This window comes from Acomys russatus, chromosome X (genome assembly GCF_903995435.1).
Source record: "Acomys russatus chromosome X, mAcoRus1.1, whole genome shotgun sequence".
In the NCBI taxonomy this organism is placed as follows: domain Eukaryota; kingdom Metazoa; phylum Chordata; class Mammalia; order Rodentia; family Muridae; genus Acomys; species Acomys russatus.
Genome location: NC_067169.1, coordinates 13,515,265 through 14,091,980, shown reverse-complemented (window position 1 = coordinate 14,091,980; position 576,716 = coordinate 13,515,265). Strand labels below are relative to the sequence as shown.

Below are 576,716 nucleotides of genomic sequence, written 5' to 3'. Positions count from 1 at the left end.
GGTAATCTCAGTACTCAGGGAGGCAAAGGCTAGCCTGGTCTACAAAGTGAGTCCAGGACAGCCAAGGCTACAAAGAGAAACCCTGTCTCGAAAAACCAAACCAACCAATCATTTTGATGGGAATTGCATTGAATCTGTAGATTGTTAAAATGGCCATTTTTTACTATGTTAAACTTAGTGGTCCATGAGCATGGGAGATCTTTCCATCTTCTGATATCTTCTTCACTTTCTTTCTTCAGCTACTTGACGATCTTGCCATACAGGTCTTGATTTGCTTGGTTAGAGTTACACCAAGATACTTAATATTATATGTGGCTATTTTGAAGGGTGTTGTTTCCCTAATTTCTCAGCCTGTTGTTACTTGTACAGATGAGGGCTACTGATATTTTTGAGTTAATTTTGTGTCCAGCCACTTTGCTGAAGGTGTTTATCTGCTGTAGGAGTTGCTTAGTAGAATTTTTGGGATAACTTATGTACACTATCATATCATCTGAGAATAGTGATACTTTGACTTCTTCCTTTCCAATTTGTATCCTCTTGATCTCCTGTAGTTGTCTTATTGATCTAGGTAGGACTTGAAGTGCTATATTGAAGAGATATGGAGAGAGTGGGAAGTTTTTTTCTTGTCCCTGATTTCAGTGGAATTGCTTTACATTTCTCTCCACTTAATTTGATGTTAGCTTGCTGTATATTGCCTTTATTGTGTTTAGGTATGCACCTTTTATCTTTGATGTTTCCAAGACTTTTAACATGAAGGGGTGTTGAATTTTGTCAAGGGCTTTTTCAGCATCTAACTTGAGATAAACACTTTTTTTTTTCTTTCAGTTTGTTTATATGGTGGATGACATTGATAGATTTTCATATGTTGAACCATACCTGGATCCCTGGGATGAAGCTTACTTGATCATGGTGGATGATGTTTTTGATGTGTTCTTGGATTCAGTTTTCATGTATTTTATTGAGTATTTTTACATCAATGTTCATAAGGGAGATTGGTCTCAAATTCTCTTTTTTTGTTGAGTATTTGAATGGTTTAGGTATCAGGGTGACTTTAGCCTCATAGAATGAGTTTGGCAATGTTTCTTCTGTTTCTATTTTGTGTAATAATTTGAAGAGTATTGGTATTAGCTCTTTTTTGAAGGTCTGGTAGAATTCTGCACTGAGCCAGGTGATGGTGGCGCATTCCTTTAATCCTGGTACTTGGGAGGCAGAGGCAGGAGGATCTCTGTGAGTTCAAGGCCAGCTTGGTCTGCATAGTGAGTTCTAGGACAGCCAAGGCTACATAGAGAAACCTTGTCTCAAAAGAAAAACCAAGCAGAACAGAGCAAAACAACAACAAAATGAATTCTGCGATGAAACCATATGGCCCTGGGCTTTGTTTGGTTGGGAGATTTTAATGATTGCTTCTATTTCCTTAGGTGTTATATGACTATTTAAATTATTTACCTGATCTTGATTTAACTTTGGTAAGTGGAATATATCAAGAAAATCATCCATTTCATTTAGATTTTCCAATTTGTGGAGTACAGGCTTTTGAAGTAAGACCTAATGATTTGTTTGGATTTCCTCATTGTCTGTTGCTATATTTTCATTTTCTGATTTTTTTAATTTGGATGCTCTCTCTCTGCCTTTTAGTTAGTTTGGCTAATGGTTTGTTTATCCCAAAGAACCAGCTCTTAGTTTTGTTGATTCTTTGTATTGTTCTCTTTGTTTCTAATTTTTTAATTTCATCTCTGACTTTGATTATTTCTTGTCATCTACTCCTTTTGGATGTGTTTAGTTCTTTTTATTCTAGAGTGTTCAGGTGTGCTGCTAAGCTGTTAGTATGAGACCTCTCAAATTTCTTTATGAAGCCACTTAATGCTATGAACTTTGCCTTGGCATTGCTTTTATTGTGGCCTGTAAGTTTGGGTATGCTGTGCCTTCATTTTCATTGAATTCTAGAAAGTCTTTAATCTTTCTTTCTTTCTTTCTCTCTCTCTTTCTTTCTTTATTCCCTGACCTGAGATAATGCTTATCTTTGTTACTGAGGTGCATTTCTTGTATGCAGCAGAATAATGGATCCTGTTTATGCATCCATTCTATTAGTCTGTGTCTTTTTATTGGGAATTAAGTCCATTAATGTTGAGAGACATTAAAGACCAATGATTGCTAGTTCCTGTTATTTTTATGTTGTTGTTGGTACTCTGTGGGGTGTGTGTATGTGTGTGTATGTGTCCATGCATGTGAGCACTTGTACTCTTTCTTCTTTTGGTTTTGCTGCAGTGAAGTTAATTTATTCTCTGTGTTTCCTTGGGTATAGGTAACTTCCTTTAGAGTTTTCATTCTAGTATCTTCTGTAGGGCTGAATTTGTGCATAGATATTGTATAAATTTGGTTTTGTTATGGAATATCTTGTTTTCTGCATCTATGATGATTGAAAGTTTTACTCGGTACAGTAGTCTGGGCTGATATTTGCGGTCTTTTAGGATTTGCATGACATTTGTCCAGTCCCTTCTGACTTTTAGTCTCTGGTGAGAAGTCAGGTGTAATTCTGATAAGTTTGCCTTTATATATTCCTTGGCCTTTTTTTTACCCTGCAGCTTTTAATATTCTTTCTTTGTTCTGTACATTTAGTGTTTTGATTATTATGTGGCAGGAGGATTTTCTATTCTGGTCCAATCTATTTGATGTTCTGTAAGCTTCTTATATGTTTGTAGGCATTTCTTTCTTTAGGTTGGGTAAATTTTCTTCTATGATTTCAATTATTTTCTGGTCCTTGGAGCTGAGAATGTTCTCTTTCTCCTATTCCTATTATTCTTAGGTTTCATTTTTCATAGTGTCCCTGGTATCTTGGATGTTTTGTGTCAGAAACTTTTCAAATTTAACATTTTTTTTACTGATACATCATTTTTTTCAATTATATATTCTATGCCTGAGATATTTTCCTCCATCTCTTGTATTCTGTTGGATGATGCTTCTGTCTGTAGTTCCTGTTCTCCAGATTTTTTATCTCCAGGATTCCCTCAGTTTGTATTTTCTTTATTGTTTCTATTTCAGTTTCAGGCCTTGAACTGTTGTATTAATTTACTTCACCCATTTGATTGTATTTTCCTGTATTTCTTTAAGAGATTTATTAGTTTCCTCTTTAAAGGCCTCTATCATCTTTCTAAGAATATATGTAAGGTCATTTTCTTGGGTTTCAGTTGTGTTAGGAGATCCAGGGCTTGTTGTAGTAGAATAACTGGCTTCTGGTGGTTCTATATTGTGCTGGCTCTTGTTGATTGTGTTCTTTTGCTGCCCTTTACCCATCTGGTTGTCCCTGATGTTGGCTGAATATTTCTGGTACTTGTTGGACTCCTCAGGAAGGCTACTTGAGCTAGATGAGTCTGAGGTCTGGTAGGTTTCCTCAGGAGGCGGGTAAAGCCACAGGCCGGAGGCTAGAATTGTATGTTCCTGGGATCCAGTAGGCCTCATGGAGAAAGTTAGTAGAGCCATGGACCAGAGGCTAGACGCTCCTGAGGCATGGGTGACCATGCCAACTCTTATAAAGGAAAACATTTAGTTGGGGCTGGCTTCAGTTTCAGTGGTTTAAATTGGCAGGATGCATGGTGACATGCAGGCCGGTGTTGTCTCGAAAGGAGGGGAGAGTTCTATCTGCAGGGAGAAGGAAAAAGAACTGCCCCACTGGGCATGGGTTGAACATCTGAGATCCGCAACAAAGCCACACCTATTCCAACAAGGCCATACCTCCTAAAATGCCATTTCATATGGGCCTCTGGGGGTCATTTTTATTCAAACCAGCACACCCTTATAGCTGAGAATGCCTTGAATTTCTGATCTGCCTGCTTCTATCTCTTGGGTGCTAGAATTAAAGACATGTGCACCCACACCTGCCTTATGCCATGTTGGCATTTGAATGCAAGGCTTTGTGCATGCTAGGGAAACAAGAACTCTACCAAGTGAATATATCCCCAGCCCCATAATTCTTCTTAAAAGCCTTTGCAAAATATCTTTGTAGGGTCTGGGTTAGAGGAGGAGAGAATATATATGGATGCCACTTCAAAACAGAACTCTCTTCCACCCATAATCCACCCCCAAAGGAGTTTTACTATGACATAGAAGACCCCCATAGCTTTACTTGAGAGCTACTTATCTGGGCTTCCCATATGGGAAGACTCCCATGCTTCCCTGAGATCCAACCCTACATAGATTCAGAATCATTTGAAAATTTGATCACAAAATATTATAAACATTTTTGATGTGATTTGTGGTTTTAGTGAGTTGGCTGGTGTCACAGGGTAGAGACCCAAAGGCCACTCACATTGACCAAAGTCCAACTAAGAGTCTGCATTAAGCTGGCCAGCAGTGGCCCAGAGAGAGACACTTCTCAGAGCAGCCTCAAATGCACTTTATTGTGATCTCTCTCTCTTTCTCTCTCTCTTCTTCTTTCTTTCTTTGCTTTTTTTTTTTTTTTTTTTTTGAGACAGAGTCTCTCTGTGTAGCCTTGGCTGTCCTGGACTCACTTTGTAGACCAGGCTGGCCTTGAAACTCACATCGACCCACCTGCCTCTACCTCCTGAGTGCTGGGATTAAAGGTGTGTCTATTTGTAAAATCCATCAGGAACTGGTTGGAAGCCTATAATCCCCACCCTTGAGAGGTGGAAGAAGGAAGATCAAGTGTTCAAGGTCATCTTTGGCTACAAAGTCAGTTCAAGGCAAGTCTGGGTTACCTGAGACACTGTCTTACAAATAAAAAGAAGGCTGGGCAGTGGTGGCACATGCCTTTAATCCCAGCACTCGGGAGGCAGAAGCAAGTGGATTGTTCGAGGCCAGCCTGGTCTACAAAAGCAAGTCCGGGACAGCCAAGGTTGCACAGAGAGACCGTGTCTAAAAAACAAAACAAAACAAAACAAAACAACAAAAAAAAAAAACCAGAAAAAAAGAAAAGAAATGAAACTTTGCTTTTTGCCTCATCTACTGTGAGAATGAGGACCATTCTCAGCAATCAGAGTGTTGACATCCTAGAAAATGTCGACATCACTATGAAGGGCACACAGTCATTGTGAAAGGCCCCAGGGGAACTCTGCAGAGGGACTTCAATCACATCAATATAGAGCTGAGTCTTCATGGAGAGAAAAAGAAGAAACTCCGTGCTGACAGATGGTGGGGTAATAGAAAGTGACTGGCCACTGTCAGAAACCCCGGCAGTCACCTTCAGAATTCGATCAAGGGTGTCACACTGGGCTTCTGTTACAAGATGAGATCTGTTATGCTCACTTCCCTACCAATGTCGTTACTCAGGAGAATGGGTCTTTGGTTGAAATCTGAAATTTCTTGAGTGAAAACTACATCCTCAGGGTTTGGATGAAGCCAGGTGTTGATTGTTCTGTCTCTCAAGCTCAGAAGGATGAACTAACCCTGGAAGGAAATGATATTGAACTTGTTTCAAGTTCAGCAATTCTGATTTAGCAAGGCACAACAGTTAACAACAAGGCTACCAGAAAGTGTTTGGAGAATGTCCTGTCCTTTGGCTAGATTTGGGTAGGGGTTCAAAGTTTACTGCACATATTGTCCTTGGCTGGTGCCATAGTTTGAGCAGGACCCCTGGGCCCAGATCCGCCCATCATAATGTTCTTGTAGGTTTCTAGGACCCTCTGTATCCTTCTATTTCCCCATTCTCCCATGCTTCTCTCACCTAGAGTCCCAATAGGATGTCTTCTCCTCTGTCCCACTTTTCTGGTAAGTGAAGACTTTCATGAGACAAGCCCCTTGGGCTAGTGTGCAGATATAAGTGAGTATATACCATTTAACTCTTTCTGCTTCTGGGTTAACTTACTCATTATGATCATTTCTAGTTCAATCCATTTGCCCACAAATTTCAGGAATTTTTTGTTTTTAATAGCTGAGTAGTATTCCATAGTATAAATGTACCACAGTTTCTTTATCCATTCTTCTACTGAGGGACACTTAGGCTGTTTCCATGTTCTGGCTATTATGAATAAGGCTGCTATGAACATGGTTGAGCAAATGTTCTTGTTGTGTCATAGGGGAGGGGAGTAAGGGAAAAATGGGAGGGAGGGAGGAATGGGAGGATACAAGGGATGGGATAACAATTGAGATGTAATATAAATAAATTAATAAAAAATATTTTTTAAAAAAGAAAGTGTTTAGACCGTGTCTACATGTCTCTGAAAAGGGAACAGTGTAGCAGGCTGATGAGTGAGACCTAGGCCACTCAGCTCCAGAAACCAGATCCTGAGTTATAAGTACTATTTGGGTGTCTTTGTGAACAATAAAAGACTTATAGTGAAAAAAAAAAAAAAGAAAAGAAATGAAACTTCTGGGTGTGGCAACGCACACTTTTAATTCCAGCACTCTTGAGGCAGAGACAGACTATCCTGTTCTACATAGCTCCAGGAGTTCCAGGACTACACAGAAAGACCTTGTCTCAAAAAATAAAACAGCAGGCTGGGGGTGGGGGTGGCGCACACCTGTAATCCCAGCACTCGGGAGGCAGAGTCAGGTTGATCTCTGTGAGTTCAAGGCCAGCCTGCTCTACAGAGTGAGTCCAGGACAGTCAGGGCTACACAGAGAAACCCTGTCTTGGAAAACCAACCCCCAAAACACAACACAAAACAACAAAACAGTAAGTTAAATGAGATGATTATAAGCATGTGCTTATAATCCCAGCCCTTGGGAGACTGAGGCTGGAGGATCTCAAAGTCAGCTGGGCCATATGTGACCCTGTTTCAAAAGCAACAACAACAACAACAACAACAAATCCTAAATCAGAAACCAGCCAAGCAACCAAAAGCAGCAAGAAAATCAGTCAGGATGTGCATGCCTGCTTTCTGTGGCTGTCAGGGTGGAAGGAAAGGAAGGGCTTCTTTCATTATGGCAGTCACTGTGTGCTGCTCTATGTTAATAAGAAATGCCCTAAGCATTAAAGGAAGCCACACTGAGTTGTGCATTTATTGTACCACCTGCAGTGAAATGAAAATTACTCATTGACATGCACATTAACATCCAGCTGCAAAAATGATGGCCAATAGGACATGAATCACATAACATCAGTAGCGGAAAGGACAGTATTTGCATCGTCATCTCCCTTTCTGGCCCTATGGGATGAAGGGGGAAAAAAAATCACACATGCAGGCTGGCAGGACGCAGCCTGTTCAACAATTATTTCTCTGTACAATGTCAAGCTTTCTGGACTGTCTCTAAAGAATAAATTTGAATTAAAAGCAGAACAAAAACAAAATAATGCTTTCCTTTTTGTTCTGTTATGGGAGGATGAGAAAGGTCTTGTGTAACCCAGGCTGGCCCCAAACTTGCTATATAGGCAAGGCTAGCCTTGAACTCCTGACCTTCCTGTCTCCATCTTTCAAGTGCTGGGATTAGAGGCTTATGCTATTATGTCCAACTGAACCTTCTCATTTTAACCAAATAATTTCATACAGTTTTTCTCCATGAACACAATAGAGGCTGGTAAGACAACTCAGCAGGCAAAGGCACTTGCTTCAAAGACTGACAAGAACCAGCTCCCGCAATTTGTCTTCTGATCTCCACAGGATACACAATAATCAAATAATTTAAAAATCATGAACAGAACCTGGAGAGATGGCTCAGAGGTTGAGAGCACTGACTGCTCTTCCAGAGGTCCTGAGTTCAATTCCCAACAACCACATGGTGGCTCACAACCATCTATAATGTGATCTGATGCATACTGTATACATAATAAAGAAATCTTTAAAAAATAAAGAAAGAATAAAAATCGGGGGCTGGAGAGATAGCTCAGTGGTTAAGAGCACTGCCTGCTCTTCCAAAGGACCCGGGTTTAATTCCCAGCACCCACATGGCAGCTCACAACTGTCTGTAATGCCAAGATCTGACATCCTCACACCAATGTACATGAGTTAAAATTTAAAAAAAAGAATAAAAATCAAGAACACACACACACACACACACACACACACACACACACACACTTCAGCAGGACTGGTAGGAACTAATGGGTCTTTGATGATGTTCATGAAATCTGGTTCCCCAGTGGGGGAAAAATGTTTATCTCATTCTTCCCTGAGTACAAAATGTTGTAAAGTCCACTGGTAAGTCCCCATGTCTTTGTTCTTTTGACACTAAAATTAAAATCACACTTACATGTTTTTGTAGGGCTCTAGCAGGCTTGGGATGGCAAGCACGGCTCTGGCAGGCCTTGCCCTTCCATTACTCCATCTGCCTTGCTGCACAGTTAGCTTTTGTTCCTAGAGCTAGCCACCAAAGCCTAGTCTTTTATTTGGCCACTTCCTCCTCCTGAAGCTGAGTACCAAGGTCAGGCTATCAAAGCATTAAAATTCAGCAATTAAAAGTCCCACTTTGATTACCTTAATTAAATACCAATCAAAACCAAACACTTCATCCTAACACTGGGTTGCCCCTTTTCCCTTTATAAACTGCCGTTTGTCTATAGGCCACCTCTGTCTCCTCTATGCAGAGGCAGTCCTCTGTCCCTCCAGGGCCAATAACCCTTCCCTACTCTCTCTTCTTTGTTCTCTTCCCCTTCTCCCTCGTCCTCTGTCTCCTGTCTTTGTCTCTTACTCCCTGTCCTTTGTCCCTCTAGGGCAAAGTAATTTCCTTTGTGCTAAGAACTTGGTCTTGGGGTGTCTAATGCCAACTTCAGGGCCCTTTCAGTTTTCCCAAACTCTTCAAACAGCCCAAATGACTCACGCACACCTCAACATGGATAAGCCACCGGAAGTCCTCATGGACAGATAGCCAATCTAGGGTGGAGGGAGCTGCTCATACCTCCTTCCTAGCTCTTGTGGGACCTGCTCTTGCACTTTGCCCCTGGTTCAGTGTGGGTTTGTGTCAGTGTTCTTGTTTGGGTTGGTTTTTTTTTTTTTTTGGTTCTGTTGACAAACCCGGAGTCTCTCATGTGCTAAGCCAGCACTCTTCTACTGAGCTTTTCTTCTCTCTTCAACTCTCTCAAAGCCCAGCCCTGCTGCACCCTTTGGTCTCCTTAAATGGCCCCTTGGTCCTGCTTCCTCCTGCTCCAGCTGTGCACCAGGGCTGCTCTGTTCTGGCCTGCTCCTAGAATGAAAGTGGACTGCTTGGCTTCTGTAATCAGAGCAAGGTTCAGGGGCCTTCTCTGTGTTACAGAAACAGGGGTGCGGTGGCTTCTATCCAAGGCTTCTCCTAGCTGTGGCTTAGCATCCTCATCCTCATCTCAGCCCCGACCCCACTCCCATTCGCATGTCCTCTAGCTGAGCGTAGGCGCAGGCATGTCTGAGAGCGTGGCCATCGCTGCCTGATCCCAGAGCCAGGAGCCATCGGCTGGCTTTTCTGAGAGACCTGTCCACTCACCACCTCAGTGCCAAATGGCACGCATCACTTTGGTATGTGCATCCAACAGACCTCCACCCAACCTGTTTACAAAGAGCCTCTCCGCCTTCCCAGGCCGCTCTGCCAGATCTGCAGCCCAGCTGCACTTTTCTGTAATTATAGCCTTCACCTACATTTCGTGTGCTAGGCACTGCACTAAGCATTTTGTTTGGGTTATCTCCTGTGGCTTAATTATAGCCCTGAGAGGGAGGCATTGGCTTAGCCCACTTCACAGATGAAGGGACGGAAGTGTCCAGAGTTTCTATCACTAGGCAGCTGCCACCACAGTTTTGCAACTCATGCCTCATAGCCAGACTGAGTGATTCATTTGGCCCCACGCTAACTCATCATACAGGTAATAAGTTGCCTGAAAATTTGCCTCCCTCTATCCAGAACATTCTATTCTTTGGTGACCTGGGTGTCCATTCTTACAGGCACAGAGCTTTGTCATGGTGTCCACTGTCTGTTCATATTTAGCAAGGTTTCTCCTGCCCAAGTTGGGCATGACCCTCATTGTTTATCTACTGTTTTGTTTGCTTATTTGTTTTTGAGACAGTCTCACTATGCAGCCCTGGTTGGCTTAGAACTCTCTATGTAGACCAGGCTGGCCTTGAACTCACAGAAATCTGCCTGCTTCTGCCTCCCCAGTGCTAGGATAAGAGGTGTGCACCACATGCCTGGCCTTACGTATTTATTTATGTCTTTATGGTCTTATTTGTTACAGGAGTAGGGGTGTGTGAACATGAAGGACAGAGGACACACTTGCAAGAATTGGTTCTTTCCTTTCACCCCTTGGTCCTCAGGATTAAGCTCAAATCAAGCTTGTGAGGCAATTTCTTTTAGCGACTGATCTCAACAATTTCCATGTCAGATTTAAAGTAGGCTGTGGGCGTCTCCTACAACATGGGCCAAGAGAGTCTGGGCTCCAAGAGAGATAACCAGAGAAAGAGTCTAAACCAACAATGTGCTTTCCTTGGTGAAAACAACAACAACGATGACAAAACAAAGTCCAATTTTGAGGACCTTGCCAGGTCCCAGGCTCAGTCAGCTTCATGGTTAGTTGACCATATCCAGAATCTGACCCAATAACATCTGCTATCTCTTTCTCAATGTCCCGTGTCCTCTTAGCCAAGTTTCCTGTTGCTGCTGTAACATGTGACCACAAGCAAGCAACTGAGAACAACACTTCCGCTGCCTCTCAGTTTGGTTGCTTAGAAATTCTAACAGTGATGGGCTGGCCACAGCCCTCCTGCAGGCTCTGCGCAACATTCATTTTTGTGTGAGAGGTGCGGGCATCCTTTGGTTCCTGTCTCTCTCTTCTTCTTCAAAGCCAGAAGCATAACGCCTTCACAATTCTTTCTAGCTCTCTCTCCCTTGCTTCTTTCTCCATGGTCCATCACCTTCTTTGACTGTGACCATAGTCCACAATGAGTTCTCCTTCGTAAGATCCTCAACTTGATCATCTTCCAACTCCTTTTGTCTTATAGTTAATAACTGATGTACTCCCAGGCTTCAGGATCACACACCTCCTGTGATGGCATTTTTTTAAGATTTATTTTTATTTTATGTCTATTAATGTTTTGACTGCATATATGCACTATGTGTATACCTTGTGCCTACAGAAGTTCACAAAAGGGCACTGGATCCCTTAGATGTGGAGTTATGATGGTTGTGAGCTACCCTGTAGATGTTGGGAACCAAACCCAGATTCTCTATTAGAGCAACAATTGCTCTTAACTGCTGAGCCACCTCTCTAGCCCCAATAGTCAGCTGCGGATGTGGAATCAACAGGAAAGAGAGTCTCCATGGAGTAATTGTCTTTGCCAGGTTGGCCTGTGAACATGTCTGTGGAGGACTGTCTTTATTGTTAATTGATGTAAGATGGCCAGCCCACTGTGGGCAGCACCATTTCCTGGACAGGTGCTTCTGGGCTATATAAGAAAGCTAATTAAGCATGAGTCTGCACTCCAGCAAGCAGCCTTCCTCCATAATTCTTGCCGTACTTTCTTGACTGCCAGTGAGTTCCTTGGTCATCAATAGTGTTGTATGGAAAAGTAAACCGACCTGGTTCTGACTTCTTTCACATTGAACTGTAATTTGTTGTTGTTGTTGTTGTTGTTGTTAATGTTGATGATTTTGCTTTTTCAAGACCAGGTTTCACTCTGTAGCCCTGGCTATTCTAGAATTTGATCTGTAGAGCAGACTAGCCTTGAACTCACGAAGATCCGCCTACCTCTGCCTCCCAGGTGATGGCATTAAAGGTATGCACCACCACTGCCTGGCTTTTGAACTGTAACTTGTAAACTGAAATACATCCCATCCCCAATGCTGCTTTTTTTGGTCAGAGTGTTTGTCACAGGAACAGAACAGAACCAGAGCAGCTTCCTACCACTGTTGTCCGACGTCTGGAGACAGAAAGTAGGACATGGGAGAACAGGTGCCTGGTTGTGGCAGAGACCCTAGCCAGCTCTAGATGCTGGTGACCCATACTGTGGGACAGTGAAATGGACCAAGAAGAGCCTTGAGGAAATGGGCCTTCTCAGGAAAAGACGACGGTAGAGCAGCCTTGATTCTACCTATAGTAATAGGGGTGATACAACCTTATATTAGCTCACCAAATCCCCTTCATAAGATGGTGACCAACAAGGAATGCCACTGCTTCCATGCCTCTCTTGCTTTATTTAGCTCCTGACTGTTGGCCTTGTCCCAGTTTCTAGCTCTGCTTCTAACCTGGAGACGTGCCTGCTGACTTGTTTCTCATTCTTGACCTTAGTGGTCATTGCCTTGGGTCCATCCTTTCTAGCTCCTTCTATATCAATAGAAATCTGCCTACTCGGCCTCCTGCAGGTCAACCACTAAACCTCAAAAAGGTGACAATGCTCTGAGCAAAAGATCTAAAAATATTCACCACTATTCTTGCCTTGTTCTCCCTGGCTTCTTGCCCATAGGCACTCTGACTTTAATGTGCTGTGTGCACAATTTATTTTCCTGCAGAATAGAAGCTTAGCTTCATCAATAATTGAGTCCCCCCCCCCTCCAGACACACAATCTCAAAAGTACTTAATGGTTTGCTTCATTCAAATGTAGTTCATCAGCCAGGCACAGTGTTGAGGTTTGTAATCACAGTATCCAGGAGGCAGGAGGCAGGAGGATTGCTGAGTGTTCAAGGCTAGCCTACTCTATATAGAGAGTCCAGGCTGGCCAGAGATACACAGGGAGACCCTGTATCAGAACTCCAAACAAGAGCTGGAGAGATGGCTCAGCCATTTAAGAGCCCAGAGGGGTTGGGATTCAATTTCCAGCACTCACATGGCAGATCACAGCCATGTGAGGCTCCAGTTCCTGGGGAATCTAACATCCTCTTCTGGCCTTCTCCAGCACCAGGCAGGCATATGGCACACAGACCAACATACAGGTATACACATAAAATTAAATGAATAAAAATAAATAAGACTTTAAAAAAACCAAGCCACACAAAATCAAAGCAAATATCGTTCCCCAAGCTTCTGTACAACCAAGGAAACAGTCAATAGAGTGAAGAAGAAGCCCACAGAAGGGAAGAGAATCTTTGCCACATATACATTAATAGGCAGAGGATTAATAGGCAGAATATACAAAGAATTCAAAAAGCTAACAAACAGAACAAACAAACAAACCTAAAGAGTCAATGAAACAAATGACCCAGTTAAGAAAAAATGGGCAAGGATCTAAACAAAGAGAAAAAATGAAAGTGGCTAAGAAATCTCTCAAAAAATGCTCATCATCCCTAGCAGTCAGGAAATTTAAATCAAAGCAACCTTAAGATTTCATCTTACCCCAGTCAGAATGGCAAAGATCAACAAAACAACCTACAACAAATGCTGGAGAGGATGTGGGGAAATGAGAGGCCCATTCTCTCTTGGTTGGAGTGCAAATTGGTGCAGGCACTTTGGAATTCAGTGTGGAGAATGCGCAAAAACAAAACAAAACAAAACAAACTGAAAATAAGTTTACTCTATAACCTAGCTATGCTGGGCAGTGGTGGCACATACCTTTAACTCTAGCACTGCAGAGGCAGAGGCAGAGGCAGAGGCAGAGGCAGAGGCAGAGGCAGAGGCAGAGGGATCTCTAAGTTCAGGGCCAGCCTGCTCTATTGAGTGAGTTCTAGGATAGCCAAGGCTACACAGAGAAACCTTGTCCCAGGGGAGAAATATGGCCTAACTATTTCATTACTTGCCATATGCCTAACAGACCCAATATCCTACTCCACAGATACTTGCTCATGTTCATGTCTGCTCTAGTCACAATAACTGTAAAATGGAAACAACCAAAATGTTCTTCAATTGACAAATGGATAATGAAAACATGGTACGTATACACGATGGGATAATATTCAGCTATAGTGAAAAATGAAATCATGACATTTGCTGGTAAATAGAAGAGATTTGAAAAGATTGTATCCAGCAAAGTAACCCAGAGCCAGGAAGACAAATGCTGCTTGTGTGCTCTTTCTCATCTGTGGCTCATAGCTCCACAATTTTAGATATGAACATATAGTCCGAGTAAGCACAGGATCCAGGGAAGACTAAAGGGACTACGGAGGAAGGGAGCGCGAGAGGAGAATAGCGGGGCCAGATGATATAAAGTGGGAAATGGGAAAACGGGAGGGAGTTTCAACCTGGGGAACAGGGAGGAAGGTCAATACAGGAGAAAGAGAGATGGAGAAAATGACACCAAATCTGCTTCATAGGCCTCAAGAAATCTTACTTCATATTTCCCTAAAATGATATACAATACATGTAAGTGGATGAATATATATCTTTTTTTAATCCTTTTATTTTATTACACATGTATAAAACAAACTACATACAGTAAGGTGACCCATGTGACAATCATGAGAATACTGAGTTCTATACATGTTACATTCATAGTGACTTGGCCATCTGCATTCGTCCTGTTTGAAGTAAGTGTCTTTCCTGTCCTGTTGGGTCTAAATTTCTGAATGAGATTCAATATCTATCTTATCTCAACTCTAATAGCTTAACTTCTTTATCTTGATCTAAAACGATCTTGTCCCCTAACCAGCTAAACTTGGTTATAGAACTGTATTATCTTGTCTTCAATGCCCCTCAGAGACTTGAGAAGGAATAAAACTTAAATTCCTGAGTGAATCAGCAGTGTGGATTAGCAGTTTCCAAAATGTACAAATTGACTTAAGACAGTTTACCTCCTGACCAGTGCCCCAATACACTGTTTAACGTTGGAGCCTCATCTTCAGCTTTCTGGCCTAATATTTCTGCCAGACTTGTTCGCAGGGCAGCAACTATTGAGGACTCGCTTATATATCTTAAAGGAAGTGATGCCACTGGGGCTAACAATCCTCCCTACGTGAACCATAGACATACAAAACCACCAGGTGTGAGCAATCTGTAGATTAGGCCATGGTAGCCTAAGTGACTCCCCAAACAATACAAACTGTTGTGCTTGGTTGCCTCTCAAGACTTTGCTGTTAAGCCCACCCCCCTTCCTGTGGTGTATAGCTTGCCTAGTACAAGAAAATACTGTGCAAGTTGCCCAGGGATGGAAGCAATTAACAGTCCTACCTAGAAGTGACACCTAGGAACTACAATTACCAGCAGGGCAGGATATCTGTAAAGGTGCACTAAGTGACACTCGCATGTTAGGGGTAACTTAGAGCTATCTAATTGGGGCTAGGGATGTTATGAATTTTCTTTTTCTGTTTCAGTTTTTCGAGACAGGGTTTCTCTGTGTAATAGCCCTGCCAGTCCTGGAACTTGCTCTGTAGACCAGACTGGCCTCGAACTCAGAGATCCACCTGCCTCTGAGGGAGAGGGGCGAAACAGGAAGGGACAGTGGGATTGGGGGGAGGAGAGAAGGCAGAAAGCTATGACCAACATGTAAAGTGAATAATTAATTTAAAAAATTAAGAAAAATATCTTTCTTTCTTTCTATCTATCTATCTATCTATCTATCTATCTATCTATCTATCTATGAATGACATGGTCTCATGTATCCCAGGCTAGCCTCTACCTCCCAACTGCTGAGATTAGACCGCTAGACAGCCAGCCCAAGATCTTGGATTTTAGCTGGACACAGTGGTGAGCGCACCTACAATCTCAGTACGTGGGAGGTTGAAAAGGAAGAATGCCAAAAGTTTGAGACTAGCTTGGGCTGCGTAGTGAGTTCCAGGTGAGCCACAGTCTCAATATTCCTTACGTCCAAAAGCATTCAAACCACCCCTGTCAACACACCCCAACAGATCTTGGCGTCTATGGGAAAAGAATGATTTGCTGTGAGCAAGCCAGCCTATGCAATCAGAACTGCCCCAGAAGAGTCAGAATGTACAGACATCTGGACATCTGGAAAGCATATGCATGAACCATGTAGCTGCAACAGAAGCACGATAGCTGGACATTTAAAGAACCCTATCTGGAGCAGACATAAAACGGTGAGTGAATTGGTATCATTTTTAAGAGCAAAAATACTGTGAAAAATTAAACTGACTAGATGTGAATAATGAAAGGTATAGCCATTCCAAAAAATTAGTATCAAGAAACAAGTCTCTGAAGGATAGCAGGCTACTAAGAAGAGACTTGATACCCTATGAGCATATAAGGGGGGAGGAGGTCCCCCTCAGTCACAGTCATAGGGGAGGGGAGTAAGGGGAAAATGGGAGGGGGAATGGGAGGATACAAGGGATGGGATAACCATTGAGATGTAATATGAATAAATTAATAAAAAAAAAAAAAAAAAAAAGAACCCTATCTGCCAGGTGGTGGTGGCACAGGCCTTTAATCCCAGCCCTCGGGAGGCAGAGGCAGGCGGATCTATGTGAGTTCGAGGCCAGCCTGGTCTACAGAGTGAGTTCTAGGACAGCCGGGGCTGTTACACGAAGAAACCCTGTCTCCAAAAACCAAACAAACAGAAACCCAAACAGAACTATACCAAGACTTTTCTGAGTGCTAAGAACATCAAAACAAAGTCCTTGTGGGTTGTACGGAAAACTGATGCTTGAGGGAAATTGGATGAAACTGAAAGCCAAAACTCAAATCAAACAGTCACAGCAAAATGAATGCACGACCAAATAAGTGATTATAAGCTGAATGTCTTCATAGCCACCGTGAAGATCAACATGAGTCTCAGGCCAGCGAGATGACTCAGTGGGGAAAGGCCTTTGCCACCAAGCCCAGCCTGGGCTCACTCTGCAGCCCACGTGTTGAAGGGAAAGAGCTGATGGTTTCCCTCTGGATTCTGCATGGCTGCTATGGTGTGCATCCGTGCCCACAGAAGGGAGAAAATGCAACACTTTTTCAAAGATAATAGCCTCATGGCTACCCAGGCACTCAGGAAGCAGAGGCAGGCAGATCTGTGAGTTCGATCCCAGACTGGTCTACAAAGTGAGTCCAGGGCAGCCAGAGCAGTTACACAGAGAAACCCCTGTCTGAAAAAAACAAGAAAGAAAGAAGGAAAGAAAGAAAGAAAGAAAGAAAAACAAAGAAACAAAGAAAAGAAAGGCAGGCTTCTGTCTCCATCTTCCCTGACTGTGTTCTTTTTTTTTTTTTTCTGACTGTATTCTTAATCAGAGTCACTCATGGAACTAGTAAGGAAACAGTCTCCTCTTTGTCCTGTCCGTGTGAATAAATCTCCCGTCATTCACCTTCTCCATGTCATCGCATACAATTCTTCTTTGTGGATGCTACAGTTTGGTTAAGAACTAACATTAAGCTTGTCTCTCTCCTGCTCTCAGGCCTAGATCAGATCACTGAGGTAGATCCGGACACCAAGGAAATGCCGAAGCTTCCAGACTCTGGCAGTCTCTCCAATCTGCAGGTCACTCAGCTATAGTTGGGATAAATTTCCAAACACCACGTGGAACTGTTTGAATCTGTTCTGTCATATTTTCAATAAACCTGAAAACAAACAAACAAACAATTATCGTTATAGCCAGTAGAGAGATGGTTCAGCACTTGTCTTACGGTTCTATTGCTACGAAGAGACACCATGCCCACAGCGACTCTTATGAAGGAAAGCACTTAATTGGGGCTGGCTTACAGTTCAGAGGTTTAATCCATTATCATGACAGGAAGCATGTTGGTATGCAGGCAGACATGGTACAGGAAAAGTGGCTGAAAGCTCTATCTATATCTGGATCAACAGGCAATAAGAAGAGAGAGTTACACTGCACTTGGCTTGAGCTCCTGAAACCTTAAAACCCACCCCTGGTGACACACTTCCTCCAACAAGGCCAATAATGCTACTCTTATTTGCCTATGGGAGCCATTTTCACTCAAACCACCACCGAAGCTAAGAGCCCTTGCTTCTCTTCCAGAGGACCCAATCCAATGCTCAGAAACAACATGGTGGTTTCCCAATGTCTATAACTCTAGACCCAGGGGATTACAAAAAAACATCGGAGGGGACAGGGACATGGTGAAGGGGAGAGGGGGCATGTTGGAGTTTCCTTGGAGGAGTGGGAAGAGGGAGTTGGGGTGGGTATGATCAATATACATTGTTTGCATGTATAGAATAGTCAGGAAGGAAGGAAGGAAGGAAGGAAGGAAGGAACTCCCAAAGTAGGAGCTCCAAGAAAGGATACTATTCAAGCAGCAGGGATTGCCTGCTTTTAAAATGGTTATAGAACAAAGAGGTAAGGGATAAAGAGAGTGGCCTTGTCTCTTCCCCCCATGACAAGCTGATTTCTTTCCAGTGCCAAAGCTCCTACCATAAATGAATCGAGTTACCTAAAAGCTACTAAGCAGATGGACTTGACCGATGGAACCTCTGCAACTAACATCATGAGTGTTTGGCCAGGCACCTAGGGTCTTGCTAGGCAAGTTCCTAACTGCCAAAGTTCCCTTTGTGTTCTGCCTCACGATCACATTGAGTCCCAAGCCAGCCTGAGCTACAGTGGGAGAGCCTGTCTCAAATAAACAACAACAACAAAGTATAATCAATACATCAACTACAAAAAGAATTTTTTAAAAGATTTATTTATTATGTATACAGTGTGCATCAGATCACATTACATATGGGTGTCAGCCACCATGTGGTTGCTGGGAATTGAACTCAGGACCTCTGGAAGAGCAACCAGTGCTCTTAACTACTGAGCTATCTCTCCAGCTCCTACAAAAAGAATTTTTAAGCCATGAATTTGCTTATGAAAACATTCATCTCAGTAGACTTTAAAGATTACTAGAGCATTTGACTGAAAAGTACTAACTATTGGGAGAATTCCCACATTTATCTTTCTCCTGTATTTGGGGGTAACCAAATATAGTGGGTGACAAAAGAAATGTTTCCTTTATTTAAAAAAGTTACAGTGGACTTGGAGAGCCCTTGCCCAGCCTGTGTGAGCCTGTGCATTGGATCTCCACCACTTAAAAAAAAAATCACAGCTAAAAAAAGACAGAAACAATGGAATTTTGAAAAAATGCATAATATTGCAATAATATCAGGATCAGAATAGTCAACACCTCCTCCTATGTGATTCAATATAATATAATAGAAAGCACAGATCCAGGACCTGGTAGCACAGTATCCTAGCTACTCAGGGGGCTGAGGCAGGAAGATTACAGAATCAAAGCATCCTGGGCTACTAAGTGAGTGAGTTTAAAGTCAGCCTGATCCACTTAACCAAGACCTTCTCAAAGCTCTCAAAATCAAAAGTACAAATGACAGCTAGAATTAAAATCTAGCATGTGCAAGGCCCCACCCAGGTTTAGTCCCCAACACCAAAAAACAAAAACAAAACAAAACAAAACAAAAACAACAACAACAACAACAACAACAACAAAAACAAAACAAAAAAAAAAAAAAACAAAAAAAAAAACCAAACCAAAAAAAAAAAACAAAACAAAAAGATCTCAAAGCCAACCCAACCTCCAGATCTAATCACCATTTAAAGTAATGTGATAGATGAAGAGACACATTGAAAGACAGGGGGCTGGAGAGATGACTCAGCAGTTAAGGGCACTGAGGTTCAAATATCAGCACTCAAATGGTGGCTCAAAACTGTCTCCAAGTCCAAGATTTGACACTCTCAAGCAGACATACATGCAGGCAAAACATCAATGCACATAAAGTAAAAGTAAATAATTTTTTAAAAGACACCAGACAAATGTACCATCAGCTAAAGATAGACTGGAAAGTTCTATGTGACATGTAATCCATTTTCTCCCACCAAATTAATACAATGGGAGGAGAGTGAAAGAAAAAAAAAGAGGCTTCTAAACAAAGTTTGTAATAAGTATAAGTGTAAGTAGTAAGTGTTGTAGTAAATATAAACAGCTATGATGTTTATTAGTAATATTAATGTGGTATTATCTAACCCGCTATCATAAAAGCACAGACACCTGAATGATTTTTTAATAAGCCTTATTTCATCTGGGGCAGGGCAGATACTAACTTCCTAACCTACCCTTTATGTCCCAGTCCCACATCCTGTGCCATTTGCTCTCATCATTCCTATCTGGGCTGCTTCCCGTCCATACTCCATAAATACTTGCACATGTTTTCCAGCTGGCCTGCTTTCTTCCCTGCACGCAGATCCGGCCATGAGCTTCTCTCCAGGCTAACCCATGGTGGCTCTGGCTTCCTCCCCCTCTTCCAGTCTCTCTCTGTCTCCTGTGATCCCTCTGTTCTCAAAGCCCAGGAACCTTAGCTCTGTCTCTCATTTCTACCCCACACAGGTATGTAGGCCTTTTATTTAACCAATCAGAGATACTCGGGGAACCATCCTTATGTCATGTGGGTACAGGAGATGGTTCAACATTTATAACAATGTCTGCAGCAAGATGATAACCAGATCTCAGGGCATTGAAAACACAATGCACAAGACCATCCTCCAACACATAAGAAACATCAAGTAATGCAATTTGGGGACAATCTTTGCCTGAAACAAAATAGCCTAGGGTGCTTATAAGACTGCATTTTGGATTTGACTTTAGTCAACTAAACAAGTGGTGGGGGAGACAAGGAGAAATAAAGGGCTAACAAAAAGCCAGTGGCTGTGGGAGCTGGTTTATGAGTGCCTGAGTTCCCGCTACCTTCACGCACTGCTAATTTTTCCCAACTGCTTCTAAAGTACGTGGCCCTCACCCAGACCTTTTCAGATATAGCTAGTGCAAAAACTATTTCCTGTTTTTTTCTCTGCATTTTCCTCCAGGCATCTTTCCCAGCTTCCTTCATCTGAAAATGGAAACGGTCTATAAACGGGAGGAAAGGAAGCAGTCAGATCTTCCACTGTGAGCTACACCAGTGCCATACATAACCCACAACTGAAATCTGTGAAGGAGGAAAATGAAGTTCAGAACGGCTGTGTTTTATGGCCCATTTGACTCCTTGGCTTTCCTTTCCTGACTGTGGGTTTTTTTTTTTCCCCTCATTCATTTGTTTTGATCCTTGTAGAGTTACTTAAAATAAGCTTTATTTTTCTTTGACATGCTCTGGATGGAAAGCCAGGGCCTACTGCATGCTAGGCAAGTACTCTGCCACTGAGTCACACCCCTAGGCTAGATTTTAACCGATTGTCTCATCTGCATCCCCAAATGTTTGGCTTTGTCTTGGATGCCTCAAGTGTCAAGGTATGAGCCAATTTGTATTCTTCATGTAAAGCCTATGAATATCAATTCTTGGTGTAAGGGGAAGAGAAAAGTTTCAGGCCATTGCTGCTGGGTGGTGAGGACGCCAAATTCCACTCCCCTTGGAGATCCTGCAAGCTTCTCTTGGAATTTCATTTTGTAAAATGGGCTGGGTTTGCTTCTTCCTAATTAAAGCCTGTGGAAGCACTTTTAACGAAGAGCCTAAGATGTATGGTTCTAGAGAAGTGAAAATTATCATAGAATATATTTTAATCATCATGTTAAATACCCATATAGACACACCCACCTCTTCTCCATTCAGGCAGGTTTGCACTAAGGGGTAATTAACAGTGGTGGTGTCATAATCACAGGTTGCTACTTTCATCATGAGAGCTGCAAAGTTTCAAACCACTAACCCCAGATTGGACTCTGAAAGCATTATTTTATTTATGAATTCTCCATATCTGAGTTAAAAGGTATGCCAGAGAAGAGAAGCCCCTTGTGTTAGATCACAAGCTGATGTGCTGGCCTGCTAGCCAATCTGATCTGCCTCTAGGTTGCTTAGCAACCTCTGACATCATCATCTGCAGTACCCCATGAGGTGTATGCCAGACTAGATATAAGGACCAGCCAGCCACCTCTCCTCTCCTCTCCTCTCCTCTCCTCTTCTCTCTCTCTCTCTCTCTCTCTCTCTCTCTCTCTCTCTCTCTCTCTCTCTCTCATCTCTCTTACACTCTCTCTAAGGGGATGGTGTCCCCTTTCCCTTTCTCTCTCTCCCACTGTCTCTCTGTCTCTCTCTACCCTCATGGTCCACTCAGGCCCTAACTCCTCTCCCCTTCCCTACCCTCAAATAAATCTCTCCATAACATAGTTGTTGCATGGCATCTCATTCTTAATGACAACACCCTGGTTCTTTATCCACACTGTACATGAACATCATGTTCACCCTACATTGGTAAAGCTTGATAAAAGTCCAAAACCATAGCAAGACTGAGATAAAAGGCCAAGAGTGAAAGCATGGGAAGTCAGAGGGACCACCTCTGTAATGACCTGTCTTTTATATCTTCACCAGGAAGTGAAGTGCTACAAGCTTCCTGTCTCCTCTCACTGGACAGGGGTGAAAACATGTCCCCAGCCATTAAATGAAAACCCGCATCTTAGGTCCAGCCACACAGCGCTTTGAAAATCCATGCACTGGATTCAAATGCCCTATGGTGGGAAAGACAAGGTCCTTTTCCAGAATCAACAGGGATTTGCCTGCAGTGGGGAGGCCGTGAGAATTAGCATGCCTCAGGTCCCACTGGCATTCCAAAACCGCTGCCATCTGGGACGGCCTCTTCTCCCAGGACAAAGGCTTAGCTCACAATTTGGGTAGCTGAAGCCGCAGCTTAATCTCCCTATGCAATCTTCTCCTGTCTTTTTTTGTTTCTATAAACAGTAACTCTGCAGTAGGTAAGACAGAGACTCTAAGAATTTTTCTCTCCCAAGATCTGGCCAACACTGTAATAAATAAATTCCTCCGTTTACATATGCTTTGTTTTGTTTTTGTTTTATTGCAATTTATTCAGATTACATCCTGATTGTTATCCCCTCACTTGCATCTTCCCGTTCCCACCCTCCCTCCCTCTTCCACCCTATTCCTCTCCCCTAGACCTCTGACAGAAGGGGACCTCTTCCTCACCATATGAACACAGCCTCTCAGGTCTCATCCGAATAGCCTGCTTCCCCTTCCTCTGTGTGCCTGCTGGGCCTCCCCCACCAAGAGGAACTGATCAAATTGGGGAATTGGGGGCAACAGAGTTCTCCCCACAACCACGGAGAATGAGCTGTCCACAGTACAGGAGACAACTTCCTGAACATATGTTTTTGTTTTGTTTTAGCGTTTGAAACAGAATCTCACTGTGTAGCCCTGACTGGTCTGGAGCTCGGTGTGCGGACGAGGTTGGTCTAAGACTCACACTCACCTTCTTCTGCCTCCCAAGTGCTAGGACTAAAGGACTGTGCCACTACCATGTCCAGCTTGCCTTACTGGCGGGGAGGGGTTATGTCTCACTTTCTCTGTAGACCAGAACTGCACTACAACGCACAAAACTACACTGGTCCCTGTCTCCGCGGTGCTGGGATTAAAAGTACAAACCACCTTAGATGCTTATCTATTATGCGTTTTTTTTTCTTTTAATGTAGGAAACAATTCTTACTTACATCCAACCTTTATGGTTTGGAGTTCCAGAAACAGGATGGAGGAGAGCCTTCTGTTTACCCATTGACTTCCTGTTCTGATTTCCGGCTTGCTCAGAAATCGGCCTCCTTCATTTTACATCTTATTTTCTCTCCATCACAGTTATCAACCTTAACATGGAACAAAGCTCTTCTTCCTCAGTTTCCCTAAACATCACTTACCAAGGGTGCTGAGAATTAGAGTGACAGATTCCCTATGGATTTGGGGCAGCTATAGGGCACCACCCCTACAATGGGGTCTTAAGAAATTAGGATCCTTACAGGAACACTATACCAGGAATAAAAACAGTCTACACAAGAGCCTTGCACACTCCCATGGGAGAAAGGCTTTGGCCAAATCTGTAAATGAATTCATTTTTCCGTTTTTATTTCAGTGTTGGTGGTGTGGTACACTTGTGTGTGTGTATGTTCATGTATGTGTGTACGGGGGCGGGGTGCATACTACCGTACATTTGTGTCTGAAGCCAGAGGTCAACATCAGCTTTCTGAATTGCTCTCCACTATTTGGTGAGATGAGGTCTCCCGCTGAAACCGGAGTTGATGGATTCGGTTACACGGACTTTTGGGAGCGCTCCAGAGGCCTGCCTACCTCTGTTCCCATCTCGGGACTGGAGATACAAACACAAGCTGTGCCTTGTGTAGCTTTTACACTGGACCTGGGGATCCAAAGGAGGAGTCTTCATGCTAAGCCATCTCTCCAGCCATTCATATATAGAATGCAGTTTTTTTCTTAATGCAGGTCTCCCAGAGATCCTTGAAGATGATTTGATAAAATAGCAGGCAGCCCCAGCGTCCTCCCTCCCCCCACCCCCCGCCCTACTCCTCCACTCTGAACCAGGAAGCTTCCTTCCTCTCAGCTCCGCCCCCCCCCCCCAGTTACAACGGAAGCCACCTTCCTCTCCTTCATCTCCCCAGATCCTCATCCAAATACTTCAATTTTTCACTCTTTTCTCATGCTGAACAGTCGTAGCTCTCCCCTTGTCGCAGCACCAGCCATCACTTCTATCATTAAGAGTAAGATGCAGCTCAGTCTCTTGGAAGCGGCAACCGGAAGGAAGATGGTTTACATCTCGAACGGATCAATGTTGGATAGCTGGAATCAGTCCCCATGGAGATTGTCTTTTATAACAGATTTCTTCTGGGGGACTAGCAGAATTTGTGTTTGTGTTTTGTTTTTTCAAAGCTCTGCTTCATCAAGACGTGAAAAAAAAAAAAAAAAAAAAAAGAAGCAGTTATGGGAGCTCCTCTGATTCCGGATATGACGATGGAAGAGGGTCACCAGGAAACCCCCCAGGAAAAATGGGTGGAATCAGTCATCTTCATGGTCCCAGCCCTCCTCCAATGGCTGGTGGATGAGGAAGGTTACATGTCTGCTCTAAGAAGCAGACAACTAGACATGCACATGTGTAGAAGGAAGCCATCAAGGATCTCTGTGAGTTCGAGGCCAGCCTGGTCTACAAAGTGAGTCCAGGACAGCCAAGACTACACAGAGAAACAAACAAACAAAAAGTGAAGAGCAGCTTGTGCAGGATAAGATGGTGTATGTCTAAACAAGGATTGCTCTTTGTCCTCACAGAGCTGGAAATTCCTACTCTAGGTGCTGGCCTGACTGACATGCAGTTCTAAAAATGTACATGTTTGACTCCTTATCTCTTTTGTGTAGTTTACTAAAGTATTGATATAGGTTTTTTTTTTGTTTTTGTTTTTGTTTTTTTGTTTTTGAGACAGGGTTTCTCTGTGTAGCCCTGGCTGTCCTGGACTTGCTTTGTAGATCAGGCTGGCCTCGAACTCACAGAGATCCGCCTGCCTCTGCCTCCACAAGTGCTGGGATTAAAGGCATGAGCCACCACACCTAGCTAATATAGTTTTAATAAGTAAATATTTTTAGGTGGCAAAACTTGATTCTTCATCTTTACATGATTAAACCCAAAATCTTTGATCTGGAAGAAATAAAGGCCATGTGTTAAAAAAAAAATGAGATGCAACATTGAGCATGGTGGCATAGGCCTTTAACCCCAGCACTCAGGAGGCAGAGGCAGGCAGATTTCTGTGAGTTCGAGGCCAGAATAGTGTACACAGAAAGTTCCAGGACAGCTAGGGCTATTACACAGAGAAACCTTGTCTCTGAAAAAAAAAAAAAAAAAAGAAAAAGAAAAAACAAAAAAAGAAGGAAAGAAAAAAAGAATGAGATGCAACGCAACCAATATGATACATAAAGATTTATTTGGGGAAGTGAAAGGGGAGATGAGTTAGGGCTGAGTAGACCATCATTAGGAGAGAGAGAGAGAGAGAGAGAGAGAGAGAGAGAGAGAGAGAGAGAGAGAGAGAGAGGAGACAGAGAGGGAGGGGGAAGGGTGCGCCTTAGAGAGAGTGCAAGAGAGAGACAAGGTGGCAGATTTGTCCTTTTTATCCTGGGCCCCTGGTGACAGGTGATGATCTCAGAGGCAGGCTAGTGGACTTACCTATATGCTAACAGTCATGGCTGATTGCTTTTCCAATAAAGATGATTTCTCCCCCAAGAATTCTGCTCAGCTGTTCAGAAGTGCTTTGAGCAGCAATGAATAAAACAACCTAACTACTAGAAAAAATATCTAATGATGCCTTAAATCAGTAGCTCTCAAATTGTTTTTGAATCAAGACTATTAAAGCCCCTTTCTTTTGAGATAGCGTTTCACTCTATAGTGAGACTGGCCTTGAACTTTTATTCTTTTTTAATTTGCTTTAATGTATGGGTATTTTGTATGTGTGCCTGGTGACAGTGGAGGCTAGAGAGGACATTGAATTTCCTGGAACTGGAGTTACAATCGTGAGCTACCATGTGTACCATGGGGATTGAACCCAGGTCCTCTGGAAGAGTAGCCAGTGCTCTTAACCCCTGAGCCATCTTTCTAGCCCCTGACCTTGAATCTCTTGCTTTTCCTCACTCAGCCTCTCCAGTTCTGGCCTTAATGACATGATTATTTTTTGAGACAGGGTTTCTCTGTGTAATGGCTCTGGCTGTCTTGGAACTCACATTGTAGACCAGCCTGGCTTTGAACTCATAGAGATCTCCCTGCCTCTGCCCCTGTCCCTACCACTATGCCTGACTTGACCTATATTCTTAAGCAATTTTGAGGACCCCCAGAGAGCTTTTGTTTCGAGTCTAAATTTATCAATATTTACTGTATACAAAATTTAAACTGTGCCCTGGCCTGCGGGGTTCGACTGAAACTTGTGAGGAAGTTCCCCTGTTGAAAATGCAAGACACAAAGAAGGAGAACAAATCTGATTGATCAAACTCTCAAACTTTATTAGTCAGGCAGCAGTTTTTATAAGTCAGAAGGCAGGGAAGCATATTGCTATAGCAACCCAGCTGCAGGCTTTTCTCAAAACATAGGGAATTCCAGGCAGGGTCATAATGTCCTGCCACACAGGGTATCTGGCTCCATCTTTGTCTAGTCCAACTGCTAAACCATAACAAGGTTGCTCCATCTCTATCTGTCTTTAGTCTAACTGCTGACCCACAACAGGGTCAGCTAGTTTCTGGTGAAAGGCAAGCTCTGGGAAAGACAGAGACTTAAAGGTGCAGGCTCTGACAAGATGGCTGAACATTGGCCATATGGCCTATTGTCCTCAACAAAACTGAAACCTCTTTTGTTGCTGTTGTTTTTGTTTTTCAAAACAGGGTCTCTCTGTGTAGTCTTGACTATTCTGGACTCGCTCTGTAGACCAGGCTGATCTTGAGCTAAGAGATCCTCTTGCTTCTACCTCCTCGAGTGCTGGGATTAAAGGTGTGCACCGCCTTCACCTGGCTGAGACTTTAAAAAGAATGTGTCTCCGTCACCACAGTACTGGGAGGCAGAAGCAGGCAGATCTCTGTGAGTTTGTGGTCAGCCTGGTCTACAGAGTGAGTTCAGGGCTACACAGAGAAACTCTGTCTCGAAATGACAAAGAATAAAATATGTCTCTATCAACCTTAAAATACCATTCAGGGCTGAGGGGTATAACTTTTAGTGGTAATATGCTTGCCTAACATGCCTAAGGTTCCATCCTGCAGCCAGGAAACACAACTCTCACCTAAAAGAAATAAGAAAGAGTTTGTTCTGGAATAAAATACGAGGGACCATGGCCTAGGAACACAGATTCAATTTGCCTCAAATACCGTGTTCCAAAATGGTAACAGCTCTGTGAAGTTTTTACAGCTACAGAACAAAATAAAGTCTCAAAACCAAGGTAGTTTTCAAATACACTGGTCGGAATATAAGCTAGGCAGATTACAGCAAAGTGGGCCAGTCTCTGTTTACTTTTCAGATGCTATGTGATGCCATTCTTAGCTTTTGGGTTGGTAGAAGCTAGTGGTCTGTTAACATAGCCCAGAAGGTTTCACATGAAGTCATAAATATGTTACATGAGGCACAGAGGTGAGCGAGAAATGGCTACCAAGAAGCTAAAGATAGCCCAAGATAATTTGGCTCCAGACATATAACATTCCAAATCTCTATAAACACCGAATTATAAGTCCTAATCAGACCTGTAGAATCATTAACATAGGTGTGGCTATTTTCTGGAAACTTCAGTTCATATTCCTGAGCACTGCAAGAAAGAGAGAGACAGAGAGAAAGAGAGAGAGAGAGAGAGAAGAAGAAGAAGGAGGAGGAAGAAGAAGAGAAAAAGAAAGTATTCATATGTGTACTACATGCTAATATATATGACATATTTCATGAGAAATTTTGTCAGAGTCAGAAGAAAGACATTGTTTTACATTTTGAAAATCTCCTTCTTGTCTGACCAGAAGACAGCCAGATCCTGTATGTAGTCTAGAAAACTCTGCCTCTAGGGTTGAAGAGGCAAAGATCATGATGTTAATATGAATCACGCTTAACCATGTCCACCCTGATGTGGCAGAGGCACAGGGCTCTTCCCAGAACAGGCTATAATCCCAAAGCAAGTCTAGAAAACATAGGAGGTCTGTCCCTAGCAAGATGCACACGAGAAATCAGCACATTACATTGTAACATTAACAGCGAACAAGTTCGACAAGAAAAAGGAACCCAGCAACCAACAACTTGAAAGAAGGGACAGAGAACAAAGAACCAAGTTTTTAAAGCTGCACATTAGGCCATGTGATGACTCTTCTTTCTTGTTAACTTGACAACATCTAGAATTAACTAAAAAATAAGCAGCTGGATCCACCTGTGAGAATTTTTTTTTTTAATTAAATCATTTGACATGATCTTTTGAAGTGGGAAGATCCACCTTTTAATCTGGGCCACACCTACTGGCAGCCTGTACAAAAGACAAGAAGAAGGAAGCCTGCTTTCTTGGCCTGATTGCCCTCCCTCTCACTGGCAAGTCTATTCTTTTTTGTTTGTTTGTTTTGTTTTGTTTTCGAGATAGGGGTCTCTATCTAGCCCTGGCTGTCCTGGAACTCACTCTGTAGACCAGGCTGGCCTCTAACTCAGAGACCTGATTGCCTCTGTTTCCCAAGTTGCTGGGATCAAAGGCATGGGCTATCACTGTCCAACAACAAGTCCATTCTTTTTAAAATACATATCTATATATTTTATTAATTTATTCATATTATATCTCAATTGTTATCCCATCCCTTGTATCCTCCCATTCCTCCCTCTCTCCCACTTTCCCCTTACTACTCTCCCCTATGTCTGTGACTGAGGGGGACCACTTCCTCCTGTATATGCTCATAGGGTATCAAGTCTCTTCTTGGTAGCCTGCTATCCTTCCTCTGAGTGCCACCAGGCCTCCCCATCCAGGGGTCTTTCACTAACATTAAAACCTACTTCTTCAGAATTTTGGCACATACTAAAAAACCATCTCTGAGACATCCAGCCTCAAACACTGAACACCTACTTGATTCTTGGACCTTCTGTTGGTAGACAGCCATTGTTGGATTAGCTGGACCAGAGCCTGCAAGTCGTTCTAATAAATCCCCTTTCCAGATAGATAGATAGATAGATAGAAAGATAGACAGATAGATAGAAAGATTCATTTTTTCTGTAAGTTCCGTTCTTCTAGAGAACCCTGACTAATACAGGCCAGGTGTTGTGGCACAGGCCTTTAATCCCAGCACTCAGGAGGCTGAGACAGATGGATCCCTGTGACAAGCAGATCTCTGTGAGTTCAAGGCCAGTCTGGTCTATATAGCAAGTTGCAGGATAGGCAGTGCTATACAGACAGACCCTGTCTTTTAAAAATAAAAATAAACAAACAAATAAATAAATAAACAAAATAACTTGGCTTTATTTTTTTTTTATCATCGTTGAAGATAAAACCTAGGGTCTTATATGCTTATATGACTGAGCCACAGTCCTAGCCACTAAAAGGTAGATTTGTAGTGTTCTCCACTTGAAGGCTGGGACTGTAGCTGTTTGTAGAGTGCTTAACTAGGCTCCATGAGCCTAGAGTCCCCGGAGTACAAAGAGGAGAGAGAGAGAGAGAGAGAGAGGGAGAGAGCCGAGGAGTGGGCGGAGGGGAGAGGGAGAGGAGCGGGGAGAGGGAGGAGAGTGGAGAGAGAGAGAGAGAGAGAGAGAGAGAGAGAGAGAGAGAGAGAGAGAGGGCGCGAGAGAGAGCCCAAAGTATTCTGGTTAAGAATAAAAGTAAATATAAGTGCTAACAATTTTATAAAAGCATATCAAATTGTAAATCTTAGGAAGAAAGATTTATTCAGATTATTTGCGGATATGATTTTGTAAAAAGTTTAAAGTACCTTGCATAAGCACCACAAACTGGAAATGAGGTAATACATAAAAATTAAAAAGAAGCAGGGCATGGTAAAAATGGTAAAAATTCAGGCATTACCGTGACAACAAGCTGAATTCTTCTATCAAAAGAAGACTTCCTGGCTATGAAAAGAATCTAAAAAATATTTACTTATAAGAAACACAAGTGCCTTTAATCCCAGAACTTGGACGGCAGAGACAGGTGGGTCTCTGAGTTCGAGGCCAGCCTGGTCTACAAAGATAGTTCAGGACAGCTAGAGCTACATAGAGAAACCCTGTCTTGCGGGGGGGGAAAGGAACACAAGCCAAGAACATTATTCACAGAGCAGCCATGTAAGAGGATATTCCTACAGGAACAGAGGGCAATCTGGGATTACTATTCTGGCAGCAGATGAGGCAGATGTCATAGCAAAAAGCAGCACAATAAATAAATAAAGTCATTACATAATGGCAAATACATGCAAATTATGAAAATGACAAGAACGTGGATGGATGCATTATCCAGGCATAGTGGTGCACGCCCGTTATCTCAGCACTCAAGAGTCTGAGGCAGGAGGGTAGTCATGAAGTCAAGATCAGCCTGGCCTACATAGTAAGACCCTATCTAAAAACAAAATTGCAATAAAACCCACAAAAGAAAAAAAGACACAAAAATAAGAAGCCACCTTGGAGTCTGCCCTGCCTTCCTCCCGGATTGAGACAGGGTCTCTTATTCATTGCCGACTGGCCCCTGAGGTTCTGGTCTTTCTCCTATGTCCACCCCCCATCTTGCCATAGCAGCATGCTTCCTGCTTAGTGGGGGAGAGGGCTCTTACTCTTTACCACAAGTGCTTTCCACTGAGCTATTTCCCAGACCCAGAAATGCACCGTGTGTGTGTGTGTGTGTGTGTGTGTGTGTGTGTGTGCGCGCGCGCACGCGCGCGCACACACATCCTGGGGAGCCAGCAGCCCTGTGATGAGGCCACAGCTGTGGAGGCACAACAATATGAAATTGGGGGTTGGAAAGATGCTACGATGGGTAAAAGTGCTTCCCTCAACAGCCTGAGGATCTGAGTTCAATCCCTGGCACCCACATAAAAAGGCAGATGATGAGAGGCAGAGACAGAATCAGCCAGACACTTGCGGGCAAGCCAGCCTAAAGTATAGAGCAAAATGACAGAAATGAGACCTTGCCTCAAAAATACAGTTAAATGTCCAGAGTCTCACAGCCTCCTGTAACTTGAGCTCCAGAGGATCTGATGCCCCCTTTTAGCCTCTGCTGGCACCTGCACATGTGGCATATACACACACACACTTAAAAAAAAAAAATCTAAAAAAACAAAAAAAACAAAAAAACAGAAAAGAGAACAGACTCCTGTAAAATTATCCTCTACTCTTTTACATGTATGCCATAATATGTATATGTATGCACCCCCCCCATACTTCTCCCCCAAACCTGTCTCTCTGTCTGTCTGTCTGTCTGTCTGTCTCTCTCTCTCACACACACAAACGCAAAATAAGTGAATTTTTAAGAGAAAGAGTAGGAAGTTGGTCAAGAAGCTGGCCAGGAGGTAAGAGGGTTTTGTGACCTCTGATCACACAGTTCTCAGGAGCCCTAGAGCCAGGCTTAAGTCCCCCTTTCCCTGATGTCGGACGATGAAAACACAGTGGCCAAAGTCCATGAATTAAAATCCATTTTACCTTTCTTTCACCTAAGCTCTCATTTTCCCAGCACTTCAAAGTGCCCATTACCTCCAGGGTATGCAGAGGCGGGGCAACCAAACCCCATAGTACCAATAAAGAGCCGTCTTTTACTCTGAAAGTATTAGACAGGGCAGGTGGCGCATGCCTTTAATCCCAGCCCTCGGGACTCAGAGGCTGGTCGGTCGCTGTGAGTTCGAGGCCAGCCTGGTCTACATAAGCGAGTCCAGGACAGCCAAGGCTACACAGAAATAAGCCTGTCTTGAAAAACCTTCTGGTCAATCAACCATTGGGTTTTTTGCTTTGTTTTATTGTTTTTATTTTTATTTTTTGAGACAGGTCCTTTCCGTGTCTCCCAGACTAGACGAGCCATTGACTGGCTTTGGGCTCCTGGGCATAAGTGATCATCCTGCCTTTAGCCTCCTTACTAGTTGGGACTGTACTCCACCATGCTAACGGAGGCCCTTTCAGGCGAACGTCCCAGCAGCGGCAGCAGTGCAAGCAGAAACAGGTCTATTGTAGAAAGACAAGTCCAGTCTGAGGCAGGCTGGATGCTCTTTGATGAGGGAGGGCTTGGCTTTTCCCCTAACCTCCGGAAAGCCTGCCAGAACTAAGAATGAAGCCAGCAGAGGGTGACTGTGTTGGATGTTCCCCGCCGTGCCTGGTATAGGACAGGGGCACCCGGAAGAAATTTGAGGAAGGACACTGGCCACGATGGGAACCCAGTGACCAGGATAAAGAGGCAAGTGCCACCACAAGGATTGACAACTGAATATGTACCTGCCCTATCTAAAAGCTCTGAGTGAGTTGGGGAAGGAAGCAACTTTGTCATCCTTCATTTTTGTAGGCAAAATCACCTGATAAAAGACAGAAGAGCAGGAGGAAACCACAACAAACCGATCACCAGCAGCTGATAATCCCAGCATTTAGGAGGCTGAGGCAGGAGGATTACCATGATTTTGGTCTACACAATAAGCATCTGATAATCCCAGCACTTAGGAGGCTGAGGCAGGAGGATTACCATGATTTTGGTCTACACAATAAGCTCCAGGCCAAACTAGGTAAGCAAGCACTTGGGGGTGGGGTGGAGGATGGTTCCCTTATGAAACAAGCTCTCACTATAAATACCCAACTGGCCTGAAATTCATTATATAGTCCAGGCTCTCAAATTCAGTGATCCAACAGCCTGTGCCTCTGCAGTGCTGAGATTAGATGTGTATGCTACCATATCTGACCAAAAAAATATTTTTTATATATTTATCTAGATCTTCTTTTATTTCATTTACCATAATTTTGGATATGATCCTATGTATGTGTTGTCAGGTTTATATATATTTCACTATTTATGCTAATATGAATGGCATCATAGTTTTAACTTTCACTTGCTTTGGGCTGATGTATTAGAAAGCAACTGACTTTTACAAATAATATTTTCATGTAGTCCTTGAAAATTTCAAATATGTATACAATGTATTTTGATCTTATTCACCCCAACTACCTCCTTCCAACTTCACCCAGGACCTACCAACCCATCTCCCTCCCAACTTCAACTTCATGTCAGTATCATCATCATCATCACCACCACCACCATCATCACCACCACCACCATCATCATCATCATTTCCTTGAGTTTAATTAGGTATAACCATGTATGAATGGGTATAGAATCATCACTGGGGCATGGACAACTTACTAACAGTCACATGGCCAAAGAAAAGTGATTCTTTTTCCCTTAGCAGCCATCGACTGCTCAAAGCTCCTCAACTAGGGCTGTGGGCCTCAGGAGCCCATCCCCTGACCATGCAGGAATTTTAACTGGAGACAGGGTTTCCCTGTGTAGCCTTGGCTGTCCTGGACTACTAACAAACTACAACCAACACCCCCCCCCAAACAAATAACAACTTATATACCCTCTGAAAACTTCCCAGAATTCCAAATGTCACACAATCATAGAAACTATCTGCAGCTGGCAAAACCACACCTCTGCTAGAGCACGAGGCAAATCCTAGTCAGCTGCTGAGGACAGTCCAAAGCAGGCCCATATCCCACACCTGGGATTAAAAGGAAAACACATTCTTATATTGCTTCTATGCTTCTAAAGAAACCAAAAATTCCAAAATTGTCACTACACACCCTGAGTGATACACTTTCTCCAACAAGGCCACACCTACTCTAACATGGCCACACCTCCTAACCCTTCTCAAGTAGTGCCACTTCCTGATGACTAAGCATTCAAATATGTAAACCTATGGGGGACGCTTTAGTCAAAGTTCTGTTGTTGTGATGAGACACCATAAGCTAGAACTCTTATAAAAGAAAACATTTAATTGGGGCTGGCTTACAGTTCAGAGGTTTAGTCCACTGTCATCATGGCGGGAGCATGGCAGCACGCAGGCAGACATGGTGCTAGAGAAGGAGCTGAGAGTTCTACATCTAGATCTACAGGCGGCTGGGAGAGAAAATGACACTGGGCCTGGCTTGAGTATTGAAAACCTCAAAGCTCATCCTCAGTGACACAGTTCCTCCATCAAGGCCACACCTCCTAAGAGTGGCACTCCCTAGTGACCAAGCATTCAAATCTATGCACCTGTGGGTGCCATGCCTAGTCAAACCACTGCAGTAGCTTTTATAAGATTAGGATTTTATGGTTTTTATCCCTGTGAAGTTTGAGCCTCAAAATTTTGAATTTCAGATATAATTGAAGATTTTTAGCACCCAAACAAACCTTTAAACTATAAATGTCACCAGGACATTGGGAACCTTATTTTTCTGATCCTATCATAGTTTTTTCTGATCCTATCATAGTTTTCTGATCCTACCATAGATTTTTGTATGACTCGGTTTATCTCAGATAGCTAAAGCTTAACACAGTGAGCAAAGACAAAGAGGCTAGACAATACGTCTTCAAGTCAGTTTCTGCTAGCCTGAATTGCCCTTAGGAATTTATAAACCTTATTTATCAAATATAGCTTGCTTGTCAAACATATGTTGTTGCTTATCTAAAATATTCTAGAAGCCTGGTATTGAATACAGTTAGCAAAGACCTAAGTTGTTAGCACACATCTCCAAATCAGTTTTTTTTTTAGTTTAATTTATTCAGATTACATCTCAATTGTTATCCCCTCACTTGTGTCCTCCTGTTCCTCCCTCCTTCCTCTTTCACCCTATTCCCCTCCCCTATGTCTGTGACAGAAGGGGACCTCATCCCCCACCATATGATCACAGCCTATCAGGTCTCATCCTGGTAACCTGCTTACCCTTCCAGAGTGCCACCAGGCCTCCCACCAAGAGGAAGTGGTCAAATATGGGGCATCAGAGTTCAGTCAGAGTCAGTCCCTGCTCTCCACACAGATGTGGAGAATGTACTATCCATTGGCTAGTCTAAATCAGTTTTTATTAGCCCGAATAGACCTTTACACCCTTAGGAATTTATAAACCTTAAATTGTTAGAAAGTTCTATTTTCCATAAACAAGAATTGAATCCAAATTACATATACAATATGTTGTAACAGGTCTATTTCTTTTTAATGAGAGTTGAATCCAAGCCACATACTGTAGCAAATTAGATTTACATATAAAAATACTTTTTTAAACTATCAACTTTTAACTGGGCATGGTGGCACACACCTTTAATCCCAGCACTCGAGAACCAGAGGCAAGCAGATCACTGTGAATTTGAGGCTGGCCTGGTCTACAAAGCAAGTCCAGGACAGCCAGGGATACACAGAGAAACCCTGTCTCAAAAAAACAAAAACAAAAACAAAAACAAAAACAAAAACCCTGAAAATAAAATAAACTATCAACTCTTTTTTTGTTACACATTTTAAGCTAACATTTTGCTACAATTTTACAGGGTTTTTTGTTTTGTTTTTGTTTTGGGGAGAGTTTGTTTGTTTGTTTTTGGCTTTTTGAGACAGGGTTTCTCTGTGTAGCCTTGGCTGTCCTGAACTCACTTTGTAGACCAGGCTGACCTCGAACTCACTCTTCCTGCCTCTTAAAAACCCTACACAATGAACTTACAAATCCTGAGATACAGGATGTTTAACCAGAGGGGGGGGGGAGAAAAAGAAAAAGAAAAAAAGAAAGTTCATACTTTTGCAAAAGTTTTAGAGCTGTAAGAGAAGGAGGTATTTAGAGAGTTGGTTGGTTGGTTAGCTTTTGGGTTTTTGTTGTTTTAAGCATTAAAGCATTTTTTAAAAATATGTTCACTTTACATCCCAACTATAGTCCCTTCCCTCGTTGTTGTTGTTGTTTTTCAAGACATGGTTCCTCTGTAGCCCAGGCTGGCCTTGAACTCAGAGATCCACCTGCCTCTGCCTCCCAAGTGCTGGGATTAGAGGTGTGCACCACCACCCAACCTGAAGCATTTCTTATTGTGTAACTTAGAAGACTTGAAAAGAATCTGCACTAAACTCTAGAATGAATGAATGAATGAATGAATCCAAACTTTTTCAGGTAACTCAGGGAGCAGAGGAAATGGTCCAGTCAGTGAAGGGCGTCTGATCTTGAGAGACCACTTATTTGTCTCTATGTGCAATTGTGAATATAACTCAGTCTTCTCTGGCCCTGGGCACGAAGCAGAAATTCTAAAAGGTTCCCCTGGGGTCTGACAATTTACTCAAGAAAGCCACCAAGGTGTTCTATGGTCTAGACCAGGAGGGAAGTAGGGAAAGAGAGTGACAAGACAGAAGAAAGTCCATCTTGTTAGTGGCCACTCTCCAATACCAAGGAGCTGCTGCTACTCAGTGTCTCTTACTACATGGTGGTGTGAGTGTGGATGGATGGCATTTCAAGAGGGAGTACCCAAACATAAGCAAAAGTCACCACCTAAGCCATGTCCCAATTGTCAATAAAACCACTGGCGAGTAGATGAACCATCTTCCCAGTGGCAAGGGCTCAGATGGACAGAAAGTAACCCGATCTTAGTCCAACAAGAGCTGTGGTTGTCCAGTACCTCTACCCCACACCCCATAGCACCATGTGAATCCTGGGTAGCCCTGATACTAAGTGGACAAGATCGCTTCCTATTAGAGTCAGATGTTTCTTTGTCAGCCCTTCAGTCTAATCCAGGTTCTCCTTCTCCTGATAGCACCACCATGATAGAATTCTCTAGAAAGCCCATGACCTGCTGTTTTGCCCACCCTACTGCCCCAGTTGAAACTGAGAAGATCTCATCTTTTTCCCCACATGCCCCTGGTAGTGCCAGAGAAACCAATTCTTCTTCTGGGATGAGACCCCATGTCCGGATTGGGAACTACCATATTTTCGGTCCTAAACAGAACCTCATTCTCCCTTTAATGGAGACTGAAGTCCATCCAAGAGCAGTTGCATCCTCCTTATTAAAATCTGTCTCAAAGACATCTCTTTATTTCCCCATCACCAACAGTAACCTTTAAAACTTGAGGCATGACAAAACTTACAAAACATCATAGCTAGCCTGAAACAGTAGGGCTAAGTGATTCCCTGTAATACCTCTATGCTGGGTTTTCAAAAACCTAGTAGAGAGAGGAGACTATTATACTCGATCCCAGAGGACTCCAAATGGTTTACTGACCTAGACTTAAATGAAGCCCTTTTTTTTGGGGGGGGGGGATATATCTTTACATCATGTGCTGGCTAGTTTTATAGCAACTTGATACACGTTGGAGTCATCTGAGAGAAGAAAAAGTCAATCAAGAAAATGCATCCATAAGATGAGGTTGTAGGCAAATTTGTAGGACATTTTCTTAATTAGTGATTGATGTGGGAGGGGCCCAGTCCATTGTGGGTGATGCCACCTCTGGGGTGGTGGTCCTGACCTTTATAAAAAAGCAGACTGAGCTCCAAGCCGGTATGCAGCGTCTCCTCCAAGGCCTCTGCATCAGCTCCTGCCTCCAGGATCCTGCCCTGTCTGAGTTCCTGTCTTGACCCCCTCCAAGATGAACAGTAATATGGAAGTAAAAGCCAAGTAAACCCTTTCCTCCTCAACTTGCTCTTTGGTCATGGTGTTTCACACAGCAATAGATATCCCAACTAAAACACACTGAATCTCATCACCCTTTTTTTTTTTTTAAAGATTTTATTTATTATTAATACAGCGCTCTGCTGCATGTACACCTGCAGGCCAGAAGAGGGCATCAGATCACATTATAGATGGTTACAAGCCACCATGTGGTTGCTGGGAATTGAACTCAAGATCTCTGGAAGAGCAGTTAGTGCTCTTAACCTCTGAGCCATCTCTCCAGCCCCCTCTCATCACCTTTTTGCTTTTAAAGGCCCAGGTTAGCCAATTCACCTGGATGGTCCTGCCTCAGGAATGCAGTGGCAAATTCCACTCTTTGTCTAGGGACTTGCTTGACTTCTTGAGCTCTCAAGCCAAGATGTGTGTGACTTCCTTCTTGTGTTCCCACAGATAGAAAATCCCCCGAGAAGGAACCAAGACATTCCGGATTTCTTAGCTGAAAGGGGCTAGAAGGTTGCCAATTGTCTGTTGGATACTTAGGATGGGGCATGCCTAAAGGAGAAAGAGACCTGAGGACCAGGTGCAACCTACCTCTTCCTTTCTTCTACCAAGGACACTTAAACCACTCTAGGAGTTTTAAGACATAAGAGATTCTACAGGCTCTGAATTGACCCCATGGAAGAACTTGCCTGGCCTCTGTAGCAGCTAATGAAAGAGACCCAGGCAGAATGAAGACGCAAACCCTGACCTGGGGGCCAAGGAACTAAAACCCTAAGCAGGCATCCCTTAGGACCCCGGGTTTAAGCCCTTTCATTAGTAAAGACTTCAATCTCTATGTAACTGAAAGAGAAAGAATGGCTTTAGGGGTGCCTACTCAGGCAGGGCCCATTCAATAATCAATAGGCTACCTTGGCTTAGAACTGGACCTCATGGCCAACAGCTGACTTGCATGCCTCAGACCTCATAAGGCAGTCACTGCATTTGTTCCAGAGGCCTCTGCATCAACCATGGGACATGCTTTGACTGTATAGCTCCAATAACATGACAGGGCAGTTGGAATCAAAAGGGAGTCTGATTAATTGGATACAGACTCTTAAAAGAGCCGGCTTTGCAGGCGTGGCGGCTGTAATCCCAGCACTCAGGAGGCAGAGGCAGGCAGATGGCTGTGAGTTCAAGGCCAGCCTGGTCAACAAAGTGAGTCCAGGACAGCCAAGGCTAATATAGAGAGACCCTGTCTCCCCCCCCCCAAAAAAAACCCAAAACAAAAACAAACAAACAAACAAACAAACAAACCAACCAACAAAAGATCTGGCTTTGTTCTTGGAGGGCCCAGTTGTTCAAACAAAAACTAGCTACACCTTCAATCCTATCACCTCCCCTCCTCAAGGAAGACAAACGTGAAGGCAGTCCGAAACACGACTGAACAAATAATTCTACAAAATTCTGTTGTTAGGGAAGACTTGCCCAGTCCCTTGCAAACTCTGGTTGGGTCTTCTTTGTGCATGGTAGTGCTTTCATTGAGCATGGGGTCCACGGAATCAGGTATGATATAGTAACCCTTTGTGACACCCTAAAAAGTAAATCCCCCTCTCCCAGGGGCCAGCACTCAGGTAGCGGACCTTATAGCCCCAACCAGAGTCCAAGAGTTATGTCAAAACAAGAGGGTCCCCCTCTATACTGATGCTAAATATACTATTTTAGTCCTCCATGCCCACACCACTGATTTGGAAGCAGAGAAACGCTTTTACAGCTGTGCTATCTCCTATTGACTGTCATCAAGAAGCAGACAGACTATGCTTTCTGTCGTATTTCAACCCAAACAAGTGACAATCACTCATTGTAGAGGGTATCAAAAGAGAACAAATGAGGTGCAATACTTGCTCAAGCTAGGTTACACCAGAGGTTTACTTTGTCTGGCCTCTTTAATCTGTGGCATTCATTCATTCATTCATTCATTCATTCATTCATTCATTCATTCATCCTTGTCCTCCTCCTCCTTCTTCTCTTTTGTTTTTTGAGTCAGGGTTTCTCTGTGTAGCCCTGTCTGTCCTGGATTCACTTTGTAGACCACGTTGGCTTCGAACTCACAGCCATCTGCCTGCCTCTGCCTCCCTGAGTGCTAGAATTACAGGGGTGTGCCACTGCACCCAGCTAATCTGTGGCTTTCTTTTCTTACCCTTTGGCTCCTCTAACCATGAGAGGAACAGGAGTTCTCTTTTCCCTTTTTCCTGGTTACTGGCTCTTGGTCAGCATGAGTGACACCCTCTTACCCTGGTTGTTAGACAACTCACTAATCTTTCTGATTGCTAGATCTTTCCATGTCAGCACCCATCCAACCCCAAGAGATATCTCTGTGAACCTAGCCCTTGAACTATTCTAGCATGGGTTAATCTTGCCAGCCAATAATCTGGCTTCTCATACACCCTGCTATAATTCTGAAATTGCCAATAGCAGAGTGAGAAGAGGACCCAGACTGTCAGCTAACAGAACCCTCTGAACCAGGAGGGGACAAGCCACTCTTTATTCTTTACCTCACTAATGTTTGTTTTGTAGCTATTTAAAAGCATCTTTCAGCTAGGCATGGCAGCGCACACCTTTAATTTCAGCATTCAGGGAGACAGAGAGGCGGGTGGATCTCTGTGAGTTCGAGGCCAGCCTGGTCTACAAAGTGAGTCCAGGACAACCAAGGCTACACAGAGAAACCCTGTCTCGAAAAACAAAAATAACAACAACCACAATGATAGCACCTGCCTTGCTGCTCAGATATTATCTGCTTTGGGAATCCCACCGCTTCAGGAGTTTCCCTTTGGCTTTCTTTCTAATCTATGTGTAGATTGAGTTTCTCTCTCTCTCTCTCTCTCTCTCTCTGGAGTACTGGAAACTTCATTTCTTGCTGTCTCCAGGACAACCATCCTGGGATCCCAGATCACAACTCTTATAATCCTCTGGCCTCTACCTCTGGAGTTCTGGGATTACTTGTGGGAGCCACTACACACCTAGTGCAGCCACTCTTGACCACACTCCTGTTAGCAGACACATCTATGAACCTGATGCCTTTGTTTCTCTGTATTTCCTTAAAAAAAATTTTTTTTTATTTGATTATTTATGGGCGTGTGTGTACTGTGGAGACAAAAGAACAACTGCAAGAGTTAATTATCTTCTTCCATCACGTAGATCCAGGGGACAGAACTCATATTTACAGCCATTGGTAAAGGAAAGCTGATTTATTTACAACTTGGCAAAATGTAAGTGAGGCATGCTATTGCTTCTTTCTTAAGAAAAGGGGACCTGGGTCCAGGTTGACTATGTTCCCTCTAATAAGGTTTCTGTCTGTCTCTGTTTCCCCCTCTTTGTCTCTGTCTCTCTGTCTCCTCTCCCCCCCCCGCCCCTGTGTCTAAATGGTATATATGTGTGTAGTGCATGCTTGGTTCACACAAGCAGAGGTCAGAGCAGGACATCTGATGTTTTTCTGTATTGCTCTCAGCCTTGCTGCCCTGCTCAGTAAAGATCTCTTACCGAATAGAATAGGAAACTTTCAGGTTCAGCTAAGGTGCCTGGACAAGCAGCTCCCAGGATCCACTCGTGTCCCAATGCTGTGGTTACAGGCATGTGTAGTTGTTTCTGGTTTATGTGGGTGCTGTGACTTTGATCTCAGGTACTCGTTCTTGCTTACCTAACCACCCCCCAGGCCATCTTCTTTGCCCCAATAATATATATTTGCTGTTCATTTCACATTTTAGAAACATAAAATCATTCATATATAAGTTGTATATAACAATGTGTGCACATGCGTGCATGTGTGAGAGAAAGACAGACAGACAGAGAGAGAGAGAGAGAGAGAGAGAGAGAGAGAGAGAGAGAGAGAGAGAGAGCGCCAGAGCCAAAGAGAGAGAGAACACAGTCCATGGTGCCTTCAAATGCAGTCTTCCTGCCTCAGCAGCTTGAGTGCAGTGTTTTAGGTGTGCATACTTTTATCTTATTTTAAAATGTTTATAATTGAAATAAAATTACAACACTTTCCCCCTCTTTCCTCCCTCTAGCTATCCTCTTCCCAGTTACTCTCCCTTGAACTCCTCCCATGTCCTCTTGTACTCGCAAGTAGATAGTCTCTTTTTCTTTATTGTTATGTGTGTGTATTTGAACATTCACACACACACACACACACACACACACACACACACACACACACACACACACACCCCTTGCTGAATCTGTTGGTGATGTGTATTTATTGGTGGTTTTCAAGGCGGCCCACTCTGCATTAGGCATCCAATAAGGGTGCTCACCCCTGGGAGATGCTAATTCTTTCAGCAAGCAGTCAGTTGCCTATAGCTCTTTGTTTAGGGGTGGGTGTTAGCATACTGCCCCTAGTCTGCCTAGCAACCTGTGCCATTCTTACCTGCCTGCCACTAGGCGTGCCCCTGCCCAGGATTATAAAAAGGACAAACCCATCTCGTCTCTCTCCGTCTCTGTCTCTGTCTCTCTCCCCTCTCTTACCTCTTTCTACCTCTCGTGCTCCTCTTTAACTCTCTTTTCTGTCTCTCTTGCATTCCTCTCCCTCTCCCTTGCTGTCTCTGTCTCTTTCCCTCTGGGATGCCCCTCCCACGTCCACGTTTTCCCATGCTCGGATAGTAAACTTCTCCATATCATATCTGTTGTGTGGCTCTTATCTCATATTTCAAAGCGGGGGCCCCCTTCCCTGTGAACGTGTCCATGATATTGCCCTTGTTCTGGTTTGTTTATGCAGCCATTTCTAGGAATGGCCGTTTCACAGCTGACTGACTCCCTGGTCCTCTGGCTCTCACAATCATTCTGCCCCTCCTGTTCGTTGATGGTCCCCAAGTGAGCCATAGATGCAGGAGTTGTGATGTAGGGGTGTCCACTGGGGCTGGGCTCCCCATGATCTGTTGGTCTCTCCATTATGCTCAGCGTTGGTTTTCTGTGGTAATCTCTATTTGCTGTAGAGAGAGGCTTCTTTGTTGAGGGCTGGGAGCCACACATATCCAGGAACCTACCTAACAAAGTTTGTAATTCATGTCCAGGGTGAGGAAAAGAAAGTTTTAAAGCTCTCCCACTTTTGAAATAGAAAAGTGTCTCAGCGCTTTTTTTTTTTTTTTTTTCTTTTTCTTTTTTGTGAGGTGGAAGATCTCATCCCATGCCAGGCCTGGCAGACGTCTCTGTTCCTAGATGCATTTCTTTGACAGGTGGGAGTGGAAGCCTTTGGAGGTCAACTTCAAGCTCTAGGCTCCTGTTTGCCGGTCAAACAGTAATTTTCTAAGTGGTAAAAGGTAACAGTTTGAGAGCAGCAGGGAGGGCTGCCAGCCTCTCCCAGTATTTGTTCTTCTGACAGGGGATCAAGCAATTCCGTGGTGGCTCAACATTCCACAGACCTAAGTATCTTTGACGGCTTGTCTTCTGAAATCAGATGTTCCATAATCTTTTGACTGGCCCGCATACCTGTGATAAGAGAACTCTGAAATGCTCTAAATTAAGTTACAGGTCTGAGAATGTAGGCAGAGATTAGATAAGATTATCTTAACTGACAGCTCCCACCTAAATCAACAAAGAAAAAGACAAAACTGCTGCTTTGTGCTATTTTCCCGTTTGCCGAAGATTGGCCGTCAAAGTCACCCCACTTTCAGCTTTCAGAACAGACTAACCAAAAATCAGCGACTTTGCTTATGGACTAACCCATCCATCTGGGGGAATCTGCCCCATTCGCCTTGCCCTGGCCCTTCTGATCATGGATGTAAACAATTTGTTTCTTTTCCCCAACATTTCATTCTAAAGCCTCCTGGCTCCTTAGGGCCATAACTACTGATTTCAACTGCAGTCGGGCGGTGCTGCTGGTGGTTTAGGAAGCCTGTTCCGGGACCAGTTTTCACCTCTTAACATGTGTCGGCTCCATCAATCATTGTTTCAGAAACCTCTTTTGAGTTTGTAACATTGATTTGATACCTGGCAGCAGCCTTACTGCAACGGAGTTTGGGGGGGGGGGGTCTTTAACCTGGGCAAGGCGGATGGATCTAAGCCTCTGTTTTGGAGACCACACTGAGTGGCCATTTCAGAAGCAGCTCCAGAAAGGGCATTTTGGAGTAGTGGGGCAGCGAGTTTGTTGAGTAGGATGACAGAAGGAACCTTGGGATAACCCTTCACTTGCTGTGTCAAATTGGCTTATTATCCACCCTCCAGGCTCCAGGGTCAGGTCAGGTGAGTAGGACATTGAGAGACCCTCCCGTTAGGGACCTTGGGCAGGTTGGGCTTCGCCCAGGGCAGCCAGCACTTCAATGGCTTCAGGTGTGTGACTAAGGTTTCCGGCTTAGACCCGCCCCAGGGCCTTTCCCTGCCACCCCCGCGCCGCCAAGCTGGAGCCTGCCTCGCGGCTGGGGAGATAACGCAGACCGCTGTGGCCCTGGTCCTGGTCCAACGGAGCCTCAGCGCCCTCTGATGGGCGCGCCTGGAAGGGAGGGGCCTTTGCTCAGATGTCCCGCCCCTTCAGACCTTGGGAGTGGGCGGGGCTGTAGCTGCGGTTACTGGCAGTGGCTGCCCAGGTTTCGCAAGGACGTGACCTTGAGGGGAAAATTCCCCTAGTGTGTCACGCGTGGTTGTTAACCCGGGCTAGCGAGTTGAACTAGTTTTCGAAGTTCAGAGAGGGAGGGAGGGAGGGACGAGGACCTAAACGTTCATCCTGGGGACTGGCGGCCAACTGTCCCTCTATAACCGCCCTGGCGCGCTTGGCGCCCGCGGCCCGGAAGCAGGTAGGAGCCTGCATCCCGACTTTGTCTCGGCTTGCCCTTGAGGTGACGTCATTCCACTGAGAGTCAGCAGATTGAGTCGCCTCCCCTCCTTCACCCTAGAGCTAAGGCTGTTGGTTCTGGTCGATTCGTCCAGCCCCTTAAAGGAGCTAAGATTTCCATCTGAAGGATGGTTTCAGCTGAGGCTGTTTAGTGGTGCCATACAAAAACTAGAATAGATGGCCAGTGTTAGCATTTCTGCTTCATGCCTCATCCTGATCTCATGTAGGCGGGGGTGGGGATGGGGTGGGGTGGGGGGTGGCTTTTTGTCTTCTTACTGGAGTCTCAAGAGGAAAAACAAAAAAACAAACAGAACAGAGGAGACCAAGTACTTGCTTCACCTTCTTCAGCATTGTGAACTGAAGTTTTCTAAAGAAGCTGTGTCTGATTAGAAGAATTTGGTGGTGGGATTATGTGAAGCGTCAAAATTGTCTTATTTTAGAACTAGCCTTTTACCTTAACTTTTATATCTGACCTAAGGCACACACGCATGTACGTGTGTGTGTCCACCCTTATGCATGTGGGTGCATGTGAAATCCAGAAGACATCCTTGGGTGCCCTTCCTCAGAAGACATCCACTTTTGAGATAGTGTCTGAAGCTTGCTAAAGTAGGCTGGACTGGCTGGCTAGTGAGCTCCATGTTTCTGCCACCATGCTTGGCTTCCCCCCCCCATCCCTGACCTAAATTCTTTACAAATTAAAAAACAAATGTGTGTGTCTGTGTGTGTGTGTGTGTGTGTGTGTGTGTGTGTGTGTGTGTGTGTCAGTGTGCATGCCAGGGCTCATGAGTGGAAATCAAAGGCCAGCTTACTGGAGTCCGTTCTCTACCCCATCGGCCTGGGGGAATCCAACTCCGGTTATCGCGCTTGGCCGCAGGCGCGCCCTTAATGGCAGAACCACTTTGCAGACCCTTGGCCTAACATTCTTGTAATGATTAGAGAAGTGCTCTCACAGTATATCACAGACGTTAGCAGACCTTTGGTGTCCACCTACTCTAAAACAAAGACTGCTGGGAGATAATAACTAATAGCTATGGAGCAGCTTCCTGGCTTTGTCGTAGCCAGTCTACAGGACTCGCCTACCAATGTAAATGGAAAGTTACCGATTTTATAACTTTGCTTTGTTCTGTGACTATATAGTTCATGTTGTCTCTTCCACTGTGGAACATGGCATTTAAGGTGCCCAGGCCATGGCTACTCATATATGACTCAGAATAAACACATTTCTAACTTCCTTTAAGGCAGAGTCACTTTATGTCCACATTTGCCACCTCGGGCAGGCAGACAACAGGTCCCTTGCCCTTTCTGGGCCTTACATGAGGAATCTAGGGTCTGGGTTAGACTACGAGACACAGAAACTCAGGGTGTCTATCTGAGACCAGAAAGTGAGAGAAAAAGGCTGCTCATGTGCCTATGTGTGACCCCAGTTCTTCTATTCTAGATCTTTCGCAAATTCTCACACAGGCTTCAGTTCTTTTTGGTCAAAAGTTGGACACCTCCACCTATATGACAAACAAAGGCTCACCTCTAATATTTGTGGGATCTGGGTGTTAGAGTACACAGGGAGGGTCATAAACCATGTGTCTAAATATTTGAAAGATATAAGTCAAACTAACAAGCCATTGAATAAAGTAAGTCCTATCCTCCACGTGTATCTGTGTGTGTGCGCGGGCATGTGGGAGCCAGAGGCCAACATCAAGTGTTGAGGGACTAGTCGTTAGATGCATTCCCAGTAGGGAGACAGATAGGGAGAAGAGCCATGACTAGAAAACGAAGAGGGCAAACTTCCAAGATGACCAGCATCCTCCTCACACTCCCGAGCTGAGACAAAAGGCTGACGATTTAAAAACAAAGGCCTGGTGGTCTTTTTCCCCCTCCCACCAGTAGGACCGGATGAGTTTCAGGTCAGATCAAACACATGCTTACAGCTTCCTGAGTGCATGCCCAACATCAGCTGCTTTTAGGATGGAGAGAGAGTGTGTGTACATCATGGGCACACAGCTCAAGAAGGCTAGCGAATCCATATAGTCCTTCATCTCCCCTGGGGGCAGGCATCCATGAAGGAGTTGCTAGCTGAATGCCCAAGCTCCCAGCCCTGCAGCTCAGCGAACTCAGCTGGGTGCTGGGCAGGCTAAGCCGGCAGCACTCTTGGTGCCTGACAGCAGTGCTTTATTGCCATGCTCCCTGTGCCCCCAGCGGAGCTTCTGTCAGTCCTCTCCTAAACAAAGTAATTCCATCTGTGTCCTTGTCTCAGGATCTTCTTCTGATGGAAGGAGAGACAGAGAGAACAGTTCGGGCATCCATAAACAATGGCGTGGACCATGGCTGAGACTTCTTTCCCTTTCAGGTCGCTGCCTCTCAACCTATGGGACTGGACACTTTGGTTTCGTTTGGTGGTGTCAGGCTAAACATGCCAGGCACACCTGTTATTAGCCCTTCATAATGGTCTAGTTTCTATGGGATGTGTGTATGCATGGGAAGTGGAGGTTTGAGGTAGAGATAGAGGCTGTGCGCTCCCAAAGAGCCTCCCTGGACATCTGAAGCCTAAGATAGGAAATAACTTTCTTTCTGTAGGTAGTGAGAGAAAAGGAGCCATGGTGAGCGCTGTAACTTGCTCTTACATGTTACACTGAGAACAGAGGCTGGGATTAAAAGGAAGGTTAAGGGTTAAAATGTCAGAGTCTGGGATACTGAGGAAGATGAATAAGACAGCTGATAGCTAGATATGAGATAAGCAAGCTAGACCAATAAGAGGAAGGACAGGACTCTGATCTAATGACCTCAGGCGGCTCCGCCTCTTCCAAAACCCTCTAGTAATAAGAAGGGCACTTTGTCTTTTCACATATTCTTGCTTCTAGTGAGCATGCTCAATTGTTTCTAAAGATGGCTCCTAATAAGAAGCTTCTATCCAGGTGGTGGTGGTGCACGCCTGTGATCCCAGCACTTGGGAGGCAGAGGCAGGTGGGTCTCTGTGAGTTCGAGGCCAGCCCGGTCTACAAAGCAAGTCCAGGACAGCCAAAGCTGCACAGAGAAACCCTGTCTTGAAAAACCAAAGAAGAGGAGGAGGAGGAGGAGGAGGAAGCGAAGGCTTCTAGCTGCATCTATATCTTGGTAACTGATAGAGTTAATGCTCTACCATGGTAAAGCTACAAGTTGATCATGCTTACAGGCTCAAGTCTAGCTAACTTTCTTATACAGCCCAGGACCACTTGTCCAGGGAATGGTGTTGCCCACGATGGGCTGGGCCCTTCCATATCAGCACCACTCTTTGGGCAAGAGGTCCTGGGCTGTATAAGAAAGTTAGCTAGACATGAACCTGTGAGCAAGCCAGAAAGCCGCATTCTTCCATGGTTTCTGCTTCAAACTTCTGCTTGAGTTCCTGCCCCGCCCTCTCTCAAGGATGAACAGTGAGCTTTACTTGAAGTGTAAGCCAAGTAAATCCTTTCCTCCCGTAGGTGACTTTTGGTCATGTTATTTGTCACAGAAACAGAAGGAAACTAGAATACTTACCAAGTGACCAACAGCTAGTAGACAGTCAAGGTCAAAGCTGGGGTCAGAGATTGATAGCGAGGGGCTTCAACTACCCCTAACGTGGTAGACAGTGCACAAATGGCATATGATCCAGTCCCTGGTCAGGCCAGGGCAGCAGGCATAGAGCATGTGTGTCCTTTATAGGCTCAGCTCATGATAGCTCCGAGAATTAATCCATCGCAGGGGAGACTTCCTTAGCCTTTGTCCAGTTTCTACCTTTGCCCTATCGAAACTCAAGAAAGGGGGAATTCAACAAATTTCCTGAACTCTTGTAAGCCTCTCCCAGTTCTCAGGCGTCTCTCAACTGGCATTTTGTGCAGCCCAGACCCATCTGCCCACGAGTGGCATTGCCCACACTGGGCTGAACCTTGCTACAGTAATCATTAATCAAGAAAATGCCCCACAGATTTGGCCCTAGGTGTTTTCTCAATTGACTCCAGCTTGTACCAGCTGTCTTGGAACTCAGTAGACCAGGCTGGCCTCGAACTCACAGAGATCTCCCTGCCTCTGCCTTCCAAGTGCTGGAATTAAAGGCGTGTGCCACCACACCTGGCCTCTGCTTAGAGATCCTCACAAGTGTCTATATCATTAATATTCTTTAGCATAATGACAATGAACTTCAAGCTACTGTCCCAGGCCAATCTCTGAAAGCTACACGTGGTTGGCATCATAGGTCCATGAGGCATGCCTAACTGCAGTGAAAGGTCCCATTTCACTAAAAATCCCAGCAAAGGAGGAGCTTTATATTTTCCTTCAATTGTGCTCACTTCTACACCAATGGGCAGAAATAACAGAGACACTAGCCTGTCTCCTCTGATAAAGATGGTTCGTTTAGAAGACTGGCAAAGGTAAAATGGGTCTGAACCACCTGCTTTTCACACTCTTTCTCCCTCCTGCTGCCAAATGAATTATGACCTAAAGCCAGAAAGGAACACAAAGAAGGGCCCTTCTACATTAAAAAAAGAATTGAGATGAAATGTTCTGTGATGTGTGTGTGTGTGTGTGTGTGTGTATACACCTATGTCTATTTACCACAGACATTAATCCTGTTGAATGAGAATAAAGACCACCAACACAAATTATTTTGGTTGAATTAAGTAAACTTTATTTTCTGTCAGACAGGGTTGTCTCCCTAAAGCAGGGTTTGAGACAGCAGCCATGACACTGGGATTTATATAGCTTAAAGAGTGCAAGAGTAGGAGGTTTCCAAGGGTTGGGGGCTTTTTTTTTTTTTTTTTTTTTTTTTTTTTTTTTTTTTGGTGGACTTTGGCTGAACATTTCAAAATTATTTGGCAGAACATCTTATCATGGTGGAGGTCAGGGTGTAGGGAGTGGAACATATCAAATTCCAGAAAATGGGTCAAGACCTGGTAAAATTTAATTTTTACAGAAAACAGGAATGAGCTTATCTTGACCTTGTAAGAGGGCATCTACTTTTATTTATTTATTTATTTATTTATTTATTTTTAGTTTTAGTTTTTGAGACAGGGTTTCTCTGTGTAGCCCTGGCTGTCCTGAACTCACTGTGTAGACCAGGCTGGCCTCGAACTCACAGAGATCCCCCTGCCTCTGCCTCCCCAAGTGCTGGGATCACAGGCGTGCGCCGCTGCCACCTGGCCTTATAGCCATATTTTAACTTCTGATTTGCTGAATCTGAATCAGGGAGGGAAAGGGCATAGCCACTTCATTGGGATGTCTGGAGTGAAGGTACCAGTGATACCAGTGGGGGTCAGGGTTTGGGGCCTTCCTTTGAAGGGTGAAGGGTCTGTGTCGCAAAACATGAAAGAGAACAGACACACGGATAGAAACAGAAGCAGGGATGGTTTATTAGACTCAGGAGTTAAGTAAGATTAGGAGCACTTGCTGCTTTTCCAGAGGACTGGAGTTGGGTTCTGGGCACCCATGCCAGATGTCTCCCCCACTATCTGCGAGCCCAGCTCCAGGGGATCAGAAGCCTCTGGTCTCCTCAGGCAGCTCCACTCACACGCACATGTCCATATACAGACACATAACTAAAAAAACGAGGGCAAAGGTTTGTTTGTTTTTAAGAGAAAGACACTTTCAAGGGAGGAAGCTAGGGCAGGAGAAAGTTTAGCTTTTATGTTCCGTCGTGGGAGTTTTGGAGCGTCTTTGCACAGCTCCGGTTTTCTTGCCAGTGCTGTTAACAAGTGGTTCCGCACACAAGGTAACGAATGGATCACCTGTGTCTCATTATCATCTTCAGACACTCTGCGACCTCATGCTCCAAGCAGTTGTGGCAAGCCTCTTGGCTATATTTGTCACGGGGTATGTGTGTTGGAGGGAGCTGGGGGTGCAGGAGGGGGGGGGGGGGGGGCGGGGAGGGCTCCAGGGTTGGAGACTGTTTCCCAGCAGGTTTTTCTTCTAATGCTAATCTTTCATCACCTGTGTTAGGCCTTCAGCCCTCACTGCCAGCTCTACCTTCTGCTCCACAGGCCACCTTTGTAACACTGGGGTTTACAAAGAGGGTCTCCCACTCCCACTTGACCTAGGGATAAGGATAAGGAAGCGGGGATGGCTTCCTTCACCGACCTTACTTCCACCTATCCCATCCTCCGTGTGGTGGTTTGAGTAGGTATGGGTTACACAGACTCAGTGGGTTTGAATGCTTGGCCCATAGGGAGTGGCACTATTAGGCCCCTCCAGCACCATGTCTGCCTGCAGACTTCCATGTTTCCCTGCCATGATGAGAACGGACTAAACCTCTGAAACTGGAAGCCAGCCCCAAGTGAAATGTTGTCCTTTAGTTTTGGTTGGGAGCCTCGCCTTTAATGGTGGAGCCATCTCTTTGGCCCAAATGTTTGCCTTGATAAGAGTTGCTGTGGTCATGGTGTCTCTCCACAGCAATAGAACGCTGACTGTTAGCATGCTGCCCCCAGTCTGCCTAGCGACCTATGACGTTATTACCTGCCTGCCAACTAGGTGTTCCAGCTGCCCATATAAAAGGGGCAAATCTGTCTTGTCTCCCTCTCTTGCTCCTCTCTTGCCTCTCTTCCTCTTCCTCTCTCTTGCTGTCTCTCTGTCTCTCCCTGGTGCCCCTCCCCCTTCCCTGCTCTCCCATGCTTCTACAAATAAACGTCTCCGTATCTTATCTGGTGCCTGGCATCTCATTTTTACTCATTACACTGACGAAGACACTTTATCTCAGAGGTTAGACCTGTACAGTCATATTTTGGCTTTCAAGGTCCAAATGTGTGGAAAACAATAATTCCCCGGGGCACAGTGGCCTGGATGGCTGAATTCACACCCAGAGTCCTTATTACGGGAAGGGACTGTCAAGCTTCCTCTTGGCAGAGACAGACTTTAGCATGCTTCCATGGATACCTGGGACTGATGGATGCCTCACAAGGGAGCAGCGGCCACCCTCCACCCCAACTCAGGCCTGGAGGAGCGACCAGGAGCATGTAGGACAGCTGCACTATGGCTGAGGGGCCAGAGAACCCGGTGCCTTCTGCTTCCACAGGAGGCACAGGTGCCTTCTGCAAACCTCACAGGCAGAGGACTCTCTCCCATACTTATTTGTTAAAATGCAAGGAGGCCCGAGTGGGGGGCGGGGTGCAGTTCTTGCATCTGCTGCAGGCCACAAACCAAATCGAGCAGCAAGAGTTTACACCCAGGCCTGGTGAGATTGTAAAACCTCAGCTGGATTCTGAATACGACGCCCGCCGGACTTAATGGCCTTAGGTCAAACCCGGCTGCATGCCCCAACCCCGAAGCCCCTTGCCTGCGCGGAAGGGCCTCTGCCACTTTCTGTCTGGGGATCATCTACTTCTCCAAACAGATGCAATCAGTCTGCAATTCGGGCAAAACATGGCCCTGTTACACTGTCCGCTCCCTTCTCTGGCCCTCCAAGTTACGTAACACGCCCTTTTTGAAAAGACCCGTAATACCATTTGGTAGCAGGAAGCCGATTTTCTGACTGCTTATTCCTGGTGGGTGGGGCTAGGGCTGGGGTCAGGGAACTCAGCAGAATGTGGGAAGGGTTTAAAGAAAGGAAGGGGCCCGGCAGATGGAGAGGGCAGGAAGGCTCCGGTGGCCAAGGTTTGGGAATAAAACGGATTGGTGTGTCAGCAAAATGTGTCATTGGCTTTGGCGATTCAAAAGGCAGACACGTTCTCTCATCTCTGCTAATCCTCATCTGATACAGAGGATTTTCCAGCCACTATATCTCAAGCAAGAAACATAAGCGGTCAAACCTGCACGCACAGCCTTTGCTCTTCGCCCCCTGTGTGTCCCCTGCTCCAGCCTTTATTTCTCATTGCACCATTTTGGAGATGGAGGGGCTGGGGGTGCTATGGGCAGACCCCCCAGGATGGTAAGAGGCATTTGGGGGATGGGCCGTTAATGGTTCTCTGCGGAGGCTTTCCACCATCTTTTTTTTTTTTTTTTTTTTTTTTTGCTGGTTCCTGAGAGCTACCTGACTTGCTGTCGGCCCTTAGCCTGATGAAGAGTTTCCAAATGGATGGGACGTAGTGAAATTGGGGCGAGCACAACACTAGGAGCCTTGCGGGAGAAATAAATGTGAGGAAGGGGGAGGGGAAATGGCCGGGCAGAGAGCTAAGGAAGCGTGAAAGTGCAGACAGGGTTCCCAAGGGACCCCCACTTGGGTATCCTATGACATGGTGACCTGCCCTTTCTCTACTCAGGTAGGGATCCTACAGCTGAGTGGCTCTAAGCCACCAGGTGCAAGGAAGGCCAAGGGATGCTGACCCTACTTCTGTATGGTGAGTCCTGATGCCAGTGGCGCTGGGAGGGCAGGGGTGGCGGAAATCACAGGGCTCCAAGTGGCTTTAAGTCACCGCTGTGTCTGGATATGCTTTCAGATCAGATGTTCCTGCTGTGTGAGTGTGGGGAAGAGCTAGAAAATGAGAAAGCAGTAGGTGGGTAGGGTTTCCCCCCTCTCTTAATTTGTTTATAACGAAAAACTCCTGAGTCAAATATAAAACAAGGTTCTTTTTAAAAAATATTCATATACTTGTATGTTTTGGTTGTGAATTTATTAGTGTTTCTAACCCAGAACCAGTGATTTTCTAGACCCACTATTTTTTAAAAAAAGATTTATTTATTTATTTTATGTATGTGTGGGCTCTGTTTTCATGCACACCCAGAAGAAGGAATCAGATTCCATTACACATGAGCCACCATGTGGTTGCTGGGAATTGAACTCAGGACCTCGGGAAGAACAGCCAGTGATCTTAATCGCTGAGCCATCTCTCCAGCCCTAGATACACTATTTTAAAGTCAAGGTGGGCATGTGGCTCAAGCCTTTAGTCTTAGGAGGCAGAGGCAGGTGGATCTCTCTGAGTTTGAGGCCAGTCTGGTCTACATATCACCTTCCAGGGCTACATAGTTTCATACGTTAAGCCCATTTAGTGAAAAACAAAAATCCGTTGGGGGAAAAAATATTTTCCTAAAGGGAGAAAGGAGACAATGGAACTCTGGCATTATACATGTTTAAATAATTTTACTTTTAAAAACTTTGTGTGGATGTGTGTTGAACCAGGGTCTCATATAGTGTAGGCTAGCCTCGAACTTGCTACATGGCCAAGGCTTGCCTTGAATTTGTGGCGCTCTTCTTGCCTCAGCCTCCAAGCTGGGATTACAAGGGTGTGCCACCCCCATTCCCCCCACTCCCTACCCCATCAGTATACCAAAGAAGGAGCTGTGCCTGTGGCTCAAAGGTACAATGAGTGCTTAGCGTGAATAGGGTCCCGGGAAGCATCCCCAGCACGGCAGAAAACAAGCTCATCTGTCCCCAAGGCCCAGAAACAGTTGGCACAAAATGCTTTCTTCAGTGGCTCAAATCTCAGCTAGCCCAAGTGGGAAAGGGGGGTGGGGTGGGAATCTCCTTGTCAGCTCTTCAGTACATGATTCTACACAAAGAATCTGTTTGTCTGTCCTGTGTGAGAGAATTAATCGCCTGATGTTATGGTGATCTATGCAATGATCTGTATATATGGTACATGTTACAGGATATTTTTCCAGGTGATTCTAAAATACTAGTGACAGTGTTTTGTGTTCTAGTTTTCTTTATGCCACTGTTTGGCCAAAAGCAACTGAGGGGAAGAAAGGATTTCTTTAGTTCGCAGTTCTAGGCCATGGTAGACATTGAGAAAGGTCAAGGCAGGAACCTGAAGAAAGGCTGCTCGCTGTTCTGTACAGCGTTACTTTTCACCTGGGAATTCAGTTCATAGCCAGAGAAGTGCAGCTTGCTGGTTTGCCCACTGGCTTATGCTTAGCTAGACTTCTTATACAGCCCAGGACCACCTGCCTAAGGATGATGTTGCCTATAGTCGGCTGTGCCATCCTACAATCAACTAACAATCAAGACAGACCTCACAGATATGCCCACGGGCTAATCTGATGTAGGAATTTCATCAATTGAGGCTCCCTTCTAAGGTGACTCTAGGTTGTGTCAAGTTGGCAGTGAAAGCTAACCAGAACACTCTATATACTGTCTATTTTTTTTAAAGAGTGGGAGATAATCTGTTCCATCAAGCAATAGATACCGCACCTTCAGTGTGTACAAGGGATGCTATAAGGGGGTATATCTTTGTCTTTGAGAAACCTGCATTCCTTAGCAGAGAGTCAATCAATAAATAAGAAACCAAACCCAAAACTCATCAATGGGGCATAGGGCACATCATGATAAACAGCATATGACTTCTTACTCGAGGAGCCTCCAGAGGACAAGAGGTTGACATTTATATAATCACGGACAGCCAGCACCTTGCCATTTCCCCTCCTTAGAAAGGAGACGATTGATTGAGTCATGAGGACAGAATGTTTGCTTCCAAGAGCCAGTATTATTTTCAATACCTACCCAAAACTCTGCTGCCACTCACAGAGTTCAGACCGTATTCAGACCCTGCGTGCTGCAGAATGGAGCTGTCTCCGCTACAGAACCCTGAGCGACATCCAGACTGCTTGTGACAGCTTGGCAAGCTCAGCGGTGACATCATTTACTAACAATGGACACACTCAGAATTAATGAGCAGCGCCACATCCCCTAGTGCTTTCATTTAAAACACACTCCAGCAGCAGGGAGACTATTTCTCTGATGACGAGTCACAAGCAACGGGAACAACATGTTCCCAAGAAGCAGGCGGGGAGAGGGATCTGTCTCCTTGGCTGGGGGGGGGGGGAGACTGAGGAAATCAGAAGTGGCTCAGAGCCCGGGAAATGGGATGTAAGACTGAATGGAGCAGAAACAGTTTTCCCGGGGACATGCTGGGAGTGCTTCCGACAGATGGACATGTACAGACACACCAACATCCCTCTTCAGTGTTAGCAGTCTTCTAGCTCCCTGTTGTTCACAGCATCATAGTTGAATTCCAGAACCTGATTTCAGGAATCCTCCATACACTGCTTCTCTATCCTGAGTCTTTAGAGTGATCAGGGTTTGTGTTTCTCTGTCTTAGAGTCTAAGAGGTGGTAGGTACCAAATTATGGTTTGTTGACTTCATGCATGCCCTCACTCATACTAGTTTTTTAGGTCTCCATCTAGAAGGGTAAGGATTGCATTTTAAAAGAAATCGATAGGAAAGTAAAAATCACAAGATGCCAACAATAGGCAAAATGTGAAGGCTGACAAGCAAGCCTTGGTGAGAGAGTGAGGCGACTGGAATGCTCATGTTTCTTTGGCGGGAATATCAAATAGAGCAGCCATTTTGTAGAGCAGCTTTGTGGAAAGGTCAACATATTTCTATGGCTCAAGCAATTCTACTCCTAGATAAGTGAGAAATGAAAATACATGTCCATAAACACACACACACACACACACACACACACACACACATACACACACACACACACACACACACACACACACACACACACACACACACACACTTTCCATTGTCCATCATGGCCAAGAGGGAATGGTGGAAGGGATCAGGAAGCAGGAAAAAGGGACTACAGGAATGGTGGGGCATGATACATTCCCAAGGACTTGTTCCCTAGGCCTAGATTCTCTAGCTGGGAACCACTTCCTTAACTTACATTCAAAATAACTCCAGAAGCTTGAACCAAGCATCAGTACCTGCATCTACCAGAGGCCACCTCATCTTTAGACAATAGCACAGATCAACAGGTAAGGAAATAACTTACGCAAGGCACCTCTGCTGTTTATCACAGGCTAGTCAACTCAGAGTTAAAAAAAAAAAAAAAAAAAAGGAATGGTCAGTGGAAGAACCCCATAAGCATACTGTTGAGTGAAAGAACCATTTGCAGGGCTGGGGAGATGGCTCAGTGCTCTTCCAGAGGACCTGGGTTCAGTTCCCAGCACCCACATGGCAGCTCTCAACTGTCTGTAACTCGAGTTCCAGGGAACCTGACTCCATCACACAGGCACAATGCTGGCAAAGCATCACTGCACACAAATTAAAAGTAAATACTTTTTAAAAAGAAAGAACCATTTGCTACCGTTTCTTTTTTTCTTTTCTTTTTCTTTTTGGTTTTTTTGAGACAGGGTCTCTCTGTGTGGCCTTGGCTGTCCTGGACTCACTTTGTAGACCAGGCTGGCCTCGAACTCACAGCGATCTGCCTGCCTCTGCCTCCCAAGTGCTGGGATTAAAGGCGTGCGCCACCACGCCCGGCCTTGCTATCATTTCTATGAAATCCTACAAAGGCAAAAAGCAGCTTTGTTGTCTGCAGGGACTAGAAGAAGTTTTCTGGAAATTTGATTAGAGATGCTGTCAGTTGACCTGGTGGGTGTATACATTTGCTACGCCTACTGAACTGCACTTTAAAACAGGTATGTTTTTGTATGCCACCGCGCCTGCTTTTACATGGTGTTGAAGCCAGCACTTCATGCTTGCTAGATAGGCACTCTACCAACTGAGTCATAGTCAGTAACCAAAATGAGTACGTTTTACTGCAGGCAATCTTAACTGTACCTCAAGCGACTGGACTTAGAAGAAGAAAGCAGGAGTGTAGGAAGAGAAGAGCTGTACTCCAAGGGAAATTCTCTCATTGTAGAGTCAGATACTGTGGCATGTTGAGCAACGCATGTAGGGGATCCACTGATGCTATCATATGGACCAGGGATTCTTGATTTTGAGTGGCAAGAAATATGTCATTCATATGGATATATTGTTTGTTTATGTATTCCCTTATTGTTAGGAATTTCCTGTTTGGGGCATGTTTTTGGTTACTATACCAAAATACCCAAGGCTAGGTACTTTATAAAGAAAAGAGGTGAATTCAGGTTATGGCTTTGGAGGTTAAAGAATATGGCACCAGTATGTACTGAGCTTTGGTGAGGGTCTCGTACTAGATTAATATGCAATAGGAAGGAAGTATATCATGAGACAGGAAGCAAGAAAGATTCTGGGGGAGGTGCCAGGCACATGCCTATAAGCCCAGCACTCAGGAGGCAGAGGCTGGGGCATCAGGATCAGGAGTTTAAGGCCATCCTTGGCTACAATAGAGAAGTCAAAGTCAGCCTGGGCTCCACGAGACTTTGTCTCAAAAATAACCAAAAAGGAGAAAAAGGATGTGGGGTGGGAAGGGACTAGTGAGATGGCTCAGTGGCTAAGAGCACTGGCTACTCTCGCAGAGAACAGGGTTTGATTCCCTGTGCTGGCTTACAACTGTCGGCCGCTCTAGTCCCAGGAGATCTGACACCCTATTCTGGCCTATATAGGCACCACATAAAAACAGTGCACAGACATAATGTAGGCAAAGCACCAATAGACATAAAATAAAAATAATGAAAGAGAAAGAAAAGGCCCAGCACCCATCATCACAGTGTTGACTTTTTTTTTTCTTTCCTATTTCTTTTCTTACAAGTCTTTTGGTTCCTAGTCAGTTTCATATATTATTGAGTGGATTTGCTGGATTATAAAGGTTCTCCAGCTTTTTTTTTTTTTTTAATAAAAGGGTCATGTGGCTGGGCAGTGGTGGCGCACGCCTGTTACCCCAGCACTTGGGGAGGCAGAAGCAGGCTGATCTCTGTGAGTTTGAGGCCAGCCTGGTCTACAAAGTGAGTCCAGGGCAACCAAGACTACACAGAGAAATCCTGTCCTGAAAGGAAAAAAACAAACAAACAAAAGAGTTTTTAAAATATGTATTTATTTATTTCAACTGCTGAGCCATCTCTTTAGTTCCCTCTTTTTCTTCTTGTCACAAAAGGTTCCTGCATGGTGCAAGCAGCATGTTCTGGGGTCACCTGAGGCCAGAGGCCATGGCATGGTGCCCCCCCTGGTGCCGTTCTGCTTCCCCCAGTTAGCTCTGTTTTGAAAACCCAACACTGGGGGAGCATTTGCCAGGAGTGGGAAGAAAGTGATTTCTAGAGCCAAAGTGGCTAAACAGATTCTGCGGAAGCCAGAAACCAGACCACATTTTCCCATACTATTTTAGTTTTGTGAGGTGCAAGTCTTTTTCAAACAATGAGAATTAAAAAAAAAAATATTCCAAGCTCAGCCTGTGGTTGGAAACTCCGTGAGTAACCGTTCCCTTGCAAACCTCAGGGGGGAAACACATTTTTGCAGAGCCTACTGCCTCCAGAGAGAAACTCCCCAGCTGCTCCATCCATATTAAGACGCCATTCTGTGGGGCGCCTGGGCCTGGCCAGCAATGCCTCCCTGTACCTTGGAGCTGGTCCATCCATCTCACCAGGTCATAAACTGACAGTTCTTTTCTGGTGTTTGTCCAGATTTAGGGACACCTTGTAACTTAAAAAAAAATAAACTGATGTAAAATTCACATAAAATGTACTATCTCTTCCAAGTGTGGCATTTAGCACAATTACAATGTTGTGCAAGCGTCACTTTCATCTAGTCTCCAAGCTTTGCTCTGTCCCAGAAGTTTGAAAATGTTGTGCTTTTATCATGCAGTTACTCACAGTTTGCCTCTCTTTTCAGCTCTTGGCAACCTGTAATCTGTTGTCATTATGGATTTGCCTGTTGCAGACATTTCCTGTAAATGGAAGTAATATGATATGTGGCCTTGTGACTAGCTCATTTCCCTGAGCATAATTTGTTTTGCAGTTTTGGGGGTTGAACCTAGGGCCACTCACATGCTATGTAAATCATGTCACTGAGCTATATCCCAGACCTCTTTTTACTTTTTTCTTTCTTTCTTTTTTTTTTTTTTTTTTTGAGACAAGGTTTTTCTACAGATTCCTGGTTGTCCTGGACCTTCCTATGTAGACCAGCAGGCTGGCCTTGAACTCACAGAGATCTGCCTGTCTCTGCCTCCCAAGTACTGGGATTAAAGGTGTGTGCCACTGTGCCAGGCACTTTTTTTGGGGGGGGGGAAGGCTCCCTATCTTGTCCAGACTGGCTTTGAATTTGTGATCACTCTTCCTGAGTACCTGGGATTACTGAACTGTGTGTTTTACCTGTTTTTGAAATTCCCCCTTCATCTGTATTTTGTCCTGTGCACATGACTTTTCTTTGTGAGGCGGGCTATTCCAGTGTATGGTAGGTCACACTTGCGTATCCATTCGCTAGTTCATGGCCATTAGTTGTTCCTACTTTTTGGCTATAGGTTATAGCGCTGCCATGATGTTTGTGCATATCTGACTGCTTTTCTTTTTTGTTTTTTCTCCCTTTCTTTTTTTTTGGTTTCCCGAGACAGAGTTTCTCTGTGTAGCCTTGGCTGTCCCGGACTCACTTTGTAAGCCAGGCTGGCCTTGAATTCATAGTGATCCACCTGCCTCTGCCTCCCGAGTGCTGGGATTAAAGGCGTGCGCCACATTCCTTTGGTTATATGCCTATGAGAGACATTGCTAGCCCACTCAGTTATTCCATGTTACACCTTACCACTTTCTCTCTCTTTACAGATATGGACGTCAGGCTGGCCTTGAAACCATGATCCTTTTGCTTAGCCTCCTGAGTGAGGATTACAGGCGTGTGCCCCAAGTCCTAGTTTACTACACTTGGCACAACACAGACAGATCCCATTTTTACAAAGTTGGTTCAGAAACACTCTTGTTTTAGCTTCACGTTGGAATCACCTGTGGAGCTGTATTTATTTGGTCTCTTTCTGTCTCTCTCTGTCTCTGTCTTTCTGTCTCTCTGTCTCTGTCTTTCTGTCTCTCTGTCTCTCTGTCTCTCTGTCTCTACACACACACACACACACACACACACACACACACACACACGGTCTCTCACCTGCTGGGAACTTGTGAAGTAAGCTAATCTGGGTGTCTCATGAGCCCTAGGGATTGGCCTTCCCAGCTCTTCTCTTATATGGATTCTAGGGGTAAAACTCAGGTCCTTTCCAGCACTTTGTAGACTGAACTATCACCCCAGCCCCACTTGTGGAACCTGCTACCACATAGGGGTTTTTATACAAGAAAAATAAAGCAAGCTGGGTGTGGTGGCGCACGCCTTTAATCCCAGCCCTTGGGAAGCAGAGGCAGGTGGATCACTGTGAGTTCAAGGCCAGCCCGGTCTGCAAAGTGAGTCCAGGACAGCCAAGGCTATACAGAGAAATCCCGTCTCGAAAACAAAAAACAAACAAACAAACAAAGAACCCCAAAAACAAAACAAAAACAAAAAGAAAGAAAGAAAGAAAAAGAAAACGAATTAAGTCTGTTAAAAAAATACTAAGGTTCTGGCCCAGCACTTGGCTGGTGGAGACCAGAGGGTTACAAATTCAAGGCTAGCCTGGGCTACACTGTGAGTTCCAGGTCAATCTGAAGTATATAATAAGACTTTGTCTCAAAAAAGAAAATGAAACAAAACACAAACCCCCACATATACACAAAAAAGCAAGCAAACAACAACAAAGCCAGGGCTGTGGACGTAGCATCTGAGAGGCAGAGTGCTTTCCTAGTATGCACAAGGCCTTGGCTTCTGTGCCCAGAACTGACAATTAAACAGATAGACAAAACAACAGAGAAGCACGCCAATGCTGGAGCCCGTCCTTGTTATAATTGGCTTGGGCACTGTGAGTTTAAGAAACTCCCCATGGGATTCTAATGTATAGCCGTGGCTGGACTATCCTGGGTCCTTTGCAGTCTTTCCATAGTAATAGCTTCAATGTTCTGATACCCGATGACATGTCGGTTAGCTGCGACAGAAATACCTGAGCTAAATAACTGCCAAGGAGGAGGTACTATTTGCCTCATGCCTTCAGGTTTCAGCCTGTAATGAGCTGGCTGTATTGTATTGTGTTGTGTTGTGTTGTATTGTACTGTATTATATTCCGGTGAGGCAGAATATCGTGGCGGCGAACACACAGCTAGGAAGGTGCACATGTGTGCTGAAGACCTAGTATCCCTTCACAATGGCACATCCCCAGGCCTTTCCATGTCCCAAAGGTTCCATTACTTTCCAATAGTGCCATAGGCTGGGGACCGAGCCTCCAGCACATGAACTTTTATGGGATATCTAATGTAAACAGAACACTTGGTGTTTTGCTTCCTACTCTGGGACATATTTCCACTTGGTTTTGGGGGGATTTGTCCCTTGATGAGCTTTAATCCTGTGACAAGTGGCTCGTGGAGTCAGTCCACTTCTGGCTTCGCCCAGTGCTTTCACAGCTGTCCCAAGCAGTACAGTGCACCTGCTCCTCATAGCTGTCCGCACAATACAGATAGGAGAACTGAGTGAAGTGGATATTTTGTCTGAGGCTTAAAAAGAGGAGAGCAGCTTGGGGGCTCCAAGAGACTGAAGTGGTAATCAGGGAGCCTGCATGGGTGTGCTCTGGGCCCTCTGCATACATGCTGCCCTTGTTTAGCTGGGGATTTTTGTGGGATTCTTTAACAGTGGGTGTAGGGGTGTCTCTGACTCTTTTGCCTGCGCTTGGGACCCTTTTCCTCCTACTTGGTTGCCTCGCCCAGCCTTGATATGAGAGTTCGCGCCTAGTCTTATTGCATCTTGTTATGCTGTGTTCAGTCTATGTCTCTGGGAGGGCTGCTCAGAAGAAAACTGGGTGGAGAGGGGGGAGGGGAAGAGGTGCTTGGGATGTATTAAATGAAAGAAGAATAAATAAAAATGTAAAAAAAAAAAAAGAATAAGACAGAAGAGAGCAGAATGAGAAAGCAGGTATGACAGCACCCTCGGTGTCTGAGAGAAGTACGGCATGTCCTCAGGGGAAGGATTTGAAGATGGAATGTTCTGGAAAGGCTCACCTCTGAGTATGCCAGGCTGGTCTTGAGCATTTCTTGTCATCTCCTCCCTATTCTTTAGACTGAAGAGGAAAGCACTGAAACCTTTCCTGATTTCCAGATGGATCCATCCCCAAAATACTGCTGTGAGAGGAGGCATTGCTAAGCAACTGACACATGAATTGACTTTCTGTTCTCACAAACTGTAATGTTTATTTTAATTGGGCAAATGGGCTCTTCTGGCCAAGGTTTTCCCCTGGAACTCCACTCAGGACAGCCAAGGAGATTTGTTTTTGAAATCATCACTGCTGATTCTGAGAGAGGCAATGCCTTTCATTGGGCAATGACAAAGTCAGGACTGTCCTGACCCTTCTTAATTCACTGTTACACATTTTCTGTCAAGCAAGCATTCCTTTTCGTTCTGAATTCAGGTCATTTTCTTGGGCAAGAGGTAGTGCTTATGGTTCCTTAGGGGCAAAGAGGGGGGGCCACAAGGAGGGAGGCCCGTACTATAAAAACGAAGGGGGCTGGTTGTGTTAGCTTTCCATTTCTGGAATAAATACTCAAGGCAGACAGCTTAGAAGGAGGAAAGGTCTATTTAGACTCATAATTTCAGAGGTTTCCCTCCATGCTCACTTGGCCCTGTTGTTTTAGGCTCTAGATGGCAGTAATATCATGGTGGGTGGTGGGTGATGGGTGGCAGAAGACTGCTCAGCTTCTTGACATTTGGTAATCAAAGGGAGAGGAAGGCAGGGGCTGGGATGCCAATAGTCCCTTCAAGGATACCCCTCCCTCCAAAGAGCTTCTTCAGTAAGCTCTATTTCTTTTGTTTTTCAAGACAGGGATTCTCTGTGTAGCCTGGACTCACTTTGTAGACCAGTTGGCTTCGAATTCACAGAGATCTGCCTGCCTCTGCCTCCCCGAGTGCTGGGATTACAGATGAGTAAACTCTATAGCTTAAAGGTTTCTCCTCCTAGTAGTTCAAGAGGTTTTGGACCAAACTTTCACACAGGGGCCTTTGGAAAGACATTTCAAAGGCCAACTATCACACCTGTGTTAAGCTGTCACTTCAAACTCTCACCAGGGGTGGCAAGATGGTTCAGTGGGTAAAGGTGTTTGCCTCCAAGCCTGATGATGTGATCAATCCTTAGAATCCACATAGTACAAGGAAAGAACTGACTCCTACAAGTTGTCCTTTGACCTTTATATGTATGCTGTGGCACACACACACACACACACACAATTGGCTGCAAACTATAGGACCTACTCTAGGCTGTAGAGGAGCTTATTTGGTGACACTGGGTATTCGTAGCATTCTTGATCGGAAGCTTCCCTGACAGGAGACATATTAGGAAGTGTGAGGAAGTAGGCACCTCTAGCACAGACCCACACCACTGCCAGTTAGTGGGCACACCTGCACACAGGAGACATGTTAGGTGCTGGGTATCCATGATTCCACCTGCAGATGATTTTTTTTTCTCACTACTGTGTAAATCTGAAAGTTAGGCATCTCTCCTGCCATTCTGTCCAGAAAATGGTTTACTGCCTGAAGCTGCCTTCTGTTTCCAAGTCATGCTGGCTATCTTTACGACAAATCTAGGTCAGTTACTTTGGGCCCGAATTGCTAGAGAAAGTTAGGAAGGAGAGTTCTGGCTTCTAGGTAAATGTAGAACAAGTACTTAAAAGGCATCTTCTTCTCTGCTGTCAAATGTCTACTATACTCAGTGACCAGTTAGTTGTAAGGAACACAAATCCAATTATCCATGCAGATGGTCTGATTGGATTTCTGAAATGGGAACAGGGAAGTAACCAGAAAGTTCTAGCAGGGTCTGTGGGAACTCAGATCTATTGCTCTCTCTGTACACGAATGAACCGAATGTCTTGGGTGCATTCCTAAATCATAACTGAAACCAGATTCCCAGTGGGCTAGAATGAGAAGGGAGGCTGGGCTTTTGGGGAGCTGATAGGTTATGAAAGAGGAACTCTCAAGACTAGGATTGTTTTTTGCTGACCAGGTCTCAGCATGTATCCCTGTCTAGTCTGGAACTCATTGGTCTGCTGTCAAGAAGGAGGGGCACTTAAGACTGAGATGCTTTCCACTTTTTTCTTTCCTTCCTTTTTTTCTTTTCTTTTCTTTCTTTTTTTCTTTCTTTCTTTCTTTTTGAGAAAGAGTCTCACTCCATATCCCTGGCTGGCCTGACACTGTCCTGATTCTGCCTCTTTAGTGCTGGGATTAAAGGTGTGTGTCACCATGTCTGGCCAAGGACCGGTAGGCCAGAGTACTCTTCAACCTCTTTTGTCATGAAGACAAAGCATGAAAATGGCTGTCTATGCTACAGGAAGCCAGCCCCCACCAGCCACTGGATCTGCTTTGATCTGAACTTTCTCAGCCTGCAGAACCATGAGAAATGTTTGTTTACAAGCAATTGAGCCCAGTTTGTTATGACACTGGCAGTAGAGGGACAGTACTCTGGCTTCCTTAAAGTGCCCTTGGCTTTTGTTTCTCCATAGCTTTGAGTTACACACTGGTTTTTTGCTAGTTCTTGTTTTTGTTTATTAATACAAGATATGATATTAGCAGCTCAAGCTGACCTCCAAGTTCTTATGTAGCCAGTGATGGTCTTGAACTCCTAAATCCTCCTACTTTCACCCACCAAATGCTGAGATTACAGGTTTGCAATCACCACACCCAGATCACATGTGGCTTTGATACAAGCCCTAGCCCCAGTGCTCAGGCAGGCCTGCACTCACAAGGGCTTGCTGGTCAGGGACTTAGTGCTTCTTTCGTTTTCATGGACAAGGGATGAATCCAATTAGATATGCTTACATCAAAGTGTCCACCCATGGTGCAAACAGCTGTGCCTGGGAGGAGGCAGCAGAGACCCATGGGACTCTGAGTGGGGCATGTTTTCTTAGAAACAGTGATTGGCAGCAGCTGCTATAGAACCATGGCCAATGAGTGCCAGAAGGGCCCTTAAAGGTCAGAAAGTGAAGTTCTTTCATATCATAGTTAGACACAAGAGTTCAGATTAGGTGTGTGGCTAGGAGACAGTAAAGCTTAGTGGAAAGATAAACAGAAATTAGTGCCACTTAGCACCCGCCCCCAATTTCACTTTCTTTTTTTGAGACAGGAGAATAATGCTTAGGTGAAAGGCTGTCAGAATTAATGGAATCATATTATGAATGTATAAATAAACACTTATTAAACTTGATTATTACAGCTAGGCATGATGGCATACACTTGTAATTTTAGTACTTGGGAGGCTGAAGCAAGGGGATTATGAGTTAAAGACCTACCTGGACTACAAGTGAAACACTGGTTCAATTTTTTTTTTTTTAAAGTTGGTTCTTATGAGAGTCATAGAAACCAATAAAAGTTGAGTGGCATTATACATGTTCTAAACTATTTCCTGTATTCACTGTTCATGAGATGTTATTCATTGTATATGGTGTGAGGTAGGGATTGAGACTCTTTTTACTTTCTGAGGATTGCAATGTCTCAAAAAAAAATTGAGAACAGACTCTGAAGAAATCTTGAGAACAATTTTATTAGATTTTGAAAGAAAAAAAAAAAAACAACAAAACCCAAGTCAGGCAAGCTGCAAATGAGCCTAAAATATTTTTTTAATGTATGCTTTTCTTTACACTTTTCTTTTCTTTCTTTCTTTCTTTCTTTTTTTTTTTTTTTTTTTTTTTTTTTGGTTTTTCAAGACAGAGTCTCTCTGTGTAGGCTTGGCTGTCCTGGACTCACTTTGTAGACCAGGCTGGCCTCGAACTCACAGGGATCCACCTGCCTCTGCCTCCCGAGTGCTGGGATTAAAGGTGTGCGCCACCATGCCGGCTAGTTACACTTTTCTAAGTAATTGAGAAAGGGCAAATAGACTGAGGAGACTGCATGGCTTTGGCCAGCACTGGTAAGCTACTGGCCTTCCAGGGTGAGAATTCTGGCAAGGAAAAGCAGATTATATCATTAAAGGGATAATAATTCCTCCTATCCTTTTAGTGTGCTTTAAGGTGAATCCATCTTCTTGAGAGGTAGTCCCTTGGCCAGGTGACTGACCAGCTCCATTGGATTAACCTTTTGAAGTTTTAGTAGCTCAGAATGTTACATTTCTATCCAGGTCAGAGAAATCGTCCTCTCAGCCTCTCCACAGATCCAGGCTATTTTAACAGCCTTGCATTGACTCTTGGGGAGTGGAAGGTCTTTATAAAAGTCAACTCATGTTTCTTTTCATCCTTTACGTTACTTTGTCATATTTTCACTTGTGTATGTTATAAACTCCATAATACGTTGCTATTTTTGTTTTAAATAGTCACTTGTCTGTTAGGCAATTAAGGTGAGAAAAAGAAGGTTTTGTATATTGAGAGACTCAGCTACCATTTCCACTGTTCTTCCTTATTTTCCTATAGCTTTTTGTCTGGCTTCATCTACCTACAGAGCAGGTGCATAGGCGTCTTAGATATGAGGATTACTAAGGAAAGGTTTATTATAAACATGATAAAATAATTTCCAGGGAAAGATGGCTATGATGAGTGAAAACATGGGGACCATGACATTCGAAAGAAATAGAGGAACTCACCAACCAAGGGCCATGTATGGTGAGGACCTAGACCCTCTGCTTAGATGTAGTGGATAGGCAGCACAGTCTCCTTGTGGGTCCCACCATATGGGGAGTAGGGACTACTTCTGACATGGACTCTGGCCCCCACACATTGATCACTTCTCCCTGGCATTGGTCCTTGCCAGGCGGCAGAGGAGGAGGACCTAGGCAGTCCAGATGAGACTTGATAGGCTGAGGTCAGATGTTAGGGGAGGAGGGCTCCCCTTTCTGAGGACTAGGGGAGGGAGGGAGAGGGGATGAAGGAGGGGAGGGCGGGATCAGGAGGCAATGAGGGAGGGGGCTACAATCTGGATGTAAAGTGAACAAATTGAAAATAAAAAAGAGATACAGGAACTCTAAATAAAGCCAACTCTAAAAGAGCTGGCTCAGTCAGTAAGCTGTTCCATACACAAGTATGAGGAACTGCTTTCAATTCCTAGCACCCACATAAAAAGCAGGAGCTTCGAGATTACAGCCTGTAATCCAGTGCTGAGGACCCAGAAACAGGAGGCTCTGGGGTTTGCTGATGACCCAGTCTAGCCAAATAGGAGAGCTCCAGATTGAGCAAAAAACTGTCTCAATCCAGTGGCGACTGAGGAAGACACTTCCTGTTGATCTGTCACACACACACACACACATACACACACACACACACACACACACACGTATGTTTGTATGGATGTACCACATTTGTTCATCCGTTGATGGGTATTTGTTATTCCTATCTTTTGGATGGTATTAATAGTGTTACTATGAACACTCCTGTTTGAGTGTTTGTTACACCTGTTTATAACTCCTTTGATTATATACTTAGGCTTGAACTGCTAGCCACCCAGCGGTTACTGTTATATCTTATAACATTGTTCCACCCCCACAGATGAAATCCCATTTTTATAAAGTTGGTCGGCTTGGGTCCTTGGTTTCTTGCTTTGGATGCACATTGGAATTAGCTCCTTGGACTTTTACAAATGCCAATGCTTGGTCCCATCCCTCAAGATCTTGATGCAATTAGCTTGGGTTTGTGAGTATTAAAAGCTCTCATGTAATTCCAATGTGAAGTCCTGGTTAGCACACATGCACAGACCTTTCTTTGCAGTCTCCTGTAGCAATAACTATGGGCATACTGTAGCGATCAGCAGAAATATTCATCTGGTAGAAGATACTCTGCTATGCTTGCAAGCAGAACCCACCATAATATGTTGTTGTTGTTATTATTATTATTATATTTTAAATATTTTTCTTAGTACTATGCTTTTTTGGCTTACTAATCACTGACCTAGTCTTCATACCTGGTAAGATAATACCAGGGTTTTGTTGTTTGTTTTGAGAATTGACTTGATTTAAGTTTTGCTTACTAATCCAGTAAATTTCTGTTCCTCATGATTATTAAAGTTTCAGAGACCAAAAATAGGTCTGTAATGGTGATATATTGAATGTTTTGTAGAAATGTAAAATAAACTACAATCTACTTTTTGAAACAGGGTATACACCCACATGGTAAGTGTCCTTTTTTTCATCATGGTAAAAAAAAAAAAAAAAAAAAAAGCCTGACTCAGTGGTAAAAGCAAGTATTCCTCTTCCAGAGCACCCAGGTTTGGCTCCCAGAACCTGGCATCGGGTGCCTTACAACTGCTTACAACTCTAGCTGTGGAGGATCAGATGTACTCTTCTGCCCTCTTTGGGCACCACACTCACATGCACAGTGTGGCTCATGGCTTCAGAGGTTTCAGTTCACACCCCTTCTGTTTCGGGGCCTGTGGTGAAACAGAACAGCATGTTGAACGGGTTTGGCAGAGCGGAGCTGCTTGCCTCATGGCCATCAAGAAACAGAAGGAAGAGTCCTGTTGGAACAAGATATACCCTTCAAAGACTATTAGTGCTCTGCCCCCTCCCACTTGTTCTTCTTCCTTTTCCTCCTCCTCCTCCTTGTTCTCATTTACCTTGTAGATCAGGCTGGCTTCGAACTCACAAAGATCTGCTTGCCTCTACCTGCCAAGTGCTGGGATCAAAGGCGTGCACCACTGTGCCCAGTTCCCCCCACCCCTTAACAGTTCACTCAACTATGAAGCATCTTTCAAGATCCAATCACCTATCAAAAGCCATTGAGACTATTCGATTGGGGCTTTGAGATATATTTTTAGATTCAAAGCACATGGTTCAACAATTTAATTGTAAAAAGGAATATACAGCTGCTAGGCATGGTGGCACATGCTTTTAATCCCATCACTGAGAAGGCAGATGCAGGCAGATTTCTGAGTTCGAGGCCAGCCTGGTCTACAAGGCAAGTTCCAGGACAGCCAGAGTTAAACAGAGAGCACTGTCTGGGGGGTGGAGGGAGAAACAATATACAATGGAAAGCTTCATTCTACATGTCTTGATAACATTTTAAATACATTAAGAACCACTTTTTGCTTGTTTGGGTTTTTTTTTTTCCCCTCTGGGTAGCCTTGGCTGTCCTGGACTCGCTTCGAACTCCCAGCGATCCACCTGCCTCTGCCTCCATAGTGCTGGGATTAAAGGCGTGCGCCACCATGCCCGGCCCGAGAAACGCCTTTTTGACCTGTTGCATTATACATAGTTGCGATAATCTATAGTATAGACAATAATACAATAACATAATATAATCCTCTCGAACTGGAGTTACGGGCAGTTGTGAGCCACCTCATAATCCTGAGTTGTCTAAGAAGAGAGCAGAATGAAGGGCTGCTGGTAAGGAAATGTGATACTTCAGCTTGACCTAGTTGGAAGGGTTGACAAGAGCAGGTTACGGCTCTCTTCGACAGAGGACTGGAGTTAAGGTATTTTGGGCCCTGCTTCCTTAGCAGGGTATATCCCAACCATGAGAGAGAGAGAGAGAGAGAGAGAGAGAGAGAGAGAGAGAGAGAGAGAGAGAGAGAGAGAGAGATCTTATTCACAGCCAATCTGACGGGACAGGTTCCAAGAATCTTGCTGGTAGCTTGGTGTCTATCTCACAGTTGTTAGGGAGAAGGAAAAGCTATATCAAACTTCCTCAACAGCAGAATATTGAAGTAGCTCGTTTTCAGTTGAGCATTCAAAGGACAAGTCTGAAAGTGCCAAACTCCCTTAGGAGCAGCTGAGAAACCATGGAGTGTTCCCAACAGCGGAAGTGCTGAAAGCTGAGCAAGCTTAGAGACAGCAGCAAGCATCCTGAGTGTTGTCTATGCCTTCAGTTCGCACAGGGACTGGAGAGGCGAGGTACTGTGTACGTAATAGGACGGACCAAATTACAGGCGGGGAGTGGGGTGGGTGGGGATTCGCTAGAAACTGGGCAGTTTACACCTGGGCACCCCCTTTCCTTATACAAACGGTGAAATTGGACACTGCCTGAAATTACTTGGTTGGAAACTGAAAATGGTCCATTCGTCATCACTGCCTTCCCCCTCCCCCCTCTTTTCTTATGTATCATTGGCTGGTCCTGAACTCACTATGTAGCTGACGATGACCTAGAACTTCAGCTCCTCCTGCCTGTACTTCCTGAGTGCTGGGCTTACAGGCATATGTACCAGACACCTGGTTTATGCAAGGCTACAGGTGGACCCCCAGAGCTTTGTGTGTGCTAGCCAAGCAGTCTACCAACCCAGCTATGCGCCCAGCCTCAATACTGCTTTTTCTATTGGTCCTCAGACTAGGCTCCGTACCATGCTATCCTGTCGGCTGCCAGTGGCAACCACACTGGGAGAGGGCAGGTTTTGCTGACTCTATTTGATCATTCACTGGAATTCTCAGAAGGAAATGTATAAGCAGTTCTCTCTCCCAGTGTGATGCAAAACAGTTTTCTAGAGAGTGCGGGCTGGTGAAGGAGACCGAACTGCATAATGTCCGTGATCATTTCTTTCAAGGTGTAGGAGGTCACTGATATTATATTTAATATGCTGACCTTGAAACAAAGAGAGGCCACCCTAGGGCTGGTGAGATGGCTCAGCTGGTAAGCACACCTGCCACCAAGCTGACCTGAGTTTGATCCCTGGGACCCACGTGATAGAAAAAGGGAACAACTGATTCCTGCAAGTTGTCATCTGACATGTACACACAAGACACAGGGACAAACTAAAATAAGATGAGGGAAAAAAAGGAAACAGGGATCCTCATGGGGACAAGAAAAACAAAACAACCAAAAAAGATTGTCATGCCCTTAACTTGTAACCTGATAACCAGCCAGGAGTACCTTTTCTTTATAGACAATGTGCGGCACGTACTTGTCCCTTGTCGTTAGGAGTACCTTTTCTTTATAGACAATGTGCGGCACGTACTTGTCCCTTGTCGTAAGATAACAAAAAACCCCCACAGGGCGACTCACCAGCCAGTGATCTTGGTGAAAGGGGCCAATGTAACTCAAGCCTCAAATGTAAGTACCTTTCCGAAGAAGCCACATTAAAAAGGTAGGGCCATTTGACATTAATATTCAACCCAATGTATCATCTAAAAACCCCATTTAAACATGTAACCCATACAAAATTGTTGATATAAGATTTTACTTTTTGGCATCCTCTGTGTACTTGGAGTAATCAATTTCAAATGGTCAGGGGCCCATGTGGCTACTGCACTGGGCAGCACAGGCCTTAATGTCAGAATAGAGTGACACCTTCAGAGATTCCCCTACCCGCTCAGCCAACAAACCTTCTAAGTCATATCCTAAAGGCATACAGTGATCTGTATCATAAGGAAGCCTAGAGAAAAATTGGCTGGAGAGACTATAGCACAGCTTTGGCTGATAAAGGTAATTGGAAAGCAAAGGGAGGGCACTCCAAGTGGGGGAAGTATGTGCTGGTAAGCAGACGATGGAAAGAAGCCATTTGATGGATGCAGGGCTCAGCGGAGGGTCTGCAATCTGTTGCTGGGATGACCTTTTTTTAAAAAAAAATTATTTTATTAATTTATTCTTGTTACATCTCAATGTTTATCCCTTCCCTTGTATCCTCCCATTCTTCCCTCCCTCCCATTTCCCCCTTATTCCCCTCCCCTATGACTGTTCCTGAGGGGGATTACCTCCCCCTGTATATGCTCATAGGGTATCAAGTCTCTTCTTGGTAACCTGCTATCTTTCCTCTGAGTGCCACCGGCTCTCCTCCTCCAGGGGACATGGTCAAATGTGAGGCACCAGAGTACTGAGAAAGTCATACCCCACTCTCCACTCAACTGTGGAGAATGTTCTGACCATTGGCTAGATCTGGGTAGGGGTTTAAGTTTACCGCCTGTATTGTCCTTTGACTAGTGTTCTTTGTCTTCTTCTTCTGATCCCTCTTTTCTCCAGCGGTGGTCTTCGGCCTGCCCTGCACCTGGGCCACCGACGCCTGCCTGCGAGCCTGCCCTGCCGCCTGCACCTGCAGCAGCGTGGAGCGTGGCTGCTCAGTGCGCTGCGACCGTGCAGGCCTCTTGAGAGTGCCCACTGAGTTTCCGTGTGAGTCGGCCTCCATCGACCTGGACCGGAATGGCCTGCGCATCCTTGGCGAGCGGGCCTTTGGCACGCTGCCTTCGTTGCGCCGCCTGTCGCTGCGTCACAACAACCTGTCCTTCATCACACCCGGCGCCTTCAAGGGCCTGCCGCGCTTGGCCGAGCTGCGCCTGGCGCACAATGGCGAGCTGCGTTACCTGCACGCGCGAACCTTCGCGGCGCTTGGTCGCCTGCGCCGTCTGGACCTGGCGGCCTGCCGCCTGTTCAGCGTGCCCGAGCGGCTCCTGGCCGAGCTGCCCGCCCTGCGCGAGCTCACGGCCTTCGACAACCTCTTCCGCCGCGTGCCCAGCGCCCTACAGGGTCTGGCTAACTTGACGCACGTGCATTTCGAGCGCAGCCGCATCGAGGCTGTGGCCTCCAGCTCGTTGCGGGGGCTCCGGCGGCTGCGCTCGCTCAGCCTGCAGGCCAACCGCGTGCGGGCTGTGCATGCCGGGGCCTTCGGCGACTGCGGCGCCCTAGAGCATCTCCTGCTCAACGACAACCTGCTGGCCTCGCTGCCGGCCGCTGCCTTCCGTGGCCTGCGCCGTCTGCGCACTCTCAATCTGGGTGGCAATGCGCTGGGCAGCGTGGCGCGTGCCTGGTTTTCTGACCTGGCAGAGCTCGAGTTGCTTTACCTGGACCGCAACAGCATCACCTTTGTAGAGGAAGGCGCCTTCCAGAACCTCTCAAGCCTCCTGGCCCTGCATCTCAATGGCAACCGCCTCACCGTGCTCTCCTGGGCTGCTTTCCAGCCCGGCTTCTTCCTAGGCCGCCTTTTTCTCTTCCGCAACCCTTGGCGTTGTGACTGCCACCTGGAGTGGCTGCGCGATTGGATAAAGGGCTCTGGGCGACTGGTCGATGTGGCATGCGCCTCCCCGGGTTCGGTGGCTGGCCAGGACCTCAGCCAGGTGGTCTTTGAGCGCTCCTCTGATGGCCTGTGTGTGGACCCTTATGAGCTGAACTTCACCACGTCCAGTCCGGGCCCTAGTCCAGAGCCAGCGGCCACCACCGTAAGCAGGTTCAGCAGCCTCCTTTCCAAGCTGCTGGCCCCAAGGGCCCCTGTGGAGGAGGTAGCCAACACCACCTGGGAGCTGCTCAACAGTTCCCTGTATGACAGCCTCCCCTCCCATGGCATGGTGGTCTTGAGCTGCAAGGCCACGTTTCTCTTCACCTCTTGCCTCTTGCTCAGCCTGGTCCAGTACGTGCTATTGGGCCTGCCGAGGGACTGACTGCCACACCGAAGCCACCCAAAACCTTTTGACCAAAACGGGGAAGGTTTGTTTGTTTGGCTGCGATTAGGAGTGTGTGTAGTGAGACGAGAGGGAACAGGATTGGGGTTGATGATAAAACAGTTCTTGCTGAGGATGGAAGAAACACTTTGTCTCCAAAGATATTAACCCTAGGCAGAGGAGAACTCTGGGCAATGCTCCTGGTGTGGGTATACATTTCTGCTCTTCTCACACGGGCATCCGTTGATGGGTAGGTGAGAAACGGAAGTTCCCGGGACTCCCATCTGCCCAGCTCCAGGCAACAGGGGCCACATGGCCTAAATGAAAGCTGGACTCAATTGGCTAAATACTATAGAACTATGTCAGCTCTCCTGCCTCAGTAGCTCATTAATCCAACCCCTGTCTTTTGTCTCTCTACCACCAGGGGCTTGGGGACAACAAGGTATAGGAAGGTGGACAGGACATTAGAGAACGGGTGTGGGAAAGACTTAGATCCAAGGCAGGTTGTGGTTGCTGATGTCTGAGGTGTGTGTCAAGGGGCGTTTAAAGCAAAGAGTCATCTCTTTTACGCCACAATTGATCCCTTTAGTATAGACACTGTCAAACACACTGTCAGGTGTGTTTGTGGGCCACATTTATAAAATGCTAAAATTAAAGTTAAACCAGTTCTTTTTTTTTTTTTTAATGTAAGACTTTTTTTTTTTCAAAATCTTTTGAACAGTATTGTGAACTTCCAATGTGTTGTGAACGTCTAAGGAGGCACTGAATCCTTTTTTCTTAGCGTTTCTTTTTGTGGGAAGAGTGTCCCTTCCCGCAAATGCTTTGTTAGCAGGGCAGAGCATCTCCAGCTGGGATGATTCCATTAGGCATGGAAATTATTATGAGTTACTCGCGTAGAGACTGATGAATGGCCAAGAGGGAACAAAGCAGCAAGGCCCCGGGAAGGGGGACTCAGATTTCTCAGGGTAGGAGTTAGCCAACTACTAGCACCTACAGTGGATGGTCAGTTGCTCTGAGCGTGGAGTGTATGAGGGTACAGATGCCAAGGCCCACCCAGGGCCCCTGACATACCAGCTTTTCTCAGGGTGATGTGGAAAAGAGTAGAGGTTGACTGTCTTGCCAGCTTCAGAAGCAGCAGCTCTTTGGGCCCTGGCCAGGAGGGTAAACTTTGTAGGTTGCCTTCTAGAGGTTTGCCCATGGGCTGGGGGTTGTGTGTTAGTGGTAGAATGCTTGTCTAATAGGCCCTGGCTTCTATGCTCATCACCGAAGATAACCAAAACCTGATCAGTCACCCGCCCATCTATAGTTGGCAGTACAAGCAGCCTGGGATGATGACAAGAGGTGTAGGTTCCTAACAGGCCATCAGGCGATCAGGTCAATAAATGTGCCATGTGTCTGCTAAATGGATGCTCCAGTTCGTCTCCACACTGTGAGCAGTGACAGCTGTATTTGTCAAAGTCCTGGAAATGTGGGTCTTCAAGTGCTGACTTCCTTTCTTTGTATCTAGAGAGGTGAGTTTCCAAAAGCCACATGGATCTGGGTATGGCAAGCTGTCAGTGGCAACAATGCTTTTTCTTTTTTGAAAAAAATGATATTTTATTCTTTGATAATTTCATATGTGCTTTGTGTGTGTTTGTGTGAGGCGTTGTCTCACTGTATAGCTGGCCTTGAACTCATGACCCTATTCACTCAGCCCCCCACCCCCACCCCAGAGTTATAAATAAGAGAAATCTTTAAAAGCAAACACAAAACATGAGGAGTTTGGGCATGTAGCTCAATGAGAGTGTGTAGCATGTGTCCCTGTGTTCCCGCGTCCCATCCCAGCACAGCATCACACACACAAAAAAACCCCAAATCCAACATTAACAAAAGCATGATAGATTAGGAAAGTCACAAGCTGTCTTATGTGAAGTAACACTAAGCATTGTGTTGTGAAACCTGTAATTTGCATGTGTTTGTTTAGATTGTGTGTATTTGTGTGTACTACATTGCTATAATTTATACTTTATGGTAGGGTTATAGTTTAAAAATGTGAAAGCTCCTGGTCTGGAGCATGCATTTTTTTTAACTTTCAAAATTACATATTGGGGAGGCACTCTCATGCTATGCCATGGGTGAAGGTTGGAAGACAGCTATGGAAGTCTGTTCTTTCTCATCCACGTGCGTCCTGGGAATTCAATGTACATGGTCAGGCTTGGTGGCAAGCATCTTTACCTGATGAGCTAGCTCACTGGTTCTTGAGCATGTATGCTTCTAAACAGACAGTTTACTTTTGGGGATGGAGAGATGGCAGAGTGACTAAGAGCACTTGCTATGCAAGCACAAGGACCTAAGTTCAAATCCTCAGAATCCGCCATCCCCAACATGCAAGTAAAATTTTTAAAAATTTGCTTGGGCTTTCTGTTTTGTTTTTCGAGACAGGGTCTCTCTGTGTAGCCTTGGCTGTCCTGGACTTGCTTTGTAGAGGCTGGCCTCAAACTCACAGCGATCCACCTGCGCTGCCTCCCTGAGTGCTGGGACTATAGGTGTGTGCCATATTTTGACATTTTTCATACCTAGATAAAAGTTGCAAGAATAGTAAAATGAATATTTTGGCTATTCACATAAGTTTTCCATTTGTTAAGCTGTTGGTCATATTTTCTTTGTCTCTCTCTCTCCCCCATTGTATTATTTCTTACTAATAGTTTGAATTGTAAATATCATGACCGTCCCTTTAAGTACCTTAGTGTATATTTCCTAAGAATGAAGCTATCCTTTCAGTATCATTATCAACCCCCCCCAGGATATCTATAAGTGATAAAATACTATTATTTAAAATTTACTCTTTGGGGGGCTGGAGCTAGAGTGTATGCCTAACATGCACAAAGCCTTGGGTTTGCTTTGATCCCCAGCACTGCATAAACCAGGCATGGTAGCATATGGCTGTGAGTGCTCCCAGCCCTGGGGAGGTGGAAGCAGGAAGATCAGATGTTCAGTGTAATTGTTATCTGCATAGCCAGTTCTTGGCCAGCCTGGGATACATGAGACCTTGTCAAAAAAATACAAACAAAACCACTGTGGTCTTGAGGTGTGGCCTAGTGGCAGAACAATTGCCTAGCATATATAAGACCCTGGGTTTCATTTCTAGAACCAGACACAACATTAAAAAAAAAATACTCCGTGTTGAAATGTCAGCAACTGTGAAATGACTTTTTTTTTTTTTAAGTAGGCATTTTCTCAGTGGTAGAAAATGAGATTCCTAAATCTTGACCTGTCTTCATTTGGCCAGCGTGCTCACCACTCTAAACCTATTCATTGACTGTAATGTTTCAGAACGAACTGGCTCTTTGACCATCTTACTTTCCAAATGTGAGAATCTGATGAGGTCAGCAATGTTATTTGCTCAAGTGTGCGCTGTGGCCATGGAGACTGAAGGAAGAGCACTGGAGTCCAGTGCCTCTGTGTTTGGGTAACCATGGAAGTCCACAGTGGACACACAGTCTGGGTTACTGAGGAACAAGGTGTCGCCTTGAGAGTAACATCCTTCTTTCATTTGGAATGGTTCAGGAATCAGCCTCAGAGCTTTGCTCTAGTTCTGCCTAGGCTGGGTGGCCAGCTTGTAAATGAACATTTGCTTGGATGAATTTTTGAACAAATAGCAACACTAAAATAACCTCCTGAGAGACGGAGTTTTGCAGACATACCTACTCCAGTAGAACTCTGGAAATGTGAGAGCTACTAATTGCCAGATAGATCCAGAGATGCCTAAAGAGTAGCCCTTCTAAACTCTCAAGAGATCAGGAGGTGACCCTTTCCCATTATGAACTCATTAAAGTCTCTCCTGTGGGGAGCAGAGGAAACCCTGAGTGAATGAAGTCTAGTGTATGACATATACACAGACATGTCAGGATACCAACGCCTCAGCCCCACAAGAGTGGCAAAGCCTTCCCCGAGTGAGGCCCAGAGGGATGGCAACGCCTTCTTGGAGGGTTAAGTGTGAATGTTGGTAGCGTGTGCAGAAAATGCCCACTGTAGCTTCTTCCTCTACCTGAAGACTGCTCCCCCACAGAGACTGCCCTTACTGAGATTAGCTAAACCTGCCCTCTTGATCCATCTGTATACTGTAAATCCTACGTCTTCAGTTGTATCCAATTACTGCCTCTCTGTTCAACTTTATCTACCAAACATGCTGAGCTTTGGGGTGCTGAGGCTTCTCCATCAGAGCTCAGTTTACCTGGTCGCCAAATTTCTGTCTATGTGTGTTCATGTGTTTGCCATTCATTCCCTCACCACCCTAGTCAGGTTAATCCATGGAACCATGTAAGGGTGCAGCACTCTCTCCAGTCATTGGCTTGTTATCACTTGAGGAAATGTTAGGTACTATGGATTCTGTTAAGCAAAACTATGTAGCAGTCAGGATGGGGCACATTCTGCTGCAGTGACAAATGGCCCCCAAACACCACTGTCTTGCTGGAGTTTATTTCATGCATATGGTATATAGTCAACGAAGGCTTATTCGGGGAGTCAGTGTGGGGCTTTCTCCTTGTAGCTGCTCAGACTCAGGCTGATGAGAGATCCACTACCTCAGGCATTGTTACCAAAACGCAAAGCTTCAGCATTCTCAGTTACAGGAAGAGGAGATTGGGAGAATCAAGCATTCTTTTGTGAATATCTCCACCCAGTTGGCACATGTTGATGTTGTGTGACATACTTTTCCTGGGAAGATGCAACACACACACACACACACACACACACACACACACACACACACATACACACCATGTACATCTACTCAGCATGGATGGGGAGCCCACATCAGACAAAAGAGCAGAGCTTGGGTGACAGCACACGAAAGTTGGAAACCTGGAGCACACTGCACAGCCTGCAAGCAGCTCAACAGGTTGGAGGGTGTCCTTTCCAAGTAACTCAGTTGGTCTGAGCCTCTTCCAGGAGTTAGGCTGCTCTCTCTTCCTTCTAGCCAGTTGAGCTGGTCTCAGTCTTCTTGGTAGTTTGATTCCTCTGAGAGCTACTCTCAGCAGCTATTGACTGTTTACTCTTGAAGGGGAGGGTCCTAGTGAATATGGTCAGTTTCAGGGACTTCCTAAAGCTATTTTGGGGGTGTTTGTTTCCTTTTTTGAGGAAAATGCTACACAACAGTGGATGCTCATAGAAAAGAAACTACACTTACTAAGACAGGAAAGTGGGGTCCCCCGTGAGCCCAGGAGAGGAGAAATGGGACTGTATGTGAACACACCAAAGCACAGTGCTAGTGGCTCTAATTTGGTGGCTCGTTCAGTAGAGCACTCCTATAGGAAAAAAGTTTTCAGGAAGGCTTCTGAACACAGTGTTTGCTCTAGCCAACAGTGATGCCATGGTCTCTTTCTATTTGTTCTTCCAAGAAAGGGTGAGATGCCTGGCATGGTGGCACCTGCCTGTTGAAGAGACATGCACACAGCAGGGGGCTCCCTCTGAGACCCTGGATTAGGAGCAAGCCACATCCAAAAACTTATTTTCACTGAGAGGTCCTTTGCTCAGCAGGGAGGAAATGTAAAATGGCTGCTTTCTGACTCAGGCAGAAACACAGCAGCAAATGACCTTGCAGGTGTCATTTTTAAGAGGGGAAAACAGGAGGTCTGTACTAGAACGGGCTAGGATGCAGTGGTATATTTTGGTCAGCATGTTAATTATGTGAGTCAAGGGGAGGCTTTTAATTGTTGGACTTTGGTAGCCAGTCTCAGGAATGAGTCTGGCATAAGTAAGTGTCCACATAGGGGAATAGACTGTAGTGGCTAACTCTAGGCTTGGAATCTATAGTTTAAAAGAGGGAGGGAAGGGGGCGGGGCTAGACCTGCCAGTGCCATGTTAGCCAAGCCTGGGCTTGGTAGAGCCCTTCACGGTTATCCCAGCACTTGAAAGGCTGTGGCAGTGAGGCTACATAGTGAGCTTGTCTCACAAAACATAAAAGGAGGTGGGGTGGATCTTGGAGGAGTTAGGGAGAGGAGTGGGGAGGAGATATGATCAAAATACATTTTATACATGTATAGGATTCTTAAAGAATACAAATATATTTACATTAAAAAAAGGGTAGACAAAGTTCATATTTTCCCTTTAGAAAATGTTCTCTCTCTCTCTCTCTCTCTCTCTCTCTCTCTCTCTCTCTCTCACTCACACACACACACACGCACACACAGACACACACACATGCACACACAGACACACACACACCTACCTACTTTTAATCCTTGTGTTTGGGAAACAGAAGCAGGAAGATCTCTGTGAGTTCCAGGCCAGCCTGGTCTATATAGCAAACTCCAGGTCAGCCAGAGCTACAGGTGCTGTCTTAAAAAAAAAAAAAAAAAAAGTTAGCACTTATCTAACAGGCACGAGACCTTCAGTTCTTAAAAATGTTTCCCATACACTCACTCACTTTGTAATACTTTGTAAAGTTTGATCTTTGGAAAAAGTTCCCAGAGGGAAGATCCAAAGGCAGTTTGAGAAATAGTCCCTTGTGGACTGGAGAGATGACTCAGAGGTTAAGAGCACTGCTGGCTCCTCCAGAGGTCCTGTGTTCAATTCCCAGCAACCACATGGTAGCTCACAATCATCTGTAATGTGATCTGACGCCCTCTTCTGGCCCACAGGTGTACGTGCAGGCAGAACACTGTATATATAACAATAAATTACAAAACGAAGCAAAAAATAGTCCCTTGTGCTGGCTACACAAGGATGAGCAACATCTCTCATGCTCACCCTCCTCTTTGTTAGGTCAGCACTATATTCCCTTGGTCCCTACTGCCACCTTTTCTTCAAGAGAGAAGACCCTATTCCCTTTTGTTCTTAGTCAAAATTGTCCCTGACATCTGAATCCTGCCCAGTCAGGAAGAGAGGCAAATGACACTTTTCCAAAGGGGTGGTTAGAGTGGGAGAGAAGAAAGTAGGCCAGCCAGCTGTTGGTAGGAGGGGCTCTTGGCAGCATTCAAGGTCCTAGCCTCCTTATAGGCCTCACCCACTTGCCCAGAAGTGCCAAGGTGTCTCTCTGTCTTTCCCAAACCAAACTCACAGCAAAGAGCTTTATTTTCTTTTTAGAAGCCTGCTTCGGAAACTCTACCTAGGAAATTTCAGTGTCTGGAAAGTTGCTGCCCTTGTCCTCTGCAGCACATCCCAGAACATCACTTAGTTCTGCTGTGTGGCCACCAGAGCAAGAGATGATAGAGACGTTCAGGCTGCCTACCTGTTGACCAGCTAGTCTTTTTTCCATCCCAGTTATACACTGCTTTAAAATTTCTGCTCAGAGCCACAAGGAGCAAACATGGATCATGGTGACATCAGTTAGCCTAAAGTTACACAGACTGACACATTTCTCTATAAGTAGTCCCAACCTCTGAGGAGTGGGGAGGAATTCCCACTCTGTAAAGTGTTCTACATGCAATCAATGTTTTCTTCCTGTCCCTGGTCCCACAGCACTCTTGCAGGCCCTCTCTGAGACTGTCTGCTGGTTCTCCTTAAAGAGGCCCTAGGAGGCTCTGTCTTCCTCTTCACACAAGGCCCAGTGGCTTCACAGCACAAAAGATGTCTTTGGGATGCCAGCTCTTGGTTCTGTCTGAGGAGGCAGGGACTGCTGAACTCTGTCACCGTCTGTCTGTCCCTGCATCTTTTGGTCTAGTGGGTACTGGGCCTGGCACAGCATCATATTCAGCTTTCAGGGAATGTGGGGGCGGGGCAGGGGTCTGTGGGTCATATGGGGATGATTTTTCTTTTTCAATTCTGGCGATGGAGCTCAGGGCCTCACACATATTAGACAAGCTTTCTGCCACTGAACCACACCCACAGCCATGCTTTTGTGTCATAAGCAACAGTAACCGCTGGGTCACTGCCCCTTGAGATGGGTTCCCCCCGCCTCTTTTTCTCCCTGGCTGGGCTGATTTAAGCAGCTTTCATCTAATTCTCTTCTCCCTAATGCACCACATACAGTTTGGTGTCTGCATCCCTGTGGCCTGGGGTACAGGCTGGCATGAGACCTGGCCTCCACCCCTCCCCCCGAAGCCAACTTCAGTTCCTAAATGAATGCTACCTCTATCCCTTCTATTTGTGCTTCAGGCAGACAAAATTGAAAGGCACTCATGTAAACATACAATTTGGAAGGGCGTTCCCTTGAAATTTTGCTGACTTTTAGAGCTGTGACCCAAAGAGGAGAAAAAAGAGGTTTTGTTTATAGCCAGACTGAGTCCCACCAAGATCAACCCCCAGGGAGGCCCATGGAGACTTTTTCTCCACCGTTGCCACTGATGGACTTCCGATTGGCCTGCAAATAGGTCCTCATACCTGAGGACTATTTATATCTCACTCTTTTGTAGTGGTTTTTTAGAGAATCTTACTTTGTAGCTCAGGCTTGCTTCGAATGAATGGTAACCGCCCCCCTCTGCCCCCAGTCCCCTGAATGTTGAGATGACAGGCATGAGTTACTGTACCTGGTTCTTGTCATGGAACTGGTAGATGTTACCAGGCTTAAACAAACAAACAAACAACTCCAAAGAGACAGAAACAAAACCCAGAATTGCACAGTGTAGCCCAGTGGTAGAGTGTGCTTCCCACGTGGGAGGTCGTGGGCTCAGTCCGCAGCAACCAAGGCCCAGTTCTTGGTTCCTTTTCCTGTTGCTGTGATAAAGCACTCTGATAAAAGCAACTTAAGACACAAATGCTGTTGCTCAGTTCAGGATTCTAAGCAGGGAATGGTGCTGCCCATAGTGGACAGGTCTTTCTTACCTCAATGCAGTCAAGATAATATTCCACAGGCATGCTCAGAGGCCCAAGCCCCAAGTGATTCCAGATTTTGTTGACAATTAACACTACTCGTCACTCCCACCTTGAAAAATTAACCATGTAAACAGAAATTGTAGCATGTGTCAGAAGTATTTCATTACATGTTTGATTCATTTAAATGTTCATATACCGCACATGTGTGTGTATGTGTGTACAGGATTCCAATACAGAAATCTATTTGTCCTTGCGTACTATAATTTTTTTCAAGACAGGGTAGTACTATGCAACCCTGGCTGTCCTAGAACTCACTCTGTGGCTTTGAACTCACAGAGATCTTCCCGCTTCTGCCTCCTGAGTGCTAGGCATGTGCCACTATACCTGGTTAATTTTAAATATTAAACCACGCTCACAGATCTCTCTGATTCCTTCTTTGTTTTCAAAGAGTGTATCACTGAAAGGAGATGTGGTACTCCAGGCCATCCTTTCCTTCTTATCAGTCAATCTTTTTTTTTTTTTCTCATGCCACTGGTACACGTACCTTCCTTGTGCTGTATTGAACATAGCTCAAAAAAAAAAAAAAAAAAAAAAAAAAAAGTGAGACCAGCAGTCTGGAAGATTACCCGGGCAATTAAAAGGATGTGCATCCGAGATGCTAATGAGTTTTGGGCTCCCACAGTGAGCCTCTGCTTCATTTAATAAGTTAATACCTATTAATGAGAACATCCTTGAGTGACCTTCCTGGTGTCCTGCAGTGAGACCTATTATTAATTCACTTAATAACATGAAAAAAAAAAACCCCAATTATCCAAGGAGAAAGAACTGCAGGGATTGTCATCATTAGGAGGAGCCTCATTATGTCACTTCTGTACCCTATCCCTAATTTTATATATATCTGCATTTTCCAGAATTTGTCTCCCTTTATTTCAAAATGTGTGATCCTCTGGAAATGAGATAGTTGCCTCATCTATGGTCTATTGTGTGCCAAGTCCCTAGGGAGTCAAAACAGAATTTTTCAATTCTCTCATCTAGTCTTATAACAATTCCGCAGGATAGGCAGTTATACTCATGATTTTTACAGACGTGGAAACTGAGGTTTAGAAGCTCAAGGAACTTGCCAAAGGTCCGTATCTAGTATATGGCAAAAGTGGTATTTAAATATATGTCTCTTGGCTCCAGACTCTGAGTCAGTGTCCCTGGTCTGGAGCTTATAATTGAAGGTCAGAAGAAATGATCAAAATGATTCCCAAAGAATTAGCCTCTGGGTTAGCCATTGTTCTCATCACCACGAAAAAATACCTGAGCCGGGCAGCGGTGGCGCACACCTTTGATCCCAGTACTTGGGAGGCAGAGGCAGGCTGAACACTGTGAGTTCAAGGCCAGTCTGGTCTACAAAGTGAGTCCAGGACAGCCAGGGCTACACAGAGAAACCCAAGCTGTCAGGAGCCACTTAAGGGAGACAAGGTTAATTTTGACTCTCAGTTGCAGAGAGCTTCAGTCCATAATACTGGCAAAGGCATAGTTGAGCGCCTCAGACCCGGGAGATGGGAGTGTGCATCTGGGGTTTCTCACATGATTATGGTATACAGGAAGCAAAGAGCTGTACCAGCCCGGAACCAGAACTGCGGTTGGGCTGTAATTGCAGACCTGGCCTTAGTGACCTACTTCCTTCATCCAGGCCCCACCTCCTAAGCAGTCAGTCCCAGCCTATGGGTTGTGACCCCTTTGGGGTCATATATCAGATTTATTTACATCACTATTCCCAATACTAACAAAAGTATAGTTATGAGGTAGCAACAAAAATAATTTTATGGCTGGAGGTCACCACAACCTGAGGAACTATATTAAAGGGTCGAGGCATTAGGAAGGTTGAGAACTCCTGTAAGATTTCATAGCCTTCAAAATACCTCCAGCAGCTGGGGGTACATCACTTGAATCCCTCACCATGGTCAGGAAGGGTAGCATGTTAACAGATGGAATTGGGGCACATGGCTAGTTGTAGACAAAAAAAAAAAAAAAAAAAGCAAAAAGGAACCCCAACCTAAACCTCACAGTATGTACAAAAATACAACTCAAAATAAATCATTAAATTAAATGTAAATGTAAGCCATTTCGGAAAACAGTAGGATGGGGGGAGGGGGAGGGCTTTGGAGCTAGGAACAATTCTTAGACCTGACATCAAAAGGGGCAACTCATTAAAGGAAAAACTGATAGGTTCACATCAAAATTAAAGTGTTATTCTGCCACAGACCATGTGTATAAGATGGAAAGGTAAGTGTCCAGGGCCAGTGAGGAGGCTCAGCACGTAAAACCACTTCCTTCCAAGCCTCATGGCCTGAGTTCAGTGCCAGTGACTTACGTGCTGGAAGGAGAAAAGCAGCTCCCGGAAGCTGCTCTCTGATCTCCACATGCATGGTATGGCATGCATGCATGGGTCAACTCATACACAAATACATCCGTACATCCATAGATTACATTCAAAAAATAAGTTACAGACTGAGGAAAAAGCCTTTGCAAACCACATAGCTCTCACAAAAGATTCTCCAACTCAACAGTGAGAAGCCCAATGGTGCAGTTAGGGAATGAGCAGAAGCCATAGAAAGACCCATGCCTGCAGAGGGGGTAGAGATGGAGGATAAACACAGGAAAAGACGCTCTGCAGAGAAGGACGCAGCTGAACTGCACTGGGGGTAACTCAACATGCCTATCAGAATGGCCGAAATCAAACCCTATGATGACAGCCAGTGCCGGTGGCTCATGTGAAAGTGGAGCCAGCCACTCTGGAAGAAAACTGGCAGTTTCTTACAACGAAACACACAACTACCATGTGGTATAGCATTTGCGCTCCTGCCCCTTAATCCTGCTGAAATGAAAACTTATATTCACATACAGACCTACATATAAATGGTGTAGCCACTCAACTCACAATAGCCAAAAAAAGGAAGCCCAGCTGGATGTCCTTCCAACTGGTTACAGAAATTCAGGCACCAACTTTGGTTTTCCCCAGTAAAGTTTAATTGCTGAAACTTTTTTGTTCTATTTAAAAAGAAAAAAAAGACTTACAATTTAATTTGTTTAAAAATATGTTTTTACTTATTCTCTGAGAAGTTTACACATGTATACAATGTATTTTAATCATATTCTCCCCCACTTCCCTCTCTTCAAAGTCTTCCCAGATTGCCCTCACTGTGTCCTGTCCTGGTTTGGTTTCTGTTGCTGTTTGACTTGGGGAGGAAAGGGTTTATTTCAGCTTATAGGTTAAGTCCATCATATAAAGAAGTCAGGCCAGGAACTCAGGGCAGGAACTGAAGAGGCCATGGAGGAATGGCACTTACTGGTTTGTCCCTCACAGTTCTCTCCGCTTGCATTTTGTGCAGCCCACGCCCATCTGCCCAGGGGTGGCATTGCCCACAGTGGGCTGAACCTTGCCACCTTAACCATTAATCAAGAAAATGCCACACGGATTTGCCCCCAGGCCAATCTGATGGAGGCATTTTTGTAATTGAGGGCCCCTCTTCCCAGATGACTAGTTTATGCAAGCTGACAAAAAGCTAGCCAGCACACAGTCCCCTCCCAACTTCATGACCTTAAGAAAAGCCCATGAGTACAATTAGTGCTGCCGATGGATAGGATTATCCACTGGAGCGGAGGCGATCAAGCAGGGCCACTTATCTGCAGGAGACTGACTAGCTCCCTTCATTAGACGATAATGGCCAATTACTCCCCTGTACTGGTGGGGCTTTGTGGGCTCTTCTCCCATCTATCCTCCCTCTCTCCCTCTCTCCCTCCCCCCTCTCTCTGTGTGTGTGTGTATACATGCACAGGTGCACGCATTCCTGGGGACGGAACTCAGGACTTTGTACATGCTAAGCACACATGCGTTGAGCTGTGTCTCCAGTTTTAGTATTTTTTTTCCTTCCTTCTTTTCTTTCTTTCTTTCTTTCTTTTTTTAAAACAAGCCTAATCTCACAGTTCTGACTGGGCAGGAACTCACTATGTCATAGAGCAGTCTGGTCTTAAACTCACAGAGAGATTCATCTGCCTCTGCCTCCCTAGTGCTGATATTAAGCAGCTTTATCCTTTTAAAAAAGAATTATTGAGGCTAGAGAGATGGCTCAGAGGTTAAGAACACATGTGGCTTTTGAAGGTTCGTTCAACAGCACCCAGGTGGCACCACACAACTGTCTGTAACTCCAGTTTCAGGGGATCTGACTCCTTCTTGTGGACTCGATGGGCACTGTACATAAGTCGTGCGCTTATTACACATGAGCAAAACACACGTACACACAAGAGCCTCTAAAAATGAATTCTTATGAACTTTTAAAGTCAACATACAAAGTGATGAGCCTCATGACACATTTTCCTACATGTATGTCATTAGACTTTGTTCCCCTGTCCTCCTCTATCCCCTACTTCCTCTTCCTGGTTTCTGTCCCTCTTTCAGCTTTCATGTCCTCTGAATGCCGTCACACTCTCTCTTCAATCTTCCTCATTCTAAGTTAGCTTACCTCACTTGATGTGGTGACTCCAGGTCTGTCTATTTTGCTGCGATGACATGACTTGACTTCTCTGTATTTGCACAGAATCCCACTGTACGTCTGTAGCATCCTTTCTTCCCTGACCCATCTGTCGTGTGTAGCAGTGTTGTGCATGACTGTCCTCGGAGCCAAGTTGCCACAGACATGAGGATAAGTTGTGGAGGCTTTGCTTGACACAGTTCCAGAGACTTATGACTGTCCAGCATGATCATTAGACATCCAGAACAGCTGTTGAGGCTTTGTTTGACAAAGTTCCAAAGATCTCCAGCTGATCACCACTGCCCCTAAATAGTATGTATGGTCCAGGTATAATGTCTAAAATCTGACCTTGTCTCCTAAAACTGTCTTTTTATCTTTATTTCTCAGCCCTAAGGAAATTCATACAGGGAAAATTTTTTCCCACAGAGAATGTTGAAAGAAGGCATCCGGCCAAAGGCTTGAGACAATGATAGAGTTTTTTTGCTCTGACTGTGAGCCCCCAAGCAGAAACTGCATGAAAGACCTTAAGACCTTGACATAACAGTACCTGGCTAGATACTGTTACCTGTAGAAATGTTTCTTTAGAATCTGCTTTGAGAGCAATAGAAGGTGGGCTTGGAATATCATGCTTTACAGATATTTTACAATAAAGGACCTCTTGGCCGTTAGCCTAGGCTTGGATAGCACACCTGTTGGTTTGGGACTGGGAGTAAGTCAAGTTTTTCCTTTCTTAGAGAACATTTAGCTCCAGCTATGTTGCTATGACAGTCTTGTAAACACAATGGCTTTGGCTCAGGGACATTTATATTAAACTTTCCTGAGTATTTTTTAAGAAATGATAATCAGGTTATGCAGACCATTGGTTGGAATTGGATTGATTTTTGCTAAATGCTTTATTGTACATTATACAGAATCTTTTGTATTTCCTTGTTAGACTGTTCTCTTACTCTGTTGATTTTTAACTGCTCTATTGATTGTAAAAGATGCGAAAAATATTGATGTAATCTGTAATAAAAATACTGAACTTCATCTTAATAAAATACTGGAGTTGGCCCAGAGAGAATGGCAAAGCAAGTAACAGACATGAGAGAGTAAGCTAGAGTGAGATAGGGAAGAGCAAGAGAGAGAGATGGGGAGCAGCAAGGAGGAAGAGAGATAGAAAGATGGGTGACAACGAGAAAGGAGTCAGATGGCAGGCAGGACAGAGACAGACAGAGACAGAGACAGAGATGGAGACAGAGACAGAGACAGAGACAGAGACAGAGACAGAGACGGAGACAGAGACAGATAGAGAGCCAGAAAATAAAGTTCTCCTGGGCTTTAAGACCTTCAGTTTGTACCACATATGCCTGAGTCTCCAAGTATTGCTTTTTCCTCCGTTCCTCAACCTCTCTTCAACAACTGGTTCCTCTAGCTAGTTGTTCAACCAACGGTTGATTTCCCTTAACCAGCTGTTCACCGCCCACTATGTCTCCCTACCACGGGTCCCCTTCTCTTCTCTCCTCTTCACTGTTCCCAGAGCTGGTCTGTACGAGCAGCAGCAAGCAGTCAATATCTTGGGGACTTCAGCTCAGTCCCTTTGCAAAATGATCAATCCCAGTTGGGTTTACAGATGGCTTGTTCTCACCCCTTCATGTAGGTCACAAGACCCTCACCTAAGTACCCAGCAGCTTCCCACCACTTGGTGTATACAACCCTCCCCTAATTGCAGGTGACCTCAGGGAGGCACTAGAGTATATAAGGATGTGGTGGGAGGACAAGAGAAGGAGCACTCTCCATCTATGTGGCTATAGAGAAGCCTTTATCCTTGTTGGGTAAAGGCCAGTGTGGCTGGGTGTGGGGGAGGAAGACCCACAGCCCTGTAAATAACTCTTCACCTGTGTTCTGCAATGAAGCCCAAGGAACTCACTGGTTGTCACGCACTGGAGTGAACTTTGGGGGCATTGTGTCTCTGTTTGTCATTGGGACCCTGGGAGGAGGGTAGATGTTGCCTCAGTCTCCCCAATGGAAGGAACTCTAGCTACAAGTAATCGTGTGGATGAGCAAGTATCTCCAGGGGCTGAATATAGCACTCCAGGTATACATATAATGGATCATATGGTTAGTTCCATTTTTAGATTATCTGAAGAACCTTCGTACAGATTTCCTAATGGCTACACCAGTTTATACTTCCACCAACAGGTTCTCTTCATCAGCATTTATTGTCATTTTGCTTCTTGGTGGCAGCCATTCTGACTGAGGTGAGATGGAACTTCAAAGCACTTGCAATCGGCGTTCTAAGGATGTTGAATATTTTTCCAAATATTTATTGGCCATTTGTATTTCTTCTTTTATAAGACTTAGTTTTGAGACAGAGGCTCACTCTGCAGACCAGGCTGTGATTGCCCTACCCTCTAACACCTTTTAAAATTCTGTCTCTCTGTCTCTGTCCGTCTGTCTCCCTCTCCGTCTCTGTCTGTCTGTCTGTCTCCCTCTCTGTCTCTCTGTCTGTCTGTTTCTCTTTCTGTCTCTGTCTCTCTGTCTGTCTCTGTCTCTCTCTCTCTGTGTGTGTGTGTGTGTGTGTGTGTGTGTGTCTGTCTGTCTCTCTCTCTCTGTATGGCTCTGTCTCTCTATGTCTCTATATTTCTGTCTGTCTCTACCTGTCTGTCTGTATCTATCTTTCTGTGTGTGTATGTTTCTTTCTTTTTCTACATTTCCCTTCCAAACTGATAGATGCATGGTTAGGGGCCTTGTAAAAGCACCCGTTCGTTGGGAGCCGTTTTCCTGATGTCCCAATCCACCAGTACATCACTGGAACTTTGATTGTGACTGCAGAGGCATGTCTTGTGTGTTCTGGCTCCCCTGGCACTTAGCTGACTAAGACAGCAGCTGCAGGCACATGCAGCCTTCTGGAAAGACAAAGCCAGCATCATTTGTCTCTCCTCCACCACCTGCAGTGCTGCAGCTCCCATTTTCCTCATTAGGAAAATTCCTTTCACCTTAAGGAGCTGATGTGAAGAGTGGAGGGGAGAAATAGCCATGGAGCCCTTGTTCGGAGCCAAGGAAAAGTGAGTCACTGCTGGAGACTGGATGGCGCTCAGCGGAGGGTCACATAAACTCCAGTGTTGAGCTGAGCTAGAAATTCATTTTCTTCTTCACAGCATGGGAGAACCTGAAGGATAGAAAAGCCAGACACAGGAAGCCAGATATCACATGATCTCATCCCTACAGGGAAGCTGAAACCATAGAGGCAGAGAGCAGAAGGGAGGCTGCCTGCAGTTGGGGCATGGGGACATGTTAGTACAAAGCTCCAGTTACACAGGATGCATAGACTTCCGGGACAGCATGAGGACTCTAATTAGCAATACTATTTACTTGAAATTCACTGAGAGGTTTTTCAATGTTCTCACTACAGAAGTACTACGTGTGGAGGCTGGAGAGATAGATGGCTTAGTAGTTAAGAGCACTGGCTGCTCTTGCACAGGGCCTGGGTTCAGTTCCCAGCACCCACATGACTGTTCATAACCATCCATAACTCAACTCCTGGCCTCCTATGGACAGCAGGCATGCATGTGGTACACAGACATGCATGCAGGCAAACCCACCTCTACACATGCACACCAGTAGATCTATTTTTTAATGTCCTAAATCTGTGAAGCAATGGAGAAGTAGCATGACTTAGCCACTTTACTAATGCATACATAGGTCAAAGCATCATGACGCCCACCATAACTCTAAACAGTTTTTATCCAGCAATTAGTGAATAACCAAGGGCAGAGAGTATAGGTCCGTAGTATTCACAAAGTCCTGGATTCCATCCATACCACCCCATGTCAAACCAAGATAAAGCAAGTACATAACGTTTGGTGGGAAGGAAGTCTGTAGCCTAGATGGCAGCTCCACCACAATGCTCAAAAAGACCCACATTTCTCCCTCTTGCTGCTCCTGGTTGCTACTGCTGCAGTATGACAAGAAGAAGTTGGAGATGTCCTGAAACCAAGATTGGACTTGCCCCAAGGAACAACGACCCTAAACAGCAGGAAGTAAAGAAGGAGAACTGTGTCCTTCCTTCCTCCTACCTGGTGTTGGTGTGTTGGAAGAGACTGGGGTGGAGAAGGGAGGCAGAGGCATAAGAAATCTAAAATAAAATAGATTAAAAAAAAATATGTGCCTAAAAAAATAAAGTGCCTGGGGCGGGAGAGATGGCTCAGTGATTAAGAGCACCTCCTGTTCTTCCAAAAGTCCTGAGTTCAATTCCCAGCAACCACATGGTGGCTCACAACCTTCTATAATGTGATCTGGTGCCCTCTTCTGGCCTGCAGGTGTATTTGCAGGCAGAGCACTGTGTACATAATAGTAAATAAATACATCTTTTAAAAAAATGCATGCCTAAACAGGATTTTGTCATTGCTCTAAGGTGCCTGCTAGAACTAGATAAAATGCCATATGCTTGGGTTGATGGGTGTGGAGAAATCAAGCTGGAACTGTGCTGGCAGCTTTTATTTTTTTAATAAAAAAAATTGAAAGCTTTTCTTAGTGCTAGTTAGCTTTCATGGTACAGGAAGGTGCTGTGCAGGCTGCTGAGGGGGAAAAGTCATAAACAGTCTCACTCAGCTATGAACTCTGTGAATTACAATACCCATTTGACAGACAAGATGTACCCAGGAGTGCAATAGTGGCACAACTGCTAGGGGCTAACCACCAGCCTTCTGACCGGGTTTTAGAGGCCTCTTCTACAGGAAGAATTTATGCCTGGTACTGTAAACCTAGTCAAAAGCTCATGACTAGAGAGGCCATAAGCCCTAATAGGGGGCAAGGCAGGGACCTATTACTGTTTTGGACATAATGCCAAACTACCTTCCAAATATGTTTACACCCATAGCTTAGTGATGCTCTCAGCCTTGGTCGGAGAAGCCTCTGTTTGCTGTAGGCCACAGTTAATGCAGAGATGCATTACTGGTCAAAGTGCTGGTGAGTAACTCAGCTCAGCTATGAATGGAACATCTCTATCATGCCCCACCCCCAGGGCCTCAGAGAACATGGCAGAAGTAGAGACAGAAAGAATGGAAGAGCTGGGGCTGGAGAGATGGCTCAGTGGTTAAGAGCACTGATTGCTCTTCCAGAGGTCCTGAGTTCAATTCCCAGCAACCACATGGTGGCTCAGAACCATCTATAATGAGATCTGGTGCCCTCTTCTGGCAGAACACTGTATACATAATAATAAATAAATATTTACAAAAATAAGTAAATAAATACCTTAAAAAAAAAAAAAAAAAAGAATGGAAGAGCTGGAATGGAAGGGCTGCTGTGACGTGCTGCCCGCTGGACATGATGTGGCACTTGCACCTCTGAACTCATAGCAGCAGTTGTTCCCGGAACAATAATGAGGATTTCATAAGAATTCCATCATGGATTTAAGAGGGGCTTATAAGACTCTACCCCCTCCCTGAGTTTGTAAGTAATGAGGGGTCATATTCCCTCAGTGGTGAGTTGCCCTTGTGCATGTAAGTAACCCCCGATCCATGCCCATGTAAGCATAGCTAATTAAATGCATGGAACACACAGAGAGACATGACAGAAGGAGGGAGACTTGAAAAGAAGATTGGCTTCATGGGAAGGGAAAGGGATGAGAGAAGGTAATGGGCTGGGTGGTGGTGGCGCACGCCTTTAATCCCAGCACTCAGGAAGCAGAGGCAGGCGGATCGCTGTGAGTTCAAGGCCTGCCTGGTCTACAGAGTGAGTCCAGGACAGCCAGGGCTAACACAGAGAGATTCTGTCTCGAAAACAAAAAAAAAAAACCCAAAACAAAAATATGAACAGGTAAGAACTGGCAAGATGGCTCAGCTAGTAAAAGCACTTGCCATGCAAGCATCAGGACCCATGTTTGATCGCAGTACCTGTGTAAAAGCTGGGCACAACAGCATGTATCTTTAATCCCAGCACTGGAAAGGCAGAGATAGCATGATGTTGCCTGTCTAAAAAAAAAAAAAAAAAAAAAAAAAAAAAAGAAAGAAAAAAGAAAAGAAAGAAGACCTTTGGCCTTCATATGCATGTATAGATGCAAACACACATGAGCACACACATGCGTGCCCTTTCTCAGGAGCCATCTACTTTTGCTTTGTTTAGAAAGGGTCTCCCTGCTGGAACTCCCCAGATAGGCTAGGCTGGCTGGTCAAAGAGTCTGCATGTGGCTTACTGACTGGGACCTTCTTTGAAAACTATCTGTATCAAGTCAAAGATCTCAGTTTCTGTGGCTTACCAAGTGGACAGGGTGATACCTACCCTCCAGGACTGTTTGGAGGACTAAATGACATGGCTGTACCTGGTATGAAGTGCTTTTCTTCCTGTAATTAATAGGTCCCTTAGTAGAAATGTGCTGGTGTTATATATTACTATCCCTAGGGAGATATGAGCAAATATCTCCTCACTCCAGATAGGGAACCAGCAATAGACCTAAGGACAGACATCACCAAATTCCAACTTGGTGAACCACTTGGTGAACCAAGTAGTTAAACAGCTGCATCATTAAAGCCCTCCCCAGCACTGGTGACAGCTCACAAAAGCTCACAAACCTGGACCATAACACACAGCCTACAGAAAGCTCAACAGGTCAGAGACAGTCTCTTTCAGGCAGCTAAGATGGTCTGAGCCTCACACAGGCTGCTCTGCTGATGTTTTCTTATTTTGGGGAGAGGGTGGGTCAGCTGGTCTCTGCCTCTTCTAGACTGCTTGACTGGTCTGAGGCTCTTCTAGGTGTCTCTGAGCAGTTATTACTGCTTATACATGCATAGGGAGGGAGGAGCCTACTGAATCTGGTTAGTTTCAGGGACTTTCTAAAGCCTTTGTGTAAAAGTAACTTTGATTTGCCAGATGCACCTGTTGTCTCAGGGGCTTTATTGCCTCCTTCTGGTAACCTAGGTCCTAGCTGCCATACAATCTAATCCAAGTCTAGAATGTTTTCAGCCTTTGAGACTTACTGCTGAATAAGCTTGCCCTTACTTGTTCTTACTGAATTCTATCTGGCTGGTTCAATTCAGCTGTTCTTGCTCAAACTCCTTTCCTAGCTGACTGATTCAATATGGCTTTTCTCTCTGAATTGCGCCGCTTGGCCCCAAACTAACTCCAGTAATCTGTTTTTATCTTCTGGATTCTTCTCATTCTCTGTGCTTAGCTTGTTTTCTCTTCAACCCGTCTCTCTAAAACTCTCCCAGTAAGCTGGGTGTGGTGGCACATGCCTTTAATCCCAACACCCTGGAGGTGGAGGCAGGTGGATCGCTGTGAGTTTGAGGACAGCCTGGTCTGCAGAGTGAATCCAGGACAGCCAAGGCTACACAGAGAAACCCTGTCTCAAAAAACCAGCCCCCCAAACAGAAAAAAACAACAAAACAACAACAAAAACCAAAGCAAAGCAAAACAAAACAAAACCTCTCCCAGTAAAACTGCTTCCCTTCTCTCTCATTGCATTGCCTCTTAGGTAGCTTCCCTTTCCTCTCTCTTCTTGTGAGAGTTGGGCATATCCTATTCTGTCAAATCTTCTCTGGTCCGTCACTTTGTCTGCCACTCAATTAGACATTACTTTCAAACATGGGTGCTTCCTTCCTCAAACTAATTTTATCTTCATTATTTGGGATTAAAGATGTGCACTACCATGCCTGGACCTAAGCTTTTCTTTGCAAGAAACTTACTCTATACTAGGCTGGTTGCTTGCTGCTGTCTCCTGGGTTTAAAGGTGTGTCTGTATTCCAGTCAGAGGGATTAAAGTTGTGAGCTAATGGCTGAGCCACACCACAACTAGAAACAGGCTTTTTTTCCCCCAGTAAACAACACAATTTTGGTGTTCATGGTGTGATCAAATATCCTGCAACACGTTTGAACTTAATGAGCATCCCTGAAGGATGGAATGCTTCACCTCCCCTTAGACAGATGGTTTTGAAGGACATGGCTGAAAATACAAGTGACTAAACTTTTTGTTTTCTCTCGTTGTCTTTCTTGGGACAGGGTGTCATGTAACCCAAGCTGGCCTCAAATTCACTTAAGTAGCTGAAACTTGTCTTGAATTTCTCATCCTCTTGATTCTACCTTTGGAGTGCTGAGATTAAAGGCCACCACACCCAGTGCAGAGGTTAGTCTTGTCTACTATATGGGATTTGGAACTAGTATAGGAGACAAACTTCTGAATAAACATATTTAGGAAAGTGTTTCCATAGAGGTTTAACCGAGGAGGAATGATCCACCATGAATATGGATGACACCATCCTATGGGCCAGGGTCCTGGACTGAATACAATGGAAAAAGCAAGTGGAACATTGACATTCATCTCTCTTTGCTTCCTGACTGTAGGTGCCGTGTGACTAGCTGCTTCACACTCTGCTATCATATCTTCCTCAGCATGATGGACTGTATCCCTTTGAACTGTGAGCCACAACGAGCCTTCTTTTCTTAAGTTGCTTTTTGTCAGTTTTTTTTCTCCAACAGCCACACATATAACAAGGAGTGCAATAGAGCATGCAGTCTTTTCCTCTTTCCATTCCTTTCTTTCTCTCTTTATTTTTAAGACAGGAGTTCACTCTAGGTACTCCAGGCTGCCTTGCACTTGTCATCCTCCTGCCTTAGTTTCCTGAATGCTAGGATTAAATATACGTGCTACTGCATTTGCTTTGCTTTTTTGTTTTCTCATTTACATTTTTATTATATTCATTCATTTATTTGTGTGTATGTGTGGGTGTGAACATGGCATGGTACAATGTGGAGATCAGAGGACAACTTTTGGGAATAGGTTCTCTCCTTTCACCATGTAGGTCCTGGCTATCCAACTCAGGTCATCGGGTTTGGTGGCAGGTGTGTTTACGTACTGTCAACTCTGTTTTGCTTAAAAAAAAAAAAGAATAGTTGTATATATTTGTGGACCACAGTATGGGATTTCGGTACATCTATACAGTGTGTAAAGATCAGATCAACCTAACTGGTGGATCTATAACCTAGTAGATTTCCTTGTTGTTGTTCAGGGAACACTCAAAATAGTCTCTATTAATTGATTGTCCTGAGCCATACTTAGTGTATCACAGAATAGTAGGTGCTATTCTTTGTCTCCAGCAGTACCCCTGGATCTAGTAGTTTCCATATACTTTCTATACTTAAACTAGCTTGATTTTTTTTTCTCTAAAACACTAAATTGCTAAGAATGTTTGTCAGGAATGGGGTTTAAACATAACCAAATAATGTTATTGGCTTTTTACTGATATGGATTTTCTATTAAGGTAGTATATTCAAGGAACCCCTAATTGTCCTGGAAGTGCCTCATAATCTCTATAACCAGGCCCAGAAACAGTTACAAGTTATTCTCCTTAAAATGGGGAGCAAGACCATGGTAAACAATAATGACAGAGATCTGAATTATATTGCCTTTGGATGAAAACTTCCATATTAGGAAAATGAGTATGCTTGGATCAATACCTATCAAAACCATGACACAGGCCAGGAGTGTGGCACATGCCTGTAAGCCCAGCATTGGAGAGGCAAAGGGGAGAGGAGGCCAGCATGGGCTGCGGACTGAGTTCCAAGGCAGTCCGAACTATACAGTGAAAGCCTTTCTCAGAAAGAGAAAGAACAAGGTACTGGAGAGATGGTTCATTGGTTAAGAACAGTTGCTGTTCTTCCAAAGGCCTGAGTTTGTTTCCTAGTACCCATTTTGGATAGCTTACAACAGTCTGTAATTTCAGTTCCAGAGGATTTAACATCCTTTTCTGGCCTATATAGGCACCTGCACCCATGTGGGCACATACACTTACACACACACACACACACACACACACACACACACATAATTTAAAAAGAAATCTTTTGGTTTTTTTTCCAAGACAGGGTTTCTCTGTGTAGCTCTGGGTGTCCTGGAACTCACTCTGTAGACAAGGCTGGCCTTGAACTCAGAGATCTGCCTCAAAGGCATGTGTCACCACTGCCAGGCAAAAAAGAAAACCCTTTTTCTTTTTAAATAAAGTAACAGAAAGTTTCTTTGGTGAGGGTAAGAGCTACACTCCTTTGTGGGTATAAGTGTTTAGCATGCAGTTGGGATTACACTGTTTTGGAAAGTGGCATTAATATGTTCTCTAGGGTCCATGACGTCATCAATCACAGGTCAGGTTTCCAGTACCAGGCGTCAATTTCCTCCTTCTAAATGGTCTTCACGTCCAATTAAATGGTTGTTGGCTACCCTCAAGGTGTAAGTGCCCCTATGCACTCTACAGGATATTTTGCTGTGCTGGTTATGGCTGTGGTTCATAGGCTTTACAGATGGGTAGGACTTTTAATTGCTTTTCTCCCTTGGTACCTTATACAGCACTTTCCAAGCCCGTGAGAGCTAGCCCTTAGGGAGGAGGCTTCTAGGTTACTTCTAGTTCAATTCATCCAAGCCCTGTGTCCAAAGCCTAGTGTCTTGAGCAATAGGGTCTTGCTTTCAAGAAACTCCTTTTTGTAGCAGATAGGGACCATCACTGAAATCTGTAACTGGTCAAAATGCAGAGAATAAGTGACCGTGGGATATCTATCCTTAGTTTGTACGTGTACAACATAACCTCTACATTTATGGTTCAGCAAACATTACCAAAGAGGGGGTGGAAAAAACTGTTAGAGGGATGGTTAAATAGGGATCAATTTTAAAAATTACAAGCTTATTAATAAATATTTATATGTTATGATTTTTTTCTCCAAAACCACAACTCATGACAGAGAAACCCTGTCTTGAAATACAAACAAAATATAATATTAAGATTCGTGTATGTATGTATGTTTTCTTGGTTAAACTGGAATCCAGCAAGCCCCATTGATCCACCTGTTCTGGTCCCAGTGGAGCTGGGGGCGCAAGTGTATGCAGGTTGCCTGGTTTGTTCCATAGGTGCTGTGTGGTCTGAAGTCTGGTCCCCAAGTGCATAAGTGCTCTTAACTACTGCACCATCTCTTCAGTGCCCCCAACTTTTGTTTTCCTCTGTGTATGGGTGTGTGTGTGTAAGTGTATGTACCCACATGGGTGCAGGTGCCTATAGAGGCCAGAAGAGGGGACACACACACACACAAACACACACACACACACACACACACAGAGAGAGAGAGAGAGAGAGAGAGAGAGAGAGAGAGAGAGAGAGAGAGAGAGAGAGAGACAGACAGACAGACAGACAGACAGACAGACAGACAGACAGAAAGGTGAGGGGATGAGCAATGTGCAAGAATCAGTTTTCTCTTTCCACTGTGTTGTTTTGGAGGCTAGAACTCAGGTTGGCAGTCTTGGGGTGAGCAGCTTTGCTTGCTGAGCCGTCACCCCCATCCTCACTTTTGTTTAACTGTATCCCAGAACATTTCTTGGGAGATTATTTGCATCTCTGCTTTGAAAGATAGCTGTCTTATCTTTTTTCCTCTCTCTGAAGACTCAAAGATTCCACTGGGTGTGGCCAGTGCGCGGAGCCTTGCTCACACACGCCACCTGTCAGAGAGGAATGAACATTCTCATCCTTTGGTATTTAAGGTGGGGAATAGAGCTCCATCTTTCCTTCCTTGAGTAGGAAGGAAACGTGTGTGTTTGCCCCCCAAAGCTCACTGAGCTGGGGAAATAGCATCATTCTTGCTAAGGGTGTGAAATGTACCTCCAGGCTCACATGGTACTTTTGGGGGGGAGCTTATGGAATTTCTAGGAGTTGGGACCTAGCCAGAGGAAGCAGGCTGCTCTGGGGGTGAAGCTTGGGGATTCTATCCCCCCATCTCTGATTTCTGACTGCCAAAGCTGTATGGCCAGCTGTCTCATATACCTGCTGTGCCAGCAAGCCATTCCTGCTGCCGTCCCTTCCCCACCATGATGGACCAGCTCTCGCCTTAAACTGTAAGCCGAAAGAAACCTCCCTTCCATTCCATTGCCTCTTGCCAAATGTTTGATCAGAGCAATGAGAAAAATAACTAACACCGTATTAAGCAGTTCAAAAACACACATTGTCTCTCTGGCTTCCACGCCGAGCCTGTTTCTTCCATCTTCTCCTTTACAACAAATGCCCACCCTCCCTGCAGCCCACCCTCTCGGCAATGAAGACAAGAAACAGACGATCTGGATTAAGAAGTGCAATCAGAGGGGACTAAGCTCTGCTGTTGGTGCAAGAAGCTACAACCTATATTCAAAATGGATGCCTGGCAACATAGGCCTAGGAAACTTTGCTATAAAAGCGCAGGCAACTTTTTGCTTTATTAATATTCATTTACCTATCTTCTTTTGTGTATACCTGAGGATATGTGTGTACATATTCACATGTATACACACATGTGTCACTGCATGTGCTTGTATATAGAGGCCAGAGATTTACTTACTTTATTTATTTATTTATTTATTTATTTGAGACAAAGTCTCTCACTAAACCTGGAGCTTGCCAGTTAGCCTGCTGGTCAACGAGCGAGTGTCCATCCCCAGGTTTTCTCTGTTTCTGCATCCTCCTGATGCAGGCTTTCAGTAGCATGCCACCATGCCTGGCTTCATATTTGAGCGGCTGTGGCTCTGAATTTAGGCGATCATGCCCTTGTGGAAGTGCTTTACCCACTCAGCGGTTTCCTAGGGCATCTTGCAACTTTTGGGGTAAGTTTTAAAGTATTTTAAGTGTCTTTATTTTTCTCTTATTTTTGACATTGTAGTACAATTACATCCTTTCTCCCTTCCCTTTCTTCCTCCCAAACCCTCCCATATTTCCCTTCTTCCTGTCTTTAAACTCCATGGCCTCTTTCTTTAGTTAGTTGTTTTACACACACACACACACACACACACCTATACCTATATTCTTATATATAACCTGCTCAGTCTGTGTAATGTCACCTGTGTATGTGCTTTCAGCACTGACTATTTGGTATTAGATATCAATTGGGATACCATTCCCTGGAGGACACGGTGTCTTTCACTCTGGGCATTTCTCAGTTGCTCATCGTTCTTTGTGTGCGGTTGAGTCTTCATGGGCTTTTCTCTGTCCAGTTTGGCATGTCTATTGGTGCCATCCTTGTTCAGCCCATAATTGGGCAGTCTTGTTGGTGAGACCTTATGTGTGCAGCTTCTGACATTCCTAGAAGACGCTCTCACCAGCCAACTTCCTGATCCCTGGGCTCTTACAGTCTTTCTGCCCCCTCTTCCACAATGTTCCCTGAGCATTAGGTGCAGGAGTTGTTCTGAGGATGTATCAGTTGGGACTGGGCTTCATAACTCTTCATTTTGATGAGTTGTGGTTTTATGTTTCTGTCTTTTGCAAAGAGAAGTTTCAAATGTATTAGGTGCCTTGTATGCATAAAGCCCTGGGTTCTATCCCCAGCATTTGGGGGTGGGGGTGGTGCGAGTATTAGGGGAGCTCAAGGTAAATCAAATGTTCCCTAGTGAAGAAAAAGAAAGCCCCATTCTGCCAGGTGAAGTCAGAACCTAAGTCACCTCTGCCTGACAGCTACATGCCTCTACTGCCACCTTGAGCTCAAAGCTCCCTGGCTTCATTCTTCTGAGGTCAGGTGCCACAGGGACAGAAGCTGTGGACCACAGGTCCAGTCTGTTCTTTACTGCCAGAGAAGCCGAGAGCAGATCTCATGATGTCAGCACTGGGAAGATTTACTTACAGTGTTGAAAAGTGTTAAAAGATTCCAGGTCCGGTCCAGGGCTTGTCTTTTCAGCGGGGGTCCCCACCCCCAGCCCCTGCAGCTGAAGATTGAAACAGGGGCCCCGAGCATTAACTACAGCTTTTGTTTTTGACAAATCCATTTGAATTCTCTTTTAACTTTTGGCACAGGATCTCATGCAGCCCAAGGCTAGCCTTGAGTTCTCTATGCCTTGAACTCTTTTGATTCTCCTGCCTCAGCCTTGAGTGCTAAGATTACAGGCCGTATCCCACCATGCCTGGCTTCTATTTTAGTTCTTAAGATCCTAAATTTGATAGTTGAGTTTATTGACCCTTTCCTCTATGGTCCGTGCTTTTGTATTTGTTTGACTTCAGCTTAGAAATTATGCCCTCATAATTTCCTTTTTGTGATTATGTAATGGGGCTCTAGAAATTAGTCTGTTTTCAAAAAATGTCTCCCCCACCCCCCAGCTCCATCTCTCTACAGGAAATGCCATACTGGGAGTGAAAATAGCCCATCCTAAGATCTGTGGTGCCAGGAAAAAGATTATTTCCCTGCCTGGGAACCTGAACCCACAGCTAAATCTAAATATGCATATTTTCTATTTTTTTGCTTCATCTTTTCTATAAATTTTAACACTGCTATGTGGGCAAAGCAGAGGCAGATGGAGAAATTCTGTCTCCCCAGTTTTGGTTAAATGAATTTTATATACACCCTCCCCCAACACACACACACACTCTGTTAAAGCAGGCTAGTGTTGGAATTCTTAGCCAGGCATTATGTCTGGGATTCTGGGAAGTAGTTGCTCTAGACTAGCATCTTTGACTTACAAAAATTCTGTTAATCCCTAACCCTTGACAATATAAGGCTTAAGACAGGTTAATACTATCTCCTTCCCAGCTTTTGTGTCAGAGTCTTAAGGTATTTTAATTATATGTATAGTTAAAAGTCAAGCAAGATATCATTGGTATTTGTATCTATAGATGTATTCATCTACTTTCCTATTTTCTCTTGACAGTTCTAGTTAGCTTTAATTTTTTTCCCCCAAGACAGGTTTCTCTGTGTAGCCTTGGCTGTCCTGGACTCACTTTGTAGACCAGGCTGGCCTTGAATTCACAGAGATCTGCCTGCCTCTGCCTTCCAGAGTGCTGGGATTATAGGCGTGTGCCATGGTACCCGGCTAGCTTTAAAATATTTATTTTGTGTGTGTGTGTATGTATGTATGTATGTGTGTGTGTGTGTGTGTGTGTGTGTGTGTGTGTGTGTATGTATGTATGTGTGTGTTTGGGCATGTGAATGCCCTAGTACACGTCAGGGGACAACTTTTAGGAGTCAGTTCTTTCCTTTCACCGTGTGACTTCCATGTATTGAATTTACATCACCAGCTTTGAGAGCAAGCCCCTTTACCTGCTGAGCCATCTTGCTTGCCCCTAGCCTAGCTAGTTTAGTTCTGGTTGTGTGTCATATGTTGTACCAACAAAATTACTTGAAGAATCTATTTGAAGCCTAGGGTGATGTGACTTTCCTTCCTGGAGGAATGAATTTTTCTGTGAGGCTCCTTATGCATAGGCAATCTGGGCTCATGGGAACCAAATGCCAGGGCTGGAGCAGATGTGGAGAGCACTGGTCTACTTGGGTTTCATCCACTGGCAGGCAACCTTTTGTGGAAGTGGCAAGTGCCCCTGGAGGAGAAGTCTAGGTTTCCTTCCTGCTTTGTCCCAGGTCCTAGCCCCTTTTCAATCAATTCCTCACTAGAGCTACACTGTTCATTCCTTTTTGTGCATGTATGTATGTATGTATGTATGTATTCCCATATTATGTGCACTTGCATTTGTGAGTTTGTGTGCAGGTGTGTGTGTGTATGTGTGTGTGTGTTCTCAAGCATATGGAGGAAAGAGCTTGATTGACATCAGCTGTCTTCCCCCATTGAGTTTTTCTTTTTTTCAAGACAGGGTCTCTCAGTGAATCTGGAGCTCAGCAATTATGCTAGACTGGCCGGCTAGTGTGCTTGCGGGCTCCTCCCCCTTTCCAGTTCTGGGGTTACAGGCCTGTGTGTTGTGGTGGTGTGTCTGGTCAGGGACTTGGATTGAAGTTCTCATGTTTGTGTGGGAGCTGCTAAGGATATTTGCATTATGCTTTGACTAGATCCTTTTCAAATTAGGACTCAGTGTTAGAGTTTGTCAAATGGTTATTGTGGGCAGCTGCAAGTATGATCGTAGTTGGTGAGTTTGAATTTTTTTTTTTTTTTTTTGTAACTAAGATATATGTTATATAAAAGAAAGCCTCCAGCCCCCAGGTTTTGGGTTTGATCACATATATCTTTTTTCCCCTTTTTAAAAAAAAAAAACAGGGTTTCTCTGTGTAGTCTTGGCTGTCCTGGACTTGCTTTGTAGACCAGGCTGGCCTTGAACTCACAGCGATCCACCTGTCTGCCTCCTGAGTGCCAGGATTAAAGGTGTGCACCACCACTGCCTGGCCCATCACATAAGTCTTTGTAAGCACCACCCTACAAGAGAAAATGGACACTCCTAGCACTCAAGAATGTTCTATGGGAAATTCTGTGAAAATTGTTAATTTGTAGTGAGCCTGCCTTGTGCAGTCTCTGCTTCCTCACCTCCCGCCTCAGTTTACTCCTTCACAGTCAGAAGCCACTTTCCCTCCAGTAGCTCATCAGAATTGAACCAGTTCCTCTGGCAGTGATGACTGTGAGGAGGGGCCACAGCATCATTGATGGAGCCTCCTTCACTAGTCTTCCTCGCCTATAGAGTCAGTCTAGCCCCTCCCTGCGGCCATATGCAATTAAGGCAGCGTTGCATACAATAGTTGGTAGAGTGGCTGATATTCAGGAGAGGTCTTGAGGCCTTCCCCACTTCTTCATGAGTGGGTGTAAATAGTCAACAAGGCCAGCTAATGTGATTCTTTTGCAAGAAGGAAAAGCCGAACGTTTCCCCCCCCACCCCGCCAAGATGGTGCTTGCTTGGCTTGGAATAGCTTACAACTGTGTGTGTGTGTGTGTGTGTGTGTGTGTGTGTGTGTGTGTGTGCGTGCATACATGTGGTGGTCAAAGGTCAACCTCATGTTCCTCAGTAGCTGTTTGCTTTGTCTTTTGAGACAAGGTCTCTCACTGGGGTCTGAGGTGCTCCAGTTCAGCTAGGTTGGGAGGCCAGCTGAGGCCCAGGATTCATGTCTCTGCCTGTCCAACACTGGGATTACACGGCTATGTTATGATGCCTGGTTTTTTTATATGGCTGCTGGGCATCAAACCCGGGTTCTCATGCTTGCTGGCTGGCACTTTCCGGGCCAGCTGTTGCCCCACTCCCATCATGTCTAGACTCTTCCTACAGTGAGAAGTTTGAGTAAAGCCTTGAAATCACTTGTATTCATTTCCTTATTGCGAATCTTAAGCGAGCATGTAAAACACACTGGGGCTTGGCTCCTTTCTGGCACGTGTGGGTCTCTGCAGTTACATTCTTTTTTTTTTTTTTTTTTAGATTTATTTATTATATATACAGTGTTCTGCCTGTGTGTACACCTGCAGGCCAGAAGAGGGCACCAGAGCCACCGTGTGGTTGCTGGGAATTGAACTCAGGACCTTTGGAAGAGCAGGCAGCGCTCTTAACCACTGAGCCATCTCTCCAGCCCCCGCAGTTACATTCTTGAGCAAAGCAAAAGGCTCCTGGAGCAGGGAATGTGTCGACTACGTGAGCAGGGCACCCCAGAAGCCATGTCCCATACTCTAGCTAGACACCAAACCAAATCAAACCGAACCGAACCAAACCAAACCACAAAACAGCACCGCTATCAAGGCGAGTGATAAGGCTGGAGCGCGCCCTCCTACAGTTTTCAGTGCAAATGTCAGACAACCACATGTGCTGAACTGCAGCGCCTACACATTAACATCAATTTCGACTTCTCTTTCCAGCAGATGTCACAACTTTTTTTTTTTTTTTAAAATAAAGATCAGAAGCTACTTGAAATGTGCATCCAAATGCAAATTGAAATCTGTCATAGCCATGGCTGGAGGAGAAGGGTTCCTGGCTGGCCATCGGGAGCCTGGGGCATGCTCTACCCAGAGAGGGAGGAAGCCATCCCTCTGGTACAGACCTTTGCACGGGAGTGGTGGTGGTGGGGTGGTGGTCTGTAAGGCCTAGCCATGCAGAGGGTGTAAAATCTGGCTATTCCTCTTCTACCATTCATGGTGTTTGTTCCCAGGCTGTTTGGCCTGCAATCCGAGGAGACAACTGCCTTGTCGTGTTTTATACATTTTATTCATACATTTCTCCAACTTTGAAATGACAAAAGCCCAAGTCTATGGTTTCCCATTACACAGCATCCTACAGGTATGTATAGTCTACAAAGAACACTATGCAGTTTCTCTTCTTCCCCTGTCACACGAGATAACTGATTAGGGTGTCAACTGGTATTGTGCTGGCAGTGCTACCAGCATTGCGGTTGTTCAGGTGACAGGGCAAAGGGATTGGGATGGGAGGGCGTGTGCTAAGGCATGTAAATAGATACACACAGAGAGAAAGAAAAGCAGGACGTTTACAAAGAATCCGAACCTTTCCAACCCCTTCAGCTCCTCTTGCAAGCTAAGGCTTTGCTGTACCCTGCGAATACTTACAATCGGATACGGTGAAATATACAACAACCATTAACATCTCTCTCTTTTTTTATCACTGAGACAATACTTCAAAACCTTTTATAAAAAGGCAATAATACATACAGAAAGAAAGAACACGTTGGCAAAGCTTTATGCAAAGCCACCCCAGAACTGATCTGAACGGCCATGCACCTACACTGCACTGGAACAGGATGCTGTGGTCTCAGCACCACCTGCCTGCAGAGGACATCCCAGGCGACATCAAAGACTGGAAATCAATCCCTACCCCCCCAATTCTTGGTCTCTGCCAAATGAAAAATAAAGGCAAGGCCACTCTCTGTGGAGGAATGCCTATTTCTACTCCCAAGCACATGTCCCTCTGCTGGGATTCTCTCCTGGGTCCAGAAAGACTCATCCCTGGGCCTTACTCACATCTCATGCTACAGAGAATGGATTGAACTCTAACTAGTAGCAAATGTGAGTTTTTGCCCACACACAGAGCTGGAGTTGTGCTTGGGGCCAGAAATGAGGTCTCTTGCGTGGCTGCAAACATCTCCTTCCATTTTCTTTTGCTTGGTCCATTTGCACAGGTTCATTCAAGCGAGTTAATGGAGGGTCAGATGACAGTGGGAAGTCAGGATGTTCTCTCCCATCCCTCTAACAGCTAAGACTTGGGGATGCCTGCCCCAGAGTTGGTGCTGTTCTTTCCCTATAGCTGCTGCTGCTGCTGCGGGCTGCGGGCACCAACAAGAAATGCAGATGGGAAGGCTGGGGTACTCTTCCTCTTCCCCCCCTACTTCTGGATAGATGTGATGGCTGAACTTCACTCTGTAAGCTGAGCAATCTGAGACTTCAAACAAGTTTAAGGCAAATGGACGTGCGCAGTGCCCAGGCACAGGCAATCAGGCCTCTGAAGGATGGTCGTGTAGCCAGTGGTACCACACAGAGAGGAAGACCCTATTTCGAAACGGGCCAGAAAAGGGCCATTACCCCCCCAAACAAAAGCTCTGATGAGAAAAGCATGCAGCCCTTCTGAAAGCCATAGTAAGAAGCAAGGCATCTTTCTAAAAGAATTCAGCGGAGGCGCAGAACAAGAAAGATGCTGCCGGGGCTTCAGTGTGCCTCGGCTTAGACAGCCCTTGTGAAGAGAACAGACCAAGCAGGTCTGACAAACTCAACTCTGACAAAGAGCCACTCACTGCTAGCTGCCCACCGGGTTGCTGACCTGAAACAAGGAGGGATGCGGGCTGCTAGGGACTTGATTTTGGAATGCTTATCAGTGCGCCCTCTAGTCTTCTGAAGGAGACATTTGTATTAAGAATTCAAGCTGGTTTCTCGATAATGTTAGTGGCAAGCTAAGTTTAATCTGCTCTGTGTGGGAAACTGACCTGAGATGCTAAAGGAACATCCCATCAGTTGGAGACAAGAGAATGCTTTGGGCTGCCTCATCCTTTAAGGGGCAGCTTCCATTCTGGGTAGCAGCTCATTTCCTGGAGGGTCGCTCAATAGACTCAACTTTTGCAAAGAATAGACTGGCAACCTTAATGAAGAGATAGATCCCTGATTGGAAAACAGAACTCTGAGATGAAAAGCTTGAAAAGATAACAGTCATCTCAAAGAAAGGTGTGGCCTGCCTGCCTGCTCCTGGGGCTGCTTCCTGCCTCTCGCTCTGCTCTTCACATGCTAGAGAATTCTGCAGCTTTACCTATTCTGGCACCAATATGCTGAGACTTTGCCTTATGAATGCAAATGGCAAGAACCATAGCCTCTCTGAACAGATATTTTAAGCCATTTCACCTGACTGACAGGGTGCATCTAAAAAAGTTACAATGTTATCTCTACACTGGGAAACTTCCAGATGAATTAAACCGACACTTTCCTTTTTCAGTGTTCGGATAGGAATATGCTGCAGGTGAGAAGTAATTACTGCGTTATGATTAGAAAATAAGGTCACTCCATGTTTTTAACAAAGAACTTATGAGATCCAAACACTCCCTCTCCTGTTGTGGGGAGTGGGGCTGGGGTGGCAGAGACAACCCACAATCTGGCTTTCCGACTCTTGAACTGACTATTGATGTAGAACTTTCTGATCATTTGCGCTAAATCTTTAAAAATGTGTGTGTGTGTGTGTGTGTGTGTGTGTGTGTGTTTATGCTGATGAAATGGAGGCAGTCAAGAAGCTGCTAGCAATTTCTTCTGATTGCTCGGGGGTGCGATTGTACTAATAATGCTCTAAATTCAAAAGTGTTTTCTCCTCAGGGTTATGAACGCCCGCTTCTGAACTGTGAATTAGTGGAAAAGAAGAGATTAGCTGTTGGGGAGGTTGCTGTGTTCTAGGTGCAGGGTTCCCACCACCTGCATAAGGGCAGGAAGGATGCCTGCCTGTGCTCTTCTCTGAATGCCCAGAAGACCAGTGAGGAGAGAAGTGCCCCCCCCACCCCCCCACCCCCCCGGCTCCCAAGTACTAGAATACTTCTCTCAGTCTGGGCTCACAGGCATTTAAGCTGGCTTCACTTTCCTATGTTCATTTCTACCCGTAGGAAAGTGGTAGATGGCTACAGCCAGGCCTTGCCAGCATCTCTGGAGAGCTGCTCTCAAGAGCGAGCAGGGGCATGAGGGAGTCTACCAGAGGGAGGGATGGTTCTGTTTCCCACATGTTGGTTGTAGTCTTCTTTGTGCTTTACTGGAAGAGGTAGAGCAAGTACTGGGCCACTAAAAAGAGTGGCTTATGGTCCGTACAACTGCAGTAATGGTGGCTGGCCAGGGCATCGGATCAAGGTCAGCACTATTCAGCCCCAAGCAACTCCTGGAGTTTCCTCTCTACCTAGCAAGACCCCATGGTTGAGCCTGTCTCTGGTGTGCTGTTTGGTCACCCCATTGTGGGACCGAACACAAGTTATTCCCACAATATCTTGGTAAGTTGTGACCCATCTGGGCACTGACAAAGAATGGTATACAAACAGAAACCAAATGGTATAGTGTAATAATAGCTGGGGAGGGTGGGATGCTGAGGACAGGAGAGGACTATGAACGCAAAAATGCCTTTCTCTGCTCAGTGCCTAAGAGGAGCTGTTCAGCCCGGAACTCATTTTGCACATTCTGCCAAGGCACAAAGTGATGGAGGCCACCTAACCCGCAAGAAATGAAAGTGATGATGCGTCTCCAAGGACCAGAGTCATGCCATGTCCTCTTACACATGAAGGGGAAATACTCTAGTGACCTCTGGCAAAGAGTCTGAGAACTCCAGCCTGAAGCTCCTCTAGTGAATCTGACAGCATGGCAGGGGATGAGATGGTGAATGTTTCTAAAGTGACAAGGACAGGTGACTCCCCTGTGCCAAGGGATAGAGCAAGAGGAAGGAGAGACCACAGGTGGCCCTTCGAGTCAGATGTGGTCCAAGCTGTGCCCTGGCAGGCGGGCTGCTTTGTTGCCCTGCCAACTGATACTCATTTCTGGGCCTTTGATGGGTCAGTGAGCATCTAACAAATTTTAAAACTGAAAAGATTACCAGCTTGGAGATCTGAACAAATCTATAATGAAATGAAGGACCCAAAGGCATTTAATTATTGAACACATACAATGAAGTATATTTAAAAAAAAATGGTCAGACTGTCCTGTTAGTTATCATTTTAAAGGAATTTACAGGGCTGTTCTAGATTATTCTTTTGGAGTAATTCAGTTTGTAGCAAATGCCTAAACTGGTTTCTTCATTGCACAGTATATTCTCTTTAAATGGGTGCTTAAAACAATTACATACAGATTAAAAATCCGCATTTCTTTGCTTAATTAAAACGTTAATACTCTTAGACAACACAGATCTGAAATGGCGAAACCAGCAATACCCCCTCCCACCTTACAACAAATTAAATTGAGACAAAATTACAAACACATTTCACTACATGATTATTATTAATAAAAATCAGTTTCCTTTTTTTTTCTGTTTTATAAAGTTGCCCGAAATGCAAGGGATGTGCATAGGTTTACAACTTAGTCATAATAGCAATTTATTCTTATTCCCCTGGGTGTGCCCCGTGAACGGAATGTACTTTGCTGTAATTACAGATTGTTTTGTCCAACACAGACACACCGACAGCATAAACGCTCGCGACTGTCCACATGCATTAAGAGTCAAGACCCAACTTCAAATCTCTAAAAGGTTTACAGGGTGCTTCAAAGAGACAGTATCACAGTATCTGGATGTTACATAAAGGACTTAAAAAAAAGAGAGAGAAAAAAGGCCTTTAAAATTTTATGACTGTTTTGTAATCACTAGACTAATTATTTCAAATAAATAAAGGAAAGAAAGATACTCCAATCCATAAAATCAGACTCTAAAGAGAATGTAGTGTTCCACCCCCAGTCAAGGTAACAGAATCATTGTTTATTATTATTAAAATAGATTATAGAAAGCAGCATCTATTTTGTGCAGTTTTTAGGGGCCTTGGAAATAAAAAGCTATGATTTCCAAAAATATAACATTCCAAAGGATTGAATAATACATACATTTAAAGATACATTTTATTAAAGTTTAGGAGAACTGATTAAAAAAGATACTGTCTCTTTAAATTAGTGTGTAATTGATTTTCTCCTCTTATCTATTCGGACATGACAATAATTATAAATGTAGGTCACACTACAACTAGGTAGTCTCTAGGGACCACGACCTGCTGACACAAGGCCGATAACAAAGAGGCTTTTCCACGTAGGAGGTGGCTCCCAGTTTTATACTCAGATAGCCACGGAAAAGCCTAATAGACCCAGGAGACTGGGACCCACTGTGGGGCTGTGCACACGAGCTCGACAGCTTCCTCCAGATGTCTGATTGTCTCATCAATTTCATTGTTGATAATTGTGAGATCGAAGTAGTGTGCATATGTTCTCTGCAAGACGTCGGACTCCTTCTGCAGGCGCTGAAGAGATTCATCCTGCATAGGGTGGCATGGTGGAGAGGCAGGTATGGGAGAAGGGAAAAGCAAACACAAGAGAGGAGTCAGTTGAAGTCTTTCTACATTTCAGCCCATTTCAGTGTTAGAACAGGTCAAAACTAAACAATGGTGGGGTACAAGGCCAAGATGACTGTGTGACAGAAGAGATGATGGTCCCTGTCCTGTGATGACAGGGTTGCAGAACTCCCACTGGCAACTGTGACTGGCTGATATGCCACAGGGGTCTCTGTAGAAAGTAGACAAAGCCAACACTCCAGCAAACACATGCCTTCCACTGGGGGATAGCTGGAGCTATCCCCAGGGCCACCTCAGGGGAGACCAGGTAAGGCATGGATTTCTAGTGGCTGTTTTATCATTCCTCTAAGCTGGGGCAGACCAAAGTTACTTCCTAATTGGTGGGCGTGCTAGTGAGGCTGGGTTGACCTCATCTTGGTCTACTTCTCCTGTACTCTAAAGCTCATTTGAGTCTCATGTATTTGTGCTAATAAGCCTTGTCTTTGGATGACAAATTAGGTTGTATTTAGCCCTCATCTACTTAAAAGGTTTAGTGTGTTCCAGAAATACAATGGCACATAAGAGCCCTCGTTTGATAGCAGTCCGTGCCAGAGGCAAAGCTTTCTGGATGCTACAAGCGATGGCTGGAATAAGGCCATTTCCTAAATACAATAGTAACTGGTATCTGAAGAATGCCCCTCCTAAGTTGGTTTGCACTGGAAATGGTCAGGGAAATGCCATTGTGCACATATTCATGTCTCTTAACAAAACAACTTCAAAGCCTTGAACTCTAAGTAGGCTCACTGCAGGATGACACGCCCCCCCCCCCCCACCCCCCCCCCCCCCCCCCCCCCCCCCCCCCCCCCCCCCCCCCCCCCCCCCCCCCCCCCCCCCCCCCCCCCCCCCCCCCCCCCCCCCCCCGTACACAGCTGGCCTTAGACCAGGCCAGCCAACAACAAAAGGGAATCTGGGGTCCTCACCTTGCCCCATGAATATTGCTTTGAGCCAGACTCTCTCTCACTATGTAGCCCAGGCTGGCCTGGAACTTGGGATCCTCCTGGCTTAGCTTCCTACGTGTTAGGATTATAGGCATGTGCCATCACACCTTGAATACTCTAAAGGGTCACCAGAAAGAAGACCTGTTTCTCTGTTTTCAGGAGGTCAAATTTTTTATGCTGAATTCACAAAGGTCAAATTCAAGTTTGAAGTTTGTGAGTAAAATGAACTACAAGCTTTCTGTCCTAATTGCCAAACACTAGGTAGTTGTAAACTATTGGTTGGAGACTTATACACACAGACAGACAGACAGACAGACAGACAGACAGACAGACACACATACACACACACACACGCGCGCACGCACACACTTACACTTCCCCTGCCCTTGGGATGAGACAGGGCCTCTGTGCAGCCTAGGGCTAGCCTTAGTCCATATTCATATGTGTACATACCTATAACTTTGTTTATTTGGTTACTACCCCCTCCTCAATCAGCACATATAACTTGTGTTGTGTGTTCTGCTGTTGCTGTGTCCCAGAGCTAAGCAGAGTGGTATGCACACAGTACGCACCTAATAAATGCTAGTGAAAGAGCAAGTGTTTGAATGATACTGCTCCCTTTAGGATTTTTGTAAGTATTAAGTCTACTGTCAGAGACTGGGTGACTGTACTAGCAAACAGGGCTCAGGGTAATAGAGTCTGATCTCTGGAGAATGTCATAACTGCGATATTCAGGGACCAAGGAGTGCTGGGTGCCCAGTCCTTGCTAAGGACCCCCTTCCTCCTCTCTGAGGGTATAGCTCTCTGGCAAGGGCATGAGCAGGTAGGACATTCTATTCTAGCCCTGTGCAGTGACAGACAGAGCCCAGGGCAGCCAGAAACTCAATGTTCTTTATCGGGGTACTCTGGCCAATCAAAGTCAACTGGTTTCATCACCCTCTACAGGAAGTTCAAAGCAGGACACAGCATGCTTTGAATAGCAGTGTTACCTATCCCAGTGGCTCCAAGATCTCAGTCACTAGTCACCTTCTGAGGGTCTAAATACACACATTATGCTTGTACCTGAAAAGCATATTATTTTCACTGTGGCTCAGTGTTACGAGAAACAGCCCCAACTTTCAGCAAACATGTGGTCCCCCCTCAGAGCCAGGAGCGCTTCCTATCAGTGCCTGGAGGCACAGTTCTGAGAAGTCAGTCTGTGTGCCAGGGATGTGGGTGGGAGGGTAGGGGGTGGGGGTGGGGTGGGGGTGGGGGTGGGGCTGTCTGAGCTCTGCAGTCCTGGGCCTGGGACACTGCTGGCAAGGTCTGGTTTGTTCAGAAGACTGGGCTGGTGCAAAAGCCCAAGGGAATTCAGAGCTAGACAGAGTTCTCATTCCAGAAGAACAAAGCTCCTGTGGCCCCATCCTCTAAGGTGAGGCGGCTCTGCCAGCTTCTTTTGCAGCAGCTCGTCCCCTCACATGGGAGCAGGCTTAGCTCAGCGAAAACAAAAGGCCTTTATTCCAGCAGCAAAAGCAAGGGTTTATGGGAACAAAACATTTACATTCTATACCTATCAAAGGACGCGGGCCGTATTTCATCAGCTCCTAGCTGGTACTTACAGGCAATTTTCTGCACCACTTTGGCAGCTATGGAAAATTAGTAAAAGGGTAGGACAACAGGCAAAACAAAAACAAAAACAAAGCAAAGATGATAATTCAAGAAAAATACATAGTAACCAAGGAAAAATGTCAACCACAACGAGGAGTTTCAAACACACATGGGAAAGTAGAATTTTACAAAAATATGTCTTTTGCCAATGAAATGACAAAGAACAGAGCCCCAAAATATGAGCAATAAAGGTCAACCTAAATATTAAAAGCACACACAACTTCCAAGTCTCGATCTAACTGTACTGTAAGAATGGATCACAGGGCACAGTCGAGAGTCTGTTGATGGGTTCTAGAACTGGCAAAAATCATGTTCTTCACGCTAAGTTCGCACAGGAGTGTCTTCCTAGCTCAGGGCCACAGGAAGCAGATGTGATTATACCACTGTCAGTACATGCTGCCACGCCTACCTTCCCAGGAAGAGAGCCTCTGTAGCTTGCTGAGACCTGGGGCCAGCTCTGGAAACTGCTACTGTGAGTTGGCTTGCAAACACCCAGACTCTATTCCTTTTGTGGTGCTGGGGATGGCACCTAGGGCCATGTTCACACTACGCAAGTGAGAAATGAGGCTGCCTGGCCCGGGCAGCTCACTTCTAGCTTTGCTAATCTCCAGGGGTTCTCATGAGCAGAGGGAACTTGACAGCTCCATCAATGTCACAGATTCCTTACGGTCCCTCTTGGCTCCAGGAGCTGTCACTGCCTTAACACAATCCTACCACGGAGGCAGTAGACTAGCAGCCCAGGAGGGCAGACTCTGCTTAGAACACCTCAGTCTTTGGGAATTGAGGGGGCCTCCCCTCGTACTTTAGAAATAGATGCATTGAGTATGGCTGCGAGCTGTCCCACTGACTGCTCTAGTCTACGTTGCATCTCCTGGAGCAGGCTTCCTGCTGTGCTAGGGATGAGGAGGCTATACTTCATCTAATGTTTTGATCTTGAACAAACACCCTGCCCGTGCAGTCTAATTCCCAATGCTGAACAAGACCCTTGTCCTCTGGGAATCAGAGTGCTCAGCAAAAGGACAAAGCTGAGTTTTGCTCGGGCGTCTTCAGTGCAAAGCATACACACTGCTTACCCCAGAGTGGGCCGAGCCGGAGAAGGGCGAGTTCACTCTTACCTCATTTAAACCTGGAGTGATAGTTGGCGCCGCAATGAAGACAACAAACGGAGCAAACTCAGCAGTTCTCAGGACCTTCAGTGCCTGTGGGAAAGGAAGAGGCTTAGAAGCAGAAATAACAGAGATGACATGCGTGTGATACAGCTGAAAAAGTCAAGGCCTTGGCTTCAGTGTTTGGCAAGGTATCATCAAATGTACCAACTTTATAAGTAATGTATACTGTTTCCCTCCTAAAGGGTGGACAACAGCTCGGAAAAGAAGAGATGACAATTGGACCTGGTTGTTATGAATCTCACAACTTATTTGTTGGTTAATGTTCATTTAAACGTGGTGATTTGATGGAGCCTGAATTTTAGTTGCTGGAAGGAAAGGTATTCTGGGGGAGAGACTTGGATCTGCAGGCTGCTTTGTCTCAAAGCAAACTGCAGATTGCTAACCAAAGAGAACAAGCGCTGGCCACCGTCATTGGGTGGGTTGTGTTCACATTTACACAGGCCTTCTGACAATAGGCCCCCTGGGGGACTCATGGGGGGGGAAAAAGGGAGACCCTTGCCCAGGGCTGCAATCATCAAGTCCTGCCACTAAAGACATTGTGTGGCTGTCATTAATGCCTTGATGCATGCGGGGACATGGCATTCAAGTGGAAGGTCCTCTGAGGCATCTTCTAGTACATTTCCAAAACGTGGTCAATCTGTGCAAATGACTAGTTTGCTTAAGCATGAGGCTAGGCTGTGATAAGATGCCGTAGGAACCAACTCTGTGAAGGCTCACTGTTTCTGTTCCTCCCCGGGGAAGCCATGATATTCTCAGAGGCCATAAATAACCATCCCAGGGCAAAGCTGATCACATCCAGGTACGTAACCCACACGTGACTGACGTGAGAGTAATTCGTAGGCATCAGGAGGTAAATACCTTGCTATTATCTTCTTAATTTTAGTTTTCTTTCCCTGAGACAGGTATATATGAGCTGGCCTCAAACTGGCAACCCTTCTGTATCGCTGTTACAGCTGTGCATCCTATGTGAGGCTGCTTGCTGCTTTTTATACAAGAACCAGACATGCCTATTTTGTTAACTATACGTTTTATTTTGTAAATGATCTTTGATTTTGTTTTCTTTCCCCTGTCTCTTGCACTCCAACCTTAGCCTGGTTTATAGTGTTAGCCCTTAGACTGATTGCCTGCCTCTAGTTTTGGGACTTTTAAATCCATATCTCAACCCATTGCTAGCTGATCTTTTTGAAATGCAAGTTCCACCTTCCTCTCTTAACCTGTCAACAGCCCCACTTCTGCATTGCAGGGAAAGCACGTGCTCCTGAGCATAAAGGCCGGGTCCCATGCTTAACTTCTACCTAGCTCTGTTTCATCTCCTGGGTAGATTGGCCTTACTGAACAACCTTTAGTCCTGGAAAAAAGCCAAACTCTTTCCAGCTTCTTGGTCTTTTTGCTTGGTGCGTCCTCTCCCTGGAGTTCCTCTCCTCCCTTCTTTCCCATTGTCCTTTCTGTTTTTCAGAATCTAGTTTCTAGAAAGTTCTTTTCTTGAACATGATCTTATATAGACAAGAATGGCTTCATACTTCTGATCCTCCTGCCTCCATGTCCTGAGCGTTGGGATTACAGACATGCCCAGTTTATGCAGTGGTAGGGGGTTAAATCTGGGGCTTCATGCACGCTAGGCATGCATTCTATCGATGGCATTGGCCCTTGAGCTCCTGATCCTCTTGGGCTGCTGATAGCACACCTGGCAGTCTCCCTGGAAAGTTAACCATTGGACTCGGAGGCCCTGCTGTGTGCTCCTGAAGTACCCATCAAACAAACTGGAAACACAGTCACTGGGGGCAGTTTGAGGGCAAAGGCTGTGTCTTGTTCAGTTGTTTCTCTTATACTCGATATGGTGCACCATAACTGCCTTTATGAGTCATTAAAAATGTAAAAACAGCAAATCTAATATGTACAACACTTATCCTGGCCTTTGAAGCTGGTCTCACGAGAGAGCTGCTGCTCTCTTGGCATGTCTAAGCACACAGATTTCTAAGATCCAATCTAACATTAAAGGTTCTTGTTTATGAGTATAAGCCTGGCCTGCACTAGGATTTTAGTTCTAGACTTTGGTCACATGCCTTTGGGTGGATGAGGGGAACCTGGTTCACTGTCTTATCTGCCCAAAGCTCTTTATTGGTCAAGCCACAGGCTCAGAGTCTCCTACTAAGAATGCTTTCTAAGCTTGCCCACATTCACTTTTGATGGAGGCAGCTGCCCACTTCTTTGTTCATCTGTTGTGACTGAACACATGACTCATGTAAGCTTAGAAATGTCCACTTTGTCACTATTATCTTGAGTAGTTGTTTTTCTCCTTCCCATGCCCTGGCAGCAAAAAGAATACAACATCAGGCAGGATATAAGGCTTCCTCATAATTTCCTTTGGATTTCCGCCCCCCACGTCCCTCCCTTCCCTTTCAACTAAGATATGGAAACATCCTACTTGCTTTTCTCCCTGAGGTACCTCTGAGTGCCAGCTGGAATGGCCCATAGCCTGCACCCTGAATAGATCTTAGAGGACAATGATGATGATAATCAGGTAGAAGATGGTTTGCTTCTTAGTCACCCACCCTGCTGCTCACCCAATCCTGTGAGTGCTGTCAATTTCTAGCCTGCCATCATGCTATTGCACAAACCCGTTCCTTGGAAAGCAGCAGTTTAGCTCCCAGTGCATTAGTCATACATACATTGTCTGCTTCTCTGAGTCTACAGCCCATAAGGAAGGCCACCCAACTCCTAACTCCACGAAAGCCCCAAGGGAGGTCATGTCCATCACATTGCCTAAAACTTACCTCTAGGCCCCTACCCCCATGACAGAAAGTTTAGGACCAAATGTAATGCTTATCACAATAAGTGCGGTAGTTCTCGTGTTAGCATATTTGCTTCTCTGTCTTTTTCATGCCTTTCTATCTTATATTATTGCATCTTCCAAAATTCCAATGTGCCTCAAATCCCAATTGCGATTTTCTTGTCTAGTTAGGCCTTGGTTTCAGCATTAGCGCACATCTCTTCATTTCCAACCATCCCTATCCTCGTATCCTACTCTAGTTCTGGTTTTCAAGCAGCTGCCATTTTAGATCCAGGCTCCGCTTGGGTAAGGTTCCAAGTTGCTTCAGGGACAGGAAATGGAAGTGCTCATAAGGATGCCCCCTCCTGTAGGTGGTTAACATGGGAGTTAAAGATGAACTCTAAACCTCTCATTTAAGGTGACATACAAATTTGTTAATATTCACAGGTAAATCTCTCTGTATGTGAGGAGAGGAAGAAAGGAAAGGGAAAAGGAAAGAGCAGGAGGGAGTTGTGGAAGGGAGGGAAAGAAGTAAGGAGGGGAGGTGGAGGGAGGGAGGGAGGGAGGGAGAGACAGACAGACAGAGAGAAAACATACTGTAGAAAAACCACTGGAAACATACTGGATTCAAATAATCACTAGATTCACACTAGATTTAAAAGGCATCACTCATTTGTGAAAGAAGCATTTATGGAGATAATTCATTTTGCAGCTCATCTACGTATGGCTAAGAATTAATCTCAGGTTTTCATTGCCAAGGAACAAGAGCTCATTTGACTCATTAGGCTACCGTAGTTTGCGAAGTTACAAAATATACAGAAATGCAGGGGCTTCGGGAAGAGCACAGTTACCTCACTGTGCTAACCAGAGAACAGAGTGGCCCTGGCTCCTGTCTGTGGTTTGGTCCTGAGGATGGAACCTAGGGTCCTCCTGCATGCTAAGCACTGCCCCAACCACTGAGCTAGGCCCTCAGCCCCTGACTCTGGTTTTAAGTTTAGCTTCCTCCTAAGTTTGGGATTCATCTCTGGATGACAGGTTTTCTCCCTTTGGGCAAAGGCAAAGCTATAAATAATCTGCTATTTACTGGGTTTGACCTCGAATCTGGCCTTGAATTTATCATCCTTCTGCCTCAGCCTCATCTTCCTGAGCGTTGGGATTAACAGGCATGCACAGCCATGGCCAGCAGCTAGTATTAACTTTGTAATGCTTCTGATTGGTAAATCAGAAGACAGTTCACGTGAAAAACCATGATATTCAGCCCCCATGACCTACTACAGTTATTATCCTACAGTTTCTGCTTTATTGATATAGATTAGTTTCTTGAGTTATAGTTTGATTTCCATGAGAAATGAGCTTTATAGTATTGTTTCAGGTTTCATTAACTTACAGGCTTTCCTACATGCTGAAAGAAAAAAAAAAAAAACCCAAGGTTTAAACTTTAGTATTATGCACAAGGTAGGAGACCTAGAGGGTGCCCTAGGTTACCTCACCAATGATGGCACAAAAGGTTGGGATTTATCATAAAAAAGTAAAAAGCCCAACACAGTTCAAACCTCACTTTCTACGGGCTGGAAAACATTACATGAAGCCTGTTTTTTTTTTTTTTTTCCCCAACTATGGCAGAAGATAGTGATAAGAGTTCCTTAAGGTTACCAGGACTGGCAGTATAGGAATCCAGTCTCTTGCTAGTTTGAAAGCAGCCAGGTTACTAGTTTTTTTTTTTTTTTCCTAGCTTAGTATCGCTGCCATGGTCCTCTAGGTTTGAAGGTGGCTCAGCGCACCTTATCATTTAGTACTGGTACTTAAATTTAGCCTCAATTGTCTGAAATAAATTAAGTTGGCAGAAAGCATTAGACATGGCCCAAGTGAGCTGAGCACCAGGCTTAGGTGGTTATACAATGGGCCACCTATAGGAGACGTGGCTCTAGCTGTAGTAGACGTTGAGCAGATTAAAACAAGAAAAGCCACAAGGCACTTTTCCTCCTTTGGAAAGCTTCTGAGGCAAATGCAGGAAGGAATTTCATCCTCACCAGCTTGTCTTCTTAATTGCATTTTTAGCTTTTGGCACATAGCCTGGCATGTTAATGCTAATGCTCAACAAGGGCGTTGAATCAGACTGAAATACAGTAGAGGCCTCAATCTAAGCAGCTAGGGTTGGGAAAGGGGCATGAAGGAACATGTTCTAAGGACAAGGGCCTGCCTGAAATAAGTCACTCATGGCCACAGACACCCTGAAAGCAGGGTGAAGGTGCTCCCCGGCCCTGGAGAGAGTGGGCTGAAGGCAGGGAGGCCCAGGGGTACCCTGTTAGTATGGACTCCATAGGTATCCCAGGTTGTAATGCCATACATAGCATCCAGCTAGGAGTCAATACTGGGTAGGAGAGCCTGGGACCAGAGTGGTCAACCAGTCCATACAGGGGCCATATGGCTAGGGTAGAGGCCAGGGTGCCTAGGGCCCACCCACAGGGGCCAGTGGAATTGAGAGATCACAGTTGTGAGAGGAGGGGAAACAGGAAGCAGGAGAGGAGTACAGGTGAGCTCATCCAGCAGTCAGGGCAGCAGGGGCCAGTGTGGCCGGCAGGAGGAGTTGCCGGGCCAAGTGCAATGGAGAAAGGATCTGCTGTGGACGTCCTGATGAGGCTGAGAGATGGGTCTCCCGCTCAGCAGTGCAGAGCAGTGCATGGCTGTGCAAGGGCAAGGGGACAGGGAGAGCTGGGTGCTATGAGTGGAGCAGCAGCGGCAGCAGCGGTGGTGGTGGTGGTGGTGGTGGTGGTGGCGGCGGCGGTGGCAGTGGCAGCGGCAGCAGCAGCAGGGAAGGCAGAAAGCCCTTGGAAGTGGCCTGAGGTAATGCAGAGGGATCTGAGGAGCCCTGCAGCCAGCATACTGCTAGAGACATTACTACCAGCAGAAAACGACGTTCAGGTGAAGACCAGTGTGGAACCCAAGGAGAGGATGTCGAAGACCAGGACCAGGATTGAGACTTTGCCTCTAGCCACCCCTGGCCAGAAGATTTTTCCAATCCCTAGTAAGGAGGGATTAGTAGTTAAACAAAGATCAATCTGTGTTACACATCATCATATTTCGTTCTATATAGGTCCAAGTTAACCATTAAGTAAACTACAGTGCTTACTTTACTGTTGTAGTCCTCCCTAGCCCCTAACCAGATCCTATTGTGGTTCCCACAGCTTGGAAGTACAAGATGAACCTGTTGGCCATGGATCCCAGAAATTGAGACATCAGGGCCCAGATCATACAGACTGTTCAAGCAATTAGGGATGGCTATGAGACCAAGTCTCATGCAATGGCCTCTCAACAGGGACTTTCCCTGCCTGGGACAGGTACAGCCTCCTCCTGCTGAAAACAGAGCCTCCTCAACCAGGGGCAATTCTCCACATCTCAGCAGGTGGTACACTCATTCTAATCCAAGTGATAAAAGGTGTGGGGTATAGATCCATCTTAGAAATGGCAGGTATGAGTCACTAAGAGTCCCCATCAGCCTGTCCTGTAAGCTCTGATGCCTGTCACTCCCAAGTCCTCTTCCTTGTGCTTTAAGCCTCACTTCTACTTGGCTTATGCTCAGGCATGAAAAATTAGCCTGTCAGCATTTCTGTTTTGCTTGTTCATGCTAAGCATTTGCCCCGCCCCCCACCACTGAGCCATGATGATGTCATCCCTATGTGACGTCTCCAGATTTCTCTTTCTCAAGTTCCATCATTGCTATTGCTTCCTATATAAGACTTGGTTACAACTGATTAAATCAACCGTCTTTCTATCTAGTTCCTTTTTGAGTCCTCTCCAAGTTTTTCATTTCTCTCTTTAGGAAAGGAAATTGCAGAGACTGAGAGCCACATGGGCTCTTAATCCCTGCTCCAGCTAACTCTGGGCTCATCACACTTGCTTTCATTAAACTCTGGCTATTTCACATCCACACCTCAGGATCAGTTTCTCAAGTGATCAATGTGAGATATTGGCAGGCGCTCTATTGGCCCAGTGTGGGCTGTGCCGGGAGGATAGAGGTGGGCCGCTGTGATAACAACTGCAAGAGTGTCCCATCCTGAGGTCAGGTAGGATTCCTGGCAGGCACAGGCCCAGAGCTTCTGAGTAGAAGCCACGGAAGAGAACACTTTGCTTCTTAAATGCGTGCTGTGTATGCTGAGTTCAGTGGCAAGTCAGTTTGCACCCTAGACTGTTGACCCAGGCAGTCCTGAGTACTGAAACTTTTCTGTGGCTTAGAGAATTCTTTCTGTGACCCAAAACTTTCTGATGGAATTTTGGATTTCAGAATCTGAGCTTAACAGCATGCAGGCAAGATGAGAGTGGGTTCAGGGCGGCTTGGACATTACCTGAGGCTCCACGTCCAATATTGCAATCAGCCCCTGCTCGTGGATTTTCCGAATGGTCTCCAGTTTTGTTCCATACATTGCATCCTCATGGCTGCCGTACTCCAAGTATTCATTATTTGAGATGTCTTGCATCATTTGGTCATGAGATACAAAGTAATAATTCTTGCCATTTTCTTCATCTTTCTTTGGAGGTCTGGTTGTATCTGCAAAGTTCCATTCATGAAAAGTTTAGATGGCTGGATTGATGAGTTATACTACCAATGGACCTACTCAACTCAGTCATTCTCTGTGTGTGTGTGTCTATGTGCGTGTTCTGGGATCTAGGTCTTTGTGTATGCTAGGCAAGCACTCTACCACTGAGATCTGTAAACTGAGCTCCTCAGTTGTTTCTTAAAAGTGGAATAAGCCACAGCTTAATGTCAGCCCACAGCTATAATGCCATCACTTGGGGTGTGGCAACAGAAGATTACAAATATAAGGCTAGCCTGGGATATAAGAGATCTTGTCTCAAAAAAAAAAAAAAAAAAGAAAAAGCTGGTGTTTCTTTAAGAGTGTCTCATATTCTCCATGCCCATCTCCAGTAATGTTGCAGAAGCAATTTAAGAACCACATTCATCTGTATACAGCAGCATATCAGTTATTTTTTTCTTGTGGTTGTTTGGTGAATATTTCAGTGTTGTGAGATATGTTTTATGCCACCTCAGAAGGAAAGACATGAAGTTACTGTGGTGGTTTGAATAAAAAGGGCCCCAATATGAGTCAGGTGTTTAGTACTTGGTCCTCTGTTGATGGAACTGTCTGGAGAGGTTGAACCTGGCTAGAGAAAGTCCTGCACTTAGGACAGGTTTGGAAAGTTTGTAACCCCACTTCCAGCTTGCTCTCTCTTGCTTTGTGTTTGAGGCTAGAAATGTGAGCTCCCAACTTCTTGCTCCTATCCCTCTGGAACTGTAAGCCAAAACAAACTCCCTTTTTCTGTAAGTTACCATGGTCATAGTATTCAGTTTCTTAAGTCTCAATAGCCACATTTGGATGGCTGAGGAGCCAAAAAGGATTCTTCTACTGGACAGTTCAGATACTGAAATAGTGTTATTCTATACAATTTCACAAATGAGAATGTTAGACTAGAGCACAAGGCCCACCATATTGAAAACACAACAGGCTTGAAGAGGTGTGGCTATGATTATCATAGAAAAACTAAAACAAAAGGTGAGGCAAGGAAGCTGTGAACTGGTTTATAAACCAAATAGTCTTTTGTTTTTGTTTTTCATTTTTTGAGAAAAGGTTTGACTTTGTAACCCTGGCTAGCCTGGTACTTGGTATGTTGCTCTGGCTGGACTCGGGAATCTGTAGCAGTCCCAGCCCAAGTGCCGGGTTACAGGTGTGCACCATTGTGGCTGCTCTGCCTTCAAGTTTTGTTTTTAAGATTTATTTTTATGTGTAGGAATCTTTTGCCTACGTGAACACCTGTGTCCACGTGTGTGCCTAGTGTCTGCAGAGGCAAGATGAGGGCATTAGATCTCCTGGTACTGGAGTTATAGACTACTGTGAGCTGATATGTGGGTGCTGGGAACCAAACCTGGGTCCTCCACTAGAGCAGCAGGCACTCTTAATTGCTAAGCCAGCTTTCAAGTCCCTTCCTTAAAGTTGTATTGAAACATAGTCATGTACAGTTGTTGATAGTTTGTCTAGGGCTATTTTCACTCTAGAGTGGCAGAGATGAATAGTTGTGGCAGGAGTTATGTGGCATTCAAACACTCAAAAAAAAAAAAAAAAAAAAAAAAAGGATTTGTCACCTCCCAAGTTAGTGTATACTAAAGTATAGACCAATACGTAGAACATACCGTAGCAAGTATTTTGCTAGACTAACTCGGGAAATTAGTACAATGGTTTAGAAACAAAATGTCCTCCCTAAAGGCTCATGTGTTCGACGATTTGGTTCCTAGTTGGTGGATCCAATCACTGAACCGTAACTGGATCAAGAGGGCTTTGACCTACCCGATGGATTAATCTATTCATGGGTTCATAATTGGGTGGCATTACTGGGAGGATGGCATTATTTGGAGGTAGGATTTAGTTGAAAGAAGTAGTTCATCACGAGGGAACGCCTTTGGGCACTATATCCTATCCTGGCTTCTCTGTCGTGGCTGCCATGAGGTAAGCATCTTTGTTCTGCGATAAGCTCTTGCCATTACGGTATTTTGTGTGCCCACAGGCTCACAGCAAATGGCGCAAACAAGTCACACATGGACTGACATCTCTGAACTGTGAACCAAAATCACATTGTTCCTTTTAAATTGTTCTTTCAGGTATTTGTCATATCAGCAAAAGTCTAATATAGCTGGGACACACACACACACACACACACACACACACACACACACACACACACACTCACTCCCTCTGTCTTTCCTCTCTGCTTTTGTTCTCTCATCTTTTAACTACCTCTCTTCAATATTGCTTTTGCCCTTCCTTGAATAAAGATAAATTTATGCTACTCTTTGCTGAATCCATGGTACAAAGCTAACTTAAAAAGGATGCTTTCTTCAGCTACATCAAAAGCTGAAGCTGGCATACCTAATTTTCAGTTATCTCAGGTACTGTACAGGACATATACATGTGGGGGTCAAATGTTTAAGATCAGACATGGTTGCTGCCATCAAAACTAAGCTTTAAACCTAAGCTAGTTGAGTAGACATTTAGTAACCAGGAAGTTCAACTGCTATGTGATTAGGATGAAATGAAACATTACCCAAACCCACTGTATTCATACAGACATGAGAACTGAAAGAACATTTCAAAATGTTAAGAGCAGAAAACTGCAGCAAGGCCAACTGCAATACTTGTAAACTTTTCTTCTGCTAATCTGTGGCCTTCTGAAGGCCCTTGGCTCTCTGGGTGCACACTGATCTTGTTCCTGAGCACCTAGCAGAAAGAAACCCCAGTTTTGACATTTTCTTCTGTTGCTCTTTTTGTTTTGTTTGCTTGTTTGTTTTTGGAGGCATGGTCTTGAAATGGCTGGCCTCAAACTTGCAGGGGTTCTGTTGTCTCTGCCTCTTGAGTGCTAGATTATAAGTGTGTGCTACCTTCCCTGGTTATTTCTGTAGCTCTCGAGTCATACTTCATACGCTCTGCCTACCCCAAACAAAGACCTAACTTCTGGATAGTTTTTGGAATTGAAATGTTAACCTTTAGAATAACGATGTGAGCATTATTATACTATTTGGTAGGTCAGAGAGCTATGACATAGCCACCATCTGCTTCATACACTTCATGCTATCTTGCACTCGCTTTGTAGACCAGGCTGGCCTTGAACTCACAGAGATCTACCTGCCTCTGCTTCCTGAGTGCTGGGATTATAGGTGTGCGCCATTGCACCTGGCTCATACACATACTCTTGAACCCTTTTTACAACTATGGAATTATTTCATTTCCCAGCTGAGTAAATAAAAGAGGGCAAGAGGTTGACAATATGAAATAGATAAGCAGGGATGAAAAACATTACAGATTTGGATTTCTTATACTAAGCAACAGATAGTACATGGACTGGATTTTAAAAGTGATAAGAAGTCAATAATGTAAATAATGATTGGAGGAAACATGCTTGTATCAGAGAAAATTATAAAACTAAGGCTTTTTAAAAAAAGAACATTTGTCCAGATAATGTTTATGATATACTGTTGGAAAAATTAGGCTATGAACAAAATGAATAAGGCTAATGCTGCAACTCCCCACAGTGTATATGTTTATATTAAGAGAAGCCTAGAAGGGGATTATAATGAATATTTATGGTACTTATTCTTGGAAAATTAGTCTAGAATTACCCTATTTTCTTCATTGCTTTTGTTTTAGATTTTTCAAATTTCCTATAGTAAACAGTTATTATTTATACAATTCGAATATACACATTACAATGATCAGAATGTGAGAGGAGAAAAAGCAATCAAAGAGAGTGATCGTTGCTTACGTGGAATGGGGTATGCAAACCGGTCCGGGTGCTTTGTGATGAGGGTGTTTTTTATGTGTCTTCTTCCAACACCATGTGCACCTATGTGATTTTTGAAAAGGATGGAAAATTAACAACTAGTAATGACATTTGTCAGTGGTTTGGAGGTGAGAATAAGCATACAGCTAAACTTACCTAATAAGACTAATGTTTTCCTTTTGAATGCTGGCAGTTTGACTACTTCTTCATAAGTGACGAGATCTAATTGATCAAACACTAAAATGCAAAGATGTAGAAGAAAGGTAAGTTTATGGAATGGATATCTCATCGAGGTGAGTTATTTTATTGGAAAAACTAAGTTACAGTAACACTACAAATCCCGCCTTTGATATGCAGCTTATATAATTTATAGTGACATCATGGGAGAAAGTCTCATTTTTAAGCCAATGAAAATGCACTGGAGAGCCAGGAACAACCAAAGAGATGATGGGTACATGCATGAAAGTCCAATTCTAGAGGATGCCGCATTATTTTTTTCATGCAGTATTCTAATAAATCATTTGAATTTACTCAGAACCACATGCTGTTCATATTTTCACAGTTCTACAAAATCAGCAATGCTAAAAAGAAAACGTCTATGGGCAGCAACCAACACACGTAGAGAACTAGTGCAGCTGAAGTCAAGCGAGTGAGGGCCATCTGCAGGACTTCCAGCGATGGGTGAGAAATGCATGGTCACTCAGTTTTTAGTTACTGTCACTGCTCTTTTATTACTTAGGAATTGACGAAGGTGGCATGTGAGAATCGGTCAAAGCCAAGTTCTCTAAGGATTTTTTACCAGGCTTTTAATTGAACATTTCATGAACTTTATTGTAACTCAGGTCTTGGGATTTTAAGCAGGGAAACATGCATTCCTGGCCCAGAAACCATGTCAGCCGTCAATTATGTAGGAAGCTATGTGATAAATCAGGATGAATAGGATGGAAATAATCATGGACAGTCTGAGCTTGGAGAAGGGCAGTATATTATAGACAGAGAAATACTTGAAAAATATGTTTCTGAAGCCCGCCTCTCAACAACACTATGATGAGAACAATTTCAAGCGATATGGGGAAGTTATACTGAATGGTCATTGCTATTGAATTTCTACAGGGTCTGATTCTCACACTCATCTGAAAATTCCCCTGAGAAGACTGAAATTGTACATCTGTGTTTCCTGCAATCCCTCGCTCCCACCCTAGTACACAGCGAAATTTCTTCTTAAAATATTGAGTTGTCCCAGGAATTTTTTTGGGGGGGATAATTCAGTGAAATGGATTCCATGGTTGAATCATGCAGAGAGCTTCTGCTCCCTGAAATAATATGGCTGAATGATCTTGAGAATCAGCTCAGTTCTTAACACTTGTGATCTTCATAGTAGAAAAAAAAACCAAAAAAACAAAAAAACCCAGAACAAAACAAAAAAATCAAACCAAATCAAACAAAAAAACCCAAACCCTTATGATGCAAAATAAGCTACCATGGAATGCAATAGATCACAAACATATAAATGAACAAAAAGTGTCATTCTCAAAATATATAGAGAATGGAATATATTAAAATAAGGGTCAGTGCATATTAATGGGTCTTTGTGCATTTCTTTTCTTTTGACAAATTGACTCTTTAAAAGTTGAGTAAAAAAAAAGTTAGACAATCTTCTCTAGCAATAGCTTATATTAGAGGAATATTTGCAGAATGGCATGACCACAAAATTAGAATGAACATGTGGTAGCGCTCGCTCGCTGTGCTGCAGTGGTAATGGAATGATGAGAAGTGTAGAAATAAAAGCAGGCGTGCTTATGGCATTGCTTTCTGTACCTCCTGCCTTGAATAATATGCCCATCAAGGAAAAGTGTGCTTATGGGAAGAATGCATTAGCAAACTGATGTGTTTTAAGCTATTAAAACCATCAAGTGTTTTATGAAAGAGCAAGATGATGATGACACAAAGTTTCTGAAAGGGAGACATAGCCCTCTCCCTCCACAGAGCCCTAGCTTGAGTCTTGCTTATTTATGTCTCTGTCATTTTCTAAAAGTACACGAGGTCGGGATTAACAATCAACACACCACAAATGAACAGATAGGTTAAACATTAGAAGCTGAACCATGAATGAGTAGCACGAAAAGGTTAAATAAAATTGCCACATAGTCATAGGGTTGCAAAACAAGACTAAACAAAACAAAACAGGATATTTCAAAACAAGAGATACAAGGAATATTAGAGGAACACGTAAAGACTGAACTTAAATTGCTTGGTGATTAAAGAAAAAGGATTTAATAAAATGAAATTATCAGAAACACAGAGGCATAGTCATTCAACAGGTTACTTACATGCACAGAGGCCATTGGGAGTGAGACAGCATGAAAAATGTACAGGGGTCATTGAAATATGACTTTTTATATATTAGTAAAATAAAAGTGTAATAGGTACAAAATAAACTTTATCATGCAATATTTTAAACACAAGGTAAATAAAACACATTAAGGAAAAACTCATTTTTAATACAAATTCAATCATACCCTTAGATAAAAGCCGGTGGATTTTATATGCTAGCATGTGTAGAGATGTTTTATGTGGTAATCATAAGGAACCCTCTTTAGAGAGAGTAAGTGTAGGAACTTTTCACTTTTCACTTTGTGCATTCCTGTACTGTCTGCAATTTCTAACTATGTGTTCCTATTAGCTTCTTATTATATTTTAGGTGCATACAACCAACCCAGAGCCTTGCACATGCTAATAAAGTACCCCACCACCAGGCTACACCTCCAGCCCTACTTTTATTATTAAAAAAAAAAAAAAAAACCCAATGTCAGTGAGGTTCTAGGCCACTTTTCTTCAGGACAGTTTGTACCATCAAGCATAATTTAAACCTAAGTATATTATTGTAGACATACTCTAAGTTTGTATGTACCCACATAAGCAGTATATCCAGGACACTAAATTCAACTGTTCTGATGTCTTACATAAAAAAGAAAAATGAATACAAAGTTTGTAATTTGTTAAAAAGTTTAAGTCAGTAAATTTCAACCAGAAGTGGCTTCTTGAAGTCTTGGGCTTAGGAAGCTCCGTGCTTCTAGAGCACAGGTCTAGAAGCTGACAGTGCTGTTTGCATCGGCTGCATGTGGCTAAAGGTCTCACGAGTTTGTAGAAACCATATTTCATGTAAATACTACATATACCACAATTCAATTTATTCCCAAGAATTCAGAAATACTGCCTGGCATACTTCGTTTGTATGTCTCTGATTTCCTGGTAAGCCACTTAATAACACTTAAGTATTTGAGCAAGTATATTAGAAAAAAAAGGCAAGCTGCTAACATTGAATCCTTCCTCCATTAGAAGGGCTGTAAGTACACACACACAGACACACAGACACACATACCCTAAAAGACAAGACAAAACATCCCCCAAACCCAACCAACCAACCAACCAACCATCAAACAAAAACTCCAGTTGAGAATGAATTTCTGCTAGTGGCACTGGCTCAGAGTGGATACTGCATGTCTGTAGTGGCAAGACAGCTAATATTGTTGAGTGAAAGGAGCTAGGCAAAAAGCAGGAGTATACAGGTATGTCGGGGTACTAGGGAATAAAATGCCCATCCAAAAGGGACACTAGCAATCCACTGTCCCTAAGGAAGGAAATAGCTTAATGGTGTTGCATTCACAATTTTGCCAAGGAATGTTGAAAAATCAAAGGATTATGTTACATAACCTGATTTTCAAATATCATAAAATTACTTAAATGCTGTGTATGAATGAAATTTATTTACGCCACTGTATTCTGCAGGTTGCATAGTTTGAGCAGAATTCTGTTTTAACTAGATGTGGGGATTTTCTTGGTGACAGAAACAATAGGTTTGGATGTTATGATTTCTAGTCTTGGTGTTGTTGATTTAAGTCTCAACCCTTTATTTTACTTGAAGATACAAGTAACTTTCAACTTTGATGATAAGATTTAGAACTGTCATCAACGTATGATGAACTGCAAAGGCTTGGAACAGGTAGCAAAACCCATGACCTTATTTTGACTTACTGCACACCATAGAAAGGACAAAGTTGCTGTATTTTATAGTCAGTTTCTGAAAGAAATCCTTGAGAAATACAGTTTGATCTGTGAACATCTGGCTAGTTGTTGTTATGAAATAATATACTATTTTCAAGTTGTCACAGTACCTGCCTTATCTAGATGGGGGCTAAGAGTATTTTACGGCAACTCTTTATATGGGCAATATGATAATTCATGAGGGAATCTCATTCTAGCCAAAACAGACATCTGTCTGCTGACACCCTGGTCTCTTGTAAAGCAATGATAAGCAATGGGTTTTTCTGGACTTTAGGATAAACAGTGTGGAGACGTTCATCGATAGAGTAGAGGAATGCTGAAGAGATCTTGACAGAAAGGGATGCTAGGCTTAGTTATGAAAGTATATTGCAGACAGGCCAGGATAGAAGCTGGTCACCCTCTCCTGAGAGAGAAATTAAGGGGAGCTCATGACTCGGCAGGGGAAGGAACTCCAGCAGCAATATTCTGACTAGAGACTCGCACACAAGCAGAACCATAAAGGCTTAGAAAGAACAGTAGACAGCTATGCAAAGACCTTCTTGCCAAGGTGCTCAGACTCCTTCGCAGACAGCCAGATAAACATGGACAGGCAGGACAACTCCTCAAGCATGACAAGGACTGCTTGGATGTCTAGAAGAGGTCAACGATTAGGAAAACACTAAGGGCGACAAAGAGTGGTGTCCCTCTGTCCCCTGTGCAACTAAGTTTACATCTCCTCACTTTGAATATATGAGGACTTAGGCACATGGTCTGGAATAGTGGACTTCATTCAGGCCAAAGGATGGAGAAGAAAACAACTATATCCCATGGTCTAAATCAAGGATACATACTTTTCAACCTGGACAGGCAGTGTTTCTTAGAGAACTACAGCTTGAGACAGAGGGCATGGCAAGATTACTCAGATCTACCACAAGGGTGCCTGATTGCCAGACTGAGTGATGAAAGAACCTTAGACCCACTGAGGTTTAGTATTAGAAAGGACCGTCTTGATTGGCTAGTCTGATTGCTTGGTTTGAAGGCCTCAGCAAGCTAAGTGACCAAGTCCTACACTTCCTTTGGTGGACGAATGATCCTATCTCAGGCTGCCTACTAGGCTGATAGTCACGTTTGTAGGAATAGTGGACACTGCCCCCTGGGTATGATGGAAGAAGCACAGTGATGCCCCAGTGCTCCAAGAACAGAAAATGTGAGCCACAGGAAAAGAGAACAACTAGGTGTTAGATTGGATACTGACTCCTGGCAAAATTCTCCAACAAATGATTAGACTAAGTCTTTGTCAACAATTGGAGAGGTGAAGTTTTCTGACCAGTTTGCTTAGTTACCCTCAGAGCTGAGATTTGAGTACTGATGTCTACATGCCGTCCAATTAGTAGAGTATAAAACTAATGGTACATTAGCAACTTTATCCAGTTATTTCTTTGCTTCTCCAGCTTTAATTAAATTGAGTGTCACCAGTATTTATATATCATTTAACACTGTACAAATGACAAGTTGAGCTAGATAATTTTCTCCTTCATTTTGATGCTAGGGATGGAACCCAGGGTCTTGCACATGCTAGGCAAGCACTTTGCTACTAAGATATATCCCCACTGATTGTTGCTGTTTTTTTTTTTTTTGTATTTAACTAATCTGATTTAGATTTAAGTAATCTCCCTGTGAGCTGGATCCCTTGTGCTAGACTGGTGAAAGCAGGCAGGAGAGCAGACCTGGCAATAAGTGCTGATGTCTCAGGATTAAGCTGCCTTCTGCTGCTGATGCGCCATGTTTCCAACAGCAGCACTTGAACACAGTGGTTTCTAGAGCCTGCTTAGATACTTGGCTTTCAATATTTCTTTCCCTTGTGAAACTAACACAAAAGCCATTGTGAGGCTAGCGCACTGTGGGAGTACATAAGAAACAAACTATGTTTTTAATTGGGAATAAGAGTGTGTACAATGGAACTGGTGGGAAGGGAATTATGCTCATTTAATTGAGCCATTTCAACTTAATCCATGTAGACATTCACACTCACTCTGGATTATATAGCATTTCATAAATGATAATTCAGAAGTTCTAAATAACTTTTCCCAGTAAATGCTGAGGCATGCTAGAACACTGTGGAGAGAAAGCTGCATTCCAGATTTCTCAGAAACACACTGAATTGTGTATGAATGTCTGGAGACACTTGATTTTGGGGGACCACATGTTTGATATTTTGGAGCTATTTCTGAAACCTTACGAATTAATATAATGCCAACTTTCTATTTCTCAGGAAAAGTCCCTTATCGAAGGAGTCACATGGAAAAGTCATTGAAATGAAGTACACTACCACATAGCTTCTTTCAGCTTAAATGACATCCCGTGAGTCTTCTGGGAATTCAGGTGCAATAACACACCATGCTTTCTTGGTATGCATTTCAGTTTTTCAACACAACAGTGAACCCCGTGATTCAGTTAAACACCAGCTTCCAAACAAAGGGAAGGGAGGGCCTACGTAATGAGGACCTAGACAATGTTCTTGTGTTTTTAAGAACTTGAAAGTACAATGGGGAAAGGTGAGCAGTCACAGACACTGACTAACGTAAGTTAGTATCATCCATGTCACCTGTGCCCTTTCAAATCCGTTACAGAACCCTCTGTAGCATAGCCCTTCTGTGTACCTTTGTCCTTAATATATTGGTCATGGGTCCATAGCCAAGGACCGAGTGGAACTAGGATGGAGGGTCATCCTCTCAAGGACAATCTCAGCCAGAGAGGAGAGAACCCCAGGGACTCAGCACATTGCCAAGCACTTGTTTCTCAAGGTAGGACTTAGCATGTGGAGTTCCTTTCATCACAGAGGAATCCTCCCTCCAAACAGCACCTTTATCCTATAAAGTAGAGCTCTGCAAAATAACTGGTAGGAAGCAAAGGTTCATAACGCATCTGCAAGTGGGTCAAGGTCTCATAGGATATCATGGTCTGGCAAGCGAACTCTGAAGAGCCAGTGTAAATGCCGTGTCTGCTTAGGTCTTGGAGATGTGTAACCCGGCCTCAGAAACAGCCAGGCTTTTCCTACCTGCATTGTGTTTCGCCAAATATTTATCTTTGTACTGCTTCTTCTTCTTGCCAAACCAAGTACAGCTGGCCTGCTGCTCTTGTTTGGTCTTCTCCATGGCAATGCAAGCCACTCGCCTAGTACACAAAGAGAGGACGAGAGAGAGAGAGAGAGAGAGAGAGAGAGAGAGAGAGAGAGAGAGAGAGAGAGAGAGAGAGAGAGAGAGAGAGAGAGAGAGAGAGAGAGAGAGAGAGAGAGAGAGAGAGAGAGAGAGAGAGCAAGACAGCAAGAAAGAAAAGAAAACGCAGGAGGAAAGGAAGGAAGGAAGGAAGGAAGGAAGAAGGGAGAGAAAAAAAAAAGAATCCAATAAAGTTAATGCATAGTTTTATGCTGAGAAAAGAGAAAAAAGTTATTTGGTGACTACACAAAATAGCATGAATATTTCTCCTCAGGCCTTGAAATCACTGACATAAAGGGAGTTCTTTGACTTTGATGACAACTTCCTAGAAATGCTTTAGACCTACAGGCTTATGTTAAAATTGCTTGGTGTTCCTTAAGCCCACATTAGCTGATAATAAGGGTCAGAAGCCTCAACACGTGACTGAGATTCACGCTGATGATCAAGGGATTATGAGTCAAGGAAGGTCTGTTTCCGCATCCTGGATTTGTTACTTATTAGCTTGTTATTTTAAGTGCTTAGTGTTAGGCATGTTTCTAGGAATTTTCCATCTATCAACCCAAGCAATCTTTCTGACAAACTCAATTACATCACAAATTGCACAAAAATTCTTAAAGTCTATAGTTTTGTCTTTCATATTTTATTGTATGAGAAATGATTTTTTTACTTATCATATGAAGTAGGAATCCAATCTCTTTTGTCTCCCTTATGGATACCCAGTTGTCCTAGCATGATTTACTGCAAAGTAAGAACATTCCTCACTGCCGTGCAATGCAATTTGTTACATAAAAAGTAGCTGGTTAGTATGAGAGTGCTTTAGGATTCTGTCTCTATAGGTAGTCTATCTGAGCATCTCTGAACTACTATACCTTAGTGGGCTTTGGTATTTGGTTAAGACCTTGTTCCTTGTTCAAGAACATCTTGCTTATCCCTGAACTTGTGCTTTTCCAGGCAAACTAGAAAGATAATTTATGTATGAATGCATGTATGAATGTAGGTATGTACTCATGTATGTGAGTCTGTCTGTCTGTCTGTCTGTCTGTCTGTCTGTATAAGTTGAGTGTTAGGTATCCTCCTTATCCCTTTCCACCTATTCCTTTGAGGCAGGGTAGATAATTTATGTATGAATGCATGTATGCATGTAGGTATGTACTCATGTATGTGAGTATGTCTGTCTGTCTGTCTGTCTGTCTGTATGTATAAGTTGAGTGTTAGGTATCCTCCTTATCCCTTTCCACCTATTCCTTTGAGGCAGGGTCTTTTTCTGACCCTGGTGCTCATGTTTTCTTGGCTAAGCTGGAAATCAGCAGGCCTTAATGATGCTTCTGTCTTCACTTTCCTAGAAGCTAGGGTTATAGGGATACACCTGGCTTTTTATGTAGGTGCTGATATAAACTCTGGGATGCATGACTGCATAGCAAGCCCTCTTAGTTACTCAATGCATCATTTCTCAACGCAAACTTTAAAGTTATTTTTACTTTTTTTTTACATTTTAATTTGTTATAAAGTTAGTTTGTCAATTTAAAAACTTGAAAATTTGGGTGATATTTCATTGGTAATAGGAGGGATAGACATCTTTACAATATTGAGTCTTATTGTCCATAAATTTTGTTTTGGTTTGTTTGAGACAGGTTCTCATGTATCTCAGGGTGGCCTCAGAGTCTCTATGTAGCCAAGGATGATTCTGAACTCCTGGTGTTCTTGCCTGCACCTCCAAGTGCTGGGATTGCAAATGTATACCACCATGCCTCACATTTTGTTGTTGTTGTTGTTGTTGTTGTTTTTCCGAAACAGGGTCTCTCTGTGTAGTCCTGGCTGTCCTGAACTTGCTTTGTAGACCAGGCTGGCCTTGAACTCACAGAGATCTGCCTGACTCTGCATCCCGAGTGCTGGGATTAAAGGCGTGTGCCACCACGCCCAGCTCTGACTTTTTAAAATAAAGACTTATTTATTTAATTTATGTATATGAGTACACTGTCTTCATGCACACCAGAAGAGGGCATATTAGATCCTATTATAGACGGTTGTGAGCCACCTTGTGGTTGCTGGGAATTGAACTCAGGACCTCTGGAAGAGCAGTCAGTGCTCTTAACCGCTGAGCCATCTCTCCAGCCCAACATTTAAAACAAAAAAACAAAAAACAAAAAAAAAAACAAAACAAAATAAAGTTTCATGCAGCAAACGCTAGCCTCAAGTTCACTATGAAAATGAGGCTGGCTTTGAATTGATCCTCCTGCCTCCCCCTACCCAAATTCTGGGATTTACAGTTGTGAGATACCACTCCCAGTTCAAAACTCCCCCGAAGGCCTTGCACATGCTAGGGAAGGATTCTTCCACCGAGCTCGATCCCTAGCCTGGTCTCTGTAAATTAGAAACCAGTTGTTTTTCCTGTAGTTTCAGAAGAGTCTATTTGTTTTTCATTTTGTGAGAGGGTCTCCGTAGCTCAGGCTGGCCTGGATTTCACTATGTAGACTAGGTTATCCTTGAACTCCTGGAAATTTTCTGGCTTTAGTATGAGGATTCAGATGGGTACTACAACACCTGGATGGCTGAGTGGCTTTAAAAATCATGCTTCTATGTCTTTAGTATGCCCTATTTCCCTGTTTACAGGGAAATTAGAGTCCTAATCTGTTGCTGTTTCTTCTTCCACCTCCTTTTTTCCCCTTTCTTTTCCTTCCTTCCTTCCTTCCTTTCTTTTTTTTTTTTTTTTTGAGACCATGTCTCCTGCAGTTCAGGGTAGCCTTGAATTCACTATGTAGGCCAGACTGGCTTCAAACTCACAATCCTCCTGTCTCAATTTCCCGAGTGCTGGGATTACAGGTATATGCTACCATGGCCCAGCCTCTGTTTTTCTTATCTCGAGGGTACCAAGGTTTGTAGTCCTAACAATGTAGGGAAAGGTTTCTGACAGGTAAGCCTTGGGTCTTCCTCTTGGTCCTCTGGCATAACAGCAAATGTCTTCTTGGTACTCTAAGGTTTTACTTAATGACTCAGATGAAAGGGTCTCATAGAAGACCTGGCTGCTGAGCTTGCCAGTACCCTTTGAGCTATTCAGTGCTTTTAAGCTCATCAAAAAACAAAAACAAAAAACAAAACAAACAAACAAACAAACAAAAAACCCAAAGGGGGGTAAAAGGCCTTTTTCTGCAGCATTTTCTTTGTAGCAGGAGGATTGATCTGCATAGCCTAGAACTCAGCAAAGACAAGGAGCGAATCGCTTCCACTGAAGCTTCTCCAGATTCCTGCAGAGGACTAAGAGCTCATGATTTATATAGCTGCTCTAACTAGGAAGAAACTGGGAATCTCTATAGTTATTGTTTTTGTTACCTTAAATGTTTTTCTCCAACACAGTCTCCTGTACCCCAGGCTGGCCTCAAACTCTACGTAACCAAAGATGATCCTGAGCTTCTGATCAGCCTGTGTAAGCCTCCCAGGTGCTGGACTGCAGGCCTGTACCGCCACACTTGCTTTATTCGGTGCTGAGAATCAAACCCAGGACTTCCCCATCTGATCTACTACATCCCTGGTCCACACATGATTACTCTGAATGCTTCTAACATATGACTGCTCTCTAGAAAACATTTTATGAACTGTGTCATGCACAGCAGCAGCATCGAAAAGACTTAGAAATTGCTTTCCTCCTGCTTATGCGAAACTGTCTGCACAAGAGCAGACTGAAAGACAGTACCAGATGGCAGGCTGTAACTTCTCTGTTTGGGCCCACGTTCCCCTATGTGTAGCATGACGGCATCCGAAGCCCTCATCCACTTTAAGACTCTAAATTTAGGACATTTTTGGGAAACATGAGATAGTTCAAAGAGGCAATCAAGCCACAGAGATCAACCAAGAAAACTTTTAAAATAGTGAGAAGGACTGGTGAAAAAATGGAAATATTTATGGATCCACTACTTTTGGCTACTTTTAACTAAGTTCAAATGTTTTTGAGGGGTAAAAAGGGTGGAAGAATTCCAATTTTTGGCAGGTTAACCTCAGGCATTAAATTATCTTTTTTGATAGCAGACTTCTGGTCGATATTGAGCAAATATTAAGAGGGTGGATTATGGACATTTAATAGGTGATACATATCCTCTCTTCTCTCAGTTAAAAATGGGGTCTGAAATGCTTGTCTCACCTCATCCTGTTTCATAGCTTAAGCCTTTTAGCAGAATGGGTCATCTTTCCCCTCTCTGTCTCTTGTTCTGTAGTTGAGGCCCTGGGCAACCGCCTCCTTATGAGCCCGCCCCCCCCACCCAGAAATACCATTCTTAAAGAATGATAAGGCCAAGAAAAAGCTCCTGATTGTCTTTTCTTCCAACAGTGGAACAGGCTGCATCTTTAAATACCCTATCTGACACTGATTCATGGCACTTAAAGGTTTTTTCCCCCCTGGTATTGAGGTAGGATGGCCATGAAAACATACAAGGGAGGTACATCCTGAAGAAAATGCCACTCCAAAAAGATGAGAACGGTTTGTAGGAGTTGAAGGCTCTGCCCAAATGATCTGAAGCTAGCTACTCAGTTTGTCTCCTCCCTCCTTTCCTTATACAGAAAGTGCCCATCTAACTGGAACCGATATCTGAGTGTAAGCTGAAGATGGAGAGTTCTTGGACAACTGATTTTTGGATTTGATCTTAGAGAACTCGGTTTTGTATAGTTAGCAAAGCAAAGGATTTATCAAGCAGCTTTTATAATATGAAGTTGAAAATTGGAAGGGACCACTCTGTTTCAACATAAAACAACAAAAACCATACCATTCCTGAAGTTCAGGAGAAGGAATAAGACCTGCAGTTCCATTTTTGGAGTTTTCCAGTTTACCCTGCCACCAGTTGTGGTCATCCTTACTAATAATCTGGATGATGTCACCAACTCGGAATCGGATGCCAGCTTCTTTGCAGGGGATGAGGTCATCCTTGGCTGGATCATATTCAAATTGTGCTCTTACATAGATCTATAAAACAGGAGTTTGTAAGAAAGGAGGCCACAGGGACGTGAAGAAGAACAGCGAGCACTACTCTAATAACCACACAGCAACATCTACAACACAAACAGGACATCAGATGATGAAAGCTGAAACGATGTATGGAGATAAGACATAAGGGACATCGACCGCTACAAACAGGGTGCCGCATCTGATGACTAGAGACTCATGTTTTGCTATTTATATTCGGAAGGACCACCTCAAATATTTATTGAATAAATTCTGCTTTTAGTAATAGGATAGGTATATAATTATAGAGTAGTTAAGTTCATCGATTTAAAAACTTGCTATGGCTGTGCTGATGGTTTGGCTATGTTGTCATGACCATGAGGCAACCTTTAAGGCACGGAGACTAGTACTCAGGGGAGGATTTCATCTTAAAGTAGCAAGAACTCTGGGTTGGTATCTTGCTTTCATGACATTCAATGTCATGCTTTCATGACAACTGGCAGTGTGTCTATACACTGCAGACAAAGCTATATGGAACTCAAACAATATTAAAAAGTTCAAAATCCAGCTTTATTTCTTTAGAGGGATTTGGGGTTTGTATCTGTGCTTAACTCTTCTGAGAAAATAAAAGGTGAATCTAAACCCTTGTTTTGCCAATGTAACACTTGAAATCAGTACAGAGCATCAAAGCATGCATGGTTCAAAGCCTCGAGCTTTATGGTGTATCAATTTAGGAGACATATTAGCAGACAGAGCTTATAACACAGCAGCATCATATGAATGACTGGAATTCTAAATGCTCTAAAATATATCCAAGGTTGCCTCAGTGATGAAGTACTGAGACGAATCTATGGGCATAGTCTACCAATTGCTAATTTATACCGTTCTTAACTTAAATCAGAGTTATTATTTTTTTAGCATTACATCTCAAGAAAAAAGTCCCATGATTCTACATCTTGATATTAAGTTTGAATATTCATATTTAAGTCACTGTAAAACCAACCTGTAGGCTTTGGAACTATTGTGTGCTACTCTTATTTTAGCAATACAGCCCTTAAAATGAACAAATCTCTGCATTTGTACCTACAAACCCAAGCTTTAAAAGTGCTGGCTGTTTGTATTTCTAAACTAGCACAGGCATATCGAGATGAAGGCCAAGTACAGATGCTATTTCACTGTATGTAGCTTTTAGAGACATACAGGCAAACACAAATTTAATTTTAACTCAGCTTTCAATGTCAGAAAAGTGCCTTAAAATGTTCATTAGGGCATGACTTTGAGTTATATTTAGAATTCTATGAATTCTATATGCACCAGAGGCAGGTAAGATTCCCTAAGACCAAACTCTTTACTGCCAGCAAAATATGATCAGGTTGAAATTACAATAACCATCACAGCTACAGAGATGTGAGGAAAAAATCTTTATAGAGAATTAGTCATGTATAATGTGTTAAAATGAAATGGTACAAGCTTTCAATGCTCAAATGTTATGGTCCAAAATGCAGACATTATGGAATGGAAAGGGTTAATAAAGGATCGGCTATTAGCTCAGTTTAGAGAAGTTTCTATAGAGGGTATCTATTCACCTGTCGTCCTTTTGGTTGGGTGGTTGATGGCAAGTCCTGTAGAATAAAGCCAACCCAGGAGAAAAATTTTCATTTACTTGTCAAGAGTACAAAGTAATTTGTGTGTTTCTGTTACAATATGGTTAAAAAATGAACTAGATTTAAGTTGTAAAGAGATCATATACATTATTACATTTCTTAGAAATGTTGAGTTATTAAAAAAAAAATCAAACCCAGGCCATTTAGCAGCAAGCTGAAGAAAGCAGGTAAGTTGAAGCAGAGAGAAAATGTGTTCTTAAGAAACAACTCAGCATCTTCAACACAAAAGCCACTGCGGTTCAAAGAGCCCATTACAACCCCCCTGAGCACAAAAGAATGGTTGTCCTTTGCAACCTCATCACTGCAACCATTTCAACTTTTGAAAGTTTGAATGGCTCTATGGATTTTTACATGTTGATGGTAAAAAGGAATTCTTTGAGAACCTAGGCTCACATTGGAAATACAGTTATGAACAATTTTTCTCGCACAATTTCTCTTACTTAGATATTTGGGATATCATTCCATTTGAGATGATTGTTGAATGATTTATGATTTTATTTCATAAGAAAGTTGATATGTTCTTAAAGGGCAAATTAAAAGTCAGAACAAAATGCAACTCTGCTGCGTTCTTAGAGGTCTCATAGTTGCAGCTGGGTGACAGGCAGCAGTGGCAGCAGCAGCAGCAGCAACTAGAGGAGATATTTGGCTATCCCGAAAACCTGTAAACTGGTGCACTGAAATGCTTTTGTTTGTTGAAACAATCCTTTCTATAATCCAAAATGGAGAGTTCTGAAAAAATGCCAACTTTCCAAGTTCAAGTTCAATATGTACTTTGTGTTAAAGATGTGATACCAGCGTGGCTTAAGTGCAGTTTGAAGCCAGTTCCTTTTGCTTTTCATATCCAGGCAAGGCTTAGAATTCACAAAAATATGTGCACGTACCACAATAACAAGAGGGCACACCAATTCGTAAACTTAGATAGCGGAAACTAAAATATGTTGCTGATATTCCTCGGAATGGAAAATATAAAGCCCAAGAACACCCAAATACTTACTCTGCTCAATCCCTTACCGTTGTTTTTTAAATTAAAAAATTCTTGAAGAAATTTAAGCACATTTCTATTTGAGCAGTCATACATATTAGTGGGGTGGCAGAGGTATTTTTAGAACAACTATAGAAGTCTTGAACTATGTTTCTTCAAATGTGACTGATTTTTTTTTTTTTTTTTAAGGAGAAGGAAATGTTGAGGAAAGTTTTCCAGGAGTAAACTGCATGGCTGCTGCAGTAGCCTTGTACATCTGCAGAAGACAATCTTTCCACTGAACACATGTAACTAAACACTCATGGCAGGTGAGCACCAACAAAATCGTCACACTTGGCTGTGTGGAGCTAGAGTTCTTACCGAAACAGAATTGTTAGTGCTGCTATGACCATTAGCAGGGGACTGTCTGGAAGTGGAGGGGGAATCTCTCTGAAATAAGACACAAGGTTCATTAACACAGAGCACCAGCACAGAAACAGATATTCACATCAACAGTCACAACCACAGTCTCACGACCATTTCCTTTGAGGTTAATCTATAAAAGGTGTCATTCTGACTTAATTTGCATGACTTCACAGAAGTATGAAAAGTTTTTTTTCAGTTTAAAGATTCCCATATAATAACTGAGGGCTGTATTGTCATTCATTAATGATTATCTTTCTCCTGTATCCCAAATTCTACAGTCTTTGCTTTTTTTTTTTTTTAATTGGGACCCCAGGAGAATGCTATTAAAACCCTATCAAATATCTCACGATGATACAAATTATAATACTATTATCTCGACTGCTTAGTTTTGTATTGAAGAATTGGTTAGAGAATGGGGTTGAGAAGTAGTTAATGGTTTTTAGGTTCCACACTGTCAAGAATTACTAAATAACACCACTGAAAGTAAATGAACCTAAGAGAAAGACTACACATGTTATAATTACCTTGGACCTTTCTAGAAAAAAATATTACTAATCAGGTGAAAAGACAAAGCTGTACCAGAGAGCAACTTTGATTCTAGCAGACTGAGTAAGATAGTAACTCCAAGCAACAATGCTCTATTTCTGGCCAAACACCCCAGAGCCACAGCACTCTCCCAGGAGCCACATTCCTGCACTCTCTGCTGTTCAACCCGCTCCGAATCCTTTCCAGGGTTCCACTCCTTCATGTCCAAGTCAACTTTAATGAAAACAGCTATCAGAAGAAGAAAGGAAGTACTTTCAAACATTTCATTTTTAGAGTTCTTCATGAACTTTTGCTCAAGTGATATATTTCTTTCTAGAATACTGAAAGAAAACTTCTGGAATGTGTTAGGCTGAAATAGAATGCAATCCTTTAGAGGCACATTCTCAAACATTACCGAGTGGATAGAACTCTATTTGTTCCCCTCAGGGCCTCAAATCAGAAGGGCTAGGGTCTGGGGGAAGCAGATGAGAAGCCTTGCCCTAGCTAGGGAGAGACCAAGCTCAGATGTGTACAAAAAAGTATGTTTATATGTTGGAGGTGAACAGAACAAGAGGAGGGAATCATTATTTTTTTCTAATATTCAAAGATATAGAATTTAGATGTATTATAATGGTGTCTCCTTCAAACTAGTTCAGCTACTTGAAAAAAAGAATCTTGGATTAATAACTAACAACATCTTCTGGTGAGCACCCCCTCCCCAAATCCAGTCTAATTGTTCAGTTTCTTCAACACATGAGAAATAGTGTGAGGAACACCTATGGTTTAGGAATATTTAAATTATTTATAGAAAAATGTATGCATGCCGTTCTCTAAGAAACAAAATTTAATACTCTAAATCTTGAAGCTGGAGAAGTGCTGCATATTTTTTGAAATGTATTATTAATTGACATTCCATAGGAAGCCACCAAGAGGAGCCCAAGACCCAACAACATTGACACTTTACTTGATAATGGCCCACTAACCATCTACTTGAACCCTCTACTTGTTTTCCTGTGAAATTCAGAGTGCCACCATATACTTGAAAAGTATCATTTCTCTTTCAAATTCTCGTAAGCACAAATCCAGGAGGTTAGCTACCAGCCCTTAAAAATCAGCTTTTGAAAATATACACTTCACACCTATTTCTTTGCAGTGGTAGGAACTGAACCCAGGGCCTTACACAGCTAGACAAGCATCCTACCACTCAGCTACATCCCAAGCTCTTGTATTTCACTTTAACATACTTTGGAAGACCCACAGGAAAAATTCTAAAAGAAGCTTCAATAAGTTAACACTTGAACTGAATGTGCTACAGCCAAAGAATGACACTCTTATGATAATTTATGTCCCCCAATACAGAAAGAAGAGTTTTTGACTATAATGAACAACATAAAACTGAAAAAAAAAAGTGAGTTGAAAGAGTTCTAATTGCTGGAGGATAAATTCTGTTTTAAGAAACTTGGGGGTTGTTATTCTACAAAAGGTTACTTGTTTAGGAGTCATTTAACATTTCAAATATGCAGATTTTTTTACAAAGGTTGTAAAAGCCTATGTCCCTGCAGTGAAGTCAGTTACCAATTCTTCAAGGTCTTAATCCTCATCTTGAGACCTGTCACGCATTCAAACACCAATATCTCAACAGAAGTTGATCACTTCTCAGATTCTTGGGAAGAAGGACTACTTGTGGGATTTCTTAACAAGGGAAGTGAATGGACTTCCTGGAAATGCTGCTGCATTTTTTGGCCTCAGGGATTTCATTTTTTTCCCTTATCAAGAGCTATGTTATTGTAGCGTTTCTATATTTGGCTTAGATTTGGCTCCAGAAAGGCTGAAGATATTTGCATGGAAGTGGGGCTGAGGAGGTGGGTAGGGCCTCCTCTGTTCCGTTATCTTCGTTGTAAAATTGGTGTGCAGTGATCTAACAGCACAGGCAGAAACAATTTCCCAGAAAGCAAAAACATTCAGCCATCAGCAGACAGTTAGTTCAGAACTCAGGAGATGGGGAGGCCTGTTAGAATTATTACCTCACACGACGAAGACTGAGTGCGGTAGCTTGGCACAATCTTGAAGGTGATACTCCCCCGCATTTCCCTCTGGGGGGAAGAAAAGAGGAGAGTTCTCATGCAAACACATGTTGCACACAAAAAACACAGAAGAAGCCATGCAAAACACATAGGTGGGATCAGTACACATGAATACAAAAGGAGTCAAAATGACATATCTTACAAACATGACTATACACTGAACTGAACAAGAGCCTAAGGAATCACATACAAATCTTATTTAATATTCTCCTCTCTGATGCTATCTCCATAAAACTGCTTTTATATTTTTATTATCTCTGGCATTCTTTTCTATTACAGCAAGCCTGGGATGCTTACTTCCTGTCTAATGGGTATTCATCACACGGGAGGCTGTACTGTAATAAGAAGAAGGACCCAAGGCATAAAAGAAACGTTTCCCTCTGTTTGCTTCAACAAAAGACATAGAAGGGGTCTGTCAACGGATGTCAGTGCTGTTTATTGAAGGCCTAATTTCAGTATAGTTTTTTTAAAAGTATAATCAATAACGGCCTGTCCCACAGTGATTTCCTTCCCTTGGTGCTGTAGAAAGACACACTACAGCTGGCCATGACTCAGCTAAACAGGAAAGAGGTTTCTGATATTGCTTATGTCTGGAGCCTTTTGAGGTCAGTGAGAAACTAGTTCACACGAGCACATACCAGAAAGGTTTTTCTGTAAATATCTTGTTGGTAAGAAACGGAGGAAGGATAAAAGTGTGAAAGCCCACACTGTTAAAGGCAGGTAAAATGGTTCCAAATACCACTGCAGTTAAAACATTTTCCTAATTGTCAGTTTTGTTTTTGTTTTTTGTTTTGTTGTTGTTGTTGGTTTCCGAGACAGGGTTTCTCTGTGTAGCCTTGGCTGTCCTGGACTCACTTTGTAGACCAGGCTGGCCTCGAACTCTCGATGATCTGCCTGCCTCTGCCTTCTGAGTGCTGGGATTAAAAGGTGTGCACCACCATGCCTGGCCTCTAACTGTATTTAATGAACATTGCACAAGTTCAACTTCACATAAACGGTAGCATGATACATATTTTGATTATGATTGAAGATCCATTAGGTCTATTTTCTTTATATTTATTTAGCTGTGTGTTAGGTGTATGTGTGTTGCTGTATGTATGTTCGGTGTATGTGTATGTGTGTATACAGGTGCCAGCACCTGTGTATACGTGCTTTTGGATGCCAGGAGGGCATGTTGGGTATTTTGCTCTATTACTCTCCAGCTTATTTCTTTAATACAGGATCGCCCATTGAACCTTAAGCCAGGCTAGTGGTTAGCAAGGCCCAGCTATCCTCATGTCTCTACCAAACACAATGCTGGGGTTACAGGCGAATGAAACCATGACCTGTTTTTAATGAATGAACGAATGAGTGAATTAAATCACTTTACAGCTTGATCCCAGCCCCCTCCCTCCTCTCCTTCCAGTCTCATTGCCCCTCCCCTTCTCAGAGAAGGGAAGGCCCCCATGGGTACTAACCCAGCCTGGTACATCAGATCTCAGGCAGGACTAGGCACATCCTCTCCCACTGAGGCCAGACAGGGTAGCTCATCTAGGGGAAAGGGATCCAAAGCATGCCTTTCTTTTTACATGGGTGTGGCATCCAAACTCAGGCATTCCCACAAGTGCTTTTATCCACTGAGCCATCTTTTTATCCTCTGTGTCTTGTATGTTTTTTACAAAATAAGTTAATGGAGCTTTCAAAGTGGCTCAGCCACAGGACCTACACAATAAGAGCACCAATAGACGTGCTATCATGGGAGAAGGAAATCTCATGGGGCCCTACCCCTAGACACAGAACTACAGGCAACTACAGAATGTTGAAGAGGAGAATCAGTTCTTCCCAGGGATGAGCCTCCCACTTGGGCATTCAATTCTAAGTGGTTAGCTCTGAAAGCATATACATACAAGCAACACTTAATGGACCCAGCCGGTTGTATTTATACGTGTAAACATTTATACATGTATGTAACAGTAACAAAGAGAAAAAGTCCATGAAAGAGAGTGATTAAGGGAGTGGTATATAGAAGGGGTTAGAGGGAGGAAAGGGAATGAGGCAAATGCTGTAATTATATTTTATTTATTGTATATTGTACTTAAAATATAATAGTAAAGAAAAAAGATGGCTCGGCATGCAAAGGCATTTGTCACCAAGTTTGATGACCTGAGTTTAGTCCCTGGGGCCCACACGGAGGAAGCACAAAACCAATTTCTTCAAATTGTCCCCTGAAACCCCCACTTATGTAGAGGCATGTGTGTGTCCACGTCCACACCCAAACACATAATAAATCAAAATCTAAGCCAATGAACTAAAAATTGATCTTAGAAAATGGAAAACTTTCATTCACTTACAAGCATTTTTTGTAGCTGTTCCACTGTTTGGTTAGCGACACTGATGCCATTGATTTCTCGAATTTCATCACCAACATGAAGTGTACCTAAGAAAAGCATACACAATTATAAACATGAAATGAGTAAATGTTTTTGTAATAGTGAAAAGTCAAAAGGTATCAATGTAATAAAAATAAGTTACAGATCTAAAAGTCAATGTTTCAAAGACAGGGCCACGTTTAGCTGCAGGATTACTTAACTTTTATGTAGTAAAACTATAAAACAGATGCATCTACTTGCAGAAAGCACAATTTTGATGGATGGCTATGGAAATTTGTTGACTACCCAGTAAGAGACGACCAGGTATGAGCAGACAGAACTGAAAATAAAACAAATGAGAAGTACTTCTAAAAGAAAAACATAAATGATGACATAAGCTAATCAATGTGTAAGCTGAGTAAAAACCAGACATGGCTGAGGAGTTTCAATGAACTTGAAGATATAACAGAAGATTGCCTATAATCTAGGTCATAGAAATAAAGACAAAGAAAAAAGGAAACAAGAAAAGAGAACACACACACATATGCTATGGAATATAGGAGTGTTTAATGTACATTGAACTGAATTTCAGAAAGAAGAAAGAGAATAAAGAAGCAGCAATGTTGGAGCAGTTGAATATTTTCTTGAAGAATAAGATAAGAAATCTAGGCCAGCAGTAAATGGCTCTTGCCACCAAGCCTGACAATCTAAGTTCAGTTCCTGGAACCCACGTGGTGGAAGGAGAACTGACTCCTGCAAGTTGTCCTCTGACTTCTACATGCACTGTGGTGTGTGTGTGTGTGTGTGTGTGTGTGTGTGTGTGTGTGTGTGTGTGTGTGTGTGTGTGCACGTGCGTGCACATGTGCACAGAGAAATAAAAAAATTAAAGATATTGTTTAACTTTAATATATGGAAACTTTAAAATTTCAAGGTAGCCACTAATATCACAGAAATAGGGTACTGAAATTAAAAGCTAGTAATTAGGGGATAATGAAACAACAACAACAACACTCTAAAAAATGAACAAGGAAAGCAAAACATAGAACCATCACAACAAATATTAATGAACTATTCTATCAAAGAGCAGTGATCAAAACTGATCCCAATAGTATATGACCCTTAATCTCAGCACTCAGGTGTTAGAGGCAGGAGGATTACAAGTTTAAGGTAACCCTTGGCTACATAGTGAGCTTGAGGCCCATGTACCTCATTCATATAGTCAAATATTTAAGACCAAAGAGAGATTTATAAATTGGCATTGAAAAAAAAAACAAATTGACATTGAAATACTCTACTATGACAGATATTTTAAGATGTAATGGTAGGTCAAACATACAAAAAAATTATCAGCACATAGGAGAGTTAAACAAAAACACTAACACCACCAAGGCAATCAATATATAGGGAACTCTGTATGCAGCAATTAAAAAAATAAAGGTTCTTCCTAAATTTACATTTACAAAAAAATATTAAAGTGCTATGCCATGAGGGAAGTCTTAACAAACCCCTGAGAAATGGTGTACAGTGCTTAGAGGTTTTCTTTTATTTCATTTCTGGCGGTGGGGATGGAATTAGGAACAGGGTCTACAATAACTAAAACTCAAAAACAAGCAGCTTTTACATGAATCATAAAAAAACAAAACAAACAAAAACTCCCCACCCCACTTCCATCAATAGGTATAGGAAGAATTAAGGAAGGTAAAGATAGAATTACAGATAGAACTCACCTTGCCTGTGAATCATACCCCCGTGCATGATTCTTGCAACAATACAATGATTTAGCTCATTCATTTTCAAAGTGATTCCCTGTTAAAAAGAAAACAAAACACCAAAGTTGATAAGGGTATAATCAATGAAAACACTATTTTATATTTGTGATTTTACTGTAGGCAATTTCAATTAGAAGAGTTATAAAATCATTAGAAAATATATAGAAAACAAAGACCCTCTATTACTTCACACACAAATTGTCCTCCGACAGAAATGGTATTTGTTGGTGTTTTGATTGCTATAATAGTTTGAACACATTTTATGTTGTACGTTTAATCTTTTAATTATGATTATTTTACATATCACTTTGTTTTTTATGTTGCCAGTTATTTTTCAAAGGTTTTTACTCCCACTAAGGGTATATACTTTATAGTCATGTATCCCTTATATTTATTTCACAAAACAACAGTTTTGGTTTATAAGTTTAACATATGCATGCGTACATATGTGAATCTGTCACCACTGTATCTCCTACCCCCAAGTTTCTTCTTGTTTGTTGGTAATCTACTCCCATCACTATGCTCTCTAGTCATGCCCAAAGAGTCACTTTTCTGACTATAAATAAGTTGGTATTATCTTCTAAATGGAGTGACATTCATTTGGGTTGTTTTCTTTCATTTATCATAATTGTTTTGAGATTTTTACCATGTTGTTACATTATTAGTAGCTTCTTCTTTGTCTTTGCTGTATAGCATTGCGTTGTTTAGACACACCAACTTGCTCATGCAGCCTCCCACTGCGCTCCTTACAGTTTTGGCAGCTATAAATAAAGCAACATTCCTGGATTAATCTGCACTTACCCAACATTTTTTTTTTAAAGATCTGGAACATTTCATGTATTTGTGTACCATCTTTCTATTGACACCAGGATATTTTATTTCTGTGTTAACATTTTAGTCTTTACACTGTTGAAATGAGCATATATTAGTGTATTCATATTTTGTTAATTGGCTTGGCTAAAATTATGTTTAGAAGTTTTGCATCTATATTCATGAGGGATTCTAATTTGCATTTTCTTGTAATATTATCGCTTGGTGTTTATAGGGCAGCACTGGCTTTATAGAATGAGTTGGGGAAAGCTCTTTTCTTTTCATTGTTTTGAGAAAAGTCTACGTAGAATCATCTGTAGGCTGCGTAGGCCGCTTGTTCACACGGCTTCAGGAAATGTGAATGCGATAGTCATTCTTCACAATCAGTCTGATCTTCTGTTTGATGCTGTTGAGTTTCTGTCTTCTATCCCACTGGTTTTTACTTGTTTGTTTTTTCATGACCCAGAACTGAATTCGGGGCCTCACAGATGCTAAGCAAACACTTTACCACTGAGATATATCACTATTCTCATTTATTTCTATTGATTCTTATTATGTCTTCTACTTATTTGGCTTTAATTTGTTCTCTTTTTGTCTTGATTTTTTTAAGGCTACTACTACAACTACTACTATTACTACTACTATTTTTTTTTTTTTGAGACAAGGTTTCTCTGTAGCCTTAGTTGGCCTGGACTTCCCTTGTATACCAGGCTGGCTTTGAACTCACAGTGCCTCTGCCTCCCAAATGCTAGGATTACAGGCATGTGCCACCACGCCCAGCTCAGGCCACTGAATTTAGACCATTTTGTTTTATTAATATATACTTAAACATTAAAAATATATTTAGTGTTACATCTTTCTCCTTATTAAGTACTATTCCAGTGGCATCATATAAAATTTGATATAGTGTTGTTAATTTTCATGAATTGCCAAATGCTATTTACCTTCTAATTTCTTATTTTATCTATGGGTTACTTCAAATTGTATTACTTAGTTTTCAAATATTTGAGATATTTTCTTTCTTTTAAATTTTTTTCTTTAACTTTTTATTTATTTTTGAGACAGTCTTGGCTGTGTAGCCCAGCTAGCCTCAAATTCACAACTCTCCTGGCTCTGCCGCTTGAGGCTGGGGTCACAGGTGTGCAACACTATGCCTGGCTTCTGTCTATTATTAAGTCAAATCAGCCTCATCTGAATAATGTTATAGTGGTACAGCTTTTCTTTTTTTTTTTTATTTATTTTTATTTCACGTGCATTGTTATTTTGCCTGTCTGTATGTCTGTGTGAGGGTTTTGGATCTTCTTGAACTGGAGTTACAGACAGTTGTGAGCTGCCATGTGGGTGCTGGGAATTGAACCTAGGTCCTCTAGAAGAGCAGCTAGTGCTCTTAACCACTGACCTGTCTCTCCAACCTTAGTGGTATAGCTTTTCTACCCTTATTTTGAAACTAATTTTTTAATATAAAGTGCCTTTCTTTCAGGTAACATGCAATTGAATACTTAACAATCAGACAACCTCTGCTTTGTGTGTGTGTGTGTGTGTGTGTTTCCAGACAGGGCTTCTCTGTGTAGCCCTGGCTGTCTTGGAACTTGCTTTGTAGACCAGGTTAGCCTTGAACTCAGAGATCCACCTGGCTCTGCCCCCTGAGTGCTGGAATTAAAGGCGTGCCAACCTCTGCCTTTAAATAGGAGAATTTAAACTGTTAAGATTTACTATGAGCCAGGCATGTGGCACAGGCCTGTAATCCCAGCACTCGGGGAGGCAGAGGCAGAAAAATCTCTGTGTTTGAGGCCAGCCTGGTCTACAGAGTCCAGGACAGCCAAGGCTACACAGAGAAACCCTGTCTTAAAAAACAAAACAAAATAAAAAAAGATTTAGTCTGATGTTAACATAGTTTGGTATAAATACAGCTTCCTCTTGTGTTCCACTTAGTCTGTGCTCCTTTTAACCTCCTTTTCTGTGCTCCCGTGGATTTATTCTCATTCTGTTGTATTTCTTGTGTTGTCTCATTAGCCACAACCTTTTTTTGGTATGTGTGTGCATGTGTCTGTGTGATATGTGTGTAGTGTATGTATGTATGTGCACATACGTGTGAGTATGTTTGTCCGTGTGTGTGTGTGTGTGTGTGTGTGTGTGTGTGTGTGTGTGTGTGTGTGTGTGTGTGTTTAGGCCAGAGGATGTCACTGGTGCCCTCTTCTATTCTTTTCTACTTTACTACCCTGCAGCAGGGTCTTTCACTGACCTTACAGCCTGTGACAGTTTTGGCTCTGCTGGCAGACAACAGGCCCTAGTGATGCTCCTCTGTCTTTCATCTCCAGTGCTGCAATTACAAGCACATCTGACTTTCTACATGGCTGCACTGGATCCCAACTCAGCAAGCTCTCTTACTCATGAAGCCATATATTCAATCTCCCCCAACTGCAATAAGCTACAACCACTCATACTGCTGCATTAGAGGTTGTATTTGGCTTTATTATAGCTCACATATCAATTTGCCTTTGAGTGCTATTATACTATTTTATTTAGAGAACTTTCTAATAGAACACAACCATTTATTTCTACTTGATTTTTATGTTACCCATGTAATCCATTTTACATATGCTATGCATCCCAATACAAAGTAGAGATAATGAAAAAAAGTTATAGTCTTTTTTTATTTTTATTTTTTTTAGCTTTGGGGTATCTACAGATGTTTTTATTTGGCCTTTTTTTGTTTTTTGTTTTGTTTTGTTTTGTTTTGTTTTTCGAGACAGGGTTTCTCTGTGTAGTCTTCTTGGCTATCCTGGACTCGCTTTGTAGATTAGGCTGGCCTCAAACTCACAAAGATCTGTATTTGCCCTATTTTTGAAAGATACTTTTGTTATCTCCCCAGATTATTAGCTCTGTTCCCTCAATCCCTCAGCCAGCTTTGCTTCAGAACTCCCTCCCATGCACTGCTTTGGGAACTCTCTGAAAGCAGTAAGGTGGGACAATTATACGCATGACTGTCTTTGCCTATTCTCTCTCTCTCTCTCTCTCTCTCTCCTCTCTCCTCTCCTCTCCTCTCTCTCACTCTCCTCTCCCTCCTCTCTTCTCTCCTCTCTCTCTCCCCTCTCTCTCGCCTCTCTCTCTCTCTCTCTCTCTCTCTCTCTCTCTCTCTCTCTCTCTCTCTCTCTCTCTCTCTCTCAAAGATCTCTGTCCTTTATTGCTTGATGTCCAACCATTCTCCTATAGAGCCCAAGTTTCATAGTTATATTTAAAGCCATTTTCTTTTTGTTTTGAAAAAATGATTATAATGCATTTATTACACAGTGTATTTTTACTTGTTACAAAATAGAAATACTCATGTGTCAAGCTTCTTTATGTATCTACTGACTGGTGTTTGATTAATACCAAAATTAATACTAAAACATTTAAGTAGTTTTTAATTAAAAATATTTAAACTAATATATATGCATATTATATATATCATACATATTAATGAAGACCACATGGGGTTGATGCATGTATACATTGTATAACATTTAAATTAGGTTAAATACTTCATCTCTTCAAACACTTCATATTTTAATATGGTTTTTTAAAATTTAATCACTTGACATCCTGATAACAGCCCCTTTCCCTCCCTCCCACAGTCCTGCCCTCATGTCTCTTCCCTCCATTTCCCCCTCTACTTCTTTTCAGAGAGGAGGGGCCCTAAGGGGTAGGAACCCACCCTGGCACCTCAAGTCACAGCAGGGCTAAGTGCGTCCTCTCCCACTGAGGCCAGACAAGGCATCCAAAGGCAGGCAGTAGAGCCAGAGACAGCGCCTACTCCTACTATCAGGGGACCCACATGATGACCATGCTGCACATCTGTTACAAACGTGTAGGAGGCCTAGGGCCAGCCCACGCATGCTCATACTCTTTGGTTGGCGGTTCAGCGTCTGTGAGCCCCCACGGGCCCAGGTTAGTTCAATTATTCGCTATTAAACGACAACCTTCCATAAACGTATTTTTGCAGTAGATCTGGTTGATTCTAAGAGTCACACTCTTTAGATTTATAGTCATGGGAACAGGAATGGAGCCCAGATTCATGCATCTTTAACAAGGTCCCTTTATAGGAAAGTGGCGTTGGGTTTGAAGAGGTTAGTAGTAGGCATTCAATTTTGCCTCTTTGGAGAATAACATTCTGTCAGCAAGCTTCATGGAGTTATTTGGGAATTTATGATCTAGCTTAATTAGAACCATGCAAAAATATATTTTGTGGCATGGCTCTAATTTTGAAGCTGTCAGAAGGAGTTAGGCAAGCATTGTGAAAAGTATGATTCACCAGAATGATTTTGGTCCTAACACTCAATTGTAATGTTCAAGTTTCATTTTCATTTTGTACAGTCAATCAGCATATATGGCTGCTTAGAGAAGTACTCTGGGAAAATGCCATAGATGAATGCGTATGTCAAACTGAGTTTCGTAAGGGAAATAACGACAAAACAGAGATTCCACGCTTAAAGCAAATAGGTTTCTATAGTAACTCAACTAACGCGAATGGGACCCTACTATGTGGCAGACACCCTTTTAGGCCTAGCAGGGAAGGAGCCAGACAGCATCTTCATTTGTAGGGAAATTGACTTCAAACCAATTGTAGTCAACATTTTTCATTTTGTTTTCCCCAAAATTTCTCTGCAGAGAAGTGATTCATGTTCTTTCTCCAGGGAATGTTCCGGCTCAGCTTGGGATGGGTATCTACTCCTAAACCTATCAATGCTTGAGAAATTGAGGGATGGCATATATTCCTGGTCTTTCATTGTTTACACAAGTGTCTTTGTCATTTCTAACTAACAGAGTTGCAGTTAATAGTGAAATAATTCTGAGTACAGTGTTACAAACTAGGAAAACACAGGGTATAAAGGAAGTGTATCACCCTTGGGGCATGTTTGTATTATAGAGTCCCCAGCAGAAAAGGTCATGTAGATATAATCTACACAGTAATACAGAGCTATGAAAAAGATAAGTGAACAGGCAAATAGCCATAGTAATTGTCATACAGTTATATTCTATGATTGTTAATATATATTTTACATGAAATAATTCCTATTTTCATGGCAGCCAGCGAAAATATATGCCACCATCAAAATCACATGAGTGAGAACAGCCTTTAAAAGGAGACTTTAAGGAGTGATTCAGGGTCATTTTATGCTTTCTGAAAAAACTAACTCAGAGACAGATGTGTGTACTTTTTCTCAATCTATGTAGTCAGCCCTAATCCAAAGGACAATCAATTTCCATTAGCTTGCTTCAGATTATATAATCACAAAATAGTTTGGGACTTCCCTGTGGCCCCTTACACCTTTCTGTCTGCTCTGCTTGATTGAACATTACCGGTTCCCGCCTTTCCGCAACAGCTTTCTAGCTTTGTTGTAAGTGGGCTTGTCAAATTGTGCTAAGCTCCAAATTTACCTGTTTTAAATGTGGACCACACTGTGCAAAGTGAGCTCCAGGAACGGACCACGTCTTATGTTACGTCACAGGTATCGAATGCAGTGATGTAGCACATGGACTTTCAATGTTTCCTCACCGGGTGAATCAAAGTATAAAATGAAAGGATGAAATTTTGGACTTTCGCAATTGGGAGGCACCTCAGGGTCATTTAGTTAGTGTGCTTCTAGAAGTGAATAACGTGATGTCCATGGATACAAAATGATGTGCACAAAGCCTCAAAAGGTGCTTCCACCTAGGCCCTTAAAATCAAGGGGTGCTAAGCCTAGAGAGCACCAAAGTGGGTACCTGATTTGCATGTCCCCTGTGTGCTGCCAGATAACGCTAAGGCAACCGACAAAGCACAATGAACAAGAATACACACAGCAGTGTCTAGAACTGAGGGCTCTCTGGAAATGCGGTCACAGACCTGCTCTTCTGTATTTCTTCCCTATCTGGAAGGCAATTGGTCAACTTCCTTTTTTTTGGGGGGGGGGGTTTCGAGACAGGGTCTCTCTGTGTTAGCTATGGTTGTCCTGGACTCGCTTTGTAGACCAGGCTGGCCTCGAACTCACAGTGATCCACCTGCCTCTGCCTCCCGAGTGCTGGGATTAAAAGGCGTGCGCTACCACGCCCGGCCTGGTCAACTTTCTTAAATCGGTATTTTGGTTTTGTTTTTTTTCAAGCTCTGAAGAAGAGATATAAAGACATATATTTGTATGTTCCCCATAGAAATGTGCTCCCATCTCTAATCTTGAAAATTGCCCAATATGCTGCCTCAATGTCACTATCTCTGTGCATTCAGTTGTATAAGCCTGAAGCTTAAAGGTTCATCCTTGATTCTTTTGTTTGTTTGTTTGTTTGTTTTTGAGACAGGGTTTCTCTGTGTAGCCCTGGCTGTCCTGGACTTGCTCTGTAGACCAGGCTGGCCTTGAACTCACAGTGATCCACCTGCCTCTGCCTCCCAAGTGCTGGGATTAAAGGCGTGCACCAGCACGCCCAGCGCTGATTCTTGCTTCTCATTGCAATCTACTGTTTGCCTACTGACTTACCTTTATTCATCCATTTCTTTTCTGAGCCAGCATCTCAATTAGCCCAGGCTGGCCTTGAACTAGTTGATTCTCTTACCTCCCCAGTGCTGGGGTTCCAGGCATGGGTTACCATGCCTAGCTCTTTCATTCTTTCTATCTTGATGTACATTCTGTTGGTTCTGAGTACCAGTTTCTCTTCCCTGTACCATAGCAGTGCCTGTTTTGTTATCTAGTCTCCCTAGACTATAATATAGTTTCCAGAGTGCCAGTTTTAACATGAAAACATGATCCAGCTCCATGTTTAAAACCAATCAACATGTTTCCACTGTTTTTAGGCTAAAAAACAGACACTAGGCTATACTGTTCTGTTCTTGTACGGTCCTAGCATCAGCACTTGCCATGCTCTCTGTCGGCCAGCCACACTGCTTTATTTACTACCAGGTTTCTGCATAGTTTCTTTTGTTTGCCTGAACCGTGGTGCCTTAGTTTCCCATCCTTTTTATCTGCTCAGTGACTACCCCAGAGCCCTTCCCTGATCACCTCAGTCTCTGATGCTCCCTAACTGTATGCCTCAGCATGGGAAAATGGATAAACAGGGTGGCGTAAAGGGAAGGAATTTTGTTTTAGTAACATTATTCAGGTCTCTGAATGTATCCTGAATGATTTTTCTTTGAATTTTGGTGAAAGCAAAAGATATGCAAAGTACTAAATTTTTTTTTTTTACTTATTTTTTACAATGTTAATACTTCAAATTCCCTCTTTCTTTGCTATACGAGATTTTTTTTTTTTTTTTTTTTTTTTTTTTTTTACATTCTTGGAAACTTGAAAAGTAATTGTTACAGTAGAGGTGTGATGGCCAGCATGTCTAAGACATGGTATTGGGCAGAATAATTCTTGGAGAAAAGCATAGGAGAACTGAAGATCTAGAAAATGATTTCTTTAGGACCATCCATGACCCATCTCCATCCTCCCTCCCTCCCTCCCTCCCTCTTTGAGTAGCAGTCTGTACAGAGTGAAGTCAGTTGATGGTAACTCAAGCTTTTCCTACTTACCATTGGTTCATCTGTGTTCTTTTGGAACTGAACCAGGCGGACTCTGGTCACATTCTCCATGTCCATGTCTCCGTTTGCACTTTCTGGAGAATCGCCGTTTAAATAGGGAGAGGTTGGGGGAGGTGTGACCCTTAATGCCTCATCACTGTAAACTTCATGTGCCACTACGTCATGAGTCTGAAGTAAGGCCTAGGATTTTTATGAGAATGGGAAAATATTATGGTACCATTCCAGCAGAAATCTGTTACATAAACACATGTAAAATCGCTTCTCAAAGGTATTTTTTCATCTAAAGAGACTGCAAATGAACTACACCTCTAAACTATGAAACCTCAATTTCTGTGTGACAAATTATCATGGTAGATGGATTTCCTTTTTAAAATGGAATGAGAAAGTGAGGGAGCAAATCAATGAATGGAGAGGCCCGTCAATTACCAGAGTTAGCAGTGTCATCTGATGTTAGGCTACAAAACAGTGTCTAACTCACATGTTCAACTCAGAGCTGATATGCTGCGATTTTAAATACTTCAGCAGAAAGAATTACTTATTTCAAAAAAACTAGCAAATTTGCACTGGAGCTTTAAATTGATATAAAATTTAAAAGACATTATGTAATAATTACTGTACTGAATAAATCTTTTCTGTGATATGAATGAAAGGATGAAATTAATATCGCCTACTAGTAGGTTCGGTAATGAATATGAGGGGGAAGCAGGGATCAAGGAGAAAAGATAACCTTTAGGTTCATATGACTGACTGGAAAATTACATAGTGACATCAATGGTGTCTACCATAATATTTTTATATAGCCTAATGGATGGAGATAATGTATAACATGATTTAAAGAAATAAGGTGAAAAGTGCACAGATATAGTTAAGACACAAATTTTCTAAAATATCACTGACATTATAGAATTCAAAATTAGAAAATTAAAAATTTTTTACACATTTTAATTTACTGTTTGTATATTTATGTCACACATGCATATGGACATCACAGGGGTGACCTGTAGGAGTAATTCTCTGCTTCTATCATGTGAGTCCTGGCAATTGAACTCAAGTTGTTAGATTTGGTGAAAAGTACCTTTACCCAATGAGCAATCTCACATCAAAATGGAAACCTTTGAAATGTTTTGTTCACTTTTTTAAAACTCTTGGATAAATCTTGACAATTATTATCATTGTTTGGAGATATCATTATCTCATATCTTCCAGGTTGGCCTTGAATTCACTATGGAGGAGGAAAGGATGACCTTGACCTCTGGTATACAGAGGACAACAAAGATTAAATGAGATCACAAACTCAGGAAGCTAAGCCAAGATTCGGGCAGACACAGGAGACCTGCGCAGGCCCAGTCTCCAGGGAAAGGACCTGTTTCATCAGGCCAGTGTGTATTAGGATACCACACACAGGAATAGAAAGTGGAAAATAGAGAAGGTCAACATGGATTTAAAGTAACTCAGGATGACTTTAACAGCAAAGGTGGGATTGGGATTCGAACTGAGCTCTGCATTGACACACCTCATCTGTAGAAGTGCGCTAATAAGACACAGAACTATATTTCTAAGTCATTACCATAAAATAGAATGGAATTAAGCCAGGCATGGTGGCACACACCTGTAATCCCAGCACTCAGGGAGGCAGAGGCAGGCGGATCTCTGTGAGTTTGAGGCCAGCCTGGTCTACAGAGTGAGTCCAGGACAGCCAGGGCTACACAGAGAAACCCTGTCTTGAAAAAAAAGAAAGGGTGGAATTAAACACTCTCAGAGATTTGCTTGAGTTTAGCCACTAAAACTTAGGAAAATTAGGGAGGAGAAATAGAAAATTGCTTCTTTTAAGATGATTACTTAAAAGGACAATGTTAAAGTTTGAGAAAAATGACATGTACAATGAAATAGCATGTACTTAAAAACTCACAGGTATCCATATGATACATATATTTCATTGTAACTATTATTTTAAATTAGCATCTAAAACAAATAGTTGTAATCTGAACAATAGTCACATTTTTCTTCCAGAGGAAAGTTAGTGGATTTTCACCTCTTTGCACATATTCCATATCTACAGCTCTGACTATTTTAAATGTGTTATATTCAGCATGGATTTCCATCTGTAATTATGCTTTTTTTCCTTCAGAAAAAAAAAATCTGTCTTATTTTTATTTATGTATCTGTGTCTATACACCTGTGTGTACATGACCTCGGAGGCTAGAAGATGTTGGGTCCCCTGGAGCTGGAGTTACAGCAGTTCTGAGCCACCTGACATGGGTGTTGATAACTGGCCTTTGGCCCTTTGGCAGAACAGCAGATATCCTCAGCCACAGAGCCATCTTGTCCACCCCTGAAGTTCCACTTTTCAATTGCAGATAAGTAGACAGCTGTGAACTTTTTTTCTACAAAAAAGTTTCTTAGCTATTTCAAGTTTCTAATAACTGGCTAAATGCAAGCACTATTCCCATTTTTCATAGAAACCAATGAAAAGAGTGCAGGAGTTCTACACGGTCTAAAACACAACCCCCTTGAGTCTAATCTCTGAAAGCACACAGTGAAAAGAAGACTCTTTCAACTTGTTCTCTGACCATGCATGCATTGTGGCACATGTGCCCCACTAAATAAATATAATGCAAAAACCGAAGCCAATTTTTTTTTTTTATTAAAAAGAATTGTCCTCAATTTTAGCTTTTTGTGGCTTAGGTAGCATAGAGTCCCAGTGAGTGATGCAAGAACTATAAGGAAGCAGATCCTTGTTTTAGGTCTACACAGCCCTCAAAGAGACACTTTACAAGCGGCACTTTTAGAACTGTGATACAGGGTCAACAACAATACCAAAAAAATATTTGCTATTGCTTGGGATTATAATCTTAGTCTGGTGCTAGAGTCATGAGCCATGATGACATTTCAGTCAATGATACACTACATAAACAACTTTATATTGAAGCTGAAAACTTCCTAGGGCCTACTGGCTTCATGGTACAATGCCTATCACATGGCTGTGGTGGTGTTGCTAATGCAAACCTACCGCACAGTTAGTCAGATGAAAGCATAATACATCCTGTTATCTATGAAACATTAGCCCTGAGAGCTATGATGTTATTGGCTTAGGTATACTTCTTATCATTATTTTATAGTGTGTTCCTTCTACTTAGGAAATGTTTATCATGGTAGCACATGTTTATTATCTTAATACTTGGGAGGCCAAGGCAGGGGGATCCTGAATTCAAGGTTAGTCTGGGCTACCTGGTGAGAGCCTACATCAAAAATAAACCATACCCAAGCTAAAAACAAAATTAAAACAAAGAACATATTTCCTGCAAAAATATATGTTGTATGATCCTGGTACATGCTGGTGTTTATGGTGGCTTCCGGTTTCATCATTTCTCTAGTGCTTGTTAAATTTTATGTGGTTTTGCTCATCATGAATCTAAGTGCCTCCCAGGACTATGCCATATTCATGCCTATACACTGTGCGCCCTGGTGTACACTAGTAGTCTATATCACCTAGGCTCTTGTAAGGACACAATGTGCGTACAATGACAAACTGCCTAGTGACATATTCTTCAAAATGCATCCCAGCAGTATCTGACTGTACAAGGATAAAAATACATTTGATGACACTAGCAATATTTTATGAAGGTTATTAAAAACTTATTGTGAAACTATAATTTACGTTTAGTGATGCATTACTTACCATGAAATGAGGCTGTGTTAAAATACGCTTTAGTTCCTTTGCATCGTTATTCTCAGGGTAACATGAAATTTCTTCCAATACCTAGAAAACAAATAAGATACATACTAGTACAAAATGATATGAGCTTTACAAAGCACGGAACTCCTTTAAATGAAAAATCATGAGTGTGGCTTTGTAGCATGAAAGGCAATTACTTTCAAAACATTTATTGAGTTCAAAGGTTATTAAAATATGAGAATAATATTGATAGTAATAAAAAGAAACAAATGCAATAATAGTTTATTTTCATGACCTCAAAACAAAGGTAACAAAAAACTAAAAAATGAAATGAGAAGTTTGTAACATATTTATTACAGGCTTAAATTACTTAAATAGTTTAATGAAAAAATGTCTTACAAATTCATCCCCCAAATCAATTTGTACTAAAAGTTAATTCTTGCCCTTTAACAGCAATTTTAACTTGCAATTTAACAGCCCTGCTAGTTCCTTAAAAAGATGACATAGGTTTAATGAAAACAATATACAAAAGTATGCTACTTAACTAGCATAATTAATTAAGAAAGACAAATAATTTTCCTTGCTGGCTGGTGGGAGTAATGCTGTTTCCACTCTTATCTTCCAACATAGAGAAGACCATGCTTATACCAAAGGCTCCTTTGATGAAATTCCAGTGAACCCAAGACCAATTCAAAAAGTTTAAACACCGTCATCAGCTTTTCTTCTGCACTCAAATTTTCCTCACCAATTAGGTATTAACATTTCCTCTGCATTGGTGAAAATGCTGCTTGCAAGTAAACTATTCTTAAAAACTTCTCCCTTTCACTCAGCAATGGATCTTAAGCATAATCCGGGGCTACCAGCCCACAGCAGGGCCTCTGTTTTTCTGAACAGGCACCTGTTAGTATTCTAACTGGAGATGGCTGGCTTTACAGAGACCTGTATCCTGCACTCAACTGAATTCTAACCATCTAGGATTGCCTTAGCCCCTCAACCAGAACTTCTGAAAGGGGTTCACTCTGTTACTAACCACAGGGAACAAACAAAACACACACACACACACACACACACACACACACACACACACACACACACCTCTCTCTCTCTCTCTCTCTCTCTCTCTCTCTCACACACACACACACACACACACACACACACACACACACACACACACGTACGGGTGTTTCCTATTCAACTGCCCTGTTAATGACTGGGGTTATGCAGCTGTTTCATATTGCTTAACGATATTAAAGTAGCTCTCTTTGGTGTAGTTTCAACTTCTCTTCTAGGAAACAAGGGGAAAGCATAAACTCTCTCTTTCCCTTTCTGCTTTCACGGCCTATGATCTTAAGTACAGAGTTGTTATTTCTTAAGCTAGGGGAAATTCTTCAACTATATAGTTAGGACAAAGGATTGTCCCCAGAGTGCTTCTGCTTCTGTCTATTTGGGTTTTGTCAAGATTGGGCAGTGACTCATGATTCCTGTCTGATAGTGTAATTCTTTCAAAGAATACTTGACAGGCAAACCAAGACAGATTTCCCTTACTCTAGCCTCATCAAGAGGGTAAGCCTGGCAGCCACCATGGTCCAACTTCTCAGGGAGTATATAAACATATACTATATATTTCAGCAACAGTCATGTTTAACATCTGCTGGGAAGCTGGATGGGGTGGTCCAAACTGCCATCCCAACACTGGGCTATATGTTGAGATCTTGTCTTAACAAAACAAATCCCAAAACAAAATCTGCTAGGAAAGGCATTATATCTTCCATTGTCTTTCATTTAGTAATCACATCCTATAAGAAATATTTTGAAAAGGAAATATTTGTACAAAACTTTTTAAAAAATCCAACAGTGAAAAAAAAAAACAAACCCAAGGTATTTACTAATGAGGTAGTTTCTAAACCATTCTAATAATAGGAAAAAATTACACAGTCATTGGGCTATATTTATAAAGACCAAATAGAGGCATAAAATGCTAATTACACAATACTATGCACAAAACATATTTTGATTGGCAATACATCAAATTCTATATGCAAATGAACAATGAAAAAGATACAAAAATGGAAACTATCGTAGGGTGATTGGATTCTGGGTGAATTTTGTTTTCCAAGCTCTCTGCAATGCCATGCTTCTATAATAAGCAAGTATGAAAAGGCTTATGGCAAACACTTTTATACAATGATTGTGTATAAAAATGACTTCTTTGAACTCAGTATATATAATTGTTATAGAAAGTCAATTAACTTCCACATAGTACCACATTAGAAAAGCAACTCAGATTTTTAATGCATGTCTATTTCTACCAAGTGCGGTAAAATAGCATTTAAAAAAGATAAAGACTATATTAATATGTTCATTCACACAGCAGAACCAGAAGGAGAAATCTGAGAACTGCTGTTGCTGAGACTCCCCTTCGCCCCGCATGGATGTTCAATGATAAACTTAGCAATTGGAATGTGAGTACGAGTCAAACTGTGATCCTAAAGAATGTGCCTCTTAACACGTACAAATGTCTTTAGTAAACAAAGGTAGTAGATGTGACGATGCTAAGTACTTTGAGAAAAATATGTCACTTACCTCTTTGGCTCTCTGTACAGCATCGCTTGGAGGATTCCTGATTTGCGGTGAAGACTTTGTGTTAATTTTGTCATATAGCTAAGAGGCAAAGGAGACAATCCAATCAATACTTATCATGTCTTACTACAGTTTATGGCTTTCTGTTTATTATTTCAACAGTCTCTTTCCTCATAAAAAGTCAGGGAGATGATGTCAGCAGGTCTTCTCTGTGATTGTTCATCATTCAAACAACTTATCAGAATGAGTTTCATGCATATCTTTTACAGTAAATGCTTTTAAAGACAGGAACCAAAATTCTACCCTTAGACATTAACATTTGTCAATACAGCAGCCATCCCAGTGCTTTCCTCCAGACAGAAGCAACATTCACTAATACGAATGTGATGTAAAATGAAAGAACAAATTCTGGCCAAGAGTCTGAAAGAATTTTTCACAGAAACCTAGATCTTGGGAAAGGGCAAGGCCAACTATTTCTAGGGAGGAATGTTCTCACAGAGGTTTCTGCTTGTCTTACTAGGACTATTCATTAACAGAATCAGTGCTGGAGCCTTCAGCAGGGTGCCAAGGACGGAAACTTGGTCTCTTTTGACTTTGTGAATTCAAGGAGTGTGAGAAGACTGAAAAAAGATCTAAATATATTTGCAATCCCTCTGCACAAACCTCAAAGATTCAAACGTTAACTTGCTAAAGGACATTTATTTAATTTGTCAGAGTAAATATACTGCAGTTTAGAAGTGCAACAAAAATGGTAGTTCTACATGAAATGGAATGGCCAGCTTTGCAAGATGCAAAGTTGAACGTCCAACCAATGCCTGGCCCAACTTGAGACTCGCCCCCGCCCCCACATGGGAGAGAGCTAATCCCTGACACTATTAATGATACTCTGTGATGCTTGCAGACAGGAACCTGGCATAACTGTCCTCTGAGAGGCTCCATTCAGCGACTGATGGAAACAGATGCAGAGACTCACAGCCAAACATTAGGTGGAGCTTAGAGAGTCTTGTGGAAGTGTCGGGGTCAGGACAGAAGGGCCCAAAGGGGACAAGAACTCTATAAGAAGACCAACAGAGTCAACTAACCTAGGCCCGAGGGGGGGGGGCGGCTGTGAAGACTGAAGACCAAATAGCATGCATGGTCTACACCTAGGCTTCCTACATATATTTAACTGATGGGCAGCTTGCTCTTCATGGGGTCACCTAGCAAGTAGAGTGGGGGCTGTTTCTGACATGGACTCTGTTGCCTGCCATTGGATCACATCCCTCTAGCAGAGCTGCCTTTCCAGGCCAGAGGAGAAGAGGCCGCACTCAGTTCTGATGAGACTTGATATGGGGGCTAGGGGCTCCCCTTTTCTGAGAAGGAGAGGGGGAAAGGGGGAAGAGGGTAGGAGGGTGAGACCAGGAGAAAAAGAAGGAGGGGGCTACAGTCCAAATGTAAACTTAATAAAAAAATAAACTTAATGTAAAAAAGAAAAGTACAAAGTTAAAAATGACCTCAGTTAGTCCGATGGCTTCTATTTCCTAACTTCTCTAAAACATCCTGAGATTTGGGGGGTGGTTTTGTCCCCCTTTTTTCTCTGCACACCAATGCTAGTCTAGAGGTGAAGTATCGACTGTAAATATTCATCCAATTATAGCTAGATGCAAGATGATTTGTAAATATCTATATCATACCATACATAAAAATCCCTAGGAAAGCATTAACAACTGACTAAGAAAAAGTGAAACTAAAGGAGGGGCCATTTTTTACATAATGCCACTGATTAAGAAAGTGCTACTAAATTGAAGACTGAATAAATAGTTAAAGCAGAACAGTAAAATGCTATTCAAAACATTTTATTAACATTTTACTATAGAACTGGTGATATGCTGTTTGACCAAATCCTTGGGGAACATATGTGGATGGTCTCTGTCTTTTTAAGGTTTCTATCTGTAGAGATTGCTCACTAAAATTTGGAATGAAAAAATGCACTTTTTAAGAGAAATTTATCTAAGTAAGGTCTCACTGGCTGGCCTGCAACTTGCCGTGTAGACCAGGCTGGCCTCTAACTTGTAGATATCCACTTGTCTTTGAACTCAGAGAGTTCTGTCTGCACTGCCTCCCAAGTATTAGGATCAAAGGTGTGTACCAAAATGCCCAGTTTACAGAAATAATGTAGTGATTAGCTCTTCAGACTAACCTATGAAAAGAAAGGGAATACTGAATATATAAAATATTAAAACAAAAACCTCAAAGTGAATGTCATCTGTTACAAAAAACAAAACAAAAAGACACTATCAGTGAATGAATGGATGAATAAATCCTGTAACATTATGCCTGTGGATAACAAGCTTTTTGTTGATAGTAAATACCATGTTGTGTTCTTAACATAATAAACAGTATGTACAGACAGTGGGCCTGGGAGATGGCTCAGTATATAAAGACACCTTCAGCCAAGCCTGTCAATATGAACTCGATTCTCAGGACTTACATGGTAGAAGAAGAGAACCAACTCTCCAAGGTTGTCCTCCAAAATCCACATGTGTGCACTCCCATTACCCCTCAACAAAACATGATTTAAAGAAATTAAAAAAAAAAACATTTAGTGGTGCTGGGTGTGTTGGCCATACACCTTTAATCCCAGCACTTTGGAAGCAGAGGCAGGTGGATCTCTGTGAGTTTGAGACCAGCCTGGTCTATATAGTGAGTTCCAGGATATAACAGAGATACTCTTGTCTCAAAAACCAAAATAACAACCACCACCACCAACAGCAACCATTTAGTGGGCTAGCAATGTGGCTTAGTGGGCAAAGATGCTTACCATCAAGCCTGAGGACTTGAGTTTAATCCCTAGAACCCACAATGGTAGGAGAGAACAGACTCCCATAAGTTGTTCTCTGACCTTCACACATGTACTGTGGCACACACACACACACACATGCACCCCAAAACCCACACCCACCCACCCACACATAATTTAAAAGACACTTAGTTAACCCTGATGTCAAAGTATTAATAACCAAAATTTAAAGAACTTAGATGAAGCTGGTCATGGTGGCCTTTAATTCCAGCACTCAGGGAGGTAGGCAGGTAGATCTCTGTGAGTTCAAGGCCAGCCTTGTCTACAAATTGAGACCAGGACAACTGCTGTTACACAGAGAAACCCTGTCTCAACACACACACACACACACACACACACACACACACACACACACACACTCTTAGATGAATAATAACAGTACGAAAGATCTCAAGGCCATTTAAAAGAATAGCAAACCTGGGAGGCAGAGGCAGGTGGATCACTGTGAGTTGAAGGCTAGCCTGGTCTACAAAGTCCAGTACAGCCAGGGCTGTTACACAAAGAAACCCTGCCTCAAAAAACAAAACAAACAACCCCCCCAATAATAGCAAACCTATTTCACTGCTTTCTAGATTTACTGCACTGTCACTTTACACTGTCTATACTGCAAATTCTTTACCTAAAAAAAAACCTTTGCCTTTTTTCTAACTAAAGCCTATTGCTGACACTACCTCCAACCCTTTCAAATATGAATAGTATTGCTATTTACATAACCAATAAATGCACACCAACTTTTACTTAGAGCAACAACCCCACCTCCCCAACTCCTGAACCTGGAGACTTGAGTTTTATTAACCTGCTCTTACTATGCCAAGTACAGTCCTCTAGCTCTTCTGTAAGTATAATTTCTTTTAGAAAAAATTTTTTTCTTGGTGTTAGGCACAACACTCAAGGCGTTGACTCTGCTAACATCTAAGAACTGTATGTCAGAATACAGTCTTGGAGTCTTTTAGCTGGTGCCTAGGAGATATTCTTGGGCCAAACTCTAGACCTAATAAAAGTATTCTTGTATGCTCTGTGGGCTTTTAAGAAGAAATATTCTATTCAGTACTACATTTTTTCGCAACAATAGTCATTCTAGTTGCCCACTTCATGAGATAGAACTCATATCTGACATTGCTTCGGTGACGTAAGAACCTGAGACTACACAGCCCAGGAGCTCAGGGACCCAGGGTAAACCAACTACTACAGTTCTCAAAAAGAAAAGTAGCAATGAAACGACTCCTATTGATATTCTTCTATATAGTGCCTTGTTCAGGCATCATCAGAGAGGGAACATCTGGCAGCAGATGGGAACACATACAGAAACCCACAGCCAGACATTACATAGAGAGACCTTGAAGCACACGGTTCTAAATGGGATGTCTCCATCAAATCTCTGCCCTCAGGGATCAGGGGGCTCATGGAAAAGGGGGCTGAAAGAGTTAAGAGCCAGAGGGTAATGGGGAACACCAAAACACAAGGCCATCTATCTACATCAACAGGATCAACATGCATGTGAACTCAGAGACTGAGGCAGCATGCACAGGGAGAAGTGGACACATGCTCCAATCTCTAACCCAGAAGCTACCTCCAATTGATAACCACTTGCAAAGGAAAATTTAGTGCGTTGTGCGTCTTGGTTTCTTTCTCTTTTTCAATTAATTAATTAATTAATTTGTTCGTTCACGTTACATCCCAATAGTAGCCCCTCCCTCTTTTCCTCCGAGTCCCACTCTCCCTCCCTCTTCCCCTGCATCCTGCCTCCCCTACCCCTCAGAAAAGGGGAGGCCCTTCCCCTACCTGCCCAACCCAGCACATCAAGTTGCATCAGGACTGAGTGCTTCCTTTACCACGGTGGCCTAGCTAGGCAGCCCCAACAGGGGGCAGTGATTGAAAAGCATGCAAGAAAGTCCTTGTCAGAAACAGCCCTTGTTCCCCTTACGAGGGGGCCCACATGAAGACCAAGCTGCCCATTCGGTACATATGTGTAGGGGGCCTAGGTCCACTCCATACATGGTCCTTGGTTGGTGTTTCAGTCTCTGTAAGCCCACCTGGGCCCGGATTAGTTTACTATGTAGGTTTTCTTGTGGAGCTCCTGTCCCCTCTGGGTCCTTCTATCCTTTCTTCCAGTCTTCCACAAGGCTCTGTGTTGGCTTCTTTAAAAACCTAGTTATGTTATGTGAATTTGTTTTTGTTTTAATCCCAGGTGTGGGACAGGAGGCTGCTTCACAGCAGGTGACTATGATTTGCCTCATGTACTAGCAGGGGACTCTGGAGAGGGCCTGTGGTGGCTGCTCCTCTCCCTGCTGCTTGCTGCTGGTTCACCCTGCTGCTGTGTTTGCTATTGCTGGTTTGCTGGATATTCTGACAATGACTACTGGACTTGCCTCAAGGAACTCTTACGTCCCTAATCAGCAGGTAGTAGCCTTTAGAAGTCTATGTCCCCTTGCTTCTAACCTTCTTTCTCTAGTGTTGGGGGTTTGGAAGGGATTAGGGTGGAATAAGGGGGTGGAAGTGAGGTAGAGGTATAAGAATCCAATAAAATAGATTTAAAAAAATATGCCAACAATTTAGTTTCCTCTAAGGGAGTCTCACTGGGTAAACAAACAACTCTCGAGTGTTAGCTGCATGCTCAGTAGTACATGGCCAACAGAAAACAAACTCAATGTCATCTTTGGAGGTTCCTTGTCTTACAATGTTGTATCAGGGCTTTTCCTTTTTCCCCCTTTTAAATTTTTTCTTATTATTTTTGAAGTATATATACTCTTCTTCTTCCTCCTCTTCCTCTTTTCTTCTTATTTCTTTTCTCTTTTTATCGTACAGGTCCTTTGTGTATACATTATGTCCCAGTTTAGTGTTTTTATGGGATTCCTGAGTGTGCAAATGAATGGGTCTGTTTCTTGTGCCTTCTCTTGGGCTCTTTTCCCTCTATGTGTTTGTTTTGTCCCATTTTGATGTGTTAGTTTTGGTTTTATTTGGTTATATATATTTATTATTATCCCATAGGAATCTGTTTCTAAAGAGAAACAGAAAGGGGTGCATCTGGATGGGAGAGGCAGTGGGGAGAAACTGGATGGAGTAAAGGGAGGAGAAACTTTATGGATATATTATGCAAGGGAAAATCTATTTTTAATAAAAAGAAAAAAATCACAACTTTGGAATGCTTCAAATTCAGAAATGCTCCAACATCTGAAATGCCCTGAAGTCTGAAACCTTTATAATGCCAAACTGAGTGGAAAATTCCACATCTGACCCCACATGAGGGGTTGTAGACAAATTCCAGGCACACTAAAAATGTTGCATAAAGTTATCTTCAGGTTGTGTGTACTGTACATGCTATATGGAACATATCTGGATTTTATGTTTAGACTTTGGTCCTAACCCCAAATTATCATTGTGTACTCAAATATTTAAAATTGGAGAAAAAAATCCTCAAATATAAAAAAACACTTCAGCTCTCAAGCATTTCAGATAAGAGGAACTCACCTTACATTATTAGGATTAATGATGACCACTTCTTTTATTGAGCAGTTACTAGATGCTAATTTCTAGTCAAAGACTTTAGTATGAATGTACCCACTTAACCTCAGCTAATCTTCCAACATCGGTGCCTCTATTATGCCCATTTTACAGATGAGAAAAACAGACCAACAGTGAAGAACCACAGTTCTAGCTGTGGGATGACTTCATGAGTGGTATGCACGTGCCTAGAGTCTCAACACTTTCTTGGCCATATTGTAAGGAAGGTGCTCAGATAAACTCCTCTGTGCCTTTGGTATGGTCTCTCTCTCTCTCTCTCTCTCTCTCTCTCTCTCTCTCTCTCTCTCTCTCTCTCTCACACACACACACACACACACACACACACAGAGACTGCACAGCAGTCAGTGTTCTTTCCACACTGGCTTAGGCCTTATTCTGCCTACAGAGGCAGAAGCCTGGCATGTATAGGAGTCACAAAATTGAGGAGAGCACACATTTGCTTTTCCCTTCCCCTTCTTCTTGAGAAGGGAAGAAAAGGGAACTGTTCCCCCCCCCCCCAATGCAAAGTGAAGGGTAGAGGACGTTCTAGAAAAGCTTGCATGGGAACTGGAAGTACCAGACAGGAGAGCCTTGGTCTCTGGCCAGGGCTTGCCGAGTTGTACCAACTTACAGGCCCACACTAGAATCCTTGGGGAGGCCCAACAAGTGATATTTTCGGTCTTAAGTGAAAAGTGACTAGTGTCTGTTTCTTTTATGCCTCACCTGGGATAGCCCACACTTGCAATACATATTAAGGAAAGAATGTATGCTTCTTGTAAGTCAAAGAAATATCTGTGACAAGTCAAAGAAATGTCTGTGAGGGTAACCTGCCCAAGGCTACTCTGATGGAGTCCTGCCCAAGAGGACTGCCTGCACAGAGCAAGAAAACCCAGAAATAGGGGCTATGGTAACACCATAGAGAGGAGACACGGATGTGCTGCTGAGGCTAGCTGTAGCCTGTGCCAACAATGCTAAAGCTGTGCTTTTGCAACTCAGGGATGCCTGCCACACCAAGGGCATCAACAACGAAAAAGGAAGTGGCTGTCTAATGTTCATGATTATAGAACACGCTGTGTAAGGGCTTATTTTTCTTCTCCATGACCTTTGAACTCTCCCATATAAGGTAGCAGGCCACAGTATGTGTGTGATAATTGTTTCCTCAAAAAAAATAAAAAGTTGAACTTGCATGTAGAAATTATAAATACATATTTGTAAAAAAATGTAGAGTACGACAAAAATAAACACAGTGGGAATACTTATTTTAGCTTGTTTCTTTAGGAACCAGATACAATTTCTATTTGATCCTTATAGGACACTAAAAATTTCCCCCCTGAAATTAAACACATTTTGATCATATTGAATTCTTCTGGGTATCTTTCAAGTCTTACTTACTAAATAAGGTTTCCTTAAGGTAGAGAAGACCTTAGATAGTAATACAACTCTATTCTTTCATTTTGAAGACAATGTTATAGTTTGGATAAATGTCCGCCTAGGTATTAAAAGGCTTGTTTGCCTTTTGGCACTGGTGTGAGGTGGTGGAACCTTTAAGAAGTGGGGCCTAGTAGGAGGAAGTTAGCTCACTGGGACTATGCTCTTGACGTGGATAATAGTATTCCATTCCCTTCTTCTCTTTGCTTCTTGCATGTCATGAGGTGGGCATCCTCTTCTGCTGAGATTTTTGCCTTCCCGTGGCCCAAAGCAATAGGGAAAACTGACTGAAATCTCTAAGATTGTGAGCCAAAATAAATCTTTCTTCCTTTTAAGGTGATAATTTCAGGTGTTTTTGTCATAGCAACTGAAAGCTGATCAACACAGAGGAGAAAACGAAGGTCTAGTCAGGTGAAATGCTATACTTAGGGTTATACAGGCAGCATAGCAGCTAATGGCAACTTGGCCTTCTGTCTCACAGCAGATGTCTTCAGACTATATTAGAACTTAGTAATACATAACAACTTGTGCCAGTGGGATGCCTTTAGTAAAATTTAGGGGAGAAACTGCAGAAAATGCTATTCATAGACCATGGAAAAATAAACTAAATATGATTTGGAAATTATTAGTCAATCACATGCTGGTTTTATTATTTATTAATATTAAGATCTTAATCTTATCTTGGCTAAATAGGAATGTTTTAGGTTTTTGGGGGGCTATTTGGTTTCTGTTACTACTATTAAAACCTGTTGTGTTCTGTAAAAGCAGCTATTAATGAATAGACATGACGGTCTTTTCTTTCTTCTTTTCTTTTCTTTTCAAGACAGGGTTTCTCTGTGTAGCCCTGGCTGTCCTGGACTCACTCTGTAGACCAGGCTGGCCTCGAACTCACAGAGATCTGCCTGCCTCTGCCTCCTCAGTGCTGGGATTACAGGCGTGCACCACCACACCCAGTGACATGGCTGTGTTTCAATAAAATGTTAATCAAACAGTGGCCAGCTGGATTTCGCTTTAGGGTGATAACTTGCAGCTTCTGCTCTAGAAAGCTAAATTCAGAGTCGTCTGGTAACACTAAAATATCTTTTGTTTTGTCATTTGCATTCCTTAAACCTGAAGATAATGAAACATATTTATAAGGTTGACATGCTGAAGGAGTTGGCGAAGGTGATAGAGGAAGATTTTCATGTTAATTTCCTAGAGGGAAAACAAGGATGTAGAACTCAATGACCATTTGCATTCTTTTTCTAAAGAAATTAGTTATCCAAGTTCAGCACTCTCTTTCTCTCTCTCTCTCTATATATATATCACCAAACCACATACATAGAATCAAGACAAAAACAAGGAAATGTGAACAGCTGCAAGGGAAGCAGGATGTCTCACACTGTGTCACTCCCAGACAGGCCTGCTCTCTGCCAGTGTTTGGCACTGGGTCAGATACGACCACACCCAGCTGCCCGGACACGCTTCACCTCTGTCTCAAGGAGAGAGTCAGTGCAGTTCCACTGGGAAGTTGCATTCTACACTGCAGATGGTTCAAACGAAGCAGAGAAAACGTGGTGGGAATATTCAATTCCTAGCTCCTGAGCATGTACTTTTCAACAGAAAGATGAAATCAATCATTACATCATTTTAAATTTACGTGTAAAGCATTAAATGAAGCTTCTTTTTTTTTACACCATTACATTTCACCTCTTAATGTCTTAGTCCTCAAATATAAGTGATTGCTCATTGTTTTATTTATCACAGATTCCTTATTTAGATATTTATTCTGTATCTATTTTAACTATTCTGTAATGAAAATTAGTGGCAAGACACGATTCCTTGATTGTGTAACCCATTATCTTCTTTTTTCTTCCACAGAGAAAACTGTATCAAAAGACAAGAATTATACCACTTGGGACAAGATTATAACTTTTAGAACAAGACTCTAAGCATGGATCAAATAATGAAGGGGCTTCTAGAGCCTCAGAGACCAGTGAAATTCATTAGCAACCACTTACTTTAAAGACACGGAAGCAACTTCCTGCTGGAAAAACACTCCAGTTCATATTTAGCTGCAAATTAATGAAATGTGCCTACAGGCCCAGTAAGACAGACAATAAGAGTGTGAGCAGGAGTGCATGAAATGGCAGTGATGAGATGAGATGAGAGACAGGCTATCTTACTAGAAACTTCCTTCAGAGTTTGGGTGAACTATCTATGAAGAAGCTAGGTGCACAGGAAGCAAGTTCCAATGTCACACCTTAGTGAACTGAGAACTGAGAGGCAAAAGAACTTCCCCTCCACATATAATACATTTGAAATCCAGCAAAATGTTAGGGAAAGGGAGATGATAAAATATAGGGAACTGACAAGCAGCTATCACTATGAAGATGCTTTTTGGAACTTGTAAGTTGGAGAAAAATTTGAGATCTAAACTCTGTATTCCTGCCCAAATTAACATACCAACTTGAGATCTTCAGCTTAAACCACGTAACCAGGAGGCTTGAACAGAAGAGTTCCCGGACAGCCTGGGGAAACGCAACTCTTAAATATATGCAGAACCAAAAACGAAAGGCCCTTTCAAACATTAAACATGAGATAGAGCAAAGACAGTTAGTTCATACAGGTCCAAAAGACATATTGTGAAAACTAAAATGGCATTTAAAAAAAAAAAATCTAAGGAACTGTAAATGTATGAACTGTAAGAAAAATGTCTTACACATCTAAGAATGAGTATGCATTATTTTGATTCCATGATTTAAAAAAATGATTTATAAAGCCCACAGGGGTGGTTTTTTTTTCTTAAGAGTAAATATTTGCCTATCTTATCAGCATCTTTTGTTTCCCCTAAAAACTTAAATGCTACAGAATTTTCCAATCTGTTTAATTAAAAAAAATACTCTGCCCTCTGTGTGTGTGTCTGAGTATATTCCACATATGTTCAGGTGCTCATAGAGTCCAGAAGAGGGCGTGAATCCCCTGGAGCTGTTGTTACAGACGGTTGTGAGTTGTTTGACATTGGTTCTGGGAACTGAACTCCGGTCCTCTGGAAGAAGAGCATGTATTCTTAACCACTGTGCCATCTCTCTAGCCCCCAGTTTATTTTGAATAGTTTAAAAGAAAACATTCAAATATTAGTCATACTGAATATCCTCCATTGCTTGCATTAGAAAGGCATACTTCCCTTTCTGTGAATAGCATCATTACAATTTATGCTTTAACTTTCCCTCCAAATATTCAGACATTAGCCTCAGGTGACCTGACTAGACTGGGTCTCAGGAACAGACCTCATGTTGTTAGACTTGGTGGCAAGCACCCTTATTTGTTGAGCCATCTCACGGTGGAGGCCCTCTTCGTTCTTCCCTAGTTCTTTCATTTCTCTTTTCTTTCCTCTTCAGGTTGGGGTGGGGATGGAGGCGAGGGGACTCCTTGGGTATCCTAGGCTGGCCTCAATCTGGATGTCCTTGAGTCTTCTGCCTCAGTCTCTTAAATGCTGGCATTACAAGTGTGTACCACCATACCTCATTGATGTGGTGCTGGCGATGGAACCCGGTGCTTCAAGCATGCCAGGCAAGCACTCTAGCAACTGAATTTATCCCTAGTTGCTGTGTTAATAAAAACTCCTGGAAGAAGGCACTTTTTGATATTAAATATAAGACTTTGCCCAACTGTGAGATATTTATACTCTGTTATGAATATCCTTTCTACTTTTTAAAGTGTTAACCTCATTTTCTAGCTTTACTGTTCTTATATATCTGTGGCTATAGGTAAAAATATTTGCACAAAAGAAATTTTTACTATCTTCCTGCTGCTTAAAAAACATTATGACGGGCAGATCTGGGCCCAGGAGTCCTGCTCAAACTATGGCACCAGCCAAGGACAATACATGCAGTAAACTTCGAAACCCTACCCAGATCTAGCCAATGGACAGGACGTTCTCCACAGTTGAGAGGCGCGTGGGGACTGACTTTCACATGAACTCTGGTGCCCCATATTTGACCACGTCCTCTGGATGGGGAGGCCTAGTGGCACTCAGAGGAAGGATAGCAGGCTACCAAGAAGAGACTTGATACCCTATGAGCATATACAGAGGGAGGTAATCCCCCTCAGGAACAGTCATAGGGGAGGGGAAGAATGGGAAAATGGGGGGGGGGAGGGAAGAATGGGAGGATACAAGGGATAGGATAACAATTGAGATGTAATATGAATAAATTAATAAAATATATTAGAAAAACATTAATGTTATATTAGGGTTACTCTTGGAAGCCAGAGTAAGTAGCAAAAATGAGTTTAAAAAGAGACCAACACAAAGTCTGGCAGAAGTGGTTTTATGAGAAGAAAGCAGCACGTTGCTAATGTTGCAAAGCACCTCTCAGTCTTTAATGGAGCATAGCACATTCCTTTCTGGAGCGAGACCCCTCTTTTCCTTGAGACTAGCATAAAGAACCAGTGCTTATTGCACTTCAAGGCTATTAGAAGACTCCTTTGCCTTCTGATAAAGTAAAATATAAACAGAGAATGTCACTGAGAGTGGGTGACACTGACACTGGGGCAAGTTGATTTAGTACTGTAGCATCTAATTTATTATTATAAAGTCAATTTCAAACCCTGATTTATGTAACCCACCTAAACCAATAGGAACTATATAAACCCCTGTAATCCATAGCACACTCAGAAAAGATGGCGCATTCCTTTAACAATGATAGAGAATATAGGAACCAACTTGGGATCTAGAAAGAGCAATATATGAAGAAAGAACCAAGGTAGGAATCTGTGTGATTAGCATTTTGAGAAGCTATTTTTCCTACTATATATTTACCATACAACATTGGTAGTGGATGGTGTGAGAGGACAATTTAACATTTTTGTTTCCAGCCGTCATGCTTTGAGTTTTTTTTAACCTTATTGAATTGCTTAGACCCTCCAGTATAAAGTTGAATAGGAGTGGTTAAAAGTAGATGATCCCTTGAATGGATAAATAAAATGTAGTATATAAATATTCTCTAAAACTCTGCTGCAAGGCTTTAAAATCATGTCATTCACAGGAAAATGGAATAAACTGGAGAGTGCCAAGGTAAGTGAAATAAGTTCAGAAAGAAAAACATGGAGAATCTAGATTGAAAAAAAAAAAGGAATGGGAACAATAAAAAAAGATTGAGGGACAATAGAGGGTGGCAGGGAATTAAACATAATCAATGCATAAAAATGTTAGAATGAAACTAATTGTTTTGTATAATTAATATATGGTAACTTTTAAAAAGTAAGGAAAAAGGAGTGGACAACCCTTGCTTTATTCCTAATTGTATCTGTTTTTTTTTGTTGCTTCTTAAAACCTGAGCATATTGGTCCTCCAATGTTACAGAGAGAGAATGGGTGACTGACCAGTCAGTAAACTGTTTTTGTCATTTCTTAGTTTTGGAAGCTGCTTGCCTGCACTCCTAGTTAAGTAATAATTTTATTCCTTCTCAAGTTTCTGATGGGGTTGAAGACCAGATAGTTACAGTTTCACAGTTAGGTTTAAGTTGTTTAAGATTTAAGAAAATGTTTTAAGGTCTAGAAAGATGTTTTTTAAGTTGATAAATACAAGATATGATGGAGAATGGTTTAGGTACAAAAGTTTAGACTCACCTAGATAGGATACATTGGATTTTCTTCACGTTGCCAAATAGAAATGAGATAAACATTTTGAATGTAACTTTTACATAGGGCTTTCCTGATTGTTTCATACCTGTTCTTTCTGTAAGGGGTTTATTATAAATAAATAAGGTCCATATGTATTTGGAAGTAAAAAGAAAATGCATTGATAAGATCAGAAAAAAGTGACCATATCAAGCTTAAATATCTACATTAAAAAGCACCAGCTAATCCAGCTCTCAGGGATCTTGTTTCTTGTAGTACTTTCCCACTACAGAGATGGAAACACAAGGAAGCTTTGTGTAGCCACTTAGAAATGGTAGAATAGGTGACTCCCAAAGCAAAAAGCACTTTGATCTTCAGCCCTAGGAAGTGCACAACAGCACCAAGAGCACTGCCACTGGGCTGGGCCCAGCACCCAGCTGACTTGCACCTGCCAGAGCTGCTGACTGTTTAAGGCTGCATTGGGGGTGGGACGGTAACTCTGCCTCCAAAGGTCCTCAGGGCTTCTCATTCCAGACATTTAAATCCAGAATTCATGAGAATCCCAGCTTGGCATTTCCTGATTGGTAATGTCTTTACACATTCAAACTGTTGTAACTCATTTCTCAGACCCCAAGTTGCAAAAACAAAAACAAAACCCCCCAAAAAACAAAAAACAAAACAAAACAAAAACCAAAAAACAAAAAACCAAAAAAAACAAACAAACAAAACAAAACTAAAAACTAAAAACAAACCAACCCACCCATCATCAGCAGGTTACTGTAAAACTTCTACTTCTTTTTCCTTTAGGAAACTTCTGAGTTCAAAAAATATTCTATTCCAAACATGTCTACTAAATTAATATAATCTCAAAACCACAAAACAGTAAATCTAGAGTTGTAGTTTTGCAGGCTAGATGGAAAAAAATTCTCTCCCTAAGCAGTAAAGCATTACAATAAAGATGTCAGCCACATGAAATACGACAGATTCCAAGCACTTGCTTATTTCTAATGCAATATTTTAAAAATATTACTTAAAAACAGCACACTACTTCATCTATGAGATCGTCCATTTTATAAATCGACATCTAAAGTAAGCTACTCCTAGAGTTAGCTTTGTGGGTTTAGTAATTCATTTACTGGTTACTGGGGGCATCATATCTACTACTAAAATGGCAGTACATGCTAGCAGTCAGAGGTATGGCAGCCAGTGAATGAAGTATTGAAACTTAGTTGTCAAAGTTTGGCAGAGAGAGAGAGAGAGAGAGAGACGATTCCCCACTTTTGTAAATTCACACACAACAACTGGACATTATTTGCAGAGAATGGTGTGATATGTTAATATGCAGATTTTGGGTAGCAATCAAATCAAGGTAGTTAGTGTATCTGCCGCCTCATACCTCTATCATTTCTTTGTGGTAAGAATACTTAAAGTCCTCTCTTTTGGCTATTTGGAACCATTCAATATGAGATTGTTAAGCAAAGCCACCCTACTGTGCAGAAGACGATGAGATCACATTCTCCCCAGCACCTGTGGACCACTGCTCAACCTCTCCTCACTTTCACCACTAGCTTCTTCTGCTGCTCATAATGATTATTCTTTCTACCTAGTTTCTGGGAGACTAGTGCTAGGGCCCACACATAAGAGACATCACGCTGCAGCTGTCTTTCTGTGTTTGGCTTATTAACAGTCATCGTAATGCTCTCCAGGTTCTCTGATGTCACTGCAAATGACAGGTAATTTTCCTTTCTTCAAATTCTAATGATGTCCTTTTGGATGCCAAACTTGCTTAAATTTATAACCATGACCAGGACCAACAAAGCCCTCAGCTGGTCTTCAGTCAGCCTTAGGAACTCACTCCTGTTTGTTTTGTCAGCTTAAAACTGCTGGTCTCGAACTTTACATATTTAGAGTGTTACTGAATTAATAAGAATAACATAAAATGGTTCCCTGGGGGCTCAGCAACCTGAATTAATTCATGTCACTGTTTGTCACTCCTAAGGACCCTGCAAAACATAACAATCCACACCACCCATGGGGTGTGGAGTAGTGGAAGATGGAGAGATGGCAATGTGCTCAAAGGCTCTCACCCTACTTTGTGGAGTCAGTTTACTATGTGGGCTTTGGACATCAGGCTTGGCAGCAAGTGTGTTTACCCTCTGAGTCGCCTCATTGGCCTTTTTCTTTTGGAGACAGTCTCACTATTTACACAAGGCTGGCTTCTAACTTGTGATCCTCCTGCCTTAGTCTCCTAAGTGCTGAGGATCAAATCAAGGATACTGTACATGCTGAGCAAGTGTTCTACCACCGAGTTCCATGCCCAGTCTGTGCCTGGGTCTAAACTGTATTTTCTAGGCCACGGGCATTGTAAAGTTAAGAGGTCGAAAATGATTTAGAAGAGCTGATTATCTCTTTCCACCATGTAGGGTCCCGTGGTAGAACTCAGGTCATCAACTTTGGCAACAAGCACCATTACCTGCTGAGCCATCTTCCCAGCTCCACATTCATTGTAAAGAGTTTATTTTTAATTATGTGTAAATGCATGTCTATGTGTGAGTATGTGCCTGTAATGCAGTTGCCTATAAAAGCAAAAAGAGGGTGTTGGATCTCCAAGAGCTAGAGTTACAGGCAGTTGTGAGCTGTTTCATGTGGGTGGTGGGAATTGAACTTGGGTTCTCTGGAAGAACAGCAAGTGTTCTCTCTCCAACCCCTAGACCCATACTTTAGAATTGTTTGTTATAGCAGTTAGTGGGCTGATTCATATATGTACTATATAAAAGGCCAAGCCAGGGGAAGGGTAGATGGTCAGTGACTAAAGTATGTATTGTGTGAGTACTGGGACTTGAGTTTGGATTTCCAGAATGCACATAAGAAGCTAGGCTCAGCACTCTATTTGTAATCTCAATGCTGGAGGGTCTCTGGAGCTCATTGGCCAGTCAGCCTAGTCAAAAAAAAAAAAAAAAAAAAAAAAAAAAGCTGCAGAGTTAATAAGAGACCCTGTCCTAAATAATAAGGTAGATCGAGCAAAGAAGTCACTCTTTGGCCTTTACATGCATGTGTATAGATGTGTGTACATGCACATGTACCCACACAGTCTCAAAAGCCAAACTAACTAAGGAAATATAATTAATTTTAGTTGACCAAATTTATGAAGAGAAGCCACTGTTCAATAACTACAATTATACAGTGTGAAGTTGAATCATCATGTAATATTTCTGGCTCAGCTTTCCCTATAGTGTTCCTCATCAAAATAGGGCTCTACAGGATTTCAAAGTAAAGCATTTGCACCTGAGAAATGCTATGAACTAAATCTCAAAAGGTTTCTTTCCTTCAAGACATTTTAGCACTTTTGGTATAATAATAATAATGCACACCCGAATCCCACACTTAGTTTAGAAGTCAACTAGCCAATCAGTTAAAGATCTTTTTTCCTTTCCTGCCATAGTGTTACTGCAGAAGAATATTCTATGGAATATCCTATAAATGTTATTTTGCTTTATTATAATCTGCATCTTACAGTGGGTGAGTCAAGTAGTACAGGACAGTTCTAGGTCTCTCAAAGCAAGCTTTGCTCTTTCATTAAGGGAAAGAGCTTCCTATAAAACAACTGAAATATACTATTACCATCAGAACCATCCAAGAAAATGTTCACTGTAGAAATCAACCAAGCTTTCTGTGACTACATTGAAGGCAGGCATGAATGGTCAGTTTCTGTTTCTATTCTTTTATTTTTTGCAACAGGGTCTCACTATATAGTCTTGGCTGTCCTGGAACTCTCTATGTAGACAAGGATGGCCACAAACTCATAGAGATCTGCCTACCTCTACTTCCCAATGAGACAGCTGATACCACATCTGGCTTAGCCAAATTGAATAACTGGAACATCCTCTTATGTTTGAAGAAGACACCAAATTTACAAATATCAGTGTCCCATGATGTTAAATATGTATGTGTGTGAATCTATTCCACTGCACTGTATCTCATTAATTTTGAACACTTCTGTATACATACTTGAGAAATAATATGTTAAGGCAATAGAAAGAAATCATTGTTAAGATTGAGAATTTGGCCGGGCACGGTGGCGCATGCCTGTAATCTCAACACTCTGGGAGGCAGAGGCAGGTTGATCTCTGTGAGTTCAAGGCCAGTCTGGTCTCCAAAGCGAGTTCAGGACAACCAGGGCTATACAGAGAAACCCTGTCTTGAAACAAAACAAAACAAAACAAAACAAAACAAAACACTGTTAATTTATTATAACAGAAAAAATACTTTGGTAAATTAGAGTTGTGCTACACTCTCTAAAAACAACTTGCTTATCAATTGCATGCACAAATTATTTATAAATATAAGTACATACAATTTCCCCATTGTAGCTGGCTAAGCTATACTGCATTTGCACTTCATATATGTTTTATTTAGTTTGGAATCTGTACTAGATAGTTTCTCCCATTTTTCATAGATCCAAAGAAATTGAAAAAGGAGTGCTATGATGGAGATCTGGAGATCCCTATAAAGTAAAAGGGTCTGCTAAACACTAAATGCTCCCCAAAGAAGGAAAATACAAAAAGATAAGACTTACATCTAGCAGTGTGTGAAGATGCTGATCCTGGAAAACACTGTGTAGAAAATCTAGGTCCTTCTCACTGCAGTCTGTAAGTGCGTGAATCTCTTCCAGGCTGTCCAGCACCTGAGAGACGGCTCCTGGAGGGACAAATGGAAAGGTAACTGCTGGTACATAGTCAATGCCACACTATCTTTTGCAATCTTAGGCTTGCATTTCATAACAATGAGTATTGGAACTCAGAAGGCATGTGCTTTTATGAAGGAGAGGTTAAAATGTACCTTAGATAATTTAAGGGCGGAATATTTTATGTTTTTGTTCTCAACAAAGGATTTCTGCCTTTTGTTTTTAAAAATGAGCTTGAGCTTGTATATTTAAATTTAAGTACTCTGTCAGCATAACTGGACTACTATGACGGAAGATCTGGGTGCAGCAAGTTATACATCAGCTAGACAGCAAAGGTACCAGGACCCCGAGGCATTTTGCAATATTTTAGAAATAAAACACAGGTGGGCCTTTCATACAAGGGCATTCTATCAAGAACCGACAGTACAGAAAACTACAGATAAGAGGCACAGACTGTCAATTGAGAGTTCTTGCTGCTTAAAGTAAGCCTGGAAAAACTGTTTTTAAAAAATAGTTTTAGTTAGCAAAGATCTCAGTATATTTATTCCTTCTTAAAATTTTACATACAATGTCAAAAGAGCCAAAGTCGTTCTTATTGACTCAGGAATTTATATAGAACCAAAGACAAAGGGTTGGTAAACTAACAGACATAGGCATAATGGACTCATCCAAATACCACATGAAATTTTAAGGAAAGTCATTTTGTAGGGCAAAGAGAATGGAAGTGTAATCAGTTTCCCTATATTTCCTCATGCTCAGCACCTGAGGCTGGTTATCAATGAAAGAGACATGTGAGCATTATCAAAGTCATTTACACAGCCTTAAAGAACCAATCGATCTATTTGACTCTACAGACAATATGCAAATATATGCCCCCATAAAACTCCCCAAGAGCCTTCAGAACGTGTGTGTATAGACGAAGAAAGTCTGAGAATAAGTGCTTCAGTTGTAGTTAAGTCTTCAGATCAGTGTCCTGGGCTGGGTGAGGGGTTTGGATTTTGTTCTCCAAGGAGACATTTTTTGGGGCTGGGGATATTTTGGGTTGTCACAGCATCAGGAGGGAGGGTGGCTATTGGTAGAGGCTAGGGATGACTGTGAATATTCTCTGATGTCTAGGATAGCACCCCACCATAAAGAGTTATCTGACAGTCAGTGCTGAGTTTGAAAAAAAATCCTAGTTCAGACAAAACCAAGATATTCCTTGGGAGCCATTTCAAGATCTTCTTGTCTCTGATCCCATCCATTACAATGCACTTATTGGTGAGAATGGAAGTCAGGGTTATCTCCTCAGAAGGTAATCTGACAACATATATAAAAGAGCCTTAAATGCGTATGTGTTTCAATTTGCTAATTTCATTTCCCAAATCTACCCTAAAGAGAATACTAGAAGGATTCGGTATGAGGATATTTATCACATAAATGGAAGATAAATCTAATAGACATAGACAAAACCCTGTAAAGCAGCACATAGCCAACTTAGTTCTCTTATTAAAAATACGTAAATTATAGGATGTTCACATAATGCTGAATAAAGACTGTTTTTTGAAACGTGTAAACATACAGGAAAATTCTCATGATATAAAAAATTTAAAAGTAGACATAAAACTATGGAACTTATATTTTCCTAAATAAGATTAAAAACCAGACAGAACAACACACACACACACACACACACACACACACACACACACACACACACACACGAAAATAGAACTAAATACACTAGAAGTGTAACAGTAGCTATAATTTTCCTACTTAATTCACCCTGTTCTTGTCCATATGTTCCAAGGTTTCTACAACAGTAAAAACCAAGTTGCTACATAAGTTACTTATTTTTGTAGTACCATTTAGTAACATTAAGGTTTTAGTATTTACGTCACAAATCATATGTCTATCCACATGGCTATTAAAGAATTTGTCTTTATTTTGGGACAGTTATAGGTACAGTAAAAAGAAAAAGACACAAAGATCCAAGTTTATCCAGTTTCTCCAATACTACCATATGAAAAAACCTTAGTACATATCACAGTCAGGATGGTGACATAGGTACAATATGCTACAAAGCATCCATCCCCACAAGGCACCCCCATGATGCCTTACAGCCACTTATTTGCCTCCCATTCTGCTCCTTTTAATCCCTGACAACTACCAATCTCTTCTCTGCTTTTACAATTTTGTCATTGTAGGGAGGCTATATGAATGAAATCACATAGCATATACTCTTTGGGGATTGGCTTTCTTTTTTTCTTTTCTTTTTTTTTAAACCTAACATAGTTCTCTAAAGTTATCCAGTTTGTTCTTTACTGCTGAGGTGTATAATCCATGGCACGAACACACCAGTTTAAACATTTACTAATAGAGAAGTAACTATTGGTACTTCCTGAAGATGCATGGACACAATCTATTGCTTTTCATCTACTCTTAGGACTTTTATTTTGCTCACTGTAGCAACAAACAAATAGACAAATAAACCAAAACAAACAAACAAACAAACAAAAACCCCAAAGAATAAGAAAAACAAAACCCTGTAAAGTAGCACATAGCCAACTTAGTTCTCTTATTAAAAATTTGGAAAGAGAACATATAGAAAAAATTAGGCTCCACTGAATCTCTGATTTCCCAAAACACATCAGAACACTAGCAGAATTAAATGATACTGGGGTTATCAAATTGTTAAATCAGTCCTAAAGTCCTGAACTGATGAAACTAATATAATAAAAATATCAAGGAAATAGGGATTTTATATAAAGTCAGCAGATAACATAAAACCTAATTATCTCCATTCAGTCATTTTAGTAATTATTGTGCATATATATGCTATATAGTAGCTTACTAACAAGAGTAAAACAAAAAAACCATATTAAGTGATTAGTAAGATGGCCAGGCTGGTGACTGGGAAACACTTGCACCTGTACTTGACCAGGGACATATTACTGATTGATCTGCGAACTCCCTAAGTACTTGTGTCATTTTTGTTTTGTCAGCACAGTCTACGAGTTACTTACTTCATCTGGGTATCTGTTTATTTTATATAAGATCCCCAAGACAGATCTGTATACTATATATTTTATAATGTCTACAAGCCTTGCACCGAATTAAGCCCTTTAGAATGAGTAATAAGAGCTAGAGAGATGGCTTTGGTGGTTATGCTCACCTGCTGCTCTTATAGAGGACCCAACTGCAACCCCAGCTCTAGAGAAATTTGATGCTTCTGGCCTCTGTGGGTACATGTACTCACAGCATATATGCCTCCCCTACACATAGATAATTAAAATAATAAAAATAAATTAAAAAGAGAATTCATAATAACAACACTAGAAACAACCGTTTCTATTATTGGCCATCACAGAAAGGCAGACATCATCCCATCTTTCTAGATTGGAGATCTACTTTCCGGCAGGGGGTGGGGGGGGGGTCCAAGAAAGTTCCAGCTAGGAAATGGTAGAACTAGTGCTCAGCTCTGGGCTTGTCTAGTTTCAAAGTCTGTGCTTTGTCTGACTTCCTACACTAACTGGCTGTGCTAGGAAGCCTAGAGGAAACGTTAACAGTTATGGTTCATGCACAGATAAGTAGGTGGGAAAAGAACTTTTCCTTATTGGGTCAAATCATAACCAAGTTCCTTTGTGCCAGCTGCTAGGTAGGGGCTTCAAGGAAAATAGAAAAATACTCTTAGGCCTCAAGGGGCTCTCAGGTTGGTGTATGCAGGAGGCAAATTACACCTTGGGATAGGGTTGGAGAGATGAATCTGCTGATGGGGCCACTGGATGGATGGATGTCTTTCTAAAACCTCGAAGATATCTGTTAGCCTGCATTCTCACGGTCTCCAAAGGTCTACTAAGCCTTCTCATCTGTCACTTCTGGAGTGGTTTATCGTCATAGCTCGTACACACAGGCCTTATTTAATAGACTTTGCCTCATGAAAGGCAGCATTTCTTCAGTTGCACACAAGTCTTCTGTTTCCAGCTCCAAAAAAGGTCCCTCATTTGACCTTTCTACAATTGTGTAGGAAGATTATTGTTTCATTTTATTCCTCTTTCTTCCTTCAAGTTGAATAAATGTTTTTGTCCAATGTTAAAATCTTTCTTCGCCTTTGGCCACTGTTGCTGTTGTTATTATTATTATTTGCAGAGCTGAGGATTGAGCCCAGGGCCCCATTCATGGCCGGCAAATATTCTTCTACTGAGCTACACTCCAGCCCAAACCATGGCCATTTCAATAGCTTCTTTTTAAAGAACCTGTTCTAGTCTTTTCTTTCTTTCTTCTTTACTCCCTTTCTGTTTTGTTTTGTTTTGTTGGAGACAGGGTCTCACTATGTAGCCCTGGCTGGCCTGGAACTTATAATAAGAGATCTTCTAGCCTCTGCTTGTACCATCATGGCCTGCAGTCTTATTACTTCTTCCTTTGGGTTTGACCAGCAGAACCACAAAACACATTTTAGGCCTGACAGGCGTGTACAACTGGTCTCTCTAATCACGTCCCAAGGCCTTCTAAAATATCTATATTTTTTCAACAACAGCAACAAAAGAGGTAACAAAACCAAATGGACACAAAGACTTTGGTAGGACTTCCCCATTGCTATTCCTTCAGCTGTTAAATACAGGCAGTAGTGGTAACTGCACACTCCCATGATTAAGCTATTATTAGTATTCATTTTGTAGATCAATATTGTCATATAAGAACTAGTCTTTCTTTTTAAAGGTTGAAACTTTTGCTTTTCCTATAAAATTCATAGAGTAAGTTTCTAACTACCTTAAAAAAAAAATCAATCAACCAATAAGTAGTCCCTAAGTTCTCTCTAGGTGAGAGCTAGCTAATGGCATAACAGCAGGCGTCATGCTTGCTTTTGTATTTTGGGCTGTACTTTGTAGAATGTGGGTCAAAAGAATGCTTTATCAAAGGACCCTTGATTAAAAGATTTTTTGTAAACAAATTTGGAAGAATTTAGAGTTAAGTACTGGAATGGGTGAGTTACCCATAGGAAATATTTTTCCTTTTTGGAAAGGAAAAGCGTCTCACTATGTAGCTCAGGCTGGCCTCTCATTCCTGATCTGATTGTCTCACTCTCCAAAGAGATAGAATTACAGGTGTGAGCTGCCATGCCCAGATACAATTCATAATGGGAATGATCTTCATATTAACACATGTATGGTAATTTGTGTTTGGACTCTTGTTATCTTATGTGATTTTTCCAATCACCTGTTATGCAGGCAAGAGCTTTTATATTTATTCAATGACCTACTAGCCAAGGTCCACAGAGAGAAAGGGAGCAGAGGAGTGAATCCCAGCACCGGACTGTGGCTTCTGTTACAACGTTCTTCTCTCCAACCTAGAACCACCTGATTCTCAGCAATGCTCCCACCTGAACCATGTGTTCAGTAACGCTGTGCTTTGTAATTTCTCTTCTCTTCTTAACCCCACTTGCATTTGCTACAAGAGGTTCTTTTCTACTATTTGACCCAAACTTTTACGGTGATAAATTTATTAAAGCAATTGTACCTCACTTAAGATAACATCTTATGCAGTTTATTCAGTAATCAAGCATGCGTCCAAAAATTCAGGTTGCAAATCATACAATTGGATTTTAAACATTTCTGCTTTTCCACTTCTCACTTCTAGGCAAGCTTTTCTGAAAAGTCTTCTGATACTATTATGAAACAGTAGTCAAATTAGCATAAATATGTCAACTATTTTAAAATGTTTTCTAGGCCTATGTATTTAAAGAGGAATATGCTTTTAAAGTCAATAAAAGCCTTTGGATATAGAACAGTTTCATGACAAGAGTGGAAAAGTCTCTCTCTCTCTCTCTCTCTCTCTCTCTCTCTCTCTCTCTCTCTCACACACACACACACACATACATTTACCAAGTAAAAATAAACTCAAAAGGACGATAGAAAAATAAACAAAATGTTTAATCTAAGAGGTTCTCAGCATTCCTCTCACAACTCTCCCCCCACATAGGAAACTGTAAACAATTCCAAACAGGCAAAAGTCTGACACCCCCCCTCCCTGCCACAGGCGTTAGCAGCTTGCTCTAGTGCTCTAACACATGTATAGCCCCTGACTTTGAGGAGAACGAGGAATGCAGAGTGGCTAACACCAGTAACGTCGCTCTCAAACAGTTCAGCAAAGAATTCAATTCGTCTCTCAGATAAAAGTTAAACACAGCAAAGTACACAAATCTCAAGTTTGCCATTCAGTGGGCTTTGGTGCTCCCATGTTTACCTGGCAGGTATTTCAAGAAAGATCTGTGTGCATTTCTTGTATACACGAAGAGCTATGCAACTAGGTAATAGTAGTAAATGCAGCACGTGAATGCAATCTCGAATCTTCTGAAGGGTGGCAATGCCCTCTATTGCTTACTTCATGAGTGGCTCAGTAACACAGCACCGAACCACTACACATACACTGTAACCACCCAACCAAAGCCTCTCCATTGCAACCATGATACCTTTTTTGAGATGGGGTTTCATTATGTAGCTTAGGCTAGCTTCAAAGTTATGATTATCCTGTTCAGCCTCCTTGGGTGATGGGATTACAGGTATGAACCCTATCCCTAGCTAAAAAATACAATGTTTAAAAATTTAGTTTTGCCAGGTGTGGTGGCACATGCCTTTAATGCCAGTACTCAGGAGACAGGAAGGCAGACCTCTGTGAGTTCAAGGCCTGCCTGGTGTACACAGTAAATCCAAGGCCACCCAGGGCTACATAGTGAGATTTTTTTCCTTACTCAAGTGTACTTTATTAAGTTAAACTCACCAATTTAAGTATACACTGTCATCACTCAAAAAGTATTCCCCGTTGTCTAACTGCAGCCTGACTCTCCTCACCACCATTCGCCTAGACAACAGCTTTTATTTTCAATGCACCAAGCAAATTCAGTCTTTTAATCATGTGATAAGCAACAGCGCACTCCACAATGGAAACATATTTTGAACTCTGGCGGATGTACTATATCCAATTCCAGGTGCGAAAACTTGTCTATAATGATAAATGTCTCAGATTCTTTATGTGTACATTATGGTATAGGTACCTAAAAAAATGTATTAGCTTAAGTTTCTTAAAGAACTTTACATATACATTTCATCAGCATACAGAGGCTACAATTCTAGTGACATTATGTTTATTAAAATAGTCTGTTTCCAAGTAGTAACATTCCTAATTTTCTTTTAATGAGACAGGATCTCTAGATGCTCACTCTGTAGAGCAGGCTCGCCTCGAACTCAGAGATCCATCTGCTTCTGCCTCCTTAGTTCTGGGACTAAGGGTGTGTGCTACTCCGCACAAGTAGTATCATTTTTGAGCACCGTACTTTTTAAAGTACTTTAACAATATCCCGCTAGCCTTAAATGCTCATTAGTGTAAAGTTCTATACAGATTGGTAAGTATGACTGATAGGATGCTCATGCTCAAGATGATAGGTGTGGCTGACTAAAAAGGTTAGAAGAGAGAGGAAAAAGAGAAGAGGGGAGAAGGAAGGTGGCAAGGAGGGAGGGATAGATTGCTTGCTTGACTGAATTCCATTTTTATAACCACCAGCATGGATATGTAGCCTCTGGACCCCTAAGATCTCGTCTCCTGATATCCCTACCATTTGTGATCCACTACTTTTCCTGGCATGGAGCCTGAGCATATGGAATGTTATTTCTGAGGTGAGGGTAAAAATTGTTTGCTGTCTTGGGAACAACTCGTGCCTTCCCTTTAAGTCATTTCTGTTGAGGCAGCAATCTGCCAGGCTGTGAACAGCCTTGGTAGACAAGCCCACAGCCAGTGAAGAACAGAAATTTCCTATTAATCACTGGGTGAGTGTCAAAGATTTCTCCCATAATCATGCCTTCACGCTCTGGAGTGCCATCACAAGAGATCTTGAGGCTAGGCACTTAGCAAAGCTATGCTCCTACCTCTGACCCACACGTGCTTACAGTTGTCAGCCACAAACCACTAGTATATGGTGAGATTTTTGTATCAGCTGTACATTTGGCTATAAATAGCAAATGCAACAAAAGTGACAACAAATTTATTTGTTAGCATCCAGATTTTCTGATGTACATTTACTTTCCTTTAGTAAATATTACTTTGAGATAAAGTTTGATTTTGCATGTTGAATGCTGACATTGCTGTAATCTACGCACATTATCTGGACTGTTTCAGTTCTTTCTCTCTTCTTCGCTCTCTGTATTTTGAGACAGGGTTTCTCTGTGTAACAGGCCTGGCTGTCCTGAACTTGCTCTGTAGAGGAGGCTGGCCTTGAACTCACAGAGATCTACTTGCCTCTGCCTCCCGAGTGCTGGGATTAAAGGCGTGTGCCACAACACCTGGCTCAGTGTGTACATTTCTTACAGTGTAATTTTTTCACATACTCAAATTACATCTCTTTGTAGTTAAAGAATATCTGTCATTAGTCCAATGTTTGTTTGTTTGTGTTTTCTTTTTTCAGACAGGCTCTCACTACATAGCCCAGACTGGTTTCTACCTTGTTACCTTTCTGCCTCAGCCTCTTGAGTGCTGGGACTGTACCAGTGCATCTCTATGCCTTCCAGCCACTGTATCTGATGGTGGGAATTCAGAGTTTACATCACAGTCCATCAGTGGGAAACTGAGAACGGACTCTGTATCAGTAATAAAAACCACTCATGGGTAACAAAATTGTCAAGTGAAAATTCACACTTACCCTAAAAGTTTTCTTAAAAGCCAACTTCAAAATAAATTGTTACCTTTTCCCCAGAATTGTGTTTGAATTTCAGATGTGATATACTATGAGGCGTGGCTGAAATTTTAACACTGCCTTCTCCTCCCCACCCTTGGAAGAAGTAAGAAATGAAGTTACAAAACAATGCCTCAGGAAATCAGAATGTACAAGTTCTCATTTTATGGTCAGGCAGTGTTAAAATTCACATTTAAACATCAAAACACAAACAGCCATGGAAAAAGTCAAGCCGATTATGAACCATGCAAAGCCAAACACTTTTGCATAAAGATAAACCTTAGAGGAAAACAAAGGGATACCTACTTTCTGCTGCTAGAAGTCCTAGGAGGAAGGCAGCATATGGACAAAGGACAAACATGATTTTAGAGCAAGCAGGTCATCAAGCCATAGTCAGGCCCACTACATAAGGAACAAGCATAGCCCCCTAGCTAACACCCTCCCCCACACCCAAATTTCAGACATCAATTTTTTGGGATCTCATTTTAAATTCTTTGCTTTGAAATATGAATTAAGTAGCAAAGCAACATGACACTGTTTATTATAACAGTAACCTTAGTGAATCTAAAAGCATAATGAATGAGTTTCAATAATCTAAATGGAAAAGTATTTTCCAGAAAAAAAAATCTTCTACATTACAATGACACACCTAAACATGTTCAGTTCTTCTTTGCACGACAGGCTGGGGAGCTGGTTAAGTTTTAAACTGTAATTTTAAATACTCACACTTTCTCAAATGCATACTCATTACAATAATACATTTAAATTTACGGAAATAACATGCTGTATTTTGTGGGCAAGCAGCTTTAGTCACTGTCCTCAAACATAAGAATGCTGTAGAAACAATTTTAAGAAACTTTGGCAGACAAAATTGAGATTGCCAATTATTACTTTTGTTAGGCCCATTTTCAAAAAAAAAAAGGCCTACCTATCATTTCATAAGAATAGAAGACGTATTATGTAAGGTAGAACACAAAGACAGACACTATAAAGAAGGGGCAGCTGGTGAGATGCACTGTTCTGTCCTCCCAGCCCTTCCTGCCTATCTCCAGCACCACCCTATAAGCGCAGGCGCTGCAGTCAGCTCCCTGGCTCTTGTTGGGCTTGGATGCACTTGCAGGTAACCGCAGAAAGTGCTTCTGGTTTTGTAGTGTAAAACAAACCCATACAAATTCTAACAGAAAGACAGTGGAAAGGGTAACTTTGGGAGTTTATCATAAACAAGCGTAAGGATAAAAGAAAGATTTTAGGTTTGGAAAGTAATGAAAATACCAAAAATGAGATGGAGATAATGAAAAACAAATGTAGATATTTTCATTTACAAAAGTGCAAAGCTTTATCTGAGCCAGATAAAATAAATAAATGGCTTCTGCAGCTGATGTACTCCTGTTGGCTGCAAAGAGGCTGTGGGTTGGCAGATGGCTATAGGTCAGTAATGTTGATTAGGACAGAATGCCTTCCTCAAAATGGCTTAGTATTAAAAATTAATTTTAGAAATGTATGAATAATTTCTGATAGTTATATGAAATGCTTGGGAAAATGTTACTTTTTTTCTTTAAAAATCTCCTTTGCTTTTGACCTCTGACTACATAAAAATTTTCTCTTCATTTAGGGTAGTGATTTGCATTTAGATTTTAATTCTTCTATGTTTTGTTTGTAGTACCCTAATAGTATCAGTGAAAAAGGCCTTTAGAGATATTTCCCATGGCCACTTAAAATATACACACTAAGGTAGAGTTTTTCATGTTTTATTTGTATTTGTAAAAAAAGAAAAAAAAAGAGAAAGAAAAAGAAAAAAGGACAAAAAATCCCCACAAGAAAACAACCCCCCAAATCTGATAACAAAACCAAGCAAAACTATGCCTTTTATTTATCTGTGATTCCAGTCCTGGCGATTGTTTAAAGAAAGTAATAAAGATTCTAGATTTGTTTTCAGAAAAAAAATCATAAAGTTCCAGAATTAAAGAAAAGAAACAGAATCTAACAAGGTGAGACTGCAGGAGAGGGAAGCCAACTGTGAAGGATTAATGTGAAACCTTACGGGTAGTCTACAAGATGATGGAAGAAGGTTTTTGTTTGTTTGTTTGTCTGCTAAGAAACACGGTACAACACTAAAAAACTGTTTCAACCAGATCATTTAAAAATTGTACTGAAGAAGGGAAAAAGCAGGCTATAAAATATATTTAATATAAATAGACATGTCCATGAATATAGATAATTTTTTGTACAGAGAAATTTCATTTTTTTCAGGAAAAGAACACTTAAGGCCTTATTAAGTTCTCAGCTGGAAGAGGAAAATATTAATTAAAGGCAAATTCTGAAGACTATGGACCATACTGTTTTCTAGGCCCATTTCAAAAGATGAAAGTATAGTATAGACATTGACCATAAATCCACAAAAGACATTTTATTCTAAATATAATACAAGTTGTAACTCTATCATGTCATCACAAATATGAACTAAAAACCATGCCTGGATCCACTCTCCCTAAATAGTGTCAACTGTAATCTATGCTGAAAGCCAGAAGACAGATGCTTAAGCTCTAAAAATGGTCCAGGGATGGGAACAAAATTTAGTAGGAAGAAAAAAAAAAGGGCAGAGATGAAATGACCCAGAGCACATGTACTATCACATCTGTGCCCCAGCCCAGTGCACCATAAGGGCTCAGGCAGCTCTAAGGAAGCACAAGAGGAAGCCTCTGGGCTTTTTCCCCCAATCACTTCTCTAAGATTCTGAATGTGTCTGGAAATCACCTTCACTCAAAAGAGGAAGATTCATATCCTGATCGGTAAAAGTCAAAAGGAGGAAGTACACACATGCTGGACTAGGAAACTCACTTCTGTCATTTTGCATATGGTGTAGACACATCCTGATTGGTAAGAGATTTTGAGTCTGTATGTTGCATGCATCCGTGAGGAGAGGGCAGACGCAGAAGCATTTCCAGACCCTTCGGGGGGGGGGGGGGTGGGGGGTGAAGCACTTTTTATATTGCTGATTGTGGGACACACTACTGACTCATGCTGTAGGAAGGGTCCTGAGTCAGGATGTTAATGCTTGTACACAAAAATTAAAGAAGCCAGCTTAAGACTAGAAAAATATCAAATCAGAGGGACAAATTCCACCACATAGAATGTTTGTCTCTAACAGAAGTAAAGCTGAGGCCAGATGATATATGACTCAGGAGTTAAGTAACTAAACAAGAGGGAGCCCATGCTTGACACCGCCTAGATGGCCAGGATCAGGAAGCTGGATAGCCCAGAGACCTAGGGTAGAACCAACGACGACTGACCAAGGAAAAAAAAAAAAGGCCAACGAAATGATTCCTAACAATATTCATAGACTGGTGCCTAGCCTAGTCCTCATCAGAGAGTTTCCTCCAGCAGTTGTTGGAAACAGATATAGAGACCCTCAGCCAAGCATCAGGGGAGACCCACCAAAGAGAGGGAAGAAAAATTGTATGAGTCAGAAGAATCCGGCCCACAGAATCAATTAGTCCCAGCTTGTAGGGGCTCACGGAGACCGAAGTGGCAGTCATGGAGCCTGCATGTGTCTGCGCCAGGTCCTCTGCATATATCTTGTGGCTGTTTAGCTTGGAGCATTTGTGAGACTCCTAATAGTGGGAGTGGAGAGTGTTTCTGACTCTTTTACCACCTCTTGGGACCTTTTTCTTCCTACTGGGTTGCCTTGCCCAGTTTTAATATGAGGGTTTTTGTGCCTAGTCTTATTGTAACTTGTTCTGCCATGTTTGGTTGCTATCCCTGGGAGGCCTGTTCTTTCCTGAAAGGAAATGGAGGAGCAGTGGATTTGGGGTGCGGGGGGAGGAAGTGGGAAGGGACTGGAAGGAGAGGAAGGAGGGGAAGCTGTGGTTGGGATGTATTGAATGAGAGAAAAATAAAAAAGAAAGAAAGGAAGAAAGAAAGAAAGAAAGAAAAACCCTCTAATCATTCTGCATCTAAATTGATCATTTGGATTTTTAGTCAATGGTCCTTGAGAACTCTTCATGGGTCAGATGTAAATGTGGGCATTTTATAGAATGAACACTAGCAGGTTCTTTTTAAAGGAGTACTTGCACATCATTCATTACAACAGGGAACTCTTCTAAAGCTTCTTCCTTGAATACTTGCATTCATGAGTTAAAGACTTTACAGAGAAAGAAACTTGGTGACTCTAAGACAGCTTTTACACGGAAAGACTTCATTTCAAGCAGTGCTGTCTCAGAATCTGATCCCACGTGGTTGACATGGGGGAAAATCTAATGCTAGACGGTTTTCCAGTGGGAGAAGACGATCATCAATATCCAGCGAGTCTAACTCCGACATTGGCATGGATGAAATGGAATACAGAGTTTGGAGTGTGCAAAGGGGAAGATGTGGTGAGATAAAAAGAAACTGGCTTAGTGTTGGTTTGGGAGCATTCAGAGAGGACTGTTTTGGTATTCAAATAAAGAGGAACCACACACGTGTAGTTAGGACTTGGTGGGTGACAAACTTCCTTAGAATTTCTTGGGAGGACTTGACTAAATTCCCACAAAGATTATTTAGCATGGATGAGAAAAGATAGATGCTAAGTGACTCACACAGGTTAATGAGGAAATTATTCAATTACCTGAGGAGGTAGGGTCTTCAGAGAAATCTGGCAACTCTTCAGGAGGGTCTCCGTAGAAGGAGTTGAATTTGTGACTTGACACAGCGGCTAGTACTGCCCCCTAACACAAAAAAAGATGAAAAAGTATACAATTAAAACAAACACACAAACATAAAGCATCACCTCAATGGTTAATCAGCTTAAGGATCATTCAGAATGTAAAATTTGTAAGAGATGTTGGCTAGAAGAGAGGGGGCTCTCAAAACAGTTTTTAGAATACTTTACATTAATTACATATACAGAATGAAGTGCATGAACTGATTATATCTTGGACTTGTACGTCTACCACATGGTACAAGACATTGTCATCATAAAATGATGCCATGGAAAGGTTATTTAATAAAATAGAAAGATGTTTGAAAGAGATTATATTTTTAAAAGTTTTCAAAATAGTATACAGTCTGCTTGCTTCTTTGGAAAAATAGTTAATAATTATAAAACAGAAAGCACATATCAGAATGCTAACAGTATTACACTGAGTAGTAGGAGTGTGAGTTTTTCATTTTTCAGTCTTTTTCCTCTTTTTGTAAAAATGACTATATCACTCTTACACATTAATTTTCAATAAGGCTACACATCAGAATCAACTACATGTAAATTTTTTTTGGAGTCTGGGTATCATGTAGCACAGGCTGGCCTTGAACTTGCTATATAATTGGGGCGGCCCCGAACTCTTGATCCTACTGTCATTATAGCCTCCCAAGTGCTGCCATCATAGGCATGGAACACTACCCTTGATTACATGTGGATCCTGGGAGCCCCAGAGAGGACCCAGTGAACCATAATAGAGAAGCCCTGGCATACGGGGCACCTGGCATCCTTTAGGACTACTGTGTGGGAAAGCACTGTGAGCTACTGTTTTAGCAATAGGAAAAAATGCTATGCTTGTTCTCTAGCTCCACGACACTGCCTGAACAGATCATTAAAGCTCTCTAGGTTTTCTCATTCTTGCATGTGTATTTGCTCATGTTGATGTGAATGTACATGCACATGTGTGCATGTGAAGGCCAGAGGTCAACCCTGGGTGTCACTCCTCAGGAGCCGGCCACTTGGTCTCACTGCTGATGTGATTATCCTCTTATCACTGCCTCAGCGCGGGGACTATGTGTTCTTCTGCGGGTGCTATAGGGATGGCACTTAGTTCTCATGCTTGTGTGGGAAGCACTCTTCTGACAGAGCTATCTCTAACCCTCTCTAGGTCTTCTTATAGGTAAACTGAGAACATGAAAACGAATGTAGCTTGCTTTACTATATAAAATGGCCCAAAGTCTTCATGGACACAAAAGTGCTTTGAAAACTGTTGCACATTCTGGAAGTATAAATCATTACTAAGTCTACTAAAATAGAGGTAGAACATGAGTGCAAACCTTCATTGCTCTACACAGAATTGTTCACTTAGTTAGTTTAAGTATGAAATCACTGAAGTGGTCTAAGTCTATCAGTTCCTATGTAAATTTTAAATGTTGAACTCCTGAGCTTTTCTAGAAGAAAAGATAAATCTGCCATGCATGTAGGCACTTGTTGTCAAACATTTGAAAATGTTAGTGGCAATGCATTTCCATAAGGTCCACTTTTTTTTTTGATGGCACTAAGTTTCTTGGTGGTTTTTTAAAAAAGATTTATTTATTTATTAAGTATACAGTGCTCTGCCTGCATGTACACCTGCATACCAGAAGAGGGCACCAGATCTCATTATAGATGGTTGTAAGCCACTACCATGTGGCTGCTGGGAATTGAACTCAGGACCTCTGGAAGAACAGGCAGTGTTCTTAACCCCTGAGCCATCTCTCCAGCCCTGGCACTAAGTTTCTTTCTCTACATTCCAATTAAAAAATGGAAAGTGAAGGAAGTGAAGAACAGCTGTATGGCTGAGGTTGAGGCAGGAAGCTTGGGAGTTTAGGTTAGCCTGGGCTACATAGCAAGATCATGTGTCAAAATAGCAGCAGCAGCAGCAACAACAATGACTATCACCACCATCACCATAAAAAAGACCAAAAAAAAAAGTGAACACAAAATAAAACACAAGTGGTTTTGACATTGCCATTTGAGGCAAATGCCTAGATTTCCCATAAAGTAAGGTTAAACCAAGGATGTTTTAAATGTTGAATTATAACAACCATGTAGGAAAAATAGTGATTGTTGAGTCTTCTTTCTACAGAAGAATCTTATTTCACTTTGCATATTGTACATGCTCCCTCAACGCTGGGTGGAATGTATCAAATCAATTTCCCACATGCCCCAAACAGAAGTTTAGAGATGTTTTTGTTTTATTTCCAAGGGAAGTTCAACCGAGTTTCTTGATATGCTAGTACTGGGTTTTAAGGCTTTCCCCCAGCTACTTCTGTAGTTGACGATCTATAAACAAGTACTTAAACTGGTACTTAAAAGAGCTTGCAAGAGGAATTGCTGTGAAATAGTCTAGCAGTTTGGCTTCTTCAGTTTCTCAGTTCAGTGACCATATATGGTTCCACTACCCAATGCAAGGAAATGATGTGAAACAGGAGAACAGTTTCAAAATAGCTCACAGAGCCACAGAACTTTATTATAGGTGGAGAGTCAATCTCAGTGATGGGCCATCTAAAAGATTCATCTCATAAGTGGGAGAACTTTCAGTGTTTTATACATTTTTTAAAAGTTCCTAAGGGCTGGCAAGATTGCTCAGTGGGTAAAGGTGCTTGCCTCCAAGCCTGACTATTTGAGTTCAATTCCTAGGACCCATACGGTGGAAGGAGAAAAGTGATTCTTCCAAGTTGTCTTCCAACCTCAACATGCCTGGCATGGCATGTGTGCTTCCTGATCTTTGGGCACAAAAAATAAATAAGTAAGTAATAAAAGGTTAAAAGTTCCTAAAAGCTTTAAAATATTAAAGTGAATGACTAGCATGAGTCAAAAAATGGTATAAAATGCTTATTAAAAATTTGCAGTCCTTTATAGATTACTAAATCAAAGGTACCACTAAAATCATAATAAACAAAAATTACAAGTTAATAGTTAAAAAGATGTTTGGAGCATTGGCTCTTCTAACTGCTATAACAGTAACTCACTGAATCTTGCTACTCCTAGGAATTAGCGGCTACCACTATGCATCCTTTACAGATAAAGATGATTGAGGCATACTTTAGGTCATTTGCTCAAGGCTTCCAGTGAAGAAGGGTTAGAACCAAGATTTAAGCGCCCACCATAGCTCGGGGGGCTCTTTCCTGCATTGCTGTGCACCTCTTATTTCTTCTATTACCCATAACCAAAATTCAATAATTGGCTTAGAGTGAATTTTCTTTTTCAGTCCCTTCTAAGGAAGTCTTAAAAATTAGGTTGCTGGACCAATTTGAGGAACTTCAAGTCACTGTCTGGAGTAAAGAGGAGTGGGCACCTAAACTGTTCACTGGTGGAAATAAGCTGTGTGGTGCTGGCTGTTGGAAACCAGGAAGTTACCACCTTTGTTTCCTGAAAGAAAGGATGAGAACAAGCCCACAATGATTACGCTGATGTTTCTAATTCTATGTTGCTTGGCGGGTCTTGAGACTTTAAATAGCCCTGCAAAGGGATGTGGTAAATCCACATGACTCCTGTTTGTTGTGATAGTTTGGCCCTGTCCAAATGAATCCTAGTCACCAGTTTGTCTATTTTTGTTCCAAGTCTGCTTCTGTGGCACCAGGGGAGGTACATGTCTCCTGTGAATGGAGAACTCAAGCCTGAGTGGAACGGCTCTATCTGGACCATGGAAGGTTCAACCTCGCACAGTGTAATGCTATGTGAAGCCAAAGCAGGGTGAAGAATGAAAAAGATTGAGAGAAGAGTTAAGAAAGAAGCATAGACAGTCTCTTTGGACAGGAAACTAACTGCAAGAGAGCTGACCATGTCTTACTGTGAATGACTAGATTTTCTTTTTCATTTGAAGCCAGTTTAGGTGAATGTCAAGCCAAAGCTGTCAAGCCTTAATAAACGTCTCTGGGCACTATCTAAGGATTTTATAAGGCAGATGAAGAAGAGTCTGTTTGAACTCCTGACAACAAAAGAATTGGGAGAAAAGCTTAAATAAGAATGTTCATCATTAACAACGCTATGTGAAAAGTTCTCTTGCTGTACAGCAACATTCAATGTCCAATAGAATCTTCTACAAGGGTGGGAATGTGCTGTATCTGTGCTGTTCAACATGGCAGCCACTAGCCTGCTGAGCACTTGAAAGATGATGGTATGAAGGGGGAACTGGCATCTGGACTTTTACATTCTAAGTAACTTAAATTTGCACGGCTACATGTGGCTAGTGGATACCATTTTGGGCATTTTGGCCTTCCTGAGAACCTGAGAGGTTCCCAAACATGTACATAAAATCTACAGCTGTATACAAACATTCATAACCTTCAAGTAATGAAGAGTAACAAGTGAATAGTACGCTAATTTAGGACATCTGAAAATACTCAAGACCCTTTGTAGTTGGTAGGAGTCATGTCATTAGAGACTATTATCCTGTCAGCTACTTACTGAGCAGACTGAACACATACAGCACCCCAGATTGAACAAGCATCAATCATTTCTTCTCAATCTTTATGCCCAGGCTTTCCTTCCAGAGCTGGAGAACTACACCACTGAATGCTGGGTATTTTTCAGAAAGTTCTCAACTACAATGGCTCCCCATGGAGGGTCATTGTCATTGTGCTTTTTCCAAAGAACTGAGGTCACATTTCAACATTTCAAAAATGCAAAGTCTTATTATCTTTGTTATTTTAACATTTTGAAGCACTGTTTCATTATGTAGCCCAGGCTGGCCCAAAACTCATGGGCCTCCAGCTCCAGCTTTCTCAACAGTAGGATTATGACATGTGTCATGCTATAATTTATGTCAAAATATTTATGTTTGAGAAAATACAACTTAGATTCAAAATGTAACCATTATCTCTGCTATGAATTTTAAAGACAAAAGAAATCTAAAATATAATATTGCTTCTAGTTGTTAAATTTTGTTTTGATTCATACTGAAATAGTAACTTAAATGATTTAAAAAATCCAAAGGTTTACTGAAATGGCAATAATTTTTAGAAATAATTTAGCTATAGCAAAAATGATGGCCAATACAGGGAAATGTTTATGGGAATCAAAACAGAATAAAAACATCTACTGAGCTTTTGGGTGGTTTTAAAAATTTACCTTTAGTTTTCTCCTTGCGTTGAATTTCCTCAGCTGTTCTACTGTTTCTGGAAGATGAATTTTGTAGGCATAACGATCCCGTTCCTATAAAAGAAGATTCTGATCATACACAACAACTGAAAAATTGCATAGCTTAACCTAAATTATGAAGGTCAGTAAAAAAATTATGAAGGTCAGATTTCTTTATTTTTTTTTTATTTTTGTTTTTTTGAGACAGGGTTTCTCTGTGTAGCCTTGGCTGCCCTGGACTCACTTTGTAGACCAGGCTGGCCTCGAACTCACAGTGACCCACCTGCCTCTGCCTCCCAAGTGCTGGGATACAGGTGTGCACATGTCTGGCTGGAGGTCAGATTCTTAAATGTGAAGTTTAGACTTAATTTCAGAAATTGGTTGTTTTACTCCATATACTGATACAAGTTTTGAAAGAGGATTTATGACCATTACAATTAATGGCTAAATAATATTTTAGCAAGAATAAAGGACTAAAAGATTGTCTAATTTTTAGACATGTAGTTGGGTAGCTTAAGCTATCATAATGATTGTGAAAGTATGAAGTTATTTTCTATTTAATTATTTTAGTTAGCATGCAAAGTAATAGCTTTCATTATGACATTTTCACACGCACATCATTGCCGTGAAGTTATCTTCGTCAGTGACTGTCAGGTAAAAATGAGTTCTTAAAAATTAAGTCTATACTTGTTCAGCATTCTGTACTGTCAGCAAGAACCGGACAACAAAAATGATAAGGCCTTCCAACTAGGACTCTTTTTAAGAGGCATCTAATTAAGCTACTTCTCCCATGCAGGGTCTGCTTCAGTCCTTGCTCAGGAAGAAGCCATTTCCTTGGTAGTAGCTCTTTAGAATTCGACGAGAGTAATTTTGAACTTTATTTTAGAAGAATAAAACTAGATCCCTATCTTTTACCCTGCATAAAAGTCAACTCCAAATGGATCAAAGACTTCAATGGAAGACCTGCGAGAGGAAAAAGCAGGAAAACACTTGAAGATACAGGCGCAGGGAAGGTCTTTCTCAATAAGGCTCTGATCACTTAAGAAATGGGGTCAACAATCAACAAGTGGGACCCGTGTAGTATTAAATGGCTTCTGGGCAACAAAGGAAACTGTCAATTGACTGAAAAGGCAGCCTATAGAGGAAAATCTTTGCTAGTCAGCCAGACATCTGACAGAGAAGTAATATCTATAACGTACAAAGGATTAACAGGAACTAAAAAAAAAAAAAAAAAACAATGAACAGACATATTGCCAAAGATGAAGTAAATATGGCCAATAAACATTACGGAAAAATGCTCAATCTCACTATCCATTTGAGAAAAACAAGTCGGAACTGGTTAACGAACAACAAGGACCCACCACAAAGGTCCACGAGTGGGAATGTGTGGAAATTCTGATAAAGAGCAAGCAGATTGATCCATGTAGAGAGAAGGCAGTGCTAGGAGAGTTGAGACCCAGATTAGATGGAAGAGATGATGAGGATGGGGCAGGTCGGGCTTATTTTACTGTGAGAGGATAAGGATATGGTAGAGGTGCTTGCTGCCAAGCCTCATGACTTGAGTTTGATCCTCAGAATCCACATGAAAGAAAGAGAGAACCAACTCCCCCTCTGCACAACATGTGCCATAACAAATCGATAAATACCACCAAATAAATAAATGTTAAAAAAAACCTGCTATAAACATTCACATACAAGTCAATCTTTGTATGACTATACATTTAATTTCTCTAAGGGACAAACAGGATGGCTGGGCCATGTGAATGAGCTATATCTAACTTTTTAAGAGGTGGTCAAACTGTTTTACACATTGGATGTATATTTCTCCATTCACAATAACAGCACGATTTACAGATGTCCTATATCTTTGTTAACACTAGGTGTGGTTAGTCATTTATTATTTTTTTAAGATTTATTTAAAGTGTATCAGTGTTTTGCCTGAATGTATGTATATATGTGCACCATGTGTGTACAGTGCCTGTGCAGTCCAGAAGATGGCATGAGGTTCTCTGGAACTGGAGTTACAGTTGTGAGTCACCATGTGGGTGCTGGGAATAGAACTTGAGCCCTTTGGAAGAGCAGCCAGTGCTCTCAGTGCTAAGCCATCTGTCCCCCCAGTAATGTTGATTTTAGCCATTCTAACAGAAGTGTAGAGGTTGTATCACTGTGCATTATTTGGATTTCTCTAAAGATAACTATTGCTGAGCAGCTTTGCCTGTGCTTATCACCATCTGTAAAAATGTCTGCTCAAGTATTTTCACATTTTAGATTAATTTTATGTTTTCTTATGGAGTTTTGAGAATTCTTTACTTTCTTTGCAGGTATAACATGATGTTCTGGCAGACTGAAAAAGGACAGTAAGAGGAAGAAGACACCATGATACACCATAACTTTGGGTATGAGTAAATACAAGCCTGATTCCAACTGAACTGGGAAGACTAGGGCAAGCAGCTGGAAAGATGCATGTCTTGTTTAGATACATGGCAACAAAAGAGGTTTACGGTTGATTGTGAAAACACTTCCTACCTAATAGCATAAACACTTTCCCCAAAGTGTTAGGTATTGACAGTAAGGAAAGCAGTTCAGAATCAAAGCACCGAAAGGACTGTCTAGTGGCAAGTGATGACACAGAGCAAGTATATTTTGTCACATATTCAGATGATGAAAGACCCTGGATAGGTTCCTTGATGCTATGACTGGAAGACTGAGAGCTGAAGGAAGGAAGGTAGACATTGTAGGGATCCCAGGGTTGGAAGAGAAACCTAGGCCGGCACTGCTGCTATTTAATTTATTTTATTTTACTCTATTTTATTTTTGATTCCTAACACACCCTAGCCTAGGTGTGAGGCTGCAGCCTGCAAAGTTGAAGGACCCGAAAAAAAAAAAAAACAAAAAAAACCAAAAAACTACTGAAAAATGAGCCCCAAGAAAAGCCCATGGAGAAGAGGCAATCTGTGCAGGGCAGAACCTTGTGTCCTTACTGTCTTAGTACCATCTGGAAAGCTATTTACAGTACGATTCTGTTTTCCTTTCAGACTAGAAAGTTTACTACACTGTGACTCTGAACTCTGCGTGTGTTTAATCCTACTTTTGTTAGAATGAATATTCATAGCAAGTTGTCAGTAATTCAGATAGATGAAGATGTGAAACAGGTCCAAGTCAACAACTATAAGGCATTCACATATTACTTGGTTTCATACTCAGATTCCTTTTCAACATGGAATACACAAACAAGACCTATTTTTTAACCAAAGAAATAATTCTTTTTGCTATTATTTTTGACTCAAAACAATGATATTTTTGACTTTGGACACTCTTTATTGTAAGAATTTCCATCAGTCTGTTTCTTTACTTTGTAGTTATTGAGGGCATTGTCATTAAACCATGGCTTACATAACTGCCATCTACTGAAATGAGACATATAGGAACAAGGGCTAAATGTAACCTAAAGCTGCTCTCTTGAGGTAGATAAGGTCCTCACTGACTTCTTCATCATCTCCAGATGACACATAAGCAATGCAATAAACAGTAGTTCACACACAGCAAGTGACTCTGAGTTCAGCTTTCCAGACTTTTCCTTTTATGTTAGTGACATTTGAGAACATTTTGGTGACAGAAATCTATTCTGTATGAAGTTGAGACTTAGGTTGAGAACTATAATCATTGGTAGAGACAAGAATTTCTAGAACAAAATAAGCTATTCTGAAAGCCACTACAACTGTATACAGCTAAGACTTTTTATAAAGGATCTTAAAAATGACTTAAACAGTTGCTATTGTCCTTATCTGGCATTTAAAGTAATTTCTTTCTTTCTTTCTTTTTTTTTTTTTTTTTTTTTTTTTTGGTTTTTCAAGACAGAGCTTCTCTGCATAGCCTTGGCTGTCCTGGACTAGCTTTGTAGACCAGGCTGGCCTCAAACTCACTGCGATCCGCCTGCCTCTGCCTCCCGAGTGCTGGGATTAAAGGCATGCGCCACCACCGCCTGGCTTAAAGTAACTTCTAAATGACAAAAGATCCTTATTAGATGAAACTGAGGGAAGAAAAGAAGGAATAGGAATCTTCCAAGATGTTTATTTCATATTAGGGAGAAAGCATACTAATACTAAAGTAAGAAAGTACTGAAGAATGTATTCTTTCCTGGGAAAATCAGACAGATTAGTTTTAAAATATCAAAAGGGTGAATGTGTATTTTAAAAGCAGCATTCTCTTTAATGTTACTGGGGACCATACTTGGAGGTTTATGCATGTTAGGAAAGTGCTGATCATTGAACAATACCCCCTCAGCCCTAGAAGTAGTATTTCCAAGGAGAATCAAGATTCACTGACATGTCAAAATTGCTCCACAATATCATCAGATACATTATTAATCAATATTTTTACATATCTTAGTATCTTGCATAGCCTCTGAGGAAGCATCATCAAGTATCTAAATAAGGATCAGAAGATGGCAAGGGAACAAACCATAGACTGACCCAGAAGAAGAATATTCTAGGGAAACAGTATGATTAATACAGGATGGTTGAGGCAATGATGTGCCTATGGTCTGAGGATCGGCAAGGAGGCCAGAATGAAGGAATTGAGGCACAGGAGACTAGGAAAGGGCAAACTCAGCAAGGATTCAGAAACAGTTCCACAGCAAGTTAAGGAAGAATATTTCAGGAGAGGGACATGGATCCAGGACTCATCATGTACAGACACTTAAAGTGAGGCCTCCTAGGGACAGAGATGGAGAAGGAAATGTGGAGCAAGGATGAAGGCCAGTCAGTGGCATATCCCTGTGATGTGGTGAGTAAGGAAATGGGGCGGAAATCAGCAAGATTTGAGGAAAAGCAGCCAGACTAGCAGAAGGGAAACAGGCCAGGTAGCCTGGGAGCCAAGGGAAGAACATTTCAGGAGATGGCTGTCAAATGTTGTCAACAGACCAAGAAGTCTGGGATTTGACCACTAGACTTAGCAATGTGAAGGTCAGCGGTGACAAGTAGTTTTCTTTTGAGGTTTTGAGATTCTGGGGTTGAAACTCAGAGCCTTATACATGTTAGGCAAGTACTCCACTGAGGCATACTCATAGCCAATAAGAACTGTTTTAGTGGAGTTGGTAGGATTGAGATCCTGACTACTATGAGTTCAAGAGAAAGGGATGGAAGAATTTACAGAAATGAGACAGATGATTCTTTCTAGTTTTGCAGTTGAGGGAACCAAGGAATGGAGGCAGAAGCTGGAGAAATTTGTAGGATCAAAAGAAAGCAGATGGCTAGGTAGTGGTGGGGCACACCTTTAATCCCAGCACTTGGGAGGCAGAGGCGGATGTATCGCTGTGAGTTCTAGGCCAGCCTGGTCTATAAAGTGAGTGCAGGACAGCCAGGGCTACACAGACAAACTTTGTCTCGAAACACAAACAGAGGGGGGGGGGGGAGAGACACACGGAGAGGGAGAGAGGGAGGGAGGGAGAGGGAGAGAGGGAGGGATAAGGCAGATGTTCATGCATGCACATGAATGTAAGCAAAAAAAGCAAACCACAACATGTTAGACCCAAAAGATCCAGAAAAATGATCATGTAGGAAAGACAGAAGTGGCTGGAGCAATGTCATCTAATTAGTGAAAGGGACATGATATATAGCATAAACAACGGGTCATGGGAGGCTGAACTGAAATCCTGGCAACAATTTTTGTGACTTATGGCAAAATTCTGAATCTCTCTGAGATATATTCTTCCTTAAAAAAGCAAGAATTTCACTGGAATTATGGTACAATGCTTTAATGAGACAATACTATTTCCTGATGTTTCAAGATATGATTTTCCTTAATCTAGAAAACTAGGATACAAAAACATGTGACTTAAAATGTGTCTTTCCCCTAAAGCAGTAAATATACACTTAGTGCCTACTGAAAACCAGTGTAATGCTACATATACAGTCACATCCAATATTAGGTCAATGTAAGACAGAAGGATTACTTCAGCTGTTTCTTTTCCTCTTTGGAGCACGTGTTGCCGGACAATAGCCTGTCTTAATTACTTTTGTACCCAGTCCAACAGCTGAGTATCATAGGTGCCTCAGAGAAGGTGCAAAACAGCAAACACGGTGGACAAAACTGATAGAAAGGCCGAGAAACAAGCAAAGAGTGAAAAGGTGCTCGGCTGCTGCTAGAAGCCTTTAAGAACAGTGTGGATGGTGACCTGTGAGTGCAAGTACCTTAAGCCATGGGTGATTCAGCGCTTCATAAACAGTGATCCTTTCCGCGGGATCCAGCATCAGCATGCGGCGTACTAGGTCTTTGGCACTTTCAGAGATATGGCTCCACTGCCTTGGATTCATCTGAGGCGGAAACAAGGAAAGCTACAAAGTTATCTTCAAGAAGCCAACACTTACTATAATTTAACATTTTATGATCTATACTACTTCGGCGTAACATTCTCAGAGCAAATAACAGAGTAAAGACCTGAGGGAGGAGGACACAAGCAATGCTTTGTGCCTTCATTCCTCATTATATGAGTATTTATAGCAGCAATTACTCTACTGGTATTGCTGTATTATAATATTTTCAATATTTGAAAGGCTGGATGCCCATGATTCTGGCTCCTAGCTTTTGATTCTCATTTAAAAAGGCTAGAATATACTGATCCACGAAGTACTAAAATAAATTTGGAATGAAAAAAATTAAGAAAGATTCCTTTTTGGAGACAGGTTTCCTTAATCCCAAGATGGACTAGAACTCACTGTGTAGCCCAGGTTGACCTGGACCCTCCAGTTGCTTCTGCCCTAGCCTCTTGAGTGCTGGCATGAGAGGTCCGCACCATCACACCCAGCTAAAGAAAGATTTATAAACCAACATCTTCAATGTCAGGATCTGGTGCTGAGCGTGTGCACATCACCACAATCTCAGCAACCAAGAGACTACGGCAAGGGGATTGTGGGTTTGAGGTCAGCCTAGGCTGGATACAAATTCCTAAAGAAAGAAAGAAACATGCACACAAACCCTAAAACAGTGATTGTGAAGTGACAAAGAATTGGATAATCTGAGCAGAGTATTTAATAGCTAAGAAAAAATACTACCCTCCTATCTCTGTAAAATAGCCAATTCCACTAGTACACTGTACTCAGTGAAGTCACTTCTTTCTTTTAGATACGAGACAACTAATTCATGTGGTCAAATTGAGTAAAAGCAAACATAAAGAATGAATTATTCAAGTCTTCTGATACTGGCTATAGATCTTTGTGGAAAAAACTGGAAGGCTCATGGGACAGAGCTTATGTATAAGGCCAGAAATGAGAAAAACATTCAAGGAAAGTGCTCAGAGCTTGGAGCTGGGAAGGGAAGTGGGAACTGGAGGTGGTGACAAAGGTGGAAGCTGCCTGATTGAATGACCATATGGGAGCTGCCTGGTGCCAGGAGCTTCATACACTATGGCAGCTTTCGTAATTGTTGCTGTTGTTTTTCAGGGTTGGAAACAGAACCCTGGCTCTCACACATGCAAGGCCAAGTGCTCCGTTAAGGAGCTATATTTCTGGCTCAGTGTGCTGGCCTTAACCAGTAAGCGATCTATATCACCTCTTGAGAGAAAATGATGGAGAATTAATAAAAACAACTTAAAGGCAAAGGAAATCACAGTACTTGTACCACAGCATAGAGGAACCATTGCAGTTTTGCCAAGGGCTAGCAATAGGCACTGATCGGGCTTTGGCTCAGGTGAGGCTTTGAACTTCCAAATGGGGAGGGCAAAGCATCTCCATGCTAGGGAGAATGCTTACATTTGTATGGTGTTCTATTTTCCTTTTCTTAGAGGCAAAATTACAAAAGCAACCACTTTTGTTTGTTAAATCTCATGAGGTAACTGGCGGAGACTGCTTAAATATTGTCATTCTTTTAGAATTCTCTGAAATACATGGTGGTGGTAACTAAGTGGGCAGGGCCTATATAGTTCTGCTCCTTTGTCTTGTTTTTTTTTTTCCCTCCTCAATCTTAACACAAGCTAGAGTTATCTGAGAAGGGGAATCTCAACTGAGAAAATGCCTTGATAAGATGGGCCTGTAGAATTTTCTTAATTAATGACTGATGTGGAAGGGAAGGACCACATCTGCTGGTCCTGAGTTGTATAAAAACAAAACAAAACAGATTGAGCAAGCCATGGGGCACACACCGGTAACCAACATTCCTTCATGGCCTCTGCTTCACTCCCTGTCTCCAAGTGCCTGTCTTGGATTCCCGCAATTATGAACTGTAACTTGTAATCCAAACCAACCCTTTCCCCCACAACTTGCTGTTGGTCATGGCGCTTCATCACAGCGGTAGGAACCTAACTAAGGCACCCTTCTCTATCCTGGGGCTATGTGATCTTCAAAATCGCATTGATCTTTTTTTTTTTTCTTTCTTTCTTGGCAAATGAAAAGATCTGAAAGTGGTGGTTAAACATTTTGAAGGAAAGGTCCAGGATGATAATTCTCTGCTCTTTTTATGAGGCACTCCAATACTGGAAATGCAGTCCTTCAGCTGGCAAAAATAGATAAAATTGAGTTATCAGGGACACACCAAAAAATGGGTTTAAAACAGTCATATTTATTTGAAATGCTAGCATGTATTTCAGTCAAACAGTATTCTCTGAAATCTAAAAAGGGCAAGTAGAGGGAGGGGAGTGGTATGTAGGGAGGACAGATATTGCGTGTCTTCTCTCATATGCAGAATCTGGAGTTAAAACATACATTGCCATGAGAGCAGAAGGGGGGTTGTTTGGAGGAAGGAAGGACAAGGGTGGGTAACAAGGAGCAAAGATGAGCAAAGTGCAACGGCACAGATCTAAATGTCACAGGGAAACCCACTGTTTTGTATATTAGGAAAAATCTGATGAGAAAATGGGGAAAAGTCAGCAAATGAGAATCAGGTCTAAGTGTAATCACTTGAGAGCAGGAACAGCTTCTGGCTGAGCTGCGCTACACTTAGAAGGCGACACTGAGCTTTTCTTAGAGATGCCCAAGATCAAGATTTTACTGCTTTCTTTGGTAAGTACCATCAGGGTGTTGAAATAATTTTTGAGATGTGTTTGAATAACTTAAAAGTGTGAGCTATAGAACAAGATTGGTAACATGTTCACTATTGAAGCTGAGGATTCTCCATTATCCTGGTATATGTGACGAGTTCCATTATAATGAAGCAGCAACGCATATGTATGTAAAAAAAAAAAAAAGACAAGGCCCATGAAGTTTACAGCGGTGGGAGAAATGGATTTATATTTTAAACTGCTGCTGAAGACCTGAGCCTTTTGTAAAAGAAACTGTTAAGACAAGCAAGAAGAGAGATTAGACTAATAAAACGGGAAATAAGTTCTAAGATGCAAGGCTTCAAACTCTTGGTACAGAAATGATGCTGTGCCTGTTACCTTATCGCTTCCTATAATATTGCCATTATTCACTAGGAATAGGACATTTTAAAATAACTTAATTTTTAGTCATCGCAAGCAGTCCAAATTTCTTACCAAGGCATAAAAATAAGTATTCAATGCTTTAAAAATAGACAAAATCAAATACCAGACGCTCTTGGAATGAAGTACATTGCCTTGGAAACCAGGAAGTTAGCAACTGAACAAACACAAAGGAAGAATTCTATTATTAGAAAACACTTAAAACTCAAAAAGGCAGGTGGGAGATGTTATTATATGCTAACTACGCCGTCAGCTGCTGAGAAGGCTGAGTGAAGTGCTCAGTGCAGTTCCGGGTGCACATGAAGTGCTGTCATGTCTCAGCTGCTATCACTGCTGTTAACCTTATTAACCTGATGCCTGCCTTTCTTTTTGGTATTTTTTGAGACAGAGCCTTACTATATCGCTTTGGTTGGTCTGGAGCTTGCTGTGTAGACCAGGTTAGCCTCAACCTCATAAAGATCCTGCTTCAGCCTCCATAGGGTTAAAGGCATGCACAGCATGCCTGGCCCTTGGTGTACTTTCAACTGAGTTTCTTCCAGTACACTATTATTATCATCTGTACTTTCATTTGATTTGGTAACATTCAACCAGAAAGCTCAGTCTCTGTATTCCTGGTAACACTCACAGTCTCCCAGGATAAAGGGGCGGGGGGAAGAGGAGCACTGCTTAATAAGCAATCTCTCAGAGTATTTAGTTACTTTGAAAGTGGTATTTACTAGTGGTAAACTGACCCTAGGAGAAGCAGGCAAACCTATACTTACAACTTCTTCCTGTTTCAGAAGGGCACTGTTTGGGCTAAGGCAAACAAAATAAAGCATTTGCCATTTTCACCTCCTTGTGCTATAGTTATAGTTTAAAAGGATAAGGCTGCAACTCTGAAACTACCTTTTAACATTATGGCCTGGCAAGAGGATATTGCTATTGCAGAAAACCTGCATTCGATTCCCAGCTTCCACATGAGGTGTCTAATGACCACCTGTAACTTCTGTGCCAGGGAGATCTGATGTCTCTGGTCTCCACTGACATCTGCTCTCTGGTGCACATACCCACATACAAACACACATATACACATAATTAAAATAATATCAATCTTAAAAATTATAACATTACTGACAAATTGAAAAGAAAAGGTTAGGCCTCACAGTTTGGGAGTCTAGTGTTATATAAACATGTATTAAATGAAGCAATGATTCAGTTGAATAGAAAGTATGAGCTTCGGTAATAATAGAGGAAAAATTTCCCCAACATTAAGTACCCTGACCAGATACATAGATACACATTCTCACAGTTCTGGACTCTACCAGATGCATGTGTTCGTGCATGGCTAAAAGGGTAAGAAGATTTGGGATTGTGAATGGACCTTCAGCTTACTTATTTCTGAGACTCCTTAGGTCTTTTTTGATATAGCCCTCTACAATGTCAGTAATAGCATTAATTTTTTTTTAAAATAACAAAAGCAGTAATACGGTACTTACAAGACTGATAATATTTGAGGCTTTTAATGCATAGTAGGTACAGAATATGAATGTTTAAGTCATGTCAAAATGCCTCTAAATTGGGGCTTGAGACATAGCTTAGCTCTTTTGGAGGCCCCGAGTTTGGCGCTTAGCATCCACACTGGGTGGCTCACTATTGCCTGTACTCTGGCTCTAGGGTATCCAACATGCATTTACCTACATGAGACACATACATAAAAGTAGTAAAAGTAAATTCTTTAGAGAAAATACCTGTGAATTGTTATTATGAAACATGGTTATAATGCTCACATGTCAGTTTCCTCTGCAATATAATGACTTTTTTTTTTTTTGGCTAGGTTGATGGAAATGTAAAATTAAGATAAGAAATGACTGAAAGAACCTGAGTGAAATTTCCATTTGAATGTTATGAATTTGAAAAAAAAACCTTTAAAGATAAAGGCCTTTTCTTAAGTATACACAAGAAAAAAAAAAAAAAAGACCACAGAAGTCTGCTGCTCAGTGAATTGAGTTCATGGTGACTCAAACTTACCCAGACCCGACTGTGCTTCACAAGACTACTGGGTCTTGATGTGAACACAGACCTTTTTGCTCTGGTGGAGCGGGTACCTAGGTGGCAGTCAGTTAGTAAGCAAAGACAGTAAGTTCAAAACTTCAGGGTCGTTTCATCGAAATGGAAAATAAAAAGATCACAATCCATTACCTTATATTTTCCTTTAATAATGCCTTCAAACAATCTTTCCTTGGTTCCATAGAAAGGTAAACAACCGCTGAGCAAGATGAAAAGGATCACACCGCAGCCCCAGACATCGACAGGCTTTCCGTAAGGCTCTCTCTTGACCACTTCTGGGGCCATAAAGTGTGGTGTTCCAACGCGTCCTATATTTAAAACAACAACATTATGGTTTTGTGAAATGAGTTTTTTTCCCCCTAATTGAAATCTGAAAATGGAAAAGCAGTATCTGTCGGAATGAGAAAATTTACCAATATCAATGTTCTTCTATCACTTCTTTTCCCCTTATAAAAGGAATTCATTGAAGGAAAAAAAAAATAGTTTATCTGACTACTGGGTCCAAAAACACTGTGTCTAGTACAGGACCCTGGGGCTCTGAATTCTGCATGTTATATAATAGGTCTGTTATTTCTTGCTTCTTGAGGAAGTTTAAATGTTTCAGATTAGAGCAGGGGTAGGAGAAGAGTGAGTTGGCCAACCTGTACCTCCTGGGAAGAGGTGAAAGGCCTAGAGAGGCAGGGGCAGGGAGAGGGCTCAGTGAGCAAAAGTTTGATACAAAAAGATTACTTTTAATTGCCAAGTTCCTATAGGGTCAGTCATAGCAATTCTCACCGGCTACTGGAGTGGGAACTCTTAGCTTACTCCTAATGTTAACATTTAAAGAGAACGGGAGCAAACCGATGGCGTACACTAAAGCAGAATCAGGATTGCCTCCTGGGCAATCCTCTGTGACTCACCTTCTTTCAAGAGTTTTCTCTTTTCCTCGCTTTCATAAAAAACCAGTTTTCTAGAGGGAATCGGGTACTAGCTGCTTGTGCATTATAACTATCTTGAATTGAGTACTCTCAAGGTAGTCTTTTCCTCTCTGGAGGAACAGAAGTCCTAAACTCTGTAAGGAAAGGACTTCAGGGCCTGCCACTGCCAGACAGACTTGGCAGCTTTTCTACATGTTGCACGCCCAGCCTTGCCCTTCCTTCCTCCGTCTGTTTTTTGTCTGCCCGCCTGTCTCTACTTAGGCTGAATCCAAGGTCCTTTTTTACTTTGGAGAAGTATTTACTTTGTAAAATACTTTATCTCACTGTGGTCCAGAGTTTAAAAAGAACCTAAGAGACCATCTACAGAGAATTTGAGGCCAAGGCTTGTTGGTGGTTATCACACTCAGCTCGGATGGAGGGAGCTAAGGAGCGCTTCAAGTTGGATTACAGATGCGTCCCTGGCTGCAGCTCATTCTGCCTTCCCCTCCCATTTCTCATACAGAAAGAGATCCATCTCAGGTTTCCAGCAGGGAAAATACCTTCACTTAAAATGTATCACAAAAAAAAAAAAAAAAAAAAAAAAAAAAAAAAAAAAAAGGAGCTGACAAGAGAACATTTTTTATTTATGGATTGTCTGGTTTTGCTTCTTCAATCAACATAAAGGAGCTGCAGTGATGGGAGCTGAACTTCCCTTCATGGCAGCCTCCATGAGGCAGGGTTCCAGGAAAATAAACACTGTTATGATGGACAGGGCAGGAGCTTTCAGGAGTATGGCCACAAGCTCAAGGTACCATTTGCAGTACTGCTCCCATGACCTGTCGGGTCCCTGCTGACAAGTTCAGATGGTACTTTGACACTCATCTCCTATGACTTCCTACTCAGGTAGAGTGACTCATGCCGGGGGGGGGGGGGCGGTGGCTCCTTGTGGGGAATAATCGAAACCACCAGAGTCAGGCCCAACCACCCTAAAGAGGCTCTCTTCATCTACATGGACTGAAGTCTGCCCCACAATGGAAGCATTTCATAAATTTGCTCAGAGATGACAGAGATACAGTGGTGGCTTTTTAAATTACAAGTACATCAGTGGAATGTGAAAACTTCATCAAACTCCTTGTGTTTGATATTAATTCTCTCTCTCTCTCTCTCTCTCTCTCTCTCTCGTGACCACTTGACTTTTATGACTTTGATCATAGAATTCTAAGAACAGGAAACCAATTACTAAACCAGACATGCAACTATTTATGAACTACCTCAAATATGTAATAAATATTTAGATGCTAATTTCAATGTAATAATAAAACCTTCCCTCAAAAACAAAACAAAACAAAACAAAAAAACCTTCCCTCAAACTTCAGGCAGGAGTGGCTAGCTTTTAATACTTAGGATTTGAATCTTTATACATACAACAGCTTTCACCTTACTCATTTTCTAGGCTTTGTATAGTTTCCTGACGATTTTTACGTACGATGTCACACATCATTCAGTCTTTTCGTGGTGAGTTAGAGTTGACTACAGAACAGATCATAACTCTCAGGAGCCTCACTGGTATGTACTGATGGATCTCTGTAGAATCCGATGGCTGCTGTGCATTCTGTCACCAGGTTTTCATTTTTTTCCCCCTCTCACCATGCTTTCTCTGGTCCTGGCACCTCGTAATTTGTTGCTTATAACTAGAAAATGACTAGTCACCAGAGTCTTTTGTTTAAACATTTCCAGAGTGCTTTCCAGGCCCTAGCCACTGTGATAGGTGTGGGGGTTATGTACAGGGATGAGCCATGGCTCCTATACCTCTAACAAAGCTCTTGTCTTTGCTATTATTACACTTCCTTGATAAAATCTGTAAGGAAGTGGGCAACCCAGATAATTCTGGTTAGACGGAAGAGAAGGGATAGGTCACAGAACTAGGACAGTTCTAATATGCTTGCTTTTACAAGACAATAATTATTAGCTTAGTCTTCAAGCAAACAGCTAAATGTGACAGATAAAATGACAAAAGGCATTCTAAACAGATGGAATAGCAGGTGCAAATTATGAGGAGACACAAATCTACACCATTTTATGAAAACCAGGAGGAAGGCAGCCTCCTGTGTATGTATTTAGTTCTCAACAGAGAGGACTGAGAATGGGTTTTAAGGGTAAATGGTTTTACTACATTGTGATTCTTTTCTAGGTTGTATTCAGGGCAAGTGGATTCTCTGAACAGTTGAAGTGTAATGGAGTTAAGTGGTTTTACTCTGTAGAGCATGTGAAGGAGATAATCATTTCTGGTGGGAAGCCCAGGTAGTCAAAGATTGTAATCTACAAGGAAACAAAGCTTGTACTTGCTAGTCAGGCACTCCACCGAGCTCTTCAATAAATTATCGAGTTGGAGGCCAACCTGGGCCACATGAAATCCTGTCTCAATGTTTTTTTTTTAAAGGATTTTAATTCTAGAGCATAGAGAATAGTAATTTTGGAAGAAAGGGGCATGCTGTGGGTTCAAAATGGTTGAAAAAATTAGGGGAAGGGTTCATGGACTTTACAAAAACAGGTGAACATGGATGCAAACTTCCTAAATCTCCTTTTCTCATTATTCAAGGTTTGTGAAATAAAACAGTCTTTGCCACAATGAATATGAACAGATGCAGATCCAGAGTAACAGACACAAAGTCATTTCAGTACGTAACATATAAAAGGAATTTGTCTCATTTTCTCTCATTCTCATGTCATTGGAAATCTTCAGCTGGAAAAGTATGTAAGACTAGAAGAACTTAATACAATTTAATTCCAGAGAGCAGTGTGGCAGAGAGTAGTTTTAAAATACAACTATAACTCACACACATTTTCCAGAAGACGGCTCATGTTATTACTGCTCTAGCCACAATCAAATTGAATAAAATGTCTTATGGAACAGACAGCTATGTTGATGGTTAGGGTTTGGAAAGCATTTGAATTTAACATGAACATTTGTTGGTTTTCTTGTATGTTTAGGCTGGTCTCAGACTCAAAGCAATCTTCTTGCCTCCGCTTCCCAAGTGCTGGGATGCTGTGTGTACATCACCACACCTCATTGCATAAGTATTCTGAAGGGTGGCAAGTTGACTTGAAGACTCCATGTTAAAGGACTCTCAGGTTTTTATTCTCTGTGAAGCTGTTAGTACTTGGAGGTGGAAAAGAGAAAGCACTGATACACCAGCAGTACAGAATGCAGAAGTAGGCAATTTGCAAAACTAAGAAATAGACGTAAACTCCAGGCAGTATTGTGGTCTGGATTCTGTTGAAAAGAATAAATAAAAACCCCACAATACTGGAATCTGAATTGGCATCCACTTCTATATATCAGTGTACAAAGTTCCTACTTTTCCTTTTTCATTTTCTATTATGGCATAGGAATTTAAAAATCATGTCTTGTTTTGCTTAAATCAGCCTGTATTCTTTTCTATTTGCCCTTCACAAATACACAGGCTGACGACTTCAGCAGGATTCTTTGATATACAGAAAAAGGAAAATGGTAGGAAATTTAAACTTAGACATGTGTGACCCTAAAAGGTAAATCTGTATATACTAGAAGTGACTTTATTTGTGCAGTTCAACTTCCGAACTAACTTCTTTGTGCATTGCTCTTATACTGTGCTTTTGTGGGGCTTCTTCTCTGTGAAGCGCTAGGAATATGATGGTGAAATCAACACAGCACTTTCTGCAGTGCAGGAGATGGTACCCAGTGTCTCATGCATGCTAGGCAGGTGCTTTGCCACCAAACTACTCCTGCAAGCCCAGTTTCTATTGAGGGACTAAAATTCTAGTTATGACTACAGAGTCACTAAACTGAAAACTATCTGATGGCTCTGGGTAGAATGGGATGTGAAACACTCAGGCTAGATTAGTATTGAGTTTGAAATTTTACACCAACTTAAAAGAAAGCAGGTTTTAAAGGCAGGAAACATCTTCAAGTGTCTTACCTCCAGCGACTAGTCCAGATTCTCCTAACTGAATAGCTACTCCAAAGCCCCCAAGCTTGACAGGGGCTGAGTTTTCTTTTGAGGCGAGGAGAACACAGTGGGGCTGAAAAGAAAAACCAATGATTAAACTAAAGATAATGAAAAAGAATTCAATTAACATTACATTAAATAAAATACCATAGTAGTACTTTAAAAAGAACCATCGGAATTGGGTTGGCCACATGGTTCAGAAGGTAAAAGTACTTGCCACCAAGTCTGACACCTTGGGACTCACAAGGTAGAGACTCCTACAAATTGTCTTCTGACACCTCCAGCCTCCCCCAAATAAAAACCATGTGTATTTAAAACATTAAAAACCTATTATAACAGCAGTTTTCAGTAAAAAAAAAAAAAAAAAAAAAAAAGCATCTGGAGCTGGGTGGTAGCAGCATGCATACCTTTAATCCCAGCACTTGGGAGGCAGAGGCAGGCAGATCTTTGAGTTCCAGGACAGCCAGGACTACACAGAAAAAACCCATCTCAAATAATAACACATATTTTCTTGCATATAAGATGACCCCCAACTTTAACTTTTCCAGTTAAAATATAGAGTTTGCAGCCCTAGTCCGCTGCACAGGGTGTACTTTGGAAGAGGGGTAGTCCTACATGGTGAGTATATTCTAAACTATATTTTAACTGGAAAGGTTAAAGTTAAAGTTGGGGGTCATCTTATGTGAGAAAATACGGTAATTTTTAATAAAAAGGCTTTTGAATTACTTTATATGCTTGAATTCTTTGTCCTCGTCTCACTTCTGAATGCTTTCTCTAAAGACTTAGAAATTATTTGTTTCCAAGATTAAACTATCACCTACAAAGCAGGGATGTTCAGGAAATGCAGATATATTTTCCTTTTTTGGCGCAATAGTCTCTTCATTTGACTGACAGTTTTTATTTGTTTCAGCAAAAATACATGGTATACTTTTTCCTGCTACAATGTGATTTTACTTACAGTCACTATACTTGGACCTTATGGGATGCCAATGACTTTTTCTTTGTTCAGTCTCACCATTCTCTTTCTTTTATTTTTTTCTATCCCTGAGTAAGAGGAGAATCAAATGGCTATTTTGTTGTTGCTGTTTGAGACAGGGTCTTACTATGTAACTCTGGCTGTCTTGGAACTTACAGTGCAGACCAGGTTGGCCTTAAACTCCACAGAACTGCCTGCCTTTGCTTCCTAAGTGCTGGGAATAAAGGCATGGATGTTGGGTTTTAATAACTTGAATTAAGCTGTGTCCCAGGGATTTCTTGCCTGTGGACCTGCTTTCCTTCCTACATTGTGGTAACAATGGTGGTTTCTTTAGAGGACCTCATCTTTTTTCTTTCTTTCTTTCTTTTTTTTTTTAAATGTGTGAAACACATTCTTTATTAACCTGAATAAGAGAAGTATATCTAACAAATGATGAAACATTGGTGGTCAAGTCACCTTACAACTGTTGTAAACACTCTCATTCGCCCTCCTACATAATCTGTAGTAAATGACTAAGTTTTGTGTCCATATTTTAAAGGGTCTTTTAAATTTCTGGAAAAAATACTTTCAAGATTTCATGAGAGGTGGGCACTTAGATAACTAAGTTGTGGATTACAGGGCTTAGGACTGTTTCAATGTGGCTTCTGCAGTGTACTGAGCTCACTAGCTTATCTCTACACCAGGCAATGAACACTGAAACAATCTTAGAATAATAGTTTACTTGTTGGTGGTTTTTAATTGTTTTTCCCCATAATTCACCAACACTGCTCTACTCTACAAGATTGCCATCTCTCATCCTATCTTGCTGAGATAACGCGTTTTCTCATGACATGAATGAAAACAAGGAAAATTGTAATATTGCACCTGTTTTTTTAAAAGTGTTATTATCTCTAGAGTCAATAGTGGAAAGGTGATAGGACCTCATCTTTATCTGTTTCTTCTTGGAAGTTTGTTGGAGGTGGTGTCAGAAAAGAGCTTAATTGTAGTGACCTTTGTCGCTGCTCAAATACTATATTCTCTGATACGCCTAGCAGTACATTTGAATGATTCTCAAAACATGGTGTGTGTGTGTGTGTGTGTGTGTGTGTGTGTGTGTGTGTGTGTGTGTGTGTGTGTGTACATAAAAGTGCAGTGCCTGCAGAGGCTGAAGAGGGTATCTGATTCCTTGGAGCTTGAGTTACAGGAGGATGTGAGTCATCTGATCTGGGTGTTGGGAAGTGAACCCCAGTCCTCTGGAAGAGCAGGACGTTCTCTTATTTGCTGAGCTATTTCTCTAGCCCCTCTAATTACCTACTATTCACACCACATTAAAATTTTCTTGACTATCATAACAATACTTTTTAGTTGTGGTTTAGGTTAAAATAAGAGCCAAACTGTAGTACTTGGAAGGTGAAGACAGGAGGATCAGGAGTTCAAAGTCAACCCCAATTGCCTATTAACAGTAAGTCTGAGGCCATCCTGGACTCCAAAAGATCCTATCTAAAAATTAAGTAGCATCCTTGGCCCATATATTGCTGTACTGCAGAACAGATTTCCCCTTCTACTATATTCTCTTTTCCTTTCCAATTTTCATGGTATTGATTTAAAGATAATCAGTAACTTCCCCCATAAAGTCCCCTACAGTCTAGGTTTGGCTAGTGTTACCCACAGAGCTTATCACTTATTATGTTTTACAGTTTGCTGCATTTCATGGAGACTCATAGTTACACCTAGAATCTTGACCAGAATCAGCAAACTTCATCTGCTTTAATGGTTAGAGCTCATCAGTAAGAATATGCCTGGTTGCCAAGCTCTAGTGACAGGACTCAGCTGTAAGTTCGGGTGTTATGTGCCTGACCTATCATGAGATTCTCTATCAACTGTTCACTTAATGATAGGAGCAGCGTCATTTCATAGCTCCACACTTTGAGGTCCCAAAACCTTAGTGTCTGTAAGAATATTGAAGTAAAATTTACAGAGCATGAAATGTACCCATCACAATATACTACTAGAGAGTTTGGACGAAGTGCATCTGTGCAACCCAGAGCCTTTTCAGGACAGTACCACCACGCCAGAAACCCTCTTACCCACTTCCCATCCAGTCTCTGCTGCTATCCCACACTGTTCTGGGAGTTTTAGAGTAAAGGTTTTGTTTTTGTTTTTGTTTTTGGTTTTTTTTTTTTTTTTTTTTTTTTTTTTTTTTGCCAGTGTTAGGACTTTGTATACATCAAAGCAAATAAAAATGCACTGTTTCATACAAGTTTTCTTTCAATGTTTCCAAGATCCAGCCATTTTCCTGTCATCAGGAAGTTATGTTTTTATTACTGCATTTCACTCTACATGGAGAGGGACATTTTTGAGCTGTTTCCTGTTTTGTTTTTGTTTTTGTTTTCCCAAGACAGGGTTTCCCTGTGTAGCCTTGACTCTTTTAGACTCACTCTGTAGATCAGGCTGGTTTTGAACTCCCCGAGATGCACCTTCCTCTGCCACCCAAGTGCTGAGATTACAGGTGTGCACCAGTGTGCTGGGCTTTCTGTTTTTTTTTAAAAGTGTGTGTGTGTGTGTGTGTGCGCGCGCACATGCGTGGCACTCATTTGTGAGGTATATGCACATGCACGCACATGGAGGCCAGACAAAGTATCAGGTGTTATGCTCTATCACCTTATTTCTTTGAGACAAAGTTACTCACTGAACCTGGAGCTAAACTGTTTCCACTCCATTCCCTACCAGTGGGCATGGCCGGCGTTTATGAGCACTGGCATCTGAACTTGGATCAACACGCCTGCAGAACAAATACTCTTAGTCACTGAGCCATCTCTCTGCCTTTCATGTTTTCTTAATGTTTATTATGAATAAAGATGCTATGAACCGAAGTTGATATCAAACCAGAGTGGTTCGATATTTAGGCAACTTCCAAAGGTGACTCAAAAGCATTTTATATTATGAATTTATAGACTTTATTACATTTGCTATGTTTCAATCAGTTGCTGCCTTTATTTTTTTTTTTATTATTTACTTGCCCCACTTTTGGCTAATGGGAACTCCTTTAAGTCAGGTCCTCTACCCTTCCCTAGGATTACAGGAGTCTGTTAACTTCATTGCTTTCAGGCGCAAGAGGCTATCCTAAGCTTGTGTTACTCTTAGCCCAGATCTGCAACCAGTCATTTGTCTAAGCAGCCCATTTTCCTTTTAGTGGGAAAAGGTACTTAAATCTACAAGAGGCTCCCGAGCATACAGTTACTTAGTTACTATTGCTTCACTTTTCCAGTACACAGAGTTTAAAATGTGTACTTTATAGAAGGGGAAAATTTAAAACTCTTATTTAACTATAAGGTTTTGACTTCTTTGATTTAACAAGTAATTTTGGTGTCTAATAACAGTGACCTAATTATTCATTTGCTTTGTCTATACCAGTTCTCAACTTGTAGGCTACGGCTCTTTTTTTTGCGGGGGGCGGTCACAAATCAGATATTTTGCTATATCAGTATTTATATTATAAATCATAACAGTAGAAAACCTGCAATTATGAAGTAGCAATGAAATAATCTTATGATGAAGAACTGTATTGTAACATTAAGAAATACATATAGGTTTTAAAATAATAATACGTACAGCAGCAGTAGCAAGGTTATTAGCTGTACAATTTCTTCTTATATTATTTTATTCTTTTTATATTATTATTATTATTAGTTCAGTCACAGTATTATTTTACTATCAAGCAAGTAAGCTGTAAGTCCATATTGATATAAATTAATCAGGAAACAAACAGACAGGGAGAAGAGGAAATGGCTTTCTCCCCCCCCCCCCCCCGAGACAGGGTTTCTCTGTGTAGCCCTGGCTGTCTTGGGAATCACTATGTAGAACAGATTGACCTCAAATTCAGAGAGCTGCTGGCTTCTGCCTCCCAAGTAGGTGTGTGCCAACCATGCCTGGCAGAAATGCCTTTCTTCAAGTAAAATAATAAATAAATAAAATACGGTAAGAAATGTTGGAATCTGAAAAATCACCATTCAGCAGTTTTTCATTAACATACTTGATCTAGGTAGGTGTTATCAAGAATGCTAATTATCTGGGCAAAGTTTAAACAGTGACAGGAGATACCTCCCTATAGGCACCTCCTTATAGGTACTTCCCTACAGGATACTTAGTAATTACAAAAGGGAACAGTAGTATTTCAAGGGAGAATGGGACTGGGTAATAATGCATCATCTCTGATATGATGCATTGAGAAACCAGTAACACTGTCATGGTATCCATGGCAAAGAGTGCAATCAGATCTAATTCTGGAGAAAAGCTCAAGAGACATTTTAGAAAGTAGCAGGCTTATGCTCTTCAAAAATAGCTCTGGATTCAAGGGTTTTAGTGAAACTAAAGAAGCATCACAGCTAAATGTGTTCTTGTATTTTTGCTGTAAAGGATATTTTTAGGGCAAGTGATAAAAATCTGTAACAAGGGTTGTCCAATACACAATGTTATTTTTTCCATGGAAATTTCCTAATTTTGATTACTGTATTGCACAGTGTAGCTTTTTTCTAAGTCTAAAATTATGACCTCAATCCCCTCATCCTATTTTACAGGCATCTAAAATAACTTCTCCATGTGGTTTTGCTTTCACTTTGTTATATAATGAGGCTCATTTAGTTTAATTAGATTTGTATAGTTTGGTGTTTTAATTACACAAAACATGCCTGTACTCCAAACTCAAAACTGTGAAGACATCCTCCTTTCCCATTTGGATACCCTTGATCTCCTTTTGGTGTCTTATTACTCTGGTGCCCCATATTTGACCATGTCCCCTGGATGGGGAGACCTGGTGGCACTCAGAGGAAGGATAGCAGGTTACCAAGAAGAGACTTGATACCCTATGAGCATATAGAGGGGGAGGTAGTCCCCCTCAGGAACAGTCATAGGGGAGGGGAGTAAGGGGAAAATGGGAGGGAGGGAAGAATGGGAGGATACAAGGGATGGCATAACCATTGAGATGTAAATTAATAAATTAAGAATAAATTAATAAATTAAGAATAAATTAATAAAAAATTAAAAAAAACTGTGAAGACAAATAATATTCAGAGAGGTCTAGTTTTTTTTTGTCTTCTTTTTATTATCCCTCAGTATCTCCCTCCTTATTGGTAGGATATTAAAAATAAATAAAATGCACACATTTCCTGTAGTGTGTCTTGTAGAGGAGATTACTTTCTAACTGCTTGTATTTTCTTAGGAAACGAAAAGCAACTACTAAGTGAGAGAGAGGAAGGAAATGAGGTTGCTGGCAGTTTGCGAAGGTTGAAGGTGTGAACCACTATTTTTGAAGGAGTATAAACTAGGGCAGTTCCAGATTTTTTGGCTCTTGGGTCTAGATGAGTTTAGAGTGTAGACTGGTTGCAAGCTTCTGAATGCTATGGATGCTACTGGTCTGGAAGTCTCATCCCTCGAGAATAACTGGACTAAGGGCATTAGGGTTCGTATTAAGGACTGCTGGCAGTCGGGGTGGGCTTTAAGGTTTCTGCCTGCCTGTCTGAAGACAGGCCACTGTGTAGGACTGTATACTTGTACCCAGCAGTCCTCATTGCCACTGGGAAAGATCAGGCTTGGAGGAGGTGGTGAGCTGAACTTCACTAGGGTTGAGTTTCACATGAAGAGGGGATGGTGACAAACAGAAGGTTCAGATTGAACAGGACCTGGCACATATGAAGAATGAGAAGATAATACTCAAACCTGATGGTAGCCTTGCTGACTTACATCAAGGAGAAAATGTGGCTATAAAATGAGAACACTAAAGGCTAAAAACACGATTTTGAAATGGGATGGCTTAAGTGTGCTACAAAAGTACAATACTGAAATAGTATTTATATTATATTTCAGGAGAGAAAAAGAATTTTATGACTCATTTGGTCATGAAAAATCCTCCCAGAATTCTGAACGGTATCTGAATATATTTGTTTGTTGCAACAGTATTCAGAATTGCCCATAAGTGGAGATAACCTACATGCCCATTGAAAGATAATAATGAAAAGGAAATATAGCAAAATAATAGAAATAAGCAGCCTTAAAAATGAAGGAAATTATGGTACATGCTACAGCACGGATGACCCTCAAGGAGAGTAGGCTAAGTAAAACAAACCAGTCACAAAGAGTTTGTGTATCATTCTACTCAATGTCACAGAGTCATGGTTGCTAATGTTGGGACTAGGGGGAGAGAAAATTTAGTGTATAGTGGGCTATAGTTTTAATTTTGCAACATGAAAATGTTATGGTGTTCTGCTGCACGATGATATAAGTACACTTAGCACCTCTGAATGATACACTCAAAACTGGCTATGTGGTAAATTTAGTGGTATGTGTCGCTTACCACAGTAAGAAAAAAAAAATATTGCCAGACAAGTATAGTAAGCATCTTCCTTCTCAGAGGTTCTCAGGGGGAAGTAAGCGTTATAAAATATTTTGATTCTAGCCATATAAAATTATCGTCTCATGTGTTTTACTAAAGTAAAAGCTCTGGAGAATATAATGTTCAGAAGAATATTCCCAGAAATCCTTACACTGTTAGATGAAGCCCAGTGACTTAAACACTAAACAAAGTTGCAGAATGACAATTATGCTCTAAACAATAACCAAAAGAGGAAATGATGCTCAGTACAGGCCCAGCAGTCACACAGACGAATTGATGGCACTTAAATAGCGGACTAGGACCAGCATGGAAGCTGCAGAGACTCGTCATAGTTTCCTTGAAATAGGACAAAGCGTTCCAGTTTACTGGGGTGAGTTTGTTGTTATGCTGAGAACAGCACTACAAATTCTACCTAATCCCTAAATTGTTAAAGTGTTTCAGGAAATAAATCCAGGGTCTTTAAAGAAGGCATAGAATGATACTAAAATAATGTAGAGACCAAATAAACCCTCAGCAAAATGAAGAGTAAAAAAGCTATCAGCAATGTTAGTATCATTCAGGGCGGAAAGACTATTTCATGATAGTAGCAACTTCTAAAATGAACCCAGAAGGAAGCAGCAATTCAGGGGTTATACTCTAAAATCCATAAGGCATATCACTCATCATTTCTGAGGAAAGGCGAAATCTACTCATTTCTGCTTGTATTTTGTAGTTTGTTGGCATTTTAGATGACTGAAGCACTCCTTAGGTTAAGCTAGAAGGGACTCATATAGAAAATACGATTTCCTCAAGTTCGTTTTTGAAGCTAAGAGTGGGGTCTTTTCTTAGCTTCAAAAGGAGTCCAAAGGCTGTCACACTGAAAAAGAAAGAAAAGGGGAAAAACAACTGTACCACATGTGAATATAAAAAAGAAGAGAACGCTAGCCAATTGCACCACCACCGGATGGAAGAGCCCAGATGACACAACCTGGACTAGGGAGTTTGAGTTTACTCCTTTTACTTCAGGAAAGCCTCAACTGTAAGTATTCTCTGATTTTTTAAAAAGCCACATGCACGAGCCTTTGTTTTAGTTAAAACTTGATTAACTGAATGTTCAAAGTGACGCTCGATATATACTGGCAATGCTATTGTGCTATCAGCAAATCTTTGCTTTTTAGAGCCACTGGGTAAACTGCTTTTCAAACAAGGCTCTGGTTTTTTGGATAGAATATGTAATAACAACAATCACACTGTTTATATAACATTGTGTATACTGTCTTAATGATTTTTGGCTGCACTTGAATTGATTTTAAGTTATTTTCATTGTAAATTTAACGGTAACATACTACAAACTATCTGTGATCTCTTGACCACTAAGCCATATTGTCTCTTCATCTTAAATATTGTTTATTATATTATTACTATCTCACAGCATAGAGCAATTAAAATTTAAGTTTTGTATTTTGGAACTAAATAAAGGGAATATTGAAGAAAAAGAAACCACAATGTACTTTTAAAAAATTAATTCAGACAACTAAAATTAAAAGTAGACAGCTAAGTTTATGACAAAAATATACTATTAACGTCGTTATTTCCAAAGTAACATGCTTTCAATTGTTCTGTATGCAGCGGTTACTGTGACTTCAGAAGTATGGCCTGAATAGATTCAGTCATTGTTATCAGTCCATTATCAAATAGATATGTATTTCAACATGTGATACTGATAGAATTGACAAACAAATTGCATTTTAAAAGCTATCTTCTTGGCTGAAGCCACTGAAGAAAAACTGGGAGAGGTAGGATGGTGGCACTGGGGGGTACGAGTGCTCCCACAGGGTTGCAAACATAGGATTAGAATTTGCCGAGTAACAAAAACACTATCTGCTATTAGAAAATAAATGTGACTACTGTATTACTTATTTCTCATCTTCACTGGTAAATTCTTTTTTTGTTTGTTTGTTTTTTTTTTTTTCAAGACAGGGTTTCTCTGTGTACCCTTGGCTGTCCTGGACGTGCTTTGTAGACCAGGCTGGCCTCGAACTCAGAGAGATCCGCCTGCCTCTGCCTCCAGAGTGCTGGGATTAAAGGTGTGTGCCATTGCGCCCAGCTCACTGGCAAATTCTTAACACATAAAACAAGTGGCTTTTGAAACATGAATAAGTAGCCTTAAGAATAACTAGTAAAAGCTGGGCATGGTGGCGCACACCTTTAATCCCAGCACTCAGGTGGCAGAGGAAGGTGGATTTATGAGTTCGAAGCTAGCCAGGTCTACAGAGTTAGTTCCAGGACAGGCAGGGCTACACAGAGAAACTCTTTGTCTTGAACCCAACCCCCTCCCAAATTAATAATGATGATGATAAGTGAATGATACCAAACACACCAGCTGACTTTTTTACTTTCTTGCTTTTGCAGCATTGGAGATTGAACTCCAAGGGCTTTGTGTGCACTTGCTCGACAACTGCTCTACCATTCAGATATGCTCCTGGCCCTTTTTAAACTTGTGCCTTTGAGGCAGGACCTCACTAAGTTAGACAGCGTCACTGTGAACTTGTGATTTTCCTGCCCTAGACTCCCAAGATCAAAAGACTGATTCGTGTTTTTTTCCCAACTACTGCTGACTGCTTAACTTTACTTGTACATTCCTTGTCCATTTACTTGTACTGAGTTAATGGTCTCAGGATACGTTCTCCATGCTGATATATTCCTAGAAACATCCTGATTATTGCTCTTTGGCCTAGAAATAAGTCCAGAAATTCTGATCAGTGACTTGATTCTGTGAAGTCGATTTATTTGCATACTCTTACAGACCTAGAAGATGGAAAGATCAATAACTCTTCCAAAGGAACAAAGCTAGATGGTAAATCTCTTCCTAAAACAACTAAGGTAGACAGTGGTGAAGGAATCATATTAAATTAGCATTGGCTGACAGAATTCAACATTAATAAGGAAACGGTGATCAGTTACGATAGGAGTGAAGTTTACTGAGGAGGTTCAGGGGCTTTCCAGAGTCAGAGCTCAGTCCTAACTTGGGCACTGGCACTTAAGAGCTTTGAGGCCACGGGTAAAGACCCTACCTATGGTTCTTTCCTTACCTCACATGCTATCATAAAGACTATATAAAAGCAATTAAATCATGTGTTCAAACAGCATCTGGATCACGGCAAGTACAAAATAATGATTAGTTAATTGTTGGGCCATTTAGCGCAAGTGCTCTATCTTGACTCCACGTTGGATACTTCCCAGGAACTTTTAAAAGAAACCAGTGTACCAAGTCCATTCCAAAACAACTGTATCAGGATATCTGGGAAGAAGCCAGACACTGGTATCTGTAAGCCTTAAAGGGGATGCTCATCCATAGACTTAAGTGCCCCTGACAGTCCCTCCTATAGAGTGCTGTAACTATGAATCTCTGGTGCGAAGTCTCTTAGTGTCTTCTGAGCTAGACGGCTTGCTTCTGCAAAAGCATTTCCTCACAAGCGTTAATACCTGTCTCTGCCCTTTCCAGCACTGGTCCTTGCTTTGCCCCCTGTACACGTGAATAAGAATTTTCATTCAAGACACTACAGATTTATGAATTAAACCAAGGATGGGGTTAGTTTTGCTGTGGCTGTATTACAGTGCTGAGACAGCGCAGGGACTGTGTTTCTGTGAATGCAGACAAAACTTCCAGTACTTGTACTTTTAATTCTTTACATCTCTTTCTCCCAAACTCCCGCTTTTGTTCGGTAGTATTTATTGACTTAAGCACCTGGCAACAAAATAGACTTGGTTCTTAATCCTATGGGGGTTTAAAGTACACTTACAGATGCCTATTCCAAGTCATGTAAGGTTCCTGAGCTGTCAGTCATATCCCTTGAGGTTCACCTATGGCTAGGATGTTTCCATCTGAGCCTCCGCGGGGCTTCCTGTGTAACCACACAGTACAGCTTTCTCTCCCTCTTACCGGCAAGGAAGGCACTGCATTATCAGCAGCCTGCTAGCCTTCCTAAATAGTCTCTTCCTTTTAAGATGGTAGATCACAAGAAACATGCCTGGATGTTCCTACAAATATTGTGAAATCCGTCTTCCTGTGTCAGAGACCCAGGACAGTCAAGCCTCAGCTCTTCCTTCATTCCTTCCTCCCTTCCTCCCAGTCCCCTTCTCTTTTTCTCCTTCCATGGTCCTAAATTGTGGAGACAGTTCTCAAGATGGCTTTACAGAACTTCCTCCTCACCAGCCACTTCCTCTTCTTTGAAACCAACTCCTCCACTCTGTCAAAATTTAAAGCTGAATGCTACTTTCTATTAAAAGCCAGTATGTGACCAAAATACATGAATTGAGAAGATGTATGTATGTATGCTTTCTGAGACAGCGTCTCTCTGTGTAGCCCTGGCTGTCCTGGACTTGCTTTGTAGACTAGGCTGGCCTCGAACTCACAGAGATCTGCCTGCCTCTGCCTCCCAAGCGCTGGGATTAAAGGCATGTGCCACCACGCCCAACTGCAAAATATAGTTTTAAAAGAGGCTATATTCATCCAAATATTTCTCTCTTTATAACACTGAATCAAGAAACTACTTATGCAAAGACAAATGTTATGTTTATTCTCGTATACAGAGTCTAGATAAAAAAAAATAGTATGTAGAACACATAAAAGCAAAAGGAGACGGCTAATGTGGGAGAGGATGGATCTAAAGGAGAGGGAACTAGGGGGAATAATGAGGGTGGAAAAAAAACGACTGCATGTTTTCTTCCATGTAGATTACAGAGTTAAATATCTGTTTGTCTATATACCCATCCATCCATATGACACTAAAGCAGAGAAGTACTATTTGGGGGAGGGAAGCAGATAGATGGGCAGGGAAGAGTGGTGGGGGTGAATATGAGCAAAATGTAATGACACACATATATAAATTGTCGTATTTAGTTGAATTCATGTTGTATACTAACTAAAACTGATTAATTTAAAAAGTAAGCAAAATTGCCAAATTAATTATTATGGTGAAATATGACTCAGGGTTAGAATATTGGCCTAGTATGAGTAAGGCTCTGGGTTCAATCCTCAGTACCATAAAATAGTGACAACTAGAAAAAAATAATTATCATAATTAAGATCTTCTCTTTATAGCTGCGTGGTGATGACACATACCTTTAATCCCAGCACCCAGGAGGCAGAGGCAGAGGTACGTGGATCTCTGTGAGTTCGAGGACAACCTGGTCTAGGATGAGTTCCAACATAGCCAGAGCTACACAGAAAAAACCCTGTCTTAAAAAAAAAGAAAGTAAAAAAGAAAAATCTTTGTTTTTCATTACCGCATTTAGGGTTTGAACGCACACTCCCATAAAAATGCTTTCTGAAAGCAGGGTCTCTCTCTTAGTATCGTTAATATTGTTCCCAATAGCCAATCAGTACTTATGTGAATTGTAATGTTTAAGATTGATCGTTAGGTACCTAGTTTTTCAAAGCTAGTTTTTTTTTTTTTTTTTTTTTTTTTTTTTTTAAGTGCTGGGAACCGAACCAGGACTGCACACATTCTAGACAAGTGTTTATCACTGAACCTCAAGACCCAGGCCAAAAGCAAACTATTTTGAACACTTACGTATCAGGGTTAATTAAGTGTTTCACATAAAAGCCTTGCAGTTTTACAAATGAGAAATGAGGCTTAGAAAAGATCATTTGTCCTTGATTACGAAGTTAGGCATAATTTTGAAAGTTCTGCTTTGAACAAAGTATTTAATTTTCATTACACTTGTTTGTTTGTGACAAGCAAGTGCCACCACATACACCTGGAACTCAGAGAACAACTTGTGGACTCAGTTCCCTCCTTCTATCACGTAGATGCTGGGGGATCAGTTGCAGGTACTTCAACTTGATAGAACACACCTTTACCCCACTGAGCCATCTCATCTGCCCTCTGCTATAAACTTTTTTTCATAAAGGTCATACAGAGAAACAGGACAGTTACTGTAAGAAAGGAATGTGAGGATGTCTGATTGAATAGGTCCCAACAATCAAATGCCTGCGAATTGTTCAATCAAATGCCTGCGAATTGTTCAATCAAATGCCTGCGAATTGTTCAATCAAATGCCTGCGAATTGTTCAATAGCAAGTAGGACTGGGAACAAGGAGAACTGACATACTTAGAAGGTTCTGGTGACAAATCTCAAATGATATAACCTCTCATAATCTTAGATTCCAAGTGTCATTTCCCATCTATAATGTCACTCTATGCATCTAGGCTGGGAGTGGTTTATTGGATGCTATCTGATCTGGTTTTATTTGACCACTATGTTCTCCTGTGAAGTGCTACATGAGTCTCTGAAAAGAGGCAGGTGCCAGCCTTGGTCTGTTTTGGAACTGCATATTCCTATAGATAAGTGATTTTAATACTCCTATCTTGGTCTTAGGTGAAGGAAGAACTTTAGGATCCTCTTTTCTCTTCTCACTGTGGAAGGAGAAATCACTACAGCTTATCCAATATACACAATGTGGCAACATATATCAAAATGAATGAATGCCAGCTATGAAGGGGAAGGGCGGAGCAGGAAGCATTCCGGAAACAGGGCAGGATCAGCAGGAGACCCAGCTCACTGAGGGTGATAAGCACCTTTAGGGGAAAATGATATTCATCCTTGAAAAATACGAGCTTTTGTTTTACTATCTCTATTCCCATAATGACATCTCTAAGCAAAGATACTCTCACATGGTTCAATTATTTAATATAATATATGAGATGAACTCTGTACCACAGCAACAGAAAAGGTTGGAGAGATCCTACTGTATTTACTGCTGTTTTGTGATACAATAATGCTACTACATACATTGTGTAGAATAGCCAAATGGTTCCAAATAGGATAAGGTCTGAAATAAAAGCCTTACTTATGCTTTGTGTCAAAGTAGTTATTATCACAGCAACTGACTCAATGTTTGGCATTCTATTGTAGGACAATCTGAAGACATAAAGAAATACACACAAAAAAGCATGCCATTTAGCACTCTGTCCTGATAGCTACAGAAGACACCGAGAAGCCGCACTGTAACAATGACGACTACTTCAGGTGACAGCTGGCCTTGCTCCTCCAATGGAATGCACTTTAAAAGTAATTACAGTGACCAAGCTTCACAAAATTTTTCAGGAGTGCTGAATGTCACTAGCTGTCCAATGGATGAAAAATTACTGTCTACTGTGTTAACAACCTTCTACTCTGTTATATTCATCGTGGGACTAGTTGGAAACATCATCGCCCTCTACGTATTTCTGGGCATCCACCGCAAAAGAAATTCCATTCAAATTTATCTACTTAATGTGGCCATTGCAGACCTTCTACTCATCTTCTGCCTCCCTTTCCGCATAATGTATCACATCAACCAAAATACGTGGACACTAGGTGTGATTCTTTGCAAGGTTGTGGGGACACTATTTTACATGAACATGTACATTAGCATTATTTTGCTTGGGTTTATCAGTTTGGATCGCTATGTAAAAATTAATCGGTCTATACACCAAAGAAGAGCAATAACTACCAGGCAAAGTATTTATGTTTGCTGTATAGTATGGGCCATTGCTCTTGCTGGATTTTTAACTATGATCATTTTGACGCTGAAGAAGGGAGGGCACAATTCCACAATGTGTTTCCATTACAGAGATAGGCATAATGCAAAGGGAGAAGCAATTTTTAACTTTGTTCTCGTGGTAATGTTCTGGCTAATTTTCCTACTGATAATCCTCTCATATATTAAGATTGGCAAAAATCTACTGAGAATTTCTAAAAGGAGGTCAAAATTTCCTAATTCTGGCAAATACGCTACAACCGCCCGGAACTCCTTTATTGTACTGATCATTTTTACTATATGTTTTGTGCCTTATCATGCCTTTCGATTCATCTACATTTCTTCACAGCTAAATGTGTCTTCTTGCCACTGGAAGGAAATCATTCACAAAACCAATGAGATCATGCTGGTTCTCTCTTCTTTCAACAGCTGCTTAGATCCAGTCATGTATTTCCTGATGTCCAGTAATATTCGCAAAATCATGTGTCAACTTCTTTTTAGAAGATTTCAAAGTGAAACAAGCAGAAGTGAAAGCACTTCAGAATTTAAGCCAGGATATTCCCTGCATGATCTATCTGTGACAGCCAAAATACAGTACAGTCCTCAGGGTAATTGAGGCAAATGTGCTGAAATGAATGACATAAGCCAGCCTCTTCATTCTTTGAGATTGGTAAAATTATGGGACAAAGCCCTAGCATGTCACAAACACATGTTTTTTTTTTTTGTGAGACAGGGTTTTTCTGTGTTAGCCCTGGCTGTCCTGGATTTGCATTGTAGACCAAGCTGGTCTCGAACTCACATCGATGCGCCTGCCTCTGCCTCCCAAGGGCTGGGATTAAAGGTGTGTGCCACCACGCCCAGCTGTCCAGACCCAGATCTTTAGCAGTCATCTTTCACTTGTTATTGTAAAATACTTCAAGGCAAAGAAAAGCTTGCAGCAATCTCTAGATTTTAGAATGATACATAGAATCTTCTCAGAATACATTTTTCAAAAATACACGGTTAGGTTAACACTTTTAACAATGGTCATAAAGTTAAGTGACATCCATGGATTTAAGAACAAAATGAAGTGTCATTGTTTTTCAAGTCACTAAAGAGTTACTGAAGTTGGGCACTTGATACTAATTTTAAATATGTTTAAAACTAAATCAATTTGGGAACTGAGCTGAAACGTCAAAAACATGTGTGTTATGTTAAGAGTTTATATCACTTGCTGCTGTATTCGTTTATGCCTACATTTCTGCTAACAGATGAAATAATCAAATTCTAATAAAAGTGAGATTACCGACTATCATTGCTTAGATTAAAAATGGGAAGAATTTAAATACTAAATAATCGGCTGTAAAAAAAAAAAAAGGAAAGAAAAAAAAATAGTAATAGTCAAACTAAGAATATGATAGCCTGGCTCAGGGACTGACTTAGGGCAGATACATAAATGATTCATTCACCTCCCATTCTGACAGAGTGAGGCACAGGATGTACATGTGATGAATATGACCCAGCAGGTCCACTGCTTACAGTCATTCTTAAAATGCCAGTTAGGCCACTGGCTGGGAAGTCAATGTCAGAAAGCATTAGCTATTTCGAATGCAGTTAGGAATTATACTGGTTTAAGTCAAGTGGCAGTAGCAGGTTCTCCTCTAAAACCCATGCTCTCCCTAGTACTGACGAACTGGCTAGGCTTACAGTACAAGGCATGATTCCACTCTCCACCCCCCTCCCCACGCTTTAAGGACAATTTGAAAGCTGTTGCTTACTACCCAAATATAAGTGTCACTATTGAACGTTTAGAGATACCTTGCCATGCTGGTCATTATTGTGGCTAATAGGTGCCATAGCTAGGTAGGATTATTGGTTGCATCTCTCTCATGGCAGCTTGTAAAGTACTTTCCAGAACTATGAAAGCTAGTCTTCAAGGAGAAAGCTTTCAAGTCAATCCAGTGGCATCCTAAATACTCCTTATATTTACAGATAAGTGGTTCCTGCCCCTCAAAGAAGCTTCTTTTGCAGTAGACAGTGACCATCACCAAAAGCATCATCTTGTCAAAATGGGAACAACATTGATCATGGGCTGCCCAGTCCAAACTGATACGTCCACAACACAAGCCATATACCTAAGGCTCAGGGAACACTGTGGAAGAGGAAAGGAAAAATATTTTAAGAACGAAAAGATCAGGATATCTGGGGCATGATAGTGTCTTCTGGATAGGACACAGAAGCTATACCTAAGAAATCTCAACAATATGGCTGCTTACGCAAGACTCGAACGATGACACCACCAGTTGACTTGCCAATGTGGATGACGGAAACGTCATAGGCCAAACCCCCAGATGAAGAAGTACAGACAACCAATGATTGCCAAGAGAGGGTACACCCTTGGGCACGTAGTTCTGGGCTCTATAAGAAAATGAGCTGAGCAAACCAGTAAGCAGTGCCCCTCCATGACCTCTGCTTTCGCTCCTGTCTCCAGGTTCCTGCCCCTGACTTCCTCCAGTGATGAACAGTGAGTGATGTGGCAGATCAGAAGCCAAATAAAACCGCTCCTCCCCTAGTTGCTTTTGGTCATAGTGTTTCATCACAATAATGATGACTGTAACTAAGACAGAGGGTAAGAGCTGTAACCTAAGCACCTGGCGGAGGAGGTGCAGAGCCAGGCTGATCCTGAGAGCTTGGTGGCCTGGCAGATAGAGAAAGTAGGGCACCTGATGTCCTCCTGTGGCCTCTACATAGGAGTGCCCATGCCAGAACACATGTACATGCACAACCATACACAACACACAGAGACACACACAGACATGCATGCATGCATGCCAACATACAAACTACACCATCATCAGTTACTACAATTTTAAGAATTAATAAAATAAAATGCCTATAGTTCTACAAACGATCTCATTATTTATATTAAATGAGCATGATCTCTTCAAAACATTTTTACGTTTTCCGAATTAACTTATGCTATTTGCAATGAAGTAAAATTTGATTATAGTGTATCCATCTGTAATATAATGACTTTTTACTGATAAAAATTTCATTTATAAGCATTTCTTAAATTAAAATGAATCTTGAGAATAGTTCTAGAGTTTTAAAACTATGCTATTGACTCACTAAATGTAGGGATATTTATTACTATAATCTCTTACTGAGTACATGCATGCTCATAGGAAAGACTGCCCTCCATCTGCCAACACAAGGCTTAGTTCTAGACACATACAGAAAAAGGAAGCCCGGAAGTATATGTATATCTTCACCTTGCAAAAGATCTGCAGACAGAACAAGCGCCTAAAGACTATCTCCCATGTACGATGCCATAAAAGGACAACATGAATTGCCTGGCTCCCTGAGGGACACCTCAGTGCTAAGCACTGCTGCTGGTTTTGGGAAGGTATTCTGCACAGAGCCAGGTTAGATGGTGTCTGTTTCTTCCGTCTTAGAAAAAGACAGTTTTACATAAGCCTTGGTTTTTAATTAAAAATGGATTAAGCCTGCTTATACAAAAATAGAATTAATAAGATCACAGCAATTTCCACCAAAGGCTACTGAAAGTTACCCATAAAACACAATGAAGAAAAATTTCAAGAGACAATATGAATGCTACAGAATTTTTTCAGGGATCTAAAGTACATATTGAGCAAAGATAAATTTAAAATCTGAAAGTTAAAATCCCCAAAATTGGACATGTTTGAGATGCTTAGATAGTGGAATTTTAGGGTAGGAATGTTCATTCCGTAAACTCTGTGCAGATATTCCAGATCTGAAACCCCTATGGCCTACACATCTCAGATAAGGGCTACTTAATCTGATTATGGGACCTTACTGCACTGCCATTAAATGTGTTCTTGTCCTTCAATAAGAAAAAAACGAGGGAGGAGAAGCAGAGAGATACACATCCAAAACACCCCTTGATGACATGAGGGAAGTGGATGGCATGTGGATGGCTCTCAGAAGAGGCAGGGTCGAATCGGAGGGAGACCTACAGGGCTGTTAGTGATACTATGCATGTTTTTGAAGAGCTTCCAAGGTGACTCTCGCACATCCCGCTCTGAGAGAGATAAACACCATAAACACCGTAAATAGAGAAACCATCACAAAAAGCTTCAAGAAGGAAGACATGGCTTAATAAATAGTCCTGTGCGAATTTAAAATAAAAAGGCAATTTACAGCCTCACTTTGTATCACACTTAAAGCAATTATAAATGGAATTAAAAGTTAGTTGCAAATAAAGAGGCAATAAACATTAAAAAACAGATGACGGAATCATCTGTGGATGGGAAATGCCTTTCCATTTATGCGACAATAGCAATCCCTACAGATAAATGTCCATGTCATGCTTAGTTGAGTGGCTGATGCAGTGCCTTAGCTCAGTCTGCGTTTGCACATGAAGACTTGGTGAGCAGGTTGGGTGGTAGGAACAACAGTTACAGATCTGGAAAGGAGGTAGGAGGTTTGTCCTAAATATCACTTTGTCTCTTATTTTCTTCACCTTTACAAGCAACAGAATGGGAGCCAAAGTAAAAATGTGTTTATATGCTTTTCATTCATTATATGCTTTGCAGGCACCACGTCACTCTATTGTGCGTAAGCAGCAGCTGTATTTACCTGAGGGAATGCAAACTGATAAGCTCCCAGTCCACAGACTCTGTCTCTGCTAAGACAATGGTTTTCTTCTCTTTTCAGTCTACCTGAGCACAAAGGCAATTGCCAAGATGTCTTTTGCGTGTGCACACATGCACATGCATGCATGTGTGCAGGTGCACACTGGAAGCCAGAGGTCAGCATGAGATGTTGTCCTCAATCACTTTCCGCCTTATTTTTGAGACAAGGTCACTCACTGAACCTGGAGCTCTGGTCAGGCTAAACTGGCTGGTCAACAAGCCCTAGAGAGTCTCTTGTCCCTGCCTCCCTAGCTCTGGAACAGTAAGTGTGTACTTCCATGCCTAATGTTTTTATGTGGGTGCTGGGGATTGAACTTGGGTCTCAATATTTACGTGGCAAGATTCCAAGATAATATTTACTAAAAACAAACAAACAAACAACCCCAAAACTTTAAAGTACTATTAACATGAATTTAGGGCAAAAAACTTTTGCTTATCATTTATCAAAATTGTATGATGCCAGAACCCCCAAACTGTCAAGACTGGCTTTCCGGCTGTCACACATTTATATATCTTGCAAGCTCTACCTGAATCTTGAAAGCTAATTCAGAGCAAACCTACACAGGTGAAACAGATTTTAATTTTAATTACTATATTTTACCTAAATTAATTTTGTTTCAAGTCCATAAAAACACATAAATAACCAATATAAGATGAGTTCTGGCAAAGTTCTTCAGTTACAGTTCAGATACTTATGTCTCTTTTAGCTTTAGTCACCCAGGAAAATCACTTCAGGAGCAACAGTTAGCCATTAGTTACCTTATTTGGCAATTTCACATATATGTTTACATGTATATATGTGTTTATTTATTTTTAACTATTTTTGTTTTCTTGAAACAGGACAGTGCTATGTAGTAGAGGCTGGCCTTGAACTTGTGATTTTACTGTTTAGGCATTCTGGGATTTTACAGATGTGCATTATTATACTTGGCTAAGGTTTTTTTTTTTTTTTATTAAGAAAAACTCAAAAACGTATTTTTAAAGGGGAGTGGAAAACAATCCACACTACAATAGACAGTTAGGTACCCATGACTCAAATTAAACAGATGTTAATTTTTTGGTCTTAAAGGTTGTCTCACTGGGCATGGTGGTGTATGCCTGTACTTCCAGCTCTTCAGGTGATTGAGGCAAGAGAATTGCAAATTCAAGGCCACCTTGGGCTACACAATGAGTTCAGGGCCAACTGGGGCAACACGGTGATACCTCGTCTAAATGTTGAAAGTGGCAATAATACATTAATAATTCTCTAATACTCATCCACACACACGAGTCAAAGTTTGCTATACTAACGCTTACCTTGCAGCATTCTCCAAAGCCTATTTTCTGGAGTTAATATGCATCTTTTCAACGCATATGTTTGTACTTGGGTTTTTTTCCCCTTTTGGTTTTTCGAGACAGGGTTTCTCTGTGTTAGCCTTGGCTGTCCTGGACTCGCTTTGTAGACCAGGCTGGCCTCGAACTCACAGCGATCCGCCTGCCTCTGCCTCCTGTGTGCTGGGATTAAAGGCGTGCGCCACCACACCCAGCATATTTGTGCTTTTAAAACACATATGTGTGTAACAAGATACACTTTTAAAAACTTCACATGTGGTGTAACTACTATTTTATCATTTTATAGCTTTCCCCCACTAAGGTTATGCTTATCTTTACTTCTTTTCATAGATGAAGTGTTACAGTATACAACTCAATACCAGTTCATTTCTCCATTTCCCCTATCAACAAGCACTTAGGTAGTCTCCAGGTTTGTTAGCAGGAGCCATGGTGAGCAGCAGTCTTCTGCTCACCCAGGGTCCTTACATGGAAGTTCCTTAGAGTTGACACCTACCTACAAGCAACAAATACCTAGCTGTAAGACTATGCAGGTCTTCAACATGTCCTGGTTCTGATAATTTATTTTCCAAAGCAATTTTCCTATTTCTAGACCCAACCTCACAATTAGGCAGAAATAACCTCCTAGCTGTACACATCCTTGCTAACACTTGGTTTCATTGTCAATCAGATAGGTATAAGATGATATCTCCTTGTGGCTTCAGTGTGCACTTTCTTGATCACTAGGGCAATGGAGCATCACCTCCTATAATGGTTCCTGCATGTAGATTTTTCTTCTTGGGCGAATGGTCTGTTCATAGCTGGACCTCCCCCTCCTTCTTCAGTTGCTTAACTTTTTTTTGTTGAAAATTGTTGTATATATTCTGGACCTTAATCCTTTCTTGTTTAAATGGGTCACAAATTACTTCCACTTGTATGTGCTTATATTTAGTCCAATGGCTTCTTCTGCCGGTCAACAGTAGCAAGGAAAAAAACCTTATTAATAAATCTGGGTAATAAGACTCCTATTAATTGGAGATATGGAGCCTGAACTCGCCATCTCCTGTAACCAGGCAACGCACTTCCAGTGGAGGGACTGGGACACCAACCCAGCCACAAAACCTTCGACCTACAATTTGTCTTGCCTACAAGATGTGCTGGGGGTAAAGGTAACACAGAATTATGGGAGTGGGCAATTAATGACTGGTTGGTTCAGCTTGAGACCCATGCCATGAGAGGGAGCCCATACTGCTTAGCAGCCAGAACCCAGAGACCGGATACCCCAGAGACCTAGGATAGAACCAAACATGACTGGAAAAGAAGTCAATGAAATGATTTCTAATGATATTCTGTTATACTCAGAGACTGGTACCTAGCACAGTTGTCATCAGGGAAGCTTCACCTAGCAACTGATGGAAACAGATGCACAGACCCACAGCCAAACTGTGGTAGAACTTGGAGAATCTTGCAGAAGATGGGATGGATGGATTGTAGGAGCCAGAGGAGTCAAGGACATCACAAAAACACCCACAAAATCAACTAACCTGGGCTCATAGACGCTAGTAGAGACTGAACTGCAAACCAGGGAGCCTGCATGGGACTGACCTAGGCCTTCTGCATAAATGTTACAGTTGTGTAGCTTGGTCTTCTTTAGGACTGCTAACAGTGGGAACAGAAGCTGTCTTTGCCTCTTTTGTCTGCCCTTTGGGATGCTTTCCTTCTACTGGGTTGTCTTGTCTAGCCTTAACAGGAGACGAAGTACCTAGTTTTATTGCAACTTGATATGCCATGGCTGGTTGATTTCCATGGTGGGCCTGCCCTTTTCTGAGGAGAAACGGAGGAGTGGATAGGGGTGGTGGTGGTGGTGGAACTGGGAGGAGAAGAAGGGGGCAGAAACCACAGTCAGGATATAAATAAGTAAATAATAAAATAAATCTAGCTAGTCACTAGTCTTTTACTATACATTCCTCAAGTACTCCAAAATTCATAGACGAGACCATATTTTGATAGCTTAGTATTTCACTTATAAATAGTACAGATGTCAAATGAGGGAATCTCTGAGAACATAAAAAATAGAAATGTTTTCTGAGTGTTAAACTACAAAACCCAAACACTTAATGTATAAATATGTAAAGATACTTTTAAGAGGCACAATGTCTCCGATCAGATGTTCTGATGAAATATATTAACATGCCACAGGAAAGAATTGGTGGCTCACTAGAAAATGAAAGAAAATTAACTGGAGGATGTGCTGGGGAAATGTCAGTACTGACTATATTCAAAGGGCCCAGGGGATTGGTGTTGGCCAATGGATATGGAGTACAATCTGTGACTTCATTGATATGACCATGGGAAGAAGTTTGGTGAGACCAGATCCAACCTCGAGCTTAATAACATTTCAGTAAATAATTAGCAGAGAAGTAGCATGGTAGACAGGCTCAAAGAATGCCTGGGCTCAATGTTTGTTCCATCATTCATGAGTTGCCTGGACAAGCTCTTTCTCCTCCAGAGAAAAGCAAAAGTCAAGGCTGGACTTCACTCAGAGAGTTGTTAAGAGGGCTGAATGAGTTAATAAAAGTACCCAGCTAGCAGACAAGAGTTGGTATGTTATCCAAATAACTGAATACCATGGGCAACGCAGAAGTAAACAAAATGCAATGGCCAGAAGCTAAAGATAAACACGAGATCTGTGGAAGGTATACAATGAAAGTGCATCTGGGCCACCTCTGGGTGAAACTCACAAGGGTAACTGAATTCTAGCTTGCTTTCCTAACAGCAGTGTCTGGGACAGGAGAGGTAACAGATTCATTCCATTTTGTGTTAACTAGACCACACTCTGAAACTCAGCAAGCAGACAAAGAATGTAAGGGCATCTGGAAAGATGCCAGAAGATACATTAGTATATATCTGATCCTTGGCTTTTCGGTATAACCTTGGTGGCTGAACTGTCCACTACACTGCAATGGAAAATTGGCAACAAGGGACCTTCCCTAGAGATTTGCCTCAGTCGTAGAAACTCAAGTGATGGTGGTTACCATAATCCCTCAGTTGTGTTATTTTTTTGTTGCTGTTGTTCTTTATGGAGGCAAGAACTCTCCATGTAGCCCAGGCTGGCCTCCAACACACTATTCTACTGATGGAGTCTTTCAAGTTCAGGGATTATAAGTGTATACCACCATGGCCAGTCTGTACCCTATTTTCAAATATTGGCCAATAGCAAATTTCTAGATCCAAAGTTCTTTATGCCTTCTACTAGTCCTGCTGGCTTAGATGTTTCAGGCATTTCCTTTATTTCCTTCCTGCCCTTTTCTGGTGTCCCACGAATGAGAGTTTCTCAGCACCTTGACGCCCTTCTGCTGTTCTCCTTTCCTGTACTCAGCGGCACCTCTTTCTCTTCCTCAGTTCAGTTTTGTCTCTCTGCCCCTACTTTCTCCTTTAAGATGCTTTTCTCATAACTGCATGCCCTCTTCTTTTCTGCACCCCCTCTCCATCTGTCAGAAGCAGACACGCTCATCTATATGGGGAAATTTAGTCTGCACTCAGAAGAAAAAACACCGTTTCCTCTATATTTTTTAAACAAACACATTCAGCTGGCTATAAAGGGAACTGACAGGTTTGCATGCATGCTCACATTCAGTTCCCCTTTGTGGCCAGCAAGGCTTGAAAAACACGGGACACATGGGGTCAGCTCTTATGGGTAAAGATTATAAGGCTCCAAGTATGTGTAGCAATTAGGAAGAGAAGAAAGCTAAGTAACATAAGTGGCCCTCCTGGTCCAGTGATTTGATAGTTATGATCCTCACAGTAGTGAAATCTCGAGTGATGAGTACAACCTAGAAGGGCGGATGAAGCACACCTCTGCCCTTCTGGAATGGTCATCTTTCCCCATCCTTTCAAGCTATAGTACTGTAGATGTCAATGAATTTATCCAGCTCTTAGGATCTAACAAACTTCTACAAATAGCAGGGATAGGCTTTCCTTCTAGTTTTACTGCAAAGCTAGATTAAAGTTTTGGAAGCAAAAGAAAAGAAAAGGCTACTCACAGTGGATAAAATATACAAAGGAAATGGCCCAGATTTGTGGTACATTTAATGTAGCTTTTCTTTTCCTTCTGGGACAGGGTTTCTCTGTGCAACAGCCTTGGCTGTCCTGGACTTCCTTTGTAGACCAGGCTGGCCCCGAACTCATGGAGATCCGCCTGCCTCTGTCTCCCTGAGTGCTGAGATTAAAGGTCTGCACCACCATGACTTGATCAATACAGCTTTTAATATGAGGAAAAACCAAAGCAGTTTGATAGTTTCAAGACCAGCCTGGGACATGTGAGGTCCTTTGCAAAGCACAATTTTCTTTTCCTTTGAGGAATGGTGCTGAGGAAACAGTGGAGCCTGAGCTATACATACTTTATTAATCTCTGAAGACAGAGCCAGCTTACTGTACTTGGAGGGAAAAAATATAAAAGCCTAATCAGAACATCAAAACCAAAAGCATACGAAAAGAAATGTGGTAGATTAAAATGAAATGAATGTATTAAAACCAATTATAGCTATGAGACATTTCGTTAACAAAAAGTGAGTTCTTTGAGTGATCTTCCTTGCCAGCTCTTTTGTTTATGAGGCGGAGGAGGGGCTGGTGTATTCACGTGAGAGAGCCATGCAGGATGGGAAATCATAGAACGACTGAAGATTTAGTGACAAAGCACATGTTCTCAGGGACCCGATAATGCATGCGCTCCTGATGCAGACAGTTGAGCTGTGAGGCATCTTAAAGAGGAAGGGTTGGCATAGTTGACTGGCTATAAGTGAAAGTGAGGACAGTGGAGGATAAAGGGTATTGCTTCTAATACTTTCTTCAGAAGGTGAAATATACTTTAAAGTATACTTATTATTTGGCTCTGGCTGTCCTGGAAGACAATCTGGCCTCACAGAGATCCACTTGCCTCTGCCTCCTGAATGCAGGGATTAAAGGAGTGTGCCACCAAACTCAGCTTGTCAGACATTCTTTTAAACTCCAGGATAATTATAGTTATGAATAGTTCACAAAGGCAACTCTTATGATAATCACTAGAACAACCCCCCCCCCCCCAAAAAAACAAGACAAGACAAAACTAAACCAAAGAATTCTTAAAGGGCAGGCTGATGAGAGGCATTGGGCTTTCAGCTTAAGGACAGAAATTAGTGTTTTAAAATTATTTTTATTTTATCACATTTAAAGTGGTTTTCATCCACTAGAATAAGGACATTTATAGATTTATTAGAGCATAAAAGGACAAGCCCCAAGTGTTTCTATTTGCTTAGTTTCCAGCTGGAAATGACTGCAGTGCAGGTGGTTTCAGCTTGCTCTAGCAAAGGGTATGATGCGGTGATACACTGCCCTCTGCTGGCCAAAGCTCTAAAGAAGCGAGAAACTTAAGAGCACTGCGCTGTTAAAAAAAAAAAAACAAAAAAAACAAAAAAAAACTCAAGGCTGGTTTTCTTGCCAATTGTTTTCTACTAGGTATTTCTGGAGATGTGGAATTTATTACTTCCAACCATCAATACTTAAGTTTTATTAAAGCAACACATTTAAGGCTGTTTTTTCCAGAAAAGAAAGGCGACAATATGAGAAAGAGTGCCATGTATGTATACTTGTTTGGAATCATGCTTTTCAATGACTGTTTCAATTTATTTTTATTTTTTCATTTTATTTTATTTTTTTATTAATTTATTCTTGTTACATCTCAATGTTTATCCCATCCCTTGTATCCTCCCATTCCTCCCCCCCCCATTTTCCCATTATTCCCCTCCCCTATGACTGTTCCTGAGGGGGATTACCTCCCCCTGTATATTCTCATAGGGTATCAAGTCTCTTCTTGGCTACCTGCTGTCCTTCCTCTGAGTGCCACCAGGTCTCCCCCTCCAGGGGACATGGTCAAATGTGAGGCACCAGAGTACGTGAGAAAGTCATATCACACTCTCCACTCAACTGTGGAGAATATTCTGACCATTGGCTAGATCTGGGAAGGGGTTTAAAGTTTACCTCCTGTATTGTCCTTGGCTGGTGCCTTAGTTTGAGCGGGACCCCTGGGCCCAAATCTGCCTATCATATTGTTCTACTTGTAGATTTCTAGGACCCTCTGTATCCTTTTATTTTGCTATTCTCCCATGCGTCTCTCATTTAGAGTCCCAATAGGATGCCCTCCCCTCTGTCCCAGTTTCCTGGTAAGTGAAGGCTTTCATGGGACATGCCCCTTGGGCTAGTATGCAGATATAAGTGAGTATATACCATTTGATTCTTTCTGCTTCTGGGTTAACTCACGCATTATGATCATTTCTAGTTCAATCCATTTGTCCACAAATTTCGGGAATTCCTTGTTTTTAATAGCTGAGTAGTATTCCATAGTGTATATGTACCACAGTTTCTTTATCCATTCTTCTACTGAGGGACACTTAGGCTGTTTCCATGTTCTGGCTATTATGAATAAGGCTGCTATGAACATGGTTGAGCAAATTTTCTTGTTGTGTGCTGGAGCATCTTCTGGGTATATTCCAAGGAGTGGAATAGCTGGGTCTTGAGGAAGCCCTATTCCCATTTTTCTGAGATAGCACCAGATAGATTTCCAAAGTGGCTGTACTAGTTTGCATTCCCACCAGCAATGAAGGAGTGTTCCTCTCTCCCCACATCCTCGCCAGCATGTGGTGTCGCTTGAGTTTTTGATCTTAGCCATTCTGATGGGTGTAAGATGGAATCTCAGAGTTGTTTTGATTTGCATTTCCCTGATGACTAAGGAGGTTGAGCATTTCTTTAAGTGTTTCTCAGCCATTTGATACTCCTCTGTTGAGAATTTTTATTATTTTTTTATCTTATTTTTTTATTAATTTATTCTTGTTACATCTCAATGTTTATCCCATCCCTTGTATCCTCCCATTCTTCCCTCCCTCCCATTTTCCCATTATTCCCCTCCCCTGTGACTGTTCCTGAGGGGGATTACCTCCCCCTGTATATGCTCATAGGGTATCAAGTCTCTTCTTGGCAACCTGCTGTCCTTCCTCTGAGTGCCACCAGGTCTCCTCCTCCAGGGGACGTGGTCAAATATGGGGCACCAGCACGCCTTTAATCCCAGCACTCGGGAGGCAGAGGCAGGTGGATCGCTGTGAGTTTGAGGCCAGCCTGGTCTACAAAGTGAGTCTAGGACAGCCAAAGCTATCACAGAGAAACCTTGTCTCGAAAAACCAAAAAAAAAAAAAAAAAAAAAAAAAGTCGTGCACCATGACTGTTTCAATTTAAACTGATTACCAAGATGCAAATGCCAATGGATGAGACCCCTAGTTTAGTAGGAATTACCAATGATTGCTAAAAATCGATTGGGTAAAAGGATAAGATTGAACTCAGGCTCTCAAAGCATGACCTTCAGATTACATGTGAAGTTGGCAACAAGTCCATAAGTAAGAACTGGTTTTAGTCAGAGATACCAGACACTTGGTCACGTTACCAAAAGCAATAGCTCCCAAACAGACTCCATGCCTTGTGTGTGTGTGCGCCTTTTGTTTTGTTATTTATCTTATTTATTTTTAGTTTGTTTTTGTTTTCTTTCTTTCTTTTTGAGAGAGGGGGGGGGGAGAATGAGAATGGAAGAAGAAAGGGAGGGGGGAGAAGGGAAGGAGAGAGAGAAAACATCAAGTTGGGTGGGTAGGGAGGAATTGGGAAAGGAGAAATATGATGAAATATATCATATGAAATGTCTTCTTGGGGGTTGGAGAGATGGCTCAGCGGTTAAGGGCACTGGCTGCTCTTCCAGAGGACCCAGGTTCAATTCCCAGCAACCACATGGCAGCTCACAACTGTCTGTAACTCCAAGATCTGACATCCTCACACAGATACATGCAGGCAAAGCATCAATGCACATTAAAAAATAAATTTAAAAAAAAGAAATGTCTTCTTAAATAAAATGAAAAAATTAACCCAGAGTCGGTGAGTGCTATCCTATTTAGTGTGAGGCTGGATAAAGTAGCATTTAATACTTGGGGTCATATCAAGGCCTGGTTGTGTTACCATCAATACTAATGTGTTTATCCTCTATGGACCGGTATCTACCACCTAGAAAGTAGAAGAAATAATAGCACTTATCTCAGAGATAGCCTAAAAATTCTGTGTCTGTACATCACTCTGTGGTGACTGCTAAGGAGGTTACTGGAATGTCTGTGCTATGCATTCCTGAAAGGCAATGTCTAGCTGGGACACTCAGGCCTCCAAGGAAAGACAAAGTTGAAGGAGAGTGAAAGCTGGATCACCAGATCCATTGTGTTTTGTCATTAGTCCCTTTATGAGCTTGAGAACTTTTTTGTTCTTTTTGGTGCTGGGATTGAAACTAAGGGCACCCGTACTATTTATAAACGCCAAATCTTAGATAGGATTCTGTACTCCTTTGCAGTAACTATGGAGACAAATACTCATGCTGCTTGGTGAAAAATCAGCTCCTAAAAGCAAGAAGAGCCCCCTTCTGACACCAATAAACAATGCTTAACAGCCACATCGAAACTGTTTTTGCTAGAAGGCTGGAGAGAAAGCTCAGATAGTTAAGTGCTTGATGCAGACATGAGGACAAAGTTTGATTCCGAGAACCCACTTAAAAAAACCTGGCTATGGGGGAGTGCTTATAATCCCAATGCTGGGAAGGCAAAACCAGGTGGATCCTTGTGGCTTGGCTGGCCAGCCAGACTCGCCTCACTGGTGAGCTCCAGGCCAACAAGAGATCCTGTCCTCAATGGAGGTGAATAGTGTTTCCAAACATAGACTCTGAGTTTGTCCTCTAGCCTTCACACACACACACACACACACACACACACACACACACACACACACACACACACACACACACCTGCATATACACATGAACACATATACACAGCCATAAAAGGGGGAAAACCCCTCCAATCTTCCAAAAAAGCACTGACTTGTCATTTAAGCCCCCAGGGAGCTAAAAGCACAATGTAAGCCTGGCATCCCTGCCTTCATTTTACATCTATCCCTTTGACTTTGGCTCATTTGCTATATCTGCATATGTCAATATTAATCACTCAAGGAAAGTCTATCAAATAATAAAGAATGAACTTATTCCACTTCTCATTAAGGCCAACGACACAAAGACAAGACCAAAGGGGGCATCTTAGATCCACCTTTTTACTATGTCCTGCTCCAGTTGCCTAAAAGGTGCCTAAACGTGTCCAGCTATTATCCTAAACCAGCACTCCTTTGGATTCTATCCCCTAGATGAGGACAGTTATCCACAGCATGAACAGTCATCTCCTGACAACTACCCTGTCCCCTCAAACAGTAAAAACTTCTACAGACCGCCTTGCTGAGCCAGAACTGAGACAATGATCTGTTGATCCCAAGATTTCCAGGAAGCATCGCTACACCTTGACCAAGGCTGTTCAACTATGAACAGCTCCTGCTTTCTAGCCTCAGTTTGTCCTCTATTTAAAACCTAAAGCTGATGTCAGGACGCTGCAGAGGGACTTGAGTCACTAGACACTTTTATCCTCCGTTCCTCTCTTTGATGTGCATGTGATTGCCTCTCCTTTCTCTGCTTTTCACAGTTTCTCATCTGCTCCTTGTATTGGCATATTAGGATGGGTGGCCAAGCCCAGTCTTGTTAGGGCTGCTGGAGAAGGGGTTTTCATCCGAAAACTCGAGTTACAAGATGGGTCTCCTATGGCTACAGCTTTCTGTAGAAGTATGTGAGGGCCCAAGAGCAGTAGCACTGGAAACGGGACTGTGGCCAGACACCACATCCTGAGAACAGGGGGTTCAGTGAGCTTGAACAAACCACAGCTTTGAGTAATAGGACTGCCTTCACTTCTAAAGCACTGGTAAGCACTGAACTGAACAAAGCTTACCATAGCCCCCTTCAAGGGAAATCATCATCTTTAGAACACGATGCTCTAATGTGCACACAATTACACATGTATTTTTGTCTTGCATACCAGCTTCGCATTTGATGTCCTGAGCTTCTGATTGGTGAGATGGACAATTTAAAAGGCCAGTTGGAGCCAGCTTAGATACTAACTCGGAGAGCCAAAAATAACTTTCCATTTGAAGTGCATAGTTCAGGTATGACTAAGGTATCTCATGTTCTCTTGCTTTTGGTTTTGCGGGAAACTGGTACGTGACCTTAAGACCTATCCCCCAAAGTTCACAGAGTCAGTAAAAACAGCTCGCCACTGGCTGCAAAACTGAATGAGCACATGTCTGCCTTTTGGACCACTCTTACTGAAGTATGCCAAAGGAATTCCAGGGCCAAATGTAAAAAGTTCACCTGAGACAGATCATAAGGATCAGAGCAGAAAACCTAGGGGTGGAGGGATTGGGCAGAGGATATAAGACATAATCAGATAAAAACATTTACATGTGGACAAAGTAAGCAGAACTTTAAAGAGGAGAAGGATGGGGAAAACAAAGAGCCAAAGAAAACTCTTTGTAACATGGAAGTCCAAAGGGGCACTTTTTATTTCCTAGAGAACTTGCAACTTGATTTAATACTCTTGAAACATCTCCCTGAAAAGTAATACTTTTTTTGTTAGTGTAGGATAGCCTGACATTAATGTTTTTCCACTATTGGGAAATCTTTTCTACTGTCTTAGAAGAGCATTTATTTTACTAGCAGTCTCACTTCAGGTTCGCCTGGTACTTCTTTGTGTCTCGTTCCCACTACCATTCATCACACATTCTCATAAAGGCTTTATGGGAACCATTTTGATGTACTGTTTCTTCCATTTTCTTTCTCTTTTTTTTTTGTTGGTTTTTCGAGACAGGCTTCCTCTGTGTAGCCTTGGCCATCCTGGACTGGCTTTGTAGACCAGGCTGGCCTCGAACTCACAGCGATCCACCTGCCTCTGCCTCCTGAGTGCTGGGATTAAAGGCGTGCGCCACCACCTCCCGGCTTTTCTTCCATTTTCTATTTCACAGAACATCTGAAGTCTGTATATAACGTATCACATCTTCCTTGAATTTTAAGAAACTCTTAAATGCTGTGGTTAGCATTCTATTTCTGTGACCTCCATGTACTGCTGGAAACATGGTCGAAACTCCAATAAATATCTGAGTGAACTACACTGTTGAAGGAAAATGTAGAACACTAAAATCCAAAACAGTTTAAGAATGTAACAATGGCCACTTCTTTTTAGGAGTTGTCCATCTTAGGGGAACTCAGGTATAGGAAAAGGCTTGCTGGGTATGCAAAAGTCCCCGAGTGATAGTCCCAGTACTGCAAAAGAGAAAGGGCTTTTTCTAAAGGCAGGGCGAGGCTGGGAGACAGTGGGGAGAAACTATGTGCCCATCCCCCCCTTCCCTTTCTAGCAGAGTGACCTTTGCCTCTTCAGCCTTCTGTTACTCTAAATGTTAAAGAAAAGCACATCTAAATGACAAAAATGTTAACTGCCCAACAATTATTAGATGTATCAAACTCCCAACTTTCTGGTGATTTTCTGATAACGTTATCTTTTAATTCCCTGCAGCAACTAACACAAAGCACACAAATCCCTGTGAATGTTAACTCGCAGAAAACTCGTGTGTTTGTAACTACCCTCAGGAGGGCAAAGCTAATTACAAAGTTCTGGCCAGAGGTGGTGGGGAGGGGGATGGGCACAGGGCTTCCTGCTCATTGTCCCACTGCATAAACCAGGCTTTCCCATTCTAGAAAAGCCCTTTCTTTGTAACCCAGTTCCCCCAGATAGCCCTTTGTCCATGATAGCTCGCTCCAGCAGTTCAGGATTAATCTTTGAGTAAACCCAGTTTCTAGTCTTCTACTGGATGAGTGGTAAGCTGATAGGCTAGACTTGGGTTTGGAAACAAGAATTGGTTGAACTGGGCTGGGAATGTAGATAGCTCAGTGGTATTGTGCTAAATGTACATTTAGCCTTCACTTAGGGGTTAATTCACAGACTACATGTTAGAACTATTTACTTGTTCTGAAACATATTTGCAACTAACAAAATCCATCATAAAATGTTCTAACTGATGCACTCACTACTTCAACTCCAGAGGTAGCACATGCCAAGGAGAAGCAGGTTGGGGTGGTGGGGGGGGGAGGGGAGAGGGGAGGAGGGAAGGACAGGAGACATAGACAGAGAGACAGAGAGAGGGGGGAGTGTTATTAGTAACTAAACTGTGTTCCAGTCCCTGGGTACAGTCTGAACATGCAGTGAGCATCTCTGGGCATCAGTGTTTTCAACCTCAAAACAGTCTTTTAAAACAGAGGTTTTAATCTAGCTTAGTGCTGTTTGATTTGAGCAAACCGGTATAAATAAGAAAACTTGAAGTTCTGTTTCCCTCTACTCTTGGAAAAGATGGATTACAAAGAAGCTGTCCACAAATGATCTTGTAGTTAAGTTTAGAGACAAATTTAGACTAGTATTTTACTGAGTTACTGGAAAGTAGTTCCTTTTATCATGCTCATAGAAAAATAATTAGCTATGGGGGGATTAAAGCTTTGAATGTACCTTCAGCCAATCATAATAAAGAAGCTAACTACTTCAGGAAATAATCATAAGGAAGTATACTAAATACATATATAGGTAGATTGACCACTAACTTCCTCCCACTAAAGAAATAGAGAAATGAGGGTTGTTCTTTTTTTTTTCTTTGAGAGGTAGTTGCTGTATTTACCGTAACCATTGAATTTCTTCAATACTCTAATTTCCTTTTTCTCCCCATTGCACTTGGTGTCATGCAAGAATCTACTCTTACTGATTAAAGATACTGGAAGAGTGCCGATCAGAGAATTGGGAGTGTGAAATTTGCATCACTACCCTGAACAGTATAACCTTAGCATAAGCTACTCATACAGGTAAGGGTGATTCTTTGTTCATTTTTAGCTTAAAGGTTAACGTTATAAATGTCTAAACTGTTTGGGTTGTGAAATCTGATCACTAAATAAGGTAGTCAACATAATAAGTGTTTAAATAGTCACGAGTAACTGCTAGAGTTATAGACGTTTTTCTCATTTGTCAAATTAGCAGAGACACGGTGCTTACACAGACATTCTGCTGAGGGGAATACATACTTGGAAACATTTTTCTTGAAAGTAATTCTGTAAGAGCTCACTTTTATTTGACTTCTCAAGTTTAATTGGATTTTTACAAATTTTAGGAATGATTTTCCAACTAGCTTTAGAGTCAAAGCCTCTTACTGAAAGGGGCATGATTTTGAGAAGCTGAAAAGGGGGAGCCAGTTGTCATTTGTTTCTGTAGAGCCTCCACATGATCTGCCTTCTCAATAATCCCTTGCCCTCCTTCATCAGGGAATGTATGCTACCAATACTCATAGGGTACCACACCTCTGCTGCTTTTAGCATGTAATGCATTATCTCTACAAGGCACAGGCTACTGCTTTTTATAAAAAAGGCTTCGTCCCTTAAGAGAAGCTTTGGCCCTTCTGTAAAACCAACATCTCATTTGAACAGAAGGATTTTTCTTAATAAATGAACTGGTTCACTTCAATCTCTATTTGCCTGATTTTGAAATCAGCAAGGTTATAGACTAGGGTTGCATATTTAAGACTATCTACAACTATAATCCATTGTAGCTCACCAGCTATAAAGGCAGTCTGAAGCATATGACGCAATTTCTAAATAAAGAGTGTAAAGAAACAAAATGGTGAAGACAGTGGTAGACCTTAATTAAGGGTCTCAGCATTTGAATGCAGACAAAGTGCACAGTCTTAAAGTGTCGAGCTATGAGACTGGATTAAAAGTTGTTTCAAAATGACAGTGTAATAGAAAATGATCCTCATTTTTATAAAATCTGACATGCAATTTTAAAGCAATCCAAGATACAGAAAATATCCTGAGACACAGAGAGCAGAAGATGCTACATGGGAAAACCTTTTTATGTTTATTATCAAAAGAGAGAAGGTGATTAACAAAAGATTCAGAAACTCTGCTATAGCTCTTGAAAGAGTACATGATAGTAATATTTATAAAAAAAGTTAAAGGTGACTAAAACAGAGATGGTGCATTTTAAAGAGAAATCATATTCTTTGACAAAAACGATAAATATAATTTATTAGGTTACCATGATAATTGTAAGCTTGAAAGATAGAAATCATGACTGTTATTTGACCAGAACCAAGTAGCTTTTCTATGCTAGTCTCACCTGAAAGAAATGAATAAGGAAAGAAAAAAAAGTTTATATGCCATTTCTCTCTTCTTTACATATACCTCTGCAGCAAGAAAGATTTAAAAATAAGAGATATAAAAAAGTAAAAACCAGAGCTGGAGAGGTGCCTCAGTGGTTAAGAGCACTGGCTGCTCTTGCTGAGGACCCAAGTCTGAGTGAGTCTCAGCAGCCACACAGTGCCTCACAATCATCTATAACTCCAGCCCCACAGGAGTGCACGTATAATAACAATACATTTTTTAAAAAGTAAAAACCACACCTACATTTACCCTGGGTTTAAAACATTTTATTCTCTAAATAAACAGAATTCCTGAAAAACTACAGATATTAGATACAGAGGAGGACACATTAGGGTACTCTAGCCATCAAACATACCAAGTATAATTTTGACACATAATTTAATTTGTTGAAGTGTGAGAGTTTAGCACTAGTTGGAATCAGAGATTACTGATGAGCTCATAATGACCATACATTCCAGAGTTTATCCTTATTCAGGACCTTGTCTGAGTTTTTGTTGTTGTTCATTTAGAATTGGGTTTACTTCTGGATTATGAAAAAAGACCCTTCTAATTAAGCACTCCAGCAAAGTGTTTTAATCTAGCCATAAATATACTCGGAAACCATATGCAATCAATGTTGTATTTAAAAACTTGTTTTTATGCTGGGCAGTGGTGGCACACACTTTTAATCCCAGCACTTGGGAGGCAGAGGCAGGCAGAAGATCGCTGTGAGTTCAAGGCCAGCTTGGTCTACAGAGTGAGTCCAGGACAGGCACGGCTACACAGAGAAACTCTCTCTCGAAAAACCAAAAGAAAAACCAAACCAAACCAAACCAAACCCAAACAAAAACCAAACTCATTTTTATTTATTCGTTTTAAAAATAAAAGCTTTAATATAAAAACTTGCAGATACAAACTGTTTATTAATATTTAAGTTAACATATACAGTGAGGGGTCTCACCTCCCTGTCAATGTGGACACACTTGTAGCACTGCCCTCTTATAGTTTGTATGTGCTTTTAGATTTCTAGGCAAAACCTATTATTTACACATTGCTTTATAATCTACGACGTGTAAATTTCTCTAACCTACAAATGATAAATCCTAGGCAATTAATTAACTATTTGTACCAAATTCTGTTTTGTAGACGAAGTCATTACCCATCACTTTAAGTAGTTGCTTTTACTTCAACTAGACCATTGTGGACAACTAGAAAAGGTAAGAGCCATCTGGATTTTCTTGCTCCATCCAGTGCTTTTTGTTGCTTTATCCAAAAGCTTTAAAAAATAGTTAAATACCACATATAGTTTTAACATTAAGTATATGTAATTCCATTCTAGCTCCTGTGACAAAATTCAAGATTTCTGACATAAATGAGTAACAACTCGACATGCATTCGACCATCTATGATTTCTACCACAGTTTTGCCAATAACTTACATTTTTCTGTGTATTATTGGTCTCTTTGGAAACTCACTTGCTCAGTGGGTATTTTTAACAAAAATAGGTAAGAAAACATCAACACATATCTACTTGGCAAATCTTGTGACGGCAAACTTACTTGTGTGCACTGCCATGCCTTTCATGGGTACATATTTCTTGAAGGGTTTCTATTGGAAATATGAATCTGTCCAATGCAGACTGGTCAATTTTTTGGGAACTCTATCCATGCATGTAAGTATGTTTGTCAGCCTCTTAATTTTAAGCTGGATTGCCATAAGCCGTTATGCTACCTTAATGAAAAAGGAATCCCTGCAAGACACCACCTCATGCTATGAGAGAATGGTTTATGGTCACTTGTTAAAAAGATTTCGCCAGCCCAACTTTGCCAGAAAAATGTGTATTTACATATGGGGAGTTGTGCTGGTTGTAATTATTCCACTTGTCCTATACTACTCAGTGGTAGAGGCTACAGAAGAAGGAGAGAGCCAGTGCTACAATCGGCAGATGGAAATGGGAGCCAGCACCTCTCAGATTGCGGGCCTTATTGGAACCACATTTATTGGACTCTCGTTTTTAGTAGTAGTAACGTCATACTATTCTTTCGTCAGCCATCTGAGACGAATAAGAACTTCCATTTTGGAGAAAGATCTGACTTACAGATCTGTGAAAAGGCACCTTTGGATCATCCAACTGCTCTTGGTAGTTTGCTTTCTTCCATACAGTATTTTTAAACCCATTTTCTATGTTCTGTACCAGAGAGGAGGAGACTGTGAGCAGCTAAATTATTTAATAGAAGCAAAAAATGTCCTCACTTGTCTTGCATCAGCCAGAAGTAGTACAGACCCCATTATATTTCTTTTATTAGATAAAACATTCAAGAAGACACTATATGATCTCTTTACAAAATCTTAATTCACTGCATATACTACCATTTGGTTGACTTTTGGATGGAAAACATTCATGTGACTCTTTAGTGACATTAAATGGTGGACATGTCACAGCTTGGTTAACAACAGGCATCAAGAAAACCTCTTTGGTTTTAAAAACAAATATATGCATAAAATTGGACATATAGTTCTACTTATACTGAAAGTCAAGATGGCAGAGACTCTCAGAAACACGTCAAGCATATGAGAAGGATTCCACTGGGTATGAAATCAAACATTGCTCTGTTTTCAATCAGTTGTGGATCTTCTTGTTCAAGGCACAATATTTTATGACTGTAGGATGAAGAAGCAAAAGGCTTATGGGTTTGCCCATATTCTAACCTAACACAAGTACCCATCTATGGTCAGATTTGATTTTGTTGGTAACTTAAAAAATATCAGCTGGGCATAGTGGCACACACCTTTAATTCCAGTACTCGGGAGGCAGAGGCAGGCGGATCTCTGTGAGTTCGAGGCCAGCCTGGTCTACAGAGTGAGTCCAGGACAGCCAAGGCTACACAGAGAGACCCTGTCTCGAAAAGCAAAAATTTTAGAAAAATGTAAGTAATGGAAGAGTCAACCAACAAGAAATGTTTTCATTTAAATCTAATCTAACTGCATGCATAATACAATGTAAAGGAAATTTGGTATTATCTGCCTCATTTTCCTGGGAAAGGCAATATTCAATGATTCTAATATTTAATAAATAAACAGATTTTTACTTGCAAATATTCAGATATGGCTTTGTTAAAATAGAAAAGCAATATATATAATTTTATGCCCATCTTTATGCTATTTTCATATATTTCCAATATAAATAGTGATGTTATTATTAATGACAGTACCTTCCCTGTAGTTATGTTCAATTAATTTTATAGACTAAACAAATGAAGTATAAAGAAGTATAATTGTGTTAAATAAATGCCTGGCCTCTGGATTCAATCTTTCTGGACTCAATACTGGCTCCATCTCTTATTTAGCTGTAGAATCTTGGGTAAATTATTTACCCTCTTTATATAATAATTTCTTTAATTGTGGAACAGAAAATGACCTGATTCGTATCATCATTATTAAATCAGATACTGTTACTTTTGTGAGCTATCAGCTAGTGAGCCCTTGCTGTGCGCTAGGTCTTCTGTGTATATGGTTCACGATTATAATTTGAATCATCATAACCACAAAGCACGTTAATGTACTTCCTGATGAAAAGCCCAGATACATAGTTAAGTTGTCATCACAATTCCTTCAGTATATATTTAAGAAGTAATCATTTCTTAGTGATAATTTGTTTCACGTAATCTTGCCAGTAAAAAAAAAAAAAAGTGATTATTTCTGTATTCTATACATTATGATTAAAAAATTTAAAAAATGTGTTGTCAAAGTTATAAGCTACATTGGAGCTATAGTTTATATTCTTTCTCTACTTCCATGGTGTTTGCATTCTCTTCCTACGTAGAAACAAATGAGAACAGTTGAGGAAAAATCAACCATTACACATAACTCGCCACTTTGGTAGGAACTGCTTTCCTCTCTTCTGCCTGGTAATCACTGTGGTGTTCACAAAGAACTTTACATTAAGTTCATGTGAGTCGATAAATCTTTAATTTCATAGCAGGCGTTGTTCCTGAATTAGAAGTAGCAAAGCAATTCATTAAGCTGATTCTTTAAGAATCATACGCTCAAAATTAGTAGAGTTTTTGTGTAGTTTTCATCAAAATCCAATACAGAAACATACCCAGTAAATCCTTGTTTTTATTTCATTCCTTACCTGAGAGACAAAAATATCTCAAGTTGGAACACATTCTGGCTTCAGATATTTATAGTGTATACCTATTCTTCTGTGTATGTGCTTACATGTGTGCATGTGTGTTGGAACATGTGCTTGGGTAAAGCATCTAGACGTTAACTCGTGGTCTTAGTCTTTAGAAGCCATCCATGTCAATGTTTTGGGAGAAGGTCTCTCACTGTGACCTGGGGTTTGCAAGACCGGGGATGGACCTGTCTCCTCAGCCTTTGTACTTGGTTGCTTGGGACTGAACTCCACTCCTTGTGCTTGTGTGTCAAGTGTTTCTCCCCAGTTTGTACTTATCTCCCCAGACTGAATACCTATTCTTTCATAGTACTGATTGAATTTTTGGTTCATTAGCAGGCAGAGACAAAGGAAATTCCTGGTAACCTCTGCAGGCTGAAAACTCAAGTGTCTAATGCAATGACTTTGTAAACCTGTAAATCACAGAGTAACTAACTCGTAGTCCGTTAGGAGACTGCTGGAAATGCCCAGATTTCTCCAAGGTTACAACACATTATCCTTACATGAGTTTTATACTCCAAGCTCATTAGACCCGAAATGATCATAATTTTTATGGAAACGATACCATATTAACTCACTGCACTGAATTTAAAACAATATAAAACTTAAAAAAAATCATTATTTAAAAATGACTTTACAGGACTGGAGAAATGGCTTATCTGTTAAGAGTTGTGGCTGCTCTTCCAGAAGACCTGGGTTTGATCCCAGCACTCATACTGTGGCTTACAACTCTCTGTAACTTTAGTTCCAGAGAATATAATGCTCTCTAAGGATACCACATGTACAGGATACATAGATATACATTCAAGCAAAACATCCATACATGTAAAATAAATAAAAAAAATCACTTTACAGGCCAGGTGTGGTGATGCACACCTTTAATCCCAGCACTTGGGAGGCAGAGGCAGGTAGTGAGTTTCAGGTCAGCTAACAGTGAGACCTTGTTTTATTTTTTTTATTATTTAATTGCTTTACAGTTTTATTTACTATGCTAAAGATAAATGACCAAACTAGATAAAATACCAAACTAGAATTACTTATACTTAAAAAAATGATACATTAAGAGGTATGCAGTTTTTCCTCAAATTGCTTATTCTGATAGAAAACAGAAGCTGTATTAAATTACATGTTGAGTTTATTTTCAACATACTTGTTTTTACATGATTTCCTAAAGACATGACTATAAATTGTGTTGAAATTTTCTTAGTAATTGAAGAGTTGGTTATTCAATATTACAAAAAAATATATATAAAGTATCACTTTCTAAATCTACCCTAATTTTAAAGTTTATATTTTAGAAATCTCAAATAGTATTTTAACTATAGAAAGCAGGCATGATTTCCCATTTTTCCTTTCCTCACACACACTTCCCTTATAACTGTGGAATTATAAGCCAGGAATTCCAACTATTTTGGTTTTTCAAGACAGAGTTTCTCTGTGTAGCCCTGTCTGTCCGGGAACTCACTCTGTAGACCAGGCTAGCCTCACAAAGATCCACTAGCCTCTGCCTCCCGAGTGCTGGGATTAAAAGTGTGTGCCGCCACCACCTGGGAATTCAAACAATTTAGACCGGACAAACAAAATTTAGGGTGCACTATTTAATCCGAAGCAAGTCTGCCCTCCCTGGGTAGGAGAGGAAGATGGCCCATGGTTCTGATTTGTTGAGGACTTCCTGGTCTTGCAGCCTGTTAGGATGGGAGCTCTGATGAATACGTGGGCAAAAGGAAAGCCTGCAGGCAACCTGCAGGGGACACTGGTAATTTCTGAGCATTTTCGTTGCGTAGCCTAAAGCTGGGCGTTTCCATCTCATGCCCGTTGCCCAACTGATATCATTTTGAAAAGTTACAACTGACAGAAAAGTTTGACAACTGGTGCTTCCCTGGGCTCTAATAAGCAAAAGAAATACTCATCTTCTAAAAATTTGTAAGATTTTTTTTCAAAGTCCAATGGTTGGGAGCCTATACTCAACGAAATGTGTACAAGAGACAGGGCTTCTCTGTGTAGCCTTGGCTGTCCTGGACTCTCTGTAGAGGTGTACACCACCGCACTGGCTGCTCAGGGCCCTTTTAAGAATAATGTCCAAGTACTAATTATCAGTGTACTGTTTATAATAAAAACAGAAAGGGAGTGGATCTGGATGGGAGGGGAGGGGAGAGAACTGGGAGGAACAGGGGAAGAGAAAACCATAATCAGAATATATTGTATGAAAAAAACTATTTTCATATAAAAAATTAAAAAGTGAGTTCATTTTAACACCAGGCTGGCCTCGAACTCACAGACACCTGACCTGCCTCTGCCTCCCTGAGTGCTGGATCACAGGCATGCGCTACCACACCTGGCAGAACACAGGCACTTTTAGAGTTGTGGTAGCTGGTGTAAAAGAAATGTCAGGGAATGCGCACAAGAGGAAGGACTATTTTAAGAAATCCACACTGCTGCCTGCAGCCACTGTTTATTGTAACTGTGGAGAACGCACATTTATAATAATGCCAGGCACTTAGCATATAAAAAGAGAACTGAGACCAGAAGGGGACCAAAGAGCAGTCAGGTGTGCTGACGCAGGCTGCAAAGGAAACCATTGAGGAAGCACACCCCAAAACCCTGAGGCAGGAGGCCTTAGGCTGAGTGTATGTGCAACTGAAGCTAGCAGTTTTGAGAACTGAAAACTGAGTTCCCAAAGTTCCTGGGCCAGGCCCCACTCAGAATGGAGACTAATTGTGCTCGGCAAGCACTTTGTATGCTTGACAGCTGCTTTACTTTGAGTTGAGTTACTAAAGTTGCACCAGAGTGAGACAGACGCAGGGCTGAAGAATGCCGCACACCCAGGCGACGCTTTGGGATTCAGGGACCATCAGGCCAAGAGTAGGCAAGGAGCCAGGAGCTAGACGGTTTCATTTCCCTCCAAAGTACTTTGAATTTAGGGGTGAGAGGACAAAAGTGGGTGGGGGAAGTCACTGAATCATATCAAGTTTTCCCAACATTTCACAAGATAAAGAATTAAAGGGAAGAGGATGGCAAAACCAAACCAACCAACCAACTAACCAACCAACCAAAACACACACACACACACACACACACACACACACACAAACCAGAGTTTGCATGCCTGAATTAATGCCTAAAAGGAGGTAAAACATACTATAACATTATAACAATGTGGCTTAACTGGGGGAAATGTTATGTATGCCTCAGAGGACATTTAAGGCTGATTTTGGTTTCATTTTGGAGATGTTGATTTGGTTCATTTGAGAAATTATAAAATTATAAAATGTAAGACGCTTGTTTGCCCTGCCTACCCAGAGGCTTCTTCCAGTTCTCGTTACTGCTAGCCTCAGGAGTTACACCCTAGTTCCCAGAATAGCTATATGCGAGCTCCCAAATATCAGAGGTCCCATACGGTTTCCAGTAGCCACCCTAGGGACCCACACCCAAGTCCCCACAAGAGGTCTCCCAACGCCAGATGTCCTAATGTCTATATGCTCTAACTTGATAAGCAACCCCACCTGCTTTGTGATTTTAGCCTTTAAAACTAGCCTGTAACAGTCACTGGGGGTCCTTAGCCTCTCGAGTGCTGTAGGACCCTGGCGTGTCAGCAATAAACCTTTGCTTTTGCATCAGTGTGTTGTGCCTCGTGTGGTCTCTTATGGCGACCCTCTTCCCAAGTTGGGTGTGAGTGTCCAACACATTTTGGAGACGTTTCTGGAAGTTAATGGGCAAAGGTCAGGGTACTGCTTACACATTAAAATATCCTAGACAGCGTCCCACAACCAAGTGTCAACCCCAATCTCACTAGTATGGCTGCCAGGAGATCTTCATCATAATGATATGACTTCCTAAATTTCAAAGAAATAACATTTTAAAAAGTAAAATTTCTTGAGAAACTGCTTCTACAAAGCCAGCAGCTTCTGCTATGGCTATGTGGTACTATATGCTCACATCTAACCAAAACACCTTTTAACCTTGTTATTATGATTTCAAAAGCAAACAGCTACCAAGCAGAGGAAAAAGTACAAATACTCAATATAAAATCTGCTTTTACATCATCTGGTAAGGCAAGGGGGGAGAAGGAGAGAAGGAAGAGTGAGGGGAGGGAAAGAGAGAGGATGGGGGAGAAAGGGAGAGTGAGAATATACAATTGATTGTTAGCTTAGATGAGACAAATTATATTGAAATTTCCCTCATGGAAGTGTTGTTGTAGCCTTATATTTTTTTAACTAACTATAAAGGAAGTAAACAAACAAAACCCTTTGATTGTAGAAGTGAAAATGTACATATATGAACTAACTACATAAATAAATAACTAAATATATGAATAAATAAAGAATCTGGGTAGCCCTGGCTATCCTGGAACTTACTCTGTAGATGAGGCTGGCCTTGAACTCAGTATCTTTTTGATGAATATTTTAAGGAAATATACATAATTCAACAATGACAATTAAGTAAATGGAATATTCCATTCATTCATGCAAAATGCCCATATTTCAGGTACCATCAACATAATGGTGCCTGAGTATAAGGGCCATCACCATTAACACAAGCCCTCTGTACACACGCTCTCTGTTGAGTCTCGCTGACAACTGAAATATGGTGCTTTTGCCTGGCGATTTCTTAATTTGCAGTTTGAGAATTACTTCTCTATTTCCTTCTTCAGCAGGTCTCTAAGTGCTTCATAAAAATTACATGGCATGTCCTTCAGAAAAAGATGAATTTAATACAACCTAAAATAAAACTACTTTCCGGCCACTGCACACACTGTTCCTTCTCTATGAAATGCCCCTTTGTCCTAATGTAACTACATCATCATTCAAGATTTCCTTCCGGAAACCCTCGGATGCTGCCTTTTAAGGGTACTTACCACCCTCTGCAACAATTTGTTTGCCTGTCTATAAAGATCACACCCAACAACTTATTTTACCCTGTATACTTGTAGCACTTCAAAAACAAACAAACAAACAAACAAACGAAAAACAAAGATCAAAAAACAAAAACCAAAACAAAAACCAAAAACAAAACAAACCCCTCCCCCAGAAAAACCCCCCAAAGCTGTAGCTAACCAGACATGGTGGGCAAGGGATTACATTTCTGTAATATCAGCACTTGGGGTGATGGAGTCAGGAGGTCAACTTCGGCTATATAGCTAGTTCAAGACCAGCTAGGGCCAACATTACACCCTGTCTCAGAAAACAAAATCAAACAAACAAACAAACAAATACATAGATCAAAAAAAAAAAAAAAAAAAAAAAACCAACAAAAACTACGACAAACAAAAAAGACTCCACAAAAGACAGTTATATTTCTTTTGCTGGAACTCAGACTCATTCAATGAGCTTTTTATAAGTAATATGACCGATCAAATGCAAAAGGTCTGACATGGAGCCAGAACTGAGACCTAGGCATCTACTGCCTGCTAACTTCCATTTCTTTGAAAACCTGAGCCACTGTCCTTCTGAAGATGGGGCCACAGGAAAAGTGGGGGGAAGTGTTGGTTATGAGAGAGAGAAGAGGAGAAGAAGGTAGAGCAACTCTCTAGCTTCTGTGACCTGAGTCGTTATGCAGCTGGCCCACGGCCTTGACCAACAGTCTGGATAACAGAGGAGAGCATTTCCTATCTAGCTCTAACCAAACTGCACAACAGGAAGCAAATGATGTCAGCTGTTGTTTAAAGTCACTTAGTGTTGACACATGGTCAGACTTCTGGCAGTATGTAATAAGATTTGTCGCTTAATCTCTCTCCTGATGCCATCACACTTTTAGAGCTTACACTCTGTCAAGTAGGCAATCAAATATTTATGGCCTATGTATGCTAAACTAGAAGATGAAGCCAAACATAACTACTTTGGTGTTTGGTTTGGTTGGGCTTACCATTATATCAAACACTATGGCCAATCAAAATCCGACTATATTACTAGAAGTAGTACACATAATCACAATTTGTTCTATAATGTTGACAAAATTTCTGTCAAGAACAGAATTCATGCAAAATAAAATTGTTGAGCAAACAGTTTTACACACATTCTATTACATAAACTAGCAATCTGTTTTTACAAATTTTAAGATTTCAGATTATCATTTTTCTTGTATGTATTTTATAGGGTAAAATGCTTGTTTTATATGTATATATGGAGAAAAACTTTACTCTCTATATAGTCACTCTCTTATATTTATTACATACAAAAGAACTACACACTGTAATAGTGTATTGACACTTTTTCCTGTTTCCTCTTGTGATTGTTTGAATGAGATTCCCCCCAACCCTGCCACATAGGTTCACATGTTTGAATGCTTGGTCCCCAGCTGGTGAACTGTTTGGGAAGGGTTAGGTAGTGTGGCCTTGTTGGAAGAAGTGTATTGCTGGGGTCAGGCTTTGAGGTTTCAAAAGACCATGCTAGGCCCAGTTTCTTTCTCTCTGCTTGCTGGCTACAAGTCAGGGTGTAACGCTCTCAGCTACTGCTCCAGCACCATGCCTGCCTGCTTCCCACCATGGTGATCACAGACTAACTCTCTGGCACTGTAAGCAAGCCCCCACTGTAAGTGCTTTCTCTTACAAGAGTTGCCTTGGTCATAGTGTTTCATCACAGCAATAGAATACTAAGACAGCTTTCTACAATTCTTATTCTCTTTACATAACTGAAGATTAAAAAAAAAGTATTGGGTTATTTAGTATCAAGTTTTCATGATAGTGCCAATGTCAGATCTCCACACGTGAAAAGAATGAACAATAAGATATTGTACAACTAATTTCCACTAATGGATATTTTTGTAGATTTTATAGTGATTTTCATTTGCTATTACTACATTTAATGAGATAGTTCTGGAACTGCTCATGAGGGTCTTCAGCTTTTAGCTACAAGAATTTCCACTACTAACCTCTACCTAATTTCCGTACCTATTTAAAATACACAAAAGAGTAGGGCTTTTAAAATATACCTTGAAGAAACACTGCCTCATTTGCCTTGAAGAAACATCGCCTCTGTGCATGCTGAAGGTTAGATAGGCTAGGGGCAACACAGCTAAGCATAAAAGCATAGCTCAAGGCTAGAGAGACTTCAGAGACTCTCTGGTAGTTAAAGGCCTTGGAAGGTGCTACTGATGAGTGGGAAACCCCACTGGGCTCCTTTATGGCCTGCCTGTTTTTTTTTTTTTTTTTTGACACAAATGAACAGGGACTGAGATTTCTCATCAACTCAATACAAGGATTGAACAGGAAGAAAGTGCATTATATCTAGAATATTGAGTTCCTGCTATGTTTAAAAAACTAGCTGCATAATAGCACCAAGGAGAAGGGAGAGGGGTGAGCTTGGGCAGCAGCAGGAGGTGGAGAGGGAAAAGCAGTAGGATGTACTAATGTTCAGCACTTCTCTGAGCACTCACTTGCTCCCTGGGAAAAGTCCCTAATGCCACAGCTCCAGAGTTCTCCTCAGTCCTGCCTCAGACTATCTTTGGCTGTGGTACTCCAAGGATAGCAGCCTTATGTTTTACTGCTGGTACTAGAAGACTCTTTAGGGTAAAAGAGTATGATCTAACCTTCCCCAAATAGGACATGATGAGCTTTCCCAAGGGACCTGCAATTGGAAGAAAATCTTGCTCCTGAGGTACCATGTGCCTATTGAGCAGACTCCATGAAGCCATCATCAGAAATACCACAAGTCGGGAATGACATCAAAAGATATACTGTGATTTTAATATTACACTAAATGAGAACTCTTACCATTGCCAATTTCTTCCACAATTAGATGAATGGAGAAAAGAAGATACTTGTGACGCCAGCATTATGATTAATGGGAAAATCTTCGAGGCTCACAGGGACATTCTGGCTACAGGCACCCCTTTACTTAAGACTTTACAATGCAGCTGGGCGTGGTGGCGCACACTTGTAATCCGAGCACTCAGGAGGCAGAGGCAGGTGGATCACTGTGAGTTTGAGGCCAGCCTGGTCTACAAAGTAAGTCTAGGATAGCCAAGGCTACATAGAGAAACCTTGTCTCGAAAAACATAAACAAAAAGAAAAACAAAAACAAAAGAGAGAGAGAGAGAGAGAGAGAGAGAGAGAGAGAGAGAGAGAGAGAGAGAGAGAGTGGAGGGAGAGGAGGGAGGGGAGAGAGGAGGAGGAGAGGAGAGAGAGAGAGAGAAAATAAAAAGAAAATGCTTTTTCCGTGATTCTGGGGGCTCTCATTTTGAGTATGCATGTAACTTAGAAATTGAGGAATATCTTAAAATACTAGTGCTTTCTTGACCTATCCAGACCCAACCAGAACAATTGTACCTATTTGGATGTCACTGTAGTTCAAGGGTAGTTTAGTTATCTTGGACTCCTTGGACTAGTAACTTAGTGCTTGTAGAATAAGGTACACACTGGTTAGCAGTTAGAGTGCTACAAATACTGTAGGGTCTAAGTTTTACAGCAAAACATTTGAAAAAAAAATTGTTAAGGACTGTACAGCAAACCACCACAGGGTTGGATTACAGAGCCCCCACATATGCTGACAGTTACTAAAGTAAACTATGTTTTTTTTCTAGTATATAAGGTACCTACTTGAGTCCTATCAAAATATAGTACTTGTCCTTTATACAGTTTACATCCATAGCCACTTTAACATGAAATGTTAAAATGGCATCCACTTGAGAAAGTACAGTGACAGTTAACTGAGTCCCTCTGCTGATCAAACTTCTCAGGCTACTTTGTACTACTAGAGTTTTGAATCTATTTTCATTTAAAATTTATTATTGTCATTATTACTTTAAATTAATTTTTATTTTATATTCAATGGTGTTTTGCCTGCACGTATGTTTGTGTGAGGGTGTCAGATCTTGAAGTTACAGACAGTTGTGAGCTGACATGTGATTGCTAGCAACTGAACCCGGGTCCTTGGGCTCTTAACTGCTGAGCCATCTCTCCAGCCCCATTTTAAAAAATTATTTTAACATGACTTTAAATGAGAGGACTTTTCAACCTCACTGGTTCTATTTAATTTGATTTATAACCTACACTAAGTCTCTTTGAGTCTTCAGGCATTATTTTTAATTATTTTGTGCTAATAGGCTGTTCTTGTAAGAAGTCAGGAGGTCACTTGCTGGGATGAATTTCATCATCCCTTTCTTTTTTGACACTGAGTTTTTACTCCTTCACAAATAGCAATGATGCTGCAAAGTAGGGGTGGTGAAGTTGGCAAAGACCACGAACATGATTCTAGTTCCAAGGCAGTGTTCTCACTTGGCCCTAACCTGATAAGTGCTTTTTGGTTTGGGGTATCTGTTACGTTGGCACTGTTCTTGCCTCCTATTAATTTTTTCAGTTTACAATACTTCAGCTTTACTTGAAAGAAAGGAATATGGTTGAAGAGAATTCATAGGAAAACAAATGATAAATTTAAGCATATGATTAAATTTTTATAATAGTTTCGCTTTCCTTTTATTGGTGTTGTGTTTCTTTTTCTCTCATGGCAAAGGCGGAAAAGTGTTAGATTGCATATATCCTTAAAAAAAATAAGGAAACTAAAGTTACAGCCTTCCTCTTAAGAATTAGTACAATGACTCTGAAGATAAAGCAGTTAAATTAATTCTTATTTGCATATAATAAAAATGCTCTCTATGTTAATGAAAAATTCCTGGGTATTATTATTATCATCTACTTTCTCTTCAGAAACATTATATGTTAGTGATAAGAAACACTTACCTTCACATCCCTGTGAATTATGTTATTATCATGACAGTAGCGCAGAGCTTCCAGTATCTGTCTCATGTAGTGGCTGTAAAATACAAGAGAAATCTAAAACTGTAAAAAACTTCCACTGTTAAAAATTAATACGCGATGTCCTTACTTTCAAACTCCCACCTTTATATTAGCTAGCCACAGACATCTTTCATTTGAGCAAAGACAGTGAGACTTAAAGAAAATGTCAAGAAACATGTGCTTCTTCAAGAAACAGAATGCTCTTCTGGGCTAAGTCAAAAGAATTCCACATAATTAACAAACAGTATTGCTATACACACGAAAGAGGCAAGCCTAATATATATATATATTATACATCCATCCATCCATCCATCCATCTATCTATCTATCTATCTATCCATCCATCCATCCATCCATCCATCCATCCATCTATCTATCTATCTATCTATCTATCTATCTATCTATCTATCTATACACACACACACACACACCCTTCTAATATCTTGGTTAATTCTATGTAGTTAAACTCAACTGCTATGAAAGAAACTGCTTGAAGCTATTGGAATGATTCTGCCATTCAAACCAGCTCTCTGTCTGGGTTCTTTTTAGCCATGAGGAAAATCTACAGAACCCCTACAAATGTGATTTCTCTTTACCACTTAATCAGGCTTTAGTTGAGGGTACTCCTGAGCAAAGCAAGGCTGTTGCTGGACAGCTGGGATCTGCAGAGGCTTCTACTGGGCACAGGCAAAGAACCAAGAAGGAATTAATGTTTCTTAAAAAGTTATAACAGGTTCAGCCAGCAACAGATCATGACAAGAGTATAAATGCTCCTTCAGTTATTATGGGTTTATATGTGGATGAACAAAGCTGAAGCTGAAAGTGGATTAAACAAACCCCTAACCTATTACTGAACAGTAGAGTCTAAGCTTAGTCTGCTTTAAGTATTCTCAAAATACTACCATTACCCACATTACACTGCATACCATGAGCCCAGGAAAACTTGAACTGTAGTTTCTACTGACTGCACATTCTTTTTGTTGTTGTTGTTATTATTATTATTATTATTTCTTTTTGAGACAAGTTTTCTCTGTGTAGCCTTGGCTGTCCTGGACTTTCTTTGTAGACCAGGCTGGCCTCAAACTCACAGCGATCCACCTGCCTCTGCCTCCTGAGTGCTGGGATTACGCATATCATAAATTACAAAATTGGCAAGTTGAACTAAAGCAAGACAGGGATGCCCTCTCTTTTCATCTCAAGCAGCCACAGTAGAGAAATGCTCTATTTCAATATTTTTTTAAATGATTTTAATTTTATGTGCATTGGTGTTTTGCCTGCATGCATGTCTGTGTGAGGACATCATATCCTGGAATTACAGACAACTGTGAGCTGCCATGTGGGTGTCAGGAATTGAACCCGGGTCCTCTGGAAGAGCAGCCAGTGCTCTTAACCACTGAGCCATCTCTCCAGCCCCTATTTTAAAATTTATTATATAGTGTTTATTAAACTTGGCTGTGCTTTCAGACAGTATATTTCTCATACTAAAATAAAACAGTTTAAATTAGAGCACTCATAAAAGACCTTACAGGTAGTTTATGCCTTTAGACAAAATAACTGAAAGATTTCTATCAAGTTTCCTCTTTGGCACACTACTGTCTAACATGTTCATACAAATATCCCTGTAGCCAACATATGGTTTATTTTATGTATTATAACAGATTACAAGTTTCCCTTTAAAAAATAAGAGGCAGAGGAGAAAGAAAACCCAAACTTAAAGCAAACTAGCCCCTTTTCCTGTGGATCATCTCCTCATACTTGGCCCCTAAACAGTTCTTCATGTGATGCACTGCTGAGAATGGACATGTAAGGGCTTTGTATGGACCAGTGCAGCCTACAATTAAGTCTTGTTTAAATCAGGGGGGCTTAACAGCATTGGAAACTATCAGTCATTCAAAGTAGACCTTGGAAGGACCTTGAAGACCTGAAATGGCTAATAATAAATGTGATTTGAAACCTGTAGTAAAGTCATTATTATTATTATAAAGTTATTATTAAGCTTAGTCAAAGTCTTAAATGTCAATCCAGATATCAAAATGGAGGGTTTAAATTAGGCAAAATGGACATGCACAAGAGCAGACTATTTTGGATACATAGTACAGAAATAGTTGCTTAAAATATCTTCAGCTTAAGGAAAATTCCTATCTTCTAGCCTTAAAAACCCAAAAGAAAACTCAGGGGACAAGCATTTTAAAGTGTGAATATCACTGTACTTCAGTGACAGAGGGTTTGCGTAATACGCACAAAGCTCTGGATTTAATCCAGCAACTAGAAAATATGGTACTTTATTAGTTGATTCAAATATGCAAACATAGCAGAAAGTTAACTCACATAAATCATTTCATGAATTATCACAGTTTATATTTTGAGAAAACCTCAAACCTCTGATTCTTTTCCTAAAGAATCAGAAAAAAATGGTAATTCTATTTTTACAATAAAAGAACCTTCTATACAGAAAAGGAACTTTGCAACAGCCCATTTACTTTCTCTAGAAGAAGGTGGTTTTGAGGGTAAAGAGAAATGACTTAGCTTCCTCCTGTGGTCAACAATGGGTTAAAAAGTCTAAATATTTGCTGGGCAGAAGAAGATACTATCTCTGAAACGTTCCTAGCTAAAGATTATCTATGAACCAGAGATAGAACCAGAGAGCTTTGTAGAGAAGGTAATGCAAGCCAACCAACATTCTCAGGTATAAAACAAAGATGTTTCATAATTGAAATGCTTTCTGAACCGTGGGAATCCCACTAACTTGCTACTAGGGAAGAGAGTGCTCTGATTGACCTTAAGTTAACCTATCCCCCAACTCACTAACACTGAAGGAACAGAGGCTGTCACTAACCTAGTTGTGTTACACTACTAAAGAAGCACTATACAGATCTGTGCTTTGCGACATGCTTTGCAACTCTTCTTGAAACAAAACCAGCTTTAGTTATTTAACTAGTTGAGTCTTCGAGGCTTGCAGCTGCATTCACTAGCATACCCTAACAGTAAATGTGGAACCAGAGAGGAGAAAGCAAAGCTGAAAGTTACCTGGCAAAACACTCCACACCATGAGAAGACTCTCCATTCCCTGTTATTCATCTGGTGTAAGGAGGAACACAGCTAATAACAATGCCACCTGCGTCGCCCTGCTTCCATTTTTATTGTTAGGAAGAAGAGACTTTAATAAGGTTTGTGCAAACGGCTTTCTGGATGATGTCACTTACTGGTGCCACTGCTGTTCTTTTTCTATTCCATTCTGAAGAGCTCCTTTCATAAAACCACCATTTTAACACAAATATAAGTGGGTTAAAAATCAATAAGCTTTCATCCTGATATATACACAAACACCTACCTTTTCTGTAAGGTCTCAGGATTGAGAGAGCCCAGAAAGCATGTCACTGCATGACATCACCTGTACATGTCTATGCTGAGACTCAAAGCAACTGTAGAGCCAGGACAGAAGTGAAAGGGAAACTAAGAAACGTTACCAAAAACTGGAGATGAGAGGAAAAGCAGTGGAACAACATGTATGCCAGCTGTTCTGGTGTTACTGTGCTTCAAAAAGGAAAAAACAAAACAAAACAAAACAACAACAACAACAAAACAAATTACCTCCCTTCACTGAGGAAAAGTGCAAAGAATGAAAGTTATGAAATTTAGATTTTTCTCACTTTGTGTTGTTTTTTAATAACTGTACAAATATCAGCTAGAGGGTATAGGGTAGAGCACTTGGCCAGCATGCAAGAGGTCTTAGGTCCAGGTCAATGCTTGGTGATAAGAAAATATGCAAGTTTCCTTGAATTCTTTAAGAAATGTGTGTGTGTGTGTGTGTGTGTGTGTAAAAGTCTGAAAATTCCATTTATTTTGATAAGGTGTTTCACAACGATGCTACAAGAAAAATCATGGTATTAATAAAATATATTAAAAAAATAGAATTCCCCAAAGAATATGTAAAATAAAATGTGACCCAAAAAAAAAAAAGAAAAAAAAAAAAAAAAAAAAAAAAAAAAAAAAAAAAAAAAAAAAAAAAAAGAAAGAAAAATCACGGTAACATTGACTGGAGCATTAAAGCATGCTTTTTACTTCAGAAGCACAATAAAGAATGGCAAGTTAAAAATTGTGGTATAAGCTCAAAAATAGAGAAGTGGGACTTAAAAATGTGCTTTAGAGAGCAGAATACACAAGACTAGAGGCTACTTAGCTTTCATTCTACCATGTGTCAGTGAATACAAGTAAATAATCGAGCTAACATAGTAAGCTTTCGTTTCCTTCTTTTCCCCCAGCTCCAAGAGGATAAAAAAAGCAACTATCCCATGCTCAGCATATTCTGGTTCTGTGCTATAGTCACGTCCACTTCATTCTAGACACTGGGGCCCATGCTCCTCAGCCAATGCATATGGAGCTCCAAGTTGTATTAAAGATACTTAGTTGTTTCCAGCTCTGTCCTCGTTATAAAAGGAACGATAGGAAAGTTGCAATCACTTGACATAACTGCTTTTCAAATGACAAAGCATTTGAATAAAACCTTGAGGGTTTGTGAGTCTGAGCCCTTCACCATGGTGTGGCCAGTGACTGAGGAGGGAGGGTTGCCGTATCAAATCAGTAACCTGCCAGTGCGTACTTATGCTGTGACTGAAGACAGCCAAAGCAGAAAGCTATATTGCTTTAATTCCATAAGCCAGTGGTATAGTGCATGCATAGTTACTATAGTTTTTTATATTTTCTTCTCTTTTGTGTCGTTAGGTTTTTATGACTACTGCTCCACTTAGTGTAACAGTCATCACTCGGTTGAGAGACCACATACTGGCCTGAAGCAACACATTTAGCAGAAAAAGAATGGTGCTTTTAGTTTTGTTCCTCTTACTCTTTTGTATTTTTCTTAGATTAACTGGTCACATAATCATTTGATATCACTAAAAAGCAAAAGGAAGAACTAATGAGGTACAATCTGCCAAAGCTAAGCAAAAATAAAACCCTCAAGCTTACTTCTACATGGTCCCTGGGCTACCAAACCCCTTTTTGTATAAAGGCATCAGGAATCAGTATAATAGGAGCATTTGTGTGCAAAAACAGAGTCGTGTTAACAGATCCAGTGTTTGCCATTCCTTGCACATTTCATGTGCTATCAACCTGTAGCGCACATATTGAAGTGGCTATGTTATCTGCAGAGACAGACACTAGTAGTGTGCCTGCAGGCAGAAGAGCCGGTTACTTCCTATGATTTCCTGGTCATTTCCTTCTACTTTACTTCTGGGGAGTAGATGTAGTTACATACCTGGCTACAGCTTCACTGTATACAAAACCAGCATCTGCTCGCTTTACGATTTCAAAACACAGATCTGCTCCATCCATACTGCAGAGAAATGTGAAAAAAGCATATTAGAAAAGAGAAACTTCCAAGATAACATTCAAAGTGAACATATCATGACTGACTACTGATGATTGTACGTTATTTAAATCTCCCTTCTTTAAACGAAAAGCACACAAATTGTAGAGGGCATTATAACCACCTATTGAAAATGTATAGAAAAATACTTTTAAAGAGATTAAACCAACAGAGGTATCAAATAACACAGTCTCAGAAGTGATGAGTGTAAATTTTGAATTAAATTTCTGATTTATCTATATTAGATAACAGAGTATTTTAAGAATATGAACTCTTTTTTTTTTTACATTTTGCTATAGTTATCACCAATAAATAGGAAATGTAAGCCACATGCTATGAAAGGAAAAATAATAAGTCAAAACAGAATTTATTTATTTTATCCTCCATTATCCAAATCAATTACTACAGACATATTCGAACACACTCATGTGTTAGTAATAGCCTGTTACTACCTTGCCCTAAAATTTAAAATAGTTCTCAATTTCTCACGCGGTAGGTGAGTAGATGAGTCAATCTAATCTGTCCAATGATACTGAAAAAACCGCTGTACATAGACTGATCTTACTATTGCTTTCATTAAATTTTTAAAAATTGAAAATAGATTCTTCTCTCAAACAATATATTCCAACAACAGTTTCCTCTCCTTCCTTCCACTCCCTCTAGCTGGCCACCCATTCCCAGATCCACTCCCTCTAGCTGCCCCTCATCCCCAGGTCCACTCCCCCTAGCTGCCCCCATCCCCAGGTCCACTCCCCCTAGCTGCCCCCCATCTCCAGGTCTATTCCCCCTAGCTGCCCCCCATCCCCAGGTCCACTCCTCCTAGCTGCCCCCCACCCCCAGGTCCACTCCCCCTAGCTGGTCCCAATCACCAGGTCCATTCTCCCTAGCTGAACCCCCCCATCCCCAGGTCTACTCCCCCTAGCTGTCCCCCATCTCTAGGTCTACTCCCCCTAGCTGCCCCTCATCCCCAGGTCCACTCCCCCTAGTTGCCCCCCACCTATCCCCACATCCACTCCCCATAGCTGCCCCCATGCCTAGGTCCACTCCCCTTGGCTGTCTCCCTAATCCCCAAGTCCACTCCCCCTAGCTGTCCCCCACCTATTCCCATATCCACTCCCCCTAGTTGCCTCCACCATCCCCAGGTCCACTCTCCCTAGCTGCACCCCCCCACCTATTCCCAGGTCCACTCCCCCTAGCTGCCCCCCCCGCCCATCCCCAGGTCCACTCCCCTAGCTGCCCCCCTGCCCATCCCCAGGTCAACTCCCCCTAGCTGCCCCCGACCTATCCCCAGGTCCACTCCCCGTAGTTGCCCAGGTCCACTCCCTCTGGCTGCCCCCCCCGCCCATCCCCAGGTCCACTCCCCCTAGCTGTCCCCCCCCACCTATCCCCAGGTCCACTCCCCCTAGTTGCCCCAGGTCCACTTCCTCTAGCTGCCCCCCCCCCACGCCCATCCCCAGGTCCACTCCCTCTCTGTTTCCTTTTTAAGAAAAAGCAGGACTCTTTTATTATTACTTTCTTAATATGTAACTTTGTCTTTTTCCTGGCATATGCTTTTTTATATACTGCTTTCCATATTTAAAAACTACCTTAATCAAATTTCCATTTCATTTCCATCTATAAAGAAAACTCCCTCAGTCATTATGAGCTTTTTAACTGCTAACAAACTACAGTCTGCGTTGTAACATTTATGCAAGCTAAGCACACACAAACATACAGATACATAAATGAAACTCATGTAAGATTACTTATATTAAAATTATTCAAATATTAACAGCTAATATTTTCACAATGCTTTAAGGCTTACAAAGTATTCTGAAGTTCACTAGGTCAGTTTTCAAATAGTTACTGCAGGTAAAATACTGAGAAACAGAATTGGAGTGGAGCATGAAGGCACTTACACAGTAGTATTATGACATTTCATAGGAAGCAGTCTGTCAGATCTCTTTTTATACTTACAGCTAAGTTACCCATGAAGTTATTTTGATTTTCAAGTAAATCTAGTTATTGGATAAGGTGACAGAGACAGGACTCGAATCTTTCTGGCTGTGTCCATTGCTTTAAACCTGTTTGGTAGTGTTCATTGCTTTTCCCAATGACTATAGCTGTACCTATTGGGTACGCAAAGAACACACTATACCAGACCAAGGGCATAAAGCCCTAAAAAACAGTTTTTACTTTCAACACACTCCAATTCAATACTTCACAGAAGACCGGCACACAGAACTTTAATGAACAGTTGATTACATTATTTGGATCTCAGTGTGACTTTATGCAAGTAAAACATTCCCATATTTATATAAGGCTTTTTACATGTCATACTTCTTGGGCACTTTTCAATATAAAGTCAGATTCTTCAAAATGTTTATTGTGAAAATGCTGTTGTTTATTTTTAATCCCCCATGTATTCAAGGCTCACATGAATTTGGTCGTGCATCTTCCTGAACAACTGTGATCATGTGCTAGAAGAGATTTCTGGGGTGGAAGTTGCTTGGTCAAGGTATTTCCAATACTGCTTTCGCTAGCCATATTGCCGTCAATACTGTTATTGCTGAGTGTAAACGTGCCCTTTCCTCTACCATGCCCTCATCACAATGACTACTCTTTTTCATGTTTGCCAGAAAGATGAAAACAGTCATTTGTGCTTGCTTGAATTTGTACTTCCTTGATTACTAGAAAAGCTGAGTATTTTCTTTATTTCTTTTTACTGTGGAGTGGAAAATGCTACTTTTAAAACTGGCTACAGTTTTAAGGTGATTAGTTGATTTATGAGGACTAAAAAAAAAAAAAACAAAACAAACAAACAAAAAAACAAAACAAAAAACAAAAACAAAAACAAAACCTGAAATCTCATAGTGAAGGGTTTCTTCTATTTAGGCATTTTCCCTTTTCACTGAAATTTAAGGATAAGCACCATCCAAAAAGTTAAGTAAAGAAGAACACTGCATAACACAGCAATAACAATTTGAATCTGTCCCGAGAGCTAAAGGAAGACTTTACAGATGGATCTAGGGGAGGAGAGGGGCAAGGGACATGGTGGTATGGAGGTGGCAAAGTAATGAGAGGTCGAAGTCTAAGTAGAGGACCATTCTGAGAAATAACTAGGAATTATTTACTGACCAGTGCTGTGGTTATCAGAACTAGTTACTCTGTTTCTTTCAGATTATATCTGAAATCCTAGTACCTCCAATGACTATCTCTACACATGCTCATACAGCACATAGGCTTTTTTGTTTGTTTGTTTCTGTTCCCTTCCACTGGTCTATTCTTGTATCTAGTATTATACAATTTAAAATACTGTAATAGCATATCATAATACTTGGCAAAATTAAGGTTCATGCTATCTTTATGAACTTTTTCTTCCAGTTGAACAATACAATAATTTTGTAAAACTGTAAAACATCTATTTTAGTTCAGATGGAATTATTCATATATTAATTTCCAGAATTTACTATTTTCATCTCTGAATGATGTATCTATTTTTCTTTTCATATCATACAGGTTTAAAGATTTTTTCCATATTGACTCCAAATAAGGATTGTCGGTTTTATCCATAGGTATTATACTTATTAGATAGTTCTCTCCTTTTTTTCTTTCTTTTTTCCTTATTTCCTTTCTTTTTTTACTGTAGTGCTGAGGATAGACCTCCAGGCCTTACACATGTTAGACAAGCACTCTACTAGTGAGCTACCCACCAGCTCTTGTGTTTTAATTATTACTACATGAGTTCTTTTGAACATTATGACTTTTTTAATCCAGGGATTTATAACCAGAAGCACTGAACAAAATCACAGGTGTAACTTCTAAATATACAACTATGTTTTAGGAAGGATTACTCTGAAAAAAATGATGACCATGAAAATACCTTTTTATTATTAAAGCCGTCTGATTATATCATTAATTGATATTAACTAAAAGCAATGCACTAATTTTAAATTTCATTAGATACAGAAATAAAAACTAAAATACTGTTATTTATGCAAATTTCATTCATCATAAATTTAATCTATACATATTCATAATATACACAATCCTGATATAATAACTAATATTTTAGACAACACTGATGATTTTTTGTTTTTTGATAAATTATTTGAAAATATGATCCTTGTAAAAACAGCAAGAAGGCTTCTTTTACTGCTCTTCTATTTGGTTTCCCATCTTGGGATGTTTATTCAGTTGTCAGGAATCTTCAAAAAGCATGTCTTGTATTTTCCTAGTGGTCTCCACTCAGAGAGTGAAGTGAGAGAGAGAGAGAGAGAGAGAGAAGAAATCCTCTATGGAAAAGGATGGGGACGGCTTCTGTACTGCATGTGGAGAGAAACCAGGGGAGGTTAACTATAAATCACAGGAAGTGGTGGAAATAGGAATAACTTTTAACTGCTTCCTTCTGTCTATATGAATCAAGAATTAAGAAAATGATCAAAAGGCACATGAAACAAACAAAATAGGTGATAGGTATGAAATTACAAGGTATGACTGTGTATATTGAAAGGGACGAGAATATGCCAGGCCACTCTGGCCTATGGATGATTTTAAGATGAAAGCATACATCATACATTATGATTTCGCAGCCATGTCAAATTGCAACAGCAATTTCTACATGCTTACACTCAGTTTCTGTACCTATCTCAGAGCAGACCAAATTGTAAGAGATGGCAGATGGGCATTTGTATGAAAATGTTATAAAGAACAGACAAATTTCTCTGACCAGCATTTTCTTTTTCTTTTTCTTTTTTTCTTTCTGGCCAGCCTTTTCTATGAAGATGACAAACATAACTATAAAACCTAGATGGAATTAGAAAACTATTTTACATCTTTAAGGAACAAACAGCACACCGCCTGAAAAACTACTGAGAACAGAGCTCAGACACAAGCAATTCCTGCCCAAGTTGAAAAGGGACATGAAGAAAATGAGCTATATAAAGGAGGCAGGCAGCTGTGGGAAGACACATTTGGGGACCTTTGCAGTGACAGGGCCCTGATGCTTCTGCACCTAGCTGATCTAAGCGCAGAGACTCAACTCATGTTTGGTATATGTCTGAAGAGTCTGCCAAAGGCTAAGGTCCTGAAGAAATGCCCCTTGTTGGGGCTAAACAGCTGTGTTTTGAAAATTTGAATATAAGGTATGCTCTGATGTGACATACAGGCAGCACAGAACCCCACCCAAATGCTTATTATTAATGATTATATTTCATATTAATCGTTAAATAGTTATTAAATTATTTATTTAATACTAAAAGATGAACCTAGAAATTTCAGCAAAAGCAAGCATTCAGGGTATGTTTCCTGATCACAGTGCAGGTTGTGTTAGACATAAATTTATAAAATACTAACAAAATCCTCCTAAAACTTGTCACTCGAGGAAAGTATACATATCAACTAGGAAAAAAGTAATACTGATAATCACAAAAATATTCCTAACATTGATAATGAAGAATATTTGCCAAACCTTGTGTAAGATTGAGCTAGCAGCCTGGCTATGACGCTGTACACCTTTAATAGCAATAGTCAAAAAGCACGTGCAGATGGATTGCTGTGAGTCGTAGGCCAACCTGGCATATATAGTGAGTTCCAGAACTACAGTTTAATAAGTTGGGGCACAGTTTTAATCTTCTGGGGTAAGAAGATGGCAACCCATGTAACACACACATGCACAAGCGCATATGCACACACACACAAATATAAGTCGGCCTTGGAGAAACTTTTCTTTAATCAGCAAATTCATTGTTCATGGGAAAAATACATCAATAATCAATATAACCTTTCTAAAGGACAACTTTATAGTGCTTGTCAAATGCTTTAAAATATGCATATGTTCCTTGACTTATTTAATTTTATTTCTAAAGGAAAGAATTAGGAATACTCTCAGTTTTAATGAGAAGGGTTTATCATAGTTATTTATAATAAAAAGTTGGAAGCAATTTAAATTCCAGTAATAGAAGAACGCCTATATAAACTGTGGCAAACTCACAGTGGGGAATAGTAAATGATACTATATATTTATCGACATCAAAAAATGTTCATAATATAGGAAGACACAGAAACAGATATCTATCTGTGTATATATGTAGAGATGCAGGAGTTACTCAATAGTAAGGGTCTTAAAGAGTGGCTAGGATGATGCCTGAAACACTGTGCTTCTTTTTACTTCTTCATAAACAAACAAAAACCTGATTTGTCACATGACATCAGTTCTAATCATTTAAAGTTGTGAAAAGATTCCTTCAGAAGAATGCTAAAATAGCTCTTACAATTAGAATTCATCAGCGTGTGACAAGGATCTTACTTTTCTGTAATAAAATAATTAAAGCTAGTATTTAGTGCATAGCTATGTGATGGGCATTTTCTAGGTGTTTTAACATGCAGTGATTTATTCAGTGGCCACAGGAAGTCTATTAGGTAAGGTACTGTAAGCATCCCTATTTTTCTTAGGAGAAAACTGAGAAGCAGCACAGAGTAGGTAAAAGATCATATGGTGGCCTTTCTCTTTCAAGGCACCATTTCACTACATAGCTCTGGCTGGCTTTGACCTCTGGTAAGGTCAGGGTTCAAACTCAGGCTTTCTGACTTTGATGTCCATGCACTACCCCACAAACTGGTCAGGTCTTCATCCATTTTCATGCTAACTATGGAGGTGCCATGGTCTAGAACAATGTGCTCACTACTGTGTGCCCATTGAGTGTGTGTGTGTGTGTGTGCGCGCGCGCGCGTGCATGCATGCGTGTGCTCTCAGAATACAGAGCTCCCCATACTGACCTCCTAAATGACTTATGTAGATACTATTATTGTTGATATAGTTTAAATGAGTCCTCTACAGTTCTATATTTATAAGCCTCTGTGTATGTATTGACCTTTTAAAAATTTCATCTATTTATTTTGGGTTTTTGAGACAGGGTTTCTCTGTGTATCCTTGGCTGGCCTGGACTCACATTGTAGTCCAGGCTGGCCTCAAACTCAGAGACCCACCTGCCTCTACCTCCTGAGTGCTGGGATTAAAGGTGTGCAGCACCACGCCCAGTTTGTGTATTGGTTTTTTAAGGCCAAGGTCTTTGTAGCTCAGGTTGGCTTGGACCTTATAGGGCTCCCTCTGACTCAATGTTTTAAGTGCTAGGTATATCCCATTATGCCTGTCTAGGAAGCTTGATGGTAAGTTCTGCACTGCTTGCATATACAAATTAATAATTTTGTTGTATTTCCCCCAAATGTACAGCTTTGCTTGTGGTACTGATCTGATATGTTCTCAAATGCTACATAACCAGTGTCTCTTCCCTATTCTTTGGTCCTCTTTATGCCTCTGTCTGGGATATCCTCTGGCTAATTTTATACATGTCTAACTCCTACACTGGCACTGATGCCCTTCATCAACTTCTCTGAATCTTCCTGTCTATCATAGCTCCCCACTCTTCTCTCTAATGAACACGTGGGCTTTAAGAATCTAGGCCTATGACCACTGAGACCCATATTACCAGTTATTGTTTATTTTACAGACAAGCACCTGTCTGGTCTATACGACTGGACTGTAGATAACTTTGAGGGCAAAGTTATAAAACCACACGTATTGGTGATTACTTATAAACATTTATGGTGAATGAGTTCATCTCTAAAAGAGAGAAATCACACACAAAAGCCTTTCTTATTCTTCCTGCATTTATACAGTTTCATAACCGGGAGGGTACAGTTATTGAGCATTTACTATAGGTAAATGACAGGAAGACCAGTTTCATGAATATCCTATCTTTAATCACCTACATCACAGAAGAGGAGATAAAGAAAAAGATGAAAGCAAAAGAAAGCCAAGGATGACTGCATCTTAGAGTGGAACTGTTCTATCTTTGTGAAGGATTCTGAAAGTCTCCACAATCTCTGAGACGGGTTTTGAAGAAAAGAGGTAGGAAGAAGATGAAAAAAGAACAAGAGGGATTAAAAAAAAAAAAAAAAGAGTTAAGAGGGGTAGTTTAGAGGAAGGTAGTGTCTCAAGACATTTCTTCTGTTAAATAGGCACAGTATAGCTGGATGGAGTCCCAGTAAGTCAGTCAGTATGTGAGGTGGGTTTGTGGTGGATAAGAAAATGTGTGAAACTATATATAATCTGAGCTAAGTTCTCTCTTCCAATGAATACTGTAAATAGGCCACACTCATATACTTTCAGTGTGAACCGAGGCAGGGACAGAGAAGTACTTAGGACTGTTAGTGAGAAAACACCATATTGTCAATGGAGAAAGATATCACTCAATAGAATGAGGATTTGATGGCTTAATAAAGCAATTGTGATCTGTTCCCTTCCCCCCTCCATCTTCTCTGTATAGTCCTGGCTGTCCTGGATTTGCTTTGTAGACTAGGCTGGCCTCAAACTCACAGAGATCTGTCTGACCCTGCCTCCCAAGTGCTAGGTTTGAAGGTGTGTGCCATTGTGCCCAGCTACCAGTTGTATTTCTTTTGCTGAGAATCATTTATTTTTGTCCTCATCTATTTGTGTATGAAGCTTAACATTTTTTCTTTAAATTTTTTTCAGTTTTTTTTATTAGAATGCAGTCTTTGTTCAATGGATTGTAACTCTTTTATATTAATATTGAATCAAATTAATTTTTAAATTAAAAATTCTATTGATTTTTCTTTGTGGATCTTAGTCCTTTGAAGTTTTAAAAGCTAACCAAAGATTTGTCAAACAATATTCTATTTCTTGTTGGCTTTTCATGATTAGCTTACACAAATTCAGTTATGTTTGAGTGTTAAGGTGTGGGGTGGGATTTCTGAAATGCTAGTTTTCTCTACACTATTAAATATCCTCTTTGCTCTAATTTTCTGAACTTTACCACATGTACTCTTCAAGAGGTTCCTATAGAAAGGAAATGCTAGTACTGCCTAGCTGGGAGCTCTGGCACACCAGATGCCCAGTATGGCCTTTCATAGCTTTAAGGCTCTGAATAATGTTTGGTAGACCCTAAAAAGAAGGAAAAAAGTGGGTGCTGAAAATCAGAAGTGTGTGAATGAGCTTCTTCTCATAGATCATAGAAAGGATGAATATACCAAAGAGGGTTTCAAGTGAGGGTAAGTGGACACAAGCTGGCAGAAGACCAAAGGAAGGGAAAGGCCATGCAGAGAAGGCTGAACAAATCCAACATTCTCCTCCTTTGCACTTTGTTAGTCCATCAGGGTACAGATCCATATTTTTTAAACATGTCATAGGCAGCCTTCTTTAGCTTAGGCCATCCCTAGTATGTTAAGGGCATGGGAGTATACAAAGGGAGTCTATGAATAGAACAACAGCAGCTCAGACTCTAAGATAGAAAATAAGTGATACCTCACGAAACTGAAAAGCTTCTGTAAAGCAAAGGACACTGTCAACAGAACAAAAAGACAGCCCACAGATTAGGAAAGGATCTTCACCAACCCTATATCTGACAGAGGGCTAATATCCAAAATGTATAAAGAACTCAAGAGACTAAACATCAACAAACCAAATAACCCAATTAAAAAATGGTGTACAGAGCTAAACATGGAATTCTTAACAGAGGAATCTCTACTGGCCAAAAAAGCACTTAAAGAAATGTTCAATGTCCTTAGTCATCAGGGAAATGCAAATCAAAATGACTCTGAGATTCCATCTTACTCCCATCAGAATGGCTAGGATGTGGAGAAAGGGGAACACTCCACCATTGCTGGTGGGAGTGCAAACTTGTACAACCACTTTGGAAATCAATCTGGTACTTTTTCAGAAAATTGGGAATTGGTCTACCTCAAGACCCAGCTATACCACTCCTGGGCATATACCCAAAAGACGCTCCACCACAGAACAAGGACACTTGCTCAACTATGTTCATAGCAGCTTTATCCATAATGGCCAGAAGCTGGAAACAACCCTGATGTCCCTCAACTGAAGAATGGCTAAAGAAAATGTAGTACACTTACATAATGGAGTATTACTCAGCTGTTAAAAAAAATAACATCATAAAATTTGCAGGCAAATGGATGGAACTAGAAAAGATCATGCTGAGTGAGGTAACCCAGAACTGGAAAGACACACATGGTACATATTCAGTTATAAGTGGATATTAACTGTTAAGGAAAGGATAATCATGCTACAATCCATAGACCCAGAGAGGTTAGGTAACAAGAAAGGCTTAAGGGGGGGACACATGAATCTTCCTGGGAAGGGGAAACAGAATAGATTTTGAAGGTGGACTGGGGGTGGGGTGGGAATGGGAACAGAAGGAGTGGAGGGAGAGAGACGACAGAAATTAGGGAGGGCACTTTGGGGGGAATATAGAAAGCTAATGCAATGGAAACTCCCTGGAATATAAGAGGGTGACCTTAGCGAAGACCCGTAGGAATGGGGGATAATGGAGCATGAACCAGACATCTGTAACTCAGCCATGAAACCTTCAACTTACAATGTGTCCTGCCTGCAAGATGTGCTGGGGTAAAGGTGGCCCAGAATTTGTGGGAGTGGCCAACTAATAATTTGTCCAACTTAAGACCCATGCCACAAGAGGGAGCCCACACTTGACACTGCCTGGAGGGCCAGGAACCAGAGGCTAGATAGCCCAGAGACATAGGACTGCAATGAAAAGTCAGTAAAATTATTCCTAACGATATTCTGTTAGAGTTGTAGACAGGAGCCTAGCATAATCGACATCAGAGAGGCTTCATTCAGCAACTGATGGGAGCAGCTTCAGAGACCCACAGCTAAGTATTAGGAAGGGCTTGGGTTTTCCCGCAGAAGAGGGGGGAAGAAGGATTGTAGGATTGAAGGATTGTAGCAGTCAAGGACATCATAAGAACATGGCCCAAACAATCAGCTAACTAGAAGTTATAGGGGCTCACAGAGACTGAAGTGGTTATCATGGGCCTGTATGGGTTTGACCTAGGTCCTGTGAATACATGTTAGGTTGTATAGCTTGGTGTTCTTAGGGGATTCTTAACAGTGGGGCCAGGGGCCGTCTCCTACTATTTCCTGCTTTGGGGACCCTTTTCTTCCTACTGGGTTGCCTTGTCTAGGCTTAATATGAGGGTTTGTGCCTAGTGTTATTGTAACTTGTTATGATATGTTTGACTGATGTCCCCGGGAGGACTGCACTTTTCTGAAGGGAAATGGAGGTGCAGTGGATCTAGGGGAGAGGGGAGGTGGAGGAGAAGGGCTGGATGAAGAGGAGGGTGAGAAAACTGTGTTTGGGATATGATACATGACAGAAGAGTAAGTTAAAAAACAAACAAACAAAGGAAGTCTATGTTATCCTATGCCTGAAAATTTAAAAGCTGTAGAGGCAACGTCTTGCTTATTCAAACTACTAGAGACCAGAAGTGTTTTGTATTTCAAAAGCTTTTGGAATTTTAAATAGCAAGGGAACATGCACACACACACATACACATGCACACAATATCTTGTGGATGGGACTCAAGTTTAAACACAAAATTCATTTATATGTTATATATAAAAGCTATAAATATCCTGAAGGCAATTTTATCAATATTTTCATGTGCCTGTATTTTTACTGACATCACATGGGGTAAGGTGTAGAATTTTCCACTTGTACCTTTATTTTGCCACTTAAAATTTTTAGGATTTTGGAGGTATTTTGGGTTTTTGAATCAAGGACATTGAACTTATAAATTGCTAAACATGTTCTACAAGGCTGAGTGTGATGGCACACAACTCTAATCCCGAAACTCAGGAGATAAGTGTGTCTCTGAGTTCAAGATTAGCCTGGCCAGGGCATGTAGTGTGACACTTTATTAAAGAGATTAAAAAAAAAAAAAGAGTGCCACTAAATGTGTTCTAGATGCCTTGACAAATTGCAAAAGATTTTCAAAACGACTTGGAATTCTTGTGTTCCTCATAATTCCTCACTAGAACTCTGCTTGATAAGGGTGCCTCCTAGTGGATAAAAAACAAAAAGCAAGCCAAACCCCAAATTCTGCTTCAAGGGACTGCAGAACAACTTAAAATAGGAAAGTAGGAGCAGCAGACCTCTGGAGTATCAGCTGTTCACATTCCCACACCTATCTAAAGTTTTGTGAATGTCCAATCAAAAAGGAAGGCCCACAGGAACTACAGTCCCTGTTCTATCATATAGCAATTGTGTGCTCAGTGATCTCACCAATCCCACAGCTGAATGCCCATCTCCCCAAAATAGTTGAGTCACAGAAGGTATTTATTTATTTATTTATTTATTTATTTATTTATTTATTTTGAGACAACGTTATACTCTGAAGCCCAAGCTGGCCTGGGACTCACTAGGTAACTCAAGTTTCCAAACTACCATTATTTCCAAGCTATTTTTAGATTTCAACAACGACACTATGTGGCTTGAGTTAGACTTAAACTTGATAGTGTCTAAAGTCCAAGGTCCTCAAGTCTCTTTTTCTACTGAGCCCTCTCCCCTTAATTTTTTTAAGCCATCATTAGCTCTAAAATATAATTGTAAAAATACCTTAACATGCAATTTTTCATCTACTGTGTATAAATATTAGCTTATCTGGCTTAAACAGATTTTCTTTCAAGTGTTTTAGAGGTCTGGTCTTGTCCTGTACACCCTTGTAGGTGAGAGCTGGGACAGAACCGCTGCCATCCCAGACCAATCACAATCAATGCACCAGATTGTTTCCAGTTTCATCTAAATTCTGTGGTCCTGTGGATGTGAGCACGTGTGGAAGCCAGAGATAAATGTTCAATGTCTTTCCTGATATCTTTCTACTTTGGTTTTTTTTTTTTTTTTTTTTTTTTGAGTCTGGGTCTGCCATTCAATCTGGAACTCAGAGGTTCTACTATACAAGCTGGCTATTAAGTTCAAAAGACTCACTTGTCCTGCCTCTCTGGCACTGTGCTTACAGACTTATGCAACCACATTGGCTTTTTTACATGGGTCCTAAGGCAGGTACTATCTCACCAGGCCCCCGAATTCTTATATCTGATGTGGTCGAGTATGTGTGGGTAAACTTAAATATCTATAGATCCTCTTGCCATTTTTATCCATAGAAATAGATTTTCCCTCTTGCTTCAGGGTCCTGACACCACTAAAGATAAAGCTCCTGGATGGAAATACAAATGAAAACCACACAGATTCCTTGTGGAATCAAGTACTTGAGGAATCAAGGATTTGGCACGTTTCTCTGCAGTTCTACTTCTGGAATGTCTTTTGGTCAATCTGCTTTATAAACATTTAAAAAACTGTAAATCATCATGCCAGCCTTGACTTCATGCCTGCACAGATGAGGAGGAGGTCTAATTTGGAAAATGATTTCACTGTAAACAAACATAACAGAGATTACAAAATAATCATGCAGTTAATTGTTGGTTTTCTGTTTTTGTTTGACTGTCACTTGTGTACCGAAATCAAACTAGCTGGTTCAATTTTTTTTTTTTTTTTTTTACCTCTAGGCATCTCCTAGCTAGAATGAAATGTTAATGCTGGTGCTTATAAACCTATAGGTGTGCAAATATAAACAAAAATGTGTGCAAGACTTGGCATCTGCTTAAGACTTAACTGTTCTAACGTAGCAAGAACAAAATAGAACCACCTCTATGTCCTGAGAAGGACATCTTATATGCTTGTAAATTATTTCTAAGTTTCAGGCATTATGAAGAAAAAATAATACGAGCCCTTGAATGTTCAAATAACATCATGACCAATTTGCAAACAGCAACAAAACTGTTTACATGGATAAAAGCCAGCAGTTACTAAACTGATCCTTTGAGTATTACAAGAACAGGCAGAAACTTTAGTTTATTATCTTTATATACTATGATTTTTTATATTAGTTAGTCATTCCTCTGAGATTAAAATATTGCATGTTCCTTTTAAGAACAGGTATGTTAATAGCTACTACCAAAGATTTACTGAGCATTTAATGATATGGCAAGCACCAATTTAAGTGGCTTGTAAGTATTAATTTAATCCCTATAGCAATACTAGGGGACAAATACTGTTTTACAGGTGGAGAAATTGAAGCTTAATACAAATGTTATGTAACTTGTCTAAGGTCACATAGTTACAAAGTAGTACAGCAAGTATTTGAATGTAAGCAACAGGCTCTGGGGTTCTGAGATCTTAACTTCTAATCCTGTCATTCTGCTAAATAGCATTCATGACTATTACAACGAAGATAATAATTATCACAGCAATTGGGCTGCTCTTCCATTTCATGTCATTCTCACAAATGGGCAAAGTAGAAACTGAGGTGGCAAGATATACAGTGGACGCTGTGCCAATGGTAGCAAGTCCTACATTCTACCTCTGATGGGGCCAGACTCGGGACCACAATAGGTGTGCATTCCATAATCAGCACAAATGCAAACAACCTGTGTCAATAAGCAATATCTATCTTTTCCCAAAGCTTATTTTTGAAAAGCGTGTGTTTCTTCAACTTGGGACCATTTTTGGCTATTACTTCTTTAATAAGGCCTTTCTTTAAGGCCTTAAGGTATATTGGGTAATCTCCATTTTGTTAGCATATAAGTAGCTTCACAAACCTGCCACTAGGTTACTTAGAAACCTGTGATGTCATCACCTGTTGCAGCCCCTGCCAGGGGACCAAGATAAAAGGACAAACATTCCACCTCGTCAGTCTGTCTGTCTGTCTGTCTCTTCCTCCCTCCCCGCCCCACACTGTCTCTCTACCCTCATGGCCCACTCAGGCCCTAACTCCTCTTTCCCACACTTCTTTAATAAATCTCTCCATATCATATCCTAGGCCCCTGGTACAACTAGTGGTGGGCAGATGATGATGTCAGAGGTTGCTAAGCAACCTAGGGGCATTTGGCCTTCATGGTTCTCAGTTTCTCTTTTATACTTAAGATCTCTTGCTAATTGTTCTTTGTTCTCCAGCGGTTCTTCAATACTACTTTCCAACTGGCCCATATCAGCTCCAAAGACAAAGACTGACAGATAGATGCATACATGTGTGCACATATACCACACACACTCCTAAGGTATTGTCAACATTTACCAAATAGAACAGCCTCTTGTTCTGTGGTTATTATCCCTTCAAAGTCCCCTTTTATACTATCTATATTTTCTGAGCTCACATTTTTGGAGACTTCAAAACTCCTTTTTCTATAATCTACATTTTCTTGAGTTCAAAATTTCCAGCTGGGAGTTTTACAATGTTAGCCTTTCCTTGTATCTTTCAATGTTTTAATTTGAACACTAAGCAGAAATTTTGTTTTTTTCTTCTGACCCCTTGAACTGCTTCTTTGTATTTGATGGCCAGGGTCTTTCTCAGCCATTATAGCAGGCTCAGGATCTACATCCATCTCTTGACTTCACTCATGGGCCTGACTCTGGTTTTCCTCTTCCCTGGAGGAACTTTTGGTCCCTCTTACTATGAAAAAGTTGAACTCCAAACTGTATTTTCTGTGGAACTCTTAACTGACTTGTTTTAACTGTCTCCCACTGTTTCTCACACTGAGTTTAGAAGTCTCTCTGTCATGTACAAATCTGATTATATTATTACTTTGGTAAAATTATTTTAATGTGCTCTCTCACCTACATAGTCAAGCTTTACATCCAATTAAAGGCCACTCCCTGAAACAGGGCTTCCATGAATATCCTAACTGAAGCAGTACTCGTTAACCCTCAGCATTCTCTGCCTCTCACTTGGCTCCACTCCTAATGGCACATTCAGTACTTATTCTTAGTACTATAAACTCATTAGTCTCTTCCACTAGAACATAAAGCCAATGTATATAGGGATTTAGAGCTGCTCATTTCGAAATCTGTAGCACTTAGAACAGCACTGGCACACTTGCAGGCATTCTCTAAGTACTTGTTGAATATATGGATTAAAGCTCTTGGAAGCATAAAATCAAAACGCGTACACATAGGAGAATGACTATGACTGAGGCCCTAGAATCAAACTGCCTAAGTTAGAATCCTGGCTGCGGCCCATAATGTTGTAAACTTCATGCTTCAGTTTTTTTTTAATCAGCAAAAGGGACACTGCAATTAAAGTCAGTCAGTTATTAAGACTTAAAAGACAATAAAAAAATAAAGGGCAGTATGAAGTAATGTTCACATTACTGATGGTTTTATTATTACATGCCCAAACTTAACACCAGTCACGTTCTTGTCTTATACTTTTACTTCCAAGTAAGACCTACCATTATTAGAAATGCCCCAGGGGCACACCCTGACTCACATTTCTGGCCATTGTATATGCTTGCTCTCCTGGCTGTCATGTGTATCTCTTTTCCCATGAAAGCAGTCAATCTACCACTCACTGTCTATTAAATGTATCCATCCTGCCGTGGAAACAACAGTGGGCTTTGATTTGCTCCGGATTAACAAAGAACATATTTTGGATTCAAAAGAAGTTTACCATAGTGGGCCAGGTATATAACTCAGAAAAGAGTCAGAAAAGAAGGTGCTAGTGAGACAATCAAATAAAGCTGTTGCTATTTTTTCCTCTGTATTTGCAAAGTGAAGTAAGAGATGCTTAAAGATACCTATTCTTCAAGGTCATGCAGATCCAAAAACTAGGGGACCTGCTTGAGGGCCAAGTACAAGCCCTTTTATATAAACAGGCAAAGCCAGTCTTTCTAGAGCAAAGTTAATGTAAAACTGTCCCTCTCCACCCCCTTGAAGGAAGTAGTAGCTGTGGGTTCTGTGATCTTCCAGGCCCCCAATTTACATCCGATCTAGCTTTATTCTGCGCGTTGTCTCTAAATTTCATGAGGCTTCCATGTTTTTAGACTTTTGCTCAGTTTGTCTAGGTCAGCCCTATTGTTACCACCTGGCAAACTCTTGGTTATCCATCCTTCCAAGTCTCAGGATTACTTCTTCTATAATGGCCACTTGTATGTCTCCGTATCTATCTAAGACCTCTATTTTCCTAATCAATTTCCTATTTAACAACGCCATTTGGATATGCAACACAGATTTCAAGTTCAACATATTCAAACTGTACTTCATCACCTACTTCCGGAACTGCCCAAGTTAGTCAAAGGCGCTATCACATACCAAGTGCTCAAGTCAGGAATGCAGAGTCCTAACTGCCTCTAGCTAATCATCAAGACCTGCTCCTTCCAATCTCTAAGTATTTGCAGACTGTGTTCACGTCCTTTGCTGTCTATTGATCTTCATCTACCTTGGTCATCAACCTAATGCCCATACTTAACTACTTCTATTATGTGTAACTCTCCTTATATCCAAATGTGTTCTTCTTAATCTCATAACACACTATTTCTAAAAAGTCCCTTTAAAATGGCAATCAGGACGGGAGCCTACCATAGGCATCCTCTGAAAGACCCTAGCCAGCAGGAGATCAAAGCAGATGCTAAGACTCACAGCCAAACTTTGGGCAGAGCACTGGGAGCTGTATGGAAGAGTTGGGGGGAATAGAAGGACCCGGAAAGGACAGGAGCTCCACAAGGAGAACATCAAAGCCAACAAATTTGGACCCAGATGGCCTGTGGAGACTGATGGACCAACCAAGAAAAATGCATGCAGAGAACCTAGAATCCCTGTTCAGCTGTAGCTGTTAGGCAGCTCAGTCTCCATGTGGGTCCCCTAGTAAGGGAAGCAGGTGTTATCTCTAATATGGACTCTGGAGCCAGCTATTTGCTCATTTCCCCTTGACAAGGTGACCTTGCCAGGCCACAGAAGAAGAGGATGTAGGTAGTCCTAATGAGGGGTCAGATGGTAGGGGAGGAGGGCTCCTCCTTTCAGAGGACTGGTGGAAGGGGACAGGAGGAGAAAGGGAGGGAGGGTGGAGAGAGGAGGAGATGATGGAGGGGGTTACAATTAGGATGTAATGTGAATAAATTTTATATATATATATATATATATATATATATATATATATATATATGATCAAAGCCTAAAAAATGGCAATCTGAGAATATATATCTTGTGATAGAATCACATCTTCAGGGTAAAATGCTGAATCCTTGCCATATTTTTTGTGGGTGGGGGGATTAGAGACAGGCTTTCTCTGTATATCCCTGGCTGTCCTGGACACACTCTGTAGACCAGGCTGGCCTAGAACTCACAGAGAGCCACCTGCCTTTGCATCTCAAGTGCTGTGATTACAGGCGTGTGCTACTGTATCGGGCTTCGTCTTTGCTATACCTTAAAAGATCCATCAAAATCTTGTGATTCCCTTGATCCCTGAATTGTATGCTTGAGAAATATAAAGAATATATTAAGGACAAGCAATACTTTTATGGCAAAAAAAGAAGAGGAGTGTATATATTTTTTTACAACTCTTACTAAGATTTAATGATACTGTAAACATTTAAAGTTACCCAATAGCTACCCAATAGCAAAACACCACCACCACCACACGAAACCAACTAAATAAAAAAGCAACCAATGGCAAATATTACATTTTTCTCAGATTAAGTAATCATATGGGATAAGAAACCCACTATAATTAACAACATGTTGACCAAGTCCATAGATATGGATGAGGTGCATAAAATGCATAATAATTTATCTATAACCATCCTTGTCCAGATATATACGCATAAGTACAACAGTTTTATGAGGTAAATATGTACTAGCTAATAAGACTAAGATTTAGTTCATGTCTTTAATCACAATGTAAAACAAAAGCTTACATTTTTGTACAATGCTAGTGTTGTAATATTTATGGAAGGAATTTGACAGTAGCAACATTATGAAATGATGCCTACATAATGCCATTTATGTAACAGAATAAAATTGGAAATTATCCAAATATCTACCAGAGGAAAGCTTTAATGACTATTCTGTATCATAAAGAGGCTACAATAGGAATAAAAATGCTACCTCCTACTTCAGTGTTTTCTATACTCTTAAAATACAAAGTCAAGGTTTAAATAGAAGAAAGTACATGAGAATGTGTAGGGGTGGACTAGAATATAGTCATTTTCACACACACACATCAAGCATAAAAGAAAAACAAAATAAATTTAAAAAGTTTCTATTAGGGCAAGGAAACAAGTGGGTTGAAGGGATGAAACATAGATATTTTTGAATGATCTCTATTTATGTTTGACTTTGTAGCCATGGAAATGTTTTCATAATCCACAAACAAAATTTTAGTCAGAAGAAAAAAAGATAATCCCTTCAATTATAAACAAATGGATACAGACATCTAAATAAGACTGCTAGATTGTAACAATGTTAGTAGTCTTGCTGTGACATTATATTACTTTTGCAAGATGCTAAGTTTTGGAGAGCTTAGGCAAATCTACAATGATCTGTCTTATTTCCTACAGCTACATGTAAATCTACAATTATCTCAATAAAATTTTTAACCAAACAACTGGCTGGACTTGGGGGCATGGGGCCTAAACCTCAGCACTTAGGAGGCAGAAGCAGAGGCAGGTAGACCTCTGTGAATTTGAGGCCAGTGTAGTCTATATACAGAGTTCCAGGACAACAAGAGCTACATAGTGAGACCTTGTCTCAAAAAACAATACCCACTCAACAAACAAAAACACAAATAAACCTAATTGGGCCCACATTACATCTAGGGCATAACCAGAAAGAGGAGATATTTCAAATTACTTTAGAATGTGGCATTTTGACTTTGTACCTGCGTAAGGCTATAACCAAAGGAGAAAATAAATACAATGAAATACCAACTTCTTTTAGTAGTCATAATTATACTACATATTTAAACTAGTGGGATGAAGCAAAAATGTGTGTTAATGCGATAAGGAATCAAAGATTCTTTAGAGATATACAATTTTAAAACTTAAAACAGTTACTGGGTGGTGGTGGCTCACACATTTAACCCCAGCACTTGGGACGCAGAGGCAGGCAGATCTCTGTTGAATTCAAGGCCCGTCTAGTCTACAAAGCTAGTCCAGAACAGCTGGGGCTACATAGAGAAACCCTGTCTCAAAAACCCAACAAACCAACAAACCAACCAACAGTTAAAACAGCCTGTAATTTCTTCTACTAAAAAATGTAATTACATGGAGCTGGAGCAATGGCTCAGTGGTTAAGAGGACTGGCTGGCCTCCCAGAGGACCAGTGTTCAATCCTAGGCACGCACAGGGCAGCTCACAAACTGTTAACTCCAGTTCCAGTGGATATGGTGCCATCTTCTGGTCTCCAAGAGCACTGCATACACAAGGATCAGGCAGAAACACCCATACACACAAAATAAAGTAATAAAAAAAATTAGAGAAACTTTCAAATATTAAAAATATGAACTCTTCTGTAAAACTGTAACATACTAGCTAATTTTGTATTACCTATAACTCTGTGATGAGGCCCTACCTTCAGCTCCGTTCCCATAGGTCTTGAAGGAGGGCCCAGTCACTGGCCTAGCTATTTTCCCCACTTCATAACTCTCTTGAGGCTTTTTTCCTTACTGTTACCTAGGATTCCAGGAATCAGAGTTATTATTGATAAAACCCCTAAAACTTAAGGTTAGGGGTTTCTATAGTGGGAGTAGCTAAGCAACTGGTACTTCTTGGTACCAGCATTTTTACATACTGACTTGGAGGGGCCAAGGTAATAATCAGACCATACCAAACCAAGGCTGCTATTTGGTTGATTTTGAGACAAATGTCAGATGTAAGAAATGTGTAATGCATAAACATTTCAGTACTTGTCTCCAGACCGAAAGGACTCTTTTTATGAAATAATTACATCACCAAAATTACATATTAGAACTAATAACACTGCCTAATAAGAATCTTATTATATACTAACTGTATTATCTATTAATAAAAGTCATATTTGCTAATTTAATCTGGATATAATAGTGTAAACTTATGGCTTATTTTTACTTGTTTAGTTTTGAATAAAGACAACTTAAAAAAATTATGGTACCAAGTGCTGTGCACTCAGTGCTAGGGGTGCATAGAAATTAAGTGACTGTCTTCCTTTGAGGAGCACGATGAAAACTAACTTTTTATTTTATATTTATATGTAAGTTGCAAATAAAGGGAAATTGTGCACACCTCTCAGCAATTTCCCTCAGGGTTAGCATTTTATGTTACAGTTCCTTAGTTTTTCCCTTGTTTTCACTGATCTAGATAATTAAAAAAAAAAACTGGTCAAGGACTTTATAATGCCCCTCCACTGAGTGAGTATTGTCTGATCATTTCTTCTTCCTAGATCAGGACTATGGTTTTCTTTTTGTTTGTCTGTTTGAGGGGTGGAGAGGAGTATCAGGTGAAATGCCTTTCTTATCACATATTAGAGGGCACTCAAGGGAAGAGGAGAAATGTCTCCACAGAGTGCCCGGCATTCCTGAGAGCTCTGCTTCTCCTTCCCCCTTTACTGTCTGTCTACTTCTTTGTAAGATGTATGCACTCCCATGTTCCGGCACATGTTATAATCCAATACTACTTTAGTTTGCTGCTCTAATTGCTCTAGGTTTGGCCACCCGAGATGCTTTCAGATTGGTTTCTGTGTGTTTTTGACGTGCATGGATCTTTTGACCACTTCATTACTTTCAGGGACTCTAAGATGCTTCAGGCTTATCTTGCATTTTCTCTGTCTCAGTCCTAGAACGAATAAACCTTTTTTCCCCCCAAGAAGCCCTAGCTCCTTCTATTACAGAAGAAAGGAAGGCCTGTGTGACTTCAGTTGCCAGGATGGGTTGGTACCCTTTGGGGGCCTCCCCTTTTCTGAGAAGGAGAGAGGGGGATAGGGAGGGGGTGTGAGGGTGAGAACGGGAGAAGAGGAGGGAGGGGCTGGGATCAGGCTTTAAAGAGATTAAATTAATAAATAAACCGTAGTGGGGAAAGAAAGGAAGGCCTGGGAGGGCGTGTACATATAATAAATGATTTGAAGTTGCTTTCAACCTCTAATATAGTAATATAGGGTCCATCCTATCCCGTCCTCTTGCTTATTTGTAACTTCTTTCTTGATTGAATTTCAGCATTCTGACTTATTTTTGTAGTTAACAAGCAAAAACACAAACACTATAAACAAAGTTAAGCAAGTAAATTTTTTGAGAAACATTAGCAAACACATGAAAAGAGCAAAGATGCTTAGAAAATAAAGATTTCTTTAGGCTTGGAAAGATGGCTCAGTTGTTAAAAGCATCTGTTGCTCTTGCAGAGGACCCAGGTTCAATTCCCAGTGTCCACATATTGTCTTACAACCACAAGTAACTTCAGTTTTATGGGATCCAATGCCTTCTCTGATCTCAAAAAGCATCAATCATGCATGGGCCAACATATACATATGAAGAAAAAACATTTACATATAAAGTAAAATGAGTAAATCTAATAAAAAATTTAAAAACAAAAAAATAAAGTTCTTTAAAATGGCAAAAAACTAAAGAAAGTGAATGGAAGAGAAACTGGTAAATATGTTTTAAAACATTTTATAGCACTAATGACAAAATAAATGTCTTCACCCAAAACATCATTTGACCTATCAAAATGTAAGCACGGGGGCTGAGATGGCTCTGTTCTCAAAGTACTTGCTGCATCAGCATTAAGACTTGAGTTTGTATTTCCAGCATCTACTTAAAACCCAGTGGTGTGTGCCAGTAATACTAGCACTGTCAGGAGAGAGACAGGCAAATCCCTAGCCAGTCTAGCCAATCAGCAGGCTCCATGTACAATAAAAGTCCTTGTCTAAAAAAAATAAGGTAGAGAGCAACTAAGAAAGACATTGGACATCAACCTCTGGCCTCCATATTCACTAACACACACACACACACACACACACACACACACACACACACACAAAGTAAACATGGATCTGCTCATCTCCCATTGGTGGGGTTACACATGTATTTATGAAAGCAATGTGAAACTACATAGAGATCTAGCTGTGTGTTGTAAGTAACTAGTCCATCCATAGATTTGAACCCCGACCTTATATCTAGGTATACCCAAAAATCTAAGTCTTGAACTTTCAAGCCACTAGAGCCTAAAGGTATCTAGCAGGGGTGTGGGGAACAATCCTCTCTTGAGGAAGAAAAGCTTCATTCTTAGGCGAATGAGCTTCAACATAGTTTTCAGCAGCAAGTCAAAATGAACTGGACACTTGACAGGATTGGAGAGCTTGAGAAAGAGCCAGAAAAGAGAACAGAAAAAACAAAACCATGTGGAGTCCTCAGATGTAAAATTATTAAGGAACAAAGATTACTTATTATGTTTCCAGAACACAAAAGCCCATTTTTAATTTTTACAAAAGTTAAAATGACAAAAATGATAATAGATACTTACAAAGAAATAGAAACTATAAAACTAAAAATTAAAAGGTATAATTAAACACCCAGAAGGCTGATTGAGAGCAATTTAGCAGGTCTGAAGAGAAAGAGAGACCTGGGAGAGAAGACAGAAGATGCAAGAGATAAGGAAAATGCAAACTATAAGAAAGAATTTTATATATATAATATATATATATATATATATATTTACCCTTTAAATATATTTAATTGAATCATAAAATGGCCAGTGAAAGGAACAGAGGCAGTATTTGAAGAGATAATGGCAAAAAAGTTTCCATAAATACAGATAATATCAACACACTGCTTTATGACACTTACAGAACTCAAAGCAAGGCTAAAACACACTGACACAATTCTTAGGATATATCACAGAGAAAACTTCAGAAAGTAAAAGATGAGGGAAGTATTTAATAGCCTGAGAAACAACACTCCCACTTTTATATAAACGTCAGATTGCTATCTGAAATCTCAACACCAATGGAAGCTGGAAAAGAGTGGATGATGACAGGCAGAGAGTGTTAATATAGAATTCTCTACACACTGAACAGCCTCAAGACTAAAGGGAATGCAAAAAAAATTCGGAAACTAATAAAAACAGAAGTTTGTACTTAGAGACTGACACAAGGGAAACAAACCCAGATAAAACTATAGCTATGCTCAAAGAATAAAGAACAAAAACAGGTAAGTGTGGGCATAAATATAAATTACTAAAATAAATAAAAGCAGCTGGGAATGATGTGAATATAAGTAACTCATATTTTATTGATAAAAATAGTTAAATGAAACATGAGACATAAGTCAAGGAAGACAGGCAATGACATTAATGTATTCTACAGAATTTATACTTTTCAGGACTATAATTGCTTATAAATATTTGAATGTAGTGGGTTAGAGAGTATATTGTAATTTCTGGGCTACACAAGGTAACAGAAGAGTGTTTAAACTCCCTAATAAAAGGAAACTATAATGATGAAAGATACTAAGCTGATCTACATATAATAAAGGGAAAAACATGACAACAGGTGGTCCAAGTGGAGTAGAATGCAATTATAACCTCAAAAGATAATAAAAATAAATGTATTAAAACAAAACAAAATAAACAACAACAACAATAGAAAGCACACAAGCGGGCCACTTATGTAAATCAAGAGTTATAAAATAGGAAGGCAAGATGGCTAAAGTACTTGCTGCCAATCTTGATGACCTGAGTTCAACCCCCAGGAGCCATATGGTAAAAGAATTAAGTCCTCTAAGTTGTCTTCTGACCCCCACAAATGTGCTTATGCGCACACACACACACACACACACACACACACACACACACACACACACTCCTAAATAAAAAGGTCACAGAGTCCAAAAAACATCTTTAAGCCAAACTGTCTTGAATTCACATACAATTGACTATTTTGTAGCAAAATGAAATTGCTACACATGTCATACTAATTACCAGAACTTCTGAATGTCCCTGCAACTATTTAAAGAACTGAACTTGAACCAGAAACCCTCCTTACAGGAAACTCTTGTTCAGATGAGTTTTATGAACCATATAGAGAAGGAAAAGAAAAGCCAGATAAAGAGAGCAGATTCAACAACTTCATAAGGCTGCTGTAATCTAGATATAAAAACCTGCTATGGGATAGTACAGGACATTTATAACAATTGTCCCATAAACACAAATGTAGAAAGCTTAAACAAAATCCGGCAACATATAAAAAGGATTACAAAGATTATTTATACACAACAATGAAGTTGGGTTAACCCAAGAAACAATGCAATTCAGTGCATTAACAGATTAAAGGCTGATAGTATCTGACGATTTCAAAACATGCAGAAAAAGTATTTGATGAAATTCATTTCCATTCATATTTATTATATCCAACATTTTTCTGGATGCTTTATCACAATAACAGCAAGAAAATGGGAAAGAAATGCAAAAGAATTATGGGCCAGCAAGATGGCTCGTAAATAAAGGCACCTAGCAAGAAGCCCGAGTTTCATCCCTCAAGCCCATAGAGTGAGGAGAACCAACTGTCATAAGTTCATCACTGACTTCCATGTGTGGCCATATCCTATGTGCCTTCAACAAACAAACAAACAAACAAACAAAGTTACAAAAAAATAAAAAAAAGAATCAGGATGGAATAAATAAAATCATCATATGCAAATCATGTGATCATGTATTCAGAAAATCCAAATGATTCTATTAATAATTACTGGAATCAAAGCCTGATGAGTGGAAATGGATACAGTCAGTACAAGGAACGAGGAAAAGAGAAGATAATGAGACTCACCCCCCCCCAAAAGCAAACACCTAAGAACAAATCGAACAAAACATACTTAATTAAAATATTGTCATTATCTAACATGTATTAGATCAAAATTCTATCTACTATATATGCATCCAGTCTTCTTAGAAGCATAAAAATTCATTGAAAGAAGTCAAAGAGATAAATTGAAAGTTACATATGACATTAATGAATTTGGAAGATTCAATATTAATATTGTAAGCAGGTTAATTATTCTTAAATTGTTATAAAATTGAATATAAACATTAATGTCAAAATTCCCAATAGTTTTTCTCCCAGTGGAAACTGACAGCCACATTCTAAAATGCTTTTGGAAAATGCAGAGACAAACATTTTAGCTTTATTAAGTATGCCCTTTAAACATTCCTGAAGAGGAAAACAGCTAGAAGGACTTGCTCTACAAGTTTCCTGACCCTTAGCACAATGCCAGACAAGCAAGCCAATGGGCCCCAACTGAGCCTGAAAAAATTTCCTCATATATGGATGCTCGATTTATAGTAAAGGCAATACCACAGGGAAGGCTCTTTAATAACTGTGCTGGGACAACTGAATCTCCATATGAAAGTATATGGAGTATACATACACACATACAGTATATATAGTATATACATACACACATACAGTATATACAGTGTGTGTATATATAGTATATTCATATACATATATAGTATATCCATATACACATAGTATATACATATATCGTATATAGTACATACATATACATATATAGTATATACATATATAGTATATACATATATAGTATATCCATATACATATAGCATATACATATATAGTATATACATATATAGTATATCCATATACATATAGCATATACATATACAGTATATACATATATAGTATATCCACATACATATAGCATATACATATACAGTATATACATATATAGTATATCCATATACATATAGCATATACATATACAGTATATACATATATAGTATATCCACATACATATAGCATATACATATACAGTATATACATATATAGTATATCCACATACATATAGCATATACATATACAGTATATACATATATAGTATATCCATATACATATAGCATATACATATACAGTATATACATATATAGTATATCCACATACATATAGCATATACATATACAGTATATACATATATAGTATATCCATATACATATAGCATATACATATACAGTATATACACATATAGTATATCCATATACATATAGCATATACATATACAGTATATACATACATATACATATACAGTATATCTCAAAACAATTCCAGATGAGTGATAAAATATAGGAGAAAATATTTATTTATTTTCTCAGGGTTGGTAAATGGTTCTTGGGATACAAAAATGTTAACAAAAAGCAAAACTGATATATTCCATTAGATTAAAACTATCATTTTTTTCATTGAAAAACTACATTAAAAGAATAAAGAGAGAGGACTCCAAGTGGCAATTAGGAAGGGCAATGAGAAAAAACTACATACCAATTGGAAAAAAAATTCTGGCAACACTAAGTATCAGGGATGCTATGCAGTGCAGGACTACATAGTCATGAGTGTAAGGAGGAGTGCCATTAGTGAGAACCAACAACAGGCTGAAGTGAAGGCAGTTCCGGGAAAGCTAGGGCTTTCTCTAATATCCATCAACTTTAGGATGAATCCATAGTGAAGGTTTGTTTATTGTAATGTTATATAGTGACAAAAAGGAACAGATGTACAACATAACTTGCTTGGGTCTTATAGATCTAACTATATACTGTATGACTTCATATAAAAACAATTGACAACATAGATGTTCTCTGAGAGACTCCACCCAGTGGGGGATTGAGACAGATGCTGGGACTAGCAGCAGGACTCAGGGTGGAGCACTGAGAGTTATAATGAAAGAGTGTGTGTGTGTGGGGGGGAGCAGAAAGACTCCACCCAGCAGGGGATCCAAGCAGATGCTAAGGCAAGCAGCCAAATGTCAGGGTGGAGTGCAGGAAGTCTTATGGAAGAGTTGGGGGATAGAGGGACCTGGAGGGGTCAGGAACTCTACAAGGAGACCAACGGAGCCAACAAATCCAGGCAGAGGAGGAGGTGCTGCAGAGACTGATGCACCAACCAAGGACTGTGCATGGTGAGGACCTAGACTCTCTGCTCAGATACAGCAGACAGGCAGCACAGTCTCCTTGTGGGTCCCATAATATGGGGAGTAGGGACTACTTCTCACATGGACTCTGGCCCCATGGGACAGCCTTGCCAGGCCACAGGGGACGAGGATACAGGTAGTCCTGATGAGACTTGATAGGATGAGGCCAGATGTTAGGGGAGGAGGGCTCCCTTTTCTGAGGAGTAGGGGAAGAAGGGGTGGGATATGAGGGAGAGAGAGTGGGAGCAAGAGGCAACGAGAGAGGGGACTACCGTTGGGATATAAAGTGAACAAATTAAAAAAAGGTGTGTGGGGGGAGGGTAGAAGGACCCAGAGGGTTTAGGAGCCCCACAAGGAGAACATCAAAGCTGGCGATGTGGATCCAGAGGGGCCTGCACAAACATCAGTATCAACTAAGGACAATACATGCAGTAAAACTAAATTAGCAATGGACAGCTCACTCTCCGTGCTTATGAGGAGAGCAGGGACTGCCTCTGACATGAACTCTGGTGCCACCGATTTAATCACTTCCCCTTGATGGGGAGACCATGTGGGCACACAGAGGAAGGGGAAGCAGGCTATCCTGATAGGCTGTGGTCAGACAGTGGGGGAGGTGTCCCCCCCCTCTCTGAGGTCTAGGAGAGGGGAACGGGGTGGAAGAGGGAGGGAAGGAGGGTGGGACTTGGAAGATACAAGTGAGGGGATAACAATTGGGATGTAATGTGAATAAATTATAATAAATGAAAAACAACTGACACTGAATTATGTTACTCAAGGATGCTTATTTGGATGAGATAGCTAGAGAAGCATAAAAATGACATACATATTAAAGTTCTGTTTTACAAAGAAAAGGATTATGATCACAAAAGGTTAGAATTAGGGTTATGGAAGTGTTGGCAATTATTTTTATTTCTTGACCTGGGTTGTAGCTATGTGGACGTTCTTTTACAGTAGTTCTGTAGGCTTGTGTACTTATGTGCATGCACATGCTGCTCTTCTATAGGACTGGGTTTGAGTCCCAGCACTGACACAGCAGCTCACAACTGTTAACTCCAGTTCCAGGGGATCTGATGGCCTTCGTAGGCACCATACGTGTACATGGTGCACAGACATCCACTCAGGCCAAACACTCGTACATATACAACAATAAAATAAAATAGTATATTAAAAATATTAAATATGGCATAATTTCTAATAGTGAAATTATCAAATTAAATATGGCACATGCACACATTTAGGTACCCTGCTGTAGTCATAAAATACTATTCGCAAAAAAATTCAATGTCACAAAAAATGCTTAAGACCATTAATCAGAAAAATACTCAGGAAATACAATATAAAATCCAAAATTTCTGCTGGTTAAGTTTTGTGAATGCCATTATCTGTGCCACTGTAATTTTCAATCATTTGTCAATTGTACAAAGTAGGTATATTATAAAGACTCTAAATACTTAAATTATTTATAATTTTAAAATTAATTGTACCTTTAAGTTGCAGAAAAGTCAACTGAATTTATCCTATGGTGTAGGTATATAGTTGATTAAAAATATTTTAGTGGATTGAAGATCAGATTTAATATGCTGTACAAAAATTACTGGAGTGGCAACTTCAAATGCATTTCTCTAATAATAGTATCAGAATACAGTTTATTTTCAAATGCAACTTCAAAGCTTAAAATCCATGCTACGCCATAAAATCTCAATCAACAATTTACTTCAGAGATCTGGCCACCTAAAATGTTTTCTACTACATATTAAAATGATACCATAATTATACTTAAAAGGTAAAAACAGTCTCAAATCCAAAGCTTATAATTATCTTCATAAGCAATTACATTTGGTTTGTGGAGTGGGCTAATCAACTCAAAAATCCACCTTCCTCTCTCCTTCTCTCTATTTTAGTTTATGTAGGATTAGCATAGCAGATCTTGTGAAATGTCTGACATGCCCACTTCCAATGCTGGCCCTGATGGGCAGGCATCTGAGGACTTGAACCTCAGGAAGTTCTTATCTGAAGTTTTTATCTTAAGTGAAAAGAGTGGCTCCCTGCACCTGAACTGTGCAAATAGCAGCTTAGGCTGAAAATCTTGTTTGGCCTTGAGAATGTGGAAGCTACTAGGTGCCAGGCATAGGGTGACTACACAAACAGCCTCCAGTCAAGACTGGTTGTCTGGTTGGCAGCAACTCACAATTGATTGCTGGGAAAGACTATTGGAAGCTTGTCCCTAGGATCTTATGCACCACTTCCTTCTACTGTAATAAACCGTAGCTGTGGATATGGTAGCACACTGTATCCTTTGAGTCTTTTAAGTGAGTCATCAACCTGAGATAATATTTAGAAGTAAAATCAACTGAATATTTTGATATAGTGAGTTAGGAAAAATGTTAGTGTGCTGTATGAATATTAATTTGTATCATCAGACATAAGAAAAAATAATAAATAGAGTAGAGAAGGCTATTTGAAATATGTATAGATCTTCAAATAAATCAAGACACTACAGTCCATATTTTTGTCATGTGATAGGAGACAGAGACATTTTTGCTTAAGTGGCAACTTTGCTCGTAAGTAATTAGTTCCACTTAGTTTAATGAATGTCACACACACTCCCTTCACTGTGTATTCATATCAGACAAAAATTAAAGTAAAAAAAAAAAAGCAGTTCCAGTCTATTATCTCCTTTGTAAGCTTCAAAAATACAAACTGAGAATGTTATTTTAAAAGATAAAAAACTATTGTTTTCATGTCAGATGTGTTTTAAATCCATATTTAATTACTGTAAAATTCTCCCTGTGGTATATGTAATCATACGATAATAAGGTAATTAAAATTCCTTAGCCAGCCAATTTAGGATTTACAGCTTAACTCAAGTACCAGACACTACTAAAAACAAGCCCGAATGTGCTACTGAGAAACAAATATTTAAAAATTTTTTTGGAGTGGGAACACAACTCAGCCCTCTCATCAAAGCTGAGTATATATTTTAAAATACGTTTGGCTAATCACTACAGGCAGGTACAAATTACAAATAATCCCAAAGCAATAGCTATAGTACCAGCACATCCTCTGTCTGTCTTCCTGTGGGTGGTGGGGCGATGACAATATATTCAGCAAGCATTAGCACTGCTTTAAAGGTCACTCCTCTCACCTGGTCCCAGGAAGACCTACATTTGTTCCAATTGAACTCAGGGATGGGACCTGGGTATGTGCTTACCTAGACACTACGCACAGGATTTCTCTTCTGTCTGTCTGTCTCTGTCTCCTCCTCTCCCTCCCTTTCTTTCTTACTGAGATAACTTTTCTCTGAGTAGCTCTGGCTGTTCTGGAACTTATTCTGGCCACCAACTCAGAGAGAGATTGCCTGACTCTGCTTCCCAAACTGCTGGGATTAAAGGTGGGTGCCACCACAACCGGCTTGCTTAGGCTTTTCTAAGTTTTAAAATCGATGGCTCTAAATCTTTTCCAGTTCTACAATTCTGGTTCTGTAAGTCTGTATTTAAGTTTGCTTTACATTTATAAACTATTTCTAATTATGTGGATCCCAACTGTTTCCGAAGTTTTTCTAATACGCAAACAACATAATTATGCCATATAATTTCATAAGTGCAATTTGGAAGGAGTATTGCTTACATATAGACTGAGTAAAAGACAGATATAGATACCAAATTTTAAAACGTGCTGGTAATGCAAATATGTTGTTCAGTCTAGCCTTCCCCCATAAGAGATTCCAAGAAGCCATGAAACAACACATTTAATTGGCCTCATTTCATTTGTTTCCCCTTTCCCTGTCAACTCCATACTGATATAACATTATAAAGCTGTGAAAAGGATCCAGATCCCTCATAACTTGAGCAATGAGCCCTTGAATACCAGGGGAATGTACATCTTTCCGCCAGGAATATGGAATGAATCCACAGTGCAGCTGTAGCTGCATTCTCACTTTTTGCCAGTAGGTGGAGGCACACACAAGGAAATGTACTGGCATTGCTCTTTGAGCCATAGGATGCCAATCTTAGAGTAACCTGTTTCTGGTTTGTTGGTTTGAATTCAAGGAATCAAGAAGCAGAAAAACTGGGCAACGACATCTGTGGAGACACGTCTATAAAATAATGATAGAGAAGAGCAGTTTTATATTTCTATTTTGGTTCTGGCCTTTTAAAGAAATCACTGTTATTTTAGCTGTGAATTTATAATCTACTTTCAGATTCCTAAAGCTCATAAAAAGTTCTAAATTTAGATAGCTGTCATTTAAGATTCATGTTCAATTAGGAAAAACTGAATGTCAAGTGAATATATGATATGATATTAAGGAATTATTGGTGATTTTGTTGGGCATGATAATAATGTTATCATTCAAAACAGGAGTGTTTCTAGGTGAAATGACACCGTTTTGGCAATCTCCAGGGGATAATGACAACAGGAAAGGACAGTTTGAACAGGGAATAGCAAATGTTTTGATAACTGTTGAAGTTCAGTGCTGGCTTTCGTTATATTAGTCTCCATTTTCATTTGGAATTTTCCAAAATAAAAGGTGGGCGGGGGGGGGGGGAGAAAACAGCCCTGTTTTATTGATTTAGGCTAACATTAGGCTTGGGCCACTGGTAAATGTTTATGTTTAACGAGATGTCACCTTTAGTCAGAGCCATTGGGTTAATGCATCACAACAGTATCATAAAACCAGTCACAAAAATCTCACAAGGACAGCCTCAACACTAAGAAGCCCAAATCCCAGATTTTATGACAACAAAGAGCATCTTCCCTCTACTACGCTGTTATTTTGGGACACCTTGATACAAGCAGCATGAGGGTCAACACGTAGGTCATTTTTTAACATATTGCTTTCTGTGCTTGTAACTTTACAGCATAGGATTAAATTTACTTTTAGTTCTCTCAGAATAAAAATATGGACAGAAACAAGAGTTCTCTAGGCAAGGATAAAATTAAACCAAAAAAGTGATTTTATTTTTTTTTTTTTTTTCCTTTTTTTTTTTTATTAATTTATTCTTGTTACATCTCAATGTTTATCCCATCCCTTGTATCCTCCCATTCCTCCCCCCCCCCCATTTTCCCATTATTCCCCTCCCCTATGACTGTTCCTGAGGGGGATTACGTCCCCCTATATATTCTCATAGGGTATCAAGTCTCTTCTTGGCTACTTGCTGTCCTTCCTCTGAGTGCCACCAGGTCTCCCCCTCCAGGGGACATGGTCAAATGTGAGGCACCAGAGTATGTGAGAAAGTCGTATCACACTCTCCACTCAACTGTGGAGAATATTCTGACCATTGGCTAGATCTGGGAAGGGGTTTAAAGTTTACCTCCTGTATTGTCCTTGGCTGGTGCCTTAGTTTGAGCGGGACCCCTGGGCCCAAATCTGCCTATCATATTGTTCTACTTGTAGATTTCTAGGACCCTAACTAAGCTTGTATAAAAAAAGTGATTTTAAAAGAATGCTAATCTTAAAATTGAGTCAGGAGTCCCTCTCTAGTCTCAAAGTAAAACCCTACGTCGGCCCATTTGGATGGACAGAGTTCTTCCTGAGTGTGAGGAAGTGTGTGTGCTTCTTTCCTGGACTAAATCTTACCATTAGGGATCCTTCCTTACTTAAAGGTGAAATTTGCCACTTGTTTATTTTAGTGGTGGCCTCTAGTGCCACAGGGAACAAGCACATATTTTTTATAGATCAGTTTTTCAGATAACTGAAGATACTATGTTCTCCCTATATTGGATTCTTTTTTTTTGGCTTTTTCGAGACAGGGTCTCTCTGTGTTAGCCTTGGCTGTCCTGGACTCACTTTGTAGACCAGGCTGGGCTCGAACTCACAGCGATCCGCCTGCCTCTGCCTCCTGAGTGCTGGGATTAAAGGTGTGCGCCACCATGCCTGGCTCCCCTATATTGGATTCTTAGAATAAGAAAATCACTGCATCCCTGTGTAGCCACGACTCCAATGTCTCTAAGAGCTCTTCCACGCCAGGGCACTTCAATTGGGATTCAAGTGAAGTCTAGAAATGCTAAAAACCTTTTCAAGAGACACGCGAACTAGAATGTTCTCTTTTACAGGTGACCTATTGTTGTTTGTGAGCACCACAACGCGCACGTGGAGGTCAGAGGACAACTTTCAAGAGTCAGTTCTTAGCTGCCTCTTTGTGGAGGGAGTCAGGGTGTCCCTTGTTTCTGCTGCGCTGTGTACTCTAGGCTAGCTTGCCTGGGAGCTGCCAGGCTATTCTGTTCTGGGGATTTAACTCAGCTCCTCCGGACCACAGAGAACACTAAGAGCTTTTGCCCACTGAAGCCATCTTGCTGGGCTCCAGAACTAGGATGCTTGAAAGCAATCAATTTCCATTTCCTCATTTACCATAACCTAGTCTGCCTGAAGACAAATCCTATGATCTGTTACTTTTCCTTTCCTAGCTCTGGATCTACAATCAGCCATCTCAAAAGACCAACTGGTCCCCTTCCCCAAAAGGCCTGTTGACATTCAAAGACAGTTGGGGGAGTGCAAAGCTCCTGAAGAGGAAAAGAGCCTCGAAACAAAGCCGAGACCTAAGGAAGGAAAGGAGGTATCCCCTTATATTTAGACAATGTGTTCACAATAGAACTTGATCTATTGCAGATTTTGAAATCAACAGTCAGATGAATGTCATCAGGATGTCTATTAACACTGCAGTTTTATCTAAAAACAAAGAAGTTAGACTTTTTTCTTTGATAGAAAGCAAGTCTGACTGGGCTCTGCGATTTGACAGAAAGGATTTACTTTGCCATGTAGGTCACATAGTAGACATGTCCTTGAGCGTAGCTATACCGCTGTGAAGGAAATCTATTTAAAAGAACATTCAGGGTGCTGAAGGTGATATTCTCACAAGAAAAGATTTTAAAAATTCAAAATTTTATTTTATATGTATGGGTGGTTTGCGTGCATGTATGTATGTCTGTGTGCCACATACATGTCTAGTGCCTGCAGAGGCCAGAAGAAGGCAATTGGTCTCCTGCAATTGGAGTTCTAGATGGCTATGAATGGGCATGTGGGTGCTGGGGATCTAACCGAGGTCCTCTCCAAGAGCACCCAGTGCTCTTAACCTCTAAGCCATCTCTCCAGCTCTGTAGTAGAAGTTTTGTATATATCAGCTTACAGCAGACCCATCTCGAATTGATATCATGTTTGCCGGCCCATGTTGTCAAGGCTGTGACTCTACAATGAAGTTGCCAGGCTTCTGCTGGTTACTCTCTTCTACAAACTGTGGTGTCCTGCTTGCTATGGACACTTCTGGGTGAAAGGGCGGAGTGGAAGGAAGAGTCAGAGTGTGGCTTTGTTTTGGATTCTATATACTTTCTAATTAATGTGCCCTGAGATCCTATTTAGGATTTCCAAGCTATTGCAAACAACTAATCAAAAACATGGACATCTTTTTCAAGTAAACAGGCACAATTAAATTCACACTGATCTTGCACTTATGTGGCTGAACTTGTCTTCAATTTTAGTTTCTTTGTCTCAGTTCTTTAGATTCAAATTTCTATATAAATGAGTAATGCATCAGTTAGTCTTCTGTAGGGAGCAACTTGTAAAATGCCTCCCAGAGACTCCCGTTTCTTGCTATGTAGGTGCTGGTTTGTGAGCTTTAGCTAATGATTCATTTCTAGTTAATAAAAAAATGGCAGAAGAGATGATATGCAACTTTGGGAATTAGGTTGCAAGACTGCTCTCTACCTTTGTTGCTTGCTCTGCCTAAGCTAGTAGCCATGCTATTCTACAAAGAGGTCCATGTGACAAAGGACCAAGGGATTCCTCAAGCTAATAGCTCTTAGGAACTGAGGTCCTCAGTACATGACTGCTAGCAGCCATGTGAATGACTTCGGAAGCAGATCCACCATCGGTAGAGCCATAAGACGGCTCGGGGCCTCTCTAATACCCTGGTTACCATCTTGTATGAGATGTAGAGCCTGAGGATTTGGCTAAGTTGAATCACTCCTGATGCACAGAGAGTGACGTAATACATGGATATTGCTTAAAAGCCATTACATTTTGAAGTAATGTGTTATGGAGCACTTTGGTATCTTTAATATTGAAGCTGGTATAGTCTCCTTTTTCTATTCTCCTAATCAAAGTCATGGGTTAATTTTGAATAGAATAGGAACAAAGACAAAATATTGTATAATGTAAGCCCATAGAGCTTTGGACATTTATCTAGGATCTACAGATTTTCTAGTTGTATTTGGCTCACACTTCTCCATCTTAAACAAAATTATGCGAGGACCAAGTGAAGTAGTGTATTGAAGTCAAGATGCTGTTAGTTGTGAAGTTTCCTTTTATGGCAATATGATTACATCAAAAGAGAAAGTCAAGTGTGCTATTACACATTTTGAGCTGCCACAGAGACTTCCTACATGGTGTCCTCCACTCTCATTTCCCTCTTCTTCACTAAGATGCAACCTATATATTTTGGGATGTCTTAGCCCTTTAAACTCTAGTTCATTTTGGAGTCTCTACCCTGAAGGGTGCTGAAAATGTAAGGGTACTTGATATACCCAGCTTTTGGTTCCTTTGCCACTTGTAACGTGAGGAAATATTTTTTTTTTTTTAAACCCACGGCTTCAGATCCCTTGAAACAGATGAGTCCACAACCGTTGCTAAACTTGAAGAAAAAGGTGTTAAGATTTCTGCAACCAATATCACTTAAAACTTTACTCAAGAAATAAAATGTACACTCACAATTCAAAAACCATGTAAAGCATTCCATCTGAGCTATATGTCTCCAATAACTCTACAATGTGTGGATGTTTCAGCATATGACAGATACTGGCTTCCCGCTTTAGATCTGCAAAACAAACATACAACATACTTCATTAAGGTAGGAACAAAAGACAATTAGAGTGAAGGATGAATGAATGGATGGATGTGAACTATGGGAACATGAAGGCTTCTCTGTCTAAAGAGATGAAATCCCCCATTTTCAACTGGCTTATCTTCTTATCCTTTCAAGCCTGTGGCAACACAACTTTTCATACTTCGGCCAGCTTCCATCCAGATATGGGAGGAAGCTCTTACGAGCAAACATTTTCATTTCTTTGTGCACAGAAATACCTTGCCCCAAAGTCAAATAAATACATGTATATTGCCACAGACTCTAACAGTCACACTTCAGCATCTGAATTGATAACCGTTTCCTTGCTCTGCTGATAAGTAACTCAATTTACTATCTTAAATTTTACCTTTGTCTCAGCTTTCCTTAAGTCAGATAAGAATTTATAGACATTTCACGGAAGCTATGTGAAATATGAAAAGAAATAATTTGGTTTACACAGAAAAAGCACTATTCCCAGAGCCTAAGTTAGAATGACTTAATTAATTAGTTCTTGCAGTAATGGGCTAGAAGTCAGAGCCTTGTATATTTCAAGTAGGTGCTCTGCTGCTGAATTCCAGCCCTGGCTTGGGAATTTTCTAATATCACCTATAAAACACGTTGAATAAGTCAGGATATTTTAAGTACTTTGCAATATCTTTCTAAAGAACAAACAGATAATGCAGGTACGACTGCCACGGATAAGATGATAGTACTGTTCGCAGCTGGGCATGGTGGCTCACGCCTGTAATCCTAGCACTTGGGAGGTGGAGGCAGGAGGATCAGGAGTTCAAAGCTATCTACAACTAGATGGTGAGTCTGAGGCCAACCTGGGCTATAGCAACAATAGCAGCAGCAGCAGCAGCAGCAGCAGCAGCAGCAACAACAACAACAACAACAAAGTCCTATTTAGAAAACAAAATTAATATCAACATCCTCCCAACATAGATGTCCTCTGACAGACTCCACCCAGCAGGGGATCAGGACAGATATGGGGACTCACAGCCAGACTCTGGGCTAAGAGTTGTATTGGAAGAGTTGGAGGATGGAAGGACTTGTGGGGGTGGATGGGTTTGCAGTTGTCAGGAGTTCCAGAAGGAGACTATCAAGGCTGGCAGATCTGGACCGAGATAGGCCTGCACAAACTGATGCACCAACCAAGGACATTGCAAGCAGAGAACCTAGAGCCCTTTCAGATGTAGCTGATGGACAGCTCATTCTCTTCATGGAGAGGTGGGGGCAGAGGACTGCCTCTGACAGGAACTCTGGTACCTGTGATTTTATCACTGCCCTGGGTGGAGCGGCACTGTGGGGACACAGAGGAAAGGGATTCAGGCTATCCTGATGAGACCTAACAGGTTGTGGTCAGATGATGGGGAAGAGGACCCCACTGGTCAGAGGTCTAGGGGAGTAAAATAGGGCGGAACAGGGAGAGAGGGTGGGAGCAGGAAGTTAAGAGCGAGGGGATTACAATCGGGATGTAATGTGAATAAATTATAATTAAAAAATCAACATCATCACACTAAGTTTGGTCAGGGGCATTGTTATGTGTTTGCAGAATAATATAATTAAAGTCTTTCACTGTGACTAGTGCTATACCTGTTTGCTGATGCATAAAATACAATGTTTTTATATTTGAAAGTAGAAGGGCGACAAGAAAGGAAGAACCAAGCACAGACTGTATAATGCAATAGGTAACACGATCTCTTTTCTGGTTTATTAATTCAACGTAGTCCTGTCAACAAGAGCAATGGTTGCCAAGTAGAACCTTACAAGACCTACTCACATACAAGCAAAATAAAGAAAAGAGGGCTGTATAGAACAGACACCATTAGAAAAGGAAGGATCAATAATAAGATGCTAAGAAAGTCAGGGATATAGAAAAAATAAAGGTACACATAGGTGGAGTTGTTGGAATCTGAGAAAAGGACATGAACATTCTGAGCTGGTGAAATTCCAAGGAGAGGTCAGTCAGTGTCAGGAACTAGTGAAGTCTTGAGGCTGCAGTATTCCCAGAACCCCCAAGCTCAGCATGATTATTATATACAGCTAAATCAAAGAGGCAGGGATTATGGTATACAGCTCAATCAAGGAGTCATGTTTGGCAAATTATAGCAGGAACTGTCTCTGAGTGGGAGCAGTCCTTAGGCTGTTAACATGGAAGGGAAGGGAGTGAACGCTACTGTGGACATTTTCTGCATACACTTTCACACTCACACTTAGATGTTATTTCTTCATTCCTTCATCATCCCTAGGCAAGGTCTCTGGACCCAAGCAATGGAAGAATATGGCAGGTCAGGGCTGAACTTGGTACACAAGAGATGGTTGGGATATGACTTTCTCACGTACTCTGGTGCCTCACATTTGACCATGTCCCCTGGAGGGGGAGACCTGGTGGCACTCAGAGGAAGGACAGCAGGTTACCGAGAAGAGACTTGGTACCCTATGAGCATATACAGGGGGAGGTAATCCCCCTCAGGAACAGTCATAGGGGAGGGGAATAAGGGGAAAAGGGGAGGGAGGAAAGAATGGGAGGACACAAGGGATGGGATAACCATTTAGATGTAACAAGAATACATTAATAATAAAAAATTAAAAAAAACATGTATCATTTCTCTCACTGAGCTGAACACTCCAACCATTCTGTGAGGTAGGTACATTACTGATGAGGAAATGCACTCAAGCTTGAAAACATGTTCAAGATCACACAGCTATACAGCTATCCAAGAGGTGAGCATTGAATCTTGACTCCAAAGTCAGCAATCTTTTCCTTAAGCTGTGTTATGGGTGTTGAGTGTGGTCACAATGGAAGAATCTGGCAGAAAAGTAGAAGAAATGCCAGGGCCAAAGCATTTAGATTTATTTATTTATTTATTATGTATACAGTGGTCTGGCTGCATGTACACCTGCACGCCAGAAGAGGGTACCAGATCTCATTATAGATGGTTGTTTGCTCATTGCGGTTGTGTAGAAAACACTGTGTGTATGGCTGCTAGTGGCACTGCACTGATAAAAAGCCCACAGAATTTGGAGTCAGAAACTAGTTGTGAATCTTGCCTTTTTTCCCCCTGCCACCTGTACACCAAGTACCAACTTCTACAAATGGCTTGCTTTTAGTCACCAAAATGGGAATGGTGAGAGGTGATGTGGTACATTCAGGCTACTAATTGGCTTCAAAGGGAAGTGATAAGATTGTAACAAGAAGCCATGTGGGAGAGGACCATGTAGGGTACAGTGTGTGGGGATAGGGGCCAAAGAAACATGTGTGTGTGTGTGTGTGTGTGTGTGTGTGTGTGTGTGTGTGTGTCTCAGTGTTTACCTAAAAAGAAAAGACTGGAGTCCCAGGAAAAATGCCTCTATAGTCAAAAGCAGTTGGCAAGGCCCTGCAGGAGGAGTGAATGAAGCAGCGTCAGGGTATGGGTGTGTACAGGGAGATGCTAACCATGAGGAAAGTCTTTAACAAGTGTGTTGGAGGGCCAAACTGAGCCAAACAACATCAATCAGATGCCTGCAGGGCTCTCTCCTCTCAAGAATGTTCTGCCTTCCAACTGTAGGGAGAGCTTGAGAGTTTTACTACATCTTTTTTTGTTCTCTCTAATTTCTCATTTTATCAGAGGTCACCTTTTCAATATACCCCTGTCTTTCATATTAGTGACTCCGTCACATTCGTTTCCGTTCTGATGAAAGGCAATTTTAACTCTGCGCTCTGACACTGGAGTCATGAAGTAAACGCATTCAGTGTTGCCACAGTACAGACTGGTCTCTTTCCTGTTCTTCAGCTTCTTTTCCATTTTGCCCCTTTCATGTAACTACAGCATGCTTCAATTCCCACTCACTGTTTGCTACATGACACCTTTGTTGCACTGAAAGCTTTTTAGTAGGAATAGATCTGCCAAAGACCCCCTGCTCTTGACATAGTAAACAGCTGAACAAGCTCTTGGTCTAGTCTTAATACCTAGCACTCTCCAAATAAAGGCAGAATTTCTGGGGCTCCTGCTTTCCAATAACAGAGTGACATAAATGTCACTGGATCTGACATTTAGGAAACAAGATGCTGATAGGGATAGGATAGCACAAAACTGACAATATGAAAATAAATTTGAGATGATAGGAACAGCAATGCAAAAGCTATATAGCTGAACTGGGTGTGGTGGTGCATGCCTTTAACCCACAGTGCTCAGGCAGGCAAATCTCTGTGAGTTCGAGGCCAGCCTGGTCTACAAAGTGAGTCTAGGACAGCCAAGGCTACACAGAGAAACCCTGTCTTGAAAAACAAAAACAAAAAGATGCATAATTGTTTTCCATAATTAAAACATCAAGTAAATATTGCAAATAGAAAAGCACACTTTAAAAAGCAAATATCAAAATAAAAATAAGTTTAAAAACTCAAAAAGCACAAATACATTGTATGTGCATTTTAATCGTAGATTCCCAAAGTACAAAACTCAAAATGTTAAATTTAAAATGTGAATATGACCTAAGGCAATATGCACCTGGGGAATGTTGTTACATCAATGATGACATCATGGGTTAAAACTACTGTTTGACATTATGAAGCAGGGATGGTTGAACTGGAAAGTAGTACTTTGTCATGACTGTCTGACTGTTTATAGATGCTACCTGAAAAACAGATATGAGCTTCGTTCACTGACTAGTAATTGGCAATTTTCTCCTTCCTTCCTTCCCATTTCTCTCTTCCCATTTTCTTACGAAATTTTTGAAAGAGACTTTCAATCTTCTATTTCTATATTTAGTGCCCTCACATTTAACTATGTAACTATAATTAATCGACTCATTTCCTTTTAAAAAGAAGCACTAATGATATTTAATCTTATAGCTCAGGCTGGAGAGATGGCTCAGAGGTTAAGGGCACTAACTGCTCCTCCAGAGGTCCTGAGTTCAATTCCCAGCAACCACATGGTGGCTCACAACCATCTATAATGAGTTCTGGCGCCTTCTTCTGGCGTGCAAGTGTACATGCAGCCAGAGCACTGTATACATAATAAATAAATAAATAAATCTTTAAAAAGTCTTATAGCTCAAACCAGTAGCATATTTAAATTAAAACAACATGCTATACAATCTTAAAAGTACTACTAATTTCCTAAGAAGTTTGGGCTGTCCAACCGCAATAAAGTATGCACTAGGACTGACTTATCAGTCTCTTAAATAATGAATAGCTAGGGAAGCTGTTCCCTGAAAATTTTTTTTATTAATTTTATAACCACTTAGTAGAATTATTTCATAAAAATTGGGTACCACCGCTTAGTGCTGAAATTCTGCAGCAAGCTTATTTGACAATGGGTAAGAACTAGGTTTGGTATTTATAAATGTAATTAAAGAAAGGAACAGTTTCAATAATGTTTAGCTTTGGAATAGCAATCTCAGTTTCAGTGTCTGACCTTAAAAAGCCTATACTTGAGAGTTAGGTTACCCAGGAACACTCAATAAGGATTAGATCAGCTATTTTAATAATATCATATCCAACCTAATATTTGAAAGGTATTATTTCAACACATACTTGAAATTAATAAAATGTTATTTTGTGCTCTTTGGGATCCAGTATGTGTCTTGTACTTACAGTCTATATAAAATTAGTCTAGTCACGACTTAAATGCTTAATAGCAGCAACGTGTGAGTAGCAGCTCTTGATAACTGATTCGCTTCTTTATTACCTTCACTTATTTATCTGTGCGTTCATGTGCACATGTGTGACAAAGTCACATGTGGCCATCAGAGGACAATTTGTGGAAATCAGTTCTCATTCTACCATGTGTTCGAAGAACACTCTCAGGGCGTCAGGCTTGATGGCAAGTGACTTGATCTGCTGAGCCATTGCAGCAGCCCCTTTAATTCTCCTCCTTTTCTACGATCCTTCCACCATCAAGGTCATTGCTGCGCACTGCCAGGTAAGCGGTCTACCCATAAACGGCATACCTTAAGTTCTCTTTTGCAAGTCCTGGGCAGACATTTGTGGTCAAAAGTCAAAAAAAAAGAAAAGAAAAGAAAAGAAAAGATCTAGGGCTGGAGAGATGGCTCAGAGGTTAAAGAGCACTGGCTGCTCTTCTGTAGGTCCTGAGTTTAATTTCTGGTAACCACATGGTGGCTCACAACCATCTATAATGTGATCTGGTGCCATCTCCTGGCATGCAAGTGTACATACAGGAGAGCATTGTATACATAATAAAAATAAATAAATCTTTTTTAAAATCTAAATTCAATTGTGTAACTCAAGAATATGTCTATAAAAGGAAACTCAATGACCACGATTTATCAATTAATAACTATATCTGATGTTTCTTAGTATTGTTAATCTAAATCATTTATTTGTTCTATTGTTTAAAATTATTTTTATTTTGCTTAATTTACCAAAGAAGAATGGCTATCATCACTGTATTTAGTTGTATGCTTCAAAATTAATGGAATGAATTACTTCAGAGATTCTAACACTAGAGTGTGCAATAAAATATTTAAGTATCATGTGTGATTTTTCAAGCACTCCCTTTTCAAGTACTTTCTGAATAATTGTGATCACGTGTGTGTGTATGTGTGTGTGTGTATGTGTGTGTGTGTCCTCATTTTCTAGAGGAATAAACTGAGGTCTTGTGTTCAATAATGTAAGTTGCTGAAAAATCACATAACTTCTAAGTAGAGGACAAGATTAATGGTAAAAGCCCAGTGCTCTTGACATTACACCACAATGGCACCTGGTACTGTGTCCCAAGATCCAACTGGGAAATAATGCTAACATGATAATGAGGCTTGACTGGGCAGCTAGCAAGACTGTTATGCACTCAGCTTCTTCCTGCTACACAGTCACCATTGATGGCTTCCTGACAAAGCACAGAAATATTCTCATCCACTTCCAAATAATGTCTAAGTTGTATCATAAACTCAACTGTTAAAATTCACTAAGAGCTGACTCAAGTTCCAAACTCAAACAGAATATCCTAATACTGTCCTAGAAATAATTAGGGGCAGTAGTAATGTGCTTATTTGAACAAATGTTAATAACAAAGTAATAAATAAAAATCAGTATTGACAGCATTTTTCCTTGCTCTCGAAATTAATGACCATATGATATTTTAAGAAAGGAATCTTTTTTTAAACCTTGATCTGTCCTGTAGCTGGAGAGCCTCCCTCCAGGATCCTGATGCTCATATTAGAGACTTCTGTTAGAGACTGGACCTGACCTTCAGTTAAGATACGTTATGCAGGTGAGCAGTCTTGGGGAGATAGCTTAGTGTAATGCCCCCAAATTAACCTGTAAGTCCCACCTTCCCAGGAACCAGGTAACTTCCTGGAATGCTGGGCATTGTAGTTCTGGGGAAATAACAAAGCCTCATGGTAAAGTATGGTGGCCTACACGTTTGTCTTTATAAGCCCTTGCAACACATGGTTTGAGGTCATTCTAGCTGGAAAATTCCAGGGAAATGGTCCTGACCAAAGTTCATCTCTTCATCAATATTTATTATTTAATAAATGCTTGGTTTATATTTCCCCCACCTCCAATAAAAAGAAAAGAAAAATAAGCAGAAACTTGGAGAAATTACAGTAGTAACATAATTTTATGCTGCTGAGTTCCACCTCTACTTAATAACTGACACAAAGGCTAAAGTATAGGCCAGGTTTGCTTTAATAAGGCTATTTTTCTACAAACCAGGGAAGACCTTCTCTACCAGTGATGACCAGAGGCACAGACAGATCCACAGAAGCACTTTGGTTAACTGCAAACTCATTACTTCTTTGATATTTTATACACTTTACTACTATCTCTACAAATTTTATTACTGCTTTTCACACACTTGTAGAGTTCCATGCATCTTCTAATTTCTTTGTGTTCTTGCCCACCTTTTATTCCTATAAAGTAAAATCGCATTTGTTCTTTGAATGAAGAAAGAGAATTGAGAATGTTTAACTAACAAAAGGCTTTTTGTTGTTGCTGTTGCTGTTGTTGTTTCTCAACTAGACAAATGTGCATTAACTCTAGTTAATCTTAAGGGCACCAAGAATTTCAAAATTAATGAGCTTTTGGGAATATATGTCTCAGAGTTTTGGGTTCTGTTAAGTGTAACAAACACATTAGTGTATACTGCCCTGTTTAATATTAAATTTAAACTAAAGCCAATACTATATTTACAAATACCAACCAGCTATAAAATAAAGCCAATTATTGTGACAACTACTTGTCTTTTTCATTAGAACGAGTTGGTAAATAACTGCCTAAAATGTCACGTATTTACTGCAGATTTAAGTTATAAAAATGTCAGATCATTCCTAGTTCATATTTAAGTACTAAAAATCATTGATCTTAATAGTTAGATATTACTAAATGTTCCAGGTAACAAATTCAATGCTGTTTATCAATATTTATCTTCTGAGATATTAAAGTATTTTAAAAGAAAAGCATTTGTTTAGGAGCAATTTGTGGGTAAGAGCAAATTATTTGTATGAGAAAATATAACTCTCAGTATTCTGTGCAAGGAGCTATTCAACCATGAATATGGTGGAAGTCTGGGCATACACCTGATAAAACATGTTAATCAGACAGCTAAAAAGAAGACAGAGCTAACAGAAATCCAAGCCAAAGCAAGTTTCAGTGCTTCATTTTCTCAAATATATGAATGGCTATTGAGATTATATTTTATGCATGATAATAACTAATAGGTACAGTTCTTTGCTTGCTTTTCATTTCGAAAGGTGTAAACCAAAGAGGGAAAGATTGGGTATTTTACAGTGATAAAAACCAGACACCTATTTCAACATTGTGCTCTTCATGTTATAAAAGGAAATTGGAGAAGCCTTAGTTTATGCTTCAATTACTTCTCAATATTAAAGTCTTAAAAAGCATCATACGTATTGGGAGATGAGGATGTTTTGTAAGATGATAAAATACATCCATTTGTTAAAGTTCACTGAGCTACAGACTTCGGTGGGTGTGTTTTATTATACATAAATTATTCAATCAAGTTTAAACAGCAAAAAGACATTATTACAATAAAACAAGAGTTCAACTAATTTGTCAAAGTGACAAACATTATGCACATACCTAGTGCATAATATTTTCTGATTGCATTATCTAGATTTACTTCCTATTTTTATTTCTTTATTGATAGCTGGGGTTCTCCCAAAAGAACCCGGATAGACTGTCTTACTACTTACTTTTCTCTACCAAGCCTTTCTCCATTATGACACCATTGAAAAAAAAAATACTGCCAGTAAGGCCAACAATTTCCTCAGAAAACAACTTATGATCTATTTTACTATATAGATAAGCAAATAATGAAGACTAAGAATCTCTGTGGTACAGTGAAATTATTATCAAGGTTTTTAGTTATATAGGTTTCTCTGTCTAGTCATAAAATTCTTTTGTCAACAGAACATAGAATATTACAAAACTCATGAATAGCAGTTTGTATCTGGAATCCCAGCAATTATGAGTCCAAGGCAGGACTGCAAGGCATGGGCAACAGAGAAAAACTGTCTCAAAAAGAAATAGGAAGCAAATTTATTATCAAAGAGTTCAATGTTTGACATTTATTGTAGAAAACAGCAATGGAAAGAATGAGGTAGTTGTTTTAATGCTGTAAAATCAGGGCTAGAGATAATACTTGAAGATTTATACACACAACCACCAAATTATTTGTATGTTTTGTTAGCCTACTGACAAAACTCAAAAGTGAATTAGCAGCTTGCTGACAGGTGTGTGTAGGTAAATAGCCATTTAGTCTTAATTGTTTAAACCAGTCACAAAATCTTTGAAAAATCTGAAGTAGAATCATCCAACAGTTGCAGGAAAGAGGCAAAAAGATGTTTTATACGCAGTGAAACTGTGACCTATGAGAAGAGCATTCTGAAAGGGCTCTATTTCCCAGTGTCTTAATAAATTTTTTGGTACATTATACTGTCTTGTCTTCGTAACAAACCTTTCATTTCATCTTTCCTAAAAATAAGGAAGTATCTTATTTAGTACTAAAAATGTAGCAGCTATCTAGATATGTAATTTACAACTGATTTGGAGTCAGAACTCATTTCAGAAAGTCTGTTTAAAGTCATAGGTGCTCTGCCACAAAAGAGTTTGCAGTGACATTTAAGGGAAGCACAAAAGCCACAATGAGTACGGTCAGGATTGGGACAGGTAAACAGCTAGTGCACCTCCTGGCAGTTAGGAGAGCAGTGTATGATACTGGGAACGTGTGCTCCGCCATGCACTCCAGCAATGAGCAGCTTTGAGAATAATTGTTTAGGTTTCAAAAAGTACAACTCTCATATCACTTCAGCTGTTTGCTACCAAAGCCAGCACTGCGCTATGTGAGATGTATAAAACTACCACTAACTGTGTTTCTCTGTTCTTTGAAAAATTAGAAGAGGGTCCCTTGAGGACATTCTATGCAGTCCAATTTGCTACTTCCCATCTTGATATCAAAATAATATAAATTATGTCCTAATTAGTGTATAAATGTTTACAAAATGAAATAAATATATTTTTAGAGTGTCTGCCAAATAATGACACTAAGGCTCTTCTCTATTTTTGTAGGCAGAATGCCAGAATGTGCATTTTCTTACCCTGTAAAGAATGTACATTTATAATCAATCTTCTTTCTTCATTTTTTTCTCTGAATAGCTCTTTTGCCAGTTTACCAAACTGGGAACAAATCAAACAGAAGTTCCTCAACAATTGAGTTTGAGAGGCAGAGGCTTCTCACATCGGATCACACATAGCTGAGTGGAACACAGCAAGGCAAGATCCTCTGAGCTAGTGAAAACAGGCAGATGCAAGGCAGACAGGCGGACCTCAACTCCTCTTCATCTTAAGAACCAGTGGTCACTTACTTGTAACTCATGCCTTTTTTGGCTACAGCACTGAAGGTCCTGTGTCTTGGGAAGTTACCCTTGGGAAGTCACAGCAAACCAGGATGTTCACCCTGTTCCACAGCTCTGGCACGTACCTCCCCAAGCCCTAACCCTCTGCAGGAAGGTACTTAGGCTGTTTGTATAACAGACTGGTAGGTAAAAGGTTCATTTTAAAATCATGCCTCGGACAACTGGTAGCTGGGTCACCCTTAGGGCCTCACTTTCCTTGTCTGTAAATGGGAAGAATAAGGCAAGAACATCTACTCAGGATCATGGAGAGGCCTAGAGAGTTCACAAAGCACGCGGAAGCACTTTTCACACTGCATAATATGGAGCATGGTTCTTTTGTCTTTGACCATTTTTTTTTTGTTTTTTGTTTTTGTTTTGTTTTGTTTTTCGTGAAAAATCATTCCTTCCTATCTTTACCAAAATCACTTGAACCAAGTCTGAAGACAAAAAGACGGCAATGTGAACACCCATTATTAAGCCCCACTGTTATAAAGTTTGATGCCCACTTTAACACTGTATTTTTTATTCTCTAGCTTTTTGGGAAATTATTAATCTAGGCACTTCTTGGAGTCATCCTTCTACAAACCATTGCTTCTCCTCCACTTTGTAGTCACAGCTGCCAAAACCCGTCCATTTAATTTCTGCATCACCTGTCAAAACTCTTTTTCTCTTACTGCTATTAGCCCAGTTTCAGTCTTCACCAACCCTTGTCTGGATCACAGCATAGATCATTTAATAGGCTTCTCTGCCTTCAGTTTCAGTCTACTCATTAAACTGTTATCATAGTTTAAAACGATATTATATTACTCCAAACCCCTTCAATGTGCTCTGTTCCATGAATTAAAATGTTATAATCCTTCAGGATGGCTTTGATTTTTACCTTCAACCACTTAACTAGAGTCCATAGACCTATTTAGCAACATAATTGAAATCTAATGGCTTTTTTCTTTCCCCTAGAAATTTTCTATATACCTACATTCTATTTCAGCTGTTTTCCCTTCAGCTTCTCTGACCCATGCTTATGTGCTTTAAAATGCACCTTTAAAAAAATTTAGAACTTCCAAACTGATTCTCACAGAAAGGGAAGGGGACTAGTGGGAAAGATCAGTGGAGAAACTGGAAAGTTGAGGTGGCTGAATATGGTCAAAGTACATGATGTACTTGAGTAAAAATATATTTTTAAGTTTTTTTCTTTTTTTTACATATACATTTATATTATTACACATATATACAATAAACTATGTACAGAAAGAAGAACCATGAAACAATCAGGAATTATATAAATATTACATTCATAGTGTTTTGGCTATTTGTATTTGGCAGCCTTGATGAGAACATCTTTCCTATCTTGGTGCATCTAAAAGAGTAAAAATATCTTGATTGAATGCATCACAATAAATGCTCCTTTCCACTTAATCCTTCATATGTTTCTTTTACCCTGATGAAAGTTACTCATTCACAAAGCCCTATTTACACTTTACCTCACAGTTGTTCTTAACAGTCTTCAGCAGAGGTACACATGCACTGCTGTGATGACAGCGCCCCTGCATCCCCACCCCCTGCACTCCCATGCCTCAAGATATCAGCATTTACCAACTTTGCCGGCTGACTGCTGGTGATTCTGCCAATCTTGCTGTGAGGCAGCACCAAGTGCACAAAACCCATTCAACCTATGTCTATCATAACATAGAAGTATAGAGAATGCTAAAAATGAACATAACTGTAAGCCATCATAATAGCATCCCCTTTTTCATGTTCACATTTTACTCAGAAAGAAAATAAGGCCCTGGTAGGCACATGGCATGCTCAAATTCACATAGCTAATTTATAACCCAAAGTGAAAGACAGGTTCTCTGATTCCCGATTCAGCATTCAGTTATCCCATACTTTCTATGGGAGATGATGCTAAACTACTCAAACTTTGAGGCTATCTCTTCTCAGGGGCATATTTACATTGATTATATTTTTCAGAGAATGGTCAGGACATACAATCTAATGCAGCAAAAGGATGTGAATATTACCCTCGACATTTTCTTGCCATGACTGAAAATGAAAAACTTCAAGGTACTACCATGACAGAATGCACCAACTTTAGGCAAAGTAATATATACCTAGCATTTCTATGCCATTGTGTAGTTCATACACTACATTATTTAATATTATCATGTGGCTCTAAAGTTTTTTTTTAAAAACCACTTAAGATCAAAGGTTCAATGAGAAATGAATAATTAAGGATATGTGTGTGTGTGTGTGTGTGTGTGTGTGTGTGTGTGTGTGTGTGTGTGTCTGTGTTCACTACTGGTTAACACTTTAGAAACAATTAGATTAAATAATCACAATTCTTAAAGAAATGAATTTTTATAAAGAGCACACCTGATGTTCCTCCACTAGAGGGAACTAAACATCAAGATCTATGTATACTGAGAGTATTACTGAGGTGGCTAATGGAGCCTCTCTTGTTGCCAACTGGGTTCTTGTCTTGCCCTTTCCAAGAATAAGGTAGGCAGACAGCAAAGAGTGTACAAAGGAGAGGCACTTTATTATCATGGGATTAACAGCTTTAAATGAGATTAAACAATTTTCAACTGGAAAAACAGGTCGTCTTGGGATTGATAAGAATGACTTGAGCTCTTAGTAGCTTTGGGATACTAGCCAGGAGTGTTTCAGCTAGGAAAAGACTGTAGGTCTTTGGAACAGCAGGTCTCGAAGTCTGGAGCCAAAGGTCTCTGAAACAAGTGGTTCTTGGAAGCTAGAAGCAGCCACATAAATGAAGTCCCCTTAGTTGCAAAGCCTGGAGTCTTGCAGACTAAGACATGAATGAATCCCCCTGTAGCTGTGGATTCATCCCTTGAGGTTGCCTCACCAAGTTCTGTCTGTTCCCAGCCTGTCTCTGACGGGCCTTGAAGGCACTCTTCCTTTTCTTTTTCCTCAGAAGAAGAGCACTCCAACAAGACTGTTTCTCTAATGCTCACCCACTCACTTACACTTAGCCACCTGGGGCCCTGATTGGCTGAATGTGTGTGCACAATAATTAAATGAAAAAAAAAAACAAACAAACAAACAAAAAAAACGGGACCAATCAGAGAACAGCTGTCCAGCCTGGAGCGGGAAGGGACAAACACTGATCCCACCAAAAGTCACCAACTTTGCTTCCCACCCTACAGTGGTAGGTACACTTAGCTGTCAAAAGGAGTTGTAGAAGTTTCAGTTGCTGTGGTGCCATGGATCACCCTTGCATCTGGGGCTACTGCCATGATCTCTTCCAGGTGCCATCCCATTGCTGTAGTCTGGAGGTCATTGCTAGGGGCAAAAGTCTGAGTGCTGGAGGCTGCAGCCCATTCCTCCTCACTGCCATCTACTTAAAGGCACTTCCTGTCATCCTTCCCTCAGTCAAGGTTCAGTGCTTTGTTCCCTGCTCCTGCTTCACTGACAATTTGGATGGTGACAACAGGGGGCTCTTAATTGGCAGTCTACTGCCAGCACTTCATTGTCCTTAGGGTTTTGAGCATGGGGGGGATGGGGGCCCCCTATTATTCCTATCATTATTGGTCTTCATAATATAATTCACAGATGAGATGATGAATTTCCTTTAACTTGTCTACAGCAACAATAAATAACAGCTAATATATAAAAAAAAGTCAGGCTCTTTTTTATATTAGCTGACCCACTTAATCCTCACAACTTGAAGAGGCAGACAATACTTATATAAGACAAAGGCAGAGAACATTCCAGGAAACCACTCACAGAATAAGCTGCAGAACAAAGAATTTGAATCCAGGGAACAAATGAATGAATCTCCCTCTCCCTTGTGTGTCTATGTGTGTCTGTTCCATGCACATGTATGTGCACATGCACCACTGATGTAGGGACACTTGGAGTTCAGAAGATAACATTGGGAAATCTTTCTCGATTGCTTTTCCTTCTTAGTTTTTGTGAGGGGCTCGCTCAATGAACCTAGAGCTCACTGTTTTCACTAGACTGGCTAGCCAGGGAGACCCTGGGCTCTGCCTCTTCCCTGTAATGCAGTGGTTACTGCGTGTACCATATATCTGACTTTTATGTGAGTTCTGGGGATACAAATCAAGTCCTCATGTTAACACAGCAAGCCATCTCCCCACTCCTGAATCTATGTTCTTAATTCTCTGACATAATGCTTTTTAAGTCTGGAACTGATCAACTCGGAAAAGGAAACTTAGACTTAAATTATTTCTATTATTAAAAAAAAATCCAAACCCCGACACTTTACTAAATCCAAGATTAATAAGATCAAAGTTTAGTAATTAAATCCCAATATGCTTTGAAAACACTGTGTTTTCTCAAGTCAAGTCACCTGATTATAATTTTGAACATTACTTTTTATTAAGATGCAGAATCATTAAAGCAGTGACTAGGTGGGATTCTGAGGATAGCCGTCCAAGGAGCTCGGGGAAAACTTGTCTCCTGGAGAGACATACAAAATTCTCCCACGGCATCTGAAGAAGATGGCTTCCAGAACCCCACCCCAATACCAAAATCTGTGACTGTTCAAGTGCCTTATATAAAACTGTATAGTATTTTCATGCAACTTATGCTTTAAGTCCTCTCTAGATTACTTATAATCCCAATGCCATGTAAATGTTGTGTGAATAGTTGTTAAACTGTATTTAGGGAATAATGTCAAGGAATAAAAGTCCATACTTGCTCAGTACACACATTAATTCTGCCCAAATAGTTTTAGGCCACGGTTTGGTGAGTCTCTGGATGCAGACCCTGCAGGTACAGAGATCTTACTGTATTTTTTTTTTTTTCTGGTTAGAACCGACAAATACAATCACATAAAGTCTCTGGAGGCAGATCAAAAGGCTTACAACAAACTGAGAAGCATTTATTCAACACAATCTATAGAACCTGGATAAGAACAATGAGAAGCCTCAACAACAAAGAAAGAATGGACAGGGAGGGTACTCACTTCCCCTCAGTGTGTCCTGCGAAAGGAACTGTTTAGGGGGGCTAACAGCTGGATTTCAGATCAGTTGCTAAAGGTAAAAGTGCTATTCAGAGTGTACCAGCAGTTAGACTGAGAAAGGTCTATAGTGAACAGGTGAAAAACACCAAGGGAACAGCCAGTGCTCCACTTTCACTTCCAGTGAAACTCAGGATTTAGGAGAAGCTGACAGGGCATAGCCACTCCTTTCCAAACAGCTCTGAGTTCTGAGAGAGCTGCAGAAATGATTTGGTAGCTGATTGATAACGCCCATCTTCTGCAGCTTCCCAGGGTAAAGGTCCATTCCAAGTCCATTCAACATCTGGTGACTACTGGTAGATGTCATGCTCTATGGATGTGGGGTAGCGATACCAGGATGGCATCGAGTCATGCTACACTCTCCCCTACAACACAAAGGCCCTTCTTCTATTGGTAAGGAGAATCTGCATGGAATGGCCAATGAGGTATGAGTTCCCCATTTCTTGCTGTTATTCATACTAAGGTTAGTCACCACCAGGTCTCACAGTGTGCCCACATAAGATGGTTTTCTAGGAGGAGGTGACCAGAGGACCATATAAGAAAATAGAATGTATATGGTTCAATAAATCATATTTGAACTTCAAGAACTTGTGAACCTGTGAACTTGTGTTTCCATTTAAACAATGATTTAAACATGTATTTCTCTACTTCTTTCTAAAAATTCCTCATGGGTTTGCTTTACTGTATGAGAATTTTAGACATGCATATAAGATGATTTGATCAAACTCATCCCCGAGTTTTCCCCAATCTCTATTATCCCTTGAAAGCTAGCTAATACTTTAATAAATGAATTAAAAGTAAATTGCTGAAAAGGACAAGTTAGGAGGCAGAAGTATACTAGATAAGTAAAAACAAATTTCAGATGGGATAAAGTAAATGGTCGATGGATGAAAGGAAGTTGAGCTCCAATTGTGGCACCGTTATGATGTGCCCCTCAACCTATGAGGGTAGGGAGTGTGAAGGACTGACAATATAAGTATAAAGGACTGACAATATAGTTATAGAACAAGGAATGTATTATATGCTACTTCCTCTCAATGGAAGCAGTCTGTCCTGGAAAGGAGAGAGGCTCATACAAGACTAAGAAGTAAAGGATATTCTCCACAGTTGAGTGGAGAGTGTGATAGGACTTTCTCACATACTATGGTGCCTCACATTTGACCATGTCCCCTGGAGGGGGAGACCTGGTGGCACTCAGAGGAAGGACGGCAGGTTACCAAGAAGAGACTTGATACCCTATGAGCATATACAGGGGGAGGTAATCCCCCTCAGGAACAGTCATAGGGGAGGGGAATAAGGGGAAAATGGGGCGGGGGAGGAATGGGAGGATACAAGGGATGGGATAACCATTGAGATGTAACAAGAATAAATTAATAATAAAAAAAAAGAAGTAAAGGAAACATATCAGATGTTTCTGAAAGTCCTAAGATTTACAAGCTCCTTTGCAAGGTTATCTAAGCGATACCAACATCTGGGGAGAGGGTGACCTTTGATCGGCCCCACTGACTGTAGAAAGCCCCAGAGACACAGCTTCCATTAGTCTCTACCTATGCTGGGATTGGCTTTTAAGTGATACCTTTAAGATACTCATGCCCCTCTAAGTAGCACTTCATCCACTCTCCTATAAACTCATTGCTTCCAGAAGCTAGACTTGAGGGGGATACATGTTTTTTTTTTAATCTGTTGTTAGTGCCCTAGATAGGGTGACTAGTGGTTTGTTCACGTTTCCCTGGTAAAAGTCATGCAACTGATCCGTCATTGCATTCTCACTAAGACTATACTTAGTAAAGCTAGATCCAAGTGCACTGGAGCGCTCCAAGCACCCTTGAAACAATCTAGGAAGTTTCCATTCTGTTCTTCTTTTATTTCTTCTTTTTAATCTTCCAAATGATTCAAACATATATAACCTGTAAGGGCTTTTTCAGCCCTTATAGTTTCTCTTGGTTCCACTCATTGGTCACTCACTTCCCAATGTCTTATGCATCTAATCCTTTTCCGGTAACTACTTCTTTGTAGAACCTGATCTAATACATAGAGGTTGTAACAAGGGAAGCCGGTGGGGGAAAAGGCTGCTTATGTTTATCACACTACAGAAGGAAGTTCAGGAATAGGAAGCACTAGGCATTCTCAGGGTAGCAGTGCTGGTAGGGCAGAAGACAAGAGTACCAGATGAACTTGTATAGGAAAATTCTGTGGCCAAGTCAGTTATTTCTCCCTTACTGTCTCATCCTCCCAGCAGATATACCTCTAACCCAAGAGAGACACTTAAAAGACTTATCTACCAAACTGACCAGATTAAGACAAAACAAAAGAAAAAAAAATCCTACAGATTTTAGACAACTATGGCATTGTTAAAAATGGTTCAGTTCTTTTTTGATCATTTCTAGTTAAGTTACTTCTATATCCACAGTTTCTAGGTAATTGTTTAATGCTGCCCTTTTAAAGACAGACAGACAGAAAGAAACGAAGGATGAATGGAAGGAAGAAAGGCTAAGGGTCATCAGATATGGGAGGAAGCAGAGGATATGGAGCCTGACGTCACTACCTTCTGTAGTCAGGGGTAGAGGGACTCCCAGTGGAGGGAGGGGGACAGCAACCCACCATAAAAACCTTCCACTCAAAATTTGTCCTGTTTACAAGAAGTGCAGGGGTTAAAGAAGGAGCAGGGATTGAGGGAATGGTTAATCAATAACTGGGCCAAGTTGAGACCTACTCCCTGGGAGAGAGCCAACCCCTGACACTATTAACGATACTCTGCTCTGCTAGCATAGCTGTCTTCTGAGAGGCGTCTTGCAGCAGCTGATGGAAACAGATGCAGTGACCCACAGTCAAACAATAGGCCCACCTGGGGAGTTTTGTGGAAGAGTTGGGGGAAGGATTGAGAGATCCAGAGGGTCAAGGACACCACAAGAAGACCTACAGAGTAAAATAACGTGGGCCCATGGAGGACACACAATAACTGAACCACCAACTAAAGAACACGCATGAACTGGGCCTAGGCCCCCTACACATGTGTAGCAGATGTGCAGTTTGGTCTTTATGTGGGACCCCTAACAATGGGAGTAGGGGCTGTCTTGGACTCTTGTTGACAGCCTCGGGATTCCTTCCCCCTAGCTGGGATGCCTTGTCTGGCTTCAGTGGGAGAAGATGTGCTTAGTCTTGCTGCAACTTCATGTGCCAGAGCTGGTTGGTACTCATTGGGGGGCCTCCCTTCTCTGAGAAGGGAGTAAAGAGGGGAAGGAAGCATAAGGGTGGTACTGGAAGGAGAGGAGGGAGGGGACTGTGATCAGGCTGTAAAGTGATTAAATAAATAAAAATAAATAAATGGGAACACACACACACACACACACACACACACACACACACACACGGAAAACCTCTAAAAGGAAAAAGCCTGCAAGAAACAAAAAAATCTTTCTGAGGAGGCCACTTTTACAAAAGTCAAGCAAAAGGAATGCCAAATATAACATGTAATGGTCAATCTTGATTAACTTGATTGGACTGAGAAGCATAGAAGATTAATAAAACACACTTCTAGGTGTGTCTATGAATGTGTGTGTGTGTGTGTGTGTGTGTGTGTGTGTGTGTGTGTGTATTTCCAAACAGGGCTATTACAAGAGGGAGGCTCTTTTGAACATCACCAGCACAATCCTATAGGTTGGGGACCTAGATGGAGTTAAAATGAAAAACAAGGTGGCCAAAGATCATACACATTGTTTCCTGACCACCATAATACTAACTGTTCTGTGCCATATTCTCCTCACCATGATGGATGAAACCTTTGAAACTCAAAGGCGAAGTCAATCTTTCTTTCCTTATGTTGTTTTGCTAAGACATTTTGTTACAGCCATTGAATAAGTATTTAACGCAGTTAACTGGTACCAGAGAAGGTGTTAGTCCCTATATGACAACGTGGTTGAAAAGCCTTTGGAACTGATTCATGGAAGGAATTTGGAAGAGTCTGGATGTATAGGCTCTAGAAACTCTAGAATTGCTATAAACAGAAGTTAATGATTCTAGTGGGAGCTGAGATGAAATTGTTGTTGGGCGTATGGAGAGTAAAGACGGCTGACAATGTTTTACATGAAATGAAGACTCTGTAGAAAACTGGACTAGAGGACATGGACATTATATTCTGACAATAAATCGGACTCAACATTTGGTGTGAAGCTGACTATAATAAAGGCGGTAGACTGATGTGGTGGAGGATGTCTCAGGGCAGCCCACCATTCAGGCTGAAGAATGGATACTGCTGACCGCTTTTAGCCAAGTACATAATAAAATAGTGGACAAAAAGAGGAACAGAAATGTTTGAAACATTTTGCAGATTGCTCGAAAAAGAAATGTGTGAAGTTAGCGCTAAGGACAATGTGACTGCTGAAGAGATCAGGGTCATTAAGAATAACCCTAATACTCTGCTGTGGGACAATAGGAAAGATGCCTTTGAGAAAATCTCAAGAATCGGTACACCATTGGAGCCTCAAGAGTGGACAGTTTCATTTATCTTTTTTTAAAAAAATAACAAGTAATTTTAAAGAGACCAGACCTCTCTGCCTACACAAAGCTGACAGAAAATGCATTTCCCTTTAATCAGTAATTTAGGCACTCAGAAGCCACTGCAGCCATGGTCCAAAGCTTCCCAACTCCTCTTAGAACTGTGGGATGCTGTTTCTGCAGGCACGCAGAATACAAGAGCTGTGGGTTCTTGGAGGCATCTGAACAAGGTTTCAAAAGTCAAGCAACGTGTGACAAAGTCAGGTCCCTGTAGCCAGCTCCTGAGAAGGAAATGGGAGAAGCTGAAGAGTAAAACCAAAGGAGACTCTAGAAAGTTAGACACTGGAAACAGAATACTTGTTGAGGAAAGCTACAGGCAATGAACAAAGCCAGGCCATGACAGTGGACAAGTGGGCTGCAACTGCTAAGATTACTGGGACAGGGCTGCCCAAGTATCCTGGAACTCAAATGACACCACCATTTATTCTGGAGGCTGTGTATGGACTTACAAGATTTAATGCTTTCCCTGGTGTTTTGGTCTCTTTTTTTTTTTTCAATTCTGTTTGACTTTTGTAGTAAAATATTTACTCAGTACTGTTGTAGCTTGGAAATATCTAAAGTCTTCTTGGTTTTAAAGAAGCTCACAGCTAAGAGTTTGCATTGAGCTTCAGATTTTGAAATCGGACTTCTAAACAATTTTTGTCTGTTAAGACTAAGAGAATTCTTGGAGATAGAACGGATGTATTTTTGAATATGAGCTAGATATGAGGTTTTCGGGGAGAGGAGGTTTAAGGAGACATGCTTGGGTGTCAGGTTGGCAAGAGTAGACTTGTGATTGTTAGCTTGGCTGGTCTGAGAAGCATTTAGATTAGTAAAGCACATTCCCAGAAATTAACTATGGAGAGAGGATCTTCCTCCTATAGCTTAGACCCTTAGATAGAGCAAAGGGGGAAGGCGGAAAGCCCTCTAGTATAAGCATTCAGTTGTGCCTGCTACCTGGCAACCCTGATGTACGTTACTTAGGCCCTCCCTGCCATGATGAGCTAAAACCTCCAGCACTGAGTGACAAAATAAAATCTTCTTGCTTTCAAGGTTGCTTTGCTCAGATAGTTTGTTAGATCACTGAAAAAAAAAACCTAACACAGTAGGTAAAAATCATATGAAACTGCACAATACTGACAATACTTACAAACAAAACAGTCAGAGAATAACACCTTTAAAAATGATAAATTAGAGGAAAGATGGGAGATCCAAATAGAAGGGCTAGAAGGTCAAGTTGAACAACTAAAGCTAGGACAAAGGAACAAGAGATAGGAAAGGGGGAAAAGGTTAGTGATGGTGGCTAATTATACATGCCATGTTATTTAAATAAAAACAACCAGAAAGAAAGAACAGAAACTAGAGGGATGGAGTCATCGAAGAATTTTTTTCCCTCTGAACCAAAGAACAATGAATTTCTAGATATAAAAGATTTCAAAGCATAATGATTTTTTTATATGAGCCCATAGTAAAGCATATCATTGAGAAATTTCAGGGGTTACTGAAGCAGAAAGAATATCAGGATATCACTAAAACTTTCAAAAGAGAGAAATGGGACCAGGTGTATTGCTCTAAGTGCAATAAACCCTCTCAGCAATTTTACAGACTGGTAAGATGGTATACCTGATGTTTAGATGAAACAGGCATAGATGTTATAACACATGTTACAAACTGATAGATTTGATGTGAACAAGCTAATGGCACTGCACAAACTTTTCTATATCTCCTGTACTTTTTCAAAACCCCAAAGCTATATCTGACCAAGGATTCTTCACCTAGCTAAAGTACTGATGAAAGTATAGTATTGAATAAACACATTTTCACCTATCTAAAAACCAAAAACGTATCTTTTCTCAGGAAGTTAATAAAGAGTATATTCTACTAAATGAAAAGCAAAAATAAGAAATATAGGAAACCTAGAGAACAGGGATACCAGCACAGAAGTAGAGGAGAATCCTTTTCATGACAATCAAGTAAGCCAAGATGTAGCAACCAGGGATACCTCCGTTATCAAGAAGAACAATGAATGTACTGAGAGAAGTCACACAGTTCAGGGGACACAGCTTCTGGATAAATAAGCAGTAAGACACAATCATTTCAATAAGAACTAAGCAAAGCATTTATTCCAGCAGCAATAATTAATTCTATACAAATCACATTATAGCAATAACTCAAGTATGACTAATTAGCAATGGAGAATGGAGGCGAGTGGGGACATGAGAAGGAGGAAATCAGGTCGGGGGAGATGGAATCAGGTTGGGGGCGATGGAATGAAAATGATCAAAATATAAATTAAAAAAAGAGAAAGAACTGAACAAAGGAAGTAAGGAGACGCAGGAAGGAAGACAGAGGCAACTTACAGAAAAGCTATATTGTTTGAAGCAGTAAGGTGATAAGGTGATAACTGACATTTGAAATTTGAAAGTCAAGAAATAGTATACGTTGTTAGGTACAGAAGGAACAGGGATAAATGCTTAAAGAGGCTGTCTTGGATAATGGACTGGTGAGGTGGAATGAACTACGGCAGAAATTACGTTTGTGTTGTTGCTGAAGTAGTATGAGATGATAGGAAAATCTATGTTCTTTTCTCAGAAAGAAATCCTTTCTTCCCCAACTTGCTTTTGGTCAGAGTATTTTGTTAAAACAACAGAAAAGTAAACCAGAGCAGGCATAAAGGGTAGAATAGAACTATGAATGAACCTACTTAAGAAGTCTTTTCCTCACTAAATTTAGGAATGTAATATCAGGAATCTTGGACAAAATTGGCTCTTTTGGGGGGGGTATTATTTCACATGTTACAAATTACAAAGATTTGTTTTCAAGGGTAGCAAAATTGATATACTATAAAGGGGCTAAAAAGTATACCAACAAAAAGGATTTTAGGTCTTTTATTTATTGTATAAGCTGTATTGGAAAATTTGCCTATTTTTCTCCTGTATAACATTTATTGAAGACCTCGTCATAACCAAAAATGATAATAATGCTCACTATGTCTAATATACTCTGAAATAAATCCACACCTCTGTACTGAGTATGGATGGCTTTCCCATTTAAACATAAGTACTCATTTTATATTGTCCCAATTCACACAGAGTTTGATCCACTCTTAATGGGGTGCTAAAAACCACAATTAAAAAGGTCCTTTTTCTCATTTCATTTCTTGGTTAATTACAATGTTCAGACAGACCACTGGAAATAATTTCCTTTTAAAATGATCAGTTTTGTCTGTTTTATTCTCTTCCTCTCTTTTTAATATGGCATGGGTCTCATTAATGTCATTAGTTGCAGTGCCTGCTGAGAGAAAATGCTGTCTTCATGCACATGGAATCAATTTCTTGAATTAAAAAAAAAAAGAGCTTTGTGAATCTGCTTCTTGTATAGTATTTATTTTCTTAGAAGCTTTCACTGTAGGAAATGCTTTGAGTAGTGTGATAGGTGCTGGATTGCCAAATCTCATTTTTTCAATGAACATAGTCTTGAACTGTCTGTGTTCCTTTTTTTTTTTTTTTTTTTTCCAGCTGCAAGTTACGATGTATGAAGCACTAATGCACAGACCTTATTAAATACCTGTCCCTAGGAAGATGGGACACCTTATATTTGGTATTTTGTGGCCAAGGTTACTCTTGAGTGAAAAGAGAGCAGGAAATCAAGAGGGCATGTGAAGAAACGGAAAGGCAGAAGGGAAAAGAGGGAATCCTATGCACAACTCAAGAGTGAACAGCATAGCGGGTACTGGACAGGAGAGCCAGGAGTAAGCAAACAATACCATAGACAGGCTTTACAGCCAAGTCTGGAGAGAAAAAAAAGGGAAACCAGGGAGTGAGCAAGATAAAGGAGAGGCAACGTGCTTAAAAATGAAAAATCAGAGTTAGGGTCCTGAAGTAGTGGGAAGAGATCGTCCTTAGACTTAACAGTCAGTAGCCAAAGCACAAATAGCTATTTTAAGTAAATTTTATATCTAAAACCCTTTTTTACTTTGATATATTTTTCAGACTTATAAAATTACTGGATGCTTTGTATATTTCCAGCAGTATGCTCTGCTTCCATGCTACTTCGTCATTACTAAAGAATTGTCTTAACACAGTTACAATAAAAATGACAGCCAATGATAAGGTCTCCAACTAGGTCTGCTTAGGTTTCCAATCACACAGAGATAAAAAGAAAGATGCCATCAGAATCTTCGTGTAAGTTGTGCTTAAAAGATGGCTGACTTGATCATTTAAAGTAGAAAAAACACTGAAAAGGTGACTGAAGAAAGACTGCTGTATAAAACCTGGAAATGTTGCCCAACTACACCCAAGTGGTAGGTTTCAGACTTCAAGTTCTGAAATCCTTAGCTGTCAGAGCTGCCTGTCCACCTAAAGGCGGTATAGCGTGGTGATGATGAACGAGACCTTGGAGACTGACAATGCTGACCTGGACTCTGACAACACTGAGTTACAATCTAGGACACTCACTTGATTGTTTTCTGAATCTGATCAAGCCACTTAACCTCTGTCAAGCTTCAGTTCCTCCCCCTGCAAAACTGCCATAATGTGGAAACTATGTAATAGAATTGTAATGAGAAGAATGAGGCACCTTTTAGCAAGGCATTTTACACAACTAAAATGCTAAGTAAATGTTATATGTTGCTGGCATAGTTTTGATTATTAATTCTCATCACTGTAACATCCTATTCATCCTATTTTACTCTAAAAAATTTCTATTTTTAACCACAGTGGAAGTATAGTGGTAGTTTCCCAACAACAGCATCAATGGAAATAAGATAAGCTTGCTTATATTTGACAGAATTTGATAACAGTATCTCTCTTTCTGAAAATCATTAAAATTAAGATTCTTTGAGATCACCTTAAAAGCCATGATGAAGAGTTTCCTGAAGCATGGAAGTTTAATTACTGAAGAACAAAACTAAACCCAATGTATGAAACAAATATTTTTCAGATACTGAACTAATTCTTTTTGGAAGCAATGCCTAATTCAAACATAGGGAGAAGAGTCAAAGCAGAACATCATGGTGTCTCTGAGTTGACAAAGGCAGATTACTGTTTGAAGAGAACGAGGGCGAGGAAATATTCTGGGCACAGTACTAGAAGAAAGAGAACAAGACACAAAAACACTTCAAAAATCTATACAAAGAACACCGCGGCTCCTCACAGTATGAATAGCTTGAAACTCCCTGAAGCTGAGTGACGAGAACAGGGAGACATTGGAGCTATGTCAAAATACTGTAGAGAAAAGTCATTTAATGCTAAAGACATTTCACATGTTAAATGTGGGGACTAAAACAGGCGCTGGAAGAAAAGCTACTTTAGATCTAGACTAATAAAAATACTATAGAAGCACTTTTTAAAAGTTAAAACCATCCCTCAAGGAAAATTCTAGACACACATAACATCATTGATTAATTCTATTAGACATATAATAAAGAATTTCAATTTTATACACACCTTCATCCTCAAAATAAAAGAAACGCATCTTAATTATATAAGATTAGCATAATTTGTTATCAAAACCAGCTAGTAACATTTACAAGAAAACTATAGATCTATCTGACTTTTTCAGAAGTTGTTTATCACTACAGAAATCAATATAGTTGACTGTTAATAAACCTAAAAGTAAAATACATAATAAGTTTAATAAACTCAGAAATAGCAATTGACAAAATACAACATCCATTCCTTAACAAAAAACCTGAGCAAATTATGACTAGAAAAGAAAGTTCCTTGTTCTGAAAAACAGGTCATTTATACACAAAAAATTTGCAGCTGACATCATACATAATGGTAAAAGACCAAATGCTTTCTAAGATGAGGTTGAGACATTTGTTCTCAAGACTTGTCACATTTTTGATTTGCATTTCTCTGATGACTAAAGACATTGAGCATTTCTTTAAGTGTTTCTCAGCCATTCGATATTCCTCTGTTGAGAATTCTCTGTTTAGTTCTGAATCCCATTTCTCAATTGGGTTATTTGGTTTGGTGGTGTTTAATTTCTTGAGTTCTTTATATATTTTGGGTATTAGACCTTTGTCAGATGAAGGGTTGGTGAAGATCTTTTCCCAGTCTGTAGGCTGTCGCTTTGTTCTGTTGACAGTGTCCCCTGCCTTATAGAACCTTGTCAGCCTCATCAGGTCCCATTTATTAGTTGTTGACCTTAAGGCCTGGGCTGTTGGTGTTCTGTTCAGGAAGCTGCCTCCTATGCCAATGTGTTCCAGGCTCTTCCCCACTTTTTCTTCTAACCGATTTAGTGTTTCTGGTTTTCCATCTTACACCCATCAGAATGGCTAAGATCAAAAATTCAAGCGACACCACATGCTGGCGAGGATGTGGAGAAAGAGGAACACTCCTTCATTGCTGGTGGGAATGCAAATTTGTAAAATCACTTTGGAAATCTATCTGGTGTTGCCTCATCCAGCCTATGAGGGTATGTGTCTAGTCATATTATAACTTGTTAAGCCACGTTTGGTTGGTGTCACTGGGAGGCCTGCTCATTTCTGAAAAGAAACAAAGAAGCAGTGGATCTGGGGAAAGGAGAGGTGAGGGGGACTGTGAGGTTGTAGAAGCAGTGGAGACTGCAGTCAGGATACAATGTACGAGAGAAGAAGAAAAAAAGTAGCAAGATACAAAGGTCAGCAGCTTCTCTCTACAACAATAAAAACCGCTGTCCTGAAAAACAACCCAGGGAAACATTACAATAGCTTAAAAATGTCTATTCATAATTTTAACCGAAGATATTAAAAACTGCAATAAAAACTCCAAAACACAGAAGGAACTGAAGAGAACACATGTTTATGGATTGGATTAACACTGCCAAGAGTCAATTCAGTCCTCATAAAACATCTATAGAGAATTTAGAAAACACAATCTTGAACTCCACATGGACGCCAGGTGTGGTGCTGCTCTCAGAAGGCAGATGCAGGAGGATCTCTATGACTTTGAGGCTAGCCTGGTCTACACATGGAGTATCAGGACAGCCAGGGCAATACAGAGAAAACTTGTCTCAAAAATACGCCTGGAAACATAAGAACCCTAAATAACCAAAGCAATCCTGAGCAAAAAAAGGAAATGCTAGAGGCATTATAGTATCTTAAACTACACTACATAGAAAAAAAAGAAAAAAAGATGGAAAGATATAGAGAGACTAAAACTCTCTCTCTCCCTCCCCCTCCCTCCTCCTCCCTCTCCCCCTTCTCTCTCTCTCTCTCTCTCTCTCTCTCTCTCTCTCTCTCTCTCTCTCTCTCTCTCTCTCACACACACACACACACACACTAGAAGATCCAGAAACAAATCCATATAGTTACAGCTCTGATTTTTGGCAAAGGTAACAAAACCATATTCTGGAGAAAAAGATAGCCTCTTTAACAAATGGTGCTGGGAAAGCAGTACGCTCAGAGTAGAAAACTGAATCTAAAACCTGCTCTCTCCCACTATATAAAATCCATTCAAAATGGATCAAAGATCTTAATGTAAGGGGATACATGGCGGCATAGAACCTGTCTCAAAAAAAAAAAAAAAAAGAATGAAATAAACAAAGATTTTACTCTAAGAGTCTACATTTTAAACTATTTGTGCAAAACACACTTTAAGATCTAGTCAAATTATGAACCACAACAAGGACCAGCATGGCACAATAGCCCCAAAGGTTCAGTAGTGGTACATACACATACCTTGGCAGCAGCCAATAGCTTTCTGAACTTAAGACCACTCGGCAAGAGGAAATGAGATGTGGAATGGAAACCTAGCCAACTAGCCAGTGAAATCAAAGGTCTTGAAGAAGAACCTACAACTACCACTTCACTAACCCAGCCTAATCCTTAACTATATTCAAAATATTTGCCCTTATACCCATAGATAAGTACAGTCCTTATCCCTCACCCAGGAGACTTCTCTTTGCAACAGACAGAGACCACTATAGAAAACCACAGCCAGTTAAAATGTAGAAGTAATGGATACATCTACAAGATGCTCCTGCACCTAAGGCTTAGGGAACATTGCATAAGAGAGACAGGAAGATTCTAAGAAGCAGAGGATCAGGATGTTTGTTGTGAGATTGTGTCTTCTAGTCATGTCAGAAGCTACACCCATAAAATATTACCAACTCACTGCCTAAACATTAGCTGAACAAGGACAGCACCAACAGACATGCCAAAGTGGATGGGGGGACGACCACAAGGCCTCAACCTTCTATATAGAGAACTAGAGGCAACTAAGAAATGCTGAAATTGGGAGAAGTAGTCTTCACTAGGGAGGAGCACACCAATTGGTTGTCCGATACCTAATAATCAGCCCTGAAGACATACATACAAACAATATGATACATACCAAGCAGGTTATATTTAGAAATACACACATATATACATACATGCACATAACACCAATTAATCAAAAATGTGTATTAATTGGAAAGAGAGCAAAGATATGTATATGGAAGAATCTGCAGGAGAAAAGAGAAATGATGTAATTCTATTACAATCTCAAAAAATAAAACAAATAATTTTAATGTACCCTATCTACTTAATTATGAAGTAATAAATTTTCCTTAAAACATTACATAGAAACAAAAACAAAAAGCTAGAACTCTAACTAAGAAGAGAATTATTAACACTTTGAGATAAAAAGATCCATGCATAGGCAATGACTTTCTCAATAGAACTCTGATAGTTCATCAAATAATAGCAAGAACTGACAAATGGGATCGCATGAAATTAAACAAAGGAGTGAAAAGACAGCATACAGAATGACAGTAAGTCACTGCCAGCTGTTTATGTAACAAGGAATTAGTTTCTAGAATATATATGAACTCAAAAAATTAAACTTCAAAATAACAAATAATTGCATTGATAAATGAACAGAAAAAAAAAGTTTCCAAAGGAAGAAACACAAATAGCCAATAAATACATGAAAACTATTTCAACATTTTTAGTAATCAGGAAAATGTAAAATCCACATTGAGATTACTTTCCACTCTACTCAGAATGGCTATCATTAAGGAAACAACAACAACAACAACAACAAACCAACAAGTGTTGGCAAGATAAGGGGAGAAATGAAATGCAAGAAAACTTTCTTTAGAAAGACAAAAATGCACGTATTGTCCTTGGCTGGTGCCATAGTTTGAGCAAGACCCCTGGGCCCAGATCTGCCCGTCATAATGTTCTTGTAGTAGGTTTCTAGGACCCTCTGGATCCTTCTATTTAACTTCGAACCCCTACCTAGATCTACCCAATGGACAGGACATTCTCCACAGCTGGGTGGAGAGTGGGGACTGACTTTCACACGAACTCTGGTGTCCCATATTTGACCACGCCTCCTGGATGGGGAGGCCTGGTGGGACTCAGAGGAAGGATAGCAGGCTACCAAGAAGAGACTTGATACCTTATGATCATATAGAGGGGGAGGAGGTCCCCCTCAGTCACAGTCATAGGGGAAGGGAGTAAGGGGAAAATGAGAGGGAGCAAGGAATGGGAGTATACAAGGGATGGAATAACTATTGAGATATAATATGAATAAGTTAATAAATATATTAAAAATATTAAAAAGGAAAGACAAAAATGTGTTTAAACTGGAGAAATGACACAAAGTCCCCAAAATAAATTCAACTACTTATGCACATGCTTTCTACTCTTCAGAATACAAATATTTACTCACACAAAGCTGACCTACATAAATAGAGAAATGTTCATGTATTGAAGGACTTACCATAGTTAAGATGTTTCATTCTCCCCAAATTTATATGTAGTTTAAAATAAAGCCTAATAAAAACCTCATGCTCTTTTTTTTAAGAAAAGAAATTATCTCTAAAAGTTTTTATAAAAATGTAAAGAACATAGAATAGACCAAGCATTTTTAGAAGCAATGACAGATTTACATTAGCGTAACTTAAGAGTTAATTATAGAGTAACCCAGACTGTATGGATCTGGTATTAGGATAGGCTAGAATAGAACACATAGAAACAGAACTATGTATCATTTTTGATAAAGGTGCCAAAATGCTCTCATAGACAAAGGTAACCTTTCAAATAAATAACACCAGATCAAGTATCTATTCATGAATTACAACTTTAATCTCACATGGGGGAAAAACCCTTCTATCAAAGGGGTTCATACACCTAGAGTAATGGCTAAAGATAGAATTACAGTAGAAAATACAATAAAATGGTTTTCATAAACCAGATTCTGACAAAGTTTTCCTAAGGTATAAAAGCCATACAAGAAAAAAAAAATCAAATTAAATGTTCCCAAAATTAGAAACATTTAGTCTTTTAAAGATTCCATTAAAAAAATATATATATATATAAAGGATAAGTATCCTGGACATCAGTCACTGTAACTTAATACAATACAATGACGATATACAGATATACCTCTCATCGACGACGACGACAATGACGACGACAACTACTACTATTACAACTATGACATAACAACGGCACACAGTGATCCTTAAGCAGAAACATACAGAGTCATCAGGTAAATACAAAACAAAAGCTACATGAACTACCATGACACAGCACTAGAATGGCTAAAATTGAAAGGGATGCCAATACCAAGCACTGATGTAGAGTAACTATAACTCTCACATGTCGTTGGTATTATCATGGGTAGCAAAGTAAAATAGTACAACCACTGTGGGAAATAATCTGGCAGTTTCTTAATGACCAAGAGACAAGAAGTTTGTAGTAGCTATCCCCTTGAGGAGGCCTAGCAAGCTCTCCTCTTACCTCCATTCCATTTTCCTAAGGTAATATCATGGTCCTTCCTATCTCTACTACTGTGCTTCCCATTTTACCAACAACATCACTCTGGCTCCTCCTCCTCCTGCCTCCAGCTTCTGATGCAGTTTCTTTTCTGCTACTGTGATAAACATCATGACCAATAGCAGCTTAGGGGAGGAAAGGGTTTAGTTTAGTCCATCATTGATAGACGTGAGAGGAGGAGCTCAAGCAAGAACTCAAAATGGTAATCATGGAGAAAGCTGCCCGCTGGCTTGTTCGGGTGCATGCTTAGCCTTGGTCACGGATAGGTGGGCCCTTTTACATTAACTAGCAATCAAGTCAATACCCCACAGGCAGGCTGACAGGACACTCTGATAAGGCAATCTCTCAACTGAAATGCCCTTCTCGGGTTACTTTAGGCCAGTGCAACCTGTGGGTCTTGACTTCTTTGAGCACAGGGGTCTCATATCAGATATCCTGCATATCAGATAGTTACACTACAATTCTTAACAGTAGCAAAATTCTAGTTGTGAAGTAGCAATAAAAATAAAATTTATGGTTGGGGGGGGGTCACCGAAACATGAGGAACTGTATGAAAGGGTCATGGCATTAGGAAGATTGAGAACCACTGTGCTAGGCTATGTCAAACTAACAGTTTAAGCTAACAAGAACAGCTTCTTGTTTATGTCAGGGGACACCCCGCTCCAGCTGTTTGCTATCAAAAACCACTCCCAGCAGTGTATGCTTTCTTTCTCTTTCCTACTAGCTTCTATCTCCAAGGAATACGGATGATGAGCATCCCCCCCACCTGCTTTAATCCCCACCTGTCCCATATACTTCCTCTTTTTAGAGCAGGGCTTCTAAATCTTTTCTACTTGCCCAAGAAATTTGTATCCACCTTTGGGTATATAGGTATATAAAATCAAACACTCACTGATAACAAATCATAAAGAAGCTTTAAAGCAATTCTCTGGCACTCATATAATTTTACTATTGATTAAAAATGAAAGCAAATTTGCATACTAATAAGATGGATGTGCTTGTTTATTTGCAAAGAATTAAATTTTGGCTGGAAAGCTGACACTCCAGGACAGAGCATCTTTGTTTTTCAGAATTGATCAATATTTTGATTTTATAATTGTCAATGTTGACAATGCCTCATACATAGATATGTAGTACAAAATGGTAGAAATGATAGAAATATACTTAAGACTATTTCAGAAATTGCTGGAAATTCTATTCTTATTGAAAGCCAAATTCATTTCATGATTTCTACAAAGTGAAACCAAAGCCCACAACTCAAACAGTAATAAAAAATCAAACATTTAAACACAATTCAATGATATACTTAATTGATATTTACATGTTAAGGAATGATGGTAGGACAATATTGCCTTTTTTTCTGTAATTAAACCATTATTATATTTCTATAAAAGCCTAAAACTTTTTATGTACAAAACCCCACTAAGTTGTAACATACAATAGCCTCGCATCTGAGCTGAGGTGTTTCTGGCAGTGTTTGTTAGTGTTATATCATGAGACAGAATGTGAGGAGCAAAGTGTGGGCACTTTGTGTTCAGAAGCAAGGCTGCAGTGAAGGCATATGATAAAACATGGGTGAGCGCAGCTAGAAATATTTCAAATTCAGCATGCACTTGCTCTTGAATCGAGTTTTGTTTGCTGCATCTTCAGAAACTGTTTCTTGTTGCCAAATGTTCACAGCCCCATAGTCTGTTATGTGATGTCATATGGGGTTGCTGCCCACAGCTTAAGCCAGGATCTAGTGGAACAACCCTGTTACACATGTCTCTTCTCGTCCCACTCTAGAAAATCTCTGGGATAGTTCCAGAACAATGTTTCCTCTCCAAGTATCCTGTATTTATTTCCTTTCTGCTTACTCCTTCCTCAGCCGAATGCAATCTGGCTTCTGGCTCCACAACAGGGCTGAAAATGCTCTGGCCAAGGTTCCCACTGATTTCCATGCTGACAAATTCCACTGACATCACAGTTATTCTATCAATTTGTCTCTAAACCATTTCTGACACCAGTGAAATTACCTTTTCCTCTCAGATTTGATAATAGCATTTTCAGAGGATAATTCTCCAAGTCTCTTTTGGTAACTGGATCTGCCCATCCCTTTCATAAATGGAAGTGTTCCTCAAGACCCTGGTAAGCCACCTACTCTTGTTTCTTTCTTTCATCTTTTGCCCAGACCTTTGTCCTAACTTTTAGATGAAAATAAAATAAAATAAATTTATATTTTAGAAGTTCAGCAGGAACAAAATGTTCAAAACTCACTAATTTTTTCTTGTTCATCCTCTGCGCATGTGTACTGAAAAACATACTATCACTCACTAGCCAACTAACCATATGAGCCAAACATATGGGCATTTCTCAGAATTTTCTCTTTAAAAGTACCAGGTCTCACCAGTTGAAACTTCCTGCGAAACCCCCTTTCCTTCATCCAGGGCTACTGCCAAAGCTTTTATTTAGTCACCTATTTCTTATGTGTCTAATTATCCTTAGATATATACCCAATTGTGGGACTCCCCTGCTTGAAATCTACCGATGTTTCTCCAGTGCCTGAAAACCAAAGTTCAAACTTCTTAGCATCACACACAGGGCACTCATAACCTAGCTGTTGCCTCTCATTCTTCCCAAGCCTTCACCTCAAACAGCACCGAACCACTTGCACAAGAGGTCTACTAATTCACCACTCTGCACCTCTACCCCTACACCCTTTCCCCCACCTTTCGTTTCCTACTGGCAAGAAGTTCACTTACTCATTCACTGACAGTCTTAGAAGAAGTTGCCACTTCTCCTTCTGAGCTAGTTGAGCAAGTGCTTATTAAACAGTTTTGCTTTGGCAGTAAGTCACTTCAAACTCTATTCCTCAAACACACACACACACACACACACACACACACACACACACACACACACACACACGCCATAATCTTTTTATAGTTTTAGAGGCAGGCCTCTAAAATGAATCCTAGTAAGCTAAAATCAAGGAGGTTCTAAGGAAGAGAGAATTTTTTTTTCTTGTCTCTTTAAATTTGTACAGGCTGCATCATCCTGATCTTTAATCAGTCACACTGTCTTCCCCTGTAAGTTAAATCTCACCCAGCCCGTCTTTTTACCAAATGGCTGTCATTAGTTGAGCCCACATAGATAATCCAGGATAATCTCCCATCTTTAACCACATGAACAATTTCATTTTGCCATATAAGGTAACATAATCTTGAATTGTGGGATTTTGGATATCAACAACTTTTAGAGGTTAGTACCTATCACTCAGCTTCTACACACTGTAACAATAATCATCTAAAACTGAGATTCTAAACGAGCCTTCCTTTGTTGCTTTGTGACTTCCTGTAGGGAAGGCTGAATTTTGCTTCTTAGTATCTGACATAGGAAGAAGATAGTAAGGATCTAGTAAATCAGCCTAACCAAATATCCCTGTGGGGAAGTGACATAAAACATGAATGTCCTGGAAATGCAAATATCAGATAATTTAATGTCAGTGCTTCAATTCACTCTTAAAGCATTGGAGCTATAGAGAAAACTACTATTAACAAAATGTTCTGAAGATTGGAGAAAATGAGGAACGTAGTAATTAAGAAAATAACTGTAGATAATTGGCAGAACAAATTCGAGGTGGGCTGAGACTGGAGAATAAATAGCCTATAGAAGAGTTTTGCAATGGTCCAGCAATGAGTACAATTGACCCCCAACTTGGGTGTTGGTAAGTGGTAATGGAGAAGGGTAGCAAAAGGATACAACTCCTGTTATTACAATGATAAAATAAATTGGCCTCCAGGAGAGCATTATTAGTGTTACCACTCCCCAATGTGTTGGTTGGTACTTTTATGACACATTATTGAAGGAAACCATTTAATCACACCTAATTCTTCATACTCTTCTTTAAAAGTCCTTTGATTTTCAGAGAGAAATTCTGGCTTTTACTTTACTATACAGGCCAACAGCATTTTAGCCAAAACTCATTTGGTCATTCATATTATTCTAATATTATTCCACACAAACTCTCTAGGTAATATTTGTGAAGTCATACTATACCAAGCTTAAATATACTGTATGGACTAACACAATATTCTGATTCAAATCATGGGTTTATTTTTTTTATGTACATGATGTTTTAGGTAAAATTTGATTTAAAACTGCCTATCATATTGTTCTACTTGTAGATTTCTAGGGCCCAGGGGTCCCGCTCAAACTAAGGCACCAGCCAAGGACAATTCAGGAGGTAAACTTTAAACCCCTTCCCAGATCTAGCCAATGGTCAGAATATTCTCCACAGTTGAGTGGAGAGTGTGATACGACTTTCTCACGTACTCTGGTGCCTCACATTTGACCATGTCCCCTGGAGGGGGAGACCTGGTGGCACTCAGAGGAAGGACAGCAAGTAGCCAAGAAGAGACTTGATACCCTATGAGAATATACAGGGGGAGGTAATCCCCCTCAGGAACAGTCATAGGGGAGGGGAATAATGGGAAAATGGGGGGGGGGGAGGAATGGGAGGATACAAGGGATGGGATAAACATTGAGATGTAACAAGAATAAATTAATAAAAAAAATTTGATTAAAAAAAACTGAATTTTCTCAAATTGATTAACAATCAATACTAACAATTCTACTGTGGATATACTATGATATTTAGTCATTAATCATTTAGGGGAAATAAGGAAAAGAAAGCAAAATAAAATTAAAACACTGCCAAGTATTACAGATGGGGTAGCTAGATACAATATGGTATCAAGCTATCCCATCTGTGTGGGTGCAGGTCATGAAACTAAAAATGGTACTCTCACAGGGGAAAAATATTTAAGGGGAAGGTAAAAACAGAAAAAGGAAGGTTATGATGATACAGTGATCGGACAATGTTGTGCTGCAGCCTTTGGAGACTTGGGATAGTTTTGGCTGTTCATCGCTCCACTTTGAGATGCTCCTAAAGAGAACCACTCGAGGGAAGGCTTCAGGGCTCCGGGCTAAGGTTGAGGTTCCAGGTTCTGGTTGCTCCAGGTTCCAGCAGAAGAAATCCTGCTGATTACGCCAGGAGAATCATTCCTCAGAACTGATATCCTTACGGTTTTGTTATTGTATTCTTTAATCTCCTTTTCCTATTGTTTAGGTTAGTTGGGTTATAAGTGAGGTACTCTCAGTTAATAAGTTTGTAATAAAATATAATTGTTGAGAAGATTGAGCCTACAAATGTAATGGCACAAAATTGACACAAAAGAAGAAAAGAGGTCTATTGGGACTATCAAGAGGGAGGCAAGGGGACAGGGAAGGGCAGCAAGGATGAGAATGAATAACTAAGTATAGAAGAAAATACCATAATGAAACCCAGTCATTTGTATGCTAACTTAAAAAATAATAAAAAAATATTATATTCAGCTAAGCATAGTGGCATATGCCTGTAACCCCATAACTCTGGAGCACAAGGCGGAAGTGAGTTTAAGGTCAGCCTGAGCTGCAGAATGAAATTCTGTCTCAAAAAACATGATACAACAAACCTCCACTGCATCCTTTGCCATACAGAGTAGCTTCGTGTCCCCATACTACTAATGAATTCACAGTCTACACTTCCACCCTTCATTCACTGCTTTCCACTACTGAAGCTGGACTCCACGTTTTTCCAGCTGGCACATTAAAGTTTGCCATCAGAGGGCACTGGAGGGACACTAGAGAAGCATTCTGCTTTCTGGTTCCAGTGTTTTTCTATTAACGCTCCTGAAGTGTGTGCAGTTTATTTTAAGTGCTCAGCATGTGGCACCTTTCCATGAGCAGCTTCTCTCAGAACCTGCTTGAGGTGGCTTGGCAGCAGAGTGCTGCCGGTGAGAATAGTCTGTGACCAGCCTTCCTCAGGCACATCTTTAGTCAGTTTTCTGCACATTCAGAGGTGAAGACCATCCCTAAAGATGGCTTCCCTTACACCCTAGGGGGCAGATTTCCATTGTTTCCTGCCAGCATATCTCAGCAAACCTGTGGTCCAGTTAGCTCCCATGTGCTCTCTCAACAAAGCTTGAATCTCAGTGCTACTGGGAGAGTGGCCAAACCCCTGCCTGAGTGTTCCCCTTCAGTCAGCCCTTGGAGTGGTGGCTATTCCTTATGCCTGCTCACCTTAATTGATTTCTCAGAGTTCTAGAATTCTTACTAGGCCATACCACAAGAAGCAATAATTCAGTATACTAAACACTGCCTGTTCCAATACTTGCTGTTTAGCCTCTACTATGGAAAGGACTATAAATGTACACCTTAGGTCCAACCATTTAAAATGATAAAAAAAAATCTTTAGCAAATCCTTTGCATTCCTGAGACCATAGAAATTAAATTGGTTATAAACAGAATTTTTCCTTATTTCAGGGTCAAATATTTAAAAATACATTTTAAAAGCAACAACAAATACATTTTCTTCCATGATTTATTTTTCAGTTAAACCATCTACATCTGTCTATTGTAATTACACCAAACTAGCTTTGTGCTCAAACCTAGCCTGTTTCTTACTTAAAAAAATGTCATGTTGTCTTCCACACAATTCTGCCACTGATGTGTTCTTACAGGTTTTCTGTTTTGTTTTTTTGGTGGACCTTAGCCAAAATTGAGAAGTGTTTTACGGTTCAAAAGGCAATCATCATCTGTTTCCTTATAATATTCTTTATATATATATGTATATACATATATACACACACACACAATACTCATGAATCATGCTAAAAAGCATCTAAAAACAATCTGCCTAAAATAATTTTCTTATTATAAGACTATTAAAAAATTCAGTTTCAATGAACAGTGCTAGACTGGATTTTAGGGTCTAATCGCAGAACACAAATATTTCCTTATTTTAGTATCTCATTCAGAGACAAATTATTCACTGTTGTCTTATTACTTTCTTCAATTGAGGACATCTGTGTAGTACGAAGACCAACTACATCCTCACTCAAGAATTTAGGTAACAGTCTAAGTTTAAAACACTCTGTATTTGGTTGGTAGTGGGGAGATGGCTCAGTGGTTACAAGCACAGGCTGCTCTTCCAGAGGACCTGGTCCAATTCCCAGCAACCACATGGCGGCTCAGTTCCAGGGGATCAGATACTCTTACACAGACACAGATGCAGGCAAAATACTAATGCACATAAAATATTTTAAAAATTTAAAATATATTTGGTATGGTAAAGTAAAGACAGCCACAGATTTCTAACTTTTGCAGAGACGGAATCTATAGCCTATCTCCTTCAAAGCTAAAAAATTGTGACTTTTCAGACCAATGAAGAAGAGTAGAAAAGAAACTGCATGTGGGTCAGTTTCCTTATTATCTAGGTAACCCTGTTACCACACCACTTGGATTTTTGGTTGAGATTAGTTTCAAAACGTCACATTTTTATATATGGGTGGTGCAATAATTGCCAAATTTCACTCAAAATGTCTTAGCTAGAAATGATCATAATGAGTGAGTTAACCCAGAAGCAGAAAGAGTCAAATGGTATATACTCACTTATATCTGCATACTAGCCCAAGGGGCATGTCCCACGAAAGCCTTCACTTACCAGGAAACTGGGACAGAGGGGAGGACATCCTATTGGGACTCTAGATGAGAGAAGCATGGGAGAATGGCAAAGTGGAAGGATCCAGAGGGTCCTAGAAACCTACAAGTAGAACATTATGATAGGCAGATTCGGGCCCAGCGGTCCCGCTCAAACTAAGGCACCAGCCAAGGACAATACAGGCGGTAAACTTTAAACCCCTTCCCAAATCTAGCCAATGGTCAGAACAGTCTCCACACTTGAGTGGAGAGTGGGATATGACTTTCTCGTGTACTCTGGTGCCTCACATTTGACCATGTCCCTTGGAGGGGGAGACCTGGTGGCACTCGGAGGAAGGACAGCAGGTTACCGAGAAGAGACTTGATACCCTATGAGCATATACAGGGGGAGATAATCCCCCTCAGGAACAGTCATAGGGGAGGGGAATAAGGGGAAAATAGGAGGGAGGGAAGAATGGGAGGATACAAGGGATGGGATAACCATTGAGATGTAACAAGAATAAATTAATAAAAAAATTTTTAAAAATCCATTACTATAATTTTTCTAAATAATAGTGTTATTATTACTAAATAATAGTAATTATTATTATTATTATTTAATCATCATGCTTGGAGGTAAGTGCCTTTACCTGCTGAGTTATTTCACTGGCCCCACGTCAGAAGTATTTTAATATAAGTTCATTGTCCTTTCATTTAGTAGAAATAATTTACTCTTCTCATGCTCACAAATATTAATTTTACTTCTTATTAATGGAAGGTCACTATATGATTCAATAAATTTTAAATTCATATTGCCTTACTGAAGATTTCATATTATAATTATTTGAATTTTTTCTTTTATTTTTGCCATCAATATACTAATTTTATATTTTATAGCATACTGATTTAAGACTAGAGATTTTTAGAGTGACATCTACATTAAACTGCATTCCAATTCTGGCCTTATATGCCAGCTAGGTAAGTTATTTCCATTTAAAAGCTCTACTTTCCTCTCTGTCAACTGGACACAACAAGCTGGGTTGCTAGGAGAACTAAGGCGATAATGATAAAGCAATCTCTTAGCAAAGTGCTTGGTACTTAGTGTGCAGTGTGTCTTCTTATGAATCTCATTACCTTATATAGTTATATGTGACACCTTAGTTATTGCACACAGCCACATTCTTATATCATTTTCATTCGGCAAGTGAAGAAACTGAGTTTGGAGCCTCCTTAAAAAGGATACTAATTCTATTCCTGGGGGCTTTGTCTCTGTGGTTTAGTCACCTCCAGGGATTAGAATTCAACTATGCATTTGGGAAGAGACACAAGGATTCAGATGGCCATAGCCTCAAGACCCCTCTCCCAAGTCAGCTGTCTTTAATATGTCAGACTTGTAAAATAGAAATTAATTTTAGCCAGTTTGCTGATAAAGTGGGCCTTTTTTTGTTTGTTTTGTTGGGGTTTTTTGTTTGTTTTTTTGAGACAGGGTTTCTCTATGTAGCATTGGCTGTCCTGGACTCCCCATGTAGACCAGGCTGGCCTTGAACTCATAAAGATCCGCTTGCCTCTGCCTCCCAAGTGCTGGGATTAAAAGCATGTGCCACCATACTCGGCTTGATAGAGTGTTTGAAAAAAAAAAAAACAGTAATACCCATGAGCATGTTGGATTTTTTATTTAAGATATTTTTGGACATTTTGCTAACATCACTAGAACAATTTTTGTCTTTTCATTGTTTAGAAAAACTACCCCCTGGTAGTTTTATTTGGGAAGAAATAAAATAGTAATTAAAATAGGCAAACAAATTTTAGAGATGAGATTGATGTTGCTAAGATTAAGGTAACTCCAGAATTAATTGAAGATACATTGTCAAAACACAGGACAGGGAATTTACACATTACCTATACTATGATATGCACTACGTTGAAGAACGTCAAACATACTTATTCTTGATCTTAGTGCCATCTCTGTGAGGACAGTATAATTTTCCTCATGAAAGCTGAGGTCATGAGGTACAGACAAATTTGGAATGTCTGGCATGTCTGACTTCAGCTCTTCCCAGGTTTTTCCTGTTTTGATGGATCTGAAGAAAAACTAAAGCCTTTAAGCTATAATCCACTTAGAATTTAACAACCTTAAACTTTCCTTGGATTTAATAAGAACTCAACAGGATAAAGATGTCATTTACTTAATCTTCATGAGTAAGAGAAGCATTTTCAAATATCAGGGGACAAGATAGTCATATTAAAACAAAATAAACTCAGCAATCTCTCTCTCTCTCTCTCTCTCTCTCTCTCTCTCTCTCTCTCTCTCTCTCTCTCTCACACACACACACACACACACACACCAAACATTTTAAGATCTATAGAAACAATAAAAAGTTAGTTTCTAAAGCTTCCTGAAACAACAGAACTGAGTAAGCAGACACTTAGGGATTCGCAGATACTTAGTAACACTCTCATTTACCAATTGAAAGTGCTAAAAATATGTACACATTATAGAAACAGACTGGCAGAGCATCTCAGAAAGCCAGCACTGCTTACTAACTTTACACTCAATAATGAGTAATTTGGCAATCATTCCTCAAATAGGAATGTTAAATCTGCTGGCAGTTATTTCTGAAGTATAAACACAGAATAGATACAATTCATCACACTGATGGGGGAAATTTAGGCAAGCCAAGATAAAGGCTAATAGCACAGAAAAATAAAAGGTCTGTTCAAACAGATGAGGAAAATTATTTTCTAATTATTTCAGAAATGGTATAGTGTCATAATTTTAGGTAGATTTTAAAAATAATTTTGAACCAAATGACTTGTTATTATTTTCTAAGTATCCAATGAGGATAAACAAATCAGATTTACTAGTGTCCTGAGTCATTTTTCCTTAATATTCACTACTGCAATGGCTATGTTCTGTCTGGAGTACTACATTTACAGTTATCTATGCTATATAGCTATTTGTACTCAGCCAATCATCATTAGTATTTTTCAGAATGGTTACCTAATAAGGGTTCTCCTAGCACAAAACTGAAAGAAAGCTTTTAAGAATAAAACACCTCTTCTTGGTAGACTTGATACCCTATGAGCATATACAGGGGGAGGAGGTCCCCCTCAGTCACAGTCACAGGGGAGGGGAGTAGGGGGAAAATGGGAGGGAGGGAGGAATGGGAGGATACAAGGGAGGGATGGGATAACAACTGAGATGTAATATGAATAAATTAATAATTAAAAAGAATAAAACACCTTTACTTATAAACATTTAAATAGTTCATCTTTACCATATGAATGGACAAAATAACATATTAAAACTGGTCCATCCTCTTTCCCTTGGAACAATGCATACCTATCCATTGTATATAACTTAGAAGACTGGCTTGCTGATGGATTGTTCAGTGAACTCTCTAATAAGAAGGAAGGGTACAACCAGCATCTTAGTAGTCCTACTGTCCGCCACCTGTCATGGCATGTATGGGAAAGCTGAAAGAGAACACTCTGGAGCTGGTTCTTGCCTTCCATCTTGTTGATGCAGGGTCCCTCTTGTTTCTACTACTGGGCTATATACTTCAGGCCAGCTGGCACCTGAACTTCCAGGTAAGTACCCGGCCTCAGTCTCCCCCATCTGACATACAATAGGATTATTGGGATTACAGAAGGGTGACATGTCTGCTTTTTAAAATATGGCTTCAGGTGACTGAATTCTGCTCATCAGGTTTGTGCAGCTGGCACGTCTATCTGCTGAGCCATCTCCCCAGCCCAGAGTGAGCAGTCTTTTATGTTTGGCTTCTTTTATGTATTACACTTGTGAGAGCCATCTGTATTTTGTGTGTAACAAAGATTCATCCATTCTCTTTTTACTGTTTCACTATATGAAACTGTGTTACTCTTTTTGGAACATGGGATGTTTCTAATTTAGACAATCACAAAGAATTCCACTAAAACCACACTTGCACATTTTTATTTTTTGGAGGGTATACATGTTAAAGAACTTCTATTGGGTGTATATCTAAGGAATGAAAATGCTAATCACAAGGATAGCAGATATGTATGTTAACTTTCATAGATGCTCCCAGTTTACAAATTTATGTTTGTGCTAGAAGAGCTCTTGGTGGCTTTACATTTTCACTGATACTTAGAATTGTCATTTTCAGTGTTAGCCATCATTCACTTAATAATGCAGTGCTATCAATTTGTGGTTTACTCTGGATTTCCCTGACGATTAAGTTGTGTACCATTTACTGGCCATGTAAGTAAATTTCTTTTTCAATCCTGAAATATTTTTCAAGTCCTTGACCATTCCTATCAGCCTCCGGGATCTTTGCAAAGTTTACTTTGAGGGTACCTAGACTTGACTTCTTACAGTATGAGAAGAGCCATCAACTAACTACTACCATAACTGATGAATGACCTCATTGTAGACAAGTACAGAACAAGCCTGCACAGCAGAGTAGTCTAGATAAACTAGAGAGGTGGTCAGGTTAAGGGAGATAAACAGTATTAGAATCATGGGATTTTTATAGTTCAACTTTGGAGTACTGACCACAAAATGTAACAAACCATTTAAACTCTTACAGGTGCAACAACCTTCACCAACAAGTAGAAATCTTCATGCACTCTCAATACCACGTCATTGCTTTACTGCAGGATACCTAGAAAGCTCAATACATTAGGAAAATGTATAATATTCCTTTATTTACTGACTAAATTTCACCAAATGTCTGTTTGCACTAGGCTATATTCTAGATGGTAAAAGTAAATTAAGCTGAAATACTTGTGGGAAAAAAATCCCTACCTTTATTTCATGTATATACATTTCTGTTTTGAGGTGTGGGGTATGTGAAGCCAATAGTATTTGAACATTGTGACATAAACTGGGGGAGGGCAGTCTGAAATGTGGATAAAAGATGGGCTTGAGGTAAAAAATACAGATCATCTTAGATTTACCTAGCTCTATCACTTCCCATGAATCAATTGAAAAGTTCTTAAACTTCTTTAATCCTCAACTGCAAAACGGATTTTTCAGGGTTTCTCAGAAGGTAAAATGGGACAACATATACAAGAAGAACCTACCTATATGCCTGGAGTTTCAAATAGCAAATGGCCAGTATATGATGGCTCTTAAGAAGTAGAATGTGTTTATTCATTTGGGTATGGATACAATCTGTACTACAACAGAAGCACAAGCTGCTTCCTTTTATAAAACACTGCTATTTTTGATACTTCATTAAAATGTTTTAGTTATATACTCAGATTTTCATATTACTAGAGCTAAACTTGTGTAAAATTGTCAACATAAAAGCACTGCCTTTTTTTTCGAGACAGGGTTTCTCTGTGTAGCCTTGGCTGTCCTGGACTCACTTTGTAGACCTGGCTGGCCTCGAACTCACAGTGATCTGCCTGCCTCTGTCTCCCGAGTGCTGAGATTTAAAGTGTGTGCCACCATGCCTGGCTTAAAACACTGTCTTAAGCCACCTCCAGGCTTAACAGCTTCCTACACAATAAAGCTTAAGAACTCTAGATGTGATGTCATAAATTGGCCACAAGGGAACTGGGCAATAGGGAACCAAGACAGGTGTTAAAATCCTGATACAATGAACAAAGTGAGGAATCTACTTTAGGAAAATTGTAAATGTTCCTTTAAATTGGGCATACATCTTTTAGAGGCCCTTGAAAGCTACACATATTGAAGTTTAGAAAAGATAATGACTCTTATATACTATGGGTGTCTAAGGCAGGGCAATTCCCATCCCTGCCCAACATTTCCTCATGCCTGGTAGAATATGACAATGTTCAACTCAAATTTGAACCCTATTGTTCTCTTTATATGTATAAAGACTGAGAAAACTTGTTCACAAAGACGAGATGCTATCTTATAGTCTAGCAATGCTACCCTTTTCTTTCTATTTTGGATGTACTGGGAATGCAACCTAGAGCCTCACAGATGCTAGGCAAAACTTCTACAATGGAGCTACATCCTTATACTGCCATGCTACTCTTAAACATACTCCTAAGAAAACTGGAACATCTGTATCTATGAAGGATCATATACAACTGATTTTTCATTATTCATAGTACTTATGTTTTCTAAGTAAGCCCATACATGGAATAAATACTGAGCTATTGCTCTTCAGAAGAAATAGAAGGTTAGATTTCTATAAATTTCTGGTCACATTTTTGATCAACTGATCAGTGCATATGCTCTATGTGTTTGTGTAAAACATTTTTCATATATATTAATTTGTTAACTGAACTCATGGTGAAGAGCTCTATAACTTATATCTACATTATGCACGTCCTTTGTAAGGCACATAATAGCATTCTTACATTTAAGGAATGCTGGGCAGCACTTTGGCACTACAGTTGGCCGCCACTTTTAAGCAGCTAAATCAACAGCAAAAAACACAAAAATTTGAAGTGTGGAACTAAATAGAGCTTTAAAAGGACACTCATTTACAGAGTAAGAGCCAAAACAAGAAGAAAAAAGCTGCATTGTTTAACCTCAACTAGGAACCCAAAGTGTTAAGCAATTCAAATTTTCACTGCTTTGCAGGTCTGCGGGTGACCACAGAAGTGCCACAAGTATTAGTTGGAGAGTCACAAAGACATCTTGCTGAATAGATGACTGCATAAAGTACAAAAACCATGAATGAAGACTGATAGTATATTAATATTAAGAGCAGCATTACACACGACAGCTAATAAAGTGGTCCTGTATCAACCATCAATTAAAAAATATAGTATATGCATACAATGGCCAAAAAAGCAACTGGAATACTGATTCAATCTACAATGTGTAGATGTATTTTTGAAACATGTTAAGTGAAAGAAAGCAGCCATCATGGTCTCCTACTGTATGACTTCATTAAATGTCCAAAATGTGTAAATCCATAGAGACAAAGTAGATTCAAGGTTTCCAGGCTGGTTACAAGGGGGTAGGTAGGTCATAGGTCTGCAAAAGGCAAAAAGTTTCTTTGGGGGTTCATGAAAATGTTCTAGAAATAAGAGTTGTAGCAGTGAAAACCACTGTTTAAAGGTGTGAATTTTATGGTGTGTAAATTACATCTGAATAAGAAAGTTTTAATATTTTATTTTTGGTTAACATGTATTAAGTTCATACTAATGAGGCTAAGTGTGGTATTTCAACATATGCAAATATCACATGCTAATCAAGTCAAACCCAGCCTCCTTTCATCTCCCTGCTTCTATGACAAACTTGTAGTTCATGCTTCTTTACCTCAGGTAATACTATTCTGTTTTCAGTTAAAATTTTTGTTCTTAAAAGAAAGGACATAGAGTATCTGTCTTTCTCTAGTTGACTTATTTCACTAAACAAAATGTCCTCTGATTCCAACCAGTCTGCTACAAGTGACAGGACCAGATTCTTCTTTATAATTGAACAATATGCTGTGCATACATAATGTATTTTCCTTATCCATTCACCTGTCAGTGGGCACTTAGGCTGGTTCTTTCAGCCACTGTAGATAGTACTAACATGAACATGGACATATCGGCATCTCTGCATACTTGCTTCATTTCTTTTGGATATATACTAAGAAGTAGGAAAATTAGATTACATCATAGATCTACTTTTTGAGGACTCTCCATACCGATCTGTAGCTATAATAGTTGTAGCTATGTATGAGAGCTCTTTTTCTATATATATCCTTGAGAGTTTTTTAAATAGCCATTTCCACTGGAACGAGATGAGAATTTACTGTAATTCTTTTTTTAAAGTTATTTTTATTTTATGTGCATTAGTGTTCTCCCTGCATGTATGCCCATGTGTGGGTGTCAGATCTTGAAGTTACGGTTGTGAGCTACCATGTGGGTGCTCAGATTTGAACTTGGGTCTCCGGAAGAGCAGTCAGTCCTTTGAACCAATGTCATCTCTCTAGCCTCTAACTGTAATTCTTAATCTCATTTCCTGTATGACTATAGAAATTGAACAATTTCCAAGTATTTGTTGGTTATTTTGTTTCATCGTTCAATAAGAATCTATTCACACCTATTGCTTATCTTTTTTTAAAGGAAAATATTTTTATTATTTACTTATTGGTCCAGAAAAAAATTTCACCAAAAGTAGAATAAGAAGATAGAACACAGAGGTTTTCTACATGTTATTTCTTTTTTTTTTCCATTTTATTATTTTATTCATATTACATCTCGATTGTTAGCCCTTCCCCTGTTTCCTCCCATTCTTCCCTCCCTCCCACTTCCCCCCTTCTCCCCTCCCCTATGTCTGTGATTGAAGGAGACCTCCTCCCCGTATATATGCTCTTAGAATATCAAGTCTCTTCTTGGTAACTAGCTATCCTTCCTCTGAGTGCCACCAGGTCTCCCCATCCAGGGGACGTGGTCAGAAAAGGGGCACCAGAGTTCGTGTGAGAGTCAGATCTCACTCTCCACTCAACGGTGGAGAATATCATGTTTGTCAGCTAGGTCCTGGTAGGGGTTCGAAGTTTAATGCCTATATTCTCCTTGGCTGGTGCCTTAGTTTGAGGAGGACCCCAGGACCCAGATCTGCCTGTCATAAAGTTCTTCTTGTAGGTTTCCAGGACCCTGTGGGTCCTACTATTTCCTTATTCTTCCATGTTACTCTCGCCTAAAGTCTCAATAGGATGTCCTCTCCTCTGACCCACTTTCTTGGTAAGTAAAGTTTTTCATGGTACGTATCCCTTGGACTAGTGTTTTGATATAAGTGAGTATATACCATTTGTCTCTTTTTGCTTCTGGGTGAACTCATTCATTATAATAATTTCTAGCTCAATCCATTTGTCCACAAATTTCGGGAATTCCTTGTTTTTAATAGCTGAGTAGTATTCCATCGTGTAAATATACCACAGTTTCTTAGTCCATTCTTCTACTGAGGGACACTTAGGCTGTGCGACAGCCTACAGACTGGGAAAAGATTTTCACCAACCCTTCATCTGACAAAGGTTTAATATCCAAAATATATAAAGAACTCAAGAAATTAAACACCACAAAACCAAACAACCCAATTGCGAAATGGGGCTTGGAACTTAACAGAGAATTCTCAGCAGAGGAATATCAAATGGCCGAGAAACACTTAAAGAAATGCTAATCCTCGTAAGTCATCAGAGAAATGCAAATCAAAACAACTCTGAGATTCCATCTTACACCTATCAGAATGGCTAAGATCAAAAACTCAAATGACACCACATGTTGGCGAGGATGTGGGGAGAGAGGAACACTCCTTCATTGCTGGTGGGAATGCAAACTAGTACAGCCACTTTGGAAATCTATCTGGTGCTATCTCAGAAAACTGGGAACAGGGCTTCCTCAAGACCCAGCTATCCCACTCCTTGGAATATACCCAGAAAATTTGCCCTATCACACAACAGGGACATATGCTCAACTATGTTCATAGTTGCTTATCTTTTATTTCCCCTGAACTCACTACATAGCTCAGGTTGATTTGGATGCTGCAATCCTCTTGCCTCAGGCTCCTCAGCCCTGGGATTAAAGGTACACACCATTATGCCAAGATGATATAGTTTGTTCTTCCCTGTGGTGCTATGAATAAGACCCCACCCAGACCTTGTTCATGATAGACAAGTACTCTACCACTAACCACCTATGGCCCCAGCTCTTCATTTGCCTATTTAAAAAAAAACAGTACTTTTTTTTTCACTTTGTGTGTGTACATACAGATATGCCTGCACATGACTGTACATAAGTGTGTGAGTATGCATGTGCCACAGTGCACACGTGGAGTTCATTCTCCTCCTCTTTTACCTAGTCTCTTCTTTCTACCATGTGTGTTCATAATATTCAACTCAGGTCATCAGGCAAGAACCTTTATCTGATGAACCATCTATCTAGCCTTTTGCCCACTTTTAAAATTTATATTTATTTATGAGATGTGTTTTACACTATATATGTAGCTGGCTACTAATCCTATGTCAGATATACGGTCAGCACATAGTTCTCCTATTATATATGTTGTTTCTTCTCTATTGAGTCAACCCTATTATTGTTCTTTAAATAAGTAGATAGAAATGGCTGGTACTTCATAAGAGCAATCTCTTTTTGATTTATATTCCATGAATTCCATAATGATTTTTATAAATAATCAGTTCTGCTGATTTATCAGCTAGCAAGTTGATTGTGGTCCATGAATTTTACTGAAACAGAGATTCAATCTAATTCCCTTTTTCAATCCCAATGACAAATCTTTAACATGTCCCTTTATTTGGTATTCTGGAGGCTTTTATAGATATTGTAACACTACCGTATGTTAGATGGGAGAGAAGAACAATCATTGTAAGACAACAAAATATTATGAAAGAGTATATGAGAGAAAAAGTATATATCTTTCATGAGCATTTTCCTGAGCATATCAACTTTAGAAATAATAAAAAGATGAATTCAGAAATTGGTTTCTTTGGAAATATCTGTCTGATGCTGTGTGGGAAGTCTTTGTGAACATTTAAGAACACTTGTACCCCCATATGAAGAATGCCTGTTACAGAGTCAAAACTCAAGTATCAGTTCTCAAAATTCTTTTTTAACCATTAAATTGCATTTTTTATTTATTGACACATAATACATATTACCACTTATAATGTGCAACTCCCCAGCCAGGTGTGGTGGCACACGCCTTTAATCCTAGCACTCAGGGAATCAGAAGCACACAGATAGCTATGAGTTTGAGGCTAGCCTGGTCTACAATGTGAGTCCAGGACAGTCAAGGCTACATAGAGAAACTCTGTCTTTAAAAACAAAAATAAAAATAAGAGCAACTCCCACACTATCCCCCAAATGTTTCGAATTTCAAAGAAACAGACTGGTTATGTTTCTTTGTATACCCTTCAGATATTACTGAGAGTGGGACCATGTTAAAGGGTATTCAGTATTTAAATCATCTCCAGGATACTTTCACATCCCAAGTAGTTATTTAACTATACTGCTTAGGAATTCACGATAAGATTAAAGTCTGTATTTGTTTGGTACTGGTAATTTATTTCAAAATATTTCCAATCTGTGTTTGGATGAACTTACTGATCTAGAGCTCATGAATAATGAGGTTGAACTGTATACATAAAAAATTGCTGACAATAAAGTCTAGTCTTGCCAAAGAAAACCAGGATTAATAGTACACTCTTATAAAACTTAGGAATATAAAAGTGATACAGTGAATATTAATAACCTTTCAAAGTCTTTACAGTTGAATACCTGTTAAATTTTATTTAAACACCCTGATCCTGGAAAAATAGCAAATGTTAATAAATTTCAACTTTTATAGTTCAGAAAGCAGTTTACAACAACAAAACCCTTCTTTTTCTGACTCACATAAGATTCATGGTGCTCCCTCCTTTATTTATCTATGAGAAGGCCAAACACAGACGTTTTCAGTTATCATTCTTTGCCTTATAATTGATGAGCTCGACTGCTTAATCAATAAGAGCAATATACCTGCTTTTTTTTTAAATGCTGGTTAACCCCTTTTCTTTCCTCCAAGGTCTTTCTACCCTTCTTTATTCCTCCGATATAAGAAAAAAATCTGTTCTGTCTGATCTTTGAGAAGTATACAGATCTTCCACGAACAGAAACTTCTCTGCTAATACAGACTCTCCTCTCTTTATGTTTGACATCCTGAAGATTTCTGTACATATTTCAGTGGACCATGCTGGGTTGGACTAAGAGAAACTCTCCTTCATAATATATTGCAATAGCCAATTTCTCTTTTTGTGCAACAACCTTTTGGGTAGATGCTCTCTTTTCTAAGTTAGAATTTGTTTTTTTAAATATACAATGCATTACATAACACAGACTGCTGAAAAATAACAACCTTAATACAGAAGATGATTTCTTAGGTTACTTCAAATGCCTGTTCATTTAGCCATAACAACAGCAACCCAAACATTTAAGAATTACCTCTCAGCTGCTTTAGACCTAAATATTATAATCACCAACTACATGCAAAATTCTTATACTTATTTTATTGAATTTTTCCTATCTCTATGTAGCAAGGTTTATATATGCATCAACCTACCAAAATATCTACCATTGTCTATCTTTATGGCTTCCAAAGGAATTCTCTAAGTCATATAATGTAAAAAATAATGAAATAAAGATTTGAAAGAATAGGTAGCTACTTGTATAAAAAAAGAAAATGGGGAAAATTAAAAAAAAATCCACATATGGTAGAAGTGAGACAACCTTAAAATACTATTTTATTTCAGAATAAATATTGAGCAGAGACTCTCATTCTACAGTTTTTCATACTGTTATATTTCCTGAATGTGATATTAAGATGATATTAAGGTGAAATTGAATATATAAACCAAAGGGCTTTGAGAACACTAATATATAAACATGACAGCCTTTTTATCAACACATCTAGTGTATGCGATGGAAAATCTAGATTAAGAGACATTTATAATAATGACATAAGGAATTATAGTCAACATACTAAGTGTTCACATCTATAATTATTACCTAGTGAGTCTGAGTCATCTTAGTTAATAAAAAGCCATATACTTATGGGAACAAGTAATCTGGAGTAAGCCATCTTTCATATTCTTAAAGGGCAAACAAAACAAAAGTATGAAAGAAATCAGTTTTCTTTTTCCACATGGCCGATCTCAAGAACAGTCACTATAAATTGCCCCACTTCAGAGACACATTAGCAAGTTCTGATCAAACTAGTTGCTGGATATTACTAGCAAGACAGTCAGAAACTTCATATTTGGAAAATATGCATCTTATTTTAAATTTAGTTAGCCAGAAATAATTACCACAGAACCACCAGTAATCATTTAAAAGGTACACATATGTTTCAAAGTTGACTTTTTAGGCTCAACATAGTTCAATATAGACAGACAGACAGGCAGGCAGGCAGGCAGGCAGACAGACAGACAGACAAAAAGACCAGGGCCCCCTTTCTTTCTCAAGGAAAATAGCCAAAATTATACTATTTGCTATATAATTTGCTAAGAGGCATTAATTCCACTAAGATGCATAAAATAAAAAAATAAATGAATTCCTTTTTTCTTTTAATATATATTTCAACAGTATGGGAAAAATAATTAGAAAATCCTCTTTTAGAGCATACTAGCTAATGACCCATGCAGTAATTAAATGGGAGCTATGATCAAAAATGGTGAAAATAGACATTCTGTGAAAAATTATACAGCTAGCTGAAAGCTGGTCTCCAACCAGTTTTGCTCAAATATTTAATTTAATACAAAGTCCTTTGTTCTCTCCATGGAACTACTATAAAAATAGGGTGACTAAGATATTAGTCGCATTTAATTATTTCATGATTCTTAGGAATCCATGTTTAATAATACTAATGAAAAAAATGATTATGTGATAATTCCACAATAAGCTGAATTTATGTTTCACCTGTATGGGATGAAGCACAGACAGGATAATCCAATAACATTGGAAAGAATGAGTGTTTTCATTACAAATGTTGAATTGACAAATTACAATTTGATTCATTAAATCTGTGACCACTTCAAAATACATGATGAAACTGATCAGAAACTACACTCTTTAGTATTTTGCATGACAAAACTAAAGTATAAGCTTTTTTCTATTTTTATTAAATATTTAAAATTTTTTTACATATACATTTATATTATTACACATTTATACAATAAACTACCTACAGCAAGAAGAACAATGAAACAATCAGGAATTATATAAATGTTACATTCTTAGTGTTTTGGCTATTTGTATTTGGCAGCCTTGAAGAAAACATCTTTCCTATCTTGGTGCATCTAAAATTATGAATGTAAATCAATATCTATTATATCTCATCATTATCAACTTAAAACATCTATCTAGACCTAAAAACATCTTAACCCCTAAACAACTAAGCTAAACTATCTGGTCTTCAGCCCCATCAGAGACTTGAGAAGGAATACAAATTAATTACCCAAGAAAACAGGAAGTGCAGGTTAGCTGCTTCTAAAATTTAAAAAAAAAAAAAAAAAATGACAGAGACAGTTTGCTGCCTGAACAGTCACCCAACACTCCCTATAACTTTTTTTCTGTTTAAAAAATTTTTATTAATTTATTCATATTACATCTCAATGGTTATCCCTTCCCTTGTATCCTCCCATTCCTCCCTCCCTCCCATTTTCCCCTTATCCCCTCCCCTATGACTGTGACTGAGGGGGACTTCCTCCCCCTGTATATGCTCATAGGGTATCAAAAATTAAACTTATTTTGCATCTATATTCAAAATTCTAACGTCTTGAACATCAGTTATTTCTATATATGCCATAGCAGAAAAAAGTATAACACTAAGGAAATATCACAACAAATAAAAGGTTTTCACATGCCTTTTGCATGCAGAAGGAGAGAATATGGATTAATTAGCCAGACCAGTAATTATCCTACAAAATGAATGTAAATTCATTATGTAAATTAGAACTGTTAAATATTCATGCTTCCTAGGGAGAGTGAGTAACTGTTTGATGATGCTCTCAGTTACATCAATCATGATTTGCCTGTACATACCAATTTGAGCTATTAGAAACCAAAACCTTCACTTAAAACGTGTTTTCCCATATTCTTGAATATATGGAGGATAATAATTATTCTTGTAGAAGACTATACAAACCACAAAGCACCTTTTAAAGAGCATTCTTTATTCTAGAATAATTATTAACAGAAATGAGCAAAAGTAATACAAACTGGCTTTGTATATAATTAACCTAGCTCTTCCTTCTTTTGGTAACATCTTATACAACCACAGCACAGTATCAAATTCGGGAAGTTGACACTGGTACTAACATTTTGGTTTCACGGGTTTCCATGCACTAATGCATTATAAGTAGAATTACCCATTTTTTTACCATTATGTGCAAATTCTTTTTTTCTTTTTAATGTGCAAATTCTTTTTTTCTTTTTAATGTGCAAATTCTTGTCACCAATAACATGGAAAGCAGATGTGTTCCACAAAGAAGGTACTCTACAAGGAGCCCAATGCTATTTCTTTAAAAATCACATTGATTTCATGATTTTTACATTGCAGTGTCCCATACAAAACAAACACTAATCTGTCAGGCAGTTCTAAACGTTTATCATTTTTGAAACGTACATAAAGAAGTATGAATAGAATTATAATGAAACCTGATTATTATCTTTCTGTAAACATAAATTTTCATTTTTCTGGGAATGTATCTTTTCTTTGTATTCAAAAGCTAGGTTGTATAGATAGTGCTTGCTTAGAATTTTTAACTTTATTACTTTCCAGAGTTATATCAGCACCTTATAGTGCAAGTAACAATGTAATAAAGAGCTGTTTTCTCTGCATCCTTGTCAGAAAAAGGTACCATTATTTTTAATTGTACGTTTCTGGTAAGTATGTAGTAATATATCATTTTGGCTTTTCTCTATATGTTAGGACCTGTTTTTTATTAACTTGTAATTGATTTTCACATGTGCATATGTGCATATAATAAATATAAAAATTAAAATAGCTCTATTTGTTCTGTGTCTACTTCTGTAAAATCTAATCTGTTCTAGTAATCTCTGTGTCTAATGCTGCACCATTAATGCACTGTTTATCAACAATGGGAATAGATTGATTCTTCCTACCGTATTATGTTTGTTTTTTTAAAAGCAATTGTCTTTGCTATTTTTGTTCTTTTTCCTCTCCATAAATATTTTAGGAAAACGGTTTTTTATACACACAAAAGTTCTTGCTGAGAATTAAATTGAAATTGTGTTAAATTGTGACATAGGGAGAATAGATGCATTGCTATGTTGAGCAGTCAATCCATGAACAAGGTACATGTCTCCATTTATTTATTTTATTTTATGTTATGCTATGTGATCTCTTTTTATGTCAAGGATAGGCAAAACTGATCCACAGGCACAAAAATTAGCGCAATACTGTGTATAACAGACACAACTCTAGTAGACATAGCTACAGTACACTTCTTGAGAAACAAAAATACTTTCTATAATTTCAAATATATTTTATTAGTATAGAATTACACCACTTCCTGCAACTGAAACTTAATTTCTTCTTTTCCTATCTATATGTGCATAATAGCTTTTCCTAACTTGCATGATTGGGTCCAGCAGTATGTTAAACAGGAATGGTGAGTATAGACAACTTGCCTTATTCCCATTCTCAGGAGAAAAGCACTAGCAGTAAACTGTTCTGAAAGATATAAGATCTCCCAAGATGAGACTTGATAGATAGCCTATGACCATATAGTGGGGGAGGAGGTCCTCCTCGGTCATAGACCTAGGGGAGGGGAATAGAGTGAAAGCAGGAGGGAGGGAGGAATGAGTGGATACAAGTGAGGGGAAAACAATTGAGATGTAATCTGAATAAATAAATTAAATAATAATAATAAGATCTCTGCCTAGGGTCATTGCTCTTCATGAGGATGGGCCACTTGTTTCTGCTCTACCTGCTGAAAAGATTGTCTTCCTCCCACTAGACTGCCTTCTTAATGTTGTCAAAATCAATAGGCTATATTTGTATGGCTCTATTTCTGAGCTTTAGTCCACCTCATTAGTCTTTCACTGATATCCACAGTCATGATGACAGTAGCTCTTTTCAAAAAAATATATTTTATTAATTTATTCATATTACATCTCAATGGTTATCACATCCCTTGTATTCTCCTATTCCTCCCTCCCTCCCATTTTCCCCTTATTCCCCTCCCCTATGACTGTGACTGAGGGGGACCGCCTCCCCCTGTATATGCTCATAGGGTATCAAGTCTCTTCTTGGTAACTTGCTATCCTTCCTCTGAGTGCCCTCAGGCCTCCCCATCCAGGGGACATGGTCAAATATGGGGCACCAGAGGTCGTGTGAAAGGATGACAGTAGCTCTTAAGTAAGCACTGGAGTTGAGCATTAGTCTTGCAACTTTGTTTTTCTGGAATAATATGGTAGCTATTCTGGATATTTTGCCTTTTTATATAACTTTGGAATAACTTTGTCAATATCCAAAAAGCAGTGGCTAGAATCACAATTGGAATGCAATGAATCTATATATTAGCTTGAGAAGGACCAACCTTTAACAGTAATGTCTTTACATCCATGAATATGAGAAAGGCTCCCCATTTGTTTCAATGTTAAAAATATCTGACATAAGTTTCAAGTTTTCACCAGGCAGAGGTGATTCATGCCTTTAATCCCAGTACTTGAGAGGCAGAGGCAGGAGTATCTCTGTGAGTTGGAGGCCAGCCTGGTCTACAAAGTGAGTCTAGGATAGCCAGCACTGTTACATAGAGAAATCCTGCCTCGAAAAGCAAAAGCTAAAACAAAACAACACCCCCCAAAAAACAAACAAAAACCCCAACACCCCCAAACAAACAAAAAAAGATATTTCAAGTTTTCTTTATGTAACTCTTACTATACATAAGCATTTCAATGTATGCTAATGTAATGTTTTTCTATTTTAAATTTCAAATTCTGATAAATTCTAATAGCTTATTGCTAGTATATAACAAACAATAGACTTCTGTAACTCTAACCTTGCTATAATTTCTCCTCCCCATCCTCTCTCTAATCTCTTTTTCTCTCTTTCTCCTCTCTTTCTCCCCCTCCCACTCTCCCTCCCTCTCTCCTCTCTCGCTGTCTGCCTGCCTGTCTCTTCTCCTTTCTCCACGCGTATGTGAGTCAAGTAGATGTCAAAAATCAACCTTGAGTGTTGCTTCTCAGGCATTATTGACCTTGGTTTTTTGAGACAAGGTCTGACACCTGCCTGAAGCTCACCAGCTAGACTGGCTGGTCAGAGCACCCTGAGATCTGTTTCTGTTACATCTGTGCCCAGTACAGAAATCACCAGCAGAAGCCATCACACTTACATTTTAACATGGGTTCTGAGTCCACCGACAGAGCTATCTCCTCAGCCCTGAAATGAAGTATCACTCAAATACAAATTTGTTTTATGTGGAGGTATTTTAGATTTTGTTTGGTTGCAGTTTGAAAGATAAATCTGTTCCTACCACTTTAACTTAAATGCCTTTGGCATCTAAAATGTGACTTAGACCAGAACAATGGTTCAACAGGTGCTTGCCACCAAGCATGATGACCTGAATTGGATCACTGGGCCCCACATGATGGATGGAAAGAACCAACTCCTGTAAGTTGTTCTCTGATTACCAAAAATATGTTGTGGAGTATGTACATGCACATGTATGCACACACACACACACATATAGAACAAACCTAATAAATAAAAATTAAAAATGAAATAAAATGTGCTTCTTGTAGATAATATATAATAGGGCATGTTTTTTATTCATTGTGCCAATCTCTGCCTTGCAATTAGTTTTAATTCATTTATAGTTAATTTTATTATCAACAGGGTAGGAGTTATATTAGAAACTTTGCTATGTCTATTTTGTTTCTGTAGTCCTGTACCAATTACTTCTTTGGTGCTATATAGATATTATCTACTATACTATTTAAATTATTTTGTCTTATCATTTACAATAGCTATTGAATACTTTTATTGGTTAATTTTGGGGTGACACTATTATATAATGGTCTCATAATTTTATACTGCTACTTTATTCAGTTATCTTTTAAGTCATTTAGAAAAATTTATGTACAATAAAAATGTATTTATAGCCAGGGGTGGTAGCACATGCCTTTAATCTTCCTTGGGAGGCAGAGACAGGCAGATCTCTGTGAATTCAAGACTAGTTTGGTCTACATAATGAGTTTCAGATCAGCCAATGCTACATTTTGAGACCATGTTGCAAAACAAATGTGTCTATGCTGTCTTTTATATTTATATGTGTTTTTCTTTTTAGGAGTCACTTTTATTTCTATATGGCTTTAAGGTATTACCAAATACTTTCTGTTGAGAGTATAGAACCTACCTTGAGAATTTCAAACTAATATCGTCATGCTTGCAGGCAAGTGCTTTTACCTGCTGAGCTATCTCACTGGCCCCATGTCAGAAGTATTTTAATATGGATTCACTTAGCTTTTATTTAGTAGAAACTTTTAACTCATCTCATGCTCATAAATGATTTTACTTCTTTATACATATGAAGGAAGAAATTCTAAACCATTTAGGAGTGATGTGTCTGTTTCAGAATCTTCTAAAAAACTTAAAGATAAATGAACACATATGTAAAATGTGTTTATTTTCAAGAGACTATAGGATTTTGTGCAACCTGAACAATCCTATTGAACAAAAATTAGAATATTGATGGCAAAAAATAAAGAATAAACATTCAAATTATAATATAGAAACTTCAGTAGGGCTATATGAATTTAAAATTTGTTGACTCATTAGTGATCTTCAGTTAATTAACATTTCAAAATTAAATTTGTATTTTTATAAATTGGTATAAAATATATATAGAATTCATTACATATTTATCTAATAAAAGAATAAACAATGATTTATCCAAATAAATAGTTATGGCAGACTCCCAGGTGATCCTCATTAGACATATACACTCATATCTGTTATTATTTTTTTCTTGAGATGGGGTTTCATGTAGCACAGACTGGCCTCAAACTCACTATGTAGCCAATGATTACCTTCAACTTCTGATCTTCCAGCCTCCATATAATCTTTGGATTTGAATCCTGTTCAAGCACATTTAGCTTATAAAAAATTTGAAAACAGATAACCATATCTAGCTCATAATATATTTTGAAACATATATGATAACACGAAAAACTGTGCAATGACAACGGTCAAATAAACTACAAGCCAAGGGGAGAAAATATATGAATAAGGAAAGAATATAGGATAAGATGGATTTTTAAATGATTCGTTGCTTAATAAACTGTCTTAAATAGCTAGAAATCTAGATATTTCTAGGTAGTCTTACTTAAACTTATGGATTTCTTTACTAAAGTTTACTTCAAAAATTTTTTTCTTTCTTTTCCTTTTCTTTTCTTTTTTTTCTTTCTTTCTTTCTTTCTTTCTTTTTTTTTTTTTTTTTTGAGACATGGTTTCTTTGTGTAGCCCTGTCTGTCCTGGACTCGCTTGGTAGACTAGGCTGGCCTCGAACTCACAGCGATCCACCTGCCTCTGCCTCCTGAGTGCTGGAAATAAGGGCTTGCACTACCTCCATCTGGCTAGTTTCTTCTTAATACAATATGTCTTGTATGCTTTGCCATGAAAGCGGTTATTTTTGAACCCTAATTTATTATTTTTGCATGTAGTTACCAGAAAGTGGGTGAAAAGTTAGGCAGAAAGGACATGAAGAGGCCCATAGTCAAAAAGATTTTATATAATAATTTACAACTTATTATATGTGACAAAGTCAAAATTAAGTAAGTTAGTGTGAATAAGATCAACAAAGGGTGTGGGAATTCTAATGCAAAAAGTGTGAGGGTACTACATGTGAAATTTGTTGTGCTGAAAAAAAAAACAGGAAAAACAAAAAGGTAGTACCATGAATATCCCAATAGCATAGTTTTATTAGAATACCACTGAATTGTGACTGAAACCAAATAGAGTCATGAATAGTACAAAGAACTCAGATGGGTATCATTTAAAATTTGTAGGTGGATAACACTGATATAAAAATAATACAAGATTCCAACTTGTTCAAAGAAACAGGGTATAAAGAATCAATTAAATTGTTTGGTCTTATTTTCACAACAGAACTTGAAGACATGTTTGATCATCAAAGCAATGAAGGTGTGAGCTGTAACTTCACTGATAAGTTACACTGATAAGTTCATATATGTCATATTAAGTAGAAACAGGACCTAAAAGTAGGGCTATAAATTATATGTAATATTGGCCTTCCTTTTTTTTTTTAAAGTTTGGTGTTTAAGACTTTAAGTGGGTTTTGGTGTTCTGTTTGTTTCCTTGCTTTTTTAGACAGGATCTCAGCATATAATCTTGGCTGGCCTTGAGCTCTTTATGTAGATCAGGATGGCTTTGAACTTAGAGAGATCCACCTGTCTCTGCCCCTGCCTCCTAAATTCTGGGATTAAAGGTCCCATGCTCTGCTCTAGCTAAGTAGTAACAGAGATTCACTCTCATATTCTGGGTCTATAGTTCCAGAGATCTGACTAAAGAAATCTGTCAATAATCTATTATAGACAAATGAGAAAGTAGTTGTCTCCTTTAAAATGTCTTAAGCCTGAAAAGACACAGTATTAGGTATAATGATAAGACAAAATCTTTTATATTAATAACTTGGGGCTAAGAAATAAGCTTTGAATATTTATTTTAATTATTTTTAATATTATGTAAGAGGATTTCATTTCCGTTATTCTAATTTAATATAGGTAATGGAATAATTGATATAACATTTGTAAATTTAGATTAGAACCTTGTAAGTTTATATGCATTATCAGAACTGTTTTTCAAAGTTTAACAAAACATTTAATTGTTTAATAATCAGGTTTGTTCCAAATTATCTAAGTGCAGTCTCCCTTATAGATTACTGAGGCATAGAGAACTTTAAACCCAAAAGTAATTAAAAGTTAAGAGAAATAGTACTTTCCTAGCTTGCTGGAGGCCCTGGGTTTGATCCCCAGCACTACAAAGCATACAACACAACCAAACATAAAATAGCTCAAGACAAAAAACTGTAAAGTTCATTAAAAGGCAAAATTTGCATTTTGCTAAGCATATAAAATAATCTATATTTTAAAAAAATTAAAAAAATAAAAGCAACAAATGGCCAATTCTGACAATGAAACTGTGAACTATGAAATATCGAAATTTTACTATAAAATATTTCTCCCAATAGAGTGGTCATGTTTATATAATTTAAATGTATGTATACCCTTTGACCCAGAAGTTCCCTTGCAGGCATCCAATAAATATTAAAACACTAAAAAGAAATCAGTAAGGGATTCTATCCTGGTAGTAACTTAAAAAAAAAAACAGTTTATTAAAAGATCAATTTATTTTCATTGAGGGTTTGCCTTTATGCATGTCTGTGTACTAAGTGCATGGATGGTAGTGATGGAGGCCAGAAAAGGGCATGGGATCCCCTGGGACTAAAGCTACAGATGGTTTGTGAGCCCTTATGCACGTGGTGGGAATCAAACCCAAACTCCCTGGAGGAGCAGCTACTGCTCTTAGTCATTGAGCCATTTCTCTACCTTCTAAGCTATCATTTTTAAGCCAAGGAGAACCGAAGGGAAGATGCATGAATCGCACTTAGAAGAAGAAATAAAACAGATGTCTGAAGTAGATAGAGGGAGGCAACTGGGTGGCAAAGTGGGTGGGGAGGGTAATAGAGGTGGGAATCAGGTATGGGGAGAGCAGGAGGTTGGGGAGAGATGGGGAGGAGACAAAGGAAATAGGTAAAGGGACAGCTCTGGGACAGGGGAGATTCCTGGGAATCTATGTGGGTAGCTTTAGCTGATAGCAGCCTCATAGCAGCAGGGGATATGGAGCCTGAGATCACCAACTGTAGCCAGATGGGAATTCCAGTGGAGGGAGGGAGCCACCAATCCACCCATAAAGCCTTCAACCCAAAATCTGTCTTGCCTATAAGAAGTGTAGAGATAAAGATGGAGCAGAGATTGAGGGACCGGCAAATCAATGACTGGCCCAAATTGAGACCAACCCCATGTGAGATAGCCAACTCCTGACACTATTAATGATACTCTGCTATCCTTGTTGACAGGAGCCTAGCATAGCTGTCCTCTGAGAGGCTTCACCTACCAGCTGATGGAAACCCACAGCCAAACAACTGGCCAAGCTTGGGGAGTGCTGTGGAAGAGTGGGAGGAAGGATAGAGGGAGCTGGAGGGGTCAAGGACACCACAAGAAGACCTACAGAGTAAACTACCTGGGCCTATGGGGGCACACAGAGATTGAACAGCAACCAAAGAGTATGCACAGGCTGGATCTAGACCCCATACGCATATGTAGCAGATGTGCAGTTTAGTCAACATGTGGGTCCCCTAGCAATAGGAGTAGGGGCTGTCTCTAACTCTGTGGCCTGCCTGTGGGTCTCTTTCTCCTAGGTGGGCTGCTTTGTCTGGCCTAGGTGGGAGAGTTTATGCTTATTCCTGCTGTGACTTGAGATGCTAGGGTAGGTTGGTACCCTGTAGGGGCCTCTCCTTCTCTAAGAAGAAGGATAAGGGGGAGTAGGGTGAGAGGATGTGAGTGTGGGACTGAGAGGAGAGGATGGAGGGGGCTGGGATCAGGCTGTAAAATGATTAAACAAATAAATAAATGAAAAAAAAGAAAGTCTTGTTCTGCACTGAAAAAAAACCTTCTAAAACATTATATTGATAATAATAAAGAGTCACAAAGTATTCAGAAGCAATCATCCTAAATAAAAATCTATATAGGAATAGATTAAGTTGGAGCTCACAGTGCATGAAATTTTACTTTCCAAACCGGGATAAAACAGCAATAGGATACTTCACTTAATCTAAGCTCTATAATTGTACTGCTTTTAAGATTAAAAAGCAAGACTACAAGATACATCTTTTACTAGGCCGTGAAAAAGAATAAGCTAGTAGATAGGCTAATTAGAAAAGTCAATACAATAATCAGTTTTGTTATCTTTAATGTAAATCATGGCATATATTAAAAATAAGTAACTTAAATGCACATATTCATAAGAATACCTTAAAACAAAATTTTCACAAATATACTAAGTGATAAAGCCAAATGTGAATCAAAATATCAGTCTTCTAGTTATACTAGATAGTAATCATCCCAAAAGCAGTAAATTATACTTAGAAGGACCCTGGCTGTTTCTCAATCTTCAATTATCCTTGCAATTATTTTCATTCCTTCCCATCCTACACCTAACACAACAGAAATCAAATTACACCCTAAAAAGTATCTGTCCCCATTTTACTCTCTTTCTAGTTAAAAAGCAAACAAACCATAAATTCATAAAGATCCTAGATGACTACAATGCTTCCAGATTTCAAATGCTTTCTTCTAGATTTTGAGCAACTGTTTCAACTGGAGTTCAGGCTGTCTCCACCCACTTCCCTTCTATACCACACCCTCTGCTCTCCCCCCCCCACCCCCAGATGAGGTTAGGTTGATAAATGGATTTTGGAGATGGAATAAAGCCAGACATCAAATAACTTACTTGAAATCCATCTCTTACCTTCTGTACTTAACCCTGGACTTGATGTGAACTTGGCTACATCAACAATTTTTACAGCAAATTGTTGCCCAGTTTCTCTGTTGATACATCGCCGTACAACACTGAAGGGACCCCTAAAAAACAAACAAAAAAAGTCAATTTTAATCCAATGATTTACATTTCTTCTTTTTGATCAACATCTTACATGTTTCCTTATTTATCACAGGCAAACAGTATGACCAGTGACATACATCTTATCTAACCCAACTATAATAAATAATTTTAAGATATGGAAGGCAAATTAGGTTTTCAATCCGAGATAATTTAAAAAATCTAAATAGTATCCTTATATTCAGGACAAACAATAACCATAATAATTCCATATAATTATCAACATTTGACACATAGGGAAGTTTGTAGAAGTGGAAGTATTCAGAGACATACTCTTTTTTATTTAATTTGGGGTTGCATTTTAATTATACATCCCTCTTCCTTTTCCTCCTTCCAAACCCTTCCATGTAGCACTTCCCATTTTTCTTAAAGCCTATGGCCTCTTTTTTCATCAGTTGTTATTGCATGTGTATATGGCATACTCTTCTTGAAGTAGAAAGTTAAATCATTAACACCTCTCTCTTAGCTTGCCCACAAACCTTACCAATATTACCATATCCTTCTGAGTTTCTCTCCATCACTTTTTGCCATGTCCTAAACATTTTCTGCTGTGACTACTGAAAATGTTTCTCATTAACTATTGTAGTGTTTTTAAAAGAAAAAAAAAAATAAAAGAAAATTTGATGTTATGCTCTCACTTATAATCCCAGAGAAAAAGTCTCTCTTTCTCTCTCTCTCTCTCTCTCTCTCTCTCTCACACACACACACACACACTCTCTCTCTCTCTCTTACACACATACACACACACACACCTACTTAATCAAGAGCATATAAGCAATTATATAATCAAAACATATAAGCAATTACTACATAAAATAAGAAAAAATACTCAAGAAAATCTGGAAAACAGTCTTGAGCAGGGAGTTCACAAGGAATAATCCCTATATGATTTGGTTTCTAGCAACCTGTCTAGGCTGACTCAAAATCACAGAAATCCCCCAACATTCAAAAACTACAAATCAGAACTCTTTTAAAGTTTAAGAAGCCAGGCATGGTGGCACACACATTTAATTCCAGCACTCGGGAGGTAGAGACAGGGGGATCATTGTGAGTTTGAGGCCAGCCTGGTCTACAAAGTAAGTCCTGGACAGCCAAGGCTACACAGAGTCTTGAAAAAAGATAAACTGTCATAAGAAATGAACTACCTTATCAGTAAAAGTCATTGTACTGGCTTAGTGATTTGCTTACCTACTGTTCCCTGCTCAATACTTGCATACAGTTGGTTATGCAGAGAAAAATAAAATGTCAATCCAATCCTTGGGTCCAGAAAACACAGACAGACCGGTATGCACACACGCAAGCATGCATGTACGAACGCACACACACGCAATCTCTCTCTCTCTCTCTCTCTCTCTCTCTCTCTCTCTCTCTCTCTCTCTCTCTCTCTTTCTCTCTCTCTCTTTTCTTTGAGATGAACAGTTATCAAATAAATATCAGAATCCAAGATACTCCAAAGGCAGATTTGTTGTGTGAAACTGGCACTTCAACTATGACTTAACCATTCAACACAGGAACATATGTGCATATATACAGTTTTTCACTTCCTACTGGTAGAAGAATAAAGAAAAGAACTCTTTCACTGGCTTTTATAGGACACTTGTATGTGTGCTTATAGTGCATACAGGAAGAAAAATATTTATATAGTGCTACTTTGACTTGTAATACTGTTTCTCTTTTTTTGCAATTAAAGAACAAGCAAATAAATTTAATATAACCTATACATAAATATTTGAAATCATATGTATGCTATCATCATGACTATTAATTACACCCAGCTTCAATTCTTTCCACAAACATCAAAGTTAACATGGAAGAGAAAGAAGGGTTAATAATGCTAACTTTCAGATCAAAAGTCTACAAAAGAAAACCTTTTTCTTCATGTGGGTCTCCTAGTAAGAGGAGCAGTGGCTGTCTCAGACATGAAATCCATTGCCTGCTTTTTTATTTCTTCCCCTACAAGGGAAGAGGATGCATTCAGTCCTGATGTGACTTTATGTGCTGGGGTGGGTTGGTGGGGGTGGGGCTCCCTTTTTCTGAGGAATAGGGGAGGGGGAAGGGAAAGAGGAAGGGAGGGTGGGACCAAGAGGAGAGGAAGGAAGGGTCTACAACTGGGAGGTGATGAGAATGAATGAATGAATGGATGAATGAATGAATGAATAAATAAATATTTTTTTAAAAAAGAAAACCTTTTCCACAATCACTGAAAATCATTCGAAGATCTTCCTCTGTGACAACACTACAAAGTGAGGTAAGACTCCCGCAAATGCCTCCATTTTTAACCTGGATGTCTTGTGATTATTTGGTCTGACAATAGGATGCAATTTCAGGAAATATTTAACACAATCAGGTTTTTGTCCACAGAAAACCCTTAAGGTTTCTATTTATATATACATTTTGTGTAGTGTGATTCAACTCACTGCACCATTTTGGAAATTTTCTGAGTTCTGTCTGTGGGATTGTTTCAGATCAATGAAGTCAATTTAAAAACCCTGCTCCTACTTGAATAAAGGTGAGGAAGAATGCATAAGCTTCTCCTGCTATCCTTTTATAAGAATAAAAGCAGGAGAAAGGAGAGAAAAAGTAATGAGACAACAAACCACCCTTTAAAAAAAGGAAGATACACATACACATAAAACAACAGCAACAATTAAAAAAAGAGGCCATACATTTACAAGAGAGCAGGGCAGTACATGTGAGGACTTGGAGGAAAGAAGGGGAAAGCAGAAATAATATAATTATAATGTCAAAGATATTTTTAAGAAATCTGAATAGAAATCAAATTAAATCCACTAATTTATTAAGCTTATTTAATAAGATTAAAAAGAAGTGTGTTTACGAATTCTTCAAGACCTGAGCACAAGCCATAAGTAAAGCATATTAAAGGCTTTTCCTTAATGACATGCAGGAAACTAACAAAGGTGAGCTGAGCCAAATTTAATAATATTAAAAGACATCGAAGCATACTTTGAGGTTCCTTGTGATTTCATTTACAACTTAAAATTCAGCAGATGCTAATAAAAGATATAATTTCGGTCAGTCTTTTATGGAAATAGAAAGGGTAATTAACAGTGTTAATACATAACCGTATTATATTTAAAATACATTTGGTTAACAGTTAGGGAACAATAAAAATTTAGAAAGAACAGATTTCAGTTTGGCTTGTACCCTTTCTTCACACTCGAAATTTCACTTTAATTTTTAAAAGAAATTAAAATAATTTAATTTAGTACAGCCAATTCCTGAGTATTGATGTGAAAGAAAATAAGTCATTATCTTTATTAGGGTATTGACCAAAATAGGATAACTGATGGTATTTCAAATTAGATTAAATATTGCTGGAGGAAAGAGAATCTATTGACTGATTAATTGATGACTGATTGATTGACTGATTGATTGAAGATGTGGACACTGGTAGGTTCTCTATACTCCAGTGATGGTCTCATACCCATGCACTTATGGGTAGCACTAACTGGATTTAATGAGTCATTAAATTAAAAAGTCATGAAGTTGAGAGGCGGGAGGTTGGGGGACTACTGAGGGGACTAGAGGGGGAAGTTAGGGGTAAATATAAGCATATTTCATTATATACAATATGAGATTCTTAAAGGTAAAGAAACACATAAAGACAAAACAAGTATCTAAAGACACACACACATTTTATTCATCTCCTTACAAATACTAAATATTGACTGGAATTATAACACAAAGTTCCTATTGAGGTAGGTGGCTACTTAATTCTACATAATTCTGTGGGTTTTTAAATGTTTTCCATTTCTTGTTTGACAATTTGATGCAAATACATAATGCATACTAACTACTCTCCATCTCAACCCTCTTCCATTTCACTACTGCTTCTATACACACACACCCTCTTTCCTACAATTCTTTCTCACATTTGTGTCTATTTGTTTTTCTTTGTAATCCATGGAGTTTAACCAGGGCTGTAAAGTGACTTTTGGTTTAAAACTATCTCTTGGAACCTGGTGGGCTTAGCAGTGGACATATAACTAGAGAAAAGCATTCCCCTGTTCCCAGAAACTGTCAATAGCCAATAATACAGGAGTAAAGTGTATGAGTCCCTCCCCAATGCAGCCTGTCTTGTGTGTGGACTAGTGAGAGTAACTGTAGTTGTTGAGTTCATGATAATGACAGTTAATATTGAGTTCGGAAGATGGCATTTCACAGGCTTTCGCCTTTTCCTCTGGCTTTTGCATACTTCCTATACACGTCTCTGACAGTGTTCTTTGAACCTTAGAGGGAGGAATGTAAAAGTCTGTTTAGGATTGAACCTTCAATGTCACACATTCTCAGAATCTTGGGGATCTATGAGTCTAGTCTATGCATTTACTGTTGATTATTATGAAGAGAGGCTGCTCTCATTATGTTTGAGAGTAACATTTGTCAATGGGTATAAACATATATATCTAGAAGGCAGTTTGATAATGCATCAATTTAGTTACCCTAGGTGGGAGTACAACCGCCCTAGGCATAGGTTGTTAAGTGAGCTTATTGTAGCAGTTATGAGTTCCCCTCTTGGGAACAGGCCTCAAATCTTATCACATGGCAACTGGTTATCCCCATAACAACTGCGCCACTATTGCCAGGTAGGTACATCTTGCCATGCAGGGTTTTTTTTCCTGTTTTGTACAGTATACAGATGGGTAAGACCAATGATAACTTTTCTCTCCTGTCACTGTGTAGAGTACCACATTCTGGAACAATGAGAGTAGGCAACACGAAGGAAGTTTCAGCTCAATTTCAGCTTGTTTTCTATCTTGTAACTAGGTATGCAGTATCTTTAGCAAAAAGGTCATATTCTCTAATGGTGAATAAATAAAAGTACTGACAATATGTTTTGCTTGGGGGATGTCTGGGGCTTCCTTGATCAACTCCTGGGGAGATATCCTATACCTGATACTGGAAATTTTGCTTAGTAACCCACTGTTTCTAGGAGTATTCTTATCTGCTCACACAGATTCATTTCCATTTGAAAGTTCTTTTTTTTCTTTTTTTTTATTAATTTATTCTTGTTACATCTCAATGTTTATCCCATCCCTTGTATCCTCCCATTCCTCCCCCCCCCATTTTCCCATTATTCCCCTCCCCTATGACTGTTCCTGAGGGGGATTACCTCCCCCTATATATTCTCATAGGGTATCAAGTCTCTTCTTGGCTACCTGCTGTCCTTCCTCTGAGTGCCATCAGGTCTCCCACTCCAGGGGACATGGTCAAATGTGAGGCACCATAGTACGTGAGAAAGTCATATCACACTCTCCACTCAACTGTGGAGAATATTCTGACCATTGGATAGATCTGGGAAGGGGTTTAAAGTTTACCTCCTGTATTGTCCTTGGCTGGTGCCTTAGTTTGAGCGGGACCCCTGGGCCCAAATCTGCCTATCATATTGTTCTACTTGTAGATTTCTAGGACCCTCTGTATCCTTTTATTTTGCTATTCTCCCATGCGTCTCTCATTTAGAGTCCCAATAGGATGCCTTCCCCTCTGTCCCAGTTTCCTGGTAAGTGAAGGCTTTCGTGGGACATGCCCCTTGGGCTAGTATGCAGATATAAGTGAGTATATACCAGTTGATTCTTTCTGCTTCTGGGTTAACTCACTCATTATGATCATTTCTAGCTCAATCCATTTATCCACAAATTTCGGGAATTCCTTGTTTTTAATAGCTGAGTAGTATTCCATAGTGTATATGTACCACAGTTTCTTTATCCACTCTTCTACTGAGGGACACTTAGGCTGTTTCCATGTTCTGGCTATTATGAATAAGGCTGCTATGAACATGGTTGAGCAAATTTTCTTGTTGTGTGCAGTGGAATCGAATCGAAGACCCAGATATGAATCCACACACATATGGTCACTTGATTTTTGACAAAGAAGCCAAATCCATTCAATGGAAAAAGGATAGCATCTTCAACAAATGGTGCTGGTCTAACTGGAGGTCTATGTGTAAAAAAATGAAACTGGACCCATGTTTGTCACCTTGCACAAAACTCAAATCCAAGTGGATTAAAGACCTCAACATAAAACCAGAGACACTAAGCCACTTAGAGAAAAAAGTGGGAAAGAGCCTGGAACATATTGGCACAGGAGACAACTTCCTGAACAGAACACCAACGGCCCAGGCCTTAATGTCAACCATTAATAAATGGGACCTCATGAGGCTGAGAAGCTTCTGTAAGGCAGGAGACACTGTCAAGAGATCAAAGCGACAGCCTACAGACTGGGAAAAAATCTTCACCAACCCTACATCTGACAAAGGTCTAATGTCCAAAATATATAAAGAACTCAAGAAATTAAACACCACCAAACCGAATAACCCAATTGAGAAATGGGGCTTGGAACTAAACAGAGAATTCTCAACAGAGGAGTATCAAATGGCTGAGAAACACTTAAAGAAATGCTCAACCTCCTTAGTCATCAGGGAAATGCAAATCAAAACAACTCTGAGCTTCCATCTTACACCCATCAGAATGGCTAAGATCAAAAACTCAAGCGACACCACATGCTGGCGAGGATGTGGGGAGAGAGGAACACTCCTTCATTGCTGGTGGGAATGCAAACTAGTACAGCCACTTTGGAAATCTATCTGGTGCTATCTCAGAGAAATGGGAATAGGGCTTCCTCAAGACCCAGCTATTCCACTCCTTGGAATATACCCAGAAGATGCTCCAGCACACAACAAGAAAATTTGCTCAACCATGTTCATAGCAGCCTTATTCATAATAGCCAGAACATGAAAGTTCTTAAAGAAATAACTGAATGATGTACCAAGAGTCTTTTAAAAGCTAGAACAAACCAAACCAAAAAACACTAGACAGGGAAAAATAAAGTCAGGGATGTGCACAGAGGCACATCCCTATAAACACAGCACAAAGGAAGGCAGATTTCTATGAGTTTGAGGACAGCCTGCTCTACATAGAACACTCTAGGCCAGCCAAGTTTATACAGTGAGACCTTGTCTCAAAAAATTAAGATCAGAGCATACATTAATAAGCTAGGAACAAATATAATACAAAGAATCAACAAAATAGTTGTTTCTCTGATAAGATAAGCAAGACTGGCAAACCCTTTGCCAATTTAACCAAAAGAAAAGCCAGAGAGGACCCAAAATCAATAAAATTAGATATGAAAAGTGAGATGTTACAAAAGATACCAATGAAATCCATATTTCAATAATGTGGAAAATCAAAAAGAAATGGATGAATTGTCAGATGCATATGACCTACCAAAATTAAACCAAGATGAAATAAAAACTTAAACATCTGGAGATACAGTAATAAAAGTCTCTCAACTAAAAACTTTTCCAGAAGCAGATGGATTCACTGCAGAATTCTATTAGATCTTCAAAGAAGAACTAACACTTGATACTACAAAGATTATTTCACCAAATAGAAACAAAAGGAATGGTACCAAATTCTTTTATGAAGGCAGAATTACCCCAATATCAAAGCCGAATAAAGAAATAACAACAACAAAAACAAAAAAAAATCTGTGCTGTAATAACATCTGCTAGAGTTCTGGAAAGACTTAATTAACTGCTCTATGCAGACACAGAATAATCTTCACTTTTCATTTGTAAGAAAAGTCAAATGTAGGCAACAGATAATTCAGATATAAAAGCTAAATATATTTTTTAAAGAGACTAGAATTACATGAAACTATGCTACAAACTATGATTGGTTTCCAGAATACCAAGATCAATTGAGCACAGAACATCTAACTTATTCCCAAAATCTACTAAAAGGAGTTTAAAGAAATGAATGGGAGAATAAGAGAGGTGAAACAGTAATTTTCAAATCTGAGGGATAAGAGTGTATGTAGAAACAACAATGTTAATTGATCCAGCAAACTTGGGAGAGCTGATTTAGAGAAAACAAGGAAGGTTATTTGAAGCCAAACCCATTTATATTACAGAATAATCAAGAATATCATGAATCTGGGACCAGAGAACATTTGTTAAAAAGCAGTTAGATCTCTGCTCTACCTTATACAATGATGAATTGCTCCTTTCTCATCCTAACAGGATTCATGCTTTAGAGACAGCAATACATTCTCAGGACCAGAGAGAAGGCCATTGAGAAAGGGATATAACATAGAAATCAAGGGAGTATGTGGATATATATATGGTATATGACAGTCTCAGTTCTTTTTCCTAACAAAGGGAATGGTGAAAGTCAGATCTTTAACCTGAAGCAAGAGATAAAAATATTTTCCTATTAAATATCAGACCAGCCCGGTGGAAAAGATGAAAAAATAAGATGAGGTTCCTCACATCCATGCTTAAACTATATCCCAGGTTCTTACAGTATTGGATGTGACCCTATGGAACCACAAATATGAATGTGTCACAGACACATGCACAAAAATTATGGTGAAAGGTTTCTCATGCCGATAACCAAAAAATAATATACAAATCAAATGTGTAATGAATCTGAGGTGTCTCTGGCAGCACTGACTGGTACTGTTCTGTAGACCAGGCTGGCCTTGAACTCAGAGTTCCCTGCCTCCCGAGCACTGGGATTAAAGGCATGTGCCATGACAATCCTACTCACTGGTATTGTATCACAGTTTTGGCTTCGAACATGCAGCAGTATGCCCATTTTGCACTACACATGCCGCCATGTCATTCAACACCAATGACGATGTCCTAAAACACCTAGCTCAGATTTTAGACTGACATGTTTTGAACTACAGTGGGTTTAATACACATAGAATGCTTTCTGCTCTTATAGAAACAATGTTTTGATCATGAAAAACAGACTTTTAATATTTGCCTACTATGATTCCTAAGCATGTAGTAAATTACTTTACCTTCAGATTAAATTGGGTTAGAATGATTGACTTTTTAAATCACCGTTTGAGTTTCTGACTTGAGTTTCATTGAGGAAAAAAACATTAAATGCATTTTGACTTGGTATCAGGACAGAATTTCTAACAATTTCTAAAATTGTCCTAAATACATTTCTATCATTTTCTGTTGTGTATTTATGCAAAACAATGTTCTCAGCATTGGCAATTGCAAAATTGGTATCAATTTACTCTCAAAAATATTTAATAAATTCTTTGGTATAAAACATTCAGCCAAGATTGAATTCATGTAAAAATAAGCAACCCATTTAATTATTGTGCAAAATTGTTTTTATCTGTAACAAACGGTAAAACAAAGGAATTGTTTAAAAATAAATTTCTTTATCACTTAAGAAGTAAATGTTTGATTTGTATGCATATTTTACCTGCAGTTGCATAAAAAAAAATTCTCAGGTGAAAAGGGGTCATGATTAGAAAAAAGTTTAAGATGCCCTGAACTAATTAAATCATCTTTCAGAGAGACTCATGGTCGTTCAGTCAGCTTTTAGTCCTTCTGCTGTGGGGCTTCCCAAGTGAGCACTATTATCTTTTTGAGCTGAATTTTTTTTTTTGTATAGGAATATAATATGCATTGTACCCACTAAAGACTAGTAGTAACCCCCAGGCTTTGATAATCGAAAATGTCTCCAAATGCTGCCAAACGTTCCCAGGGTGGGGGGCAATACTGCCTGCAACTGAGAACAATGCTTGACTTCTCATCATGGCCAGATAGCTATGGCCCCCTAAGACTTCTGGAAAAGAGTGTAACAGAAAGCATAACTCAGAGCAGACAGACCAAACAAAAGAGGCACTGAAAATCCTCAATATGGCTTAATAACTATGGAACAAAACCAGAAATTTTAGAAAACAAAAAAGGGCTTTTAAAAATGTAACATCTATATAATTCCTGATTGTTTCGTGGTTCTTCTTGCTGTAGGTAGTTTATTGTATATATGTGTAATAATACAAGTGTATATGTACAAATAATAATAATAATAATAATAATAATAATAATAATAATAATAATAATAATAATAATGAGTAGAAAAATTAACACATAAAGAAACCTAAAACTCAACATAAATGTTGGTAGGGAGTACTGAGGAAATCAAAGCACAAATAATAAAGAAAATAGAAACAACTCCCATTTTAAAGGTTTTACCAAAGAGTCAGCAAAATAGCACAAGTCTATATACACACTACTGTGAAACAAAAATTCACATTTCCAGATATGGAGGTAAGACAACACAAAAAGCAAAATTGACTACACCTGAATGGTCTCGGATCACTCAGTGGCAACACTAGACCAAGAACACAGTCGAGGAATACCTTCATAATGAAGGAAAATTACCTCCAACCTTTTAATTCTGTATGCAGCCAGAACATAAAAAACGATTATCAAGATATTCTCCAATACTAGAAAGCCAACAAGTACTTATCATGCATACATTATGGAAACCTTATTATAGAGTGTATTTGTACATAGGAGTGTACCAGTTAAACTGATTTCAAACAGGAGTTGCACTACAAAATACAGATGGAGAAAATTCCTAGCAATATAAAGAAGGGAAATTTCAGGCACCAAATATAGAGGGGAACCAGTGCGGGCTGTATGACAGCGGGTTCCCACACTGACTACCTTTTTAACCTGGAACCAGATTCCCCTGTTTGATATTTTCTGGCTATGAACTGATGAGACACCTGTTCTTTTCTGCTGTATGGATCAACTGAGGACGTTCATTTTGCTCTACTGCATGCAGCATTTTGCTTTCACGTATTCCTGAGTGCTAGAGGCAAGTGTCAATGGACCCAAGAGCAGGATATAAGGTATGACCTATGCCCTGGATCACATTCCTGTTGAACCTAGCCTACTTTCACTATCGCTCTAGTCTCCTTCCTTCCTGGCAAAACCCCCAAATTCTAGGATTTACTAGCGACTTTTCCAACTGGCTTCTAGAATGGAATTCTAAATAGTCTTGGGGCATCCAAAGTCACACTATAAGAATCTGTTTTACCATTCAACTTCTGAAAGCATTCACAGGATGGTGGTAATATTGTCCTTTCCTTACATAGCTACATTTGTGTATGAAACACAAAAAACTCTTAAGGGAAACACACATTTCATGTAAAACTACAAAAAAAAAAAAAAAAAAAAAAAAAAAAAGGAATAATTGCTATAAAGGCCAAGATAGTGGTTTAAACAGGGAGGGAGACTGTATGAAAAGTACAGAAGAGATTTTTGTAAGCAATAGTAATATTCTGTTTCCTAATTTGACATTAGATTTGTCACTTTTATGTTATTATTGCTCTTTATACACATACATTATAAACTCCTTCATATATGGCTTCCTTTATTATTTCCTAGATTTAAAATGTTTAATGGTTGAGTGGGTTAGTTCCTAAGATTTTGCTAATCAAGAGGTCTCTTTAATTTTTATCTATCTGTATAATACAAATAATTCCAAATGACTTGATAGACATTAATAAAGAAAAATGGTAATGCAAACACAATAAAGTCATAGACTGTTAATTATAATTTTATGTCTAAGTCAAATAAATTTAGAGTAATATTTTAAGTTTCAATATGCAAACTTTTGTGTTACATCTGTCATATAAATTTTTTTACCCTACAAAAAGAAAGGTTTACAAGTAAAACAAATGTACCATAGGAAGCTTAAATAGGGTAAACTTGTTCATATTGTAGGCCTGGAAGCTTTGTTATATTCATAATGAATGATACAATATAATACAGGATGTGTGGGAAATTATAAATAATAATTTTAAAAAGGAAAAAACACTAACGATATTAAAGACCAACAATAATGCTTTAAATAGAGTTTATATATTATTGATCTCAAGTAGTCAGAGATTCCATATCTGTTAATTTTCCTATTTGCTTAAATTTACTTGTAACCTTAAAATCAATACTTGAAGTACCTTCAGTTTATGGTTATGCACAAAGTGGCAAAATTTTGAGTCAGCTGATGAAGTTGTTGCCAGCAGAAGTAAAATGAGGTAATACCCCCTCTTCTTGCTCCTGCTGTCACACTATAAATAAATTACTTTGTTAAGTCTATTTGGTCCCTATGTTTTCTATTGTGTGCTTTTTGTTAACTTTACTACTTAAGATAGTCCCCAAGCATAATGATAAAGTGCTGTCTAATGATGCTAAGCACAAAAGGCTGTAATGTGCTTTATATGGAAATATGTTAGATGAGATTCATCAAGGCATGAGTTTTAGAACTGTTGACTATGGGTTCAATGTTAATGATAATAAACAATCTATGATGTATAGTATTTTTTATTGTTACTTTACATAAATCTTTTTTTCTTTTTTTAATTAATTTATTCATATTACATCTCAATGGCTAGCCCTTCCCTTTTATCCTCCCATTCCTCCCTCCCTCCCGCTTCCCCCCTTCTCCCCTCCCCTATGTCTGTGATTGAGGGAGACCTCCTCCCCCTATATATGCACTTAGAGTATCGAGTCTCTTCTTGGTAACTTGCTATCCTTCCTCTGAGTGCCGCCAGGCCTCCCCATCCAGGGGACGTGGTCAGAAAAGGGGCACCAGAGTTCGTGTAAGAGTCAGATCTCACTCTCCACTCAACGGTGGAGAATATCCTGTTCGTCGGCTAGGTCGATATATAGTCGATATATAAAAATATATAGTATTTTTAAACACTGCCCCCCTACAAGGTTATATATTGACTGGCTAATGAAAATATTCTAAAAAGAGGCTCAAAGGAATCTAATCCTCTATTTCCCCCCAAAGAATATTTAAATTACCACAAGTGGCAAGAATTAACTGTGCATGAGTGTATGACACACACACACACACACACACACACACACACACACACACACAGAGCGAGAGATCCATATTATATGATATACACATTTCTTGGTGTCTAAAGAGGATTGATTGTAGAATCGCACATGGGTACCAAATTTCACTGACATTTAAGTCCCCCATATAAAACGGTAACTATCAGAGTATAATCTACACATACATTTCTGTATACTTAAAATGATCTCTAGATTACTTATGAAACCTGTTGCATTTAGATATGTGGACTTCATGTGAAATAGCCACAGAGCTCAGAAACTTACTAAGGGGTCATGAGAAAGGAGCTTTTGAGGGAAAGAAGATAGAATTTACTGTTATGAGATGTTAAAGGGGATGGATGTATTGTAAGGAAGGGATGAACTGGGTTTGGGCAGGGAAACACAGGGTAGAAGACGGAAACTGCAAGGGATAAATCACACTGAAGAGTTTTCAAAAGAAAGTCATGTGGAAACCTACTGTACAAGGTTCCTAACTCATATTTATAAGCATACATGAAGGAGTTAAGATGGAGTTCTCTTATCATGAAGCAACAATGCTCCTAATAGACACCAGAGGACGAAAAATGAAAGGCAGAGTCCCAGGAGTGGGTTACTTCTTGCTGGCTGGTGAGGTTCCAAAGATCCCCAAACATTACAAGTCATTTGCTAAGCTCTTGGCAACTTCCAGAACTTAACAGTAAAATATTATTGCTGAAGATGCCATACACTTGAGTCACAGAACACGGAGAAATCAAGCTGGTACTGAACTAAAAGCTTTATCCCTACTGGCTAGCTTTTGTGGTGCTACAAGGTGCATGCACACTACCAGAGAAGAAAAGTAATCATCAGTCTTACCCAGCTGTTAACAACCTCGTGAGCTACAATAACGAAGGGCTGGACCAAAAAACCTGCTCACTGGTACAATAATGTGGAAATAACCAACCACTTCCTAATTAGATTTAAGGATTGCTCCACAAGATGAACCTCATCTCTGGCACCGTTATCAGACCAAAATAGACCCTAGGAGTGAATCTACTACTATATTCTGCTAAATGGACGCAGCATTAAATAAACTACATGACTTATTGTTATGCCCACATATTAAGGCCCCTATCGGTCCTCATCAGAGAACCTGCTGACCACTGTAAATGATCAACACAGCAAACCACAACTAGCTAAGAAACAGAAAATAAGAGAATGCAGAGCATTCATCCCTAAATAGAACATAAACACTACACTCTAAAGGCTCAGGGATCATTGCAGAAGAGGGGGTGGGCAGAGTATAAGAGCCACAGGTGGTAACGTCTACAAGGAAGCAGTGTCTTCTGGACACAGCAGGGAAGTTGCACATATGAACTCACAGCAGGTGTCACAGCATGTACAAGATCTGTGCAAGCCCAATACAGGCCAAATCCCATGATGAAGATGAAAGGGAGATAAACACAAAGTTCCACCCCTAGCAAGGAGCTACTGGAAACTGTTAGCTGCTGAGAGAGGAAGTCTCAGGCACTTGCTACCTAAATGTTAACAACTGAAGATTGGTGAATTACACTGAAAACAGAAAATAAAAGCTTTCTTTGAGAAGTTGGCAATAGAGCTCCAGTAACCTAACAAAACAAATCACGTTCACTTGTGTCTCCAGGGAGTTAAAACTTAAGATTACTAACTCAGTACTTAAACTGACACAATCAGTACCTATGTCAAGCCTTAATAGTTCAATGAAAAGTTTAGTAGGACTTGCTTTAGTTTTCATGTACTATGCTATCATTTGGTTTAGCACTATACATTCACCTTTTATTTGATGAGGACTATAGAACAAACAGCAAACTCTGCTCAAAGCAAGTGATCTAGAATATTTGTTAGTGGCAGTGGTAAGTATGTTTGAAGGGTTGAACTGGGTTATAACTAATGTGAAGGACTTTGTCATTTCATACACAATGAAGCATATAGTTCAAGGAAAATTGCTGAAAGAGGAGAAAAATATTCTTTGTAAAGGTAAAACATAGAGTATACCTAGACAAAATAAATAAGCAAGAAAACGAAAGAACTCTAAGGGAAACAGTACAAAAAACTTTGACTTTATTATACATGTACAGATCCTCTTAGCTTAATACATAAAGAAGTCAGATATAGACATTAAAGAACTGACATTTTAAGAATTAAGTTGACATTTCATTTTATTCACATTATTGTCTACAATGAAAAAACACAAAAACCAAAAGAACACGCAAAAATAATACATAATAAAAAGGTTTAGTAAAGGAATTCCTGTTTCTAAGGAACTCCCACTAGATGACACTACTACTGGTATACATAAACAATGTTAGTATAATTCTATAGGACTAAGTACTGGAATTACACAATGCTACAAGTTTATTATCTATGTTTAGGAAAGGTGGTCAGAGAAGTCCTCTTATTAGATAGGGAAATTTGGGATGGCAAAAAATGGTCAGCAGATTTCTAAGGCAAGAGGCGATGAGAAAAATTCAAAAGGTGGGCAAACGTGGGCAAAAATGAGTGCAATGGCCAGAGCGGCAAATATTCAATGTTTGTTGGGTACTCCAGGATGATTAGTATTACTGGCATGAAAAACTGGAGGATATGAAGTGGCTGGAAAGAATGGGGTATGTGTGGGGCAAGGACAGAAGTTACTGCATTAGCCTAACAAACAAGTAACCTGAACTGATTCAGTAGGAACAAACGAGAGATAGTTTAGAACATAAATTGACAACCTTGAAGGACAGTGAGGGTGAACTGACAGAATACTGATAGATTTCTGGCAATAATTATTGGGTAGATAGTGGTATTGCTAAATGAGAGAGGAGCCACAGGAAAAAGAACTGCAATACTACTGAGAAAGAAAGGGAAATATGGAAGGATTTTTGTTTTTGGTTTTGTTTTTGGTTTTTTTGAGACAGGGTTTCTCTGTGTAGCCTTGGCTGTCCTGGACTCACTTTGTAGACCAGGCTGGCCTTGAACTTACAGAGATCTGCCTGCCTCTGCCTCTGCCTCCTGAGTGCTGGGATTAAAGGCGTGCGCCACCAACGCCCAGCTGGAAATTTGTTTAGTAAATGTTATTTCTATAGGACAGACACACAACACAGGTACACACTTAGAAAGAACAGAAAGGTAAAAGTTAAAAATTTTAAGGAATAAAGAGGTTGAGGAGATAGGTCAATTAGTAAAATGCATGCTGTACAAGTATGTGGTCCTGAATTTGAATAGCTTGTGCCCATATAAAGACCCAGACACAGTGGTATACATTTATAATCTCATTGCCAGGAAGACAAAGACAGGAGGATTGCTGGAGCTTGCTGGACAGCCAGTCTAGCCAAATCTGTGAGCTCCATGTTCAGTGAGAAATCCTACCTCAAAAAATAAGTTGGACATCAACTGAGAAAAATATGACATAGATTGCTGGCCTCCACACAGTTATGTGAATACACACATATACACCTATCCCACATGAACTCATGCACATACAGAAAGGAGGAGTAAGGGTCTGCATGGATATGAAGATTAAGACATTGGCAACTACAATTTTTAACACATCCCCGTGCCAAGCTGCTAGGACTTTTCAAAGATTCTTTCATTATTTGTCATCACCCCCTAATAAATACTTTCTCCCATTTTATAGAGTAGAAAACTCAAACCAAGACGGGTAGAGGACTGGAGCTTAGACTTAAGGAACTCTAAATTCTAAATTTATATTTTCTGTACTCTTAAGAAATTATGAGTAAACAGGAAGTAACTGAAGCCATTGTTATAAATAAGAACCCTTAAGAGAACAGATGAAGCCCCAGCTTATCCTCTAGAGACTTCTAGAAACACCGGTATTGTAAGACTACAAGAAAACATCATACTGTGACTATAGGTAAGATAAATATAGGAGATGGGGAAATAGAAGGACCCAGAGGGTCCTAGAAACCTACAAGAAGAACACCGTGATGGGTGGATCAGGGCCCAGGGGGGTCTGCTCAAACTATTGCACTAACCAAGGACAATACAAATAGTAAACATGTAGAGAGCAGGGACTGACTTTGACATGAACTCTGGTGCCCCATATTTGACCACCTCCCCTTGGTGGGGAAGCCTGACGGTACTCAAAGAAAGAATAAGCAGGCTACCAAGATGAGACTTGATAGCCTATGACCATATAGTGGGGGAGGAGGTCCCCCTCGGTCACAGACCTAGGGGCGGGGGAATAGGGTGAAAGCAGGAGGGAGGGAGGAATGGGAGGATACAAGTGATGGGATAACAATTGAGTTGTAATCTGAATAAATTAATTAAATAAAAAGTCAAAAAAAAAGAATAAGGAATAAAAGTTAACAAATGTTAAAGACCATTTGAAAAACCATATGGAAACTTATTACTGTAGAAGTCTAAAGTATATACAAATATTAAAGTAATCTAAATAATAGGGGAGACAATGCCCCAAGTGCCACCAAGTGAAACTACCAGTATGAGGAAAGGGTTATATCTTATTGAGCTGTTGACCAAAGGCATCCCATGAAACCACCACCACCCTCCCCGCAAACATCATAGGCTATTGCTAAGGCTATTGGTTGTTCTCCAGAACCTAATGCTAAGTCCCTACTGCAGAAAACAACACTTATGTATGTCATCAAATACAGAGAAGCTGCGTTGGAACCTTACTAGAGGCGTCACCTCTAATGACTAGCTTTCATGGTTATGGAGTACTCAGCACACTACTGGAAGACAAAGGCAATCATTAATAGCACCCAACTCAAAAAAAAAACTCAAAAAAAAAAAAAAAACCCAAAAACCAAAACAAAAAACAAAAAACAAAACAGCATCCAACTCTAAACCCTGTGACCTACAACAGTGACAGGCTTGCAATATATACTAGTGCAATAGTGGTGCAAATGTTATGGGTGTGAGTAGCCAACTACTTTTTGGTTGGGTTTAAAGCTCCCTCTATGAGATGGAAGAGTCTTAGCTCTTATGCTAGAACCTAAGACTAGATAGGCTATGAGCCTAGGTAAAAGCCTAATACTAATATTCTGCTAAAGGAACATAGCAATAAAATGACTCCTAATGACATACTGCTATAGCCATAGGCCAGTGCAGCATTCAATCACATTCACAGAAGCCTCTACCTACAGTAGATGGGAATTAACAGAGACTCACAACTAGACAATATACAGAAAGTAAGAGACTTTGGAGCACTCGGTCCTAAATGGAATATCTTCATCAGAGCTCTCCCATCGAAGCTCGAGGATCTATGTGGAATAGGAGGCAGAAAGAATGTAAGAGCCAGAGATGATGGATGACTCCAAGGAAACAGTGTCTTCTAGACAAAACAGGACCGATAAACACATGAACTCATAGGGTCTCAGCACTGTTTGCAACTGATACCCTCTGTTAAAGAGAAAATCAGCTTTCTGCAATGGAGTGTCATTTGGTACACCAACCAAATTGCAAGGCAGGTCTCACACCAATGAGTGGTTTGTGAACACAAGAAATCCCACACTTTCCATAATTGTGTGTGTGTGTGTGTGTGTGTGTGTGCGCGCGCGTGTGTGGCATTCCTTATCTTGTTGCTTTTTTGTGGGTTTTATTTGGTTTTTGTTTTCTAAGACAGAGAGAGCATAAAGTTAAGGATGTGGGGGGACCTGGGAAGAGTTGGGAATAGAGAAGGAACATGATCAACATATGTAATTTTTTGAGACAGGGTCTCTTTACATAGCCCTGGTTGTCCTGGAACTCACTATATGTAGAGCAAGCTAACCACGAATTCACAGAGACCTCTGAATTCTGGGTTAAAGGTAAGTGCCACCACACCTAAGGACAAGCTCTTAGACCTCAGTATTTGGCAGAAATACACCACCAAAGCTAAATGTCTAACAAAGTCTGCTCTGCATAGGAACAAGGATTCCACATCAGAAACTGACAATATTTTTTGAAACCAAGTCTTCATTCCCCCCCCCGTTTTTAAAACTAATTTTCTACTTAGTGTTCATGAACAAAATTACTTATAATTAGTGCTAGCATTATCACAATTGTGAAATGTTCTGTGTATAATCCAATCCTTATAAACTGAAACTAATAATTATTTAAGTCTGAGAGTGTGAAATTACATTGTAAATCACGTCCTCAAAGTAACGTGTTTTGTTGCAATTCACTAAGTGATAGTTTTGAAGATGGCGCATTAGCATATAATAGTATTGTTGGAAGCTATTATGACAACTGTACCTAAGGGGGAGTGGGATTAATACCTAGGCTCAAAAGCTATCTTTAACAGTCTACTTTTCAGGGATACCTCTGTGGAATGTTATTAATCTCTTCCTGTTCAGAACCATGTTTTGAAGATCCCTAGTTAAACCTAATAATAAATTACATAAATTAATGTCTCTAATTTAATGAAGTTAGTAAAAGAAATCTTCAGGCCAGCATACTCCCTTCTTCCCCCAGTACTCATTTTAGCTGCTGAAGGCTACACAATATTGATATTAAAACAAAAGAAACAAAACATAATTAGCTAACACGTTAAATTGAGGTTTTCTGAATTGGTGTCACGTGGAGCTCTTTAAAGAACGAAATCTTCTAAGTCAAATCAGGTTGTGAGATATTACCTTATGTCCTCCTCATATTCTGTGACATGTTAGCGATCCAGTATTGTGGGTGAGAATAAGCATCATTTCCTTGCTGTGCTCTATCTACCCCTACCAACCAGGTAGAAACTACTAATCATTGGTGTTCTCTGGAAAAAAAAACTGATACTATAGTGACATAAATCTTTCTTTTAAGGATTAAATGTCTTCGACACCACATATAATCTGAATATTAATATTTAGAGTAACAACATGCATTATTATGTTGTAATGTTTTTAGGGCCATTCAAATATTTTTTTTTTTGGTTACAAATACCCAAGTATGGCTTATAAGCTGTTGATTAAATAACTTGAGGGGTGTTAATCCAATTGTTTGCTTAATAAAGGATGGAAAAGATTTAGCTATGTAATTTAAATGTCTATTCATTAATACTCCCCAAAGTAATTTACTTTCTTTTACAATTGTTAATATAAGCATATTCAGCAGGCAACCTCTGGTCTTTTAACCAAAAAACACTTAACACAATGGCAAAGCATGCAAAAGAAATAACCATTTACACTCAATTACCCAGCTCGGTTCAGGGCAGCAGAAAATAGGTTTTGAATTATAATTGTAGTAATCAGTTTCTAGGTCTAAAGAAGTAAAGTACATGAGCTGGAAAATAATTGATTTGGGTAAAGAAATCTGAAAATAAGAGTACAGTGGATGTAACTGTTTAAGGAAGATAGTAAAATATCAAAACATTTAGGGAAAAAATTAAGTTAGGTAAGAAAATGTAACAATAATGTAGACTGGTCAGTAATGATCACTTGGCACCCAGTACAAAGAACAGAACAACTTCTCCACACTTACATGACTTCCTATGAACAAACAAGGTACAAAATAGAGCATGGGGAACAAGAAAAGAACAGCCAACCATATTCCTGGAAACACGTGAAAGTGAACTCCTCAGTGTTCTCTTTTCCCTTTTGCAGTTGAAGGTAACTCCTAATAGCTTAGCCAAACATTATGGTGCCATTCTTTCCCATTTTCTTCCACATTCTAATTTTAATTAATTAGGTAATGCTCTGACTGTACTTTCTAAATCTTTTCACTCAGCTGATTGTTGGAGCAACTGTAGGACAACTGAATAAAACTCTTCTTCATCAATTCATTCCAATATCTGCTTCATCTCTGCCTTGGAGTAGCTTGAAGGCCTATTCTCGTTTAAATTGTTTTACCTGGTATTTGTCCCAAAAGTATCTGGTATAGTGTGCATATTATCCAGGAACTGGGGATTATAAGAACTTTTATTTTAGCAGGCATCCACTCTGTTTACTAGACTACTTTTGTAGGCTTTACTTCCAGGAGAAGTGTAAATTTCTCAACATTCACAAGGCTATTCTGGCTTATTTTGGAGTTCTGTGATGGCTAGTATTCATTGTCAACATGACAAAATTTAGAATCACCTGGAAGATGGGACTCTGGGCATGTTTGAAAACTGTCTTGATTGAATTAACTCAGGTTGGAAGACCCACCTTCTGTGAATGGTACATTCCCTGGCTCAGATCCTGTATTACATAGGTGGAGAGAGGGAGCTGAGCAGCAACAAGCATTCGGCATTCTCATTCTTGACTGGAATCTTGTGCCACCTCGACTTCCTTATCATGATACTCTTTTTTTTCCCCCAAGGAATATACACATTTTATTTTAAAATGTTTACAGTTTTCATTATACACAACTATTAAGAGGTTATAGTCAGAGGAGGCCTTTGTTCAGGTGACAGACACGCCACTAGATCATCACAATGCAAGGGAGGTGGAAGGGAGGAAGGCGAAGTGGTGAAAAGCTTAGATTTCAGTTAAGGGCTGGTAAGTCCCTTTTATTTCAAGTATCACACAATGTGTACCAAATACAATCAGTAATTAAAGGCCATTTTTCCCACGCTCACAGCCAAGTAATTGCCAAACCAAGAGCCCTGGCTACTCCTCGGTGAGGGGAAAGCTGCACACCCATGGCCCCAAAGGGCATCCACTCCATCTAATCCCTAAAGAGCTGGCCAAGGTATTCAGTGGCCAGAGAAAGATGAACATGGACTCACAAGCCCAAAGAAATGTAGTTCTTTGGACCCAACTAAAAATGAGTGGGTTTCACTCAGCAAGGCAATGACACAGCAGAGGTTGAGAAAACAAAGTAAACTGCTAACTTTTGTAAATGGCTTCACTTCTCTGAGTCACTAAAACATAGAAGGGCCATGTGCCATTTAAAATCCAACACCAGCACTCAGGAACCTGACCCAGAGAGACCAGAAACTGGCAGAGGATCTGTCATGATTCCCAACCACCACAAATGGTGGCCTAGAAGATGCAATTATCAGGTCAAGGCCAACTAGAACTTCAGGGAGCCCTTTCCAGGGTACAATTCCTCTGAGAAGGGTTACCCCTCAGGAGTCTAGATGAGCCAGTTGGCAATTAGAACAGCATTTGAAATTGACAAAACCCACTAGTGTTGGAGAGATGTGGCATCTTCTGATAACTCTCCCACTAACAGGAAATGCTGGTTGAAGCTGCTCAGTATTACTGAAGAGGGCAGTGACAGCTGACAAAGTGTCAAATGCCAGGGTCTAGGTTGGCAAGCACAGAACACAGGCCACCGGAGGGTACAGGAACATGGCAGGTTTGGGCTGCCAGGCCACAGCCACTTTGCTTGTTGGTGTTTGGCAAGAACTCAAGTCATCAACAGGGGCAAAGAATGACTTCCGCTGGGAAAGCACAAGGTAGAACCTCAAAAAATGGTCCAAATGAAGGGCAGGACAAGGGCCAGCAGCAGCTCTGGTTTACTGCTACCCCTCCAAAAGGGGCTGGTGCTGAAACAGTGCTGCTGCACATCTTATCTATCTACCATGGGGACCCAGAGTCCTCATTCACAGCCAGGCTCTTTCTGGTCCTTTACAACTAGGGGTATGGTCATCTAGTCCTATCTCACCAAGGAGTGGGGAAGGGCCAGAAAGCGTGCACACTTTCTAGCAGAGCATCAAGACCCAGAGAGCTGTACCATGCACAGAACCAGAACGGGTGCCAGGAAGTCCAGGGTAGACTGACTGGGGGGTGGGGTGGGACAGTCATGGGAACTGCCTGTTCTTCAAAACCCAGACACCTTCACCACAGACTGCCCTGTAGCCTCAAGCCGTAGGCTCCAGACTGGCATGTCTTCATTGTCAGCTGTGTGCTGATGTTTCTCTGCATGGGAGGGAGTGATGTGTCTTCATTGGAGCAAAGTGGAGTCTAGTGAGCGGCAGAGCTGTAACTGTTCACACCCATGCCCCAAACTTGGCTCTGGCACATTTTGTTGGGTTTGTTTTGTATGTTTTCCAACAAGATCAAAAGCAATTACCTGGGCTTTTTTATTGGGGGATAATTAGAATACCATTTTTATACAGCATTGAGAAATACATTTTTTAATTGTTTAAACTCACAATCATCACCCAGTAGTTCAAGCTTGCCCTATGTAGCACCCACAGTGAAGGCTATAGCATGAGCAAATGGCTAGTCTGCAGGAGAGCAAGCTGGAAGTGCCAGGTAAGCAAAGTTACATGGGACCCAGCTAAAGCCACCTTCCAGCAAGCCAGGGTGCCAGAGGACAGTACAGCACACTAATTACAGACCCACAGTTCTGCATTTTCCTCGAAGAAAAGCTTTTCCTTAATGCCTGTAATTAACATAAAATAAGTAAGTTATTTGTCTTTTTTATTTAGGAAAATAATCATGCTAAAAGTTGTACTTTATATAGATTTTCAAAGGAAAGACTGATTGTGCTTTTTTAATTAAAAAAAATATAGGTGTCTTCCAACCTCATTGATGTAAACCTTGTGGAATATAGTACTTCTAAACTAAAAAGTTAGTTCAGCAGGACATTCAAACGTCTTTAGAAGGTCTTAGGACTGGCTACTTCTACTGTAAAAACATGGTTATGGAACACTTCAAGAGTTTATGTATCATCCTTGCACAGGGGCCATGCTAAGTTTCTCTGTATCATTCCAATTTTAGTGTATGTGCTGCTGAAGCGAGCACCCATGATACTCTTAAACTATAGGCCAGAATAAATCCTTCCTCCCTTAAGTTATTTGTGTCAGCATATTTTGTGAAAGCAACAGGAAAAGAAACTAAGATAGGTTTCAATTCAACACCTACTGATATATCCCCTATAGGGACAAAAGGTATTTCCAAGGGCCATGTGATATTTATCACTTGGCAGTTCTGAGGGAGAGAGCTCAGAAGCTATTGGGGCTTGGGCTCCTTAAGACATGGGGTGAAGGGAAGAGGAACACATGACTGCAATCTATATCACATCCCTTGTTGGTGGCAGTAAGGAGTAGAGATAGGTATAACCTATGTTTTGCTGCTGTCCTTTCAGACCACAGGTATGGATTGAAATGTTAAATCAGAACATGGCTGCTCTGGCAAGAGGTCACATCCTTCTAGGTCTGTGTGATCCAGCTGGAATACAAACATGCCTTTAATCCAGGAGACAGAGGTAAACACGTCTGAGTTCAAGGCCAGCCTCGTATAGAGCAAATATCAGGCAAAGAAAAGTGGTGATACATGTCTTTAATCCCAAATGAAGGTAAACTTAGTTAGAAGGAAGCACCCATGTTTGAAAATGGTGTCTAATTGCGTGGCAGAAAAGCTGACAAATCGGAGGAGATTTGACAGAATAGGGTATGTCCAATTCTCATGACAAAAGAGAAGAAAGGGAAACTACTTAAAGGGCAATGTGGAGAGGAGAGGAGGCAGTTTTACCTGGACAGTAATAGAGAGATGGGTTGCAGAGAGAGAGAGAACTCAGGTGAAGACCGAACAAGCAAGAGAATAAGAAGGAGCCAGGAGATTAGAGCAGGTGACGAATCAGAAATCTAACAGAATAGGATATGGCTAACTCTCATAAGAGGAGAGAGGAAAGAGAAGCTACTTAAGAGGTAGTTTACTGAAAGAAAGGAGGCAGTGTTTTACCATTACAATAATAGAGAGATGGGTTGCAGAGAGAACAGGCCAGAAAATTAGAGCAGATTGCTGAGTTAGTTTGAGGCCAAGCAGAGCAATTTTTGGCCGAGAGAGAATCCAGATTGAATAAGTCAGCTGGGAGAAGAGTTTGAGCCAGAACAGCTGAGTTGAACCAGTCAACCCAGAGCTCAGAAAGAACAAGAAAGGGTGAGCTTATTCAGCAGTAAGTCTCAGAGGCTGAAGACATTCTAGGCTTACGGAGGCTAGCCATTTCCAGGAGTAGACCTAGGTTAGCAGAAGGAGGCAGTAAGCCTCTCAGAAAACAGGGACCAGAGGAAGAAATAACCAGGTACTGTAGTTGCTGTCAGGTCCAGTGTGGGAGAGCAGAGATGAGTAAGTCTGACTAGGTCTCTTCTGGCTTTCTATTTCCTGCTCTTTTTATCAGAGACAGTGAGCATTGGGGGATTTTTGTTTTGTATGTCCTTTGATAACATGTTTCATAGGCCTCTCTGGTACTCAGTCTAGGAGCAAATGCAAGGTAAAGACAAATCTAGTGAGCTAATTAATGCTTGTTATTTTCATTTAAATTCTAAGGTTCCTAACTGCTCTCTCTATTTTTTTCTTAATTGTAAAATTCAGGAAGCTTTTACTGTTTTTGCATGCCTCCATTTCCAGAACAGTTAGTTGTAATTATAAGGAAGAGATGCTGTGGCTTAGATCTGAAATGGTCCCCATTGGTTCATGTTTTGAGCAGTTGTTCCTCAACTGCTAGTGATACTTTGGGAAGTTGTGGAAACTTTGTAAAGAGGAGGAACGTCATTTGAGGAAAGTCACCAGGACAGTTTGTGCTTAAATACTTCATTATTCTATGACTGAAAATAGGCCTTTTAAACTTGAGATGTTTTCCAAAATAGTACTTTGTAGCTCTTTTAAAGATCAGAAAATTCCCATCTTTAAGTTTTTCCTTCCTTCCATTTTTGGTTTTTTGAGACATAGTTTCTCTGTGCAGCCCTGGCCGTCCTGGACTTGCTCTGTAGACCAGGCTGGTCTTGAACTCACAGAGATCCACCTGCCTCTGGCTCCTGAGTGCTGGGATTAAAGATGTGAGCCACCACACCTGGCTCCATCTTAAAGTTTTATAAAATGTTATGACAGTAATTCATTACGTCTCAATAGTTCACTAAAAATTCAGTTTATATGATTAAATATGAGCCTTGGCTATTCTTATAATTTATCAAGAGAAGATATTCTAAGTGGAAAGTAACTAATTATCCATATAATCACTTTTTTACAGGCAGACAAAGACTTTTAAGAAAGGTCATGGTTCCAAATTAATGCTGAGCATAAGTTTAAATTGGTAGATAGCCATGGGACATGCAAAACAATCCAGAAACAGTTTAGCCAATAATCATTCATCAGTTCATTTAAAATTAACACATATGCAATTATCATGTCTTACCCTTGAGCCAACACCTTTATTTTACATCAGCTAGTAGGAAAAATATAGAATAATGCATGAAAGGTATCTAGTATAGACACAAAGTAAATCAAGTGATCATTAAAAAGAGAATCTTTTACATGTGAAGCTTCTTTTTTGGGATGTGATATATACATACATATACACATATATGTGTGTGTGAGGCTTCTTTTTGAGGGTGTGATATATACATACATATATATGTGTGTGTGTACATACGTGGGTGTGTATATACGTGTGTGTGTGTGTGTGTGTGTGTGTGTGTGTGATGTGTATACATGTAGAAGCTAGGGGAGGATGTTAGGTCTCTGACTCTATCATGCTGTATCTTATCTATTGGAGGCAGGATCTCTCACTGAACTTAGAGCTCACTATTTTGACTAGACTGGCAGCCAGCAAATCCCAACTATCCTTCTGTCTCCACTCCCACTAGGCACGCTAGGCTTCCTATGTTGGTACTGGGGATTTGAACTCAGATATTCAGGCTCACATAACAAGCACTCTTTTTGTTTTTATTTAATTAATTTATTCAGACTACATCTCAATTGTTTTCCCATTCCCTTTATCCTCCTGTTCCTCCCTCCCTCCCGCTTTCACCCTACTCCCCTCCCCTATGACTGTTCCTGAGGGAGATTACCTCCCCCTGTATATGCTCATAGGGTATCAAGTCTCTTCTTGGTAGCCTGCTATCCTTCCTCAGAGTGCCAAATAACAAGCACTGTTATCCACTGAGCCATCTCCCTAACCTCAACATGTGATGGTTCTTAGGCACCTTCACTGACTGACTGGCCACCGAACTGAAAATCCAATTCATTATACTAGCCAAGAATCCTTGCACATGACCATTTTCCAATGAAGTACAAGCACTCCAGTTCAAAACATCTTTTAATTAGTTCTTTAAAGAAGCAATTCTTGATACACTTCAACTTTCTCTTCTTTGAATCAAGTCTAGTGTAGAGTAAGTAGATGAGAGTTCAGAAGAGCAGAGCAGGAGTTGAATCCTGGGTATCATTATTAATTATGATGATATAAGTCAGCTATTTAATATCTTAGAGACTACTATGAAACAGAGATGGAAGATACTTCAGAAGGTTTGTTCCCTAGCAACATATAAAATTAGCCATGGTGGCACATTCCTATAATCCCAGCACTAGGGGGGGCGAAGGTAGGAGAATTAGAAGTATAAGATCATTCTTGGCTCTGTAGCAAGTGCAAGGACAACCACAGATATACAAGACCCTGTCTCAAAAAATCTAGACAGAAATGAGAACAAGTAGTGTTAATTTCAGCCACACAGAGCTACTTTTGCTTAGTGGACAATTTTCTACCCTTTGGAAGCAGCCATTTTATTGGACTCATTAGAATGAAGGGATGAGTAAAGAGAAGACATAAAATTAACATGGGAAGATGATAATACTCTTTCCAATTTCTCCTGAAAGGTCATCTCCAGATTGGAGGTAAATCAAAAGTAAATATGGTCTTGCATGGATTTGGTTACAGCCTCTCACCTGGTGGTCCATGGGATTTCAAGGAAATTAGATTTGGGCAGTCCTAACTGCAAACAATTCAATGAAATGAATCTCATGAAAATAAATATTGTTACTTAGAATGAGCATGAATTAGAATAAAACATAAAGGCAAAGGCATGAGATACTGAAATAGAGTATTTTGGCATGCAAAGCCAAAATGTAAACATTATTCAATAGATTTTAGTGCAACTGAGAGCTGAAGAAAGAACGATGAAGAACAATCCACGCCAGAAGAAATGATCCAGAATATGGAAAATCATGAGGATGGGTTTCTATCATAGGTGAAAGAAAAAGACTTGAGTGAAATAAATTTGAAAATATGTTGATTGTGATCTCATCAGAAGAGGAGGGAGAGAATGAGTTAGGACAATTTTTAAGGGACTGTTTAGAATTTTTTATAGAATGTTTTCAGAAAATTTTTGTCAAACAAGTTTGAAATATTCAGTGAATTATAGGACTGTTAAAAATAAATTTGCACCTAGACACAGTATAAAAAAAATAAAGACAAAGAGAAAAATATTATTAACATGAGGTTAAAAAGAGACCCATATTTTAAAGACAACATGAGGTTAAAAAGAGACCCATATTTTAAAGACAACATGACAGCTGATGATAAAAAATAGGAAGACAATTACATAATGATGTATTTTGGGTACTGAGATAAAATGCCATTTAACCATTTCTGTATCAAGGGAAACTGCTTCATATTGGAAGCAAACTAAAAATAAACACACACTGATAGTTTATCACAGAAGACCCAAAACCAACAAATTTCTAAAAGATACACTTCAAACAGTGCTGTAGCAAAGAATGAAAAGAATGGAAGGTATATACATGTGGGTAAACTTCAACAAAAATCTGTAAAAACAACACATTCTTGTGGTGCTTTTCAAATATAGAAAAGATTAAAATATAAGATATGCTAGGGAGTATATACCATGTGAGTCTTTCTGCTTCTGAGTTAACTCACTCATTGTGATCATTTCTAGTCCCATCCATTTGTCCACAAATTTCGGGAATTTCTTGTTTTTAATAGCTGAGTAGTATTCCATAGTGTATATGTACCACAGTTTCTTTATCCACTCTTCTACTGAGGGACACTTAGGCTGTTTCCATGTTCTGGCTATTATGAATAAGGCTGCTATGAACATGGTTGAGCATATGTCCTTGTGTGCTGGAGCATCTTCTGGGTATATTCCAAGGAGTGGAATAGCTGGGTCTTGAGGAAGCCCTATTCCCAGTTTTCTGAGAAAGCGCCAGATAGATTTCCAAAGTGGTTTTACAAGTTTGCATTCCCACCAGCAATGAAGGAGTGTTCTTCTTTCTCCACATCCTCGCCAGCATGTGGTGTCACTTATAATTGGGCAATAGCCCAAAAGGTACGTCCCATGAAAGTCTTCACTCACCAGGAGATTGGGATATATGTGAGGACATCCTACTGAGACTCTAGGTAAGAGAAATATAGGAGAATGGGGAAATAGAAGGAACCAGAGGGTCCTAGAAACCTACAAGAAGAACATCGTGATGGGTGGATCAGGGCCCAGGGGGGGTCTGCTCAAACTGTTGCACTAACCAAGGACAATACAATAGTAAACATCAAACCCCTACTCTCATCTACCCAGTGGACAGGACATTCTCCACAGTTATGTGGAGAGTGGGGACTGACTTTGACATGAACTCTGGTGCCCCATATTTGATGGGACTTGATAGCCTATGACCATATAGTGGGGGAGGAGTTTCCCCTCGGTCTTAGACCTAGAGGAGGGGAATAGGGTGAAAGCGGGAGGGAAGGAGGAATGGGAGAATACAAGTGATGGGATAACAATTGAGTTGTAATCTGAATAAATTAATAAAAAATTTAAAAATTAAAAAAATATATAACAAAAAAGATAACCTAGGGAGGACTGAAGTTAAATGTCTTAATATCCTTGCATTGTCTGAGATTTAAAAAATGAGATTAACTAGTCTTACTGTGACTACAGTATGCTACATGTTATATTTACACTAATTACTAAAAAGGATAGAAGAGGTGTCTACCTTTCAAACTAGGGAGGGGAGGAAATTTTTAAAATGGTAGTAGATAGGGGAGTGATTTAATAAAAATCACATAAAATAAGATGAAAATGGAATGAAACAGGATATGCAGAGACTTAAATGTATAACTGCCAATGTGCTTGGAACAGAAAGAAATATACAAATAATAAAATTATAAAGTACAGTAATGGGAATGAATCTACAGAGGAAAAATCAGAATATTGCAAGGGGGTTGAAGTATTAAGTAGGGCTGGGATAGATTTTAGTAGTTCAAAGGGCAGCCAGGGCAAGTCTCCTGAAGAAAGTGGTCTAGGCCAGCTGTGGTGGCACATGCCTTTAATCCCAGAACTCAAGTGGCAGGTAGATGTCTGTGACCAGTAGTTTCAATATATTTTATCCTTCCCACGTTTCTGAGTCCCTCCATTTCATAGATACTCCTGAGTTTAATAAATATCTTGGACATATTCAAAGGATGACAATAGTACTGTTGCTTCCATTTTGGGTACTCGCTGACTGCCAGGTACTCGCAAAATGTCTCATGCAGTGTTCTCAAACCTACAGAAGAGCCGGGCGTGGTGGCGCACGCCTTTAATCCCAGCACTCAGGAGGCAGAGGCAGGCGGATCGGTGTGAATTCGAGGCCAGCCTGGTCTACAAAGTGAGTCCAGGATGGCCAAGGCTACACAGAGAAACCCTGTCTTGAAAAACAAAACAAAACAAACAAACAAACAAACAAACAAAAACGTACAGAAGATAAAAACACCAACACTTAAAATGCCACACAATGCTCTACACTGTAGAACTACAATTTTAACATAAGCTCTATGCAGCTGTAAGGTCTATGAGGTTTCCACTATCCATGCTACATCTGGCCCCAACCACTATGACCAAGAAAAAGGAAAAGTAAATTTAGAAGGATAGAGATTCTCCCTGTCCCCTCCTCACCAAAAAAGATTAGTAGATGGTCTTGGGCCTATTGTTTAAGTAATTTATTCAGATTACATGTCAATTGTTACATCTCAATTGTTATCCCCTCATTTGTATCCTCCTGTTCCTCCCTCCTTCCCACTTTCACCCTATTCCTCTCCCCTAGGTCTAAGACCGAGGGGGACCTCCTCCCCCACTATATGGTCATAGGCTATGAAGTCTCATCTTGGTAGCCTGCTATCCTTCCTCTGAGTGTCACCAGGCCTCCCCACCAAGGGGAAGTGGTCAAATAGGGAGCAACAAAGTTCATGTCAAAGTCAGTCCCTGCTCTCCACACAAATGTGGAAAATGTGCTATCCATTGGCTAGATCTGATTAGGGGTTCAATCATTGCATGCATTGTCCTTGGTTGGTACAGTAGTTTGAGCAGACTCCCCAGGGTCCAGATCCACCAGCCTTGATGGTCTTCTTATAGGGTTCTAGAACCCTCTGGATCCTTCTATTTCCCCATTCTCCCACACCGCTCTCACCTGGGGACCCAATAGGAAGTCCCAGCATCCATTCCAAGCTCCTGTAATGATACTCATCAAGCAATTAGCTGGCTGAGAGGTTCAAAGAAGAGAACTGTGTATAAAGAATGCACACAGAATTGAGTTTCCAGACTGGTGTGGCAAGCCACTGCTGAGCCATTTTCAATAGCTCCACGCCATACCTCATTGCTAGACATCTTTCTTTGCTTTAGTTTCTAATGTTTCTTTTATTTTATAATCTTAATGTTCATAAAATCTTTTTTTGTTGTTGTTGTTCATAAAATCTTAACTGCTCTTAAGCTCTGGGGAATACTTCATTTTCCTGTCTTATTACCTTTCTCTTGTCTGAAATGTTTATGATTTTACTTCTTAAACCACATGCTGGGTGATTTCTCCCAAATAAAAAAAATCCAATAAATAGGAAAGATAAAGTAATTTTTTCCAGCTGTCTTTTAAATATTTATTTATTGTGGATACAGTGTTCTACCTGCATGTACAGCCGCAGGCCAGAAGAGGGCACCATATCCCATTATAGATGGTTTTGTGTCACCATGTAGTTGCTAGGAATTGAACTCAAGACCTTTAGGGAGAGCAGACAGTGCTCTTAACTGTTGAGCCAGCTCTCCAGCCCCTTTTCCAGCTGTTCTAAAGTAACTCATATACAATGTTTTATTCTGTGAAGATGGTCACACTACATTCAGAAGTACCACCAAAACCTATTAATGGGACAAGTACTGAATAGGACTACTTTTCCTAAAACTCTTCAGTCTGTTTTTTTTGGGGGGGGGCTGGTGGCACTGGGGAGAAAGGCATGGTCTCTAATAGTATATGAAGCATTAAAAATGGAACTGTCCTGGCATGAGTGAAGATACTCTAAAGCAACAGTTCTCAACCTGCGGGTTGTGATCCCTTTGGGGTTGGAAAGATCCTTTCACAGGGTTGATGTCACCTAAAACCATTGGAAAACACAGATATTTACATTATGGTTCTTGATAGTAACAAAATTACAGTTAAGAAGTAGAAACGAAAATAATTTTATGACTGGAGGCCACCACAACTTGAGGAGTTGTATTAAAGGGTTTCAGGATTAGGGAGCTTGAGATCCACTGCCCTAATGGGTAACACTCTTCCTCTTTGACTACCAGACTGTTGAGACAATGGACTTCAAGGAATTAGAATTTCCCCAGTAGTTTCATGTTGCAGAAGGGAAACACTGGGGTCTGGATTTCAGCTGGAGAGGGGATCATGCTCCCAAAAAGAGATTTTATAGAATACTGACAACTTGCAGGACAGATAGGATCCAGAAGCCTAGACAATGTTATGTACGTCAGTGATGGGTCACTCAGTTATGTAGACCTCTTTACTTAAATCTAATCTTCATGTCAGGATGCTAAAGATGGACTTGGGAAGGGGAGGTACTTGGCCTCTCTATTTATCCCTCCCACCCCCAACCCTCCCCACAGTGTGCCCAAATTATTCCTTTTTCGTTTTGCTATTACCCATCTTTTAAACTGGCTTATAATAGGTCTCAGCCTAGATTGTTAGGGCATTTGGGGTCAGGGCCCAGGCTTTGACCCTAACAGTTCTAGAAACAAGAATGATGCTGTGATGGTTACTGCTGTCAATTTGACAGGCTCTGGGATTATCCAGGAATCAAGCCTCCAGGCACACCTAGGAGTTTGAGGCAGCTGATCAGTCTTATCCAGAGGCAAAAAGCTCTTCTTTTAGGGTGGGGGTTTTCCACCTCAATTAAGCTAATCAAGATAATCCCTCACAGGTAATGCAAATGATTTTTATGTACAAATAAACCGTGTACATTCATCTCTCCATTGTTGCCATTTCTATGTTCCTTGCCAATAGAGGCCAAGCAGTATTATTTTATCTTGTTCTAACTGCACTCTTTTACGAATTCTTAAAGGAGTTAAAATGTTACCTAATGAAGCTGGACAGTATGATCTCTTAGCTCAGGGGCCAGCACACTACAAGATACACATAAAACCCAGACTCACCTGTTTCAATAAATATGATTAAAAATAAATACATTCATTTGTTTATGTACTGTCTGTGCTTTTTTGATTCAATAGCAGGTGAATGGTTGTTAATGAAAAACTATGGACTTCAAAGACTAAAATATTTACTATCAGTTACTTTACTAAAAATAGGTTGCCTACGCCTTAGATATTACCAACTAGTGTTGATTTCAATTATATAATACATTTGGGGTAAAGTTTCAGACTGTATGATATGATTCTCTTCCCCATTTCTTCAGCTCTGCTGTATGTGAATTCAGATTGTTAGTTTTATATAAAATAAGGAATCATGCTTGAATTGTGCTTGATATTGCATTGCTAGGATTACTGAAGAGTAGATCTCAAGGCACATCCAATCATATAGCATCTCTTAAATTTGTTTTGTTTTTCAAGACAGGGCTTCTCTGTGTAGCCTTGGCTGTCCTGGAACTCACTCTGTAGACCAGGCTGGCCTCGAACTCACAGAGGCAGAGCCAGCCTCTGCCTCCTGAGTGCTGGGATTAAAGACATGCGCCATTACACTTGGCTCCATCTCTTAATTTTTTTTCAAATACTCTTAGATTTTCTGGGGGAGAAAGCCATACATAAAACAATACAGTTTCCATATATAGCATGTACCTAGTTCCCGGACATATCTGTTACCAAAAAAAAAAAAAAAAAAAGAACCTAAATGATAGATAGGTATTAACATCTCTTCTTTATTTGGAGTTCCTTAAGTTTTACTTAAACATAATTTTTTTTTTCTATTCCAGTATCTCTTCTATAACAAGGTATACCACATTATCATATCTCCTTAGGCTTTACTTGGCTGTGGATATTTTTCACCTCCCTTGCTTTTGACAGTTCAAATCACCTTAGGAACTAATCTATAATTACTCCTGTATAAGATGTTTCATGATTTAAATTCCTACTCCTTAGAGGTCCATGTGTTGGCAAGACTGGTTCCCAGAATAGCATTTCTGGAGTGGTGGTGGAATCTTTTGAGGTGAGGCCTAGGGGGAAATCTTTAGGTCACTATAGACCCCTAAAGGGATTAGCATCTTCCTAGCTCTCTTTTGCCTTGTTTCCTGCCGCTACTAGTCAGTATGCTCACCAGAGACTGAAAGCAACAGGTCTGTCTTATCATGGACTGGGACTGAACCAAATGAAACTACTCCCTTTAGAAGTTAATGAGCTCATATATTTTGACATGAATGACAGAAAGCTTTCAGAAGATCTCTAATACATCAACTGAGGCTATGCACTTGGCTCCTTATTTCTTTCAGTGTCCACATTATGAACACCTAACTTCATGGTTAAAAATTAAAGTGAATGAAAAGCTTACCGAGAAGTGTTTTTTCAGCACTACAACTACCAGGAAGACAGAAAAGATCACTTGACTACTACCTGAAAGACATTCACACAAAGGCTTTTCATCCAAAATATTTAATTGTATTGTTACAATCACATTTCAGCCAAAAAGAAAAAGAAATGAGTACTTTGGACTTTGACCTAACCAAGCTACGTTCCCTTCAAAGAACACCCTGAGAAGGAGATGCAAAGTCAATGCTGACCTTGCCTTTTTTCCTTTCAGGGGAGGGTATTATAAAATTCCAATTATGTCTTCTAGAAAGACACACTTACACCACTTAACATTAAGTGCTCCAAATAAAAGGCTAATACTGAAGTAAAAGGTGAAAAACACATGCCAAGCACCAAAACTTTAAAACTGCATCTGTTATGCAATTCACTGCAGATGTAGACGATTAGGGTTTCCTCAAACCTCTTTTACAGATGCAGCTATAACAGAAGAAATGAGTTCTACTGAACAGACTTATTTTGGTTGTAGTATTATTAGTAAAAAGTACTAGAAGCACTGAATGACAAAGAATTTATCAATTGGCCAAATTATGACTCAGAATTCTTTCCAGAGAATACATCAACAAAGCCATTACCATTTCACTTATAAAAATTTGTGTACTTCCACAGTGTACAAATTTAGAATTACTATCGTTAATGAGATTGTAGTTTGTAACTTCCATATAACAGACTGCATTTTTAAAAGCTTGTTTTATGCCTCTGGTTTCCCACAAACACTTATGTGATCTGTAATACAAATAAGCCACAGTACCATACATCTGCTGCTTCCATTTATTATACAGATAAAATGGATCTCAATTCTAGGTAAGTAAATGAAATTGTAGTAAAAATCTCATACACAGGTAACATAGTATTGATAAAAATTAGTCATTTTAAAGAGATCATTGAGCTTAAGCCTTAAACGCCATAATTAAATGTTTCATGATAATCAGAAAATATGATTCGGATCAGTGTATTAGCAAAGGCTATTTCAATCACAGCTCCTTACTCCTTAGCCTTGCCAGAACACTGTTTTCCACAGAACAGAGACAGGCACGAATAGTAACAGATGCTTGCTAATTTAGATTAGTACTTGATTTGAATGTCCAATGCTTTAAAAATCAAATCAACTATCAACCACAACACATGATGCTAAAGCCAGTAGAGCACATCTGTCTTTATTGCTTTATCTAAAATCTCGGGAGAGAGGTCTACCCTGAACCAAAAAGTCATTACTTTGCAAAACAATAGTCTCAATAACGTCTTCTTTAAAGAATGAAATTCTGTGTTTGCATATTTGATTGGAGTCAAACTGATTTGAGACAACGAGTATTTGAAAAGTACCATACTAATACTTCTTGGATTTTTCCGTTTCTGTGAGTCTTCTTTACCACCAAACTAAACACTGTGGCCTTCTTTCTCAGCTGAAGGTTCTGCACCTTAGTTCCTTTATTGTCCTTGTAAAGCTTTTTGGCGTTTTCCCACCTCTGAATCTTAATACAGGCTAATAATCAAAAACATTGCTAGTGGGACAGCTGACCCTCATTCTCTGTGCCAGCATCTGCACCTGCTTAAGGTCTCTGACTCTAAAGTTAACAAGATGTTAGAAGACAGTGTATGTGCCCGGGATTTGATCACTTCCCCTTGGCGGGGAGGCTCTGCTGACACGCAAAGGAAGGGGGATGCAGGCTATCCAGATAAGACGTGATAGGCTGAACAATTGGGATGTAATCTGAATAAATTACAATAAATTTTAAAATGGGAAAAAAAGAAGATAGTGTACTAACAGTATCACAGTGGAAGGAGGTCGGTAGATATGACTGCAAGTGAAACAAGAATTTATTTTAAATGAAGATGACAATCATGAAGGTTATATCACTTTCTGATGTGCACCTGCTGTTTACTGTCGAACACTGATGATGGTACCTCAGACCATTGCTAGAGATATTCTCTTTAGATGGAATTCTCTGATATGTGTAACAGACATGTTTTTTTTACTTCTAATAAAAGGCATAGAGTTTGTGAAATTTCAGTATGAAGCAGGAATTTAGCATAGTGATTAAGAAAGTTGATGGCAGTACAGTTAGAATTTTAAAATTTGAAATCTGAATAAACTAGCTAAAATTTGGGTGGCTGTTGCCTAGTTATTTAACTTCTCTGTACCTCAGTTTGCTCATCTGTAAAATAAGGCTAAAAAATACTACTATCTATAAGTGATTCAGAATTATTCTGAGAATTAAATGAATGACTGGCATGTAGTGAGTATTTAGCATCTAATTAATTACAATGTCTTATTCCATTTTGTGCTAGTATAAATTATTACAGATTGGGTAATTTATAACAAACAGATTCATCTAGTCTTGGTTCTGAGGATTGAGATATCCAAGATCAAGAGCTGCATCTTGCAACAATGTTTTGTTAGAGATACATCTAGAATAAAATAAAGTCAGGTGTAGAGATGATTCCAAGGCATTACTTGACCCTGCCCCCTTGTTTTATTGAGGACTCTATGCCTTCAAAATGCAAGAGCTGATCACTAGCTCCCACACATCTTAAATGAACCTATGTATGGATACAGAAGGCCCTAGGGACAGAGATGGAGCTCAACATATTAACAGTTTTCATTCACATCACAACCGCTCTCTATTTCTTTTCCTTCTAGATGTTCACACTGACTCAAGAGTGAAAGAATCATGTGACACATCAGGGCTTTAGGAAAAGCATGAAAACCTAGTACTCATGGTCTGTATAAATGTGTCATAGTTCTATGATCATATACAAGGGGAGGAGGTCCCCCTCAGTCACAGTCATAGGGGAGGGGAATAGGGTGAAAGCAGGAGGGAGGGAGGAATGGGAGGATAGAAGGGATGGGATGACAATTGAGATGTAATATGAATGAATAAATAAATAAATTTAAAAAACAAAAAATGTGTCATAGTCACACCTGCTAAGTATTATTTTAGGATCATTTCCAGAAATTACAATTATTTTATTCAGTTAAAGTAGAAATAACTTCCATCTCTATTTGGATTCTTACTTAACCTGCAAATGTTACGTCTTTTTTTCATGTTTTTAAAAAATATGTAGTGTCTGGTATGTTTTGAGTGTATGTATGCATGTTTGTGCATGTGGGTACACATCTATATGCACATGTATGAGCAAGTGTGTACCTGTGGAGGTCTCAGGCTGCTCTCAGGAATCTTTCTCAACTGTTTCTTCCACCTTGTTCACTGAGGCAGGATCTCTCAATGAACTTAGAACTCACCAGGATTGCCAGTTAGCTGACAAACACTAGCCAAAGATCAGCTTCGACTACAAACTGCTCAGGACCTTCAAAATGCTGAGTTCACAGGCGACTGACATGCACATTTTACAGAACCTTGAACTCAAAAAGACTTAACCCTAAGACTGCCAAATACAACCAAGCTGGAGAAATCTTTCTGTTGAAGTGATTACAAAGATTTTGTAGCAACCTGAAGAGACTATGTAAGTTTCCTGCTCATCTGAAGGCAGCAGGGATGGCTGGGTATGCTAAACAGTCAGAACAGCATTTAGTTAACTTCTATAAGCACCAAAATTTGGAATTTTGATATGAAATGCAATTACATATACCTCATGTTCCCTCTAGTTGTATGAGCAAAAATAGCAAACTAATGGATGCAAGTTATAAATTATAAACGTTTCTAAACTTTTATCAGTTGTGTACTAGATTGCAGGAACAAGCCCCTTCCATTTTTTTTTAACTGAATAGAAGATTTAATTTCACTAATAAGCTTTCGTTGCCCGAGAAACACTCCAATGTAGTATGAGAACGTACTTTTTCCAGTAAGGAGAGGCACCTTTATGCACAGGTGAATGGTGAATGGGGTAACCATTCCCTTCTGCTTGAACAGCTGTAAGAAATTCAGATGCATGTGGCAATTACAATAGTGCCTTCGTAATTAGCCTTGAATTTAAATTCCCTTATGTTGCGTTCATATTTAATACACACTCTCTAACCATTAACCTGCATTCTGTTTTCTAACTAGTGACTAAGTTTTTCTGTAATGATGCAACATCAAATTTAGGTTGGTAGTTCCCCAAGTTATTTCCCCAGGTTTATCAGTAACACTGCAAATATGCTCTTCTTGGGAAACTGACCCATGTCTTTATGATGTTAGGGGGGCTGTTTTCATTTTTTCTGCTTTGTTTGTGTTGCTTCTTGGTACTCCTAGAAAGTGACAAAGATTATTTCTCCCCTTTACAGATAGAACGATGGAACCAAAAGTAATATAAAACAGGGCTTTTGGTAATGTTCTAATTTCTTTACTTGGGTGCTAGTTTATAAAAGCTTATTAAGCAGCATATGGTTTTGATTTTCTGCTGTATTATATGTCATGGAACTCTCTAAGAAGAAGCTTTGTAAAACACTGATTGACATTCCAGAATGCCTGGTAGTCAGTGCCAAAGATTAGTAGCATTGAGCTCCAGTGCAGAGCATGGAGTAGTTCTCAATAGCCTATATCAAACTCCCTGTGCTGCTTCACTGTTCATTTCCTCTTACTTAAGTTCTTATTTCCCTCTATGATCATTAATAAAGTACTCTGCCTCATCAACAGAAAATATCTCAAACATCAAGGTTAAACGTTTTCTCTGTTGGGGTTACAGAAATAGCCCAGTGGTTAAAAGCACTTGCTGCTTTGAAGAGGGCCCAGGTTCGGTTCCCAGCACCCACCTCACAACCACCTGCAAAGCTCCAGTTTCAGGGATCTGACACTCTCTTTGGGCCTCCATGGTGCTTGCATGTCTGTGGTAAACACATTTACTCAAGCACACAAATATAGATAACATGGAATATGTAATTCCAACTTTCTCTTCAGTGGCTATGAATGAAAGCCAGTGGTAGGGCACTTGGCCTAGCATTCCTAAGGCCTTGAGTTCAATCTCCAGCACTGGAAAAATAGAACAATGTTGATTCTTTGGAGCTGGGATTGTAGCTTGAGTGCTTGCTTAACATGGACAAGTGAGTGACTGGGTCCCATCCCCAGCATATCTCTCTCTCTCTCTCTCTCTCTCTCTCTCTCTCTCTCTCTCTCTCTCTCTCTCTCTCTCTCTCTCTCTCACACACACACACACACACACACACACACACACACACACACACACACAAAGAGACGAGAAAGGGAGAGATAAATGGGGGAGACAGCAACCTTTCTTTTCAGGGTGACTTGACCTTATACAAATGATAATAATATAGTCCTCTCTCTTACCTGTGGGTAATTGTTCCTAATCTAGCTCCCTATATTAAATGAAATAATTTTTACACAGAACTAAGGCATATCCACTGACCTTAAATTCTTATTACTCAAAATACCAAATATAATGCAAGTGCCATAAGTAGGTTTCATACTAGATTATATATATAGAAAAAACATGCACCGTGTTAGTAGAGATTCAATATTTTAATCTGTGGTTAGTTGAATCCACAGATGTGGGACTCAGACATGGAAAGTTAACTGTATATTCTTGTAATCCTAAGCCTCAGCTTAGCTATAAACCCTTTATGCATGTTACCACTTAATATCCTTGGCTTTGCGTATTAGTTACTTTTTTGCTGCTGTGACAACGTGACCAAAGCAACATATGGAAGAAAACAGTTTATCTTATGGTTTGAAAGGTATAAGAGTTCGCCTTGGCAGGCAAGCATGGCAACAGGCAAGCATGGTAGCAGGCAAGCATGGCAACAGGCAAGCATGGCAACAGGCAAGCATGGTAGCAGGAGGAGGAAGCTGAGAGCTTACATATTGAACCACTACCATAAAGCAGAGAGAGTGGCCCCCAGTGACATACTCTTCCAGATAGGCTCCATCTCCTAAACCTTCCCAAACAGCTCCATCAACTGGAGAGCAAGAATTCAAATATCTGAGCCTAAGGAACACATTCTCATTCAAACCGCTACACTTTGGGAATGTGATTGCAAGCCTTATTACTGTATCACATATTTTTTAAACTATAAGACATCTCATTATCCAAACTACTTCAGTCAATATTGATATACTTTATTTCAAAAAGCTAACAATTAGAAAGTGGAAAAAATAAAATAAAATTTCTCATTTCGTAGATTCACTGAAGTGATGGAAGAAGGCTTAATAGAATAGCACTAGGAAAAGCAGATTTGATTACATAAATATTTTTATCTTCTGCCTACCTTTTCTGACTCATCTCTCAACACAATCTAGACTTGCACCACATCTAGCTATACCAATCACAATCATCTTCCTAAGATTAGCTTCTTCTCTGCCTCTAAACTTTGTACATACTTTTCTTCAGGCAAAAATACTCTTCTTTTACAACATCTACCAACAATCCGTCAAGACTTACTTCAAGTAGCTAAGAATTGTTTTTCATTCCCGTCACAGAAAGTTAAGGTCATTCTTCCCCAGTGACACAAAGTACAGGCCTGTAGTATACTTGCAGAAAGAACAATGAATCAAGAGTTGCAAAACTCACTGATAAAGTATTAGGTTGTGGGAAGAACTTTATGACAGGTAGACCTGGATCCTGGGGTCCTCCTCAAACTAAGGCACCAGCCAAGGAGAATATAGGCAGTAAGCTTTGAACCCCTACCAAGACCTAGCCGACGAACAGGATATTCTCCACCATTGAGTGGAGAGTGAGATCTGACTCTCACACGAACTCTGGTGCCCCTTTTCTGACCACGTCCCCTGGATGGGGAGGCCTGGTGGCACTCAGAGGAAGGATAGCAAGTTACCAAGAAGAGACTCAATACTCTAAGAGCGTATATAGGGGGAGGAGGTCTCCCTCAATCACAGACATAGGGGAGGGGAGAAGGAGGGAAGTGGGAGGGAGGGAAGAATGGGAGGAAACAGGGGAAGGGCTAACAATCGAGATGTAATAGGAATAAAATAATAAAATGGAAAAAAATAAAATTGAAGGCACTGAAAAAAAGTATTAGGTTGTGGAAATTGAGAGATCTTTATTCAGAAAATAGGCTATTCCATTAATTCTCATTAATGAAGTAGGTTCGAGTCCCTTTTGAATTTCTATCATAGAACCTTTGTCCCTTTCATTTATAGTATCGGCATCAAGGAGTTTGAAACAATTGTTTATGGAATTATTTACCATCTGTTTCTCTTTCTGAATTGCAATTTCTATGACAGAAACAAAGTCTGTGTATTACTCAGTGCTGTATCCTCAAGGCCAAAACGAACCCAGAACGTAACTGCTCAATAAATTTTGTTGAATGATTATTTCCCAAAAGCTCCATGCAATTTGGGGTTGATATTCTGTTTTATTTCACTAAGCATTCCATAGATCTTTTGCATATAGTTTTTAGACACTGCAAAGGAACAGAGCAACTATGGCAAAACTAAGAACATGAAATAATTCAATTTAATATTTCTGTTTACTTCCCCCTATTAAAATGAATTTCCAAGTGGCAAGGGCCATACATAATTATAGCTGGAGAGTATAAACTTCAGAATCAAATTAACTTAGATTCTCAACTTTATGGCTTACCTCTTTCTGAGCCTCAGTTTATAAATCTTGATAAAGAAAGGAAATGGTTTAGATATTAAATCTTCCTCATGTGCTGGGCTGGAGAAATGGCGCAGTTGGTAACGTACTTGCCATGCAAGTATAAGGACCTGATTTTACATGCCCAACACCCACATTTAAAAATAAAGCAGGTGGCATGTGTCTGTAAACCAAGTGCTTGGAAGGCAGCAACAAAAAGATCTCTGAGGCTTCCCGGACAGCTAGTCTACCTAAATGGGTGAGTTCTGGGTTTAGTGGGAGACTCTGCCTCAAAAAATAAGGTGGAGAGTGATTGAGGATGCCAAATAGTGTCACCTCTGGCTTATACACATACATGGGGGTTGTTGTGGGGGTAGAGAGACAGGTCCATGACTTAAATCTTGTTCCTTAGCACTGCACTTTGGGAGGTTGTGTAGCCTTTAAGAATATGCCCTGAGGCATAAAGGGAAGTGCAGTAGGGCCCCAAACAGCTTTTTCTCTTTAGTTACCCTGTCACAAGGTAAGCAGTTTACTTCCACTATGAACTCCTGTCATAGTGCATTGCTTTGTTACAGATGTAAAACACGAGGTATAAATTGATCATGCTCCCAAATCTATGAGGCAAATACATCATTTCTTATTACAAGTTGATTATCTCAAATATGTGTTATTACAACAGAAAACGAACACAGGATAATATATCATCTACCTTTGGGGATTGTTCTGGGGATTAAAGAATGGAAAATATTTACTATTGTGCCTGGTAATCTTGCTGTCTGTATAGTTTGTTTTGGCTTATTCTGTGGCTCTGAAAGAGTAGATTGTGTTGTGCAATTGTGAGTCCTTTGGCCAGTACTGTGGTTCCTGTCCATCACCATGGTCCCTGTTGTCTGCAGTCCTACCTTTCTCCTCCCAAAGCCTTTCATGGATTAACTTATGTTTCTTGTTTAATGATGTTAATGTCTTGTGCTTTTGTCCAAAATTATATTGAAAAAGATAAATATTATATTGCGTAATGCAAATTGAAGGAATGCAATAGAGTAGATATACTTTTCCTAAAGGTAAACTTAAAATATGTAAGGTAATAAGCATCCATATCAATGGGACATCTGTATCAACAGCCTTCTTCTAACACAAGGCTCAGAGAACATCATATTAGAGGGAGAGAGCCAGGCATGGTGGCGCACGCCTTTAATCCCTGCACTCGGGAGGCAGAGGCAGGCAGATTGCTGTGAGTTCGGGGCCAGCCTGGTCTACAAAGTGAGTCCAGGATGGCCAAGGCTACACAGAGAAACCCTGTCTTGAAAAAAAAAGAGGGAGAGAAAGAGCTGGTGTGTGTGCGGGTGTGTGTGTGTGTGTGTGTGTGTGTGCGCGCGCGCGCGCGCGTGTGTGTGTGTGCATGAGTGTGTGTGCGTGCTGTGAAATGCTATCTTCTAGATATAACATGGATGTTGTACTCATAAATTCACAGCAGCTGCAAAAGTCAAGCCTGCCAACATTCCAGCATGGATAAAAGAGGGACTCAGAAGGCCTCACTCCAAGCTAACAAGCTATTGACAACTAATGGCTGTTAGGAAAGAGGCAGTCAATTTTTGCTGGGAGCATGTGGTTGTGGTAGGTTACTCGATACCTATACACATCCAGGCAGTATTAAAATTTAAACTCAATAAATTACACATATTAAAGAAGCACACAAAAGTGGGAGAGGGGTTGTGTTAAGAGGGGTTCAGAAGAAGTGGGGAGGGTAAAATGGAGTAGATATAATCAAGGTATATTGTATTGATGTATGAAATTGTCAAAGAATCAAAATATTGAAAAGAATATGCAAGGTTAAGTATTAAAGAAAGCAGAGTGAAAGAATTTACCTTTCAAGAAAGAAGTGATTATACAATAGTTCTGTTATATCTTCAAGTTTCCTCCACTAGCTAATGTTTTTGAATGCTTCGTGCCCAGTTTGTGGCCCTATTTTTTCCTCTCAAAAAACTTTATTCACAATTATTAGTGTATATATGTATACTTACGAGACAGTGAGAGAGAATGTGTACTACACACGTGGGGAGGTCAGAAGACAACTTTTAGGCATCCATTTCCTTCTTTCACTGCAGCCTAGGGGAGAATCTACTACTGATGTTTTGCTCAGTTGACAGGTAGTCTAATGGCCTTCTACGTATTTATATTTATACCCATAAACTAGTGTTGATCACAACCTTGATCAGACATTTCTTTGGGACACTCTTTGGGCTGTGGATCTCCTTAGGAGGTAAGATCTGTCTGGAGGAAGGTTAGTAAAGGCAAGCTTTGAAGGTTACACTCATCCCTGCTTCCAGCCAGTGGGATCTACTTCCCGGTTGGCTATAATGAGAAAAAAAAAAAACCCTCTGCCCTGTCCTTGTCCTTCTGCTGCCACAAAAGGAGGTCTGCTGGAATGAAATGCCTCTGAAACTGTGAGCCAAAACAAGCCTTTTCTGGGGCTGGAGAGATGGCTCAGCAGTTAAGAGCACCTGTTACTCTTACAGAAGGTCCCAGGTTCAATTCTCAGTACCCATATGATGGCTCACAATCTGTTAAGTCCAGCTACAGAGGATTCAATGCTCTCTTCTGACCTTTGTGGGAACCAGGCATGCAAATAAAACACTGATACACATAAAATTAAATAATTCTTTACTAGATTTTCCCTCACTTAATCTGGTTTTGTGGTTATCTTGTCACAGAAAAAGGAAAGTAACAAAAACTGGTTCTAATATTGGTAAACATAAATTATTAGCAATGGGTTTCCTTTTTCGTAATCATGGTTCCTTCATTGCAAACTGGAACTAAGACTCTGGGTAAATTGCATCATCCGGTTTAAATAGCTAGCATGGTGTCTATTTGGCATCAACAGGATCACATAAAGGCGACTTTGCCCACTTTTTATTGATCATTTATACCCCGCCCCGCCCCATTGATTAATTCCCTTCTTAGCATGTTTTCACTTTCATACTGTTCTCAACATTCATGTCCTTGGACAAATCATTTTCTCTAGCTCTAAATTCCCTCAGTTTTTGAGTCTAAGATGTACATAAAGCTGCCTACTATCACCTGGAATGCACCTATATCAAGGAAAATGAAAGACATAAAGGAAAACTAGTTTCACAAACTGGGGCTGGAAATATGGCTCCGTGGGTAAAAGTGCTTGCTTGCACAAGCACAAAGACTCAAGTTTGAACCTCCAGCACCATGTAAAAAGCTGGGAATGGTCACACACCTGTAATCTGAATGCTATGTTGGTTGGAGACTAGAGGATTTCTGGGGCTTTCTGGCTGCCATCCTAACTCCAGGTTCAGGAAGAGACCTTGACTTAAAGAAGTAAGATAGAGAATGAGCTCTCTATGTAGCCAAGGATGACCTTGAAATACTGATCCTCTTCATTTCATTTATTCAGATTACATCTCAATTGTTATCCCCTCCCTTGTATCCTCCCATTCCTCCCTCCCTCCCGCTTTCATCCTATTCCCCTCCCCTAGGTCTATGACTGAGGAGGCCCTCCTCCCCAACTTTATGGTCATAGGCTATCAAGTCTCATCTTGGTAGCCTGCTTATTCTTTCTCTGAGTGCCACCAGGCCTCCCCACCCCCACCGAGGGGAGGTGGTCAAATATGGAGCACCAGAGTTCATGTTCATTCCATTTCTAAGTGCTGGCATTATAAAAGTGTGGTGGCACACGCTTGTAATCCCAGCACTCAGGAGACAGAGGCAGGCAGATCACTGTGAGGCCATGGCCAGCCTGGTCTACAAAGAGAGTCCAGAACAGCCAAGGCTGCACAGAGAAACCCTGTCTCAAAAAACAAACAAACAAACAAATCAAACCAAACCAACCAACCAAACCCCAACCAGCCAACCAACCAATCAACCAAGCAACAACCAAAGGAAAAAAAAACCCACAAAATTATATCACCATACCCGGTTTTATAGTTAGGGATGGACCAACACAAAGCTTCATGCATGTTAAGCAAGCACTCTATCAAATGAGTTACATCCCTCCTTAAGGATTTCCCACAAAGTTTACTAAAATAAGAAAGGTAAATAAAATCCTATACAATTTTTGAGGTAAACATAATCATTAAACCCCAAGACTGCCCTGAAGCAAACAAAAATTATTCTAAAATAATTTACGTTCCTAAATTCACATCAGCAGGACATTCATTGGCTATGAAGCTACCAAGTAGCCAAGAAAGCATAGTTTATTTCTAGCATTTGAGATGGGGGCAGAGAGAAGAAAGGATGATGAAGCGCTTCCAAAGGACAGACATGGGTTTCTCAGTGGGTAAAGGAAACACCTCTTGGCACCACAGATCAGTCTGTTTGCTTTGCTGACTCTGCTATCCATTTCAGTAATCATATCTACCCTACATCTGGCAATTAAGCAGCAGGCTCCTGTCACACCAGAATCCAATTGCCTGCATTTTGTTTGGGCTTCCCAATCAGTGACAGTAAAATTTCTGACAGAACATAGGGCTCTGGCTTGGCAAGAACTGGGACTCTCCTCACAAATTTACTTTCCATGCAAAGAAAGTCACCCTGGAGAGCAGATCCGGAAATAGGTTCTGCTCACCTAGGTCATCCAAGAAGCCAGGGTAGGAAGTCTACTTTTCCTGACCAATAGGAATTAACTTACACTTCCTCTTTTCAGGAAAGGAACTTTTACTAGTTAACCTATTCTTTTTCTACCTACTATGGTTTGGTTTGAGTATAAAGTCTCCCCATAAAGGGCTGGTCCTTACCTGATAGCATTACATAAGAGTGGTTCTGGAAACTTTGGAAGGTAGAATGTAATTAGAGGAAGTAGGCCACTGCCAGCTGGTCTTTGGAGGTTGTATTTGATCCTGCCCTGTTCCTGTTTCTTGCCATTCTAGGAAGCTCCCATCACCACAGAGACAGAAGTAATAAAGCCAAAGACTATGCGTGGAGGCCTCTGAATCTCTGAGCCAAAATGTATCTTTCCTTCCTTAAATTATTTACCTTGTTCTAATGGAGAAGCTTCACATCACCACAATACTGAGGAGTTAAAGACAACAATGTGGAGATACTTTTTATCATGAAAAAGGTGGGCAGTTTTCTGTACAGAGACAAAGCAGTATAAGGATTAGGTAACCATCTACTCAATATTTATCCTCCTCCTTTTCCATGCTATCAGAAGCCCATTGCTGCTGGGTTCTAATGTACTCCAAATAAAATGCACTTGCCAGATTTGTAGTGGATGAGATGTTGCACAATATCATCCAGTCAATGAGATCAGAGCAGATTTCACTTAATTTGGTTTATGGAAAAGTTCATTCAAGGGAGCTCATTCAGCTGGCAGGCACCATCTTGACCCGCCTTTCAATTTGCCTGGAACAAACATGATGAGTAGAGACTTGGGGATTCTTTTGTGACCAAAGTTCATAATAAGGATAGCTGGGAGGAAGGGTAGAAGGTGCCAGGTTCCTAATAATAGCTTAAGATTCACCATGACAGCCATGGAATATACTTTGGATTTCTCATTTTGTAGGGAAAAAATGGACACAATTTTTTAGACCGTTGTTTACATTTTTGTACCAAACAGGAAAATTTAACTCCTAATGATATGTACAAAATCCTGTAACTTACTATGATATCGACCATACTCTTTCCTAGTATATCCAACAAAACAGAGTCTGTAAGAAAAAGCTCTATCAGGTAGTTTTAAAAAGTGGTAATAAGTTTAGTCAGATCACTATATATGTATCCTTCACATGTTACCCTATATCCACTTCAGGCATGGCTAACTGACCAGCACATTCTCTGCCAATAAAATGGGAATATGCCTCTGAGGGGTCTCAAAAGCTATAACTGCTATTGACTTGCTTTAGAACCTATTTTCTATTTGTATAAACTTCATTTTCTTCTCAACTCTAGATCTCAGGGGTTCAAAGACGAGCTTTTGACCTTAGAATGGAGAAAATGTGTTGATCTGTCTACGCACATTAAACAACTCTGATCTAATTAAATCATCTAACTCTTCAACTTCAGATCAATCACATTTTTTTAAAAAAACATCTGTTTATTTATCTAGAGATAAGAAAATTAGGAAAACTGATTTATATAGCTGACATGAAGAACATATACAAAATGAATGTTAAGAGTGCTTGCCAGTCAGGCATGACAAATCATGATCAATCCTCAGAAATCATATGAAAGTACAAGAGAACGGAGTCCCAAAAGTTGTCCTCTGACACAGACACAGACACAGATACAGGCACGCGCGCACACACACACACACACACACACACACACACACACACACCATGGCAGGCACACCTGCACAAACATATCATAAGCACATACATAATAATAAACATTTTTTTAAAACCTTGAATTCTAATGTACTATGATTACATAAATTATTAATTAAACATACAATATGTAATTTGTTCACATCTAGTACAATAACTTGCTACCCTTTAGATAGATGTACTCAACACCCTTTTAGGCCTGAAGTTCATTTAAGAACACAGCTATGCTTCCTCAGGTAGAAGTGTACTGAGAGTTCACTGTTTTGATTGTAAACCAAAGAAATAATGACCTGGAATAGAGAGAGCATAAAAAGATCAAAGGGTATACTCTAACTGTCTCTACTGCTTTGGTTTCATCAGATAAAACTAACACAGTTGACTGCTGACTAAACATAATCATCTGTTGTTTAATAGTATGTATCACAGCTCCCTCTGATCTCAATCCAAGATAAAATATAACTGAAATTTCAGTAATACTAAGGTGCATTTCATGAAAAATCTCACTATCCATGTCTTTAAAATAGGTGCTGTTACACATTTCCCTCTCAAGGTCATTAATTTTTTCTCCCATGCCAGATATGGGCACTACAGCATTGTGCACTCTACACAATGCTCCCACCACTTAGTCACAACTCGAGCCCTCATTAATATTTTTCAAAGCTAAGGTCAATGGCCTCTTCAACACACAAGAAAACACGTGAAAAGTCTAGAAATGTAAACTTTAAAAGATTATAAAGAAAAAAATAGCAATGTAGAACAAGTTACAAGGATATCATTAAGGTCAAAGTTGCTTAGATCACATTTGGAATACCCACCTCATATATAAAAATAACACAAATCCCAACTACCAAAACAAAAGGCATATATGCAGACAGCCTGTTCTAATGGAGGCTATAAGTTATTGTATCTAAATGCTAAAGGACCTTAGTATTTGTTTTGGAGGTTTTCTGGCTGTGCTTGGGGTCAAACCTGTATATGCTAAGCAAGCTGTCTACCACTGAACTGCATCTGTAGCCCCAGGATCTTAGGTTTTTTTTTAAAGTAACAGTTAAGATCATACAAGCATACTTAGGAAATTTCAAGTGAAAATGTGGCTAGATGAAAAGATGAAAATTTCCTCCAAAAATGCATTTACTTATCAGAGATAAAGGCACAAGATAGAGCTTATCTAATCTATTCTACTTGGCTGATGTAGATGGAGAGCTTTAGAAACTTTCTAAAAGCTGCTCTGCATAATATACATGCTGTAGCACACCTTTGACACTATTTCACAAACTCATAATAAGGAGACATATGCTAGACACTGTGGTATTAACAGATTTCTTCCTTGCTATTACTATGCATAATGGTGACCATCTGAGATGACTTGACTTAGTAATACAAGGGGAAAAAAACCAAAAGATTTAAATACATTTCATATTCTCCTGTACAAATTTATTTGCATATAGTTACCAACGTGGCATCAGATTTTGAAAAATGGAAGTAACAACTTCTCAGGAAAATGACCAAAAAATAAAGCATGTATCAAAAGGTAAAAATGAAATACTGCACAAAATCCAGAGTCAAATTCCTCATCACAGATAGATCGTAAACATGTTCTCATGTTACTCTTCTGGCTTCTGACCAGAAGACAAGTATGTATCTTCTAGCTTGGTGTGTGTGTGTGTGTGTGTGTGTGTGTGTGTGTGTGTGTGTGTGTGTGTGTGTGTGTGCGCGCGCGCGCGCACTTCTCACTGTGAGTATGTATGAATATTTGCAAACATACATAAAATATCAAATTTTTATATAGACAAGTTAATATTTAATATATCTAAAGCTTTCTAAGTCACATATCTATGCAAATAAGCTTGAGTATATCACTGCGTTTCTAAGATAAATGCACTTAAATAGCCACATATGTCTTATGCATATAGTGAAGCATTAAACCTTAACACATTAAGTTGAAGAATCACATTGGATTCAATTAAATGGGGGGCAGTATGCAGTACAGTGTGTGTTTAGGGCTATTTTTCTCTTTTCAGTAGATCCCAAGACTTTATTTTAATGTGTCAGACACATCAGGTCAGCAAATACTGAATTAAAAGCTTTGCAACACTCTTCTTGAAACCTATACAAAGTAGTAACACCTTTCTAATTACTTTAAGCCTCACTGCTGAAGGCACCAGGAAAAAAAATCATGTCTACAGAGGCTAGGGATGATAGTTCATGCCTTTCCCAACACTAAGGATGCAGAGGCAGATAGATGTCTGTATGAAGCCAATCTGGTCTATATAGCAAGTTACACACACACACACACACACACACACACACACACACACACACACACACACACACACACACACGTAGAGAGGGAGGGTTGTTATAGATCTATTATACCACCAACTCTTATAATGCTAATTTTCCTCAGCTAATTCCAGGTAAAGAAACGTAAATCTGAAAGAACAAAAACCAATCAACCAACCCCCCCCAAACCTACTGCCCATCCAAAGCAGTAGTGCTATCATCTATCTACATATTTGAGACTCATCAGTATTTCTCAGTTCACAGAATATATCACAACTTTCAATGCTTCTTTCCTCCATTTCATTTTTCCTTCTATTTTACAATAAAAAAGCAAGATAAATGAAAACCCTGACACAAAGATCTCAATTTAGCCATCTGCTAACAGATCATAAAGCCATCTGAAGTTTTAGACTGAAAAGCAGCCACAGGTAGTCCCAGATGGTCTGAAAAACTTGGGGGCACTGGCCTCATGTGCTTTGTGTGTGCATTCTAGCAAGAACCTACAGTGGTTAAAAACTGGGAGAGAAAAACAATTTAAGCCTTGAAGTTTGTACTTTCCAGAGGAAGGGACTAAAACTACTTTAAGAGACTGAAATTCTGCAGTACAAACCAATCACTCTCTTGGTTGATTGGTTGTTATCTGTGTGCTTTAATGTATACCTGGTGAATCATCTAAACTTCAGATTAACCAATGACAATAGGAAATGAAAACAAAAGAAGAAAATGTAGGTAAAATTTTCACATGATGCTCTGGAAGCAACAGAACAACCAAAGAAATAAAGAAAAAGACTGATAGATTATTACTATGGGAGAGGTGTACTTTTAATTAATTAAAGGGAAAGGTGTGCTTAACCAAATTCCACTAATAAATGTCACAGGATGAAATGTAATGAATACCTACAGCATGCTCACTGCTCAGTGTTGACTGGCTACTTGCAAATGCATGTGCACCATAGCCCCACAAACTGAAATGTCTACCAACCAAGAATCACTTGTTTGTTCACATGGATTTCTCTTTATGCTAGGTGTGTATGTTTTGGAATTTTTAAATATAGGTTGCATGAGTAAAAGAAGAAAGGACAAAACTGGGAAAAAGTTAAAATTACCCTATATTAAATGTGGATGACAACACTGGAAAACATTTGGGGGGACTGTAAGAGACACAAAAGGGTCCTATAGTCAGATTACAGTCCATTATTATTCCACTTTAAAAATATATAAACTCAGAATTAGAGACATTAGTGAAATCAGTCAGCCAGAAAAAGGCAAATATTACATATTCTAATTATATGTGGAAGCTAAAAACATAGTAATACCCAGAGGCTGGTAAAGATAGCAGAAGGTAAGAGAGTAGGTAAATGGAGAAAGGGTAGTTAATGTGGTTGACAAAAATTATCTAAGTCAAAATAGAACTAAGAATCTTGTGTTGAGCATGGTAATGTACACCTTTAGTCCTGGCACTTGGAAGGCAGAGGCAGGCAGATCTCTGAGAGCTTGAGGCTAGCCTGGTCCACATAGTGAGTTCCAGGCCAGCCAGAGTTATATCATGAGACCCTGTCTCAAGAAAACCAAACAAAAATAAAATCTTGAATGTTTTCAATACAAAACAATGACCAATGTTTGAAATGATAGTTTGAAATGATGGTCAATCTCTCTGATTTAATTGTTACATATAGTATATATTATTGAAATATCACATATCTAATAAATATGTACAATTATGTCAGTTAACATTTTAATACATATTTTAAAAATCTGTTCATATTAAGCTAGAACTTGTGAAGGCTATAGCCATATTTAAAATTGGAAATAAACCCTTCTTTCTTCAATAGACCAGTTATGAGATCCAATCACATCAAATAAAGACTTCCTCTAGATGTTTAATTTTTTAATATCCAAACTTATTGGGAAAGTATTTTTAAGTCAATTCAAAAAATATGTAAAATGTAATCATATATTAGTATCTTTGATACACAAAACATATAAATTAGAGAGAAGGAAAGAAAGGGTGTGGGTTAGGAGGGTGGGGAAATGGGAAAGACCTGGGAGGAGTTGGGGAGGAGAAACTATAATCAGAATATATTGTATGGAAAAACATCTATTTTTAACAACAACAAAAAAGAAAATTACTGGGCAATGAAGAAACAAAAAGTAAAACAAAAGGGCAATTTGCAAAGTAATATTTAAAAACTTAAGTATGAAACTTAATGCTTTCATTGGTTATCAAAAAGGTAAAATAGTTTTATGTTATACCATTTCTTGCCTATCAGGTCAATAAAATGTAAGAAATAAGCTAGGAATGTTGGCACATGACTCTAGTCCTAGCACTCAGGAGGCAGAGGCAGGCAGATCTCTGAGAATCTGAGACCAGCCTCATCTGTACAGTGAATTCTAGGTCAGCCAGGGCTATATAGTGAAACCTTGTCTCAAAACAAAACAATACCAAAAAACCATTCTAGGGAGAGAGGGTGGGAACAGGAAGATGTTAGTGAAGGGATAACAATTGAGATGTAAGATAAATAAATTAAATAAAAAGGTAAATAAACAAAAAGCATTCTAAAGCAATAAGCACAATCAGTATTGCAAATGCACAATACAACAGTTATTAGCTTACCACTAAAATCAAGCATTTTGTAAGTTTCCTAGAAATCATATTAATCCTTCTAAACCAGGAACTTTAGAAATGTAGGGAACTTGTGAGATGGATTAGTGGGCAGAGGCATTTGCTCTGCAAGCCTGGCAACCTGAGTTCAATTCCCGGAATCCATGTGAAGGTGAAAGGAGAAAATTGACTCCACACAAGCCAACAATAATTCAATGTCTCTATCACTAAGCAGTTCCATTTCTGGAAATTCATTCTTGGTACACACACACACACACACACACACACACACACACACACACACACACACAATCTGGATAATGTTTTGGCAGCAAGACATACCTTCTGAAAATACTAACTAACATTTTAGAATGTGGAGAAACAAAAATTACTAAGCTAGGCACTGAAGGCGAAGTAGTAAACAGAACAGTTCCATGCTTTCCTGAGGTTAGAGCCTACTGGTAAAGTCTGTCAAATTATACAAGTAATTATCTAAAGTACAATAACAGGGGAATCACCAAATAAATTATAAGCTATTCAAATACTTGAGATTGATACACAGTCATCAGAAGTTATTTATAATGAATTACCAAGGACACAAGGAAATATTTGTACTAAATGAAAAACTATCAAAATTACAGATACAGTGTACACCTATGGGTTAAGAAAGACATAAAATGGCATAATGAGGCCTCTGCCTATGGATAATGGGTAAGACCAAAAGATCTGTGGGCATTTGACATGGAATTGTTTCCATCCCTTACCAGGAGTCTGTGGTCTCCTAGCTTTATGGAAACTGCCACTGAAGAGAGTTGACCTGATTTTCGAACCCCACCGTTGGGGCACTGCTGAAGAGAGTAGCAATCATCAGTGACCAATTCAAAACCACAGCTGCTTAAACCCACACTATTCTTTGAGGCAAATAAGACAATAGCCAAGCATGTAAATAGGATATCTTCAAAATGACACAACAATAGAAGGCTTAAAGTTCTAATGTATTTTGGATGTTCAGGAAAATTGCATTATGTGCAGAGCTATGTGCATTCCTGAGAGAGACTGGAGAGGGTCCCAATTACATATTACTCATGGCTGGTAGTGGGTCTTGACTTGGAGTTTGTACAGAGCCTCACAACCAGCCATCAGTAATAGGTTGAATTAGCTGACAAAATAATAGTTTTTCATGCATGTTTCCTTTTGGCTCTCCCAGACCATCCCTCATTAGTCTGCCTTCCTCATCATACTTTCTCTCCAGTAGTCCTCCCTTCCACTTTAATTATAGCCCCTACTGGTCACTGCTAGAGCCTCTTTTTCCTCCCCAATTGTATGTTCCTATTTCTAGTTTCCTGGCCTTTACCCATACTCTCTCCCACCTGGATATGCATACTTTACAATCAGGGGCTAGAATCTGCATGTGGATGCATATTTGTTTTTCTGAGCCTTGATTACCTCACTTAGCATTTTCCAGTTCTACCAACTTTCTTGTAATATAAGTGTATTTTTCTTAGAAGTGGAATAAAACTCTATTATGTGCACACACACATTCCTAATGCCATCTTCTGTTGATGGATATCCAGGCTGATTTAATTTCCTTGCTATTGTAAAAGGAACAATGATAAACAAAGATATGCAAGCATCTCTGTAGATGGATGTAGCATTTGGGGGGGGGGTAAGATGCCTAGGAGTGGTACAGCTAGGTTAACTAACTTCTATAGTGGTACATTAGCCTACACTTCCCAAAGCATATAAAGGTTACCATTTCCTATATCCTAACCTGAATTTGTTGTTATTTATATCAGTGGGATGAGATGAACTTTCAACGTAGTTTCACTTTGTATTTCTCTAACGGTTAAAGATGTTCTTGGTTTTTTTTTTTTTTTTTTTTTTTTTTTTTTGCTGCACAGCTTCTTAATTTCCATATGCAAGATGAAAGATATGAATACAATTTCATTCTTTGGGCCAGCACCATTTATTGCATAGGCTTTTTCCCAATTCACATTGTTGACATTTTGCAAATGGTGTCCAGTGCTGTATGGGGTTGTCTCTGGGAATTCCACTAGGTTTCCATTGGTCTACAAGTCAAAGTAGACCTTTAAAGATTTTATTTATTATTTTTAAGTCAGTATGTGTATATTTATGAGCACATCAGTGCAGGCACAGAAGGAGTCCAGAATAGGGTTTGGATTCTCTAGTGCTAGAGTGACAGGAAATTGCAAGCTACCACTGCCGGACATGGATGCTGAGAACTGAATTCAGAACCACTGCAAAAACAGTACAAGTCTTAACTGCCAATACATCTCTTTAGCCCTAAAAGAACTTATAGACTACCTAAACGTCAAATGTATGCCGTATTCCACATACAAATTCTCCTTAACAAAAGATGTAAGGCCTATTGGTCCAAAATTATGCTGATTCAATGGAAAAATCTTAGGAAGACCGATTTAAACAACAACAACAATAATAATAACCAAGATACTCATGCAAGTAGGATGCCATATGCCTTCAATCCTAGCATCCAGGAGGCTGTGGGCAGAAGTGCTACTGTGAGTATGAGGTGACTCTCAGTTATACAGTAATGATAACCCAGGCAACAGAGATCATAACCAAAAGGTCAAAACTTTCTAAGAAAAAAACAAAACAAAACTCAAGTAACTAACAAACAGTCTCTAGCACAGACTTCAGTAGCTCCATACTACCAGAGAAGAAAACTACATAACTAGTCCAGGCAAATCACTGAACCACATGAAAACAAGAATAACCACCACCTTTGGAGACTCTTAACACAAAATTTCCACAGTGTATTATTCAGAATGTCAACTTATTGAGAAAAATTGCTGACTGGAAAATAGTAGCCAACACGACTTGACTCTGATGAGACCCAACTTTTGAGTTTAGTAGAGTTTATGTTTTATTGCATTGTTATTGTGTGTGTACATAAAACACATATGAACATGCCACAGCAGGTGTGTGGAAGTGTTAGGACAACTGTAGGACTCAGTTCTCTTTTTAAAAATTTTTACATTTGTGTGTGTGTGTGTGTGTGTGTGTGTGTGTGTGTACATGCACATGCATGCAGAAGACCACTTGTGGGAATTTGTTCTTTCCTTCCACCATATGGGTTCTGGGAATCAAACTGAGGCCATCAGGCTTGATAGCAAGCACCTTTACCCGCGGAGCCTTCTTTTCAATCAGAGAGTGAGTTCTTTTCTTTGACCGTGTGAGTCCCAGAGATTGTGAGTCTCAGGCTTGCCTGCAAGTGCCTTTATCCATTCATCTCACCAAGCAAGGTTTAAGAGATTTTAAATCAGGTATGTTCACATAATCAAAAGAAAACATATCTAAAAAATTAAGGGAAGTATCATCACTCATCGGAGAGAAAATAACAATAAAGAGACAGAATCATACAGAAATTGTGGTGCTAAAAATTAATGTTCCTTCCCTGCTACCACTAAATTACTCAGAGGAGGTGGTTGGCTTGATTGCATTCAAGATTAGGCTTCATTTGTAACTCACCACTATAGCCAAGGAAGACCCTGCTGCTAAGGGGTGTAATAGACATTATTAGTGCTGTACTACTTTAAAGAGATGCTATAAGTTTACTGCCTGAACACTCACCCAAATTTCTCTATAATGTTGGAGCATCATCTTCGGCCTTCTGGCCTGGCCCAGTATATCTGACAGATATATTTGTGAGGCAGGAACTACTGAGGACTTGCTTACCCTGTCTTGGCAGAGTTTGGCCGTCAACTCTGTTGCATCCAAACTTACCCATTTTTAGGCAGAATTATGTCTGTGGTAGAAACAAGGACATTTTACCCAATAGCTTGTTTGCTGCATTTGAAGCCATCTCCATAAGGAGGTTCTTTGATGTTCATCATCTTCTTTGAGGTAGGCTGGGTGTTGCCAGGAGTGACGACTGTTCAGGGAGCAAACTGTCTCTGACATTGTTTTTATTTTGAAAGCTGCTAACCTGCACTTCCAATTCACTCAGATAATTAAGTTTTATTCCTTCTCAAGTCTCTGATGGGGTTGAAAACCAGATAGTTTAGTCTTACAATTAAGTTTTGTTGTTTAGAGGTTAAGATGTCTTTAGGTCTAGATAGATGTTTTAAGTTGATAGAGATGAGTTATGATAGATATTGAGTTACCTTCAGAATTTTAGACTCACCAAGAGAGGAAATGCTTTCTTCAAGTTTGGCAAACAGAAATAGGCAAATCACTATGAATGTAACATTTATATATCCCTGATTGTTTCTTGGTTCTTCTTGCTATATGTAGTTTGTTGTATTTATGTGTAATAATATAAATATATATGTAAAAGAGAAATATAAAAAAGGAAAAAAGAGGTGCAGTAAGACTACTCTCATCTATGATAACCTAATAGGTGGAATTAGTGAAGCTGCCAAATCCTTACACAAGTGCCAACTCCATTTGTGGTGTTTTTAGTAAGAATGGGCCCCATAGGCTCATATATTTGAATATTCAGTCATCAGGGAGTGGTACTACTTGAGAAGGATCAAAGAAAGTATGGCCTTAACGAGGGAAGTGTGTCATTGGTAGTGAGAGGTTCAAAAGTCCAAGTCAGGAACAGTGTTTTCTCTTTTCCTTCTGCCTGTGGATCCAGACGTAGAACTCTCAGCTACATCTCCAGCAATGTCTGCCTGTATGCTGCCATGCTCCCTGCCATGATGATGATGGACTAAACCTCTGAATCTGTAAGTAAGTTCCAACAAAATGTTTTCTTTTCATAAAAGCTGCATGGTCATGATGTCTTATCACAGCAATATAACACTAAGACACCATCTTTGTATGGTTGCATCCAACTGTGACAAATTGGTGGAGGCTCTTTACGCTGATCATCAAATCAATTTAATTAAGGTTGATGGCAACATGAAACTAGAGAAGTGGGTAGGCCTTGCAAAACTATAAAAATCTATAGTGTTTCGTTTCAGTTGTGTAGTGATTAACGATTACAGCAAAGTATCTGAAATCAAGGGTGTCATAAAAAATACATCAATGCAAGAAATGGAAATTTTAAAAATTTTGGATCATTTTCCTTAAATTATTAATAATCAAAATGAAATATTCATTAGAAGGATTCAACAAAAAATTAAGTTGACAGGGTAGAAAAAACAGCAAATATGAAGTAAGGTATTCAATCTAAATTACAGAAAGAAAAGTTATATAAAAATACTGAAATGTATGATGAGGTCTTCTTTTCCTCCTCTTCATGGAGTCTGTTAAGGATTTTTTTTTAACATCAGACCATGTCATATATAAGGAAAAATTTTTTTATTATTTTCTTTGTGATTTGGATGCCTTTTATTTGTGAGCTGTTCCAGCATGTCCTTCTAGTAGTATACTGAATAGAACGGGTGAGAGTGGGTGTCACTGCCTTGCTTACAATATTAAAGGAAAAGCTTTCAGAGCTACAAGTTTCATTATTTTGGCTGTGGAGTAGTTACACATGGCCTTCAGTATACTCAGATATATTCTTTCCTAGTTGTTTTTATCATGAAAGGATTTTAAATTTTATTGGACTTTTTTTTTGCTTCTAGTGAGATAATCACATGAACTTTATGCTTTATTCTGCTAATGTTTTACTTTAACTATTAGCATATAATGAACCATCTTTGTACGCTACAGATAAATTCTATTTAATCTCTTTTCCCTCACATTTATGCTACCTAAAATTTAATAGTAAGCAAAGGAAACATAATGTTAGTTTGACTGGTATCAAAGATAAATGGAAATAATCAGCTAATGAAACATTTAAATTTTCAGAATCACTATAGAGTTCAAGAAGGACTTAAGAAATCAGTAAGGTCAACCTCTCTATTTTCCTACTGAAAAAAAACTAGAAATAAATCAAAGAGGTGTATTTACTTGTCCAAGCCATGCTATAATGACAAGCTTGCTCAAAGAGACCAAGAAGAAAGCAATCCTAGAAGAGTCCTTTTAGATATAGCATTTTTGTAATGTATAAAAGTTGTGAAAACCAAAATGGAGTAACTTATGACAAAGTGTAATAACCTCTTCTAGGTTCTTTTCGTTTTTTGTTTTTTGTTTTTTTTTGTTGTTGTTGGTTTTTTTTTTTTTTTTTTTTTTTTTTTGTCTCAAACTGCAAACCCAAAATCCTCTAGATCAGTGCTATCTAAGAAAATTTTGACAAAAACATTCTAAGTTTGTGCTACCAACATGGAGCCACTAGAAACATATAGCTATTGAGGCAGTGAAATGTGGATGATGTGACTAAGGGGCTAAAGTTTTTAAAAGATCATCTTTCATTTTTAGTTATAAACAATAAAATTTACTCTTCTAACCTATACAATTTGGTGGGCTTTAGTATATGCAAAATTGTGCCTTGATAGAAAAGCACTATTCCAGAGACCAAAGAAGAAATCCCATGGTTTGTTTACATTTACTCTTCAACTTATTCCTCCTCCAACTACTGATAACCACTAATTTAATTTTTCTATGAAAAGACTTATAGAAACAAAATTATACATTATGTGGTTTTTTTTATGCCTGATTTCTTCCACTTAACATAAGTTTTCTGAGGGAACCTATGTTGAAAACTGTATAAATACGTCATTCCTTTTATGGACAAATAATATTTCACTGTGCAATTACCAAATTTTCTTAAACTGTTCTTCCCATGTGCATCGGGTTTGTTAATACATCTTGTCCATTACGACTAATGGTAGTATGAGCATTTGATATGTGAGTTTTGTGTAAATACAAGTTTTTAATTCTCTTGGCTATATACCTAGTAATGGAATAGCTGGGTCACACAAAACTAATTTCTTGAAGAACTGACAACATATTTTCCACAGTGGCTGTGTCATTTTATATTCTGACCAATCTACAATCTTGCTATCATCCATCTTTTGCAAATCAATTAAGCTTGTTCTTTGACAATTTCATATATGTGCATAAGGCATTCTGGTTAGTTTCTCCTCCCACTTTCTTATCTTCCTCCCATTCATGTGAACCTCTTATCCTTCCTCCCACTCCTTTTCCCAGATTCATAACTTTTGGTTTTATGATCCATTTAGTTTAACCAGAGCCACCTGTGTAAGCACAGTCATCCATCTTTTTCATTCTAGCCATCCTAAATGTAAAGTGATCGTCACTATGCTTTCATATTTGCATTTTGCAATGATTTAAAGTTGTACACTTTTTCATGCGTCCACTGGTGATTTAGAAATTGTCTTTAGAAAAAGTTCTGTTGAATGAGTTTTAAGTAATGGCTAACCTGAAACAGCTCTCCATCTTAGCAGCTAGCATATTACCTACATTTGCTCAGGGTCAGGTGGGGCTAGCTAGTTGACTGAAAGTTAAATCTAGCCTCCTAGATCTCAACAGATCAGCATTTACTGTCCTTTGGGGCATGACCCCTTTGGGGGTCGAATAAGCCTTTCACAGGTGTCACCTAAGACCATCAGAAAGCACTAATATCTACATTATGACATGTAATAGGATCAAAATTACAGTTATGAAATAGCAACAAAAATCATTTTATGGTTGAGGGGTCACCACAACATAAGGAACTGTATTAAAGGGTAGCAGCACTAGGAAGGTTGAGACCAACTGCACTAGATGCAAAATCTGGAAAAAGGTAGTACCTAGTAGAAAGCCTGACACTTTGCAAGTTCTCAAAAATTAGGAAATCTAATTAGTTATTAGTACTAGAAAGGATTCTACCATTATATTCGATATCCACAATACAATTCTATGTTTATTAATGTGTTTCAAAGAGGCACTTGGAGACTTCAATGGCTTTGAAGCAGGGAAATATGAGTACTAAAAGAAAATAAGACTTGTTACCTGGAGACCTAGGTGCAATGTCTATTTCCTAATGAGCCTTAGCTAACACTGAAGCATAACCACTCTTAAATAACACTCTGCTTACTAAGAAATTTTGAATCTGAACATCATAGCCTCGAATGGCTCAAAACTCGCATTCAGCAGTTGCTTCTCTGAAAGGAACACTCAGCTCTCAAGCATAACTGGCTGCCAAGGAAGTGAGGAAAATTACTGAAGCTTACCTCTGAATCTCTGGGATATCCCAGATGCCTTTGCACAGGAGGATCCACCACAGCAAGACTTCCAGAACATTTCTCTAACCTAAAGCGTAGTCTGATTTACCAGACTTTCATTATCACCCACTCACCCCTGAACTCCGTTTCAAGTAGATAAAACAGAAAGGATGAGGTGGTTCAGATGATTCTTGTGGGTGGCTATTGTGATGGCTGGGAAAATAACACTGCCTTCTCTTAAAGAGTTCATGTTTTAATCATCGCCATAAATAATTTAATTTTACAAATACTTCATTTCCAATGCTGGTTTGCAGAAAATAGTAAACCTCACATTATCTGGCAGATATAGACTGCCTTGGGCAATAGACCTGAATAACCAGACTCTGTGCCTGTGTGTGTGTGTGTGTGTGTGTGTGTGTGTGTGTGTGTGTGTGTGTGTGTGTCTGTCTGTCTGTCTGTCTGTCTTTGTATCTCACCATTGGGATGAGTAAGCAGGGCAAAAATGTATGAATTAGGTTGTTTGGAAAAGCCTTAAAAAATGAAAGGGCTAATTGAATCATGTCCACTCTGAAACTCATTGAGTATTTCCTGTCTGGGATAAATCATGAACCAAACTCACAAGTAAGACAGCTCAGTAGCACTTATCTAAGTCTTATTTGCCAACTTAAAACATCAGTGATAGAATGAAAAGAAATACACACATGGAATCACATCTGCAACAAAACCACTTTCTCTGCTTTTGCTATTAGAGCAGGAGACCTTTTTTTCCAGAAAAAAAAAAAAAACATTGGTTTTCCTTGAGTAATATGGGAAAACAGAAGTGTCCCAATCTATTAATAACAGTACTAAAATCACTCCTTATATTTTATGTAATGCTGACCACCAATCATCATAAGTACTTAGAGAAAATATAAAGGAAAGATCAGGAATTCAGAATGATACCCCAACTATGGACATGAACAGCTATTCTTGGTTGGATGTGGAAATGCTAACAATAACTCTCCCAGAAAATGCTTGAAGATTACACAAGAAGATATTTGGTATCTGTGTGTTCAAATCTTCTGGTGAAGTGTAAGCAACTACAGCACTACAGGACAAGAGTAACAGTACTCCAGGCACAGCACAGTTCACAGATTTCTAAACATAGAAGTCACAAAGTGGGATTTTTTTCCTACAGAAATAATTAAGGCAATAAGAAGAGAGAGAAATGAAGATTGCGATCGATGAGTAAGTTAGATTACACTGGGATGTAGACATACCAAGGCACACCAGCATGGAATCAGTATTAAAATCGTACTATTACCAAGCAGAAGAAAGAAATTGCAATGCAGTGTGTTATTTTTATTGAAAAGTCTAGTTATTGAGTTAAAAAGTAGCTACCAGAGCAAGGAATGGCTTGTAGAAATATGAAGGTCATGTGTAAAGGCAGATGTGGGTATTTACCTAATGATTTTAACTACTCACACTTTAGAATTATGGGAAAAAACAAAGATGTCATCTTAAACAAGGATTAATGAGCTGTTGGGTTTTTTTCTTTTTTCGTTTTTCTAATTTATTCACATGACATCCCTATTATAACCTCTCCCTTGTCTCCTCCCCTTCCCACCCTCCCTCACTCTTTCTCCTATCCCTCTCCCCTAGTCTTCTGAGAGGGGGAGCCCTCCTTCCATACTATCTGACCCCAACCTATCAGGTCTCATTAAGACCACCAGCATCCTCTTTCTCTGTGGCCTGGCAGGGCTGCCCGCCAGGGGGGAAGTGATCAAATAGTGGGTACCAGAGGTAGAGGTAGCTCCTACTCCCCTTACTAGGGGACTGGCATGGAGACTGAGCTTATGAGGGCCAAATAACAAATAGTTGAGGTTCTGTGGGCAGCGGTCCTGCACAACTACTCAACTCTGTCTATAGTATAAAGATCAGCCATATGTCAGAAACAGGTAGTGTGAAGTAATTCAGCCTATAGGCAGGCTATCTTTACTGAGAGTGAAGCTCCATTCCCCTGGCTTCTGATCTGGATGGTCAAGGTGAGTCCTGGGAGCTGCATTCCTAACATCGTCCCAGGAACAGCTGGGAGCCAAGAGGGGTCCCACACATTGAGAAGACCCAAGTTCTCTGACTGGAAACAAATGTTTTTCATTTGAAGTTCAAATTTTTAAGGCTCAATCAAATTTTTACAATTTCAGGATTAAAAAAAAGGCTACATTCTAATTCACATTCTTTCTTTTTGCTTTGACTTCAGTGTAAATTTATTATTATACCATTAGTAAAATGTACATATTTTACCTTCATATAATCAACATTTTGACCTATCATGGTCTAAGTCCTACCTAAGAGGCAAAGTATATTATGTAAGGCTCATAAAAACAGCACAAAATCAGTTTAGACGAATGTAGGACCCAGAAAGCTGCTTGTAAAGGTAATCACTGCACAAGCCTTACAACTTGGGTTAGATCCCTGAGACCAACATAGTGGAAGGAAAGAACCAACTTGTGGAAGTCTTGGTGTCTTTAAAAACTCAGTTGTTACGTAAATATGTTTTTGTTTAAATCCCGAGTGTGGGACATGGGGTGGCTTTCAGTTTGTCCACAGCTGATAAGCGTCTCATGCTACTCGGAGAGGGGTGTGGTCTTTGCCAGTTATAGTTAGTTTAATTGTGAGGACTGAGAGGGGACACTAAAGACCAGAGAGAAAAGGAGAACCCTTCAAGGGATGCTTCAAGAAGACAGTTGGAGAAGGAAGAAGGCTGCTGGTTCGTTTGCTGTTTGCTGGTTAGCTGGACTGCTGGATATACTGACAACTGAGATTCGCATTGCCCCAAAGAACCCAACAACCTTAACAAGTCAGAAGTAGTCAAAGCGAACTCCACCCATCTCCCCACTAACCTTCTTTCTCTCCTACCTTGTGTTAGGGGTTGGTAGAAGGAAGGTAGAGGTATAAGAACCAAAATAAAATAGAGTTAAAAAGTAATGCCTACCCCTACCCAGATCTAGCCAATGGACAGGACATTCTCCACAGTTGAGTGGAGTGTGGGGTCTGACTTTCACATGTACTCTGGTGCCTCATATTTGACCACGTCCCCTGAATGGGGAGACCTGGTGGCACTCAGAGGAAGGATAGCAGGCTACCAAGAAGAGACTTGATACCCTATGAGCATATACAGGGGGAGGAAGTCCCCCTCAGTCATAGGGGAGGGGAGTAAGAGGAAAATGGGGGGGGGAACGGGAGGATATAAGGGAGGGGATAACCATTGAGATGTAATATGAATTAATAAAATAAAATTTAAAAAAAAGTAATGCCTACACCAACTCATACAAGTTATCCTCTGACCTCCACATATACACTGTGGTAACTCATCACACACATGCACACACGCACGCGCGCGCGCGCGCACGCGCACACACACACACACTTTTTAAATAAAGGTAAGTTATCCTTTCAAAAAATTCAACAATGCCTAATTCTAAGTAGGTATACTTCATTTCAACAAAAATGGATATAATGTATAGGGCAATTTGAGACATTTTGAAAATCATGTCATCTTATGCTCATAAGAATCTCATAAAACCAGGATTGCCAGTCACTACTATCTGTTTAAAATGTTTTTGTTTTTATTTTATGTGGGAGGGGGGAAGCAAGAGCAAGAGCAAGCATGTATGCCATGTGCATGCAGTTACTCATAGAGACCAAAAGATAGCACTGGATCCCCTGGAACTGGAATTATAGGCAGTTGTGAGATGGGTACTGGCAACAGAACTTGGGTCCACTGCAAGAGCAGCAAGTTCTCTTAACTTCTAAGCCATCACTCAAGCTTCCCATTCTTCTTTTATGAGATGAATAAATAGAAAAAAATATTCCAAATACTGCTGTGACACGGTGACACGAATTACTTCATAATTTTAATCTCAGCAATCAAGCAGGTGAGGGAGGGGACTCTGAGTCTGAGGCCTGCCTGATCTACATGTGAGTGCCCGGCCAGCCAAGAAGACCCAACCAAACAAATAAACAAATATTTTTTAAAAATAAAGTTTCTTTAGAATACTTATTTCTCTTGGTCTTTTTTGGAGAGATGCACTTTAAGAGAGGTTCTCACTTTGTAGCCAAGTCTGGCCTGGAATTTACAGTGATCCTCCCAAGTGCTGGAGTTGCAGGAATGACCCACCATGCCTGGATTGACAATTTCTAAATTACATCTTACTTTCAAATCCATCTTATAACTCTGTCTCTGTGTCTAGGAATGGATCCAGGAATGAGGGGGAAATGTGTTAATAAGGCCATAAAGCCCATATTCATATTTGTAAGTCTAATACTGAAGGCACCAGGGAAACTTAAAGCCCACTGAACTTTTAGGGCAAGTAGGTCATAAAGATGAAGTGTGATCCAGCAACATAATGGGAACGCTCAGCCATGGGAGAGACGGTAATTAATGTTGAGCATCTAAGAAGTGCAGCAGTAAGCCTTGAATGTTTCCTCTTCAGATTTCCAGTCCTTTTGTGCAAATGATGATAATAAAGCATTTTCACATGAAGAGATGTTTACAGATTAGTTTAATAGCCATGAGACAAATCTTTTAAAACAATTTTTTTTGAGATTATAATTACATTTCTCCTTTCCCTTTCCTCCCTCAAAGCCCTCCCATATACCCCTCCTCACTCTCCTTCACATTTATGGCCTCTTTTTTTTTCAATAATTGTTACTGGATGCATAGGTGTTTTGTGTATATAATATACACATGCATATTCCTAAGTAAAAATGGCTCAGTCTGTATCTAATGCTACCTGTAGTGTTTTCAGGCCTGACTGTTTAGCACTGAACAAGCAAGTGTGTGCTCTTCTCTGGGGGAAGACCAGCTCTTCCACTCCCAGCTTTCCTAGGTCACTGTAGTTCTTGGTGTAGGGTTGAGGCCACGTGGGCTCCTCTCCATCCTGTGTGGCACGCTCATTGGTATTTTCCTTGATTAGCTCACGGTTGGACAGTCATGTTTTTGAGACTTTAGCGTGTAGCTTCTGATTCTATTAGGAGACACGAACTCATTGGTCTTTAGCTTTTACAATCCTCAAATTCCCTGACTCTTACAATCTTTTCATCCCCTTTTCTATGTTCCCTGAGCCTCAGGTGCAAGAGTTTTGTAGAGAAATGTTTTTAAAGAAAAAATAGCATAGTTTATAACATCTATGGTAAGTAAAGACCCCCTCGTCTTAGCATGTCTTTAAAATATGTTGATTATAATGTAAGAATTATATTCTCAATCTGGCCTGTTATTTGAATAGTTTAATAATGAGTTTTTTTCAAATTTATGTGAAATATAAATAATGTTCTCAGTGAAAGCAGCTTCCTGTTTGTTTTAAAGCTTCTAATTGCTTTACAAATGACTTTAAAAGACATTTATTAAAAAGATAATTATGTTAGAGTGATGTCTCAGTGGTTAAAAGGACAGTTTACTCCTGAAGAGGACCCTGGTCCAGTTCCCAGTACTCACATGGCTACTCATAAAAGTAAATAACTTAAAAAAAAGATATTATCGTCCCTTTAACCCAACAATCAGGAGGCAGAGGCATACAGATGTCTGTGAATGAGGCCAGCCTGGTTTACATAGTTGAGATTCTATCTCAGGAAAAAAAAAAGGATAATCTCAAGTTTAATGCCATATTATACTGTTAGGATTAGGGCCTAATTAAAATAATATTAAGCCTAAGTAGAAGACAGGAAGTCATTCACATACAAATAAAGTCAAACAAGTCTCCCTTAAACTAATGGTTAAGAGAGAAAGGCAGTGTCAGCAAAACTTCTAACCTAAATGATGCAATGTAAATAACACTGCCCAAGGGTCTTAGGAAAAGATACCATTTACTATCCTCTGAAGCCAACCTATTTCCACAGAAGTGGTCTAAGTAGACCACCCTCTTCCAGCATGATGATCATTCTACGGAGTGTGCATTTAGGTACTTTAGAGTCAGTGCCCAATCTTTCACAGACTACATTTTTAGGGTCTTTCTGTCTCATTTGCCCTCAGTTAAGATATGGAAATTGCTGTTATAACATAATTTGGGAAATTAGTACACTATACAGTTAACAAATCTTGTATATTTCTTAAATATGTATTCCAGGATTTTTCTCTTCTTTTAAAAATATTGACACGACTTGCATTGTATGTATATAGGTACAGACACCAGAGAACAACTTACAGGAATTGGTTCTCTCCCTCCACCATCTGAGTCTGAGCAGGAATCCAACTCAAGTACTCAGGCTTAGTGGCAGGTGCTTTTAACCTGAGCCATCTCAATTGCCAGCCCTAGATTTTCCTTTTTTCAACATGGAGTCTCAAATTATGAACAATTAATTAACTCTATCAAATGTCCAAATGTATCAAAATGCGATACAAAACTCCTTTAACAAAATCTTTGGAGCTTTAAACATAACACTGTAAAACTACAACTTAGGACAGGTTTATAAATAAATTATGAAAACCCATAGCATTTTTTTTTTTGCTAAAAGACACTAGGTTCTCTTGAATATATTTTTATACTCCTCAGAGTTGTAAGAGTTCCTCTACTAGAATTTCTCTAGTCCTTTTTAGAAATGAGGAAACAGGTCTAAGATTTTAAAAATTATCCCAAGGAGAAGACTAACAAACCATTCAACTTTCACGTCTGCTACAAAGATTTCCTCAATTTTATTTTCCTGCTGCCTCTGGATTTCTCACTTAATAGATCTATTCAACAACTACTGATGACTTGATGTATGCTGGTTTAAGAACTATGCACAGACAGCAGTGTAAACAAGTCAGCTGCAACTCTTGCTCTGTCAGGATTCAAGAACTAGAGTGAGATGCTCTAGATTTAATAATATGTTTCTTTTATTGATAGAACTTTTCGAGGCTAAGGAATTCAAGTGTAGGGCGTGGTGGCACACACCTTTAATCTCAGCTCTTGGGAGACAGAGGCAGGTGGATTGCTGTGAGTTCGAGGCCAGCCTGGTCTACAAAGCAAATCCAGGATAGCCAGGGCTACACAGAGAAACCCCGTCTTGAAAAGAAAAAAAAAGATAAAAAGAATTCAAGTGTAATAATAATGATGATGATGATGATGATGATGATGATGATGATAATAATAATGCAACTAAAAAGATAAAAAGAATTCAAGTGTAATAATAATAATGATGATGATGATGATGATAATAATAATAATAATAATAATAATAATAATAATAATGCAACTAAAATAAAAACCTGTAGTAATTCCCACAGATTGTTTTTTTTCTTTTTATTTATTTGTATTATTTAATCTTCACAATCCTCCTCAGAAAACTATACTGTCATTTTCCTTTTATAGACAAAGTAACAAATGATCAGGGATATTAACTAATTTTCCCATGGCTTCACAGCTACAAATGAATGACTAAATGAATGAATACTAGCACCACTGATATTTTATCTACATGGTAGAAAAGAATGTTCATTTCAACATATTATTTATGTAACAGAGCATGTGTTTAGCACTGAGAAAGTACACATCGAAAAATTGTTGAAAATTATGTACAAAACAGCCAAAGGAAATTTGAGTATGGCAGAGCATTCTACAAATAAAAAACGCTTATGGTGCACTTTACAATCACCAGTCTATGCAAATAGCTTGTAAAGCCAGTATCATTCCTTCTATAAAGAAGAAAATGGTTCCATTGTGCCCAAAGGTTACCAGATCGGATCTTAGGGGGCTGCCTTACAAGCCACAAAGCAATGGAATCATATTCAGGGGAAACAATAAGCAGAAAGGCTGAAAATCTGTTTCTTTAAAGCACAAATGTGAATGCATGAAACAGCAGTGATACAGTGGCTATCTGCATACCACAGCAGGGGCAGAGACCTCTATAACTGCTGCAATAAAACACTGACCAAAACCAACTTTCGGGAGGAAAGCATTTATTTGGCTTACATGTCTCCGTCACAGTCCATTATTGAAGGAAACCAGGGAGGAACTTAAGCAGGAGCACAGGAAGGAACCATAAAGAAAAGCTGTTTATTGGCTTGCTCTCCATGGCTTGCTCAGCCTTCTTCTTGTACAACCCAAGACCACCTGCTAGGAACAGTACCACCCTGCCAGGAAGGGTACCACCCGTCTCACATCAATCATTAATCAAGGAAGGACCATCCAGAAGTCCCTACAGGGCAGTCTGATGAAGGCAATGCTTTAATTGAGGTCCCCTCTTCCCAGGTAACTCTAGTTTGAGTCATGGTGACAAAAACAAAGCAAGACAAATGACAGTAATTCTATCTTAGCTTGACATACACCAAGATACATATTCAGCAACGTGCATGGGTGTGTGACATTATTGTTATTTATTTTGAGACAGGATCTCATGTAGCCCAGCCTGGCCTCAATTCATATGTAGCTGAGGCTTTTCTTGAACTCCTGTTCCTCTTGTCTCTATATCTTAAGTGCTAGAATTAAAGGTGTGCCCCATCATGTCTAGCAATATAGTATATTTTGGAGAATTAACTACGGGGAGAGGGAAGAACGAAGGAGGAGGATGAGAATGAATATAAGAATGAATCATTTATTGTACATGATCAAAACAGTCACAATAATGCTTATAAACCCAAAAAGCATATTAAAATATTTAAAAATTGGTAAAAAATGTATATGAACCCAATAATAGAACACAAGAAGCTGAAATGAAAATGCATACTTAGATACAAAATATAAAATGGCTTAACTACAATAAAATAACCATTTTCTGTTGTGAATGCATCCACATCACTATAGAGCCAATTAACAAACTTAGAAGGTGAGAGAACGAGGATGAGAAAGGAGAGGCGGGGGAGCATACTAGCACTATCCAAGGACAAAAATCCTTGATACTAGAAAGATTTAATATCTCTATAGTGGAATACTTTAGGAAACAATATTAGTGTGATAAATACCAAGAACTTAAAGTAAAATTTTAAAAGGATCAAATATGTATTTAATATTTACTTTGTCACTCAATGGAAGGCTTCCATCTGATTCATGGTCATATACAAGCTGGAGAATAGAAATGGCATCATTTTTGGAAAGCCAAATTATTTTGCTTAAAAGCCAGTAATCAAACTCTATAAAATATAAATACAGTGAAAAAGAAATCTGTATTATAATTTGCAACTAAAAACTGCAAAAGCAGAATATCCCATCAGCTTAGTCGCTGGTGACAGGTACTTGCTCTACTACACAAAGCTACTTTTTGTAGGTTTTTGACTACTTAAGTGAGCAGGGTTAGCAGCTGAAACAGATTCAGAAGCTGCAGTTTAAGACATGGTTTTCAAAGTCAAATGCAATTCAGTATTTATCACAGGACATAAGAAATCAACACACCATACCCTCCAATAAATGCCTATCTCTGAAAACCTCACCATTCTGGCTTAGACACTTAGAAAAATTAGTCTGGGGAGGGGAAACACTTGAGGAGTAAAATAGATGGAGAATGTTTCAAAACTAATTATACTTTAGACAGATGGTCAAGATTCTTTATTTCCACTGCTAAAGAATATATAGGTTTAACAGTTAGTTTGGTAACAATTGGTAATATTTCATCATAGATCAGTGGCTCTCAACCTTCCTAATGCTGCAAACCTTTACTACAGTTCTTCATGTTGTGGTGACACCCAACTATAACATTATCTTTTTATTATTTCTTTTTTAATTTTTTAATTATATTTCTTTTTTACATATACATTTATATTATTACACATAAATAAAATTAAATAAATTATAAATAAATAAATGATTTATAAATAAATTATTACACAAAAATAAAATAAACTACATACAGCAAGAAGAACCCTGAAACAATCAGGAATTATATTACATTCATAGAGTTTCCACAACATTATTTTTGTTGCTACTTCATAACTGCAATTTTGCTACTGTTATGAATTGTAATGTAAATATCTGATATGTAACCCCTGTGAAAAGGTCATTTAATTCCAAAAGGATCACAACCCACAGGTTGAGAACCACTGTCACAGAACAAGAGACAAAAAAAAAAAAAAAAGAAGAAGCAATGAAAGAAGGAATAGTATATTCTACCAAAGAGGTGAGAAATAAAACTGGAAAGTAAAGAAATCATCTTTCACAGTAATAAATATTTAAAAACTAGTCTTATTTTAAGGAAATGCAACTCCTCCCCCCAACCTGAATCAATCTTTAGAAGCAGATAGAATCCCAGGTGATCTTGGTCAAATTACTCCTCACCACCTCTTGGGCTCAGTGTTCCTGTGAAAGGGTTAGAATTAAATGAGATGATACATATAAAATGCCTAATATTAGAAAGGTTAGTCAATGTCCTTTGCAAGGTAATTGTTAGGTTATAAACTTTATTTTAAAACTTACTATGTTAAAGTTCTTTTAAACATACAATATGAAAACAGTTACAAAAGAGCAACTATTTGAACACAATCTCAAAGCAACGTGATATACCTATTTCTACTATTGAACATAGCTATAAATAGATGCTAGAACTTTTGATGTAAAGGAAATATCTAAGAACATAATTTAAGGAAAATTAGAAGTACAGTCCATTGTGCGAAGCTTGTATATACAAGAGAAAAATGGAAGAAGGTGAACTGCACATTTCAAATTGCACACAAATCACACTACCATTATGGAAGTTAAGGGATTCTATATGAGAAATTTAGGAAGAAGTTGTAAATGACACCTCCTAAATCAATTGGGAAAAATCTACACAAAGACATGTGCATAGACAGTCACTAAAGAGCTCACTCCCCATCCCCCAGAAGGCCCCATAATCAACTGCTCAAAAACTGACCTTGCTTCCCTTGTCTCAAAATTCTGTAGGTTGTCTTCTGTAGAAAGGCAGCTAAATCCCAAGTGCTGAAATTATCTAGATTCTTAGAAATGTACCTGGTGACTGTGTGATGGTTCCCTGGCTACATGGCTATCACTGTGATCATGGTCTCTCATGTAATACTCCTTGCTTTGGGAAAAATTTCAAATCATTCAAACTTACACATGACCTTTTCTTAACAGTAAAAAATAATTTATGTACAGTGTCTCCTTAAATTTTCAGGAAGATTCTTTTGCATGGTCTAACATTCCCCTGAGGTACTAGAACTCCAAATCATTGAGATAATCAATACGTGGGAAAGCCAGAGTAATTAGTACAAATTGGTAAAGCTGATTTTCCCTCTATGCTTAATTATATATTTTATATATTATTAATCCAGTATTTACATAAGACTGCACTTACTCAATTCTCTGGCAAATTGCATTATTGTAGCACAAGCACAGAACTTAAAGTACATAAGTAACTTAACCATTCTCTTTTAATAAAGTGTGTGTGCAAACAATCCATACTAAACTAATGAATTTATTATTAAATTAAGCCACTGTAGTAGAAAGCTATGATCAATGGTTATTGAAGAACTCTTTCTTCTGTGTTGTTCCAAACATCAGACAATCATCATGTTAGCATTAGATGACTGTCATAAATCAATGTGAATCTTGAAAGGCTCAGGAAACCAAAGCCAAACACAGGCTGAGACTAAATTCTTACACAACTGGCTCAGAGACATAAATGCCTAGAAGGTAAAAATCCATGTTTTGATCTGGTAGCTTAAATAGATCACAAAATGTATTTATTCTACTTTGTAAAAAAAAAAAAAAAAAAAAAAAAGTTTAATGTTCTGAAAAGCTAGCCCCAGAATGCTACATATATCTGGTAAGTTTTAAAACAGTGACTCTTCACACAAGCTTCCTTTAGTTTTACAAAATACCCCTGGCATTGATACAGTTCTAATATGCAGCCAGGTAAAGCACCACTCCTTTAAACTAATTCAGCCTTTTGGGACAATAATTACTCCAAAGTTGATAGCTACGCTTTTCGCCTTTTAATGAGATTATATTAAAACTACTCAATGTATTCCATGGCTAATGAGTGACTATTACATTGCAGGCAGTGTGTTTAGCAATGGAGAAAGATGTCCTTTATCAATTTCTTTACCTTCAAGAAGCTACCTATTAGCTAGGAGGAGAGACCATAAATAAGTAACTGTAATTAAATATGATAAGTACTCTCAGGGTGTAAACAAATACAGCATGCCTGGCAAACTTGTGTGTCATCCGTGAGCAAGGGCCATGCTTCACCATTCCAATTTCAGTTTATGTCTTAGCAGAGCAGGATAGCCAGACGTTCCAGGTTACGGAACACTCTAAAATCCAGGGCAAATATTCAACCTACACAATGTAAAAAAACTGAACATTTTGTGTTCCTCTTCCAAAGACGCTGCTTATACCAGAAAGATGGTGATTTTTAATGTTTTAATTTAAATGAACTGTTTTAAAACGCATTTCATATACTATCACTAGTTTTACACAAAACTATATATCTGCAGAAGGGACAGTAAGTGGTTGTGACAATAATTAGTTATTAACTTCTATTTGCATAATACATTTTCTTTCCAGTAATTGCTATTTTGTTAAGTTAAGAAGTTTGAGGACTAGATGGGCGTGGTGGTGCTGTACAATTAATCTCAGCGCGTGGGAGGCAGAAGCAGAAGCAGGTGGCTATCTATGAGTTTGGTACCAGCCTGGTCTACAAATCATAGAGTGAGGCCCTATCTGAAAAACAAAAGGAAGTTCGAACTGTAATTGAATTTACTTCAATAACTTGAAAGATGCCATATGAAAAATGATACAGAAACAAAAGTCACTGAAGAGTTTCCGCAACTTTCAAGAAAGAAAGAAAAAAAAAAAAAAAAAAAAAAAAAACCAAAGAGGGTGTCTTCATTTTTTCAAAAAGAAATGGCATCTTCCCAATCTTTGTAATGAAGTCATATGATTCATTCCAATATAGCTGTAACAAGAGTGAAGCTTGCAAAAACTACAAAGAAAATATATTCCAAATAGCAATCTCCCTTCATGCCTCCTAACGTTAAATCATGCTCATAACCAAGAAAAGTACACCTAAAGGGGTCTAAATTCTATTGGAATTTTAAGCCAGATGTGACAACATACACATTTAACCCCAGCAATTAAAAGGCTGAGACAGGCAGATCTCTTGAGTTTAAGAGCAGCCCTAATCTACATAACAGGCTGTATGCCAGCCAGGGCTACATTTGTGAGACCCTAAATCAATCAATCAATCAAACTGAAATTTCCTTTACATCACCAAGTAAAGCCTAGCTCATAGAGAATGAGTGAGCAGGTGGATGGGTGGGCAGAGGAGTCAGTGGGTAGCCAATATGTCTTGAAAACTGAAATCTATTTTAAAGAACCTTAGTGAAAATTTAAAACTTATTAAGACATTGTGGTGTAAACACAAGTTGTGCTACTAATTTGATACAAAAGGAAATCAAAATCCCATAGAGGCTGAATAGAAATCAACAAGAAAGATTTTCAGAATGAATGATGACCTACAAGGCCTTTCTGTTTACGCTCATAATTGAACAAATTCTAAGTCCCTTCCCCCCCCCCCCCAAATCTCAAACGAATTTCAATTTCAGGATCAATATGCACTAACACAATTTACCGGAGAAACCTTCAACCTTCGCACAGGGTGAGGAACACATCATTGTATTATTTAACCCTGAGGCTACCTTGGACTCATTGGTTCAAGGAATAGTATTTTATAAAAGACCAAGTCAGATTTTGTAAGATAGGAATGCAATTGCACAGTTCACAGTAGTGCAGGAAGCCACTGACTACCTAGCATCTCAAAATTAGCTTGCTCTTCTTCCTTATGCAGTTGCAGAACAACAGAATCGATGAACTGAGCTCTACCAGGTGTGTCTTCCGAAAATATTTTCTCAGTTTGAAGTCAGCCCAATACAGACTGCTAACATGAGGTTGACCGTTTTTTGAAATCCACACAGTCATCCTTTCAGACCCGAAGGAATCAGAATCAGTCACCAAAACTGATTCAGTGATGGCTATTCCCATCATCATAATATATGCAAGCATCTTAATCCTACACTTTCCAATGATCAACTTCAGGCTCACTTACAACAGCTATAATTAAGACGCAATAAACGTCACTCACTCTCATGGTCATTTGGGTGGTTTTGGAGAAACCTCTCATTTGCCGTCTTTGTGTGCTCTTAACAATGAAGAAATGAAGGAGAGTTTTGATATTTTTCTCTCTAGAAATGTGGCAGTCGACTGTGGCTATTAAGCACTTGAAATGTGGCTAATCTAACCGAGGTAATACATTTTGCAATCTGTTTAGTTGATTAAAATTTAGAAATAGTAAACTGAGTTATTGGAAAACTTTTATGTATGTTTGGAACTACTTGAGTATGTGAATCTACTTTTTTTTTTTTTTTTTTTTCACATACAAATTTTCTGAGACCTAAATACAGATCAAGTACTTCTGGTGAAAATTTAGTTTAGCATCAAAATTGAGATGTGCTGTTAGCATAAAACACACATTGGATTTCAATGGCTTAGTATGAAAAGATGTACAATACAGTAAACATGTTTATGCTGAAATCACTAATTTAGGTATAATGTATTACATAAATATTCTGCTAAAATTGCACCTTTTGTTTGAAATCTTTCTAATGTGGCTACTGGAAAATTATAAATTACACGTGGCTCTCATTAAACTAGCTTTTGGACAGCGCTGCTCTAGGTACATCCACAAAGACTGGACCAGACACATGTGGACATCCTCCTCCTAACAAATAGGATGGTCACTGAACAATGGGCCAAGGAATAATGTGTCCTCGAAGCATCTGGGTGTAAGAGTGTAGCACAATTTCACCATAAGAGCTTCACTGTAATACCTCAATATGGAGGAAAAAAAAATGAGTTACCAGCACTCAAAAAATTGAAACTGAGTATACTGCAGACAACTTAAAAGAGGTAGAGCCAACTGCTCTGTCTTGGTTTCATTTCCCAACTGTGAACCTTAAAATAGACAATAAAGCACCGCTTCCAAAAAGAGGTAAAATATCCTAATACTAGCTAGCTAACAAGCCCCATTAAATAAACAGAAATCGCTCTTAAAGCTTATCTCAACTTCCAAAGCCTGAGAATACACGCTGAGCTAGGAAATCAACTTCAGATTGCCAGCATTTCCCTCACAAGCAAATTAGCAGGATTGTGCACTTGGAATATTGTTTGACAAGAATGAAAAGGAAACAATTCAAAACAGATTTCAGGACTGGACAATTAGATGAGGAACTGCAGATTTAATTCTCAATCAGTCCTGTGATTAATCTGATTCCCTGCTTTTCCCTAGTGTAATTATACAACACAGATGAAAGGATGAGCATTTGGACTGTCAGTTCTATATTCTAGACCAGCCCAGTGACTCAAAGCAGACTGCTCTACCACACTAACCACCATCCCAACAACAGTGGAAGGGAGCCGTGAGCACTGATTGTACAGTCATTGCATAACGAGGCATTAAAATTTTGGGTGCCCCTAACTCTTTCTACGTTCCTCTACGGCAGGTGAACCATTTGCCGAAACTGGACGCACCCGTCTTCAATGACCCTCTTAAATCCGGGCACGGGGTGAGCACAAAGGCATCTGTCTAATATCCTGGCACAATAGACACACACCCCACAATTAAAAACCCCGGACGCGCTCTCTTGCTCTCTCCACACAAGCACACGAAATGCAGACTGTTCTTTTCGTAAAAGGTCTATGGCACAGGAAAGGTAACAATAACCCCAACTGTTCCCAGGAAGCAACTATAAAATCGGTCCTGCCACGTCCCTGTGTAACCGTCAGATAAAATGCAGGCAGTCCGCCCCACGCCTTATGGGGTGGCCGACCCGGGCTCGTTGGCCTCCGCAGATCGCTGAGAAGCCCCCAGACCCCCTCCTGACAGGAGACCCAGGTACAAGTCTATAAATACACCAGGGTGAAGAGGACGAGGGAGGCAGAGGGGAGGGAGAAAGGGCAGGGGGGCAGGCCCGGAGCGGGTGCGGGAGGCCCGGGGCATCGCTGAAATGCATTTTTCTACACTCCCGCTCCCTCGCGTGGAGACTCACTTGCCGATCACCTCGCACAGCTCGTACACATCCTCGAACAGCACGTCGTCGTCGGCCATGGTCCGGACGGGGACAGCGGCCGCAGCGTGGAGGGGGTCTGAAAACTGGGTTGGGGGCGCCCAAGAGCTCAGTGCCGGGCTCCCGGCTCGCGTCCTCCCCGCAGGACCCGCAAGCCCTCAGTGCTGAGGAAGCTCAACTGGGGCCGCGAGGCCCGGGGACTGCAGCGCCTATCCTCTGCCGGCTGCCGCCCCGGCGCGGGCGGCGGGGCCGGGGCGTGGGAGCGAGGGCGGCCCGGGCCCGGCGCCGCCCGCCCGCCCGCTGCTCCTTGTGCTGTAGCTCGCAGCCGCCTCGCTGCCCGGGGCGTGCGGACCCTCGGGGACCGCGAGGCGCCGCACTCTCCGCTCGTCAGCCCGCGCGGGCCGCGAGGCCGCGACCGCTCCCTCTGCCCGAGACCGGCTCCGACGCGGCGCGGGGCAGCTCTGGCTACAGGGGGGGCCGCGACAGCACCATGGAGGGAGGATCGTCGCGAAGGGAGGTGGTGGCGGCTGTTCGGCGCTGGGGACCAGGAGGCGGCGGCAGAGACGCTCCCTCCTCCTTCTCCTCCGCCTCCCGCCGCCGCCCGCCCGCCCGAGTATGGGAGGGGGCTTCGCGGGATGAGCTTTCTGTCCGGGCGGGAGCTGCGACCGCTGCTTCAGCTCCTCCCCTCAGCCTCAGCTGCCGCGAGCCTCCGGAGCCGGTGCACAGCCTCGCGCAGTCTAACCCTCCTCCCTTTCGGCCCATGCAGCGGCTAGACCCCGCAGGCCCCGCCCACTCCAGTCCGTTGGGAGGCGGGGACCGCGGAAGGAGGTGCGGGGGCCCGGGGGGGAGGGGGGAGCGCCCCAGTAACGCATGCGCGCAGCGCCCTCAACGTCACGGAGAATCGGCGGGCGCGGGGAATCTAGAGGGCGCTGGGGGTCGGCGAGCGGAGCTGTGCTGGTTGCAGCTGCTGAGGTGGGGCTAGTGGAGGTCGTCGCCTCTACTCCCAAGCTGTGACCAAGTGGAGAAAAAGGGCGGGGGACAAAAGGTCCACAGCAGTATGCGCGTTCTTGGATGGCGTGCTCAGCACTCTGGCAGTTTTCCCCCTTCTTTCGTAACCTCTGGAAGCTGTTCCCAGTTTTTGGTTGGAAAAAAAAAAAACGCAGGGAAAGGGTTCTAATGAATGGAAAAGCTAAAGAGGAGGTGGAGAGAGATTGTCGCTCAAGACCGTGCTTGTCGGCGGATGCTTTTAGTGCCACCCTACCATTCTTTAAGGAAGATGAGGTCTAGGGGAAGGCGGAGAATTTCCAAACTCACCAAACAAAAACTGCAGAGGAAGGTGTTCAACAATGAACAGTGAGCTAAAGAAACAGCTTCTCCAGACTCCTGACCCAAACTCACCAAATAGCTATGCAGTGTCTGTCTATTCCTGCTAGACAAAACCTAGAGACGGGTCAGGAAGATAGTGACATAAGGAGACTGTAAATCCTTTGTAGACTGTTCCCCCAGCCCCAGCATCTACTTTGTTTACTGCACTCCTTATAAATGTTGGAGTTCTCGGCTTAAAAAAAAAATGCAACTAGAAGGAATGGATGTACTGGATCAGCCACGGAGTAAGGCTGTGGGTGTTGCCGATGTGCTAGGTTGTATGCAAAATGAAGATTTCTGTTCAACTGAGCATGTGCAGAATGAGCCAACGCCATCAGACAGGTATATGCCTTAGTTGAAGACCAATAAAAAAGAAGTCTTTGTTCCTCCGCATAGCAGAGGGGTCCAATTAGTTCATAAGTCAGCTTTCCAGAAATCATCTGTTAAAATTCTCAGCGCGGTATTTTTAAAGTAGTATTTACCAAAGTGCAGTGGGCAGGGTGAAGACTCAGCCTATTTCCCTTTCAAAACCGATCTGCACAAACCCTTGATCGCTCCCAAAAGAGGCTGGGCGATTTGCTTGTTAAGTATTTGTGAGCTAAACCTCTTTTTTTTTTTCTTCCTCCCTCCCTTCCTTCCTTCCTTCCCTCCTTCTTCCTTTCTTTCAAGCAAATCAGGGGAAAATATAATTGCATAAGAAGGTTTTCCTCCTTTCCCAAAGATTTGGTGGTTTCTCTAAAGAATGAGCTTCAGAGCCCCCCAAAAACGTTGTACTTTTTGAAGGTCCAACAGTTCCAAGTCACTTACCCCAACCTATCGTATCCACCTGCTACCTATGAATAAGGCATCATTTGTTCGTCTCGGAAGTGTGCATAAATCCTCACAAGTCACCTTGCCGGCTTAGCTTCCTTTCTCCAGTCCAAAGATGAGCTATGTCAATGCTTGTCTATTTTATTTTAGTTTCTCTTTCATGGAGAATTTCTCTCAGAAGTAGAAATGGACAGTTATAAAGCAGAAGAGGAAGTGGAGATGGGGAGGAAAAGTTAACTTGGAGGCTAAGCTTGGTCTCTGCTCATGGGCAGCTGCTTTCCATCTGAAAGGCATCCTAGTGGTCCAATGGTGCAACTCTCTAATCCATAGGAGTGAATGGTTTAATAAAAGGTCAGTTAGCAAGATCCACCTCACATCTCTACTATTTGATAGCAGTTCTAGGTTGGATGTGGGATTACACTTATCTTTGTTGAAGAGGTGAATTCATTAAGCTAATCAATACACAACCCCCTGCAGAGGCTGGCTTAATCTTATCAGCTCTTGACACTTTCTGGGCAGTCTTTATTTGAATAGCTCAAGACCTTCCAATCCTACAAAGTTTAAAACTTTCCCTCTTGCTAGGACCTGCTATCTCCTCACTCCTAGGGTGGCGTTCAGTTACACAGAAGGTTCTCAGCAACCTACAGCTTCTAGAGTTTGTATCATGGGTGCTGGCGGATGGAAGTCCCCTCTGCTTCCAGCATGAAAATACCCAAACCTTTTTAGATGAAATTACTTATTTTCTAAGTTTCTTCCAAAAATCCAATACTTTCCCCTTAATATAAATGGCCGGGTATCAACAATTTAATTCTGCTTTAGTTAAAGGAAATGTTAAAGTAACTAGTTGCTTTTGTTAATAGCTCAATCGTCAACTAACAGTCTTTTTAAACAAAGGTGGCAGCGACTTTCTACTTTAACCAGGAGACTGGAGACTCTTGACATTGGATCATCAGTGATCTAGTTTGTTCTTTCCGCTCTACTATCCTTGATAGTTTGCCTCTTTCTCTTTAGCTTGTTTTTCATCATCTCAAGATGGATGCCCCTGTTTCAAACATCAACAGCATGGAACAGGAAGACAGTAAGGGCAGGTCTTTTTACTCCCTGTCTCATCTCTATTGAGGAAATAAAATATACATTTCCCTTCTCACTTGTCCGGAGAAGAGTCACCTACCAAGCAGCCTCACTCGAAGAGAGACTGAGGACATAGGTGTCTTTGCCTTCTTTTTGGAGGTGGATAGGAAAGAGGCAGGTGGGGAGCAGACGTCAGCAATCTGTGTAGCTTACGGAAATTACCAATTATTACCATCATCATAATGTAGATAGACCGCTAGTGTATAACTGATAGTCCAGAAAAATGTTGGAACTCTCTGTAAGCCATAAGGATGCGAATGATACTACACAAATTTGATTCTTAGATAGCACTATTCATCTCCATTGATTTTGAGTGTTTCTTTGAATTTCTCAAAATTCAGCCAGACACTTGCAGGTTGCCCAGCTCCCTTGTAATTTCAGCATTACATAGATATAGAGCGGAAAAACAGACTCCAGGAAAATATGAGGATGAGGGCCATGCAGAGGTCAGTGTGGCATACGGCTAATTTAAGCAATTTAGAGACCTGCCTTGTTCTGCGGTATGATTGTTTAATCATATACATTTTTGCTGAATTGATGAATAAAATTAAGATTGACACTGTTCTCATCTGGAATAAAGTTATTACCTCATGGCGTAAACAGTGTATTCTAAGCTCAAATGGAAGACACTAGCCATCACTCCAGTAAAACTCATATAGATTACACTTATGCTTCCATACTTTGTGCTTCTTTGTTAGTCATAACTGAATGTTTAAATAGGCCACCAGGGCTAAAGTGACAAATAAGACAGGCATAATTCCTGTCCCTTCTCAGTTGCACCCTTAAATAAAACAAGGATCAGGCAAAAAAATTTACAATGAGATGTAATGATCCTTAGGCTTTGGGAAGTTTGAGGCAGAAAAGATGAAGAGGGCCTGTAGGGTAGGGGAGATGGCTTTATGTCTGGATGAAGTGTTTGCTGTGCAGATCCCAACCAGCTAGTCTAGTTTGAAACAGCGAGCTTCAGACTTAGCAAGAGACCCTTTCTCAATGAAGTAAAAAAGAGAGCCTCTGGTCTACTTGTGTGCAGAGATGATACAACACACCAGCACACACACACACTCAAATGCACCATATACATAATACATTATATATATATTTGAAAAAGACTGGGGTGGCAATCAGCAAAAAGAATAACATTTATGGATTCTTGGGGGAGAACAAGAATATGCTCTCTGAAAAAAAAAAAGACAATGTTCTTTTGGAGTCCTGAGTCATACCTGGACCATACATTGTAGGAAGAAAGAAGCCATAATACATTAGAGAAATAGGCCAGATAGTGGCCAGAGAGGAAAAGATGCTAAATGCCATAACTGAGAGTTTACCTGCTAAAATACTTGATTTTGGTGGTACTGATGCTTCTATGTAAGCGTTGGTTTCCCCAGCCCTATGCATGAATGGAGGGCTACATTTTACTGATTTTTTAAATTAACATATTTGTATCTGTTGCATCCAAAGCGACATACACAGTGCCAGAAAAGAACCTGGGATCCCCTAAAGCTGAAGTTACAAGTGACTGTGAGCCACCCACTGTATGTCTTCTGGGAACTTACCTCAAAGCCTCAGGGAGAGCAACAAATTCTCTGAACTGCTGAGCTATTACTCCAGCCCTGAGATTCTGCTTTTTAGCAGTTCTTCCTTGTGAACTTGAAGGTGCACACTGCCTTCTCCCTCCACTTTTTTTTTTTTAAATGGCGAAACCTCTCTAACACATTCTTCCAATCCTCTCGGTTCCCTTTTACCATTTGTGAGGGCCCCGCTCCATTTTCAGCATAGTTTTGTTTACAAAGACTATTTTTGTGACTTAGAGGACTTCCCCCAAGCTGCCGGAACCATTTCGCAATGTGGAAATGCCTGGCAGTTTAAGTCTCCTTACTGCTGGCTGTAAGCTATTAGCCAGTCTCTGATAGTGCGCGAATGTGGAAGGCAGCTTCTCTTGGCTGGAAGAGGGATTGGCTCCTTCTAGTGCTCCCCTGTGGGACTGTGCTGAAGGTATGCAGCCCTTTACCTAAACCATCACACCATGACTTAGCTCCTTGCCCTTCATTTCCCCTCTCCCCTCTTTTCCTGTTTTCTCTTGGAATATTGTCTTAGTGACTCACTGGCTCATGGTTCTCTTATCAAGATTAACTTTATGGGAAGCTAGGCTAAGCCATGGTGTTTCTTAAAGTGACAATGTCATAAAAATCACCTGGGAAAACTATGGCACCAGCCAAGGACAATACAGGCCATAAACTTCAAACCCCTACCCAGATCTAGCCAATGGGCAGAACATTCTCCACAGTTGAGTGGAGAGTGGGGTATGACTTTCACACGAACTCTGGTGCCTCACATTTGACCACGTCCCCTGGAGGGGGAGACCTGGTGGCACTCAGAGGAAGGAAAGCAGGCTACCAAGAAGAGACTTGATACCCTATGAGCATATACAGGGGGAGGAGGAAGTCCCCCTCAGTCACAGTCATAGGGGAGGGGAGTAAGGAGAAAATGGGAGGGAGGGAGGAATGGGAGGATACAAGGGAGGGGATAACCATTGAGATGTAATATGAATAAATTAATAAAATAAAAATTTAAAAAAATCACCTGGGAGTCTGTAAAGCATGGGCCGTTTGTTTGTTTATGTAGCTTCCTGAGCCTTACTCCAAACCTAACAAAGGTGGGTCAATTGGAGCTGCATGCTCACATGAATATGTACAAATAACTGCAGTGCCCAAGGAAACTAGAGGCTTTAGAACCCGCCTGGATCTGGACTTACAGGCACTTGTGTGCTATCCAATGTGGATGCTGAGAACTGAGTTTGAATTAGGGCCACCTGGCAGAGCCATCTCTCCAGCCCCAGGGATCTAGAGTTTTATATGCTCTCACCAAGTGAATCTTGTACAACTAAAAATAAATAATCCCTTCTCTAATACTTACCTGAAGAACTATCTGGAGAGGGAAAAAGAGAAAGTTGACACTACAACTAGGGTGGATAAGCCATAGAAAATGCACAAGAGTGCTCCAGGAAGCAGGGGCAATACAAATGTATTTGCTACCCAGTTTCTTCAAGTTCCACTCCTGTCAACTGCCCATTACTTTGCCTTTCTTTTCTTAATAGGTATGAACAAGTCACTGGCAACTTTTTTTTTTGCTAGTGGGAACAGTATTGCTTTTGGAAACATTACAGTGTCACATATACTGAATATTGTTATCACTTAAGAATTAATCAAAATATTGCAATTCCTTGAGTCATTTAGGATCGCAAGTATTCACTGGACTCTCAGAGCCTCCAGTGTGCTGCGTGCTTATGGAGACTGTGTTAGACAGTTAATTTCATTATTAGTAACATACAATCCAATCCATCTTTAAAAATACAGAGAATCTATTGGCTCACATAACTGAAAACTTGAGACACAACTTAGCATCACTATACATTACATGATAGTGACTTTATTTTTTGTTTGGTTGCTTTTGTTTTGTTTTGGATACAGGGTCTCACTATTATAGCTTTGGCTGGCCCAGAACTCACAGAGATCTGTCTGCCTCTGCCTCTATATTGGCTTTATCTTTTGGTGCCATATGTTAATTACTGGGTCTCTAGGTTCTCTCTTTGAACTACCAAAACGTTTGTCACTGTTTCTGACTTCACTAGTTTACACACAGGAGAAAAGTCTTTTCTATCAGGTCCCGTGCCCACTCAAAGATTCCTCCTCTCATTAGCCTGACAGTGAAGGCTCATCACGATGCTTGGACCAATCAATGTAGGCAGGAGTGAGAGTCTCTAACTCCTTCAATCAGGGCCCACCCTAAAAGTGACACAAAGGAAAAGCAAGAGAAAGGCAGAAGGCCCCGTGTGTTTTAGTCACAAACACTAGCATTGGCTGTGTCTTAGCAGTCTGTCTTGTTCTTCAGTTCATCTGGTCAATTTGTCCTGTCAACTTTTCTCTGAAATCCTCGTCAAGTCTCCCCACTTCTTTTCCATCTCTTCAGTCTCTACCTCAATCCATTTCCCTATCAGCCTACACATATATGTTGCCACTTCCCTCACTGGGACATTACCTCCAGCTGCTTGTCCTATGCTGTTCAGCGCACAGGGATTGGGATATCCAGGTTGTGTTTATCAGAGAGATGTCTCAACATCAAGAATTGGGCCTGGTGTGTGGTAAACATTCTGAAGCTGATTGTTGAATTCTGAATGAGGGTAGCTTTACAGATTTCTTTAATTCCCGATATTCTCTTTTGTTAACCTTTGCTTATAGTCTTGTTCCTTCATTTTCCACCTAGAAAATGGCTGAAGCATACCAGGCCTTCCATGTGGATTTCTTTTCTTTTCTTTTTTTCCTTTCAAGGCAGGGCTTCTCTGTGTAGCCTTCCCTGTCCTAAACTTGCTTTGTAGACCAAGCTCGCCTCGAACTCACAGAGATCCGCCTGCCTCTGCCTCCTGAGTGCTGGGATTAAAGGCATGTGCCACCAAGTCCTGCCCATGTGGATTTCTTTAACAAATGAAAGACTGCAGATAGTCCCTGAATTATAATGGTTTATCCAACTTTTCTATTGTCCAAAAGTGACATGCAATCAATAGAAGTCATATATTGGGCTTTGAACTTGGATCTTTACCCAGGATAGCTGTATGTGGTCTGATCTTCCCTGGGGATGATGGATAGCAACAGACTGTTTGCTGTAGTTCTCAGTGCTGCTGCTGCTAGTCAGCCTCATGACCACAAAGGAAACAACCAAAACTCTCCAGTGCTGTGTGGCTAAGCTGTGATGAACGGGACATAGTATACTAAATGTATTAATACTCAGGACATTTTCAACTTATGGTGGGTTTATATGGACATCATCCCATTGTAAGTAGAAAAGTGTGTGTGTGTGTGTGTGTGTGTGTGTGTGTGTGTGTGTGTGTGTGTGTGTGTGTGTTTAGCAATACTGAGGAAGGAGCCACCTAATGCCTTATAAGTGCTAGGCAAGTGTTTACTCTACTACTGAGCCATGCTCTTGCCTCAGTCCTGCAGATCTTTTTTGATGAGACAGTGGAAGTCTCACTATGTGTAACCCAGGCTGGCTTGAGTTCATGACCCACCTGCTACAGCCTCCAGAGAGCCAAGACAGGGATGTGGCACTGTGACGGCCTATTTCACATGTTTCTTGAATTGTTAGAGAATTGTTTTACACTTAGAACTAAGTTTGAAACCTAAAGAAATAAAGTGACTGAATTCTTAAAAGTGGAAATACATGGCAGAAGAGGAAGATTCTTATGGAGGTGATGGTCACCAGCATCGTAACTGGAGAACTGGCAAAGGAAGCAGTTTTAGAAACTCAGGCTGTTGGATTGATTTCTACTAATTGAAAATAATTTTATTTATTAGTTATCTTTTGTCTGGGGAAACAAAATAAAATCTCATACAGCATTGAGTTTTTCCTCCTGCTTAGCTGTAAGAGATTTTAAAGGTAAACATAGGGAATTAAATCCCCTTCTTAATTTCTTTTGTCTGGATTTCCTTGCTCCTTCTTCCCAGGCTGGCGTTAAACTGTCACACATGGTAAAGACATGAGATGAGCTGCAATATGTTCAGTGCATGACTTATACCGAGCCTGGGCCTGGCTACATTACAAAGAGTCATGTTAAGTCACCCAGGCTTCTCCAGAAAGGAGTATAATTTACTATGCTAAGTGCACGCTGGAAAAGGTCAAGTGATTAATAAGTCACGGGTATGAAATACAAGCCTATCAGCTCTGGGACAGTTAATCATGTACCCTGCAGGGCTGGGGGAAGTACTGCAAACCTGCAGCCCCCTCAGGCACGAATGGTCTTCTTTCTTTCCTTACTTTCTTAGAAAATAAATGGAGGATCTCTTCCCCAAAAAAATCTTTATTCTCACAGAAGTGATCTATAATGTCAGGTTCCATACTCCTGGGATATTTTCCATTGTGCTTAAGAGGAAAAAACAATACACAGACTGTTTGCTATAGTTCTCAGTTCCAGTAGGAAATTTTCAATGATATTTTACCTCCTGTGTCCTAATCAAATACCTCCCACTCAAACCTGTTTACCCCCAGTTACGGCTTTTAAATTGGGGTGTAAATGGGAACAATAGGTAAGAAAGTAACCTTTTAAAACAAACTAAGGGGGAAAAGAGAGACTAATGATCTGTAAAGAAATCACTGAAGGGCCATTTGCTGAGGGAAGTTCGAAGAAAACATTACACATATTTCATTTGTCCACACCATAACCTGATGAGGGAGGTGTCATGGTCTTCCTTTTACAGACAAGAAAGCCAGGCTTGGAGAGAGATTGAGTAATGTGCCACGATCACATAACTAGAAAGAGATGGGGCCAGCGTGGGAAGCAACTCTGCAGAGTCTCAAAGCCTGAATCATCCTGCAGCCTGCCATTGGCTTTCTCTGAGGCAGCAGTAGGCCTGCCTTTTCCGGTTAAGCGGAGTTTGCCTTGGGAGAAGGGTTCAGTGGGTCGAAAAACAACAATGACAGTTTCTGCTTCTTGAAGGTTTTTAAGTGCCAAACACTGCGGTATGTGGTTCCAAACACATATTTGCTCATTTAATAAAGTGTTGTTGAGCCTTTATTATGTATTATGTAATAGTTACCAAAGATACAATAGTTAGCTAAACCAACCTGATCTCTCTCTCTCTCTCTCTCTCTCTCTCTCTCTCTCTCTCTCTCTCTCTCTCTCTCTCTCTCTCTCTCTGTGTGTGTGTGTGTGTGTGTGTGTTTCCTTCTCAGCTTGAGGAGCACTCCATTATTAGAGTTTGAGAGAAAACCCAAAAGACAAGGAAGTTGTAAATCTCAGCAGCTGCCAAGAGGAGGGAGATGGGGAAGCAGAAGAGAGAAAGCCATGTCTTTTGGATCAAGGTCAACAACAGAGGTCTGCAAGAAGCTGTCTGAAGAGGGGGTGGAATTCTGAGAAACAGAAAGCCCAGAGTGTGGGGCAAGCAAATGCTTATGATTTTGCCTGATATCCAAAAAAGAAATAGAAAGGGATAAAGAAAAAGTTATGTATTTAGATATTTTAATTTACTTATTTTACATTAATTTTTATGGCTCAGCAGTTACGAGCACAGACTGCTCTTCCAGAGGACCTGTGTTCAATTTCCAGCAGCCACATGACAACTCACAATTGTCTGTAACTCCAAAATTTGACACCCTCACACAGAGGCAAACCACCAATGCACATAAAATAAAAATAAAATGAATTTTAAAAACTTAAATTGCATTTATTTATTTGTGTGCCATGATACTTGGCTGATTGTTCAGTGTGTGTGTGTGTGTGTGTGTGTGTGTGTGTGTGTGTATGCATGCATATGCCTGTGTGCCATGGTCTGTGTGTATAGGGCACAGGAAAACATGTGAGAGTAGATTCCTTCCACCACATGGGGCCCTGGGATTGTACTTACGGTGTCAGGCTTCTTTGGAAAGCTCCTTCATCCACTGAGACATCTTGCTTGCCCTCAAATGTTCTATTTTTAGTTAGCATTCAGAGGAGGATGCAGGCAACTCCCTCAATCTGATCTTTGCCTTCTTGAAGCTTATATAGGTTACTTAGGGAGGGATGCTGATGTCAGTCATGGCAATAATAAATGTATGATTATTTCAACAATGGTGCAAGAACCAGGCCTAGGAGTGTAGCTTCTTGGGTAGAGTTATTGCCTAGTAAGTACAGACCTTGCTTTGATCCCTAGCAGTACATGAACAGAGCAGTGATGGTGCATGCATGGATTTCCCAGCAATTAGGAGATGGAGGCAAGAGGATTAGAAGTTTAAGATCATTCATCCCCATATACTGGGCTTGTTATTTTCTCAGAGAACCCAAGTTTGGTCCCCAGCACCTATGAAGGCAGCTCACAACAGCCAATAGCACACTTTTGCCTCAAGAATATCTGTATATAGACACATAAATAGAAATTAATCTTTAAAAAGCATCAGTGCAAAGATTGCTCAACAGGGAAGAATCATTTCAGAACATAATGATGGGACCACTGGGTATCTATGTGCGGAGAATGATTGGTTTGCCACCCACACCCTGGTATTGCGTGGCATGATTTTAATCCTGGTACTGGGGGACAGAGGGAGAGAGGCGGGGGGGGGGGTGCCTCTGTGAGTTTGAGACCAGCCCAGTCTACATATAGCAAGTTTCAAGGCAACAAGGGATACACAGCAAGACCATGTCAAAAAAAAAAAAAAAAAAAAAAAAAAAAAAAAAAAAAAAAAGAAAGAAAGAAAGAGAAAGAAAAGAAAAGAAAAGAAAAGAAAGAAAGAAAAAATAGTGCAATCCAATGTTGGGTGTGGTGCTGGGAAAAATGAAAAAAGAAAAAAATTCGAGGGATGCAGAAGGTTCAAATTTTCTCTGGGCAGACGCCAAGAGAGGGGAAGGGCTACGATTACAGTAGTCTGGGAGTGTGGGCATGATCGTACTTCCCAAGAGGAAATGATCCTGGAGGGGAGCCAGGGCCTCTCCAGGGCAACGAAGGCTTGGTCATTCTGTGCAATCCCACTTGCTTGGCTTAAGCCGTCCCATATAAAACAAACAAGGACTTCTTCTTACTGGCATGGTTGTTACGCTCATTGAATTCGGAGCAGCTCCAATGAGTGCTGCCTGCAGGTTCCTCCACATCGGGAACGAAGGCCAGTGCCTCGGTTCCATGTTCCCAATCAGCCACGCTAGCTGGTGCTCGAAGCGCCTTTTCACCTTTTTACGTGCCTCCCGATGGCTCGCGAGCTGTCTCTTTGCTAATGTCTCTTCCTGTGGGCAAGTCATTAGGAACAGCTTGCAATAGATAGCTGTTCTTCTCCTTTGCTCTCAATTTGCTATTAGGAACTTTGTGGCGCGTGGGTGGGGTATGCGAATGCTTAGAAATGAAATCAAACAGTCTTGGAATTGAACGATAAAACTGGGTTTAGTTAGACGTGTAATCCCAGTGAGGGAGGATGAATCGGGAGATTTCTCAATTTTAAACCACTTTGGGCTACTTAGCGAGTCCCGTGGGAAGGTAACCTGTGGAACGGGAGAAACGACTTATAAATCAACTCACCAACAAAACCCTTAACAGGTCAATTTTTAAATGACTGGGCCTGAAGAGCTGGCTCAGTAGTGAAGAGCGTGTGTGACTCTTCCAGATGACCCGAGTTTGATTTCTAGCATCCACACCAGGTTTCTCAAGGCCACCTATAACTCCAGCTCCAGGGAGATTCCACACTTCCGGCCCCCGTAGCAAAATTCAGTCATGCGCACATACTCTCCCACATTCGTCAAGTATGTACATATACCTAAGAAAAATAAAAACAAAAGTAAGAAAGCAAGATTGATAACGGTGTAGAAAGGATTGCTTGGAGAGGAATCTTTTCTTTCTTTCTTTTTTTTTTGGGGGGGGGCTTCAAAGATATAAGCAGACACTTCTTCAAAGAGGATATGCAAATTGGCAGGCTGTAAGTGTACATACCTTTAACCCCAGCACTCAGGAGGCAGAGGCAGGAAAGATTTCTATGATTTCCAGCCAGCCAATACTCCATAGTGAAGAGCTTGTGTGCTGGAGGGATGTCTCAGCAGTTAAGAGAATCTACTGCTCTTTCATAAGACCAGAGATCAGTTCTCAGCTCCCCAATCTAGTGACTCACATCAGCCTGTAACTTCGGCCTCAGTGTATCTAGCGACCCCTGCTGGCCACAATAAGCACATGCACCCACTTTCACAGACAAACACGCACAGACACAGACATATACATGAATAAAATTAAAAAACAAAAAACAAAAAAATACTTAGCAAAGGTTCTCATCAGTCATTTAAAAAACTTAAAAGTCATCACTTTTAATTCTGCCGAAAAACTACATGAGGTCTCACCGAGACTCGAACTCGGATCGCTGGATTCAAAGTCCAGAGTGCTAACCATTACACCATGAGACCTCCTGTGAAAGAGTCTTCTTTTATAATCCCTTTAAAGACAAGTCTAATTTCAGAAAGGTCAAATTATGTGCCCAATTTATGGTTGTAGTTGGATTTTGATTACATTTCCTAACTTTTAGGTTTGTAATCTACACTGTCACCCGGTTTAGGTAATCAGATTAAAAAAAAAAAGAAGAGAAAAAAATTTTTTTGGTTTTTCAAAACATGGTTTCTCTGTATAGACCAGGCTGGCCTCGAACTTACAGATCCGCCTGCCTCTATCTCCCAAGTTCTGGAATTAAAGGCATGTGCCACCACTGCCAGGTGAAAGCCAACTCTTCATGGCTTTGGCAGCCCAGGTATGAAAAAAATCACAAAGTACTAGATTTGGAATGAAGTGTGTATATATCAGTGGCTGTCTAGGTTGTCTGTCTTCTATCATTTTCCCAGTCTCTGTCCACACACATCCCCATTCTAGGCAAGGAGAAATGCATCTAAATGTGGAATTAGGATAGCAGTTTACTTTCTTTCATTTCAATTCTATAAGCTTTCTTTTCCTTCTGCAGTGACGATAACACCCTAAACCAAAGTGGAGGTAGAGTCTAGAATTCTTTTTTTTTTTTTTTTTTTTTAGTAGAGCAAGTGCCTTAAAAAAACCTGTTGGAGGAACATATTTAGGTTCCTAAATATGGTAGCTGGTGGATGTGAGCTGAAAAGCAGTTTTCTCAGGGAAGAAAACAGGCAGATGCCTGATGGCACAATCATGGGGGGTGTTAGGGAGTGTTAAAGCATGCTGGAACTGCTAAGATATTTGAGAGTGAAGAAGCTACTAAAGCTACTATGACACCAAAGAAAGCCATGCACATTGGGTGGCTCAACAGAGCGACATTGGTGATGTTACAAGGACTGTATTTAAGGACAAAGAAGACACTCAGGAAGACAGGCTAGGCTACAGCAGGAGAAGTCTTGCATATGGGTTGAAGAACTCCTGCCTTAAGTGAGACCAACCACAAGATAGAACTTTGGTCAAGGGAAGAATGTAGCCCTGCCATCCCACCTTAGCTCCGATGAAATAGAGATAGAATGGGTTTGCACATGCTGGTTATGATGTCACCACCAGAAGGTCTGAGTCTCTGGACATTCTTCTGGGTCATGAACTCGAGAATAAAAAAGTACCTAGAGGGATTGGCGAGATGACTCAGTGGTTAGGAACAGTGGTTGTTTGCAGAGGACCTTGGTTCAGTTCCCAATACACACATGGCAGCTCACACTTCTCTCTAAGTACAGTTCAGGGGATCTGTTGTTCGCTCCTGGCCTCTATAGATACTGCATGTGCACGGTGAACATACTTGTAGGCAACATTTTGATAATGCAATTTTTCTATCTGATGCCTCTTCCTCCCCTTCATCTTTTTTTTTTTCCTGAGAAAGGGTCTCTCTGGGTAGTTCTAGCTGTCCTGGAACTGTAGACCAAGCTAAAGAGACCCACCTGCCTCTGCCTCCTAAGTGCTGAAATTAAAGGTATCCATAACCATGTCAGGCTTCATGTGATGCTTCTTAATAAAATCAAAGACTGGACAAATGATCTATCTCCTTATAAGTCCTCTGAGACACATTCCTTATGACTACCCTTTCCATTTTATTTTATTTTATTTTATTTTATTTTATGTGCATGGATGTTTTGTCTACATGTCTGTTTGTGCACCATGTGCATGTCTGGTGTCCACAGAGGCCAAACGAGCCCATTGGATGTCCTAGAACTGGAGTTAATAGAGAGTATTAGCCATCACTTGGGTGCTAGAAATGGTGCCAGGATCCTCTGGAAGAGCAGCCAGTGTTTTTAACTCTGGAGTCTTCCCTCCAACCTCATCCCCGCCCCCTCTTTTTAATAGAGCCTTAACATGTAGCCTAGACAACCCTTGACCTCCTCCTAACTTAACCTCCCATAGGAGCAATACACTCATGCACAGCTCCACAATGACTTTTCCGGCATTGAAAAGGGATAGAAAAACAAGGAAAATGAAGGGGACAGAGGATAAGAACGGAGTCTACTTAAAGTCTCTTGTTAGCTATGAGTAAAGAATCTCAGAACAACTAACATGTGCTGTAAGGATTGCTTATATAGAGACAGTATTCTTTTTTCCATACCAGAGATTGAACCTAGGGTCTCATGCATGCTCAGCAAGTATTCTGCCACTGAGTCCCGACTCCAGAGCCAATATGTCTTCATCAGAGAAATATTTTCAAATAAGAACGTTAAAATAGCAATGAAATATACTTAAGACCTGAAAATGCATGAGATAAAAAAAGAAAAGAAAAAAATGCAGGAGATTAAGTGTAGCATTACTTCTCTCCTACATTTAAAATAGAAATTGTCTGGAACTCTCATAAATGAAACTCTAAATTTTGCTTACAATAAAAAACACCATAACCTCCCCTGCAACCCTGCGACTCAGGTTTTACCTCATCAGTTGTACTTTTGTTGAAATTATATCAGGATCTCACCTAAATTAGCAATCCTTTGAGATACAACTTCAGAACCCACCAAAATCTCATTTACACACAAACAACAATATCACCTAATAGTATAGTCTCTTGTTTGCTTCTGTGTTTTTGAGACAGTGTCTCATGTAGTGGAGGCTGGCATTGATCTCCTGACTTAATCCACTGCCTAAGTGCTGCTCAGGTCTCTGTCTCTCTGTCTGTCTCTCTCTGTCTCTCTGTCGGTCTCTCTCTCTCTGTCTGTCTCTGTGTCTTTGTGTCTCTGTCTCTCTCTCTCTGTCTCTTTCTGTCTGTCTGTCTGTCTGTCTGTCTCTCTCTCTCTCTCTCTCTCTCTGTGTGTGTGTGTGTGTGTGTGTTTGTACGACATTACAAACATTTATGAGCCATCTGATGTGGGTGCTGGAGACTGAACTTGAGTTTCCTGGAGGAGTGGTTAGTGCTCCTAACTGATGAGCCATCTCTCCAGCTCAAGACTGTTTTTTGAGATATCTCATTATATGACACAGGCTAGCCTCTCATATGTGATCTCCCTATCTTAGGTTACCACATTCTAGAATCAGAAGTATATGTCAGCATGGTTAGCTGGCTGAGATCCGATTTCATACTGAGAGGAATATGCAATGCGGCTAGCCTAAAGCTGAAATGCCCTAAGTCATGAATTCTTGTCCTTCCTGACCCAAGAATCAGGGCAAATGTGGAGGAGAGAGTGGGGGAATAATACCCTCTTAAGTCATCTTTCATGTCTAGAAGAAACACGCAGACAATTTTACTGTTCCCTACAAGGAACTTGTAAGAAGTTCTCCTTTGGGAGATTCAGCACTGAGGCTGTGCTGGAGAAAGCACTTGCAGGAGAATGATGGAAGGCAACTCTGGTTCCCCAGAAACAAAGAGACTGGTGACATTTTTTTTTTTTTTTTTTGCAAGGAAAAGATTGCTTTCTGTAGCTGACTCCTATAGAATTGGACTTTTAAAGCTAATTTTGTTTCCCTCATCCACTTCAGCTCCTGTTTGAATGAAAAGAAACAAACTCAATCTCCAAGTAATTTCTTAAAATTAAATCTTCATGATTTTGGTGCCTAGATAGGGGGAGCTGAGTTCATCAAAGGATTATACCCAACGGACACAGAATTTCAAAGTAAGATATTCTCAGGGATGACACCATTCCATCCCGAGGAAAACGCAGACTTACCGTAGACTAGGAATGTGATAATGAGAAGCCAGGTAAGGCTTCCCTAGAGGAGGCATGGGCTAGGCCAAGGATTAGGTTAGATGTTGGAAAGCCCACAAACAAAAAAGGAAGACTGTCTAGAAAGGGCCATGATACTAGAAGACAAATCCTGAACACTATACTTGCCAATTTTGAAATCCCTAAACATTAGAAGTCCCTAACATCTAAAGTCCATCCAAACCAAAATTCCCAAAATACGATTCTGGAAGAAATAATTTGAAACTTCATTGAATAAACTTTTTTACATTTTAAAACTACATCAATTTGAGAAGCATAAAAGATGACAGAGCACTTTATAGGTTGCTTTGCACGTTAAAATAAAAATAAAAAAACCAAAACCATACATATTTTTGTGAGGTATTGCAGGTGAAAGCAATATAATAAACACTAAAAAGCGTGCTGGCATCCATGATGTTCTGAAATAAATATTTTAAGGAAACAGGGAATAGTCCTTAGTAGATTTATCATGTGAAAGCCTATGTAGACTACTGATGAATGGAGGCTCTCAAACCAAACAGGAAGATGTTCATTGCCTTGAGAAGAGTTCAGTTAAGATAACTATATTAACAGGACATACAAAGCATAAGAAGATCGGACAGTTGCAACAGTCATGACCAGACAAACCATATGCAAATATAAGTAGACCAAGAAGTAAGTATATAAATACATATCATTGTGGCTAGTAATTGAGTGCTCCCGGGGTTGTAACTACTGTTATTCAAAATACTGTGAGAGCCTGGCATGGTGGCGCACACCTTTAATCCCAGCACTCTGGAGGCAGAGGTAGGCGGATCTCTGTGAGTTCAAGGCCAGCCTGGTCTACAAAGCGAGTCCAGGATAGGCAAGGCTACGCAGAGAAACCTTGTCTTGAAAAAACCAAAATGAAAAACCAAATACAAAATTCCATGAGAAATAACCTAAGGTGGTGCGTGCGTGCGTGCGTGCGTGCGTGTGTGTGTCAGAATCTCACTCTGTAACACAAGTTGGCTTGGAATTTGCTAGCAGCCCAGGCTGATCTCAAATGCATACTCATCTTCCTCGCCTCCCAAGTGCTGAGGTGACATGCCTATCCACTCTGGACTAATCCCAGATGTTTCCTTTTAAAACTTCAGTCTTTTTATGTCATAGGTCTATTTCTCTTTTTTCCCCTGAAGGAGTTTTGAGTTTCTGTCTTTTGAGTTTTCATCTAGGTTGTTTAATTGGTTAATAGTGTTGTTTAACATATTTCTATAATCCTATTTATTTCTATAAAATCAGTAATATACCCTTTCCTTCATTTCTTGTCATCTATTTTTAAAAAAATATTTATTCTTTGGCAGTTTCATTTACGTATACACTATATCTTGATCCTATGCACTTCCAACTCTTATTATATTCCCCAACACCTCCTCCCACCTTCATATCTTCCTTTTTTTTTGTAATTCACTGAATCCAATTAGTGGTGCCTCTTGAAAGAGTGACCGAGCTTGTTGCTTTCTTTTTGGGCAAGTGTTGGGCAGGCGACAATAACTGAAGTGGATTCATGAGTGTAATGGCTGTATCATGTCCACAAGACAAGATGTCTCAGTTCTCCTCACTGCTGCCTCTGACATTCTTTATGTCTCTTCCTCAACGATGCTCTCTGAGTTTTGATGGTTTTATATATGTCTTACTGTCACTGTTCTATTGCTGTGGGCAGACAATATGACCAAAGCAACTTACTTAAAAAAACATTTAACTGGGGGCTTGCTTATAGTTTCAGAGAGTTAGCCCATAAGCATTATGGTGTGGAGCATGGCACCAGGCATGAGGCAGGCAAGCATCTCCTCCACCAAAGCCACACTCTTAATCCTTCCCAAACAGTTCCCCAATTGGGGAAGCATTCAAACATCTGAGCTGATGGGATTTATTCTCATTCTTCCCATTGCAATATAGATGCCCCATTGAGATCTGAGTACGTTACAGTCACCTATTCTCAGCTCTTGGACCAATTATGAGTCTTTGCACTAACTGCTACCCACTGCAGAAAGAAGCCTTTCTGGTCAATATTCAGAGCAGCAGTAATCTATGGCTATAGCCATACATATTTAGATGGTGGTTTGATAACATGTCCATTTAAGAGAATAACAGTAGTTAATTTCCTATCCCCACACATGCCAAGGCCTGTGACTTCCCAAGCTGTGGACATTTGACTAGGTTTACAGTACAGGGCATTGATGACACCCTGTGGAAAGGCAGTCCTCAAACCCAATCAGAAAGCAGTTCTCCTTGGAGCTGAGCCATCACATTGCTATTGCCCCAGGCAGGTCGGTCTTGTAGCACTCAGGGTTCAGCACTGCCTTTTCTCCTCCAGTGGCTTGCATAGCACCTTCCAGCACTGTGAAAGCTAGCCTGCAGGGAAGAAGGTTTAGCATTAGTTCCAGCTTGATTTCTCTATGTCCTGCAACCAAAATGTGCTGTGTCTTCAGCAAAAAGATCTTACTATTTAGTTATGGTAGGTAAACAAGAGCAATGGGGCAATAGTCTGTGTTGTTTTGGGTGCAAATTGTAGAGTGGTATCTCATGCCTGGCACTGAGATTTTTTCATTTAATAACACATGTCTTGGGAGGGGGGGAGTATTGTTTACAGTGCAGGGCAGCTGTGTTTAAACTCCTCTATGGAAAAAAGTACATTTTAAATCAGCTGACAAAGTAGTGGGCTTCCACCAGACATTTTTATACATACTTAGTTTTTTGTTAGCTTTTTATTTTTATTTTTACTTGATTAAGGAATTTTATATCCTGAATACAGCTACCCCTTCCTCCTCTTCTCCCAGTCCTCTCCTCTCCCATCACCTCCCAGCCATCCTCCTGTCTTTCCATCCACCCCTCCTCCCTTTCTCTTCAGAAGAGGCTGAGGAAAGGGGAAGCCTCCCATGGCTATTGACTCACCTTGGCATATCAAGTTGTAGTAGGACTAGGCTCATCTTCTTCTACTGAGGCTAGACAAGGCAGCCAAGTTAGGGGAAAGGGATCCAAAGACAGGCAACAGAGTCAGATATAGCTCCTGTTGGTACAGTTCAGAGTTCCACATGAGGCCCAAGCTGCACATCTGTTACATATGTGCAGAGGGTGGCTCAGTCTCTGTGGACCCCTATGGGCCCAGCTTAGTTGGTTCTGTATGTTTTCTTGTGGTGTTCTTGACCTCTTTGGCTCCTTCAATTCTTCATTCTCCCCTCTTCCATGGAATTTCCCAAACTCTGCCTAATGTTTGGCTGTGGGTCTCCACATCTGTTTCTAATCAGTTGCTGAGTGAAGCCTCTCTGATGACAATTATACTAGGCCTGTCTGTAAATATAGCAGAATATCATTAGTAGTGTCAGGGCTAGGTTCTCTCTCAAGGCATGGATCTCAAGGTGGGCCAGTTATTGGTTGGTCACTCCCTCAACTTTTGCTCCATGTTTATCCCTGCATATTTTGTGGGAAGGACAAATTGTTGATCTAAGGTTTTGTGGCTGAGTTGGTGTCCTAGTCTTTCTATTAAAAGTCTTTCCTGGTTACAGGAGATGGCTGTTGCAGAGGAGTCTTAGCTATGTTCACCCTCAGATTCCTGAGAGTTTCCATTGTCCTAGGATTCTAGGATTCTAGAACTGTAGACTTCTAGTCCCAGAGATTCCCTCCCCTCGAGCCTTCCAGCCCCTGACCCCCGATTCCAGTTCTCTCTCCCCATACTCTTTCTTTCTGCCCTTACCTTACTTGGTCTCTCCTGCTTTCTTCTCTGCCACCTGGTTCCCTCCCTCCATCCACCTCCAACGTCTATTCTATTTCCCCTTCTCAGTGAGATTCAAGTGTTTCCCTTTTGGGCCCTCCTTGTTACTTAGCTTCTTTGGGTTTGTGGATTGTCACATGGTTATCCTGTACTATATGGCCAATATCCACTTATAAGTGAGTACATATCATGATTATCTTTCTGAGTTTGGGTTTCCTTGCTCAGAATGATACTTTCTAGTTTCATCAATTTGCTTGAAAATTTCATGATGTCATTGTTTTTAATAGTTGAGTTATAGTACCACATTTTCTTTACCAGTTCTTAGGTTGAGGGAGATCTAGGTTGTTTTCAATTTCCAGCTACTACAAATAAAGCTGCTATGAGCATAGTTGAGCAAATGTCCTTGTTGTATGGTGGAGCATCTTTTGGGTATATGCCCAGGAGTAGTATAGCTGGGTCATGAGGTAGTACTATTCTCAATTTTCTGAGATAGAGCCAGATTGATTTCCAAAGTTGTTGTACAAGTTTTCACTCCCACCAACAATGGAGGAGTGTTCCCCTTTCTCTGCATCCTTGTTAGCTTGACTTTTTTTATTTTGGCCATTCTCACCATAAGATGGAATCTCAGAGTTGTTTTGATTTGTATTTCCTTGATGACTAAGGATATTAAACATTTCTTTAAGTGCTTCTTGGCTGTTAGAGATTCCTCTGCTGAGAATTTCCTGTTTAGATCCGTACCCCATTTTATTGAGTGATTTGATTTGATGATGCCTAGTTCCTTGAGTTATTTATATATTTTGGATATCAGCCCTCTGTCAGATGTAGGGTTTGGTAAATTGATAAAGAAACAAAACAAAACAGTTGTTCATTCACTATTCATGAACAGAACCCAAGAATGGTTAGCTTAAGGAACTTTATTTTTTGTTGTTTGAGACAGGTCTCACTATGTAGACCTGACTGGCCTGGAAATTGCTATGAGATCAGGTGAACTTGGCCTCACAGAAATCAACCTGCTTTTGCTTGTAATTAAAAGCATGTTTCACTATGCCCAGCCAAGAATTGTATCTGTCCCCAATGTAAGTGTATAAAAAGGACACCTCTTCATTATGAAAGCCTTTCAGCATTTGAACATATACTCTTAGTGCTAACAACCAAGGACAATGTTGTGAGGTGATCCTTGTGGAGTTCAATTTGCAACAAAATGCATTAAATAAAATTTAACATTCAGAAACTCTGTATAGTCCTCCAGGACTGTAAGTGATATATCATCATCAACAACAACAACAACAAAAACAAAAACATAGCAAAGAAACTGTAACAATAAAGATGCCAGGCGTGTTGATACACTCCTGTAATTCCAGCACTCTGGAGAAGGAGATCACAAGATTGATGCTAATGGTAATAATAATGATATTGACAGTTTAAGCTAGCAGGAAAAAAAGAAAAAGAAAACTAGAAACTTCCAGATTAGTTGTTCTGACACATGGAAAATGTGTATATAAGAATACAATGTGGAGAATCATATGATGAGACTCCATACAAGGTCACCAATGAAGTCTTGTATTACGGTAGATAGCTGTTCCTTTCCTTTAGGGCATAGCTTCTTGAAGAATATTACTCACTCACATTCTTTTTTTGTCAGGTGATGCCCTTTTAAAAATCCTTTTAAGATTCCATATACATGTGAGCATGTCCAGTGGAGTCTTCTCATCTGTGCAATGTTTCCATGTTGTTTTGGGCACATGGACTTCCATTCCACACTCACTCATACATAGACCACAGATTTGGCAAAAAATAATACTGAGGACGTTCATGAGATGGCTCAGCAGGTTTGATGCCAAGCCAGACAACTTCAGTTTGGCCTTGAGGCCCCACATAATGGAAAGCAAGAACCAATTTGTCCTCTGGCCTCCACCCATTCACCATGAAACTATGCAACTCATGTGGCATGCACACAATAAATGCAATTACAAAACCTGTAATCATCCTCATCCTCCTCCTCATCACCACCACCGTCATCAAACAGCAACACAGTTCCTTAAGTATATTCTTGTTTTATGGTGCATATAATTATTTTAGAATCAGCCAGTAACTTCACTGGCTTCTTTTAGGTAAATGTAGATCTGATTTATTTATTTATTTATTTATTTATTTATTTATTTATTTATTTATTTATTTTATTTTTAAATCTTATATCCCTACACACTGTTTTCTGTCATGGAAAAACATCTATATGACTGATTTATTTTTCAAATCCCTGGAATTTCATCAGCTGGAATGAATGCTAGTACAGCAAAATGATACATTTTCAATCTAAATTGGTGTATTGTATTGCCAGGCCTTTTCCCAGAAATAGCTTTCCATTTTTCTTCGACAGTCTTTGTTTTCGAGAGTTTAGTTTTCAGCAACTTCAGCTTTTGGAATATTGACTTTTTAGTGTGACAATTTTGAGTGGGGGATTTTAAACATTAAGAATATGGGTCTTGGGCCGGGCGTGGTGGTGCACGCCTTTAATCTCAGCACTCGGGAGGCAGAGGCAGGTGGATCTCTGTGAGTTTGAGGCCAGCGTGGTCTACAAAGTGAGTCCAGGACAGCCAAGGTTACACAGAGAAACCCTGTCTCAAACAAACAAACAAACAAAAAACACCAAAAAAAAAAAAAAAAAAAAAAAAAAAAGAATATGGGTCTTCTGTGATTTCAGAAATTGAGGTTATGGTATTGGGAGATTATGATTAGTGCTGGAAATCAATAGGCTTGGGTTTTGATAAAGACATCCCATTTAGGGCTGAGCACCCCAAAGTTTTTCATTCTCTGCCCATTGTACAATTCTGTATCGCAATGTCAATTAGCATAAAGGCTCAGGTTTCTGTGAAGAAGAGGGAGAAAGATTGTAAGAGTCAGAATGGCGGATGACTCAATGACAGTGTCTTCCCCAAAAGGACTGTTGCACATGTGAACTCAGAGAGGCTGAGGCAGCATGCACATGGTCTGCACAGGTCCAAGCCAAGTAGGGTCCCAGCACTGAGAGGATAAAGTGGACATGAGCTCCTAGCCCCAACCAAGAAGCTCTGTGCAATTGACATCTGGGTTTCTTTTTCATTATTTGTTTTTGTTGAGAGAGAGAGAGAGAGAGAGAGAGAGAGAGAGAGAGAGAGAGAGACAGAGAGAGAGACAGAGAGAGACAGAGAGAGAGACAGAGAGAGACACAAAGAGAGACAGACAGACAGAGACACAGAGAGAGACAGAGACACAGAGTGAGACAGAGACAGAATGAGAATGAAGTTGGGTAGGTAGGAAAGTGTGAAAGATCTAGGAGGAATCTGAGAGAAAAAAAAATACTGTGATCAAGATTTATTTGTAGAAAGTTTTAAAAATTAAAAAAAGAAAGGAATTGAAAGTAGGCAGGAACAAAGGTAGTAGTGTAAAAACCCTAAATGAGATTAGGGCCACGGTAAAGATTTTGATCTGTTTAGGCTTTAAGTATTAATTTACCACAATCAGACCTGCACATTGAAAACATCAGCTGCAGTTTGGAGAATACACTGGAAGGGAACAAGAATTTAGGACAAAACTAGTTGGGCTTCTGTGTGGCAGGAAGATGGGGAGTGGTTGCACGCAGTGGGGTGGACACTTCATTTATCATCCCTGTTCCCTCTCTACCTTCTCTCTCTGCTCTATGTCCTGAGCAGTTAAACTGTGTTAAGTGTGGAACATAAACATTTCCTCTCCAGCTTCTCATTGGGTTTGCTCAATGGGAAATCCCTGATACCAAATAAATAATAATAATAATAATAATAATAATAATAATAATAATAATAATAATAAATAAAATAAATAAAATCTGCTCTCTATCTCTGTCTCGCTCTCATATGTGTGTGTGTGTGTATGCGTATGTTTGCGTGTGCATGTGTGTAATATATTGAAGACGAAACTCAGGGCCCCTTGCAAGCTGGGTAAATTAGCACTGAGCTACACTCCTAGTCCTACATGGCTCTATAACTTTTAGGAACTGTTCCCCTTGCCAGATCCCTTTGGGGCTGTGGGTAGTGATATTTGCTTCCAAGGGTTTCTTTAATTTCGCGTTGGTGTGATTTCTCTGAACTTACCATTGTGTTAATAATTCCTCTTCCAATTCTAGTTTGACTGCAATGTGTTACTCCCTGTTGGTGCCTTTACCAATATAGCTGGTAGTGGATCTGAAAGGGATTGGACAGGTTGGGAGATACCTTAGCAAGACGGTTGATGATTAAAAGAAAAGCCTTACTTACAGACATAAAAATGTTATAGCATTTTAATTATTATGGTAAATAACATAGAAGTCGTGGATTCTTAGCTGAGAATGATACTATTTATTGTATTTTAGTTACGTTTTCATTGCTGTGACAAGGTATCTTATATCTTGCATGTTACTGCAAAAATGTTTCTCCTATCATATTCCAAAACTAAGGGAATGCAAGAAAAGATTTAAAAAACATGAGGATGCTGAAAATACTAACTTTTTAAAAAGTGAGAACCAATGTAGTAAGAGCTTGAACTTGAGATGCATGTTCTCCACACTGATCCAAGCAGTTAGCAAAATCCCGGAGCTCAACTTACTTCCTTGGGGCTCCCTACTCAGTGTAAACATAGGGAGGGGCACTGCAAAGGGAGTGACTTTCTCATTATTACAGTTCAGAATCTAGCCCTGAATCCCAAAAAAGATTTCATCGTCATTTAATTGGGGGAATATTTTGCTCTGTGGCAGGATAGTAGCAGCATACTTAGGTGACAGGAACAAGAGGGTTAATTCGGGGAAGACAAGGCATACTGAGAAGAGATGAACAGAAATGAAACTGTAGTAGGCAGAATAATACCCACTCCACCACATGACGCCTGAGAACCCGTGAACACGCAACCTTACATGGAAAAGGGGACTTTGTAGATGGGATCGAGTTAAAGTGAGAGTAAGAAAGAATCTTGAATTATTTTGGTTGCCCTCTGATCTACACACACACACACACACACATTGTGTCACTTGCACACACACAAATAAAAATAAAAATAAATAAAATATGAAAAAATTAAAGGTGTCTCTTTGAAAAGATGTTGTAAGATACAATTAGAGACATTAATAGTGTCTTTTCATTAACAGGTAACATGAGGATGGACTCTCTCAAGGTGCTTTTATTAAGCTTCATGTATTCGCCAAATGTTCCACAATGAATGTGTAGCTTTCTAATTAGATACAAATACAAGCTAAAAAAGTAACATCTTTAAAGTTTTAAGATGCCTTGATAACACTTACCACTAGTTTTATCATAGACCAAAAACAAAAGCTTGCTTTATAATTTAAGCATTTTCTTCTTTGGAAATCAGAATTGACTATGTAATTGGTGGGCCCTGTATAAAATGAAAACATGGGTCTTGTACTCAAATATTATTCCAAATTCCAGCACTGCAATAGGCGAGCAAGCATTACATGAAGTGTGAACCCTTTCTAATGACAGACTTGTATTTGACTGTATTGGGCTTCTATCCATTAAATAAGCCCTAATTGTAATTTTTGCCATATGTAAATACAATGGCCTTTCCATGGCATTATGCAAACAATGTGAGCTTTGAAGTTGATTTTGAACATTTCAGTGATGAGAGACAACATGTGTCAAGTAACTACCTTTGTCATATTTTGGTATTTTCTTCCTCCTTTTATACTTTGGGCTGTGATTATAAGTTTGACTATGTCTACCTGATGGAAAAATGTATCCTTTAACAATCCTTTAAAAATGTGAAGCATTTAGTCAGTCCTTTGGCTTTTTCCCCAGAGCTACATGTTTCCCAATGGCTAAGCTTCCAATGAATAAATTCAGCCTTGGTGCTGCCCCTAGAATCCCTCACCTCCACAAGGTGGAATACTTTATTTAGCTGACAATCAATAACAACAAACAAAACAAAACAAAACCATATTTTCCCATTATGCTACTGCTTAAAAACATTAGCCTTTGGTATGACTGAAATTTCTTCTTGGCATCATGTTTAGGTGCTTCTGAAGAGCTCATTTGTGTGCTATGAAAAAAAAAATTCAAGTGACTCCAAGTCCCAGTCCAGAGAGATACCAAATAAAGTGAAGTCTTGGAGATCCTCAGTAGAAGGATGCCCTGAAAATCGAAACTCTTCATTGCACTGTGTCTTTAGCTTTACCTCCTATTAAAGTGAAAGGTAACTTTTTTCTAGAAATCTTTCAAAAAAAATCTAATTGTATTTTTTATTGAATTTATTCTTAGCAGACACAAACAACAAAAACGGTCCACATTTATGAGATACCAGATGATGGTTCAATATGTGCATAAAGTTGCATTGTGTTTAAATCAGGTTAGACACATTTATCTCCAGAAACGTTTACCATTTATTGATGGTGAAACTACTAAAAAAAAAAAATCCTTTTTCTGGCTTGTCGAGATGGCTCAACAGTAAAAGCCCATTGCTGTGTAAGCCTGGCAACTTGATTCAACCCCTGGAATAAAGGTAAAGATGGAAGGAGGGAAGCTGTTCTCTGGCAGCCACACATGAAGCTGCTGCTGCTGCTGATACACAAATAAATCCCTTTTCCTAGTTAAAAAGACAGTGCCTTATTGTTATCTATACTCCCCAACTATACAATAACACCTTAGTAGCTTTTTTCGGTCCCTTCTCTGGTCCAGTCTCTGCTTCGTTTCTGTAGTAACCTGAACACATATTTCTTATAGTTCCTCCCCCCCACTATTGTCATAAAATTATATTCTTCCTACTAGACTATGGTAGAAACTAACACATACTGCTAAATTCACCAGCAGCAGGAGGAGTGGTCCACCCCATCAAGGGCGGCATCTGTTAGAGTCTTCTTGTACTACGTCATTTGCCACAGAGAGTTCCCCGTCCAGCTCATATTCCTTCAAAGAAGCCCATGATCTATGGCTAGTCAAGCTGAGGATGTTTAGCTTCAGCCAGCACAGGCAGATTCACGACAGTACAGAGCACTCCTCAGACTTGGGTAGTGGCCAGTAGCTTCTCCTTTGATCCCCCTCACATTCATCTTACAGATCCTGATTCCCAATTCCATCCCAAGGTCTGCTTTTGGTAAATCTAGCCTACAGTACAGCTTCTGAGTTTCTGGTCTCATTTGCTTTTGTATTCACGACCCTTAGCACCTTCTAAGGTCATAGTGCACACTCAATAAATTCTGGTTGAAATAAACAATGTACTATGGACTAAAACCACATAGTATTATTCTTTTTTTCCCTCTCCCTGTCACAGTCATATGATGGAAGTCATTGTGATGCTTTTTAATGTTGTTAGACAACCAATAAAGAAAAATGTAATAAAGTGATGCTGAAATATCTTTAAGCGAGCCAATATAATCTTTATGTGTTATCTGTATACACTAATGGGATAATATCAGCATTTGAATGTAGTATTAGACTTTGCCAGATTCTTTATATACTGTTAAAGTAGAGCCTTTGTTAAGCCCTGGGAAAATGTTTATTGTTGGTAGAAATGAAGGCAACCCCCAAAGCGCCTTTTAATATGAAGAATGCAGCATGAATTCTTAGTTATGGCTTTTCCTTATGATATAATCTTGCTTGTTTTCTAACAGGATGCTTTAGAATAGAAATCAGGATGGGGGGATTGAAGAAAGCAATGAAGAGAAGAAATAATGAGCTGCTAGCAATGTCGAGAGGTCTTGAGTGATATGATACTGTGAAATCATTTCCCACTGGGGAAGTTAGGACTGGGAAGAAAATTGAAAGAAAAAGCAAAGGAAGACAAGAGGAGTGATGCATGCCAGGCAACATCCCTACCAGCACCCTCCTGAAGACACCCTCCTTCAAAGCCATGAAAAAAACCTATCTTATAATCAAACATCATGGTCAGTACAGAAGCTTTGATATCTGATTTATAAGCAATAAATCAATATGGATATTGCAGCTCAAAAGATGTCAGAACTCAAGGGATAGGGGTATTCTGACAAGGTCAGGCACATTGTGGATGGTATGGCTGTAGGTGGGGGAGGGAGTGGGGGTGGTGCTCAAATGCAGGAAGATGAGAAGTGGCAAGTTGGGGCTAATATTAGGGATCTGAGAGAGTGAATGTCTATTCATAAGAGCAAAGTGATCAATTTGCAAAATAATAATATCTTTTAAAATGATGGAAAGGCAAATGGTATAATTTTTAAGCTTTTCTGAAGTGTTTATTTAAATGTTTCAGCCCAAATTATGATAACTAAAAAGACAGTCATTTCAAAGCCGAAGAGAAAAAGGATTAGGGTATATCTGAGGAACCCAAAGGGGGATACTCAGGTCAGTAAAATCACTTTATGTTATACAATAATGGTGGCCCTGTGATGTCACATATCTGGTAAACTATATAGAATGTATGACAGCAAGTAGTGTAAAATTAATGACATCAGGATAAAATAGTGTGCTGTTCATTAGCAGTAACATGTACCATTTTATTAAGTCTTGTGCTAGTCATTAATAGGGTGAATGGGAGGGGAAAGGGCATATATAGGAACTCTTGGGATATACTGTTCAATTTTCCTATAAACTGAAATTTTTTTTTTGTGGGTGGAGATGTGGCTCAGCAGTTAAGAGCACTCTGGCTCCACAAACGCATGTAGCACACACACATGCACAGATACACATAAATAAAATAAAGCTCCAAAAACTGATCTAAAAATCAAATCTATGCACTTAAAAACCAACCCCATATCTGCTTGAGTTAATGGCGCTAAAACTGAAATAAGCAAGCTTCCTATGGTGTTCTAGGAGCTCCTTCTCCTGTTGCTGGGTCCAAAAGTGTGTACATTTAAGTCTTTGGTGAATATTGACAAATTGCTCTCCAGGAAGCTCTCTTATTTGCACATTCACTAATCGTGCAAATTGCCATTTCCTCACACCTTTGGCCATGCAACTTGGCTTTTTACATGCTATTTTGGGGAGGATGCTATTTTGAGAACCCACTTGGAAAAGGTTTCAGAACTGTATAATGAGTTTTGCTTCCTTTGTGTTATAACAATAATAGTGGGTGGAAAAGTCTTTTTTAATTTATCTCTCCAATATTTCAGGCACTGTTTGTGACAACACTAGATGACTGTGGACTAGAAGCTAGTAGTCACCTTGTTTAAAGGTTATAAATTCAGTGAGCTGGGGTGTCACTACAACCATACAATCTCAACACATAGGAGACAGAGGGAGGAACATAACGAATTTAAGGACAGCCTGAGCTACATCGTGGTTTTCTGGTCAGCCCAAGCAGCTACATAGTGAGACTCTGTTGCAAAAATACACAGACAAAATGTAAACAAACCCCAAATACCCCAAGCAAACAAACAAACAAACAAACCACCATAATTGGCTTGGCCAATAAATGACAGTAATCCAGAGTGTACTTTAGCTATCTGGTCCATTTCAAGAAACAGCGCTGAGGTGTGTGCGTGCCCTGTAACCATCTCAAGTTCCTTAGCGGAACTCACTTCAAATTGCTTGTGGTGAAAACAGATAGCTTCTTTGCGTCTTTCTTCTTTTCTGCCTCATTTCTCCACTCTGCTACTGAGTGTTTCCTTTGCCTTCTGAATAAACTACATGGCCTTCTGCCCTTGCTTCAGGGCCTGCTTCTGAAGGAGTCCAAATCTAAAACTTAATGCACAGCTTGTTGAGACAGGATCTCACAAGAGAACTCAGGCTGGCCTCGAACTTGAGCTCTTTCTGCCTTATTCTCTTGAGAGCTGGGATTACAGGTGTGTGCAACCTGGCCTCATTAATGGAACCTGCATTCAGGTGCCTCTCTGGTGAGTTGCCTTGTAAATAATCCTTACTCCTTTGTTGCTTTCACAATCCTGGAAAATTACCGTCCACAAACAATAATAAACAGCTACAATTTTCTTCCAAAATATCTCTGAAATTCAGAGAATTCATAATAAGCAGTGGCGTCTCAGCTTTAAATGATTAAAGGAAACCTGGCAAACAGTCACAATGATATTCATTCTCTCATAGCTTAAAAATAGTCTTCCTCTGAAGTGTAAAGGTTATTGTTCTCATTTGAATGTTGTGCTTTCTCCCTTTCACATCTGAGGTGTGACAGCTCCATGTGCCCTTTGTTCTCTAGGACTCTTTAATATGCAATAATTATCACACAGAGACTCCAGATCTATATCTTTACAGCCCTCTCTCCTCTCATCCGATTGCTGGGTTTAAATGGTCTCTTTTCTTTTGTGTTATTCCACCCGAGGAATGTGAGTACAAATATTTAGGCTTCATTGGATTCTTTAAACTTAAATCCATCCAATGATGAAACTGAAAAGATTTCTTGATCCTCAGTGGATTGATTAAGCATGGAATTCCATAAAGCTACCACAGTCCTGTGAACTTTGAGGCTATACTATATTGAGTTAATTTGTTTCAACAAAATTTTGTAGGTTCCGTTATGCGTAGTGACTTTCCAATGTAGTGCAGCAACGCTTTCTGTAGCAAAATACTTTCATTTGAAAGCCAGCATGCAAACTGAAATTTTTTCAGATTTATTTTTCATAATTTGCATAATAAACTGTAGTGCTTTCCATCCCCTATTTCCCCCATCATCCCCATGTCTCTCCAGCTGGAGCCCTTCTCAACCAGCCCCCCTCCTACCTTCATGTCTTCTTTCTGTGTGTGCCCACTGAGCTTAATTAGAATTTCTTGCCAGATCATGGGTGGGAGGTTATTTATTTGAGCAAGTACAACTTACCAGTGGCTACGCCACAGAAGAAAATAACCTCCCCCAACAACTGTTAGCTTCCAAAAGTTTCTCATGGGCTTCTTTCACTCATGCATGATGAAATGTTGGTAGGACCTAATTTTGTGCATATAACCGTGGATGCAGTAAATTCATGAATGAAACAGCTATCTCCTTCTAGAAGACATCTTTTTGCTGTACATCTCCCCATCCTCTGGCTCTTACATTCTTCTGTGATGTTCCCTAAACCTTGGAAGCTATTATATACCTATTCCAGATAGGTCCTCCACCCTCACTTATTCTTGGCACTTGAGCAAGTTTTGGGTTTCTGCATTAGCTGCTGTTGGCCTGCTGTGGTAAGAAACCTCTCTGATGAAAGCCGAGCACATCACTTATCTATGGTTATAAACACGAGCATTTAGAAAGACAGTTTGACAACTTGACCATTTCTCAAAGCAATAGTAGTAGTAGGTTTCCACTTAGGGCCTATGATCTCCTCAGCCAAAGGCTCTTGACCAGGTTTACTGTCACATTTTAATTATTTAAATTTATACCCTCTGCAGCTTTTGAGGCAGAGGAAGGACACACACACACACACACACACACACACACATATAGGTATGTATATATGCACATGTATGTATGTATATATGTATATATATGCACATTTTAGAAACTGGATTCTTTAGAAATTGTGTGACTGAAGCATCTATACAGTTTGAGAGGCAAAGAGACCTAAACCACTGTTGGCCTCATACTCGCAGGGGAGGTTTTTATTTGTAGAGGAAAATAAATATAAAAAGGAGGGCTTTGGCAGGGATAGGGGAGATTGAGGAGACAGGTGCTTAGAGCATCTAATAAGGCCTAAAGCTACTGATGGTCCACTCAGGTCTGGTACATGGTTTGTTCTGGTGCAAAACAGAAGGTCATGGCTATGGAGGGACAGCATAAGCATAACAGAATGAGTCATTTTGCATGCAAGACACTCTCCCGCTATAGTTAAATCTCACAGTTGCTTGGCTCTAAAAGAAAGCAGAGATGCCTTCAAGGACAGAGCAAACAGGATGAAAACATCTTATCTGACCCTCTGGGCCTGCTAGGTTTTTCTTCTGCTTACAGTTTCTTTCCTCCCCCCCCCCACCCCCTGTAGCATTTAACACCACCAGGCTGCCTCCTAGGAGAAAGGGATCAAAGTGGCTGTGATCTGCAGGAGCTTCCGTGCGTAAATCCTGGAAGCCTTTCATGCAGATGCTGTCTGGGAGCCTAGTCTTTGAAAACCTTTTTGCTGAAGGTTTGAGGATAAACTTGGTTTTCTTGGTGTCAGACAGCTCACGTGGGTCACAGTGAATGATACTAAGATTCAGTCTCTGTCCCATGCTCTCAGCACAGTGACAGTCTCCACACTCAATTCAGCTTCCAACATGTAGTTTCTTAAAGAAAACGGAGGATGAGTATTATGTTCTAGTTAAAAGTGTAAAGATGTAAATTCTATAGAAAAGAGTAAACTAAATCTACCTACTTGGTATGAACCAAAAGTTGTAAGTCCTTGCTTCTTTTAACCCATTTGGGATTTTGTTTTTGTTTTTTGAGACAGGGTCTTTCTGTGTAGCCTTGCCTGTCCTGGACTTGTTTTGTAGACCAGGCTGGCTTCGAACTCACAGAGATCCGCCTGCCCCCACCTCCCAAGTGCTGGGATTAAAGGAGTGCGCCACCATGCATGGCACCCAGTTGGGATGTTTTTCACCCCTGCTCTCATATGTAAATTCTAAATGTTTTGTTTTACATACCTTTCTTATTGGCTTTCACTTGCTTTTATTTTTTTCCTTTGCTATTACATTTTGAACTTTATAGGCAGTGATACAAATTACAATTTTATATTGATTAATTAATCAAGTGTGTGTGTGTGTGTGTGTGTGTGTGTGTGTGTGTGTGTGTGTGTATGTGTGTGTGTGTGCATGCACATGTGTGGTGTGTATGTCGGAGAAAAAGTTTCAGAAGTCATTTCTATCTTCCCACCATGTCAGTGCCAAGACTCAAACTCAGGCTTGGCAGCAAGTGAGCCACATCTCATTGACCCTGTAAATTTTAATGTTGGTTTAATGAGGTTCTGAAACAAGAACCTCAGAAATAAGTCTATGTCCCTTGCCAAATAAGCAGATTTTTAACAAGTATTTTCCCTGTTTCTTGAGCCTCTTCTTCCCTTCACTTAAGCTCTTTCATCTTGCAAGTCTCTCACACAAGGATTTCAAAACCACACGATTCAAAAAGCAAACAATTGGGAGGTGGGTGTGCCGGTGGGGGTGAGGGGTTGAGGGAATTTGAAATGGGGAGTGGTGCTGGATATGATTAAAAGGCAATATATACGCATATGGCATTCTTTAATAATAAATATGAAATATATTCTATTTTAAAAAGCCAAATAGATATGTTTACTTAGTGAAAATTTCCTAGTTAGTTCCTACTCTCATCCACTCACATCCACTCAGTTCTCCTCCCTGAAATGGCCATGATACCAGTGTGTGTGCGTGTGTGTTTGTGTGTGTGTGTGTGTGTGTGTGTGTGTGTGTGTGTGTGTGTGAAAGGGGGCGGAGAGAATGTTTGTATGTATATATATCCAAAGATACTTTATGAGCATACAGGTTATAGGCACACATATATAGAGTATATATTTTTCCTTTACCCATAAAATTGGTTATGTGTTATGAATACTGCTTTGTAATTTTATTTTATCACTTACAAATGTGAAATAATCCTATTTTAATGCATAAAAAATCTCCTCATTCTTTTTAATGGATTTATAGCATTCTATGGCATGAATATGTCATGGTTTATTTAACTAGCTCCTTATTGATAGAAAATTAAAATGTTTCCATTGTTTTGTATTACACACAGTGCTAAAAAGTATAGCTATGTACTTCAATTTTTCCTGAGAAAAATATGTCTCTAGAATACATTTAAAGTAAATGATAGGTCAAAGATAACATGCTTAATACGCTTTGTGATTTTGGTAGATGTGGACCAATTGTCCTCCACAGAATGATTCCCATTGTCTCTGTACTTGAATGTCACTTGTACACCCTTCCGCTTATTACTCATCTGCCAGTCCTTCACAGCTTAGGAACTCTAGTCTTTCTTCCCAGAATCACACAAAACAACTGGTTCTTATTTCAAATAACTTATTCAGTTATTTAATTTATTTTTTATGCTTTTGGGGGTCAAATCTAGGACTACCTACATGCCAGGTAACTATATCACCAAGCTATAGCTTCAACCTTTTTTTTTTCTTTTTAACAACAGGGTCTCAGTCACTATGTATCCCTACTGGCCTAGAAGTCAGTCTGTTAACCAGGCTGGCCTTAACTTCAAAGAGAGCCACCTGCTTCTGCTTCCTGTGTGCTGGGATTAAAGGTGGCCACCACACCTGGTGAGACAGCTTTACAAATTGTTTTTGAGATAGTGTGCTGCTTAGGACCTCCCACAGGCCTTGAACTGAGTAATGATTGCTTCTAAGGAAACTGGAACGAAAGGGAATTGGGTGTGAGTCTTTGCTATATCTTTACATCCCTGTGTCATTGAGCAAAGTGCTTTTCTACTCTGAGGTTACTTATTATCTGAAAACATAGATAGCTCTATATCAAATATTTCATACATTTTAAGATACTCTGCCTAAAAGTACCCAATAATGTCTTGGCGCACATTAGGAATCCTATAATCGATTGTTTCTTCCATTCTTTGTCTTATTATTTTGTCTCATTAAAAAAAAAAAAGGCACAAGGCTTCTGTGAAATGTGAAATGATGAGCTATTTGGAATTTTTTTGTAAACTCTACCTAGTAGCCAGCACTGTGAGATGATTCCCTATGGCTCATATTTCTACATAATTTTCACTGGAGAACATGAAAGGGCTGTAAATGTACCTCAATACCCTTTCACTATTATTTTATGTTAAATGCCATTGTTAACTTTAAGAAAGGGTGATTAGCCTTGGTGGGCTTGACCTAATCCTGTGACATCATTAGAAGCCAAAAGTGTTCCCTGGCTGGTATCTGTTTGGCTCAGAAGAAAGGAAACAACTATGGGACCTGCCTTTGGACCAGTTGTTGGTGCTATTTGGGTAGGTTTTGGAAGTATAACTTCACTGGAGGAGGGGGATTTTAGAATATATCTAGCCTTATCCCATTTCCAGATCGCTATCTATGATTTGTGTTTCTGGTTGGAAATGTATTCTCTAAACTTCCTGTTCCTGCCATCATGGCTGTCACTCGCTGATGGACTCATCCTTCTCAAGCCGCAACTGAAAGCAGACTCTTATTCCATTAGTTGCTTTTGTTATGATGTTTTTACTTTTTAATAAAATAAAGTAAAATATAGTAAAGTAAAATTAACACCTTGGAATTGGACAATCTATTTTGTCAGATATTAATATAGATAACATCAGCTTGTTTCTTAGGTCCATTTGTTTGGAATATCTTTTTCCAATCTTTTACCCTCATGTAATGTATATTCTTGATGTTGAGGTGTGTTTCATGGATGCAGGAGAGGGATGGATCTTGTTTTTGTATCCATTCTGTTAGTCTGTGTATTTTTATGGGAATTGAATTGAGTCCATTGGTGTTTCTAGAGATATCAATGAGCAATGTTTGTTGATTCCTGTTATTTTGTTATTATTGCTGTTGTTGTTGATAATGATGTGGTAGTGGTGGTGGTGGTGATGTGTGTGTGTGTGTGTGTGTGTGTGTGTGTGTGTGTGTGTGTTTCTCTCTATTAATTTGCTAGTCTGGGCTTATTAATTTCCTGTATTTTCTTGGATACAGTTAACCTTCTTATGTTGGGGAGTTTTTCTTCTAGCACCTTTTATATGGTTGAATTTATCAATAGATATTGCTAAAATTTGGTTTTATCATAAAATGTCTTCTTTTCTCCATCTGTTGTGATAGAAAGTTTTTCTGGCTATAATAGTCTGGGCTGGCTACTGTGGTCTCTTAGAGTCTGTAGAACATCTGTCCAGTCCCTTCTGGCTTTTAGAGTCTCCACTGAGAAGTCTGATGTCATTCTAATACGTCTGGTTCATATGTTATTTGGTATTTTTCCCTTGCAGCTTTTAATATTCTTTCTGTGTTCTGTATGTTTTGTGTTTTGATTATTATGTGGTGAGGGAACTTTATTTTCTGATACAGTCAATTTGGTGTTTTGTATGCTTCTTGTACCTTGTATCTTTCATTTTCTTCTATGATTTTGTTGAAAATATGTTCTGTGACTTTGAGCTGTGTTTCTTCTCCTTCCTCTTTTTCTATTCGTCTTAGATTCGGTCTTTTCACAGTGTCCCAGATTTCTTGGATATTTTGTGCTAGGAGTTCTTAAATTTAACATTTTCTTTGACCAAATTATCTATTTCTTCTACTGTGTCTTCAATGCCTAACATTCTCCCTTTATCTCTTGTATATTTTTAGTGAGGCTTGTCTCTGTAGTTCCTGTTTGAGTTCCTAAAGTTTTCATTGCCTGATTTACCTCACTTTGGTTTTTCTTTATTAATTTGATTTCTACTTTCTGGTCTTGAACTATTTTCTACATTTCTTTCTACTATCTGTTTGTATTCTCATAGATTTATTTAGGGGATTTATTCATTTCCCCTTTAAGAACTTCTATCATATTCATATAGGATATTACAGTCTATTTTTCTTGTGCTTTAGCTATGGTGCAATACCCAGGGCCTGTTGTGGTAGGGTTGCTGGGCTGTAGTGGAGATATATTGTCCTGATTGTGTTTTTTATGTTAGTGTCTAGTCATCTGGATTTGGGAAGATTGTAATTCTAGGTACTGATATATTGCCTTGTCTTTGTTTTGTGGGTGCTTTGTTCCTTGGTTTCTGTTTCCTTCTCTGGTTCTTAGGAGAGTGTGGTGGCTGTGTGTTGCCTAGTAGGAAAATCTTCTGGGATCCTGCTAGTTGTGGCCACTGGGGATCCAGATAAAATGCGTTTCTAGGTATTGGGAGCTGACACTTAGGAATGGGGATGGGCTACAATGAAAGTTGAGCGGTTCCACAGGAGGGAGGAAAGCAAGATGGTCCATCATGACCTGCTTAGTCCCCTGGGAATGGGGACAAAAAATGAGGAGAGGTTACAACAGGTGTTCTGCTACAGAGCTGGGGTGAGACTGCAGGATTAGACTTGGAGGAATGGGGTAGAGGTGAAAATCTGCAGGTACCCTGGCACGAGTGTCCAGCCTCATTTCTACTTTCACTTCTTTGTTCTTTCTTTCCCAGTACATTTCATTAGCGTTGCTTACATGAGTGTGGGTGAGAGATTTTTACAGGGGCACGTGGACCTTACTAGTGGGTACACTATTGAAGAAAATGTCTCTCCATTATACCCTTCAACCTGAGGATAAATCCTCAGGGAGGGGAGGGACCCTATGAAGCTGTTTCAATTCTGTGACAGGTTGTTGACAGCCACAGTTGTGTGAGTTCAGGAGCGAAATAACCATGTCACACCTAGAAATCAATTGAAATCTACATAGGTCCTCACACCTACACGTTTCTATGGCTCTTACATTCTTTCTGCCTGCTTTTCCATGATATTTCTTGAGCCTTGGAAAGGACGATATAGAGGTTCCATTTATGGCTGGTCATTCAATTGCCATTTATTCTCTATACTTTGACCACTTGTGAGTGTCTGCAGTCACTGATGACTTCTGGGAAAAAAGAATCATTTCTGGCCAAAGTTGATGGCAGCATTATTCTATGGGCATAAACAGTTATTTGAAAGATAATTTGACAAGTACATCATTTCCATTTAGGAAAACAACAATAATAACTTCCCAAGTAGGACTACCATTTCCATAGCCATAGGCTTATCACTGGTTTATAGCACCAGATATGAATACCCTCTTGTGAGGGTATTCTAGCCAGAAGGCAGTTAGTTATCCCCATAACAGGCTTGCCACTATTGCACCAGTGGGATCATTTTGCCTGGTGAGCTGGTATCATGGCACACAAGGGTCCACAGCTAAGCAAGATCATTGAAGAAAATTCTCCCATGGGTGTTTCCTGCCTAACACTAGCATAATTTGATTAGATTATGAATTAATTTATTTGATTCATATCTTCTTTCTCATCCCCAACTTTCTCAAGCACATGACACCTTAACAGTCCTTCTTTATTTTTATGGTCCTATCTCCATTACACGTCTATAACTATTGTTTTGAAATGGGGTCTTGCTGTATAGCTCAGTCTGGCCTTCATCTCTACAAAAAAGAAGAAACAACAACAACAACAACACCAAAAACCCAAATATTTCTAGGACTATGACTGTTAACCAGTATTCCTAGTCCTATCAATTTCTTCTAAGAGTGCTTTTTTCTCCATTTTTATTGACAGTTTTTGATTGAGTAATTAACTGACCTATGTTTTTAACAACAAAATCTAGTGTTAAAAGCACTGATATGATTTTTGGTGATTTGAATGATTCCATTCTATTATTCCGAAATGGTAGAACTAATTCTCCAATGAGTAGCCTGAGAATTCCATGCTCTGATGTGGTTCTTTATTGTCCACTCATATTGCATGTGTTTAGTGCACTCTTAATCTCCTATAAAGATAATTGTTCATCTTAAGTAAGATGAACAGCTAGTCATGAGTTTCCTAAAGAGAAAGCCATTAAGTAACTTGACTTTAACTGATACCAGTAATACCCATAAGAACAAAATTATGAGTCAAGAGAGCATGCAGAAGCTTAATTTGAAAGTTTATGAAGGGTATAAGATGAGCTATTATAAAGTAACAATTATCTGAGAGATAAAACTGATAGATCCTATAAATGCTTCAAGTGTGCTGGCTAAAAGTTCTTAACTTTTAGAATTACCATCTTAGTTTTTTTTAACCTCAAAATTAAAACAATTATCATTCATTAAAATAAATTTAATGAGAACAAAATAATAAGCAGACATTTTGTCTAGTTATTAAAAATAAATGTCATTTTAGGGTACAATATTTATTTGAAAATTTATAATTATGACTTTGCATTCTGGCTCTCCAGGGGAGCAAGGAATCTTCTACATTGAGTTACATATGTGAGCTATGAAAGGATATGCCTTGCATGTGTCCTTGTATAACATTTTTTTTCTCAAAGGTGATTCAAAAAGGTGGTTGGGGAGCAAATTTCTAGATGGTATGTCTATATTTTTAAAGATTTCTTTATTTATTATTATATATACAATACTCTGTCTGCATGTATACCTGCACACCAGAAGAAGGCACCAGATCTCATTATAGATGGTTGTGAGCCACCATGTGGTTGCTGGGAATTGAACTCAGGACCGCTGGAAGAGCAGCCAGTGCTCTTAACCTCTGAGCCAACTCTCCAGCTCAATGGTACTTCTATTTAAGCTTATCAACTTATTAACTTATTAGGTGTTTATTATTAATATACAAATGTTGTATCTGGCAGCAACCAATAATATATTCACTTACTTTTTATTCTAAAGCTATTGATTGAAAATTTGCATGGGGGAGGGCATGTAATATTTAAGAGGCTCACTATGTGTAGCTCAGGCTGGCATGAAACTCACAATCTCCCTGGTTTAGTTTTCTTTATGCTAGGATTGTGGGTGTGTGCCACCATGTCTGGCCAAAACTGTACTTTTTTTTTAACTTTATAATTTTTTTCTTTTTATTAATTTATTCTTGTTACATCTCAATGTTTATCCCATCCCTTGTATCCTCTCATTCCTCCCTCCCCCCCCAAAACTGTACTTTTGATGGTCTAGATTTCCTTAATAAAGGAATAAAAACAGCAATCTGTTCCTGATCGTGGCCAATTCACATCCAGCTCATATACTTCTATACCTCATCTTTCCTTTTTGGAACTCAAGTGCTTGCACAATTAATCCTCCTAGCATCCCTTTACACTTGATTAAGAACAGGTGGTGGTATCTTCATTTCACAAATAAGACTCATATACAGAAAGAGGTTAATGATTTGCTGATGAGCCAGCAACCAAACTGGCCTGACAGCCCTCATGGCTGCTCTCCCAGCCCAGTATTTTCTGCTTTGAACCAACATGCTTCTGCTCTTCCAGCCGTACTTTCAGCAAACATGGTTTTCATTATAAATCCCATGCTTGCCTTGATGATTAAAATGGAAAACTGGACAAGCAGGTCCTTTATCATCCTGTTTTCATCTTATTGCTTAAGTAGTCATAGGCCAAAACATTCACAAATTTATTTCTGTTTAGTTTCTTGTTCTTCTCTTTTGGCTCTCTGTGTGAAGGTGCTAGAAACAAATGGTATGGCCTATCATATTTTGATTTTTGACAAATGTCTCTGGAATGCTGTTATAATAACAAAATACAATTCTACAGTGAAGAGATGCCATGGGAGATTATCGACCCAATAACATTGACCTAACTAAATGCCAAAGAAAAGATCTTTTATTCCATGAGTATTTCATGAACTGTGCTTCCTTTGAAATCATGTAAACCTGGGAAGACACGGAGAGCTTTTATGCAGTCATGATTATAAAATAAGTCTTTGCTGTAGAAACATCAAAACACCTCAGGATCACATCCTGCAATCTGAGTAGCCCCACTGTGTTATAAAATTTAAAATGGAGAGAAGTAATTGCAGGCCTCTCTTTAAAGATATCAAACATGAGAACTTCATGCAAGCTGCTTCCTCGCTCTCCAGCTGGCAGCATCGCCACCAGGATCACAAACAACAGCAGGTGACTTTAGCAGAATATGTCACATCCAAAAGAAAAAAATGCAGTTGTACCAACAGAGAAGCAAAATTCAACAATTAAGCAACAATTAACGAATAATGTGCCATCGATTCTATAAAGAATATTTGAAAAGCTGTAACTGAACTTGGAAAGGTGCACATTATCTTTGCTGGAAAAGAAGATGTAAAAGCAGAAAACCCAGAGCTATTTAATGTGGTTAGGAAATGAAATAGTCCTACAAATCCGAATCTTCATCAACAGAAGCAAACACAACATTAATGATTCTCAACCTACAAATCCATGGGTTCAAGAAACCAGCTTCGCATTTCTCTAAAATAGCACTTCTGTCATATATATGGGTTTCTCTTCCATAAAACACTATTTCCCAGGCTCTTTCTTACCCATGGTCAAGGTACTGTATGGAGTTAAGTGTTCATCTGGTCCTCTGTAATTGTCCATGCTGGACATATTCTGACTTTTGCTCCCTCCCCAAGATCATCGGTGGGGAGCAGGCTGCAGATCTCCTTGCTATATGGATCATCAACACTTAGCTCTATCACTCTGAGCCAAATCTCATTCTGGTTGTGGAGAAATGTTTATTCAAAAAGCTCTAAGCTTATACACCTACAGCTCTCACTGGGTATAAAAAGGTAGGGAGATTTGGACTCCTTCCCAACTTTCTGCACTGCCAAATAAATATCTTCCTTGAGGTGACAGAGTTGCCTAGCTAATGGAAGGTAGATATGAGAAAAAAATCTAGGTTAGTATTGCAAAATACCAGTAGCCATTTATTCACTCAACATGGGATTTCTGAGCCCCCGTTATGTACTGGGCATTGCATGATGGCTTTGGGGTGTAATAGTGAACAAAACAGGGGGCATCTTGTTCTGGAGCTTCTATTGCAGAGGAGACACACATTAAAGAGTGGCTTAAATGATTCATTGTATAATTATAATGGAAATAAGTGCTGGAAAGCCCATGTAGGATATGTTTAGTATAAGTGGAGCCCATTGAATTTGGGGTAGGGAAGTTTTCTGTGCATTCTGAAGGATGATCAGTTATCAGCCCAATTGGGGCAGGAAAGGAGCATTTGGGCAGAGAAAAGAGTGTCTGCCTGACACTTGGAAGGGTAATGGCCCGTTGAACCAGGTTGACATCACATATGCTACAGATGTGCAAGGTAATATTAACATTTTCTGTAATCAAATTTAGCTCTGGATGAAGGTAGCAATCTAGTTGAAGCAGATAGTTCATTCTATCCCTTTATAGTATGTCTGAATCAATTTATTAACGATCCCCTAATTTGATGACTATTGTTTGTTGCAAGCAAATTCAGAAGTGCATCGGTTATAAGTTGGCACTATCTAGTGGCACATACTTGGACAGTCACACAACAATCTAGGAGTTTCCTTTACCCTGTCCCTGATTTGGGGTCTCTGAGTGTTTCTTTGAAAACATGTGTGTTAATTTTTCCTCTCTCTGTAGCATTGAGAATGGATGAAAAGAAGGCAAAAGAACACAGGAGACCTGGTGTGAGCCTGAGGCAGTAGTTCAGGTCAGTAAGAAATAACAGTGATGATGTAACAAGTAGGTGAAATCAAGACACACAGAGGAGGGATAACAAGTAGGATTTAGTAACTGGTTGGATGTGTGTGAAAGGCCATAAAGGGAGAGGTTAATGACCTTTGACTTTCAAGATAGATGTTGCTCTTTACTGAGATATGGAACACTGGAGGATGTCCAGGTTTGGAGGAAGAAGCCTAGAGAGGAAATGTTTCAAAATACAGCATCTTTCTGGCATCTTTTGAATTGGTGCCTCAGCCAGCCTGTCTGCTGGCTTGGTTCATATTCTGAGGATTCTCTCTCTCTCTCTCTCTCTCTCTCTCTCTCTCTCTCTCTCTCTCTCTCTGTCTCTCTCTCCTCTCTCTGTCTCTCTCTGTCTCTCTCTCTGTCTCTGTCTCTCTGTCTCTCTCTCTCTCATTTAAGACAGACTCTACATTTGTTCTAGGCTAGGCTGGAACACTCTATGTATCTCAGGCGGGTGTTGAACTTTGTTTTTAAATTTTATTACTTTGTAAGCACAAGTGTGTGTGTGTGTGTGTGTGTGTGTGTGTGTGTGTGTGTGTGTGTGTGCATGGAGAGGCCAAAAAAGGTTGACAGATCTTCTGGCGCTGGACTTAATGGGTGATGATGAGCTTTCACAATAGCATGGGTGCTGGGACCCAAACTCCAGTCCTCTGCAAGAGCAGCAAGTGATCTTAGCTCCTGAGCATCTCTCTCCAGATCCTGATAATTTTCTTATGTTACACTGCCTCCCCAGCTGGTCCTCTTTTGTGTGGAATTGAGTTCCTATACTTAGCATGTCCGGAATAGAGTTTTTGATCTTTAGAAAACAATATGTTCCTCCCGCACTGTCCATTGCCTCTTTCCAGTTGTTCTGGATGGATTCCTGAGATGATCTTCAGTTTCCCTCTTCTCTACTACACATGCGCAAACGACTGTTAGCAAATCCTATTTTTCTCAGCTTCAGATTACATTCAGAATTCTGTTATATCTCACCTCCACTGCCATCCAAACCATGAGCATTTATTTCCTCTCTCTTGAACTGTCACAGTAGCCTCTTATAGGCCTCCTTTCTTCCAGTCACGCTCCTCAAATCAGTCAGTCAAAATAAACCATATCATACCACTGCTTTGATCAAACCCCTCTAGGACTGTTTTGTTGTTACAGACAGTCAAATCCTCATACTGGCTTCCAAGGCTCTGCTTCGAACTACCTCCCTGACCTCATGCCCTACCACTCTCCCTGCTGTCTCTCTCCAGCCACTCTGCATCACTCTGCACAGCTTCACAGTAATACTGGGGACAAGCTCTAAGTGTGCTGTTCCTCATCTCAGACTCGTTGCAATCCTACTGATTCCACCTGGACTGCTTTTCTCCTCTCTGGATGTATGCTTTGATTTCTTACTTCCTACTAGGATATGTCACAGAGGCCGTTTCCTGACACCCTACTTCAAATTGTAGCCCTGCTCCCACAGTGATCTCTGTTCCCTTTCTGTGCTTATTTTGCTTTCTCATTGTCAATCGTTTAAAGGATACTGTTACTTGACCTTTTAAATTATCTGGCTCCTCCCTCCCCCTACCATGCTAGAATGCATGTGCCTAGAGGGCAACATTTGCCATTTTCTTCCTGGCTTTGGTGTCTTGGTGGTACTTGACACAAGACAGGTGTTTCAATGGCTTTTCCTTGTAACCATCCCAGCTGTATCTCAAGTTTGGCCTTATATTTAAAGCAATCATCACATTTGTCCAGCTGGGACAACTTAGAGCTTGGAGGAGTCCCAAGGTTTAGAAATTTTTCAATGCCTTTGGCTTTGGCTGTGACACTACTATTCCAATTACTAAGATATGAGTCTTTTTCAATTGGGTCATTAGTTTTAACCCAGAGAACCCAGCGTGACACAGAAGCCAGATAGTGCTATTTGACCAGGCTACATCAACCACAGCTCACAACTGTCTCCTCATGGAGGTCCCAGTAGACTTAAACTCCCAACATACCAGATTGGCCATGGCTTAAAATCAGTAGTGGTAGGCAAAGGCTACTAGCTTTCTTCTCTGAATTATTTACCTATCTAAGAAATCGTTATGAAAAGCGGTGGTTCAGATTCAGGCAGGGCAGCATGCCTGAACATGTGTACTGAGTTGATTGGGTCCTTTGCAAAGCCAACATGGATATGAAGCAAGGACTTCAATTAGTTATTGGGAATAGAGTTTGCAAAAGGTAAAGGAGGGGGGATGGAAAATGATTAAGCAGAGACAACTTATAGATATGATACTTATGTAGCAAATAACCAGCCCAAACATAAACTCTGGAGCAAATAGGTCTGCAAAAATGGCCACATATCTGATCATTCTGCCAAATTGAACCATTGGAGTGGATTGCCTGCGGAGAGCTTGGCCTCAGCTCTGAATCTGTGGTGGACATCGAAGGGATTACACCCAGAGGAGCTTCTTGCAGCTGAATGATAGTTCAATGCCAATCAGCTGCTAAATAGGAGGAAAGGTTGTTTTCTTCCCTCTTTCTCTCCTCGCTCCCCGAACTCTGCCTTTTTTTGTTGTTGTTGGTTGTTCCTGTTGTTGTTAATCCGGAGTCTTGCTTTGTAAGCCTGCCTTAGTCTCCTAAGTACTGAAATTATAAGCATGCATCACCACACCAGGCTGGCAAGTCCTTTTTCAAAGGACTGTCTCCACAGCACACCTCTATGACCGCCATGTATATGCACTGGCATGTGCTGACTATTCCTGGATCTTCAAGTTGGCCTATGGTGAATTGGCCAAACAGGAAAAAGGGGATGGAGGTCTGACTTCAATTGACTCAGGTGGGAATTTTTTTTTTTTCTTTTTCTCTTTGGCTGGAGGAGACAGAAACAAGTAAGATTTTTGTTTTTTTAAATGAACTTGGTAAGCAAACTCATACCTTTTCAGATAGGGAAATCCAGAATTACAGGAGAGCATCAGTTTTGTTTATATTTTTAAAAATATCTTTCACAACAAATGCAAATCAAGTGCCTTAAACTTTTGAATCATTCTGATCAGTGTACACTTCGAACAACGAAGCAGCATTGGCAATTATTACACCATCTTAAAAAAAAACTGCTCTCTTGTAATCAATTAAGCTCATTATACCTGAGTAATCATTACCAACCATGCATAATTTAAATAATCTCTGCAAGATGATTTGTTTACAACTGTCAGGCCTACTAACAATTTTCCAAGGCACCACCTAGTAAAGTCCTTTTATCTTAGGGAATTCTCAGCATTTCTTTGGGACAAAGTATTATGGACAGAAAACAAAACGAAACAAAACAACAACAACAACAATAACAACAACAACAACAACAACAACAACAACAACAACAACAACCAGCCCGTGAGAAGTACCTACATGTCTTGCTTGTCCTTTTCTTCCTCTAGCTGAACATGTTGGATGGGGGGAGAAATTTGTCTCTGTGGTGACGTTCTTTACTCATTCAGATATCCTTCTGTGGCACTGCCAGACCCCTTAACTCTTCCTACTTGATGAACACATTATTTGGAGCCTTGAGACTTCTGGCTATAAGTTTAGCAGTTGCTTTGGAAAATACACGGCCTGTCATTTTCCTGACAGATCCTGCCGTGGCACTGGGGCACCGCTTACTATCAAGCTTGTTATTACTCCATGGCTGGGGTCATAATCTCTCTTCAATTCATTGTATTCAACGTCCCCCACCCCCACCATCGACATGCTTGTAGCAAGAGACAGAAATGGACTCAGGCTACTTGGAAGTGCAGCAGGGTTCATCATCACATTCTTCTAAAGTTGCTTGGTCCTGTCTTTTTTTTTTTTTTTTTTTTTTTAAATTACATTTATTTGTGCTTGTGTGAAAAAAATAATCATGAAATTATTATGAAGAACAAATAAATAAAATAAACATGTAAATAGGTCCCAAAATAACATGATTGTTTCAAATAATATCCAGAGTATCAAATAATATACAGAATAATAATCTGTAGAAGGAAAGGTATCATGTCTTTTGCATACCTACCCAACTATCTGGGTGAACTGGCAATTTTAGTAACTACCAAGGCAGCACCAGGTGCTTTGTTGGTCCTGTCTCTTATGCTCCACCCACCAATTCATAACTTTGCTTCATTTGCATGTGCTTTTTGCTTGCCATTGCGCTGCCTCTTGCTCTGTCTTTATTTCATTCCATTTTCTAGGATTCAGCCTTTCCAATTCAGCTTCTGAATTCCTAGGAGGAAGCATCTTACAGACTTAGATTGGCTCAGGTATATTCCCCTGGTCTATTCAACTGTGAGTACGAGTGGGGAGGGCATAACCTGGGGTTTATTTAGTAAACTTAGCACTTTTATGGTGGGAGATGAAGCAGGTTAAGAAAAATTATGGGCGGTGGGTTAATGAGTGGTATGTCAACTAAAGCTTAAGGCTCAGTATCTTGAGTCCAAGGAAGAGGTGGCCAAAAAGGAGAATAAGATTGCATATAAATGTTTGAGATAATTTTATTATCAAGAAGACATAGAGATGGCTTAGCAATTAAAAGCACTGGCTGTTCTCACAGAGGACCTGGTTTTGTTTCCCAGTACCCATATGTAACTCCAATTCCTGGGGTTCTGATGCCTTCTTCTGGCCTCTGTGGGTATTAGACCATGCACTATTATTATAGTAATTAAGACCATGAACTTGCCAGGCATGGTGGTGCACACCTTTAATCCCAGTGCTGGGAGGCAGAGGCAGGCAGATCTCTGTGAATTTGAGGCCTACAAAGAGAGTCCAGGACAAGTAGGGCTACACAAAGAAACATGCCTTGAAAAAAAAAAAGGACTGTGAACTTTAGGATCAGACTTAAGACCTATGTGGCCTTACATATGTTATTTAGGCTCTCTGCTGCTTAGTTTCTATAAAGTGGTCCTATCTTGTCATCTTCCCCCCCCCCCGGCCTGTGTGTGTGTGTGTGTGTGTGTGTGTGTGTGACAAAAACATATTCAGAGTCATTGAGAGAAATTTTATTGGATGAGTGGGTGGGTGTCATTAACTGGCCAATAGGTCATAGGCCTATGATGAAAAACGTAGTGACACCTGGCTCATGTTATGTAACAAATAAGCACATTATTGTGACTTTAAAAAAAGAATTTTAATTAATGTATTTTTATTATTTTATTTTAAATCACTGTGTGTGTGTGTGTGTGTGTGTGTGTGTGTGTGTGTGTGTGTGTGTGTACATGACTGTATGCCCCAAAGCATGTTCATGGGCAGTATTTGTGAGGACAATTTGTAGGAGTCATTTCTCTCCTTCCTCTGTGAGTGTCTTAGGAATTGAACTTAGGTTGTTAGACTTGGTGGAGGTGCCTTGGTTGGCTGAGCCATCTTGTGCCTGTCTTGTTTTGATGTTCTTAACTGCATAGTAGTGTTCTTTACTGACTACTAGAAGAAATGTTATATTTTCTGTACAAATTCTATTTCTACCAAAACAAATATTTGTCATGTTATTGGCATGAACTGATAAAACTGATAAGGGTATGGCTAAACAGATAAGTTCAGTTCTATGGCTTGGGGAGGTGTTTGCTTTATTATTTATTCACATTTATTTGTGTGAATACTGAATTTTATTTTATCTGTGTACTGCATAACCAAGCCTTTCTTTAAATTAACATTTAAAGGGAGAAAAACAATCTCAATTACATTACCTTAAAAGAAGAAACACTTTATCTTTATCATGACAATAAATGACGGTTTTGTGTTGCTTGCCTTAAACAGGAGATTAGCATATGCATAAATGCCATGCAAACAGTACAAGGCTCTTGAATGCTAAAGAGACACATTTGTTTGCTTAAAGCCTGGATTTGCCTTTTTGTATATAGGAGAAAAAGAAAAGAAAAGAAAATAGAAAAAGAGATCAACAAGTACTAGAGAGTATTAAAGACTAACATACTGAGTTGAAACTTTGGCAGTAATGTAATCAGAGGATTAGAGAGAACTGAACATTGAACTGGCATAACACTCTCACCCTGTGACTTACTGGTATTTAATGGTAGGTGTGAGGACTGCCCACAGGAAGACCCTGAACTTCCTTCTTTCCCCATCAGTGGTAAAGTTCTGCACAACTGGAAACCACTGTTTTGACTAACAACTCAGTAGAAGGGAGGCGAATAGAAATGGTGCTTTCTCCTTCTCCTTCTCCTCCTCCTCCTCCTCCTCCTTCTATTTCATTTTCTCCATAGAAGAACTATACTTCGAGGAAAATTGGGTGTCTGGAGTCCAAATACTTTCCCCAACACTTAACTAGCCTTGAAAGTTGTCTCTGGATCCTTGCTTACAATGCTGAGAGAAATAATAACACCTAACACCTAACATGCAGAGTTAATGTGAAGATTAACTATGATAATACATGACGAGTGTGCAGCACAATATCTGACTAAAATAAATCCCAATAACATACATGTTTTTATAAATGGGATCCTTCATATACTGATGTGTATTTTATTCTCGGTAATAACGTTAACTATTATATCTCCCTGCAGGTTCATATAAACCTACCTCACTTTCAAAATGGTTGCACAGAATCTCAAAGTATGTGTCATTCATACATTTAAAAATAAAATACATATTTGTTTAGAGCCATGCAGGCTGGCTTTTGTATATACCTGTGTGTGCACATAGTTATTTTATAAGTATAGAGACCAGGTATAAGGGAGGATAGGAGGAAGAGGGAGGGAGGGTGGGAGTGAGAGGAGAGGAGGGAGGGACTATGATCAGGATGTAAAGTAAATAAATAAATAAATTTAAAAAAGAATCTACAGAAGGCTGGACAATCCAGAGAAAGGTAGCATAGTGTTCTGTATTCTTACCAGTTTGGCACCTTATTTATATATGCTAGGAACTTCAGCAGCTCCTTAGTATCTACTGAGATTTAATTGACATATAAAAGGGCAAATAATATTACTTAAGGGATATAGAAAAGATCTGTCTGTAAAAAGCCTTCATTGTATGGATTGGAAGGCAGAAGTCTGATAGGTCTGGGGAACACGAGAAAGAACCCTGGGTGGGGTAGGGCTAGGGGATTGGGACACAGAACCAAGACTCACAGGGAAGAAAAAGGAAAGTATTTTTTCTCTGAGACCGAGGTTTCAGTGTGTATCACTAGCTGGCCTCAAACTCACATATACTCATCTGCTTCTGCCTTCACAACACTGGGATTAACAATGTGCACCATCACACCCAGCAGGATCCTCTTTTGTCACCTGTTAATGATGTAGGAAGAAAAAAAAAAACCAACAAAAAGAGCATTTCATGCCCTGAGTAACACAGTGTTTCATTCTGCAGATGCCAATAAACATTTCCTAAGTGAGTGGATACATTACATCACTTATTACTTAAGATTCAGAGAATCTTGAGCTAGACCGCCAGGTGTGACAAGGATGCCATGTAGCAATGAGAGCATCATTCAATGTGGCCCACAATGACAAGCCAAGTCTGAGACACAATCTCAATGGGATGTTTGTCACATGAAGTTGCACAATTAATAGCATTATTTCAGGTGCCAGAAAATACGGTGTGTGTGTGTGTGTGTGTGTGTGTGTGTGTGTGTGTGTGTGTGTGTGTGTAGAATCTTAACAGAACCATTACAAGCCTTTCCATACCTTTTGTGCAAAACCATAAAAGCAGTCCCACTTAAATTTCTGTTCCATGTTAAAGGAAAAATTAAGGTAAATTCGAGAAAAGATACTGACTATATAGTGTTTGGCTAAGTGAGTTTATAAATACATTGAACTAGGCTATGTGACCTCTAAAAGTAAAATCCAAAAAGCTATTTTTGGAGGTACTAGTGTGTATATAAAGAAGTCCAGGGCGTTCTGCCTTGGGTTGCTTGTTTTGAGTTGCTCTTTTTGGGTAGCCACACCATCCCCTTCATGACTTCAAGGTGTAATACTTGTAGCCCAGGCAGCTTGTTTTCTAGGTCAAATGGCTCTGAACTGAGTACTTTCAGAGAAGTGGAGCAAATTGATTTGAAACAGTTCAAATCAAATATGGGCTCTGGTGGTTGCATTCTGGTTGTACCTCGTCTCAGCAGTGTATATCAGTCATGACTTTCTATGATAATGCCCTCTAGCCATTATCAAATCTTTCTTGTTTTTGTACTTAAAAGCCATTGGGTTGGCTCTGGTGTTATTGGTTCAACTGGTTTGCCTGGGCTTATTTCCAGGACCCAGTCTGGTCTCGGGTCTGTTATACATTGTCCTTTTACTGTTTTTATTTGTTTGGGTTTTCAAACATGGCCTCACTCTGTATCCCATGCTGGTCTTAATTCATGATCCCCTTGCCTCAGTTTCCTCAGTGCTGTGATTACAGGCACACACGCCCACATCTGCCTTTATCTCCTTATTATGGAGGAACTACTTAGGGTATGTTCCCTCATTAGGGGGTAGTGAAAGTTTCAGAACGAAATTCAAACCACACAGGCATACTTAAGATGGCTGCTCATGTTAACCTAGTTAACATTCTGTTGTTCAAAGCCTGTGTCACTAGAAAAGGGAAATTTCCTTCCTTTACCAAGGGAGGACATGGCTAGAAGGAAAAGGTAGAAGCATATAATGCAACTCAACATCCTTTGTGAGCTTGGTTAAAATGGCAAACTTCTTTGAGCCTCAGCTTTCATAATCTGCGAGATGGATGTCATAACGCTAGGCATGGGTATATCCATTTATAATCCAAAGATCTGGGAAGCTGGAGACCTGGCAAGATTCAATCCAGCCTTGGATTCATAGTACGTGTTTCAAAACCAAACAAAGAGAAACGTTATCACATTGTTCTTTTTTTTTGTCAGAATATATTTATCAATTAAGACATACCGAGTTAATGCATAAAGTACTTGGAAAAGTGTCCTGATTAGAATAAACACCTAATGTCAATGTCAACTTTTTATACTTAAGCTATTTTTTAAACAAGAAAAGCCAAACATTTTATATTTCTACCAACCTAAATATAGATAGGTTTTATATAATTATACAACTTATATCGATGAACATATTAGCAGGTACTCAGAAAGATGACAAAATATGAGCAAAGTCAACAAAATTTTGATTGCACAGACCTCAGTTCTTTTGGTTCTAAGAATTTTGGGGGTGTATGTGTCAGAGTATATATGCAAATTTTGTGTGCATGTATGTGACGTGTAAAGTTTAGGGAAAATTCAAATGCTTTTGAATTTGGCATTACTTTCTTAAATATGACACCTAGAAACACATGCCTAAACAGAAAAATATATACATTAGACTTCATAGAAAAGCCACAGGCCATGTGTGGTGCCACACACCTTAAATCCTAGCACTTGGGAGGCAAGAACAGGAGGATCACAGCAAGTTCCAGATAAGCCAGGGATCCATAGTGAGAAACAGTCTCGAAATCACACATACGCACAAAACAAACCAAGCACCTCCAGGAGGAAACCCCCCCCCCAAAAAAAACACAAACCTTTTTATCATCAAACAATATTATCAAGTCAAGCAAAGTGGCTTGTACTGTATATATAAAATGCTATACATATAGAATGCCAGCACTTTGGAAACCACATCAGCAGGATCATAGTTTCATGGCTCCCTTGTGCTGCATAGCATGACCTTATCCAACACCAAATCAAACAGAATAAAGGCAATCTATAGAGTAGGAGAAACATCTTTGCCAATAATGTACTGTGGACTGAGTGCTTATGTGTCCACTGGATTGACATGTTAAAGCCCTAACCACCAACATGGCAGTATTTAGAAATAAGATCTTTGGGAGGTAGTTAGGTTGAGATGAGGTCATAAGTGTGAAGCCACCATCATGAGACAATGTTCTTGTAAGAGAGGAAGAGAGAATAGGGTGACCTTCTGACTTTCATCCCTCCTTCCTTCTCTTTCTATCTTCCCTTCCTTCCTTCCTTTCCCCTCCCCTTCGACTCTCCCTCTTCCTACTTTCCCTCCTTCCTCTTCCCCTCTCTCCTTTCCTCCTCCTCCACCTCCTCCTCCTCCTTCTCCCCCCTCCCCTCATTCAGTCTCTAGTATTTTGTTATAGAAACTTGAAGAGATTAAGATATCCCATATCTGATATGCATATAATATGAAAAATATATGAAAAGCAAAAGCATCCAAGATTCAATAATTCAATAACAAAAAGACAACCCCAATTTACAAATATATATATTTAAGACAGGGTTTCTCTGTGTAGCCCTGTAGACTCTCTTTGCCTACACATACACCTGTGTGAGGGTGTCAGATCCCTTAGAATTGGAGTTACAGACAGTTGTGAGCTGCTATGTGGGTGTTGGGAATTGAACCCAGGTCCTTTGGAAAAGCAGCCAGTGCTCTTAACTGCTGAGCCATCTCTCCAGCCCCCTAGACTCTCTTTGTAGACCAGGCTGGCTTTGAACTCACAGAGATCCACCTGCCTTTGCCATCAGAGTGCTGGGCTGACAAGTGCGCACCACCACACGCAGCTATTGGATATAATTTTTGCAAAAGTTGTACATACTCAGACAGAATTTTTTATATGTAAGTATTGGCCCATGGGATTATAGAAACTAAAAATCCCACCATCTGCAGGCTGGAGACTTAGGGAAATTAGTGGTGTAGTTCAAAGGCTTGAAAGACAAAGGGCAGATGGTGTAGACTACAGCATGGGTGTGGGTGCCCAAGGACCAGGAGTACTGAAGAGTGGGGAACATGGCAGCCCAGCTCAGAAGTCAGGCAGAGGGAGTTCAAATTCACCCTTTCTGTGCCCTTTTGTGTTCATCAAGCCCTCAGTGGATGGAATGATGCACACTCACTTTAGGGAGTGGTCCTCTGCTGTAACAAACCCACCAAGTCAAGGGCTACACTAATCTCTTCTCTCATGGCAACATAATCACAGGCATTCCCAGAAATCATGATTGTCAGTTCTCTGGGAAGCTATAGTCTAGTCAAATTGACACATAAACAAACCATTACAGGGCATTTTTGTTCCATATTAGATAATTAGAATGTGTGTGAAAGAAGAAGAAACAGAATTTAATAACATCCTCAGGGAGACAAGGGAATGAAAAAACAGAGGTCATTTGTTGAACAGTCCAGGACTAAGGGAATGATGTTCTTTATTACTGAGTGTATGCAGGTTGCCAGGGATGGAGAAGAAATCAGGGAGGGAGACAAGCGTAATCATTCCTCCATGGAGAGGCATCAAAATGGTGGAGTCTTTTTGTTTTGATGAAAGTCTTGTAATTGGGTGAGACTATAGTCCCCCTCAGAACACCACTATAGTTCTCAAAAGTCTTAAGTTTCAATTTATTGCAGTGAGATGACCCTGAGAAAAGGTTGCTCAGGAATTATTTTCAGCTGGCCAAAGGAGAGTGTAGTCCTGTATATTGAAGTGCCAATGAGGAATACATTCTAACATACTGAATTCTTATGAGAAAACTGTTAAATAATGAAAACCACCACTGATGCTTGCTGCAGGCTTTTTCAAATCGCCTAAATTATGACTGTTTAATAAATACAAAACTGAAAAAATTATGGGATTGAAGAATTAGGTCTAGAGTCTAGCTAGTCTCAGAGGAACCAACAAAAATGTTCTCATAGAAAACAGCCATAGCCTTCTACAAGCAACCAAGCTTGCTTGGTTCTACAAGGAACCAAGTTTTAGTAGATGAAAATGGATGCTAGATGAACCAAAGACTCATCATCAAAGGTACCTGCATCCTAAGAAAAGTTGAAAATAGGCAGATGGCTGTTGCTTTAACAAAGGACTCATTGGAAGGAACTTCATGAAAAGCACAGTTTCTTTTTTTTTTTTTAATTAGCAAAGAGCCCAACTTCTGGCCACACCTATGCTCTTTAGAAGGTTCTCGGTTCTATACCTCCATTCATTAGAACTGTTTCACTTAAGAGAACCCAAAGCAGTCATTCTTAGTGACTCAACTGTGCTACACTAAATGCTTTGGTCTCTTTAAATCTCACTTCTTAACATTCTGATGCTCCATGTGAATTTGTGGCTTTTCTTTCCTTTTTGACTCTCCTGTGTATTTAGTAGTTTTATCCCTTGTTGACTGTGGTTTGCTTTTCACTTTGGGCTTCATGCTGTTGCAAGAGCTTCTTCATGATTCTGACATCTGTGTTTTCCAGTTCTTTCTCCTAAGCCACTCTGCAGTTCCACCCTTTCATGTGGTTGTTTTCCCTAGTTTAAACAAAACCAAGAGCCTATTACTTTAAGTGACTGGAGAGAGTTGTTTTGTGTGGTATTGGGCATCAAACCTAAAGCTGAATGCCCCTTAGGTAAGCACATTGAGCTATAGCCCCAGCAAGAATGAGTTTTAGTGGGGAGAGTCATCACACCTTTTAATTTTAACCTAATAAATTTGCCTTATCAGTCCTACTTTCAGCAATAACATTATAATAAAAGTTCAGCTAGCCATCCTGAATTATACTGATTTAAATCACAATATTTTTAAAAAGAAAACAAAAGATAACTTAAAAACCAAAATGTAACATTTTTGGTAACATATTTTATAAAGATAACAAAAGGTCTGCATTATGTTGCAGACCTTGAGTGAGACTAGAAATTTTCTCCCCATTAGCATGTGAAGGTTGAAGTAAATCACTACTTGTTAAATTGTATGAGCACTGGGGTTCTGTGGCCTTCCTTCAGGAGTGTCTAGAGGATGAGGGAGGGAGCCTCCAACAAAGAAATCTATTCTGACTGTTGAGTCTCATAAATGTCAACCAGAAAGACTCAGCTGTCAGCTTTGTTGTTTATTTTTCCTGTGTGTATGTGTGTGTGTGTGTGTGTGTGTGTGTGAGAGAGAGAGAGAGAGAGAGAGAGAGAGAGAGAGAGAGAGAGAGAGAGAGAGAGAGAGGAGAGAGAGAGGAGATGAGGAGAGAGAGAGAGAGAGAGAGAGAGAGAGAGAGAGAGAGAGAGAGAGAGAGAGAGAGAGAGAGAGAGAGACTGACTGAGACTCAAATAATCCAGGCTGTTGTCAATCATGCAATATAGTTGAGATTGACCTGATCCTCCTAGCTCCACTTCCCAAGTACTGTGCTTACAAGCATGCACCATGACATCTAGTTTTTATATATTCTATGAATTTGTTTGTATGAATGTTTCATAGTCTAAATTAAAAAAAAACCCTGCTGATTATCTGATCCCCAAGACTTGCTCTAGTTGTTCTATTACAGGCTTCTGTCAAGTCATTGAAAAGAGGCTGCAGAATAAGGTCTATCACAAAATACTTTAAACATATTTGCTTCTTGCATTAGACAAGTCCAGGCAGTAAGTAAAAAAGAAGCCATTATTCTGTTGGCTTGGGCAGCTCCATGGATGTTCTTGATTTGCAAGCGGTAGTGCCTCCATTTTACTAATATTCTTGAGTAAAAATAAATCTTACATTTTAGAATCTGTGCATCTTATGGCATTTTTGGATGCTGACTAGGTAGAACTTGAAGGTTTAACAATTGGTTTAGCAGATGCTGCTGCAACTGAAGCCACCCCCCCACCCCCCACCCCCGACTATGTCTAGAGCTTCTCCTTATAACACTTGCTTTATAACTCTCTGTCATAAAGCTTTCGCTGCTGGCTACAGGAAGCATGCTTTGTTGTTGTACGAGGAAGAGTGGAAGTGTTGGGAATTCATTATGCCAGGATTAGCCCTCGAGTCATAAAGAATAAGAGTTGGTGGAAATATACTTCAGCTTTATCTCCCTGCTTAGGTGGACCAATTCTGAGGCACAGTTTATAGTCCCTGAAAGGTCTCCAGTATGTTTACAGCAGGAAAGTCATTAATCTAACCCATATCACTGTCCTTACCCATCCCCTGTCCCATCTCTTCTACTGATTTTTCCTACTGTCACCTCCAAGACAAACTATTCCAAACAAGTTATCTGACAAGCAGACTGCCTCCCTTTTCCTCAGTGGATATTTTTGGAGGGCATAGAAATATAAAGGAAGTTTCATAACTTTTTTTTTTTTGAGGGACCAATGACATGGCTTGGCTGCTAAAGAGCTTGGCAGGAAGGACTGATAACCTGAGTTGCATTCTTGGAACCTATGGAGGAAGGAGAGAAGTGACTCCTTTGAACATCCACAGGTACCATGTGTGGCCCCGCCGGCATATATACACACATAATAGCAATAAGCAGCAGCAGCAGCAGCAGCAGCAACAACAACAACAACAACAACAGAGGAGCTACAAAGTTTGTAGCTTGGCATCTGTATTTTCTCCCTGGGGCAGCCATAAGTAAAAAATATAAACTGGGTACATTCAATAAGAGAAATATACTGTGCTATGGTTGTGGAGCCCTGCCCCCAATCTGAAAGGTATCAGCAAAGCTAATTCCTTCTGAGAGCTGTAAGGGACAACCTTTCTCTTCTTAGCTTCTGGAAAACTTGACTTGTAGGTGGTATTCTCCACATGTCCTCACATTGTGTGCCTTCTGTATATATCTATCCTCACATCTGAATTTCCTCTTTTAATGAGGACATTAGTCAGATCTAATTAAGATCTTTCCACATAAACCAATCTTAATCCCAGTGGCTTAAGCTTGAATATCTGCGGAGACCCTCTTTTCAAATAGGGCTACATTCTCAGGTCCTGAGCCAGGTGTGCTGCCACAGGCCTGTAATCCAAGCACTCAGGGAATGGAGGCAGGAAGACTGTGCGCATTGCAGGTCAGCCTGGGCTACACAGGGTTCCAGGCAAGCCTGGGCTATAAAATTCTCTCTCAAACACCAACCAAGCAACCAAACAGCATTACCAGTGTTATTAACATCAAACAAATAAGCAAGCATGGATACAAACAAGTCCCAGATATTTGGGCTAAGATTTCATTATTCTTTTGGGAAGAGAGTACAATTAAATCTACAGCAATACTCAAGAAAATTTTTAAATGAACTCTACTGTACTGGACAGATGGTCACATTCACCAACCTTAGGGCCCAGAGAGCTGAAACAACTTGAAGGGCTGGAGGAAGAACCACATGAGGTTGAAATGCAAATACCTAAGGGAGAGCTACCACTTGGCTGGTACTAGTGTCTCTGTGCTGAGAAGAGATCTCATGGATCTGGACATAGACCTGTGGGGAAAGGGTGCTGGCTGGCTGGTGCTCCCGTTTCTCGTATGGACTGATAATGAAACTGTTGTTATAAGTACTGGAAAACCTGAAAACTGGATCCACTGCTCCTCTGGGGAGGGACAGAGACTGTTGGGATTAGGAGCAGAGAGGAAGTTAGCAGGAAGAAGCCTTTTCACCCTGCAACCTTGCATCCCTCTCCAGGGCTTGGCATAGACACGAGCATAACTGGGAGCTGCTGAATGGCAGAAATGTGCTTTGTAGAATCCCAATGCCATCATCATAAAGCTGGGTGTGGAGTTAAGAAACAAAGAGAGCAGCTTAATTATTGGTGTACCAAACTCAGACGATTAGACACCTCAGAAAAGTGAGATTTCCGGTAAAGGAAAGGAATGGAAAGAAAGGGGAAAAAAGAAGGGAAAAGAAAGGAAAGGAAAGGAAAAAAGAAAAGGAAAGATTAGGCCCAACATCGGGAGCATGAGTGCTTGATTAACAATAGCCAGTTAGGCAGTATCTGAGTAGGAAAGAAACACCTGCCGAGGTGTGGCTGTAAAGCAGTGTGACTGACTTTTAAACAACATATTAGAACTTTAGCATACAAATGAGAGCAGTTCCCTTCACAGAACTTGATGGCATTTTCTATTGCCTACTGAGTCTTGCTTTGTTTTGTTTTTTGTTTTTTTTTGGGGGGGGGAGGGGAGGCAGGGCTTCTTAGTATAATTGCCCTGACTGTCCTGGACTCACTTTGTAGAACAGGCTGGCCTCGAACTCACAGAGATCCTCCTACCTCTGCCTCCACAATGCTGGGATTAAAGGCCTGTGCCACCACCGCCCGGAGTCCTAATTGAGTCTTTAAGCTGACCGTTGTTCAATGTTGAGAGCTCACTTGTGAGTATCCACAGCCTGCAGTTTGGACTCTATCCAGGGTGTCAGTCATTTATCTTTTGAGAATGAGTTAACTTTTTGGTGAAATCTTGTTACCTCAAGTTACACATGTTGAGTGAGAGCTACTGGGGCAGGTTTGATTCCTTTTTTTTTTGTTGTTGATGGGTTGAGAACAGAGGTTTTGAGGGGGTGGCATGCCAAAATGAAGGTTTGATATTTTTCTAAACATAGTGTCTGCCTATAATTCTCAGTCTGTTTATAAAATATCCATGAACACAGAAAAAGCAAAGGCTCGAAATATAAAGAAAAGCAAGACTAACATTTTGCTATTGTCTAATTCTATAGAATTTTACTCAATTAGAAGTAATTTTTAAGAGATTTATTTTATTTGATGTATATGAGTGCTCTGTTTTCACGCACATCAGAAGAGGCCACCAGATCTCATGATGAATGGTTGTGAGCCACCATGTGGTTGCTGGGAATTGAACTCAGGACCTCTGGAAAAACAGACAGTGCTCTTAACTGCTGAGCCATCTCTCCAGCCTCCAAGAGTAATTTTTTTATTCTTTGAAAATATCAGGTGTGTATATACTGTATCTTGGCCATATTCATCTCCATTCTCTTCCTCCAATCCCCCATAAGCCCCTGACTCATATCCCACCCTGCTTAATGTTATTTTAAAATTAAATTAAATTAAAATGTAATTATATTATTTCTCCCCTCTCCCTATCCTGCCTATGCTCCCCCCACTCTCCTTCCCACATTTATGGTCTTTTTTCCTTTAATTATTTTTGTTACACACACACACACACACACACACACACACACACACACACACACTATGTAAGCACAATGTGCTGAGTTAATGTCCTTTTTCAAAAACAAGATCTGCTGAGTGTAATTCATGTTGCCCACATACACATGGATGTGGGGTCACCAACTGCAGCATGGAGAACTCATTCAGGGTTAGCACCTCAAAGAAAAGTGGCTTGCCTTTCCTCAGCAGCCCTTAACTACCAATCCCTCCTAAACGAGGTGTGGGATATTGGGAGCCCTCCCCTACATGATAATTTTTGTTATGTTTTAAAAACTATTTATTGTCTGTCTCTGTCTGTCTGTCTGTCTGCCTGCCTGCCTGTCTGCCTCTCTCTTTCTCTCTCTGTCTGTCTCTCTGTCTCTGTCTCTCTCTCTGTCTGTCTCTCTGTCTCTGCCTCTCTCTTTCTGTGTGTGTGTGTGTGTGTGTGTGTGTGTGTGTGTGTGTGTGTGTGTGTGTGTGTGTTGCTCATGGAAATCAGAAGATGGTGTTGGAGCCTCTGGAACTGGAGTTACAGGTGGTTGTGAACATCCCTATGGGAGTGTTGGGAGTGCTGGGAACCACATTTAGGTCCTATGGAAAAGCAGCAAGTACTCAACTTCTGAGCTGGCTCTCCATATTCCTTTTGATTTATTTTTTAAAAATATTTGTGTATGAGTGTGTGTGTGTGTATGTGTGTGTGTTATATGTGTGTGCCCATGGAAGGCAGAGGAGGTCCGCTAGAGCTGGAGTTATAGACAAGTAGTGGTGAGCTACTTGATATAGATACAAAGAACTCAGCCTCGGTTCTCCGGGAGAGCAGAAGTGAGCCATCTATACAACTTTATGCTACAGTGTTTGACTGGATTGATCTTTTGCAGGTTGTGTGTAGGTAACCACAGCTGCTTGAGTTCATGTGTGCTACAGCTATGTCATATCTCAAGAACAGCCATTCACACCACTCCATTTTTGGGGAAAACTATAATGTGTTCTTTGTTGCCAATTAAAAAAAAAATCTACTAATGTGATAAAGGCAATCATTTCAAGCTTCCTTCCTTCTTTGTTCTGTGGCGTGCTATCATATTTGGACTATCAGCAAGCATGGCAGCCAACTACTTATCGGTGGGACAATTCTGTGAGAGATCTAGAGCATCTGTCCTCACTCACTTTCTTTTTTTTATTTTTATTAGTTTGTCTCTCCATATACTTAGTAAAGAAAAAAAATGATGATGTGCTAATCCTGAGCCCAAAACAGACAGTGAAGAAGATATAAAATGATTTCCTTCATCACATTTTCAGGATGTTTTTCTGTAATTGATGACAGAATACCAGTAGATCATAAATTGAATTATACATTTTTTACAACAACAACAACAATGACAACCCACTAGCAAGTAAATAGCAGGATAGACGATGTTTCATTGTAGTTAAAGAGACCAGAAGAACCATTATCATAGATGTTTGCTATCAATTACAGTTTTCCATGGTTTTTGTTGGCTGAGATCTTCAGAAAACCAAGCTCAAAGACATTCCCACATGAGAGTATCAGAACTTCTGAAATGATTATTTTCTGGGAGCTGAAAACTGGGATGAGAGCAATGTACATTAACACAATTGAATTCTCTGAAGATGACTTGAATAGTACCCAGAGGAAAATTAGAACAACTAAAGTCTTTTTTTTTTTCTTTTAAAGAAAACTAGCAAGCTAGATCCATTTTCACTTTGAGGATGAGAAAATAGGAAAAAACTTATGTAGGTGACTATGACAAAAAAAAAAAACAAAAAACAAAAAACAAAAAACAAAAAACAAAAAACAAAAAAAACAAAAAGACAAAAAAACAAGCAAGCAAAGAGCAGCATAAGAGAAGCACAACCCAGAAGGCGCAAGGGAAGAATGTACCTGGGAAAATGATCTTCAAAGCCACAAGCTGTAACTTCCGTGACAGAGGAATAGAAGTATTAGAGTCTTTTAGAGTAGAAGTGAAGACATCTATTAGAAAATAGCAAGAAAATGGCTGATTTAAACAAAAAAGTAAAAAAAATGGAGCCATAGAGAATTAAGATTGTAGTAATAGAATAAAAAGTCCCCTTCTGGAAATGAAAAAAGAGAATTTTTGTAGAATTAGCAGTGAAGAAAACACATATCATTTTCTCCTGAATGTGGGTGGAAAGTGTAAGGATGTTCACTGCTCAGGAGGTGGTGGGACCCTGGGGAGGGGAGCCCAAAAATGAGGTGGGGTAATTCTCACACAATAGCCAGCCTTATTTTCAGAACATCAGATAATCTATACGTTGAGGGCTAACAAGCAAAGAAACTGGGTAAGATAATGAATTGTTGAAAGCACCTGTTAAGGGGCTGAAGTGATAGCTCAGTGTTTAAGAGCTCTTGCTGGTCTTGCAGAGATCCTGAGCTTACTTCCCAGAACACATGAATGGGTAGCTCACAACTATCCAAGGGGTCTGATGCCCTCTTTTTGTCATCAGAGGCATCAACACTTGGACATATACCCTTTTTACCATATGCATAAAAACCCTACTTGTTAAAATAAAAATGTTGATAAGCCAGGTGGTGGTGATGCATGCCTTTAGTTTCAGCACACAGGAGACAGAGATAGGTGGGTCTCTGAATTTGAGGTCAGCCTGGTCTATAGAATGAGTTCTACACAGAGAAACCATGTTTCAGGGGAAAAAAAGGTTAAGATTAAGATTATAATACCAAATATATTTTTATTTATTAGAAATAAGAAATGTTGAATTTTAATTTTAGATAGGATGTCGCTGTGTTGTTGGCTTGGAACTTGCTATGTGGACCAGGTTGTCCCTAACTCATAGAAATCCACCTGTCTCCAATTACTGAATGCTGGGATTACAGGTGTATACCACCGTGTTGAATCTTTTTTGTTTGGTTTTTATTTTTGTTTTTTCGAGACAGGGTTTCTTGGTATGTAGCCTTGGCTGTCCTGGAATTCTCTTTGTAGACCAGGCTAGCCTCGAACTCACAGCGATCCACCTTCCTCTGCCTCCCGAGTGCTGAGATTAGAGGCATGTCCCACCATGTCTGGCCACAAATGTTGAATCTTAAAATGAAAAGACTGTACAAAAGCGATTTCTTCATTTTCAAGCATAAACAAAAGGAAAGCAGAGGCAGCAGTGCTAATTTCAGACAAAGCAGAATTCAAAGCAAAATGTTCTGAGAGGGGCAAAAGTATAACATCAAATTGCTTAGTATCAACATTAGAAAGTAGAAAACGTTCAAAACTCATTGACAAACTCACACAAATTTGATGACTTTGAGAGCCTTTTAGGAAAACTCTGTCAGATAAAACACATGAAAACAAAGGACTACATAGAATATGAATAACATAGCTAAGGAAGTTAATTTGATAAACTGTATTGAATTTTGCTTCTTATAGAGAATATGTTTTCTTTCCAATTAGTCACATCACTGTTGTAAAATTGATTTTATTAGGACTCAAAACTTCAATGTCCTTCAAGAAGTAGAAATTATGCATGTCATATACTTGAGCACAGTGCCAGCGAGCTAGAAAATAATGACAACCACCCAAACATTTAGAGTTTAAAGCTATAATCTTTTGTTTTGAGGCAAGGTCTCACTGTAGTCCCAAAACTTGCTGTGTAGACCACGTTGGCCTTGAACTCAAAGATATGCTTCTCTCTCTGTCTCCTAGTGCTGGCATTAAATATGTGCCCCACCATGCCCAGCCAATTAAAAAACTTTTAATTCGATTTATTTATTTATGAGGTGGGGTACATGTGCCATGGTGCTGTGGACATCAGAAGACAACTAATAGGAATTGATTCCCCTTCCACCATGTGGGTTCTAGGGACCAACTCAGGTCTTCAGGCTTGGTGGCAAGCACCTCTACCCACTGAGCCACCTCGTGAGCCTCTAAAGGTACAGTCATCTAGATTAATAACAATATGCATTATAAATGTATCTGTAGTTTTAGTCAAAGGCACTTTAATAGTTTTAACTGTTGTTTATTATTCACAGGACTAAATGAAAGTAAATAAATTCAACTCAAGAATTTGGAAGTTTCTAGCAGAGTGTGTCTTTGGTCTCCCTACCTTTCATCTGAGCCTTTTCAGGAGAAAGTAATTTGACTGTTGTGCTTAGCTAAGTCTTCATACGGTCTTCCTTGTTGAAATGCATGACCATAGAGTGCATGTAATTTTTTTCCAGTCTGTGGTAGAGACCTCTGTTGTCCATTGAGGGCTTAGATCTGTCCCTTTTGTTCTATTTGGCTGCACTTCTGGATGGATTTTCTTAAGTTAGCTTCATCAATAATGAAACTATCATATTTATTTCTACCTCCTATTGCCTATGCTTTACTGCCCAATTAGGCAAAGCCTTGGAAAGAAAAGAGCAAAAAGCACAGGAACTCTAGACAGTTTCTTTGGAAGAATGAATCAATAGTGAAATATACTCAAATCTGTTGAATAAGAAATAACATTTACTGAGCATCTACTATGTACAAGGTGTTATGCTGTGAACCAGGAACAAAAATAACAAAGGGAGGCACAATTACCATGCTTGCCATCAGGTGTGGCAACACAGACAAGTCAACAATCAGTGTTGAACAGTTTAGCACACTATAATCCCTGTGACGGGAATAATTAATTTTCGGGGACTTGGAAGAGCCACTTCAGTATTCCAAGAGCACAAGTTTGAAGGGGCTGACTGGAGAGAGATAAATTGATAAAGACCAGGAATCCAATCATCTAAGACCTTTTAAGCCCAAGGGATACCACATTCATCCTAAAGGCAACGGGGAGCCATTAAAAGGTTTCAAGCTGGAGAAGCTTAGAATGAGATTTTCATTTTGTTGGCATCACTGTGATCATAATTCAGAGAATGACTTGATGAGGGCAAAACTGGAGTGCAGGTTTTTACACAATTTCATCAATCTACCTGGGAGTCTGTCTCCCCAAACTAACCATCCCTTTTCTAACCTCACTGTCAATGATCTAGAACATCTAGGTAGTTGATAGTAGAAATGGAAAAGGGTGTGTATGGATAAGGTAAGTATGTAAGAGATTGATGTGATAGGACCTTGTCACTGTTTGTATGCAGGGAGTGAGGGAAAGAGAAGAGTCGCAGATGTCAAGCTTTCTGGAGTGGACAAATGCACATAGAAAGGGGATGCAAGAATGAAACTGTCAGGTGGCATTAGTGTAGGCTCTCTATTTCTTATCGTCAGGCTTGGGACTTACTTCTATGGAGCTCTGCTGGAGTAATTGACTTGGAAGGAATAGATTAAATGCAACTGGGGCTAGAAGGCTTGTTAATATTAGATATGCCAACTTTGCGGATACTGCATTTTAATTCCTTCAAGATATTTTTTCTGGGATTCAGAGAAAGAAACTGCTGAGTCATACTGCAGGTGACCCAGGCTCTATTGCTGTATTTAATTTTTTTTTCTAGAAAAAAATAAGTAGGTGGAAGCTTAATTAGTATACACTATTTAGGGATGAGTCACAATGAGTTAAAAAATCTTCTCGGGCCACACCCATCTATTACTCAGATTGATGTAGTCATGATGAGCCTTTGTTCAGCAGTACATCATCCCTACCAGGAAAGTTGTGATACTGCTAAAAGGCAGGTGGGTGGGAACACTTTATGTTGTTTTTCAGGAAATACTGGAGAAGGTCAAGGACTTTTCAGATTAATGTTCTCTGTACAAGTTTAGTTCAAAATTAAACTAGGTAAAGATTTTGTTTGAAGCAGTGTTTCCTAGAGTCGCTGTGAGGTCTAATCATAAAGGGCGGCCACGAAATGAGCCAAGTTAGGAAAATAACTTAGCATGAATGTATCTATTTTTTTCTACTCTTCAGGGATGGCTTCCTTCAAATCAAGATGGAGATCTAGTCGGTGAAATAACTGATTTAGCTTGAAAAATTTATAATCTTGCCTGGGGAATGGTTCGTTAGGTAAGAGAACTTGCTATGCAAGCAAGAAGACAGTTGTTTACATCCTTAAAAGCTATGTAAATGCTAGACATGGCTGTCCATGCCTATAAGTTAGGGAGACTTATAGCAAGTGAGGCATGGGGTGGCGGCATAGACAACAGGCAGATTCAGGGAGTTCCATTGGCTAGTGAATGTAAGCCAATATGGTGACCTTCAGGTTCAATAAGAGATCCCAAGAAAGAGAGAAATAGAGGAAGATATCCAATATCTTCCCCTGGCCTGCACCCTGTAAATTTGTGGGTGCACATACTTGCAAACACATGTGCACATACACCACATCAACCCCCACCCCACCCCAAAACCAAATAGCAAAGTCCTGGGCCTCACACTGAAGAGTATAGTTCTCAAATTCATATTTCAGGGACTAAGTCTTATGGCTAAATATCAAGCTAAATAAACAGCACCATGAATAGATCTGCAAGGGCCTAGTGAGCTAGTAGAGCAAAGAAAGAAAACTTATAGTTTGGTTAAGCTACACAGGGCAAATAAATATGACTGCACTTCTGCAGCACTGTGATTTCTGGTCGAACACATTCAATACAAGAAGGAAACATGGAAGTAAAGGGAAAGGAGGCATGGACACACAAGCGTGAAGTTACAATTTCATCTAATATTTCTTGAGTCCCTGTTGGGAATCAGACATCGTGTTAGTCTGTGTTGATGGAGTAAAACGCCTGAGGGCTTTTCAGTCTAGCCAGGAAGAGAAGTACCTTCAGACACCTGTGACGCATGCTGGGCCAGTGCTTCTGAAATTGTCCTGTGTATTAAGAAATACCTGAAGAGACAGATTAACACACATGTTCAGATAGAGTCACATACAGGGTGTGGTGGGCCTGTGAAGAAGGAGTCATCTGTTTTGCCTGAAGGTAATGCTGGAGCTGAGTCAAGACGTTAACTAAGTAAGTACATATTCACCAGGCGTATTAGGGGAAATGGGGCAGAATCCAGAAACAGAGTTTGTGGCATTTGGAACACAATGTATGATAGGCAAGGATACAGAAATGAGTGTGGGCTGTACTGCTAATGGCTGTGCCGAGGAGCTGACGTTGTATTCTACAGGCAATGGACCGCTATTGAGAGTTTTGGACAAGGGGATAAGCTATGAAGGCGTTTTTGTAAAGAACATCCTGGCACTAGAAAACAACTAGAGTCAAATCCTTGTTGGTGAAGTGCCCTTGGCCTGCATGTGGACAAGCAAGGAGGCGAGAGTAGCTGAAATACCAAATGAGACCTGTTTGGTGATGAGGTCAGAGGGGTTGGTGGGAGCCCGGGCTAGTAGGGATTCAGGGGCTATGGTGAAAACACTGGGTATTATCTTCATTTTGTCAGGTATAGGCACGATATGATCAGAGTGGAGGCAAGAGAGCAGTTAGAAGATCACTGCAGGGACCAAGGGCAAGGTTAATGTGGCTTGAATTCAGTATTTTAATAAAGCCCTATATTACTTTATTCACATATCTCCTCCTCCTCTTCCTCCTCCTCCTCTTCCTACTACTACAGTAATGGCATAATATAATTAAACCACTATAAAAATTGCCTCAAATTGCCTTTTTATGGTCATACCATTCCCCCATCTCTTCACCTTCAGCCACTGGCAATTACTGACCCATTTTCTGTCCCTATATTTTCATCTTTTCCGGAGCTTCAGATAGGTGAAATTATGCAGTGTATAACCTTCTGTGTTTGGCTTCTAACCAGCAAAATCTATTTGATACTCATTTATAATGAGTGAATAAATGGTCAAATCCTTTTTATTGCTGATTTGAATTTCTATTGTATGGGAATACCACAGTTTATTTTTCTTTATTTTCTTTCGTTTTCTTTTTTTTTCTTTTTTTTTCTTTTTTTTTTTTTTTTTTTTTTTGAGACAGGGTTTCTCCGTGTAGCCTTGGCTGTCCTGGACTCAGTTTGTAGACCAGGCTGGCCTCGAACTCACAGCAATCCACCTGCCTCTGCTTCCCGAGTGCTGGGATTAAAGGCGTGAACCACCATGCCTGGCCCACAGTTTATTTTTTTCACTCATCAACTTAAAGATATTTGAGTTGTTTTCATATTTTGTGATTATGAATAGACATTTGCAAATTTTTGTAGAAATATGAGTTTTGGGGATAAAAATGTTAGAATAGAATATATATTACATACAGCTAAATATGCACTTAGTATAAAGAATATTCCTACATGTAAATGCATATCTTGCACATTTAACTTTATAAGAAACTGCTAAATCACTTTCTATTGCAACTTCTACCATTTTGCAATTTGATAATAATACAAGAGCTCCAGTTGTTCTGCAGCCTCATCAGATTTGAGGATTGGCGATAGATTTATTTTAGCAATTCTAGAGGATGTATAAGGGTATTTCACTGTGGCTTTAATTTACACTTTCCTAACAACTAATGTCCCTGAGCAAAGTAGAATCAGATTTCCTGGTGCAATGGATGTGGGCTGTGAAATAAAACAAGGAGTTAAAGACAACTACAAGATTTGATACCTAACCAAGATAATAGTGAAAAAGTGGACAGAACGTCAAAACACAGTTAATCTGACATGATTTCAGTGCTTCAGGAGAAGCTAGGAAGTAGCCATTAGGGAAGAGAAAATGGGTGTTGTTATTAGGCCATCAGAAAAGTGATAGCATATTCTTATCCCCTATGCCCATGAGGAATTGCAAATGAGATTTATTCAAAGCAAATAGAACTAAAGATGATTAAAGAACTTTTATGGATGGTGTGTGGGTGGAAAATGAAAGGTGCCACCCTCAAGGAAAGACATATTTGTCTGGGAAAAGCAGGCTCCTGTTAACATCTCAAGGATGTGATTCACTGTGGAAATCTGAAACCTGTTTTATAGCCTGGGTGGGTGCTGGCTGGTGCAGGGTTGTTTTTACTGACACACAGTTGGGAGTAGTTGCTGGACTGGATAATTGAATCTGGTACCTGGGAATAATGAACCATGTGTCTCTTTGAATAAGCAAAAAGATTTTTTTCTTTACTGTGTACATGCCAGGCAGACTCACAAGAAAGATGAGTAAGTAAAGGACTCTAACCAGGAGTTTTCTGCCCTGGGTTCACCACCTGCATTCTCAGAGCAGTCCATGATAAGTATACACGGATAGGTACTCAGTATCTATGGTTCATAGATAGGTAATAGTCACTTAAACAGTAAAACCAAGGCTGGAGATATGGCTCCATGGTTCAGAGCACCTTCCACTCTTCCAGAGGACCTGAGATCGATTCCCAGTACCCACTTCAACAGGTGGCTTACAACTGCCTGGAATTCCAGATCCAGGGAATCTAATGTCTTCTGGTCTCTTCAGACACGCACATGCATATGTACACATATTTACATATACACAAATAGTAATAAAAAATAAGTCTTTAGTTATTGCTGTGTGTGTGTCCCTAAAGACATAAATATACCTTTCTTAGTCTACATAATATTATTTGTATGTGTATGTTTCCAGGATTGACCATTGGTATAGGATAACTAATTGGTGTTCCCTGGGGAAGGCAGTTTTTCCTATAACTCAGTATTTCTTAGTTGCCTGTAGTTCTTTGTCTAGGCTTGAGGCCTCTTAAGTTTCACACTTCCAAGTTAGCATGCCTATTAGATGATCTCGAGAAACAAAAACATATTATTTTAAAAGGTATTATAAAACATAAATAAAATAAACAAATAAAAAAAAGGAAATGGCTAAAGAAGAGAAAGAATATGTGGGAACGCCTGATACTGGTGTCACACTGACAGGTTCCAACCAAAGAAGACACAAAACCATTTTCCCATCATGTTTCTGGATGTTTTGTGGCCTGCTTCCGAATTTTCTTTGGCTTCTTAATCCCATTTCCTTTCTTTAACTTTCTATCTTTATTTTTATTTATTGACACAAATAATAAAGCATTTTTAATTTTTTCTTTAGGTTACTCAAACGATTTAATAAAGTAGTATTTGGAAGAAATATTCTCTGAAATCTCACAATCACAGTCTCCTTGTTACTGATTTTTTTGGAAGGTCATACTTTCATTTTGATGTCTACTCGGTCCATAAGTGTACTCCTGTGTCAATTATACCACATGCATTTTTAAATAGTGGAAAAGTTTTTTGAAAAGTTAAGTTTTCTTTAATACTTTTATTGACATTGAAAACTCCCTTTGGCATTCCTAATAACCAAAATAAATGAATTGTTTATTTTCTAGACATTGCTTCATGACCATGCAACTTGATATACACACATGCACATATTATTTTAACAATCAGAATCTAGGTATAGAGAGAATGTCTAAACACACATACAAAAGCCATAGATCACAAGGCCACAGCGAATATCACAATGGTGAAACATGCCTAACCTGAAAAACAAAACAAGGATGCTTAGCCTGACTACTTCCCTCCATATAGTACCGGAATTCTTAGCTAGAGCAATTAATCAATAAAAAATACAAAATCAATCAATTAATCAATCAAACAAAAACCCATGAAGGCATCCAAACACAAGAGGAAGATGTTAAATTGTCTTCATTTACAAAACTTCACATATAGCAATCCCTGAAGACAACACAAAAAACTCTTAGAACTAATTGAGTAAATTTAGGAATGTCAAAGCATGCAAAAAAAAAAAAAAAAACCAGTAACATTTCTATATCCTAGTAAAAGGTACATGCTAAAATCCATCGAGTTGTACATTTTAAATGTATGGATTGTATGGAATATGAACTATATCACAATGAAGGTGGTATAAAATTTTATTTTATTTTCCATCTAACAGATTATAATGTACTTGACTTATTACCTTTTCCCATAAATGAATGTCTTCATTTTTCAAACAGGGTAACAATTTTATAGCTCCTCAACTTTATTTGTTATTCTCCACATGGCTATGTCACTAATGTCAGTACTGAATTCTTTAAATATTTTGAATCTTACAATGAAATTCAAAATATTAAGGATGGGCCTTAGGGGAGAAATATACTATTATTCAGCTAAAGGGACATAGCAATAAAATGAGTCCTATGACTCCTAATAACATATTGCTGTACCTGTACATTAGGGCATTGCTCAGCCCCACCAGACAAGCATCCTCTTGCAGTAGATGGGAATTACCAAGGAGACCCACAACTGTAACAATGTGCAGAGAGTGAGAGACTTTGGAATACTTAGTCCTAAATGAGATGTCTTTTTAAAAGATATTTATTTTTTACATATACATTTATATATTACATGCATATACAATAAACTACACACAGCAAGAAGAGCCACGAAACAATCAGGAATTATATAAATGTTATATTCATAGTGTTTGGGCTATTTGAATTTGGCAGCCTTGAAGAAAACATCTTTCCTATCTTAGTGCGTCTGTAATTCTGAATGTAAATCAATATCTATCATATCTCATCTCTATCAACCTAAAACCTAAAAACATCTTAACCCCTAAACAACTAAGCCTAATTGCAAAATGAAACTATAAACCCTGGCCCTCATGGCTTAGGGAGCTGTATGGAAGAAGAGACAGAAAGACTAAGAGCCAGAGGTCATGACTCATGCTAAGGAAGCTGTGTCTTCCAGACACAAGAAGACTGAAACATATGAACTCACAGAGACTGTGACACAATACACAATATCTGCACAGGTTGACACCTGGCAAAGTCCCCCACACTAAAATGTGGAAGTAGACACAAAAAGTCCTACCCAGAAATAAGGAGCTATCTGCAACTGGTACCTGCTAGAAAAGAGAAGATTGATTTTCTTCACTGGCTGTATTAAGCACACGGCAGGGCAGGCCCCATGGTTGACCAACACAAAACAAAATCCATGCTTTTTGTGTGCTTTTGCTTTGTCTTTTAAGTTTTTTTGTTTATTTATTCCCTAACTAGCTAATTAATTAATTAATTTTGAGATCAAAAGGACATGAAATTGGGTGGGTAGGGAACTGAGAAGGATCTGGGAGGATTTGGGGGAAGCAAAAGAATATGATCAAAATACATTGTATGAAAGTTGTTTTTAACTTCAATAAAAAAAAAAAAAAACCCTTAAGGATAGTGTACTCATTTCGGTTTAGCTGTGTATTTGTCTTTTCCTGTGCTCTTTCTTCCTTGTATTATTTTACTTCCTCCTAAAACCTCCTTTTATCATTTCTCTTGCTGTCTGATTTTTATTTGTAGTAACATTTACTTTGTTTTCCTTTTTTGAAATGATTTCATTGAGTGTTGGATCCTATGATGGTAAGCAATTTAAAGATGTCTGCTGGCGTCAAGGTTTCTTCTGAAAAGGCAGTTGTTGTCACTATTTTGAGAGTGTTCTTTCTTTTTCCCCTCTGGAAGTTTTTGCTGTTTTCTGCGAAGAGTTCGTAGGAATTCTTAAACTGAGATCTTGACCATATTGCACATCATTCCTTTAATCATTGTTTTGGGTTCTTCATTTTTTCTTGAAGATTAAACTAACCACACATCTTAGATTATTTAATCTTGTTCCGTATATTTCTTTTTACATTTTTACATCTTTATATCTTCTTTCAATTGTGCATACTTCGGGTTTATTAATTCTCTCTGCTGATATTAAGTACATATAATGAATTCTTTTTATTTAATTCTTAATTTCAGTAAAATTACTTTTCAATTGTAGAATTCTTTTTGAATCTGCCTACCTATGTGTCATTGTTTTTACAATGTTTATTTGTTTTAGTGTGCATGTACCAGAGAGAGAGAGAGAGAGAGAGAGAGAGAGAGAGAGAGAGAGAGAGAAGAGAGAGAGAGAGAGAGAGAGAGAGAGAGAGAGAGAGAGAGAGAGAGAGAGGAGAGAGGAGAGAGGAGAGAGGAGAGGAGAGAGGAGAGGGAGAGGAAGAGAGGAGAGAAGGAGAGAGAGAGAGAGAGTGTAAAGTTATGTGCAGGTACATATATGTGTGTGGAGATGTGTGCTACCTCGTGGGATCTGGGGATTGCACTCACATTGCAGAGCCTGTATGCAAACACCTCTACCAGATGAACTATCTTGTCAACCCTCTAGTGAAATTCTTAAGTCTTTTGTTTTCTTAAATGTGTTTTAATGGTTATTTTAAGGCTTTTTCCTCTAAAATGTCTATATTTGTCACTTTTTAAAATCTATTTTTATGGTTTGATCTTTCTCTTGATTTATTTTAGTAATTTGTTCATGTTTCTTGACATGTGAAGGATTTTTTGCTTGGATGTAAGATCTTATACATAAAAAATTGTAAATGTTTTCCTTGCAGCTTTACGCAGCATTGGAAGTGCACTTTGGTTTAGTTGATGTTTTGTCATGGCTGGTCTATATACCATTTGCTGTGACTAGTAAGGGACATTTTTGCTCCTAAGGATTTTTCTCTCCATTGTCCCCATTTGAAGATCTGTATACTGAAAAGGGCCAGCCAGCTCCTTTTCTGAACTTGAACTTCACCCTCTGATTCCCTAGTGCCATTAGACTACTGAAATATTTCCTAGTTAGTTTGCTTCTTAAATGTTGCTTTCTCAGTCAGGTGTGGTGGTGCACTCCTTTAATCCCAGCTCTTGGGAGACAGAGGCAGGCAGATCTCTGTGAGACCAAGGTCAGCCTGGTCTACAAAGTGAGTCCAGGATAGTCAGGGCTACACAGAGAAACCCTGTCTCAAAAAAAAAAAAAAAAAATCAAACAAAAACAAACAACTCCCTCAAACAACAACAAAAAAGAAAAACGAAATAGCTTTTCCCATGATTTTGGGGGCTCTTGTTTTGAGTATGCATATAACTTAGAAATTGAGGAATATTTTAAAATACTAGAGCTTTCTTGATTACCTTCCTCATCCCAACTGAGTTCTGGGTTCCTCCCTCTGGTCATGCCAAAGTTGATTGTTTTTCTTTCTGAATTCCAGCGAGATTTCCAAGAGGTCTCTGACCAATGCTTTCTGGTGGGCTTCTATTTAATCTCACTGCAAGGAGCTAGAAAACGCTTAAGGAAAAGTCCCAAGCAAATGGAGCACTCATGTCAATGTACTCCTCTCCTTAGGAAGTCTCCCTTGCACATTCTTGCATGTTGTGCTCCAGTGACTCCAAATACTTCACATATCTTCAGCTTTTGAGATGGCTTTTGTCAGGAGTTATGCTGAGAAAGTTGCTCTTTGTGACTGAATACTGAAGTTCCTTTTATTATATTTTGCAATGATTTCAACTCTTGAGCTCTATATAGCCAATATAGATCTCAGAAATAATTTCTTTCTCGTTTATCCACTAATTTCTGAAAAGTAAAATAAAAGTCATGTTATTTATGGTCTAAAAATTTATCTGGCTATCATCTATCTATCTATCTATCTATCTATCTATCTATCTATCGGTATTTTGCTTACATGCATATCTGGGCACCATGTGGCTGTAGCATTTATTTCCTTAAGACTGGAATTACAGAGACTTGTCAGCTGATATGTGGGTGCTGGGAATAAAACCAAAGTCCTGCCATGTGTGCTGGCACATGCCTTTAATCCCAGCACTCGGGAGGCAGAGACAGGTGGATCGTTGTGAGTTCGAGGCCAGCCTGGTCTACAAAGCGAGTCCCGGACAGCCAAGGCTACACAGAGAAACCCTGTCTTGAAAAACCGAACCAAACCAAAACAAAACAAAAAACAAAAATAACCCAAAGTCCTTTGGTAGAGTTCTTAACTGTTGAACCATCTCTCTCACACCTGTTCCTCCACCAAAAAAAAATTATTTTGAGTTTTTTGAGTTGTCCTTAGGTGATTTTTCTTTTTTCCTCGTGTTGGTACTTGTGTCCCCTGGTGAATTTACTTTACTGTTGTAGTTCTTCTTTGGCAAATAGATATGAAAGTGAAGTAACATTTTCATTGTCTTTCTAGATTGTAAGAGAGAGTTCCTGCAGCTTCTCTGGCAGGGATGGATGGGACTCACCTTCTGATTCTGTTCCAGTATAGCTTGGACCACTTCCAATAACTTTGCTTACATCTTGGGTGGGGTGGTGCTTTGAATTACAATGGCTCCTACAAACCCATGTTTGTTACCCATGGGTGAGCATGTTTAGGAAGGATTAGGAGGTCATTTGTGGTGGGCTCACACCCTTCCTTATCTCACCCTCAGCCATCATGATGATCATGGGCTCACTCTATGAAACTGGAAGCCAGCCCCCAATTAAAACTGCCTTAGTTCATGGTGTGTTTTCACAGCAACAGAACAGTAACCAGGACTGGTGGGATACTTTTTGAGAATTTTAGGAGGCAGACATATTTGTAAGAACTAAAAGGCGTTAATGATGCATCCCAGGGTTTTTGCCATAAAGAATGTCTCCAACTTTAGCTCTGTCTAGATGGAAGAAACTTCTGTGGAAGCTCTAGATGTGGAGGGAGCTGTTACTGGCCTTCACACGTTTCAGATTCCACCTATCCACGGGGCCATGGCTAGTCCTATACAGAAGTAAGAGGCATTCGAAGAGATGGGGCGAGACCTTAGGCAGCGGAGATGCATGTTTCTGCTGAATCTTTTGTAACATTTGGTCCACCTCTGGATCTAGGTTGTGAGCACACACATTTGTCAATGCTATTGGTGAACAGAAAACTATGTGTTCGATTGTTTGAAGAGAACTGAACATTTTGCTTAGGCTAAGGTATTTAAAAAACCTACCTGTCGTCATTAGAAGACAGGCTAAAATATATTTGGGTGGAATGACATGTTGGCTTAAAACACTGACTATTATGACACTGACACACAGGCTTTAATTTGGCTCTGGATCTGGAGAGCTGATAACATTTCATTAAAGCTAGAGACACATCGGTTGCAATTTCAGCACTTTCCAAAGTGCCTTTAACAAGGATGGCAACAAGCAGGCCTAATTCGTTTGTACAATTTGAAATTTAAACGACCCTAACAAGGCTTTTTTCAGCTCTGCTGATGCCCTTTTCAGCACCATTCTTATCGTAAATGCCCAGAAAGGGGAAAAGCAGGGCTCACATACAGCCTGCTAAATTTCTGTTTGGGAGAAATGCTGTTTTATTCTAGTAACCTGTGAAAGAACAGATCAAAAATGTTAGTCAAAACTAACATCCCTAGTTGTCTAAGTGCTTTAGCTCATATTCCCTACCCCGAAGCAGATCATATGAGCAGACCTGAGTGAAGAATTTTGTTCAGGAAAGTGATGTCAGGAAATATTACTAGAGACATAGGGATGTGAAACAACAGCCAAGATAGGTTCTTTTAATGAGGTTTTGAAAAGTGAACAAGCTGGGGAATTTATTAAACCAAACTTTAATCCTTCTGAATCTAAAGGCTGTGTGCGGAGTGAGTCCCAAGGAGATATGGTGACACGCTCACAATGTCTGCTACATATAACAAACAATACTGCAAAAGATCATAAATTGTATGTGTATGGTGTATTTCCTTTTTTCTCTTATACCTCATAAACACTGCTTTTTAATTAATTAATTATGTGTGGTGGTATTTTGCTTGTATGTGTCTTTGTACACAGTATCCATTTAGTCCCTCAGAGGCCAGAGGAGGGTGTCAGATCCCCTAGATTTGGGGTTTTAGATGATTGGTAAGTGCCACATGGGTGCTGGGAATTGAACGCAGGACCTTTGGAAGAGCAGCCAGTGATCTCAACCACTGAGCCATCTGTCCAGCTCAAGCATTGCCATTTGACATCCTAGCTAGTCCCCATTATATATCAATACAGCGTCTCTCTGAACTTATTCCTTTCTCTTTTGCAGACACAAGTGATATTACTCATTATGCTTACCATCATGACATTCATCGTAAACTGTTATTTGAATACTTCTTGCTCTTGTGCAATTCTCTGCTCTTGCATTATAGTCACTTACAAGTAAATTCTATTCCCTTTGCCAAGATATTTTATCCTTGAAGAGCTAGACACATCATTTTCAGCATTATTTTTTTTTTCCCCTTGAGGCATGGTTTCTCTGTGAATCTCTGGCTGTCCTGGACTCATTGTGTAGACCACGCTGGCTTTGAACTCACAGCTGTCTGCCTACCTCTGCTTCCTGAGTGCTGGGATTACAGGTGTGCACCACCACACCCTGCTTACCATTTTCAGCATTCTAACCTTGCAGGGTGTAACCCAGTTCCTTGGCAGAACAAGAACTCAATCATTGTCTGTTAAATGACTTTAAGTCAAAAGAAACAGTGTAGCAAAGGCAGAAGTGATGTAGGAAGGGTTTGCTCCTTCCTTCCTTTGAACAGTAAGAATGGCTTGAATAGTTTATTTTTGAAATAGTTGTTCATATTTGTTGGATGAGGTTTTCTCTAGATAGCCAGATATTTAAACAAATGCCAAGGGGGTGCTGCAAAATTGCATCATTCCAGCTGGACTGCACGACACATGTATGGGTGGGTCTGGTCTGAAGTCATGCTTAGAAGTAGTTAAGTAGGTCCTCAGGAATTTAGACTTTTAAAGACAGAGGTTTTCTTTCCTTGTAAAATATATTTTCTAATTTTTAGTTGTAAAAAATGGATTTAGTTATGACATTTTAAGGATATATATCCTTGTACTTTGTAACTTGGCAGTCCCCCATTACCATCCCTTGTCTACCACTCCCCATTTCATTCCCCTCTCCAACAGCTCCCTTCTGTTTTCATCACACAGATGTTTTCCCTAAGTACTATTGGCCTTTGTTTAGACAACTGTAAAAGCCAGGATAGTTCCATTTGCTTTTGGAAAACAAAACAGAGCAAACTGGGTTTTCATGCATTTATAATGAGTGTTCATAGCCATTTTTATGTATTAAATACCATTAATCAGGAGAAGTAATTTGAGTTAAGGTTTTATCCTAAATAAGTAAAAGTGGGAGCATAATTGAAAATGGTTTTCCTGCTCCTATTTTTGTACTGTTCTACTTAATATTTGGCAGATGGAGTATGAATAGAAATACTTAAGTTGGAATGCTTTATGGGGTTTTAAACTGTTGTTAATTAGTCGTGAAATACTTTTAATTACTTAAAAACTCCATTATGACCGTGTTTCAAATACACGTGCTTCATATTGGCAAACTACTACAGACTATCATTTTATAAATCATTTTACTTACACTTAAATTTATGAGAAGGAAAATAAGGTGAATATATTTAATATATTCATAGAGAAGAAATCTGACAGGGCAAAGAGAAATGGTTTACCTCTAATTTGGCTATAAAAATCTTGCAGCCTTTTGGATTTTATCAGCAGTCCAAAGCAATTTTTAAACATGTAAAAAGTATTTTGAAAGAGACAGGAGGGAGGTCAATGGAATGTCAGCATCTTCTACAGTTCTTACTCTTGATACCTTCTATTTTGCCTCTTTGTATTTTTACTACTAGCATAGAGAAAGAGGTGGCATCTACGGCTATTAAAAGTAGCTTCTCTTAAGTTCTCCAGCTTTCATGAGGTATAGTTGCTAAACAAATATTAAATATTCAAGATATACATGTGTTGTTTTGACACAGCTATACATTACAGAATCACTATCATAGTCAAGTTAACTAACATATTCATCTTCTCATATGGTTAGCTATTTTTTAAAAAAAGACCCAGTTTTCTTTTGTGTGGTTGGTGAAAATAGTTAAGGTCTACTCACTTTAGAAGTTTGCTTGCTCTTAATACATCACTAACCAAAGCCTCCATCCTGTGCTGACTGCAGAACTTATTCACCTAATAGTGAAAGTTTGTTCTCTTTGACACATCTCTCCACTTCTGTCACAATCTGATTCCTGGCAAGAACCATTTGACTCTGTTTCTATAGGTTCAACTATTAATGTTCTCATATGTAAATAGAAGCATGTAGTGCTTTGATTGTTTTTGCCTTGCTTATTTCACTTACCATAATGTCCTCCAGGCCCATCCATGTTGTCCAAATGGCTGGAGTTTCTTATTTTTTAAAGCCTTATTAAAGTAAACCCTTTTTAATAGCTCAAGTAATTGTTGATGAGAAGGGGATGATGTCATGTATAAGGCATGAAGAAGAAATATATGCACTCTTCTGTTTATTAATCAGTCAAATATTTGTTGAATGAGCAAACAAAAGATTAAGAAGGCATGTTCTCAATTTCAAAGGATTTACAATCTAGTAAGAGACATAATGTATGCAGCCAAGTGATAATTATAAATTATAGAGTAAGTACAATAAGATAGGCTGTAAAACATTTTTAAATGTAAAATCCTTTCTCAGTCTGGAAAATCACTTCCAGTTTAGGTGTGTTTGTAGAGCCTGAAAATACGTAAATTTTAATTTTAATACAATTTGTATGTGTGTGTTACATAAGTGTATGTGGGTGTGGGCACATGAGTGGAGATCAGAGATTGATGTCATGTATCTTCCTCAGTTGCCATGTGCATTATTTTTTGAGACACTGTCTCCCAACAAACATATGTCTTACCAATTCAACCACAGTGGCTCCAGGAATCCATCTATGTCCATTTCCTTCTTTTTCAGCAGTGAAGTTACAGATGTTGGTTCTGTAGATCCAGCATCAGGACCTCCTGCTTGTATGGGAAGAACTTGAGCAACTGAACCATTTTCTCAGTCCTTGCAAACACTTCTTTAAAGACGCAGCATCAAATCTTACCCTGAAGCATGCAGAGAATTTTAATAGGCACTTAGGAGAACAATCACGAGAGATATATTGCCCATTTCCTCTTCTTGATTGTACTGTCCTCCCAGCCAATGCATATTGGGGAGAGCTGACTGCATTCCAACCTTTAGGGGTGCCCCAGTCACAGAAGCCCAAAATACCAAATTCTCTGGAGACTGTGGATTGAGAATTGAGGAAAGTGAGGGATTTCTAAATACTTATACCTTTGAGAAGGACTGGACCAAAATCTGGGAACAGATTAAAGGGAACACAATGGTTATAAGTAAATAACCACCAAAGCTCCCAGCACTTGGGAGGCAGAGGCAGGAGGATCTCCGTGAGTTCGAGGCCAGCCTGGTCTACAAAGAGAGTTCCAAGACAGTCAGGGCTATTACACAGAAGGACCCTGTCTTTAAAAACCAAACCAAATCAGACCAAACCACCACCACCACCAAACAAAAAACAAGCCCCCAAAACAAAACAGACAAACAAACAAACAAACAAAAACAAAATGAAAACAAAACCCACCATACGTAAAAACAGAAACAATATATTTAGTATGACATTCCCATGTTTAGCCTCTTTTGTATTCTAGGCTGAAGGACTAGGGTAATGCTCTGGTCAAACATTTAGGTGAGATCACTGCATCAGAGACTTGGATTGGAGTAGGGTGGAAAGCCAGACATTATGATTAAATAGTAGAGCTGTGAGACTGCTAGCTCCTGTGGCTGAACTGTGAGGAACTGCATGTCCTGAGTCTATCCGTCAGGTCAGAGTGGCTGATTCAATTTGCCATATCAATTTAGATATGACAAACAGTGGAAAATTGTTCCATTATATGTCCAGAACTCACTGCTGCTTTTAATACATTAGCTGTGATCCACTGAACTGTTCAGTCTGGTTTTAAGTGAGTGTCTTCGCCCAGCACTCATTCTTGTCTCCAAAACAGCAGTGGACTCTGTTGTTTTTCTTACATTTGTGTATGTATGTATGTATGTATGTATGTATGTATGTATGTATGTATGTATGTTTGTGGTGTGTGTTCGTGTGTGTATGTGTATTTGTGTGTGTATGTGTATGTGTGTGTGCATGTGTATAGAGACCATAGGACAACAATTAGCTGGAGTTTGTTCTCTCCTTCCACCATATAGATTCCGGTTGCCAGGTTTGGTGGCAAGTAACTTAAGCCACTGAGTCATCTTGCAGGCCTGTCTTTTTGTTTGTTTTGTTTTTGAGAGAGGATCCCACTGTGTAGCTCAGGCTGGCCGTGAACTTGTTATTTTTCTGAGATGACCTCCTGAGTGCTAGGAGAACAGGATAACAGAGCACTATGCTCTTCTACTATATCTCGACACATTTCTCAGATCTGTAGACTTCTCTTTCACCACTGTTGCCGTCTCTAGTTTCCCTGTCATTTCTTCCCATCCTTAAGACAGTAAGGACCTCCTATTTCTCTCCCCGGCTTCCATATGACTGCTTCCTCTGCCATAATAACTTATCTAAGGCCAAATAGAAAAAAAATCTTACTATTATTTCCAGGCCTTGTCTTTCATTGAATTTAATTTCCATCTTTGCCGTGGTCATCTGAGCATGTGATGGCATGCTAAATATATTGATGCTCTCTATATTTGTACATGGCAGTTCTATAATTATAACCATTGTATTTCCTTCTTTCTGTCTCCAGAATTTGATCCACTCGTTCCTCAGAGTGTGAATAGGACTGCCCCTTTTCCTCAGTTCTCAACCCACACATACTCCAGGGCATTTGTTGCTTTGGGCTTCTCTTGTGACTATGAGGGCCAGCACTGGGCAGCAGGGTATCAGCTGGCTTGTATTTCAGAAAATGTGATCAAAAACTGAACCCCCTATTTCAGTTCTCCAGCTCCTATGGAACTAACAGTGAATGAGGTCTGGGTGTTGAAGAGGCCATCTATTAACTAAAGTCAAGACAACAAGAGGTCAGGCTCTAGAGGGCCATAGGTTGTAGGGTAGGAAGTGTATAGTCAGGATGCAGAGGAGTTGAAGGCTTTGACTCTAATAACCTCTTTGTTAGTTTCATTTTGCTCAGCTTGTTTGTAGCACCCTCATTTCCCAAATGTGGATGATGGAAGGCTGTCTTGATGCTAAAGGGAACTGTTCCTTGCTGATTTTGAATCTTCTTATAGAATCTAATGGTGCTCCGCAGTTTTGAAAAAGGTTGCGTTTGAAAAACCTTCCCAGTGATATTCATTGGTAAACTCATTTTATTCTATAGGTAGAGAGGGCTAATTAAATCATTCGTAAGAATGAGCTTTTAGAATAATTCCTCTCTTGTCTCAGGCAATGTGGAATTTTAACTAAGTACCAGATAAATTAGTTCTGCCTCTGTGGCATTTTCCATAGCTAATGTTTTACAACTGTTCAAAAACATAATCAGTCATTGTAGGACAACAGGGTTTGCAGCTGCATTAACAAAGAGAGCTGCATGGTCTAGGTATGTTATATTAGCCAATCTTAATATTAAACAGATACTAGTAAAGATTCAATACAGTCCTTTATTTGACAACTCTACTGTACCTTGAGCGTCTGGCATAAATAACATGTGGTTTTTGGCACTGGCAGGGGTGCAAGGGTGTGGAAGACTCATTCCATCTATCAGGAAGAGACTTGTTGGAAATGTAAAATGCAGAGAGAAAAAATAAAAGTAGCGGGAAGGATGTACTGTGTGTCTCTAGAGAGGCGTACATTTCAGTTATTCCAGTGAAGTGACCAAAGAAAAATAAAATCTTGAGTATATGTAGGGAGAAGACACGAGGACAAACAGGAAGTACTACCTAGGGACAGAGAATTCCATGAGCATAACCAGTATATCTAATGGTTGTCCAGTGTCACATGCCAGTGGATGATGCCATTTTAGGCAATGTTATGTGTTAAACATTTTTATTGGCACATGTTCATGATCCATAGGTATCTTAGAGTTTTATTGCTATGAAGAGGCACCATGACCAAGCAGCTCTTATAAAGAAAAAACATTTAACTGGGGCTGCCTTACAGAGGTGTAGTCCATTATCTGCATGGCAGGAAACACGGTGAGATGCAGCAGGCGTGGAGCTGAGGAGCCAAGATTCTACATCTTGATCTGAAGGCAGCCAGGAGAAGACTGTTTCTTAGTGGCCAGACTTGAGCACATATATGAGACCTCAAAGCTTGCCCCCACAGTGGCACACTTCCTCCAACAAAGCCACACCTCCTAATAGTGCCTTTTCCTATGAACCAAGCATACAAACACACGAATCTACGGGGGCCATTCTATTTAAACCACCACAATAGGGATGGGTTTCATAAAGACATGTCTTTTGAGTGTATCATGTGCTTTGACCATATCTACTCCTCAACACTCTCTCCTTTCTCATGTCTCTGTCCCATTGCTAGGCTCCTTCAGTCTCCTCCCTAAACAATCTTGCTTTTTCTTTCATATGATTTTATGTATCTATATAAAAGCTAGAATATATCAATGAAAGAAATCATGACATTTGTCTTTCTGATACTGAGCTATTTTATTTACTCTGATAAATCCCAGTTTCATCCATTTTCCAGCAAATGACTTGATTTTATCCTTTATAGTAGAATAAAACTCTGTGGTATCTATATACAACACTTTCTTTGTCTACTCATCTGTAAACAAAGACCTACACTGGTTCTACAACTTTTCTGTTATGAATAAGGAAGCACTAGATATGCATGTACAGGCATTTCTTTAACATGTGGACTTAGAATCCCTTTGGTGTATACCCAAGAGTGCTATAGCTGGGTCATGTGATGGCTCTGTTTATATAGCATTATAAGGAACCTCCATACTCACTTTCCTATTGGCTGGAGTGGCAGTATATAAACATTCCACTTCTCTCTTATTTTCCCCAGCATTTGTTACTAATTTTCCACTATGATCATCATTCTGATGGGTGAAATAGAACCTTGATGTTTTAATTTGTGTTTCCTCAATGGTTAAGAATACGGACTTTTTTAAAAAGTATGTTTATTGGCCATTTGTACTTCATCTTTTAAGAACTGTCTGTTCACTTGGTTAGTCTGTTTATTAGTGGAAGCCAGAGTTTGACATCATGTATCTTTTTCTATCACCATCCACCTTATTTTGTCATTGAATCAGGAGCTCACGTTTTGGTTCCACTGTCTGGCCAGCAAGCCCCAAGGATCACCTTGTCCATTGTGTTAAGGCTTTCTACTGAACCTTTTATGTGATTAATTGAGCTTTTCCTTTCCAAAATTTCAATTTGACTTGTCTATTAAATTCCTCTTTCATATCCTGTATAGCCTTATTTATTTCATTCTGGGGTTTATTTTCATTCTCTTTGAAATCATTCGAGAGTTTATTCATGTCTTCTTTTATTCTCTGAACATTATTATAATCACTCTTTTGAATTATTTGTCTGGTGTTTCATCTAATTTGTTTTCATTGGAATCCAGTACTGTGGAACTGGCAATTTCTGCAGGAGTCACGTTGCCTTGGTTTTGGGTTTCTTGTGTTTCTGTATTGGGCCATATGCACATAGGACTGGGCTGTTAATTGGGCATTTAAAAATCATCTGTATTCTTTCAGTCACAGTAGCTAAGGTATTAAAAGTGGGACTAGGATAAGGTGGAGTTGAAGTGTCATTCTTTTTCACTGAACTAAGTGAATGTGTAAACCATTTGTAAACCCTCAGCACATATACTTAAAGCAGCATTAAGAGCAGAATAGTGTTATCAGAACTAATGATAATTGATGGATATGCCCAATAGGAACATACAGTATGGACAACTGCAAACAACCATCCCTCCAATTTTACCAACTTTTGGCAAATAAAGGAACAAATATAGTACCATATGTACAGTGGTATTAGTTAAAGTAAAGAATGGAAAAAGAATAAACTAAGAGTGTCAATTGGTGCTCAAGCAACAGAGAAATAAATAGGAGAAGAAAAGGTAAAAATAAGGAGCAAACAGTAAAAAAGGTGTTGGGGGAATAAGACATCTTCAGGTAAAGGCACAGTGAAAACTACAAGATGTTAAAGTAAAAGAGTGTAATCATGGAACCTAAGGTACTTTAGCACTGGGAAGGCTGAGGCAGGGAGACCTGAAGCTTAGGTCTACCTGTGCAGTTTGGAATAACTTATCTTAAAAATGAATGAAGGAATGAGTAGATAGATATGATTCTATAGATGAATAAGGCAAAATAGATAAGGTCTTCAAAAACCTCAGAGACATACAGAATATGGCATTTAAAGATGCTTTTATTATTTTAAAGACCCTTTGACAATAAGACAGGCTAATTCTTGGCAACACCCAGCCTACCTCAAAGAAGATGATGAGCATCAAAGAACCTCTTTATAGAGATGGCTTCAAATGTGGCAAATAAGCCACTAGGCAAAATGTCCTCATTTCTGCCACAGACAGAATTCTGCCTAAAAATGATCAATTGGATGCAGACAGAATTGACAGCCAAACTCTGCCAAAACAGGGTAAACAAGTCTTCAATGGTTCCTGTCTCACAAATATGTCTGTCAGACATATTGGGCCAGAAGGCTGAAGATAATGCTCCAATGCTATAATTGTGTCTTTTAAAGGATGTCAGTATGTATGGAAACATCATGGTTGTCATCTTTGATGTCATAATATCTCCAACCAGCAATCCAGCAACCAGGAAAAGCAATCAACAACCTGGAAAAAGCAGCAATAGGGAGCACCACCACCACCACCACCACCACCACCACCACCATAGTAGTAGTAGTAGTAGCAGCAGCAGCAGCAGCAGGTGCAGCCTGTGGTCAATCCGAAGCAGCCCCATATCCAACAGTTGGGATCAAAACAAAAACATATCCACATAACATTTCTGTGTTAAACAACAACAAAATTCTCACTAAAAGTACTCCCGTATTTGAGCTGAGCCCTGCAGGGTAAACTATGGACTCCCATTTGTTTACTTTTCTGAAGCTCCCCTTTCCTTCCTTCCTGCTGAAATCATTGTGTTTCTGCCATCAGTTACCTCATTGGCTAGCTGCTCTCCAACTTTCCTTGATTCTAGCAGCCATTGCCTAGCATCATCTGCCATCCTCTCCCGTAGGCCAACATTTCTTTAAATAGTATCAGACCTAATCTGTAACCTCTAGGTGACTTCTTTAAGAATATTTTTACAATGAGGGATCATTTCTAGTTCTTACCACATCTATGTTTTGGACCCATTGTGGCTGTGGGTTCAAGATTTTATAAAAGTATCGATCTGGGACAATGGCTAGAAAGCAGGATGGAAGAAGAATATGGGAATCCACGCCATAGCCTATGAAATAATATAAGAAGTGATATATTTCATTGGCTAAATAATATCTCTGAGAATGTAAAATTTTATTTCTTTTTGTCAAAAGGACAGTCTAAAAAGCAAATTCAATGTAACATATGACCTGAACATTCACCTTTAAGCTGAAAACAGCCCTAAAATTTCAGCCAAAGCTGGCTTTCATGATTACATGTCTCCAAGTCATACTACTGTGTTGTTTGATGAGCACTCCCTAGGCAATTAGAGCCACTTGGAAAAAGTAAATGATACTGATGTGTTTGCCCTAGTTGAAACCAAATGACATCACCACTGTACAATGGAACTGTTCCAGGGCTTTGAATAAAGAAGTGGGAGGATTTAGTCATCACAGGTGCATTGCAGTAGAGGTGAGCCAAAACCATCTACCACCATCATCCAACCTGTGCTGTAACATGCAATTCTATGCTTATGTTTAAGAAGATAATTTAACGTAAGCCTAACATTAGCTACCATGTTAAATTATTGTGTTAATTTGTCTTTTATTGGTTTGGTAATTATGTTTTTATTTAATTTGTAAAGTTATGTTAGTTTATAGTTGTATGAAACACTTAAACATAGGAAGTTTATCTTACCTTTTTATTTTCTTATAATTGAGTAAAATGTTGATAACATAATTTAAGCTTTCTTTTTTCCTTTGAAAGTATATCTAGCTATGCGTGGTGGTACATGTCTACAAATCCAGCATTTAGGAGGCTGAGGCAGGAGGATCATAAATTTGAAGCCAACTTCTTCTGTCAAAGACAAGTAAATGTGTGTGTGTGTGTGTGTGTGTGTGTGTGTGTGTGTGTCTGTGTGTGTGTGTATGTGCGTGCATATCAAATGTGTTTGCATATGCCTATAATATCATCAATTGGGATGCAGAGGCAGGAAGATTATCATTTCAAGACCAACCTTGGTTGTCCTGCAAATCCTAGGCAAGAACCTGTCTCAAAGTAAGTGGTGGCTCATGCCTTTAATCCCAGCACTCAGGAGGCAGAGGCAAGTGAATCTCTATGAGTTTGAGGCCAGCCTAGTCTATGTAGTGAATTCCACGCTAGCCAGGACATATAGAGAGACCCTATCTCAAACAACAACAACAATAACAACAACAACAAGATCAACAATGACAAAATTTTTAGGCTGTACTCAAGCAACTTGGCCTGGCAACAACACAGAGTGTTTTCTAGAAAATAAATTCATAACTACAAGGAAGAATATAATCTTGAGGGTCCAGGTATATGGCAGTAAGAGTTTATGGGAATGGAGCAGGAAAGTATGATGACACAATTTTGTAATACCAGCACTCAGGAAGCTGGGACAAGAAGATCATGAGTAAAAGGTAAACATGAACTTTGTAATGACTTTCAGGCTGGTTTCAAAAATATAAGATGGTGTCATTTAACAAAGAAGGAGTTATGGAAGTGGTAGAAAGAAACAGAAGGGAAGGTTAGTGGGAAATTTGTAGGAACTAGTTTGATATATGGAAGAGAGGATAGGAAGAGTTACTTCTTGAGATGTTTCTAAACATTTTTACTAAATTCTTTGGGAGTTGAATTATCTCTAAAGGGAAGAATATCAGTACCATGAATAGAAATTTGAGAAGAACTCAGTTTAATAAGGGCATTTTTTGACTTTGGATATGATTTTTACTTTCAATGATAGATTTTCAATTAGGCTAATGAATTAAAAGTACATGAAAATAAAGAGAAAGAAGAATGCCTTTATAGTTATTGAAACTAATAAAGTAGTTTATATATAAATAATTAAATGTTTATATTTTCAGTATCACCCAATTGTTTGATGAGTTAGATTTTCTGATGCGAATGGAATAAATCTACTTAAAAAACAATTGATAATAGAAATATACACTGTGCACATTATAGGTGAATTTGAAGACTCCCTGGTGTTTTAGAACAACTGTGTTTTTCATAGGACACACTTGTTGAAAGAAGATAAACCAGGGATTCCTATACTGAGCCAAACCTTTCAAGATGAAGAATCCTTTGGTTTCTGGAAGAAACAGAAGTGAACATTCTCTAGAGGAAAACCTCTTCAAATTTCATCTTCAAAACTTCCACTGATGAAAATGTAACAGTGAGCTCATCACCAAAATTGTGAAACACATGGTAAAGAAATTCACAGTGAGTGAAGGTCAGTACCAATCATACAAACTACACTTGGAGTCTCCAAAGACACAGGTATCAAAATACTCAGATATTAAACACTGAAAAATGCATGGGATATATAAATAAAGGGCACAATAAAAAAATCTAAGCATTCATTATGATACTACCAGAAATGACTGAGCAGAAGTTTTTTAAAAAATTAAATTTTACTGACAAAAGCTACAATTGTTGAAGTTCTGAAAACTTAATGGATCAAATAAACAAAATAAGCAAAAAAAAAAAAAAAAAAAAACTTAAGAGAGAGTTAATAAATTCAGTATAGAAGGAAAGGGGAGATAGAAAACATAAAAATAGGGTTGGTGTGATGGCTCAGTAGATAAAGGAACTTGCTGCAAGCTATTGGACTGAGTTCGAGTCCCAGGATTCACATGGTGGAAGGGGAGAATGGACTCCTGCAAGTTGTCCTCTGACCTCCACATGACCTGTGGTGGTCTCTCTCTCTCTCTCTCTCTCTCTCTCTCTCTCTCTCTCTCTCTCTCTCTCTCTCTCTCTCAATTTTTGTTTGGGACAGGATATTATGGGTGATGTCTGATGTCACCTTGCCATTAATTAGAATCAGCTGAGTAGGGAGTCTTACCTGAAGACCTGTCCTGAATGCCTTGATGGTAGTGGGGAGATCTGCCAAGTAGAGGACTGTGGGCAGCTCCTTCTGGTAACAGTACAGAAAACACCAACACCAACACCAAAGCCAAAACGTGTATTTCAGAAGGAAGACGTTTACTTGCCTTTTGTCCTATTTGCCTTCCCTCTTGGCCGCCCAGCTGGTTTGCTTCTATTGCTGCTGCTGCTGCTGCTGCTGCTGCTGCTTTCACTGCTATCAGAACCGACAGTTTCATACTTTCATTTAGACTAGTGGCCAGCAGCTTCCCCATGGTTTTTGCTGAGGCACTCAGCCTTGTGAACTGAGCAGCAATTGTGACCCCTTCCTACCCTGCCCACTGTTGAGGCACTGATGCTAAAGGAAGTAGTAACCACGGGCTTTTCAGCCCCTCAGGTGACAATTAAGTCTCTCTCTCTCTCTCTCTCTCTCTCTCTCTCTCTCTCTCTCTCTCTCTCCTCTCTCTCTCTCTCTCTCTCTCTCTCTCTCTCTCTCTCTCTCTCTCTCTTTCTCTCTATTTCTCTCTCACACACATTTATTCTACTGATTATGTTCTTCTAGAGAACTCTGACTTATACATAGTCTCAGTCTGTAGCCTGGGATAACCTAGAACTCATAGCTTTGATTAGCCTCAAACTCATGACAACCTTGTTGCTTCATCTTCTCAAGTGCTGGGACTACAGGTGTGAGCGACCATGCTTGGCATGTAATACAATTGGTTATAAAGAAAACAAAAAATAAGGAAATGGTATAATGTGGACTTAATATAAGTGCCAGAAGAAGGAATAGAAACATCTGCAGAAAGACAATAGTGAAAGGGTACTGAATGGGAATTTTTCATACCAGATGAAAAATGTGAATTCAGAAGCTCAGGAAGCACTGCATCTAAACAGGATCAATAATCGGAATGTCGATGTAACTCCAAACCTAACAATGGGAACCCAAAATAGTGGAATCATGTCTTCAAAAGGCTTAGTGGTTAAGCACATTACCTTCTCTTCCAGACGACCAGGGTTTGATTCTAAGCACCCACATGGTAGCTCACAAACACCCGAAACTCCAAATCAAGGCGATTTGATGCCTTCTTCTGGCCTCCGTGGGCACTGCATACAAGTGGTGTACAGGCAAAAACCCATAGACATAAAATAAAAATAAAATGTATAAAGATTCAAAGAAAATAATGACAAGACTGTCCTTCAAGATTAACAGCAAAACTAAGATATTTGCATGCAACAAAATCAAGCAAATATCATTTCCAAAACAGTTGCACTAAAAGAAGTCCTAAATTATTTTCTTCCCGTATTCAAAAAGCTAGCTCACAAAACATAAAAATAATGCAAGAAGAAATGATTCGTGAATAAAATTATGGCTAAGTTGTTAATGTTCCTGCTGTGAAAATATAAGGGCTTGAGTTTGAATCTTCATAACCCATGTAGAAGTTAGGCATGAGACTGTATAACTATAATCCCAGTGTTGGGTGGGTAGATACAGATGGATCCATGAGATCACTGGCCAGCCAGTTTACCACAATCAGTGAGCTACCAGATAAGTAAGAGAATGTATTAAAAAAAAAAAAAAGGTGGAAAGTGATAGTACTGGCTGGTTTTGTGTGTCAACTTGACATAAGCTAGAGTTGTCAGAGAGAAATGAGCCTCAGTTGAGGAAATGCCTTCATGAGATCCACCTGGAAGACATTTTCTTTTTCAATAAGTGAGCAATGTAGGAGTTCCTAGCGCATTGTGGCTGGTGCCATCCCTGGGCTGTCTGTCTTGAGTTCTATAAGAAAGCAGGTTGAGCAAGCCATGGGGAGCAAGCCAGTAAGCAGTACTCCTCCATGGCCTCTGAACCAGCTCCTGCCTCCAGGTTCCTGCCCTGTTTGAGTTCCTGTCCTGACTTCCTTCAATGATGAACAACCATAGGGAAGTGTAAGCCAAGTAAACCCTTTCCTGCCCAACTTGCTTTTTCAGAAGTGTTTCATCACGGCAGTAGAAACCCTATGATATGGGACTGGAGAGATGGCTCAGAGGTTAAGAGCATTGACTGCTCTTCCAGAGGTCCTGAGTTCAAGTCCCAGCAACCACATGGTAGCTCACAGCCATCTATGAGGTCTGGTGCCCTCTTCTGGCATGTAGGATTACATGCAGGCAGAGCACTGTATACATAATAATAAATAAATCTTAAAAAAAAGAAACCCTACTATAGTGATTGAGGAAAACACTTCGAGTCTACATATGCACACACATATACATTCATGCAATCCACACATGTGCATACACACAAACAAGTATGTATACCATCCACATAATAAAATTGCATATTTTATTTTATTAGCTTACTTGTTGATTGGCAATTTTGCTTTCTTACATTTTGCAGTTGTTTTTAAAAATAAATTCTGAATAATAGCCCCCTGCCTGAGGTATAGCTGGTAAAATTTTTCTCTCATTCTGTGGGCTGCTTGCTTTGTTGATAGTTTCTTTTGCTGTGCAGAAACATTTAAACTTCATGTAATCCCATATGTTCATTCTTGGGCCAAATTTCTGGAGTTCTGTTCAGAAAGTTCTGCCTACTCTGATATCTTGAACAGTATTCCTTATATTTTCCTCTAGCAGTTTTAGCATTTCACATTTGACGTTAAGGCCTTTGATATACTTTGAATTGATCTTTGTATGAGGTAAAAGAAATGTATCTACTTTCATTTTTTTTACAGATGAATATTCAGGTTTTCCAATACCAGTTATTAAATAGGCTATCTTTTTACACTGGACATTTTTGCTACTTTTGGAAATATTAGGTGGCTATAGCTTTGTTGATTTATTTTGGGGTTCTGTATTCTGTTCCATTGATCTTAGTATTATTTTTGTACCCACATTAGGGTGTCTTTGTCACTACAGCTCTTTAATATAATATGAGGTCAAGTATTATGGTACTTTCAGCTGTTTTTTTTATCGTTAGAATTGCTCTTGTTATTTGTGTGTGTGTGTGTGTGTGTGTGTGTGTGTGTGTGTGTTTGTGGTTCCATATGAATTCTGAATTATTTTTTCTAATATTGGGTCATAAAACAATAGTTTCAACATTAGTGAATGATTAAACTATCACATACATCAGAATGGGTATAGTGAACATTAAGGTGTTAAAGAGAAGTGAAAGTTTTATTTATTGTTATATTTTGCAAGCTAAATAGTAATCCTAAAAAATCCAAGGGCATATTAAAATAAAGTGCATAAGTTCAATAGAAGTATAAAAAGAAAACGAATAAATACAACTGAATAAACTCAATCAAGTCTACTAAATATTATAGTAGAAAAATGGAGCGAAGTGAAAACAAATCATAGAGAAATAAAATGATGTATTATAGAAAAATATAATTTATATGAATAAGCATAAGCATCAAATGCAATAATACAAAATTATAGAATACTGAACTGATCGAGTAGACATGAACATCCTAAGTATATGTATTTTATTGAAATATCCTGAAAATAATGCAAAGGATAGAACTTTAAGGATAAAAATAGATAAAATGAGCATCATAGTATATTTTAATATATTTTTCCAGCATACCAAAGTACATGGAAGATTCAAATGATTAGTAATCTTGATCTAATGATCATGAACTGAACTCTACACTCAGTCTTTAATGATGGTACATTTTTCTCCATGTCATGTGAAATATTTATAAAGAGTGGGTTGGAGCAGGAGAGATGGCTTAGTCGGCAAAGTGCTTGCTGTTTAAGCATGGGAGCTTGGGTTTGAATCTGCAGCATTCACAAAAAGACAGGGATAGTGGCAATAACCCATAATACTAGTGCTGCTCTCAACCTTAGAGAAGCTTCTTCCTGCAGTGGGCAGTGGTTACCTTCAGCCCCACAACGCTCAAATTGCTGAGAAAAGTGACTGCTGAGAGTGCTTAGCCCTAAATAGGACATCTCCGTCATTTCCCCCACTCCACAACACTCAAGGAATATCATAGAAGAGAGGGTGGAAAGAGTGTGAGAGCCAGAGGGTGGGGAGGAGTGCTGAGAAGTGCTGTCTTGTGGACAAGACATGGCTGCTGTACTCACGCACTTATAGCAGCTGTGTTTACCTCTACACGCTGTAACCTGCTTAATATCCAACCTGTCACTGTTCCAGCAGCCACAGAGGAATGGCTCATGGAGCCTTGCCCTTAGCTGAAGAGCCCTTGACAATTAATGGCTGCTGGGAAGGGGAAGTCAGTTTTCTTCAGGGGTATAGGCACTGGTAAGTTGTAAAAAATCCCATGCCATGCAAATAAATGCAGGCAAGTTAAATTCTGTGGGTTGAAAAAAAAAAGACATCAAATATGAAAAGAGGAGGATGCTGTGTAAAGAATAAGGTGGAGCAACTGAGGAATACACCTATTGTTAACTTCTGGCTTCTATACTCACATGCACACGTGTGCATGAACATCAACTTCCACATGTAGACACTGAGCATCATACATACACACGCAGAGCAAGTTTTAAGACATTTCAAATAGTTGATATCATGTGGACCACATTCCTTTGCCATTGTGCACTTATATAGAAGTCAACAATTATTTTGAAATATTCTAATGTATCTAGAATTAGAGAAAACCTTTCTTCTAAATAAAATAAACCATAATGGAAATGTAAGATAATAATATTACACAGCATAGTTTTGGGGTACATAGGGAACTGTAATCTTAAAATATTTATATTTAAAAGTTTATGCTACCTTAAATTAATGAGCAAAATGACCAACTAAAAATTTAGAAAAATAAGAACATACTAACTCAAAGTAAATAGAAGAGTGAATAACGACACAATAGAGAAGAGTGACAAAGCCTAGCTTGGTGCCTCAAAAATATTAATCAAAGGGTAGAACCATCACATAATTCTTCCCTTTCCAAGTATAGCAAACATGTTGTCCCTTACTTAGATATTATGAGAAATGATTTTTCCAAGACGGACCTTCTGTTATGAAAATCTTCTGAGGTATTTCTGGGTGCTCCACTTTGACATCCAGTCTGCTTATCTCGACTGAAGAAAATGATGCACCCTTGGGAACAAGATCACAGATAATAACGGCCTCTACCTTCAGCTTATCTGTAATGCCCATATCAATCCACATACTTCATGTTGGCTTTCAATAGGTGAAATGAACCTACAATTTCACCGAGAAAAACACATAGAGACGTGTTAGGCATAAGGTCCCTTAGGACTCAGTAGCAGTCATTACTACTGATCATTCTGGACAGGTAACCTAAATAGCAAGGGTAATATAAAAGGAATGGTGGGGACTGGCTGAACTAAGAGCTGCTGTTTGCTGTGTGAGAATGTGAGTGCGGATCTTCTGCCTTTACAGGAGAAGTTGAAGCTATGGATTTTTAAAAATTTATTTATTTATTCATTCTTTTATTTTTTAGATATACATTTATATTATTCCACATATGTATAATAAACTACCTATAGCAAGAAGAACCATGGCATCATCAGAAATTCTATAAATGTTACATTCTTAGTGTTTTGGCTATTTGTATTTGACAGCCTAGAAGAAGACCTCTTTTTCTATCTTTTTCTTTCATTGAATTGAAAAACAATCCTTTTTTTATTTAAACAACTAAATATGAATATTAAAACTCCAAGTGGTGGTGTTCTTTCTGTGCCTAAACCATGTGTATATCAATATTGCACCGTGGCAAGCTCTCATTTGTGGAAGCCAAAACATCTGATCCTACAGAAGCAATGGATAGAATTGTGGCCAATAGAGGCTAAAAACAGACACTAGACTACAGCACAAAAGCACAATTGGATGGAAAGGAGTAGTTCTAGTGTTCTCTGGCAATGTAGAATGGCCAGTGTACAACATGTATTATATAACTTAAAAAAGTGGAAGAGTTCGGAATTTCCAGACAAGAACAAATAATAAATGTTTAAAGATAAAGAAATACTTTTTAGAGCCTGGTGATGGTGGCACACCGCTTTAATCTCAACAGAGGCAGAGGCAGAGGCAGAGGCAGAGGCAGAGGCAGAGGCAGAGGCAGAGGCAGAGGCAGAGGCAGAGGAAGAGGCAGGCAGATCGCTGTGAGTTCCAGGCCCGCCTGATCTACAAAGTGAGTCCAGGACAGTCAAGGCTACACAGAGAAACCCTGTCTCGAAAAACCAAAAAAAAACAAAAAACAAAAAACAAAAAAACAAAACAAAACAAAAAACAACAACAACAACAAAAAAAACAAAACTGATTGATCTAACTTGACCTAAACACAATTATGACTGTACTGAGTCATCACAACTGCCTAAGAAGTATGTATAAATGTACTACCTACTGGGAGATTCAGAGACCGTCTTCCCTCTTGTTATCTGGGAGAGCATAGGACTAGCACTAAATATAGCAACACTGAGCTACTAACTTGGGGAAAAAAGAACGAAACATCCATAGCAATACAAAACTGGATTAACAATCAGTTGATGTGCAGTGCCAGGAACAGAAAAAGAAAACAAAACAGAGAGAAGAGAATCTATAATCCTTATTTGAAATTCATTTCAGGTAAAAAGCAAATTAGTGGTTAAACTCCAGAACAGCATTTTATAGTATGTGTGACTGTGTTTGTGTTTAATAAACAACAGAAATTATTTCACAAGAGTGTTTCTGTTATTCATATTAATTCTTCAGATAGGGATTAATGAGCTCTACTTCCACAGTATTCACACTCCTTTTTAAGATTGTCTTTCTTATTCTAAATGGCAGGAAAAGTGTCACAAATATATTTGGAAGATCATATGGAAGATTGACTTTTATTATTTCTAATTTGATTTTATTTATTTGTTTTTGTTTGTTTTGTTTTTCTTTCTTTTTAAAAAATTCCAGTTTTTAAAATTTTTATTTTTTTACATATACATTTATATTATTACACATATATACCGTAGATTACCTATAGCAAGAAGAACCATGACACAATCAAGAATTATATAAATGTTACATTCCTAATGATTTGGCTATTTGTATTTGACAGCCTTGAAGAAAACATCTTTCCTATCTTGGTGCATCTAAAATTCTGAATGTAAATCAATCTCCATCGCACCTTGTCATTATCAACCTAAAACATCTATCTAGACCTAAAAACATCTTAACCCCTAAACAATTAAACTTCATTGTAAAACTAAGCTACCTGGTCTTCAACTCCATCAGAGACTTGAGAAGAAATAAACTTGATTACTTGAGTATGCCAGGACTGCAGGTTAGTAGTTTCCCAAATGAGAAGATGACAGAGACAGTTTTCTACCCAAATAGTCACCAAAACCTCTCTATTATGTTAGAGCATCTTCTTCAGCTTTCTGGCCCAATATATCTGATAGACATATTTGTGAGGCAGGAACTTTTGGGGCCCAGACCCAGAAAGACACTCATGGTATATACTCACTCATAAGCAGATATTAGCCACATAATCCAGGATAACTACACTACAACATAGACACTGAAATATCAACCAAGGACCATGTATGATGTGGACCTAGACCCTCTGCTCAGATGTCTCCTTGTGGGTCCCACTTGTAGAGAATAGGGACTACTTCGGATATGCACTCTTGCCACTGAACTTAGGTCACTTCCCCCTGGCAAGATGGCCTTGCCAGGCTACACAGGAAGAGGTTACAGGTAGTACAGATGAGACTTGATAGGCTGAGGTCAGATGTTCAGGGAGGAGGGCTCCCCTTTCTGAAGATTAGGAGAGGGAGGGAGGGAGAGGGGATGATTGAGGGAGGGGGTATCGGGAGGAGATGAGGGAGGGGGATACAATCAGGATGTGAAGAATTTAAACTGCAGAACAAGCAGGCAATTTATATTGAAGCTATGGATTTTAAATAGCTACTGAAGCCCAAAACATTTACATGTTGTAACAGTTCCTCTGATAATAATTTTTACCTTTTTTGGGCTATAGTTTGGATATGTAATGTACCCCAAAGGCCCATGTATTAAAGGTTTGCTTGTCAAATTGCGGTACCACTGGGAAGTGGGGGAAACCTTCAGTACTAGTGGAAGGAAATTCAAGTCACTATGAGTTCTTTTTTTTAAACAAAAGCCATTTCAAAGGCCTGGACTGAAACCAAACGGTCATGGTGCATGATCTCAATGTGTTCTTGAATGCAATATGGAAGGTTTTTTATTGAGAACCTTTTGTACATGTTCATCAAGGAATTTGGACTTATAGTTCTCTTGTTGCTGTTGTGTCTTTATCTAGTTTTTCTTCTTAAATCAAGATAGCACTGGTTTTATAGAATGAACTAGGCAGTTTCCTTCTCTATTTTATGAAATAGTTAGAGAAGCCTTGATCCTAGCTTTTTTTTTTTTTTTAAGTTTGGAAGAACTCAGCTGGACTATGTCTAGTCCTGAGCTTTTCTTTGTGGTGAGACCTTTTGGGGTACATAATCATTGTACATATACTGGGTTATATAAGAGCATTTTCATACAAATATATTATGTACTTTGGATATATCCCCCTCTTCTCTTTCCTCCTCCCCCATCTCCTTTGTTCCCCTAGACAGTTTTGTTTCTTCTTTATTTTAAAATTGTTTTTAAAATTAATTTTTCATATATTTTGATCAGAACTTTTCCCATTCCCAACTCCTCCCAAACTATCCACACCTTCTTATCTACCTAACTTCATCTTTCTCTTTTAAAAAAGAGAGAGAGAAAAAAAAAAGAAAATCAAAACAAACATGCTAAAATAAAACTAACATGACAAAACACCCAAATAAAATAAAAAAAAAAAACCTGAAAAACATGGAGTCTTTTTCATGTTAGTCCCTACTTCTCAGCTTAGGACCTGCCCTGAAGCATGGGTGATTTCCACAGTGACACTCACTGGAGAAAATAGTTTTCCTCCCACAGCAGTTATCAATTGCAAACAGCTTCTTGATTTGGTGTGGAATTTCGTATCGACTTTCTTTTCTCAGTGCTGAGATTTGGTCTAGTTTGAGCCTGTGCAGGCCTTGTGCATGCTGTTACATCTTTATGAGTTCATATATCTATCAGTCCTGATGTGTCTGGATGACACACCTTCCTTAAACTTTCATGGCATATATGCATATGTAATTTTCCTTGTCTATATAAAAATATGGGATCCACAAATAAGAGAAAATATGATATTTATCTGAGACTGACTTAATTTACTTAATGGTAACCTACAGTTGCATTTTCCTGCAAATGACATTTTTTTTTCTTTTTTATGCCTGAGTCAAACTGGATTGCATGTATGCACCACATGTTTGTTATCCATTACTCTACTGATTGACACCTGGGGCGGTTCCATAATTTAGCTATTGTGAGAAGTGTTGCAAGAAAACATTGATGTGCAAATATTTCTATAATCTATTACTTTTTACATTCTTCAGATGAATACCCAAGGGTTTGGGTCAGATTGCATATATATAGAGTCATTTTTGTGTTAGCCACTACTCTTCACCTTAGAGCCTACCCTGAAGCATAGGTGATTCACGCAGTGACTGAGTTTTCCTTCGACAGCAATTGGAAGGACACACACACACACACACACACACACACACACACACACACACACACACACATATCCATAGCAATTTCCATAGTGACTGTACTAGTTTGCATTCCCATTAGAGGTTCCTTTTTTTTTCTGCATACTTGTCAGCATTTGTTATTTGTGTTCTGAATGACTGTCACTCTGACTGAGATGTCATTTTAAGGTAGTTTTAATTTGAATTTTACTGAAGGCTATAGATATGGAACTTTTTCGTGTTTACTAACTTTTTACTTTCTCTTGAGAAACCATTTCATTGGTTGATTTACTGATGAAGTTGTTTGATTTTTTGTTGTTTAGTTTTTGAATTTTTTGTGCGTTCTAGCTATCAATATTTTTAATTTCATGAAACACCATGTGCCAATTATTGGTATTATTTCCATTTTCTGGTCTTCAGAAATGCCTCACTCATGCTTATATCTTGAAATATTTCACCTGTATTGTCTTCTAACAGTTTCAGAGCTTCAGATGATACAGTAAGATGCCTGATCCATTTGGAGTTGGTTTTTGTACAGAGTGAGATATATGGATCAAGTTTCATATCCAATTTTTGTGGGCAGAATTTTTATTACTGATTCAATCTTGTTAATTGTTATTGATCTGTTTAAGTTGCTTATGTCTTCCTGATCTAATTTTGGTAGGTCGTTTATGTCTAGGAAATATTCCAATCTTCTAGATTTTCCAGGTTTTGTATTCCCTAACGCTTTATTGTATTTCGCTAGAATCTGTAGTAAACTTCTTCCTTTCACCTTTTATCAATATAGCCTCTCCTCTCTCTTGTTAGTTGGGTTAAGGGGTAACCAAATCTTGTCTCCCCCAAGAGAATTAATTACTTTTTTACCCTCTTGACTCGTTCAAGAATGTATTGTTCCTTTTTCATGTATTTAATATAGTTTATCCTCATATTTTTGCTTCTAGTATTATAGTACTAAGATATAAGATACAAGGGATTATTTAATCTCTTATGTATTAGGTACAATTTGATTTGTAACCTTAAATATGATCTATTGTAGAGGAGTTTCAATAGGCCTCTGAGAAGAATGTACATTCTGTTGCTTTTGGATTCTGAAGTATCTATTAAGTCCATTTGATCTGTGGTATAGGTTAACCATGAGTTTCTTTGTTTATATTTAGTTTTGAAGGCCTGTATAAATATGAGAGTAGTATATTGAAACAACGTATCATTATTGTACTGGGTCTTTTCTGATGTTTTGTGTCCATTATTTCTTCTTCTTCTTCCTTCTTCTTCTTCTTCTTCTTCTTCTTCTTCTTCTTCTTCTTCTTCTTCTTCTTCTTCTTCTTCTTCTTCTTCTTCTTCTTCTTCTTCTTCCTCTTCTAAAACAAAAATGGGAGCCTAAGTATTTGTACATCCATATTGACAACTGTTATATCTTGTTTATGTTATTTAATTTTTTAAAAATTTCACGCGCAAATATTTATCTTTTCTACCCACCCCTTCTCCAACCAACTCATATATACAGCCTACTAAATTCAATTATTATTCTATGTATGCACATGTGTTTGGTGCTGATCACTCAGGATTGAGGGCTTGTCCCTGAATACAATTTATTCTTTCCCCCACTACAGCAGCAATTTACTGCCTGTAGCTCTGCATTTAGTAGTAGTTTACTGTGAACAATTTTCTCCATCAATTGGTGTCGTCTTTGAAGTTCTGGCGCAGGCAACTATATAAGAGTTCATAGGTATAAAATTCCTGTCACATTAAAAACACAATATCTCATAGCAGTTGTCCCTGTCCCCAACCTTTGTTACAATCTTTCTATGTCCTCCTCCTCGATGTTCCTTGAGACTTAGGTGCTGTGTTATAGCTGCCCATTATGAGACTGGGCACCCCATGACTACTCTCTGTATTTTGACATGTTTTGGATCTCTCTAATGCTCTCTATTGTTTCACAAAGAACCCTCTTTGGTTATGCGCGAGAACTATATCTATGAGTATAAGATATTAGAAGGCAGTTGGAAACAATATTAACTTAGCACAACAATAATAGTAAGTTCTGTTCTAGGATTATAACTTCTTGGAGAATTATTGCTTTCAGTGCTTTTCTTTATCTCTTCTAATTATGGCTTTACACAAGCTTTGTTTTGGATTCTGCTCACTTGCTAGATTATTTTTCATCTTTTGATTCCCAGTCTGCCAATGTCCATTTGGTTTATGATATAGTTAAACTCTGAAATTTCTTTATTGATTTTTATTTGGAATGATCTCTCTAGAAATGAGAAGGAGGCATTGAAAAATATGGAATGCTTTATGAATTTCTGCATCATTCTTGTGCAGGAGCCATGCTAATATTCTCTGCACATATACTGCAGAAGCAAGCACTAGAAGCAAACCAGTTTCTTCAGCTGTGGGTTGTGACCCCATATGGGGTCATGTAACTAAATGTGGTGGTTGTGAAATGTTTGGCAATGATAAAAGGTTTCTAAATACACAATATCCAAAATTAATTCAAAATCAAGTGTGCTGTGAACCTGAGGTGTTTTTAGCAGTGCTCACTTGTGTTGTATCACTGAACTTCACTGTCAGAACACACATCGTGCATTTTGTACTATTTGCAATGTTATATCATACAGTGTGATGAACACTACGTGGCTCAGATTCAAGACTATTGCATTTTGTGAATGGCAAAATGCACACACAACATTTTATACTCCTAGAGAAAGATAATGGTTTAATTATAGAAAACAAAGACTTTTAATATTTTCCCACTGTCATTACTCAGCATGTAAGTAGCAAATTAGTATATCTTTCAATTGAGTTGTGTTTGAATGGTTGATTTAAAAAATTACTGTTTGAGCTACAGACGTGAGTTTCATTAAAAAAGGCTTAAATGAATTTTAGTTTGAGATTAGAAGACAATTTACAAGAATTAGTCAAATGTCCCTAAACATACTGTTGTCATTTTGTACTATATATTTATATGAAGTGGCATTCTCAGTATTGATAATTATAAAATCAAAATATTGATCAACTCTGAAAAACATTGGCAGTGTTATCCCAGATCCACTGAAGACTTAATTCTTTATGGCCAAAGAATCCAGCACATTTGTTTCCTTTCACATTTAATGAATGTTATATGTATACCAAAGATTTTTTTGTAGCAAATTTCTATATGACTTATACTTTAAGAAGTGTTTGATTCATCTACTTACTTTATAATCTTATGTTCTTTGGGTCATATACAAATTTCTTGGGTCAAAAGGAGTTGCAAGTGGAAAGGGTTTCCTGTCTTAGAGCAGCCTTCGGGCCTCATTCTGGGTCAAGTAAGCAGATGGGTCTGGTTTTGCTTGGGAATCTAAGTAACAAGCCTTTCCAACATTGCTTCTAAGTGAAAATGTACGCAGAGTTTCAAGTAATGGAGATATATGCTATTTAAAACATGATCACTGCCTCAGTTGGGAACAGCCTGTTGTAGAAGCCAAGCTTTTCTTTATCCATTCTCTGTAAGACTCAGATCCTTCTGTTTTCCACAGAATAGCCATCCTCCTCTGAGTCTCGTTCCTACATTTTACTGTGTCACTTAGACATTTTTTCCTCTGAAGTTATATCAGAACAACTGTCCGTACATTCATCAGTGTGTCCAGATGCTTCTTTGAATAAAACGTTCATGTTAGTATGCTGCTGATACAGTGTTTTTTAAAGCATTTATGCTCTATAGCTATACTTCTACTTGCTAAGGACTTATTATTTGCACTGATCACCTACAGTTTTAAAAACATGTATTAAACGGAGTAAAGTTTTCTTTATGCTATTTCTATACACGTGTGCAGTGTATTTTGATCATATCCACCGCCTCTATTATTCCTTTTTATTAATTAAAATTGGACTTTTACAATTTCGTACATGTGCATCATGCATACTGAGCACTCTCCCATTTCTGTCCCACTCTTTGTTCCCCTTTCTCTTCCCTTCTCTCTCACATTCATATTTTGAGACTCGCTAAGTGTAATGAAGGCCATTTGTGTGACCATGAATCTGGAGTTATGTATTGAAGTCAGTGGGCTCAGGAGTCATTACGCAACTGAAGACAGTGAGGTCCCTTCTTCCAGACGATATTAATAACTCACAGTTCAGCAGTAAGGGGTAGGGAGGGCTATTACTCTCTCTCATCCACTTTTTTTCCTCTCTGGATTCCCAGCAGTCTCCTGTTTTGTTATACCTGTGTGAAAAAGAAATACAGCTTCTACTGGTCTATAACATTTTCTATTGTACTGCAAGGCCCAGGACTAAATCTCATTCATCTTTGCACATCTTTTCTCTGTCATAGGTTCCGAGTGGTAGGCACCTAGAACTCTTTCTGACAACGAGTTGAAGCACTATTGTGCTTCATTTTGAAGTATGTTACCATGACTCCTGGCCATGAGAAACTTAACTCATTATGACTTCCTTGACCACTAAGATGAGTCAGGGTAAAAAAGACATCTAAACTCACAATTGATATTTTTTAGGAAGACGGAAACTATTTTAACCCTTGTGATTAAAGATTGTTTACTTTTTTGTCAAAGCCATTTTAAGCATGTATCAACTGAATAGAGTAAAAATGTCTACTATGATATTCCTATACATGCGCATGGTATATTTTGACTACTGAGTCTAGTGCATAATTCCAGATTCATGGTCACACAGCCTTCATTACAACATGAGCATGAACATAAGCATAAGAGGGGTTTCTAGAGGAGGGAAGGGTAGACAATAATACTAATAGGGGCCCCTTTGGGTTCACAGTTTTAATGCATTTCCCAAGACATCTGTAGCTGAAAGTAGCCTAATAGCCAGGTAACTGTTTCGTATATAGTTTTCATTTTTCTCTCTCGCCAATTTTTGGTTGAATCTGAAGAACTATGGCACCTAGAGAAGGTGAAGACTCAAGATGAAAGGCTATTTAATCAGAAATAACTATCTTGAATGGCATATGAGCAAGAAATAACTTCTATTGAATTCAGTCCCTAAGATTGCAGAAGGCCTTGTCACCCAAACTAATACATTGCTTAAATTTTCTCGAGGGGTGCTTTATTCCTTTGTATGTGTGTAGAATGCTTGTATTCTGACAGCAGTTCTCTGACACCAACTGAGTATTCTCCAATTCACTATCTGAATGGCATTAACTAACTGAGGCCAGTGCAGCCCTCACAGGTTAAGGCAACTGGAGCCAGCATAGACCTCACAGGTGAAGGGGCTTAGTTCATGAAGCTTTCTTAGCCTCAGATAGGTCCTCAGTGTTCTGAAGCCACTAGCATGTCTTTCTACCAGGTTAACCTTTCAACTGATCACAAAACCATTCCCCTTTTCAAGTTCAAGAACTTGCTCCATTGATCCAGAACCCACTGAAAGCACTGAGTTTAAGATAAGCTTTTTGCAAAAGAATGTAACTTAGGCACAAGCCAAAGGGAAAATACTAATAGGACAAGGTCTGAGCGAGGAGGAGGGAGGGGCATGGGGCTTCTATGCCTTCTCTTCATGGAATCTGACCATCCACTCTCAGAACAACAATACCATTACCAATTGGGAGGTGTTATTGAGACTTAGGGTCAAGTGATTTTATTGAGGGTTTCACTATGCAGAATGTCTGCTTAAGTCATTTGCCACATGATTGAATCCAGTCTCCAGCTCTTTTCTCCTCTTTCCAAGTTGGGAAGAAAAATTCAACTTTCAAATCTTGCCTTTGCCTTTTTGGTGACCAGCTTTCACTGGAAGCTATCTAGGAGCTCCACCATGAGTCCTGTGATTAGCATAAGCTCAGGTATGAATGGAAGGGGATTATTATGAATAACAAAAGCACTCCTATTGATATTTCAAGGGATTTTGAAGCTTTGTGCCAGGAAAAAGGCCAGATATAGTCTTTATTATATCACACTGGTAAATGACAAAGGCCAACCTTTGCAGTATAAAAAGTTGGTTGTTTGAGATTATTGATCAAAGATTGTCTGGACTGGGGCTTGCTCATGAGGCCTCCCCTGCTCAACCTCTAAAGTTTTCTCCTTTGTATCAGATCTTTTCAGTTCTTCACCCCAATTACAGCTTCAGCACACACTTGCTTTCAAGTTAAGTTAGAAAAAAAGTTCCTACTCATGTTTGACTAGTCAACAGTTAGTCATCTTAACTTCAGTATTCCTTGAATATTTTGCATCCAGAATTCCACTATGCTGATAGTTTACTTGTTGAAATAACATTTATTACTCTTTCTGATTATAAAATGCATATATGATTAACAAAAGTGTAGTGAGAAAGAACAACTATTAACATCATAGTATTTTTACTGTCTTTGTATACATTTATTTCCAAATAAACAATATTTCTACATATCTAATTGGAATTATATTGCATCTAGAAATTGTCAATTTTTTACTTCCCTTTATAATAATTTCTTAAATAATTTAATATCTTTTAATATCATTTTATAGTAACAAAAGCCCACATATCTGCTTTACTTACATATATATCATAATTTATTTGGACATTAACCAGTAATCTGAATATTTTGTTTTTCGTGTGGTTTTAACATTATAGACAATATTTTGATGATCATCCTTTACAGTAACATTGTGATTTTTGCACTATTTTTCTCATTCCTTTCAGATACAAAATTTAGTCTATTTTGAGCTATTTGCATTTCAGCTTTCTGTTGAACAATTTGGTATTAGGAAAAAGAGTAAAGGCACTATATCTTTTGATGTAGTGGTTCTTTTATCAGGGAGAATTAAAATTGAATAAACAAATAAAAACACAAGAGTTGTAGCAGTTCTTATTTATAGCCATGAGCTATGGAAACTACTCAAGCATGTGCAACTACATAGATGAAGTCATGAGCATGGCATATGGATGAAAAACGATATATTGACTGTGGTGGTATTTGGAAATATATACAAATGAACATTAGGTCAAAAAGTAGAATGGGGACAAGACGGCCACATTGACTGCCTATGTGAAAACACATTGCTCTGTGCTGATAAAATAAGATGGGTGAGAATTTACTGTACCATCATGATAAGTGATTTAAGTTTATGGCAGCCTTTTCTGTAAGCTTGTTTAAATATTGGGGCAGTTCACCTTTTAAACTCATGCCTTCAAATTGCCTCAGGAAAAAAGAATTTATTGTTTGGATGGTCTCATACTAGAAATAAAGCCCAGGAAGATGTGAGCAAGTGGCGAGGTTTTAGGGAGGAGAGCTTCTCTCCTTTAGTCCTGTTCATCTTTGTGTATCATTTTGGCTTCATACAAGAATCCATCCAGATTTGGTTTTCATCATTTTTATGCACTCCTTTTGGCATCTGAGTTTCATTACCCTATCAAGATGTTAGGATCCCCAACGTAATTTTGGAGAGTAAAGCACTCCATTTTGGGGGAAGGGAATTTTGCTTGCAGTCTGGGCATCTTGAAGATCGTATCCAATCTGAAGCCTTTTACCTGTTGGGTCTCAACTCATTTAAAAAATATTTATCTATCTGTGTGTCTATCTCTCCTCTCCTCTTCCTCCTTCCCTCTCCCCCTTCTCCCTCTCTCCCCCTCTGTTTACCCATGGAGGCCAGAAGAGGATGTTGTATCCCTTGGAATTGGAGTTCTAGGTGGTAATGAGTTGCCTGATGTGGATTCTGGGAACCCAATCTAGGTTGGCTGCAAGAGCAGCAAGTGATCTTAACCATTGAGCTATCTCTTCAGCCCTATCAATTCATTCTATTTATGATACATATGGTACATTGCTACCTTTATTCACTTCTTTGCAAGGCATAGACCATGTGGTTTCATCAGAAGTCAAGGCAGGGACATTGAAATTTAGGTATATTGTCTTTTAAGTAAATGAATCTCTAGGTTTCTTTGTGCCTTAAATATTTTTTTAAGATTTTATACATTTATACAATGAAATATTATCATTTATCTCTATTCTATTCTCCAACTCCTTCTATGCTCATCAACACATCCCCCCCCTAATTTCATGCTCATTTGTCTCTATTAATTCATTTTACATCCCTATCAAGGCCCCTCCCTCTTCTCCTTCCTGTCCCACCCTCACTCCTTTCCCCCCCTTTCCCCTTTCCCTTTCTGCCAAGAAAAGGGGACCCTCCCTACTATCCCTCTCTGCCCCCCAGCACATCAAGTCACATCAGGACTAAGGGCATCCACTTCACTGAGGCAAGACAAGGCATCCCTGTTAGGGGAAATCTATCCAAAAGTAGGTGACAGAGTCTGTGTTAGAGACAGGCCCTGCTCTAATTGATAGGGGACCCTCATGAAGACCAAGTCTCCCATCAACTACTTATGTTTAGGAGACTTAGGTCCAGGCAATGCATGCTCTTTGGTTGGTCCTTCAGTCTCTAGGAGGCCCCATGGTCCTTGCTGGTTGACTCTGTTGGTCTTCTTGCGGAGTTCTTGTCCCTTCTGGATCCCTCTATCCTTCCCCAACTATCCACAAGACTCTCCGAGCTCTGCTAATGTTTGGCTGTGGGTCTTTGCATCTGTTTCACCCTGCTGCTGGGTGGAGAGTCTCAGAGAACAGTTATGCTAGGCTCCTGTCTGCAAGCATAGCAGAGTATAGTTAATAGTGTTCAGGGGTTGACTCTCTCCCAAAGGGTGGGGCTCAAGTTGAGCCAGTCATTGTCTGCCCCTTCCCTCAATCTCTGCTCCATTTTTATCCTCGTACATCTTGTTGGCAGGGTCAAAGATTTTGTGGGTGGTTTGGTATTTGTCTCCCTCCACTGGAAGTCCTGCCTGGGTATAGGAGGTGGCCACTTCAGTCTCCATACTCCCCACTGCTAGGAGTCTCAGCTAGTCACCTCCATATCCTCCCAGGAGCCCACCCTGTCGTGGGTCTCCATCTTGTCCTAGAGATGCCTCCGCCCCCTTCTGATTGGTTTCCCTTCTCTCTCCAAAAGGAGGATGTGTGAATCTTCCTCAAGAGGAGAAATAAAATAGATATTGGAAGTGGATGACAAGAGAGAACTTGGTGGGGGAGGGTGTGGGAAGGGCAATGAGGGCTGGAAGAATCTCTATGTTTTTAAATTTCAGGTATATAAAGAAGATTATTTAGGATTAAATCTGCCTTATTTAACCATACCTGGGTAAAATTCCAATTCTTTTTAAGGCTCTATGAAAGTTTTGATGTTACCCTACATCATTAGGTACTACTTGGAATGAGATGTTAAAGTGAGAGGTGGGGATAAAAAGACCTGGCCTGTGGAAAACTATGACTATCCAGAGTATAGCTTCCAGCTTTTCTTTGTGTAAAGAAACCAGCTTCCCTATAAGTGAAATATATGGTTTATAGATGTTGAATTTCATATAGTAACTAAACCAAGGGCTTCTCCCTGAATCTATTCTTACATTTAAAAAAATTCTAAGGATATGTAAGTGGTCTGTGTTTCCAAGTTATAACTCATATCATCTTGTAGCTTCTAGGCTGTCCTGGTACTAAAGGATTGACATATGGCATTAAAAAAAAAAAAAAGCATGGTTGAGGGCTGGTAATGCAGCTCAGCTGGTATAGCATTTGGGGCAAAAGCATAAGGAATAGAGTTTGGATCACTAGAACCAGTGTAAATGTTGGCTAGGCATGGCAGTCCCTCTCTCCATGAGCCTAGTGATCAGAAGGTAGAGACAGGGGATTCCCTAGAACATGCTGGCTAGCAAGCTGCCCTGGTTTCAGGTGAGAGAGGCTGCCTCAATATATAAGGTAGAAAAAAATTGAAGACACCTGAAGTTAGCTTTTGACCTTCATACACAGGCAATCACATGGGCATGAGCACCTGTACACGATCGCACCCCCACACATGCAAATGTACAGACTATGCAAATTTACACATGTACACATGCACACATATATACACAGAAAGAATGGAGAATCGTGAGCATTGAACTATCTTATCCTAGAATTGATGATGATGGAGCCTACTGAAATCCCTTGGCAAGAATTAGGCACATGAGCCCAACTCATTGCAAGATGGCGCCAGGTTAGTTGGTAAATGTAGTCTGTTGAAATAGTCACTTTCAAGCACTGTAGAAGCGTCTAATTTTATTGGTCAGTTTATTGCCTCTATACCACTCTCCCAACTTACTTTCTCTCTACTTAATTCATCTACTTTACATATTCACAATGGATTAGGCAGCTCTAATCATGTTAATTACTTTAAAAAACCACATGATTCTCCACTGGTTGTAAAGTTAAGTATCACCTCACTAAAGCCCTCAAAGAATATAATCTCAGCTTGACAGGTTGGCCTCCTCTTCTGATACTCTCAAAACCATTTTCAAATGTTCTAGCCCAATTGCACCATGTGCTGTTCATCAAACATGGGGTCTTTGATTCATCCTACATTCCCATCTGTTGTGTTGTCTACCTCTCCAGTCTGCCACTCATGAGTACTACACATTCTAAAGAAATTCAGAGTATTTTTCTCATTTTATGCCTTTCTGAGTCCTCCAGTGAGGGCAGCCATTGAATTCTGAAATGTCAGTGTCAAAGAATGATTTTCCCATTGAGTGTTACAGCACTTGGTAGCAGCAGGAGGTTTGGCCTAGCAGCCAGAGAAAGCAAGTCCCTTCATTGACATGGTACAATTAGCACCCATGGAGGCAGGAGCTTATGCACATTCCACTGTTTGTAACTACCAGTTGAGAGTTTTGGCACAGAGTCATTTCCTATGGCAAAGTGCTTATCAGCTAGAAGTCAGAATTTTACTTCTTCATACTGCAAAATTTAAGGCTTTTCCTGAGAAGTACACAGACCCATTAACGCAAAAGAAGAAAAAAAAAAAAAAGCAACAAACACATCTGAAACAAGAGACCACACAGAGAATACAACAATGAGGTCAGTGGTGTAGTAAAGAAATGAATGAAAAAAATATAAATATAAGGAATTAAATGTGTAATATAAATATATAAATAATATATAAATAAATATATAAATATGGACCAAAATGTCAGCCCTGAAAACATACATAAAAGTAACATTATATGACTTGAACCAGTTATATTTAGTAATATATAGACATATACTTATGTGCATGTGATAAAACCAATGAAAAAGGAGGCGATGAATTTGAAGAACAGAATTTAGAGGGAGTAAAGGGAAGGAATGAATGTTGTAATTAAATTATAATCTCATAAATAAAAAACAGGAAAAAAAGCTAAACTAGTTACTAACACTTAGTTTCCTTCATGTGTACTAACTTACTAGGCTTTCTTGATGTTTCTGACTCTAATATTCTGTTAATGTGTGTGTGTTGTCCAACACACCTCACCAGACTCATCCATCTTTGCAGCTCCACCTTTGATGTAATCACCACTTTCTTTCCATGGACTTACTTCTCTATCCTCTTTGAGTAGCTCCCTCTGAAGACATGGATATGCTATCTGCTAGCTTTCTTTTCAGTGCACACTATACAGACCCCTAGTCCATTCTGACTTGGGGACTCACAGTACCCACCATGGTGTTCTTAATAGATAAGTTGCCACAGAGCTTTGAATGAGTACTTAGTTAGACTGAGATGAATGTTTAGGACGAATATACAAATGTTGCAGACTTCAAGATATGAGGAACCAGAACTAATATCTATTCTCTAAACTAAATTATTAAGTAGATCAACTGCCGTGACCATGTCTCTCCCCCTCTATTCTTTCAACTGCCCTTTCTTCTATCGAGTTGTCCATCCAGTATTTACTGTAAATTTATTCTATATAACTATTGTACTTGTTTCTCCTAAGGCTGTTCAATAAAAGACATATGAAGCTTCACACTAAGCTTTAATCTTTTCAAAACTCCTGGATATTTTTGAACTATTTTCTCTCTCTCTCTCTTTTTTTAAGTTTGAACATCATTAGACCAGATAAGTAGCCATCGGTTGTGTGGCTTCCATGACCCAAGGCTTTCAGTAGTCTTGAAAACAAGCAAAACGTTCTGAATCTATTGGACAACACAGCAAGAATAAACTAGAAAGTTCTCAATTTGTTGTTCAAAGTCCACTCAGATGCAGGCCCTACTAGCTTTTGTCCAGGTTATTTCCCAATCCTCTCTTTCTTCTACTTACCTTAACAGTTTTTTTTTGTTTTTGTTTGTTTGTTTTTTGCAGTTCTGTGACTTTCTCCTCTGCATGCCCTATGCCAAGGTCTTCCCTTAATGTGATAGGGAAGATACTTTCCTCATTTTGTCAAAATCTTATTTTTCCCAGGTCTGATGTGAGGAGCTCTGAAAGTTTGCTTTTTAATTTACACCATTTATACATTTATCTTTGTCTACGCACACTGATAATATTTTGTATGTCGTGTACTTGTGTGCATTCTTTTCACAAGGTATTGGTTAAATATACAAACAACTTTAAGGACAACCCTTTTCTTTCTCCAATTAAAGATGGTCCTTTTCAATGATTGAGATCTAGAGTCCATTGAGAATGCTGCTATACACAGTTAGGTTTGCAATACATGTTTGTTAGCTCGCCTAGTGTCAGGAGCTATATTTTGGGGTGCTTAACAGAAGCAAGCCAGAGGACTTATGACCTCAGCTTGCAAATTCTCACGCAGCCTTCAGGACTTGGCAAGATACTTGTGTTGCTTAAGGAAGTTTATTATTAATTCCAGGTCAGGATGTGGAGCTTTGACCTAGAATTTGAAAGAAGTCTAAACATATAGATAACTAAAGTAATTGGCAGCTTTTGTTTCTGTTCCAAGAATCCTCAGGTTCACACATATGAATACTATATAAAAGCTCTGAGAGAAATAAACTCGGGGCTACAGTATTTACTGTTATTTGTCTCTTTTCCTTATCTCTTTTGCTGTATCTTTCCTATCTTTTCCTATATTTTTTTTATTTTCTCAGCCTCTCGCCCCAAATCCAGATACTGGTCAATATTGTCCAGAGCAGGATCTGGCAGACAAGGCATGTTCAGTCACTCAAAGTCTGTAGAGAGGAGAACAAATAGCCAGGGAAGAATGGAAAGATGACAAAGGACAAGGAAGAAGTTACTCTTATGAATGTGAGATTTTAAAAAAAGCATCTCATTAGGCAGTGGTGGTACACACCTTTAATCTCAGCAGTCAGGAAGTAGAGGCAAGTAGATCTCTGTGATTTCAAGGCCAGCCTAGTCTATAGAGTGAGTCCTGGGCAGCCAAGGCTACAACAGAGAAACCCTGTGTCAAAAACAAACAAACATACAAACAAAAAAACAAAAAATGCATTTCAAGAAAAGTGAGACTGGAAAATAGGTGTGTGGTCATCAATGTCCACACAAAGAACAGATTCTAACAGGGGAAGGGAACAGAAGTAAAGACTGGGTGGGTGACTGAGTAATGACTAAGTGACAGGAGCATCCTTAAGAAACTCAAAGAAGAGTGATTTGGGCAAAGAAAAAGAGAGAGATAAGAATGAGATAATGAACCCAGTGCTTCAGGTACTGAGTTAGAGGGACACATGCATTCCACAGGAGAGTCCCAACAGGTTGCTAAAAGTGTGCAATTGTACCCCTGGAGGGTCATTGGTTTGAAGGTCATGGCTGGAACTAAAAGAGTAGAAACTTTTTTTTTCTAGATGAAATAAATGGAGTCAGGGAAGAGAGCTGGGACTAGACCTTAGAGAATGGTGCTATGCACAGAGCATTGCCACAGGGGATGCTTGCTCTGTAAGATGGTTCTAGCGTTTAGCTATTTGTTTCTTCGCGGCTCCGGAGCTGCTTTCTCTTTTCCTCTCCTTTTCCCAGATCTTATGGGAGAGGATAGGGAGCAACTTCCTCAACCTCGAAGTCTTGTCTTTTCGAAGGCTCCAAATAACGTAGTTACTTTTTAACCTTGGGAGCAAAGCACAATGTACAACACTTACTGATAGGGAACTGCATTTTGCATTATCAGGGCTAAATGTACTTTGAACTTAGAGTTGTGAGCAAGAAAAGGTGCACTACTGGAAAAGAAAGCAAATAACTTGGGTGTGAACAGATAAGGCAGCCCCGGGGGATTTCATGTTTAAGTAGGTGTTAGACCATAAATGCTTACTTGTTCATTTATTTTAAATATTGGAAGCCTCCTAAACAGATCCAATACACATTTACAGAGCATCTATTTTTCATACTTATTCAGTTTTATTCATATTTAATCCTTCCCCAAATTGTGTGAAGGAGATATTCTTTTCATTTTCAAGAGAGAATGTTGGGGGCATTTCTGAGATCATAAACTGTGAGGTAGTCCTGTTGGCCCCACTGGCAATGGCACAGCATATTGAGCCTGCTGCATGCACCAAATATCATTTCCTCAATTGCAAAGTCAGTCTTAGGTGACTCTGAGTCATGTGTCTGTGTCTTAGCTGTCAGGACTGGACTTTGTGTAGCTTTTTTTTTCCATTGCTTCCTCCAAGGTTCACACAATAGGACACCCTCCTCCTCCTAGGGAAAAAAAAAGAGATCAAATTCTGGGAAGGTTCCAAACTTTCAATAAAAATCCATTTCAATGAAGAAAGCAGAAGTTATATGGCCAGTAAGCACTGGTGCTAAGCACAATCGTGGCTGGTACTGAGTGCAGTTGTGGCTGGTGTTGAGTGCAATTGTGGCTCTTCTGAATTAGACTCATCTTTCCATTTGACTGTTGCTCTCTTCATGAATTTACTTTTAAAAGGAGCAGTTAATTCATTTCCTTCCCTTTTCCAACACTTCCCACAATCAACAAAAATTTGGGGGTGCTGCCAATGTTCCAGGTATGATGTAAATGCTTTCTGAAAAAAAAATTGTTTACTGTTTATATATACCCTTTAAGATTACCCAGAGGAGTTAGTACATTCATTTTGTAGACTGAGAAAACTAAGGTGGAGAATGGTTATATGATTGGTCCAGAATTATCTGTAAATAAAGATCGTCATCAGATTGCAAAATTGGTGACCTTTCTATAATATCATGGTTACTTTTGAGGCTGGACAGTGGCAGGGATTTGGTGCATGGTGGGTGGGATGAGACAGTCTTGCTATGTAGCTAAGGTTAGTCTAGAACTCACTGTGTAGCTGAGGCTGGTCTCATGCTCGTGATTTTGTTTTTCTTCCTGAGGGCTGGGATTTCAGGCATGCACCACCCAGTCTGGCTGAGACGGGTAAAGAAATAGAGCCTTATATGTTTTGGCTTTTTCTCATACACCCAGTGGCTGTTGGGATGTTAGGACACCCATTGGTGTCTGCTAAATGAGCAAATGGACATAAAATGAACTAAATGGAGTAGGCAGGAAAAAAAAAAACTTAAGGAGGTATGAAAATATTGCAATGACATTGATTTTTTAAAAAATAGATTTATTTATTGGGACCAGCAAGATGTCACAGTAGGTAAGGGTGTTTGCCTGCAAGTCTGGTAATCTGAATTAGATCTCTAGAACCTGTGTAAGGGAGGCAGAAGAGAATAGATTCTGATTTTCATGTGTTGCAATGGTATACATGCCCCCACATATAAATAGACATCATGTATCCACATACACATAAGATAATAATAAAATTTATTATTATTATTATGATGATGATGTTATGGAGGTTAGAGAGATGGCTCAGTGATTAAGAGCACTTGCTGCTCTTCCAGAGGACCTGAGTTTGGTTCCTGGCACCCACGTCAGGCTGTTCATCACTATCTGTGACTTCATCTCCAGGAGAGCTGATGCACTCTTCTAGACTCAGCCGACATCTGCATATACTTACACAAACATACATATACACATAAATACAAATAAATCTTTTAAAAGGTTATTTATTTACTTTTGTTGTTGTTGTTGTTGTTGTTGTTGTTGTGTGTGTGTGCGCGTGCGCGTGCATGTGTGTAGCTATGGAGGCCATAACTGGACATCAGGAGTCTTCTATCACTTTCCACCTATTCCTTTGAGGCAGTGTTTCTACCTGAAACCAGGGCTCTCATAGTCTTTGCTAGGTTAGGATCCAGAAGGCCCCATTTAGAGCTGTGGCTATAAATATGAAGTACATGGGTGCTGGGATCTGAACTCCAGTCCTTGCTATTGTACAGCAAGCATTCTTCAGTTCTAGATAGCAAATTCTATCAAATAAAAACAAGTTCCTCCTCCAAATTATGTATCTTTACACAGTGATTGTGAGGGTTAATAGCAAGGCGTTTGTGATGGAGATGCAAAGACGGAATACAACTTAATAGAATTGCCTCTCATTGGATTAAAAAGGCAAGGCAAATGGGGTAAGAGGTAAGGCACATTTAGAAGGCTTATATTGTGGGAGTTCCATCAAGGACTACCAAAACCCAACTCCCTTTCCTCAGGTTTGGACCACTCTGCAATGTAACTTCCATTGAAGAGTTCAGGCTTTGCCTGGAACCACCCTTTTCTTTGGCATCTTCCTGGCCTCCACCCGATTTCTATGATTCATTTTCTAGTTTTGCTGGAGAGCAGGCATTTTCTTACAATTTTATGTGTGTGAGGATCCTCAAATAAGGGCCTGCTTCTGGAAAACCATATGCTAAATATTCATCAGATTATTAGAGCTACCAAGAAATTGATATTGCATTTTATATTTATGATGTCTTTTCCCGTCTTCTGTTGCCACTGCCTGAGATAGAGCTGAAGACCAGATAGTTTAGTTTTACAATGAAGCTTAGTTGTCTAGGTGCTAAGATGTTTTTAGCCCTACATAGATGTTTTAAGTTGATAGAGATGAGATATGATAGAGATTGATTTACATTCAGAATTTTAGATGCACCAAAGGCAGGAAAGATGTTTTCTTCAAGGTTGCCAAATACAAACAGCCAAAACACTATGAATGTAACATTTATATAATTCCTGATTGCTTCATGGGTTTTCTTGCTTTGTGTAGTTTATTTTATATGTGGGTAATGATTTCAATGTATATATAACAAATAAAAAAGAAAATAAATAAAATTAACAAAAGGAAAAAAAAAACCTCTTCCTTATTCTTCACCTCCATTATACAGCCAGTGCCTCCTGCAGGCTTTCTTTCAGATTGATGGCTTATATGTAGATTTCAGTTTTGCAGAGTTGTTTTCTTAGGCAAAACTAGTAATAAAGTTAACAACTAGCATGAATACAATTGTATGTAGTACACATATAGACCACCAAGTACACACACATAAACATAAATAAAAGTGAGTAGAGTTAAAAATAAATTATGAAAACTCACATGTACACGGAAATTATAATAAACAATGTACTCAAATAATCAAATCAAATAATGAGTCCAGAGACAAATGTAAAAGTATTTTATGATAATTGATAACTAAGATGAGGCATCTAAATTTTATAGTGTGCAACTAAAGCCATGTTTTTATAACTAAAGTAATAAAAAATTTTTATAACTATAAAAGTCATACTAGATATTTTTGCAAAACTAGAATTTAGAATTCCAAGGGACCCAATGAAGCCCAAACAAGCAAGTTGGAGGACTTACTACAAAGTTATAATAGTCAAAAGAGTATGATCATGGCATAAGGTTAGATGTATAGACCAACTAAATAGACTCAAGAGCTCAGAAATGCTTTCACATATGCCAAGACCATTTAGTAGGAAAATGACAGTGTTTTCAACAAATGATGTTGGAGAAATTAGATATATGCATACAAAATATTGACTTTGGACCCTTATATCCTATACAAAAATTGAGTCAAAATGGATCAAGACAATCCTTGTTACTTTTTATTGTCAACCCAATACAACCTAGAGTCACCTGGGAAGACACAGTGTCAGTTGTGGAAACTCCCAGATCAGATTGGCTTGTGGCCATGTCTTTGAGTGTCTTGACTGATGATTTATGTGGGAAGTTAGAGCTCACGGTGGACAACACCGTTTCTAGGAAGGTGGGCCTTTGGCCTTGTTGATTTCCTAGGGTTGAGGTACTGGAAACTCAATGCTTTCAGGTAACAAAATTTAGTGTCTTGAGGTTTTAGAGGCTAGAAATCTGAAAATATGTTCCCCTAAAACCTGGGAGAAACTTTATTCTGCACCTTTTTTCTACCTTATGATATTTACCTGCAATCTTTATAGTGCTTGGCTTATAAGTAAAGACTTATAAGCCTTCGCTTCTGTGGTCCCAGGAATAGAGAGGAGATAATGAAGATGCGCTGTTCATTGGATATTGCAGTTAAAGGGGCATCTCTCCCTGTGATGTTGTCGTTCATAACCTCATTCTTCTTCTTTTTTTTTTTAATCTTTGGTTGTTTTATCACAGAGTTCCTAGGATGTTAGCTTTTAGTTTTTTAATATTTTATTAATTTATTCGTATTACATCTCAATTGTTATCCCATCCCTTGTATGCTCCCATTCCTCCCTCCCTCCCATTTCCCCCTTACTCCCCTCCCCTATGACTGTTCCTGAGGGGGATTACCTCCCCCTGTATATGCTCATAGGGTATCAAGTCTCTTCTTGGTAACCTGCTGTCCTTCCTCTGAGTGCCACCAGGCCTCCCCATCCAGGGGACATGGTCAAATATGGGACACCAGAGTTCATATGAAAGTCAGACCCCACTCTCCACTCAGCTGTGGAGAATGTCTTGTCCATTGGCTAGATATGGGTAAGGGTAGCTTTTAGTTTTTATTACTAGGAATTGGTTTATAATTTTAAAGCACCACAGGCTTTTAATTTGACTTTGATGGTATCATCTTAATTATTTACAGATTAGAAAAACTTTCACAATGAAGTGCCAAAGATAAACATAAATCCATAGATGGACATGGTGGTGCATGCCTTTAATTCCAGCACTTGAGAGACAGATACAGGTGGATCTCAGAGTTCAAGACCAGCCTGTTCTACAGAGTGTGGTCCTGAACAGCTAGAATTTAGAAACTCTCTCTTGAAAAAAAAAAACAGACAAAAGCCCACAGCAAAATTATCAAAGGCTGTTTATTCATCAACCTATGGCAAGAGAACCCTTGTACAGGCCACCCTCAATTCATTAAGGGCTTAAAGGAGTTTAGAAAAAAGTCAATTTTATAGCACGAAGAGAGAAAATTCTGAGATGGCCTTTGATTGGCAAACATTCCATGAAAACGAGTGAGGTTTTTTGGAGGGTGTGGGTTATAATTATCTTTAGGTGCATTTGGCAACCTGTGATTGTCTGCAAGGGGCAAGGGAGCAATTTGGGAACATTTCAAAAAGACTTGCTTAGGATTAGAGCTGATGTTTTTTTTATGGTGCAGCATATGATGAAGGAGTTGGGGCCTACGAAGTCCTTTATTGCATACAAATTGCCATTGTGGAAAGAGAGAAGGTTCTATGGCAAACAGGTTTTGAAGAGAATGCGAGCTAAGAATGAAAGAGGAAGACTACTAAAAAGCAGTTAGAAACAAAGCTGACTTTATCTGTGTGAATGGCAACATTCGAACAGTATCTTCGGCCAAGCCTAGTAGCACGCATCTGAAATTCTAGTACTCAGGAGCTGAAGTAGGAGGATGGAAAGTTGAGGCCAGCCTGGGTTACACAGGGAGACGCTGTCCCAAAAGCAGACAAGCATGATCCTCAGCTAGATCTTCTTAGCAGAAATGAGAGTCTAGAGCCACAATGGGAAAGGTGAAGGTTCACGTGCTAAGGTGTTTCTCCTATGGCACTGTGAAGAAACATCTGTTCACAGCAGATAGGGCACCAGCAACAGACCAAAGGAAATGTTTCCACACAAGTTCAGCTTGGTGAATGTATTCAGTGGTAAGATGCTCATTACAGGAGCCTCAGTGACTGTTAAACAGTTGAATCATTGAAAAGTTTCACGGTCATGGGTGGCAACCTCATAGAAGCTACATCATAGTATCCCACCTTCAGTTAACCCTCTGTTTCCTAAATACTGTATCACTTCCCAAAATTATATATGGATGCAGTATGGGAGGGAGAAGTAGGAAGAATCCCAGGTGAGGGCCTTGTAAGTTCCCACTCTACTTTCTGCTGTGTTGGAGCATTAATAGCTCCATTACCATTACCACAGAGTGATCCATCACAGCACCGTGCTGCAAGTTTTATTGCCATGGTTACATGGTATGGGTTATATCTGCTCCACCAGTGAAAATGGGATGATTATGTCAGGTATAGTGGAAAAGGCTTTTCTCTAATAATATCAAATGAAGTAAAAGTCTGAACTCAGATGCCCTGCTGGCAGCTCCCTTCATTTCCTCCTCCTCTCCTATCACCTCCACTACCTGTTAACATGCCTCCCCCTTCTCATATGCCAGTGGTCGCTTTTAGCTGTTTCACCACTGTATTGGTTACCTTTTTCATTGCTATGACAAAATACTTGAGGTACCCAAGAAGTACAATTTAAAGAAGAAAGGGAGAAGGAATGGAAGGAGGTGTTTGAGGTATCTGGTCATAGTATTGATGAATTCTTGTGTTCAATTTGCTTTTTCCTTAAAAAAAATTCTTTTGATTCAGTCTGGGACCCCAGCCTATGGAATAGTGTTGCCCACATTTAGAGTGGGTCTTCCTGCCTCAGTTAACCCAATCTTAAAACTCCTCACAGACATACCCAGCGGTCTCTCTCCTTGGTAATTCTACACGCTGTTGACTTGGCAACCAGCATTCAGCATCACAACTACCAAGTGACAGAAAGCAGAGTTTCAAACATGTCCATGGCATCATATATTAAGTTGCAGCAGTGGGTCGGCTTCACATGGAGAAAGCTTCACAGATGGGAGCAGCTCAGCCGTATCTCTTTAATGGGAAAAATCTTACAGAGTAACCTTCAAGAGGACTGGGGCCAGTAAAGCATCCCTAATAATAGAAGCCTAAGCAACATTTTAGTAAGGGTCATTGCTATTAGGTTTTTATGCAATGGGCACACACACACACACACACACACACACACACACACACACACATAAAATGTTGTTTTATATTTCTGACTTGATAATAACCTAAAATATTTTCTGTATGTCTGTATTATTAGGGTTTGATAAACTCCAACATATTATTTCAAGTTAATATAACATCATTCATCATAGCTTCTAGTTTTAAATATGGTAGCAATGAACATCTTCACCAAGTCACCAAATTTTCTCTTTTTAAATGACTTTCTTAATTCTTTCAAAGCTAACATTCAATGTCAAAGGGAAGGAACAGGTTCTAGCCATTAAAAATCATGCTAATGGCTGAGAGGGGAAGTAGACACAGGCTGCCATGCCTAACCCAGAAGCTATTTCCAATTGATAATTTCTTTGAAGGGAAGAATTTGTTTTCTCCAACAGAGTCTCACTGTGTATACAAACTACATCTAAGGGCAGACTGCATGACCAGCAGTAGATGGCCAACACAAAACAAACTCAGGAGTAGTTTTGGAGTTTTATTGTCTCACAGTGCTTTGTCTGGATTCTGTTTTCTACCTTAAAGATCTTTTGCTTATCTATTATGACTTCTGATTTTTTTTAATTAATTTATTCTTGTTACATCTCAATGTTTATCCCATCCCTTGTATCCTCCCATTCCTCCCCCCCCCCATTTTCCCATTTTTCCCCTCCCCTATGACTGTTCCTGAGGGGGATTACGTCCCCCTATATATTCTCATAGGGTATCAAGTCTCTTCTTGGCTACTTGCTGTCCTTCCTCTGAGTGCCACCAGGTCTCCCCCTCCAGGGGACATGGTCAAATGTGAGGCACCAGAGTACGTGAGAAAGTTGTATCACACTCTCCACTCAACTGTGGAGAATATTCTGACCATTGGCTAGATCTGGGAAGGGGTTTAATGACTTCTGATTTTGAGGTTTTTTTTTTAATGGAACTTTGGTGTAAGCAGATGTGTGCCTCTCCATCTGTATGTATTTCTTGAGCTTTTTTTTTTTTAAAGCTCTTTATTTTCTGTTTATTTTGTCCCATTCTGATTTTTTGATGTCTCTTTATGATCTAAAGAGAGAGAAGGGAAAGAGGTGGATTTGGGTGGATGTGGAAGCAGGGAAGATCTGGGAGGAGTTGGGGGAGGAGAAAGCTTAATCAGAATATATTGTACAAAAACTATTTTCAATAAAAGTAATTAAAAATCATGCTAATTGTATAGTAGCATAAATGATACCTCAAAACTACTTTAAGCTGGCTTTGGTGGTGTGTAGCTGTAATTCTAACACTCTAAAGGCAGAGGGAAAAGGCTCATGAGCTTAAGGCTAGCCTGAACTACATAGTTAAGACCATTAAAAAAGCCCTTTATATTACATTTCTTTATTTGGGAAGATACACATTATTTCATGTCATAATTCACTGATGTTAATTATGTCTTTTGTTCATTTGGCACAGCTGATTTTGAGCTGACACAGCATACTGGACAACTCCTTTTTGTCCCAATAAGGATTCAATGAAAAGGAATGCTCTTTTGTTCTGTATGTTCTAGATGGGATGTTTGTTCATAGTACACCAAGTCTTTGTTTTTTAAATTTTTCTTTATGCAGCTCATCCTCTGTAATATAAGTGAAAGTTCTTCATTATACTTGTCATTGATGAGGACACTGACTTCCACTGTCATAACCTGCCAAGAATAATGCAAATGTCTAGTTTTTATTTTTTTCTCAGCCAATTCAAATGGTAGGATCTCTAACATCTGTGATTTATTTAGTCAAGGTGTGTGACTTTTAACCATACCCTCTGTAGCAATATTCCTCTTTAACTAAAAAATATATATATATATATATATATATATATATATATTGTTTTGACTTGTCAATTGCCACCACCTGATTTCTTTTAGATTATGGCCTTTAGAAACTCTACCTAGTGACTCTTTTCTACTTTGATCTGCTAGGAGGAAAATATCAGTAATTACTCATACTTTTCCCCGATACTTTCTCTTTCCTGCAAGTTTTGTGTTTTACTGGTGGTTGAGTCTCAATGCATATATTAGTGTTAGGTACTTCCATTGTAAGAGGAATAAACGTGTGTGGCAGTGTGGATATTCATCCTTATTTTGTGATTTCATGTAAGTAGCATTGTAATATCATCTCTAGAACCTGCCCTATGGCCAGTACAGAATTTCACCATTTGAAAAAACCTTTTCTGTTAGAGGCCAGCTAGCAAATTTAGCTTGTGGCGTAAGATCTCCATCTTCTCCTCTTCTTCCTCCTCCCCCTCCTTCTGCTCCCCTCTTCCTTCTCCTCCCCATTGTCTTCCTTTTCCTACTTCTTCCCTTAAAATATAAAGTCCATTTTTTGTCTAGATCTTAGTAAAATCATGTATGGTTATATTTGGGTTTGGCATATGAACTACAGTTGGCTATTCTTGAACTAGGATAATTCAAAAAACAAAATAAGATTATACATTTTTAGATTTACTTTTAGTCTTAATTAAGTATGTGCCTGTTTGACAGTATGTGCTTACATGTGTAGGTACCCACAGAGTGCAGAAGAGGTCATCTCTTTCCTCTGAGCTGGAGTTAAAGTTACAAGGGGTTTTGAGGCTTCCTATGTGGGTTCTGGGAAATGAACTCGGGTCCTCTGGAAGAACATCAAGAGCTCTTAACCTCTGAGCCATCTGTCCAGTCCCCCAAATAAGATTTTTTATGTTTTACTTTTGGGGTAATAATTATCCATAAGGAAGATTAATTAGCTAATTCTGGTTTTTCCTTACCTTGTAAATAATAACAAAATTGCATGGCAATCAGCAGGGGTGGATAATTTGAATGGTTAATACTACTTATCTCAACACAGCTATTTTTACATCACTATTGATATTTTCTTAAGAAAGAAAAACAGGCAGACAGGACTTGGAGCTTGGGTTTATTTATTTCACTTCTGCAAGTTTTCTTTTTTGCAATTGGAAACCAAATAACTTCATTTCCTGATGGTGCATTGAAAAAAACTAGGAGTGTTAATTGTGACAATGTAGGTAGAGTTTAATTAAAACATGGTCACTTAAAGGCTTCGTACCAATGCTGTTTTCCTACTTAGATTTGTATCACCAGTGTGTCAATCAGCTATGCTTTATGTGAACTGCTAGAATTTATTGGGCAAATATGCAAATGAACATCAATTGTGGCTCCGGATTTTGCTTCGTGAGATATTTTCTGTAGGTCACAAAATGCAGCACCTCTATCAATCTTTATTTTATAATACTGTATTTGATTTTTAAAGTAAATTTTTACTCACTATCATGAATGCAGTACACCAGAAACACAGATAGATGCACACTGTATCTTTTCACGGTGTCAGAATTTATTAAATGACAACACATTTACAAGCTGCCACAATATCTTTGGCTGGAATTTACCAAGTAGCCACAGTTTTCTTTGGTAGCTTTTGTAAATACAAATTCTTTCATGCTAATCTCAATTACAAATATGAACTTTCAGAATACACACTGACTACAAGTGACTGCAACACAATTATTTTTCTGTCTGTATTTCTCTCTCTGTGTCTCTGTCTCTGCTCTGTCTCTCTCTCTCTCTCTCTCTCTCTCTCTCTCTCTCTCTCTCTCTCTCTCTGTGAAGGCAACTAGATATATGTAGGCTACAGCAGGGCCACAGAGGTCAAAAAAGCTACATAGTTCAAAGAAACCCTATTGGAGGCAGAGGCCAGAGGTAATGCAGATGCAAAGAGGGTCAGCAGAGGTGTCTAGAGAAGAGATCAAGGAGCCCAGTTGGAGATATTCTGGAGGTATGCAGGGCCAAGCTGCAGAAGCTTTGGGTTGAGCAGGGCTGCAGAAGCCCAGGGCCATGAGGTTTCAGAGATGAAGTGCAAAATGGGGTCCAGATGGACTAATAAAGGACTAGAAGAAGAAGAATTCGTGTGGGTCACATTAAGCATTGAGAACTCTGCATGCCTTGACAGCCCAGGGGACAGTTAAGCATTTTCTGTCAGTCTCTTTACATGCCACCATTGGTGGGGCAGTCACCACTACAGTGTTAGGTGTCCCAATTTTTATGGGGTCCAGGTAAGGGTGTCACACATTCTGTTGGTCTGGTGTGTTTGATAAGTTTTGGGGCTTTTTTTTGGAGGACTATGGTTTTAATTTCATATATCTCCAATCTATTTTGATGAATTTAATAAGAACACAATATTCTATTTTGATGAGTTTAATAAGTAAGAACATGCTCCCCTTTTATTCTTAGGATTCAGTTATTTGCCAGTCTGTACTCATGGGTGGTGCTAGACAGGTGGTAGTGTTTAGATGCACAGTCGTCCCACCTCTGCCTTTGTATGTACAATGGAGCCAAATGGTACTTTAGAAAGTGGAGCCACCCAGGGTGAGGTACAGCCTCTGAAAGCCATTGTTTACATACTATGAAACACTTTAGCACAGGGAAGGGCCTGATTGCCACATTCACACAGAAACTTCCCTCTGTCATAGCACAGTCAGGTTACTGAACATTATCAACCACACTCCCAACAAACCAAAATAAAACAAACAAAAGAGGTCTTCTGTACGTAGCTTGATATGAAGTCTCTCCACACACTTATGTCTTGGGTGCTTGGTGCTCAGATGATGACAGTATTTTGGGAAGCTGTAGAAGCTTTAGGAGGTGAGGCCTAGCTGGAGAAGGTGGATACTTGCAGGCTAGATGTGGTTCCTGACCCCACCCTTGCCCTACTTCCTGCCTGTCTCTGCTACATGCTTCCATCTCTATGCCATTCATTCTACACTACCGTGGCCAAAACCAATGCAGTTGAGGACTATGAGCTGAAAACTTTGAAATTGTGCATGAAAAGAAACCCTTCCTCTCTTTAGTTATTTCTGACAAATATTTTGTTACAAGGATAAGTGGAGTAAGTAATCTAGCCTACCCACGTGCCTGGGGTGCCATACTAGAATGCTAGGTAGGCTAGCTGACACATCAGAGGGTTAACTATTGCTCACAGTTCTCGGTGTGGGAATCCAAGATCATGGTGTCAGCAGGGTTGCTGTGTGTAAAGCCTCTCTTCCTAGCTTATAAACAGCATCCTTCTTCCTGTGTCTTAAGCATGGAGGCTTTGTCCTCTTGTATCTTCTTAGAAGAAGACTAGTCTTAGTTCAGAGTGGTGGTGCTCACACCTGTAATCTTAGTTCTTGGATTATGGAGGCAGGGGGATTAAGAGTCCAAGGTCAGTAAAACACACACACACACACACACACACACACACACACACACACACACACACACACACACACACACGGAGGCTCTGTTTCAAAAAGTAAAAAGAAAAAAGAGAAAACCACTCTACTCTGTGATCTCAGATAGTTTTTGTTACTTTTTCCTATGTTCTCTAAGTACAGTCAGACTGGAGGCTCTATCCTAAACACAGAAAATTGGAAGAGGGAACACAGATCAGTCCACAGTACAGTCAGAACAGATCTTTCAATCTGGCCTGATTATGTAGCCCAGACTGGCCTTCACCTTGCACTGATTCTCCTGTCTTGGCTTTCTTGGTGCTGGGACTGTAGGCATAAGCCTCTACCCCCTACTTTAACTTTCGTTTCTACAAACATTTCATTTCAGTTCTAAGCTCCTACAAAGGTTTGAGCCAGGGACCCACATGGTGGGAGGTTAATGCCACAAGTTGTCTTCAGACTTCTGCATATGTAACATGTGTGTGCCTACCCCCCTACACACATGTGAGGATGCTTGTACACACATATGCAACAAATAAATGTGGAAAAAAAGCTGTAATAGCAAATGAAAACAAAGGTGTGGAATTCCTATCAGAAGACTTACCAAATAAGCAACTGCTTGTGGTTAGTGGACAAGAGAAAAAAATATGAAAACACGATACAACAATCTGTTAGCATGGTAGATTGGAGTCATGGATTGCAGACACAGTGCCCTTACTGATTTGCCAGAACCTTAAGGCAGCACTCACTAGAGCTGCTCCTTGATGCATAAAGACTATGTCAGTATAGATATGTTCCTGGGACTGGAGCAATGACTTAGCAGTTAAGAGCATAAATGCTCTTAATATTTAGTAATCCCTTGGTATTTAGTATTGGCAAATCCTCTTGCTGAGGACCTGGATTTGGTTCTTAGCACCTACATGGTGGCTCACAACCATCTGTAACTCCAGTTCCAGGGGATCTGCTAACTCTTCTGGCCTTCATGGGCTCCTGCATGCATGTGATGCACAAATATACACTTCGGCAAACACACGTACCATAAAATTAGACAAATACATGTTTTTTTTGGTTTTTCTTTTTTTAAAGGAAATGTCCTCTTTAACATGCTGGGTGCGGTGGCACACACCTTTAATCCAAACACTTGGGAGGCTGAGGCAGGTGGATCTCTGTATTTGAGGCCAGCCTGGTCTACAGAGTGAATGCCAGGATAGCTAGGGCTACACAGAGAAACCCTGTCTGGAAAAACAAACAAAAGAGGAAAAATATAACTTAGACAGGACCACTTAGGACAAACAAGTGGGATTTCTTGGGATGACCAATTCTTGTTTGTCCTGAAGATTCCCTGGCCCACCTCCAAAGTCATTTCCATTTGGAAAGTAGTAGCATGGCCTAATCACCATGCAGTCTTATCTCTCTCTCTCTCTCTCTCTCTCTCTCTCTCTCTCTCTCTCTCTCTCTCTCTCTCTCTCTCTCTCTCTCTCTCTTGCCCTGGCCTCTGTGCAGAGGAATCTTCCTATTCTCCAAGTTCTGGAATCCTCTTTAATTTCCCCCTTCATTCTGTTCTGCATTCCAGATACTCTTTTCCAAGCTCCTAGAGGATTAAGCTTTTGCAAGCCAAAGGTGGCAAAGTTGAAGACTGTTTTGACCTTTGACCCAGTCCCTTTTTCTATAGGACTCTGCTCCAAGTGAGCAAATTGTACTTAACTGTAGACTTTAGCATGAAGTGAGCAGACAATCTTTGGAAAACAGGGAATATGGAGAGTAGAGAAAGTCCTAGGCGAATGAAGTCCTGAGTGGAGTATGTGCTGTTGCCATGGGCATGTACTGGTTAGGGACCCCATAGCCTCAGATTCAGAGCAATGGCAAAAACTTCTTTGGAGGACTGAGAGAAAGTGTTGACAGTCTGTGCAGAAAACATCCACCATCGCTTTCCTCCCAAGATTGTTCAGCCTGAAGACTGCTCCCCTAATAGAGACTGCTCGTACTGAGATTAGCTGCATCTGCCCCCTTGATAGGACAAAAACCCAGTCTTCTTGTTTATCTGGATGGAATAAGGTGAAGATGCCTCCTTCTTCAGCTGTATGCTGGAACCCTGCCTCTCTGTTCAGCTCTGTAACAGGCACACTGCGCTTTCAGGGTGCTGTGGTTTCTCCATCAGAGATGCCAGTCCACATGGCCCCAGCCTTTCTTTCCACACCCCCCCCCATAGATCTGCCTCTCATGTCTTCATTCCTTTCACTGTCCCCAGTCAGGTCACTCTGGCAGCTCTTCAAGAATGCAGCGAAGGAACACATACTAGAACTTCATGACAATACATCGTAGTAGATGCTTATTATTCCTTTTGAGGGGGTAGAAATGATGCTCAGAAGGGTTAAGTTGCCCAGAGTCAAACAGCTAGTGAGAAGGTAGCATAGCCTGAGTTGAGGCTCAGTCTTCACTGGACATGGAGGGGAAAGCCTATGAGTGTAGCATTTGGGAGATAGAAGCAGGAAAATTTGAAGCCGACTGGGGCTACATAGCAAGTTCTAGGCCAGCACTGGCTATATAGTGAGATCCTACATTCAAAGAGTTGGAAAGAAGAGACCTAGTTTTGCCTGCTCCTGTGCCTATAGTTTCCTCCATGGGCCCTCATCAGAAGAGCAGACCATCCTAACTCATGTGAGAACTATTTGTAGGAATGAATGCTGAATCAATGTCTCTATTTAAGGAGCAACGGTTGCCTCTACAGTCCCATTTTATGGGGTCTCATATTTCCCAACCGCAAACCTGTGACATGGTAACCAAAAGTACTCATGGGATAAAAACCAATGCAGACCATAAGGTTCAAAAGGTTGGGCTCAGTAGGATATGAAATAACACATGAAATAGCTGCACCTAGTACATTCCAGCTGTCCAAGTACAAGGCCCCTCCCCCAGTTTGGTTATTTGAGTCAAGGTGTCACGTAGTGTAGGCTGTCTTGAGACTTGCTATGTCTGAGAATGACTTTGAACTCCTGATTCTCTCACCTCTACCTCCCAGATACTAGGATTGTAGACATCTACCACTGTAACTGCCTAATTTTATTTTCTCAATAAACTGCAATTGGGAGCTGGAGAGATGGCTCAGAGGTTAAGGGCACTGGTTGCTCCTTCAGAGGTCCTGAGTTCAATTCCCAGAAACCACATGGTGGCTCACAACCATCTATAATGTAATGCAGGCTCCCTTCTGGCGTGCAGGTGTACATTCAGGCAGTGCATAATAAATGAATAAATCTTAAAAATAAAAACCCTGCAATGCTAGACATTCACTGTAGTACTCTATAGGAGCAAACAGCCCCACAGGAAGAAAAATCCATGTCAGCAATCTTTTTCTTAAAGTTTATATTTTATTTTATTTTATTATTTACTTTATTTATTCAGATTACACCTCAATTGTTATCCCATCTCCTGTATCCTCCAATTCCTCCCTCCCTCTCTCTTTCACCTCATTCCCCTCACCTAGGTCTAAGACTGAAGGGGACCTCCTCCCCCACTATATGGTCATAGGCTATCAAGTCTCATCTTGGTAGCCTGCTTATTTGTTCTACCTAATTTGTATCTTTATGGTTGCTTTTTGCACAGTACACTTCCCTCACTTCCTGGGTTAGTGCTCTTCTCCACATCAAAACTGCAGGTCTGGGTCCCAGACTCAAGAGCTGGAAGCTTTGCTCCACTGAAAAGCATAAGCTTCAGCAGTAGCACCACCTCTCAGCCACATATGCCAAGCAAGAAACTCTATAATATGAAACAAATGCAGATAGCAGGTCATTAGTCTGCCACTGCCTTCTTCAGACAGATGTGCTAGTTGTCCCAGGAAGGAAAATTTCCTAGGTTTGTTGGTTTGTGGAGTTTCCAAAGCTACTTCCAGCTCCATTGGCAGCAACAAGTAACTTGGGTGGTGGTTTTGCAATGGAGTTGGAAGTGACCTCACAGACTAGAACCACAGGAAACAGAAAGTAAGTGGCCTAAGTGGGCACAGAGGCTGCCCTTGCCCACAATCTGGGGTTTAGAGATGCTCCACAGGATGAAGTCATTTCAAACAACCAGCTGTGGAAACTAAGCCTTCTCGTAGGTTTCTCTTTTGTAGCTGGGGAAAACAGGTAAATAAAGGTGATTTTGGCTTGGGAGCATAATAATTAAAGCAGGGCTTTCAAAGACCAATGCATGGGTGAAAATGTATAACAAATGTTTATTATCCTAGTATGTTTCCATTTAACAGAGTACTCTCTTGCCTTTGCTTTAATCTCTCCATGGTCTCACTGTGGATCCCAAGCTAGCCTGGAATTCATGATGTTCCTGTTGCAGTGTCCTAAGTGCTGGGATTACAGATGAGTAGCACCATTGATTTTGAATTGGGGCAGAATGTGTGGCATCTCACAGAGATTACTATAAACTCAATGCCATAGAGCCTTCCATTAAGGCCTTCATAGCACATATGGAAATTACTGATTCTGATTCTACCCAATCAACAACTAGTAGATTGTATATATATGTATATATATATATGCATACATATATACGTGTGTGTGTATATACTATATATATGATACTATTTTTCATTCTTTGAGATTTCATACATGTATGGTAAAATATGTTCAGATATGTGATTTTTTCCCCATCAATCCCATCTGTGACCTCAACTCCTCCTCATCCTAACTGCATGTCATGCATATCTATATCTATATCTATATCTATCTATCTATCTATCTATCTATCCAGTAAATTCAGTTAGTATTGCCCATATATACATGGATGTGGGATTATTCATTGAAGGATTGGAAACTTACATGTGGACATACTCTCAAAGAAGAACGATTTTTCCTTCCCCAGCAAACTGCCAAAACCTTCTCTTTAAAGGGCACAACTTAGAGATCGTTTCCCCCATCTATGTGGGGGGTTTTGCTAGTTTGATCTCATGTTGATCTTGTGTGGGTAACAGCTGGTATGATTTCATGAGTACAGTAGCCATGCTTTAATCTAGAAGACAGCTTTTCACAGTACTCCTATCCATCCTTCAGACCTTATATTTTCCCCACTCTTCCATGATTAGCCAATACACTTTGTTGTGATTTCTAATGATTTTTTTTTTTTTTGAGACAGGCTTTCACTATGTCGCCCCGGTTGGCTGGAACTCTCTATAAAGACCAGCTAGCTTTGAACTCACAGAGATCTGCCTGCCTTGGCCTCCTGAATCCTGGGATTAAAGGTGTGCACCACACATGCAGGCCATCACAGTAACTATTTCTATAACCTTTCCGCTAAAGTTGGCCTTTTCCTCTGAAGGGACACAGTTCACCCTTAAGCCATCTGTAGGGCATCTCAATAGCACTGTTGTTGCACACAATTTCAGGCTATAATGGAGCCATATCTAACTTCTTTCAGTAGCACACGTGTGATATCAAAATAATGACAGCCTCCCTTGAGGAATTTGGCTCACTTGTTTAGTCAATACTAACATAAGGGAGTTCACCCAAAGGAGATGGTCAGTGCCTCAGACACATCCTTGCTACCCCAATTAAATCCTGACTTTATACAGAAACAGCCATTGACTCAGTACCCACAGCATTTAAGGAAGACCAGCCTCCTTCAGGCCTTTGAAGTTTCAGAGGATGAGTTTGTCATTAATGAATTTTACAGAAGCCCACTTATGCTGTTACCTACACACTGGCCGTGTGAATGGGATTGACTACAACCAAAAGCCCCAGAATCTTTTCAATATAGTAATGAATAACAGTTACCTCTGTTAGTATACTGTAGAGATTTCCTTACTGTAGAGGCTCTAACAACCTCCTTTCATGCATTCTGAGGTCTCTTAGCCACCCAGATGATCATGCATTTCCAGTGCCTTCTGGTCCTAGAAACTGGTCTTCTTGCTCCTGTGATACATACCACTAGAAGGAAAAGGGATGGCCACCTACTGAGTCCTTCTGAAAACAGGATCTCATAGGTCCATTAATGACAGCATGTGTTCTGGAAGCTTCCTAAAATTTCCTTGTTACCACATGATGCCAAACCTGGATTTTCAGATATGTTGCTTCAGCAGAAGGTTGTAGCTTCCCCTGTCACCAGTTCCTTGCCAGATGGCATGGTATTAGAGCAGGGTACATTTCTTTAAGACTCCACTGTCTACCTAGGGAATGCTTTTGAGTCAACTGAGTGGAAAACAAGGGTATTTCTTATGTTTTGTGTATGGTGTCTCCACCAATAAATGCATAGGGTAGATCTTGAGGGAAATGGCTGGTTTTCATCTCTTAGCCACATCTTAACTGATGAAGCATGGCATCTTAGCACAATTCACTGACCTTAATGCAGTTATCTTGGCAATGGATATTATGGTTGGCAATTAGCTTTGTTTGTATATAAATACACTCATGGGCCATTGTCAAAGGTCTGGCTTGATCAATAGGAACACATGGCTCCTTTTTAAAGGCTACTTTCTTTTGGTTAAAGAACTCTGGGAGACTCTTATTTCATAGAACCTCAGAATAGAAATGAAATGAACACGCTCTCACCAAGGCATTCATTATTATCTTCAGATTTCCAAATGTTGGTGAGAGTGACTTAGGCACTCATTTTATTTCTCAAAATGCCCAATGTTTAGATATTCTGAAAGACAATACAATCTTTATTTTTCTTACTTTCTTTACTTTTCTTTAGGCTACAGGCATCAATGCATATCATAATGGCTTTTTGATACAAGTTCATTCAATTGAATGAGGCATGGACTGTTCCAGCTATCAGAAAAACTACAGGTAAAGGAAATGGTGATAAGGAATCAGACTCATATTTTATTTTGATGTTATATATTTTTTAATCTAAAATTAACTTCATTTATTTTTAGCCAGTTTTTATAATTTATTTTTAATTTATATATCTACTTTATATCTTGATTGTAGCACCCTCTTTCATCTCCTCCAGGTCCCTCCCTTACACCCTCTTCCCCTACTCCCACTTCTCCTTGTTCTCAGAAAAGGGAGCCCCCACCAACCCACCCCAACACATTGAGTTACATCAGGACTGAGCTCCTCCTTGTCCATTGAGGCCAGGCAAGGCAGCCCCATTAGGGCAAACTGATCAAAAGCAAGCAACGAGTCCATGTCATAGAACAGCACCTGCTCAACTTACTAGAGGGCCCATGTGATGATCAAACTGCCCATCAGTTACATATGTGTAGGGGGCCTAGGTCCAGTCATGCATGCTCTTTGGTTGGTGGTTCCTTCTCTATAAGCCCCCATGGGTCTATGTCAGTTGACTCTGTTGGTCTTCTTACAGTTTTCTTGTCCCCTCCAGGTCCTTCTATCCTTCCCTCCCACTCTTCCACAGGATTCCCTGAGCTCTGCCTAATGCCTTACTGTGAGTCTCAGCATCTGATTTGATCAGCTTCTGGGAGGGGGTGGGGGTTATGGGGCTCTCAGAGAAAGGTTAAGTTAGACTTCTGTCTGTAAACATAGCACAGTATTGTTAATGGTGTCAGGGGTTGGTTCTCTCCCATGGGGTGGGTCTCAGGTTGGGCCCAGCATTGGTTGGACATTCCCCCAGTCTCTACTCTATCTTTATCTCTGCCTATCTTGAAGGCAGAATAAATTTTGGTTTGAAGGTTTTGTAGGTGGGTTGGTGTTCCCTTCCCACCACTATAAGTCCTTCCTAGCTAGAAGATGGCCTCCTTAGTCTCCATGTCCTCTGCTGTTAGGAGGCTCAGCTAGAGACATCCCCATATCCTCCCAGTAGTCTACCTTGTTGTAGGTCTCTAGCTTGTCTCAGTGATGTCCCTGCCTTCAGTTTTCCTTTTCTCTCCAGACACTCAAACTTCCCTTCCTCTCTATCCCCACATCTGATTCCCCCACCTCATTTCTCTCCCCACACCCTCTCCTACCCAGTTCCCTCTCTACTTCCTTTTCCACTGTCTATTCTATTTCCACATCTGGGTAAGATTCAAGGAGGGCCTCCTATGGGCCCTCCTTGTTACTTAGCTTCTTTGGGACTGTGATTTGTAACATGTTTATCCTGCAATATATGCACTTATATATAAGTACAAACCATGTGAGTCTTTATGGTTCTGGCTTGCCTCACTCAGGATGACCTTTTCTAGTTCTATCTATTTGTCTGCAAATTTCATGATGCCCATGCTTTTAATGGCTGAGTAGTATTCCATTTTGTAAATGTACCATATATTCTGTATTCATTCTTCAGTTGAGGGACATCTAGGTTGCTTCCAGTTTCTGACTATCACAAATAAAGCTGCTATGAATATAGTAGAGAATATAGTCTTTGTCAAATGTTTTTATGGTGGAACATCTTTTGGGTATATTCCCAGAAGTGGTATATCTGGGTCTTCAGGTAGTACTATTTCCAATTTACTGAGAAAGGGACAGACTGATTTCCAAAGTGGTTGTACACGTTTGCATTCTCACCAGAAATGGAGGAGTGTTCCCCTTTCTCCACATCCTAGCCAGCGTGTGCTGTCACTTGAATTTTTGATCTTATCCATTCTGACAGATGTAAGATGAAATCTCAGAGTCTTTTTGATTTGTATTTTCTTGATGACTAAGGATGATGAGCATTTCTTTAAGTGTTTCTTGGCCATTTGAGATTCCTCTGCTGAGAATTCTCCATTTAGCTCTGATCCCAGGTTATTTGGTTTGTTGGTGTTTAATTTCTTCAGTTCTTTATATATTTTGGATATTAACCCTTTGTCAGATGTAGGGTTGGTTAAGATGTTTTCCTAATCTTGGGCTGCCTTTTTGTTCTGTTGACAATGTCCTTTGCCTTACAGAAGCTTTTCAGTTTCATGAAATCCCACTTATTGTTTATCTTAGAGCCTGAGGTTTTGGTGTTCTTTTCAGCAAGATGTTCCTGTGCCAATGAGTTCAAGGATCTTCCCC

The 576,716-nt window shown here is 40.1% G+C and overlaps 4 protein-coding genes, 1 long non-coding RNA gene, 3 other non-coding genes and 1 pseudogene across 12 annotated transcripts; 5 read left to right on the top strand and 4 right to left on the bottom strand.

The window, feature by feature from the left end:
• Positions 1 to 4,967: 4,967 nt before the first annotated feature.
• On the top strand, positions 4,968 to 6,205 carry LOC127185574 (60S ribosomal protein L9-like; annotated as a pseudogene).
• Positions 6,206 to 51,279: 45,074 nt separating this feature from the next.
• On the top strand, positions 51,280 to 73,203 carry Nyx (nyctalopin). The gene is made up of 2 exons (XM_051141073.1): positions 51,280 to 51,481; positions 71,795 to 73,203. Exons 1-2 carry the CDS (start codon positions 51,280 to 51,282, stop codon positions 73,201 to 73,203), a joined length of 1,611 nt encoding a protein of 536 aa, XP_050997030.1.
• A 33,900-nt stretch (positions 73,204 to 107,103) lies between these two features.
• Cask (calcium/calmodulin dependent serine protein kinase) lies at positions 107,104 to 444,540 on the bottom strand. Of its 5 annotated transcripts, none has more exons than XM_051141460.1 (27): positions 444,260 to 444,540; positions 367,284 to 367,396; positions 304,475 to 304,580; positions 268,081 to 268,158; positions 262,770 to 262,842; positions 213,925 to 214,027; positions 209,202 to 209,377; positions 203,803 to 203,925; positions 197,603 to 197,686; positions 192,419 to 192,518; positions 188,119 to 188,136; positions 179,004 to 179,125; positions 161,062 to 161,139; positions 158,482 to 158,562; positions 154,794 to 154,982; positions 146,423 to 146,501; positions 144,678 to 144,763; positions 142,288 to 142,356; positions 139,694 to 139,762; positions 138,274 to 138,309; positions 136,512 to 136,708; positions 131,604 to 131,719; positions 124,658 to 124,738; positions 124,484 to 124,564; positions 120,520 to 120,722; positions 113,353 to 113,436; positions 107,104 to 109,577 (listed from the first exon to the last, which is right to left on the bottom strand). In XM_051141460.1, the coding sequence occupies exons 1-27, from the start codon at positions 444,316 to 444,318 to the stop codon at positions 109,401 to 109,403; spliced, it is 2,781 nt and encodes a 926-aa protein (XP_050997417.1). In that variant the 5' UTR covers positions 444,319 to 444,540; the 3' UTR covers positions 107,104 to 109,400. The 5 variants fall into 5 exon arrangements, with proteins under 5 accessions (XP_050997417.1, XP_050997418.1, XP_050997419.1 ...); XM_051141461.1 differs by having other exon boundaries at positions 124,658 to 124,723; XM_051141462.1 differs by lacking the exon at positions 188,119 to 188,136.
• LOC127184975 (uncharacterized) lies at positions 221,583 to 223,138 on the top strand. Its single transcript, XR_007830173.1, has 3 exons — positions 221,583 to 221,667; positions 222,126 to 222,315; positions 222,906 to 223,138. It is a non-coding gene; the product is annotated as an uncharacterized LOC127184975 (long non-coding RNA).
• On the top strand, positions 228,228 to 229,507 carry Gpr34 (G protein-coupled receptor 34). The gene has a single exon (XM_051141458.1). The coding sequence runs from the start codon at positions 228,296 to 228,298 to the stop codon at positions 229,418 to 229,420; it is 1,125 nt and encodes a 374-aa protein (XP_050997415.1). The 5' UTR covers positions 228,228 to 228,295; the 3' UTR covers positions 229,421 to 229,507.
• Gpr82 (G protein-coupled receptor 82) lies at positions 247,382 to 251,696 on the top strand. Its single transcript, XM_051141459.1, has 3 exons — positions 247,382 to 247,590; positions 250,066 to 250,136; positions 250,259 to 251,696. The coding sequence occupies exon 3, from the start codon at positions 250,292 to 250,294 to the stop codon at positions 251,270 to 251,272; it is 981 nt and encodes a 326-aa protein (XP_050997416.1). The 5' UTR covers positions 247,382 to 247,590; positions 250,066 to 250,136; positions 250,259 to 250,291; the 3' UTR covers positions 251,273 to 251,696.
• On the bottom strand, positions 390,640 to 390,746 carry LOC127185972 (U6 spliceosomal RNA). Its single transcript, XR_007830237.1, has one exon. It is a non-coding gene; the product is annotated as a U6 spliceosomal RNA (small nuclear RNA).
• Positions 444,541 to 457,406: 12,866 nt separating the features above from the next.
• On the bottom strand, positions 457,407 to 457,478 carry Trnaq-uug (transfer RNA glutamine (anticodon UUG)). Its single transcript has one exon. It is a non-coding gene; the product is annotated as a tRNA-Gln (tRNA).
• Positions 457,479 to 544,095: 86,617 nt separating this feature from the next.
• LOC127185992 (U6 spliceosomal RNA) lies at positions 544,096 to 544,200 on the bottom strand. The gene has a single exon (XR_007830254.1). It is a non-coding gene; the product is annotated as a U6 spliceosomal RNA (small nuclear RNA).
• Between the last annotated feature and the right edge of the window lie 32,516 nt (positions 544,201 to 576,716).

Coding starts and splice junctions, on each gene's coding strand:
- Nyx (XM_051141073.1), top strand. CDS start 51,280: ATGGCTGAGGGGCCAGAGAACCCGGTGCCTTCTGCTTCCACAGGAGGC. Junction 51,482..71,794: donor AGAGTTTACACCCAGGCCTG/GTGAGATTGTAA, acceptor TCTTTTCTCCAG/CGGTGGTCTTCGGCCTGCCC.
- Gpr34 (XM_051141458.1), top strand. CDS start 228,296: ATGACGACTACTTCAGGTGACAGCTGGCCTTGCTCCTCCAATGGAATG.
- Gpr82 (XM_051141459.1), top strand. CDS start 250,292: ATGAGTAACAACTCGACATGCATTCGACCATCTATGATTTCTACCACA.
- Cask (XM_051141460.1), bottom strand. CDS start 444,318: ATGGCCGACGACGACGTGCTGTTCGAGGATGTGTACGAGCTGTGCGAG. Junction 192,519..197,602: donor ACGCAAGGAGAAAACTAAAG/GTAAATTTTTAA, acceptor TTTTTGTGTTAG/GGGGCAGTACTAGCCGCTGT. Junction 139,763..142,287: donor CTCAGTCTTCGTCGTGTGAG/GTAATAATTCTA, acceptor GTCTTATTTCAG/AGAGATTCCCCCTCCACTTC.